The following is a 576,716-nucleotide window of genomic DNA, read 5'->3' as shown; positions in this document are numbered from 1 at the left end:
CAATAAAATTCAGAGGTTCCAGAATTCCACTCCTGTGAGACCTAGCAGTGTGTTATGGGATTTTCCACAGGGAGTGGCAGAAGAGACGAGAACTGCACATGGTAAGCAGGTTTGCATTCCCCCCCTCCCAATCGCCTGCCACAGTTCTAAACCCCTGGCACAGCAACGGGTTTCTGCCCTGCCGTGTCAGGAAGACATTAACGAAACGAACAGCACAAAAAGAGCAAGAGAGAGAGAGACCCACTGGGACTGCCTTAAGGAAAGCGATTCTCCAGAAACGGCAGCACAACTCGCTTTTTTCCCAAACGCAACAGCTGTAAAACGTACCTGCGGAATTAATAATCGCGCTGCCCGTTCTCAATTATGCCGCTTGATGGTCGCTTGACGAAATCAATGTAGTAGAATTAGCATTCTCTCCCTTCCCATGGCAAGGTCTTTTGTTACCGTCTCTGGTTTTTAATATATTTCTGTTTGAATAGGATTTTTTTTTTAAATGACATTATTTGGCAATAAAGGTCTCCGATGACCTTCCATTGGGCCTGCCTCACGGAAACCTCCGCTGACTGTGCCTTCAGTAGCCGGTGCCGTGAAATTACGGCAGATAATTTATTTTTAAAATGCTGGCCGAGTCGTTGAGCGGCAGTTATTGTGGAGGCTTGCATCCAAGGGCCGTAGCGTTTAAAGATACGAAGGAGCAACCTTTTAAAGCAGGGGAGCGTCACCGTTTGCATGTATAGAGATATAAATATGGAAATTGATTATCTTTTTAATCCTCGGGAGGGCAACATTGGCTCACCGGTGTCACGGCAATAAAAGAAATGCAAATGGTATTCAAATCCAATGCAAACAATCCTTGTCAGAATGGATTCTCAGTGGAGTTGCCAAGTCTAATTCAAGAAATGTCTAGGGACTTTGGGGGTGGAGCCGGGAGCAAGGTTGTGACAAGCATGACTGAACTCCAAAGGGAGTTCTGGTCATCACATTTGAAGGGACCGCACACCTTTTCAATGTCTTCCCTCCACTGGAAAGAATGAAGGATAGGGGCTCCTTCTTTTGGGGCCTCATAGAATTAGACCTCCTGGTCCAATCCTTTTGAAACTTGGAGGGTATTTTGGGGAGAGGCGCCGGATGCAATGCTGAAAATTTGGTAACTCTGCTTACAAAAACAGCACACACCCCCGAGCCACAGATGCCCACAGATCAATTTTCCATTATACTCTATGGGAATCGGTCTCCATAGAGAATAATGGAGTGCCCAGCAGACATTTCCAACCCCCTGCTTTCTGATGGCCTCCAAACCGGGGGACCCCCTGTTCACACCTGGGGATTGGCAACCCTAATTCTCAGCCAGCCAAGCCGAGAAGGGATGCCTGGAGATACATCCGGGTTGCTCAGGAGGTTCTGAGAAATCCCCCTGCCCTGTTTGCTCTCAAGCAAACGGGGAAGGTGGAGAACCCCTCAGATTCCATTGGAGGCATGAGCTGTGCCTGGGGTAGTGTGGAAATCGGGTTCCATTTTTCAGCCGTGTAACTGATGAAGAATTGTTTTGAAACGTCTTGTATACCTGCGAAGGATGTGTTAGCTGTAGAAATCTCTATGGGACATCCTCTGCCTTCTTTTTTGGACTTTTGAAGGTCTTTTGGACACTCCTAAATGATGGGCTACAGAGGAGTCTCTTGGTGGATTTATGATTATCATTGAAGAATGTGCGCGACTTGTATTTGAACTGTGACCACCAATTCTGTTTATTGTTTGTATTCACCATGGTTATTTTTCAGTTGACTGATGTCTACTGGTACCTGTGAAATTTTGGGAATTTTTAAATGGTCTACCCTTGTGTTTTCTATCTTTGCATATACGCTTGGGGTCCCTAATGTTTGGCTCAAGCCTTCACCTGGCATGATGGCTACCCTATAGGGTTGCTAGCTCTGGGTTGGGAAATACCTGGAGATTTTGGAAGTGGAGCATTGGGGTTTGGGGAAGCATCACAGCACGGTATATTGCCCTAGAGCTCACCCTCCAATGCAGCCATTTTTTTCCAGGGGAACTGATTGTGGTCATCTGGAGATCAACTGTAATAGCAGGAGATATCCAGGTGCCACCTGGAGGGTGGCAACCCTACTATCCCTGTCGTCTTGGGGCCTTCACAACAACTAGAAGCCTTTCTGGGTGTCTTTACATGACTTGAAATCAGAGCAAGTAATCTCCTGAAACACAAGAGCACACACACTGTTTTTTTTAGGCATGAAATGGGTCAAAGTGAAAGAAGAAGAGGAGGAGGAGGAAGAAGAAGAGGAGGAGGAGAAAGAATGAAGAAAAAGAGGAAGAGGAGGAGGAGGAGGAGGAAGAAAAAGGGGAGGAGGAAGAAGAAGAAGAGGAGGAGGAAGAAGAGGAAGAAGAAAAAGAGGAGGAGGAAGAAGAGGAAAAAGAAGAGAAGGAAGAAGAAGAAGAAGAAGAAGAAGAGGAGGAGGAGAAAGAAGGAAGAAAAAGAGGAGGAGGAAGAAAACGAAGAGGAAGAGGAGGAAGAAGAAGAAGAGGAGGAAGAGAAAGAAGAAAAAGAGGAGGAGGAAGAAGAAGAGGAAAAAGAAGAGGAAGAACAGGAAGAAGAGGAGGAAGAGAAAGGAGAAGGAAGAAGGAAGAAGAAGCAGAGGAAGAAGAGGAGATTGGATTTATACCCCATCCACTACCCAAAGGAGTCTCAAAGCGGCTTACAATCTCCTTCCCCTTCCCTTCCCCACAACAGACACCCTGTGAGGTGGGTGGGGCTGGAGAGGTTCTCACAGCAGCTGCCCTTTCAAGGACAACTCCTGCCAAAGCTATGGCTGACCCAAGACCATGCGGAGGAGTGGAGAATCAAACCTGGTTCTCCCAGATAAGAGTCTGCACACTTAACCACTACACCAAACTGGCTCTTCCCCACCAACCGTTGCCAATGATCACAGGGGACCTGGCAACCCTTGGACTTGAATCCTCACATACTGGAGGGATGGAGGGGGAATAATCTTATATCTGGTATGTATAAAATCCAGTTCCCAGGGTTCTGCCACCCTCTAGTGTGACCAAGAATTAGATATTTCATTTCCTTTAATAAGTTTCTGTGCCGTCTTTCCAATTCTGCTAGAGGTGATTTCCCCAAAGTACACATTATCTAAATGTATAGAACCGCAATGCGAAACAACGTGGCGACATAAATCAGCAGCACAGAGACATATAAGACCAGAGAAACCATCCACCTAGGCCATACCCCGCGTAAAAGACATCCTGGCACAGCAGAGTATCAATCTCAAACTCCGTGGCCTCCTCTTAAAATAGCAGCAGCAAAAGCCATCTATATAAAACCCAACTGTGAAAAGTGAATCGAATGAAAGGGGAAATTAGGATGGGGCTATGATGGCATGATTCTTGATAGCCCCTTTATTGAGCTCAAGGGAGGCTCCCGAATTCCACAGCCCCAATGGGGAAAAAAACTGTTTAAAAACTTTCTCCTTTGTGCAAATTGAATCTGTAAATCATTATTTGTGTTTTATTCCAGCTTTGACTTTTCATGCTCATTAGGTCTGTCTGGAATTGGGTTTGGGCTGTTAAATTTAAATGCCTGGGCTTGACGGATCTTGCCAGATCTTAGAAACGAAGCAGGGTCAGCCCTGATGAGTATTTGGATGGGAGAACGTGACGGAAGTCCAGGGTCGCTACGCAAAGGCAGGCAAAGGCAAACCACCTCTGTTCGTCTCTTGCCTTGAAAACCTCATAAGGTTGCCGTAAGTCTGCTCTGATCGATTTGCCCTGAGGTCTTCTGGTGTCCTGGCCCCACTGGTGGACTTCCTGATGGCACTTGGATTTTTTTGGCCACTGTGTGACACAGAGTTTTGGACTGGATGAGTCATTGGCCTGATCCAACATGGCTTCTCTTATGTTCTTATGTGACACAGAGTGTTGGACTGGATGGGCCATTGGGCTGATCCAACATGGCTTCTCTTATGTTCTTATGACTTGGATGGCTTAGACTAGACTCATCAGATCTCAAAAGCTAAGTAGGATCAGCCCTGTTTAATACTTGGTTGAGAGACTATCAAGGAAGTCCAAGGTTGCTGGGCAGAGGCAGGCAAGGGCAATACCACCTCTGTTAGTCCCTTGCCTTGAAGTGTTGCCAGGTCCCATCTTCTCCTTGGGGTGGGGATTTGTTGGAGTGTTCTGGAAGGGAAGGGCTATCCCCAACATGATGATGTCATGCAGAGTGATGTCATCATGTCAGGATGCAGTGCAGAGCACATATTCCCCTTCCCTCTACTTTCCCCTTCTGAAGTTCTGGCCCTGCTGGTGGGCCTCCTGATGGCACCTGGGTTTTTTTGGCCACTGTGTGACACAGAGTGTTGGACTGGATAGGCCATTGGCCTGATCCAACATGAATCATAGAGTCATAGAATCACAGAATCATAGAGTTGGAAGGGACCTCTAGGGTCATCTAGCCCAACCCCTGCACAATGCAGAAAACTCACAAACACCTCCCCCTAAATTCACAGGATCTTCATTGCTGTCGGATGGCCATCTAGCCTCTGTTTAAAAACCTCCAAGAAAGGAGAACCCACCACCTCCCGAGGAAGCCTGTTCCACTGAGGAATCGCTCTAATGGTCAGGAAGTTCTTCCTAATGTTGAGCCCAAAACTTCCTTATGTTCTTATGTCTGGGGCAGTGACGCTCTGTATTCTTGGTGCTTGGAGGGCAAGCGTGGAAGGGCTTCTGGAGAGCTGGCCCTGCTGGGAGGGTGTCCTGATGGCACTTGGGTTTTGGCCACTGTTGTGACAAAACACTGTTGGACTGAATGGGCCACTGGCCTGATCCAACACGGCTTCTCTGTCTTCTTGGTGCTTGGAGGCAACAGTGGGAAGGCTTCTGGGGTTCTGGTGGGCCTCCTGATGACACCTGGGTATTGCCCACTGTGTGACACAGAGTGTTGGACTGGATGGGCCATTGGCCTGATCCAACATGACTTCTTGTGTCTGGGGCAGTGATGCTCTGTATTCTTGGTGCTTGGGGGGCAAGAGTGGAAGGGCTTCTGGAGTGCTGGCCCTGCTGGGTGGGTGTCCTGATGGCACTTGGGTTTTGGCCACTGTTGTGACAAAAGACTGTTGGTCTGGATGGGCCTTTGGCCTGACCCAACATGGCTTCTCTGTCTTCTTGGTGCTTGGGAAGGCTGCTGGGGTTTTGGTCCTGCTTGTGGGCCTCCTGATGGCACCTGGGTATTGGCCACAGTGTGACACAGAGTGTTGGACTGGATGGGCCATTGGCCTGATCCAACATGGCTTCACTTAGGTTCTTATTGTTGACAGCCCAGAGTTGACAACCCTCGCTCAGATGCACCATCCAAGTCAGAGAAGATTCTATCAGTGGCGTAGGGAGGGGGGGTGGGGGGGAGGGTCGCCCCAGGTCTGGGGGGTCTGGGGGGCCCCTTGGCAAGCCAGCTGCCTGGGATGTACAAAACCAGTGCCTGCCTCCCCTTCTCTCCCTGCAGAAAGCTGCTAACTCTCACAGAGTTTCTTCGTGCGCAGGCTGAGGGCGTGTTGCAGCGGGGAGTCCCCAAGTCCCCCCTTCCTGGGTGTGCGCGAGCGCGTGTGACAAGCTGAGCGTGTCTGGTGCGGGGCAGGAAATTTCCCCTTGGCTCCGTGACCTTGGGCGGTGGGCACCTGTTTCCCAAGCAAGCGGGAGCCCCAGGCGGCATTCCTTGCTCCTCGGCGGGCCCGCCTTTCTGCTCGCGAACTCTGAAGTTGGCTGCAGCCGGCCCCTCCACTCCCCATTGGCCCGGCTGAGCAGGCGCTGACTGGCAGCGGAGGAGCGGGTCTCTGAGGCGGCGGGAGGCAGCGGCTGGTGCTTTTTGCCCCTCGTCCCGCTCGAAGCGCCTCGCCTTCCCCTCTCCTCGCGTTCGACCAAAGCCGAGGCGTCTCAGGCGCCGGAGCGAAGGCGGCCGCTGACTTGGGAGTGCCCCATGGCGCCTTCGGCGCAGCAGCTGTAGGCCGCCCGGGCGCGCAGCACTCGAAGAACCCTCCACTGGCGCAGGCGGCACTTCCTCGGAACAGGTGAGGGACGGCGAAGGCAGGTGCGCGCCGCGGGAAGGGCTGACCCGAGGGGGCGCCTGGCTCGGAAGCGAAGCCCACGCTGGTTCTTCCAGGTAGCTGTGGGGGGCCGAAAGCCCCAAAGTGTCCTGTGGGGGGTCTGGGGGGCCCACATAAATCTTGGGCCCCAGGCCCCCAAAGTCCTAGCTACGCCCCTGGATTCTATTGGCCGTTGTGCTCTCTTCCTGTGGCTGCTGAAGCTCCTACACCAAACACATGGAGTACAAACATTGTCGGCATCCTTGCTGACCACTCCCTGCACAACTTAACTTGTCCAAGACCTTTGAGCTTCAGTAGACATTGTTCAGCCTTTTTTGCCAGAACGTAAATCACATTCGCTTTGAATCTTGCTTCAGGGAAAATATTGGCGGCAAGTCTAGTGTCCTGAAGCTTGCTTCTTTGGCTAAGTAAACGTGCACCCTCTCATTACCACTGGATGGCATTCGTTAGTTGTGTAGGAGGGACACAAAGCTTGGTAATTAAACAAAGAGGGATTTCCTCCAAGTCCAGGTTCTTGTGGGCAGCAATCTTGAAATGGTGGTTAACTGGGAACTCTGATGTTTCCATTATGCCGAGTTACTCAAGGGAAAGATCAGTTGGGATGGACGAGTTCCCCCTGAAAGACGAGTTTCCCTGAAAGAGTCCATATTCCAGGGACTCAGAGTGCACATGGGGGCCCAGCAGATCTGGTTAGGGGTCAACCTGAACTGCCTGAGTATCAAAGGACATGCTCCAGAACTAGGGTTGCCAAGTCCAATTTAAGAAATATCTGGGGACTTTGGGGGTGGAGCCAGGAGTCTTTGGGGGTGGAGTCAGGAGACATTGGGGGCGGAGCCGAGAGCAAGGGTGTGACAAGCATAATTGAACTTCAAGGGAGTTCTGGCCATCACATTGAAAGGGACTGCACAAATTTTTAAATGCCTTCCTTCCATAGGAAATAATGAAGGATAGGGGCACCTTCTTTTGGGGCTCACAGAATTGGACCCCCTGGTCCAATCTTTTTGAAACTTGGGTGGTATTTTGGGGAGAGGCACTAGATGCTATACTGAAAATTTGGTGCCTCTATCTCAAAAAACAGCCCCCCCCAGAGCCCCCGATACCCGCGGATCAATTCCCCATCATTCCCTATGGGAATTGTTCATGGAGGTGCATGATGGCTGTGGGGGCGGGGCTTCCCCCGCCGGCCAGCTGGCTGGGGGAGGGGGGAAGCCTGTAAAACCGGGGGATCCCCCTCTGGGACCTGGGGATTGGGAAGCCTATCCAGAACCCAGCCCAATATGTATATATTCCATGGCAAAAGGGCAGATATTCTTCAGGGGACAACTTCATTTGGAAAGGATTCTCTTGGCGTGTTCACACTACATTATATGATGTGTTTTACATGCGATTTTACTGTGTTAAAATAGCAAAAATACAACCCCCCCCCACATTAGTTAGCATAGTGTGAATGCACCATCTGTGTACTGGAAGCCTAGAAACCAATGCTTTATACAGCAATGCTTGTGAGTGGCAATCAATTAATTTCCCCCATCCTATTCCTTTAACATGTTCTGTTGTTCCTTAAATGGGAGATGTTTTTTTTTTTTTAAATCCCCTCCAGATTGGAAACAAACATCATTTGCACGCTCCTCTCTCTACAAGTACAAGTGCGCATTAGTAACATGCTGCAAATAATCCATTTTTGTCAAGTTGTGACAATGCGCACATGTATTCTTATGCATTCTACCCTGCACACCTCCCCATGAAAATGATATTGATACTGCCATATCTACGGTTACACAGCAATATTCATCGTTGCATGCATTATTAAAACCAGGGGTCGTTTTGTAGAAAAATAGGTGGTGGAGCTCATTAGCATAACTCATTAGCATATGTCCCCCCCCCAGCCAAAAGCAAACCAACACAAGAAAGGAGAGCCCCGGGTGAGTGAGACCTGCTTGGGCTAGCTAGAGATCCAGCCAGTCCAAGCAGGCCTTGCTCACTTGGGGCTCTCTTGGGCTGCCCCCCCCAGTCAAAAGGCCAGTAAGACACCCGCCGCCCAAAATCACATAAGAAGTGGAGAAAGGGTGGTGTGGGCTTCTCCAGGGGTTAATGAGGGCTGCTGGGGGCGTGGCAAAGCCCTGGTGGCTGGCTGGCTGCCCGCTCTCCTAATCCAGGGATTGAACAAAAAAGGAGAAGATTACACCTTTAAGACCAACTTAGTTTTATTCAGAACGTAAGCTTTCGTGCGCATGCACACTTCTTCAGACAAGGAATGAGGTCCAGTAAGCAGGCCTGATCCAACATGGCTTCTCTTATGTTCTTATGTGACACAGAGTGTTGGACTGGATGGGCCATTGGCCTGATCCAACATGGCTTCTCTTATGTGACACAGAGCGTTGGACTTGATGGGCCATTGGCCTGATCCAGCATGGCTTCTCTTATGTTCTTATGTGACACAGAGGGTTGGACTGGATGGGCCATTGGCCTGATCCAACAGGGCTTCTCTTATGTTCTTATGTGACACAGAGTGTTGGACTGGATGGGCCACTGGCCTGATCCAACATGGCTTCTCTTATGTTCTTATGTGACACAGAGTGTTGGACTGGATGGGCCACTGGCCTGATCCAACATGGCTTCTCTGATGTTCTTATGTGACACAGAGTGTTGGATTGGATGGGCCATTGGCCTGATCCAACAGGGCTTCTCTTATGTTCTTATGTGACACAGAGGGTTGGACTGGATGGGCCATTGGCCTGATCCAACATGGCTTCTCTTATGTTCTTATGTGACACAGAGTGTTGGACTGGATGGGCCATTGGCCTGATCCAACATGGCTTCTCTTATGTTCTTATGCTGATACTGGCTGATTTGTTTTCAATTCCCTTCCTAATATCTTGCTTAGCTTCTGAAATCTGATGAGACTGGGCTATCCTGAACTACAGGACTCTAGACTCCAGCAAAGATTACACCTGCCACCTAGTAGATGAAGTGAGACAATGTTTCAGAAGTGGGTCAGATACTTCTGCAAAGGGTGGCGCATGAACAATTTCAACCGCACTACCTGCGGGTGCTTTTCCCCTCATTTGTCATTATTCTACTCCAATGCTTATACAATCCCAAGTAAATTAATCCTCATTCGACTCAAGGCTGCAAACCAATCAATTTTCATCAAAGTGCAGGGGAAACCATTGCAAAAAAAATGATTTAATTTGGGCCTATGATGCCGGTTGATTAGTCTCCCTGTGTGAACTGTGAGCAATTAAAGGGCGAAGGACCTTCTGGCTGCTTAGAACTCCCTGAAACACTCCATCTCTTTCCCTCTCTCTTGCAGAACTGGCTTTGCTAGTACTGACCCTGATTCTGAAAGCAGAAGAAGGAACGGTAGTACCTCTTAGAACTGATAAAAGGAAGTACTTCTTCACCCAAAGGGTGATTAACACATGGAATTCACTGCCACAGGAGGTGGCGGCAGCTACAAGCATAGACAAGAGAGGATTGGATAAGCATATGGAGCAGAGGTTCATCAGTGGCTATTAGCCACAGCATATTGATGGAACTCTGTCTGGGGCAAGTGATGCTCTGTATTCTTGGTGCTTGTGGGGGGCAACAGCGGGAGGGCTTCTAGTGTCCTGGCCCCACTGGTGGACCTCATAAGAACATAAGAGAAGCCATGTTGGATCAGGCCAGTGGCCCATCCAGTCCAACACTCTTGTCACACAGTGGCCAAAAAAACCAAGTGCTGATGGCGCCTGGTTTTTTTGGCCACTGTGTGACACAGAATGTTGGACTGGATGGGCCATTGGTCTGATCCAACATGGCTTCTCTTATGTTCTTATGTGACACAGAGTGTTGGACTGGATGGGCCATTGGTCTGATCCAACATGGCTTCTCTTATCTTCTTATGGGACACAGAGTGTTGGACTGGATGGGCCATTGGTCTGATCCAACATGGCTTCTCTTATGTTCTTATGTTCTCTTGCTGCAGCGTTCATACTCTCTTACAGGTCCATTTCAGACGAGGAAGGCATACTAAACGTGGAGCTCTGCTTTTAATCCAGTTTAGCCCAGTGTCCCAAACCTTTTCCAGTGGACACTGTCGGCAGCGGGAGATGTTGCCCCAGAGGAAGAGGCAGAAGGGTTCTATTAGCATAAGGAATACTCCGTCAGTCGCCCCAGTTGCCTGTAAACAGGGGACTCCTGGTTTGGAGGCCCGCCCTCCACTTCAGGTTTATTGGGGGGGGGAATGTCTGCTGAGCACTCCATTATAGCCTACGGAGACTGATTCCCATAGGGTATAATGGAGAATTGATCCACGGATATCTGGGGCTCTGGGGGGCTGTTTTTTTGAGGTAGAGACACCAAATGTTCAGCATAGCATTTGGTGCTCTTCCTCAATATACCTCCAAGTTTCAAAAAGTTTGGACTGGGGGTCCAGTTCTTTGAGCCCCCAAAGAAAGTGCCCTGATCCTTTATTATTTTCAAATGGAGGACAGGCATTTAAAAGGTGTGTGGTCCCTTTAAATGTGACAGGCAGAACCCCTTCGGAGTTCAATTGTGTTTGTCACACCCTTGCACCTGGCTCCACCCCCAAAGTCCCCAGATATTTCTTGAGTCAGACCTGGAACCCTACACTGAAGTCTCTCTTCCCCCCAAACCCTGCCCTCTTCAGGCTCCACCCCTCAAAAATCTCAAGGTATTTCCCAACCCAGAGTTGGAAACCCACTTACGCAAGATACAACTTTATTTGCAATAAACAGGAAAGGGCCTGGAGGCCTGCTCAGGGACCTCCATAGCAGCTTGCTTAGATTCCCCCCCCCCCAACAAACACTCTGTGAGGTGGATAGGACTGAGAGGGCTCTCACAGAAGCTGCCCTTTCAAGGACAACTCTGCAAGGACAACTCTTTCAAGGCCATTCCAGCAGCTGCAAGTGGAGGAGTGGGGAATCAAACAGGGTTCTCCCAGATAAGAGTCCTCACACTTAACCACTACACCAAACTTATAGGTTTTGCCCTATAAATAAGCCACCCCGCTCACCCAGCAGAGTATGTGTTCTTGGATTCCCCTCAAACCCCCATTTGTGTGTGTCCTCTCTTTCTTGCTTCCTAAAACACCGGCTGTTTCCTCTTTTGCTTTGTGGATCTCTTCAAGACCAGTAAATGTTGCCCTTCCCCACAACGCCGTCCCCTTTCCTCCCTGATGTTCCTAGTTAGCTTTTGTATGTATTTACTGTGTTCACCCTTGTTTTATCCTGTTTTTCTTTCTTTTTTTATTCCAATAAAACCTTTCTCATAAAAGGCTGGTTCGTTTCGAGAGTTCTCATAGGGACAATCCCCGTATACATAGAGATCCCGCCTACCTTTCTCTAAGCTAATTCCCCCAAACTAAGTGGAGATTGCCTATTTTGGGTAACAAAGCACCCATTTTATCCAGAGGAGATTATTTTTATTGTCTGTAGATCAGTCACAATTGTCAAGTCTGTATAAACTCTGGTCAAGTCTGTACCTAACATTGGCTCAGGTGAAGCATCCTGGGTAAAGCAAACTGTATTCCATTGCTGCTAGCTTGAACTCTCCCTACCCCCCTCCTTTTCTTTGTTATGTAGTATTGCTTTGAAATGGGAATATGTGAATGTTTTATCTGAGCCTTCTCAGGGGGAGGTTGGAGCCAGAGACGCTCAAGGCCAAAGCGGGCCTGAGAACGAAGTGGTAACATCAATGTGTGAATGTGCCCTGCATAGTACCCCTCCCTAAAGAATCCCTTTAAAGTTTACCTTATATGATTGCATTCTATTGTATGATCTTTAGTCTTTCAATACCAACCTAGCCGAGAACAACAGTATCAATAAACTAGTTATTTTGTTTCAACAACGACTCGTTATTGAATCTGCCGACTTGACAACAATTCCAGGAGATTTCCAGGCCCCACTTCGAGACTGGTAACCCTTATGTCAAAGGGCACCCAGGAAGCTTCTATGTAAGAGCAGATGTTCAAACAGGGATCTCCTAGTCCAACACTTAAGCCACTGCACCACCACTGTCATTAGACCAGCTCATTAGGGCTGCGAAGCCCCCGGTCCGGGCGGGGGTTCCTCTGCCCAGGAAGTTCCCAACCCTCATTGAGCCTCCCCCTACATTGCTGGCATAATGACGTCACCTGGAAGTGATGTCATCGCGCTGGTGATGTTGCACAACAGCAGCTCTAGGCATTTCCAGGAAAACTCTATGGTTTCCCCGGACGCTCTAGCTATTTGGGAGGGAAAGCTCTATGGTACAATAGCTACTATAGAGTTTTTCCTCCCAAATTGCTAGAGCCTCTGGGGAAAACCATAGAGTTTCCCCGGAAACTCCTAGAGCAGCTGTGTGCGACGTCGCCGGTGCGATGACATCACTTCCAGGTGATGTCATTGCATCACAGGCTTTGCGCTTGCACAGAAGCCCCCCACTCCAGAACGCAGGGGACTTGGCAACCCTACACCTCGTTCAGAAGCACCTGCTTGGATATCCAAGGGATTTTTACCAGCTCTGCTAGCTAAGAACTTGCAACCGGGATTGCCAGATATTGAACTACTATGCCCATTTAGCATGCAAAACATGCGCTCAGCCATGGAGCTACAGGCGTTTTGTTTCTGCTAGCCTTTCTGCAAACTCTTATGTCTACTAATCATAATTCTGCTAGGTATTTGTTTCAGATAGCGGACGGAGGTGTGATTTCTCTCTCTCTTCCCCCTCCACGAACTGTTCCAAAGCACGTAGCCAGACTGGAATATGAACAACACTAATGTTTTTGTTATGTTGCCTGGGAATAATCCCCCAGCAGTTCTGCTTGGAAAGTTTCATTTTGTAACTAAGATTAAAGCATTCTGAGCACACGAGCATGGGCAAGGAAATGAGCTCTGTGCCATGCACAAATATTTCAGGTGGACTTACAAATAGCTGCCGAGAACAAGGCGGCTAATGCAGGCCCAAACGAGAAGCTTGCAAGGCGGGGGGAGAAGGAGGGCTAAAAGATCATCCTCGGGCTAACTGCATTGTACATCACAGGACACGGGAATTATTTGCTTTGCTTTCGGTCGAAACGCTTATCCCTTGCCCTTCCCTTCAGTCCAGCATCCCTTCAAAAGGCCTTACAAAGGCAATGAAGATAAAGTCGAACTTTCTGCTAAGCCCTTCTTCTACCGAGAAAGCCTTTCTCTGTTGGAGGGAGTCTTTTTACATTGGAGGAAATGTGGGCAGAAGGGAGTCGTACGATGCAACCCTAGGGTTACCAAGTCTGACTCAAGAAGTATCTGGGGATTTTGGGGGAGGAGCCAGGAGACTTTGGGGGTGGATCCGGGAGCAAGGGTGCGACAAGCACGATTGGAGTCCAAAGGGAGTTTTGGCGATCGTGTTTAAAATGACTGCACGCCTTTTAAATGCCTTCTCTCCATTTGGAATCATGAAGGATAGGGGCACCTTCTTTTGAGGCTCACAGAATTGGATCCCCTTGTCCAATCTTTTTGAAACTTGGGGGGTGGTTTGAGGAGAGGCACCAGATGCTATGCTGAAAATTTTGTGCATCTACCTCGAAAAACAGCCCCTAGAGCCCCAGATATCCATGGATCAATTCTCCGTTACACCCTATGGGAATTGGTCTCTATAAAGTGCCCAGCAGCCATTTCCCTCCCTGCTCCCGCTTTCTGATGACCCTGAAGTGGGGGAGGGCCTCCAGACTGAGAGATCCCCTGCCCTCAACTGGGGATTGGTCACCCTATGCAACCCACAGATACGTTGTTTCGCCGATCTTCTATTGTTGCTGTTGACTAGCTGGTTGGAAAGTTTGGAAGTGTTTTCTCGAACGTTTACTGTGGAACGTTTTATTGCGAACCTCTCGGAGGCCCTACAGAAGAAAGTTTCCTTCAAGGGCCATGAAAACGTATACCTTGAATAATTCCCCTGATCGTTAATTGTAAGTACGAGCCAAGCTGTCGTGCTCCTGGTAGGGTTGCCAAGTCCAATTCAAGAAATATCTGGGGACTTTGGGGGTGGAGCCAGGAGACTTTGGGGAGTGGAGCCAGGAGGCTTTGGGGGTGGAGCCAGGAGCAAGGTTGAGACAAGCATAATTGAACTCCAAAGGGAGTTCTCTGGCCATCACATTTAAAGGGACAGCACATGAAGGATAGGGGAACCTTCTTTGGGGGCTCATAGAATTGGACCCCCTGGTCCAATCGTTTTGAAACTTGGAGAGTACTTGGGGAGAGGCACTAGATGCTATACTGAAAATCTGGTGCATCCACCTCAAAAAACAGCTCCCCCAGAGCCCCAGATACCTGCGGATCAATTCTCCATTATTCTCTATGGGAATAAATCTCCATAGGGAATAATGGAGTTCCCAGCAGACATTTCCCTCCCCTCCCCCCGCTTTCTGACGGCCCTGAAGCGGGGGGAGGGTCTCCAAACCGGGGGATCCCCTGCCCCCACCTGGGGATTGGCAACCCTAGATGTAACGTTTCACATGGCCTCTGGAGTTTGGCGTCTGTAGCTAATGTTCTACTCCCTGGGAGCGCCACAGAGGCTTGTAGTGACAAATGAAGGCGCTTGAGGGAAGAGGCTGGCTGGTGTGATTCCTCTGTCGCCTCAGGAGGGGGAGCAAAGGCAGTCATCAGTCCTTCCTTGCTAATTGAAGTCAGCTCGGTCTTTTGCTCTACGGGGAGCCTCATGCCTCACTTCGCACAAAAGATGCCACCACCACCCCCTCCCATGGCATTTCACAAGCTGGAGGAAAAACGACCCCGGGTGATGCCTGCCTCCTTTGTTAAGCCAATGCCTTGTTTAAAACAAAATCAGACATCCCACAATTTGGGCCGCAGACCCGATGGCGCATCCGGTACCTCAGATGCTCTTGGAACAGGGTTTGAGGTGCCGGAAGATAGAGGGAACTCAGGGGAGAGAATGTCTCCCCTCCTCCCATCTGTACTGACAAATGCGGATTATGAACAGCTCGAAGTTTCCAAAGTGGTCCAGGTTAAGTCCCTTTTCTCTCTGGCTTGGTTGAGCACTGCTGGTCCCTGGGAAGAAGGGGAGATCTCAGCTGGAGATGGAGAGAATGGAATTGGTCTGGCTCAGAGGTGGCCAAACTGTGGCTCTTTTGCACATATTGTGTGGCTCTCGAAGCTCCCACTGCCCTGTTGGCCAGCATGGAGAAAACAATTGTTTCTTTAGATAACTTAGCCAAGCCAAGCCAGCCAGCAGCTTTAAGAATGCATTTAAAATTAAAGTTGTTTTCTTTCCACCTCTCGCTCCCCCATCTATCTATCTTCCTTCCTTCCTTCCTTCCTCCCTCCCTCCCTCCCTCCCTCCCTCCCTCCCTTCCTTCCTTCCTTCCTTCCTTCCTTCCTTCCTTCCTTCCTTCCTTCCTTCCTTCCTTCCTTCCTTCCTTCCTTCCTTCCTTCCTTCCTTCCTTCCTTCTCTCAAACATCTGACATTTATTCTGTGTGGCTCTTACATTAAGCAAGTTTGGCATGCTTGGCCAGTCTGCTGCCTAGAGTAGCCAGTTCCAGGTTGGGAAATTCCTGGAGATTTGGGGGTGGAGGCTAGAGAGGGCGGAGTTTGGCAGGGGAGGTCTTTTGCAAGTTATAATGCTTTAGAGGCCACCCTTCGTCAACCATTTTCTCAAGGGGAACTGATGAAATCTGGGAATCACCTCTAATTCCAAGAGAAACCTAGGCCTCTCCAGGAGATTGACAATTCAACTGCTGTCTCATTGCCCTCTGATCTTAGCAAGGGCAATTTTATTCCTCTGTTTCCACCCTCCCCCCACCTTTCTTGTAAGGAGCTTCACATGGTGTACATCATTCTGCTCTTCTCTATTGTTATGCTTTCAATGTAAGGTTGGGATGCCAGTCAGTACCTGGCAACTCTCTGGAGAGCTGTGAGGGGGGCAGCATCCAAGTTGGGTTGCCAGGTCCATGTCGGAAAATACCTGGAGACTCTGGGGGTGGAGCCGGAAGAGGATGGGGTTTGGGGAGGGGAGGGGCCTCAGCATGGTCCAATGCCCTAGAGCAGGGGTGGCCAACGGTAGCTCTCCAGATGTTTTTTGCCTACAACTCCCATCAGCCCCAGCCATTGGCCATGCTGGCTGGGGCTGATGGGAGTTGTAGGCAAAAAAACATCAGGAGAGCTACTGCTGGCCACCCTTGCCCTAGAGTCCACCCTTCAAAGCAGCCATTTCCTCCAGGGGAGCTGATCTCTGCTAACTGGAGATCGGTTGCAAAAGCGGAAGATCTCCAGGCCCCACCTGGAGTAGGCTTCCCAACCCTCCCGCCCTGGCGGGGGACCCCCGAATTTTCAGCCTCCTTCCCCGCTCTTAAAAAATCTGGGGGCGGGGGGGGGAGAGAGAACATACCTGTAGGCATCATGTTGTTTTACAGCTTGGAATCCATTTTTAAAATGTGTCCCTTTAAGGCTGCACAGGAAACAGGAAACAGGAACAGCCCCTCCCTTTCTTTTCCTGTGCAGCTTGCTTTCGTTTTCACAGCGAGCAAATTCTGCTGGAAGAAGACCAAGTATGGTAAGTATTTGTGTGTGTGAGAGAGAGAGGGAGGGGGCAGGGAGGGGGGATTCCCTGGTATGGAGCCCCCCCTTTAGAAAGCGTGGGGGGGAGGGAAATGTCTGCTAGGCACTCTATTATTCCCTATGGAGAACAATTCCCATAGAGAATAATAGGGAATTGATCCATGGGTATTGGGGGCTCTGGGGGGGCTATTTTTTGAGGTAGAGGCACCAGATTTTTAGTATAGCAGTTAGTGCCTCTCCCCAAAATACCCCCCAAGTTTCAAAAATATTGGACCAGAGGGTCCAATTCTATGAGCCCCAAAAGATGGTGCCCCTATCCTTAATTATTTCGTATGGAAGAAAGGCATTTAAAAAGGCGTGCTGTCCCTTTAAATGTGATGGCCAGAACTCCTTGGAGTTCAATTATGCTTGTCACATCCTTGTTCCTGGCTCCACCCACAAAGTCCCCAGATTTTTCTTTAATTGGACTTGGCAACCCTAACCTGGAGGCTTGGCAACCAAGGTGAGACTCACAGATAGTAACAGCAAGGAAGAAAGCTGCACTTCTGTGTAACGCGTCTCAAGGACACTCAGTGTGGAATAAGTGTATTTTAGATGGGTTATACACGGAAGCACAGCTTTCTTCCTCGCCCGCCTGGAGGCCGGCAACCCTACCCAAGAGAAAAATTAAAAGGAAAAATGAGACGGTTTCTACTTACAGGAAGTTCTCACCATATCCTGGTGATTCCTAGAGCTTTGTCGAACTGACAAAGGGTAGCTCTACGAATTGCTGGAAACTCTGTGGTGAAAACTAGTAACCCCGCCAAGGCTTGGAAAGCTGAAAAAGAATTACAGGCCCAAGATCACCCAGCGAGCTTCAGCACAGAGTGAAGACTTCAACTACCACCCTGCAAATCTCTGTCAATCACCCCAGTTGATATTCTCTACGACTTCTGCAGTGGTCCTGCTCAGGAACAAAATGACCATTTGACAAGCTGCCACATTAGGCAATCTCCAAGCATGACTTGGCTATCTGGGCATGGAGCAGGGGTCACTGGGGATGTGTGTGTGAGGGGAGGGGAGAGGGGAGGTATTTGTGAAGTTCCTACATTGTGCAGTGGGTTGAACTAGACGACCCTGGAGGCCCCTTCCAACTCTATGATTCTATGACAAAGATATAGCTAAAAAACTCGCTAAAGACATGGCAGCGAACATTCCTTGTCCAGCTTCCTGCATCGAGTATACTGTTTTCTGGCTGGTAAATATGGTATACCCATAGACAGGGCAGCATTTTTTTTTGGTAGCAGGAACTCCTCTGCATATTAGGCCACACCCACCCTGATGTAGCCAATCCTCCAAGAGCTTACAGGGCTTTTAGTACAGGGTCTACAGTAATGTATTGGAGGACTGGCTGCACCATGGGGGTGTGGCCTAATATGCAAAGGAGTACCTGCTACAATGAAAAGCCCTGCCCATAGACGACAAAGGTACACACATCCCGTAACCTGAGGGACTTGCAATCCCGGCAAACCTTTATTGATTGTCTCCGACTTGTCGTGATAGGGGCACCTAATGAAAAACACGACTGACGATTTTTTTCGGCCGGCATGTCCCGAAAACGTCCTTTCGCCGCCGTTCTTGCCACACCCAAACGCATTCAAATTGCCACTTTCCCTTCTTGGAGCATTCTAATGAAATGTATTTCCTTTCAATCCCATCAATAACAGAATACAGATAGACAGCAGGGAGATCATTTCGAACAGAAAACATTAACCCAGCAGAAGGAGCTCCCTCTCTGATGCATTATTAATAGTCTAATAACAACAATGTGTGTGTGTGTGTGGAATAATTCACTGAGGCACTGCCTCCATTGCTCACCCCTTATGATGAGCCATTTCGCCGAAAGGGAGCATGCGATGTTAGTGGTGGTGGGGGAAATCTTCCTTCCCTGTTCCCCCGCCCGGTTTCTAGGAAATCTTTTCCTTCACTTTTGGAGAACTCATTAGCTTGGGCTCAAGTCGGCGGCTACTCATCTGTGGCGATATTTGGGCCGGAGACTAATTTGATAGCTCTTGCCAACTTTCTCTCCTCTCGCGGCAGGGAAGCGGCAAGACTCCATTTATGAGAGTCTTTTTTTTTTTTGCAAGGTGATTTATTTGCAAGGTAGGGGAAGACAAGGATAATTCCTCTGAGGTAGGAAGTGCTTTTTAAACCAGAGGACTGCCCAAGCGGCTTTCTAAAAGCACAGGCTTTCATCAGCGATGAAGGTTTCCAAATACCAGGGCATTTTTGTAGCAGCAACTCCTTTGCATATTAGGCCACGTCCCCCTGATGTAGCCAATCCTCCTGGAACTTACAGCAGGCCCTGTACGAAGAGCCCTGTAAGCTCTTGGAGGATTGGCTGCATCAGGGAGGTGTGGCCTAATATGCAAAGGAGTTCCTCCTGCAAAAAAGCCCTGATGGTTTCTTTTTGAATGGTGCAGAGAGGCACACAGGGTCCCTGATGATGGAGGCTATTCGGTGTTGAAAATGGGGGGCTTGCCGGGATGCCAACCTCCGAGTGGGTCCTGGGAACCCCCAGGAACCAGTGTTCTCACTAAGCTGAGTTAGCATGAGCTAGCTTACAAATATTTAGCCTCCAGCTCACAGATTTTTGTCTTAGCTCTGGGAGGATGACCCCAGAGCAATGTTCCTTCTATGCTGCAGAGTCTTGTGAGCAAAAATTCTACTTGGCGAGCTACTGGTATCAAAGTTGTGAGCAACTGGCATTAAAGTTGTGAGCTACTGCCTACTGCATAAATTATTGCGCTCTGGGGTCATCCTTCCTGAGCTAAGACAAAAATGGGTGAGCCGGAGGCTAAAAGTAAATCTGTGAGCCAGCTCACGCTAACTCAGCTTAGAGGGAACACTGCCCCAAAGCACAATAATTTACGCAGTAGCTCACAACTTTAATGCCAGTAGCTCACAAAGTAGGATTTGCTCACAAGACTCTGAAGATTAGCGGGAACATGGCCTGGAACTACAGATCAGTTCCGATCACTTCCGCCTGGAGAAAACGGGTGCTGTGGAGGGTGGACTCTGTGGCACTGTATCCCACTGAAGTACCTGTCCTCCCCAGGCTCCATCCTCCAAAGCTCCAGAACTTTCCCAGCCTGGATCTGGCGACACTACACCCCTTTCCTTGAGAGCCAGTTTGGACACTCAAGACTCTTAAGATTCTCTGGTGTGATATGATTCCCCTTTCTGGAGAGCCAGTTTGGTGTAGTGGTTAAGTGCGTGGACTCTTTTCTGGGAGAACCAGGTTTGATTCCCCACTCCTCCACTTGCACCTGCTAGCATGGCCTTGGGTCAGCCATAGCTCTGGCAGAGGTTGTCCTTGAAAGGGCAGCTACTGTGAGAGCCCTCTCAGCCCCACCCACCTCACAGGGTGTCTGTTGTGGGGGAGGAAGGGAAAGGAGATTGTGAGCCGCTCTGAGACTCTTCGGAGTGGAGGGCGGGATATAAATCCAATATCTTCATCTACCTCACAGGGTGTCTGTTATGGGGGAGGAAGGGAAAGGAGATTGTGAGCCGCTCTGAGACTCTTCGGAGTGGAGGGCGGGATACAAATCCAATATCTTCTATCTTCTTCTTTTTTCCTGTGTTTATAACATAATATCTACTTAAAAGCGAACTTTTAAATCTAATCTGGGAAAAATGGGAAGTTATCAAATTTAACTAAAGATGTATATTATACAATTTTAAAATGGAATATATAGATATATATTGTCTAGTTTAAAATAATAGCGAGAGAGAATACTGTTAAGAAAATATGGTAGAAAATATCTCTTTGATTTTGGAAAGTATTTGTAAAATAAGATCAGAATGTAGGGTGTCTTTACCCTTCCCTTCTTTTCTGTTTCCTAATTCTCAACTTTTTGAAACGAATTAAAAACTTTTGAAAATTGATAGCCAGTTGGGTGTGAGAGCCAGTTTGGTGTAGTGGATAAGTGTGTGGACTCTTATCTGGGAGAACTGGGTTTGATTCCCCACTCCTCCACTTGCACCTGCTGGCATGGCCTTGGGTCAGCCATAGCTCTGGGAGAGGTTGTCCTTGAAAGGGCAGCTGCTGTGAGCACCCTCTCAGCCCCACCCACCTCACAGGGTGCCTGTTGTGGGGGGAGAAGATATAGGAGATTGTGAGCTGCTCTGAGTCTCTGAAATTCGGAGCGGAGGGCAGGATATAAATCCAATATCTCTTCCTCCTCCTCCTTCTCCTTCTTCTTCTTTGATGGTTGTGGGAAAAGTCAAAGCCATTATGGAGATCCCATGGGGTTCTCAAGGCAAGAGACATTTAGAGGTGGCTTGCCATTGCCTGCCTCTTTGCAGCGGTCCTGGACTTCTTTGGACTCTCATCCAGGACCGATCCTGCTTTGCTTCTGAGGAGATCGGACTAGCCTGGGCCATCCAAGTCGGAGCCCTCTATTTTATAGCGATACATTTTTTCTGTCCTTTTAAAAAAAAAACCCAAACCCTGTTATCGTAAGCAGCAGAAATACAGAGAAATGATTCTAAAAATATATAGAAAGAGAAAAATAAAATCTTCGTGATTAGGGTCGGTCTATCACACGCATTTGTTCCGCCGTCCTATGAAAAGATGGTCTGATTCCTTCCTTCTTTCGATTAAGCTTCAGCTCTCCCTGCCTGGAAATGGACGGGGGAGAGTGGGAATGAGGACAGAGAAAATAAAATAAGCTGTGCCCCTCTTTTTTTATATATTTAGTGAGCGCATCAGCAGAACGCAGTTGAGGTTTTTTTCCCTCCCCCTCCCGACAGCATGAATCTCTGTCAGCAGTTATTCCGTTCACTTCTCTCACTCCTGCTACTCAGCAGGCTTCTGAATTGCCTTGACATTTGGCAAGCAACTGGAATAAACAAAAGGTTGCCACGGCGATATTAGGAAGATGAGGGCCGCATTTGCAAACTTATCTGGGCCGTAGGAAAGAGGGCATGAGCCTGCCTTGGCCGGATGGGTGGGATATATATCCCATTAATAAAATAAAGAGAAGAAGAAAAAGAAGACGACGACTCTCCTATATCTTCTCCCCCCACAACAGACAACCTGTGAGATGGGTGGGGCTGAGAGGACTCTCCCAGCAGCTGCCCTTTCATGGACAACTCCTGCGGTAGCTATGGCTAACCCAAGGCCATTCCAGTAGCTGCACGTGGAGAAGTGTGGAATCAAACCCGGCTCTCCCAGAAAAGAGTCCACACATTTAACCACTACACCAAACTGGCTCCCAAGGTCCAAGCAGATGTCTCATAAAGCCCTATTAGAAGGTCATGAAGGCAATAGCCTTCCCCAGCAACTGGCTCTCAGAGGTAGGGATGTTTGAACACTCCTTTCCACCACAGACCCACCAGAGACCCATCATTACCATCCAACACCATCCACGCTTTTCTCTCTGAGAGCTGGTTTGTTGTAGTGGTTAAGAGCGCAGACTGTAGTCTAGAAGAACCGGGTTTGATTCCCCACTCCTCCACATGCAGCTGCTGGAGTGACCTTGGGCCAACCACAGTTCTCTCAGAGCTACACCCTCAAGAGCAGTTTTCGAAAGAGCTCTCTCTGCCCCATACTAAACCATGGTGTGCTCATGATGTAGTCTATTTTATTGTTTCCTGGTATATTCATTTTATTTGTATTATTTCTAGTCTTAATCTGTAGGCTTTTAATTGGTATTTAATTTTTGTTGTGATCTGCTCTGAACCTGTCTATGGGAAAGGGTGGAATATAAGTCTACAAAAATAAATAGATACATAGATAGACAAACAAACAAACAGACAGACAGGGTGTCTATTGTGAAGGCCAGGGTATAAATCCAATCGCCTCCTCCTCCTCCTGTTCTTCTTCTTCTCCTTCTCCTCCTCCTCTCCCACAGATCCAAGAGCATCATTCCTTAGCTCCTCCAAGCCATCTGCAGCAAGGCAGATAGATCTAAACTTTGGATTGTGGGCTGACATGGCCATCAAGTATAATGTGCTGACCTGTGGAACTTTCCCACTGGAAAGGTCTGTGGTAACCCTAGTATGATGCTACAGGGCTGTGGTTGAGTGGAAAGGCATCTTGTTTTGTAAGGGGAAAGTCACAGCTTCAATTCCTAGTATTTCCAGATTAAAGATCTGGCCGTGACAGAGATCTACTCAGGAGCCTGAAGAACCACAGCTAGTCAGAGTAGTGACCTTGACAGGCACATGGACACACGAAGCTTCCTTATACCGAATCATCAGACCATCAGTCCATCAAGGTCAGTATGGTCTGCTCAGCCTCGCGGTGACTCACCAGGGACTCAGTCTTTCCCATCACCTACTCCCTCATCCTTTCAACTGGAGATGTCGGGGACTGAATCTGGGACCTTCTGCATGCCAAGCAGATGTTCTACCATTGAGCCTTGGACCCGAAATTGAATACATGAAGCTGCCTTATATTGAATCAGACCGTCAGTCCATCAAAGTCAGTATTGTCTCCTCACACTGGCAATGGCTCTCCAGGGTCTCAGGCAGAGGTCCTTCACATCACCTGATGCCTGCTTTTCTTTAACTGGAAATGCCAAGGATTGACCTTGGGACCTTCTGCCTGCCAAGCAGATGCTCTACTATTGAGCAACAGCCCTTCCCATAATTATATTGGTATGATTTAGTATGAGGCAGCTTCATGTGTTCAGAAGCACAATGCCTCTGAGCTTGGAGATTCCACTTAGGTACAATGCTTAAGAGCCATCGTTGGACTTATTGTCCATTGATTCTCTACTTCTCTTTTAAAGCCATGTGAATTAGTGGTCTGAAGAGTTCCATGGCGCAGAGTGGTAAGCTGCAGTACTGCAGCCCAAGTTCTGCTCACGACCTGAGTTCGAACCTGGCAGAAGCTGGGTTCAGGTAGCCGACTTCCATCCTTTCAAGGTCAGTAAAACGAGTACCCATCTTGCTGGGGGGAAAGTGTACATAACTGGGGAAGACAATGGCAAACCACCCTGTAAAAAGTCTGCCATGAAAACGTCCTGATGTGACATCACCCCATGGGTCAGTACTGACCCGGTGCTTGCACAGGGGACTACCTTTACCTTTTTAAACTAGCAGTCATCACTCCACCTTGAGCGAACAAGCGCTTCCTTTTGGGTTTTCTGAATATCCTGTCCACCATGTTTATTGGATGATCCTGAGTTATCAAGCTATGACTAAGTGCCAGATCATACATGGATTGTGAAGGATGCACAAACGTATTGTTTATCTCCAGTTGCCTTAAAATATGCAGAAGCAGAGCCCCACACCTCTCCTGACAACTGCTTCTATGAGAATTCACGTATACCGAATGTCTTGCCCAAGCGAGATTTGAGACGGAGTATAGATTTCACTATTAGCCTTCCATGATCAACACTTCTTTGCAAAGGACCACGGTGATGAAGAAAATGAAACAAGATCGCTCAACAAACATTAATCCTGGGAAGGCAGGCAGGAAGTAATCAAAGAAGATATTGAACGAACCAGCTGCACTCTCAAAAGCTATCGCTCCCTCTTAAACGAGGCAAGAGTCCCACCGGTCTGGAGAAGAGTTGGAAGGAGAGAGAAAACCATGAAAAGAAGACGACGAACAGCAGAAGGACTAAGGCTGCAAGCCCCTGCACGTTAACACGGGCATCATTCCCACTGGACTCTATAGGGCTCCTTTCAGAGTCCTGGTTTATAATTCATACCATAGTATTCCCCATTGAGACTGCAAATCCAGAAATCAGAAGGGGATTGAGACTGGGGAAGGCATATGTGGTGGACTTGTGAAAAAGCGAAGGAGTATTGGAACATGATACAACAAGAAATCTCCAAAATTTTGGGTTATGACTTCAAGAAAACTGCAGAGACTTTTTTGCTTGGATTACAATTAGAAAAATTTCCAAAGGAAGACAGGACTTTAATTTGGTACTTGCTCTCAGCTGCTAGAACATTGTATGCGCAGCTTTGGAAACAAGGCAAAATTCCAGAGAAATGGGATTGGATTGTGAAAGTTTTATCGTGGAGTGAAATGAACAAATTAACTAAAACCTTAAAAGACTATGACTTAGACTTATTCAAAAAGGAGTGGAAGAAACTCAAAGGACATATGGAGAAAGAGTGGAACATAAAAAGACATTGGACAATTTTTTAGTATTAACTAAAAGTATTATATTTTGATGGATTAGTGGTACCTTTAGAATTGAATTCAAATTTATAACTTCGGGGAAGTCAATATTGGAGGGGGGGGGTGAAATATCATATGGTTTAGTATAAAGAAAAGATTATTAAATATTGTAACCATGTGTTATTAATAAATTGTTAAAACACAAGACTGGGGAGGGCAGCCACGAAGGTGCTAGAAAAGATTCTGAAGAGTAAGGTTGTGTTGCTGGCAACCAAGATCGAGTTAACTCATGTGTGACACGAAGTGTTGGATTGGATGGGCCATTGGCCTGAACCCACGGCCGGCCCTAGACTGTCTGGCACCCTAGGCAAGGCTGACTTCTGGTGGCCCCCTCCACTGATAACATTATCAAGTCACATGGGGGGTGCTAAATATGGTGCCCCCAGAGGGCCAGCACCCTAGGCAATCGTCTCGTTTGCCTAGTGGCAGGGCCGTCCCTGCCTGAACCAACATGGCTTCTCTTATGTTCATACATTGTTCAGATCCATATTCCGCTGTGAGGAGCCATTGCTTATCCTGCCCAGTGTTTTCTGAACCGACCCAAAGAAGACCAAGCGTCCAGAAAACGATCAACGGCTTCCCCTTCTGCAACAGTGGTCTGTCAGCTAGGGTTGCCAAGTCCAATTCAAGAAATATCGGGGGACTTTGGCGGTGGAGCCAGGAGACTTTGGCGATGGAGCCAGGAGCAAGGGTGTGACAAGCATAATTGAACTCCAAAGGGAGTTCTGGCCATCGCATTTAAAAGGACCACACAGCTTTTAAATGCCTTCCTTCCATAGGAAATAATGGATAGGGGCACCTCCTTTAGGGGCTCATATAATTGGACCCCCAGGTCCAATCTTTTCGAAACTTGGAGGGTATTTTGGGGAGAGGTACTGGATGCTATCCTGAAATATTGGTGCCTCTCAGAAAATAACCCCCCCCCCCAAGAGCCCCAGATACCCGCAGATCAATTCTCCATTATTTTCTATGGGAATAAGTCTCCATAGGGAATAACAGAGTTCCCAACAGACATTTCCCTCCCCTCCCCCCGCTTTCGGATGACCCCGAAGCGGGCGAGGGCCTCCAAACTGGGGGATCCCCTGCCGCCACCTGGGGATTGGCAACCCTACTGTCAACAAAGGAAACAGTTGCCTCCCCCCTCCCCCCTCCAGCTGCTGGTTCAAGTCCACTGAGCTCTAATGAGCTCTTTTAGAAGAACGATACTTCCGAAAATCAGAAAATGGATCAGCGAGATGAAAGATATGGTGACTGTTCGAAGCGTGATAGCAAAAGGCCGACCGGCTTCAGCTTCAGTCTTCCCTGTTTGTGCTGCCTTCGTTCACACTGTATGTGTCCCAGCATATCATTAAATGGAGAAATGAATAAGGATGCTGAAGTGATGGCCGGGCAAGTAATTGATGCAAATAGCTTGTTTAATGACTCTGTTAAAGGGAAGTGGCAAGCGCCTGTAATGGAAATGCTCCCTTGGCCGGAAAACAAGCTACTAATTTAGAACATAAGGACTGGCAGAAATCATATTTGCGAGCAAAGATTGAGCATCAATGGTTCTGATGTTCAAAGTCCCCTCCCTCCCTCCCTCTCTCTCATACTCCATTGTTCACAAGTTGCTACCATGAGAATGATAAAGGTTCCCTTACTCTACAAGCCATGCTGGTGGGTCTCCTGGTGGCACCTGGGTTTTGGCCACTGTGTGACCCAGAGTCTTGGACTGGGTGAGTCACTGGCCAGATCCAACAAGGCTTTTCTTATGTCATGTTCATTATCAGTACTTTATGGTGCTATGGGCTTTGGACCCTTTATGACTCTATGCTCAACCGATAAGGTGGCCTCTTTTCCCATGATCTGCTTGAGTTCACAGCACTGCTGTTAGATGGCCATCTAGTCTCTGTTAAAAAACCCTCCAAGGACGGAGAGCCCACCACCTCCCAAGGAAGCCTGTTCTGCTGAGGAACTCTGACTGTCTAACTGCTCTAACTGTCAGGAAGTTCTTCCTAATGTTGAGCCAGAAACTCTTGGTTGTATTTCAACCCACTGGATTTAATTTCAGTCCTCTATATGGTAGCCATTCGAGTCCTTGAAGAGGGATATTCGGGTCAGCCATACTTGGGACCTTCTGGAGACCTTCTGCATACAGAGCAAGTGCTCTTCTACTGAGCTATCAGACTCCCAAAGCATGGATTTTGAATACACAAAAAAAACAAAGCTGCCTCATACTGAATCAGCCCATTGGTCCATCAAAGTCGGTACAATCTACTCAGACTGGCAGTGGTCCTCCAGGGCCTCAGGCTGAGGTCTATCACATCACCTGGTATTCCCAGACACTCTAGCTGTTTGGGAGGGAAAACTCAATGGTACAATAGGTACCATAGACTTTTCCCTCCCAAATGGCTAGAGTGTCTGGAAAAAAAACCATAGAGTTTTCCTGGAAATGCCTAGAGTGGCTGCCATGCGATGTCACTGCCGTGATGACATCGTCGCGCCGCGCGCGCAAAGAGAGTCCCCCACCAGAGGCTGCAAGGGACTTGGCAACCCTAAGCCTTCTGCATGTAAAGTTTGAGCTTAACATCAGCTCGTCTTAACATCCTGCATGTAAAGAGCCAGTTTGGTGTAGTGATTAAGTGTGTGGACTCTTATGTGGGAGAACTGGGTTTGATTCCCTACTCCTCCACTTGCGCCTGCTGGCATGGCCTTGGGTCAGCCATAGCTCTGGCAGAGGTTGTCCTTAAAAGGGCAGCTGCTGTGAGAGCCCTCTCAGCCCCACCCACCTCACAGGATGTCTGTTGTGGGGGAGGAAGGGAAAGGAGATTGTGAGCCGCTCTGATACTCTTTGGAGTGGAGGGCAGGATATAAATCCAATATCTTCATCTACCTCACAGGGTGTCTGTTGTCGGGGAGGAAGGTAAAGGCGATTGTGAGCCACTCTGAGACTTTGAGATTCAGAGTGGAGGGCAGGATATAAATCCAATATCTTCTTCTTCTTAAGGAGAGGCTCTATCACAGAGCTATCACTCTCCCTGTCCTCGACAGTCTAACACAATACTGACAAAAACACGGAAGCTGTCACAGCCAGTGGGACCGAACAACAATGCGGCTAAATAAGGATAAGGTCTCTGAGGGACAAGGTGAAGAAAGAATTTGGTTCTGAAAATAAAGACGTCCAAAAAGATACAAATGCATCCATGGATTGCAAGGAGTGCTCCAAATTGCCATGAATTGGAGGCACTTTTCTCTGCTCATGCAAAAGAACGTGAAGCCAGGTAAATAGTTTTGGCTCAGCACTACTTATTTTTGACACTCATTCTAACGGTAAAGAATGAAAACAAAAGAAAAACAACAACGCAAGCAAAAAAAAAAAACCCGCACTCTTTAAAATTTGCAAATTGAAGTATATAAAAAATCCCAAGCTGCACGAACCCAGCAAAGGGCATCGGAAAACATATTTCAATATATCCTTAAGTGTTAAAACACAAGTGTGACTAACAGATAAAAAGGACCCTATCAGCATGAAACCAATAATTTTGCCTCTCAGCTCGTCTTAACATCCTCGCCATTTTCTATTTAATCTTTTCATCCTATTCTTTGCTCAAAAAAGCCAATGTTCGCAAACAATAAATTGTTCCCAGAGAATCAGACTTGAAATTCATGCATTCTTCTCCTATAAAGTACCATTTAGGAACTTTGACATTATCTACTGATAAGTGCTTTCCACTCAGGGCATTTATGGGAGATCTAGTCATAAATAAAAACTTGTCTCATTTGCCAGCTCATCTGCTTAGGTGTTCACAGTGTGACCTCTTTTTATCCCTGGATCAACATAAGGACATAAGAAGAGCCCTGCTGGATCAGACCAATAGTCCATCTACTCCATTCACTCAGTGGCTAACCAGTTCCTCTGGAAGGTGAAGAGAAGAAGACTGCAGATTAATACCCCGCCCCTCTCTCTGAACCAGAGACTCAGAGCAGTTTACAATCTCCTATATCTTCTCCCCCCACAACAGACAGTTTGTGAGGTGGGTGGGGCTGAGAGGGCTCTCATAGCAGCTTCCCTTTCAAGGGCAACTCCTGCAAAAGCTATGGCTGACCCAAGGCCATTCCAGCAGCTGCAAGTGGAGGAGTGGGGGAATCAAACCCGGATCTCCCAGATAAGAGTCCGCAGACATAACCACTACACCAGGGGTGGCCAACGGTAGCTCTCCAGATGTTTTTGCCTACAACTCCCATCAGCCCCAGCCATTGGCCATGCTGACTGGGGCTGATGGGAGTTGTAGGCAAAAAAACATCTGGAGAGCTACCGTTGGCCACCCCTGCACTACGCCAAGCAGTATCAGAATGGAAAACGAGAATGTCTGGCTGACGATTTGTTTTGAGCTTTTACAAATTAAATGAACCTGAGATGTATTTTGCATGCTAATCTTCAAACAGCGCTCAGGCTTGCCCTACAGATGAAGCATTATTTAAGCAGAATAATATAAAAAAAATGGGTAGAAAATTAATTTGTATTGTCATGCTCAGCCTCGGTTTCAGATGCTTGGCTCCGATTGCCCGTCTCGAGCCAAGCACTCGGAATTAAAAAAATTCTTTAAAGTGCAGATTTGATTCCTTTATTATTTGCGCTTTGGCCGCTGGCATTCGCATCAGGACTGGACACGGTTTGTTACCTGGGAGCCAACATGGCTGACAGACGGGACGCCAAGGGTCACATCTTATTCAGGAAAGAAGCGGAGGCTGGAAAATAGAAACAGCAAAAAAGCAGACAGAGGAAGGGAATTCACTGCGCGGAAGAAAGGTTGCCAATGGTCAGTTTTTTAATGAGGGGCAATGTGGCTTAGCTAGATTGAGTGGAATCGCTGAGTGGTAGAACACCTGTTCTGAATGCAGAAGGCCCTAGGTTCACACCCTGGCATCTCTCCTTGCAAGCTTCTCAGGTAGCAGGTGTTGGCAAGACCTTCCTCCACCAGAGAGACAGCCCCCTTCTGATCATTTTGGTAGGATACTCGTGTTGCTGTGCAGTAAAAGAGCTAGCTATGGCCCTGACCTGGATAGCCCAGGCGAGGCCAGTCTCATCAGATCTCAGAAGCTAAGCAGGGCTGACCTTGGCAAGTACTAGACAGCCAGTTTGGTGTAGTGGTTAAGAGCGCAGACTCTTATCTGGGGGGAACCGGGTTTGATTCCCCGCTCCTCCACTTGCACCTGCTGGAATGGCCTTGGGACAGCCATAGCTCTATCTGGGAGAACCGGGTTTGATTCCCCACTCCTCCACCTGCAGCTGCTGGAATGGCCTTGAGTCAGCCATAGCTCTCTTATCTGGGAGAACCGGGCTTGATTCCCCACTCCTCCGCTTGCACTTGCTGGAATGGCCTTGGGTCAGCCATAGCTCTCTTATCTGGGAGAACCGGGCTTGATTCCCCACTCCTCCGCTTGCACTTGCTGGAATGGCCTTGGGTCAGCCATAGCTCTGGCAGAGGTTGTCCTTGAAAAGGCAGCTGCTGTGAGAGCCTTCTCCAGCCCCACCCACTCCACAGGCTGTCTGTTGTGGGGAGAGGAAGATAAAAGAGATTGTGAGCCACTCTAAGAATCTGAGATTCAGAGTGGAGGGCGGGATATTAATCCAATATCTTCTTCTATCTACTTGGACAGGAGACCTCCAAGGAACACCAGGACCGGAAGCAGGGCTTTTTTTGTAGCAGGAACTCCTTTGCATATTAGGCCACACCAACCTGATGTAGCCAATCCTTCAAGAGCTTACAAGTAGGCCCTGTACGAAGAGCCCTGTAAGCTCTTGGAGGATTGGCTACATAAGAGGATTGGCTACATATATACACACACACACACACTGTGGCTAATAGCCACTGATGGACCTCTGCTCCATATTGTTATCTTACCCCCTCTTGAAGGTGGCTATGCTTGTGGCCGCCACCACCTCCTGTGGCAATGAATTCCACATGTTAATCACCCTTTGGGTGAAGCAGTACTTCCTTTTATCTGTTTTAACCTGTCTGCTCAGCAATTTCATCGAATGCCCACGAGTTCTTGTATTGTGAGAAAGGGAGAAAAGTACTTCTTTCTCTACTTTCTCCATCCCATGCATTATCTTGTAGACCTCTATCATGTCACCCCGCAGTCAACATTTTTCCAAGCTAAAGAGTCCCAAGCGTTTCAACCTTTTTTCATAGGGACATTGAGGAGTGCCATTTTGGGCCAAAGCACTTCTGCTCAGGGTTAGTATTTGTTACTTTGGGATGTCATCATAGATTGCCAATGGTAATCCAGGCTATTGTAAGGGCCCATATCTTTTTTCAATCAGTGGTTGAATAAACACATGTATTTTGGTGTATTTGTTAATATTTGTTAATTTTTGAATTGACAAACCTGTTTGTTTGGCTGACACGTTTCTGTTTCCTTAACCTTCTGGTACTTAATTCAATTCTACCAAAAAGCCCTGATGCTCAATGAAGGGAAATAAAATCGAGCAGGCCAATAAATTCATCTGTCTTGGGGTAGAATTCCAGGAGACCAGATCTACTGCTGCACATTCTAAGCCGAGAGCAGAGTGTGCCGAGAGAACTATGTATGCGAGATTTTGTTTTAAGGGGGGCCTTTATGTACCCGCTACATTGAAGCTCTTTCAGGCTAAAGCAATAGCCCAGCTTCTGCATGGCACTGATATTTCATCCACAAGCTTGACTTTATTTGAAAAAGATACAGTCTAAATTCCTTTGTGCCATTTTACAGGTCTCTCCAGCTGTTCCTAATTCTCCATCTAGAAATGGGTCAAATGAGGATCGAGGCAAGGATTCTGTTACCATCTGCTTCCCAGTGGCTTAAGAAACTAATCCAAAAGGACTTTTTCCCCTCCTAACGCAAGATTCTTACCAATTGAAGTAATGATGATGATGATATTGGATTTATATCCCGCCCTTCTCTTTGAATCAGAGAGCCAGTTTGATGTAGTGGTTAAGTGTGCGGACTCTTATCTGGGAGAACCAGGTTTCATTCCCCACTCTTCGACTTACGGCTGCTGGAATGGCCTTAGGTTAGCCATAAGTATCGCAGGAGTTGTCCTTGAAAGGGCACCTGCTGTGAGAGTCCTCTCATTCCCACCTACCTCACAGGGTGTCTGTTGTGGGGGAAGAAGATAATGGAGATTGTAAGCTGCTCTGAATCTCTGATGCAGAGAGAAAGGCGGGGTATAAATCTGCAGTCGTCTTCTAAAAAAGATAACAAGGAGGAACAGCCACGCTGTGTAAGACGAGAGGCATTCCAGTCTCCTTCTGTGTGACTAACCGTGGCAAACAAGGTAATCTAGGAAGGTGATCAAGATATGCTCCTTTCTTTAAAAATAGCTAGCTAGCTTTGCATCCCTTGACATTTAGAAGTGACCCTAAAGTCATGTTTTGTGTCCTCAGGAGGGGTCACAACTGGCCAACACCACATATGAAAATGAGAGTCGACATTTTAGAGCATATTGTTTTCCTTCTCATAATTATATTCTGGTATTCCCCCCCCCCCCAATAATATGCAGTAAATGGCATTTAGCTCTCTGGAAATCTAATTTATTTTATTTCTATCTACTCTGGCGCCAATTGCCCACATATGATAAAAAGCGTGTATTAGAAGAAGATTAATTTAGTCAAATAAATGAAGGCCATATGGAAATGAACTCATAGCACTGTGGGATGGAATGCAGCATGCTGTCAGGCTGGGAGCTAGAATCTGACCTCTGGAACTTGGGAAGGAGGATGGAAGCCAGAAGCCAAGGAAGCCACTGTTGAATGTCTTGGGAGAAGTATGTTTCTGACTTCAGGGTAAGTCAACTCCAGCTTGGGAAATTCCTGAAGATCAGGGGGTGGTGCCTGGAAAGTTCTGTTCTGAACTCTCCTCCCCAAGAGAGGAGCCTCAGCCAATGGAGAAAATAGAGGCTTTGTTCCATAGCTCCAGTGCGATTGAGCAAGCCTGGCAAAGCAAGATTGGAGAGGGACCTCTCAACAAAGACATGATGACATAGAGCAGGGGTGTCAAACTCATTTGTTATGAGGGCCAGATCTGACATAAATGAGACCTGGTTGGGCTGGGCGATGTTGGGTTGGGCCAAGCTATGTCAGGCTGGGCCATGTGTGTACCAATTTAAGATTAGGTAGCAGAGATATAAATTTTATAAAGAACACAAACACAAATATATATATTTTTTAAACTTAAATCATGCTTTAAATGTTAGCATTCATTGGTCTTAAAGATGCTTTCTTTGTATTTCTCCCATGGGACTCTGGGAACTGGGCAAAGGAAGCTCTGGCTCTTTCCTTCCTTCCCCAGGGGACCAAGATGGGGAGGAGCCTCAGCCAATAGAAGGAAGAGAGGCTTGGCTCAGTGATTCTGCTGTGCAATTGAGAGAGCCTGGCAAAGCAAGCTATTCCTTCCCCCTTTCCTCCCCAAGATAGGAGCCTCAGCCAATGGAGAAAAATAGAAGTTTTGCTCTGTAGCTCCTATGCAATTGAGCAAGCCTTGCAAAGCAAGCTGTTATGCACAAGGAAGCAAGATATAGGGAGAAGTGAGTAGATAACAAACAGTTTCTTGGGGGCCTCATTTGGCCCCCAAACTCCATGTTTGACACCCCTGACCTAGAGCAAAGCATCCATCATCTCCAGGAGAACTGATCTCTGCAGTCTGGTGATGAGCTGTAATTCCAGGAAATGCAGACAACCAAGAACACTTCCCCTGAAGGGCATGGCAGCTTTGGGAGTGGGGGGGGGGGGCAGATTCTAGCTCAGGGGTGTCAAACATGAGGCTCAGGGGCCAAATCAGGCCCCTGGAGGGCTCCTATCGGGCCCCCAAGCAACTGACTGTCTTCTGCTTCCTTCTATTGGCTGAGGCTCCTGAAGGTGTGTTGCAAAATCTGGAGGGTTCCCCCCCCAAAAAAAAATCTTGGTTGTAAAATCAACATCAGAGCCCACAATTTTCGCTCTATAGCGGGCTTGATTTCCCTTATCAAGATGAGTTTCTTGAACGAGAGCGAAATCTATTTTATTGGCCAGTAAGATTCGCAACAGGTATCGGCTTCAGAGAAAGAACAGCAAGCCTTTCCTTTGACACAAAGCTCAGTCCCCATTGTTCTAGTTAAGAACAGTAACGCCGTGATCCTCACAGACAGAAGGTTCGACAACGGCACACAATCTTTCCAAGCATTCATCAGGGATGCTTGTAAAAATTCAGGCGGCGTCCGGTGGGGTCCACCGATCGCTGGCTAGTTTTGAGTGGAATTGCCTGCTCATTTATCACGTTTAAGGCTGAGAGTGGAGCTGATGCAAGCCCGTGTCCACTTTTCTCCTTTCCTATTTCTCCCAAGAGGCTATGCCAGGGTAATGGAAAACCCCGTGTATTGTTAGAGTGGAACCAACAGGCTAGCTATGTCAGGGACTTTGGGACACAGATCCTGAGTGTCGTGGTTAGAAAATCTGTTGTTGCTGAATAAACTACTTGGGTCTTCGTGTGCTCAGGTTTTTCACACAGGGCTGGCCCTGCTTCTAGGCAAACTAGGTGATTGCCTAGGGCGCCAGTCTTCTGGGTGCGCAGAATTGAGCACCTCCATGTGACTTGGTGATGTTATGAGCGCGGGGGTGGGGGTTGGCTCCAGATGTTAGCCTTGCCTAGGGCTGGTCTTGCTTTCACATCTTATGTGAAACAGAGCAGTTATTTGGGGAGGGGGCACAAGGGTTGCCAAGCACACTTGTATAAATACAAGTTGATGAGGTGTGAATTGGCAGAGATGGACCAAGAGAGAGATCTTGGGGTCGTAGTAGATAACTTACTGAAAATGTCGAGACAGTGTGGCGATAGCAATAAAAAAATGTCAACGCCATGCTGGGAATTATTGGGAAGGGAACTGAAAACAAATCAACCAGTATCATAATGCCCCTGTATAAATCGTTGGTGCGGCCACCTTTGGAGCACTGTGTACAATTCTGGTCACCGCACCTCAAAAAAAGAGATTATAGCACTGAGAAAAGGGCAACTAGAATGATTAAAGGGTTGGAACACTTTCCCTATGAAGAAAGGTTGAAACCCTTGGGGCTCTTTAGGTCGGAGAAACGTTGACTGCGGGGTGACATGATAGAGGTTTACAAGCATGGGATGGAGAAAGTAGAGGAGAAGTCCTTTTCTCCCTTTCTCACAATACGAGAATTCGTGGGCATTCAGTTAAATTGCTGAGCAATCGGGTTAGAACGGGAAAAAGGAAGTCCTTCTTCACCCAAAGGGTGATTAACATGTGGAATTCACTGCCACAGGAGGTGGTGGCAGCTGCAAGCATAGCCAGCTTCAAGAGGGGATTGGGTAAGTGTATAAAGCAGAGGTCCATCAGTGGCTACTAGCCACAGTGTATTGTTGGAACTCTCTGTCTGGGGCAGTGATGCTCTTTATTCTTGGTGCTTGGTGGGGGATGGGGGGTGTGGCGGAACCGGCCCGATTCTGCCTTCAGACCCGGTCCCGTCAGCTCCCTATGGAGTCGCCAACTCCTGGAGGGAGCTATGTCTCCTCCTGCCCCTTGGGCTCGCTGCCACCACCTGCTCAGTCCCGGGGTTCAGATTGAGAGGAACAGGACTCCCAATCCCCCTCTCCTGCTATGAGGCTAGGCCTCAAGGTCCTCTGCCACCCTGCACTTGGGTTTCACAGAGACCTCAGCGCTTCTTTGGGGCACCCCTGGAGGATTGGCACCTTATCCAACTGCATGCCTTTCCCCTTCCCCGGGGCCCCCTCCTTAAAACAGCGTGGTCTAAAGCGGTCTGGGGGTCTAGGTGGTACAGAGATTGCCAGTATTTAAAACAGAAAAAACATTTATTTAAAAGAGAAAAATATAGGAAAAGAAAAACACCAAAACAAAAGCAGTTGCATCTACAAAATTAGCACAGCACAGCCCAGCACAGCAAAGCCCAGCACAGCAAACAGCATAACAAAATAAAGTTGATTATAAACGCATCCGGCTGGCCCTGATCTAAACTTGCCCTGTCTTGTGAAGTACTTACTTAGTCTGCCTGCCTGGAGGCCTCATTTTCCTGAGCAGGCCTCCCCCACAGGCAGGAGCCTCCATTGCTCACCACATGCTCGCTCGAGCGCTGGCTTCCAACTGAGAAACTCTTCCTGCCTAGCACATGGCAAGAACAACAGCCCTTCCTGCCTCTCTAGGAGACTTTCCCCCTAGCGTTGTTGGTTTGGCTCTGGAAGGGAGGGGGGGAGTGAGGGGAAGGCTACAAAGCCTGCTGAATGGATTTACTGATCCCTGCCTTTTTGGATGAAGCACCAACACTCTCAGATGGCGTTTCTCCACACGTCCCCCTCCTTAAATTCTGAGCCGGAGGGGTTGCCTCCTACAGAGGTGACCCCGTAGCAGAATCCAAACAAACAAGGAGAAACCCGTTAACCAAAATATTTCACAAACATTCAGGTATTTCTCCAATAATACACAAAGTCCAGCACCCTAGGTGCTCATGTCCTTTCTGGACAAAACGTTGCATGCTGCATTCAGAAGGAATGTCCAGTCTTTAAGATGTACTCCTCCGTCTCCCAGGACCACCTCTGGAGTTTGGTGCTCTCCCTCCGTTGCTGCTGTGGCTGGGGTGAGTGGCCCATCAAAGGAGGAAATTCCTGGCCCCACATATGAGGTTGGAAACTGCCCAGTTCCCACACAGTTGCCTCTTCTTTATCCCTCATTGGTGGAATATTCCCTCTGTCCACTCTGTCCTCCCAGAAAACTACCTCTGGTGCTGCAAACAATTGCTGTCCCAGCTTCTTTTTGTCTCCTTCCTTCCTACCTATATGCAACACCATGGACCTCGCAGAGACTGGCTGTGGTACATCCACCTGCACCACTTGAACTGCCTTTCCCGTCTTCTCCATAGCCACCACATAAGTAGCATCGCCCAGGTCATCCACAATCACATGGGGTCCCTCCCATTCCACTTTCCGTTCACCAGTATGAAGTGGCAGGGAAACCATCACCCTATCCCCTGTCTCAACTTCTGAGAACTCCACTTCCTGGTCCCTTGCCAACTCACACAGTGGTTCCAGCCTCGGGTCACTTTGAACCTCAGACAGGAACATTTCTGGCTGCCCCAGACTTCCTATCATCTGTTCCTTCAAGCCACCCCTAGTCCCACTGTTTCCAGAACACTTAGCCAAAGTTGGATCTGGGTTCTCCGCCCCCTCAGTTGCTTTTTCAGTGTCAGCCAACTGAGCTCCTTCCTGCCTGGAAGGGTCCACAGCATGCTGCTGCCCTTGTGGAAATTGGCACCCCACTTCCCATTGGGCACACCCTCCTGCAGGGTTTGAGACAGACTGGTCCTCCCCCTCCCTGGTTGGTGGTGAGGTGGCTTCCCTAAAGTTGCCCTCCTCCCCCCACCTTCCCCTGAGGGTTTGGCTTGGGTTCTCAGTCCCCTCGGTTGGTTTTTCAGCACTACCAAACTGACCCCCTTCCTGCCTGGAAGGTCCCACAGCTTCCCAGGACTCCTGTCTGCCCTGCTTCAAGACGACCTGTTTTGAGAGCATCTCGGACGATCCCACTTCCTGATCCACAGCTACTTGGTGAACCGGTTCCAACCTAAGGCCGCTCCGGACCCCCTTCTGGAACCGCTCCCGTCCCCCCAAGCCTTCAGCAATGTGCTCCTCTGAGCCCACATTAGCCTTGCTGCTCTCAGAACCTCCTGTGAAATCTCCACTCTCCACCTTGGTCTCTTCAGCATTCACATCCTTTACGCTAGACAGGTTCCCTTCCTCGCTAGGAACATCCACAGCCTCTTGCTGCACTTGGGGAAAGCTACACCCCTCTTCCCCTTGGGAACACCCTACTCCAGGGCTTGAGATAGGCTGGCCCTCCCCCTCCTGGGTGACTGCCCTCTCTTCGTCCTCAGTAACCTGGGTTATTTCCCCCTCCCTGGTTGGTGGTGAGGCGGCTTCCTTAAAGTTGCCTTCCTCCTCCCACTTTCCCCTGGGGGTTTGGCTGCGGGGTACAGCCTTGATAGAGTACTGGCCAACCACCAAATCCCGGCCCAATAACACTGGAACTGTTTGTTCCTTCATTACCCCACATTCAGAATAGGATTTACCTTCTTGTGGGGCCAAACCCCTGAACTGCTTTCGGGAGTGGTCTGGCCCCAGTTTAAACCTTTTAAATACAGTGGCCTTATAGGCCGCAAAAGTTATCCCCCCATCTTCCATAGGCATGCTGTAATAGATGGCTGAAAGCTCTCCAGTCAGGTTGCTACAGAGGTAAGACATATAGTCCTCCTCTGCAATCCCCCACTGTTTGGCTGCCCTCTCAAAGTTGGAGAGGTATGTGGAGGGGTCTTCTCCCTCCTTGTACACTGCAAAGTCTTTGGGCGTGACTTGGATCTCTTTGCTTAGTTCAGCTTCCAGACGTAGCACCTCAAGCTCATGGCGACGTTGCTCTTCTTGTTCCCGTCTGCGGATCTCTGCTTCTTCCTGTCTGCGGATCGCATCCCTCTCTGCTTGTCGTTCCTCTCTCTCTCTTTCCTCCCATCTGCGCTCTTGGTACGCCTTGGTACGGATTCTTGCCAATTCCAACCGTAACCGCAAGAGTTCTTCTGACTGGGTGGGGAACATTTTTGCAAGTGCCCCTGCATGCTGATGATACTCCAACAGGAGGTCTTGCATATCTACTACAGTCAGGTTGTCACACTCCAGCTCGAGCTTTGCACACTCTTCCTGGAGCTGTGGCTTTGTCATCTCCAGGATTTCCAGCCTCTTAGCACGCTCCATCCTAACTAACTAAACTTTCCCTACTCCAGTTGACCCGAAAATAAAACAAAACCGCTGTTGCTTTCTCTGGGTGCTTGCACGTATAAAAAAAACAAAAATGCCTGGCCAATCAAGTTCTCTGTTTGTTCTTATCCCACCGCTGCCGCCAAGTGCGGCGGAACCGGCCCGATTCTGCCTTCAGACCCGGTCCCGTCAGCTCCCTATGGAGTCGCCAACTCCTGGAGGGAGCTATGTCTCCTCCTGCCCCTTGGGCTCGCTGCCACCACCTGCTCAGTCCCGGGGTTCAGATTGAGAGGAACAGGACTCCCAATCCCCCTCTCCTACTATGAGGCTAGGCCTCAAGGTCCTCTGCCACCCTGCACTTGGGTTTCACAGAGACCTCAGCGCTTCTTTGGGGCACCCCTGGAGGATTGGCACCTTATCCAACTGCATGCCTTCCCCCTTCCCCGGGGCCCCCTCCTTAAAACAGCGTGGTCTAAAGCGGTCTGGGGGTCTAGGTGGTACAGAGATTGCCAGTATTTAAAACAGAAAAAACATTTATTTAAAAGAGAAAAATATAGGAAAAGAAAAACACCAAAACAAAAGCAGTTGCATCTACAAAATTAGCACAGCACAGCCCAGCACAGCAAAGCCCAGCACAGCAAACAGCATAACAAAATAAAGTTGATTATAAACGCATCCGGCTGGCCCTGATCTAAACTTGCCCTGTCTTGTGAAGTACTTACTTAGTCTGCCTGCCTGGAGGCCTCATTTTCCTGAGCAGGCCTCCCCCACAGGCAGGAGCCTCCATTGCTCACCACATGCTCGCTCGAGCGCTGGCTTCCAACTGAGAAACTCTTCCTGCCTAGCACATGGCAAGAACAACAGCCCTTCCTGCCTCTCTAGGAGACTTTCCCCCTAGCGTTGTTGGTTTGGCTCTGGAAGGGAGGGGGGGAGTGAGGGGAAGGCTACAAAGCCTGCTGAATGGATTTACTGATCCCTGCCTTTTTGGATGAAGCACCAACACTCTCAGATGGCGTTTCTCCACAGGGGGTTACAGTGGGAGGGCTTCTAACCTCACTGGTGGACCTCCTGATGGCACTTGTTTTTTTGGCCACTGTGTGACACAGAGTGTTGGACTGGATGGGCCACTGATCTGATCCAACATGGCTTCTCTTATGTTCTTAAGCACGTGTCAGACTCTTCCTGGGAAACTTTTCACCCCATTGCTTATTTGAGCATTGGTGAGGAACCAGACTGGCTTTTGTTGGGACCAGTGTCCCCTCTAAGCTGAGTTGGTGTGAGCTAGCTCACAGCTTTTTAGCCTCCAGCTCACACATTGTTGTCTTAGCTCAGGAAAAATAGTCCCAGAGCACACTAATTCATGCTGTAGCTCACAACTTTAATGCCAGTAGCTCACAAAGTAGAATTTTTGCTCAGAAGACTCTGCATCTTAGAGGCAACATCGGTTGGGACATTAATGACATTAGTGTCAACTATATCAGTGCTATCTTGAGGGTAGTTTCGTTAAAATGATCAGCAAGAAGAAGAGAAGTATAAAAATTCTTATTTGATCATCTTAGATATTTGGATGGAATCATAGAGTTGGAAGGGTTATTACGCCCAGGGTTATTGTCCAGCCCCCTGTACAGTGCAGGAAATTCACAAGTACCTTCCCCTACACACACACCGAGTGATCCCTGCTACATGCCTAGAAGATGGCAAGAAAAACAAAACCCACCTTCCAGGATCACTGGCCAAGCAGGCCTGGGGGGACCCCACAGTGGTAAATAGCATTTCCCTGGGCATGTGAGAAGGGGCCATGAGAACAAAGTACAGGTGCAACCCTTCCTGCCCTCCAGCAGAGTTGAGGTAATGTAGGTATTCCGAATGTCCTTGTAAAATTGATGGTGTAACAGCACATATTTGATTGTTTCTACCTTTCCAAACTGACACGGGCCAGGACATTGTACATATGGGATACGTGCATGTCTCCCTTCAAAGAGGGTAGATGGAAGATACAATAAAATAGGCCAGAGTGAAAGCTCTATGGCAGTGGGGCCAAACATGTGGCCGAAGGGCCGGATTAAGCCTCTGGAAGGCTCCTGTCAGGCCCACAAGCAACTCACTGTCATCCGCTTCCTCCTCTCTCTTGCTTCCTTCTGCATCACAGCTTGCTTTCCCAGACTTATTCAGTTGCACAAGAGCTACATGGCAAAGCCCCTATTTTCTCCATTAGCTGTCCAGCACATGAAACAACTTGTGTACAAAAGCTTGCAATGCCCAGTCATTTCATGTTTTCCCCTGGGTCTTAGGCTCAAAGCATTTGGAGGGATGGTGGCTCAGTGGTAGAGCATCTGCTTGGTAAGCAGAAGGTCCCAGGTTCAATCCCCAGCATCTCCAACTAAAAAGGGTCCAGGTGAGTAGGTGTGAAAAACCTCAGCTTGAGACCCTGGAGAGCCACTGCCAGTCTGAGTAGACAAGACTGACTTTGATGGACCGAAGTTCTGATTCAGTATAAGGCAGCTTCATATATGTTCATTGGGGAGGGACGGTGGCTCAGTGGTAGAGCATCTGCTTGGGAAGCAGAAGGTCCCAGGTTCAATCCCTGGCATCTCCAAAAAAGGGTCCAGGCAAATAGGTGTGAAAAACCTCAGCTTGAGACACTGGAGAGCTGCTGCCAGTCTGAGAAGACAATACTGACTTTGATGGACCAAAGGTCTGATTCCGTATAAGGCAGCTTCATATGTTCATTGACCATGATACTTCTATAATAAATGTCAATAAATCAAAATTAGGTTTGCAATTTACAGATACACACCTGAACAACAGCCAGAGTGTTTTCGACAATAGAGTCAGAGCGTTTTTGACAAGAGCCCCTGCTCTGTGGAATGCTCCTCCCGAAAACATCAGGGCCCTGCAGGACTTGCCACAGTTCCACCAGGTCTGTAAGACTGAACGATTTAAGCTTGCCTTTAACATTAAGTGGAGGTAGCAAACGTCCCACAGCACTGACAATCCCATTGGACAAATATAGATATTCAGAAACATCGACATGCATCTTGGATTTTATCGTTAAAATGTGTGGAATTGATTTTATTGTATATTGTTTTTTTTTTAATATTCAATGTGGTTTTTAACTGCTGTTAGCCACCCTGAGCCCATTAGGGGAGGGCGGGATATAAATTTGATTAAATAAATAATGAACAACGCCTGAACAGCATGCTCAAGATTGCTACAGCACAGACATGGTCTCCAGCTTTTAATGCAATAATTCAGAGCAAGAGGGGCTAGGTCAGGCAAAGTCCAGGGGCAGTCCAAGGTCTGTAGCTGGGGAGCAAAAAGGGTCCCATACACCAATGCCGAATCAAAGTCCAGGTATCGCAGGTCAGAGGTCCAGGAGCCGTAGTCGGGGGGGGGGAGGGGTCCAGAAGTCAAAGCCAAAGTCAGGGGGTCCAAAAGCCAAAGTCAGAAGCCGAAGTGGATGCTAGGACGTCAGGTAAGTGACTAGTTGCTTCCACAAAGCCTTCTCCCAAAGCCCACAGCTATATAGCCCTCGGCTGTCTGTTGCCCATTTGGACTAATTGCTGACTCAGAGGGCGGCCGGGATCCTGCTGAGACTCAAGCATCCTCACTCCTAGAGGGGCCAGGATCCTTTTAGAACTCAGGGCTCAGGGAGCGTCTTGCTCGTGAGCGTGCCGCCCTCCTCCGATCCCTGAGGTCCTGACGAAGGCGGTCACGCACACGAGCCACCCGAGAGGGCGAGGCAGGGGGGCTGGGATCTTCTCCAGCAGGAGGCAGGGGCACTGGTGCCGGTGGCAGGGGCACAGTTTCTTCGGCAGGCTCAGCTTCTTCTGCAGGGTCCCCAGCACCCATGACAGTCAGTTATCAAGAAGCGTCAGTTATCGGAAACGGTTAAATAAACAAAATATTGCAAGGGTGCTAATCTTTTAAGCATGTTTTATTTTAAGCTTTTACAAAGATCTTTGTGCGCGTCTGTGTCCTTCGTACAGTTTATAACTCCGCTACCTGGCATAGCATTTTATGACCCACACGGCCCAACAAGGTCTCGTTTGTGTCAGATACGGCTCTCATAACAAATGAATTCGACACCCCTGCTGTATGGTGTTTGGGGTATTCGAATGTATAAAACGTAATTTGATGGAACAAAATCTTTGTTGCCGTTCCCCACAGCTGGAGCAGAGTGGGCTCATGAACTGTTGACTTGAGTATCCCGATTCTCAAGTTTTTCAAGGCAGACGCAGCAAGTCCAGCTGGAGAATATTCACATCACCAGCCGGCATGGACCCCTATGACCTCATCCAGGTTCTTACGGGATGCTTAAAAGGCAGGGGCTTGTTTTCATACCATCAGCCTCTTTCCCTCAGGAGTTGGGTCCAACAGTGAGATCTGGCCAGGGCTTTTTTTTTTGTAGCAGGAACTCCTTTGCATCTTAGGCCACACACCCCTGATATAGCCAATCCTCCTGGAGCTCACAGTAGGCCCTGTGAGAAGAGCCCTGTAAGCAATTCTAGCAGGACCTCCTTTGCATCTTAGGCCACACACCCCTGATATAGCCAATCCTCCTGGAGCTCACAGTAGGCCCTGTGAGAAGAGCCCTGTAAGCAATTCTAGCAGGACCTCCTTTGCATATTAGGCCACACACCCCTGATATAGCCAATCCTCCTGGAGCTCACAGTAGGCCCTGTGAGAAGAGCCCTGTAAGCAATTCTAGCAGGACCTCCTTTGCATATTAGGCCACACACCCCTGATGTAGCCAATCCTCCTGGAGCTCACAGTAGGCCCTGTGAGAAGAGCCCTGTAAGCAATTCTAGCAGGACCTCCTTTGCATATTAGGCCACACACCCCTGATATAGCCAATCCTCCTGGAGCTCACAGTAGGCCCTGTGAGAAGAGCCCTGTAAGCAATTCTAGCAGGGACTCCTTTGCATATTAGGCCACACACCCCTGATATAGCCAATCCTCCTGGAGCTCACAGTAGGCCCTGTGAGAAGAGCCCTGTAAGCAATTCTAGCAGGAACTCCTTTGCATATTAGGCCACACACCCCTGATATAGCCAATCCTCCTGGAGCTCACAGTAGGCCCTGTGAGAAGAGCCCTGTAAGCAATTCTAGCAGGACCTCCTTTGCATATTAGGCCACACACCCCTGATATAGCCAATCCTCCTGGAGCTTACAGGGCTCTTTGTAGAGGGCCTGCTGTAAGCTCTTGGAGGATTGGCTACATCGGGGGTGTGTGGCCTAAGATGCAAAGGAGTTCCTGCTACAAAAAAACCCCAAAGCCCTGTCCAAGTGTACATTCCAACATGGCATCGGAGAGAGTCCTATTTGCCAGCAGCATCCCAAAGAAACAAGAGAGTTCAAATTTCCTCCCTTGTTTCATAGCAGTGAACACGTTTTGCTCCAGTCACTGGTTAGTACCATACATCGGCCCTCAATCCACCGCATGACACGTCTAGGAACAGGGACAAGGGCGCCTAGTTTGTAATGAGAGGTCTTCCCTGCTCCTGACGGGGAATAAAAATAACCTTTGTTATGTTTTATTTCTCTCATGTGGCTTTTCATCTTCTTTTCAGTGGGGGAACATTTTGGGGGGAATGAAAAACCCATTACTGCCCTCCTAGATGCCGACAAAAAAAGTGCCCGCCCGCCAGAGGCTCAGACGAACCATGCAGAAGGAACCCCTGCGGATCCAAATGCACTCGGAGTCATTATTTGCCTCTGTTCCTCAGGCGGTAAAGGGAGCCTTAAATGCATATCAAATGAATCAAAACACACCGACACACACAGGCGGAGGAGGCGGAGAGAGTGGCAATTTGCTTTCCCCAGCAGCAGGAAGTTGATAGAACTCTGCATTTGAAAGGCCTGGTCGGGGACGACCAGGTGTAGTCAGGGACAAGCTTCTGGTACATTTAACTATTGGGGATATTTGGGTCACATGGCAGAGTTTTGCCCATTCATAGAAAAGTGAGACTGAGCATGGCAAATAAATTGCCTGAGGAGCATATTGCAAAAAAGGTAAACTTACGTTTATTCAAGTAGGCTGCAGACAAAAGAAGAGAGAGAAACCTCATCTCTCTAGACAGCCAATCTGGTGTAGTGGTTAAGTGCGTGGACTCTTATCTGGGAGAACCAGGTTTGATTCCCCACTCTTCCACTTGCAGCTGCTGCAATGGCCTTGGGTCAGCCATAGCTCTTATAGGAGTTGTCCTTGAAAGGGCAACTTCTGGAAGAGCTCTCTCAGCCCCACCCACCTCACAGGGTGCCTGTTGGAGAGAAAGGAGATTGTAAGCCGCTCTGAGACTCTGATTCAGAGAGAAGGCCAACATATCTGGCATCATAAGAACATACGAGAAGAGAAGCCATATTGGATCAGGCCAATGGCCCATCCAGTCCAACACTGCGTCACACAGTGGCCAAAAAAACCAAGTGCCATCAGGAGGTCCATCAGTGGGCCCAAGACACTAGAAGCCCTCCCACTGTTGCCCACCCTCCCCAGCACCAAGAGTGGGTGTGGAACGATGAGGGCATTAGAGGGAGCTGCAGAGACATGTGTTTCCTTGAAGACCATGTGCAGTGACTGAGAGGACAAAGAGAGGGGAGGGATCAGAGAACAGCTCCCAGGTGAAGGTAAAGAGAGGCATCCCAATCAAGGAGGTCATGCTTATACACCCATAGAGTGATGTAGCGCCCCTAATGTCCAGGCATGCTGAACCACTCAGTCCAATATTAATAATATGTGGAAGAGAGAATGTCTGAAGTTGGCAGTGGTACTACATTTGCCCAGGGCTTTTTTTGTAGCAGGAACTCCTTTGCATATTAGGCCACATACCCCTGCTGAAGCCAGTCTGCCAAGAGCTTACAGTAGGTCCTGCATTAAGAGCCCTGGAAGCTCCTGGAGGATTGGCTACATCAGGGGTGTGTGGCCTAATATATGCCAAGGAGTTCCTGCTACCAAAAAAAGCCCTGCATTTGCCAAATCCATATCAGAAAATTCCTGGAGATTTGAGGGTGGAAATTGGGGATGGTGGGGTTTGGGAAAGAGAGGCACCTCAATGGGGTATGATGCAATCTGGTCCATTTCCAAGTGGTCATTTTTTAAAGGGAGACAAATATCTGTAATCCGGAGATCGGTTGTAATTCTGGCAGATCTCCAGTCCAACCTGGGGGTTGGCAAACCTTAAGTACCATACCCTAAAAAGAAGACGTAAGACACCAAGACCGTTTTCGCACTAACCTTGCTCTGATGTTGCTCTGCGCCAGGCTTCTGTTTCTCTCTGGAGCAAGCTAGCCCTTTTGCACCAGCTGCTCCATGCCATCATTTCGCGCTGGGGCAACCCGCAATTTGCCGCGTGGCAACGTAAACCTGTTTTTTTTCAGGTAGAAGAAGAAGAAGGTGAGGATGATGATGGAAGAAGAAGAAGAAGATGATGATGATTGAAAAAGAAGGTGATGATGATGATGGAAGAAGAAGAAGATGATGATGAAAGAAGAAGATGATGTCGATGATGATGATGATGATGATGATGATGATGATGATGATGGAAGAAGAAGAAGGTGATGGTGATGATGATGGAAGAAGAAGATGATGAAAGAAGAAGATGATGACGATGATGATGATGATGATGATGGAAGAAGAAGAAGACGATGATGATGGTGGTGATGATGATGGAAGAAGAAGGTGATGATGGAAGAAGAAGGTGATGATGGAAGAAAAAGAAGGTGATGATGATGATGGAAGAAGAAGAAGACGATGATGATGGTGGTGATGATGATGAAAGAAGAAGATGATGATGATGGAAGAAGAAGGTGATGATGGAAGAAGAAGAAGAAGGTGATGATGGAAGAAGAAGAAGGTGATGATGATGATGATGATGATGATGATGATGATGATGATGATGATGATGATGATGATGATGATGATGGAAGAAGAGGAGGAGGAGGAGATTGGATATCAGTTTCCCTGGAGGATATGCTTGTGTTAGAGTGTGAACACTATGACATTGTACCCACTAAACTCCCCCACAACCCTATTTTCCATATGCTCCACCCCCAAAATCTCCAGGAATTTCCTGGCCCAGGGTTGGCAGCTCTACTGATGCAGCCAACATGTTCAGGAGTGATTATAGCTTCTGCTGTCAAGTCACAGCTGACTTATGGAAAACCCTGCAGGGTTTTCAAGGCAAGAGACATTTCAGAGGTGATTTGCCCTTCCCTGCCTCCACCTCCTGACTCTGGGATTTCAAGGAGGTCTCCCATCCAAATACCAGGCCGGGACAACCCTACTTAGCTTCTGAGATCTGACGAGATTGGGCTAGCCTGAGCTATCTAGGTTGAGGTATGCTCAGAAGTAGTGAGTGTTTTATTGCATGAGTCTAGGGATTTAAAAAAAAAACAAAAAAAACACGACGTGGCACACTTGCTTTGATTGATAGTGTTTCTGGCAAGCGATATTAGATGACTATGCTCTGTGAAAAATGTCATCCCCACATCACAGTCACGCTTGCTCTATCTGTGTGATTTACAAGAAACTTCGTTGCAGCAACCCAGCATATATATGTGTACTTTTCTTCCCCTTTTTAAAGGGAATCTTGCTGCATAACTTTATCCTATGATGATCGCTCGTGGACTGGGGGAAATGGCCCTCCATTAACAGATAAATCAAATCAGGTCTATCTCTAGGAGTTGTTTTGTAGACAAATAGGTGGTGGGGCTCATTAGCATAACTCATTAGCGTATGCCGCCACCACCACCACCCCACCAGCCAAAAGCAACCCGATGCAAGAAAGGAGAGCCCTGGGCAAGCGAGGCCTGCTTGAGCTGGCTAGAGATCCAGCCAACCCAAGCAGGCCTTGCTCACCTGGGGCTCTCCTTGGCCACCACCATCCCTCACAGTCAAAAGACCAGCAAGCCGCCCACCACCCAAAATCGCATAAGAAGTGGACAAATGGTGATGCAGGCTTCTCCAGAAGTTAGTGTGGGCTGCTGGGGGTGTGGCAAAGCTCCTGGTGGCTGGCTGGCTGCCTGCTCTCCTAATCCAGGGATTGCTATGCAGCTGCACCTACTATTTAATGGACAAGGTAGGTTGGTGGGGAGGAGGAGGGGGAACCCTCAGAAAGGTTCAGGAGCTGTGCTCCTGTGAGCTCCTGCTGAATTCAAGGCCTGTCTATCTCTGATTAGCAATGATAACTAGAGAGACAGAGGAGTGTTGTGGCTAGAATGTCAGAAGAGGACGAGAATCGTAGAGTTGGAAGGGACTTCCAGGGTCATCTAGTCTAACCCCCTGCACAATGCAAGAAATTCACCATTACCCCCCAGCACCCCCAGTTGTCCCCGCCCCATGCTCAAAAGATGGCAACAACCACAACAAAACCTTTGCACTGATGCAACCCTTCCTGCCCTCCTTCTCATGATCTGCCTCACAGAATCAGCACTGCTGTCAGATGGCCATTTGGCCTCTGTTGGAAAACTTCCAAGGAAGGAGAGCCCACCGCCTCCCCAGCAAGCCCGTTGGGTTGAGGAACCGCTCTAACAGTCTGGAAGTTCTTCCTAATGTTGAGTCAGCAACTCTTTTGGTTTCATTTCTTGGTTCTGGCCTAACATTCCAGGGCAACAGAAAACAACTCTGCACCATTCTCTAGATGACAGCCCTTCAAGCGCTAAAGAAACCCAGCTTCAAATCCCTGCGAAAAATTTACCATGAAACTCATTAAGCGGCAGGTCAACCTAACTCACAAGGAAGTTGGTGGGAGAAAGGAAGAACCGTGCAGAGGATCTGAACAGCTCGGGGATCCGACAGGATAAAAATATAGCAGATAATGAAATGGCTTGTCTGTGTGAACAGCAGCAGGTAGGGCTTTTTTTTGGGGGGGTAGCTCCTTTGCATATTAGACCACACCCCAAGATGTAGCCAATCCTCCTGGAGCTTATAGTAGGCCGGGGGTGGCCAAACTTGCTTAATACAAGAGCCACTTGGAATAAACATCAGATGCTTGAGAGTCACAAGATGGGAGGAAAGGAGGAAGATGGGAAGGAGGAGGGAGGGAGAGGTGGAAAGAAAGCATCTTTAACCTTCAATGCATTCTCCAAGCTGCTGGCTGGCTTGGCTTGGGAAAGAGATTTAAAGAGACAAATGCCTTCTCCAAGTCAGCTGATGGGACAGTGGGGTGGGGGCTTCGAGAGCCGCACAATATGTGTGAAAGAGCCACATGTGGTTCTTGAGTCACAGTTTGGCCACCCCTGCAGTAGGCCCTGTACTAAGAGCCCTGTAAGCTCCAAGAGGATTCACTACATCAGGGGCTTGCAGCCTAATATGCAAAGGAGTTCCTGCTACAAAAAAAATCGCCCTGGTAGCAGAAAGCTCAGAGAAGGCTTCTTTCCTTTATGCCCACCGGCCAGCTACGGAAGACAGCCTGGCTTTAAAGTAGAAGGTTTGCCAGAATACTCAACCCTTCCTGTCATCCTCGATCCAGATTTCAACTTGGTTTCACTTGTGGCTGTGACAGCTGAGAAGAAAAAGAGCCGTTCTGAGCTTTGACCCGCAACATTGGCTTAACTTTATGAAAAGTTGAGGCCTTGTCTCGGGGCCCTGAAAAACGCAGCCGTGACTGCGGAGCTCCCTCTGCTGCTCTGCCAGGAGTAGTGGTTGCAAAGAAATGCCGTTTGCGAGACATCGGCCGGAGGAATTCACAAAAGCATGTTTCTGAACAGCTTCCCATCACCGCTGCCCACGGTGGTTTGACAAGGAGTGAACAGAAGAAGAAGACTGCAGATTTATACCCCGTCCTTCTCTCTGAATCAGAGACTCAGAGCGGCTTACAATCTCCTTTACCTTCCTCCCCCACAACAGGCACCCTGTGAGGTGGGTGGGGCTGAGAGAGCTCTCCCAGAAACTCCCCTTTCAAAGACAACCTCTGCGTTAGCTATGGCTGATCCAAGGCCATTCCAGCAGGTGAAGAAGAAGATGAAGATATTGGATTTATATCCTGCCCTCCACTTCGAAGAGTCTCAGAGTGGCTCACAATCTCCTTTATCTTCCTCCCCCACAACAGACACCCTATGAGGTGGGTGGGGCTGAGAGGACTCTCACAGCAGCTGCCCTTTTAAGGACAACCTCTGCCAGAGCTATGGCCGACCCAAGGCCATGATAGCAGGTGCAAGTGGAGGAGTGGAGAATCAAATCCGGTTCTCCCAGATAAGAGTCCATGTACTTAACCACTACACCAAACTGGCTCTCCTGGTATTTACCAACCCAGAGCTATTAACCCTACTCCCAAGTGGAGCAGGTAGGGGGGATTAAATGCAGGCCAGGTGTGGGTGGGGCCAGGGAATCCCATAAAAGGTGCAAGTGGAGGAGTGGGGAATCAAACCCGCACTTCAGAGCGTTCCTGGTTAAAGTCATGGCATGTTACCTGTTGGAAAGCACACCTTGAAGCCTCATGGGGAGTCAGGGTTTGGCATTATACCTGGAGTTAATTTAAAGCTGCACCAGATCCAAGTAGGAGTCCAGTAACACCTTTCAGACCAACAAGGTTTTATTCAGAATGGAAGCTTTTGTATGCATGCACGCTTCTTCAGACGATGGGATGGAGTACAGTGAGCAGAGTTGCATAGAGCCAGTGGGCAGTGGTTACGAATGCAAAGTGGCCCAAAGTTAGAATCCCAGGGCAAAAGAATGTTGGTCTGAAGCAGTAGAACAAAGTAGAGTCAAGTGGCACCTTTAAGACCAACAAAGTTTTATTCAGAACGTGACCTTTCGCGTGCTCCATCAGACGAAGAATCAGGTACAATGAGCAGAGCTACATATAGCTGGTAAGCAGTGGTTTAGAATGCAAAATGGTACAAATTTAAGATCTGTTGGTAAAGGTTAAAAAAAAAAGGTCGTCCCCTGTGCAAGCACCAGTCGTTTTCGACTCTGGGGTAACGTTGCTTTCACGTTTTCACGACAAACCTTTTAGTAACAGACATTCCCACATTTTGACATGTTACTGTTTTATTGGTTTCTCACGCTCATGCTACCCAGATCAAGGGTTTGCTCAATTTGTTAATTTTACTATTGATCTGCTGGTATCTGGGGCTCGGAGGGGGGCTGTTCTTGAGATAGAGGCACCAAATTTTCAGCATAGCATCTGATTTGTCTCCTCAAAATACCCTCCACGTTTTGAAAAGATTGGAGCAGGGGGTCATATTGTATGAGCTCCAAAAGAAGGTGCCCCTATCCTTCATTGTTTCCAGTGGAGAGAAGGCATTTAAAAGGTCCCTTTAAATGTGATGGCCAGAACTCCCTTTGGAGTTCAATTATGCTTGTCACAACCTTGCTTCCCATCTGCTTTGGAAGATGTATTCTTTGGTGTTATACACTGCTGAGGTCTTTCCCCTCCCCAAACCCTGCCTTTCCCCAGGCTCCAGTAGGGTTGCCAGCCTCCAGGTGGGGCCTGGAGATCTCCCACTTTTACAACTGACTTCCAGAAGGCTGAGATCAGTTCCCCCTGAAGAAAATGGCTGCTTGGAAGGGCGGACTCTATGGCATTGCACCATGCTGTGGCCCCTTCCCTCCCCAAAGCTTCCCCTCTTCTAGATCCACCCCCCAAAGTCTCCAGGTATATTCCAACACAAACCAGGTAACCCTAGGCTCCACCTCAAAAATCTCCTGGTATTTGCCAACCCAGAGCTAGTAACCCTACTCCCAGGTGGAGCAGGAAGGGGGGATTAAATGCAGGCCAGGTGTGGGTGGGGCCAGGGAATCCCATAAAAGGCACAGCACCACACCTGACCAGGGAGGGAGGGACTGAGCTTCTAGAGAGAAAGAAGGCTGGGGTGAGCTAGTCCAGGGAAGGCAGAGAAATGGGGTGCCAGAAGAACCTTTTCTCTGTCCCCATTGTGGGGCTGGAGTGAGGGTCTTCTTCTCTTTTATCGTGAGAAACCACTAAGTTTGCTAAAGTCTGTTAAAAAGTAAATTAGGTGGGCAGGAACACTTCTGGAAAGGACATGCCCTCAGTTTAAGCCAGACTTGCAAGCAATAGAGCAATTAGCAGACTCCATTTAATGCCTTATGACACTCTCACCATCATTCTCCCATTCTGACATAAGAACATAAGAGAAGCCATGTTGGATCAGGCCAATGGCCCATCCACTCCAACACTCTGTGTCACATAACATAAGAGAAGCCATGTTGGATCAGACCAATGGCCCATCCTATCCAACACTCTGTGTCACATAAGAACATAAGAGAAGCCATGTTGGATCAGGCCAATGGCCCATCCAGGCCAACACTCTGTGTCACATAAGAGAAGCCATGTTGGATCAGGCCAGTGGCCCATCCAGTCCAACACTCTGTGTCACATAAGAACATAAGAGAAGCCATGTTGGATCAGGCCAATGGCCCATCCAGGCCAACACTCTGTGTCACATAAGAACATAAGAGGAGCCATGTTGGATCAGGCCAATGGCCCATCCAGTCCAACACTCTGTGTCACATAAGAACATAAGAGAAGCCATGTTGGATCAGGCCAATGCCCCATCCAGTCCAACACTCTGTGTCACACAGTGGCCAAAAAATCCAGGTGCCATCAGGAAGTCCATCAGTGGGGCCAGGACACTAGAAGTCCTCACACTGATTGCCCCTCCCAAACACCAAGAATACAGAGCATCACTTGCCCAAGACCGAGAGTTCCAACAATATGCTGTGACTACTGATGGACATCTGCTCCATATGTTTATCCAATCCCCTCTTGAAGCTGGCTATGCTTGTAGCCGCCACCACCTCCTGTGGCAGTGAATTCCAAGATAGCTCCTAGGCCTTGTTCTGCCCTCTAAAGAAAGAGAAACCTGGTGTAGCTCACCCTTAGAGACAGGGGTGGATCTTCTCTCTTAAACCAAATAAAGTGGAGTTACTGGATGAGTAACATGTTTTATTGGTTTCCCATGCAAATGCTATCCAGACCAAATGTTCTTTCAGTTTGTTAATTTCACTCGTTTGCCCTTGGATTCTAACTTTGTACCACTTTGCATTCTTAACTGCTGCCCACCATCTCTGCTCACTGTACCCCATTCCATTGCCTGAAGAAGTGTGCGTGCATACGTAAGCTTACATTCTGGATAAAACTTGGTTGGTCTGAAAGCTGCTCCTGGGACTCCTACTTCGTTCTTTTGCTGGTTCTAGGTTGGGAAAGACCTGGAGGTTTTGGGATGGAGCCTGAGCAGGGAGGGTGGAGTTTGGGAAGAGGAAGGATCTCATCAGGATTCAATGCTGCTGCAGAGTCCACCCTGTTGCCCCCCAAGCACCAAGAACACAGAAGAAGAAGATATTGGATTTATATCCCGCCCTCCACTCCGAAGAGTCTCAGAGCGGCTCACAATCTCCTTTCCCTTCCTCCCCCACAACAGACACCCTGTGAGGTAGATGAAGATATTGGATTTATATCCCGCCCTCCACTCCGAAGAGTCTCAGAGCGGCTCACAAACTCCTTTCCCTTCCTCCCCCACAACAGACACCCTGTGAGGTGGGTGGGGCTGGAGAGGGCTCTCACAGCAGCTGCCCTTTCAAGGACAACCTCTGCCAGAGCTATGGCTGACCCAAGGCCATTCCAGCAGGTGCAAGTGGAGGAGTGGGGAATCAAACCCGGTTCTCCCAGATAAGAGTCCGCACACTTAACCACTACACCAAACCGGCTCTCCACAGAGCCGGCGCTCCACAGAGCGTCACTGCCTCAGACTAAGTACTCCATCTATTGTTGTTGTTCAGTCGCACAGTTGAGTCCGACTCTTTGCAACCCCATGGACAAAGTCACGCCAGGCCCTCCTGTCTTCCACCATTTTCCAAAGTCTGCTCAAATTCATGTTAGTCACATCAGTAACGCTGTCCAGCCATCTGATCTTTTGCCGTCCCCTTCTTCTTTTGCCTTCTCCCTTTCCCAGCATCAAGGTCTTCTCCAGGGAGTGCTCCCTTCTCATTGGGTGGCCAAAGTATTTGAGCTTCAGCTTCAGCATCTGACCTTCCAGGGAACAGTCTGGGTTGATTTCCCTTAGGACTGACTGATTGGATCTTCTTGCAGTCCAAGGGACTCTCAAGATTCTTCTCCAGCACCACAGCTCAAAAGTATTTATTCTTCTGTGCTCAGCCTTCCTTATGGTACAGCTCTCATAGTCATACTATGTCATACATAGTCATAGTCATTACTACTGGGAATTCCATCGCTTTGACTATACGGACTTTTGTTGGCTCCATCTATGCCTTGCGGCTAATAGCCAGGGGTGGAATTCTAGCAGGAGCTCCTCTGCATATTAGGCCACACCCCCTGATGTAGCCAATCCTCCCAGAGCTTACAAGGCTCTTTTTTGTAAGCTCTTGGAGGATTGGCTACATCAGGGGTGTGTGGCCTGATATGCAAAGGAGCTCCTGCTAGAATCCCACCCTTGTTAATAGCCACTGATGGACCTCTGCTGCGCACATTTATCTAATCTCCTCTGGAAGCTGTGTGTGCTTGTGGCCACCAAGAAATCGCAGAGGGTTGGGAGCCTCAGCCTGGGGCCAGGAAAGCCTCTCATATCCCCTCCAACGCACCTGCAGTATTGTGCCAGATGATAAACAGAGGTTATAACAGCATCTGCAGTTTTCCTTCCGACAGCAGCAGCCGACAAAGGCAGGACAACCCGGCTAACACAAAGGCTCCTTTGAACAACCAAGTGTGAAATGCGGAGAGAGGGTGGGGAGAGGAAAGGGTCGCTGCTTGTCACCATCATTAGCAACGGTGCATTCGCACAACAAAGAGGAAGCTCGGGCGCCCCCCCACAAATAAATATTCCGTGTCATTTTAATTGACAAAAGGCTTCTCCCCCACCCCCATTTGGTGGATCGAGAGGGGTGTCGGCTTCCATAGAGAACAAAATAGGAGTCGATTGCATCTTTAAGACCAACTTAGTTTTATTCAGAACGTAAGCTTTCGTGGGCATGCGCACTTCTTCGGACGAGGAATGAGGTCCAGTAAGCAGAGTCACCTATAGCTGGTGGGGTTTGGAATGCCAAGTGGTACAAAGTTAAAAACCAATAGCAGAAGAGTAAAATTAATAAATTCAGATCGAAGGTTTTCTGAATTTGTTAATTTTACTATTGAACATATGAAATATGAAGCTGCCTTCTACTGAATCAGACCCTCGGTCTATCAAAGTCAGTATTGTCTTCTCAGACTGGCAGCGGCTCTCCAGGGTCTCAAGCTGAGGTTTTTCACGCCTATTTGCCTGGACCCTTTTTTGGAGATGCCAGGGATTGAACCTGGGACTTTCTGCTTCCCAAGCAGATGCTCTACCACTGAGCCACCGTCCCTCCCCATATTCTGCTATTCGTCCCCATTCTGCCATTGGTTTTTAACTTTGTACCACTTGGCATTCCAAACCGCACCAGCTATATGTGGCTCTGCTTACTGGGCCTCATCCCTCATCTGAAGAAGTGTGCATGCACATGAAAGCTTACGTTCTGAATAAAACTAAGTTGGTCTTAAAGGTGCAATCGACTCCTATTTTGTTCTACTTCAGACCAACAAGGCTGCCAGTTTGGATCTACCTTCCATATAGGTGAAACCAATTAGCAGTCACATCCAACTTTTGCTGAATCGGAACAACAAATCTAGCCTCTCCCCACCCCCCCACCAGGTATATTGTCATAACTGGCTAAGCATAACTAAGAAACCATTTAAGGCAGCATTACTAGGGTTGCCAATCCCCAGGTGGGGGCAGGGGATCCCCGGATTTGGAGGCCCTCCCCCCACTTCAGGGTCATCAGAAAGAAGGGGGAGGGGAGGGAAACGTCTGCTGGGAGCTCTATTATTCCCTATGGAGACTTATTCCCATAGAAAATAATGGAGAATTGATTCACGGGTATCTGGGGCTCTGGGGGGGGGGGGGACTATGTTTTGATGTTGAGACACCAAATGTACAGCATAGCATCCGGTGCCTCCCCCCAAAATACCCTCCAAGTTTCAAAAGGGGGTCCATTTCTATGAGCCCCAAAAGAAGGTGCCCCTATCCTTCATTATTTCCAATGGAGGGAAGGCATTTAAAAGGTGTGCGGTCCCTTTAAATGTGAAGGCCAGAACTCCCTTTGGAGTTCAATTATGCTTGAATTGGCTCCACCCCCAATGTCTCCTGGCTCCACCCCCAAAGTCCCCAGATGTTTTTTGAATTGGATTTGGCAACTCTAAACTTTACAGATAGTCCTTCTTGAAGCTGGGGTTCTAGAAGGACTTCTGAGGCATAATATTTATATAGAACAGGAGTGGCCAAACTTGCTTAATATAAGAACTGCACAGAATAAACTTCAGACGTCCCAGAGCCATAAGACGTGGGATGTTTGAGAGCTGCAAGATGAGGGAGGGAGGGAGGAAAAGAAAGCAACTAACTTTAAATGCATTGTCCAAACTACCAGCTGACTTGGCTTGGAGATGTTGTGTTGTTTTGCTTTTAATTGCATTTTACTGGTTTTATTGTATCTGATTGGTTTTACTTGGATGTAATCCACCCTGAGTCCGTCTGGGAAAGGGCAGAATATAAATTTACCTGAATGAATGAATGAATGAATGAAGAGGCAAATGCCAACGGGGCAGTGGGGACTTCAAGAACCACACAGTATGTCTGAAAGAGCCACATGTGGCTCCCGAGCCACAGTTTAGCCACACCTGATATAGAATCACTTTGGAGATCACTGGTTTATGAAGCACTTCAAAAACAAAGGTGGGACAAGGAAAAGACCAAAAGATGAACCAACTTTTGGGTTGTCAGCCTAGATTTTTGGGGGTGGAGCCTGAGGAAAGCGAGGCTTGGGAAGGGACCTCATCAGACTGTAATGCCGTAAACCATCCAGAGCTGCCATTTTCTTCAGGAGGTCTGTAGTTTGGAGTTCAGTTACAATTTTGGGAAATCTTCAGGCTAGATCTGGAGATGGGGAAAATCCCCAGGTTCTGAGGGCTTCTGAGCAGCTGGGTCTCTCCTGGAGAAAACCTGGGAGGGAGGGAAGAAGGAAGAGACGAGTCGATGATCAGCTCTTGTGGCCTTTTCTTATATGCCCAGGATAAAGCTGATCATTTCTGGAGGGTCAGGAAGGAATTTTCCTCCAGGCCAGATTGGCCCAGGGATCCTCCAGGGTTTTTTTGTCTTCCTGTGGGTAGGGACCAGACATTATTTGAGAAGGGGGGGGGGCAGCTGCAAATATCCTGCATAGTGCAGGGGGATGGACTACATGACCCTTGAGGTCCCTTCCAGCTCTACGTTTCTGTGATTACTGAGTTGATCTATTGATTAATGTAGCCTGCACTTTTAAGTACACTTACATGGCAGTAGGGATGACATGGGAATCTCTCCCCGCTCCTCCACTTGCAGCTGCTGGAATGGCCTTGGGTCGGCCATAGCTATCACAGGAGTTGTCCTTGAAAGGGCAGCTGCTGTGAGAGCCCTCTCAGCCCCACCCACCTCACAGGGTATCTGTTGTGGGGGGAGAAAATATAGGAGATTGTAAGCTTCTCCGAGACTCAGAGAGAAGGGCGGGGCATAAATCTGCAGTCTTCTTCTTCTTCTTTTCCTCCTCCTCTACTGTGGAATGTCTCCGTCCAGTTTGTCCCACTCACTCACCATACGGCTGGTTTTTCAAAGTACTTTATTTATATCCCACCTTTTCCTACAATGGGGACACAAAGTGGCTTACGTTATCCTCCTCTCCTCTGTTCTGTCCTCATGACAACCAGGGCCATCCCTGCCAGTTGGCAACCTAGGCAATTACCTAGAGCGCTGGCCTTCAGGGGGAGCCAAATTGGGCTTTTCATTTTTCTCACAATTCATCTGTTTTTGAAAATTGGTTATCGGGGGTGGGGCACCAGACATTAGCCTTACCTAAGGTTCCAGACAGTCTAGGGCTGACCCAGATGACAACCCAGTGAGACTGGTTAGACCGAGAGCATGTGACTGGCCCAAAGTCACCCAGCAAGCTTCAAGAGGGGATTGGATAAGCATATGGAGCTCCATCAGTGGCAATTAGCCACACCTTATTGCTCGAATTGTCTGTCTGGGGCAGTGATGCTCTGTATTCTTGGTGCTTTGGAGGGGCAATAGTGGGAAGGCTTCTCATGTCCTGGCCCTAGGATTGATGGCACCTAGGTTTTTTGGCCACTGTGTGACATAGAGTGTTGGACTGGATGGGCCATTGGCCTGATCCAACATGGCTTCTCTTATGTTCTTATGTGTCACAGAGTGTTGGACTGGATGGGCCACTGGCCTGATCCAACATGGCTTCTCTTATGTTTTTATGTGTCACCGAGTGTTGGACTGGATGGGCCACTGGCCTGATCCAACATGGCTTCTCTTATGTTCTTATGTGTCACAGAGTGTTGGACTGGATGGGCCACTGGACTGATCCAGCATGGCTTCTCTTATGTTCTTATGTGACACAGAGTGTTGGACTGGATGGGCCACTGGCCTGATCCAACATGGCTTCTCTTATGTTTTTAAGTGTCACCGAGTGTTGGACTGGATGGGCCACTGGCCTGTTCCAGCATGGCTTCTCTGATGTTCTTATGTGACACAGCGTGTTGGACTGGATGGGCCACTGGCCTGAGCCAACATGGCTTCTCTTATGTTTTTATGTGTCACAGAGTGTTGGACTGGATGGGCCACTGGCCTGTTCCAGCATGGCTTCTCTGATGTTCTTATGTGACACAGCGTGTTGGACTGGATGGGCCACTGGCCTGATCCAACATGGCTTCTCTTATGTTTTTATGTGACACAGAGTGTTGGACTGGATGGGCCACTGGCCTGATCCAACATGGCTTCTCTTATGTTCATAGAAGAGTAGGAATTCGGACCTGGGTCTCCCAGATCCTAGTCCCACTTTAACCACCGCACCACACTGGTTCTCTGGAATGAATCTAGATGCATTTTTTCCCCTTGCCCTCAGCCCTTCACCACCTCTCAAATGATGAACTAAAATGTATATTCAACTGCACGGACAAAGACGGATAGTCTTGCTCTTCGGTTGTTCCACATTAATAGCGTCTGATTTGTCTTAACATGAAGCAACTGGCATACTAAGACTTTTGCAAAGCCCCATGGGAGCTGTAGTTTTCCATCACCAATGTTATAAAAAAAAGCTTCATAGCACACTTTAAAAAAAACTGCTTTGTACTTGAAGCACACGGACATAGGCAAGAACAAGGATCTTTTAAAAGCAAATACCTGATCAAGGATTAATTCTGCCATGGGGCAGGACCTCATAAAAATGTTCTCTTCTGTTCAGCACCTGAGTGGAAAAGCAAACAGCAAAGACGAGATTTGCGCATCAGAGGTTTGGCTCATGAGTTATTGCTGTCAAAAACCTGCCAATGCCGTTTGCCGCAAATTTCGCTGCATGCCTACTTTTTATGCAATGGACACTTTTTTAAAAAACATGGAGACGCAAAATAAAGTTGAAAGCGGGCTAATTTGAAGGGGGGGGGGATGCCATGCGAAAAGAGAATCTCGTACAAAAATATTTTCCCAAGGGAGAAACCATCAGACAACTTCCTAGCATAAAAATTCTATGCAAGTGATAAAGCAGCTATTGAAGATAGACGATTGCCCTGACCCGGATGATCCAGGCTAATTTGATCTCAACAGATCTCAGAAGCTAAGCAGGGTTAGTCCTGTTTGATATTTGGCTGGGAGAACACCCAGGAGACCCAGGGTCATCAGAGGCAGGCAATGACAAACCACCTCTGAACATCTCTTGCCTTGAAAATCTTCAGGGAGTTGAACTGATTAGGAGAGCCAGTTTGGTGTAGTGGTGAAGTGTGCGGACTCTTATCTGGGAGAACCGGGTTTGATTCCCCACTCCTCCACTTGCAGCTGCTGGAATGGCCTTGGGTCAGCCATAGCTCTGGCAGAGGTTGTCCTTGAAAGGGCAGCTGCTGGGAGAGCCCTCTCCAGCCCCACCCACCTCACAGGGTGTCTGTTGTGGGGGAGGAAGATAAAGGAGATTGTGAGCCGCTCTGAGACTCTTCGGAGTGGAGGGCGGGATATAAATCCAATATCTTCATCTACCTCACAGGGTGTCTGTTGTGGGGGAGGAAGATAAAGGAGATTGTGAGCCGCTCTGAGACTCTTCGGAGTGGAGGGGTGGGATATAAATCCAATATCTTCTTCTTCATTTGTTATGAGGGCTGGATCTGACATAAATGACCTTGTTGGGCCAGACCATGTCAGGTTGGGCCAAGCCATGTTGGGCCAGGCCATGTGTGTAGCTATTTAGGTAGCAGAGATATAATTTTTTTAAAGAACACAAAAAACTTAAAACATGCTTAAAGCATTAGCACTCATTGGTCTTAAAGATGCTTTGTTTGTATTTCTCCCATGGGATCCAGGGAACTGGGCAAAGGAAGCTCTGGCTCTTTCCTGCCTTCCCCAGGGGACTGGGGGGAGGAGCCTCAGCCAATAGAAGGAAGAGAGGCTTGGCTCAGTAGCTCTGTTGTGCGATTGAGAGAGCCTGGCAAAGCAAACTATTCCTCTCCCCGCCCCTTCCTCCCCAATGGAGGAATATCAGTCAATGGAGAAAATAGAGGTTTTGCTCTGTAGCTCCTGTGCAATTGAGCAAGGCTGGCAAAGCAAACTGTTATGCAGAAGGAAGCAAGATATAGGGAGAAGGAAGCAGATGACAGCCAGTTGCTTGGCGGCCTGATAGGAGCCCTCCGGGGGCCTGATTCAGCCCCCAAACTGCATGTTTGACACCCCTGGCCTACAAAGTTGTCTTAAATTGGCTGTGATTTGATGGTGCTTTCCACCACCATTGAAGATGAAGGTTGAAATCAAATTTTGAAATCTGCCTGATTTGACTTGAATATCCCCATTCTGAGTTCATGAATGTGCATGAACACTTGAAACTGATTTGGACAGAATTAGACCTTTGGTCCATTAAGCTATTGTCTACTCAAGACTGGTAGCAGCTCTGTAGGGTCTCAGAAACAGGTCTTTCACATCACCAGCCACTCCCTGATCCTTTTAGCTGCAGCTGCCTGGGATTGAACTGGGGACCTTCTGTATGCCGGTCAAATGCTCTATCACTGAGCCACAGCCCAAACCTCCTCAAGTGTAGCGTTCATATGCTGACCCAGAGGAATGAGAACGATGCAGTTAGGAGATCCATCCCAAGAACTCGCCATAACAGTTAACAGCAGTCAGGAGAAGTTATGGCGGTCATCCTGTAAGTTGATAGGCCCGTTGAGTTGGACATCAGCTGATAAAAGGAAGTCCTTCTTCACCCAAAGGGTGATTAAAACGTGGAATTCACTGCCACAGGAGGTGGCGGTGGCTACAAGCATAGACAGCTTCAAGAGGGGACTGGATCAACATTTGGAGCAGAGGTTCATCAGTGGCTATTAGCCACAGCGTATTGTTGGAACTCTCTGTCTGGGGCAGTGATGCTCTGTATTCTTGGTGCTTGGGAGAGGCAACAGTGGGAGGGCTTCTCGTGTCCTGGCCCTAGGATTGCCAAATCCAATTCAAAAAACATCTGGGGACTTCGCGGGTGGAGCCAGGAGACATTGAGGTGGAGCCAGGAGACATTGAGGTGGAGCCAGGAGCAAGGGTGTGACAAGCATAATTGAACTCCAAAGGGAGTTCTGGCCATCACATTTAGGGGGACCGCACACCTTTTAAATGCCTTCCCTCCGTTGTAAACAATGAAGGATATAGGCACCTTCTTTTGGGGCTCATAGAAATGGACCCCCCTGGACCCATCCTTTTGAAACTTGGAGGGTATTTTGGGGGGGATGCACCAGATGCCATGCTGAACATTTGGTGCCTCTACATCAAAACATAGTCCCCCCAGAGCCCCACATACCTGTGGATCAATTCTCCATTATTTTCTATGAGGATAAGTCTCCATCGGGAATAACAGAGCTCCCAGCAGACATTTCCCTCCCATTCCCCCCGTTTTCTAATGATTTTGAAGTGGGGGGAGGGGCTCCAAATCCGGGGATCCCCTGCCCCCACCTGGGGATTGGCAAACCTACCTGGCCCCACTGATGTACTTCCTGATGGAGCCTGGGTTTTTTGACCATTGTTTGACACAGAGTATTGGACTGGATAGGCCATTGGCCTGATCCAACATGGCTTCTCTTATGTCTGGGGTACTGGTGATGCTCTGTATTCTTGGTGCTTGGGGGGGCACAGTGGGAGGGCTTCTGGTGTCCTGGCTCCACTGATGGGCCTCCTGATGGCACCTGGAGGTTTTGGCCACTGTGTGACACAGAGTGTTAGACTGGATGGGCCATTGGCCTGATCCAACATGGCTTCTGTTATGTGACACAGAGTGTTGGACTGGATGGGCCACTGGCCTGATCCAACATGGCTTCTCTTATGTTCTTATGTGACACAGAGTGTTGGACTGGATGGGCCATTGGCCTGATCCAACATGGCTTCTCTTATGTTCTTATGTGACACAGAGTGTTGGACTGGATGGGCCATTGGCCTGATCCAACATGGCTTCTCTTATGTTCTTATGTGACACAGAGTGTTGGCCTGGATGGGCCATTGGCCTGATCCAACATGGCTTCTCTGATGTTCTTATGTGACACAGAGTGTTGGACTGGATGGGCCATTGGCCTGATCCAACATGGCTTCTCTTATGTTCTTATGTGACACAGAGTGTTGGACTGGATGGGCCATTGGCCTGATCCAACATGGCTCCTCTTATGTTCTTAAGCTGGAGGAAAGCAGCCAACCAGCAAACAAGGAGCTTCTGTTTCAGAGGCGCCATTTTTCACCTCCCTGCAGGACCCAGATCTATTCAGTCTGAAGAGCTGAAAGTCTCTCACAATTGGGGATCCAACCGGCCTCGGTCGGGTGCTGCCAAAGAAGCTCTTTCCCTCGGGGCCGCCCAGCTTTCCATTCATCAAAGCGAGGGGGGGAACTTGGTTTTCGTCGCGAACCATCTCCAGCCACGGTGCACATTAATTTGTTTTGTTTCACATCTCATTGGCTTTTCTCCATCATCCTCATTTAAATCAAGACAATTAGACTTTTTTTTTGTTTTCCAGGAGGATATTGGGCGAGAAAGGATTAACAAGGAGAGGTGCGATAAATATTTGGAAGAGCCGCTGAGAAGAGCCGGCTCATCTTTGTTTGTGGAGAGATTAAAGGAAGCTTAGGAAGAAAAGGGAGGAGGGGGAGAGGAAGAAACTCTGCCCGCCCCCGCGAGTTCCTTTTTCTTTTTTTTGCCGATAAGTATCATATTGGATATGATAAGCAGGCAACAGTTCATAAAAGACAAAACAAGTACATCCGCGAGCGAGTTGATCTGATCCTCTCCGTGACACGCTGTATGCTGTGGAGGGTGGGGGGAAGCACAGGTGTCTCTTACAAACTCATACATATCATCAGACATCTGTCAGATGGATTATACTGCATGGTCACATGCTGGTGGGAGTAGCTGCGGTGAAAAGTGGCGCTCTCTCCTGTTGCCGCTTCGTAGCTGAGCTCATCAAGGCCCCAGGTGGAAATATCCCCAGGTCTGTGATGTCCTAGGCCGCCTGAATAGCCCAGCTCAGCCCTAATTTGTCAGAGCCTGGAAGCTAAGCAGAGGAGTGGTGGTGATGATGATATCGGAGTTATATTCCACCCTCCAATCTAAATCTCAGTCTCAGCGCGACTCACAATCTCCTTTACCTCCCTCCCCCACAACAGACACCCTGTGAGGTGGATGGGGCTGAGAGGGCTCTCCCAGAAGCTGCCCTTTCAAGGACGACTCTGAGATAGCTATGGCTGACCCAAGGCCATGCCAGCAGGTGCAAGTGGGGGATCAAGATAAGAGTCCGCGCACTTAACCATGACATCAAATCAAGATAAGAGACGGTGTGTTTACCCACTACACCAAACTGGCTCAAAGCAAGAACCGCTACACCAAACTGGCTTCAAGAGCTTACAGTATGCCCTGTAAGAAGAGCCCTGTAGGCTCTTGGAGGATTGGCTATGAAGATAAAGTCTTGGAACGGGCCCTGACCTGCATAGCCCAGGCTAACCCAGTCTCAGAAGCTAAGCAGGGCTGTCTTTCTGTGTATCGATCTGAATCTGGAGCTTGGTATATATATAGGCTAATGATCCCGAGGCTATAGGTGCCCAAAACACATGTGTTTGTTCTGTGCAAACATGGGGACACCTTTGCACATTGTGGCCCTGAGACGTGAATGCCAATCTGGGTAACTCATGGATAAATGGGAAAGAACTAAGCTTATGCTATAATTGAAGAACTGTGATTTTATATTATTTCTGTCTTCCATTGAAGACACGAATGGCACAAAAAATGGAAGCTTTTGTCTGTAGCATGAACAGAGTCTCATCCCAGCTTTACAATTTAAATGACTGACCTAGGGTTGCCCAACCCCCCGGATCGAGCCTGGAGATCTCCGAAAATTATAACTGAACTCCAAACTGTGGAGCTCCTAAAGAAAATGGCGGCTCTGTGTGATTTAAGAACATAAGAGAGGCCATGTTGGATCAGGCCAATGGCCCATCCAGTCTAACACTCAGCGTCACATAAGAGAAGCCATGTTGGATCAGGCCAATGGCCCATCCAGTCCAACACTCTGTGTCACATAAGAACATAAGAGAAGCCATGTTGGATCAGGCCAATGGCCCCTCCAGTCCAACACTCTGTGTCACATAAGAACATAAGAAAAGCCATGTTGGATCAGGCCAGTGGCCCATACAGTCCAGCACTCTGTGTCACATAAGAACGTAAGAGAAGCCATGTTGGATCAGGCCAATGGCCCATCCAGTCCAACACTCTGTGTCACATAAGAACATAAGAGAAGCCAGGTTGGATCAAGCCAATGGCCCATCCAGTCCAACATTCTGTCATACAGTGGCCCCCCAAAAAAGTCTGTTGAGGTTCCTCTCCAAGCCCTGTCTTCCTCAGGTTTCACCCCCAAAAATCCAGGCTGACCACCCAAAAGATGCTTCATCCTTTGGTCTTCTTTTAGCCTCACCTTTACTTTTGAAATGCTGCATAAACCAGTGATTCCCAAAGTGATACTATATGGATATTGGGCCCATCTTCTCTCTTGAATGGAGGGAAAGGCCTAATGTTGCCTCAGGAGCCATCCAGGAAGGCTTTCTGTCGTGTGTTCATTTCGTGTGGCATGTTGGATCAGGCTGACCTGCACTGAAGCGGTACAGTTCACAAGGGGGGTGGGTTTAGGGTATCTACGAGTAGCCCATATTTCCGAGACATTTTTGGCTGGACAGAATGGATCCGCAAGCCTCGGTTTAAATAGAACCTTGATTTCAAAGCAGATGCTGATTGCTCTGGGAAGCCAACGCGTTCCTTACAATTTAAAACACCTTGTTTTGCCTGCAGTCGGCACAGCCGCTTGGACGAGTGAGTCAGTGGCATTCAAAAGGCTGCGTCTCCAAGCATGATTATATCCAATCACAATCTCGCGCTGTGTGGAGGAGGAGAGTGAGACTGGCGTAATCCACCCCCCCAAAATTGTCCTCAGGAGCTGGGCAACATTGAGAGAACACAAATGTTTCCAAGTGAACATTTTCAAAAGTCTTCCCAGAAGGCTAATTGGAGCAAACGCTTAAGAAAATCTCAACCCTGCAGCATGAAATAGATTATCATCCTCTGGGACTCATTTCTGGCCAGTGGGCTCCTAACAATAAATTTTAGGAGAGAGCCATATGTTTTCTTCAGAGCTCATTGGTTCAAAGGTCAATGCTCAGGTCCTTCCTTCCTTCCTTCCTTCCTTCCTTCCTTCCTTCCTTCCTTCCTTCCTTCCTTCCTTCCTTCCTTCCTTCCTTCCTTCCTTCCTTCCTTCCTCCCTCTCTCCCTCCCTCCCTCCCTTCCTCCCCTTCCCTTCCCCTTCCCCTCCCCCTCCCCTCCCCTCCCTTCCCTTCCCTTCCCTTCCTTCCTGTCTCAAAAAAGAGTTCAAAGTTAAAAGCCATCATTTAGAAGTCAATCACAATTTATTTATTTATTCAATTTGTATCCCGCCCTCCCTGCCGAAGTAGGTTCAGGGCGGTTCATACCAAGAGGTCACAAACAAAGCTGCAGATCTGCTGTCAAAACAACACAGAGCACACTGGTTAAAAATGCAACACAACACAAGAATTGTGTTGTACCCCATGGTCCTATTGTGCAGCATCTTCTGCACCGTTCCACTCAAATAATTCAGGATTCAGGATGGAGAGCAGTGTTCCCTCTAAGCTGAGTTTAGTGTGAGCTAGCTCACAGATTTTTTGTCTCTGGCTCACACATTTTTGTCTTAGCTCAGGAAAAATGGCCCCAGAGCAAACTAATTTATACAGTAGCTCACAACTTGAATGCCAGTAGCTCACAAAGTAGAATTTTTGCTCACAAGATTCCCTGGCTTAGAAAGAACATCGATGGAGAGGGATGTGGCTTACTGACTCTGACCCTCAATCCGTTGGTCCGTCAAAGTCAGCATTGTCTACTCAGACTGGCGTATGTCAAAGGAGAAGGTTATGTAAAAACTGAACTATACAAAAAGCCAATGATCACGACCAAAACGCTGCAGAATTAAAACCAATTTTATATCTAGTATGCACAAATAAACAACATGAATTCAAAAGCAACACCGTTGCAGTTGTGAAACACTGTTGCCTCAAACTGATACTTGTAAATGGTGCCTTTCCACTGCTTGCAACAATGTCCGTATTTAAAGAGCCACCGCTCTATTTCTTCGCGTCCTTCCTGTGCGTGGAATATGGCGACTGATGACACAGTTCTTTATGGTTAATGATAAGTTCCGTAATCACTGTTCCCACAATGAAAATATTATTTATTTATTTATTTATTTTTCGCATTTATATCCCGCCCTCCCCGCCAAAGCAGGCTCAGGGCGGCTAACAACATCATTAAATATCCACAACGAAACAATAAAACCATAAAGCAATAAAAACAATTACAGTAAGATCAATTAAAATTAACAATTACACTTTAAATATTGAACAGATTTTAAAAACAGCTTTGGTGCTAAGTTCCATTCCATGATGTTAAGCAGCTCTGTACTTTAGTTGAAGGCCTTTCGAAAAAGTGTTGTTTGACAAGCCTTGCGGAATTGGGCAAGGTCCCGCAAGGCTCTAACATCATCAGGGAGTTGGTTCCACCAGTGGGGGGCAGCAATAGAGAAGGCTCGTTCTCTGGTAGCCTTCAATCTCGCCTCCCTCAGCCCAGGGATTTGTAATAGATTTTGTGATCCAGATATCAGTAACAACTGGGGAATATGTTGGGAGAGACAGTCCCTAAGGTAGATAGGACCTCAGCCATATAGGGCTTTAAAGGTAATAACCAGCACCTTGTAGCGAATCCAGAATACTATTGGCAGCCAATGCAGTCTCCGCAGCTCCGGCTGCACATGATCCCGAATAGAGAGACCCAGTAACAGCCTGGCTGCAGCATTCTTTGCAGCATTAAGACAGTCCTCTTCCGGTTGGCATACAACTGATCGGTACTTGAAAATTTCGAATGGAAGGCTGTAGTATGGTATTTTGGTAAATGGCTTTGTTTTACTGTTTTTACTGGTTTATTGTTTAAATGTTATAAATTGTTTAAATGTTATAAAAATAAATAACAATGTATTTTAAAACTTAATCGTATGTTAGAACTTTTGTGTTGTGAGCCGTCCTGAGCCGCTTTGGTGGGAAGGGCGGGATATAAACTAAATGAAATGAAATGAAATTCTGCACCAGCTGCAGCTTCCGGATTCGAGACATGGGCAGCCCTATGTAGAGGGCATTACAGTTGTCTAGTCTCAAGGTGAGCGTAGCATGAATCACTATTGCTAAGTCGCTGTGTTCTAGGAAGGGTGCCAGCTGTCGTGCCCGCCTAAGATGGAAAAAGGCGGATCTCGCAGTGGCTGCTATCTGGGCCTCCGCAGCCAATGTGGGCTCCAGTAGCACCCCCAAGCTTTTGACTTTAGGCGCAGATATCAGTGGCACCCCATCAAAGGCTGGTAAAGGGATTTCCCTTCCCAGGCCACCACGACTCAGACAAAGGACTTCTGTTTTCGTTGGGTTCAGCTTCAGACGACTCAGCCTGAGCCACCCCGCCACGGCTTGTAACGCCGGAGCCAGTTTTTCTGGGGCGGAGGCAGGCTGGCCATCCATCAGCAGATAAAGCTGAGTGTCATCTGCATACTGATGGCAATCCAGCCCGAATCTCCTGACAATCTGGGCAAAGGGGTGCATGTAGATATTAAACAACATCGGGGAAAGCACCGCCCCCTGAGGCACCCCACAATTAAGCGGATGCCTCTGGGACGATTGTCCCCCGATCACCACCCAGTGCAACGGTGAACTGGTAATCATTCCGTTTCCCTCAAATGCTTCGACTGGCGCATATCCATTGCTTGGGACAAAATTTCCATCGATACATATCACAACCTCCTTATTCGAGTCAAAATTTCAGACTTCTGTCTCTGGCAGAAGAAAAAGGAGATTGCGATCTGTATCGCTTGAAATTTTGTCCACCATATTCCACACACAGGAAGGATGCGAAGAAATAGAGTGGTGTTGACTCAGTTCGAGTCAACAGTGCTTCAAAATTGCAATTGTGTTGCTTTTGAATTCATGTTGTTTATTTGTGCATACTAGATATAAAATTGGTTTTAATTCTGCAGTGTTTTGGTCGTGAGCATTGGCTTTTTGTATACTCAGACTGGCAGCAGCCCTCCAGGGCCTCAGGCCAAGGTCTTTTGCATCACCTCCAGCCTGGTCCTTAAGAACATAAGAGAAGCCATGTTGGATCAGGCCAATGGCCCATCCAGTCCAACACTCTGTGTCACATAAGAGAAGCCATGTTGGATCAGGCCAATGGCCCATCCAGTCCCACACTCTGTGTCACATAAGAACATAAGAGAAGCCATGTTGGATCAGGCCAATGGCCCATCCAGTCCAACACTCTGTGTCACACAATGGCCAAAAACACCAAGTGCCCTCAAGAGGTCCACAGTGGAGCTAGAAGCCCTCCCACTGTGCCCCCCCCAAGCACCAAGAATACAGAGCATCACTGCCTCAGACAGAGAGTTCCAACAATAAGATGAGGCTTATCTAACTGGAGATGCTGGGGATTGAACCTGGGACTTTCTGCACACCAAGCAGAGTCCCTACCATGACCCCTCCTCACCTGTGATAAGCAAGGATAGTCTCCAGGTGACTACTCAGGAAAGCTTTTCAAAATGGAAGAGAGCTGACACGCCCCTTCCCTGTCAAGACATCAAAAATACCGTAATGTTTTACCTTGTTGTGCTTTACTGCTTTATTATTTCATTGTAGGTTTTTAACTGTTTTATTTTATTTATTTATTTATTTATTTGATTTTTAGCCCTCCCTTCCCGTAGAACAGGCTCAGGGCAGGTTACATCATAAAAACAGTCAAGAGTAAAAACAATAAAAGACCAGTTTAAAATAGATAAAATCTAAAATTAGACAGACTAAGATGGCAGACTCTGCCTCACAGACGTGACCTATTTCCCAGATCCAGCAGAACTAGGGTTGCCAAGTCCAATTCAAGAAATATCTGGGGACTTTGGGGGTGGAGCTGGGAGACTTTGGGGGTGGAGCCAGGAGACATTAGGGGTGGAGCCAAGATCAAGGCTGTGACAAGCATAATTGAACTCCAAAGGGAGTTCTGGCCATCACATTTAAAGGGACGGCCCACCTCTTCAATTCCTTCCTTCCATAGGAAATCATGAAAGATAGGGGCACCTTCTTTTGGGGCTCATAGAATTGGACCCCCCCGGTCCAATCATTTTGAAACTTGGGGGAGTATTTTGGGGAGAGGCACTAGATGCTATACTGAAAATTTGGTGCCTCTACCCCAAAAAACAGCCCCCCCCCGAGTCCCAGATACCCACGGATCAATTCTCCATGATTTTCTATGGGAATAATTCTCCATAGGGAATAACAGAGTTCCCAGCAGACATTTCCCTCCCCACCCCCGCTTTCTGATGACCCTGAAGCGGGGGGAGGGCCTCTAAACCGGGGGAATCCCCTGCCCTCACCTGGGGATTGGCAACCCTAAGCAGAACTTGTAGTGCTGGGATGGAATGAGGCGGGGAGGCCGATAACAAGTGAAGCCCACTGCCTCAGCTGAAAGCCTGGTGAAAGAGCGCTGTTTTACAGGCCCTGCGGAACTGAAGCAGATCCCGCAGAGCCCGGATCTCCAGGGGGAGCTCATTCCACCAGGCAGGGGCCAGGGCTGAAAAGGCTCTGGCCCTCGTTGAGGCCAGATAGACGTTTTATTGTGTTTGTAATCCGTCCTGAGCCCGTCATGGGAAAGGGCGGAAAATAAATTTACTACATAAAGAAAATAAAAAAATAAAAATCAACATGACTGTGTGTAGACGACCAAAAGTCAGCTAGTAATTTTTGTGGATTTATCGGCAAGGCTACATCTACAACTAAGTACTCTATGCTTCCTCTACACAGCTCCTCCCATTCTTCCCTCCGCCTGACTTTTTGTCCGAGTTGACGGGAGCTGGAGTTGCCACAGTCTCCCAAGCTGATAGCGATCCAGTGAGTTCGGAGCATGTGGTAACAGCGGCTGCCAAACGGCTGCCAATATGATTGTGAACGCTGCCAATGACACAGCTGCAAAACCGCTTACAAGGCTGCTCATTTGAAATTGCAAACCAAAAACTCATGCCTTTTGAAGACGAGAGCCTATCAGGTGCTCCATTTGAGTAGAATCAGGCAGCGTAAGCAGGGCAATTGCAATTTGCAGGCCCATTCTCTGAGAGGAACCCAGCAGTGCTCCCTTAACCTACTTTTAACTCCTGCAAACTTTCCGGGATGAGACTGGCCAGAAATGAAACAAATCAGCACAGTCCCACCATACAGAAGCCAAAGAGCTCTCTCCCTCTCTCTTATTTCGATAGACAGCTCCACAGCATGCAACCCGCTCCCTTATAAGATACCACCTTTTCACTCATGGCACAAACCAAGCGAAGAACCATTGCCACCCTAAACCAAGGTGGTTAACTATGTTAGAATTGTAGAATCAAAGAGCTGGAAGGTACCTCCAAGGTCATCTAGTCCATCCCCTGCACAATGCAGGCACTTCACAAATACCTCCCCCCGTACACCCGCAGTGACCCCTGTTCCATGCCATAAGATGGCAAGAAAAAACCCTCCAGGATCCCTGGCAAAACTGGCCTGGAGAAAAAAGAATGTTTCCTGAGCTCAGACTGGCAATCAGCATTTCCCTGGGCATGTAAGAAAGGGCCACAAGAACTAAGTGATGCTCTGTATTCTTGGTGCTTGGGAGGGGCAACAGCGTGAGGACTTCTAGTGCCCTGGCCCCACTGATGGACCTTCTGATGGCACCTGGGGTTTTTTTGGCCACTGTGTGACACAGAGTGTCGGACTGGATGGGCTATTGGCCTGATCCAACATGGCTGCTCTTGTGTTCTTAAGCACTGATCCAACCCTTCCTGCCCTCCTTCTCATGATTTGCCTAAGTTCACAGGATCGGCATTGCTGTCAGATTCTCGGCTCTGTTGAAAAGACCTCCAAAGAAGGAGAGCCTTCCGCCTCCCAAGCAAGCCCTGAGGGACCGCTCTAGCTTTTAGGAATGTCTTCCTCAACGTTTAGTTGAAAACTCTTTTGATTTAATTTCAGCCAGTTGCTTCTGGTCTGACCTTCTGGGGTTGAAACTAAATCAAAGGAGTTTGAGTCTGTTAGTCTGTCTGCAGCAGTAGAAAAAGAGCAAGAGTTCAGTGGCACAAACAACATTTGTGGCGTGGCAGGAGCTTTCATGAGCCACTGCTCGCTTCTTCAGACACACCCTAAGCCAAGGGTGGGGAACCTCCGTCCTGAGGGCCGTATGCGGCCCTCGGGGTCACCTCGGGGATTCCTGGGCCGAACCAAGCCATGTGGCAGCCTCTCTGGGGCCTGGCTGGCCAGCAAGGATCGTGGGCCTCCCCAGGGCCAGGCAGGGATCACAGGGCCCAGATGTACTGTGCGGCAGCCTCCCTGCGGCCTGGCCGGCCGGCCCGAATTGCTGCAGGGCCTGGAAAAGTTAATGTCATAGTTCAGTTTGCGCTTGATTATCCCAGATGGTGCGGGCCTAATATGCTAATGAGTGTGTGATCTAATATGCTAATATTAGGGGATGTGGTCTAATATGCTAATGAGTTCCTGCTGGGCTTTTTCTACAAAAAAGCCCTGGACCTATGCATTTGCCTAGGGCTGTGTGTGTGTGTGCACGAGTACCAGATTAGGCTCTCCCCACATGACTTCAAATAGAAAAACAATTATTTGCATTAATTTTGCTGGCCCTGGGGAGCACTGTTTTTTAAGCTGATAATTTTGTATAGCCCGCGAATGATGTTATAAATATCCATATGGCCCTTGGCAGAAAAAAAGTTCCCCACCCCCGCCCTAAACCAAGTGTGATTTCTTTCTCCCACACACCTCTCATATTGCCTAATTAGACAGGCGACAGGCAGGGCTCTTTTCGTAGAAAAAGCCCAGAAGGAACTCATTTGCGTATTAGGCCACACCCCTGATTCTTGCTGAAAAAAAGCCCTGTCTGCCAATGTTCCCTCTAAGCTGCAGAGTCTTGTGAGCAAAAATGCTACCTTGTGAGCTACTGGCAGGACTTTTTTTGAGCAGGGACTCCCAGGAACGCAGTTCCGGCTGGCCTGGTGCCAGAGGGTGTGGCCTAATATGCAAATGAGTTCATGCTGGGCTTTTTCTGCAAAAAAAGCCCTGTGTGGGACAATGGTGACACCAGAGGGTGTGGCCTAATATGCAAATAATTCCCAGCTGGGCTTTATCTACCAAAAAGGCCCTGGCTACTGGTATTAACCTTGTGAGCTCCTGAATAAATTATTGTGCTCTGGGGTCATCCTTCCTGAACTAAGTCAAAAATGTGTGAGCTGGAAGCTAAAAATCTGTGAGCTAGCTCACGCTAACTCAGCTTAGAAGGAACACTGCTGGCCACATGCGCTGGGATGGCTCATCCGTGCAACTGGGAGGCCGGCAGGCTTCAAAATTGACACAGAAGACCTGTTTGGTTTGTTTTCCCCCCAACACATAATCCATCACTGCAAAACCCAAGAGCTGTTTGGAGCAATGATAATCCTCTGTATCGCTGACCCCAAAGATCTTTGCAGCACCGATCAAAGGACAAAGCAGAGGAAGTCTTTTTAATCCATCTCACTGCAAAGCTCAGCCTAATGTGAACAATTTTTTGTGTGTCGGTCAATTCCCTCAAAAATCTGTTGTTGTTTTTTTAAAACTTTGTTTAACGCTCATTATCCTTTCCATCTGGCTTTGGTTGGATTGGGGGTGATAATGTGGGAAGCTCGCAGGTTGAGCTGCCGCTTCTCTGCTGAGATAGTATTTTTCTAATGCAAAAGACCTTGTTGCCTTCTGCCGATTGGGGGGAGAGAGGCTGAACAAGAGGGAAAGAGAATGGAATTTTAGGTCTTGGAGAAAAAAATCCAGAAGGTAATTAAGACTGAGGAACGAGGGGTGTTGAGGCATCGAGGAACTGGCTCCCTCGTTGTCTTTTGTCACTGTGAGGAAGAAATAGGACAAGCTCGGTGAAAGCCATTTCGGTGGCTTTAAAGGACAACCATTTTCTTTCATAACAGAGATTACCTTGGCTTGGTGACAGCAGGAGGGAGCTGTAGGGCTCAAAGGATCATGAAAACAATCTGACTGGATCCTGTGTGCATCTTTCGAAACATAAGTCCCTCGGTGCTCCTTGGGGCGTCCTCTCAAGGAAGAGTGCACGGCACGTTTGTTTTCCCTCTTGCTCCATTCTTTCCCAGAATCCCTTGAGATTGTTCCAGAATGTCCTTCTACGCTGTGTTTGACTCCGTGATACTGGTGCAACTTGGCGGATTTCTAAAATCAATTCCAGAAGGAGTGCATGCCTTGGTGGTTTCATCTCCCCCCTCCCTCTGTGTTCCCGATGCACTCGTGGTCAGCAGTAAAACCCAGTAGTGTTCTATTTTTATAGATTCAGAGGATTTTTAACCGTGTTAGTTTGTTGCTGCAAAAATAGCAGAGTCCAGTAGCACCTTAACCAAGTTGATCCAATGGGTATGCAGACCGATTGGACAATCCCCCTAAATGCTAATATCTGGATTTTCAATCCACACAGTTGCAGCTGGGGAGAGTTCAAAGAGCTCCATCACATCTCCCTGGAAAGCACGACGCTCACATTCCTGTGACAGACGGAAAATAGTTTGGAGGGCTGCACCACCATCGCATTTGGGGCCTGCTATTTTGCCCCATTTAAACAACAGGTCTGCACAATCGCCAAAGACTGTTATTCTATTAGCAAGTCAAATCCTGCAGGTCTCTCATTGTGTTTATCAAGATAAGGATATTGGGAGGAATGGATTGCATCCATGTTCACAGCCATTCATTCCTTTATAGAAATGTTGGGATTGAAGGATTGTGTAGATCTTATTGCTGGGTGTTGGGATTGGTTTGGTATCGTGGTGAAGAATGGTAGACTCTGATCTGTAGAACCAAGTTTGATTCCCCACTCCTCCTCCTCCTCATGAAGCCAGCTGAGTGTCCTTGGGTCAGTCATAGTTCTCTCAATGGTCTCTAAACCCCACCTACCTCACAGGGTATCTGTTGTGGGGAGAGGAAGGGAAGGTGATTGTAAGCTGCTCCCAGACTCCTTCGGGATAGTGGAGGGTGGGGTATAAAACCCTTCTTCTTCTTCCTGCGTCAGCCATGCCTGACTTTGCTCAAATGAAGCTCTGTCTCTAACACCTTTAAATTTCCATCTCACTTTAGTAAGATAATGGCCTTGACAGAATAGGTGTTGTGTCTTTTATTAACCACCATTAATATATATATAAAGGTATCAATAGTCTTCAAGATGATCTACTGCCATTTTTAAATACATGCTTCTTCGGGTGCCTTCCCCCCCCCCTTCCACCATATGATGATATAATTTTTTCAAGAGAGAGAGCAGAATATTAAATTCCACGCTCTGTCCATTAGGAAACCGTGCAATTAAACAACCGTGTCACTCTCTTAGTGGTTTTAAAAGCCTTTTCCATTACACAATTAACTAAGCATTAGCAAAGAGAAGCTCCTCATGGCCAAACTTTCCAATATCCCAAAATACACAAGCCAGAAGAACATTCGGGGAGCGAGAGGAGGAAGATTGGCAGAGGGTCAACCTGGTCTTCAGACAACGGTTGCGCTTTGAAGCCGTCTTTAGGGCAGGAGTTTCCAAACTGATGTGTAATGGGATAATATTTGTGAGACCCGCTGGATGCTGAACTAATGCCTGGATGAGTCATTGGTATTACATCAGCGCAAGGCAGCAATGAAAGAGCCTGTCCTGAGAGAAGTAATCATCTTTAAACTCAGTTGAAATAAGGTAATGGGGACAAGTTACTCACGACTCGAGACGTTATCGGAGTCTGTAATTATCTGGCTTACAATATAGATTTCTTTTCCAGCTCAGAACACTCAGATGTATTACCAGCTGAGCATCATTTCCCCCGCAGCATCAATCGTCTCAGTTGGGAACATTCAGGTGTATTGTGGTGGTGGTGGTGGTGGTGGAGAATGTCAAGTTCCAGTCAACCGACAGCAACCCTGTAAGGTTTTCAAGGCAAGAGAGGTTGACTACCTCTGTGTAGCGACTCTGGACTTCGGTGGTCTCCCATCCAAGTACTAATCAGGGCTGACCCTGATTGGCTTCTGAGATCTGATGAGATCACGCTCTCCTGGACCGTTTGGATCAGGGAGATGTGTTATGAGATGAAGTCATCGTCCCAGAAGTTCTTCTCTGATTCAAAGTTTTGTAGCAGGAACTACTTTGCATATTAGGCCACACACCCCTGATGTAACCAATCCTCCAAGAGCTTTCAAGTTGCCCTTGAAAGGGCAGCTGCTGTAAGAGCTCTCTCAGTCCCACCTACCTCACAGGGTGTCTATTGTGGGGGGTGGGGGGAGGTAAAGGAGATTGTGACTGCTCTGAGACTCTGACATTCAGAGTATAGGGGGGATATAAATCCAATACCTCCTCCTCTCTCTCTCTCTCTCTCTCTCTTGCTAGCCGTCATCTGTCTGTCTGTCTGTCTGTCTGTCTGTCTGTCTGTCTGTCTGTCTGTCTGTCTGTCTGTCTGTCTGTCTGTCTGTCTGTCTGTCTATCTATCTATCTATCTATCTATCTATCTATCTATCTATCTATCTATCTATCTATCTATCTATCTATCTATCTATCTATCTATCTATCTATCTATCTATCTATCTATCTATCTGCTTCACTTATAGCAGAGGTCCCCAGGATATGTTGGCACCAATGACATCTTTTCCAACGGCCACCAATTGTTTTAAGAAAGTGGGTGGGTCTGGGTAGGACTTTTGCCCAGCCAGGCTTCTGATTGGCTGTTGGAAATGTGAATGGCTTACAATTTTTTTTTTTAAAAAAACATGGCTTTGGCAGCAGCTGCCACCACAGTACAAGGATTTTTGCTGTGTGATGGCAGTTAAGCTGCAGCAATCGTTTTGTGGCTGGCTCCGCCTCCCGCAGCACCCATTTTGTGGCTGCACCCAGCATGCCATGCCCAAATTCCAAAACTGCCCACAAGCTCAAAAAGGCTGGGGTTCCCTGACTTGTAGGCTGCCTTTCACATTGAGTCTCAAAGTGGATTGCATAGGGTTGCCAATCCCCATGTGGGGGCAGGGGATCCCCTGGTTTGAAGGCCTCCTCCCGCTTCAGGGTCATCAGAAAGCGGGGGGGGGGGAGGGAAATGTCTGCTGGGGACTCTATTATTCCCTATGCAGACTTATTCCCATAGGAAATAATGGAGAATTGATCTGCGGATATCTGGGGCTTGGGGGGGCTGTTTTTTTGAGGTAGAGGCACCAAATGTTCAGTGTAGCATCCAGTGCCACTCCCCAAAATACCCCCCAGGTTTCAAAAAGATTGAACGAGGGGGTCCAATTCTATGAGCCCCAAAAGAAGGTGCCCCTATCCTTTATTATTTCCTATGGAAGGAAGGCATTTATAAAGGTGTGCGGTCCGTTTAAATGTGATGGCCAGAACCCCCTTTGGAGTTCAATGCTGCTTGTCACACCCTTGCTCCTGGCTCCACCCCCAACGTCTCCTGGCTCCACCCCCAAAGTCTCCAGATATTTCTTGAATTGGACTTGGCAACCCTAGGATTGCAACTTAAAGCAATGCTGTTAGAACAGTCGAGTACATGCAACCGACAATTCAATGAAACCAGATTTAATGAAACCACAGTATAATACGGACAAAAAAACCCAAGGCTGTAAGATCGGAGAACAATGCAGCGCGAGAGTATATTACACACAATAAACAATGTAATAAAGCCGAATTACAAAGTTAGAGAACGAGGTCATAAAAACAGCATCATAGACACAATGAACAACGAAAGCTGCCTTAAATTCCGCAGATGTGAACTGCAACCTTATTTGCAGTGTTAAAATGCCCTCCTGAAAGAGCTCTGTTTTATACGCTCTGCAGAATGGCAGAAGAACAAGAGACTTCCAGACCCCTTTAGGCCCAGGCATGGGCTTAGCCAAGGCACCAAGAGCAGGTGCCCCATGCTGGGTCACCCCTGGCTGCTGAGCTGCCCTGGCTGTCAGCTGTCCCTGCTGGACTTCCTGCTGCTACAAAGGGTGGCAGCAAGGGGCGTCTCTCAGGCAGTGGGCCGAAATCAGCGGTGGTTGGAGAGGGTCGCAGTGGTTGGAGGGTTGCCGAGTCCAACTCAAGAAATATCTGGGGACTTTTGGGGGTGGAGCCAGGAGACTTTGGGCTGGAGTCAGGAGCAAGGGTGCAGCAAACACAACTGAAGTCTAAAAGGAGTTCTGGCCATCACGTGTAAAAGGACCACGCCCCTTTAAAATGCCTTCTCTGCATTTGGAATAATGAAGGATAGGGGCACCTTCTTTGGGGGTTCATAGAGTTTGACCCCCCAGTCCAATCTTTTTAAAACTTGGGGGCATCTTGAGGAGAGTCACTAGATGGTATGCTGAAAATTTGGCGCCTCTACCTCAAAAAACAGACCCCAGAACCCCAGATACCTGTGGATCAATTCTCCATTATACCCTATGGGAATCAGTCTGCATAGGAAGTAATGGAGTGCCCAGCAGACATTTCCTCCTTGCCCCCCGCTTTCTGATGACCCTGAAGTGGGAGAAGGGCCTCCAAACTGGGGGATCCCCTGCCCCTATCTGGGGATTGGCAACCCTACAGTGGAGCGATATTCGTGGCCCAAGTGGCATCACTCAGGCAGCTGCTGCCGATCAGCTTTCGGGCTGAGAGAGTTCTGAGAGAACTGGGACTGTCTGAAGGTCACCCAGCGGGTTTCATGTGGAGGCGTGGGAAACCAAACCCAGTTCTCTAGATTAGAGACCACCTCTCTTACCGTTAAACCATGCTGGCTTTTCCTCGCAGTTTGGGCTCAGCTCGTAATCTGTGTGAGATTTGCTGGTATGTGTTCTCGTTTTCCAAATGTTGGTGCTATCGTTACGAAATAATGTTTGGAGAGGTAAGCATATTTCCATGAATCAGGCATGATGCAACTCGAGTTTTCTGCCTGGGAACTGCTGCACTTTCAATCAGGGGTATCAAACATGCAGCCTGGGGGCCAAATCAGCCCCCCGGAGGGCCCCTATCAGGGCCCCCAGCAACTGGCTGTCATCTGCTTTCTTCTCCTTCTGTCTTGCTTCCTTCTGCATAACAGCTTGCATTGCCAGGCTTGCTCAATCGCACAAGAGCTACAGATCAAAACCTCCCTTGGGTAGAAAGGGGAAGGGGGAACTAGAGCTTGCTCTGCCAGGCTCTCTCAATCGTACAGCAGAGCTACTGAGCCAAGCCTCTCTTCCTTCTATTGGCTGAGGCTCCTCCTCTTCCTGGTTCCCTGGGTAGGGATGGAAAGAGCCAAAGCTTCCTTTGCCCAGTTTCCTGGATCCCATGAGAGAAATGCAAATAAAGCATGGGAGCTAATGTTTTAAGCATGTCTATTTTAAGTTTTTTGTTTTTAAGATCAATGGGAGCTAATGTTTTAAGCATGTCTATTTTAAGTTTTTTGTTTTTAAAAAATCGTCGTGTTTGTCTGTGTCCTTTATAAAGTTTATATCTCTCTACTTAATCTTAAATAGGCACACACGTCACCCAGCCCAACATGGCCTGGCCCGACAAAGTCTTATTTATGTCAGATCCAGACCTCATAACAAATGAGTTTGATACCCCTGCTTTAAATGGTTCCAAAGGGTGATTAACATGTGGAATTCACTGCCACGGGTGGTGGCGGCGGCTACAAGCATAGCCAGCTTTAAGAGGGGATTGGATAAAAATATAGAGCAGAGGTCCATCAGTGGCTATTAGCCACAGTGTGTGTGTATATATATATGTGTATGTGTGTGTGTGTATACACACACACACACACACACACATATTGGCCACTGTGTGACACAGAGTGTTGGACTGGATGGGCCATTGGCCTGATCCAACATGGCTTCTCTTATGTTCTTATGTGACACAGAGTGTTGGACTGGATGGGCCATTGGCCTGATCCAACATGGCTTCTCTTCTGTTCTTATGCGACACAGAGTGTTGGGCTGGATGGGCCATTGGCCTGATCCAACATGGCTTCTCTTATGTTCTTATGTGACACAGAGTGTTGGACTGGATGGGCCATTGGCCTGATCCAACATGGCTTCTCTTCAGTTCTTATGTGACACAGAGTGTTGGACTGGATGGGCCATTGGCCTGATCCAACATGGCTTCTCTTATATTCTTATGTGGCACAGAGTGTTGGACTGGATGGGCCATTGGCCTGATCCAACATGGCTTCTTTTATGTCCTTATGTTCATTGCTGGCAAGCTCATTATGAACCAGACTCAAACTTCTTTGCTGTTTGGGCTCAACTTGTAATCCATGTGAGAGGAATTTGTTCATAAATTTGCTGGTGCATGTTCTCGTTTTCCAAATGTCGGTGCCATCATTACGAAACCGTTACACTGAGAAAAGGAAAGCATATTTCCATGTACGAGGCATGACGTGACATGAGTTTTCTGCCTCGGAGCTGCTCCACTTTAAACGTTCTCTCTTTTCCCAGCCGCACATTTCCATGCGGGGAGGAAGGAACATATAATTCCACTTACATTAACCACGTGTATCTACTCCTCTTATCCAGAATTAATCACTGTCAAGCACTCCATGTTTCCACCTTCAATTGCATTTGTGCAGCAATCAAGGCCGCCATCTCTCTTCTTCTAATCAATTCTTTCCCGCTTCCCCTCCAGGTATAAAGTATAGCCTTTGGGGAAGAAGCAAAAAATAACCCTCTTTGCATTCCCGATGTGCAAGCATTTAAATTCGCTCCTTTTATTTCCTTTGGGGAGTTAATCACTCCGAGGTTACAATTTCTCGTGGTGTTTCCTCGGTTCCCCTTGTTCGGGCTGTAAGGCGATATTGTCACGCACCACTGAGGTTGTCACAGCATGCAAAGAACAATTTCTTTCTCCCCGCTCAAGCTACACTGCAGTTACAGATAATACTTCAATGGGGTACTCAGCCAGTGCCAACAGGGACGCTGACTCATTTAAAGCCTCTTGAATTCCTTTCAATTTGGCTGCCAGGTTCAGGTTTTCATGGCACTGGAGAGGGCAATGAGATTATCTCTTTTTCTCCCTCCGTTGCCCGGTCTCGAATAGGTATCCGGGTGTTACCGGATATTTTCTGACTTTGACGTACGCTTAGAGAGATGCGCAGGATTTGACGGAGTCAAGCAAATTGTAGAAGAACTTTTGCTTCGTCCATCATTTGCGGGTTGTTTTTTTCGTTTCGTTTTGTTTTCCTGGCTTGTCCATTGTCTTGTCTGGAGGCCAAGTTATAGGAGGGGAAACTGAAGAAGCTGGGCAGGGCTTTTTTTTCTGTAGCAGGAACTCCTTTGCATATTAGGCCACATACCCCGATGTAGCCAATCCTCCAAGAACTTACAGTTAGGGCCGGCATGTGGGAGTAGGCCAAGTAGGTGGCTATCTAGGGTGCCACCTGGCTTAGGGGCACCATGAGGCATCCCCTCTCCTCCTGCCCCGCTACCTCTGGACTTTGCCGAGGCCTCCTGAGGCTCGGGGAGACCTCGGCAAAGTTGGGAGGCATGGAAGCGAGTGTGCTCAGAGCCCGGCTCTGAGTGTGCCCGCTGCCTTTTGGACTTCGCTTGGGCTCAGGAGACCTTGGCGGAGTCAGGGGATATGACAGTGACATCATCAGTGGCTTCATCAGGGTGCGCGTGCTTTGTGTGTGCAATATACCCCTGGCAGGGGTGAGGAGCAGGGTTCAGCTTGGGGCACAGGAAACCCTAGTGCCGGGTCTGCCAGTTTGGTGTAGTGGTTAAGTGTGTGGACTCTTATCTGGGAGAACCAGGTTTGATTCCCCACTCCTCCACTTGCAGCTGCTGGAATGGCCGTGGGTCAGCCATAGCTCTGGCAGAGGTTGTCCTTGAAAGGGCAGCTGCTGTGAGAGCCCTCTCCAGCTCCACCCACCTCACAGGGTGTCTGTTGTGGGGGAGGAAGGTAAAGGAGATTGTGAGCCGCTCTGACACTCTTCTGAATGGAGGGCGGGATATAAATCCAATATCTTCTTCTTCTTCTTACGGTATATCAGGGGTGTGTGGCCTAATATGCAAAGGAGTTCCTGCGACAAAAACAAGCCCCGGAGCTAGGTATGTTTAGCCTGGAGAGGGGAGGACTGAGAGGCGATACGATAGCCATCTCCAAGTATTTGAAGAGCAGTCACCGTGCAGGATATACAGCAGAGTCGTTGCCTGTTGCCCCCGAACGTTGGATCGGAACCAATGGATTGAAATTACATCCAAAGAGTTTTCAGCTCAACATTAGGAAGAACATACTCACAATGAGAGGGGCTCCCCAGTGGAACAAGCTTCCACAGGAGGTGGTGGGCTCTCCTCCTTTGGAGGTTGTTAAGGAGAGGCTAGTGGGCCGTGCGACAGCCACGCTGATTCTATGACTCAAGGATTTAGGCAGATTGTGAGAGGGAGAGCGGGAAGGGATGAGCCAATGCTCAGGTCTGGAGGTCTTTTCTTATGTGCCCAGGATAATGCTGATCGCTACTTTTGGGGTCAGGAAGGAAATTTCATCCAGACCAGATCAGGACAGGGATCCTGGATTCCCCCCCCCCCCACTTCCTCTGGATATAGAGCTGGGGTCTCTAGGAAAGAGGGTGTAGCTGTAAATCTCCTCCAGTTTGGTGTAGTGGTTAAGTGCACGGACTCTTATTTGGGAGAACCGGGTTTGATTCCCCACTTCTCCACTTGCAGCTGCTGGAATGACCTTGGGTCAGCCATAGCTCTCTTATCTGGGAGAACCGGGTGTGATTCCCCACTCCTCCACTTGCAGCTGCTGGAATGACCTTGGGTCAGCCATAGCTCTCTTATCTGGGAGAACCAGGTTTGATTCCCCACTCCTCCACTTGCACCTGCTGGAATGGCCTTGGGTCAGCCATAGCTCTCTTATCTGGGAGAACAGGGTTTGATTCCCCACTCCTCCACTTGCAGCTGCTGGAATGGCCTTGGGTCAGCCATAGCTCTGGCAGAGGTTGTCCTTGAAAGGGCAGTTTCTGGGAGAACTCTCTTAGCCCCACCTACCTCACAGGGTGTCTGTGATGGGGAAGGAAGGTAATGGAGATTGTGAGCTGTTCTGAGACTCTGAGTGGAGGGTGGAATATAAATCTAATATAAAATCTTTCCACTTTGCCCCCCCCCCCCCAAGCACCAAGAACACAGAGCATCACTGCTCCAGACAGTTCCAATAATATGCTGTGGCTAATAGCCCCTGATGAACCTCTGTTCCGTATGCTTATCCAATTCCCTCTTGAAGCTGTCTATGCTTGTAGCTGCCACCACGCCCTGTGGCAGTGAATTCCACATGTTAATCACCTTTGGGGTGAAGAAGTACTTTCTTTTATCCGTTCTAACCCAACTGCTCAACACAACACCACTGGTTACTCTAAGCAGGATATGTTTGATTTTCCAATATATTCTTTGCAACCAAGGTGGCAAATGCTTCTATGAGTTTCCTCAGGTCTCCTCTTACAAATAAATATGAACAGCCACCACGGTTACCCGTTCTCATCTGAATACAACTTATCTCAGAGAAAGATGCCTGTGATTTCCTCCTCCGTAATGTCTAGTTCCTTCTTGGCACACATCAGTACTTCTAAGTAGGTAAAGGAACAAGCCATAATTCAAAGGAACCCAGCTTCTTAAAATGTTTGGTCATGACAAGCTGACACAAGTCCGTAAATTCAGGGTGAAGGCTGGCTCTTGGGCCATAATTCCTCGGGTAATTAGCGAGAGCTGGAAGGAGGAAGTGTCATCCCAGGAGACAACGGCAGAGTCAGCTGTCAAGAATGCTTACCTTTTTGTACTGATAGCGAAGACCTGGGAACTACAGACCTAATTTCTCCACACTCCTCCATAGAACTAACTAAGACAGCCTGTGATCTTCCTCACAACTGATTGTCCGCTGAGGCCTGGATTGAAAGACCCATGCAACTGGTGCAGGCTAGGCAACACAGCTGATCGTGTGCTACAGGTTTTCATGAGCTCCTGTTGTCAGCGAAGGTTCATTGAAGTTTCCAAATAAGCAGACTTGTTATTTGAAACAAAGTTGCATTTATTGTATACTCCAAAGTTACTCCAGCATGATAGGCATCGGAACTGATGGCAAGCAGTTCGAATCATTGGTATTTAACATTCTACATCAAAGCAATTGCCTCTACCCCCCAATTCCCAAAACAAAGGCTGCTTTTGCATGTGAGACTTTTCACACAGCTCCCCCTTATCTTTTTCAGTTGGTGGTTACATTTCCCGGCGACGATGTCCTTGCTGCCTCTAGGGAGGGAGGTGAGAATCTGCCAGGCATTCTCCACTTCAATGACTGCCTAACAACCTTTGATATTCCTGGGAAGCTACTCTTCGGCTATTCCCTACTTGGCCCCCCCTTCTACTATTCTACTGTCATATGTTAGTGGGCATATATGTGCATTAATCAATTGGGTTAGTAATCAGCTTTCAGCAACAGTATCAATGAACAGAGTCTGACACCTGTGTGTTGGCGCAAAGGTGACTCAACGTGTCGACACTGGGGGGCGCTATATTTCCCTTTGCACTAGAACCAGACGGTGTATATGCATGATGGCTCCGTTTGTCTAAGCTGGAAGCTTCTCTCTGACTCCTTCTTCCCTTATCCGTGCCTTTCTTCTCTTGGCTCCTGGTCTTGCAGTTGCTAGTTGGTTGCAACTTGATGGAGGAGTAGGAGGAAAAGGAGGAGGAGATTGGTTGTATTTTTTGCTCACAAGACTCTGCAGCTTAGAGGGAGGATTGGACTTGACTGAACTTTCCCCCACCATTCCTCTTCCCACCCCCCCCACCCCCCAGTAAGAGAAAATTGCAGGATAGTTCTGCTGTTCAAAGATTTGACCTGGGACCAATCACTCTCAACTTCTACTGTTTTTACAGGTCTGTTATGAGGATAGCATTTATTTAATGTCCTTGGGAGCCACTTTGACATAAGAACCACTGAGCAAAGCAGAATGTGGATTGCAGGAGAATCCTTATGAAATTGGGCCCATGACAAAGATGTTTCAAAATGGGTTCTGCATCCGCCTACCCATCAGCTACTGTTCGTTCAAGGCCACGTATTATTTATTTGTTACAATCATTTCTATCTTGCCTGACAACCAGGAAACCCGTTCTTGGGGCAGCTCAAAGCAACACTTAGAAAGATCCAGCAATAATATTGTACAAATCTAAAGTCAACATCTCTTATCCCCAAACATAAAAGAGCAGGGAGATAAAACTTGCAATAGGCAGGAAATAAAACATTCAGGAGAACTGAGCAGCAGAACAGGCCGAGATTTAGAATTTCACAGTAGGAGGAAAGCCAGTTTATTGAAGTTCATTGTGTTTGATTTGTTGGCGTGTTGTTCTCCGGATGCCAAAGAACAGGTCAGACTCAGCCACCAAGCTGTTGTAATCATGTCCATAATGTCTTTGGGATGTTGCAAAGTAGGAACTGGTTTTGCATATGGCGGTAGAAATGGAGAGGGGATCCACAGAGAAAGGACCCAGGAGAAATCCCATCCTAATCTTAGATACGACAGCGGGAAGACATCTTGGCAGTGGATGCAGCTATGGTGGTGATGGAAAGTGCTGTCAAGTTGCAACCAATGTATGGCAACCCCATAGGGTTGACAAGACAAGAGGTGAGCAGAGGAGGTGTGCCATTGCCTGCCCCCCTGTAGCAACCCTGGACTTCCTTGATGGTCTTCCCACCTGAGTAGAAACCAGGACTGACCCTACTTAGAAGAAGAAGAAGAAGAAGAAGAAGAAGATATTGGACTTATATCCTGCCCTCCACTTCGAGCAGTTTAAAGTCCACTCTGAGCGATCCGAGTCTCAGAATGGTTCACAATCTCCTTTACCTTCCTCCCCCACAACAGACATCCTGTGAGGTGGGTGGGGCTGAGAGAGCTCTCCCAGAAGCTGCCCTTTCAAGGACAACCTCTGCCAGAGCTATGGCTGACCCAAGGCCGTTCCAGCAGCTGCAGGTGGAGGAGTGGGGAATCAAACCCAGTTCTCCCAGATAAAAGTCCTTCACACTTAACCGCTACACCAAACTGGCTCTCCATGGGAGAGTCTTTTGTGATCTAATGAGATTGAGTTTGCCTGGGCCAATCTCGGTCAAGGTTGTGGACAGCTAGTCTCATTTTTCTCTCCACAGCAACAGGCTAACTTGAATACTCCTGCTTAGCTTCTGAGAGCAGATGAGATCGGGCTAGTCTGGGCTATCCACGTCAGGGCAGGCAGAGCTACAGGGAAAGGTATATGGCAGGAAGCGGGGACACAGAAGTGGCAGACCAACCACAGGCAAAGCCCCCGCCCCCCAGCTCTGGATAAGAATACTGGATGTCCAAGAGGAGGAAGCTAGTGCTGAGATCGGGGTCTCAGAACCTCCTTATAATCCCTGGGCCAAAGGAGGCCCATCTGAAAGCGACCAGAGACAGGGCCTTTTCGATTGCAGCCCCCTGTTGGTGGAACCAGCTCCCGGAGGAGGTGAGGGCCCTGCGGAACCTTGAACAGTTCCGCAGGGCCTGTAAAACAGCCCTCTTCCGGTTGGCATACAACTGACTGATACCGGGATGCCTGAATATTTAAACTTATGAACATCAGAATATTTGAACACTGGAATACTTGAAGAACTGACTTAAGGAAGAGGTAGCATAGTATATTGATGTGTGTTTTATGTATTTTATTGTATAATCATGAATGTATCTTAAACTGATTTACTGTTAGCATTCTGTGTTGTAAGCCACCCTGAGCCCGCTTTGGTGGGGTAGGGCGGGATATAAATCGAACAAATAAATAAATAATAATAAATAAATACTCACTTCTCTTTAGAGGCTGCCTTTCATTGCTCCATGAGTCCATCTCATTGATGCTTCATTCTGCGGAGGGGATGCATCAGTAGTAAGGTTGCCAGTCTCCAGGTGAGGACAGGGAATTGCCTGGTTTGGAGACCTTTCCCTCACTTCTGGGTCATCAGAAAGCGGGGAGGGGGTGTGTGTCTGCTGGGCACTTCATTACTCCCTATGGAGACTGATTCCTGTAAGGCATAATGGAGAATTACTCCATGAGTTTTTTGAGGTAGAGGCACCATATTTTCAGCATAGCATCCAGTGCCTCTCCTCAAAACACCCCCCATGTTTCAAAAGGATTGGACCCAGGGGGTTTAATTCTATGAGCCCCCAAAGAAGGTGCCCCTATCCTTCATTATTTTCAAATGGAAGGAAGGCATTTAAAAGGTGATGGCCAGAATTTCCTTTGGAGTGCAATCATGCTTGTCACACCCTTCCACCTGGCTCCACCCCCAATGTCTCCTGGCTCCACCCTCAAAGTCCCCAGATATTTCTTGAGTTGGACCTGGCAACTCTAGTTGCCAGTTTGATGAAGTGATTAAGTGTGCGGACTCTTATCTGGGAGAACCAGGTTTGATTCCCCACTCCTCCACTTGCAGCTGCTGGCACGGCCTTGGATTAGCCATAGCTATCGCAGGAGTTGTCCTTGAAAGGCCAGCTGCTGTGAGAGCCCTCTCAGCCCCACCCACCTTATAGGGTGCTGTTGTGGGGGGAGAAGATATAGGAGATGGTAAGCCGCTCTGAGTCTCTAATTCAGAGGGAAGGGTGGGGTATAAATCTGCAGTCTCCTTCTTCTTCTAGTCAGTAGCAAGAAGAAGAAGAAGAAGATGATGATGATATTGGATTTATATCCCGCCCTTCACTCCAAAGAGTCTCAGAGCGGCTCACAATCTCCTTTACCTTCCTCCCCCACAACAGTCACCCTGTGAGGTGGGTGGGGCTGGAGAGGGCTCTCACAGCAGCTGCCCTTTCAAGGACAACCTCTGCCAGAGCTATGGCTGACCCAGGGCCATGCTAGCAGGTGCAAGTGGAGGAGTGGGGAATCAAACCCGGTTCTCCCAGATAAGAGTCCGCACACTTAGCCACTACACCAGAGTGGAGAACTGCACCATATAAAGGAAAGGCAGAGGCTGTATCAATATAGAAATCTGTTTATTTTGTATAATTCAGAACTATGTATAAGGCATTCTTGGTGCAGAGTTTAGACTTGTCTGTAGCCCAATGAGTTTCAGTATCTTTGCTACATACAGTGCTGGGGGCTGATATATAGTTAAAGCACCCCTCCTCCTTTTTATCTGGTTTCTGATGTTCTTTTAAAACACCTTATGTTGTACATGGAGGGGGGAGCCTGGGGTCTCAGCACATTTCAATATTGCCGTCTTTTTATGTATTGAATTCCCCCCCCCCCCGGCACGAAATGCTCGTGATTTGGTTGCAATGAAAAAAAGGAATCTCGTTTACCTTTCCGCGTTCGTATTCACATTTGCCGCAATAATTTAGTTTTGTGTTCAGGATCCAGGAGAGTTCTGTCTCTCTCTCTCTCTCTCTCTACATACCATTTCCATTTTCACATTTTGCTTGTCAAAAAAATGAAATATATTGGGCCAAGATAGTCAGAAATAAAAGACGGGGAAGAGCGTCAGAAAGGAAAATAGAGTGCTGTTTGTGTAGGCCATAATCCAAACGTCTCTGACACTCTGATGGGTACATAGGGCTCTATACGGGGCCGCCTCTTTCTCTGCCATTTTGCCAGGACCAGCTGTCTGTCTCCGATAACATGCCTGGAGCTGTCAGTGGTACTGAAAGTTCCTCATTTGTACGATCAGCCATGGTGGCTCGAAGCCAGGCCTGTTTCTGGTTCATAGGAAAGCAGGATACTTACCCGCTTCCTATACTTGAAAAAGTGCTACATTTTAGGATGTGTAATTTATGCAGATTAGTTCCACGTGAGCATATTTGTATGCACTCAAGATGAGCACGTTTTCCCTTCTCCCGTTCCTTAATTGTTGTGGGTTTTCTCTCAGCCCTGCCACTCCTCCTTAATTCCAGTTCAACTCGGAGAATTTTGAACATTAATTATGAAATTGGCACTCTCCCATTCATCCTACCCAAATGCACTCCCGGTGTTTAGACAACTAGTTTGCAGAGCAGATGAGATAGATTATCAGCAACAGAAATAGCAGCAGTGAGGGCGTGCTCTTTGGAGGAGAAAACATAAGAACATAAGAGAAGCCATGTTGGATCAGGCCAATGGCCCATCCAGTCCAACACTCTGTGTCCCACAGTGGCCAAAGAAATCAGGCACCATCAGGAGGTCCACCACTGGGGCCAGGACACCAGAAGCCCTCCCACTGTGCTCTCCCAAGCACCAAAAATACAGAGTATCACTGTCCCAGACAGAGAGTTCCAACAATACGCTGTGGCTAATAGCCACTGATGGACTGAAGGCAATACCCTTATTGTGCCCAAGTAGGAAACCTCTCTCCTGTCAGTACATTTCCATTTCAGGCCCTGACCTGGATAGCCCAGGCAAGCCCAACCTTGTCAGAAGTTAAGAAGGACTGATTCTGGTAAGGCCTTAGATGAGAGACCTCCTCCAGTTGTCAGGAGGGCAGGGGCACCTCCCAGAATATCCTCCAGGCTCCCAGTAGTGGCCAGTCATCAGAAGTCACCATGACTTCCAGGTGCAGACAAACACACACAAACTCAAATATATTCCTGTCATGAAATATATTCCTGTCATGATCTGTGTTGTGCTTTGAGACAAAGGCCTAGTGGGCCTAGTGAGGCCTGTGTTGCAGTAGGGAGAGACAACCTACAATCCCCAGAATGCTTGATGTTGGTTTCAGCCAATCGGCATTCAAGTAGGCTCTGAGGGGGATCGTTTAAAAGCTCTCTCAGGAGACAAACACTGTTCTCTCCTCCAAGGAGGCCAAGCAGGAAGGACAGCTGCTGTGTAGGAGGAAAACCCTCACTCTGAGGGAAAGAGTGAGCAGGTCAAAGCCTGGGGGCTAACAGACTACAACTGTTAAGTTTAGCCATGTTAGGGATTTTATGTTTATTTCCCTTCACCCACGTTACCAGGGGTGGAATTCTAGCAGGAGCGCCTTTGTATATTAGGCCACATCCCCCTGATGTAGCCAATCCTCCAAGAGCTTACGAGGCTCTTTTTTGTAAGTTCCAAGAGGATTGGCTACATCAGAGGGGTTGTGGCCTAATATGCAAAGGAGCTCCTTCTAGAATTCCACCCCTGCACATTACTATATAGTTTTAAAGCAGCTTATATATTCACTTGCCCTTAATTGATGTCCCTGTCTAAAATAAACCTTTTTGTTCTTTGTCCCTAGGGTTGCCAAGTCCAATCCCAGAAATATCTGGGGACTTTGGGGGTGGAGCCAGGGGGAGGGGGGAAACGGCGCCGGGGAGCGTGGCGAGCCGCCCCGTCTCGGAGCAGCCGACGCAGCTGCCGCCTCTGCTCCGCTCGCCGTGGCTGCTCCTCCGAGAGGAGCAGCTGTGGTGGGACGGGGGGGGGCAGCAGCGGCGGCCTCGCCTGCTCCGCTCCGCCTCTGGGATGGAATCGGAGGGGGGGGTGAAGGAGGGCCGGGGGCGTGGTGAGCCGTGAGTCTGGGTCCTAGAAGGGCCCGGATTCGCGGCTCGCCATGCTCCTGGCCTGCCTCCGCCCTTCCCTTCTCTGGTTTTGCCTGCGCTGCTGCCGCCTCTTGGCTGCTCCTCCGAGATGGGCTCAGCCTGGGCCCATCTCAGAGAAGCAGCTGCGTTGGGCAGGGACGGGGTGGCGCCATTTCCCCCCTCCCCCCCGCTTCTGTTTTTTTGGGGAGCGGGGGAAGAGGGTGGAAATCCTGGGGTCCCCCGCCAGGGCGGGAGGGTTGAGAAGCCTATTTGTCCCTCTGCCTGGTCGACACACCTATTTTCTTGGACAAAGCCAGGGATCTGAAGGGCTTGGGAGGGGACTCTGGGCCTTCCCAAGGGACCGTACTTCCAGAGTGGTGGCCGAGTCAGATGGCATCCCCATCTGGGTCATGACAATTCCCATTCCAGCACACTCCCCAAAGTCCATTCAGTGAGATTACAGAGAACAGGGCTTAATCAATGGCAGTTTTGGAGATCAGGAACCTCCATTTCCAGAAAGGTTTATATTGTTTCATCTTCCTCAGTCTTTGGGCACTAGGTCAAGCGAGGTTTTCTTCCAGATGAGCTAGATTTGAGGTCAGTAGGACCATAGAGACTGACATGATTTACAGTGCAATCCTAAAAGAATTTTCCTGGGAGTATGTCCCATTGACTAGATCTCAGTAGGATTCGGAGTAGACCTGCGTAGAATTGCTCTTGCAGAGGCATCACTAAAATTTTTGCTACATCTGGGCTTTTTTTTTAAAAAAAAAAAAAGTGAAGACGTTTTGTGACCGTTCTTGATCCTGTGTCCCTTTATGGTTTTAGCCTGGTTCTTTATGTTCTACGATACCGTGGTTGACTTTTTCAATGTTGCTATAAGAAAATGCACTTAAATATAAGGCACTGAATACAGTCTGTGACAGCCTGCACCCCTATTTGTTCCAGCTCCTAGCTTTTTTTCACTTCTACTCTTCCTTTGCTCCATCGAATCACTTCTGGGTCTGTGGTCATTGCACGTCAATGGGGCTGCCTCTTGGGGTTCCACTAGCCCATTGTTGTCTGAGCAGCTGTCTCTTTGTATCAGGTTCACATTGTGCTGAGTCCAGTGAGCGTATTTACCCTCATAGCTGAGCCATCAAGGAGCTCCTTCCATTGGCCTCAGAGCCCCCTATGGAAACATGCCAGAGCTATTGGGCATCAGAATTCATCCACCACCTCCCCTTTTTGTCATTTTGTCATATGGATTGAGGCCTTCTATTAAATTACTTGGCATGCTCTATTTGCTAGTTTATGAGGGGACTTGGGAACATTCAGTTTGGAGAGGAGGAGGCTGACCCAGGGGTGGGGGGGTGGGGACATGATTGCTCTCTTGATGTATTTGAAGGGCTGTCAGAGCTGTTCCTATTGGCAGAAGAGGACAGGACTTGCAATAATGGGTCTAAATTCAGGTCAGGAAGGTACTAGCTGGATATTAGGAAAAACCTTTTTGACAGTAAGAGTTGTTCAACAGTGGAATCAGCTTCTGAGGGAGGTGGTGAGCTCCTTCTCCTTGGCAGTCTTTAAGCAAAGGCTGGACAAACACTTGGATTGGGTAAACATATGTAGCAGAGGTCCATGAGTGACTATCAGACACAGCGTATTGCTGGAACTCTCTGTCTGCGGCAGTGATGTCTGTATTCTTGGTGCTGGGGGGGGGGCAACAGTGAGAGGGCTTCTAGTGTCCTGGCCCCACCGATGGACCTCCTGATGGCACCTGGGTTTTGTTTTTGTCACTGTGTGACAAAGAGTGTTGGACTGGATGGGCCATTGGCCTGATCCAACATGGCTTCTCTTACGTTCATATATTCTTATGTTCTAGGCTGATCCTGCATTCCGTAGGGGGTTGGACTAGACGTTCTGTTGTATGGTCCCTTCCAACTCTGGGATTCTATGAGACTAACACAGCTGACTTGACCCTGCAGGGTTTTCAAGGTAAGAGATGGACAGAGGTGGTTTGCCATTACCTGCCTCTCCATAACACCCCTGGGCTTCCTCGGTGGTTTTCCATCCAAGTACTAACCAGGGGCAACTGTGCTTTGCTTCCAAGATCTGACAAGATTGGGATAGCCTGAATAATGACCTTAGAGATTTCAGGGTCAAAGTATAGATGACACTGGAAGATGCTTGAACAGATCTCCATTTTTAAAATTAACTTGCCCCACTGGTGGACCTCCTGATGGCACCTGGATTTTGGCCACTGTGCGACACAGTGTTGGACTGGATGGGCCATGGGCTCGATCCAACATGGCTTCTCTGATGTTCTTAACTGGTAACTAGTTTCAAGGTGGACTATAGGATTCCCTTTTGTAGCAAATAGCAGCTTTGGAAGGCATTTGAGGTCAGGAAAAGATCTGTTGGTCTGCTTTGCAAGCCCCAACCGTGACTGAAATGACACACCTCATTGGCTGTTATTTACCAGTAAAAAATGAATCAGGAGATCTTTTCACAAATCTCTCAGTGTAGTCTCATCTTTCGCCTTAAGCAACGGGAAGAGGAGAGAAGGAAATTAATCCTTCACTTGCCATCTCTGCTGCTGTGACAGACAGCCAATAGGGGATACATGAACAGTTCCTTGTTCATAAGAACATGAGAAAAGCCATGTTGGAACAGGTCCATGGCCCATTCAGTCCAACAGTCCATGTCATATACTGGCCACAATCTGGGTGCCTTCAGGTGGTCCAACAGCAGGGCCTGAACTCCAGAAGCCCTCTGACTCTTGCCTCCCAGAACCAAGAATACAGAACATCACCACCCCAGACATAAGGACATAAGAGAAGATATGCTGGATCAGGCCAATGGCCCATCCTGTCCAATACTCTGTGTCGCACATTGTTCAAAACCCAGGTGCCTTCAGGAGGTCCATCAGCAGGGCCAAAACTCCAGAAGCCCTCCCACTATGGCCACCCAAGCCCCAAGAATGCAGAGCAACACTGCCCAGACAGATTGTTCCATCTAGATCTTGTGTCTAATAGCAACTCATTGGCCTCTGTTCTATATGTTTGTCCAAACCCCTCTTGAAGCTGGCTATGCTTGTAACCACCACCACCTCCTGTGGCTACAAATTCCACGTCTCTAATTGAGAGCCAGTTTGGTGCAGCAGTTAAGTACATGGACTCTTATCTGGGAGAACCAGGTTTGATTCCCCACTCCTTCATATGCACCTGCTGATGTGACCTTGAGTCAGTAGCAAGTTCTTGCAGAGCTGTTCCTCTCAAGAGCAGTTTCTGTCAGAGCTCTCTCAGCTCCATCTACCTCACAGAGTATCTGTTGTGGGGAGGGGAAGGGAAAAGAGATTGCGAGCCACTCTAAGACTCCTTTGGGTAGTGAAAGGTGTGCCATAAATATAATTTCTTCTTCTTCTTCTTCTTCTTCTTCTTCTTCTTCTTCTTCTTCTTCTTACTTTATCACAACAAGTGAGCAGTAAAGTCAAATCTTGAAAAATTTCCCCTTTTCCCCAAGCACTCCAAAAATGTTTTAAGTTGTACTGATAGCAATGTTTTAAGTTGTACTGAATTGAACCCTGTTTTGAATAGGGACCTTTTATGGTTAATCTATATCATGGCAAAAGAAAAAAAATAACAAGGAGAAAATACTCCAGAGAGCTCTTCACAGAGCCTCACAAAGCCCTGCTGTGCTCTCAAACATCCAGGAATGAATATGCCAGTTGCCAGAACAGCTTGTCAAAACTGACACCCCGACAGCACTTTGATTTGCAGTCTTCCCTCTCTCCTTTTCCTTGTCCTCCTCCCCAATGAACTTTTGTAGCAGAGACCTTGATGATAGTCCCTGATAGAGAAAGCAAATGGAGGTGCACAAGCGCTCAAGAGGAAGAGTCGTCGATGTGTTTTCTTCTCTTTGAGAAGAGACTCAGCTCATTCCCCAGGGCCGCTGACTCCCAGGGTTATAATCTGTGGGCTGAATCTTAAAGAACGCACGTCGTAAGCCATTTTCCTGGCCTTCTTCTGGCAGGACAGGAACTTAAAACGTCACCAAAAGTTGAACATTGCCTGCAAAGAGCCTTGCTCAGGTCTTGCTAGGGTTGCTGGGTCCCAATGGCCACTGGCGAGGGTTGGAAGTGTATGATTGGCAAATCCAGGATGGGAAACTCCTGGAGGTTTGGGGATGGAGCCTGGGGGGGACAGGGACCTCAGTGGAGCCCAGTACCCTCCAAAGTGTCCATTTTCTTCAGGGGAACTAACTCTCTGTACTCTGGAGATTCCAAGGGATCCCCAGGACCCACCTGGAGGCTGGCATCCAAACTGTGGGCTGTGACTTCCTTGACAGAATCAATCATAGAATCACAGAGTTGGAAGGGGCCTCCAGGGTCATCAAGTCCAACCCCTTGCACAATGCAGGAAATTCACAAATACCTCCCCTAAATTCAAAGGATCCGCATTGCTGTCAGATGGCCACCCAGCCTCTGCTTAAAAACTTCCAAGGAAGGAGAGCCCACCACCTCCTGAGGAAGCCTGTTCCATTGAGGAACCGCTCTGACTGTCAGGAAGTTCTTCCTAATGTTGAGCTGGATACTCTTTTGATTTAATTTCATCTCCTGTTTAATCCATCTCTTGTTGGGTTTCCCTCTTTTCTGGCTTCATCTAAACAAAGGAAGTGAAGTACCAAAAAAACATTTCAGGGCTTGAATGAACCAGAAGCTTCTGAGAAGTTTGCTTTGAATTTGGAGTTTGCGAATTCCTCCCCCGCCCACCACCACCACCACTTTTCTTTCTTCTAATACTCATCTTTGTTTTTCAGAAGGGTTTGGTTCACCACTTTTCACAGGTGGTTTTGTTTTGTGGTTTTTATTTGCAGGCAATACTGACTTTGATGGACCAACGGCCTGATTCAGGATATAATAATAATAATAATACTTTTTATTTGTATCCTGCCCTCCCCGCAAGGGCAGGCTCAGGGCGGCTCACAACATACGAATATAATACAATAAAATCATACATAGTAATTACACTTATAAATATAAAATCATCATAAATCAGTTTACAAATTGTATTAAAATTAATTTTGGTGCTATAACTTAGATCTTTAATAAATTGAGTGGCTAAAAAACATATCCAGCGGCACTTTCTTGGCTCGGTATTAGGTGAAGGCTATTTTGAAGAGGTAGGTCTTACAGGCCCTGCGGAATTGATCTAAGCATCGCAGGGCCTGTACCTCCTCCGGGAGTTGATTCCATAGCAGTGGAGCTGCAATGGAGAAGGCCCGATCCCGGGTGGTCTTCAATCTGGCCTCCCTTGGCCCAGGGATATTCAGCCGGTTCTTCCCGGCTGACCTCAGCGCTCTCTGGGGCTCATATGGGGAGAGACGGTCCCTCAAGTAGGCAGGTCCTCGGCCATATAGGATATGGCAGCTTCAGGAATTCAGGTCTATTCATGAGGATAAAGACTCACAGATTTAATTTGCAAGAGGAAAAGGTAAACCTGAAATAGGGCATCAGGAACTGAACGCCCTAATCTTGTTCTTTAAGGTGAAACTAGGCTTGGATCTAGCTCTTCTGGTGCTGAGGATGGGGGTGGAAAGTGCCATCTAATTTGCAGCCAACTAATGGGGACCCTATGAGATTTTCAAGGAAAGAGACGTCCAGCGGTGGTTTGCCCATGCCCATCTCTGAACATAACATAAGAACATACGAGAAGCCATGTTGGATCAGGTCAATGGCCCATCCAGTCCAACACTTTGTGTCACATAGTGGCCAAAAAAACCCAAGTGCCGTCAGGAGGTTCACCAGTGGGGCCAGGACTACTAGAAGCCCTCCCACTGTGCCCTCCAACCACCAAGAATACAGAGCATCACTTGCCCCAGACAAAGAGTTCCAACAATATGCTGTGGCTAATAACCACTGATGGACCTCTGCTCCATAGGTTTATCCAATCTCTTCTTGAAGCTACCTATGCTTGTAGCCACCGCCATCTCCTGTGCCAGTGAATCCCATGTGTTAATCACCCTTTGGATGAAGAAGGACTTCCTTTTATCCATTCTAACCCGACTGCTCAGCAATTTCATTGAATGTCCACACATTCCCCTATTGTGAGAAAGAGAGAAAAGTACTTATTTCTCTACCTTCTCTGCCCCATGCATAATCTTGTAGACCTCTATCATCACATCCCTGCATCACATCCCTGGTATTCCTTGGTGGTCTGAAGGGCTTTTCATGAGCAGGAATGCACAGCGATGCAGTTCCGGCTGACTTGGTGTCAGGGGGTGTGGCCTAATAAGTAAATGAGTTCCTGCTGGGCTATTTATTATTATTATCATTTATTACTTCACATTTATATCCCGCCCTCTCCGCAAGTGGACTCAGGGCAGCTTACAATCAATTATATAAAACAATTTAAAACCAATAAAATACATTTAAAACATTTTGTGGCGCTATACACTTAATATGGTGGGATCTTTCTTTTTTTTCTGTCAATGATCCCATGATATTCATAGCTCCTCAGCGGTGAGAGGTGGTGGTTCTCTCCCAGATTCAGATGTTGAAGGCCTGTCGAAATAGTTCTGTCTTACAGACCCTGCGGAATTGTGAAAGATCCCGCAGGGCCCTTATGGCCTCCGGGAGGGCATTCCACATTTCTGGTGCCACCACCGAAAAAGCCCTAGCCCGTGTAGAGCATAGTCTGGCTTCCTTTGGTCTGGGGATGGACAATAGATTTTGTGTCCCTGAACACAGTGCTCTCTGGGGAACAGGTGGAGAAAGGCAGTCCTGTAGATAGGGAGGCCCTCCATAAAGGGCTTTAAGGGTCATAACCAACACCTTGAAACGAACTCAGAACACAAAAGGCAGCCAGCGCAGCTCTTTCAGCACTGGCCGAATGTGCTCCCATCTAGAGAGCCCCATCAGAAGCTGCGCTGCAGTGTTCTGCTCTAGCTGTAGTCTCCGGGTTAGGGTCAAGGGTAGCCCCATGTAGAGAGGATTACAGTGATTGAGGTGACCTTTGTATTTCTACAAAGAAGCCCTGTGTGAAACAATGGTGATGTCAGGGGGTGTGACCTAATATACAAATGAGTTCCTGCTGAGCTTTGTCTGCAAAAAATGCCCTGGTGATTTCCCATTCATATACTGGACAGGGCTGACCCTGCTTAACATCCAAGATGGGATGAGATCAGGCTAGCCTGGGCCATCCAGCTCAGAGCCCGTCTCATCTACTGCAGACTAACATAAGTACCCTCCTGAAACAAATTGCCCCACTATTAATGACCCTGATCAGCTGTCCGGGTGACCTAACCACTTGTGAACGTGCCCCAACACAAGCATAGAGCCAGAGGAGTTAGCTGTGTTAAGTCTGCTGCTGCAAAATAGTAAAGAGCCCAGTGGCACCTTTAAGAGTAATAAATCTTATTGCAGCATAAGCTTTCGTGAAATGCAGCTCTCTTTGTCAGCTGTATGGAGGGTATGTACCAACGCCAACAGTTACTCAGCCAGCCGCAGTGCAGGCCTGTATGAACAATTAGGTCAAGTAGGCACTGGCCTATGGGCCCCCAATGTCTTTAGGGCCCCTGGGCCAGCTTCCCCCCTGTTTTTCACCCTGCTTGTAGCCCTCCTAGCCTGCACGCACAGCCAGCAACTGCCCTGCTTGCCTGGTACAGCTGCTGCTGGCGTCATTGCCAAGGTTGCCTCTCTCTAACTCTTCCCTGCAGCTTGGTCAAAGGGGCTTTTGAGAGGTGCCTGCAGGCTGCAGTGGGGGCCACGGGTGGTAGTGGTGCAGTACTCTGACTCTGAGATATTTTGCAAGGGGCCCCCAAAATTTTGACTGCCTAGGGGCCTCCCTAGGGTTTAATCCAGCACCTCCGCTGTGCGAAATGTCAGAAACCGTGCACTCGAAATTCCGCTCGCTTTGGACATCTTGCGAACCAGGATTCCCCCGTGCGAGCATTTTAGGTGCTCAGCTTGACAGCCAAAGGCTGTTGCGAGCAAGCAGGATTCGCTCATTCGAACATGTGACCTATGCCAAGATTGCAGCACTGCTGTTCCAAAGCCCTTCTTGCCACTCACCCCCCCCCTCCACCTACTGCTGCAGAAAAGAGGGATGTGAGCTTTTTGAGAAAGATGCTCTCCGTCCCCAAAGAGAGAGCATTCACAGCATCAAATTATGAGAAGCTCTGGAGGGCCGTCAGACAAGTTAGGAGTGTGGGCTGAGGAAAACTGACAGCTAAATGTAATCACAAAGGCCCCAGCTGAGGGAAAAATTTCCCCCTCACACGTGCCATTACCAGAGGAGGTTGGAGCAGTTTATTATATCTCGGGTTCTGTCCTCACTCCCTTGCCAATTGACTGGTGAGGAGAAAGCCGGTTTTATTGCAAGCTTTGTCATGCTGTCAGCCCGAGAGACATCAGCTGCTAACAGGGCCAGGAGGGATGAGGGGCAAAGGTATTCCTCACAGCTCCTCCCTGTCCACGCTCCGGTGGTTTTTCACCTCAGATCGGACTGGACAGGCCTTGCAGGGTTGTCAGACTGCCTGTCAATCACTGGGATTAGAGAAACATGATATGGCAGGAAAGGAAGTCTGCCGCAAAGCATGGGAGACAAAAGACTGGGCCTTGGGCCCAACCCTGCGAATGGGGAGGCCAGCCTCCAAGTGGGACTTGGAGAATTGCAGTTCATCTCCAGACTACAGAGATCAGTTCCCCTAGAAAAAATTGGATGTGTCAGAGGGTGAACTCTATGGCACGTACCCCACTGAGGCCCCTGTCCTCCTCAGGCTCCATCCTGGAGAAAAAACATAAGCCTTAATATGACACATTAAAGCAGGGGTGTCAAACCTGTGGTCTGGGGGCCGAATCAGGCCCCCGAGCAACTGGCTGTCATCTGCTTCTTTCTCCCTCTCTCTTGCTTCCTTCTGCATCACAGCTTGGCTTGCCAGGCTTGCTCAATCGCACAGGAGCTACAGAGCAAAGCCTCTGTTGTCTCCATTGGCTGAGGCTACTCCCTTGGGGAGGAAGGGAAGAAGGAGAGCTTGCTTTGCCAGACTCTCTCAATCGCACAGCAGAGCTACTGAGCTAAGCTTCTCTTCCTTCTATTGGCTGAGGCTCCTCCCCCTCTTGGTCCCGTGGTGAAGGAAGGAAGGAAGGAAGGAAGGAAGGAGGAAGGAAGGAAGGGAGGGAGGGAGAAGGAAGGAAGGAAGGAAGGAAGGAAGGAAGGAAGGAAGGAAGGAAGGAAGGAAGGAAGGAAGGAAGGAAGGAAGGAGATATTGGATTTAAATCTCACCCTATACTCTGAATCTCAGTTTCAGAGTGGTCACAATCTCCTTTACCTTCCCCGCACCCTACAACGACACACTGTGAGGTATTTATTTTATTTTTTATTTTTATTTGATTTGATTTATATCCCATCCTCCCTGCCGAAGCAGGTAGCTGGGGCTAAGAGAGCTCTTACAGCAGCTGCCCTTTCAAGGACAATTCCTACAAAAGCTATGGCTGACCCAAGGCCATTCCAGCAGGTGCAAGTGGAGGAGTGGGGAATCAGACTCCCAGATAAGAGTCTGCACACTTAACCATTACACCAAACTGGAAAGACACAAGAAGGCACCTTTAAGACCAATGAGTTCTAATGTTTTAAGTATGTTTTATTTTAAGTTTTTTTTTAAAAAAAATCTTTGTGTGTTTTATAAAGTATATATCTCTGCTACCTGGCATTACATTTCATGATACGCATGGCCTGGCCTGACAAGGTCCCATTTATGTCAGATCTGGCACTCATAACCAATGAATTCGACCCCCCTGCATTAAAGGATGCAAGACGTGCACAGTAGGGCCCTAGTTCCATCAAGCTAAACCCAGTCGCATAGACCACAGCCCCCAATGATTTATCCCAGTAACTTCGTGAATCATTTAGTACAGTGCAGCTCTATTGCCTGCACAGAAAAGCCCTCTTGAATAATTAAATTTTGCGTAGTGCACAGAGAGCCAGGAGAGCAGGAGCCTTCCTGACCTCCTCAGGCAACCCGTTCCAATAAGTTCCATAGTCTCTTGGGCTGATTACAAAGCAGATTTCTGGGTCTCACATTTTATCGTTGCAGCATGTCTCTGCTGCCTAAAGCTAATGCCATTAGGCATAAAGGATCTGTGGAGAATCCGGTTTCCAAATTTGTTCAAACAGTGGGGCCAGTTGTTTCATGTCCATTTTGGTGAGCATAAAAAACAAAAACAAAAAAGGCTCTTATTTTCAGTAGTTTTGGACAGGTCTCATAAATGTTGGAACCTCTAAATGTTATTGTGATCTTCCTTCCTTCCTTCCTTCCTTCCTTCCTTCCTTCCTTCCTTCCTTCCTTCCTTCCTTCCTTCCTTCCTTCCTTCCTTCCTTCCTTCCTTCCTTCCAGTTTGGTGTAGTGGTTAAGTGCGTGGACTCTTATCTGGGAGAACCGGGTTTGATTCCCCACTCCCCCACTTGCACCTGCTGGAATGGCCTTGGGTCAGCCATAGCTCTGGCAGAGGTTGTCCTTGAAAGGGCAGCTGCTGTGAGAGCCCTCTCAGCCCTACCCACCTGTCTGTTGTGGGGGGAGAAGATATAGGAGATTGTAAGCCGCTCTGAGTCTCTGATTGAGGGAGAAGGGCAGGATATAAATCTGCAATTCTTCTTTCTTTCTTTCTTTCTTTCTTTCTTTCTTTCTTTCTTTCTTTCTTTCTTTCTTTCTTTCTTTCTTTCTTTCTTTCTTTCTTTCTTTCTTTCTTTCTTTCTTTCTTTCTTTCTTTCTTTCTTTCTTTCTTTCTTTCCTCCCCCCCTCCAATACTTGCTTCTGAGCTCCGTCATTCTAACCCCCCTGTGAGAATTTGCTGAGCTCTAAGATTTGACAGACTTTTAAATATCCCCCCCCCACACACACACACACAAAAGGAAATATAACTTTAACATATAAAGCAGGCAGATGGAAATCTTCATCATGTCACTGTGGCCACATAGGAGAATGTAATTTTAAAAGTCTGATGGGAGTCAGGTTTTATTATGGCAATTCTAATTCAAGAAGCATTTGAAGGCAGATGTTGAGCTGATATAATTTAGACCACCTTCCAGTGATGTCAGGGGTGTGTGGCATATGCAAATGAGTTGGGCTAATGAGCTCCAGCACCTCTTTTTCTACAAAATGACCCTTTTTTTTAATATTATCAGGATGTTTACACTATTCCAGCTCTGCCCTCTGCCTTCACTGTCCAACCTCAACTTCATTGGCCCTTGCTGCTGTTTAACTCTGAAACATAACAACGTAGATCTGGAAGTGACCCCCAAAGGCATCTAGTCCAACCCCTTGCACAATGCATGGAATTCCCAGCTTCCTCCCCCTCTCCCAGTGATCCCTGCTGTACGCTGTGTAGATCAGGAGTCTATGAGACAGTGTAGATCAGGGATACCCAACCTGGTGCCATATGGCACCAAGACACCTGCTAAGACTTCAAATTAAGCACCGGAAATTAGATCTATGAAGTTTTGCTCTGATTGCAGTTACCAGAATAGAAGGATGTTCACAGTGTGACCAAAGGTAAGTTGCAGCAGCCCCCTGTGTGGCTGGCTCCGCCTCCTGCATCAGCCATTGTGTGGCAGCCATTTTTGTGGCTCCATTCACCTCACTGTGTAAGAAAGGGCAACTAGAATGATTAAAGGGTTGGGACACTTTCCCTATGTCATCGTTGTCATCGTCACCGTCTTCTTCCTCTTCGTTAGAACATCTGTGTGGCATGCAGAAGGTCCCAGGTTCAGTCTCCAGCTGAATGGATCAGTCTGTAGGCATTTGAAAGACCTCTGCCAGAGCCCCTGGAGGGCTGTTGCCCATCTAAGTAGACAATACTGACTTCAATTGACCAAGGTTCTGATTCACTATAAAGCAGCTTCATCCATTCATGGAAGGAAGTGCTAACCAGAGGGTCTGAAGGCACCCAGCAGCAGCCCTATACTGTGAATCTCAGAGTCTCAGAGCAGCTCACAATCTCCTTTCCCTTCCCCCCCCCTCCACAACAGACACCCTGTGAGGTAGGTGGGGCTGAAGAGCTCTTACAGCAGCTGCCATTTCAAGGGTAACTCCAGCGAGAGCTATGGCTGACCCAAGGCCATTCCAGCAGCTACAAGTGGGGAATCAAACCCGGTTCTCCCAGATAAGAGTCTGCACACTTAACCACTACCCCAAACTGATTCTCTAAGCACGAAAGGATGTTGAATTTGTTTGGCTGTGTTGGAACATGTTCCTTTGGAAACAAGTCTCCAAAGAGAGCGTAGTCCCCATAGCCCTATTCAAAACCATTTACTGTTGTGTAATATCTGTTGTGTAATTTACTGTTGTGTAATATGCGACATCTGGATCAGGGCGGCTCTGCAGTGCTGTTGTTATTAGATCTGTCAGCCGCTTTTGACACGGTTGACCATCACCTACTGACTAGCCGCCTTGCCGATGTGGGGATTCAGGGATCTGCCTTACAGTGGCTGACCTCCTTTCTCCAAGATCGGGGACAAAGGGTGGTGATAGGGGAGGAAGCATCCCAGAGGCACTCTCTTAGTTGTGGGGTGCCGCAGGAAGCGGTCCTATCCCCGATGCTATTTAACATCTATATGCGCCCCCTTGCCCAGATTGTCAGGAGGTATGGACTGGGTTGCCATCAATATGCGGATGACACCCAGCTCTATCTATTGATGGGTGGCCAATCTGACTGTACCCTGGAAAATCTAGCCCTGGCATTACAAGTCGTGGCTTCTTGGCTCAGACTGAGTTGGCTGAAATTGAATCCGACGAAGACGGAGGTTCTCTACCTGGGTCGGGGCGGTCCGGGGAGAGAGATCCAGCTGCCGGCCCTTGATGGGGCACCACTGATACCGGTCCCTAAGCTTAGGCGTGCTTCTTGAGTCCTCCCTTACAATGGAGGCTCAGGTGGCAGCCACTGTTAGATCTGCCTTCTTTCACCTTCGGCAAGTGCGGCAGCTGGCCCCTTACCTGGAGCGCAACGACTTAGCGACGGTAATCCATGCTACGGTCACCTCAAGAATAGATCACTGTAATGCTCTCTACATGGGGCTACCCTTGACGCTAATCCGGAGACTACAACTAGTGCAGAACGCTGCGGCACGGCTGTTAATGGGGCTACCGCGACGGGAGCACATTCAGCCAGTGCTGAGAGAGCTGCACTGGTTGCCTGTTGTGTTCCGAGTTCGCTTCAAGGTGTTGGTATTAACCTTTAAAGCCCTCTATGGTCAGGGACCTGCCTATCTACGGGCATGCCTTTCCCCATATATCCCCCAGAGAGCACTGCGATCAGGGACAAAAAATCTGTTGTCTGCCCCTGGCCCAAAAGAAGCCAGGCAATGTACAACAAGATCCAGGGCTTTTTCAGTGGCAGCACCAGAACTTTGGAACACCGTCCCAGAAGCTATAAGGGCCCTGCGGGATTTGTCGGTGTTCCGCAGGGCCTGTAAGACCGAATTGTTTAAACAGGCTTTTGCGGTTTGATCGAAAAAGGGCTGCCACCGGACATCCTACAGAATGCTGGCGATCATAGTCGAGAAGTCACTCCGCCTATACAGGACTGAAATAGCGCTATAGAATGGTTTTAAAGTTGATATATGTAAATTATGGTTTTATATGTTTTATTGGATTGATTGTTTTTATAATGTTGTGAGCCGCCCTGAGTCCGCTTGCGGAGAGGGCGGGATATAAATGCGAAGTAATAAATAAATAAATAAATAAATAAATATCCTGTAGAAGTGGATCACCTTAGAACGACGGCTAACCTTTAAAGAGGCGTGACATTCTTACACATAAACACTTGCCACCCATAATCCAAATAAAAAAATGTGTTTTTAATAACTCGAACCTTTCATAAAAGGAAGCAGGTTCTCCAGGGCAAAATGGGGGTGGGGGGGAGAGAAAATCATTGTTCGTTGGATCCATTTTCAGCTCTGAGATGTTATTGTGACACTCCCCAAGCTGTTATGAACTGTGGTTTTCAGTAAAAATGACTTATGGGTATCCCCTCCCCCATTACATGGGTTCAACAGCGATTACAACCAGGGTTTGTTTTGTAGAAAAATAGGTGGTGGAGCTCATCCAGGGATTGTTATGTAGCTGCACCTACTATTCAATGGACAAGGTAGGTTCAGGAGCTGTACTCCTGTGAGCTCCTGCTGAATTCAAGGCCGGATTACAATCACATTTTTTTTAATGAACCTTGTATGTTATCTTTGTGTACAAGTTCTGTTTTTTAAAAAGCACAGGTTCCGTTTTTTAAAAAATAGCCTCACATTTTCTCAAATGAAACTGAGTTGTTGAGCACATACGTCCATCTGAAAAAATCCATTCACCTTAGGAGGGGGGAAGTCCTCCTTCCTTTGAAATTAATTCAAAGTTCAATTTTTTAAAATCCTCTTTTTCCATAATAAATAACTCCTTATGATCAAGAAGATGAGGTGGAATTATATTAGGTCATCCACATGCTCTGTTTTGGAAAAAAGAAAATCTATATCCATTTCAAAACACATTAACTTGGCTGTAGCCTTGACCTGACTTAAACAGAGGAGAGAGAGTTTTAAATAAGTAATACTGTCATTTTCCCATCCAGGAATGCATAGCTCACAGCAGACCCATGGCGCAGAGTGGTAAAGCTGCAGTACCGCAGTCCGCGCTCTCTGCTCACGACCTGAGTTCGATCCTGGCGGAAGCTGGGTCCAAATAGCCGGCTCAAGACTGACTCAGCCCTCCATCCTTCCGAGGTCGGTAAAATGAGTACCCAGCTTGCTGAGCGGGGGGGGGGGGAGTGTAGATGACTGGGGAAGGCAATGGCAAATCTCCTTGTAAAAAAGTCTGCCGTGAAAACATTGTGATGCGATGTCACCCCAGAGTTGGAAACAACTGGTGCTTGCAAAGGGGACGACCTTGACCTTTTTTAACGTATAGCTCAGGCTAGCCTGATCTTGTCAAATCTCAGTATCTAAACAGGGCTGACCCTTCTTGGTATTTGGATGAGGGACCACCAAGGAAGACCAAGGTCTTTTATATCTTCTACCATCTGATCATTTATTTAGCAGGTGGGGTTGAGGATTGAATCTACAGCCTTCTGCATGGCAAGCAGATGCTCCACCACTGAGCCACGGGCCTTATTTCTATGCTTGCACACAGGAACAGTGTAAGATTGTGGAGTTCAGTCAGTGGGGAGGGCAGGTGCAGTGGCACGGCAGGGGAGGGCAGGATGGGCTCTGGGCAAGCCGTGCCTGCATTCTTGGAAGCAATCGGGAGCCCTTCTTAGGGCAGTCTCAGAGCGCCTCTGAGAGCACACTTGCAGGAGCTCTCATCAGAGCTCAGCTTCCCTTGAGAAGAATGCAGCCCACTCAGCTGCTCTCACTTTCAAGGCAAGAGCAGCCAGATGGGGTGCGTTCTCCTCTGAGCAAGGCTTCCCTTGCAAGAGAAGCCAGGCTTGGAGGAGAGCACCACCAATGTGCTGTCCAGCCACTCTCAGCTTCCCAGGTCTGTGACCCGGGAAGCCGAGAGCAGTGGGGTGGGGGGTGGAAGTGCCTAGCGGCACCCTAGAAGCCTACGTCACCTACTCCCACGCACCAGCCATGTTTACAATCTGATTTTTTAGATGCCGGGGATTGAACCTGGGACCTTCTGCATACCAAGCTATTGTGTATGTGGACTCATGTATACGTTCCTTTACCAGCGTTCCTGCCTGGCTCAACTTGGAGCCTTGAGGACTGAGCTTGGGGACTCTAGAACAATGGGCAGCGGGATCCAAACCCCTACTACCCTGCTCCAATCAGAAGCCCCCTGCTGGTTCAAACAATCCAATGGCGTTCTAGCGTGGGAACCCGGGACTGTATAAAGTTGGCCCCGCAGGCCCCATTGGGCAGTCTTCGAGCTTACTCGTTACCGTGCTGTAACTCAAGAAAGAGCTATGATCACTGCAACCTCGCCTCCTCCATGCATTGAACCTATTATATATTATACAAGTGGACGCTCAGCCACGGCCCCCTCCCCTAAATACTACTGGCAAACTCTCATAAGAAGATCCCTTCTAGAGGCTTGGAGCAATGTACGGATAAGGAGGGTGGGTACTGAAGAGACATTTCGGAGATGCTGCATCTTGCTTACAAGGGAAAATTGTCAGGGGAAATGCAACCGCCTTGCTTAATGGATCCTTGGAAGTCTCATTAGCAGCTAACATACTTATCGGAAAAGATAATAATTGTCTCTGCATTGTGCTTTGATCATTGGCATTGTTTATGTTAAACTGTTTGGCAGCCGCTTTCAAATTTGAATTCCTTAATATGTCAGCTATCCCCCCCCCCCGCACCCTCCGTTAAGTGGTAGAAGAGCTACACAAACTTTATGTTTTGTTTTGCTTCTTCCATCTCAAATATGGCACTTAACCACATCTTGGAAATATTTTATAAGTCTTTGCTGATTTTGAAGGTAAGATAGCAACACTTCCCATATACTTCTCTTTCGATTTTTTGATTCCCAAAGAACCTGGGTTTGATATTTCAGAAGTTAAACATCGGCTGCTCTAGGTGTTTCCGGGAAAACTCTATGGTTTTTCCGGATGCTCTAGCAAGTTGGGAGGGAAAATTCTATGGTACAATAGGAGGCCACGGGGGACTTGGCAACCCTATTTTAACACCACCTTTTCCCCCAGGCGCTCAGGATGGTCTACCTAACTCTCTCCTCCATTTTATTTTCACAACAACCCTGTGAAGCAGGCTGAGCTAAAATTAAAAAGCTGGCCCACGGTTACCCAACAGGCTTTGTGGTTGAGTGGGCATTTTGACCTGGGTTTCCCAGGTTCCAGTTCAACTCTCTTAGCTCAGGGTTCCCTGACCGTTTTGGGTCTGTGGCCATCCTCGGAACTGTGAGTGCTGCAACAAAATGGCTCCTGCAGGAGGTGGAGCCAGCTACAAGACCGAGTTGTTCAAGCAGGCCTTCGATGCTTGATGGAAAGATGGCTGCCACCGGACATCACACAGATTGCCGGTGATCACTGTTTGGAATCTTAATGCCGCTTATAATGTATGGATTCAGCACTATATAATGGTTTTTAAAAATTGTAATATGTTTTTAAACTGTGAATTGTAAATTATGGTTTTATATATTTTATTAGTTTAACTGTGTAAATGATACTGTGAGCCGCCCTGGGTCCGCTAGCGGAGAGGGCGGAATATAAGTCAAATGTAATAAAATAATAATAAATAATAAAATAAATACAAAATGGTTACTGCGGGAAGTGGAGCCAGATACAAAATGGCTACTGCAGGAGGTGGAGCCAGATACAAAAGGCTACTGCAGGAAGTAGAGCCAGATACAAAATGGCTCCTGCAGGAGGTGGAGCCAGATACAAAATGGTTACTGCAGGAAGTGGAGCCAGCTACAAAATGGTTACTGCAGGAGGTGGAGCCAGATACAAAAGACTACTGCAGGAAGTGGAGCCAGATACAAAATGGCTCCTGCAGGAGGTGGAGCCAGATACAAATTGGTTACTGCAGGAAGTGGAGCCAGATACAAAATGGCTTCTGCAGGAGGTGGAGCCAGCTACAAAATGGTTACTGCAGGAAGTGGAGCCAGATACAAAATGGCTACTGCAGGAAGTGGAGCCAGCCACAAAATGACAGCTGTAGCTCACCTTCAGTCACGTGGCGAAGATCCTTGTGCTGTGATTGCAGCTGCTGCCAAAGCAATGTTTGTAAAAAATCTGCACAGTCAATCAAACCTCCAGCGGCCAGTCAGAAGCCTTGCTGGACAAAAGCCCACATCCTCAAAAATACTTGGTGGGTGCCAGGAAAGGCTTTGGTGGACATGTTGGGAACCATCAAGCTTGCTTCCCCCCTTCCGTTGCTAACACAGAGATGTGAAGAAGTCATCCATGAATAACTAGCTCTTGTCTTGGCTGGGAAATTCCTGGAGATTTTGAAGGTGGTGCTTGGAGAGGGCAGGGTTTGGGGAGGGGAGGGGAGGAGCCTCAGCAGAGTACAATGTCATAGAGTCCATCTCCCTCCAAAGCAGCCATTTTTCTGCAGGGGAGCTGATCTCTGCTGGAGATCAGTTGTAATTTCAGGAGTTCAGGAGTTTCAGGAGTTCTCCAGCTGCCAATTGCAGAATTGTAGAGGCTCCCTTGTTTAAACGGATATCCAAGAGGAGAAGAATGCAGCATGGAGAGGACCACAAAACAATGGAGAATCTGCTCATCCATGATCTAAAATGTCTATATCCAAAGGCAGTGGGGTAGATCTTCTGTATTTGGTTTGGAATTGATCCACTGAAAATGGACTAATTTGAAAAACGTGCACAGAATTTCTTACATTAAACCTTTCTTCAGCAACTCCAGTTCTTCTTCTTCTTCTTCTTTTTTTTAATTTTGCTTTATATGCATTTAGAAAAACAGGTGGTGGAGCTCATCCAGCGATTGTTATGCAGATGCACCTACTAGTCAATGGACAAGGAGGTGGAACTCTCAGAAAGGTTCAGGAGCTGTGCTCCTGTGAGCTGCCACTGAATCTGAGGCCTGTATGCATTCATGTGTGAGTGTGTGGATCTGGAAGTCATGGCGACCTCTAGTAACTGACCCCTACTAGGGGCCTGGAGGATATTCAGGGAGGGGGCTAGATAAATCCTGCCCCTGCCTCTCACCTCTGGTATTCCTAGGAGGTCTCCCATCCAAGTACTTGCCAGAGTCGACCTTGCTTAGCTTCCCAGATCTGACGAGATCAGGCTTGCCTGGGCAACAACTCCAGTTCTGAATCCTTTAGGCCTCTGGAACTCATCACACTCCCATTGATACAACAGGGTCTAAAGCACTATTTCCTGACTCACCAGTGGGTCACAATGCCTCTGCAAGTGGGTTGTGAACAGCCCTCCCTAATGGTCACCGCCACCCCTTCCCTTGCTCTCTTCTGTACCTTACAACCCAAACTCTGACCCTGGAAACCTTCTGTTTTCCTTCACTGCACATACGTGTCCTGATGGTCAAAAGAGTGTGGAAGAATTTTATGGGGGATTAGAGCAAGCAACGGAGAAAGAGAGTGGTCATTGCCTCAAATGTAACCTCCAGAGCTTTTTTTGTAGCAGGAACTCCTTTGCATATTAGGCCATACACCCCTGATGTAGCGAATCCTCCTGGAGCTTACAATAGGCCCTGTGTATGTCAGGCTGTGTATGTCAAGCCTGCAAAGACTGTGTATGTCAGAATGCCACTTGCTTGGGGTTCATACTGCATCCTTACTGTGATCTTCATTGTTTTCTCAAAAGCATCTAACCGGTACTTTAACCACTGTAGAAGATGGAATGCTGAACAAGATGGGAGCCAAGGCCATAGATGGCCTGAGGTGCCAAAAAACCTTGGGCCAGCCTTGGGTGGGTCATCATACAAAGTCAATCTGGACTTGTGGGTCACCCTACTGACCAGGTTGGGAACGGACGGTCTAGCGTTTCCTTTCAGGGATGCAGGGAACTATGGGAAATGTAGTATTCCTCCCTAGTGGTTGCGATGGGCAAGTACAGCAGTGCCCAGGAATGAGAAAACAAGTCACTGTTTCTCCTCACATTGACCTTTGTAACATTCGCTCGTGTCCTAACTCAAAACTTTGTGTCACTTTTATAGCCCAAAGGACCGGGACGGTCTAATTTCGTTCCCTTCTTTTGGATACCCTTGCCAGCAAATGAAAATATGATTTTATGGTAAGCAATCCCAACTCCATGCTCCAGCTTCAATGCCACGATAAAAAATCAAGACAAGAGCAAATGAAATTAAATCATAAATCAGGACAACTCCAGAAGGTTACCTGAGCACTCAATGCCAAGGAAGACAATGAGATACAAGAGAGAGAGGACCTTGTTTTATTACTGAATAATAAAAAAGAGATGGAACTTTTTAAAAATGTACACCTTAGAAGGGCAGGGTGTTTTATGTGAGTGCTGGAGATGGGAGCTTATAAATTAAAGGCATATCTCAATCAGTTGATCCAATGGATTGGTTGATCCAGTTGAAGGTATCACTTTGCATTAAAGGAGTTATGAAACGGTATGCTTGAGACCCAATGTGGGGAAGTGGTTACCAGCGGTGGACTGTAATCTGAAGAGCTGTGTTTGATTCTCCGCTCCTCCTCCACAGGAAGCCAGCTGGGTGATCTTGGGTCAGTCCCAGTTCTCTCAGAGCTGTTCTCTTAAGAGCAGTTTTCTCAGAGCTCTCTCAGCTCCGCCTCCGTCACTAGGTGCCTGTTGTGGGGAGAGGAAGGGAAGGCAATTGGAAGCCACTTTGAGACTCGTTAAGACAGAGGAAAGCAGGGTATAAAACCAATTATTTCTTCTTTAAGTAAATGCAGAATGGAAGCTGTGAAAATGGTTGTTAGGTCTGTAATCTGCAAACTCTTTGTTTTCACATGCTCGTCCAGAAAAGGCCAAGATCCAAAGATGTCTCTGTAAACCAGTTTTTCAAGATGGATAATGAAAGTTGCAATGCCATAATTTAAAATAATCAGAGTAGTTTTTTTTTTTTAATATGAATGTGTCTTTTTTTTTTTCCAGTGATGACTTCTGAATGGCATGCGGCAAACTCGGGTTGCCAATCCCCAGTTAAGGCAGGGAATTCCCTGGTTTGGAAGCCCTCCCCCCACTTCAGGGTCATCAGAAAGTGGGGAAGGAAGGAAATGTCTGCTGGGCACTCCATGATTCCCTATGGAGATCGATTCCCATAGGATATAATGAAGAATTGATCTGTGGGTATCTGGGTTCAGTGTGGGGCTGGTCTTGCAGCTCTCAACATCTGACGTTCATGTCTTGCAGCTCTCAAACATCTGACGTTTATTCTATGTGGCTCTTATGTTAAGCAAGTTTGGCCACCCCTGACTCTAGAGCAGGGGTGGCCAAACTGTGGCTCGGGAGCCACATGTGGCTCTTCTACATACAGTATATTGTGTGGCTCTTCCACACATATTGGATGGCTCCTGAAGCACACAGCACCCCGTCAGCTGGCTTGGAGAAAGCATTTTTCTCTTTAAATCACTTATCCAATCCAAGCCAAGCCAGCCAGCCACTTAGAAAATGCATTTAAAGTTGCTTTCTTTCCACCTCTCTTTCCCCATCTATATTCCTTCCTCCCTCCCTCCCTTCCTGGCTCTCGAACATCTGACATTCATGTCTTGCAGTTCTCAAACATCTGATGTTTGTTCTAACTTCTATGTGGCTCTTACGTTAAGCAAGTTTGGCCATCCCTGACTCTAGAGCATCACTCAGAAGTGACATCAAGCCCTCTCCAAACTCCACCCTCCCCAGCACCACTGGGAGAAAGGTTTCTGTCACTTCTAGGTTGGGAAATTCCTGGAGATTTGGAAGTTGGAGTCTGGGAAGGGTGAGGGTGAGGGATGGGCAGGACCTCAATGGGGTATGGAACCATAGAGTCCACCTCCCCTCAAAGCAGCCATTTTTCTTCAGGGGAACTAATCCTCAGGAGGTGGTGGGCTCTCCTTCCTTGGAGGTTTTTAAACAGAGCCTAGAGGGCCATCTGACAGCAATACGGATCCTGTGAATTTAAAAAGGTAGTCCTGTGAATGTAGGGGGAGGTATTTGTGAGTTTCCTGCATTGTGCAGGGGGTTGGACTAGATGACCCTGGAGGCCCCTTCCAACTCTATGATGGGATTGCCAGGTCCCACCTGGAGAATGGCACCCCTCGTTATGAGCTGGCAATTTGTATTGATCAGACCGCAAGCCCAATGCTATGGGTATGCTGCAGGACCATTTAAAAGCAGTTTGTGATCGGGCAGAACAAGCAATTATCTTTGTAAGATCAAAGTCAAATGTTTTCAGCACATTTGAGCCCTTAGGTCATAACTAAAGAAGTCGCTTGGATGACAGCCAAGGTCTTTTTAAGAACAGGGTGGGGGGAAGAGTCATTCTATTTCTTGTTTCTCTGCCACTTATGTCAAATATCTGGGACTTTGAGAGATGCCAATCTCAAGGTGAAACCTGGGGATCCCCCTGAATCACAGACTACATCTCCAGACTACAGAGATCAGTTCCCCTGGAGGAAAAGACAACTTTTTTGGACGGTGGACTCCATGGCTTTGTATCCCATTGAGGTCCCTTCCTAGGTTCTACCCCCAAATCTCCAGAAATTTCCAAACCTGAATCTATCAACCCCTATCCCTTCATCCCCCTCCAGATGCCAGATGCAACCATACAGCCTTTCCTTCTACTTAGGGATCATTCCGAAGAAGAAGATGAGTACAGATTTATACCCCACCCTTCTCTCTGAATCAGAGACTGAGAGTGGATTACAATCTCCTTTATCTCCTTCCCCCACAACAGACACACTGTGAGGTGGGTGGGGCTGAGAGAGCTCTCTCAGAAGCTGCCCTTTCAAGGACAGCTCTGCGAGAGCTATGGCTGACCCAAGGCCGTCCCAGCAGCTGCAAGTGGAGGAGTGGGGAATTAAGCCCGGTTCTCCCAGATAAGAGTCCGCACACTTAACCACTACACCAAACTAGAAAAAGAGGTGCCGAGGCTCATTAGCACAACTCATTTGCATATGCCACACACCCCCTGACATCACCGGAAGGTGTACTAAATTATATCAGATGCTTCTTGGATTATAACTGTCATAATAAAACCTGACCCATCATATTTTTAAAATTTCTTTCTCCTAATAATAATAATAATAATAAATTTATTCTTATATCCCGCCCTCCCCCACCGAGGCGGGCTCAGGGCGGCTCCTATGTGGCCCCAGTGGCATGATGAAGATTTCCATCTGTCTGCCTCATATGTTTTGGTTATTTCCCCACTTTTTTTGTGGGGAAAATATTAGAAAGTTTGTCAGACATAAGAACATAAGAGAAGCTATGTTGGATCAGGCCAATGGCCCATCCAGTCCAACACTCTGTGTCACACAGTGGCCAATATATGAACCTTAGAGTTCAGCAAAATTCTCACAGGAGGTTTAAACAACGGAGCCTAGAAGTATTGTGTGTGTGTGTGGGGGGGGGAGATGGTAAGAAAGAAAGAGCACAATGAAATTTAGAGGTTCTGGAGCTCTGTTCCTGTGAGTTCCTGCCCAAAATGAGGCTTGCTTCTACTGATATCTTACATAGGGTTACCATATTTTGAAAAGCAAAAAAAAAAAAAGGGACCCGTTTCCCAACTGATAACTTCAAGGGACTGATCGCTATGACCAGGGGTGGAATTCTAGCAGGAGCTTCTTTGCATATTAGGCCCATCCCCCTGATGTAGCCAGTCCTCCAAGAACTTATATTTTTGTAAGCTCTTGGAGGATTGGCTTCATCAGGGGGGTGGGGTCTAATATGCAAAGGAGCTCCTGCTAGAATTCCACCCCGGCTATAACATTTTAGATACTATTTAAGCAGGAGCTGGCCTCCACTGCGGGACTAAAAGGCAAAACAGGCTCAGTCTCCCAATCAAAAAAGAGGACATTGTCATCGTTTTTTTTTTTTTTTTAAGAGCCCATAATAGAATGGGCACAAAGAAAGAGAGGGGGACACATCTGGTTAACCCTACCTTAAAAAGCACCAGTCATTTCTGACTCTGGGGTGACGTTGCTTTCACAATGTTTTCACGGCAGACTTTTTATGGGGTGGTTTGCCATTGCCTCCCCCAGTCATCTACACTTCCCCACCAGCAAGCTGGGTACTCATTTTACCGACCTTGGAAGGATGGAAGGCTGAGTCAACCTGGAGCTGGCTACCTGAACCAGCTTCCACTGGGATCAAACTCAGGTTGTGAGCACAGGGCTCCGACTGCGGTACTGCAGCTTTACCACTCCGTGCCACGGGGCTCTTAAAAAGGTAAAGGTAGTCCCCTGTGCAAGCACCAGTCGTTTCCGACTCTGGGGTGACGTTGCATCATGATGTTTTTACAGCAGACTTTTTACGGAGTGGTTTGCCATTGCCTTCCGCAGTTATCTACGCTTTCCCCCCAGCAAGCTGGGTCCTCATTTTACTGACCTGGGAAGGATGGAAGGCTGAGTCAACCTCGAGCCGGCTACCTGAACCCAGCTTCTGCCGGGATCGAACTCAGGTTGTGAGCAGAGCGTTCTGACTGCAGTACTGCAGCTTTACCACTCTGCACCATGGGGCTGCTAACCCCACCGTACAAGTTCTGAAATCTCCAGAGAATCGTTTCCTACTCTCTATATCTGTGCCAAACATCCTTAGAAAATGCCAAGAGGCCAGGGTGCGGTGTATTTTTAAAGATGATCTCCCTAATGAATTAAGAATGCAGCCAATTTGTACAATTGCCCTCAGGTGCGATGGGAACATCACTGGGGTCTACCACAGGAAGAGCGCTTATTTGTCTAGCTAACGTGATTACCAGAAGCCAAAATTTATTTTCCAAGATTCCCGCTAATTAAAATTAAATATGAGCCAGATGGTTTGTAAATATTTCAAGAGGCTTTTACAGACTGTTTTAAAAGGGATCTCAACAAGGGCAGGCAAAATATCTGTCCTTTATCAATGTCAGGGTGGGGAGATAGAGAATCATCTCTCCTATAAAACTATTTCCTTGCAGCAAGACTTAGCCCAGAGGTATCAAACATGTGGCCTAGGGGCTGAATCAGGCCCCCAGAGGGCTCCTGTCAGGCCCCCAAGCAACTGGATGTCATCTGCTTCCTTCTCCCTCTCTCTTGCTTCCTTCTGCATCACAGCTTGCTTTGTCGGGCTTGCTCAATCTTACAGGAGGTAGAAAGCAAAACCTCTGTTTTCTCCATTGGCTAAGGCTGCTCTCTTGGCAGGAAGTGGGGAGGGAGATCTTTCTTTGCCAGGCTCTCTCAATCACACAGCAGTGCTACTGAGCCAATCCTCTCTTTCTTCTATTGGCTGAGGCTCCTGCCCCTCCTAGTCCCCGAGGAAGGAAGGAAAGAGCCAGAGCTTCCTTTGCCCAGTTCCCTGGATCCCATGGGAGAAATACAAAGAAAGCACCCTTAAGACCAATGAATGCTAATGCTTTAGGCATTTCTTATTTTTATTTTTAATAGTCAATTGTGTTTGTCTGTGTCCTTTGTAACGTTTATATCTCTGCTGCCTAATCTTAAATAGGAACACACATGGCCCAGCCTGACATGGTCTGGCCCAACAAGGTCTCATTTATGTCAGATCTGGCCCTCATAACAAATGAGTTCGACATCCCTGATTTAGCCAATGCGCTCTTGCAATGGGGTTAGCAAAGAAAAAGAGCAAGGGCAGTTGAGTTCCGGTTCCCAACAGGCCCTAGAGTTGGCTTGCCAGCCCCCAGTTCCCAGTAGGGTTGCCAGGCCTGGGTTGGAAAATACCTGGAGACTTTAGGGGTGGAGCCGAGAGAGGGTAGGGTTTGGAGAGGGAATAGGGTTGCCAAGTCCAATTCAAGAAATATCTGGGGACTTTAGGGGTGGAGCTGGGAGAGGGTAGGGTTTGGAGAGGGAATAGGGTTGCCAAGTCCAATTCAAGAACTATCTGGGGACTTTAGGGGTGGAGCCGGGAGAGGGTAGGGTTTGGAGAGGGAATAGGGTTGCCAAGTCCAATTCAAGAAATATCTGGAGACTTTGGGGGTGGAGCCGGGAGAGGGTAGGGTTTGGAGAGGGAATAGGGTTGCCAAGTCCAATTCAAGAAATATCTGGGGACTTTGGGGGTGGAGCCGGGAGAGGGTAGGGTTTGGAGAGGGAATAGGGTTGCCAAGTCCAATTCAAGAAATATCTGGGGACTTTAGGGGTGGAGCCGAGAGAGGGTAGGGTTTGGAGAGGGAATAGGGTTGCCAAGTCCAATTCAAGAAATATCTGGGGACTTTAGGGGTGGAGCCGGGAGAGGGTAGGGTTTGGAGAGGGAATAGGGTTGCCAAGTCCAATTCAAGAAATATCTGGGGACTTTAGGGGTGGAGCCGGGAGAGGGTAGGGTTTGGAGAGGGAATAGGGTTGCCAAGTCCAATTCAAGAAATATCTGGGGACTTTAGGGGTGGAGCCGGGAGAGGGTAGGGTTTGGAGAGGGAATAGGGTTGCCAAGTCCAATTCAAGAAATATCTGGGGACTTTGGGGGTGGAGCCGGGAGAGGGTAGGGTTTGGAGAGGGAATAGGGTTGCCAAGTCCAATTCAAGAAATATCTGGGGACTTTAGGGGTGGAGCCGGGAGAGGGTAGGGTTTGGAGAGGGAATAGGGTTGCCAAGTCCAATTCAAGAACTATCTGGGGACTTTAGGGGTGGAGCCGAGAGAGGGTAGGGTTTGGAGAGGGAATAGGGTTGCCAAGTCCAATTCAAGAAATACCTGGAGACTTTGGGGGTGGAGCCGGGAGAGGGTAGGGTTTGGAGAGGGAATAGGGTTGCCAAGTCCAATTCAAGAAATATCTGGGGACTTTAGGGGTGGAGCCGGGAGAGGGTAGGGTTTGGAGAGGGAATAGGGTTGCCAAGTCCAATTCAAGAAATATCTGGGGACTTTAGGGGTGGAGCCGGGAGAGGGTAGGGTTTGGAGAGGGAATAGGGTTGCCAAGTCCAATTCAAGAAATATCTGGGGACTTTAGGGGTGGAGCCGGGAGAGGGTAGGGTTTGGAGAGGGAATAGGGTTGCCAAGTCCAATTCAAGAAATATCTGGGGACTTTAGGGGTGGAGCCGGGAGAGGGTAGGGTTTGGAGAGGGAATAGGGATGCCAAGTCCAATTCAAGAAATATCTGGGGACTTTAGGGGTGGAGCCGGGAGAGGGTACGGTTTGGAGAGGGAATAGGGTTGCCAAGTCCAATTCAAGAAATATCTGGGGACTTTAGGGGTGGAGCCGGGAGAGGGTAGGGTTTGGAGAGGGAATAGGGTTGCCAAGTCCAATTCAAGAAATATCTGGGGACTTTAGGGGTGGAGCCGGGAGAGGGTAGGGTTTGGAGAGGGAATAGGGTTGCCAAGTCCAATTCAAGAAATATCTGGGGACTTTAGGGGTGGAGCCGGGAGAGGGTAGGGTTTGGAGAGGGAATAGGGTTGCCAAGTCCAATTCAAGAAATACCTGGGGACTTTAGGGGTGGAGCCGGGAGAGGGTAGGGTTTGGAGAGGGAATAGGGTTGCCAAGTCCAATTCAAGAAATACCTGGGGACTTTGGGGGTGGAGCCGGGAGAGGGTAGGGTTTGGAGAGGGAATAGGGTTGCCAAGTCCAATTCAAGAAATACCTGGAGACTTTGGGGGTGGAGCCGGGAGAGGGTAGGGTTTGGAGAGGGAATAGGGTTGCCAAGTCCAATTCAAGAAATATCTGGGGACTTTAGGGGTGGAGCCGGGAGAGGGTAGGGTTTGGAGAGGGAATAGGGTTGCCAAGTCCAATTCAAGAAATACCTGGGGACTTTGGGGGTGGAGCCGGGAGAGGGTAGGGTTTGGAGAGGGAATAGGGTTGCCAAGTCCAATTCAAGAAATACCTGGAGACTTTAGGGGTGGAGCCGGGAGAGGGTAGGGTTTGGAGAGGGAATAGGGTTGCCAAGTCCAATTCAAGAAATATCTGGGGACTTTGGGGGTGGAGCCGGGAGAGGGTAGGGTTTGGAGAGGGAATAGGGTTGCCAAGTCCAATTCAAGAAATACCTGGAGACTTTAGGGGTGGAGCCGAGAGAGGGTAGGGTTTGGAGAGGGAATAGGGTTGCCAAGTCCAATTCAAGAAATATCTGGGGACTTTAGGGGTGGAGCCGGGAGAGGGTAGGGTTTGGAGAGGGAATAGGGTTGCCAAGTCCAATTCAAGAAATACCTGGGGACTTTGGGGGTGGAGCCGGGAGAGGGTAGGGTTTGGAGAGGGAATAGGGTTGCCAAGTCCAATTCAAGAAATACCTGGAGACTTTAGGGGTGGAGCCGGGAGAGGGTAGGGTTTGGAGAGGGAATAGGGTTGCCAAGTCCAATTCAAGAAATATCTGGGGACTTTGGGGGTGGAGCCGGGAGAGGGTAGGGTTTGGAGAGGGAATAGGGTTGCCAAGTCCAATTCAAGAAATACCTGGAGACTTTAGGGGTGGAGCCGGGAGAGGGTAGGGTTTGGAGAGGGAATAGGGTTGCCAAGTCCAATTCAAGAAATATCTGGGGACTTTGGGGGTGGAGCCGGGAGAGGGTAGGGTTTGGAGAGGGAATAGGGTTGCCAAGTCCAATTCAAGAAATACCTGGAGACTTTAGGGGTGGAGCCGGGAGAGGGTAGGGTTTGGAGAGGGAATAGGGTTGCCAAGTCCAATTCAAGAAATATCTGGGGACTTTAGGGGTGGAGCCGGGAGAGGGTAGGGTTTGGAGAGGGAATAGGGTTGCCAAGTCCAATTCAAGAAATACCTGGGGACTTTAGGGGTGGAGCCGGGAGAGGGTAGGGTTTGGAGAGGGAATAGGGTTGCCAAGTCCAATTCAAGAAATACCTGGGGACTTTGGGGGTGGAGCCGGGAGAGGGTAGGGTTTGGAGAGGGAATAGGGTTGCCAAGTCCAATTCAAGAAATACCTGGAGACTTTGGGGGTGGAGCCGGGAGAGGGTAGGGTTTGGAGAGGGAATAGGGTTGCCAAGTCCAATTCAAGAAATATCTGGGGACTTTAGGGGTGGAGCCGGGAGAGGGTAGGGTTTGGAGAGGGAATAGGGTTGCCAAGTCCAATTCAAGAAATACCTGGGGACTTTGGGGGTGGAGCCGGGAGAGGGTAGGGTTTGGAGAGGGAATAGGGTTGCCAAGTCCAATTCAAGAAATACCTGGAGACTTTAGGGGTGGAGCCGGGAGAGGGTAGGGTTTGGAGAGGGAATAGGGTTGCCAAGTCCAATTCAAGAAATATCTGGGGACTTTGGGGGTGGAGCCGGGAGAGGGTAGGGTTTGGAGAGGGAATAGGGTTGCCAAGTCCAATTCAAGAAATACCTGGAGACTTTAGGGGTGGAGCCGGGAGAGGGTAGGGTTTGGAGAGGGAATAGGGTTGCCAAGTCCAATTCAAGAAATATCTGGGGACTTTGGGGGTGGAGCCGGGAGAGGGTAGGGTTTGGAGAGGGAATAGGGTTGCCAAGTCCAATTCAAGAAATACCTGGAGACTTTAGGGGTGGAGCCGGGAGAGGGTAGGGTTTGGAGAGGGAATAGGGTTGCCAAGTCCAATTCAAGAAATATCTGGGGACTTTGGGGGTGGAGCCGGGAGAGGGTAGGGTTTGGAGAGGGAATAGGGTTGCCAAGTCCAATTCAAGAAATACCTGGAGACTTTAGGGGTGGAGCCGGGAGAGGGTAGGGTTTGGAGAGGGAATAGGGTTGCCAAGTCCAATTCAAGAAATATCTGGGGACTTTAGGGGTGGAGCCGGGAGAGGGTAGGGTTTGGAGAGGGAATAGGGTTGCCAAGTCCAATTCAAGAAATACCTGGGGACTTTAGGGGTGGAGCCGGGAGAGGGTAGGGTTTGGAGAGGGAATAGGGTTGCCAAGTCCAATTCAAGAAATACCTGGGGACTTTGGGGGTGGAGCCGGGAGAGGGTAGGGTTTGGAGAGGGAATAGGGTTGCCAAGTCCAATTCAAGAAATACCTGGAGACTTTGGGGGTGGAGCCGGGAGAGGGTAGGGTTTGGAGAGGGAATAGGGTTGCCAAGTCCAATTCAAGAAATATCTGGGGACTTTAGGGGTGGAGCCGGGAGAGGGTAGGGTTTGGAGAGGGAATAGGGTTGCCAAGTCCAATTCAAGAAATACCTGGGGACTTTGGGGGTGGAGCCGGGAGAGGGTAGGGTTTGGAGAGGGAATAGGGTTGCCAAGTCCAATTCAAGAAATACCTGGAGACTTTAGGGGTGGAGCCGGGAGAGGGTAGGGTTTGGAGAGGGAATAGGGTTGCCAAGTCCAATTCAAGAAATATCTGGGGACTTTGGGGGTGGAGCCGGGAGAGGGTAGGGTTTGGAGAGGGAATAGGGTTGCCAAGTCCAATTCAAGAAATACCTGGAGACTTTAGGGGTGGAGCCGAGAGAGGGTAGGGTTTGGAGAGGGAATAGGGTTGCCAAGTCCAATTCAAGAAATATCTGGGGACTTTAGGGGTGGAGCCGGGAGAGGGTAGGGTTTGGAGAGGGAATAGGGTTGCCAAGTCCAATTCAAGAAATACCTGGGGACTTTGGGGGTGGAGCCGGGAGAGGGTAGGGTTTGGAGAGGGAATAGGGTTGCCAAGTCCAATTCAAGAAATACCTGGAGACTTTAGGGGTGGAGCCGGGAGAGGGTAGGGTTTGGAGAGGGAATAGGGTTGCCAAGTCCAATTCAAGAAATATCTGGGGACTTTGGGGGTGGAGCCGGGAGAGGGTAGGGTTTGGAGAGGGAATAGGGTTGCCAAGTCCAATTCAAGAAATACCTGGAGACTTTAGGGGTGGAGCCGGGAGAGGGTAGGGTTTGGAGAGGGAATAGGGTTGCCAAGTCCAATTCAAGAAATATCTGGGGACTTTGGGGGTGGAGCCGGGAGAGGGTAGGGTTTGGAGAGGGAATAGGGTTGCCAAGTCCAATTCAAGAAATACCTGGAGACTTTAGGGGTGGAGCCGGGAGAGGGTAGGGTTTGGAGAGGGAATAGGGTTGCCAAGTCCAATTCAAGAAATATCTGGGGACTTTAGGGGTGGAGCCGGGAGAGGGTAGGGTTTGGAGAGGGAATAGGGTTGCCAAGTCCAATTCAAGAAATACCTGGGGACTTTAGGGGTGGAGCCGGGAGAGGGTAGGGTTTGGAGAGGGAATAGGGTTGCCAAGTCCAATTCAAGAAATACCTGGGGACTTTGGGGGTGGAGCCGGGAGAGGGTAGGGTTTGGAGAGGGAATAGGGTTGCCAAGTCCAATTCAAGAAATACCTGGAGACTTTGGGGGTGGAGCCGGGAGAGGGTAGGGTTTGGAGAGGGAATAGGGTTGCCAAGTCCAATTCAAGAAATATCTGGGGACTTTAGGGGTGGAGCCGGGAGAGGGTAGGGTTTGGAGAGGGAATAGGGTTGCCAAGTCCAATTCAAGAAATACCTGGGGACTTTGGGGGTGGAGCCGGGAGAGGGTAGGGTTTGGAGAGGGAATAGGGTTGCCAAGTCCAATTCAAGAAATACCTGGAGACTTTAGGGGTGGAGCCGGGAGAGGGTAGGGTTTGGAGAGGGAATAGGGTTGCCAAGTCCAATTCAAGAAATATCTGGGGACTTTGGGGGTGGAGCCGGGAGAGGGTAGGGTTTGGAGAGGGAATAGGGTTGCCAAGTCCAATTCAAGAAATACCTGGAGACTTTAGGGGTGGAGCCGAGAGAGGGTAGGGTTTGGAGAGGGAATAGGGTTGCCAAGTCCAATTCAAGAAATATCTGGGGACTTTAGGGGTGGAGCCGGGAGAGGGTAGGGTTTGGAGAGGGAATAGGGTTGCCAAGTCCAATTCAAGAAATACCTGGGGACTTTGGGGGTGGAGCCGGGAGAGGGTAGGGTTTGGAGAGGGAATAGGGTTGCCAAGTCCAATTCAAGAAATACCTGGAGACTTTAGGGGTGGAGCCGGGAGAGGGTAGGGTTTGGAGAGGGAATAGGGTTGCCAAGTCCAATTCAAGAAATATCTGGGGACTTTAGGGGTGGAGCCGGGAGAGGGTAGGGTTTGGAGAGGGAATAGGGTTGCCAAGTCCAATTCAAGAAATATCTGGGGACTTTAGGGGTGGAGCCGGGAGAGGGTAGGGTTTGGAGAGGGAATAGGGTTGCCAAGTCCAATTCAAGAAATATCTGGGGACTTTAGGGGTGGAGCCGGGAGAGGGTAGGGTTTGGAGAGGGAATAGGGTTGCCAAGTCCAATTCAAGAAATACCTGGGGACTTTGGGGGTGGAGCCGGGAGAGGGTAGGGTTTGGAGAGGGAATAGGGTTGCCAAGTCCAATTCAAGAAATACCTGGAGACTTTAGGGGTGGAGCCGGGAGAGGGTAGGGTTTGGAGAGGGAATAGGGTTGCCAAGTCCAATTCAAGAAATATCTGGGGACTTTGGGGGTGGAGCCGGGAGAGGGTAGGGTTTGGAGAGGGAATAGGGTTGCCAAGTCCAATTCAAGAAATACCTGGGGACTTTGGGGGTGGAGCCGGGAGAGGGTAGGGTTTGGAGAGGGAATAGGGTTGCCAAGTCCAATTCAAGAAATACCTGGAGACTTTAGGGGTGGAGCCGGGAGAGGGTAGGGTTTGGAGAGGGAATAGGGTTGCCAAGTCCAATTCAAGAAATATCTGGGGACTTTGGGGGTGGAGCCGGGAGAGGGTAGGGTTTGGAGAGGGAATAGGGTTGCCAAGTCCAATTCAAGAAATATCTGGGGACTTTAGGGGTGGAGCCGGGAGAGGGTAGGGTTTGGAGAGGGAATAGGGTTGCCAAGTCCAATTCAAGAAATATCTGGGGACTTTGGGGGTGGAGCCGGGAGAGGGTAGGGTTTGGAGAGGGAATAGGGTTGCCAAGTCCAATTCAAGAAATATCTGGGGACTTTAGGGGTGGAGCCGGGAGAGGGTAGGGTTTGGAGAGGGAATAGGGTTGCCAAGTCCAATTCAAGAAATACCTGGAGACTTTAGGGGTGGAGCCGGGAGAGGGTAGGGTTTGGAGAGGGAATAGGGTTGCCAAGTCCAATTCAAGAAATACCTGGGGACTTTGGGGGTGGAGCCGGGAGAGGGTAGGGTTTGGAGAGGGAATAGGGTTGCCAAGTCCAATTCAAGAACTATCTGGGGACTTTAGGGGTGGAGCCGGGAGAGGGTAGGGTTTGGAGAGGGAATAGGGTTGCCAAGTCCAAGAAATATCTGGGGACTTTGGGGGTGGAGCCGGGAGAGGGTAGGGTTTGGAGAGGGAATAGGGTTGCCAAGTCCAATTCAAGAAATATCTGGGGACTTTAGGGGTGGAGCCGGGAGAGGGTAGGGTTTGGAGAGGGAATAGGGTTGCCAAGTCCAAGAAATACCTGGAGACTTTAGGGGTGGAGCCGGGAGAGGGTAGGGTTTGGAGAGGGAATAGGGTTGCCAAGTCCAATTCAAGAACTATCTGGGGACTTTAGGGGTGGAGCCGGGAGAGGGTAGGGTTTGGAGAGGGAATAGGGTTGCCAAGTCCAAGAAATATCTGGGGACTTTGGGGGTGGAGCCGGGAGAGGGTAGGGTTTGGAGAGGGAATAGGGTTGCCAAGTCCAATTCAAGAAATACCTGGAGACTTTGGGGGTGGAGCCGGGAGAGGGTAGGGTTTGGAGAGGGAATAGGGTTGCCAAGTCCAATTCAAGAAATATCTGGGGACTTTAGGGGTGGAGCCGGGAGAGGGTAGGGTTTGGAGAGGGAATAGGGTTGCCAAGTCCAATTCAAGAAATATCTGGGGACTTTAGGGGTGGAGCCGGGAGAGGGTAGGGTTTGGAGAGGGAATAGGGTTGCCAAGTCCAATTCAAGAAATATCTGGGGACTTTGGGGGTGGAGCCGGGAGAGGGTAGGGTTTGGAGAGGGAATAGGGTTGCCAAGTCCAAGAAATACCTGGAGACTTTAGGGGTGGAGCCGGGAGAGGGTAGGGTTTGGAGAGGGAATAGGGTTGCCAAGTCCAATTCAAGAAATATCTGGGGACTTTAGGGGTGGAGCCGGGAGAGGGTAGGGTTTGGAGAGGGAATAGGGTTGCCAAGTCCAATTCAAGAAATATCTGGGGACTTTGGGGGTGGAGCCGGGAGAGGGTAGGGTTTGGAGAGGGAATAGGGTTGCCAAGTCCAAGAAATACCTGGAGACTTTAGGGGTGGAGCCGGGAGAGGGTAGGGTTTGGAGAGGGAATAGGGTTGCCAAGTCCAATTCAAGAAATATCTGGGGACTTTGGGGGTGGAGCCAGGAGACTTTGGGGGTGGAGCCAGGAGACATTGGGGGCGGAGCCAGAAGCAAGGGTGTGACAAGCATAATTGAACTCCAAAGGGAATTCTGGCCATCACATTTAAAGGGACAGCACACCTTTTAGAATGCCTTCCTTCCATAGAAAATAATGAAGGATAGGGGCACCTTTTTGGGGGCTCATAGAATTGGACCCCCTAGTCCAATCCTTTTGAAACTTGGGAGGTATTTTGGGGAGAGGCACTAGATGCTATACAGAAAATTTGGCACCTCTACCTCAAAAAACAGCCCCTCCAGAGCCCCTGACACCCGCGGATCAATTCCCCATCATTGCCTATGGGAATCGTTCCTGGAGGTGCATAATAGCTGTGGGGGTGGAGCTTCCCCCGCTGGCCAGCTGGCTGGGGGAGGGGGGAAGCCTGTAAAACCAGGGAATCCCCCGCTGGGACCTGGGGATTGGGAAGCCTAAGAGGGAAGGGCCTCAACCAGGGCTGGCCCTGGGGCTTTTGCCGCCCCCGGCAAGGCCACACACCCCACCCTCCAGTGGGGGAGGGCCCTATGCACCCACCCAAACGCGGGACCCATTTGCAGAACAGCCTCCTCTTGAGGAGCCCACCATGCAAATGCCCGCCCTTGCTCAACCTTCCCGTGGTGTGGGGAAACGAAGCAGGGCTGGCCGGCATATGGAAGGGGGCACTAGTGGCATCCCATAAGCCATGCGGTGCCCTAGGCAGCTGTCTACATGGCCTACTCCCACACGCTGGCCATGGCCTCAGCATGGTCCAATGCCATAGAGTCCACCCTTCAAAGCCAGCCATTTTCTCCAGGGGATCAGTTGTAAAAACCTTTCATGCCCTTCTGTCACCCACTGGGCTGCCCAGCACTGCCAGGGATAGGATTGTCAATTTCCAGGTAGCACCTGGAGAGTGCCCACTATTACATGGATCTCTGCTCCATAGGTTTATCCAATTCCCTCTTGAAGCTGTCTATGCTTGTAGTTGCCACCACTTCTCATGGCAGTGAATGCCATGTGTTAATTCCTCTATGGGTGAAGAAGTATTTCCATGCTGAAACCCTGAATCTTGGGTTTGTTGAATGATTAACCCAAATTTGGGGGCAGGAAAGTTCTCAGCCTGGTTGGCCCATGAGGGATGATTGGTTGGCTGCACTGGTGTAGCAGACACAGGACAGCCAGTTTGGTGTAGTGGTTAAGCACGTGGACTCTTATCTGGGAGAACCAGGTTTGATTCCCCATTCCTCCACGTGCAGCTGCTGGGATGGTCTTGGGTCAGCCATAGCTCTCACAGAGTTGTCCTTGAAAGGGCAGCTACTGTGAGAGCTCTCTCAGCCCCACCCACCTCACAGGGTGTTTGTTGTGGGGGAGGAAGGTAAAAGAGATTGCAAGCCATTCTGAGACCCTGAGATTCAGAGTGAAGGGTGGGTTATAAATCAAGTATCTTCTTCTTCTACAGGCACCCACAGTCTCTTGACCGTGCCACCAGGTGCACCAGTTTTGAGTCACTAAGCTTCATGGCTGATTGGGGATTGAACCCAAGTCTCCACACCACACTGGCTGCACTCCTGTCTGCACCCCAACAGGCTTCCAGATGACGTCTTGCTCAGCCTCCATCCCAATCTGAAGCTAGCCCTAATCCAAGAGATGTCTACTTAGAAGTAAGTTCCACTGAGGAAACTAGCGTCGGGGTCCCCAACCTTTTTTTTTTTTTTAGCCCGTGGGCACCTTTGGAATTCTAACAAATTGTGGTGGATGCATCTGCAAAATGGCTGCCATCGGAGGTGGAGCCAGCTACAAAATGGCTGCTACATCTTACCGTCAGTCACACGGTGAAGAACTTTATCCTGTGATAGATGCTGCCGCCAAAGCAATGCCTTGAAAAATCTGCAACGTCATATAGGGTTGCCAATCTCCAGGTGGGAAAAAAAATACAATACAACCGAGTAGCACACACTTAATTCTAATAAGGAAATATCATTGAAGACACAGTACACCAAAAATACACATCAAAGAATACAAAAAGTCCCAGTGCACAGAATTCTCTCATACAGTCCGAAATCCAGTACTTGGAATGCATTCTTCCGTAACGTGGAAATAAATCCTCGGAGAAGAAGTAATAGGAGACCGGTTTCGGCCGTGCCTTCCTCAGGCATAAGTTGCACCCCACATCACTGCGCTTCACTCCTCCAATTCCATAAATGATCATTCGCTAGTTTAGTGTGCGCTACTCGGTTATATCGTAATTTTTGCTAAATATTCACCGGGTATCCTCTGTGTTTGCCAATCTCCAGGTGGAGGCAGGGGATCCCCTGGTTTGGAAACCCCCCCTCTCACTTCAGGGTCATTGGAAAGTGTGGGGGGAAATGTCTGCTGGGCACGCCATTATTCCCTATGAAGACAGATTCCCATAGGGTATAATGGGGAATTGATCCACGGGTATCTGAGGCTTGGGGGGGGGGCTGTTGTTTGAGTTAGAGGCACCAGATTTTCAGCATAGCATCCAGTGCCACTTGTCAAAACACCCTCCACGTTTCAAAAGGATTGGGCCAGGGGGTCGAATTCTATGAGCCCCCAAGAAGGTGCTCCTATCCTTCATTATTTCCAGTGGCGGGAAGGCATTTAAAAGGTGTGCGGTCCCTTTAATTGTGATGGCCAGAACTCCCTTTGAAGTTGAACGATGCTTGTCACAACCTTGCTCCTGGCTCCACCTCAATGTCTCCTGGTTCCAACCCCAAAGTCCACAGATATTTCTTGAATCGGACCTGGCAATCCTAGCCTCACCTGGCCCCACCTACTTTCTAAAAGCACTTGTCGGGCAAGAGGAACGGTGTTGGCGGGTGCTGTGACTCCCAAGGGCCCCATGTTGGGGATCCCCACTCTAGGGCATCCTCTCAACAAGGGACATCGAGGCCTTAGTTCGGCCGTGGATTTAATTTGGGGTCGGAATTCATTCTCTTCTTCACGAGTGCCCCTTTCCCCCTACACTAAGCTTGGTCAGAGGCCTGAGCAAATGTTAAATTAGTGCTGTCACTGCGGTGGCTAATCATGAGGAAAATAGGTTTTTGATTCCGCTAATTTACTTTTCACTCTGTCCCTGAGTGACAGTATGAGTTTATCACAGCATCTTAGCGCCGACGGTCCCCTTTCTCTCTCCGTGGATTCAACACCATTAGTTATGCAAGGGCTGTCTGAAAATGAGGCAGCCACGGAGTTCAGGATTCAAGATGTTCACCAGGCCGGAGGGACGGAGAGGGAGAGTCGTTAGTCCTCTGGGACGCAGCAGAAGGAAGGAAGTCTCTTCTCTCTCTCTCTTTTTCCAGACAGCAAATGTCCTTCATTATCTGGGAGACAGGAAAACCACCAGTCTTCTAAAGCAAGAGAAAAGAAGTACCTGAACTCTAAACACCAGAATCTCAACACAGCAATTTTTTCCCTTTCCAAATGGTGCCTCAAAATTGACGCAAACTTCCAAGGCACAAGTGGGCATTCGAACCTAGGGTTGCCAAGTCTAACTCAGATAATATCTGAGGACTTTGGAGGTGGAGTCAGGAGACTTTCCCTAAAATAAATAAATAAAAACACAGCAGTACAGTTCCCCTGAATGCAGTCTTCATTACCTCATTCCCCCAGCATGTGCAAATTCTCTCTCTCTCTCTCTCTCTCTCTCTCTCACACACACACACACACACACAGAAGCAAAAATAAAACAGTTTGCAATCCCACACTTGTGTGGTCTCACTGGGGCAATTTACTCACGTATGCTGAACTTCTAATAATACAGGAAAACCAAAGGTTCAAGTTTACCTTTTACTATGCAAACAACCTCTGAAAAGCTTGTACAACAAACGGAGGGTCTGGGCTGCTTTCGCAGCTACTGGGAGCAGCCATGTTGTTCTGCCTGCTCCCCCCACCCCCCATTCAATCAATCAATCAATCAATCAATCAATCAATCAATCAATCAACATTTTATTTATATCCCGCCCTCCCCGCCGAGGCAGGCTCAGGGCGGCTAACAACATCAAATACAATAAATTATACAATAAGTATTTAAAAACAGTAACTAGTTTTAAAACAATCTAATTTAAAATTTCCTAAAATTAACATTCTGGTGCTATTTCAATAAACATGGTGGTGAAAATCACTTAGGAGAGTCCCTCTGTCATTTAATCGGTAAAGGCCATCCCATTCAGCCTTAAAGACACAGACACACTATCCAAAAAGGAAGCCTTGGCAAGCTTTCTCCTAGCATTCTGAAGGCGAAAGGCACGTGGTAGCTGTGGGGGCGGAGCTTCCCCCCACTGGCCAGCTGACAAGGGGTGGGAAGGAGCCTGGGAAAGAAGGAGAACCCTGCTGGAATCTGGGGATTGGCAAGCCTATTTGAACCTGACTCTCCTCCACACTGGCTCTCCTGCCCTGGCTTGGCCACCAAGTTCATTTTTTTTTTTTAAGAGACCTGCATTTATCCAGTATCTTAGGGCACCTTATATGTACACATTTGAAATCCAACACATGAACATCCAGTATTCCTAATACTCTTTTTTTTGTTTTCCTGTCACACGATCTGAGCGTTTCCCCACAATCTGTTTTTGGAACATCAGCATGTTACTTATTTGTTTTAACTTGCTTTTTACCATTTTCTTTAAAACCACCATGCAAGCATATAAAACAGCAACCTGATCAATCAAAATAACATTGAGGCAACGAAACGAAAGACCAGAAGAAGTTTAAAAGAGAAATAATAAAAGCCAGATAAACCGAGAAACAGCATGAGATTGGACCACTGAAGAGAGCACTGGAATGTTGAGACAGAGGGAAAGGAAGAATGCTAAGGATTTTGCCTTTTAAATATAATCCGAACACAAGTCCATTTCGGGGGGTAGAAAAACAGAGCCGTTTGTTTTTAAAGGAGTTTCTATGCTGCTCTTAAAAAGTGGCTTTCAAAAATAGCTTTGAAAAAGAATATTGAAATCTATTTACCAGTAAAACAGAGCACAGAGTACTGCGCTGGATGGTTCACTGCTCTGACTCCATGTAAGTTTGCCTCTTATGTTAATATAATGTGGAAAAAAATAAAGTGCTTTCTTTCCCCTCCCCTAGCAAGACAGACGTCAACCATCACTCCATTTGGCTTGTTCATCAAGTCACTCAGCAAAAGACCTCAGCTCTTTCATCTTAAAACCACTCTCTTCCTTAATGCCTTTAAGCGCCAGATACCAACACATTTATCCTGATTTTGGTAGGCAAAAAAACCAAAAATACCACTGCGGTAATGGGCGCAACAGCCCACTCTGGGAAATGCATTTCTTTGTAATTTAGAGTGTAGCGTCAGAAGTGCATAAAGGTGTGAATTGACTGCACTCTGAGATCCTCATTTTCCATGACAAACAAGCTTCCGAGAACATGCCGGTGGGTATTTAGTCACACTGGGAATTTACTTAGGAGAGCCACCCTTAAAAAAAAAAAAATAGACATTGGCGAGCAATTTCAGTTAAAGAGAAAATCAAAAAAGAGGAATGGGTGGGGGAAATCTCTCTTGAAAGATGCGTGTACTTTCCAGCAATATATTGGGATGGATTGTGAGAGCCTACAAATGAAATGCTAAGAGGTACAGGCTGGAAAAAAAAATAATCGCCAAAATGAAGATTGATGCATCTTTGCGTGTCTGAAGAAACTGTGTTCCATGGAAATTGTAGTCTAAAGGTCCTCGGAAGACAAAGCAACCAGCCATTTAGGGGCCTGTCTAAGATCTCTTGGTGTTGGAGGAAAGTTTTATACATCCTGTGGATCTGCCAAGAAGACCAGTGGGTTCTAGAGCGAATCATACTCCCCCTAGGAGCTCAATTGACTAATCTGAGACTGGTCCCATCATGAGATGACAAGAGTCATTAGAAAAGACAAGAATGTTAGGAAAAGTTGAAGGCAGCAGGAGAAGAAGGAGGAGGAGGAAGAGAAGGAGAAGAAGAAGGAGAAGGAGAAAGAGCCTGATAGTAGCAGTTTATCAAAATCATAATTCGGTCTAGTAAATCCTGAAATTTTATCTCTGTTAAATTTCGCGGTAATCTGCATCATTAACCACCAGTCAATTTTCACTCCCTGGTTGGCCAACTCCTCGTTATTTTTTAATTTATCCATATCATCCAAAAGATCAGTATATCTAATTGGTTTTGTGACTTTCCATAAGCTAGGCTGAACTACTGCTTCCTCCGGTGATAACCATCTAGGGGTCTTCCCCCTATAAATCTTATTTTTGATTTTCATCCAGCCTTCCAAAAGGGACTTTCTAATCAAGTGGTTTTTAAAATAAGTCTGTGGCTTCCCCACATACCAAAGGTTAGCGTGCCAACCGGCCTGGAGATTGAAGCCTTCTATTGCTAATATCCGCCTGTTCTCTAAAAGAACCCAATCTTTAAGCCATAAAAGGGTATACAATTATGTTTTACATATGGAACTAGAAGAGGAAGCAGTCAAGACCACAATGATAAAGTGGGCGCAGAATCTGGAGAAAAACATCATGTTAGACCAATGGGACATTTTATGGAAAAACAATTACAAAATAATCAAACCGGTCAGCTATAGAGAGAATTTCTTTAAAATGTTTCATAGGTGGTACTTTACTCCGTCCCGGTTGAGTAAAATGAAGACGGAAATGTCACCAAAATGTTGGAAATGTGAAGCTAAAATAGGTACTTTCTTCCACTGTTGGTGGACATGTGAACTAGCAAAAAAATATTGGGTTATGGTTTATAATTTATTAAAAGAGATCTTAAAGGAAAACATACAGCTAAAAGCTGAGATAATGCTTTTATCTTTAGTCCGGGATAATGTACCAAAAGAAGACGAATATATCACAGTTTACATTCTAACGGCCGCCAGAATCCTCTATGCCAAGGTCTGGAGACAAAAAATTATTCCCCAAAGGGATGAATTAATACAAAAAATTTTGAATATTGCGGAGATGGATATTCTCTCTAACATGATCAGAGGTTTATCAAAAAAAGAGGCAATTGACAAATGGAAAAAATTTCATGATTGGCTTGATTTATTAAAATGAATGAGGAAAGAGTGTAATAAGAAGATTGAAATGTTGAAATGGTTGCTAAGATAATGTATGTTGGAATTATCTATGTCTGTATACGCCACAAGCAACTTCAATTCGTGTAATGTATTTAGATAAAGTATTTTGTGCTCTAAATAAAATCTTAAAAAAAAAAAAAAAAAAAAAAAAGAGAAGGAGAAAGAGAAGGAGGAGAAGAAGATTGCAGATTTAGACCCATTCCTTCTCTCTGAATCAGAGACTCAGAGCGGCTCACAATCTCCTATAGCTTCTCCACCCACAATAGACACCCTGTGAAGTGGGTGGGGCTGAGAGAGCTCTCCCAAAAGCTGCCCTTTCAAGGACAACATCTGCCAGAGCTATGGCTGACCCAAGGCCATTCCAGCAGCTGTATGTGGAGGAGTGGGGAATCAAACTCAGTTCTCCCAGATAAGAGTCTGCAGTCTGCACACTTAAACCACTACACCAAACTGGTGTAGAAGAGGAAGACCCCCCCCCCCCATGAGATGGATTGACTCAATCAAGGAAGCTGTGGCCCTCAGTTGACAAGGCTGTTAAGGATAGGATGTTTTGTAGGCAGGGCTTTTTAGGGCTGGAGTACACAGGAGTGGAGCTCTGCCTGGGTTGGCCAGGGCTCCATCTGGCACACTGGGGAAGGCAACTTTAAATGCCTCCCTAATGGCTTCAGCCTTCCCCTGCATGGGGGAGCTCCTACTGGGCTTTTTCTACAAAAAAAGGACTTTAACTCACAAGGTTGCCATAAGTCAGAAGTGAACCAGTTTGGTGTAGTGGTGAAGTGTGCGGACTCTTCTCTGGGAGAACCAGGTTTGATTTGAGGTTTTTAAACAGAGGCTAGATGGCCATCTGACAGCAATGAAGATCCTGCGAATTTAGGGGGAGGTGTTTGTGAGTTTCCTGCACTGTGCAGAGGGTTGGTCTAGATGACCCTGGAGGCCCCTTCCAACTCTATGATTCTATGATTCCCCACTCCTGCACTTGTGGCTGCTGAAATGGCTCTCGCAGGAGTTGTCCTTGAAATGGCAGCTTCTGTCAGAGCTCTCTCAGCCCCACCCACCTCACAGGGTGTCTGTTGTGGGGGAAGAAGATAAAGGAGATTGTAAGCTGCTCTGAGATTCTGATTGAAAGAGAAGGGGGGGGTATTAATCTGTGGTCTTCTTCTTCTTCTTCCTCTTAATAGCACTTAACACTCTGGAGCTAAATCCAGGTGGGCAGCCGTGTTTGTCTGATGTCATAGAACAAAGTTGGAGTCCAGCAGCATTTTTAAGACCAACGAAGTTTTAATCAGAATGGAAGCTTTAATTGTGGGGTTGCTATGCAGAGGCAGGCCAAGGGCAAAACATCTTTGAGCATCTCTTATTCTGAAAGCCCTGTGGGGTTACCGCACCAATCCCACAACCCTTTATAATAATATGCTCCTGTACAATTCTGTTCCACATTGTTTGCGCAATGCCAGAAGCTTGGGAGCCTTCCTTACCAGTTTGGATGTCAGGGGTGCGTGGCATATGCAAATTAGTTATGCACATGAGTTGTGCTCATGAGCTCCGGCACCTCTTTTTCTACACAATGACCCCTGCATACACCATGCCCTCCCAAGCAGCCAGTTTGGTGTAGCGATTAAGTGCACAGACTCTTCTCTGGGAGAACCGGGTTTGATTCCCCACTCTTCCACTTGCAGCTGCTGGAATGGCCTTGGGTTAGCCATAGCTCTGGCAGAGGTTGTCCTTGAAAGGGCAGCTGCTGTGAGAACCTTTCCAGCCCCACCCACCTCACAGGGTGTCTGTCTCCTGAGAGCCAGTTTGGTGTAGCGGTTAAGTGTGTGGACTCTTATCTGGGAGAACCGGGTTTGATTCCCCCACTCCTCTACTTGCACCTGCTGGAATGGCCTTGGGTCAGCCATAGCCCTTGCAGAACTGTCCTTGAAAGGGCAGCTTCGGGGAGAGCTCTCTCAGCCCCACCTACCTCACAGGGTGTCTGTCATGGAGGGGAGCAGAAGGTAAAGGAGATTGTGAGCCACTCTGAGATTCAGGGTCTAGAGCGGGGTATCAATCCAATATCATCATCTCCACCACCACCTCCACAGGCAGGCCATTCTGCAAAGTGAGGAAGCCACTGCAGTGAACTAGGGTTGCCCAATCTGAGTTGGGAAATTCCTAGAGCTTTTGGGGGTGGAGCTTAGAGAAGTGGAGCTTGGAAAGGGAAGGGACCTAAGCAGGGGATAATGCCATACGGCCAGGCCTCATTTTGGGCAGGAGCTCACAGAAGCAGAGCTCTGGAACCTCTAAATCAGGGGTGGCCAATGGTAGCTCTCCAGATGTATTTTTGCCTACAACTCCCATCAGCCGCAGCCAGCATGGCCAATGACTGGGGCTGATGGGAGTTGTAGGCAAAAAACAACAACTGGAGAGCTACCGTTGGCCATCCCTGCTCTAAATGTTATTGTGCTCTTTCTTTCTTAACCTCCCCGCTCCTCATACTTGCTTCTGGGCTCCATCATTCAACCCCCCCCCCCACACACCTGTTAGCATTTTGCTAAATTCTAAGATGTGACCAACTTTCTCATATTTTTTTCCCACCGAAAAAATGGGAAAAGGACCCAAACATGTATAACGGGCAGATGGAAATCTTCATCATGCCACTGGGGCCATATAGGAGAAAGTAATTTAAAAAGTATGATGGGAGTAAGGTTTTATGAGGACAATTCTCATCCAAGAAGCTTTTTAAGGTAGATGCTGAGCTGGTATAATTGAGTCCACCTTCCGGCGATGTGAGGGGTGTTGTGGCATAGGCAAAGGAGGTCATGCAAATGAATTGTGCTCATGAGCTCCAGCGCCTCTTTTTCTACACAATGACCCCTGCGATACCACCCGCCCTCCTAAGCAGCCATTTTCTCCATGGGAAGTAATCTCAGGCGCCCGACGATCTGTTCTAATTCCAAGACATCTCCAGGCCCCATCTGGAGGTTGGCAAGCCTACATGATGTGCATGGACAGTGATTGGGCTTGCCAATTTCCAGGGTGCTACCTGCGGAGGTCCCTGCTCAGATGAGCCGCGTACTTTTACTGGAGGAAAACAGTACCATTAGCAGAAAAATTCCATAGGGTACCAGCCACCGTTATCATTAATAATCACTACAACTAATTGTGAGGGACAAGGGAATATAAAACTCTCCCTTTGGAGCCTACAGGGTTTTATTTTTTTTTAAATGGGAGCTGCAGTAAATTCTGCCAATGCTATCAATAAATATCAAGAGCAATTTCTTCCAGGTTTCTATCAAATGCTAAGCACTGCCATTAGCTGAAAGGTTATATTAGTTTGAAATCCAGCGGCATACTAACCTTTTCCTACTGTACGGGGGCACAACAATAAATCTATCCTCTTCTAACACGGGTTATCGCTGCCGTGACGGCCTTTTAATAAATAACAGAGAGGGGCTTGATTCAACTGTACATAAAGCGTAACTAGGATTTTGCTTAATGGCTCAGAACAGTTAATTCTCCCGTTTTGCCTTTCCGTGACCCGCCTCCCCGTCCAAAAGTTCTCGGGACCTGTCTTGGCACTGTTCATTTGACATTTCTCCAGTATCCTTAAGGGCAAGATTAATTGCGGCATCTTTCAAAAATAAAAGACTGGAGAATCTTTCTGGATAGCTGTGTTTTCTTGAGACTGCCATCAGAATCCACTAAATAGCAAGGGGTTGCCAATTTGGAAAATTCCTGGAGATCTGGGGGTGGGGGCAGTGCCTAGCAGGACTTTTTTGGTAGCAGGAACTCCTTTGCATATTAGGCCATACCCCTCTGATGCAGCCAGTGCTCCAAGAGCTTATAGTAAGCCCTGTACTAAGAGCCCTGTAAGCTCTTGGTGGATTAGGGTTGCCAAGTCCCTCCATCACTGTGGTGGGGGGACCTGGAAGTGATGTCAACGCGCCAGGGACATTATGTGGGGACACTCTAGGACGCACACTAAAAACTCTATGGTACCATAGAGTTTTACCATGATTCCTAGAGCGTCACACCAGAAACGCTTTAGGATTTGCAGTAAAACTCCATGGTACCATACAGCTTTTAGTGCGAGTCCTAGAGCATCCCTGCGCGATGTCCCCGGCGGTATGATGTCACTTCTGGGTGATGTCATTGCACCAGGGACAGTGTGTGCCGATGGGGCTCTTGGGGGGAGGGAACCCCCCAGCAGCCTGCTCCCTGCTGGCAGGTTGGGGCCCTCCCAGGCTTGGCAGCCCTAGGGGGGCTTGGCCTAATATGCAAAGAAGTTGCTGTTACCAAAAAAAGCCCTGGTGCCTAGGGAAAGTGGGGTTTGGAAATGGGAGGGACCTTGGGGTGGGAGGGTATCCACCCTCTGAAGTTGCCATGTCCTCCAGAGGAACTGATCTCTATTCCACCTTCTGGAGTTCAGTTGTAATTCCCAGGGATCTTCAGTCCCCCACTCGGAAGCTGGAACAGTTGGAGTTGAGTCAACTAGTCGCACCTTAGAGACGAACCCAATTTTGAAGGTTTAACCTTTCGAACAAAGGAACTTCAGGGGGGAGATTACAACATAAGGTGGCTGAACCAGAGTTCTTTCACAAGTTCAGAACAGTGGACACTCCCAGGTAGGGTTACCAGCCTCAAGGTGGGGCCTGGAGATCACCTCCTCTGGAGAAAATGGCTACTTGGAAGGGTGGACTCTGTGGCATTGTGCCATGGCTGAGACCCCTCCCTTCCCCAAACCCCACCCTCTCTTGGTTCCACTCCCAAAGTCTCCAGATATATTCCAGCACAGACCCGGCAACCCTACCCCCAGGGCTGAATAGGGACATCGGGTTCTTATCTCACTTCAGAGGCTCACTTTCTGCTCCCAAACATTTCCCCTTTGCTGTAACCAAGCTGACTACCCTGGCATCCTGAGTTCCATCTTTACAAGACCTCTCCCACCTCCTAACTGGGATATCAAGGCTCAGAGGTCTCTGTTCCTACTCGTATCTCTTCTACCTATGCATGACTCAGAAAAGTTCCCAGAAAAGAACTCCAGGTGCAAGGCTGATCAAAAGGGGTCCACAAAGGCTTTGTTGCAGGTCAGCCACTGACAGAAAATGACTGGCCTGAAGAATGGCCTGTGGGGATTTGGGCCCTGATACCCCAGATCCTAGTTTCAACAGTCTAACTACTATAAACTATGGCAAACCAGCCCTTTAGGATAGATAAAAATGCATACATGGACGATAAGAGAAGAAGATATTGGAGTCTCAGAGTGGCTCACAATCTCCTTCACCTTCCTCCCCCCACAACAGACACCCTGTGAGGTTGGTGGGCTGAGAGGGCTCTCCCAGCAGCTGCCCTTTCAAGGACAACCTCTTGCCAGAGCTATGGCTGACCCAAGGCCATTCCAGCAAGTGGAGAAGTGGGGAATCAAACCCGGTTCTCCCAGATAAGAGTCCCCACACTTAACCACCACACCAAACTGGCTCTCCAGAGAAGGGCTTCTTGACTTCACACTGCTCTGCTCCTGAGATGCAATGGCAGTATATTAGAGAATAAAAAATTTACACACATATATGTTCAAAACAAAGGGAACTTCCACTCTCAAAAGCTTATCCCCTGAAAATCTGGTTAGTCTCTACAGCGTTGCTGGACTCGAACCTTGCTCTTCTGTTGAAGACTAGCAAGGCTACCCTCTGAAACCTGAAGATGAGTAACCTGTGACTATTTGCTTGGCTAGCAAGGAAGCCTGAGAATACTAACCGATATGCGTGTTCCCTTCAGCGTCCTATTCTTCTGTCTCGACTTACATGTTGAAGCAAGAACCTTTATCTTCTCTTTTTTTGGCCAGCTAGGACAGGTAGGGCTGAAATAGTGGAAGAAAGCAGGCCTATGTATACCATCAGGAGGGCAGGAAAGAGGGCGGGATATTTTCAATGGCTGCAGGAATGCTATTCAAAAATAAGAAAGGGTTCTGTGCCAGTGTTGAATGAGATCTTCTCTAAGCCACTAAGTTGGTAACCTTCACTGAGATAAATATCTTCTCTGTATTGAATAAGGAACAGCTGGTGGGTTTTAGAAATACCTGCCTTGGAACTCATTAGAAAAAGGGAAGTATGGTTAAGAAGAAGATGACTGTAGATTTATACCCCACCCTTCTCTCTGAATCGGAGTCTCAGAGCAGCTCACAATCTCCTTTATCTTCCTCCCCCACAACAGACACCCTGTGAGGTAGGTGGGGTTGAGAGAGCTCTCCCAGAAGCTGCCCTTTCAAGGACAACTCCTACGAGAGCAATGGCTGACCCAAGACCACAACTGCAAGTGGAGAAGTGGGGGATCAAACCCAGTTCTCCCCGATAAGAGTTTGCACACTTAACCACCACACCAAACTGGCTCTCAGCTGGCTCTCCAAACTGGCTGGACTCTTCCAACTCACAGACCCAGATTGCACTTCCAAAATAGATATTCTGTTGGCAAGGAAATGGGGCTTCTTTTAAGAATAAGTGGACATCCTCCCTTCCCCCCCCCCACCTTTTTAATATTCTTTGAGATTTTCATCAGTGGATTCCATTCTCTATTGTTTGTTATCTGTTTTTGTACGTCCCCCAACATTATGGCCAATGACAACAAACACATGAGCCTGCCTTGTACTGAATCAATCAATTGGTCTTTCAGGATTGGTATTGTTTATTCAGAATGGCAGGTGCTCTCCAGGGTCTCAGGTAGAGGTCTCTCCCATCCGAATCCTACTCCCCGGTCTTTTTAACTGGAGATGTTGGTGATTGAACCTGGGACCTTTTGCACACCAAGCAGATTTTCTACCCACTGAGTCTCGTCCCCTCCCTGCAGACAGAATTAAAAAGAAACACAAATGGAAACATCAGCTGAACTCCAAGTCTCTTGCCAAACATTGTTCCACAGACGTAGCCCCTGGGTTGACATGGATCTACCCCTGGTCACCACATCCCACACCTCGTCAGCCAAAACCTACAGAGATGGGCCTCTAAAGAGTATGTTAGTGAATAACAATAATAAGAGATTGGGTTTATACCCCACTTTTCACTATCCAAAGGATCCTCAGAGTGGCTCAATCTCCTTTCTCTCCCCCTCCCCACAACAGACACCCTGTGAGGTAGGTGGGACTGAAAGAGCTCTGACAGAAACTGCTCTTGAGCAGAACAGCTCTGAGAGAACTTGTAGCTGATCCAAGGTCACTCAGCAGGTGCATGTGGAGCAGGGATCACTGGGTGTGTGGGAAGGATGTGTTTGTGAATTTCCTGCATTGCACAGGGGGTTGAACTAGATGACCATGGAGCAGTGTCCCCTCTAAGCTGAGTTTATGTGAGCTAACTCACAGATTTTTAGCTTCCACCTCACAGATTTCTGTCTTAGCTTTGGAAGGATGACCCCAGAGCAATGTATGCAGTAGCTCATAACTTCAATGCCAGTAGCTCACAAAGTAGAATTTTTGCTCACAAGACTCCACAGCTTAGAAGGGAGTATTGATTCCAACTCTATGGTTCTATGGCTTCCTTTGTGGTCTCCCATCCACATCCTAACCATGGCTGACCTTGCTGAGCTTCTGAGATCTGGTGGGATCTGGCTGGCTTTAGGCCTCAATCTGGACTTGACGGGGCATTCGACTATCAATGCAATGTGACCTGAGATGACAAGAGTTACAGCAGTCGGTTTGCAAGTTACCCATGGCTATCACTGTGGTGTAAGCGATGGTATTCCCAGTAGTAATGTATGGCTGTGAGAGTTGGACTGTAAGGAAGGCCAAGCACAGAAGAATAGATGCTTTCAAGCTGGGGTGCTGGAGAAGACTCTTGAGAGTCCCTTGGACTGCAAGAAGATCCAATCAGCCAGTCCTAAGGGAAATCAACCCAGACTGTTCCCTGGAAGGTCAGATGCTGAAGCTCAAATCCTTTGGCCACCCAATGAGAAGGGAGCACTCCCTGGAGAAGATCGTGATGCTGGGAAAGACAGAAGGCAAAAGAAGAAGGGGACGGCAAAAGAGGAGATGGCTGGGCAGTGTTACTGATGTAACTAACACGAATTTGAGCAGATTTTGGAGGATGGTGGAAGACAGGAAGGCCTGGCATGATTTGTCCATGGGGTCGCAAAGAGTCGGACTCGACTGTACGACTGAACAACAATCACTGTGGCAGGTTAGAGACAGGACCGCATGCCCTCATCGGTCTTCTAGTGATGCTCCAGGACCATTGTCTTCATCATATGTTCTTTCAGCGCACTGTACAAAGTTCAAGTAAAGCAAAAAACGAACAAGAGGGAGGGAGAGAGAGAGAGACGGGTGAGAGAAGGGGGTGTGTCAAAATTACTGTACTTGTCTTATCTGATTGCCGGGATTCTTCTGGTCGCGCCGCAGCTGTGTTTCAAGATAAAGGCAAAACAGCAGCGATGAGCCAAGCAGGAGGAAAAAAAAAAGGTTTCAGCAATAATAGCCAAAAGCTCTCACACTCCCGCTTGCATCTGCGAAGGCATCCATCTCGCTGCTCATATTTACATAACGCAAAGTCTATTCAGAAGCGGAAATGACTCCCAGCGGCTTCCAGATGTACATAAGATATGTACATTGCGCAAGGCTCCTCAGTAGCCGGATTTAGAAGGCCCAATCAAGTGGCTACCAAAGTCCAGCGAAAACTGGCTGGGAGCACTCAGGAAAAGCATGTTCAAAACTTTTGCTAAGCAGAGATTTGCTTTGTTTGGAAGACTAGCGCTCGCTTCCCTTGCTATACTTGGAAACGCCGGATGCTTTTACTCCTGCAGGAGTCCTGGTTCAGCTTGTGGCTCCTCACCAGAAGGAGGTGAGCCCAGAGTGGTGACTCAATCAGAGACAAAACAGGCAGCCTCCTCTGAGGCCAGGAAATTCTGCAACGAGTCTGTAACAGAAGTCATTGAATGATTGCATTACACCTCATGCAGAGATACGGTGGAACAACTCACCCCAGTAGAGGCTGAATGGAAGGCAGCAAGCCAGAACGGGGACTCATGCAGGGTTGTCATGGACAGTGCCCTGTATGAGTATACAGCTTTGGCTTACCAAAACATTTTGTTGTAAACTACCATCTCCATCCTGGTGCAGATGATGTTATTTTGAATATTGTTTTCACCAAACTGTTCTGGGTGACAAGATACTTCATTAGGTCTCCTCTGAACATGCCACTCTTCAGTTCCACCTGAAGTCTCAGAGGAAAGACCTTGAGTGATGATGATGATATTAGATTTATATCCCACCCTCCACTCCAAATCTCAGAGTCTCAGAGCAGCTCACAATCTCATTTATCTTCCACCCCCACAACAGACACCCTGTGAGGTGGATGGGGCTGAGAGGGCTCTCACAGCAGCTGCCCTTTCAAGGACAACCTCTGCAGAGCTCTGGCTGACCCAAGGCCATTCCAGCAGGTGCAAGTGGAGGAGTGGAGAATCAAACCCAGTTCTCCCAGATAAGAGTCCGCACACTTCACCACTACAAACTGGCTCTCTTCTTCTGGACAAGCCATGGGATTGTGGCTAGCCTGATTGTTTGATAGGGACATTGCAGCTTTAGTTATCATGAGTGTGTCTCTAAACTGCCCATCAAGTTACAGCTGACTTACGGCGACCCTGTAGAGCTTCCAAGGCAAGAGACGAGCAGAGGTGGTTTGCCATTGCCTGCCTCTGCCTAGAGACCCTGTAGAGCTTCTGCGTAGAGACCCTGTAGAGCTTCCAAGGCAAGAGACGAGCAGAGGTGGTTTGCCATTGCCTGCCTCTGCGTAGAGACCTTATAGAGCTTCTGCTTAGAGACCCTGTAGAGCTTCCAAGGCAAGAGAAGAGCAGAGGCAGTTTGCCATTGCCTGCCTCTGCATAGAGACCCTGTAGAGCTTCTGCTTAGAGACCCCGTAGAGCTTCCAAGGCAAGAGAAGAGCAGAGGCAGTTTGCCATTGCCTGCCTCTGCATAGAGACCCTGTAGAGCTTCTGTGTAGAGACCCCGTAGAGCTTCCAAGGCAAGAGAAGAGCAGAGGCGGTTTGCCATTGCCTGCCTCTGCATAGAGACCCTGTAGAGCTTCTGTGTAGAGACCCCGTAGAGCTTCCAAGGCAAGAGACGAGCAGAGGTGGTTTGCCATTGCCTGCCTCTGCCTAGAGACCCTGTAGAGCTTCTGTGTAGAGACCCCGTAGAGCTTCCAAGGCAAGAGACGAGCAGAGGCGGTTTGCCATTGCCTGCCTCTGCATAGAGACCCTGTAGAGCTTCTGCGTAGAGACCCTGTAGAGCTTCCAAGGCAAGAGACGAGCAGAGGTGGTTTGCCATTGCCTGCCTCTGCATAGAGACCCTGTAGAGCTTCTGTGTAGAGACCCCGTAGAGCTTCCAAGGCAAGAGAAGAGCAGAGGCGGTTTGCCATTGCCTGCCTCTGCATAGAGACCCTGTAGAGCTTCTGTGTAGAGACCCTGTAGAGCTTCCAAGGCAAGAGAAGAGCAGAGGCGGTTTGCCATTGCCTGCCTCTGCATAGAGACCCTGTAGAGCTTCTGTGTAGAGACCCCGTAGAGCTTCCAAGGCAAGAGAAGAGCAGAGGCGGTTTGCCATTGCCTGCCTCTGCATAGAGACCCTGTAGAGCTTCTGTGTAGAGACCCCGTAGAGCTTCCAAGGCAAGAGAAGAACAGAGGCGGTTTGCCATTGCCTGCCTCTGCATAGAGACCCTGGCAGGGGCATAACCAAGATTTTAAAAGTCAGGGGGCGTTTTTAAAAGTCAGGGGGCACCCTTTCCCATCCCCTGTGGAGCTTGCCGCTTCTCAGAAGCTTTCTGGGGTAGGGGCAAAAGCTGGAGGCTCTGAAAGCGGTCAAGTCGAGGCAGCCAACCCTAAAGCTTTCGAGTCAAGAAGGGACTGCACCCTTGAATCTTAAGCAGTTGATTATATGACATTTCTCTTTTTTCTTCGGATTCAGCTGTTATTTTTATTACCAGGAAATTGAATTAAAAACCTCAGAAGAGTTAAATAACAATTATGATTGGTTTCAAATGCAACAAATTAAAAGCTTGATGGAAAAGGATATAAAATCAGAGGGAATTAGACGAGAACAAACAGAACTGGAAAGGGTCTTGCTAGGTGATAATAAAAAATTGATATCAAAAGTATATAAGTTATTATTGAAATGGTCTACAGAAGAAGTAGTAAAGTCTCAAATGGTCAAATGGGCAATCAATGTGAACAGAGAAATACAAATGGATGCATGGGAGCACCTTTGGAAGAACTCAATGAAGATATCAACTTGTCAAAGTATTAAAGAGAACTGTTTTAAGATGATGTATAGGTGGTATATGACTCCGAAAAAACTGGCTAAGATAAGTAAGAAAATGTCGGATAGATGTTGGAAATGTAAAAAACATGAAGGTTCTTTCTTCCATATGTGGTGGACATGTGAAAAAGCGAAAGAATTCTGGAAGATGATACAACAAGAAATCTCCAAAATTTTGGGCTATGACTTTAAGAAAACTGCAGAGACGTTTTTACTTGGATTACAATTAGAAAAATTTCCAAAAGAAGACAGGACTCTAATTTGGTACCTGCTATCAGCTGCTAGGACATTATACGCGCAGCTTTGGAAGCAAGAAAAAGTACCAGAGAAATGGGACTGGACCATGAAAGTTTTATCGTGGTGTGAAATGGACAAACTAACTAGAACACTAAGAGACTATGATTTAGAGATATTCAAAAGGGAGTGGAGAAAATTTAAAGGATATATGGAGAAAACTTGGAAAGTAAAGAAACATTGGACAATTTTTTAGTAGGAAGAATATATACATTGAACTTTAGCAGTTAGAAGTGCCTTTAATATTGACTTTGAATTTATAACCTCGGGGAAGTCAACATTGGAGGGAGGGGGGATGGAAATGTCATATGGGTTAATGCGAGGGGGAAAAAAAATTAAGAAATAGCTAAGTTTTGTAACCATATGCTACCAATAAATTGTTTAAACACAAGAAGGGACTGCAGCTTGCTTGCAAGCAGGGGTGTTCCTTCCACCTCTCTCCCCCCCGCCCAGGCACTTTGCCGCCAGCAGCTGCATCCATCCTCCCCCCCTGGCCCATTCCACGTGGCTTCCTCCGCCTCCCTCCTCTCTGTAGGGAATTCTGTTTGGAATTCTATTTCTTTATCTCAAAGGGCTCGATGAATCGCTGGATCAAATCATCATCGAGAGGCATTTAACTTGAAAGCAAAAAAAGCATATTTATTCCTGCAGGGAAAGGGTACTGGGAGGTAAAACAACAAACACTAAGAACTACGTGCTGACACATTGAAGACCACATGTTTAATGGGGAATACTTCCTCCTCCTTCTTGACCTCTCTGCCTAGAGCAAAGGAAGTCACCTGACTGACTGACCAACCAAACAAGCCAGTTTTCCCGGCTTCTAGATCTTGATTGCCAGCAGTCAGTATCTTCTTCCTAGGTCATGCAGACAATAGGGAATCAGGCACAGTGTTAACCCTGAGCCACTTGTGGGAAGGGCGGGATATAAATCCCAAATAAATAAAAATAAATAAATAAATAATGACTGGAACTTTAGAACATTGAATGAATATGTAATTCCAATGCTCTCCACCTAGGGTTGCCAATCCCCAGGTGGAGGCAGGGGATCCCCCGGTTTGGAGGCCCTCCCCCACTTCAGGGTCTTCAGAAAGCGGGGGGAGGGGAGGCAAATGTCTTCTGGGAACTCTTTTATTCCCTATGGAGATTTATTCCCATAGAAAATCATGGAGAATTGATCCGCGGGTACCTGGGGCTCTGGGGGGGGGGCTGTTTTTTGGGGTAGTGACAGCAAATTTTCTGTATAGCATCTAGTGCCTCTCCCCAAAATACCCCCCAAGTTTCAAAAAGATTGGACCAAGGGATCCAATTCTATGAGCCCCCCCAAAAGGTGCCCCTATCCTTCATTATTTCCTATGAAAGGAAAGAATTGAAAAGGTGTGCCATCCCTTTAATGTGATGGCCAGAACTCCCTTTGGAGTTCAATTATGCTTGTCACAACCTTGATCTTGGCTCCACCCCTAATGTCTCCTGGCTCCACCCCCAAAGTCTCCTGGCTCCACCCCCAAAGTCTCAAGGTATTTCTTGAATTGGACTTGGCAACCCTATCTCCGCCTGCTGTTGCTGCTTTGCCGGCTCAGCTAGGGCAAAAGAAAAAGAAAAAATCAGGCTGTGCCCCCGGAAGTTGGGGGGCTCGCGTGGAAGTTAGGGGAGCGGTGCCTCCACAAGCACCCCCCCCCTTCCTGCTATCTGCAGGGCTTTTTTGTAGCAGGAAATCCTTTGAATATTAGGCCGCACACTCCTGATGTAGCCAACCCTCCAAGAGCTTACAGGGCTCTTCGTGCAGGGCCTACTGGAAGCTCCAGGAGGATTGGCTACATCAGGGGTGTGTGGCCTGATATGCAAAAGAGCTCCTGCTACAAAAAAAGCCCTGGCTATGAGTCTGGACCCTGGGCTTCCTTGGTGGTCTCCCATCCCAGTACTATCCAGAATCATCTCTACTTAGCTTCTGAGATCTGAGATCAGGCTAGCCCGGCCCATCCAAGTCAGGAGCTGTTACCTGACCAGCAGGCATTCAAGAAATGAAGCTTTTCCATCATCATGGCTCCACGTTAGGGTTGCCAAGTCCCATTCAAGAAATATCTGGGGACTTTGGGGGTGAAGCCAGGAGACATTGGGGTGGAGCCAGAAGCAAGGGTGTAACAAGCATAATTGAACTCCAAGGGAGTTCTGGCCATCACATTTAAAGGGACAGTACACCTTTTAAAATGCCTTCCTTCCTTAGGAAATAATGAAGGATGGGGCATCTTCTTTTGAGGCTCATAGAATTAGACCCCCTGGTCCAATCTTTTTGAAACTTCAGAGGTGTTTTGGGGAGAGGCACTAGATGCTATACTGAAAATTTGCTGCCTCTACCTCAAAAAACAGCCCCCCCAGAGACCTCGATATCCATGGATTAATTCCCCATCATTCCCTTTGGGAATTGTTCATGGAGGTACAAGATGGCTGTGGGGGTGGGGCTTCCCCCGCCGGCCAGCTGGCTGGGGGAGGGGAGAAGCCTGTAAAACCTGGGGATCGCCCGCTGGAACCTGGGGATTGGGAAGCCTACTCCACATTGAGAAACACTTTAAGGTAAAGGTAGTCCCCTGTGCAAGCATCAGTTGTTTTCAACTCTGGGGTGATGTCGCATCACAATGTTTTCACAGCAGATTTTTTTTAACGGGGTGGTTTGCCATTGCCTTCCCCAGTCCTCCACCCTTTCCCCCCAGCAATCTGGGTCCTCATCTGACCGACCATTTGAAGGATGGAAGGCTGTCAACCTTGAGCCAGCTACCTGAACCCAGCTTTCGCCGGGATCGAACTCAGGTCGTGAGCAGAGAGCTCGGACTGCAGTACTGCAGCTTTACCACTCTGCACCACGGGGCTCTTTGAGAAACGCTAGACTTGTTTAATTCCTGTCTGCTGAGCAGCTGGTTAAGATACTGGAGGCTGATAAGAGAAAGGAGGGGGCATCCCGAGACCAGGGGCCAGTAAGTGGTTTTGATGTGAGAGCAGCCCGTCACAGAGAGACCTCATCAAGGAATAATTTCCATTTGCGGTTGTCACAATTCGCAGGCTGGCAAGAATGGAGCCCTTGAAATCTGTGCAAAGCGAAATCAACCTAACTGCTTTAATTCCAGTGTGGTGCAGCGATTAAAGTGGGGGGAAAACATCTGGCAGGCCCAGGTTCAAATCCCCATTTCGCCATGGCAGTTCACTGGGTGACCTTGGGCCAGTCACACTCGTTCAGCCTAATCTACTTCCCAGGGTTGTTGTGAAAATCAAACGGAGGCGAGGAGGACGATGTTAAGTCCCCTTGGCTCCCTGTTAGAGAGAAAGGTGGGGCACGAATGCAGTGAACATAGTTCAACAAAACCAGGGATCGTTTTGTAGAAAAATAGGTGGTGACGCTCATTAGTCTAACTCATTAGCATATACCCCCCCAGCCAAAAGCAACCTGATGCAAGAAAGGAGAGTCCCGGGCAAGTGAGGCCTGCTTGGGCTGGCTAGAGATCCAGCCAGCCCAAGAAGGCCTTGCTCACCTGGGGTTTTCCTGGGCCACCCCCCTTCCAGTCAAAAGGCCATCAAGCCACTCACTGCCCAAAATCACATAAGATGTGAAGAAAGGATGGTGTGGGCTTCTCCAGGGGTTAATGAGGGCTGCTGGGGGCGTGGCAAAGCCCCTGGTGGCTGGCTGGCTGTCCGCTCTCCTAATCCAGGGATTGTTATGCAGCTGCACCTACTATTCAATGGACAAGGTAGGTAGGTGGGGAGAAGGAGGTGGGCAGTCAGAAAGGTTCAGGAGCTGTGCTCCTGCAAGCTCTTGCTGAATCTGAGGCCTGAACTAAACCCAGATGAAATTGCTAACCGCACCCCCCCTCTCCCCAAAGAAAAGAACTCATTTTTGGCAGTCAGCAGTCAAGTAAAGCAACGGCCACCTACGAGCAGAAAGAACATTGCGATCCACCCTGAGCCTGTTTACGGGAAAGGGTGGGATATAAGCCCACTAAACGAATAAAAATAAATAAATAAAGGGCTAGTGGCTTGGAATCCCACCTCTCCAAACCCATGCTGTCTCCACCAGCAAGAGAGGATTAGGAAGGCAATCTCTCCCCTAGTTCCCGCTGTACGACGGAGCCCTCTGCCGTGCACTGGAAGCGAATCGCCCAACAGACAAACCCGGCCGGCAGCACCAAGAATCCTGCAGCATCTTACAGAAGTCAACACCCAGCCTGGGCCACACCACCTTGCTGAGTCTTGGGAGGGGGAGGCGACTGCAAGGCTCTTTCCGACAGGCCTTTAATATCCAACTGGGAGAGGACTGCCTCCCACATCATTATAGAGCTAGGATACTCTATGATCACCACCAGGAAAGAAGAACCCGCCTATATTGCAATGGTACACGGAGCGGTTTCAATTGTAGCTGCATTTTATTGATTTCAAATTGTAAATATAAATGCCTGTTGGCTGCCCTGAGTCTGTTTGCAGAGAGGGCGGGATAGAAATTTAAGGAAGATAGATGATAGATAGATAGATAGATAGATAGATAGATAGATAGATAGATAGATAGATAGATAGATAGATAGATAGATAGATAGATAGATAGATAGATAGGTAGGTAGGTAGGTAGGTAGGTAGGTAGGTAGGTAGGTAGACAGACACTGCAGCAACTGCTTGCAAAGCTTACTACTGCAGAGGCATCCATTCAGAAACTGATTGCAAAAAGGATGGAGGTGGGGTCATTTTGTAGAAGAAGAGGTGCTGGAGCTCATTAGCACAACTCCTTTGCACAACTCCTTTGCAAAGCCCACCCCACCCCTTATGACAAATAGGTCCCGGAAAACGTACCGAATTCTATCAGCTCGGCATCCACCTTAAAATGTTTCTTGAATCAGAATTGCCATACTAAAACCTTACTCCCATCATAGTATCAGGTCCCCTCGTCCGATGAAGTGTGCTTAGAGAGCACACAAAAGCTTACGTTCTGAATAAAACTCGGTTGGTCTTAAAGGTGCAACTTGACTCCTGCTTTGTCCCTCTAAGCTGCGTTGGCGTGAGCTAGCTCACAGATTTGTAGCCTCCAGCTCATCCCTTTTTGTCTTAACTCAGGAAGGACGACCCCAGAGCAGAATCATAGATGCAAGAGCTCCCAACTTGAATGCCAACAGCTCACAAAATAGCATTTTTGCTCACAAGACTCTGCAGCTTAGAGGGAACATTGGTCCCAGAGCTCTGTTCCTATGAGCTCCTCCTCAAAAGGAGGCTTGAAGGGGGGTATTTGGGGGAAATGAGACCCAAATGATACAAATGGAGAAAGGGCAGCTCCAGGAATTCTCTTTCTCTGATATTCTCTTTGAGTGATGCACATTCAGCTGGGGTTGCCAAAGTGGGGCCTTGAGCTCTCCTAGAACTGCAACTGGTCTCCCCAGGGCTTTCTGGGTAGCAGGAATTCCTTTGCCTATTAGGCCATCCACCCCCTGATGTAGCCAATACTCCTGGAGCTTACAGGAAGCCCTGTGCTAAGACCCCTGTAAGCTCTTGGAGGCTTGGCTACATCAGGGAGGTGTGGCCTAATATGCAAAAAATGCCCTGGATCTCCACATGAGAGAGATCAGTCCCCCACCCCCACCCCGTGAGAAAGCAGCTGCTTGTGGAGGCATTCTACCCCCCTGAGCTCGTAAGAACATAAGAGAAGCCATGTTGGATCAGGCCAGTGGCCCATCTAGTTCAACACTCTGTGTCGCATAAGAACATAAGAGAAGCCATGTTGGATCAGGCCAGTGGCCCATCCAGTCAAACACGCTGTGTTACATAAGAACATAAGAGAAGCCATGTTGGATCAGGCCAGTGGCCCATCCCGTCCAACACTCTGTGTCACATAAGAGAAGCCATGTTGGATCAGGCCAGTGGCCCATCCAGACCAACATTCTGTGTCACATAAGAACATAAGAGAAGGCATGTTGGATCAGGCCAATGGCCCATCCAGTTCAACATGCTGTGTCACATAAGAACATAAGAGAAGGCATGTTGGATCAGGCCAATGGCCCATCCAGTCCAACACTCTGTGTCACATAAGAACATAAGAGAGGCTATGTTGGATTAGGCCAGTGGCCCATCTAGTTCAACACTCTGTGTCACATAAGAACATAAGAGAAACCTTGTTGGATCAGGCCAATGGCCCATCCAGACCAACACTCTGTGTCACATAAGAACATAAGAGAGGCTATGTTGGATCAGGCCAGTGGCCCATCTAGTTCAACACTCTGTGTCACATAAGAACATAAGAGAAGCCCTGTTGGATCAGGCCAGTGGCCCATCCAGTCCAACACTCTGTGTCACATAAGAACATAAGAGAAAGCATGTTGGATTAGGCCAATGGCCTATCCAGTTCAACACTCTGTGTCACATAAGAACATAAGAGAAGCCATGTTGGATCAGGCCAATGGCCCATCCAGTCCAACACTCTGTGTCACACAGTGGCCAAAAAACCCAGATGCCATCAGGAGGTCCATCAGTGGGGCCAGGACACTAAAACCCCTCCTTCTGCCCCCCAAGCACCCGGAATACAGAGCATCACTTGCCACAGACAGAGAGTTCCAATGATATGCTGTGGCTAATAGCCACTGACAGACCTCCTCGCCATATGTCTATCCAGTCCCCTCTTGGAGCTGTAGCCATCGCCACCTCATGGAATTCAGTACCATAGGAACTCTCTCCCCCACTCAAGCCCTGCCCTCTGTAGGCTTCACCCTAGGCTGGCTGGATCCAGATTGGGAAATCCCTGGAGGTTTGGGGAGGGAGCCTCGGAAAACAGGGATCTCAGTGGGGTGCAGTGCCCCAGAGTCCACTCTCTGTAGTCTGGAGATCAGTTACAATTCTGGGAAGTCTCCACGCCCCACCCGGAGGCTGGCAATCCTACCTCTGAAACATTCTGTCATTAACAACTGTGTCAGTTCTTGAAAACAGAAGAAGAAGAACTGCAGATTTATGCCCCGCCCTTCTCAATCAGAGACTCCGAGTGGCTTACAATCTACTATACCTTCTCCCCCCGCAACGGACACCCTGTGAGGTGGGTAGGGCTGAGAGGGCTCTTACAGCGGCTGCCCTTTCAAGGACAACTCCTGCGAGAGCTTTGGCTGACCCAAGGCCATTCCAGCAGCTGCAAGTGGAGGAGTGGGGAATCAAACCCGGTTCTCCCAGATAAGAGTCTGCACATTTAACCACTACACCTAACTGGCTTCCTCCAGTACGGCATGGCTGCCTATCTGCAGTCAAACGCTAACCACTATGCCACCTGGGCTCTCTGTAGAGATAGCAGCAGGGCTTTTTTTTGTAGCAGGAACTCCTTTGCATATCAGGCCGCACCCCCCTGATGTAGCCTATCCTCTAAGAGCTTACAGGACTCTTAGGACAGGGCCTGCTGTATACTCCAGAAGGATTGGCTACAGCAAGGGTTTGTGTCCTAATTTGCAAAGAAGTTCCTGCTACAAAAAAGACCCTGGACAGCAGACATGAAGTTGTCCCCCTTTGGAAGCAGGTGGGAGAGAATTCCATCTCAGATAGGGTTGCCTGGTCCTTCCTGGCTGCCAGCAGGAGACGGGGGGCGGGGGGGAGGTGAAGGTTGTGAGAACCTGCTTGGGAAACCTGGATCTGGGGGATGGAGATCTGGGGGTTGGAGCCTGGGGAGCACGGGGACCTCCGTGAAGTACAATGCCCCAGAGCCCACCCTCCAAAGCAGCTTATTTCCTTCAGGGGAACTGATTTCCGTATTGTGAATATGAGTTGTAGTCCCAGGGGATCCCCAGGTCCCGCCTGGAGGTTGGTTAAGAATGCCAAGTGGTACAAAGTTAGAATCTGCATGCTTCACCACTGCCCACCAGCTACGCCAGCTGTACGTAGCTCTGCTCACTGTACCCCATCCCATTGTCTAATGAAATGTGCATTCATACGGAAGCTTCCATTCTGAATAAAACTTGGTCTTAACGGTGCTCCTGGACTCCTACTTTGCTCTATAGCTTCAGACCGACACGGCTGCCCACCTGGATCTTTCTGCCTTGAATAAAACGTTGTTGTTTCTAAGCATCGTTATGTGCAGCAGGGGGCGCTGTTTGCACTGGAAAGACGCACCAAATCCTCCAGACCTGGCCTTTTGGGAAGGGATTGGAAGAAGGTTTAACGTGAAATCCCAACCGAAGACATCCTCGCTTTGGTTCCCTTACAACGAAGCGGCATCCCACCCACCCCCAGCCCGTCTGGCCCAGGTGCATTTGCTTTGTGTTTCGAGCTGATTCCACTCGAAGACATGGTGTCGAGAAGCGCCGAAAGCCGTTTATCTTAACACCTTGTTAGACGTTCTTGGCAGCGGCTCACTGACGCAAATATTCCTGTTTCCACTGAGCTGTTTTAATGCAACTTAATCCCATCCAATATTACCTGATTAGGTTCTGGTTCTAGCTGAACTGGCAAGCTTGTGTCTGGGTGGGACCACTTTGGATTGCAGGACGAAGGATTCCGTGCAGTTGTGACCCTCCCCCCCCCCCCAAAGCCCCAAGTTCAGTCTTGCTTCCTCTCCTGCCATAAGCCCTGCTCTTTTTTTTTTTTTATCCTGTGGTTGTGTGACATGCCTTCAAGCCGCTTCCAATTTATGGCGACCCTCAGAGCTTTTTTGGTAGAAAAAGCCTGGCGGGAACTAATTTGCATATTAGGCCACAGCCCCTGATGCCACCACTGTTTCGCAGAGCTTTCTGTAGAAAGAGCCCAGCAGGAATCAATTGGCATATTAGGCCACACCCCCTGACATCAAACCAGCTGGAACTGTGTTCCTGTGCATTCCTGGCGACCCTATGAAGGCATGCCCTCCAAACTGTCCCGTCATTAACAGCCTCGCCCAGGTCTTGCAAACTGAAGGCCGTGGCTTCTTTGATAGAGTCAATCCATCTCATGTTGAGTTTTCCTCTTCCTCTGCTGCCTTCAACTTCCCTAGCATCACTGTGACCCATTCCCCACTAGCCTTACGCTGCTCTCACTCTCCTCTTCTCCACGGGGAACTTCCGTTGGATTTCACACTATCTGCTCCGGGGCTGCAACTCGCTCCGCCTCTTTCGCGCAGCAAACAAGAGCCTCTAAAAACCAGTTTCTGTTTATTGTGCAAAAAAGGTGAAGCGAGCTGCAGCCCCAGGGCAGATAGTGTAAAATCCAACGGAACGGGGTTTAGATAAAAATATGGAGCAGAGGTCCATCAGTGGCTATTAGCCACAGTGTGTGTGTATATATATATTTTTTTTGCCACTGTGTGACACAGAGTGTTGGACTGGGTGGGCCATTGGCCTGATCCAACATGGCTTCTCTTATGTTCCTATGTGACACAGAGTGTTGGACTGGAGGGGCCATTGGCCTGATCCAACATGGCTTCTCTTATGTTCTTATGTTAACCCCCCTCGGAGAAGAGACGCGTGAGAGTGGCGTAAGGCTAGTGGGAAATCGGTTCAGCTTTATTTAAAAGACACTATTGTCTTTTCCTCAGCTTAGTCATTTTAGCTTCTGGAGAGAGTTCAGGCTCTATTTGATCTAGAACCCTCTAATTCAGGGGTGTCAAACATGCAGCCCGGAGGCCAAATCAGGCCCCCAGAGGGCTCCTATCAGGCCCCTGAGCAACTGGCTCTTGTCTGCTTCCTTCTCCCTCTCTCTTGCTTCCTTCTGCATCACAGCTTGCTTTGCAAGGCTCGCTCAATTGCACAGGAGCTAGAGCAAAACGTCTATTTTCTCCATTGGTTGAGGCTCCTCCCCCTTCTGTTCCCCTGGAGAGGGAGGGAAAGAGCGGGTCAGAGCTTCCTTTGCCCAGTTCCCTGGATCCCATGGGAGAGATACAAAGAGAGCATCTTTAAGACCAACAAATGCTAATGTTTTAAGCATGTTTTAGTTTTAAGTTTTTTAAAAAAAAATCCTTTGTGTTTGTCTATGTGCTTTATAAAGTTTCTATCTCTGCTACCTAATCTTAAATTTGGTGTAGTGGTTAAGTGTGCGGACTCTTATCTGGGAGAACCGGGTTTGATTCCCCACTTCTCCACTTGCAGCTGCTGGAATGGCCTTGGGTCAGCCATAGCTCTGGCAGAGGTTGTCCTTGAAAGGGCAGCTGCTGTGAGAGCCCTCTCCAGCCCCACCCACCTCACAGGGTGTCTGTTGTGGGGGAGGAAGGGAAAGGAGATTGTGAGTCGCTCTGAGACTCTTGAGTGGAGGGCGGAATATAAATCCAAAGTCTTCTGTCTTCTTCTTAAATAGGTACACACATGGCCCGGCCCAACAGGGCCTGGCCTGGCCGGACAAGATCTCATTTATGCCTAATCCGGCTCGCATAACAAATGAGTTTGACACCCCTGCTCTAATTTGTCTTTTTGGCAGCCCACAGTATCTGTAGAACTCTCCTCCAGCACCACCTTTCTGATCCATCCAGTTTCTTCCTGCCAGCGTTCTTCATTGTCCAACTTCCACATCCATACACAGTAACGGGGAATACTATGGCATGAATCACCTTGATCTTGGTAGCCGGTTCTCTCCTGCTGTTCTTTTAAGCAGCTCGGGTTAGCATTTGTGCTTTCCCCTGCTTCATTCATCTTCGCAACAGCCTGTGTGTCAAGAGTCACTCCATCTGGTTCCTCTTGTCATGCGTATTCAATTGTACGATGCTATGCTGTGCTTCAATGCTATGCTGCGCTTGCTATGCCTTTGATATAACTGTAACTTGTTGCTTTTCTGGAGGGAGGATGGCGTGTCTGGGAACTGGCTGGTTGCTAGGTAACCAAGGGCAAGAGTTGGAGGAGACACGAACCATGAACTGATAGTGAGCACCTGTGGTGATGAGAGTTTAGCAAAAACCCCACACAAAACCCTCGTTTTTGCTTGGCGCGCTTTGGCTTGTATTATAACGGTCAGGGCAAGGTTTATAAGCTGGGGGAACTGACAGAGAGGTCAGTTCCGACAATGCGTGTGCCCATGAAGCTGGAATAAAGATCTTGAACTTCAACTGTCTTTTCCTTGACTCTGGGTCTGACATTGTGAAGTAGGCTAGGCTGAAAGAGACAGAGACAGACTAGCCCAGAGCCACTCATGGTGAGAAGTGGAGATTTGGTTTAGATACCATTTGTTGTGTTGGAGAACAGCAAAGTCAATAAACATGTGGTATCTAAACCAAACTGGTTGTTCTTTGTATTTGTTAATTGGACTGTTTTGCCACAGATTCTAACTTGTTACTGTTTTGCATGCTTAATCACTGCCCACCAGCTATATGTAACTCTGCTCAGTGTACCCCATTTCATTGTCTGATGAAGTGATATGCATACAAAAGCAGAGAGCCAGTTTGGCGCAGTGGTTGTGTGTGGACTCTTCTCCGGGAGAACCGGGATTTGATTCTTCACTCCACTTGCAGCTGCTGGAATGGCCTTGGGTCAGCCATAGCTCTTGCAGAGTTATCCCTGAAAGGGCAGCTTCTGGGAGAGCTCTCTCAACCCCACCCACCTCACAGGGTGTTTGTTGTGAGGGAAGAAGACAAAAGAGATTGTGAGCCGCACTGAGATTCGGACTGGAGGGCGGGCTATAAAGCCAATATCATCATTGCCTTCTTCTTCTTCTTCTTCTTCTTCTTCTTCTTCTTCTTCTTCTTCTTCTTCTTCTTCTTCTTCCTCTTCCTCTTCCTCTTCCTCTTCCTCTTCCTCTTCTTCCATTCTAAATAAAACTTGGTTGGTCTTAAAGGTGTTCCTGGATGCCAACTTTGTTCTAGTGCTTCAGACCAGCACAGCTGCCCCCCTGGACCTTTTTCTAAACAGTTACTTCCCAAAAAGTGAATAACATTCCCCAAGTGGATAACAACACCGGTTGTTATTGCTGCTGTCATTATTGTCTGGCACTTCTTGTCTCCTCTGTTCTGTCTTTTGCTGATCTGGTTTTCAGCTTGCATGGAGTTTTGTAGAAAGACCAGACCCAGTTAGACTTATGGCAAAGCCCTTAGGGTTTTCAAGGCAAGAGACAAACAGCGGTGGTTTGCTATTGCTTGCCTCTGTGTAGGAGTCTCTGGACTTCCTTGGTGGTGGGGGGGTCTCCCATCCAAGAACATTTGCTAGGCATGCAGAAGGTCCCAGGGTTCAGTCTCCAGCATCTGTAGTAGACAAGACTAGGTGATGTGCAAGACCTCTGCCTCAGACCCTGGAGAGCTGCCGCCGGTCTGAGTAGACAATACTGACCTTGATGGACCAAAAGTCTGATTCAGTAGAAGGCAGCTTCCAAAATCCAACCACTGCTATCATTATTGTTGGTAAGAACATACGAACATATGAACATAAGAGAAGCCATGTTGGATCAGGCCAATGCCCCATCCAGTCCAACACTCTGTCACACAGTGGCCAAAAAAATTATATATATATATATATATATACACACACACGCATACACACACGCATACACACACGCATACACACACATATATATATACACACTGTGGCTAATAGCCACTGATGGACCTCTATTCCATATTTTTATCTAACCCCCTCTTGAAGCTGTCTATGCTTGTAGCCGCCACCACCTCCTGTGGCAGTGAATTCCGCATGTTAATCACCCTTTGGGTGAAGAAGTACTTCCTTTTATCCGTTCAGCAATTTCATTAAATGCCCACGAGTTCTTGTATTATGAGAAAGGGAGAAAAGGACTTCTTCCTCTACTTTCTCCATCCCATGCATTATCTTGTAAACCTCTATCGTGTCACCCCGCAGTCGACATTTCTCCAAGCTAAAGAGCCCCAAGCGTTTTAACCTTTCTTCATAGGGAAAGTGTTCCAACCCTTTAATCATTCTGGTTGCCCTTTTCTGGACTTTTCCCAATGCTATAATATCCTTTTTGAGGTGCGGTGGCCAGAATTGCACACAGTATTCCAAATGAGACCGCACCATCGATTTATACAAGGGCAGCATGATACTGGCTGATTTTATGATACTGGCTGATGATACTGGTATTGTTATCTTTGCTCATTAACGGTCTATTATTATTTCACTCAGGAATGGAATTCTAACAGAAGCTCCTTTGCATATTAAGCCACACCCCCTGAGGTAGCCAATTCTCCAAGAGCGTACAAGGCTCTCTTTTTTGTAAGCTCCAGGATTGGCTACATCAGAAGGGTGTGGCCTAATGGGCAAAGGAGCTCTTGCTAGAGTTCCACCCCTGATTTCACTGCATTTTAACCTTCATGATTTACTAACCACATACTGTCATTTTCATCACGAGTACTAACGGCCATTGATTTTCCTTAAGCATTTGGTGTTTTATATGTAGTGAGATGTCCTAGGACCACAGGTGGAAAGGGATCACAGGGAGACAGCTCTAATCTGGTCTCATAACTGCAGCGGATGCAGAATGCGGCGGCTCGCCTGCTGACTGCACTACCTTTATGGGTGGGCATTCGGCCAGCGCTCCCCAGTCTGCACTGGCTGCCCACTGAGTACTGGATCTGCGTCAAGGTTTTCGTTTTAACATTTAAAGCCTTACGCGGCCTGGAACCAACATACCTGCAGGACCATCTCCTTCCATATATGCCCAGGAGGTCGTTACGTTCGGCCTCCCAACATCTGTTGGCTGTCGCTGGCCCAAGAGACGCCCACCTTGGCTCAACTAGGGCCAGGGCTTTTTCAGTCCTGGCCCCGACCTGGTGGAATCAGCTCCCTACAGAGATCCATGCCCTACCTGGCTTGCTAGCCTTCCGTAGGGCCTATAAAACGGACTGTTCCGCCAGGCTTTTAGTTGAGGCTGCGGGCGTCTGTGCTTGATCTGGTTGGCTTCCTCTATCGGCACTGTCACCTATGCTATAAAACTGAATAACATCTGCCATCCCTATGAGATATCATGATGTGAGACGGCCAGGCTGGACAATATGTGATGATACGGTAAAGTTTTCTGAGTTCTGTTGAGTTGTCTGTTAATAAAATGTTTCTATTGCATTTTATTGTTTTATCATATGCTGTACTCCGCCCTGAGCCCTACGGGGAATGGGCGGAATAGAAATATACTAAAAATAAAATATAATAAATATCAGCAACGCTGATATGAACATATGAAGCTGCCTTCTACTGACTCAGACCCATCAAAGTCAGTATTGTCTACTCAGACTGGCAGCGGCTCTCCAGGGTCTCAAGCTGAGGTTTTTCATGCCTACTTGCCTGGACCCTTTTTAGTTGGAGATGCCGGGGATTGAACCTGGGACCTTCTGCTTACTAAGCAGATGCTCTACCCCTGAGCCACCATCCCTCCCTTGACTGGCAGCAGCTCTCCAGGGTCTCAAGTGGAGGTTTTTCATGCCTACTTGCCTGGACCCTTTTCAGTTGGAGATGCTGGGGATTGAACCTGGGACCTTCTGCTTCCCAAGCAGATGCTCAACCACTGAGCTACCACCCCTCCCCTTTAGTGGCTCTCCAGGGTCTCAAGCTGAGGTTTTTCATGCCTACTTGCCTGGACCCTTTTCAGTTGGAGATGCCGGGGATTGAACCTGGGACCTTCTGCTTCCCAAGCAGATGTTCTACCACTGAGCCACCATCCCTCCCTTGACTGGCAGCGGCTCTCCAGGGTCTCAAGCTGCGATTTTTCATGCCTACTTGCCTAGACCCTTTTCAGTTGGAGATGCCAAGGACTGAACCTGGGATCTTCTGCTTCCCAAGCAGATGCTCTACCACTGAGCCACCGTCCCTTCCCAACTGGAAATGGAAGAACGCTTGGAATGTGACCTTGATGAGAGGTAACACTGAGGCCTGAGAGTGGACTTTATATTAATTTAGGGTTGCCAATCCCCAGGTGGGCACACACACAGGAAACCATTACAGACACATTGAACAACACTAATAGCTGGTGAAAAGGTCCTAAAGACCACTTAAATCTTTTACACATCAAATTCTATTTTATCCATAGAACACATCAAAAGAGCATATTATGCTTCTCATATATAGAAGAGAAGATAGAAGATATTGGATTTATATCCCGCCCTCCACTCCGAAGAGTCTCAGAGCGGCTCACAGTCTCCTCTACCTTCCTCCCCCACAACAGACACCCTGTGAGGTGGGTGGGGCTGGAGAGGGCTCTCACAGCAGCTGCCCTTTCAAGGACAACCTCTGCCAGAGCTCTGGCTGACCCAAGGCCGTTCCAGCAGCTGCAAGTGGAGGAGTGGGGAATCAAACCCAGTTCTCCCAGATAAGAGTTCGCACACTTCACCACTACACCAAACCGGCATATATGACATGCATCATTCATATCCCTGTGTTTGAAACAATGTTCTTCAGGTGACAGTCCCCTGCACTTGCAATGAGTGTGTCCTGCAGTCATCGCTCCACACTTTGAACATCCAGTACAAAATCCAGTGGCCGGCTTTTCTTCTCTGACGGGTGATGTTGTCAGGTAGCACCAGCAGACTGTAAAGTAGCTGTACTTCTTTTTTTAAAAAAAAAAAAAAAAGAAGGCGGCAACATGAATCTTAGGTTGATTTCATGTTTCTGTAATCAGGGCCGGCGCGTGGGAGTAGGCCAAGTAAGCTAGGGTTGCCAATCCCCAGGTGGGGCAGGGGATCCCCGGTTTGGAGGCCCTCCCCCCTCTTCAGGGTCGTCAGAAAGCAGGGGGAGGGGAAGGGAATGTCTGCTGGGAACTCTGCTATTCCCTATGGAGATTTATTCCCATAGAAAATCATGGAGAATTGATCCGCGAGTATCTGGGGCTCTGGAGGGGCTGTTTTTTGGGGTAGAGGCACCAAATTTTCAGTATAGCATCTAGTGCCACTCCCCAAAATACCTCCCAAGTTTCAAAAAGATTGGACTAGGGGGTCCAATTCTATAAGCCCCAAAAGAAGGTGTCCCTATCCTTCATTATTTCCTATGGAAGGAAGGCATTGAAAAGGTGTGCTGTCCCTTTAAATGTGATGGCCAGAACTCCCTCTGGAATTCAATTATGCTTGTCACACCCTTACTGCTGGCTCCACCCCTAACGTCTTCTGGCTCCACCCCCAAAGTCCCCAGATATTTCTTGAATTGGACTTGGCAACCCTAAAGTAGGCAGCCATCTTGGGCGCCACTTGGCCTAGGGCGCCACTTGGCCTAGGGCGCCACGAGCAGCCCCCTCTCCGCATGCCTGCCGCCACCCCCCTCCCCGTGCCCACTACTGCCTGTTCGTGCTCGCCACCCCCTGCTGCCCGCCACCCTCTGCCCGCCTCCCTGCACCTGAAGACGCTCCCCGCAAGCGCTCTGGCTGGCCTACCCCTGCTTCAAAAGGAGCCAGCCGGGCTGAGCACTCCCGTGTAGTGCGCACAGCCCGATGATGTCACTTCTGCTTTGAGCACATGGCAAGAGACGGGGGGGGCGGGGGAACGGACCTCGGCCTATGAGCATCAGAACCCCTAGCGCTGGGCCTGTCTGTAATCTAGGGTTGCCAAGTCCAATTTAAGAAGTATCTGGGGACTTTGGGGGTGGAGCCAGGAGACATTAGGGGTGGAGCCAAGATCAAGGCTGTGACAAGCATCATTGAACTCCAAAGGGAGTTCTGGCCATCACATTTAAAGAGACGCCACACCTTTTCAATGCCTTCCTTCCATAGGACATCATGAAGGATAGGGGGCACCTTCTTTTGGGGCTCATAGAATTGGACCCTCCTGATCCAATCGTTTTGAAACTTGGGGGATATTTTGGGGAGAGGCACTAGATGCTGTACAGAAAATTTGGTGCCTCTACCTCAACAAACAGCCCCCCCTGCAGAGTTCCAGATACCCGCGGATCAATTCTCCATGATTTTCTATGGGAATAAATCTCCCTAGGGAATAACAGAGTTCCCAGCATACATTTCCCTCCCCTCCCCCCACTTTCTGACGACCTGAAGCGGGGGGGGGGCTCCAAACCGGGGGATCCCCTGCCCCCACCTGAGGATTGGGAGCCCTACTGTAATCCTTCTTCTCGGCCACAACTAAGATTGGAACCAGTGTTTTTTACATTCCTTACTGTGGCTTTACACAGCTCTTAGTCACTTATCATAGCGCTATATAGCAGAGGGGAGGAAGGTCAGTTTAAGAATTAGAATTGATATCCCAGTGCCCCACACTGGTCTTTCTTCACTGGCGTCCTTGCTCAGTTGAAAGTGGCAGGTCTATTCCGCAGCCTTGGTTCGGGAGGCGGTCAGGGTGGTCTTCCTGTCTTTTTCTTTTTGAACAACAGAGGAGGTTATTTAAAAATAAACTTAGGCATTCATCATTCAGTGAAAGTTACCGGAAAAGCAAGACGCTTCCATTAGAAAGCAAGGTCACGGGCGGAGGTTTCAAAGATACGAACGACAAATATTTAAGCGCCCTCGGCTAGTCCGTCTGATCTGAGGTGGCCTTTTATAGCTGAAATCCACTTCTGCAGGAGGGGAGCCTAAATGAAAGGAAGCAACTCCGAACGGCTTGCATGGAATTGGCCTGCCGCTTAGAAAATCCTTCCCAAAAACATAATTTCCCAGTTAGCAAGTAAAGGGTCAAGTCACTCTTTGCGTTGTCCATGTGAAGGAGGGGGTGGGGGGGGACAGCTTGATCCTGAGCAGTCGGGATAGAACAGATAAAAGGAAGTCCTTCTTCACCCAAAGGGTGATTAACACGTGGAATTCACTGCCACAGGAGGCGGTGGCGGCTGCAAGCATAGACAGCTTCAAGAGGGGATTGGATCAGCGTATGGAGCAGAGGTCCATCAGTGGCGACTAGCCACAGCCTGTTGTTGGAACAAGAGCCGCGTGGCACAGAGTGGTAAAGCTGCAGCCGGAGCCCTCTGCTCACGACCTGAGTTCGATCTCAGCAGAAGCTGGTTCAGGTAGCCGGCTCCAGGCTGACTCAGCCTTCCATCCTTCCGAGGTCGGTAAAACAAGTACCCAGCTTGCTTGGGGGAAAGTGTAGATGACTGGGTGTCAGTGTTTGAGTTCCTTTAAGAACTAAACTGCTGAGTCAAGGTTATGCAACTAAAACTATACAGCTGTGATAGAAGTCACGAGAAGCACAGGTGTGGCCCATGTTACCAATCAGGCTTAGGATTGGGTGGCTGCACTATATCTGTGGTAGCATTAGCCACAGCACTTTGCCTTGGTTACATGCCGTGCCTTGGCCTTGGGCGATGCTGAATGACATATGTGAAGGAGAAACTCTGTTGAACTGTTTCTTGGAAGGAGTGACTTACTGACTGACTTGCTGGATTCATGTAATGTATTGGACTGACTTTTGACTTCTCTATTGGACTGTGATTTGGTGCTGCATATTGGAGGACTGCTATTCTGTGTATGACCATTGCCTGTTTTGACTGCCTCTTCCGTTTATCCCAAAATATATCTGTTAACTGGCTGTTGTGGAGTCTGTGTTTTTACCACAGTGTTCTGGAGTGCACCCAACTATCTACTCACTCAGGGGACCACACCTTCCTGCACATTCAAACTCTGTCATCGGTTATGGGCCCAGTGCGTAGGTCTCCTGGAGAGTAAGAGCGGTACGTGCCATCAGTTCCTGTGGTCTACTCGAGGTCTACTCGTGAGTAACAGCCATTTTTGGGCGTGGCAGTTTTTTTTGCTTTTTTACACAGGCAGAATGGAGTCCAGTATCCAAGTCTCCGGATTCCTCATCAAGAGGCTGAACGGGGAGAATTACTGCACCTGGTCGGAGAAGGTCACAATGATCCTCAAATATCATGGTTTGTGGGAGTACGTGACAAGTCCACCCAATATAGCTGTGTTAGACGCTGCTGATGACGCAGCTGTTATAGCAAAACACAGGAGTAATGAGGATAAAGCTTGCGCACTAATTGGTCTAACGTTGGAAGACAGCCAGCTTATCCACATAAAGTCCTCCAGCAGTGCAAAGTCTTGTTGGGACGCTTTAAAGTCTCTCTATGTCAGTGAGAGTGTGGGCTCCCACATATACTTAATGAAGAAACTCCTTAGTGCAAAATATGTGCCTGGTGGGGAAATGAATGTCCACCTAGAGTTTATGCAACGTACCTTGCAACAGTTACAGGAGAAGGAGGTGGTTTTTTCTGAGCAGCAGAAAGCCTACATAATCCTTTGCTCCCTGGATGCTAGTTATGATCAGTTTGTGTCCTGTTTGGATATCTTGCCTAAAGCTGAGATAACTATGTCTAACATCGCTCAACGTTTGTTGAATGAGGACATGAGGAGAAGGAACACAGTTTTGTTCGGTGTGTCTCCAGCTCATTCAGCCAAGTCTCCCGCCCGGGAGGAATTTAAAGGGGCCGACAGTCATGCAGCAGCTGGGAAAACTTACTCAGTGAGGAGATGCTTTATATGTAACAGCCCTAATCATCTCAAGCGGAGCTGTAAACATTTCAAAAGGAAACAGTCTTCTGTACCTCCGGTGGGAGGCAGGCATGTGAACCTTGTTGTTAACTATTCTTCCTTCTGCAATCAGTTTTTAATTGATAGCGGCGCGACTGTGCACATTATCAAGGACAAGAGTCTCTTCAACACCTACACACCAATTAAAGGTCAGTGTGTTATGTTAGCTGATGGGCTTTGTGCCAACGTAGAAGGAACTGGGCTTGTTAGCATTCCTTGTCTAAGGAGAAAGTTACAAATGCTTCACGTGCCCAGCATTAAGTACAACATGTTATCTGTCTCCACTTTAACTGAGCAGAGTTTTAAAGTGTCTTTTACAGCTGAGAGCTGCTTGATTAGTGGTGATGGCGTTTCAGTGGTGGCTAAAAGGAGAGACAACTTATATTTTCTGGAGAAAGAAAACCTTGTGCAACATGTGAGTATGAACCGCCCCCCTCATGATGAATGTATACACATGTGGCACAGGAGACTGGGGCATATAAATTTCCAAGCTGTCAAGAGAACCTTGCAAGCTGCAGGAATTACCCCCAGAGCCTGTCATTGTTTTGTTGACTGTGAGATCTGCAAAGCAACGAAATCAAAGGCAGCACCCACAGTGTCTCCATCAAAATTCCAGTCTGCAGAAATCTTGGACCTAGTTTTCATGGATCTGATTGGACCATTCCCAACCAGAAGTGTGGGCGGAGCTAAGTTTGCTTTACACATAGAAGATCACTATTCTCGCTATGGTTTTTGTTATTTACTTAAATCCAAGGCTGAGACTTACCAAAACATCAGCAACTGGCTTCGTTTTGTCAACAGAAAAACTGGGAGAGTTCCAAGGGCTATTATTTCTGATAACGGCACAGAATTTTGTAATGACCGCATGTCTTCTCTGTTTAGGAGATATGGCATCAGCCATCAACGAACATCACCTTATAGGCCACAGCACAACGCTTTTGTTGAGAGGAGGAATGCCACCCTCTACAATATGTGTATCTCTATGTTGAGAGACAGTAACCTTCCCATGAGTTATTGGGGGGAAAGTATCATGAGTGCTTCCCATGTGCTGAACTATTCCTGGTCTTCTGCTATTGGAAAGATCCCTGCTGAGGTCTGGTACGGCAGGAAAGTGTCCATTAGCCATATAAAGATCTTTGGGATACCAGCCTATGTAAACATCCCAAAACAGCTACAGCGAAAGGGGAGTAATAAGGCTGTAAAGTTGTTATTTCTTGGGTATTCCAACAATCACCAATCTTATAGATTTTCCCAAGTAGGTGACAAGAAGATAACAACGTCCTGCTCTGCTAAGTTCCTGGAAACCTCTGTCGGTTGGGAGAGAACGTCCTCTACAGTATCCCTACCTACAGCAGTGGAAACTGATTCGCCACTACCAACTGGAGGCGAGAGGCGGAGTCCTTCACCCAGCAGCAGAGCCATCAAGCCGGAACCTGTTACACCTGCGTCTTCTGGAGCGGGAGTGTCACAGCAGCAGCAGCAGCAGCCGGTGAGCCAGCATGGAGTGTCAGATGAGGAACCAGAACCTGTTCTCAGACGATCTACGAGAGCAACTCGTCCTCCAGATCGCTACAGTCCTGGTCAGGCGTGTGTCGTCCTTGCGGAGCCTTCCTGCTACGACAGCATCAAGCATCTCACGCAAGACGAACAGGCTGGATGGAACGCAGCCATGAAGGCGGAGCTTGAGTCGTTGAAAGAGCTACAAGTCTACGAAGAGTCTGTACTACCACCTAATCATAAACTTTTGGGTTGTAGGTGGGTTTACAAATTAAAATCTGGGGCAGACGGAAATGTATGTTATAAAGCTAGACTAGTAGCACAGGGGTACTTGCAGTCCATGCAAGATTATGACGAAACATTTGCCCCCACACTCAAAGCTACATCAATCTTTTGTGCTCTGACTTATGCAGCCAGGCATAACTGTGTTGTAAAACATCTAGATGTTAAGACCGCTTACCTACACGCTCCTCTAGAACACACATTGTATATGAAGTTGCCACCTGGTGTTTCTGGTGGAAATAACAATGTAAATGTTTGCTGGAAACTTAAAAAATCACTGTATGGTTTAAAACAGTCTGGGCATCAATGGAATCAGTTCTTAACTGAATGTTTAAAGAAGCTTGGTTTCAAGCAAGGCATAGCTGACCCTTGTATATTTCTCAAAGGAAAAGGGGAGCAGCAATGTTTAATCCTTGTCTTTGTTGATGATTTAGCTTTGATTTGTAGAACTGAAAAGATGATGAAATCTGTTGTTGAAACTTTGAATGAACAGTTTACTGTGAGGGATCTGGGCAACATCAGACAATATGTTGGCTTAGACATAGAACCTGTAAATGGTGGGTATCGTGTCTCACAGAAGGGTAAAATAGCTCAGTTGCTAAAGAGCTATAAAATGGACCAATGCAGGGGAGTGCAATCTCCTATGTTGCAGAACTTTGACTTAAATGATAGCAATAGTCCACTGTTTGACCAAAGCATCTATCAGTCTTTGATTGGAAGTTTATCTTATATAGCTAACTGGTCAAGACCTGATATAGCTATGGCAACTAACCAATTGGCAAGGGCTGTAAAGGAGCCAAGACAATGCCATTGGATGGCTGCTAAACATGTCCTTAGATATCTAAAGCATACTCTAGAATTAAGCTTGTACATAACACCTGTTAAGGATCTAAAGGTGCATGCTTACGCAGATGCAAGTTTTGCTAGTGATCAGAGCACCCGGCAGTCAACCACCGGTCTGGCAATTTACATGGGTGGTGTCCTGGTAGGGTGGAGATCTCTGAAACAACGACATGTGGCTCTCTCGACATGCGAGTCAGAGTATTCCGCACTCAGTACAGTCTGTAGTGAGTTAACCTGGTACAAACAGCTACTAGCTGACCTTGGTTTGTTTTACATAGAACCTATCACTGTGTTTGAAGACAATCAGGCGGCTTTAAAGCTAGCAACCAATCTTGGAGTTAAATCAAGATCCAAGCACACAGACGTCAGGTTCCACAATGTGAAGCAATGCTTAACAGACAGGCTAATCACTCTAGAATACTGTGCCACGAGTGACAATATTGCAGACATTTTCACAAAGGCTCAGACACCAGTTAAACATAAAGACAACTGTATAAAACTTGGTCTGAAGTGAAGTTGCAATATTACTGCCATGTTGTTGATATGTATGTGAACTATGAATGTAAATAGTTTATGATATCTGTATAGAATGTTTTTAGTTTCATAAGGGGAGGATGTCAGTGTTTGAGTTCCTTTAAGAACTAAACTGCTGAGTCAAGGTTATGCAACTAAAACTATACAGCTGTGATAGAAGTCACGAGAAGCACAGGTGTGGCCCATGTTACCAATCAGGCTTAGGATTGGGTGGCTGCACTATATCTGTGGTAGCATTAGCCACAGCACTTTGCCTTGGTTACATGCCGTGCCTTGGCCTTGGGCGATGCTGAATGACATATGTGAAGGAGAAACTCTGTTGAACTGTTTCTTGGAAGGAGTGACTTACTGACTGACTTGCTGGATTCATGTAATGTATTGGACTGACTTTTGACTTCTCTATTGGACTGTGATTTGGTGCTGCATATTGGAGGACTGCTATTCTGTGTATGACCATTGCCTGTTTTGACTGCCTCTTCCGTTTATCCCAAAATATATCTGTTAACTGGCTGTTGTGGAGTCTGTGTTTTTACCACAGTGTTCTGGAGTGCACCCAACTATCTACTCACTCAGGGGACCACACCTTCCTGCACATTCAAACTCTGTCACTGGGGAAGGCAATGGCAAGCCACCCCGTAAAAAAAAGTCTGCCATGAAAATGTTGTGAAAGCAACGTCACCCCAGAGTCGGAAACGACTGGTGCTTGCACAGGGGACTACCTTTACCTTTTTATTGTTGGAACTCTCTGTCTGGGGCAGTGATGCTCTGTATTCTTGTGCTTGGGGGGGTGGGCACAGTGGCAGGGCTTCTAGCCCCACTGGTGAACTTCTTGATGGCATTTGGGTTTTTTGGCCACTGTGTGACACAGAGTGTTGGACTGGATGGGCCACTGGCCTGATCCAACATGGCTTCTCTTATGTTCTTATGTATGAAAGACAGTGTTTCCAGGGTCAATTTTTGGTTTCCAAAATATCAGGACATTTTTGTAGCAGGAACTCCTTTGCTTATTAGGCTACACTCCCCCCTCCCCTCCCCTCCCCCCCGGATGTCGCCAATCCTCCTGGAACTTACAGTAGGCCCTGTAAGAAATGCCCTGTAAGCTCTTGGAAGAGGGTGTGGCCTAATATGCGAAGGAGTTCCTGCTACAAAAAAAGCCCTGCAAAATATTAAAGAAAACATTGAAAAGGGCAGGGGCATCCCTTTCCACGTGAACCTTCGGGAGTGGCCTTGAGTCAGCCATAGGTCTCGTAGGAGTTGTCCGTGAAAGGGCAGCTGCTGCCCTTCTCTTAGCTTCTCTCAGCCCCACCTACCTCACAGGGTGTCTGTTGTGTGGGACGGGGAAGGTAAAAGAGATTGTGACCGCCAGTTTGGTGTAGTGGTTAAGTGTGTGGACTCTTATCTGGGAGAACTGGGTTTGATTCTCCGCTTGTCCACTTGCAGCTGCTGGAATGGCCTTGGGTCAGCCATAGCTCTGGCAGAGGTTGTCCTTCAAAGGGCAGCTGCTGTGAGAGCCCTCTCCAGCCCCACCCACCTCACAGGGTGTCTGTTGTGGGGGAGGAAGGGAAAGGAGATTGTGAGCCGCTCTGAGACTCTTCGGAGTGGAGGGCGGGATATAAATCCAATATCTTCATCTACCTCACAGGGTGTCTGTTATGGGGGAGGAAGGGAAAGGAGATTGTGAGCTGCTCTGAGACTCTTCGGAGTGGAGGGCGGGATATAAATCCAATATCTTCATCTACCTCACAGGGTGTCTGTTATGGGGGAGGAAGGGAAAGGAGATTGTGAGCTGCTCTGAGACTCTTCGGAGTGGAGGGCGGGATATAAATCCAATATCTTCATCTACCTCACAGGGTGTCTGTTATGGGGGAGGAAGGGAAAGGAGATTGTGAGCTGCTCTGAGACTCTTCGGAGTGGAGGGCAGGATATAAATCCAATATCTTCATCTACCGCACAGGGTGTCTGTTATGGGGGAGGAAGGGAAAGGAGATTGTGAGCTGCTCTGAGACTCTTCGGAGTGGAGGGCGGGATATAAATCCAATATCTTCATCTACTTCACAGGGTGTCTGTTGTGTGGGAGGGGGAAGGTAAAGGAGATTGTGACCGCTAGTTCGGTGTAGTGGTTAAGTGTGTGGACTCTTATCTCGGAGAACCGGGTTTGATTCTCTGCTTGTCCACTCGCAGCTGCTGGAATGACCTTGGGTCAGCCATAGCTCTCATAGGAGCTGTCCTTGAAAGGGCAGCTGCTGTAAGAGCTCTCTCAGCCCCACCCACTTCACAGGGTGTCTGTTGTGGGTTGTGGGGGGGGGAGGTAAAGGAGATTGTGATCACTCTGAGATTCAGAGTATAGGGTAGGATATACATAGGCTTCCCAATCCCCAGGTCCCAGAGGGGGATCCCCCAGTTTTACAGGCTTCTCCCCCCCCAGCCAGCTGGCCGGCAGGGGAAGCCCCACCCCTACAGCCATCATGCACCTCCATGAACGATTCCCATAGGGAATGATGGAGAATTGAGCCGCGGGTATTGAGGGCTCTGGGGGGGGGGCTGTTTTTTGAGATAGAGGCACCAAATTTTCAGTATAGCATCTAGTGCCTCTCCCCAAAATACCTCCCAAGTTTCAAAATGATTGGACCAGGGGGTCCAATTCTGTGAGCCCCAAAGGAAGGTGCCCCTATCCTTCATTATTTCCTGTGGAAGGAAGGCATTTAAAAAGATGTGCAGTCCCTTTAAATGTGATGGCCAGAACTCCCTTGAAGTTCAATTATGCTTGTCACACCTTTGCTCTTGGCTCCACCCTAATGTATCCTGGCTCCACCCCCAAAGTCCCCAGATATTTCTTAAATTGGACCTGGCAACCCTAGATATAAATCCAATATCTTCATCTTCTTCAAGGGTGGGAGGGGTGGGAGGGCCCACAAGTCTCTTTTAGCTCCCAAAAGATGTTGGGAAACAGGACTGTGCTGGTAGATAAACTGCCCAGTAGGCTGGGGGGAGGGGGAGAGAAAAACCTCTCTGGCCTCCTTCCCTTCCTTTCAGGGGAGTTTGCCATCCGACAGTGAGCAGGTGAAACTTTCCCCTGTCTGCAGAGCTCTACACCTTCACCTGCTGCTTGCTGAGGATCAGGCTATTAAAGAGACAGTGAATCCTGACAGGATAAGTACTTTGAAGCCCCAGTCATTTCCCTTTTGCTTTGTGGTTCAGCTGCCTGTCTTTACAGGCTGATTTCTGCAGATAAGCCCCCTGCAAATACACCAGGCCTGGCTGGTTTCTGGTAGCTGGCCTTCCATCATTTTTAAGCAGTTCTCCTTCTGAACCAGCCTAATGCACAGTCCTGGATCGGGAAAGGATTTCTCCACCACTTATCTCAATGCAGGGTTGCTAACGAGCCAAAAAGGGGGCCATGGCTCAGTGGCAGAACACCTGCCTGGCATACAGAAGATCCCAGGTTCAATCCCCAATGTTTCCAGTGAAAAGCATCAGGTAGAATAAAATGAGTTCCCAGCTTGCTGGAGGGAAAGTGTAGATGACTGGGGAAGGCAATTTATTTAATTCGATTTATATCCCGCCCTACCCCACCGAGGCGGGCTCAGGGTGGCTGAGCCAAAAGCAGCAATGGCAAACCCACCCCCGTAAAAAAGTCTGCCGTGAAAACATCGTGAAAGCAACGTCACCCCAGAGTTGGAAACGACTGGTGCTTGCACAGGGGGACTACCTTTACCTTTACCTTTAGAACAGATTCATGTCTAGTAGCACCTGGGCTTGAGTTTCAGAGTACATGCTTTTGTGTGGGATACACAGCCGCCCTGAGCCTGCCTTTGGTGGGGAGGGAGGGATATAAATTAAATAAATAAATACAGTCAGCCAGTCTAATAGTTTATTGCAGGGGTGTCAAACGTGTGGCTGGAGGGCCAGATCAGGGCCCCAGAGGGTTCCTATCAGGCCTGCAAGCAACTCACCTTCTCCCTCTCTCTTGCTTCCTTCTGCATCTCACCTTGCTTTGCCAGGCTTGGTCAATCGCACAGGAGCTACAGAGCAAAGCCTCTGTTTTCTCCATTGGCTGACCAGCGCATGAAGCAACTTGTGTGCAAAAGCTCCCAATGCCCACCCGTTTCATGTTTTCCCCTGGGTCTTAGGCTCAAAGCATTGAGATTTCCGTAATGAATGCCTATAAATCAAAAATAGTTTGCACCTTACAAACGCACACCTGAACAGCATACCCAGGATTGCTACAGCACAGCCATTGTCTCCAGATTTTGATGCAATAATTCAGAGCAAGAGCTGTCAGCTGTCCGTTAATATTAACAAAATATTGCAAGAGTGCTAGTCTTTTAAGCATATTTTAAACTTGTTAAAAAAACCCTTCAATTGTGTTTGCCTGTGTTCTGCTTCCTGGCATGACATTTTATGACACACACGGCCCGGTCGAACAAGGTCTCATTTATATCCGATCTGGCCCTCATAACAAACGAGTTTGACACCCCCGGTTTACTGCATGTGGCCATAGGCCATTACAAGTTGAGAAACCACAAGGAATGATAATAAACTGAATCATGTCTTGAGCAGCTGCGCCGCTGTGAGCTCCTGCCCAAAATGAGACTTGCTGACCTTCCGCAGGGCTCTTTTTCTAGCAGGAGCTCCTCTGCATGTTAGGCCACGCCCCCGTGATGTAGCCAATCCTCCAAGAGCTGAGAAGGCTCTTAGTACAGGCCCTACTGTAAGCTCCAGGAGGATTGGCTACATCAGGGGGCGTGGCCTAATATGCAGAGGAGCTCCTGCTAGAAAAAGAACCTTGAAAGGTCGGATTCAGTGGAAGGCAGCTGCATGGATTCAAAGGGAGCCCAGGCCCCTTTAGACCCTGCAACTGGGAAGTGAGCAGAAGGTGGTGATTCAATTTGTCTCCGTCCAGGCTGCTGCAAAAAGCACAAGAAATAACTGGGTGGGAAATGGATGGAGGACGAGGGCAATCTTCTTGGCAGCCAAAAGCAGCATCAGACCAGGCTGGAGCTCTTTGAAGCTCTGAACTGGATGGCTGAAGCAGGGCTTTTTTTGTAGCAGGAACTCCTTTGTGTATTAGGCCACACCTCCCTGATGTAGCCAATCCTCCTGTAGCTCACAGTAGGCCCTGGACGAAGAGCCCTCTAAGCTCTTGGAGGATTGGCTACAGCAGGGGGTGTGGCCTAATATGCAAAGGAGTTCCTGCTGCCAAAAAAAGGCCCTGTCTGAAGCTGGTCTGCTTTCATCACATCTCCGCTACCTAGGCAAGGTGAACTCTGGTGACAATTTGGATGGGAGACCGCCAAGGAAGTCCAGGGTGTGCTACACAGAGGCAGCAACCTCTGGCTGATCGATTTCAGTTTGTGGGAACGACATGGTCCCTTCCCTGAAGCACGGGTGAAGCTTACTGAATTGCATCGAGAGCTTCTCCATTTCCTTTTTTGTAATTTTTTAAAAAATTGTGTGTGTGTGTGTATCTGGACCCTGGAAGTCATGGCAACCTCTGGTGACCGACCCCTACTCGGGGCCTGGAGGATATTCAGAGAGGTGGCTGAATGGTCTGCCCCTGTCCTCCCAACTTGGCATTTCAAGGAGGTCTCCCATGCAAGTACTAACCAGAGTTGACTCTGCTTAGCTCCTGAGATCTGATGAGATCAGGCTTGCCCGCACTATCCAGGCCAGGGTTTCATTGTCGATTTTAAGACTGCAGGATGTGAACTGTTCCACTCAGTTGGGGCGAGGGGGGGGATTAGAAGGAACATTGAAAATGGCAAACCAGCTCTGAACATCTCTTACCTTGAAAACCCTACCGTATGTCGGCTTTGACTTTCCCCCAGGTCTTTGGTAGCGGGGTGGATAAGATGTCAAAAATGGAGGGGTGCGGCTTTCTCATGGTTTTTTGACACCAATGACAGCTGGCTTGTCTGCACAACTTGGTTTCCAACAACCCGTGGAGGTGGGGAAATGATCTGGCCTCTTTAAAAGAGGCTCATTGTGTGGAAGGGGGCAGCTGAGGAGTTTCACGCCAAGGAGGTTAATAACATCACTCAGTACATAGCATCCGCCGTTAAAGGGACAGCTCACTATTTTTTCTCCAGGTGGTTGGAAACCCAACACCGACATGAAAAGGGCATGATTGAAACATTTATGCCCCATCTTTTAGTGAAGAATATTCATTCACAATCAGATAAATTCACTAGGTAATATTAACAATGACTGAAGAATGCCTACCCCACTCTAAGCCCATACCTTACAACTGTTCCTCTCTACCAAGGAAAATCCCTGTTTTCTACTGATGGGCCCTCATTAATTGCTTCCTATTTTCAGGGCTCTTTTTGTAGCAGGAGCTCCTTTGCCTATTAGGCCGCACCCCCCTGACATAGCCAATCCTCCTGGAGCTGACAGTAGGCCCTGTCCTAAGAGCCCTGTAAGCTCTTGAAGGATTGGCTGCATCAGGGGTATGTGGCCTAATATGCAAATGAACTCTTGCTACAAAAAGAGCCCTGCTCTCTTTTACCATAAGTTTTGCAGCTGGGAGGAGATACTGGGATGCCAGTTCCAATTTTTTGCTTACGGAAACTTCCAGCGTGGCTGTTGAAGGTAGGTCCCTGGCGCTCTAGAACAGGGGTCCCCAATGTGGTGCCCACCAAGTGTTTTCAGAAAATAGGAAGGGCTGGGTGGGGCTTTTGGCCCGCAAGACTCTGATTGGCCACTGGCAATTTGTTTGAGTATGCAGGTTTTTAGAAACATTGCTCTGGCAGCAGGTGCCTCTCCAGCGCAAGGATCTTCACTGTGCAACTGAAAGTAAGTTGCAGCAGACGTTTTGTGGCTGGCTCCACCTCCTAAAGAGAGCCAGTTTGGTGCACGGGCTCTTATCTGGGAGAACTGAGTTTAGGGTTGCCAATCCCCAGGTGGGGACAGGGGATTCCCCCATTTGGAGACCCTCCCCCCGCTTCAGGGTCATCAGAAAGCGGGGGGAGGAGAAGGAAATGTCTGCTGGGAACTCTATTATTCCCTATGGAGAATTTATTCCCATAGAAAATCATGAATTGATCCGTGGGTATCTGGGGCTCTGGGAGGGCTGTTTTTTGGGGTAGAGGCACCAAATTTTCAGTATAGCATCTAGTGCCTCTCCCCAAAATACCCCCCAAGTTTCAAAAAGGTTGGACCCGGGGGTCCAATTCTATGAGCCCCAAAAGAAGGTGCCCCTATCCTTCATTATTTCCTATGGAAGGAAGGAATTGAAAAGGTGTGCCGTCCCTTTAAATGTGATGGCCAGAACTCCTTTTAGAGTTCAATTATGCTTGTCACAGCCTTGATCTTGGCTCCACCCCCAGAGTCTCCTGGCTGCACCCCCAGAGTCTCCTGGCTCCACCCCCAAAGTCCCCAGATATTTCTTGAATTGGACTTGGCAACCCTAACTGGGTTTGATTCCTTGCTCCTCCGCTTGCAGCTGCTGGAATGGCCTTGGGTCAGCCATAACTCTTGAATTTGGCCTTGAAAGGGCAGCTTCTGTGAGAGCTCTCTCAGTGCCACCTACCTCAAAGGGTGTCTGTTGTAGGAGAAGAAGATAAAGGAGATTGTGAGCCACTCTGAGATTTGGAGTGGAGGGCGGGATATAAATCCAATTTCTTCTCCTCCTCCTCCTCCTTCTCTTTGCTCTATGCAGGGCTGCCCTTGACCCTGCTCTGGAAACTTCAGCTGGTTCAAAATGTTGTACCCCACCTGCTAACTGTGTCAGAACAGGATGAAGGACCAACTCTCCCCATATTGTCCCTGGTGACCCTTGTGGTCTTCTGAACAACATCTTCTGACATCCACAGACATCCGCTTAGCTTCAATCAGGGGCAGGGCTTTCTCCAGGCCATAACAGAGAAGGCTCACGTACAGGCAAATTTAGCCCCTTTGTAGGCAGACACCTGCAGAAGGCCCTGCTTAGAAGCTGATGTAGTGGAGCATTTGGAGGAAAAATGGTCCCACAGATATGAGGGTCCAAGACCACAAAGGGCTTTAAATGTGAACGCACATGAAGCTGCCATATACTGACTCAGACTCTTGGTCCGTCAAAGACAGTATTGTCCAGGGATGGAATTCTAGCAGTAGCTCCTTTGCATATTAGGCCACACACCCCTGATGTAGCCAATCCTCCAAGAGCTTACAAGGCTCTTTTTTGCAAGCTCTTGGAGGATTGACTACATCAGGGGTGGGTGGCCTAATATGCAAAGGAGCTACTGCTAGAATTCCACCCTTGGTATTGTCTACTCAGATGGGCTGTGGCTCTCCAGGGTCTCAGGTGGAGGCCTTTCACATCGCCTGCTGCCTCATCTTTTCCACTGGAGGTGCCAGGGACTGAACCTGGGACCTTCTGCATGCCAAGCAGATGCTCTACCACTGAGCCACAGCCAATACTTTACAGTGAGCATAGCAACAGATGGGATGACCTCCAAAAGGTCCTACAGTTAGCAACCTTGCTCGGGTCCTGTATACTAAGGGCTGTGGCTTCCTTGGAAGCTTATGCCTTTTGTTGGTTCTTTGTACTACTAGACTGCAGTCCAGATGCCAGCTGAGAGTATGAAACGGCAGAGCTTCTTATGTGACACAGAGTGTTGGACTGGATGGGCCATTGGCCTGATCCAACATAGCTTCTCTTATGTTCTTATGTGACACAGAGTGTTGGACTGGATGGGCCACTGGCCTGATCCAACATGGCTTCTCTTATGATCTTATGTGACACAGCGTGTTGGACTGGATGGGCCATTGGCCTGATCCAACATGGCTTCTCTTATGTTCTTATGTGACGCAGAGTGTTGGACTGGATGGGCCACTGGCCTGATCCAACATGGCTTCTCTTACGTTGCGAGCCTGTGGGAGAGTTAAGCCAGGAGAAGACTTCCCCTTAGTTTTCTCCCGGGGTTGTCTATAGAGCGGTCAAAGCAAGCCTGACCTAGAGTGATGCCTTTAACCCAGGTTTGAGTGGCAGGGATTCTGTTCATGGTATGCCTGCCATTTTTCTCACCAGCCCGCCACTGCTCCCTTTCAAAGCCCTGCTAAGCGTCACAGCCACAGGACGGCAGCTTCAAAGGTGACCAACCTCCAACCGTTTCTGCTCCAGCAGATTTAGATCGATCCAGGGGGGGCAGCCGGGTTGCTCTGAAGCTGTGGAACAAAGCTGGAATCCGGGAGCTCCTTTAAGACCAACCAAGTTCGATTCAGAATGGAAGCTTTTGTGTGCAGCATGCATACTTGGGCCAATTCCACATGAGACTTTTAATCCTGGTTCAGCCCTGTCCCCACACTGAAATTCTACGCTTGAATCATGGACTCTAGCATCTAGTGGGTTCAATGCAAGGAAAGGACACAGTTGCAGTGATCATAGGTCTCTTTATTAGCTACTGTCCAAAAAAAAGAGAAACACAGTTGATAAAACCGTGTAGCACAAATAATAAATAGCAAGTATTCAATACAGCATGCCATCAACATATAGTTCCAAAATAAGGTGCAGCCAGCTGGAAAAGTGTGGAATTTTGATCCTGAAAATATCGGACTGGTGCCCCAATTAACAAACGGATTGTGAACGAGCCGGAGCGCATTGACTTGCGGTGGAAGCCTGTGGTCGAGAAAGGCGTGAGTGCCGAAATCGGTCCCTTGGGCTACAAAGATTTTTCTTCTACGATCATTTTAATATCTGGCAACGAACACGGGCCGATTGGAAAAGTGACTGTTGGATCTTGGCCAATTGGACATTTTTGGGAAACGGTGTGAGAGTTTGGACTTTACTTTGATACCTTATTTTGGAACTATGTATGTTGATTGCACGATGGATTGAATATTTACTATTTGTTGTTTGTGCTACACGGTTGCTTCTCTTGCCTGTACTCTTTATTAGTTACAGCATGTCATCAGCGTGCAAAGGAGAAGATTGCCTTACTGGACCAACAGAGCCAACTATATACAGTTCAAGGTCCCCATGCTAGGACACCATTGGATCATTCAAACCAGCAGAGGGCCTGTGATAGGAGCAGGGCAGCAGGGATTTGGATCCTACCACCCATTGTTCCCAAGACCTCAAGCTCGGGCTAAAGGCTCCAATGAGCCAGGCAGGAGTACGGGTAATATTAACATCAGTCCACATACACAACAGAATCCTAGAAACCAACTCTACGAGTTTTTTAAATCTAGTATTCTAGTGCAGATCAGTTGGGGGGCTGGACCAGGATTAAAGGTCTAGTGCAGAATTGGCCTTCATCAGACAATGACATGGGGTGGTGGTGGTGGTTTAGAATAAGCAGAGGGTTATATTTCTCCCGTCCAGCCAACCTCAAGAGCATCTTTTGCGTCCAGTGCGTGCTTACTGGCTTCAATGCTATTTACTCCCAAGAAAGTATGCAGGCCATATATTACCATATGGGAATCGCCTTTCCCCATACGTACTCCAGAGAGCACTACGTTCAGGGTCTCAAAATCCCCTTAAGATCTCTGGACCGAAAGAAGCTGGATTATCCACCACCAGAACCAGAGTGTTTTCAGTAACAGCCCCCCCCCCCCCCCCCCCCGGTTTGTGGAAAGTCCTCCCTGAAAACATCAGGGTCCTGTGGGACCTGCCACAGTTTTGCAGGGCCTGTAAGACTGGATTATTCAAACTCACCTTCAACGGTTAGAGGGAGGTGGCTATTACCTTACAGCACCGACAATCTCCCTGAATTAATATAATGAAAATCAGAAACCTGCCATCCTGGACTTTTAATGAATGGACTGGCGATTGTTGATATGGAAATGTTTTATTATATATTTTATTTTTAACGTTCTATGTTTGCTAATTATTAATGTTTTTAACTGTTAGCCACCCTGAGCCTGTCAGGGGAGGGCGAGACATGAATCTGATAAATAAATAGAACAAAGTAGGAGTCAAGTTTGCACCTTTAAGACCAACAAAATTTTATTCCGAATGGAAGCTTTCGTGTGCTTGGAGCACACTTCCTCAGATGAGGAATCAGGTACCCTGAGCAGAGCTGCATAGAGCTGGTCGGCAGTGGTTTAGAACGCCAAAAGGTACAAATGACAGAACAGTCAAATTAACAAATTGAGCAAACCTTTGATCTGGGTAGCATGAGCTGAGAAACCAATAAAACAGTAACCTGTCAGAATGTCTGCTAATCACTCTTATTGTTATAAGCCTGGGTCAAAATGAGGGCATTTCTTTCTCAGACGTTTTTCCCATCCAGCTAATTTACCTTTTAACATGTAACATTCATATAGTTTGCCATTAGAAGAAAAATGCATTAAAATACAGTGGAAGATGGGTTTAGTATAGGTAATGAGATAAACAGCCCATCTCCCTATTTGCATAGGTCAATACAACTAAAAGAGAAAGACAGCTAAAAAAGAAAGACGGGGGCGGGGGCTGCCAACTTGGCTCTAATGCCCTGCATGGCTACTCGGGAGCAAGTCCCACTGAAATATTTGGGAATCACTTCCGAGGAATCACGTCAGGCCTTCGCCAGCCTGAATCAGGCTTACTTGGGAGAAACCCCTTCCCACTCCCAGTTACTGACCGGTAACAGCCTCAAGACTAAACGCATTTTCTTCAGAGTAAGTCCCCTTGAAGCCCATGCTGGCCCCGGAGGAAGTATGTCTAGGTTCCGGTTATGCAGGCGCGGTCCTACTCAGGAGTAAGCCTGCCCCGTCAAAAGCAAGAGACGTGAGCAGGATCTCGGCCCCGATCCTTGGGGCGGGGTTCAGCCGGCGAGCGGCGTCCCTTGAAACTAGCCGGTCTTACACCCGAGTAAACCCGCCTGTCCCACGGAGCTGCGGGTACCTCCCCCCGGAGTTCCGGCCCGAGCAACCGGAGCTCCTGGAGGATTGCATTTCGAAACCCGCTCCCCCCATTCGAAACCAACGCTTACTCGCGAGTAAGCGCGGCCACGGCTCCGCGGGGAAGCGAAGTCCCGCCGGCTGCAATGCAACCTCTCCCCTCCCTTGCAACCGAGGCTTACTCCCGGGTAAGCGCGCGGCCGCCCCGCCGATCGCCGCCCCTTACTCCCGAGTAGACCCGCCGGCGCTTGAGCTGCGGGGGCTCGACCGTTGCTCCGGCTTTTGCATGTCGAAGAGCGCCCCCCCCCCGCCCTCTGATATTGGTGCTTACTCCCGAGTAAGCGCGGCCGGGCCGGCGATCCTTCTGCACCACCAGCCAAGGAAGTCGAGCCCCCCTGCAAGAAACCTCCCCCCCCCGACCTGCTCCGATTGGAGGGAGTCCCAGAGGTTACCGCCTCCTCGTCTCTGCGTGCGAGATTCCCTGGTGTGGCGTTGTGTGGCGGAGATTTGTCTTTTTGGCAAAGTCTCTCTCTTCCCCTCCATAGGAGCCGCCGCCGTCCGAGGCTTTTCTCTCTCTCTCTTTTGCAGGGAATCAAAGCAACCCGCGGCCCCCTCTCGGAAGGACGGGGGGCGGCTTCTAGCAAAGATCCCAGCAGAGGAAGGCAAACGAAACCAGGGAAAGCCGCACTTTCCCCGACACCCCTGGAATTGCTTTCTACCAAGCCCAGCCAGGAAACGCCGAGAGGGCTCTGGGTTTGTTTAACCCCCCAACTTTTACGCGACGCGGGATTCGAACCGGCGAAGGCGGGGGGGGGGAGGAAGAAAGTTCGCAGAGCCCGGCGACGTCTCGACGCTTCTCTTTTCCGTCTCTTGGCTGTTGCTTTCGGACCCAGCCAAGCACGTGCCCCCTGCTCCCACCGCGCCAGCTGTGAATTGCCCGGGTGGTGCGAAGATCTTGGGAGTTTTTTTGAGGGGTGTGTGTGAAGATCTTGGAGGATTTGGGGGAGGGGGAGGCAGGCTTCCTCTCTGCCTTCTTGCCCCCCCCCCCCCTCCTTGGAAGAATTTAAAATGGGCCCAGGACTTGCAAGCCGGAAGAGATGGAGTTGAACTTTGGCTCCGAGGGAATGCGAAGGTGGTGGAAGGATTTAAGAGGAGCCTTTTACTCTTGAGGAGCGGCTGACCTCCCACGTCCAAGATGGGTACTCGGACCAATGCCCCTTTAGCCTTCAGCCTGCTTTGGGGTGCTCTGCTATGCAGGGGTGAGTCGACAAAGGGAATCTGGGCTTCCTGAAATACATGGGTTGCCAGCTGACCAGAGAAATGACTTCCCTTAGCTAGCTCCTGTGCATTTAACTGCTGTTTCTTCTAGGACAACCTGCAGCCCTGGAACTAGGCGATTGTCTAGGGCACTGGTCTTCTGGGGGAACCAAATTGGGTACCCCCCCCCCAATGTGACTCAGTGACATTATCAGTGGGGGGGGGGGCACCAGAAGTTACCCTTGCCTAACGTGCCACACAGCCTAGGGCTGGCCCTGTCTGCGGGTGACATTTCCCAGGGCTTGAAGATGGCACCCTTACACCTGCAGAAGAAACAGGTTAGAGACACCGATAGATAGCAGAGCGAGTTAAAAGGGTAGTAACTTGAGCATAGCGCATGGCGTTGGGGGGAAGGAGGCCCCAGTCCCATAGAAAGAGGGGTGCATTGCAGCCTGCACTCTTCCCCTTTCCTGTAAGTCTTTGGAATCCAACCCTAATGAGTCAATGTCCAGAGGAGGTGTTCACCTATGGCAAGGAATCAACAGCTCCAGGCGACCATATGGGAGAAAGAGTTGGTTCTTTTGCCACTGCCCCTTTCAGGCCATATCAAATCCATTTTGAGTAGGCTTAAGAAGTACCTGAACAAGGGAGCTTTATGTCACATACACCTCCCCCCCTCCGACCCCCCGCCTTGCAGGTTTCTTAAGGCACTACTGGTGTTGAATCTAGGCTCATAAGTATGGGGGAACTTCGCTGGCAGACACTGTCCACTGGCCGGGAGGAGGTAACTGTAGGGGAGAAAGCCCTTGGATTGCTTAAATGAAGGAGCCATGTTACATTCTTCTTTCTACTTCCCCTCCCAAGAAAAAAAATCACTTGTTATATCCCCCCCCAATAGAATTGGTTTAATATTCTCATTTGAACTATTTCCAAAGCCCCACCCCCAAATATTTCCATTGATCAATTTGCTTGGGTAGAATGCAAACTCACCTAAATGTTGTGATGCTACAAAAGGAGTGGCAAATATCCTAGCAAGTCCTAGATCTCTGGGGTTTCTGCCCATCACCTTTCGTTCTCCCCCTCCCTGTGCCCTATATGCCACTGCACTGAATCCCATCTACTATGGGTGGGGGCTACAAACTAGCATTGAAGATCCTAAGACTCTGCAGTCCTCCAATAGACATACATTCTCTGGCTGGAATTCAGCCCCCCTTCCCTAAATGCTGATTGCATCTAACTTCTAACCCATGTCCCTACTTATAATTTGTTTCACCGATTATGCTGTGCTCTGTGATACTTGTTTGTGCCTGTTGGTTGTTGCAGTGTTATGAATAATGATGGGGGGAGGGGGAGTTTGCCAGGCCACCATGGGTTAATGTGGAATGAATCCCTGGGGTCAGACTGGATGACCTTCAGTAACCTTCTGAATGTGTAGGTCGATAAATATTCTGTCTTCCTTCATGTCTCCTGGCTCCCCAGTTACTTGCACGCCATTGCTCTCTGCAGATGTGGATGATGGATTTACTTGCATCTGTATCTTGTGGCAAAAGTTTCCCCTAAGCGATTTCCCCCCCCCCCCTTAAATTTAAACAAAACACCCAAGAACAATGCAACCCAATTGAGGTTGTTGATCTTTCCCCCTTCTCCCCTGTTTGCCACAATTAGATTTGTAGCACAAGTACAACGTGAAGGACTGGGGCAGACTCATATCTGTTAACCTCCAAATGGGGTTCGGCGTGGTGGCCTCAAAATATACTGGCAGTGCGACATTTATAGAAGGTATATTTCTTTTATTTTAAGGAGTAGACTCACAGTTTGAGGCTGCCACTAACGCCATCGGATACAAGTTTTCCAAATGCTGTTATCCGTTGGCACTGTGATTGGGTTTGTGTTTTTTGGAGAGAGGCACTTGCCTTTGTGTTGGGGGGGGGGTGGCTAAATGATTCCCATATTAGCAAAGAAATGAATTTGGAAAGGGAGAATCCACTCTGAATACAACGTTGCTCCGGAACACGCAGAAGAAGAGGGTATTTCCCGTCTTTGGGATTTTTTTTAAAAAAACCATTACGTATTAAATGTGCCAAGCCTCCCTCGCTCATGTAGAAGATGGTTAGAATTTGGCTTAGTATAATGAAGCTGAGAGAAACTTCCAGCAGACACATCCTCTTGTGGGAACCAAAATGATCCAATGCTTTAAAAAAAGGAAAAGAAAAAAAACCATCTCTTATCCTTGTTTCGCTCTTCCTCCCGGGATGCTACAGAGTTAACACACAACGATGCTGGATATCTTGCAGACTGCTGTATTTCTTGCTTGGAGCTGCTGAGAAACCCTATCGGGCTAAGGAGGTGGGGGAAAGACAACAGTCACCCGTTTGGTGGCTTCTGCATTCTTCTTGACCCATAAACAAATTTATTTCCTGTCTTATCCCATTGGCATCGGCTGGGCGTGACGTCAGGAGAGATCTAATAAAAGGCTCCTGACCCTACGGCCGCTTTTGCTGGTCTGTGGCTACTTGGCTTCCCTGAGATGGCTGCCCGGAGGAATCTCTCTGGAGTTGCAGGGCAGATGAAATTAATCAGTATCTCCCCCCTACACACAAACACACATGCCGCCACCACCACCACACTGCAAAAGGGACCTTGAATTGGACCAGGGCGCCCAGCAGTGTAGAGGGGAGAAGACACATTGAGACAAATAGGCCGGCTGCAAATGTTGCTGTGGCGTTAATAGATCTTTTGGGATTGTGCGAGGTTGAGTCTCCTGAACGTTGCTGATTTAGAGTGCTGCCCTTGCCTGGAAAGTAGGTTTGCCGAGTCCAATTCGAGAAATATCTGGGGACGTTGAGGGCGGAGCCAGGAGACATGGGGGCGGAGCCAGGAGCAAGGTTGTGACTGACATAATTGAACTCCAAAGGGAGTTCTGACCATCATGTTTAAAGGGACCGCACACCTTTAAGTGCCTTCCCTCCACTGGAAATGATGAAGGATAGGGACTCCTTCTTTTGGGGCTAATAGAATTGGAGCCCCGGATCCAGACTTTTTTGAAACTTGGAAGGTATTTTGGGGAGAGGCACTGGATGCTATGCTGAAAATTTGGTGCCTCTACCTCAAAAAACAGCCACCCCAGAGCCCCAGATACCCACGGATCAATTTTCCACTATATCCTATGGAAATCAGTCTCCATAGGGAATAATAGAATGCCCAGCAGACACTTCTCTACCCCCCCACCCCGCTTTCTGATGACCTTGAAGTGAGGGGAGGGGCCTCCAAACCGGGGAATCCTCTGCCCCCACTTGGGGATTGGCAACCCTATAGGAAAGGCTAAAGAGTTCGAGGGTTTTCCCCTTTAGGGCAGAGATGTGTGAGAGATGTATAAAGCTGTGGATGGGGAGAACTTTCGCCTCCCTTGATGCTAGAATTTGGGGTCAATGAAACTACGTAATGGTACTTTCAAGGCATACAAAATACAGTTGTTGTGGACCCCCCCCCCCCTCCCTGCAAGCACCATTATGTTCACTTGTGGAATTCACTGCCACAAGATGGGATGAGGCTGGTTACCTTAGGTGGCTTTCAAAGAGGACCGCAGAGAAGTCTTGGGAGTTACTAGCCGGTCTTGATTGGATGAGTGAAAATTGAGGATTCAAAGGCAGTGGCCAGTCCATGGAGGGACTGTGGCTCAGTGACAGAGCCTCTGCTTTGCTTGCGGAAGGTCCCAGGTTTGATCCCTGGCAGGGCCTTTTATTTGTAGCAGGAACTCCTATGCATAATAGGCTACACTCCTCTGATGTAGCCAATCCTCCAAGAGCTTACAGGGCTCTCAGTACAGGGCCTACTGGAAGCTCCAGGAGGATTGGCTACATCGAGGGAGGGGGGTGTAGCCTAATATACAAAGGAGTTCCTGCTACAAAAAATGCCCTTATCCTCAGCATCTCCTGTTAAAAGGACCAGCCAGGAGGTGATGGGGAAGACCTCAGCCTGAAACCCTGGAGAGCCTCTGCCAGCCTGAGTAGACAACATTGACCTTAGAATCATAGAATCATAGAGTTGGAAGGGACCTCCAAGGTCACCTACTTCAACCCCCTGCACAATGCAGGAAACTCACAAACACCCCCCTAAATTCACAGGATCTTCATTGCTGTCAGATGGCCATCTAGCCTCTGTTTAAAAATCTCCAAGAAAGCAGAGCCCACCACCTCCCGAGGAAGCCTGTTCCACTGAGGAGCCCCTCTAACTGTGAGGAAGTTCTTCCTCATGTTGAGCTGGAAACTCTTTTGATTTAATTTCAACCCGTTGGTCCTGGTCCTGCCTTCTGGGGCCACAGAAAACAATCCCACACCATCCTCTATACGACAGCCCTTCCAAGTACTTGAAGATGGACCAACAGTCTGATTCAGTAGAAGGCAGCTTCATGTGTGTTTGTGTGTCATGTGGGGCCTTGGAGATGGTTCAAAAACTTACTTGGATAAATGATTGGGACTATCTTGCTGTGTATTGCTTGTTGTAAGTATGATCCTATTATATTACTGCTTCATGTGTTATATGTCAAGGGGATGGGATATGGCTCACTGGCAGGGAACATAAGAGAAGCCATGTTGGATCAGGCCAATGGCCCATCCAGTCCAACATCCTGTCTCACACCGTGGCCAAAAAAAACCAACAGGTGCCATCAGTGGGACCAGGACACTAGAAGCCCTCCCACTGTGCCCCCCCCCCCCAAGAATACAGAGCATCACTGCCCCCAGACAGAGTTCCAACAATGTGCTGTGGCTAATAGCCACTGATGGACCTCTGCTCCCCTCTTGAAGCTGTCTATGCTTGCAACCGCCACCACCTCCTGTGGCAGTGAGTTCCACATGTTAATCACCCTTTGGGTGAAGAAGGACTTCCTTTTATCAGTTCTAATCTGACTGCTCAGCATCTGCTTCGCATGAGGGAGGGAAGGTCCCAGGTTCAGTCTCCGGCATAAATGGTTCACACACTTACCTAGATAAATGATTGGGACTATATAGTCTGTACTCTGTGTAGCACTTTTTGTAAGTAGGATCCTATTTAACTGCTTGGCATGCAGAAGGTCCCAGATTCAATCCCCGGCATCTCCAGTTTATAAATTCACAGACTTACCTAGATAAATGATTGGGACTACATAGCCTGTACTGCTGCGTATTGCTTATTGTAAATAGAATCCTATTATGTAATCTCTGTACTGCTTCATGTGGCATGGGGAGGGGCTGCGGCTCACTGGCTGAGCATCTGCTTGGCATGCAGAAGGTCCCAGGTTCAATCCCCAGGATCAAGCAGTAGGTAATGTAACCTGAGACCTTGGAGAGGCACTGCTGATCTGAGCAGACTGTGATGGGCCAAAGGTCTGATTCACTATAAGGTGGCTTTATGTGCTAATACTTTATGCTATGCTCCAGTTCTTTCTGGTAGTTCCAGACTTCTGAAAATCCCAGGGCATTTGGTTATTGACTGCCCCGCTCTGTTGATTGTACTGACTCGCTCTTGAGTCCCTGGGAGAAAGGAGGACTATAAATAATGTACCGTAGACTAAAGCAAAAGTCTAGTTGAGAGTCCGTTTGGTATAGTGGTTAAAGATGCGGACTCTAATCTGGGAGAACCGGGTTTGATTCCCCACTCCTCCACATGCAGCTGCTGGAATGGCCTTGGGTCATAGCTCTCATAGGAGTTGTCCTCGAAAGGGTAGCTTCTGGGAGAGCTCTTTCAGACCCACCTAACTCTGTTGTGGGGGAGGAAGATGGTGACTGCTCTGAGATTTCGAGTATAGGGTGGGATATAAATCCAATATCTTCTTCTAGGCAGTAGGTGATGTCAAAGACCCCTGCTTGAGAACTCAGGAACGGCTGCCAGTCAGAGCAGACAACATTAACATTGATGGACTGTTTGGTCTGATTCAGTATAATGTAGCATTATATGTATTCAAAAGCCCATACTTTGGTGTGGGAAAGTGGTTAGAGCACCTGCTTGACATGCAGAAGATCCCAGGTTCGATCCCCAGCACCTCCTGTATAAAAAGACCAGGCAGGCGGTGATACTAAAGTCCTCTGCTCGAGACCTTGAAGAGCTACTGCCAGTCGGAGTAGACAATACCTTGATGGACTTAACCAGAGGAGGGCAATGAAGATGGTGAGGGGTCTGGAGACCAAGTCCTATGAAGAAAGGTTGAAGGAACTGGACACGTTTAGCCTGGCGAGGAGGCAGCTGAGAGGTGATAGGATCACCATCTTCAAGTACTTGAAGGGTTGTCCCATAGAGGATGGTGTGGAATTGTTTTCTGTGGCCCCAAAAGGTAGGACCAGAACCAATGGGTTGAAATTAAATCAAAATAGTTTCCAGCTCAATATTAGGAAGAACTTCCTGACTGTTCCTCAGTGGAACAGGCTTCCTCGGGAGGTGGTGGGCTCTTCTTTCTTGGAGGTTTTTAAACAGAGGCTAGATGGCGATCTGACAGCAATGAAGATCCTGTGAATTTAAAAAAAGGTTAAGGTAGTTCCCTGTGCAAGCACCAGTCGTTTCCAACTCTGGGGTGATGTTACTTTCACAACGTTTTTATGGCAGACTTTTTATGGAGTGGTTTGCCATTGCCTTCCCCAGTCATCTACACTTCCCCCCCAGCAACCTGGGTACTCAGGGGGAGGTATTTGTGACTTTCCTGCATTGTGCAGGGGATTGGACTAGATGACCCTGGAGGGCCTTCCAACTCTATGATTCTATGACTGTTGTTCTGAATCAATCTAAGGCAGATTCATATTTTTTCATATGAGGCTCCACCTGCTGTTTTAAGTGGTACGACACACATTTATGACCTTGCTGAGATCTTGGAGGCTGTTTTTAGGAACAGCAAAGGCATGAACAATGGAGCCTTGCGAACATCGCCTGCCCGGTTGGAACCGCTGATGCTGTTGGCAGAAAAAGCATCCACAGAGGCACCAGAGTGAAGTTTCATAAGAACATAATAGGGGGAGGGACGGTGGCTCAGTGGTAGAGCATCTGCTTGGGAAGCAGAAGGTCCCAGGTTCAATCCCCGGCATCTCCAAAAAAGGGTCCAGGCAAATAGGTGTGAAAAACCTCAGCTTGAGACCCTGGAGAGCTGCTGCCAGTCTGAGAAGACAATACTGACTTTGATGGACCACAGGTCTGGTTCAGTATAAGGCAGCTTCATATGTTCATATAACATGAGAGAAGCCATGTTGCATCAAGCCAATGGCCCATCCAGAACAACACTCTGGCTAAAACCCAGGTACCATCAGGAGGCACACCACCGGTGCCAGAACTCCAGAAAAAACAGCTGGGAAGAGATCAACAGTTCTCATAGAAGAAAAAAAAATATTAGATTCTTGCAGAAGAAAGAACTGAAGCCCATTTGGGCATGTTAGGATAAAAGGATAGCAAACGGAGCCCTGCAATCCTGCCCAGAGCAAAATGAGTCCATTGAAATAAATGGGTTTAGCTCAGTGTTTCCCATTTGCAGGGTCGTGACCCGGTACTGGGCCATGGAAGCCTCACTACCGGGTCATGAGAAAAGCCAAAGCTAGCCCCACCCCCAGCAAAGCTAGCCCCACCCCATCTCTGTGTTGTTCAGAGAGGAGCTGGGCTGCCTCTCCTTCCTTCTCCCCTGCTCCCAGTGTTTGAGAGGAAAGCTAGCATCCACTGGCACTTTAGACCCATGAAGTGTTCTTCAAGGTATGAGCTTTTATGTGCCTTGCAATTTTTTTTTGGGGGGGGGGATTTCCCCAGGAGGCCTGGGTGGCAAAGAAGGGAGTGTGTGTGTTTTTCAGCCAGGAGGGGTGGGGAGTGGGCATTCCAGTAGTCCCTGGGCAGAATTTTTGCTGGCTGGGGTCATCTGATGGTGAGGACAGCTTTCTTTCTTTCTTTCTTTCTTTCTTTCTTTCTTTCTTTCTTTCTTTCTTTCTTTCTTTCTTTCTTTCTTTCTTTCTTTCTTTCTTTCTTTCTTTCTTTCTTTCTTTCTTTCTTTCTTTCTTTCCCTGCAAGTGATGCTCTGTCTGTATCCTTGGTGCTGGGAGGGGGGAAGCAACAGTGGGAGGGCTTCTAATGCTCTGGCCCCACTGGTGGACATTCTGGTGCTTTTGGGGCATTGTATGAGGGAATTTTGAACTGGATAGTCCACTGGCCTGATCCAGCATGGCTCCTCTTATGTTTATGCCTTTCCTTCTTTCCCTTTCTCTTTCTTTCTTTCCTTCCATTTTTATTGGATGAAACTTTTCTGTTCATCATACTGCTGTTGCAGACATAGGAGCTCTGCCAGTTGTAGTCAGGTAGCTTTCTGTGAGATTTCTGTGTGAGTGAGAGTAAGAGGTGTGGGGCAGAAAGAGATTATTGGAGATTACTGTTGTATATCTCAACAGCACTGGAAGAGATGGTACTATGAACTCGGCACCATTTTACTGGTCCTGCTTTTAACATCTGTTTGACACCAAAGTTAAACTCCTCCTGTAGATATTAAAAATGATGAAAGTAGTTCACTGGCTAAGTATCTGCACAACAGGTTGCTTTTAAAGGCATGGGAAACACAGCTGCAAGCCCCTCATAAATATCCTTTTTGGGATAACTGCAGAAAAGCTGGTATGAACTTCATATAACTTGAAATTAATTCATTAATTGCAGTACAATTCTCTGCTACCTTTCACAGCAATTTCCCAGTGTTTCAACCAAAGAAAATTATGAAAAATAGCTGTCGAAAGGTTTTCTTGAAACCAAGCAAGCTTGGTTGTAGCTTGAGGCAGGGTTCCAGTAGTAGCAGCTGAAGGAAGGGCCTACTAAATGTGACAGCATATTTTGAGGTAGAGCAGCTGCCAGGGCCCAATGTGGGTGGTACATAGTGCTGGCATTCCTGATGGCAATGGCAACAGCCCTCCCAACTGCATTCACTGGTCAGTGCTGTTGAGGAAGGGATGTGTAGGTGGTGCAGGCAATTGAACATGGGCATTAGGAGTGCTTGCAAGCTGGAGAAGAATACACAAACAGATAGGTGCATGCAGGTGTGGGGGTGAAAAGAGAGGACTGCCTACTTTCCACCCCCATTTTGGCTCAGAATGAGTTTCAGAGAGATTCTTCTGAAAATGAATTTACTTCCGAAGAAGATGCATGTTTGGGGGAGTGCCCTGGAAGTGACATCACAGGAAAAGGTGGAGTTTTGGTTCAGTGTGCTCTGGAAGTGACATCACTTGGTCCTTGACACCACAGGAAATGACATAATTCCTGTCTCCTGGCTCCACCCCCAAAGTCTCCTGGCCCCACCCCCAAATTTTAATGGGCCACGAAGGAGAAGTGTAAAAATAACCGGGCCACAAGAAAGAAAAGTTTGGGAAACCCTGGTTTAGCTTATTTATTATTTTTATTTACGCTATTCATAAATCTCCTTTCTTACCTGGACTCAAGGTGGATTACACAGTGTGAGGCAATGTAATCGACAGGATGGCAAGTTCCAGGGCTTTTTTTGAGTAGGAACGCAGTCCCAGCCGGCTTGGCATCAAGGGGTGTGGCCTAATATGCAAATGAGTTCTTGCTGCGATTTTTCTACCCCCCTCCCCCCCCCCAAAAAAAAGCCCTGGCGAGTTCAATAAACAGCACAATGGGATTTAGGGTTTCAGAAGCAACCAGAACCGAAGCAAAGCAGAAGTTTTAATATGACACATGAAATGTTGCAAAATTCCATAGCAGGATCCTCGTCTCAGCAAGCTAAATGCAGTAATCTTGACCACAGTCCCTCATCATTTTTTTTTTAAAAATAACTTTTGTGAATTATTTAGTACAGTGCAATTCTAATGCCTGCTCGGAAAAGCCTCTTAAATAATTCAGTTTTGCACAGCATGTGGGAAACCAGGAGAGTTGGGACCCTCCCTGACCTCAGGCAGGCCATTCCACAAAGTGGGGGCCACAGCGGAGAAGGCAGTTCTTGATTTTGCTCATTTCCAGCTTGGCGCCTGCAGAAGATCCTGCTTTGATGAGTGATTGAACATAGGGGGGAAGGCAGTCTTGCAGATACGAGGGCCCAGTACCATGAAGTAGGGTTGCCAGATCTGACTTGGAAAATACCTTTGGGGGTGGGTCCACCAGAGGGCGGGGTTTGGGGAGGGGATGGGCCTCAGCCTGGTCCGATTCCATAGAGTCCACCCTTTCAAGTAGCTGTTTCCTCCAGGGGAGCTGATCTCTGCCAGCTGGAGATCAGTTGTAAAAGCAGGAGATTCCCAGACCCCACCTGGAGACCGGCAACCCTAACGAAGTGGTTTTGCCATTCCAGTGGAATCCTCTTCAGAGTCACATCATTTGAAGCACACAGGCTCAGAGGGGGTGTTAGTTGAAGACTTCTCTTATGGTCTTATGCCTGGTGCAGTGATTCTTTGTACTCTTGGTGCTTGGAGGGGCCACAGTGAGAGGGCTTCTGGTGTCCTGGCCCCACTGACGGACCTCCTGATGGCACCTGTTTTTCAGCTTTAAATTTTTTTATTGGTTTTCCAAAATGTAAAAGAGACGGGACAAAGAAATAAGAAGAATTAGAAATAGAAAAATCAATACAAATTTAATCTAATCTGCATGAAGCTATTTCCTTAAGAACAGGTATTATCAAATATTAATATCACTTTATACTATATCATGAGAATCTAAATAAAGTACTTTAGCAATTGTAAGTCTTCATTCAAATTATTTACTTAAGCTTACATTTCTAGTACAAATATATGATCATGTCATATATATTGTCTGGAAAATAAAAAGTAAAAGTTCACACCAGAGAATCTTAAGTATCTAAACAGAGATAAAACTTCACTCAGTGTTTTCTTGCTTAGATTTCCCAGCCAGCAGCTGGGATAAATAGTTCATCTGGGCTGCTTCCAAAATTTTCCCCATCAAGTCCGATCTCATGGGAATTTCCTGGAGTTTCCATTTCTGTGCCAGAAGAATTCTAGCTGCTGTATCAATATGCGCCAATAAACGCCTCATTTCTTTCGTGTAGTCACTAGGATATATGTTCAATAAAAATAGTTCTGGTTTAAATTGAATCTGTATCTTCAGAATTTTCTGTATTAGTTCATGAACCATCTTCCAATAGTCTTTCACAACTTCACAAGTCCACCACATATGGTAAAATGACCCAACCTGCTTAGTACATTTCCAACACTTATTAGACATGTTAGGGTACATTTTACAAAGTTTTTGTGGAGTTACATACTATCCGTAAAACATCTTATACAGATTTTCCTTAAAGGTCACCGACTTAGTTAGTTTAATATTAAGTTTCCATAGCCTCTCCCATTCTTCTAACATAATATTGCAACCAACATTCTTAGCCCATTGAACCATGCAGTCTTTCACAATCTCATCTTGCATCTTCATGTGCAGCAGATATGAGTATAATTTAGAAATTAGTTTTTCTTGAGGACCCAAAAATATTTTGTCAAATGAATATTTCCCATATTAAAATCTATTATCTTATCTTTGGCACATCTGGATTCCACTTGTGTTCTCAACCACCAATTTATTTTAATCTCCATCTCTTCTAATCCTTCCTTGGTTTTCAGTTGATTATCTTTTTCAGCAGTTCCTCATATCTATAAGATCTGATTTGGTCATGAGATTTGGAGGTGTGAATGCTTCCACTGGAGAGGCACCTGTTGTTGTTTTTTTGGCCACTGTGTGACACAGAGTGTTGGACTGGATAGGTCATTGGCTTGATCCAACATGGCTTCTCTTATGTTCTTATGTCTGGAGCAGTGATGCTCTGTATTCTTGATGCTGGGGGGGGGGGGGCAGTGGGAAGGCTTCTAGTCCTGGCCCCACTGATGGACCTCCTGATGGCCCCTGGGTTTTTTAGCCATTGTGTGACACAGAGTGTTGGACTGGATGGGCCATTGGCCTGATCCAACATAGCTTCTCTTATGTTTTTATGTCTGGAGTAGTGATGCTTTATATTCTTGGTGCTTGGTGGGGACAGTGGGAGGGCTTCTAGTGCCCTGGCCCCACTGATGGACCTCCCGATGGTGCCTGGCTTTTTTGCCACTGTGTGAAACAGAGTGTTGGACTGGATAGGTCATTGGCTTGATCCAACATGGCTTCTCTTATGTTCTTATGTCTGGAGCAGTGATGCTCTGTATTCTTGATGCTGGGGGGCGTGGGGGGGACAGTGGGAAGGCTTGAGAAAAGGTGTGGGTGGGTGCCTTGGTGTCTCTGGGCACCGTGTTGGGGATGCCTGTATTAAAGCGCTGGGGAACCCTTGCGACTGGATTCTCTGGATGGATTTTGTTTCAGACGAGGGTCAATCTCTAACCATATTAGATGAAGCAGTGCCTTTCTGGGGTCTTTTGAATTCATGGTTTTAATGCATTTTGCATCCCAGGTCGCTTTTTAAAAAATGCCTCATGAGTTGCGGGGAGCAGGAGCTATGTATTTTCCCCCTCCTCCATTTTTGTTCTCCCACGAGCCCTGTGAGGAAGGTTCAGCAGGGAGAAAATGACTGGCCCAAAACCACCCAGTGCACTTTCATAACTGAACAGGGATTTGAATCTGGGGCTTTCCAGTTCAAGCTCGACTCTCGTGCCACATTCGGTCTCTGCTGTGAACAGCCAGTGCAGAATGACTGAATTGAAAGCCCACCCCTCCCCCCCCCCGGCTACTCTCTATAGAAACTTAGGGATGGAATACTTTGTCATTATTTGTTACATCCCCCGACACACACACACACACTTTTCTCCCTCCACAAGAACTCAAGCATTGTTAAAGCATGTTTAGGAGCTGGGCATGTTTAGCGTGGAGAGGAGGTGGCTGAGAGGTGATATGATTACCATCTTCAAGTACTTGAAGGGCTGTCCTATAGAGGATGGGGTGGGATTGTTTTCTGTGGCCCCAAAAGGCAGGACCAGAACCAATGGGTTGAAATTAAAGCAAAAGAGTTTCCAGCTCAACATTAGGAAGAACTTCCTGACCGTTATAGCGGTTTCTCAGTGGAACAGGCTTCCCCGGAAACTGGCGGGCTCTCCTTTCTTGGAGGTTTTTAAACAGAGGCTAGATGGCCATCTGACAGCAGCGCGGATCCTGTGAATTTTGGGGGAGGTATTTGTGAGTTTCCTGCATTGTGCAGGGGGTTGGACTAGATGACCCTGGAGGTCCCTTCCAGCTCTATGATTCTAGAGCAGGGTAGAAATCCCAAATGCTCATTGTATCAGTGGGGACACAGTAGGCACATTATCCCACTGGGTCTGGACACAGTATTAGACAATCAAAATCCTGACTCGGAGCTCAGCCCCATCCCTTGCAGCGCATCGCAGCTGCATCGATCAGAGCTCTGGTGGCGTCCCATGTGCTGCTTGGTTTGCGCAGTGCTTGCAGGCCGTTGTGACAGCGATAGGAGCTGAGTTATGGCTCCAGGGGACTGGAGCTAAACTCCACGACAGATTGCAAGACCTCAGAGACAGGGAATCTCTGAAGACTAGGCCAAAAAGGAGGGGGAAAGAGAAAAGGAAATGATGCAGAAGGAAGACTCTAAATATACTCTTGTGAGGTATACTGTATACTGTTCTATGAGAAAGTGGTGATACTTGTGTATAATATCCAGGGCCGGTGCATCCCAGTAGGCCAGGTAGGTGGCTGCCTAGGGTGCTACATGGCCTCAGGGGCAGCCAGCTGGTGCTCCCAGTTTGGTGTAGTGGTGAAGTGTGCGGACTCTTATCTGGGAGAACCGGGTTTGATTCCCCAATCCTCCACTTGCACCTGCTAGCATGGCCTTGGGTCAGCCATAGCTCTGGCAGAGGTTGTCCTTGAAAGGGAAGCTGCTGTGAGAGCTCTCTCAGCCCCATCCACCTCACAGGGTGTCTGTTGTGGGGAAGGAAGGGAAAGGCGATTGTGAGCCGCTCTGAGACTCTTTGGAGTGGAGGGCGGGATATAAATCCAATATCTTCTTCTTCTTCCCTTCCCACATGAAGAAGATATTGGATTTATATCCCGCCCTATACTCTGAATCTCAGAGTCTCCGAGTGGTCACAACACCCCCCCCCCAACAACAGACACCATGAGAGGTAGGTGCTGCTGAGAGAGCTCTTACAGCAGCTGCCCTTTCAAGGACAACTCCTGCAAGAGCTCTTGCTGCCCCATAGCCATGCCAGCAGCTGCAAGTGGAGGAGTGGGGAATCAAACCTGGTTCTCCCAGATAAGAGTCCGCGCACTTCACCACTACACCAAATATGCACCCCAGTGCCCCTTGCCAACTGCCTCTCCGCCACCCTACTCCGCCTTGCCGCCTACTGGTGGGTGGGCAGCAGTAGGGAAGGGTTTCTCCCAGTTTTAGGACTGCCTCCTACAGCATCTTCACTCAGCAAACAGCCTGTCTTCCGGTGCTTTCATCGCTAAGAAGCTTGCCATCTGATTTTCTGCTTTTTCGCTACGCTCCAGCTTACTGTGTCTAAACCTCCTTTAATGTGTGGGGGTTTAATTGTTGATTAAAAAAACCCCAAAGTATAAATATTTATATTTCAAGCCACCTGATGATTTTATACCAAAAGACAGGGTGGAAATTTTCGAAATGAAGAATACACTGTTGGTCCAATTATAGCCTAATCCGTGCTCTGGTGTCAACCCTGGATATATTTCTTACATCCCTACTGGCATTACTTAAGCAGCCAGGAAGAATAGGGGTAAACATCTCTAGTCTGCCACTGTATAAAATCACCAATTAGTTTAGGAATCTGTATGAGATCCTAGGCTTTTGGAAAGACCTTTATTTCTACGTGGAAAAACGGGAGACTGCTAGACTTTTTTTGGGGGGGAGGGTTGGTGGGGAAGAAAGCAAGGGGGATATGATAGAGATTTATTAACGGAAATTGTTACCATATGTTATCAATAAAATTGTTTAAAATAGAGATTTGCAAAATGATGCAAGTAGCTGAGAAAGCAAATAGGGTGGAAAATGCTGTCAAGTCACAGCTGACTTATGGGGACCTTGTAGGGCAGGGGTGTCAAACATGTGGCCCGGGGGATGAATCAGCCCCCCCGAGGGCTCCTCTCAGGCCCCCGAGCAACTGGCTGTCATCTGCTTCCTTCTCCCTCTCTCTTGCTTCCTTCTGCATAACAGCTTGCTTTGCAAGGCTTGCTCAGTCGCACAGCAGAGCGACTGAGCCAAGCCTCTCTTCCTTCTATTGGCTGAGGCTCCTCCCCCGCCCCCCCCTCATCCCTTGGAGAAGAAAGGAAAGAGCCAGAGCTTCCATTGCCTAGTTCCCTGGATCCCAGGGGAGAAATACAAAGAAAGCGTCTTTAAGACCAATGAGTGCTAATGTTTTAAGTATGTTTTAAGTTTTAAAAAAACCCTTTAATTGTGTTTGTGTCATTTGATAAAGTTTATACTTCTGCTACCTAATCTTTAATAGGTACACACGGCCAAGCCCGACAAGGTCTCATTTATGTCAGATTCAGCCCTCATGACAAATGAGTTTGACACCCCTGTTAGGGTTTTCAAGGCAAGAGATATTCGGAGGTGGTTTGCCATTGTTTGCCTCTGCGTCATGACCCCCGTGTTCCTGGGTGGTCTCCCATCCCAATATCCTCCAGAGCCAACCCTGCTTAGCTTCCGTGATTAGATGAGGTCAGACTAGCCTGTGCTATCCAGGTTAGGGCAGAAAGTGGGTAGAGTGAGCTTTCCCTCCCTCTTGTATAACAGCAAAACAGGGGGGTGCACGATCAAGCCGAGGGGCGCTAGGTATGGGATAGACAAAAGGAAAGGCACCTTTCTTTGACGACTCATAAAATCGTAGTCTTTGCTCAGTTTAGGAATCTGAATGAGGGGAGGTGGCAATAACATTGAAAGTGGTTAGACTGATTCAAGAAGGATAGGGTGGCTAGTATGTAAAAGCAACATCAGAAGAATTTGTATCATGTTGGTTGACCCTGTAGGGCAATTGATTGGCCGCTGTATGAGGCAGGATGCGGGAATGGATGGACCACTGATCTGATCCAGCAGAGCTCTTATGGAGGCCTCGACCTCTCTGCCCTGTTGTTGGCCCTCCAGAGGAACTGGTTGGCGTCTGTGTGAGACAGGATGCTGGACTGGGTGGACTATTAGTTTCATCTAGCAGGGCTCTCCATATGCTCTTATAGATAGATTAATGGAGGATAAGTCTATTAATGGTTACTAGGCATGCTGACTAAGAGGAACCTCCACATTCGGAGGCACTAAACCCTGACTCCCAAAGCCCAGAGACAACATAAGGGGAAGACCTCAGACTCTCTGCCCTGTTCTTGGCCCTCCAGAGGAGGAACCGATTGGCCACTGTGTGAGACAAGATGCTGAACTAGATGGACCTTCACTGGTCTGATCCAGCAGGGCTCTTCTCATGTTCTTATGAAGGCCTTGGTCTCTAGCCCTGTTGTTGGTTGTCCAGAGGAACTGGTTTGCCACTGTGTGAGACAGAATGCTGGACTAGATGGACCATTGGTCTGATCCAGCAGTGCTCTTCTCAAGTTCCTATGAAGGCCTCAGCCTCTATGCCCTGATGTTAGCCCTCCAGAGGAACTGGTTAACCCCTGTGTGAAACAGGATGCTGGACTAGATGGACCTCTGATCTGCTCCAGTAGAGCTCTCCTTATGAAGGCCTCAGCCTTTATGCCCTGTTGACCCTCCAGAGAAACTGGTTGTCCACTGAGTGAGACAGGATTTTGGACAAGATGGACCACTGGTCTGATCCAGCAGGGCTCTTCTCATGTTCTTACGAAGGCCTCGGCCTGCATGCCCTGTTGTTGGTTGTCCAGAGGAACTGACTGGCCACTGTGTGAGACACGATGCTGGACTAGACGGCTCATTGCTCTGATCCAGCAGGGCTCTTCTCATGCTCTTATTTTGTCATTTTTTGGGGGGGGAAATCTCAGGTGTTATATATCTTTAAATACTCTGTTTAAATGATACGGTGACTATCAATGATCATAAGCAATGGAGGATGAAGTACACACTCTAGGACTGACTGCATAGCCAGTGGTGCATATTTTGTCAACGCACCATGGCTGGAAGTGAAGGTGTTAAACTAGGAGCTTCTCCAAAGAGAGAGTGGGTTGTAAGATACAGATGAAGAGAGAGAAATGGCACCACGTTGGAATTCTGGGGACTCTACTGGGGAGGACTTCAGGCAGAAGGGAGAAAATGGGTGGAGCTGTTGAAGAAAGCAAAAAACAAATGGATAGCTAAGGACTAGGCTAACTAAGGACCACCATTTGCCCACTGGGTGCGCGGCATCGGACACTAACCCCACCAGGCCTTGCCCACCGGCACTCCAGCATTCAGCAGGCGACAAAAAGGAATCAACAGTGGCATGGTACCACTTCTGGGGAAACCTCCTCCTACTGCTGCTGCTACTATTGTGGATATCAGAGCTGTGTGGAGGGTGAAGGGTTAACCCTTTGTCTAGGGTTGCCAAGTCCAGTTCACAAAATATCTGGGGACTTTAGGGATGGAGCCGGGAGACTTTGGGGGTGGAGCCAGGAGCAAGATTGTGACAAGCATAACTGAACTCCAAAGGGAGTTCTGGCCATCCCACCATAGGGGAGGGATGGTGGCTCAGTGGTAGAGCATCTGCTTGGGAAGCAGAAGGTCCCAGGGTCAATCCCCGGCATCTCCAAAAAAGGGTCCAGGCAAATAGGTGTGAAAAACCTCAGCTTGAGACCCTGGAGAGCTGCTGACAGTCTGAGAAGACAATACTGACTTTGATGGACCAAGGGTCTGATTCATTATAAGGCAGCTTCATATTTAAAAGGACCGCACATCTTTTAAATGCCTTCCCTCCACTGGAAATAATGAAGGATAGGAGCACCTTCTTTGGGGGCTCATAGGATTGCACCCCTTGGCCCAATCCTTTTGAAACTTGGCGGGTGTTTTGAGGAGAGGCACTGGATGCTATGCTGCAAATTTGGTGCCTCTGCCTCAAAAAAAAAAAAAGGCCCCTCAAAGCCCTGGATACCCATAGATCCATTCTTCATTATCCCCTACGGGAATTGGTCTCCATAGGGAATAATGAGTACCCAGCAGACATTCCCCTCCCCCCACCTCCGCTTTCTGATGACCCTGAAGCAGGGAAGGGCATCCAAACCGGGGGATCCCCTGCTCCTACCTGGAGATTGGCAACCCTACCCTTGTCTCTCTTCCCTGCGCAGCCCCAAGGCAAAATGAACCTGCAGTTTGCATTTGATGGATGAAATGGGGCATCTGGCAAGCTTTATCCGGGAAAGTGATGGAAGGAGACAGGAGAGCGGGTCTGGAAGCCTCTGGCTATCCCACACTCAGGGCTTTCTTTTTTTTGTAGCAGGAACTCCTTTGCATATTAGGCCACACCTCCCTGATGTAGCCAATCCTCCTGGGGCTTACAAAAAAGCGCCTTGTAAGCTCTTGGAGGATTGGCTACATCAGGGGTGTGTGGCCTAATATGCGAAGGAGCTCCTGCTAGAATTCCACCCCTGATGTAGCCAGTCCTCCAAGAGCTCCTGGGCTCTTAGTACAGGGACAAACTCTTGGAGGATCAGCTACATCGGGGATGTGTGGCCTAATGTGCAAAGGCGTTCCTGCTACAAAAAAATTCTGCCCCCCTCCCCTGTACCAATCAGACCCAAAGAGGATAAAATGAAGACCCCCCACCAATTCCTTGCACTTGGAAGTGCAATTCCTGCCCATGGACCTTCTGTAGATACCCTTCTTTCGGAAGTAGAATGCCTGAACATCGTACTCCTAGTTCACAGCTCCGATCCCCCCGCCGTGTTATCCTTTCTCGAGCGGTAAAGACGTGGTAAATGCCTGAGGAAGATGCGTTAGGCTTTAGATAATTTTGCTCATGTTCTGCCAGTGTCTGTTCTAGTTAGTAAGTGGAAAGGTTTGCGCTCTCTCTCTCCCCCCCCACCCCACTTGCTCTATTTTGGGTCAATACACAGCCTCGGGTCCCCCTCCCCCCTCCCCTTTCAACTCTTAATGATTCAAGATTCAACCGATTCAACCAGAGGATGTCAGCTTTTTTTTTTTTGTCTTCTTCCCTCCCCCTCCAAGAGTATTAATTTGTTGAACTTGAACCTTATAAATAAAGTGTCACTCGTGGAGCTAAAATTACAGGAATTCTTGGGCTGCCGATCAATTCGATGTACTTTGCGTTCTTGGAGCGCACTTTGACTAATCGTGGCAGTGACAAAACCACTTAAGACATCGGCAAAGGGCTCGCTTGGCACCTCCTGGCATTTTGGGTCACTAGCTTGAGAGAACCGGCCTTCTGGTTGATTGGCTCAGAGTTCTTCGATGTGTGGAAATGGATGAGCGGAAGAACCCTTTGGTTGATGCTGATTGACTGTGCCAGATTGGGTGGAAGAGGGACTGAATATATGAAAGTCCCCTCCTCCTGTATAAAACATTCCCCTGCATTTTGAAAGCTAGCACTGAAAGACTAGCTTGGAATTTTCTCCTTGAGTTGCTAGCTTTCCTTATGAAGCCCAGGCCTCAGATTCAGCAGGAGCTCACAGGAGCGCAGCTCCTGAACCTTTCTGAGGGTTCCCTCTCCTCCTCCTCCCCACCTACCTTGTCCATTGAATAGTAGGTGCAGCTGCATAATAACACCTGGATTAAGAGAGTGGGCAGCCAGCCAGCCACCAGGGGCTTTGTCACGCTCCCAGCAGCCCTTATTAACCCTTGGAGAAGCCTGTGCCACCCTTTCTTCACTTCTTATGTGATTTTGAGTGCTGGGTGGCTTGCTGGCCTTTTGACTAGGGGGGTGGTGGCCCGGAAGAGCCCCAGGCGAGCGAGGCCTGCTTGGGCTGTCAGAATCTCTAACCAGGCCAAGCAGGCCTCATTCACTTGGGTCTCTCATTTCTTGCATCGGGTTGCTTTTGGAGGGGGGGTATGCTAATGAGTTATGCTAATGAGCTCCACCACCGATTTTTCTGCAAAACGACCCCTGGTCCTTACCAATAACACACTAGAAAATTGAACTTCTCTTGCTTGCAATTCCTGTTTTTCTTTCATGTCTCAAATTGCTCGTACGTTCACAGTTTAAAATAAGATACCTTGTAAGTGTTGTGTGCTGGGTTTTAGTCTGTGGGGCTCCGGCGGTACTCTTCATCATCGCTAGCATCCGTTGTCTGCTCAGAGCTGGCTGGCTGGCTGGCTGGCAATGTCACAAGCCAAAAGGTAGGGACAGGCCATGCATTATTTAAAGGATTGTTGAGAACATTGCTAATAAATTATAATGAGCTGGGAGTCTGCAAGGAATTGGAGGAGGGAGAGCAATTTGGAAAGCCTACTGTCTAATGCTTCCCTTTCAGGCACACTCACATTCACAAGCACACACACACAAATCCCTGGTAATTTTCGTGTTCAGATATATTGAACCTCAGAAATGTCAGTATTTCCCAATATTCCCAAATCCCAACACTGGCATGGTATTTGGATTCAGGAAATATTTGGGAAACTTGATTTTTTTCAGCAACATTATATCCTACAGGGACAATTGACTATAATGACTCCCACAGGGTATAATGGAGAATCAATTTGCTGGTGTTTGAGGTTCAAGACAGTCTGTTTTTGGAGGCAGATGCACCAAATTTGCCGGGGACTGTGATCCCTTTAAATGCCCAGTGTTCGTCTACCTGGCAGTCTGAAAACCTTGAATATTTTCAAGATTTTCAAGGCTCCTGAACTTTTGCTCTTTTCCAACCCTGTACGGAGCTCGTTTAAAGTGAATTCCCCAAGAAAGTCCCCTTTCCATGTTCTGATCAAACCCAGATCCGCTCACCTCCATCCAGCTGGTTGGTTTGTCTGCCCTCCAGCCATGCCCCAGGGCTGAGCAGCTAGAGATCTGATCAGTGCTGGCCTGGGAGACCAAAAGAGTACTTCAGGGCATTTTGAGGTTTATGAAAAGAGTCAGATAAAAGTTTAATAAGTAAATACGAGTGCTGTTAAGTGAAGTGGCTCTACATGCGCACACGCGCGCGCGCACACACACACAGAGCCAACTGCAAGCCAAAGAATAGCAGTTAGAAACATTTGACATTTATATGAATCCATTGAAGAGGCAGAGAAATTTTTTTAAAAAGCAAAGGGGTGAAATGAAAAGCTTTTTTTTGGCTTATGAAAAGGCAATGTTTGTTTATAGATTTGGAAAGAGCAAATCTGCCATGGTCTCCTGAGTACCTCTAAAAGTTTAGTTTTATAGCCCGGGAAAAGAGAGTCGAAAGTAAATACGAAGCACTTAAGTCTCTCGGGTTTGCGCTTTGTGTGAGGGAGGTCAGGATTTAGTGCCTGGCTTTTTGTTTTGCTTTGTTTTTCTTGGACGAAGAGTGAAATCACAGAAGGGAAGAGACAAAACCCAACTGCGTCTTCAGCGCAGGGCCGGGCCTGAAGAGCTCTCCCGGCGCTGAGAGAAAACCCTTGTTGATGCGGAAGTGGTCTTACATTTCGGTCTGTGCTTGGTGCCTTTTGCAAACTTTTGCCCTGAAGTCAGAGAAAGTGTCTGCTGACAGATGTGAGAAGACCCCCTTTCGCAGACTTCCCAAGCCCTTTTTATGGTCGACGCCTTTGATCTCTGAGACTAGTGGGAGCTAATCTGGTGCTCGCTTTCCTGCTTGAACCCCCCACCCCAGTATGGGGCAGTGACATTGGAAAGCCCCAAGGGTGGAATTCTAGCAGGTGCTCTTTTGCATATTAGGCCACACAGCCCTGACGTAGCCAATCCTCCAAGAGTTTACGAGGCTCTTTTTTGTAAGCTCTTGGAGGATTGGCTACATCGGGGTGTGTGGCCTAATATACAAAGGAGTTCCTGCTAGAATTCCACCCCTGGAAAGCCCAGAACAAACTTTGAGTCCAGTGGCACCTTTAAGACCAACAAAGACACCCCTCCCCCCCACAAGGTATAAACTCTCATTTGCACACACACTTCTTCAGATACACTATGCATGCACACGAAAGCTCATACCTTGAATAAAGCTTTGTTGTGTACCTATTTAAGATTAGGTAGCAGAGAAATAAACTTTATGAAGAACACAAATAGAAATATATATATATATATATATATTAAAAAACTTAAGACATGCTTAAAATGTTAGCACTTGTTGATCTTAATGGTGCTTTCTTTGTATCTCTCCCTTGTGTGGTCCAGGGAACTGGACGAAGGAAGCTCTGACTCTTTCCTTCCTTCCCCAGGGGGCCAGGATGGGGAGGAGCCTTAGCCAATAGAAGGGAGGCTTGGCTCAGTAGCTCCACTGTGCAACTGAGAGAGCCTGGCAAAGCAAGCTGTTATGCAGAAGGAAGCAAGAGGGAGGGAGAAGAAAGCAGTCAGTTGCTCAGGGGGCTGACAGGAGCCCTCCAGGGGCCTGATTTGACCCCCGAACTGCATGTTTGACACCCCTGAGCTAGATGGTAAGCCTCCAGGTGACTGTAGCAGCTACGTGATGGGCAGTTTCTCCCTAGCCTGGTTTTGGATAAATTCTAAGTGAGTTGTTCTGGGGGGCAGGGGGGGGGGCGGGAATATAGAAATTTGAAAGTACCTTTGCTTAAAACTTGCGCTATCGCGATGGTGGCGAAAAGTGCCAATGAGTTACACCTGACTCGTGGCCACCCCTGAGGATTTTCAAGATGAGAGATGTTATCAGAGGAAGTTTGCCATTGCTTGCCTCTGCGTGGCAACCCTGGAATTCTTTGGTGGAGTAGGGTTGCCAATCCCCAGGTGGGGGCAGGGGATCCCCCACTTCGGAGGCCCTCCCCTCGCTTCAGGGTCATCAGAAAGCGGAGGGAAATGTCTGCTGGGAACTCTGTTATTCCCTGCAGAGACTTATTCACACAGAAAATAATGGAGCATTGGTTCGCAGGTAACTGGGGCTCTAGGGGGACTGTTTTTTGAGGTAGAGGCACCAAAATTTCAGTATAGCATTCAGTGCCTCTCCCCAAAATACCCCCCAAGTTTCAAAAAGATTGGACCAGGGAGTCCAATTCTATGAGCCCCCCAAAAAGGTGCCCCTATCCTTTATTATTTCCTATGGAAGGAAGGCATTGAAAAGGTGTGCGATCCCTTTAAATGTGATGGCCGGAACTCCCTTTGGAGTTCAATATTGCATGTCACAACCTTGCTCCTGGCTCCACCCCCAAAGTCTCCTGGCTCCATCCCCAAAGTCCCCAGATATTTCTTGAATTGGACTTGGCAACCCTATGATGGAGGCCCTGCCAAATCCTAACAAGGGACAACCCTGCTGAAGTTCTGAGATCTGCTAAAGACTGGGCTAGCTTTCCTTGGCAGTCTCCCATCCAAACACTAACCAGGATTGACCCTGCTTAGCTTCTGATATGGGGCTAGCTTGGACACATCACCCATGTTCTTTTACAGGGTTCATGTCTATTGCCTTCAGGGGTGGGATTCTAGCAGGAGCACCTTTGCCTATTAGGCCACACCCCTCCTGATGCAGCCAATCCTCCACGAGGTTACAAAAAAGAGCCTTGTAAGCTCTTGGAGGATTGGCTACATCAGGGGTGTGTGGCTTAATACGCAAAGGAACTCCTGCTACAATTCCACCTGATTCCCTTTGCTGTTTTCCCACACAGCTAATGCTATCCAGACCAAACCTGTTGTTCTTTCAATTTGTTAATTTCATTATTTCGCCAACTCTGTACTATTTTGCTTAACCACTGCCCTCCGGCTATATCTAGGACTGCTCACTGTACCCCTTTGCATCGTCTGACGAAGTGTGCATGCACACGAAAGCCGACATTCTGAATAAAACTTTGTTGGTCTTACAGGTGCCACTGGACTCCAGCTTTGTTCTGTTATTTCACAGGGTTGCTAGAAGGGTCCTTCCTCCAACCCATGAGATAGGGGCTTTGACCTGCTCTGATTATGTAGGAAATATTCATAAATATTGAGGGTATAATCCAGTACACCAGGCCTTGAATTTCAGCAGGAGCTCACAGGAGCACAGCTCCTGAATCTTTCTGAGGTTTCGCCCTCCTTCTCCCTCCCTACCTTGTCTGTTGAATAGGAGGTGCAGCTGCACAACAATCCTTGGATTAGGAGAGCAGGTAGCCAACCAGCCGTCAGAGGCTTTGCCACGCCCCCAGCAGCCCTCGTTAACCCCTGGAGTAGCCCGTGCCTCCCTTTTACCACTTCTTATGTGATTTTGGGGAGCATGTGGCTTGCTGGCCTTTTGACTGGGGGGAGGGCAGCCCAAGAGAGCCCCAGGCGAGCGAGGCCTGTTTGAGCTGGCTGGATCTCTAGCCAGCCCAAGCAGGCCTCGCTCGCCCAGGACTCTCCTTTCTTGCATCGGTTTGCTTTTGGCTGGAGGGGGGGGGGGTTGGCATGAGCTAATGAGTTATGCTAATGAGCTCCACCACCTATTTTTCTACAAAATGACCCCTGAGTACACCATTACACCAGAGTAAGCACCACCATACTCAGTGTTACTTGATTCTGAGTAAACATGCTTAGGATCAGGCTTTATTGGTAAGGCTTTCTTTTCTTTTTCTTTCGAATTTTAAATTGTGGTGTTTTCTCTTTGTACTGAGTTTAAACAAAAGACTTATCTCTCTGCTGGTACGAAATGGAGGGCAGCAAATAAAAGTGGGTAGCCACCGTGGAGAAGATAATACGGTATTGACTTTTCGGGGGCGCTAATTTTCACCAGTCGCAACAGGACGGAACAGCGAGGTATGAGCCAATTGCCACCTGCTGATGCTGGATCAGTGGTTACAAACAGCATGGGCTGGCAAACCCCGGAAATGATTTACAGACAGATAGGGAGGGACGTGCGAAACTTTCCCCTGTTGTTTTTTTTGCAGGGATTTCTGTCTATCGAAAAGCTGACATGGCGAGTTTGGGATGTTTTTCTACAAAAGCGATGGTTTCATTTTGTGAATGCAGGATTTTTGGAGGGGCAAAATTGTAGGTTCGTTCATGTCCTAATGTGACTGTTCTTGGTGTCGAAAGTGTTTCCAAGGTGGCTGCTGGCTTTAGTGCTGGGTTTAATCCTTGGTTCTCCATCTAAGGGCTATTTCACCCCTGCCGAGCTGCTCTTAGCCTTCATATCCCACATACGTGCTGACCAACAACCTATTTTACCCTGTACTGAACTGCCCTCAGCCTCAGTTCTCCATCTACATGTTGAAGAACTGTTGGAGAGCTAGTTTGGTGTAGTGGTTAAGTGCGCGGACTCTTATCTGGGAGAACCGGGTTTGATTCCCCACTCCTCCACTTGCACCTGCTGGAATGGCCTTGGGTCAGCCATAGCTCTTGCAGAGGTTGTCCTTGAAAGGGCAGCTGCTGTGAGAGCCCTCTCCAGCCCCACCCACCTCACAGGGTGTCTGTTGTGGGGGAGGAAGGTAAAGGAGATTGTGAGCCGCTCTTAGCCTCTTCGGAGTGGAGGGCGGGATATAAATCCAATATCATCTTCTTCTTCTTCTTGAATAGCCCGCTATTGCACACTGTACTGAGCTGTCCTTGCCCTGGGTTCTCTGTCTAAATGTTGGCTTGCTAGTTTTCCCTTAGCCTTGTTTCTTTTATGTAAGTGCTGCTTCACCCTTTAGCGAGCTGCCCTTGGCCTTGCTTCTCCATCTGAGTACTGTCTGGCTTACTATTGCACCCCATACCAAGCTGCTCTCAGCTTTGGTTCTCCATCGAAGTGCTGACCAACTAACTGTTCTACCACATACCCATCTGCTTTGCCCTTGGTTCGCCATGTAAGTGCTGACTGGCTTGCTATTTCACCCCATACTGAGCTGCCCTTGGCCTTAGTTCTCGATCTAAGTTGCTGACTGGCTTGCTATTGTCCCCCCATACCAAGCTTCTCTTGCTCTTGGTTCTCCATATAGGTACTGACTGGCTTGCTGTTGTACATTATACCAATCTTCCCTTGTCCTTGGTTCTCCATCTATGTTCTGACTGACATGCTATTGCACTCTGTACCAAGCTTCCCTTGCCCTTGGTTCTCCATATCGGTACTGACTGGCCTGCTATTGTACATTATACCAATCTTCCCTTGTCCTTGGTTCTCCATCTATGTTCTGACTGACATGCTATTGCACTCTGTACCAAGCTTCCCTTGCCCTTGGTTCTCCATATCGGTACTGACTGGCCTGCTATTGTACATTATACCAATCTTCCCTTGTCCTTGGTTCTCCATCTATGTTCTGACTGACATGCTATTGCACTCTGTACCAAGCTTCCCTTGCCCTTGGTTCTCCATATCGGTACTGACTGGCCTGCTATTGTACATTATACCAATCTTCCCTTGTCCTTGGTTCTCCATCTATGTTCTGACTGACATGCTATTGCACTCTGTACCAAGCTTCCCTTGCCCTTGGTTCTCCCTCTAAGTGCTGACCAGCTTGCTAGTTCACTCTCCTTAGCATCCCTTTCCCCTGGTTCTCCTTCTAAATGCTGACTGGCTTCCTGTTTGGTACAGTCCACATAATATGTAAGGATTGCCCGGATAGCATGGTGAAGGTGCACTGAGTCCAGCATTCTGATTCCAACAATAACCAGCAGATGTTTCTACAAGTCTTCCTCCTATAGTTTGGCCCAAGCTGCTGATGCTTAGATAGATGCTGTCTTCGTGCGTGGAAGTTTCCTTCAGCTGTTGTGGGTAATAGTTGCCTCTCTTGCCAGTCTGTTCTTCGAGTCTTTTCTGAAATGCTGAGATATATGCATTAATGCATTAATGTACAGGAAGGGCTGATGTTGTGAAGTTAGGGATGCTCAAACACCCAGCCGTTCAGCTCATGTTCTGCTCCCAAGTAGCAAGCAGGGAACTGATTTTTCCAATGGGCATCATAACGAATTGCACCCCAACTGGAATCTGGGCTGGGAATCTGGAGTGCCAGCCCAGACTCTTGTTGAGAGGAAATCTTTTTTTTCTTTTCCTTTTTTTAACAAATAGGATTGCTCAGTTCCCACAGTGGTGGGGAATTTCCACCCCCTTCCACTGCCAATCAGCTGGCTGGTGGTGGGACTTTCCAGCAGCAGTGGAAAGGCCTTGTCCAGTGCGGCTGAGACATGGCTGGTCATGCAATGATGTCACTGCCGGCACACACAGGACGTGATGTCATCATGTTGACACAATGTGGACTGCTGTGATATTTGGCAAAAATCCTATGGCAAGGGTGGCCAAACTGGCTTAATGTAAGAGCTACATAGAATAAATGTCAGATGTTTGAGATCCACAAGACATGGACATCAGATGTTTGAGAACCACGAGACAGGAAGGAAGGAAGAAGATATTGGATTTATATCTCACCCTATGCTCTGAATCTCAGAGCAGTCACAATCTCCTTTACATTCTCCCCCCCCCCCTCACAATAGACACCCTGTGAGGTAGGTGGGGCTAAGAGAGCTCTTACAGCAGCTGCCCTTTCAAGGACAACTCCTCCAAAAGTTATGGCTGACCCAAGGCCATTACAGCAGGTGCAAGTGGAGGAGTGGGGAATCAAACTTGGTTCTCCCAGATAAGAGTCCGCACACTTAACCACTACACCAAACTGGCTCTCCTACACCAAACTGGCTCAAGGAAGGAAGGAAGGAAAATAGATGAGGGGAGGGAGAAGCAGAAAGAAAGCAACTTTAACTTTAAGTGCATTCTCCAAGCTGCTGGCTGGCTTGGTTTAGAGAAGTGATTTATAGAGACAAATTCCTTCTCCAAGCTGGCCGATGGACCAATGGGGGCTTCAAGAGCCGCACGATATGTGTGAAAGAGCCACATGTGGCTCCTGAGCCACCGTTTGTCCACTCCTGCTCTATGGTAAAAATAGCCTCTACTGTAGAGCTTTTGCCCAAATCCCAGAGTGGCCCACATCAGCAGCGATATGATGATGTCACTTCCATTGCATACCAGAAGTGTTGCCATACCACCCATTGCCGGAGGAGACCCGGCAGTCCTATGAACAAATCCTTGGTTCTGGGCCTACTCCACAAATAGCACGATGCCTTGCTGTTTGGGATGCTTGTTCCTTGAGGGCCATTGGTATTCTGTGACTTCATTGCTTTGACAGAAGAAGCAAGTATGACTGAAGATAACAGTATGCATCAGCGGTCAGAGCAGGGCCTCAGAGCAAACTTTCCCAGAAATCCTGGCACTGATTTGCTAGTGAGTCTCAAGAAATCACATCTCTGCCTCTTCTCTTGGGATATATAATTAGCGCGATATTAATGTTTCCCTGTTTCCTGGGAGGCCTGTGAAGCTTAATTTGCTGGTGTTTCCAAAGTCTCAGTGGAAAATTCTCTGCTCCTCAGAATGGAAAATAGATATTTTCTTTGCTTTGAGAGGAGGGGATTGCACACAAATAATTAAAAGATTTGCAGTAGCTGCTGTGATCAAACGAAATGGAGCCATTTAACAACGATGATAGCCCTCGCTGATGAAGTGCTTTAGGGCAGAACTACATGTTACTTTGACAAACACATGTTTCTTGGATAATGGGGGGTGGGGGAAGAGGGAGAAGTAATTGTGGGGAAGGAGCAGGGAGTCTTCTGCATGTATCTAACAGTGGCTCTCATAGAGTTGCCAAGTCCCTCTACTGCTCTGGAAGTGATGTCATCACACTGGGCATGTTGTGCCGCAGATGCTCTAGAATTTGCAGTAAAACTCTATGGTACCGTAGAGTTTTATTGTGGATCCTAGAGTGTCTGTGGCATGACGTGCCTGGCATGATGTCGTCACTTCCAGGTGATGTCATGGTGCGGGGCACATAAGAACATAAGAGAAGCCATGTTGGATCAGGCCAATGGCCCATCCAGTCCAACACTCTGTATCACATAGTGGCCAAAACTGTGTGTATACACACAGACACACACACACTGTGGCTAGTAGCCACTGATGGACCTCTGCTCCATATTTTTATCTAACCCCCTCTTGAAGCTGGCTACGCTTGTAGCCACCACCTCCTGTGGCAGTGAATTCCACATGTCAATCACCCTTTGGGTGAAGAAGTACCTCCTTTTATCTGTTCTAACCCGACTGCTCAGCAATTTCATTGAATGCCCACGAGTTCTTGTATTGTGAGAAAGGGAGAAAACGACTTCTTTCTCTACCTTCTCCATCCCATGCATAATCTTGTAAACCTCTATCATGTCACCCCACAGTCGACGTTTCTCCAAGCTAAAGAGCCCCAAGCGTTTTAACCTTTCTTCATCATGTGGTGACAGGGCTGTTTGGGAGCGAGGATCGCCCGGTGGCCCGCTTTGTGTCAGTGGGTTGGGCCCCCTCCAAACTGCGGGATCCCCTGTCTCTGGTGGGAGATTGGCAGCCTTAGGCTCTCAACTGAGAGGCTCATCCCGTAATCTGCTGGTCTTCCTGTGTTTTACAGTATCTGGAGCAAGAGGTTGCAAGGAAAATGAATTGCCCAGAATAAGTTGTGTAAGGAATATGTCGGTTTGCAGTAGAACAGCTAAATTTGTCTCCAGTGGATCTCTTGGGTGCAAAGTGGACTTGAATCTAGCTGTTCTTTGAACATTTAGCCCATGGAAGAGAGCATGAGAGAGCATAAGTCTCGTTCTCTGCTGCAGAAGAACAAAAAAGGAAGGAGAACAAAAAGCACTTAATTTAAGAAATCTGAATGAAGAATCTGAAAGGTTAAATGCATACAAATAGTCATGGCTTTTTTGTGTGTTTAAAACAATTTTATTATAATGTAATATATTGTGATAACGTATCTTCATTTATTATTAAATGTTAATACACATATATAACATGTTCTCCACCCCACCCCCCTCTTTTGTGACCCCACCGGTGCATGCCCCCTTAGCAAACATGCCCATCTTACTGTTTAATCTAATTTGTTATAAGGTAATATGTTCTATCTATTAAAGAATCTTTCTCCAAAAACCCCCAAAGGTTACAATTATAATCCTCTTCATGATATTTTTTCTTAGTCATTGGGAGAAAAAGAAAAAGTTATAATCCAATAATCATATTTTTTAAACTATAATCCATATATCGTTTCTTTAAAAATTAACCATTGTCAAAGATCACCAAGTGTCCTTTAACATTCCATTGTTTTTCAATGTATTTTTGGAACTTTCCCCAGGCATTTTTAAACTTCTCTAAATCTTGTTTTTTTAAGATTCTTGTAAGTTTGTCCATTTCACTCCAATGCATGACTTTCATAGTCCATTCCCATACTTCTGGTATTTTGTCTTGTTTCCGCATTTGCGCATATAATGTCCATGCAGCTGAAAGCATGTACCAAATTATTGTTCTATCTGGCTTTTTTTTTTTTTGAGCAGGAATGCAATTCCAACTGGCTTGGCATCAGGGGGTGTGGCCTAATATCCAAATGAGTTCCTGCTGGGCTTTTTCTACCAAAAAAAAAGCCTTGCAAATAGGAGAGCCCAATCTTAACATCAATAGATTTCTTTATATATAATTTAGATTTATATACTGCCCTTCTCTGAATTCGCATTGCTGAGGGCAGTTAAGAACAAAATGGTACAATTTAAAACTCAGAAGTTAAAATTAACCTCAGAACATTAGACCCTGGAGGTCCCTTCCAATTCTATGATTAACACAGAGATAATACAGGTTATCAAAAATTCATGTATTTATCACAAATGATTTAAGAACAGTTATAGGCCCAAATGTAGCCCTAATAAGAATGAAAATCATCCAGTATTCACAAACAGGACTTTATGTGACGCGACACATTCCAGCCAACTGGCCTTCTTCAGTGCTCATGCGCAGGGCTGTTTTTGAGCAGAAACGCACAGGAATGCAGTTCTGGCTGGCTTGGTGTCAGGGGGTGTGCCCTAATATGCAAATGAGTCCTTGCATCACAGTGGTGATGCTATTGGGTGTGGCCTAATATGTAAATAAGTCTCTGCTGGGCTTTTTCTACTAAAAAAGTCCTGGTCAAGCATAAATAATAATATAAGCTCAAAGTTACAAAGTAAAGTATTAATAGATACAGAATTGGCAAAAATTATACTGGAAAGGAAGAGAAAAAAGGGACATTTTAAAAAATTATTAAATTGCAGGCAATATCCAGTGTTATTTATAATGATAAATGTAAAATTGTATTTAGAAAAATCTAATTAAAATTACTTATCATAATTATCAGTGGCTCAAGGCTAAGGCGTACAATAGAGGCCTCATACGATATTGCCTTGTGTTCTATTGGGTTCATATACTGCAATAACATGCCTGAGAAAATTAAACCAACATTCCAATCACCAATTTTAGTAATCAAAATTATTTCAAAAATTCTGATTTACTCAATAAAAAAAAGAAATTAGTTACCTTTCTATTTTGGTCCAAAAGATACAATTTCAAATGTACTCTAGAAGTCACGTATCATAGTGGTGAAGAGTGCAAAATGGCAGATGTCATATCTTTTTATATGTCAGGCTAAAGGGTGACACAATCAAGGTGGATGATGCAATCATTAAAAAAAGTAGATTCCCCCCCCCACCCTCAACCCATATACTAGTCACAGGAGAACTATGGGGAAAGGAGAAACTTGCAATAAATATATATTTTTAAAAACCCACAGAGGAAGCCCAAGTGCAGGAGACAGAAAAAATAAATATTAAAAATTAATTGGGGAAGAGGAGTCAGCGACAGAATAAAACCAATGCTATAATTGTAGCTCCCTGCATGGACACTCCGATCTCCAGTTAGGGTTGCCAGACTCCTGGTCCAGCCAGAAAATCCCCCAATCTTTGATGCTTCAGTTCGCTGCTGGCCAGTGAAGGAAGCCCCACCTCCAAAGAGGCCCATCACATGTCAACGTGGTCGGCACAACAATGTCACACGGAAGTGACATCATTGTATTGGGGACGTCACATGCTGACACTCCAGCATTTTGACTAAAAACTCTATGTGACATCATTGTATTGGGGACGTCACATGCTGGCATTCTAGCATTTTGACCAAAAACTCTACCGTTTGACCAAAATGCTAGAGCAGGGGTATTGAACTCATTTGTTTCAAGGGCTGGATCTGACGTAAACAAGACCTTATCGGGCTGGGCCGTCTGCGTCATAAAATGTAGCACCGCCCCCCTTCCTATTATGCCTGTGTCCCCCATGGGGGTCAGAGTTATATCACGCCATCTTTTTCATCCGCCTGAGTGGGTGAAAGAAGTGGCGGGGCTGCTTTGCCTCATTCTAAGACTGTCTCCCCTGCAAGGGGAGTAGGCTTCCCAAATCCCCCGCCTGGGCGGGGGACCCCCGATTTGGAGCCTCCTTCCCCCGCTTGCCAAAAAACTGGAAAGCGGGGGGGGGGGGATGGCAGCTCTTCCCACCCAGCCCCAATCCCAGCAGCTTCTCCTGGCCCCTTCCCACTGATCCCTGATGCTTCTCCTCGTCCCTTCCCTTCCCACCCCGGATCGCAGCAGCTTCTCCTTGCCCTTCCCTTCCCACCCAGCCCCAATCGCAGCAGCCAGAGTTCTTCCGTTTTCCCAGGTTGCTTCCCACCCCCAGTCAGCTGGCCAGTGGGGGGGGGAGCCCCGCCCCCAAAGGACCATGTGCCTTCGCACCTCTGGAGGCTTGATTGAAAGTCTTCAACTTGGGATGGTGTGTCTGTGCTGCTGTGAAGAAGCTGGCAGCAACACGTGAGTAGAAAGGCCAATCCCCTGCATCAGATTTGCCAGAAACGGGGGGCAGGGGGGAGGGAGGGGGGGAGGAGAGGGAAACGTCTTCATTATTCCCTATGTGAAGATCGATTCTCATAGGGTATAATGGGGAATTGATCTTGAGGTTTCGGGGGCTCTGGGGGAGCTGTTTTTAGGTAGAGGCATTAAATTTTCAATATAGTATCTAGTGCCTCTCCCCAAAGTACCCCCCCCCCGCCCAAGTTTCAAAAGGATTGGACCAGGGGGTCCAATTCTATGAGCCCCAAAAGAAGGTGCCCCTATCCTTCATTATTTCCTATGGAAGGAAGACATTTAAAAAGGTGTGCTGTCCCTTTAAATGTGATGGCCAGAACTCTCTTGGAGTTCAATTATGCTTGTCACACCCTTGTTCCTGGCTCCGCCCCCAATGTCTCCTGGCTCCACCCCCAATGTCTCCTGGCTCCACCCCCAATGTCTCCTGGCTCCGCCCCAATGTCTCCTGGCTCCGCCCCCAATGTCTCCTGGCTCCACGCCCAATGTCTCCTGGCTCCGCCCCCAATGTCTCCTGGCTCTGCCCCCAATGTCTCCTGGCTCCACCCCCAAAGTCCCCAGATATTTCTTGCATTGGACTTGGCAACCCTAAAGGGGAGGCAGCTGGGAGTGAGGTGGTACTGCCTCTTTTGTCCATCTGGATCCCAGGCAGGCGAAAGAGGCAGCAGGGCTTCTGTGCCTCGCTCCAAGGCCATCTCCCCTGCAAGAGGAGGCAACCTCAGAGCAAGGCTGCTCTCTTCCGTGCCTGGCTAGGAAGCCACGCTCGGAGGAGAACTCACGCTGGAACTCCAATATGCCACTCTCAGCTTACCAGGTCTGTGACCCAGGAAGCCGAGAGCGGCGAGCAGTGGGAGGGGGTGCCTCAAGGCACCCTGTACGTGAGGTGGCGCACCCAAGACGGCTGCCTACCTGGAATCACGATAGAGGTTTACAAGATTATGCATGGGATAGAGAAGGTAGAGAAAGAAGTACTTTTCTCTCCTTCTCACAATACAAGAACTGGTGGGCACTCCATGAAATTGCTGAGCAGTCGGGCTAGAACTGATAAAAGGAAGAAGAAGATGATATTGGATTTATATCCCACCCTCCACTCCGAAGAGTCTCAGAGCGGCTCACAATCTCCTTTCCCTTCCTCCCCCACAACAGACACCCTGTGAGGTAGATGAAGATATTGGATTTATATCCCGCCCTCCACTCCGAAGAGTCTCAGAGCGGCTCACAATCTCCTTTACCTTCCCCCCCACAACAGACACCCTGTGAGGTAGATGAAGATATTGGATTTATATCCCGCCCTCCACTCCGAAGAGTCTCAGAGCGGCTCACAATCTCCTTTACCTTCCTCCCCCACAACAGACACCCTGTGAGGTGGGTGGGGCTGGAGAGGGCTCTCCCAGCAGCTGCCCTTTCAAGGACAGAGGCTCAGAGAGGCTCACAATCTCCTTTCCCTTCCTCCCCCACAAGAGACACCCTGTGAGGTAGATGAAGATATTGGATTTATATCCCGCCCTCCACTCCGAAGAGTCTCAGAGCGGCTCACAATCTCCTTTCCCTTCCTCCCCCACAACAGACACCCTGTGAGGTGGGTGGGGCTGGAGAGGGCTCTCCCAGCAGCTGCCCTTTCAAGGACAACCTCTGCCAGAGCTATGGCTGACCCAAGGCCATGCTAGCAGGTGCAAGTGGAGGAGTAGGGAATCAAACCCGGTTCTCCCAGATAAGAGTCCGCACACTTAACCACTACACCAAACCGGCTCTCCGGAGGTACTGCTTCACCCAAAGGATGATTATCATGTGGAATTCCCTGCCACAGGAGGTGGTGGCAGCTACAAGCATGGTCAGCTTCAAAAGGGGAATGGATAAGCATATGTAGCAGAGGTCCATCAGTGGCTATTAGCCACAGCTGACTGTAGGAACTCTCTGTCTGGGGGCAGTGATGCTCTGTATTCATGGTGTTTGGGGGGGGGCACTGTGGAAGGGCTTCTAACCTCACTAGTGGACCTCTTGATGGCACTGGGGTTTTTTGGCCACAGAGTGTTGGACTGGATGGGCCATTGGCCTGATCCAACGTGGCTTCTCTTACGTTCTTATGTACCTCGCCTACTCCTACGCGCCGGCCATGACAGTGAGGGCGGTCTCCAAGCTGTAGGCTTCTGCTGAATTTTTGCAAAATCAGCTCTTGAAAAATTCCCTTAAAGTTAAACTTGGGGTGAAACCTCAGCGCTTTAATGAGAAGCTTCGCTTGACCTTTAAACATGGATATCTTGAGCTATAATGTTATAATAAGAAGGTGGGGGTGGGGAGAGAGGAGTGAGTCTTCTTACCTTCCGGGAACGTTGCTGAGGAGCATCAAAATTATGTAAAGAGCCTGTTGGAAGAATAAGTTATTTTAACCCACCTCCCTTTCCTTTGGGTGATGGTTTGATTCGGACTGCTGCTTCCAACATCCTCAGCTGCACCTTCAAAACAGAAAATCTATATGTTGTCAGTCTCAAGGTGAGAGAGACTGATGGGAATTGCAATATGTTTGAAATTCTGGAGCCGACGCTTGCCCGGAGCATCTCTCTTTTTTTTTATAGGGTTCGATCCTATCACTAAAATCGATGGTGATAAAATATAGGTGCAAATGACAATCTGAGGCTCTGCAAAACGCCACGGGCTGTAAAGTCCTTTCTGGGGGAGAAAAGTGGGGGCTGAAACTTTGAGCCTTGCTTGAACTGGGAATGGGGCTGCCAACGATAACGGCTTTGGCTTATTTTGCTTGGGGGCCAGTTGCCAGAAAAGCAAGCGGTGGATTAAGGATGGGGTGGGAGGGGGGTGGGTGGGAAGCCTAATCAGTTGTATGTCTTGGAGAACAGGCGATTCTTGTGCTGGTCTCCACCCTCCAACCTGGCAAACAGTTCTGCGCCCTGCCCTTGGATACGAGTGCTGATCCCATTCTGGGTTTTGTCTCTTCAGCCTAGTAATGCCAAGCTGTGGGTGTTAGAGGAACGCACAGAGAATCACAGCAAAGGGTGACAAGAGTAAACCATAAGGTTTCTGTGATAACCAGCCTCTATATCACTTTGCACTGTTTTTTCATTCTTATAAGCCGCTTTATATTCTTTGAGACGTTTAACAAAATATGATTTCAAGGTATACACTGATGAACAGAACACCCTAGTGAACAAAAAGGAAGAACGCAGTCTTTGAAAGTTCAGAATAAACTGTCTTGTAAATATCAGGTTCCATCCTTCCACGTAGTAGAGGGAATCCTCGGTCCACTTAGAACATAAGAACATAAGAGAAGCCATGTTGGATCAGGCCAATGGCCCATCCAGTCCAACACTCTGTGTCACATAAGAACATAAGAGAAGTCGTGTTGGATAAGGCCAATGGCCCATCCAGTCCAACACTCTGTGTCACATAAGAACATAAGAGAAGCCATGTTGGATCAGGCCAGTGGCCCATCCAATCCAACACTCTGTGTCACAGAAGAGAAGCCATGTTGGATTAGGCCAGTGGTCCATCCAGTCCAACACTCTGTGTCACATAAGAACATAAGAGAAGCCATGTTGGATCAGGCCAATGGCCCATCCAGTCCAACACTCTATGTCACACAGTGGCCAAAAAAATTATATATATACACACTGTGGCTAATAGCCACTGATGGACCTCTGCTCCATATGGACCACTTGTTCCTGAGGAGACCCCACGATGTCATTTTCGGAGATTCAGCTTGAGATGTACACAGCTGCGGGTGTTGGCTGGAGAACTTCTGGATCACAACAGATCTCCAGGCAATAGAGATCAGTTCACTTGGAGGAGATGGCTACTTTGGAAAGTGGACTCTGGGGCTTTTTTTGTCGCAAGAACTCCTTTGCATATGAGGCCACACACCCCTGGTGTAGCCAATCCTCTGAGAGCTTACAGGGCTCTTAGTACAGGTCCTACTGTAAGCCCCAGGAGGATTGGCTACATCAGGGATGTGTGGCCTAATATGCAAAGGAGTCAGGGCTGCCAAGCTCCCAGGTGGAGCGGGGGTTCTCCTGCTTTGGGGGTTCCCAACCTGCTGGCTCACAGTAGGCCAGTGGGGGGATCCCCTCCCAATGTTGCCAGTGTGATGATGTCACTTGTAAGTGACATCATCACGCTGGAGATGTCACGTGCCAGCAGCTCTAGGAGCTTCCGAGAAAACTCTATGGTTTTCCCGGACGCCCTAGCAATTTGGGAGGAATTTTCAGGGGAAAGGCAACATCAGGGGAAAACCTCAACCTCTATTCTCTGTTGTAAACTGTCCAGGGGAGCTGGTTGGCCACTATGTGAGGCAGGATGCTGGACTAGATGGACCACTGGTCTGACCTAGCAGGGCTTTTCTTATGTTCCCAGGCCCTTTCAGTGGTGGCCCCATCATGGAACTGTTTGCCAGCAGAGATCAAGGACTTGATTGCTTTGATGGCCTTGAGAAAGTCCTGTACGGCTGGGGTTTTTTTTGGGGGGGGGAGGTTTTCTGTTAGTTTGGTGGCTCATTTCCTATATAATAGACTTTATTGGGATCCTGCTTTTAAACTGTTATGTTGTTTTGATTTGTTTCATGGTGAGCAGCCAGTTTCTAAAGGATCTGATTCATAAATGCCATATAAATTTCATATAAAGATGATGTAACATGTATATACCATATAATGACTACAAAGCCAATGGCAAAAAAAAATCACTAACACTGTAGATAAAATATATAATACAAGATGGGGAATGTTAATGCATCTCTAGCAGAGGATAACATACCTTTTGCTGAAGCTCACTTGTTGATTATTGCTCAGTCTTATGGAGGAATCTCTGAGAAGCTTCTAAGCAGCTTCCTTGTCTTCCCACTTTCCACCAGATGCAGTTGGAGAACCTCCATTATAGCCTGATTTATCTCCTCGTGGGGTGTTCAGTCAGAAGAACATAAGAGAAGCCATTTTGGATCAGGCCAATGGCCCATCCAGTCCAACACTCTGCGTCACACAGTGGCCAAAAAACCAGGTGCCCTCAGGAGGTCCATCAGTGGGGTCAGGATACTAGAAGTCCTCCCACTGTTGCCCCCCTCAAGCACCAAGAATAAAGAGCATCACTGCCCCAGACAGAGTGTTCCAACAATATGCTGTGGCTAATAGCCACTGATGGACCTCTACTCCATATGTTTATCCAATCCCCTCTTGAAGCTGGCTATGTAGCTGACACTCTGTGTTCATTTTGTGTTCAGCTCCGAGTTGGAGTGGTTTGCGGTGGAGAGAGTTCAAGAGATCATATGTGAACCAGAAGAACAGCAGTGAATAGCTACTCCAAGTTCATCACCGGCACTAAAAGAAGCCAGAGTTCGGGCACAGAGAAGCAGTGCATGGTCTTATAATTAAAGATGGTGACATAAAGCATCTCCGAAAGGGGGCTCCTTGAAGGCCTTCATAAGGACACAGACGTCTGGAAGGCCAAAAGTACAAAGAGCCTTCATGACCTTTTTCCACTTCAGAAGGGTAGCTTGACAACTCTTTGTACTTTTGACCTTCCAGACGTCTGTGTCCTTATGAGGTGCATTCATGGAAGCCTACGATTCTTTTGTTCATGGAGAGAACAGGAGACCCCAAGAAAAGCTTTGGCTGCCCGGCCTTGAACTTGCAACTCTCAGTGCCCATTCACAACTGACCATGTAGAGAGATTTAAGATTCCAAGAACTTTGACTCACCTGATGTGCTCATTGAAGGGAAGTCGCTTCCTTCAGTCAGTTCCATTTGGAATATCCATGTCTGAAAAATGTTACGCAACCACGGCCGGAGGGGAGAGAGAGAACATTTGAATGAGGCTGAGTTGCATCCATTCACGGGATGTTGTGGATATTTTTTTGACTGTTTCAAAGCTCTCTCTCTCTCTTTCTTTTTTCAATTATTACTTTTAGCGTGGCTTGAGAAATGGTTGTTTTACGCTGTCAGTGTCCCAAGACACTTTCCGTTTTAAGTGAACTAGCCTGACGGATGAAGCTGTGTAATTTTATGGTGTCGTCTCTCACGCAATGTGGTCCCTGATGGGATAGGATCACCTGTGTGACCAGGGCTGGTGCATTGGAGTTGGCGAAGTAGGTGGCCGCCTGGGGCACCACCTCACCGCAGGGATGGGGGCAGGTCGCTCCTTTCCCGTTCCCACTCACACCAACCTGAACGTCTCCTGGCCTGCCCCTCTCCCGCTTCAGAGAAGCCAGGAAGAGGCAAGAAAGACAGAGGTGACTTCTTTCTGGGTCCCTCTGAGGCGAGAGAGGGCCAGGCAAGAGGCGGGGTGGGCCGCACGTTTTTTCTTTGTGAACACACAGCTCAGCCTGCCCCGCCTCTCGCCCACCCCTCTCCCACTTTAAAAGGAGCCGGGAAGAGACTGTGTCCTTCTTTCTTGTGGAGAAAGAGAGAGGCGGCCTCTTTCTGGGTCCCTCTGAAGCTGGAGAGGGCCGGGTGAGGAGTAGGCCAGGCTCTCTCAATCTCTCACATTAAGCATGTTTGGCCACCCCTGGGTAGGGTTGCCAAGTCCAATTCAAGAAAGATCTGGGGACTTTGGGGGTGGAGCCAGGAGACTTTGGGGGCAAAGCCAAGATCAAGGCTGTGACAAGCATAATTGAACTCCAAGGGAGTTCTGGCCATCACATTTAAAAGGACTGCACATCTTTTTAAATGCCTTCCTTCCATAGGAAATAATGAAGGATAGGGGCACCTTCTTTTGGGGCTCATAGAACTGGACCCCCTGGTCCAATCGTTTTGAAACTTGGAAGGTATTTTGGGGAGAGGCACTAGATGGTATACTGAAAATCTGGTGCTTCTATCTCAAAAAACAGCCCCCCCCCAGAGCCCCCGATACCTGTGGATCAATTCCCCATCATTCCCTATGGGAATCGTTCATGGAGGTGCATGATAGCTGTGGGGGCGGGGCTTTCCCCACCGGCCAGCTGGCTGGGGGAGGGGGGAAGCCTGTAAAACCGGGGAATCCCCCTCTAGGACCTGGGGATTGGGAAGCCTACCCCTGGGCTACAGTGTAGACAAAGTCAAATATTTTGGTATCTGTCAAGGACTTGAAGCTGGTGTTCCAGGCTCTCTGATGTTTCCCATACCTCTCTCAGCATAATCCCAAAGGTAGATTGCTTATCTAAAAAGACCAAGTAGGGACTCTAGGAAACAGCATTCAAAAGGGCAATGAAATGGACAGAGAGAGGAAGGCATGGGGTATGCAGGGAGACTAGGGGATGGCTGATTGGCTAGGCAGCCATGGAGAATAGTGTCTAAGATTAGGAAGTCCCATAAGTAAGGCCAGAAACTAGGTGCCCCCTAGCCATATCAGAGGATGTCTGATTAGCTAGGCAGCCATGGAAGAAGGCATCTAAGATTGGGAATCTCATAAGTAAGGTGATAAACTAGCTATATCCCAAGCCAGACAGGACAATGTCTGATTGGCTAGGCAGCCATGGAGGAAAGCATCTAAAATTAGGGAGTCCCATAAGTAAGGTCAGAAACTAGCTACCCCCCAAGGCAGACCAGAGGATAGCTGATTGGCTAGACAGCCACAGAAGATGATGCCTAAGATAGGGAGTATCATAAGTAATGTCAGAAACTACTCTCGAAGCCAACCAGAGGATGTCTGATTGGCTAGGCAGACATTGAGGAAGGTGTCTAAGCTTAGTAAGTAAGGTCAGAAACTAGCTACCCCGCAAAGCAGACCAGTGGATAGTTGATTGGCTGGACAGCCATGGAAGATGAAGCCTAAGATTAGGGAGTCCCATAAGTAATGTCGGAAACTACTTCCCAAGCCAGACCAGAGGATGGCTGATTGGCTAGGCAGACATGGAGGAAGGTATTTAAGATTAGGAAGTCCAATAAGCAAAGTCAGAAACTAGATACTTCCCAAGCCAGAGCTGAGGATGGCTGATTGGCTAGGCAGCCATGGAAGAAGGTGTCTAAGCTTAGTAAAGTCAGAAACTACTTCCCAAGTCAAGACCAGAACTAACCTGGAAGTATTGCCTGGTCGTGTGAAACCAATACTAGATTCATGTTTCGGGGAAAGAGGGTTTCAAGGTCTCCCATCCTTGCTACCGTCCCTTCATGTTCTTCAGGTCCAGTCCCCATTGTCTTCCAGACAGGAAATTGAGTATTGGGCTGCCATAGTCTGCTAACTCTAAGGGCAGGCAAGCAAGCGGCAACTGTGAAGAAAAGAAGCAACGGAGCTGGGGACCCCAGGAGTTGACAGTGAGCCCCCTATTGGCTGGGAGGCCTAGACAGGAGATGCCAACCCGTGATCAAGGAGAACCAAGGGCGGGTTTGATGGGCAGCAGGCCTATGCTGCAAACATGGAGGCAATATGGCTCCCTTCCTGGGAACTCTGTAGCGTTGAGTGAGTCACCACAAGGGGTGCTGCTGAGCAAATCGGGATATTTCTGGTGCAGGTCTGAGCTGAGCCTACTAATAATTCATTGGGGGTGGACTCTATGAGTAGCCCATTTGAGGTTTTGGCCACATTTTCCACCTGGCGTTTTGCAAGGTATGCCATTTTTGGATGTGCGTTTCAGCCCCCTTCCTTGTTTCTGATCCTTCCTTCCTTCCATCATCATCAAATCTCATCAGGTGCTTTTCTGGCGTGATGACATCAGCAGATCTTCGCCTGCTTAATTACACTCTTAATTACAGCTCTGCATTGAATTAGGGACCCATTATGCACGTTTTAATTGAAGCCCTGCCGAGACCACCGTCTGCTAACATCGTATCCCACAATATATATCCCCCTTTTTGCTTCACTTTCAAGGATATGAAAAATACCCTAGTATTTTAGTTAGGATGGTTTTAATGAATTGACAAGAGGAATGTAATTAGGGCGGAGGCGGCAGGCTGACTAACTGAAATCATCCTGGGGAACGTAATCACGTTTGGAGAGTGGGTAATTAGCCCTTTCCAACATGGATGTTGTGTTGTAGCTCAGCGGGGGCAAATAGCCACAGGAGGGACTGCGGAAAGAGAGCTTTTGCAGCTCCCAAAGCTGGAGAGGGTGGATATTTATTTATTTATTTAGAATCATAGAGTTGGAAGGGACCTCCAGGGTCATCTAGTCCAATCCCATGCACAATGCAGGAAATTTGCAAATACCTCCCCCTAAATTCACAGGATCTTCATTGCTGTCAAATGGCCATTTAGCCTCTGTTTAAAAACCTCCAAGGAAGCAGAGGCCACCACCTCCCAAGGAAGCCTGTTCCACTGAGGAATCGCTCTAACGGTCAGGAAGAAGAAGAAGAAGAAGAAGAATTGCAGATTTATATCCCGCCCTTCTCCCTGAATCAGAGACTCAGAGCGGCTTACAATCTCCTATGTCTTCTCCCCTCACAACAGACACCCTGTGAGGTGGGTGGGGCTGGAGAGGGCTCTCACAGCAGCTGCCCTTTCAAGGACAACCTCTGCCAGAGCTATGGCTGACCCAAGGCCATTCCAGCAGGTGCAAGTGGAGGAGTGGGGAATCAAACCTGGTTCTCCCAGATAAGAGTCCGCACACTTAACCACTACACCAAACTGGCTCTCCTAATTCTTCCTAATGAAGTTCTTCCTAATGTTGAGCCAGAAACTCTTTTGATTTAATTTCAACCCATTGGTTCTGGTCCTACCTTCCGGGGCCACAGAAAACCATTCTACACCATCCTCTATATTTAGTAGGCTTATATTCTGCCCTTTCCCATAAGGGACTCAGGGCAGATTACGACCTAAACTAAACAATAAAAACCTACCATTTAAATTTAAAACCATACAATAAAAACCAAAACAATAGAACAATACAATGAAATAAAGTGCATTATCAGCAGGAAGGCCACATTTCACAAGATACAGCAGTTTTTGCCCCAAGAAAAATGATGATGTTAATAATAAGATTTATCTTGGGTTACCAGGTCTGATTCAGGAAATATTGGGGACTTTGGGGGTGGAGCAAGGAGACTTTGGGGGGGGGGTGGAGCCCAGAGCAAGGTTGTGACAAGCAGGATTCAATTCTGAAGGGAGTTCTGGCTGTCATGTTTAAAGGGACCGTGTTCCTTTTAAATGCCTTCCCTTCACTGAAAATAATGGAGGCTGGGGGCACCTTCTTTGGAAAGAAGGCAGCCTGAAGAGACTTGGGTACCAGGCCATTTAGGGCAAAGGTGTCAAACATGCGAATCAGGCTTCCAAGCAACTGGCTCTTGTCTAGGGTTGCCAAGTCCAATTCAAGAAATATGTGGGGACTTTGGGGGTGGAGCCAGGAGACTTTGGGGGTGGAGCCAGGAGACTTGGGGGTGGAGCCAAGATCAAGGCTGTGACAAGCATCATTGAACTCCAAAGGGAGTTCTGGCCATCACCTTTAAAGGGATGGCACACCTTTTCAATTCCTTTCTTCCATAGGAAATAATGAAGGATAGGGGCACCTTCTTTTGGGGCTCATAGAATTGGACCCCCTGGTCCAATCTTTTTGAAACTTGGGGGGGGGGGTAGTTTGGGGAGAGGCACTAGATGCTATACTGAAAATTTGGTGCCTCTACCCCAAAAAACACCCCCCCAGAGCCCCAGATACCCACGGATCAATTCTCTATTTTCAATGGGAATAAATATCCATAGGGAATAACAGAGTTCCCAGCAGACATTTCCCTCCCCTCCCCCCGCTTTCTGACGACCCTGAAGCGGGGGGAAGGCCTCTAAACCGGGGGATCCCCTGCCCCCACCTGGGGATTGGCAACCCTACTCTTGTCTGCTTCCTTCGCGCTCTCTCTTGCTTCCTTCTGCATCACAGCTTGCTTTGCCAGGCTTGCTCAATCACACAGCAGAGCTACTGAGTCAAGCCTCTCTTCCTTCTATTGGCTGAGGATCCTCCCCCTCCTGGTCCCTTGGGGAAGGAAGGAAAGAGCCAGAGCTTCCTTTGCCCAGTTCCCTGGATCCCATGGGAGAAATACAAAGAAAGCACCATGAAGTCCAACAGGTGCTAATGTTTTAATCATGTTTTATTTTCAGGTTTTTTTTTTTTAAATCTTTAATTGTGTTTGTGTCCTTTATAAAGTTTCTACCTCCGGTACCTGGCACATTTTATGACACACGTGGCCCGGCCCAACAAGGTCTCATTTATGTCTAGGCTACCCAAATCCCCTGCCTGGGCGGGGGACCCCCGATTTGGAGCCTCCTCCTCCCCCCGCTCGCCCAAAATCCAGAAAACGGGGGGGGGGGGAGAATGGCAGCCCTTCCCACGCAGCCTAGATCCCAGCAGCTTCTCCTCTCCCCTTCTCACCGATCCCTGATGCTTCTCCTCCTCCCTTCCCTTCCCTTCCCTTCTCACCTTGGATCGCAGCAGCTTCTCCTTGCCCCTCCCCTTCCCACCCAGCTCCATCGCAGCAGCCGGAGCTTTCCCAGGCTGCTTCCTGCCCCGCCCCAAAGGACCATGTGCCTTTGCACCTCCGGAGGTGGTGAAAGGCTTCAACTTTCTGTGTTTGTGTCTGTGTTGCTATGAAGAAGCTGGCTGGTGAGTAGAGAGGCCAATCCCCTACATCAGATTTGCGAGAAGGGGTGTGTGTGTGTGGAGGAGAGGGAAACGTCTTCATTATTCCCTATGTGGAGATCATTTCTCATAGGGTATAATGGGGAATTGATCTGGAGGTTTCGGGGGCTCTGGGGGAGCTATTTTTTGAGGTAGAGGCACCAGATTTTCAGTATAGTATCTAGTGCCTCTTCCCAAAGTACCCCCCAAGTTTCAAAACGATTGGACCAGGGGGTCCAATTCTATGAGCCCCAAAAGAAGGTGCCCCTATCCTTCATTATTTCCTATGGAAGGAAGACATTTTAAAAAGTTTGCTGTCCCTTTAAATGTGATGGCCAGAACTCCCTTGGAGTTCAGTTATGCTTGTCACACCCTTGTTCCTGGCTCCGCCCCCAATGTCTCCTGGCTCCACCCCCAAAGTCTCCTGGCTCCACCCCCAACGTCTCCTGGCTCCACCCCCAAAGTCCCCAGATATTTCTTGAATTGGACTTGGCAACCCTATTTATGTCAGATCCGGCCCTCATAACAAATGAATTCAACACACCTGATTTAAGGCATTCAAAGCTCTTCGGGTTGCGCCTGGAAACCTGTACAAGAAATTCAAACTCTTGCTTGATGTGCTCCCAGTTTCAGAATCTCTGCCAAAGGCAACCCCACATTTTGCAGTAGTCCAGCCTGGTTCGTGCCAGAATACGGACCTGGGTCAAGATCAATGTTCCCTCTAAGCTGCAGAGTCTTGTGAGCAAAAATTCTACTTTGTGAGCTCCTGGCATTAAAGTTGTGAGCTACTGCATAGATTATTGTGCTCTGGGGTCATCCTTCCTGATCTAAGACAAAAATGTGTGAGCTGGAGGCAAAAAATCTATGAGCTAGCGCATGCTAACTCAGCTTAGAGGGAATGCTGGTCAAGATCATTGTTTGGGTAGCCTGATAGGATTGCCAGCTATGGGTTGGGAAATACCTGGATATTTTAGAAGAAGAATTGCAGATTTATACCTTGCCCTTCTCTCTGAATCAGAGACTCAGAGCGGCTCACAATCTCCTATATCTTCTCCCCCCACAACAGACACCCTGTGAGGTGGGTGGGGCTGAGAGGGCTCTCACAGCAGCTGCCCTTTCAAGGACAACCTCTGCCAGAGCTCTGGCTAACCCAAGACCATTCCGGCAGCTGCAAGTGAAGGATTGGGGAATCAAACCCAGTTCTCCCAGATAAGAGTCCACACACTCAACCACTACACCAAACTGGGGAGAAGGGCTGGGGAGTGGGGAGACTTTAGCAGGCTATAATGCCCTAGAATCCATCCTCCAAATTAGCGCTTTCCTTTCTCTCCAGAGAACTGATCTTGGCCATCTGGAGATCAGTTTCAGGGCTCTTTTCCTAGCAGGAGCTCCTCTGCATATTAGGCCATGCCCCCTCTGAAGTAGCCAATCCTCCTGGAGCTTACAGTAGACCCTGTACTAATAGCCCTCTAAGCTCTTGGAGGATTGGCTACCTCAAGGGGGCGTGGCCTAATATGCAGAGGAACTCCTGCTAGAAAAAGATCCCTGATCAATTGGAATAGCGGGACATCTCCAGGCGCCACCTGGAAGCTGGTAAAGGGAGGGAGGTCGCTTGTAGGATAAAGACAGCACAACCGAAGTTATAGTGACCAAATAACTAAGAATGTATTGAAACAAAATCATACAAATATGTTCAGTAGAAGAGTAAATAGCAATAACAATTCCCCCAGAGTTTCACAGTTCCATCAAAGGAGTCCCAATGAACAGGAGGTCACATCAATAAATTGCAAAAAGCTGCAAAACCCACAAGTTTCTTGTTCAGTGCGTCCAAAGCCGGCACCCAGAATTCCCGATGGACAAATGGGACAGAAAGTCTCCAGTGAGAGCCTTTTGGAGTTTGGTGCCGTTTTGAAATGTTACTGGAGACTTTCTGACCCATTTGTCCATTGGGAAGTCTGTGCACCGTCTTTGGACGCACTGAAAAACAAACTGATGGGTTTTGCAGCTTTTTTTGCAAGTTACTGATGCATCAGAAACACTTTGATATTTTTTTTCCTGAGCTTTTGCCTTTGGTTGAGATATGTGGTTGGAACCCCCGATGTTAGAAGAGGATTTGAAGCAGGGATAATCAAGTTGACCTCCTGTTCTTTGGGACTCCTTTGACGAAATTGTGAAACTTTGGGGGGATTGTTATTGCTGTTTAGTTTTCGATTGAACTTATTTGAATGATTTTGTTTCAATACGTTCTTGGTTATTCGGTCACTATTCGGTTGCACTGTCTTTTGCCACCTGGAGGCTGGCGACCCTAATCAGCTGCGGTTGCAAGTTTTAGGGCTTTGTGTAAAAATTTAGTTCATAACTCCCAGGCTGAGCCTGCTGCTTCCCCGTGAGCTTAGGCGCTCGAGTCTTTGCTCGCTTGGGCAAACGCGGAAAGAAAATCCTTCAGGCTTAAGCCTCCGAGGGGACAAAGGAACCAATGGGGACTCCCAACAGCAGGGACTCCGATGAAAGGCTCTGCCCATTTCATCTTGCTGGCCCAGCCCTTCTCGATCCGCAAGCTCTGCATTCCAGACCTCCCGTCATCCGGTTTCCAATCTGATTTTTTTTTAGTCTCTCTTAGGTAGACGTTCATCTTTCTGAGCTTAGCCAATCTTCTTTAATCACTGTAGCATCAGTTTTTTTTGGGGGGGAGGTGGGGCTTTCTCTCTCTCTCCTTCTTTTGAAAGGGACTGTCCTCTCCCCCCAGCAGCTGATAGACAAAGGTCCTGAGAATGGTGTGTTTTGAAACTGCAGCGAGGTTATCCGGGACAGTTCTTTCGTCCTCTTTTGAAATCCTCCCTGCCTCCGGAGCACCAGGCCTTTGTCAGACAGAAGTGAACTTTTCATCTCACCCTCTGACAGTGAAAGCCGGGTTTTCATTGCAAATCGAACTGTCGGGCGTTCCTTTTGATGGCTGATGGCTTTGGTGTTTGTCGTTTTCCCGACTTTTGTCAACTGTTGCATCTGTCTCCTGGATTGGGCTGAGATTCGGGCAAAGCGCCACGGCTTCTGTCATCGGAAACCGCCCGGCCCTCCAGAGGCCCATCACCACATTCGCCATCATCTCAGATCAAATGGCTGGAGAGAGGGTCTTTTTAGCAGTGGGGTCCCAATTATGGGCCCCCTTTTCCCAGACAGAGTCACAGGAGGTGCCTACATTAGCCTTGATCCAAAACAAGTCTCCGTCTAGGACAGGGGCGGCCAAAAGGTGGCTCAGGAGCCACGTGTGGCTCTTTCACACATATTGTGTGGCTCTCAAAGCCCCAGAGGTGGAATTCTAGCAGGAGCTCCTTTGCATATTAGGCCACACCCCACTGATGTAGCCTATCCTCCAAGAGCTTAACAAAAAAGAGCCTCCAAAAGCTTAACAAAAAAAGAGAAGGAAGCTTTTAAAGTTGCTTTCTTTTCACCTCTCCCTCCCCATCTTCTTTCTTTCCGTCCATCTTGTGGCTCTTAAACATCTCATGTTCATGTCTTTCAGCTCTCAAACATCTGATGTTTATTCTGTGTGGTTCTTACATTAAGCAAGTTTGGCCACCCCTGGTCTATTGACTGGGATTCTAGGTATGACAGGATGCTTTAGGGGAACAAAAGGCAAAGGGAGGAGAACTTTAAAGAAGTGTTTTCTTCAAGGAAAGGGTTTTTTCTCAGCCAGTCATGCAAGATCCCTGCCCACCCTGGAATGCCCCCCAAATCCCCCTGCCAGGTGGACGAGGGGATCTGGGAACCCAACTTGGGGGTCAGTTGATGGCTGAAACTCTCTATCTGGACAAAGTGATGCTCTATACTCTTGGTGCTTGGTGTCGGGGGGGAAACAGTGGGATGGCTTCTAGTGTCCTGGCCCCGCTGGTGGACCTCCTGATGGCACCTGGTTTTTTGGCCACTGTGTGACACAGAGTGTTGGGCTGGATGGACCATTGGTCTGACCCAACATGGCTTCTCTTATGTTCTTAATCAGTTTATGGCAACCATGTAGAGTTTCCAAGAGAAGAGACATTCGGAGGTGGCTTTCCATTGCCTACCTCTGCGTAGCAACCCTGGGTTTCCTCGGTGGTCTCCCGTCCACTTAGAAATCAGGGCTGACCCTTCTTTGCTTCTGAGATCTGATGAGATTGGGACACCCTGGGCAATGCAGGTCAGGGGGTCGTTACACCCTGCTAAAATAAATGAGGGAAATTACATTTGCTGCATCTATGGTATCCAACTGACCAGGAGTGGAATTCTAGCAGGAGCTCCTTTGCATATTAGGCCACACACCCCTTATGTAGCCAATCCTCCAAGAGCTTGCAGGGCTCTTAGTACAGGGCCTACTGTAAGCTCTTGGAGGATTGGCTACATCAGGGGGTGTGGCCTAATATGCAAAGGAGGTCCTGCTAGAATTCCTTACAGGGCTCTTAGTACAGGGCCTACTGTAAGCTCTTGGAGGATTGGCTACATCAGGGGGTGTGGCCTAATATGCAAAGGAGGTCCTGCTAGAATTCCTTACAGGGCTCTTAGTACAGGGCCTACTGTAAGCTCTTGGAGGATTGGCTACATCAGGGGTGTGTGGCCTAATATGCAAAGGAGCTCCGGCAAGAATTCCACCCCTGCAACCGACCCTCCCGAACAAGTGGCTCGTATATCTATGTTAGCGCATGAGGCCAAGCTGTGCCTTTGGCAACCCGCTGAAATGGAACAGTATTTTCGTCTTGATCCTGTATTATTTTGGAGATTTTAATTATTTTGAATATGCCTTAATCCCAACAATAAACCAACTGGCATAGAGGAGCTGGAGGGGGAACCATCTGAAGGATTAGCCCATGAAAGCAGTTTAAAGAGAGAGAGAGAGAGAGAGAGAGCGCCGTCTGGGGCTTTTGGTTGCATGTAAAGCCGAAAGCATCTGTTGCACAGTAGCAAGACAACAGCTACTATTTCAGTAGGGTGAGAATGTATGGACTGTAACTTGTGTATGTAGGTATCTTACATTCTTCTTTAGGAGTTCATTATACTGCTATACCAATGACTTTGGCTCCTGTTTCCTTTGCAACCTTTCAAACCCCTGTGAGCTGTTTGGGGTTTTCTTTTTTTTTAAAAAAAAACCCTTTCACTCTCACTGATATATTTTCATATTCGTTTTATACCTACAATAACATGGTTGATTGTTTTGTCTTATTGCCCAGTCCTTCAAAGGAGCCCCGTGGTGCAGAGGGGTAAAGCTGCAGTACTGCAGTCTGAGCTCTCTGCTCACGACCTGAGTTCGATCCAGGCAGAAGCTGGGTTCAGGTAGCCAACTCCAGGTTGACTGAGCCTTCCATCCTTCCGAGGTCGGTAAAAGGAGTACCCAGTTTACTGGGGTGGGGGGAGTGTAGATGACTGGGGAAGGCAATGGTAAACCACCCCGTAAAAAGTTTGCCGTGAAAAATTTGTGATGCAATGTCACCCCAGAGTCAGAAACGACTGGTGCTTGCACAGGGGCTACCTTTACCAGCCCTTCAGTTGATTTAGCTTTTTACTATGAGGGTTTGCGAAAATGACCTGGAATGTGGTTACACCCTGTTCAAACGAATAGGGAAAGATTCAGCCCATCTAACGTATGGGGGGCCTAAGTGATCTCGTTTAAGAACTTACTGCTATGTTGTGGATCTTGTGAGAGCCAGGAGATCCACATGACCTCATGAAACACATGAAGCTTTCTTGCGTTTGCTCTCATCAGGGTGACGACGGCTTTTCAGCTGTCCACCTGTGAGATGACACCATTTTAGAACTGATAAAAGGAAGTACTTCTTCATCTGAAGAGTGATTAACTGCCACAGGAGGTGGTGGCAGCTGCAAGCATAGACAGCTTCAAGAGGGGATTGGATCAACATCTGGAGCAGAGGTCCATCAGTGGCAATTAGCCACAGTGTATTGTTGGAACTATCTGTCTGGGGCAGCGATGCTCTGTATTCTGGTGCTGGGGGGGCACAGTGTTCTGGTCCCACTGATGGACTTCCTGATGGTGCCTGGGGTTTTTTTTGGCCACTGTGGGACACAGAGTGTTGGACTGGATGGGCCATTGGCCTGAACCAACATGGCTTCTCTTACATTCTTATATCTGGGGCAGCAATGCACTATATTCTTGAAGCTTGGAGGGGGCAACAGTGGAAGGGCTTCTAGTGTCCTGGCCCCACTGATGGACCTCCTGGTGGCACCTGGGTTTTTGTTTTTTGTTTTTTGGCCACTGTGTGACACAGAGTGTTGGACTGGATGGGCCACTGGCCTGATCCAACATGGCTTCTCTTATGTTTTGATGTCCAAAGGCATGGATAGGAAGGAAAGTCTACAGCCCTGGGCTTCGACAATCAGAGAGCGAAGAAAATCTGAAAATCGGTATGTCATGTCCTGCACTGCTTCTCTCCGCAGAGCACTGAATGGGCTCTTTAATTATAAAAGCTGCCTCCATAACATTATGCCTGACTGTTATCGTGTCTGGTTGATGGAAGGGATGATTCGATGGCAGTAATTGTCACCCTGTCAGGTGCGCTTCCTTGGTTCTATAATTTTCTGCTTGGGAAGAGATTTGTGGATCTGGCTTTGCCCTTGCATTTCCGAAAAACCTTCTGCATGCCAAGCAGGTGCTCTGCTGCTGAGTCACACCACCCATGCTCCTACACTTGCACCCAGGATCCGTGTCCGATTGCAGTGTTCATTCAGCCAAATGTGTAGAAAGTGTCCTATCAAACAGAAAAAAAATCATACATCTCCTTTTCCAGTGGAATCTCTAAAACAGGGCTGTCAAACATGTGACCCAGGGGTCGAATCAGGCCCTCGAGCAACTGGCTGTCATCTGCTTCCTTCTTCCTCTCTCTTGCTTCCTTTGTTCATCACAGGCTGCTTTACCAGGCTTGCTCAATCGCACAGTAGCTACAGAGCAAAACCTCTGTTTTCTCCATTGGCTGAGGCTCCTCCCTTGGGGAGGAAGGGTGGGGGAGAGAGAGCTTGATTTGCCAGGCTCTCTCAATCGCACAGCAGAGCTACAGAGCCAAGCTTCTCTTTCTTCTATTAGCTGAGTCTCCTCCCAATCCTGGTCCCTTGGGGAAGGAAGGAAAGAGCCAGAGCTTCCTTCGCCCAGTTCCCTGGATCCCATGGGAGGGCTACAAAGAAAGCACCTTTAAGAACAACGAGTGCTAATGGTTTGAGTATGTTTTAAGGTTGTTTTTTTTTTTTAAAATCTTTAATTGTGTTTGTCTGTGTCCTTTATAAAGTTTTTTATCTCCGCTACCTAATTTTAAATAGGTACGCATAAGGCCCGGTCCGACAAGTTTTATGTCAGATCCGTACTTCATAACAAATGAGTTCAGCATCCCTGCCCTAAAAGGTCCAAAGAAAGGAACAGAAGACCACTTGAATACAGCACCTTCACACAGGGAATCGGGGGGGGGGGGGGGGGGGAGAGACTGGCTAGAGTTGGGGGGTGGTGGAAATTGGGTTCTCCCTAATCTTAAAAGGTAAAGGTAGTCCTCTATGCAAGCACCAGTTGTTTCTGGGGTGACGTTGCATCACGATGTTTTCATGGTAGACTTTTTACGGGGTGGTTTGCCAGGTCGTAAGCAGAGAGTTTGGACTGCAGTACTACAGCTTACCACTCTGCGTCACGGGGCTCCTTTCAAACCCCCTGATTTTAGGAAGCACTAGAATGAACCTGGGCAGTATAATAAAAAGTAGAGACATCACCCTGCCTACAAAAGTCCGTATAGTCAAAGCGATGGCATTCCCAGTAGTAATGGATGGCTGTGAGAGCTGGACCATAAGGAAGGCCGAGCGCAGAAGAATAAATGCTTTTGAGCTGTGGTGCTGGAGAAGAATCTTGAGAGTCCCTTGGACTGCAAGAAGATCCAATCAGTCAGTCCTAAGGAAAATCAACCCAGACTGTTCCCTGGAAGGTCAGATGCTGAAGCTGAAGCTCAAATACTTTGGCCACCCAATGAGAAGGGAGCACTCCCTGGAGAAGATCCTGAGGCTGGGAAAGGCAGAAGGCAAAAGAAGAAGGGGACGGCAAAAGATGAGATGGCCCGACAGCGTTACTGATGTCACAAACACGAATTCGAGTAGACTTCGGAGGATGGTGGAAGACAGGAGGGCCTGGCGTGACTTTGTCCATGGGGTTGCAAAGAGTCGGACTCGACTGAACAACAAAAAGAATGGGTGATCTCATCAGACCTTAGAAGCTAAGCAGGGTTGGTCCTGGTGAGTATTTGAAATGGGAGACTAGCAAGGAAGTCTGGGGTTGCTACGCAGAGGCAGTCAACAAACACCCACTTGGCCTGCCCTGGATAACCCATGCTAGCCCACCGTAGTCTGATCTTGAAAACTAAGCAGGACCAGCCTTGGTTAGCACTTGGATGGGAGAAGAAGATGATGATTTTTGGATTTATATCCCACCCTATACTCTGAATCTCAGAGTCTCAGAGCAGTCACAATCTCCCCTACCTCCCCCCCCCCCAACAACAAACACCCTTACCGTTTTCGTACACAGCTCACCTCGCAGTCACAATCCTGTTCCCTCCGCAGCGTCCGGTCAGATTTCCCACCATCTGCGCCAAAGTTACAGGAAGTGCCGCGGCTTCTGCATAGCAAACGTAAACCGCTAAAACCCAGTTTACGTTTGCTACGCAAAAGCCGCAGCACTTCCTGTAACTCCGGCGCAGATGGTGGGAAATTCGACAGACGCTGCGGATGGAACAGGATTGTGAGGTAAGCTATGTGCGAAATGGTCCCTGTGAGGTAGGTGGGGCTGAGAGTGCTTTTAAAGCAGCTGCCCTTTCAAGGACAGCTTCTATGAAAGCTATGGCTAACCCAAGGCCATCTCAGCAGGTGCAAGTGGAGGATTGGGGATCAAACCCGGTTCTCCCAGATAAGAGTCTGCGCACTTATCCACTACACCAAACCAGCAAGGAAGTCCAGGGTTTCTGTGCCGAGGCGGTGACTTGATGGCGCTTTCGGCCACCAGTCTCGGGTTGCTGTCGGTTCAGTACCGTGACGCAACATTAGCGGCCCGTGGTGCGTTGGCACAGAGAGGGCCGAAGTACGCTCTTCGTCTTGGCTACACCCAGAGCAAAAATACGTGACAAAAGCCAGCACTATCCCTTTGAGCAGCTGTGCCGTCTTTATTCATTGCTTTCGGGGCCTCTGTCCTTTGACGTTCCTGTACCGGGAAATGAATGGCAAATATGTCATACTCTCCAACATTTCGCCGATGGAAATAAGGACACTCTTGTGTGTCCCTGCTTCAAGGATCACTGGCTGACCTGCCTCCCCCCGCCCCCTTTCTCTCTCCTTCTCTCTCATTCCAGTTATACAGGGCAGAAGGCTCCTCTCGGCCTACTCTTTCATTATGTCACAGCTGACTTTTGGTGACCCCAGGGGTAGAATTCTAGCAGGAGCTCCTTTGCATATTAGGCCGCACACCCCTGATGTAGCCAATCCCCCAAAAGCTTACAAGGCTCTTTTCTGTAAGCTCTTGAAGGATTGGCTAGAATTCCACCTCTGGGTGACCCCATAGGGTTTTTGAGGCAGCAGATGTTCAGAGGTGGTTTGCCATTGCCTGCCTCTGCATAGCAGACTTATTGGGGGGGGGGCTCCCCATCTCAAGTACTGCCTTCTACTGAATCAGACCCTCGGTCCATCAAAGTCAGTCTTGTCTACTCAGACTGGCAGCAGCTCTCCAGGATCTCAAGCTGAGGTTTTTCACACCTATTTGCCTGGACCCTTTTTAGTTGGAGATGCCGGGGATTGAACCTGGGACTTTCTGCTTACCGAGCAGATGCTCTACCATTGAGCCACCATTCCTCTCCTTTAGTGGCTCTTCAGGGTCTCAAGCTGAGGTTTTTCATGCCTACTTGCCTCCCCAAAACTATGGAGATGCTGGGGTTTGAACCCAGGACCTCATACATGCAAAGGATGCGCTCTACCATTGAGCTACATCCCCTTACAGATGTAGGAGCAGGAATGCACAAGAACACAATTCCAGCTGGCTTGGCAGCTGGGGGTGTGGCCTAATATGCATATGAGTTCCTGCTGGGCTTCTACAAAAAAGGCCCAGTGCAAAAGAATGTCAGGGGTGTGTAGCTTAATATGCAAATGAGTTCCTGCTGGGCTGTTTCCACAAATAAAGCCCTGCGCAAAAGAACAGTGGTGTTAGGGGGTGTGGCTTAATATGCAAATGAGTCCCTGCTGGGCTGTTTCCACAAATAAAGCCCTGCGCAAAAGAACAGTGGTGTTAGGGGGTGTGGTCTAATATGCAAATGAATCCCTGCTGGGCTTTTTCTACAACCGCCCCCCCCCCGGCAATGTTTGATTAAAGGAGAGGTCTGCCATGACAACATCATGCTAACCTGGTCTCCATGCCCACTTCATTGGCTGAAGGAGGCAGGGAAATGCTGAGGGCAGGGACAAATGGAGATTAGCAGTTGAGGGTACGTTCCAACCCTTTATGTCCAGTCTCACTGGGCCTAAGTAAACTGAATTTCCAACCCTCACCTGGATAGACCAAGGTAGCCTGATTTCATCAGCTCTTGGGAGCTAAACAGGGTCAGCCTTCACCAGCATTTGGATGGGAGACCAGCAAGGAATATTAGGGTTGCTACACAGAGGCAGACAAGGGCAAACCACCTCTGAACATCTCTTGCCTTGAAAACCCTACAGGATCACCATGAGTTGGCTGTCACTTGGCGACCCTTTCCACCACCACCGAGCTGACTCTCCCAGTCAGCTTAGAAATTTTAAAAGTTTTGATTTGCTTGTTTAGATGTTTATACCCCCGCTTTTCCCCCTTGTGGGGATGTGAAGAAGATATTGGATTTATATCCCGCCCTACACTGTGAATCTCAGAGTCGCAGAGCGGTCACAATCTCCTTTACCTTCCCCCCCCCCACGCACACACACAACAGACACCCTGTGAGGTAGGTGGGGCTGAGAGAGCTCTCCTGGAAGCTGCCCTTTCAAGAACAACTCCTGCGAAAGCCACGGCTGACCCAAGGCCATTCCAGCAGCTGCAAGTGGAAGAGCGGGGAATCAAACCCGGTTCTCCCAGAGAAGAGTCCGCACGCTTAACCACTGCACCAGACTGGCTCTTAGGACAGCTTACGACATCCTCACCTTTTCCCTTTTTTAACCTCACAGCGACCCCATGAGATAGATGAGTCTGAGTCTGTGGGGCTGGCCCAAGGTCACCAGCAAGTTTCCATGGCAGTGTAGGGCTTCGAGATGCGTTCCCGACCTCCCCCCCCCCCACCTCCCCTTAGCCATTTAAGGTCTAAAATGTGGGGGAAGAAACCTTTAAAAATGCTGACCTTCACGTGTGCACGCCAGCCAACATTTTAGAAAGCCTGTATAATATAGCGGGTCCAATGCATGGAGGAGGCGAGGTTGCAGTGATCATAGCTCTTTCTTGAGTTACAGCATGGTAACGAGTAAGCTAGAAGACTGCCCAATGGGGCCAACTTTATACAGTCCGGGGTTCCCGCGCTAGAACGCCATGGGGTCATTTGAACAAGCAGGGGGCCACTGATTGGACCAGGGTAGCAGGGATGTGGATCCTATTGCCCATTGTTCCTGAGTCTCCAAGCTCAGTCCCCACAGCTCCAATGAGCCAGGCAGGAACACTGGTAAATGCTGAGAGCCACTTTGGTGTAGTGGTGAAGTGTGCGGACTCTTATCTGGGAGAACCGGGTTTGATTCCCCACTCCTCCGCTTGCACCTGCTGGAATGGCCTTGGGTCAGCCATAGCTCTGGCAGAGGTTGTCCTTGAAAGAGTAGCTGCCGGGAGAGCCCTCTCCAGCCTCACCCACCTCACAGGGTGCCTGTTGTGCGGGGAGAAGACATAGGGGATTGTAAGCCGCTGAGTCTCTGTTTCAGAAGAAGATGATGATGAAGTTATTGGATTTATATCCCGCCCTCCACTCCGAAGAGTCTCAGAGCGGCTCACAATCTCCTTTCCCTTCCTCCCCCACAACAGACACCCTGTGAGGTGGGTGGGGCTGGAGAGGGCTCTCACAGCAGCTGCCCTTTCAAGGACACCTCCTGCAAGAGCTATGGCTAACCCAAGGCCATTCTAGCAGGTGCAAGTGGAGGAGTGGGGAATCAAACCTGGTTCTCCCAGATAAGAGTCCGCACACTTAACCACTACATGAAACTGGCTCTGAGAGAAGGGCGAGGTATAAATCTGCAGTCTTCTTCTAAATGAAACCTGAAGTACATATACACAACAGCCTGCCTCTGTTCTCTCTACAAAAGAAGGGAGATCGATGCATAAGAGGGTAGGGGAACAAAATGCAAGATATATCCCTGCTGCATCAGGAGCTTCGAACATACGCTGAAAGGTTCTCTGCATGCACACACACACACGTGTTTTGTCCACGTGGGTTTTAAACCTGTCCCTTGGAGTCTTTGTGTTTTAGAGACCGGTTTCGTTTCTTTAGAAGGCCCCGTGGCGCAGAGTGGCAAAGCAGCAGTACTGCAGTACTGTGGTCTGAACTCTCTGCTCACAACCTGAGTTCGATTCTGGCGGAAGCTGGGTTCAGGTAGCTGGCCCAAGGTTGACTCAGCCTTCCATCCTTCCGAGGTAGGTCAAATGAGTCCCCAGCTTGCTGGGGGGAAAGCGTAAACGACTGGGGAAGACAATGGCAAACCACCCCGTAAAAAAAAGTCTGCCGTGAAAACGTGGTGAAAGCAACATCACCCCAGAGTCGGAAACGACCGGTGCTTGCACAGGGGACCTTTCCTTTTTCCTTCTTTTCTCTGCTCCCGTATTAGAGAGGGTTTAAATATTCTCTCTCCTCCCCTGCCCCGCTCCCAGGCGCTGATCTGTCCGGCGCATTGGCACCGACCCATCCAGTGACTTAATATGAAGCATATGAGATTCCCCCCTCCCTCCCGGCTCGGAAAGTTGTGTGTGCGATTTTTCTTTTCCCACACGGTTTTATGAGCCTTTTCTCCCCCCCCCCCTCAGCTGTAAATGCCGAAGGATTTGTCTCCTCGGCTTTCCTAAACCGATTCATGTGAGTGTTCTTAAGAGCTGAGCCCAAATTTATTATGAACTGGGAAGGCGGGGCGGGGGGGGGGTGGAGAGAGAACCCCGAGCCTTTTTAATAATGTGAGTGCTTCATCTGCATTCTGCACCGAGCTTGTGGCCCCCGCTTGAACTCCTCCGAGAGCTTAACCCCCTCCTGACAATAAGCCCGTTGAAAGCTGTACAGTAATATATATATATAAAAGCCCTTGCATTATTGAAAACCAGCTTTGTGTCATTGTAAGATGGCTGGACTTTAATTTCCCATCTCTAAGTGTATAATTCACCTCCCCCAGTAGGCTTCTTGGGAGCATCGTTCTGGTCACCGTGGAAAACAGAAGAACAATGGACTTCATGGATTTAGATCAGCACCTTATTAGGTATCCTGCTATTGTAAATCAGGGCTTATTTTCCTCCCCCCGCCAGAATGCAGTCCTAACTGGTTTGGCGCCAGGGGTATGTGGCCTAATATGCAAATGAGTTCCTGCGGGGCTTTTTCTACCAAAAAAGGAGCTCTGCACAAAACAATGATGGCATCAGGGGTGTGGCCTAATATGCAAATGAGTTCCTGCGGGGGGGCTTCTATCAAAAAGGAGTTCCGCACAAAACAATGATGATGTCAGGGGTGTGGTCTAATATGCAAATGAGTTCCTGCTGGGCTCCCCCCCCCCCACACACAAAAAGGCCTTGATTGTAATTATTCACCTCCTGGGTTTTTCAGCCGGGTAGGAAAATCCAGGAGGTGAAGGATTATGTCAGTGCAGTATTCATTGAGGTGTGACTCTTCTCGAAAAGATCCAGGGGGTGAGAGAAGCATTTGAACCCTCGCATGGTCTTTTTTGTAGAAAAAGCCCAGCAGGAATTCATTTGTATCTTAGGCCACACCCTCTGATGACACCATTGTGACACATAGGGCTTTTTGTAGAAAATGCCCAATGGAAACTCATTTGCATATTAGGCCACACCCCTGGACACCGAGCCAGCCGGAACTGCATTCCTGTGAGTTCCTGCTAAAAAAAAAAATCCCTGGACCTCGAGAGAAATGGCATGATCTGCAAATGGACCCCCTCCATTCCAGAAGGCTTCTCGAGTTTCTAGGGTTGCCAACCTCCAGGCAAAACCTGAAGAGCTCCTGGAATTATAACTGATCTCCAGGCAATAGAGGTCAGTTCCGTTGGAGAAAATGGCTGCTTTGGAGGGTGTACCCCTGCTGCGGTACCCCTGCTGCGGTCCCTCCCCTTCCCAAAGCCCACCCTTCCCAGGCTCCGCCCCCAAATCTCCAGGTATGTCCTAGTCTGAAGGTGGCAACTCTACAAGCCATCCCCCTCGCTCACTATTGCGGTAAATGGAGAAAATATACCAGATCCCATTACTTTAATTATAATGTAACAGAAGAGAATGTGGTGGATTGCAGGGAGCTAGCCAACTGGCAGTTCAGGAAAGAGCCTGCCGTCTTGAATGCACTTGCTTCCAGTGACTTTACATTTTCCAGCTCCAGGAATAAGCCAACCCCCACTGGTAGCAGTGGGGGTTGTGACTCAAGGTGAATGACTTTGCCTCCACGGTTGCGGAAGGGGAGCTGTTCCAACTCCAGCCCTCCATCCAGGGTCCCTTGGTAATCATCAAAGTATACCTTGTGGGCAGGCCAGTCCTGTCTACCTCACTTGGGTACGCAGTAGACCCTTTCTTGTCTGAGGAGAATTTCTGGGATCTTAGGTCTGCTGGCCGGTTCCCGTTTCAGCTCTACATAAAGTGGAGGATGACCCTTGTGTGCATGAAGCAATGACGTCATCCAGAAGTGATGTCATCGTACTGAGCACGTTGTGTGGGGGATGCTCTAGCAATTTGGTTAAAAAACTCTATGGCACTGTAGAATTTTTTTTTTTACTCAAGTTGCTAGAGTGTCCCTCACACAAAGTGCTCAGTGTGATGACATCACTTCCGGGTGACATCGTTGTGTCAGGTGTGAGCTTTTGGGGGGCGGGGATTCTCCTGGAGGCCAGCTCTATGCCAGTGGGTTGGGGGCCCCAAAACCAGGGGAAACCCCACCCCCAGTGGGAGGCTGGAAACCCTCACTCTGCAGCTCCATCCCTATTTTGATGTCTATTGCGTCTCTATTGAGCTTGCGGGCAGCTCTTGCAGTTGAATTGGCATGTGGAATAATTGAGTTGCAAATGATGGCTGTAGTGTGCAGCTATGCATAGCTGCATCTCCCCGCCACGTGGGATGTCCACGGCCTCGGCAGGGGACACCAATGGGACTGCATCCTCCGCGTCACGTCCCACCTCAGACACAACATTGTCTTAGTACAAGACACCAGGGTGCGGGTCGAGAGTGTGAGGGCGGCGGCCCATCAGGCCTGGAAGCGCTGGGGCCCTGTTCGCTCGCAGAGCCCAGCAGTTGATTCCGTACCTGGAGCGTGACAACTTGGCAACAGTGATCCATGCGACGGTCACCTCGAGAATAGACTACTGTAACGCCCTCTACATGGGGCTGCCCTTGACTCAACTTCGGAGGCCGCAACTGGTGCAAAACGCAGCAGCCAGGTTGCTAATGGCGCTACCTGTACGGGAACACATTCAACCTGCGCTGAAAACGTTACACTGGTTGCCTGTGGCATTCTGGATTCTCTTCAAGGTGCTGGTTATAACCTTTAAAGCCCTATATGACTTGGGACCTATCTACTTTCGGGACCACCTTTCCCCATACGTACCGCAGAGAGCACCACGTTCAGGGTCTCAAAATCTCCTTAAGATCCCTGGACCGAAAGAAGCTTGACTGACCAGCACTAGAGCCACAGCTCTCGGTAATAGCCCCCGCGCTGCGGAATGCCCTCCCCGAAAACATCAGCGCCTTGCGGGACCTGCAACAGTTCCACCAGGCCTGTAAGACCGAACTATTCAAGCTCGCCTTTAACGCTTACGGGGAGGTGGCTATTACCTTCAGCATCGACAATCTCACTGAATTAATATAACGGCAATCAGAAGCTTGCCGCCTTGGATTTTTAATATGTATGGAAACGTTTTGTTTTTTTTTTAATGTATTGCTCATGTTTTTGAACTGTTGTTAGCCGCCCTGAGCCTGTCGGGGGAGGGCGGGATATAAATCTGATAGATAAATAAATAAGTAAATAGTGAACCGGAGGGGGGGGCGGAATGGCTATTCTCCTCCGATGGGACAGTGTGGATTGGGAGCTCCGCCCCGCCGCCAAACTCTGCCCAGGGCTCTTACAAGCATTGGGAATCGACCTCCGGCCGAGAGAACTCCGCGGCTACGGCAGCGGCAGCAGACGGCAGCTCATCGCACCCACGTACATGGATCCGGCCGAACGGGCAGCACGGAGGCAGCAGCGGAAGCGACTTTGGTTGAATCTGCCCCCTCTTTCCTTTTATTTCTTGCATTTTGGTTCTTCCTTTCTCCCGGATAGGGTTGCCAAGTCCAATTAAAGAAATATCTGGGGACTTTGGGGGCGAAGCTGGGAGACATTGGGGGTGACAAGCATCATTGAACTCCAAGGGAGTGCTGGCCATCACATTGAAAGGAATAGCACACCTTTTTAAATGTCTTCCTTCCATAGGAAATAATGAAGGATAGGGGCACCTTCTTTTGGGGCTCATAGAATTGGACCCCCTGGTCCAATCCTTTTGAAACTTGGGCGGGGGGGGTACTTTGGGGAGAGGCACTAGATATTATACTGAAAATTTGGTGCCTCTACCTCAAAACACAGCTCCCCCAGAGCCCCCGAAACCTCCAGATCAATTCTCCTTTATACCCAATTCCCCATTATACCCTGAGATTACAAGAATCGATCTCCACATAGGGAATAATGAAGAGCCCAGCACACATTTCCCTGGTGAACTCTGAAGTTTCTGGTGAACTCTGAAGCAAGGGATTGGCCTCTCTACTCACGAGTTGCTGCCAACTTCTTCAAAGTAACACAGACACTCCATCCCAAGAGGAAGCCTTTCAATCGGAGACTGAAGCCTCCAGAGGTTGAAAGGCACATGATCCGCTGGGGGCGGGGCTTCCCCCCACCGGCCAGCTGACTGGGGGCGGGAAGGAGCCTGGGAAAGCGGAAGAACCCCCGCTGGGACCTGGGGATTGGCAAGCCTACTCCCAGACGGCAGAAGGCACTGTACATCACTGCCCCGGAGCCACCTTTCTTGCCCTAGATAATGCTTAGCTGAAGCCACGTGGCTGTCTCAGGCCCCCTAACCCAAAGAAATGTACATTATGTCAAGTCGCCATCATCTTATGGCGACCCCAGCAAGGGGCTTTCAAGGCAAGTAAGAAGCTGAATACTCTACACAGACTTCCTTGGTGGTCTCCCCTCCAAGCACAGACCGTGTTTAGCTTCAGAGATCTGCCGAGACGGTTCTACCATGCTGCCTTCCCCTCCCAGTGAGATGTATGGTAGCCGGAAGCAAAGTACCTTTGGTGCTTGTGGATAATCATGTAGTCAAGTGATGTATTTCAGGCTGGGAATTGGAAGGAGTGTGTGTGCACATGCATATATATATATGTCTGTGTGTTTATGTATAGTATAAGTATGCATGAGCACACACACTCCTATATATATATAAAGACGGTGGGAGGGAGAACAAATTTAGATTCACTGACAACGTTGTTTATGACTGAGATTACAAGAACTTGTTTCTTGTTGCTCAGATTTGGTCAGAAATTGTGGCCAGATTTTGGGGTGGTTGTTGATGCTTGTCAGAGGCGTCACTAGGGTGGGTTGCACCCTGGGGCCAAGTGCGCCCTGCTGGCTGCGCAAAAGCGTGGGAAGGCAGGAAGCCCCTCTCCCTCCCCGCCCGTGTTTTGGAGGGAGCTGCGCCCTCTCCGCCTTGTGCAAGCGTCGATGGCCGCCTCTAGTTGCTGCCCGCCCAGAGCCCGCGCCTGGGGCAGAGCGGGCGGATGTGCCCCGGTCGGTAGATGCCGCGAAGCCCCCTTCCCTTCACAGGCCCGCCAGCACCCGGGAGGAGCCGCCCGCCAGCCAACCACCATGCGTCAGGCCTTGACTCAGCCGCGTCCCAGCGCCATCCCCCTCTCCTCCGACTCCATGGGTGACTCACTGCTCCAGGCGCGGGCTCCGGGTGGGCAGCAACTAGAGGCGGCCGTCGACGCTTGCGCAAGGCGGAGAGGGGGGGCAATGAGAATGCTCTGGGGGAGGGCCGATGGCCCCCTTGGCCCCGCCCCAGTGATGCCGCTGATGCTTGTCACTAGGAACCCTCCCCCCCAAAATGAAGAAGATATTGAATTTATATCCCGCCCTCCACTCCGAAGAGCCTCAGAGCGGCTCACAATCTCCTTTACCTTCCTCCCCCACAACAGACACCCTGTGAGGTGGGTGGGGCTGGAGAGGGCTCTCACAGCAGCTGCCCTTTCAAGGACAACCTCTGCCAGAGCTATGGCTGACCCAAGGCCATTCCAGCAGGTGCAAGAGGAGGAGTGGGGAATCAAACCCGGTTCTCCCAGATAAGAGTCCGCACACTTCACCACTACACCAAACTGGCTCTCCAACACATACACCCCCAATCCAACCCTTGGCACTGAAGTCTGTGCTTTTATAACTCAGTATAACCTTTCTTTGAAGGGTTTGTGTGACAAATGGAATCCTTCCTTGCCCGTCTTTATCCTCACAACAGCCTTGTGGAGAGCCAGTGTGGCACAGCAGATACAGTATCGGACTGAGATCCTGGGAGACTTGTGTTTAAATCCCCATGTCTACCAGGGAATCTTGCTGGGTGACCTTGGGTCTATCACACATTCTCAGCCTGGCCTCCCTCACAGATGTGTTGTGAGAAAAATGGAGGGAGAGGAGAACAATGCTCTAAGCCGCTTTGAGTCTGGACTGGGGAGAAAAGTGGGATCAAAATAAATGCAAAATAAATGCATTGTTGGCTGGAGAGGGGGCTGCGGCTTACTGGCAGAGCATCTGCTTGGCATGCAGAAGGTCCCAGGTTCAAACCCTTACATCTCCCATTAAAAAGACCAGGCAGTAGGTGATGAGAAAGGCCTCTGCCAAAGATCCTGGAGAGCTGCTACCAGTCTGAGTAGACAATACTGACCTAGATGGACTCATGATCTGATTCAGAATAAGGCAGCTTCCTGTGTGTTCATGAGAGTGTGACTGGCCGAAGAACTATAGTCAAAGTGTGGATAGATCTGAACCCATGTCAGCCACTGCCTTTGGGCTGCTTTCAGAATATGGAAATGATGACTCTAGGGGATGCTTCTATAATTAGAGATGCCAGCTTCCAGGTGGGACCTGGCGATCCCCTGGTATCACAACTCATCTACAGATGATGGACATCCGATCTCCTAGACAAAATGGATGCTTTGAAGGATGGACTCTATGGCATCGTGCCCCACTGAGGTCCCTGTTCTCCTGAGGCTCCATCCCCAAATCTTCAGGTGTTTCCCAACTTAGATCTGGCAACCTGACCCCTCCTCCTGGGTACAACTGGCAACGCTATTTGCTTCAGATTGCTCTGGTCAACAAAGAGACAGAAGGATCCACTGTAGGAAGACTGAAGGGGGGGAATCCTGCTAGGAAGGACCAACTGGAGACCTCTAGAAGATCCAGATCATTGGAATGGAAGCGGTAGATCAAGAAGCTTTAAAAGGAGCTCTCCTTTCTTGTCCTCCTTCCTGTGAGGGAATGTAGAGGGCCTTGTAGAATCTTTCTCTCTGGTAAAACAACCTCTCTCTGCACCATCCTGGAAAAGGAGGATTAATGGTGGACCGTCCTCCTCTTACATATAAGCCTGGCATATGCTTTTTGGTGGTTAGATGTGTCCCAAATAATGCCCCAGTAGGGTATCCGGCTTTGGGCTGGAGAATCTCTGGAAATTTGGGGGCGGAGCCTGGGAAAGGAGGAGTTTGGGAAGGGGAGATATCTCATTGGGATATAGTGCCACTGTAGGGTTGCCAAGTCCCTTCGCTGCTGCGACGGCGGACTTGTTCCTCTTGTGCATGGCGCGATGATATCACCCAGAAGTGACATCATCGCACCCGGGATGCTCTGGGACTCGTGATCCAACTCTATGGTACCATAGAGTTTTATCACAATTCCTAGAGTGGCACACTGGGAGCACTCTAGGATTCGCAGTGAAACTCTATGGTGCCATAGTTTTTAGCATGAGTCGTAGAGCATCCTCGGCATGATGATGTCAGTCCTGGGTGATGTCATCGCACCAGGGATGGCATGTGCCACTGGCGCTCTTTGGGGTTTGGGGGTCCCCCCCCCCGGTGGCCTGCTCCCTGCCAGCAGGTCGGGGCCCTCCAGGGTGGGGGATCCCCCACTCCTGGTGGGAGTTTGGCAGCCCTATGCCATTGAGCCAACCATCCAATGGATCTATTTTCTCCAGGGGAATGGGTCCCTGCTTAACTGGAGATTAGTTGTAATTCCATATTTCCAGGCTCCACCTGAAGGCCGAGAAGCCTCATACTGAGCTGTAGCCGATGTGAAATTGTGGTTGGAGACACTCTGCGTTCCCTTTTTAAAAAAATTACGTAAAGAATCTATATAATTGACTCAATATTGGTCCCAGGTCTGATGAAGACTGGAAAGAAACAAGTACTTCATTGATTGGCTTGTCACTACACTACTTTGGGACTTGAATGTACATGTTTTGGACATTTGGGCTGGTTTCTATGTATTTCTTAGTAAATTGGTCACTAGTTTGCATTTTTTGTTGTGTTATCCACCTGAAGGCTAGCAACCTTGTGCCCCAAAGAGAGGGATTTTTTTTGGAACACCCTTGAAAAAGGTTTTTTTGTTTGCCTCTCCGTAGGCTTTTTTAGCAGCCCCGTGGCGCAGAGTGGTAAAGCAGCAGTACTGCAGTATTGTGGTCTGAACTCTCTGCTCACGACCTGAGTTCGATTCCAGCGGAAGCTGGATTCAGGTAGCCGGCCCAAGGTTGACTCAGCCTTCCATCCTTCCGAGGTGGGTAAAATAAGTCCCCAGTTTGCTGGGGGGAAAGTGTAGATGACTGGGGAAGGCAATGGCAAACCACCCCATAAAAAGTCTGCCGTGAAAACGTTGTGAAAGCAACATCACCCCAGAGTTGGAAACGACTGGTGCTTGCACAGGGGACCTTTCCTTTTCCCTTCATAGGCCTTTTAGTTAGAGATGCCAGCCTCTAGGTGGAACTTGGGAATCCCCCAGAATTACAGCTTTTCGCCTGGAAAAAACGGATGTTTTGGAGGGTGGAGTGCCTGGCCCTGTATCGCACTGAGGTCTCTAGCATGCCCGGGCTCCATCTCCCAAATCTTGAGGAGCTGAAGGGCAACCCTCCCCCCTCCCCACCCTCCACTGGTGGCCAGTGTTGACAACAACTGAGCTGAATCTCCCGAGAGAACCAGCTGCTTTTCTGGGGGGGAAAGGGAGACTTCTGACCCTACAGGAAGCTGCTTTGTGTCTGTGTGGTGATAAGTTCAGCAGCGGGCGGGAGGGATTGGCCCAGAATCCTTTGCCCGGCTGTGACTTGGCAGCCAAATTCTGTTCTCCCATCAGTGAATGGATTCCTCTCAGATCCTCTCTCTCTCTCTCTTTCTCTCTCGCTGTCCTTTCTCTTCCCTGACTTTCCCTCCACCCCTCCCCTCTCCGTGCAGAAGATGAAAACCATCCCAGGGAGTGAGATTTATTAAGTGCTGGCGGAGATGCTCTGCATGACACTGGAGGGTGGAGGGGGAGAAGGAGCAAAAGCAAAAAGAGAGGAGGCAGCCTTTAGAATTGAGGGTTACCAAAAGGACTCTGGATTAAGCCTTGCAAAGTTTGCAAGATGGAATATAAGATCCAGAGGGGGCTCAGAGGCTGAGCATGAAAGGATTAGAGGCGGCTTTGGAATTTTTTTTTTATTTTTTGGAGGGGGGATGCAACTTCTGCCCTCCTTACCTCTTGCTGATATTTTTTTTTTTTTGCAGTTTCTTCTCACTGTCTTCTTGTTTTTTCTCCCCCCCCCCCTTTCAGTTGCAGAGTGCTGGTATTCTCTAGGAGGGACTTGGTGGGGGAGATCTTGCCAGGTGCACGGAGAAGAGATCTATCTATCTATCTATCTATCTATCTATCTATCTATCTATCTATCTATCTATCTATCTATCTATCTATCTATCTATCTATCTATCTATCTATCATCTATCTATCTATCATCTATCTATCTATCTATCTATCTATCTATCTATCATCCATCTATCTATCTATCTATCTATCATCTATCTATCATCTATCTATCATCTATCTATCATCTATCTATCATCTATCTATCATCTATCTATCTATCTATCTATCTATCAATCATCCATCTATCTATCTATCTATCTATCTATCTATCATCTATCTATCATCTATCTATCATCTATCTATCTATCTATCTATCTATCTATCTATCTATCATCTATCTATCATCTATCTATCTATCTATCATCTATCTATCATCTATCTATCTATCTATCTATCTATCTATCTATCTATCTATCTATCTATCTATCAATCATCCATCTATCTATCATCTATCTATCTATCATCTATCTATCTATCTATCTATCTATCTATCTATCTATCTATCTATCATCCATCCATCCATCCATCCATCCATCCATCATCTATCTATCTATCTATCTATCTATCTATCTATCTATCTATCTATCTATCTATCTATCTATCTATCTATCTATCTATCTCCCCCTTCCGTCCCCCATCCATCTATCTATCTATCTATCTATCTATCTATCTATCTATCTATCTATCTATCTATCTATCTATCTATCTATCATCTATCTATCTATCTATCTATCTATCTATCTATCTATCTATCATCTATCTATCTATCTATCTATCTATCTATCTATCATCCATCCATCCATCATCTATCTATCTATCTATCTATCTATCCATCCATCCATCCATCCATCCATCCATCCATCCATCCATCCATCCATCCATCCATCCATCTATCTATCTATCTATCTATCTATCTATCTATCTATCTATCTATCTATCTATCTATCTATCTATCTATCTATCTATCTATCTATCTATCTATCTATCTATCTATCTATCTATCTATCATCTATCTATCTATCATCTATCTATCTATCATCTATCTATCTATCTATCATCTATCTATCTATCATCTATCTATCATCTATCTATCATCTATCTATCTATCTATCTATCTATCTATCTATCAATCATCCATCTATCTATCTATCTATCTATCTATCTATCTATCTATCTATCTATCTATCATCTATCTATCATCTATCTATCATCTATCTATCTATCTATCATCTATCTATCATCTATCTATCATCTATCTATCTATCTATCTATCATCTATCTATCATCTATCTATCTATCTATCTATCTATCTATCTATCTATCTATCTATCAATCATCCATCTATCCATCATCTATCTATCTATCATCTATCTATCTATCTATCTATCTATCTATCTATCTATCTATCTATCTATCATCCATCCATCCATCCATCATCTATCTATCTATCTATCTATCTATCTATCTATCTATCTATCTATCTATCTATCTATCTATCTATCTATCTATCTATCTCCCCCTTCCGTCCCCCATCCATCTATCTATCTATCTATCTATCTATCTATCTATCTATCTATCTATCTATCTATCTATCTATCTATCATCTATCTATCTATCTATCTATCTATCTATCTATCTATCTATCTATCTATCTATCATCTATCTATCTATCTATCTATCTATCTATCTATCTATCATCCATCCATCATCTATCTATCTATCTATCTATCTATCTATCCATCCATCCATCCATCCATCCATCCATCCATCCATCCATCCATCCATCCATCCATCCATCCATCCATCCATCCATCCATCCATCCATCTATCTATCTATCTATCTATCTATCTATCTATCTATCTATCTATCTATCTATCTATCTATCTATCTATCTATCTATCTATCTATCTATCTATCTATCTATCTATCTATCTATCTATCTATCTATCTATCTATCTATCTATCTATCTATGTCTGTCCGTCCATCCATCCATCCATCCATCCATCCATCCATCCATCCATCATCTATCCCCCTATCATCCATCCATCCATCTTCATCTACCTACTTACCTACCTACCTATCTAATGGGCTTATATTCTACCCAGGCCCAGCCCTGCCACTAGGGAAACTAGGCGGTTGCCTAGGGCGCAGGGAGGTAGGGGTGCCGCATTGGGCTCCCCCTTCCGTCCCTTGGCAAACACCAAGTTTGCGTACACCCGCTCTTCCCTTCCTGGTCAAGTTCAGTGCCGGGCAACCGGCGCTCGAGCGTGGCACTCCCCAGCGAGCCATCTAAAGCCGCCCCCCTGCTGCCGCCCCTGCCGCCGAACACCTGATAAAGACTGCAAATGTGAAAGACTCACTCAAAGTCAGTGTTGCGGGGCCGGCTGGTGCAGCGAGAAGGAAAGGGCATGCGCCACCACCGCCCGGATGGGAAGGAAGTGGGAGGAGGGAGCGGCAGCGCGCACCCTGTCCTCGCTGCGGTCAGCTGGCCGGCCCCGTAGTACTGACTTTGAGTGAGTCTTTCCCATTTTCAGTCTTTATGAGGTGTTCAGTGGTGGCAGCAGGGAGCGGCGGCTTTAGATGGCCCACCAGGCAGTGCCGCGCTCGAGCACAGGTTCCCCGGTACTGAACTTGACCAAGGAGGGAAGGGCGGAAGGAGGAGGCGTGGCTGCGAGGAGGGGAAGCCGGAGGGAGGTGGGGTGTGGCAGCCCCGCTGAGGGGGGGCACTACAGGGGGACCCGGGAGTTTGCCTAGGACGCCATTCGCCCTTGGGCCGCCCCTGATTCTGCCCTTTCCCATAATGGGCTCAGGGCCGACCACAACATAAACTGGACAGCAATAAAAAATCCTACCGTTTAAATTTAAAAACAATACAATAAAATTAGTAAATCAAACAACCGAATAAAACAAATAGGTGCATCATCAGGATAGAAGGGCACGATCCACAGGGTGCAGCAGTTCTCGGCCCAAAACAAATGATGGTGATAATAAACAGGATAGCAGCATAGTCTGTAAAGCAGGATGTCCCAACAAGGGAGGCCAACTGATGGAACAGTTGCTGGAATAGGACGTCCGGTGCCTCAACCAGAGGCCCGGTGGAACAGCTCCATCTTACAGGCCCTGCAAAATGATAATAATTCAGGTAGGGCCCGGATCTCCATAGGGAGCTGATTCCACCAGGCAGGGGCCAGAGCCAAAAAGACCCTGACCCTGGTTGAGACAAAACAGACATCCTTTGGGCCAGGGGTAGTCAGGGGGTGTTGTGTAGCAGAGCGCAACTACCTCTGAGGAGTGTATGGGGAAAGGGAACATTTAAGTTCGGATGTGTGGGCACAGACTCAAGGAGTGCAACTGGACACGCTTTCCCTTTTTACCGCAAGCTGTTTTGATGGTGCTGGTTTTGTAGGGCTTTTTTGTAGCAGGGACTCCCTTGCATTTTAGGCCACACCCTGCCGATGTAGCCAATCCTCCAAGAGCTTACAGGGCTCTTAGAACAGGGCCTACTGGAAGCTCTTGGAGGATTGGCTACATCAAGGGGTGTGGGCTAATATGCAAAAGCCTTCCTCCTTCAAAAAAAAAACACACAACAACCCTGCTGGAGGAGAATTTCCACAAAGGCAGCAACCAGTTTTAAATGCCGATATGCTCAAGTCCTTGCTCCCTTCTCTTCTTCTCACTCCCCCACTTTCCCGGCAACGGCTGCAGTGGACCAGTGGATTTGTCCAGCTTGTGGTTGATTTTGGTGGGTTTCTCTGTTTATCATCAAGAGGCCTCATAATTCTGGGTGAGTTAGGTTTGAGTACAGGAGCACCTTCAAGATGAACGAGATTTTGGGGCTGTAGACTTTTGAGGATGAAGAAGAAGATGTTGGATTTATACCCCGCCCTCCACTCAGAATCTCAGAGTGGCTCACAATCTCCTTGACCTTCCTCCCCTAGAACAGACACCCTGTGAGGTGGGTGGGGCTGAGAGGGCTCTCACAGCTGCTGCCCTTTCAAGGACAACTCCTACAAGAGCTATGGCTGACCCAAGGCCATTCCAGCAGCTGCAAATGGAGGAGTGGGGAATCAAACCCGGTTTTCCGAGTTAAGAGTCCGCGCACTTAACCATTGCACCAAACTGGCTCTCAAGCAAAGCTTGGATAGTTTGGTGTCTTGGTCAAGAGCAGCAGATGCTAATCTGGAGAACTGGGTTTGATTCCCCCCTCCTGCTCCACATGGAGCCAGCTGGGTGACTTTGGGTCAGTCACAGTTCTCTCAGAGCTGTTCTCTCAAGAGCAATTTTCTCAGAGCTCTCTCAGCTCCACCTACCTCACAGGGTGTCTGTTGTGGGAAGAGGAAGAGAAAGGAGATTGTAACTGTAAGCCTAAATCCAACTCCTACTCCTCCTCAGTCCATTGAGGAGGATAAGGAGAGGCAGATAAGGCACCTTTAAGTTCCTTGGATGAAAATGTTATGGACTTATCGCATGGTAGTCCAGTCATGAGAACTTCTGATAGCACCAGGGTTTTGGCCATTGTGTTGAGCTAGATGGGCCACTGCCCTGATCCAACATGTTCTTACATTTTTAACCCCTGGTCATATAGTATCTTAGAATCATAGAGTTGAAAGGGACCTCCAGAGTCATCTAGTCCAACTCTGCACAATGCAGGAAACCCACAAACACCTCCTCCCTAAATTCACAGGATCTTCATTGCTGTCAGATGGCCATCCAGCCTCTGTTTAAAAACCTCCAAGGAAGGAGAGCCCACCACCTCCCGAGGAAGCCTGTTCCACTGAGGAACCGCTCTAACGGTCAGGAAGTTCTTCCTAATGTTAAGCCGGAAACTCTTTTGATTTCATTTCAACCCCTTGGTTCTGGTCCTACCTTCCGGGGCCACAGAAAACAATTCCACCCCATCCTCAATATGACAGCCCTTCAAGTACTTGAAGATGGTGATCATATCACATCACACCTCAGCTGCCTCCTCTCCAGGCTATACATCCCCAGCTCCTTCAACCTTTCCTCATAGGACTTGGTCTCCAGACCCCTCACCTTATTTTGGGCAGCAGTTCTCCATTCTTTTACGGATAGTGATGACCATGAGCAAAGTGTGGGCAGCACAACCCTCTACAGGTTGCTGGTGTACAAAGACATGTGGATGAGCCTCTAAATGGCCGCATCTGACCAATGAGGAGGAGTGGAATTTGGCCGACATGAGCTGTAAGCTCATTTGAACCTGGTGAGCCTTCAACCCTCCGGCGGTCCATGTTCCTTGACTGTTGTACAAAGAACTTTGTTCCCTTTTACTTTTCATTTTCAGTTCAGCAGGCATGTAAATACAGAACGAAGAGGCAGATAAGGCACCTTTCAGCTCCTTGGATGAAAATGTGATAGACCAGTTGCACGGTAGTCCGGTCCAACAGATTTGTGTTCCTTTTGGTTTCTCTGACAAATCTGGGATTTTTTTTTTTAAATTGACTTCTTCAGGGTTTACGACATGGAACTCTGGGAATCTTCTGCTCCGGTTCACTGGAGGAGTTAGCTCAGTGTCTCTGACGGGCACTTATTCCCATCTCACCTTGGTGTTAACTAACAGTTTGAACGGAGGTTCAGCGGCATCGCTAGCCATCACCCCTCTGTCATGCCGCCTGCGCCCAGGTTAGGGTTGCTGGATCCAATTCAAGAAATATCCGGGGGTAGAGCCAGGAGACATTGGGGGTAGAGTCAGGACCAAGGTTGTAACAAGCACAATTGAACTCCAAAGAAAGTTCTGGCCATCACATTTAAAGGGACCGCACACTTTTTAAATGCCTTCCCTCCGTTAGAAATAATGAAAGATGGGGCACCTTCTTTGGGGGCTCATAGAACTGGACCCCCCTGTCTAATCTTTTTGAAACATGGCGAGCCTTTTGAGGAGAGGTTCCAGATGCAATGCTGAAAATTTGGTGCCTCTGTCTCAAAAACACTAGTCCCCACCCAGAGCCCCAGATACCTGTGTTTCAATTCTCCATTATACCTTATGGGAATTGGTCTCCATAAGGAGTAATGGAGTGTCCAGCAGACACTTCCCTCCCCCCCCCCAGCTTTCTGGTAACCCTGAAGTGGGGGGGGGGCAGGCCTCCAAACCAAATCCAAATCCTCTGCCTCCACCTGGGGATTGGCAACCCTAGCCCAGGTATACGTTCCCTTTCAGAATTTGCTCCGCTCCTTGGAGATTGTAGTCTTTTTCCCCATGACAACCTTCTACTGTGGTGCCACATACTTCAGGCTTCAAGGGGTAGCACTTTGATACCGTTCTGAAGGCCACTTTCCTGCCTCGGCGGGGTGTGTGTGTGTGTGTGTGTGTGTGTGGATTCCCAAGCGTTTCCACTGCACAAAGGTATTAGTCAGGGTGCCTGGTCAGTCAGAGAGCCGTGACTGGATAACACAGTTGGCACATCCTGTTTGTGGGCAGCCTTCTGGGTTGCCAGTGCTGAAGGCCTCTTCGTTTGATCAGTCAGCAGATAAATTCTTGACTTCCTTTCTGTTGTTCTGTAGGTTGCTTCTATACCAGAGGCTCAGGCAGGTCACATTAAATAGGCCTCGGACTAATTGCATTGGATTAGCGGAGATGAAATTCAGATCTGGATTTCCACCCCCCACCCCACCCCCCACCCCCGGCTAGAACAGGCTTTGTAGGGGGGGGGGTTTGAGATCTGAAATATTGACCAGGGCAAATAGAAGTATCTGCAGAAGTCCAAATGCTTTGGGATTCTCAGTCTAGTAAACACTCTGGCATTATTGATTAATTTTCTCCCCTCCCTGAGTTCTATTATGAGCATTGATAAGGGCTACAGTTTCCTGACCGGTTATTTTCTCACAGCTTCAAAGGCGTAGGGGTGCCTGTCTCTTTAAGGACTCCCCAATTGGGCAACATTCCATAGGTGTTACTTCGTGTTGTTGTGGCAACTGAGTTAACGGGGAGAAGCTGCCTTTTGTCTGTAGGCCTCTTAAAGGGACAGAAGCCAATTGGGAAGCGGTCACCTGCCTCTAAGCCGCTAACACCTCTTGTGGGCTGATTCACACCATCTTTTTAAAAAAGTCGATGAGTTCGCCACAGTCCTGATGTAGTTCACAAGACTTTTTCTTTTTAATGCATTGAAAATGCTTGACTCCTAGCATTGTGGCTGGACCAAGCTTTCCAAACTCCTGATGGTTTCAAGTGAAGTTCTTTTCTGGATGTAAAACTGGAGGCCTAATTCATGTTTGCAGACAATAATGTGTTGGTGGTGTTGTTTTTTTAAAAAAAATGTGTCACAGGAGGAGAAATCTTTCTCTAATGAGGCATGCTTCTTATAATTTTGTATAGGGCACCGTTCAGGGTGTGCCTCTGAACTGGAAGGAAGAAGAGATTGGATTTATATCCCTTCCTTCACTGCCCAGAGGAGTCTCACAGCAGTTTACAATCTCCTTTCCCTTCCCCTCCCCACAGCAGACACCCTGTGAGTACCACTGAGAAAGCTCTCCAAGAACTGCACTGGAACAGAACAACTGAGACTGTAATGACTAGACTTGCCAATCCCCAGGTCCCAGCGGGGGTTCTTCCGCTTTCCCAGGTCCTTCCTGCTCCCAGTCAACTGGCCAGCGGGGGGGGGGGGGTGGAAAGCCCTGCCCCCACAGCCACCATGTGCGTTTCCACCTCCAGAGGCTTCAGACTCCACTCGGAAAGGCTTTCTCTCGGGATGGTGTGTCTGTGTCTTTAAGGCTGAATGGGGGCGGGGGAAGAACATCATGGCTGCTCCCAGTGGCTGTGAAAGCAGCCCAGATCCCCCGTTGGTTGCACAATCTTTTCAGAGGCCATTTGCATAGGAAAGGTAAACTTGAACCTTTGGTTGCTCTGTGTTACTTTGAAGAAGTTGGAAGTTCAGCAACTCGTGAGTAGAGATGCCAATCCCCAGGTGGGAGCAGGCCCTCCCAGAAATAGGAGGGGCGGGGAATGTCTGCTGGGCATTATTCCCTATGGAGATCGATTCCCATAGGGTATAATGGAAAATTGATCTGGGGGGGTATCTGGGGCTCTGGAGGGGCTGTTTTTTGAGGTAGAGGCACCAAATTTTCAGCACAGCATTCAGTGCCTCTCCTCAAAGCACCTTCCATGTTTCAAAAAGATTAGACCAGGGGGTCCAATTCTATGAGCCCCAAAGAAGGTGCCCCCAGCCTTCATTAGTTTTAATGTAGGGAAGGCATTTAAAAGGTGTGTGGTTCCTTTAAATGTGATGGCCGGAACTCCCTATGGATTCAATTGTGCTTGTCACAGCTTTGCTTATGGCTCCACCCCCAATGTCTCCTGGCTCCTCCTCCAAAGTCTCCTGGTTCCACCCCCAAAGTCCCCAGATATTTCTTGAATTGGGCTTGGCAACCCTAGTAATGACTGACCCAGGGCCACTCCAGCAGGTGCAAGTGGAGGAGTGGGGAATCAAACCTGGTTCTCCCAGTTAAGAGTCCGCACACTTCACCGCTACACCGTGCACTTAACTGGCTCTCAGGTAAACTCCCTGCTTTAGAAACCAATAGAGAGTAAACAAATACAGTTTAGAGTAAGACAGGGAAGCCCAGGGTAGGCCGGTTTTGTCGGCTCTCAGAAGCTAAGGAGGGCCAGCCCTGGCAGGTATTTGGAGAGGCGAAATGTCTGCTGGGCACTCTATTATACCCTATGGAGACTGATTCCCATAGGGTTATAATGGAGAATTGATCTGTGGATATCTGGGACTTTGGAGGGGGTGTTTTTTGAAGTAGTGACGCCAGGTTTTCAGCATAGCATCCAGTGCCTCTCCTCAAAACACCTCCCCCCCAAAGTTTCAAAAAGATTGGACCAGGGGGTCCACTTCTATGAGCCTCAGAAGAAGGTGCCCTTATCCTTCATTGTTTCCAAATGGAGGGAAGGCATTTAAAAGGCGTGTGGTTCCTTTCAGCGTGATGGCCAGAACTCCCTTTGGAGTTCAATCGTTCTCCTCACACTTTTCCTCCCGGCTCCACCCCCCAGAGTCTTCTGGCTCCACCCCCAAAGTCCCCAGATATTTCTTGAGTCATATCTAGCAATCCTGTCCCAACAGCCTTTGGTGGGTTTTCTTTTTTTAAAATAATAGAATTGATGAATGTCCTTTGCATCCCAGCATTTGACTTTTAGGACAACTAAATTGCAGCCTGGAGAATTCCCCGTCTCTGCGCTGTAATTGTCTGGGATGTTGCGTCATTCTCGCTGTAATCGTCGTTAATACTTCATCAACAGGGGATCTTATCTGTGTGGCAAAGCCGAGGGTGGGGCTGGAGGCTTGGGAGTCCACACCTCCTTAGACCTCTGGGGGACCCGAAAGGCCGCGAGCGATTCATTTTGGCCTTCGTCTCCTGAGGTCTGGCCAGCGCTCAAGCTGACTCAGCTCGGGGAGGGGGTAGAAGCCAGTGGCCACCTGCTGACCATTTATGAAATGAGGCAGCTGCTTTCATGGAGACAAGAGGCGGGGGATGAGTTTCAGCAGCTGGGGGAACGTGCCAGGGAAGACCAAGAGGCACAGACATACGCATTGAGAGAGAGACACACAAACTGGTGTTGGCAGAGCAGCCAGCTACCTCGTTCGTCTCCCACAGGGGAGGCGCACCAATGGAAAACCATGCCTATCTCCCTAAATAGGGTGAGGTTAGACTAAAACGGATGTTTCTTCTCTCCCGAAAGTGTAGGAAACTGCTACGGAACCTCTTTCCAATTATACTTTGCAATTGCTTGCAAAAGTTCATGTATTTATTTTTAGGGTTGCCAAGTCCAATTCAAGAAATATATGGGACTTTGGGGGTGGAGCCAGGAGACACTGGAGGCGGAGCCAGGAACAAGGGTGTGACAAGTATCATTGAACTCCAAGGGAGTTCTGGCCATCGTATTTAAAGGGACAGCACACCTTTTTAAATGTCTTCCTTCCATAGAAAATAATGAAGGATAGGGGCACCTTCTTTCGGGGCTCACAGAATTGGACCCCCTGGCCCAATCGTTTTGAAACTTGGAGGGTACTTTGGGGGGAGGCACTAGATACTATACTGAAATTTTGGTGCCTCTACCTCAAAAAACAGCTCCCCCAGAGCCCCCGAAACCACCAGATCAATTCCCCGTTATACCCTATGAGAATCGATCTCCACATAGGGAATAATGAAGTGCTCAGCAGACGTTCCCCCACCCCCTGTTTCTGGCGACTCTGACGTGAGGGAGTGGCCTCTCTACTCATGAGTTGCTGCCAACTTCTTCAAAGTAACACAGACACCCCATCCCAAGAGGAAGCCTTTCAATTGGAGACTGAAGCCTCCAAAGTCACATAGTCCTCTGTGGGCGGGGCTTCCCCCTGCCGGCCAGCTGACTAGGGGCGGGAAGCAGCCTGGGAAAGTGGAAGAACCCCCGCTGGGACCTGGGGATTGGCAAGCCTATTTATTTTCCTTGCAGTCTATTGACTTTGTTTGGTTTCATCTGAGAGGTGGTTTGACATGGTGCTTAAGAGGCGATTCTAATCTGGGAGAACTGGGTTTGATTGCCACATGCGGCTGCTGGGTGACCTTGAGTCGGTCATAGTTTCTCTCAGTGCTGTTCTCTCAAGAGCAGTTCTCCAAAGAGCTCTCTCAGCTCTACCTAACTCTCAGGGTGTCTGTTGAAGGGAGAGGAAGGGAAAGGAGATGGCAAGCCACTCTGAGTGAAGGGGTAGGGTATAAATCCAGGCTGATTGTGCACTAACCTTGCTTGGCGCCAAGCTTCTATTTCTCTCCGGAGCAAGCTAGCGATTTCGCACCAGCCGCTCCGTGCTGCCATTTGCAAAGAAGTTCCTGCTTCAAAAAAAGAGGCCCTGATTTGATCTAAAACCCACTGGTAGTCCACAGGATCCAATAGCACTGAAGCAAAAATAATGTTGTGGTAAAGCAGTTGAACTCACTATTCTTGGCTGCAAAATTGCTACTGGAGTTTCTCTGGTGCAGCTCTTAAGACTGCCATTTCTGGGGATACTTCTGTCTTCTGTATCTGTTTCATCTTCAGACCTCTGTTAGGGATGCCAGTCCCCAGGTCTGGGTGGAGGATCCCCTGGTTTTCAGGGTTTCTGTCTGTCACTGGCCAACTGGCCGGAAGGCGAAACTCCACCCCAAACAGTGATGTCTTCAATGCAACGATGACACGTGGAAGTGACATCATCACAATGCGCAGCAACGCTCTGCGTTTGGAGCAAAACGTTCTGATTTGAACCCAATTTTACCACAGAGTTTGCTCCAAAGGTAGAGCAAAACCACACAATGTCACTGACATGATATTCTCACCTCAGGGATGTCTCCATCCACTCCTGGGATGCCCCCCAAATCCCCCTGCCAGTGCAACAAGGGGACCTGGCAACCTGACTTGGTTATGGGAAGGACTGTCATGCTGCACCCAACCTATGGTGACCCCCATAGGATTTTCAAGGCAAGAGGTGGTTCTCCATTGCCTGCCTCTGTGTAGAAACCCTGAACTTTCTTGGTGGTCTCCCATCCAAGTACTAACCAGGTCTCCCATCCAAGAACTGGCCAGGGTCAACCCTACATAGCAACCCTACATAACTACATAGTAGTTGCCAAGTCCTCCATAGCTGCTGGTGGGGGAGTTTTTTTCATACGTGCACAGCATACACGGCGTGATGATGTCACCCAGAAGTGACACATCATGGCAAATATATCACGCGGGGACGCTCTAGGAATTTGTGGGAAACTCTATGGTTTTGTGCAGGGATGATCTAGCAATTTGGGGGGGGGCTCTATGGTACCATAAAGTTTCCCCCCAATTGCTAGAGCATCCCCATGTGAAACCATAGAGTTTCCTGTGAATTCCTAGAGTGTTCCCGCGAGATGTGCCTGGTGTGATACATCACTTCCAGGCACTGCACATGCTGCATGGTGACAGGACCCTTTTTTGGGGGGTGGGGATCCCCCCCCCTCGGTGGCTTCCTTCCTGCCAGCAGGTTGGGGCTCACCAAACCGGGAGATCCCCTGCTCCCGGCAGGAACTTGGCAACCCTAGTAGCTTCTTAGATCTGCCAAGATCAGGCAAACCTGGGCTATTTAGGTCAGGGGAAAGTGCTGCCAAGTTGCAGCTAACTTAGGGTGCCCCCAGAGGGTTTTTAAGGCCAGAGACATTCAGAGGTGGTTTGCCATTGGCTGCCTCCGGATAGCAACCCTGGGCTTCCCTGGTGGTCTCCCATCCAAATGTAAACCAAGACCAACCCTGCTTAGCTTTCAAGATCTGCTGAGACCAGATTAGTCTGGGCTCCAGGTCATGGCCTTAGGAGGATATTTATCTGGGGAAAAGTATAATCAATCTTTTCCCTACTAGAAGCAAAAGACAGTGGATGGCATTCTTTACCACCCCCACCACCCAGAGCATCGCGTAAGTTCAAGATGTCAGAAGGCCCTTGGGACACACCGAGCTCAAGATGTCAGAAGGCCCTTGGAACACACCCTACGGGGTGGGGAGGGGCAATGTCCCACTATGTGGGGCAATAGTGGGGCAATGTCCCACTATTTTGGAAAGAGGGTACCACCAAAGCCCAATATCATGTGAGGGTTCTGTGAGTTCCATAGATGTCCTGTCACAAGTTGGACAAACGTTGCACTACCCAGAAGGTACGAGAAGAGGAGTAGCTCCAGCCTTGCTGCGGTTGCACCTTGGGGACATTGATAAATTTGATTCCCCCCCCCCTCTTTCTTGCTAAATGGAACTCCTGATCATGCAGTTCTCCCCAATCCATTCAGTGCCCATAAAGTCCTCCCTGCATCTTCCCTTTAATTGCGCGGCTCGGCCGCCCGGCTTTCGCGGCTTTCATTTAGGAAGAGACTAATTGTGCGAGCTCGCCATTTTAGTGGCGTTGAAGAATTAGCCATTAAACAGCAACGATCGGAAATCTTCGGTGATGGATTGCGCGGCGCTGTCGGATTCGCAACGGTAACTCACCATAACCGCCATCGCTTATGGGGTGAAAAAGTAATAGAGTTGGCTAATAAAATATCACGAACAAGTCGTCATGAAAGCGCAAACACTGACATTACGGCTGTGAATTCCTGTACTTCCTTTAAAAAAAAAAAAACATATTAACTTAGAAGTGATGAGTCTGAAAGACTCTAATTGCTTCTTAACAAAGAGCAGCAAAACCAATAGCAGTGAGATGGGTTGAATTGTCTTTGGCGTGCAGGACCTTGCCTATAGGTTGGGAAATGACCTTGCCTCTAGGTTGGGAAATGAAATTTTTTTTGGGGGGGAGCCTGGGGAGGGTGGAGTTGGGAATGGGAGGGGCTTCAACAGGGTTCACTGCCAGAGACTCCACCCTCCAATGCAGCCATTTTCTCCAGGGGCGCCGATCTTGGCCAACCAGAACATAAGAGAAGCCATGTTGGATCAGGCCAACGGCCCATCCAGTCCAACATTCTGTGTCATACAGTGGCAAAAAAATTTATATATACACACACACTGTGGCTAATAGCCACTGATGGACCTGTTCTCCATATTTTTATCTAAACCCCTCTTGAAGGTGGCTATGCTTGTGGCCGCCACCACCTCCTGTGGCAGTGAATTCCACATGTTAATCACCCTTTGGGTGAAGAAGTACTTCCTTTTATCCGTTTTAACCTGTCTGCTCAGCAATTTCATCGAATGCCCTCGAGTTCTTGTATTGTGAGAAAGGGAGAGAAGTACTTCTTTCTCTACTTTCTCCATCCCATGCATTATCTTGTAAACCTCTATCATGTCACCCCGCAGTCAGGACCGCACCATCGATTTATACAGGGGCATTATGATGCTGGCTGATTTGTTTTCAATTCCCTTCCTAATAATTCCCAGCATGGCGTTGGCCTTTTTTATTTGCAAACGCACACTGTCTTGACATTTTCAGTGAGTTATCTACCACGACCCCAAGATCACTCTCTTGGTCGGTCTCTGCCAGTTCACACCCCATCAACTTGTATTTGTAGCTGGGATTCTTGGCCCCAACGCGCATTACTTTGCACTTGGCCACATTGAGATCAGTTATAATAGCAGGAGGCCTCCAGGTGGCACCTGGCGGTTGATAATCCTAGCATGCTGATCTTAGTTTAGGGTTGCCAGTCTCCAGGTGGGGTCTGGAGATCTCCCGCTTTTTCAGCGCATCTCCAGCTAGCAGAGAGGAGCTCCCATGGAGAAAATGGCTGCTGGGAAGGGCGGGCTCTATAGCATTGGACCGTGCTGAGGTTCCTCCCCTCTCCAAACTCTGCCCTCTCCTGACTCCACTCCCGAAACCTCCAGGCATTTTCCAACACAGACTTGGCAACCCTAGTTGCAGAGGACATATCCAGGATGAGCAGCACTGCTATGGAGGAGTGGGAGGAGTAAGAAAAGGTGAAGGTGTGCAAGCAACAGTCGTTTCTGACTCCGGGATGACGTCGCATCACGACATTTACACGGCAGACTTTTTACGGGGTGGTTTGCCATTGCCTTCCCCAGTAGAGAGCCACTTTGGTGCAGTGGTTAAATGCGTGGACTCTTATCTGGGAGAACCAGGTTTGATTCCCCACTCCTCCACTTGCACCTGCTGAAATGGCCTTGGGTCAGCCAGAGCTCTCGTAGGAGTTGTCCTTGAAAGGGCAGTTTCTGGGAGAGCTCTCTCAGCCCCACCCATTTCACAGGTTGTCTGTTGTGGAGGTAGGAGATAAAAGAAATTGTAAGTCGCTCTGAGTCTCTTGATTCAGGGAGAAGGGCAGGGTATAAATCTGCAATTCTTCTTCATCATCATCTACACTTTCCCCCCAGCAAGCTGGGTACTCATTTTACTGACCTCGGAAGGATGGAAGGCTGATTCAACCTTGAGCTGGCTATGTGAACCCAACTTCTGCTGGGATCGAACTCAGGTTGTGAGCAGAGAGCTCGGACTGCAGTACTGCAGCTTTACCACTCTCCGCCACGGGTCTCTGTAGTAGGAGTTTGTTTTTATACCCCATTCTTTGCTTCCCAAAGAAGTCTCAAGAGTGGCTTACAATTGCCTTCCCTTTGTCTCCCTGCAACAGGCACCTTGTGAAGTAGGTGAGGCTGAGAGAATGCTGAGACAACAGTGACTGTCCCAAGGTCACCCAGCTGCCTGCATGTGAAGGTGTGGGGGATCCAAACCATAGAGTTTGCCCAAATGCCAGAGCATCACCGTGGGACGTTCCTGGCAAGATGACATCACCCAGAAGAGATGTCATCACGTCAGGGACATTGTGCCACTGTTTGGGGTTGGGGAACCCCTCCTTGGGGCTGGCCACCCTCAGTCCCTCCCCTAACCCCACCTCTCCCAGGCTCCACTCCTAAATCTCCACATCCTTCCCGATCCAGAGCTAGCAGCCCTTTTTACAAAAGATTCAGAGCACCAGAAGTGAGGAGGTGGTGGCAGCTACAAGCATAGCCAGCTTCAAAAGGGGATTGGATAAGCATATGGAGCAGAGGTCCATCAGTGGCTATTAGCCACAGCATATGATTGGAACTATCTGGGGCAGTGATGCTCTGTATTCTTGGTGCTTGGGGGGGGGGCAAAGTGGAAGGGCTTCTAGCCCCACTTGTGAACCTCTTTTTTTTTCGGCCACTGTGTGACACAGAGTGTTGGACTGGATGGGCCATTGGCCTGATCCAACATGGCTTCTCTTATGTTCTTATGTGACACAGAGTGTTGGACTGGATGGGCCACTGGCTTGATCCAGCATGCCTTCTCTTATGTTCTTATGTGAAACAGAGTGTTGGACTGGATGGGCCATTGGCCTGATCCAACATGGCTTCTCTTATGTTCTTATGTGACACAGAGTGTTGGACTGGATGGGCCATTGGCCTGATCCAACAGGCCTTCTCTGATGTTCTTATGTGACACAGAGTGTTGGACTGGATGGGCCATTGGCCTGATCCAACATGGCTTCTCTTATGTTCTTATGTGACACAGAGTGTTGGACTGGATGGTCCACTGGCCTGATCCAACATGGCTTCTCTTATGTTCTTATGTGACTCGGACTGGATGGGCCATTGGCCTGATCCAACAGGGCTTCTCTGATGTTCTTATGTGACACAGAGTGTTGGACTGGATGGGCCATTGGCCTGATCCAACATGGCTTCTCTTATGTTCTTATGAGGTGGTCTTTCCTTCCAGCACTATATGTGAACTGGGCTTCAGGCAAAGATGAGGCAGTGTTCAGCTGCCTTGGCCAGTGCTCTCTATTTTCTGCTTAGACCAGAGGTGGCCAAACTTGCCTAATGTAAGAGCCACAGAGAATAAATATCAGATATGTGAGAGCTGCTAGACATGAATGTCAGCAGCGTTCCCTCTAAGCTGAGTTAGTGTGAGCCAGCTCACACATTTTTTAGCCTCCAGCGCACACTTTTTTGTCCCAGCTCAGGAAAAATGACCCTAGAGGAAACGAATTTATGCAGTGGCTCACAACTTCGATGCCAGTGGCTCACAAAGTAGAGTTTTTGCTCTCAAGACTCCGCTGCTTTGAGCGAACATTGAACATCAGATGTTTGAGAGTCACAGGGCATGAAAGTCAGATGCTTGAGAGCTGTACGGTAGGCAGGCAGACAGATGGGGACGGAAGAAAGAGGTGGAAAGAAAGCAACTTTAAATGCATTCTCCAAGCTGCCAGCTGGCTTGGCTTGGTGAAATGACAGAGTGGCGGGGTCTTCGAGAGCCACACGACATGTGTGAAAGAGCCGCATGTGGCTCCTGAGCCACAGTTTGGCCACCCCTGGCTTAGACTTTCTGTGAGAGGGCAGGCACCTGAATCAGAACACGCGCCCCTCCTCCACTATGACCACTTTGCCCCTGAGAGGTAGCATTCCTGTACTCTGTGTGTGGCTTTCCCCTGGAACCACAGCCAGGGCCGGCCCTGCTGCTAGGCAAACTAGGTGATCGCCTAGGGTGCTGGCCTTTTGGGGGGGGGCGCTAAATGGGGTGCCCCCCATGTGACTTGGTGACATTATCACTGCGGGGGGGGGGGCAGGAAGGGTGCACCAGACGTTAGCCTCGCTGAGGGTGCCGGACAGTCTAGGGCAGGTCCTGACCACAGCATTGTTCTGCCCTCTCTGTCTTGTAAAGAGAAGGCGAAACCTTCCTTGTTTTCTTTCTATCCGTTACAATTCTCCCTTTCTCTGCTTTTCCCTCTTGGGCCTGTGGATTTTTTTTTTTCTTGGGTGGTTCACGCGGTTTGGTGTTTAGACCCAATTTTGTAATTTTGCAAAGGCAACTTTTTGTAATACACATACACATGTTTATCTCACTACAGGTGCTTGTTTTCTGCCCCTAAGCGTTTCTCTCCAGCTTTAATCGAGCTGATTGCATTTTGCGTTGTGCTTTTGCATCTCGTCTCCCTTCTTCGCAACACCCAGGCCTTGAACTCAGCAGGAGCTCACAGGAGCACAGCTACTGAACCTTTCTGAGGGTTCCCCTTCCTCCACCCCACCTACCTTCTCCATTGGATAGTAGGTGCAGCTGCATAACAATCCCTGGATTAGGAGTAGGGTTGCCAAGTCCAATTCAAGAAATATCTGGGGACTTTTGGGGTGGAGCCAGGATAATTTGGGGGTGGATCCGGGAGACATTGGGGGCAGAGCCAAGAGCAAGGATGTGGCAAGCATAATTGAACTCCTGGCCATCACATTTAAAGGGACTGCACATCTTTTTAAATGTCTTCCTTCCATAGGAAATAATGAAGGATAGGGGCACCTTCTTTTGGGACTCATAGAATTAGACCCCCTGGTCCAATCTTTTTGAAACTTGGAAGGTATTTTAGGGAGAGGCACTAGATGGTATACTGAAAATTTGGTGCCTCTATCTCAAAAAACAGCCCCCCCCCCCCAGAGCCCCCGATACCCGTGGATCAATTCTCCATCATTCCCTATGGGAATTATTCATGGAGGTGCATGATGGCTGTGGGGGCGGGGCTTCTCCCGCTGGCCATCTGGTTGGGGGAGGGGGGAAGTCTGTAAAACCGGAGGATCCCCCTCTGGGACCTGGGGATTGGGAAGCCTAATTAGGAGAGCGGGCAGCCAGCCAGCCACCAGGGGCTTTGCTATGCCCCCAGCAGCCCCCATTAACCCCTGGAGAAGCCCATTGCCATCCTTTCTCCACTTCCTATGTGTTTTTGGGTGGCAGGTGGCTTGCTGACCTTTTGACTGGGGGGTGGGTGGCCCAGGAGAGCCCCAGTTAAGCGAGGCCTGCTCGGGCTGGCTGGATCTCTAGCCAGCCCAAGCAGGCCTCGCTTACCCGGGGCTCTCCTTTCTTGTTCTGGGTTGCTTTTGTCTGGTGGGGGGGGCATATGCTAATGAGTTATGCTAATGAGCTCCACCACCTCTTTTTCTACAAAACAACCCCTGCTTTCTGACTGGGATAGAAAGAATCAGGATCTCTGGTATTACCTGACAAAGGGAGGTTTGACTCTCTGAAGCTTATATCTCAATACTCTCATTGGCCTTTAAGGGGCTAAAGGTTTTTTGGGTTTTTTTAAAGTAAAAGCAGTCCTCTGTGCAAGTACCGAGTCTTTACCAACCCATGGGGTGATGTCACACCATGACATTTTCTTGGCAGACTTTTTATGGGGTGGTTGAATCAGAAGAGTTTCCGGCTCAACATTAGGAAGAATTTCTGGACCGTTACAGCAGTCCCTCAGTGGAACAGGCTTCCTCGGGAGGTGGTGGGCTCTCCTTCCTTGGAGGTTTTTAAACAGAGGCTAGATGGCCATCTGACAGTAATGAAGATCCTGTGAATTTAGGGGGAGGTGTTTGTGAGTTTCCTGCATTGTGCAGGGGTTGGATTGGGTGACTCTGGAGATCCCTTCCAACTCTATTATTCTATGATTCTCTACTATGGCTTGCCATTGCCTTCCCCAGTCATCTACACTTGACCCCCAGCAAGCTGGGTACTCATTTTACCGACCTTGGAATGATAGAAAGCTAAGTCAACCTTGAACCAGCTATCTGAACTTAGCTTCCGCTGGGATCGAACTCGGGTCGTGAGCAGAGCTTAGACTGCAGCACTGCAGCTGACCACTCTTCGCCACAGGGCTCCTTTTTAAGGTGCTTAAAGGGTAAAGGTAGTCCCCTATGCAAGCACCAGTCGTTTCCAACTCTGGAAGCATCACGACGTTTTCACAGCAGAGTTTTTACGGGGTGGTTTGCCATTGCCTTCCCCAGTCATCTACACTTCCCCCCCCCCAGCAAGCTGGGGACTCATTTTACTGACCTCAGAAGGATGGAAGGCTGAGTCAGCCATGAGCTGGCTACCTGAACCGAGCTTCCACCAGGATCAAGCTCAGGTCATGAGCAGAGAGCTCCGACTGCAGAACTGCAGCTTTACCACTCTGCACCATGGGGCTCCTTTTTAAGGGGCTACTGGACTCAGATCAAGGTAAGGGATGTCCCAAATTTGGACATACCTGGACATTTGAAGGTGGAGACGGAGAGGGCAGGGTTTAAAGAAGGGAGGGATCTCGGTAGGGTGTAACGCCATACAGTCCACCTTGCAAAGCAGCCATTTTCCCCAGGAGAAGCGGAATAGATGTTCTGAATAAGTAATAAGGAAATAAGCGATCTATATAACCTTGATCGATCCAGGTGGGCAGCCGTGTTGATCTGAAGCAATAGAACAAAGCGAGAGACAAGCTGCACCTTTAAGACCCACCAAGTTTTATTCAGAATGTCGGCTTTCGTGAGCCAGAGGCGTGCTTCCTCAGACAAAAGTATCCCATTCGGAATAAAACTTGGTTGGTCTTAAAGGTGCACTTGATCCTTGCTTTGTTCCATATAGCAAGCCGAGTGGTCAAGCTGCAGTACTGCAGTCCTAGGCTCTGCTCACGACCTGAGTTCAATCCCGGCGGAAGCTGGGTTCAGGTAGCCGGCTCGAGGTTGACTCAGCCTTCCATCCTTCCGAGGTCGGTCAAAGGAGTCCCCAGCTTGCTGGGGGGAAAGCGTAGATGACTGGGGAAGGCCGTGGCAAACCACCCCGTAAAAAGTCTGCCGTGAAAACATCGTGATGCAAAGTCACCCCAGAGTCGGAAACAACTGGTGCTTGCATAGGGGACTACCTTTACCTTTTTAAGAGCCCTGTGGTGCAGAGCGGTAAAGCTGCAGTACCGCAGTCGGAGCCCTGTGCTCACGACCTGAGTTCGATCCCAGCGGAAGCTGGTTCAGGTAGCCGGCTCGAGGTTGACTCAGCCTCCCATCCTTCCGAGGTCAGTCAAAGGAGTCCCCAGCTTGCTGGGGGGAAAGCGTAGAGGACTGGGGAGGGTCTTGGCAAACCACCCCATAAAAAGTCTGCCGTGAAAACATTGTGATGCAACGTCACCCCAGAGTTTACTGGTGCTTGCACAGGGGGCTACCTTTACCTTTCCTTTCCTGTAGAATCTTGCGATCGGCCATAATTCCAGCAGATCTCCAGCCCCCTCCTGGATGCTGACAACCCTATTTAATGATGCACAAATAACATCTGAAAAACGGATGCATTTCACAGGGGGGAAACTAAGGAACAGGAAGCGGTGCGAAAGTAGAGAATCACAGGTTCAGCACATGCAAGGGAGAAAGGGGGATGGGGGAGGGGGGCAGGCTTCGGATCCAAATAACATGGAGGAGGCATTTGAAATCCTCCCCCAGCCTTGTGATCCTCCATTGATTCCTTTCCCTTTCTTCTCTTCCCTTCTGTCACCCCACCGCTTGTGGCTCGACACATTCCAGTGCCTTTGAAAACCTGACTCTTTAGAAGCGGAAGAGCTTAGCCAATGAAACTTCAAAGCCTCCCGTCGGAATGCAGGCCTGACATCTGGGGGTTAAAAGCCAGGGGGCTCTGGATTCTAATTGGCTAATCCCTTTCCAAGGGCTACCATTTGCAGGCATTTCCTGGGGATGAAATTTACTAAGGAGCGCTTCTCTCTCCCACACCCCTCTTTCCCTATGTGTTAACAGACTGGAAATACGGGCTCAAAAGGTTCTAGTCCTCATGTTTGAATAGGGTTGCCAAGTCCAATTCAAGAAATATCTGGGGACTTTGGGGGTGGAGCCAGGAGCAAGGGTGTGGCAAGCACAATTGAACTCCAAAGGGAGTTCTGGCCATCACATTTAAAAGGACCGCTCAGCTTTTAAATGCCTTCCTTCCATAAGAAATAATGAAGAATAGGAGCACCTTCTTTTGGGGCTCATAGAATTGGACCCCTTGGTCCAATCCGTTTGAAACTTGGAGGGTATTTTGCAAAGAGGCACTGGATGCTATGCTGAACATTTGGTGCCTCTACCTCAAAGAACACCCCCCCCCACAAAGATCCCCAGGTACCCGTTTAGGAAATTGACCACACCATTGGAAAACATGTGGAATTCACTGCCACAGGAGGTGGTGGTGGCTACAAGCATAGCCAGCTTCAAGAGGGGATTGGATAAAAATATGGAGCAGAGGTCCATCAGTGGCTATTAGCCACAGTGTGTGTGTGTGTGTATTTGGCCACTGTGTGACACATAGTGTTGGACTGGATGGTCCATTGGCCTGATCCAATGTGGCTTCTCTTATGTGACACCGAGTGTTGGACTGGATGGGCCACTGGCCTGATCCAACATGGCTTCTCTTATGTTCTTAACATCTGGATTTGGGTTTGGTCTCTCCCCTGGGAGATGTAGTAGTGGCGATAGTGATGGCCAGGGCATAGACAACTTTAAAAGGGGATTAGACAGGTTCATGGAGGAGAGGTCTCTTAGTAGCTACTAGCCATGGTGAGACAACCTCAGAATCCCAGTTCCAGGAATAAATGTTAGAGGGAAGCCACAATCTCTATACTTTGATGTTGATCCTTCAGAGGAACTGATTGGCCACTGTGTGAGACAGGATGCTGGACTAGATGGACCACTGGTCTGATCCAGCAAGGCTCTTATCCTCTGAGTCCAAGAGTCAGGAGGCAACATCAGGGGAAAGCTTAGGGGACTTTGGGAGTGGAGCCAGGAGACATTGGGGGTGGAGCCAGGAGAATCGGTCTCCATAGAGAATAATGGAATCCCCAGCAGACATCCCCCTCCCTTTTCTGATGACCCTGAAGCAGCGGGGAGGGTCTCCAAACTGGGGGATCCCCTGCTTCCCCTGGGGATTGGCAACCTTAGGATGGCTTCAGCTTCTGTGCCGTTTTTGGCCATCCATGAGGAACTGGTTGGCTACTGTGTGAGACAGGATGCTGGACTAGATGGACCGTTTTTCTGATCCAGCAGGGTTCTTTTGCTGGCCCTCCAGAGGAACTGTTTGAAACCGTTGTGTGAAATAGGATGCTGGGCTGGATGGACCACTGATCTGATCCGTCAGGGCTCATCTTACGTTGTTCTTAACCCACAAGTCTTTTCTTGAGCCGCATACCAAATATTTTGTTCCCCGCATCAGCTTTTCCACCTTAAAGTTAACCCAGTTTTTCACATGTATGATGGAGAGCGAGAGAAAGAGGCAAATGGAAACAGATATGGCAAAAGAAAGAAGCCATTTCAGATGCTCTCCACTTTCTGGTTCGCAGCTCACGGTTTTGTGCTTTGCTCGCTCAGGATCTCAGTTCTCTTGGCGCAATTAAAATCAGCTTATTCGCCTTCAGTTGCCCCGAGCTACCACCGCCTTCTCTGGCCCCCACCTCTCCCTGCTTCACATGGCTGAGGAATTGATCGTATCAGCCGGTCCCACCTAACTCTGTTCTCACGTTACAGGGAGTGCACACACATCTGTTTTCAAAGGGGAAAAAAAGTCAACGTGTCTTGTCTTTAAAAATAAAACTGGGATGAATATCGGTGTAGATGACATAGTTGACTGTACATGCACAATAGGGTGGCCAGGTCTATGTGGGGAAATACCTGGAGATTTTTGGGGGTGGAGCGGGGAGAGGGCGGGGTTTGGGCAGGGAAGGGCCTCAGTGTGGTACAAGGCCACAGAGTCCACCCTTGAAAGCAGCCATTTCCTCCAGGGGAGCTGATCACTGCCAGCTGGAGATCTCCAGGTCCCACCTGAAGGCTGGCAACTAGGGTTGCCAAGTCCAATTCAAGAAATATCTGGGGACTTTGGGGGTGGAACCAGGAGATTTTGAGGGTGGGGCCAGGAGCAAGATTGTGACGAGCCTAAATGAGCTCCAAAGGGAGTTCTGGCCACTAAACAATGGGCACATCCACAAACCAATTGCCCTTTCATCACACCCCCTCCAGCCTAGAAATAGCAGCTCTCCAGCAGCCCTGGCCCCACTCAATGCACAGCAGCCAAGAAGGTCAGAGCGCCTGCTCTGGCTTCAACGCCACTGAGGATGTTCTCCGCAGCTGAGAACGAAACGTCTGGAAGGAAAACTTTCTCCAGTAGAACACGGCACTTGAGCCCGAAAGATTCTACAAACCCTAAGGAGTTCTGGCCATCGCATTTAAAGGGACCACATACCTTTTAAATGCCTTCCCCCCATTGGAAATAAGGAAGGATAGGGGCACCTTCTTCTGGGGTTCATAGAATTGGACGCCCTGGTCCAATCCTTTTGAAACTTGGACGGTATTTTGGGGAGGGGCACTGGACGCTATGCTGAAAATTTGGGGCCTCTACCTCAAGAAACAGCTCCCCTCCCAAGCCCCAGATACCTGCAAATCAATTCTCCGTTGTACCCTATGGGAATCGGTCTCCGTGGGGAATAACAGAGTGTCCAGCAGACATTTCCCTTCCCCCCCACCGCTTTCTGATGACCCTGAAGTAGGGGGAGGGTCTCCAAACTAGGCATCCCCTGCCCCCACCTGGGGATTGGCTACGCTACTGGCAACCCCAGCAGTATCCCAACGGCTAGCAGCCACCTGCAGCTATGGCCTTAACAGCCTGTTTTGTGGCTTCCCGGCGGCGCATCTGGTTGGCCACTGTGGGAAAAGAGCATGCCAGGCCCGCTGGCCCTTTGCTCCAGAGCAGGTTGCTTAGCGTGAGCTGATGTTTTCATGGGGCGCAGGAACCCCTTTGCTGGCTGGCAGAGCTCCCCGGCGCAAGAGGTTGTTTTTATGCGCCGCGGCAGCCTCTCCAGGTCTCTGCTGCTTGAATGTACAGAGACGCCAATTCGGTCGAGCCGGGTGTCTGCTTTCTTTGTCTGCCGGGCTTCTGGCCTATTAGCGGGATTGTTACTCCGCGGAGTATGTTTTCCCTTGGCCAATTTCCCCCCACCGCACCCCTAGCAGTCAAAGAATTAATTATTCTGAGAAAGGGCGGGGGGGGGGGACGGCGAGCCCTCTTGAAAAAGAGCTTCACCACTTGGGCTTTTCACGGTTCCCCCTCTCCCGCTGCGGCTGCCCCGGAGCTTGTCAAAGCATTCGGGGCACCGCTATGGGTCAGAGCATCCCAAAGGGAAAGACAGTGGCGAAGGAACCGTGACACTCATTCCAGAGAGTGATTTACTTGCTGCTTGGGGGGAAGGAGGGAAGGGGGGCTGCGAAGGAAAATAGCTAGTGTTTGGGGAGCAGTGTGATTGATGGCAAAAGGGGTGTGTTCGCCTGTCTCGAAAACAACCCAGTAGGCAAGACCTCCGTGGAAATAAAGCAGAGTCCAGTAGCCCTTTTGAGGCCCACAAAGTTTTATTCAGAACGGAAGCTTTCGTGTGCTGGGAAGCATACTTCATCAGACCCTTCTAGCATACGGAAGCTTACGTTCTGGGAAAAAAGCTTTGTGGGCCTTAAAGGCGCCACTGGACTCTGCCTTGGTTTGACTGCTTCAGACTAGGGTTGCCAAGTCCAATTCAAGAAATATCTGGGGACTTTGGGGGTGGAGCCAGGAGACTTTGGGGGTGGAGCCAGGAGACATGAGGGGTGGAGCCAAGATCAAGGCTGTGACAAGCATCATTGAACTCCAAAGGGAGTTCTGGCCATCACATTTAAAGGGACGCCACACCTTTTCAATGCCTTCCTTCCATAGGAAATAATGAAGGATAGGGGCACCTTCTTTTGGGGCTCATAGAATTGGACCCCCTGGTCCAATCTTTTTGAAACTTGGGGTGTATTTTGGGGAGAGGCACTAGATGCTATACTGAAAATTTGGTGCCTCTATCCCCCCAAAAAACAGCCCCCCCAGAGCCCCAGATACCCGCAGATCAATTCTCCATGATTTTCTATGGGAATAAATCTCCATAGGGAATAATAGAGTTCCCAGCAGACATTTCCCTCCCCTCCCCCCCCCAGCTTTCTGACGACCCTGAAGCGGGGGGAGGGCCTCCAAACCAGGGGATCCCCTGCCCCCACCTGGGGATTGGCAACCCTACTTCAGACCAACACCGCTGCCCCCCTGGATCTATCTTTTAAGAGCGTCCTTTTTAAACAAGCATACACCGACATCGACTGCTGAATTGCTGTAAATGAGGAATCCGCCATCTACATTACTATGGAACTACTTAAACTGGCAGAACCAGCGTCAGAATATCACTATCGCTGCCAGATAAAGATAAATTTAAATTAACTTAAATTATATATTTTAAATATACTAACTGGTTTTTATATGTTTAATCTTTTAATTGCTAAATTTAAAGTTTTTATCTATTAATGTAAATGTATAGAATGCTGTTAGCCGCCCTGAGCCGCTTGTGCGGGGAGGGCGGGATACAAATAAAATTTTATTATTATTATTATTATTTTTATTATTATTATTATCTTTGTAGAAAGGTTACTTTTCTAGAAGCTAGATTCAGGTGGGGTAGCTTATACCCAGAATTAAACTTTGTTGTTCTTAAAGGTGCCCCTGGCCTTAAACTTCCCTCCCCACCGAGGCTGTTTGTTCATATAATTACTATTAATGTTTTGTAGCAGGAGCTCCTTTGCATATTAAGCTACACCCTGCTGATGTCGCCAATGCTCCAAGGGGTTGCAGTAGGCCCTGGAAGAAGAGCCCTTTAAGCTCCTGGAGGATTGGCTACATCAGGGGGGTGCAGCCTAATATGCAAAGGAGTTCCTGCTACAAAAAAAAAAAAAAAGCCCAGGCCAGAATTAATATCCGTCCTGCTTTTACGATGTTAATGACAGTTTTATTTAGGGCTGTGTTTGATTAAGCTTATTAGCAGAACTGGATTGTGATTTTAAATTTAGGGGGTTTTTTAGAAGAAGAAGAAGATATTGGGTTTATATCCTGTCCTCCACTCCGAAGAGTCTCAGAGCAGCTCGCAATCTCCTTTCCCTTCCCAAATGCCAAGTGTACCCCAGTGAGAGAATCTATGGCCCCCACAGGTAGCTGTTTCTGACCATAGCTATTGTTGCCAGTTTGGTGTAGTGGTTAACTGCATGGACTCATATCTGGGAGAACCAGGTTTGATTCCCCACTCCTCCGCTTGCAGCTGCTGGAATGGCCTTGGGTCAGCCATAGCTCTCACAGAGCTGTCCTTGAAAGGGCAGCTGCTGTATGTCATGGGTGCTGGGGACCCTTCAGAGGAAGTTGAGTCTGATGAGAAAACTGTGCCCCTGCCACCTGCACCAGTGCCCCTGCCTCCTGCTGGAGAAGATCCCAGCCCCCCTGCCTCGCCCTCTCGGGTGGCTCGTGTGCGTGACCGCCTCCGGCAGGACCTCAGGGATCGGAGGAGGGCGGCACGCTCACAAGCAAGACGCTCCCTGAGCCCTGAGTTTTGAGAGGATTCTGGCCCTTCTAAGAGCAAGGATGCTTGAGTGGTAACAGGATCCTGGCTGCCTCCCTGAGCCAGCAATTAGCCCAAACGGGCAACAGCCAGCAGAGGGCTATATAGCTGTGGGCTTTGGGAGGAAGCTTTGTGGAAGCAACTAGTCATCTCCCTGACATTCTAGCATCCACTCCGGCTTGACTTTGGTTCCTGACTCCCTGACTTTGGCTTTGGACTTCTGGACTCCCTGACCTCGGCTTCTGGACCTCAGACCTGCGATACTTCTACAGTGATTCGGATTTGGCGCCTCGGACCCTCCTGCTTACTGGCTACAGACCTCGGACTGCCTCTGGACTTTGCCTGACCCGGCCCCAGCCGTGACAGATTGCTTCCACCGACAAACACCCACTCCACAGGATGGATGCTGAAGCAAGTGAAACCACAGAACTACTGGCTGCGCTCCAAGCCCAGGTACAGCAGCTAACACAGGCAGTAGTGCACTTGCAGCAACAACCTGCGGCCAGTGCTCCAGCCAAGTGCCCAGTTCCCCCACCTGACAGATTTGGGGGTGCCGTGGAAGAATTTCCTGCCTTCCTAGCACAGTGTCGGCTGTACTTTGAACTGAGAGCACGGGACTTCCTCAATGACAAAACCAAGGTGTGTTTCGTCATCAGTCTGTTAAAGGGGCAGGCGGCCAAATGGGCCACACCCTTACTGGTCGCGTCCTCTCCCCTACTGACTGATTACCAGGGGTTTGAGGCCCACCTGTCTGCTGCTTTCTCAAACCCAGTCCAAGCAGCCACAGCTAACCGGAAGATCAGGGCACTGAAACAAGGCAACTCCTCGGTGGCTCAATATGCCACTGAATTCAAGCTCCTGACCCAGGACTTGGCGTGGAATGAGGCTGCCCAGATGGACCAGTTTACTGAGGGGTTGGCAGAGGAGGTCCTGGATGAACTGGCCAGGGTGGAGCAGCCACCCACGCTCCAAGAACTTATCACCCTCTGCCTCCGCATCGATGGCCGCCTGGAAAGTCGCCGCCAAGCCAAGACCAGAGGGCGCCAGCTCCCTGCGCCGTGCTACCTGGCTCCTCGCCCGTCCCCAGCTAGTACCAGCACCAAGGACGAGCCTATGCAGCTTGGAGCTGCTCGACCCCGCCTGACCCCAGAGGAAAAGACCAGACGCCGCACGCAGAATCTGTGCCTCTACTGCGGCACGGCAGGCCACTATGCCTCTGGCTGCCCTGCTAAGCATCGGATACCTGGACCTTCGCTGCCACCGCCGCCAAAAGGGCAGCCCCAGGCGTAAGTGGACCCCCCAGCCTGGGGCGACTAGCTGGGTCCTCCGAACAGCGGGCTGATACCCCAGGGCCATTCCTGCTACCAGTCAAACTCCGTCTGCCTGACGAACGCTGGCTGTTCGTGTATGCCATGCTGGACTCGGGAGCGGCCCACTGTTTTATAGATGCCGCCTTTGTGAAGCAGCACCAGATCCCTGTGCAGACAAAAGGGATTCCGTCGCTGGTGGAGGCTATTGACGGGCGCCTCCTCCGTTCTGGCCCCGTCACCCAGGAGACCTGTCCCATCACCTTCCACGTCCAGCAGCACCAAGAACAGCTGCGGTTTGATGTCGCCCGCATGCCTCGCTTCCCGCTGATTCTAGGCCTTTCCTGGCTGAAGCTGCACAACCCCATCGTGGACTGGGCCCAGCAGGAACTACGCTTCCGAGACCCATGCCCCCATCTGACTCCTCCCACCACTCTAGCAGCTGGCATCCCGAGTGGTGGTCCTCAGCTCCCTCAGAAGTATGTGGACTTTGCTGATGTCTTTGAAGAGACAGGAGCTGATCAGCTTCCCCCTCACCGGCCCTACGACTGTGCCATTGATTTGGTACCTGGGGCACCACTCCCGGTGGGGCGTCTGTACCCAATGTCGGAGCCGGAGTTGGCAGCTCTGCGAGACTTCCTGGACAAGAACCTGAAACGCGGATTCATCCGACCCTCAACCTCTCCCCTATCTGCTCCAGTGCTCTTCGTGAAGAAGAAAAGTGGGGAGCTCCGGCTGTGCAATGACTACCGGGCCCTGAACAAGATCACCATCCGCGACCGGTACCCTCTACCACTGATCCCTGAACTCTTGGATCGCCTAAAGGGGGCCCAAATCTACACCAAGCTGGACCTCCGTGGAGCGTACAATTTGGTGCGCATACGGCCCGGAGACGAATGGAAGACCGCGTTTGGGACCCGATACGGGCAGTACGAGCACCTGGTAATGCCCTTCGGACTGACCAATGCCCCCGCTGTCTTCCAGAGGTTCATGAATGACATATTCCGGGACCTGCTCGACCGCTTCGCGATCATATACCTGGATGACATCCTAATTTACTCCCGCAATCCTGCCCAGCACGCCGAGCACGTCCGCCAGGTCCTGCAGCGCCTACGAGCCCATGGTCTCTACGCCAAGCTGGAGAAGTGCGACTTCGACCTGCGCTCCGTCGAGTTCCTTGGGCACATCGTGTCACCGCAGGGGATCCTCATGGACCCGAAAAAAGTAGAAGCGGTCCTGACCTGGCAGGCTCCTCAGAATCGCAAAGACCTGCAGCGGTTCCTCGGTTTTGCCAACTACTATCGGCAATTCATCCCGGCCTACGCATCCCTGACCACACCCCTGACTCAACTACTCCGCCCCAAAGAACCCTTCCACTGGTCCCCAGAGGCCGATAACGCCTTCTCCACCCTGAAGACTCGCTTTGCCACCGGGCCACTCCTGAGATACCCCGACCCCCAGCTTCCCTTTACGGTGGAAGCTGATGCCTCCAACGTGGCCCTGGGAGCAGTGCTGTCCCAGCGCGAGGAGCCGTCCCAGCCACTACAGCCCTGCGCCTATTACTCGCGGCAGCTCACTGCTGCAGAGAGGAACTATACCATCTGGGAGAGGGAGTTGCTCGCGATCAAGGCGGCGTTTGAGGTTTGGCGACATTACCTCGAAGGGGCTCGCCACCCTGTTCAAGTGCTCACCGATCACCGGAACTTGGAACACCTCCAGACCACCCGCCGTCTCAACCAGCGCCAGATCCGGTGGTCCCTATTCTTCTCTCGCTTCGACTTCCGGATCTCCTACATCCCCCATACCCAGAACCGGAAAGCAGACGCGCTCTCCCGGAAACCGGAATACGCCCCTGCCTCAACTGAGACCGCGCCCGCTGCTCCAATCCTGCCGCCCTCAGTATTTGCAGCCACCTCCACTTCACCAGCACTCGTGGAGGACATTCGGGCTAGCCAGGCCAATGATCCCTGGGTCCAGCAACACCTCCAGGCTCTCCAAGATGACCCAACAGGGGAGTTCACGACTCGAGGCGGCCTCTTGCTACACCGCGAACGCCTCTATGTGCCGCCCGGGCCCTTGCGGGCAGAAGTGCTACGCCTGACCCACGACTCGTTACCCGCCGGGCACTTTGGACAGCATAAGACCACCCACTTGCTGACAAGGGAATTCTGGTGGCCACGAGTTCGCGCTGATGTTGCCCGCTATGTCAGCTCCTGTGACGTCTGCCGACGGGCCAAAGACATCCTAGCCAAACCCTCAGGGTTGCTGCAGCCCTTGCCCACATCTTCAGGACCCTGGGATACCATCTCGATGGACTTCATCACGGAACTTCCACGCTCCAAGGGTCAGACTTGTATCTGGGTGGTCGTCGACCTATTTACCAAGATGGCCCACTTTGTTCCGTGCCCGAAACTCCCCACAGCTCAGGAGACGGCCCAGCTTTACCTGCAACACATCTTTCGTCTGCATGGACTCCCAGCCCATCTGATCTCCGATCGGGGCCCTCAGTTCTCCTCTCGGTTCTGGCAAGCCCTCCATTCCAGCCTGGGTACTCGAGTGCACCTGTCCTCGGCCTACCACCCACAGACAGATGGCCAGACAGAGCGCACCAATGCCACGCTAGAGCAATATCTCCGCTGTTACACCTGTTACCAGCAGGATGACTGGACCACTCTATTGCCCCTAGCGGAGTTTGCATACAACAACGCGGTCCATTCATCCACCCAAATGACCCCGTTTGCTGCAACCTACGGGTACCACCCTCGGTTCTTCCCAGCGATCCTACCACCCACGAATGTCCCCGCCGTCGATGCCTACCTGCAAGAACTCCGTGCCAGCCAAGACTTGCTCCGAGAGCAGCTACAGCAAGCCAAGGAGGCATATAAACGGGCTGCGGACCGAAAGAGGCAAGAAGGCCCTCCAGTGCAGCCGGGGGATCAGGTGTGGCTCTCAACTCGCTACCTGCGCCGGCCTGGTCGGTCTCACAAGCTGGATGCACGGTTCATTGGACCCTACCCCGTCGTTGAACAAATAAACCCCGTCGCCTTCAGGCTCCAGTTGCCACCCCACCTCCGCATTCACCCCGTGTTTCATCGCTCCCTCCTTGTTCCGGCTGCACCCCCTGACCCAGCTCGGACTCCTTCCCCACCGCCGCCACCACCAGTGTTGGTGGATGACGAGGAAGAATATGAGGTGCGCCAGATCCTGGACTCCCGGTACCATCGTGGAGGCCTCCAGTACCTGGTGGACTGGGAGGGATACGGCCCAGAAGACCGGTCTTGGGAGCCCGAGGACAATCTTCATGCCCCGGACTTGGTGCACCAGTTCCACAACGACCACCCCGACCTTCCAGGTCCCTCGACGGAGGGGGGCCCTGGGGGGGGGGATAGTGTCATGGGTGCTGGGGACCCTTCAGAGGAAGTTGAGTCTGATGAGAAAACTGTGCCCCTGCCACCTGCACCAGTGCCCCTGCCTCCTGCTGGAGAAGATCCCAGCCCCCCTGCCTCGCCCTCTCGGGTGGCTCGTGTGCGTGACCGCCTCCGGCAGGACCTCAGGGATCGGAGGAGGGCGGCACGCTCACAAGCAAGACGCTCCCTGAGCCCTGAGTTTTGAGAGGATTCTGGCCCTTCTAAGAGCAAGGATGCTTGAGTGGTAACAGGATCCTGGCTGCCTCCCTGAGCCAGCAATTAGCCCAAACGGGCAACAGCCAGCAGAGGGCTATATAGCTGTGGGCTTTGGGAGGAAGCTTTGTGGAAGCAACTAGTCATCTCCCTGACATTCTAGCATCCACTCCGGCTTGACTTTGGTTCCTGACTCCCTGACTTTGGCTTTGGACTTCTGGACTCCCTGACCTCGGCTTCTGGACCTCAGACCTGCGATACTTCTACAGTGATTCGGATTTGGCGCCTCGGACCCTCCTGCTTACTGGCTACAGACCTCGGACTGCCTCTGGACTTTGCCTGACCCGGCCCCAGCCGTGACACTGTAAGAGCTCTCTCAGTCCCAGCTATCTCACAGGTTGTCTGTTGTGTGTGTGTGTGGGGGGGGGGAGGTGGGAAGGTAAAGGAGATTGTGACCACTCTGGGATTCAGAGTATAGGGTGGGATATAAATCCAAAATCATCTTCATCATCATCCAGGGCCGTCCCTAGACTGTCTGGCACCCTAGGCAAGGCTAATGTCTGCCCCCCCCCCCCGCACTGATAATGTCACCAAATCACATGGGGCACCCCATTCAGTGCCCCTAGAAGACCGGAGTCCTAGACTATCACCTTGTTTGGCTAGTGGCAGAGCCGGCCCTGCCCTCATCTAGGAGCTGGTGTAGATGACCCCCTTTACTTCTTGGCTGGCCCTGTCAAGCATTAGATCGCAAAGTAACCAGCCCTTGACTTTTGAAACAAAGTTTGGTTTATTGATAATCCGTGTGGCTCAGCCGAGCTAGGTCTTGGAACTGATACAGTGTAACAGTAAGATGCATACTTAAAGATGGCGCATCAAAGGTTCTATAAACAATTCTACATTCTCTAAACAATTCGACATTCACGTGTGAAACTTCTCACCGTAACTTCCTTATCTCACTGCGGTCAGCTCATCCTGGGTTCCAGCCTTGCTGGCGTGGGAATTAGTCCCAGGAGGTTTTATATTCAAAGAGTACATTCCTGCATTTGTTAGTAAAAGCGAAAGGAACAAAAGGGGGGTTCTCTGCTTTGATGTGCAGAGGCTCAATTCATGGTTAATAACATTTCTATACTTTGGTAACTATAATAATAAAGAAATAGACAATGCTTAACAGGCCCATGATGCCTCTTTAAACACGGTGAAGGCTTCTTCAGGCAGTCAGAGTAGTGTATTCTGTCTGCTAACATATCAGTCAGACAATCAAGAAAAGTATCGGCTTGTGTGGACACAAAAGAAGCGAAACAGAAAGACTCAGAGGCATAACATCTTTCTGTAGAGATAACCTCACGGAAACAATAATCTCAACATTAAAGACATCATAACGCTTCCTTCTTGACCTTATCCAGTGGATTAGACAAATGTCAATATTTTAGAAGCAGACACCAGGTTCTTATAAATGTCTCCTGCGATCAACTTTTTCTTATCCTCAGGGATGGAATTCTAGCAGGGGCTCCTTTGCATATTAGGCCACACACCCTGTTGTAGCCAGTCCTCCAAGAGCTTACAAAAAAGAGCCTTATAAGGATTGGCTACATCAGGGGTGTGTGGCCTAATATGCAAAGGACCTCCTGCTAGAATTCCACCCCTACTTATCCTTATATTTTTATATATGGTGACATTCATCCCTCCCCCCCCCAGTAGGCTTGCCAATCCCCAGGTCCCAGCAGGGGTTCTTCCGCTTTCCCAGGCTCCTTCCCACCCCCAGTCAGCTGGCCAGCGGGGGGAAGCCCCCAAAGCCACCATGTGACTTTTCAACTCTGGAGGCTTCAGTCTCTGATTGAAAGGCTTCCTCTTGAGATTGGGGTTTCTGTGTTACTTTGAAGAAGTTGGCTGAGACTCGTGAGTAGAGAGGCCAATCCCTCACTTCAGAGTCCCCAGAAATGGGAGAGGAGAGGGAAGAAAATGTCTGCGGATCACTTCATTATTCCCTATGTGGAGATCGATTCTCATAGGGTATAATGAGGAATTGATCTGGAGGTATCGGGGGCTCTGGGGGGGGGGTGCTATTTTTTGAGGTAGAGGTACCAAATTTTCAGTATAGCATTTAAAAAGGTGTGCTGTTCCTTTAAATGTGATGGTCAGAACTCCCTTGAATTATGCTTGTCACACCCTTGCTCCTGGCTCTGCCCCCAATGTCTCCTGGCTCCACCCGCAAAGTCCCCTGGCTCCTCCGCCAAGGTCCCCAGATATTTCTTGAATTGGACTTGGCAACCCTACCACCCCCCCCCCCTCGGTGATCTTTTTTGGTTGACTGTTGACAAATAAGTGGGCTCTAGTTCATGAGACCACACGAGAAGCCGTGTAGGATCAGGCCGGTGGATTATACAAGATGTGTGCTCTTCCAAAGTCTAAAGAGCAGTTGATAATCTTGATGGTGAGGAATAATCACTTGAATGTGTTTCAGAACTATGATCTTGTCATATCCTGAACGAGTTGTTAAAAGCTGGATAAAGCGGAAGTAAAATGACGGATTAAGAGTACAGCTGCATTGCTGCAAAGACTATCATCAAGATTATAAACTGTTATTGGTTTTAAACAATTTTATTAATAACATATGGTTACAATATTTAATTTATGTCCTTACTATCTCTAACCCATATGATATTTTCAACCCCCCCTCCCTCCATTACTAGACTTCCGCCGAAGTTATATACTTAAGTTCAATTAAAAAGGCACCCCTAACCAATCAAAAATGAATGTCTTTCTTTTCTCCCATTCACATTAAAAAATTGTCCAATGTCTTTTTACATTCCACTCTTGCTCTATGTATTCTCTAAATTTCTTCCACTCCTTTTTAAACACATCCAAATCATAGTCTCTTAACGTTCTTGTTAGCTTGTCCATCTCACTCCACGATAAAACTTTCACAAGCCAGTCCCATTTCTCTGGTATTTTTTCTTGTTTCCACAACTGCGCATACAATGTCCTAGCAGCTGAGAGCAAATACCAAATTAAAGTCCTATCTTCTTTTGGGAATTTTTCTATTTGTAGTCTTAGCAGAAAAGTCTCTGGAACTTTCTTAAAGTCATATCCCAACATTTTAGAGATTTCTTGTTGTATCATCTGCCAAAACTTTTTCGCTTTTTCACAAGTCCACCACATATGAAAAAAAGAAGATTATAAACTGTTATTTAGACTGTGGGAGACTACACATCTTGGAACGTTGTGAATTTTAGGACTAAGTGATAGAAAACTGGACATTGATTTGGGACTTCAGGGGTGTTGGTCTCATTTATATAAGAGGGCCAGATCTTATATAAATGAGACCTTCAGGCCGGGCCATGTCGGGCCGTGTGTGTACCTATTTAAGATTAGGTAGCAGAGATATAAACTTTTTAAAGGACACAGACAAACACGACTAAAGATTTTTTTAAAAACAAACCTTAAAATAAAACCTGCTTAAAACATTAACACTCGTTGGTCTTAAAGGTGCTTTCTTTGTATTTCTCCCATGGGATCCAGGGAACTAGGAAGCTCTGGCTCTTTCCCTCCCTTCTCAGGGTTCCAGGAGGTGGAGAAATCTCAACCAATGGAGAAAATCGAGGTTTCGTTCTTTCGCTCCTGTGTGACTGAGGAAGCCTTGCAAAGCAAGTTGAGCTGCAGAAGGAAGCAAGAGAGGGAGAAGGAAGCAGATGATAGTTTCAGGGGCCTGATTGGAGCCCTCTGGAGATCTGATTCAGCCCCTAGGCCACATGCTTGATACCTCTTATTTACACCAAGGTTCTCTCTGATTGTTCCGTTGTTAGGGTGTATTTGTGAAGGTAATTTGTTGAGAGCGTGACATTATATTTGATATATGCGTTTAATTTTGATGTTGCTTTCATGGTTGGAGGTTGGTTTTCATGAAAACTTCGGTTGACCTGTCGCTCTTTGCTGTGATTCTCTATTGTGGTTGCACCCGGCTGGAGATTGGCAACCCTCTGAGCTCTGGCTGGGCCACCACACTGGTAGATGTGGACTTTTGGGTCACCAGAAAGCACTGAGTATTGACATGACACAATAAACTGTACTGAAATTACACAATAGGATCCCACTTAACGGCACGCTTAGCAATCCAGACCGCTGTCCCTAATCGTTTCTCCAAGTAACCGTGTGAACTGTTATGTACAGTACGACCCTATGACCTGCCCAGAAAGGCCCTCTTGGATATTTCTGTTTTGCAGCGTTTGGGGCCCTTCTTGACATCCACAAGCAGGCAGTCCCCTAAGGTGGGCACCCCAATGGAGAAGTTGTTGATTTTGCCCATTTGCAGCTCAGCAGCTCTGCAGTACTGCAGTCCAAGCTCTGCTCATGACCTGAGTTTGATCCCAGTGGAAACTGGGTTCAGGGAGCTGGCTTAAGGTCGACTCAGCCTTCCATCCTTCTAAGGTCGGTCAAATGAGTACCCAGCTTACTGGGGGTCAAGCGTAGATGACTGGGGAAGGCGATGACCAACCACCCCGTCCAAAGTCTGCCGTGAAAACGTCCTGATGTGACGTGACCCCGTGGGTCAGTAACAGCTCGGCGCTTGCACAGGGGACTGCCTTTACCATTTACCTTTTTACCTGCAGAAAGCCCCATTCCCTGCCCCTCTCTGTCTCCCCCACAATGGAGTACTGAGGTCTGGGACTCAAAACCTTCTCACCATCCCCGGGCCTAAGGAAGCTCGTCTCAAGACAACCAGAGACAGGGCCTTTTCCATAATGGCCCCTACATGGTGGAACCAGCTGCCGGAAGAGGTGAGGGCCCTGCGGGACCTTGCTCAGTTCCGCAGGGCCTGCAAGACAACCCTCTTCCAGCTAGCCTACACCTGACTGGAAATAAATGTAGCTTATTAGACTTCTGTATAGATTTGATGTTAGGATACTGTATAGATCTGATGTTAAGATTTTAAGGTGTTTAGGTTTTTAAATGTTCTGACTTTTAAAAATGTTTATATGTAATAATAATTTAAACTCTGTTTTATTGCTTGCTGTGAGCCGCCCTGAGCTATTTTTATGGGAAGGGCGGGATACAAGTCATAGAATAAATAAATAAGTAAGTAAAAGTGGAAAACAGATTTCTGCTTATGTTTGGGAGCCCAGGGCCTTGATAGCAATACCCGGAGCATTGCCCCTCCCCCGCTTTACTTTCCCCAAATGCAGGGGCTCCTCTGTTTCATTATCTAATGTCCTCCATCAGTCTGCATTAAAAATATCAACTGTGATCTCCACCCCCCTCTTTCCCTCCCCCACCGACACCCCTCCAAGGATAACCTATTTTATACCCAAGCCGCAGAGGGACTCTTCCATGGAATTACTTTAAGTGGGGATTATTCCTCCCCCCCCCTCCCTTCGGCTAAGGAAACAAAAGCCATGTTGATTAAATGTTTTGATCTGCGGGCAGGCTAAGCTCCCCTCCCCAATGGGAAGGGGAGACGTAATCGCGACACCGAAAAGCCATGTAAAAAGAACGCGAAACGCCCAGAACAGAGGATTGCTCTCTGGGGGTAAACGAACTGTTCTGCGAACTATTCAAGAGATCAGGGTTTTGGCCAGAGCTTTTTTTTTTTGAGCAGGAAAACACAGGAACGGAGTTCCGGCTGGCTTGGCGTCAGGGAAAGGAAAGGTCCCCTGTGCAAACACCAGTCATTTCGGTCTCTGGGGTGACGTTGCTGTCACAACGTTTTCACGGCAGACTTTTTACGGGTGGTTTGCCATTGCCTTCCCCAGTCAACTACGCTTTCCCCTCAGCAAGCTGGGGACTCCTTTGATGGACCTCGGAAGGATGGAAGGCTGAGTCGACCTCCAGCTGGTTACCTGAAAACCCAGCTTCCGCCAGGGATCGAACTCGGGTCGTGAGCAGAGCTTAGGACTGCAGTGCTGCAGCTTTAACACTCTGTACCACAGGGCTCTTTGTCAGGGGGTGTGGCCTAATATGCAAATAAGTTCCTGCCAGGCATTTTCTGCAAACAAGCCCTGTGTGAAACAATGGTGACATCAGGAGATGTGGCCTAATATGCAAATGAGTTCTTGCTGAGCTTTTTCTACAAACAAGCCCCGTGCGAAACAATGGGGATGACAGAGGGTGGCCTAATATGTAAATAAGCTCTTGCCAGGTATTTTCTATAAAAAAAGCCCTGTGCAAAGTGATGGTGATGTCAGGGGGTGTGGACTAATATGCAAATGAGTCCCCATTGGGCTTTTTCAACCAGAAAAGCCCAGCGTGAAACAATGGTATTGTCAGGGGGTGTGGCCTAATATGTAAATAAGTCCCTGCTAGGCATTTTCTACAAACACGCCCTGTGCAAAATGGTGGTGATGTCATGGGGTGTGGCCTAATATGCAAATAAGTTCCTGCTGGGCTTTTTTTTACAAAGAAAAAAGCCCTAGGCTTGGCCATGTTGGGATGGCCGTTCTGTAGCCAGCCGGACGCTAGCAAAAAAATCCAAACAGGTGGAATGTTGATGGCCTCCTCCTATTGATTCCTCCCCCAAGTAGGGTTTGGGGGAATCCTGCCTCTGTTCGTGGAGGTTCATGGCTAGGGTTGCCATTCGCTCCTTCACTTCTATTACCCTTCCCCTGTAACTGGACTTCAGAGGTACGCTGTCTCTGAACGTGGAGGTTCCATAACAGGGGTGGCCAAGCCTGCTTAACATAAGAGTCACATAGAATAAACGTCAGATGTTTGAGAGCTTCAAGACACGGACATCAGGTGTTTGAGAGCCACAAGATATGAACGCCAGATGTTTGAGAGCCGCAAAACATGAACATCAGATGTTTGAGGGCTGGAAGGAAGGAAGAACAGCAAATAGATGAGAGTTGGAAGGGAGGTGGAAAGAAAGCAACTTTAACTTTAAATCCATTCTCCAAGCTGCCGACCGGCTCGGCTCGGCTCGGAGAAGTGATTTAAAGAGACAGAATGCCTTCTCCAAAGCAGTGGCGGCTTCAAGAGCCGCACAATATGTGTGAAAGAGCCACATGTGGTTCCCAAGCCACAGTTTGGCCCCACCCCCCCTGCTCTGTATAGTATTTATTGATAAGACCCACTGACTATTCTAGCCTCTCTTGTTGGGGGGTGGGGCTAGAGTTGCCATGTTCCCTCATCATGCCAGCAGGGGTATTAGGAGGATATTCTGGGATGTCCCCGATACAATGACATCAACCGGAAGAGCCATCATCACATCAGGGATGCTGCATGACAACACTGTGCTTTGGGGGCAAAGCTCTTGGTAAAACCAGCTTCAAACCGTAGAGTTTTGCCCTCCAACCAGAGTGTCACTGTGCAGTGCCCCTGACACGATGATGTCACTTCCAGGTGGTATCATAGTGCTGGGGATGCCCAGTGATGTAGCTGTTTGGGGGCGAAGTTTCTTCAGAAGCCTCAAAAAACAACAACAGGGAATCCCCCACTGAGACACGAGGACTGGCAATCGTAGGGGAAAAGAGGATGATAAAATAATCAAAAGATTGGTGGGCAGATGAATTGGGGCTGTGGTTCACTGGCAGAGCATCTGCTTGGCATGCAGAAAGTCTCAGGTTCAATCCCTGGCATCTCCAGTTAAAAAGATTAGGTAGAAAAGAGCTCCATAGCGCAGAGTGGTAAAGCTGCAGTCGGAGCCCTCTGCTCAGGATCTGAGTTCGATCCTGGCGGAAGCAGGTTCAGGTAGCTGGATCCAGGTTGATTCAGCCTTCCATCTTTCCAAGGTCGGTCAAATGAGTACCCAGCTTGCTGGGGGGGAAGTGTAAAAGACTGGGGAAGGCAATGGCAAACCACCCCGTAAAAAGTCTGCCGTGAAAACGTTGTGAAAGCAACATCACCCCAGAGTCGGAAACGACTGGTGCTTGCACAGGGGACTACCTTTACCTTTAGAGCACCCCGTGGCACAGAGTGGTAAAGCTGCAGTACTGCAGTCCGAGCTCTCTGCTCATGACCTGAGTTCGATCCCGGCGGAAGCTGGGTTCAGATAGCCAGTTCAGGGTTGACTCGGCCTTCTATCCTTCCGAGGTCGGTAAAAGGAGGACCTGGCTTGCTGGGGGGAAAGTGTAGATGACTGGGGAAGGCAATGGCAGACCACCCCATAAAAAAGTCTGCCGTGAAAACGTTGTGAAAGCAACGTCACCCCAGAGTCGGAAACGACTGGTGCTTGCACAAGGGGACTACCTTGACCTTTTTTTAGGAAGTGATGTGAAAGACCTCTGCCTGAGACCCTGGAGAGCTGCTACCAGTGTGAGTGGACAACAGCGAACATTGCTGAACCAAGCACCTGGCTCAGCGTAAGGGAGCTCCATGTGTGTTCATGAGGAAAAAAGGGGGAGAGCCACCTTCAATCCTACCCAGAGTGATTGTTCTGGATGCCCTTACAGGCAATGCAGCAACAGTTTTCAAGTCACCTGATCAATACCAGAGCCAGTTTGGTGTAGTGGTAAAGTATGTGAACTCTTATCTGGGAGCACCAGGTTTGATTCCCCACTCCACCGCTTGCACATTTGGCCGCACCCCTTGACCCCGAGCCAGCCAGAATTGCATTCATAGACATTCCTGCTCAAAAAAAGCCCTCGAGGCCCACAGATTTCTGGGTTATATGCTTTCAAGAGTCAAAGGTCCCTTCTCCAGTTTGGTGTAGTGGTGAAGAGCGTGGACTCTTTATTTTTTTATTTATTTCATTTGATTTATATCCCACCCTACCCCACCGAAGCGGGCTCAGGGCAGCTTACAACATAAGGATTCTAACAATAAAGTTAGAATTTTAAATACAATAACAATTTACATAATTAAGACATTAAAAACATTAAAAAACATTAAAATCAGTACATCAGTCCAACAGTGTGCTATCTATAAACTTCCTTCAGTATTTTGGTAATTTTAGTGCCGGTCAGTTATAGGCCAACCGGAAGAGGACTGTCTTACAGGCCCTGCGGAATTGTCCAATATCCCGCAGGGCCCTGACCTCTTCCGGTAACTGGTTCCACCAGCAAGGGGCTGTTATTGAGAAGGCCCTGTTCCTGGTTGACTTCAACCGGGCCTCCTTTGGCCCGGGGATTACGAGCAGATTTTGGGAGCCAGATCGCAGTACTCTCTGGGGAACATGTGGGAAGAGACGGTCCCTAAGGTAGGCAGGTCCTAGGCCTTATAGGGCTTTAAAGGTAATAACCAGCACCTTGTACCGGGAGAACCTGGCTTGATTCTCCACTCCTCCACTTGCACCTGCTGGAATGGCCTTGGGTCAGCCATAGCTCTCATAGGAGTTGTCCTGGAAAGGGCAGCTGCTGTGAGAGCCCTCTCAGGCCCACCCACCTCACAGGGTGTCTGTTGTGGGTGAAGGAGATAAAAGAGATTGCGAGTCCCTCTGAGACTCTGATTCAGAGCGAAGAAAAGGAAAGGAAAGGTCCCCTGCACAAACACCAGTCGTTTCCGACTCTGGGGGGGACGTGGAGAGAAGAGCGGGGTATAAATCTGTCATCTTCTTCTACTTCGAAGATATGGGGTCTTGTGAGCAAAAATTCTGCTTTGTGAGCTACTTCAAGTTGTAGCTACCGCATAAATTAGCTTGGTCTGGGGCCATTTTTCCTGAGCTGAGACTAAAACGCGTGCGCTGGGGACTAAACAACCGTGAGCTAGCTCACATCGGCTCAGCTTAGAGGGAACGCTGTCCCTGATTGCAAACATGCCCTGCTTTTGCCCTGGCTTCCCATTTCGCAAAGGGAAAGCATGCAGTAGAGATTGCTCTCTTGTGCATCCATGCAGGCACACGAGGCCGGCCTTTTGTTCTTCCCCGGTTTGGAGAAGCCGGCCTCCCCAAAGCTCTGGGCTCTCTCTCCTCTGATCGACAGCCGGCCGGCCGGTGGTGTGCCTTGCATCCCTGCTTGACCTTTTTGATCAGGGACACGGAGACCCCGAGGGCAACTCTCTTAAGTGCCTCTTTGAGCACACCTCGCTAGACACGCTTCTTGTGCGCCTGGAGCATGAGTGCGCGCCCTCTTTTCCCCAGTCTCTGTGTTCTGGGCGCACAGATATGCCCTGTTCTCTCAGCAGCAATTTTGATGCAAGCTCCCATGGTCTGCCTCCTTTCCTTTCTCCCACCCTTCCCCCTCCTCCCTAATGGGGCCTTGGAAAAGCTGACTTTGGTGGCCAGTGATTCATCACAGCAGGCTGGGAAGGTGGGGGTGAGGTGAACGGGCCTGAATTGGCCGATGGGGGTGTAAAGGGGACAGGGTTATCCCAGTCAGCCTCCCACAAAGACTCTTCCTGGGTTGACTGTCTCTTGGGAATCCTAGAACAAAAGAGGAGTCAGGTTGCACCTTTAAGAGCAACTTCATTTTATTCATCCAAGCGGGGAGCCATGTGGGTCTGAAGCAGCTGAACAAAGCAGAAGAAGAAGATGATATTGGATTTATATCCCGCCCTCCACTCCGAAGAGTCTCAGAGCGGCTCACAATCTCTTTTACCTTCCTCCCCCAAAACAGACATCCTGTGAGGTAGATGAAGATATTGGATTTATATCCCGCCCCCCACTCTGAAGAGTCTCAGAGTGGCTCACAATCTCCTTTACCTTCCTCCCCCACAAGAGACAACCTGTGAAGTAGATGAAGATATTGGATTTATATCCCGCCCTCCACTCCAAAGAGTCTCAGAGCGGCTCACAATCTCCTTTCCCTTCCTCCCCCACAACAGACACTGTGAGGTAGATGAAGATATTGGATTTATATCCCGCCCTCCACTCCAAAGAGTCTCAGAGCGGCTCACAATCTCCTTTCCCTTCCTCCCCCACAACAGACACCCTGTGAGGTAGATGAAGATATTGGATTTATATCCTGCCCTCCACTCCAAAGAGTCTCAGAGCAGCTCACAATCTCCTTTCCCTTCCTCCCCCACAACAGACACCCTGTGAGGTAGATGAAGATATTGGATTTATATCCCGCCCTCCACTCCAAAGAGTCTCAAAGAGGCTCACAATCTCCTTTACCCCTCCCTGACACCCTGTGAGGTAGATGAAGATATTGGATTTATATCCCGCCTTCCACTCCGAAAAGTCTCAGAACAGCTCACAATCTCCTTTACCTTTCTCTCCCACAACAGACACCCTGTGAGGTAGATGAAGATATTGGATTTATATCCTGCCCTCCACTCCAAAGATTCTCAGAGAGGCTCATAATCTCCTTTACCACCACCACCCCCAGACACCCTGTGAGGTAGATGAAGATATTGGATTTATATCCCGCCTTCCACTCCGAAGAGTCTCAGAGCGGTTCACAATCTCCTTTCCCTTCCTCCCCCACAACAGACACCCTGTGAGGTAGATGAAGATATTGGATTTATATCCTGCCTTCCACTCCGAAGAGTCTCAGAGCAGCTCACAATCTCCTTTCCCTTCCTCCCCCACAACAGACACCATGTGAGGTGGGTGGGGATGGAGAAGGCTCTCACAGCAGCTGCCCATTCAAGGACAACCTCTGCCAGGGCTATGGCTGACTCAAGGCCATGCTAGCAGGTGCAAGCGGAGGAGTGGGGAGTCAAACCCGGTTCTCCCAGATAAGAGTCCGCACACTTAACCACTACACCAAACTGGCACGTTCGGCACGTTCTCGTCTGATGAAGTGTGCTTAAGAGAGCACACGAAAGCTGACGTTCTAAATAAAACTGGGTTGCTCTTAAAGGTGCCACTTGACTCCTGCTTTGTTTAATTTCATTCAGAACGTCAGCTTTCGTGTGCTCTCTAAGCACACCTCATCAGACGAGGAATCCGGTACAGTGCGCAAAGCCACACGTCACTGGTTGTCAGTGGCTCAGACTACCAGCTCTGTGTGGCTTTGCTCACTGTACCGGATTCCTCGTCTGATGAAGTGTGCTTAGAGAGCACACGAAAGCTTACGTTCTGAATGAAATAAAGGTGCTACTTGACTCCTATTTTGTTCTACCACTTCAGACCAACGCAGCTGCCCACTTGGATCTATCTTGGGAATCCTGTGCATTGAAGAGTTGGTGGTTTGGAAAAAAAGACGGGGAGGTGCGACCCAAGTAAGGTTGTCGGGTCTGTGTTGGAAAAGACCTGGAGACTTTGGGGGCAGAACCAGGAGGGGGCGGGGTTTGGGGAAGAAGAAGAAGGAGACTGCAGATTTATACCCCCCCCCCCCTTCTCTCTGAATCAGAGCCTCAGAGCGGCTTACGATCTCCTATATCTTCTCCCCCCCCCACAACAGACACCCTGTGGGTTGGGTGGGGCTGAGAGAGCTCTCCCAGCAGCTGCCCTTTCAAGGACAACCTCTGCGTGAGCTACGGCTGACCCAAGGCCATTCCAGCAGCTGCAAGTGGAAGAGTGGGGAATCAAACCCGGTTCTCCCAGATAAGAGCTGGCACACAACTGCTACACCAATGGCTCTCTGGAAGGGAAGAGCCTCAGCTTGCCATAAAGTCCACTGCCATAAAGTCCACCTTTCCAAGCGGCCATTTACTCCAGGGGTCTTACGGGTATGAGCAAGGCATATGACTATTAAACACTCCATGGGAGTTTTTACTAATACGTCTATTGAAAACCAAGTTTTATTGAGAGCGTAATCTTTCGTGTGCTCTCTAAGCACACTTCATCAGACGAAGGGATCAGGTATTGTGGGTGGAATACATGCAGTTTGTTGATTAAGAGGGCAAACTAACTCGATCACATGGTCACATAAAACAGTGCGGCTTGGCCATTTGGTCTGGATAGCTATAAAAGGTAATAAAATTCCCTGCCAAATGGTGTTTCTGCAAATCTAGGTCAATCAAAAAAGGACATGTGTATCCTAGTTGTAGTCCACCCAATCTACTTATCAACATCAATCTATACCTTATAAACATCACTCTCGTCTGCCATTAGAAAATGAATGCACACGTGGCCATGTGATCAGTTAGTTTGCCCTCTGAATCAACAAACCGCTTGTATTCCAGCCGCAATATCTGATTCCCTCGTCTGATGAAGAAGAAGATGAAGATATTGGATTTATATCCCGCCCTCCACTCCGAAGAGTCTCAGAGCGGCTCACAATCTCCTTTCCCTTCCTCCCCCACAACAAACATCCTGTGAGGTAGATGAAGATATTGGATTTATATCCCGCCCTCCACTCCGAAGAGTCTCAGAGTGGCTCACAATCTCCTTTCCCTTCCTCCCCCACAACAGACACCCTGTGAGGTAGATGAAGATATTGGATTTATATCCTGCTCTTCACTCCGAAGAGTCTCAGAGTGGCTCACAATCTCCTTTATCTTCCTCCCCCACAACAGACACCCTGTGAGGTGGGTGGGGCTGAGAGGGTCTCACAGCAGCTGCCCTTTCAAGGACAACCTCTGCCAGAGCTGTGGCTGATCCAAGGCCGTGCTAGCAGGTGCAAGCGGAGGAGTGGGGAATCAAACCCAGTTCTCCCAGATAAGAGGCCTCTCACTTAACCACTACAACCAAACTGGCTCTCCTGATGAGGTGTGCTTAGAGAGCACACGAAAGCTTACGTTCTAAATAAAACTTGGTTGGTCTTAAAGGTGCGACTTGACTCCTGCTTTGTTCTATTAGGATCAGGCACACACACACAAGGATGACTTGGTGGGGAGTCTGCTGAACTCTGGGGAGTCAGGGGTTAAAAACCACCCCCCAAGACGCTGCTTCCAAAAGACCTGACAACAGGGGGAAGGCATTTCCCGCCCTGCCTGCTATAAATTCACCAGGCTCCGGATTTTAGTGTCGGGAGCTGTCAATAGCCGGACCCTCCCCTTCCCCTTTGTCTCTCCCTCTCTTTAAAACCCTCGAGGTTCTCTCTCTTCTTTCCACAAAGGCCGAGGTGGGGCTTTGAGATCCTGCCACCGTCGATTGTTCTGGGGAAGCCCCTTGGCCGCCACCGAGGGGCTGTGATTTATATCGGCTCCCTTGTCCCCGGGGTTGAAAGGAAGGCCCTGGTTGTTCATTCCGATCAAATGGGAAACTTAGAAGCCACCCACGGCCATAAAGTTGGTTGGAATGCCAGACTGCTGCTGCGGCTGCTGCGGCCCGGCCAGGGCGCACACTGCATTCTTTGCGGCTGAGATAGTGCTTGGCGCCCGTTTGAAGTCTTTTCCCATCCTCGGCTGCAACAGAGGAAGAAGTGGGGGGGGGGGCTCTGCGCATGGAGGAGGGGGCCACAGCCATTGTTCTGTCTATGTCCATCCGCTGCATTTTTTGGCACAGAGTGGTAAAGCTGCAGGACTGCGGTCGGAGCCCTCTGCTCACGACCTGAGTTCGATTCCAGCGGAAGCTGGTTCAGGTAGCCGGCTGGAGGTTGACTCAGCCTTCCATCCTTCCGAGGTCGGTCAAATGAGTCCCCAGCTTGCTGGGGGGAAAGCGTAATGACCGGGGAAGGCAATGGCAAACCACCCCGTAAAAAAGTCTGTCGTGAAAACGTTGTGAAAGCAGCAGCATCCCTGTGTCGGAAAGGACTGGTGCTTGCACAGGGGACCTTTCCTTTCCTTCAGGAGATGGTAGAATCGGAAGGGACTTCCAGGGTGATCTACTCCAACCCCCTGCACAGAGGAGGGAATTCACAGATATTTCCCACCTCCAGTGAGCCCTGCTCTGTGCCTGAAAGATGGCACCCCCCCCCCCCCCAGGTTCCCTGGCTAAACTGGCCTGGGGGGAAATTGCTTCCTGATCTCGAAGTGGCGAACAGCTTTTTGCTGGGTGTGTAAGAAGGAGCCGAGAATTAAGCACTGATGCAACCCTTTCTGCTCTCCCTCTCATGATCTGCCTAAGTTCACAGAGGAAGGAAGGAAGGAAGGGAAGGAAGGAAGGAAGGAAGGAAGGAAGGAAGGAAGGAAGGAAGGAAGGAAGGAAGGGAAGGGGAGGGAGGGAGGGAGGGGAGGAGGGAGGGGAGAGGGAGGAAAGAAAGAAAGAAAGAAAGAAAGAAAGAAAGAAAGAAAGAAAGAAAGAAAGAAAGAAAGAAAGAAAGAAAGAAAGAAAGAAAGAAAGAAAGAAAGAGGAAGAGAAAGAGAAGGAAGGAAGGAAGAAGAAAGAAAGAAAGAAAGAAAGAAAGAAAGAAAGAAAGAAAGAAAGAAAGAAAGAAAGAAAGAAAGAAAGAAAGAAAGAAAGAAAGAAAGAAAGAAGAAAGAAAGAAAGAAAGAGAAAGGAAGGAAGGAGGAGGGGAGGAAGGAAGGAAGTAGAGGGAGGGGGGAAGGAAGGAAGGAAGAGGAGGGGAGAGAAGGGAGGAGAGGAAGGTAAGAAGTAGAGGGAGGGGAGGAAGGAAGGAAGGAGAGGGAGGGAGGAAGAGGGGTGGAGCCTGCAAAACCAGGGGATCCCTTGCTGGGACCTGGGGACTGGCGAGCCTATTTATATTTGGGATTTGCATGTTGCATTTTTGTAACCAAATGACTGGCTATTACTAAATTGTCTTTTCTTGTGCCTGGAGCAGTGTATTTTTGACTTGTATTCTTCCAGCTGGGGATTTGGAACCCTATGGGCCAGCCCTGGTTGAGCCACCGTGCCAGTAGATTTGGACTTGGGGGTCACCATACACCGAAGGTTGGGAACCAATGATTTAAGGCAAGGCGGAGCTATCTTTCCAAAACTCACTTCCAGTCTCGAAGCTGAAGGACCACAGCACCACCCCACCCACCATCTTGGTCTCTTCCGGTCCATTCAAGAACAAAAGCTTTTGTATATTTTGCTACGCTAGCTGCTGCTCTTTAGAAAGACAGGCACTAGCTGGGAAGGAGGGGAAAAGGAGGTTTGGGGCAGCCTTTTGCTTGTCACAGCTGCTGGGCTTTAAAGACGTGAGCAATGAATGTGCACATTATTAAAATGACAGCTTACAGCTCTCGAGTGGTTGAGCCAAGGAATAATGATAATGGTTTACAAAATTATGCAAGATGATAAAGTTTACTGAATAACACATAAGAACATGAGAGAACATAACGGGATAGAGAAGATAGAGAAAGAGGTACTTTTCTAGGGTTGCTCAGAAAATATCTGGGGATTTTCGGGGTGGAGCCAGGAGACTTTCCCATTCCCTAAAATAAAGAAATAAAAACATAGCAGTTCAGTTCCCCTGAATACAGTCTTCATTCCTTCAACCCCCAGCAGCTGGCTGCACTTCTCCTCTCTCTCACACATGCACACAAAGCAGCCAAAATAAACAGTTTGGAAGGACACACATTGTGGTCTCACAGGGACAATTTACTCACCATGGGAGTTGTTGACTGCTCTATATTCAACCAAGTTCTTCAGACTAACACAGGGAAACCAGCTGTTCTGCTTTACTCTATTTTACACAGCAAATGACTTCTGATAGGACTGTAAAACAAATGGAGGAAGAATGGGCTACTTCACTTTTTCACAACAGCCATGCTGTTCTGCAAACTTGCCCACCCCTATTCAGCCTGGCTTCTACAGATTTAAAGGCATACACACCTTTCAAAAAACAAACTGTTCCCAAGACACTTCTCTGCCTTCCAAGGTGGAAAGGCACATGGTGGCTGTGGGGGCAGGGCTTCTCCCCTACTGGCCAGCTGGCTGGGGGTGGGAAGGAGCCTGCTAGACAGGGGGATCCCCTACTGGAACTTAGGGATTGGCAAGCCTATACTTTTCTCCCTTTCTCACAATACAAGAACTCATGGGCACTCATGAGTGGACTGGGGACAGATAGAAGGAAGGACTTCTTCACCAAAGAGTAATTAACACATGGAATTCCCTGCTGCAGGAAATGGTAGTGGCTACAAGCACAGACAGCCTCAAGAGTAGATTGGATGAACAGATGGAACAGAGGTCCATCAGTGGCTGTTAGCCACAAGGTACAGATGAAACACTGAGTCTGAGGCAGAGATGCTCTGTGTTCTTGGTGCTTTCAGGGCAACAGGGGGAAGGCTTCTGGAGTTCTGGCCCACTGGTGGACCTCCTGATGGCACCTGGGATTTTGGCTACTGGGTGACACAGAGTTAACTGGATGGACCATTAGCCTGATCCAGCATGGCTCCTTTTATGTTATTATGCCTGGGGCAGTGATGGTCTGTATTCTTGGTTCTTGGGAGGCAACAGTGGGAGGGCTTCTGGAGTTCTGGCCTCACTGGTGGACCTCCTATGGCACCTGGGGGGTTTGGCTACTGTGTGACACAAAGTGTTGGCCTGGATGGCCTGATCCAACACGGCTCCTCTTAGGCTCTCATCTTTTCAATGTGCTTCAAACATGCGTGTGAGCGCTAAGCTTCCAGACCGTACATTTAAGTTATTATTTTTGCAAGCTGATCATTTTTCTTTTCTCTGTGTGTGTGTGTGTGTGTGTGTGTTTTTAAAGCTGATTTCCTCCTCTACTTTCTTCTCGGTACTCAGCATTTCATTTGCAAAGTGTGTCCCCGCCTCTTTCCTCCCTACCCCTCTCCGTTCAAGATGGCTGTAATCCCATATGGTGGCAACGGCCACCCTCTGCTGCACAGATGGAAACGAATCTCACCAGATCGAGTGATTACCGCGCTTGGCAATCGAAACAGTAAAGCTGATTTCCAAATGTGAAGGAAATCCCCGCTTCTCTCGTCTCATGGAGGCATTAGCCGCCAGCCTCCCGAACGTTATGTGACTAATAATTCCTTCCCGGGCCTCGTTTGCTGCGGCTGTTCGTTGAGGATGAGCAAATGGATGCACGTTATTGATAGGATATTTAGGGACGAACGCATTTATGTAAAGGTAACGCCGGGCTGCGGGGACGTAGGTGGAGGAAAGTTAAAGCTGAAACGAGGACAGCTCGGTAAGGAGGGGACATGAGGCGATGGTGACATATTGGGGGGGGGGGGGGGCGTGGCAGCAATCTCCTAGGGTTGCCAAGTCCAATTCAAGAAATACCTGGGGACTTTGGGGGTGGAGCCAGGAGACTTTGGGGGTGGAGCCAGGAGACTTTGGGGGTGGCCAATCCCCAGGTAGGCAGGAACAACAGGGGAATCACAGTGAGGATATAGACAAACAACAAAATACATGGCTGTGATAGGAATAGGCTACGTTTAAATACGTTTGCATGCTTTTTAAGTATAAAACTGCTTCAGACTTAACGTATTTGACACAATTGTTAACTAGCCATGTGCATGCTGTCTCAGTTAATCACCATGGGCTCTATTTATAAGGCTTCAAATGCATCACCATGGGCTCTGTTTATAAGGCTTCAAGTGCTGGTAATTACCTTTAAAGCCCTATATGGCCGAGGACCTGCCTACCTTAGGGACCGCCTCTCCCCGTACGAACCCCAGAGAGCACTGAGGTCAGCAGGGAAGAACCTGCTGACTATCCCCGGGCCAAAGGAGGTAAGACTCCAAAGTACCCGTACTCGGGCCTTCTCAGTTCTGGCCCCACAGCTGTGGAATCAGCTCCCAGAGGAAATGCGGGCCCTGCGGGACATTGAACAATTCCGCAGGGCCTGCAAAACCACTCTGTTCCAAATGGCCTTCACCAGCTGATACTACTAAATTGCCAACTAAACTTACTGATGGAATAGCACTAAATGTATTAATGTTTTTAGAATTTTATGGATTTAATTTACTGTTTTTAAATGTTATTTATTATACAATGTATGTATCGAATTTTGTGCTGTTAGCCGCCCTGAGCCGCTTGGTCGGGGAGGGCGGGATACAAATAAAATGTATGTATGTATGTATGTATGTATGTATGTATCTATCTATCTATCTATCTATCTATCTATCTATCTATCTATCTATCTATCTATCTATCTATCTGTCTGTCTGTCTGTCTGTCTGTCTGTCTGTCTGTCTGTCTGTCTGTCTGTCTGTCTGTCTGTCTGTCTATCTTTTGTGGTTGTCAATGTGAACTTTCGTGTCAATGCATTGATTGAAGCAGTTTTCTGTTTAAAAAAGCACGTGAACATATTTTCTGTTTCTATCCCGCCCTTCCCACCGAGGCGGCTCAGGGCGGCTCACAACATATAAAATCTAACATAGAGTTTGGTTTTAGAAATACATCAATTTGCAACAATTTAAAACAGTAAAATAGAAGACATATAGAACAAACGATGTGCCAAAGTGCTACACTACAACCTTCCATAAAGTTTCCAATGTCAGTTAATTATAGGCCAGCCAGAAGAGGGCTGTCTTACAGGCCCTGCGGAACTGCCCAAGGTCCCGCAGGGCCCTCACCTCTTCCGGCAGCTGGTTCCACCAGCAAGGAGCCATTACCGAAAAGGCCCTGTCTGGTAGCCTATTCCTATCACAGCCATGTATTTCGTTGTTTGTATAAATCCCCAGGTGGGGGCAGGGGTTTGGAGTTGCCAATCCCCCAGTTTGGAGGTCCTCCCCCTACTTCAGGATCATAAGAAAGCAGTAGGAGGTGGGAGGAAAATGTCTGCTGGGTTCTCCATTATTTCCTATGGAGACCAATTCCCATAAGGTATAATGGAGAATTGATCCACGGATATCTAGGGCCCTGGCGGGGGGCTGTTTTTTGAGGCAGAGGCACCAGATTTTCAGCATAATATCCAGTCCCTGTCCCCAAAATACCCTCCATGTTTCAAAAGGATAGGACCAGGGATTCCAATTTTATGAGCCCCCAAAGAAGGTGCCCCTATCTTTCATTATTTCCAATGGAGGGAAGGTGTGCGGTCCCTTTCAACCTGAACTCCCTTTGGAGTTCAATTATGCTTGTCACAGCCTTGAGCTTGACTCCACCCCTAATGTCTCCTGGCTCCACCCCAAAGTCCCCAGATCAGTCTCAAGGCTAGCCCTGCATAGAGCTCGTTACAGTAATCCAGCCTGGAAGTGACCATAGCATAGATAACTGTAGCTAGGTCATGGGTACCAGATAGGGAACCCGTTGCCTGATCTGCTGAAGATGATAAAACACCAATCTGGCAATCTAAGTGACCTGGGCCACCATGGTAATTGAGGACTCTAGAATCACCCCAAGCCTCAAGAGACATGTGCACAACCAGATCATTGGGAATCTGAGGCGAGGCTTCTGCTTCTCCAATCAACAAGAAAAAGAAGAAGATATTGGATTTATATCCTGCCCTCCACTCTGAAGAGTCTCAGAGCGGCTCACAATCTCCTTTACCTTCCTCCCCCACAACAGACACCCTGTGAGGTAGAAGAAGAAATCGGATTTATATCCCGCCTTCCACTCTGAAGAGTCTCAGAGCGGCTCCCAATCTCCTTTCCCTTCCTCCCCCACAACAGACACCCTGTGAGGTAGATGAAGATATTGGATTTATATCCCGCCCTCCACTCCGAAGAGTCTCAGAACGGCTCCCAATCTCCTTTCCCTTCCTCCCCCACAACAGACACCCTGTGAGGTAGATGAAGATATTGGATTTATATCCCGCCCTCCACTCCGAAGAGTCTCAGAGCGGCTCACAATCTCCTTTACCTTCCTCCCCCACAACAGACACCCTGTGAGGTAGATGAAGATATTGGATTTATATCCCGCCCTCCACTCTGAAGAGTCTCAGAACGGCTCCCAATCTCCTTTCCCTTCCTCCCCCACAACAGACACCCTGTGAGGTAGATGAAGATATTGGATTTATATCCCGCCCTCCACTCCGAAGAGTCTCAGAGCAGCTCACAATCTCCTTTCCCTTCCTCTCCCACAACAGACACCCTGTGAGGTGGGTGGGGCTGAGAGGGCTCTCACAGCAGCTGCCCTTTCAAGGACAACCTCTGCCAGAGCTACGGCTGACCCAAGGCCATGCCACAGCTGCAAGTGGAGGAATGGGGTATCAAACCTGGTTCTCCCAGATAGGAGTACGCACACTTAACCACTACACCAAACTGGCTTTCCAAGAATCCACAAGAGTGGAAGAATGGGAAGGGAGGGGGGATTTTCAATGTGAAGGATTTCCAGATATCATCGTCACTGCCCATTTTCAGAAAAGTAGTTCCTGGCAGTCCCCTAGTTTGAATTGGCAACGTTAATTCCCAGAACTCCCCCCTCCCTTTGAAGCAATGTTTGATTCCTGACCTCCCAATGTTTGGGTGCATGTTTAATGAAAACACCATATGATTGCTCAGCAACTGAATGAGAGTGAGATGACTTTGAATCTGCTTGATCGGTTGTGCGGATGCTCTGAGTAAAGAGCGTGATAGCCTTCAATATGTCTGATCATTCAACGACAGGACGGTATCGGGATGAGTCACATTCTTAGATGCTCGTCTGATCGGCCCTGCGTCGAATCAATATTCAGCGCTTCAGATTGGAGCGCTGCACGCCCGCTTTTAATGTGACGTGTGACCGCACCCTCAGAGTTGCTTACAATCTCCTCTATCTTCTCCCCCCACAACAGACACCCTGTGAGGTGGGTGGGGCTGAGAGAGCTCTCACAGCAGCTGCCCTTTCAAGGACAACCTCTGCCAGAGCTATGGCTGACCCAAGGCCATTCCAGCAGCTGCAAGTGGAGGAGTGGGGAATCAAACCCGGTTCTCCCAGATAAGAGTCCACACACTTAACCACTTCACCAAACTGGCTCTCAGGAGACAGACACCCTGTGAGGTGGGTGGGGCTGAGAGGGCAGCTTCACTTTCAAGGACAACCTCTACCAGAGCTATGGCTGACCCGAGGCCATTCTAGCAGCTGCAAGTGGAGGAGTGGGGAATCAAACCTGGTTCTCCCAGATAAGAGAGCTGACTCAAGGCCATTCCAGCAGCTGCAAGTGGAGGAGTGGGGAATCAAACCCAGTTCTCCCAGATAAGAGAGCTATGGCTGACCCAAGGCCATTCCAGCAGCTGCAAGTGGAGGAGTGGGGAATCAAGCCCGGTTCTCCCAGATAAGAGAGCTATGGCTGACCCAAGGCCATTCCAGCAGCTGCAAGTGGAGGAGTGGGGAATCAAACCCGGTTCTCCCAGATAAGGGAGCTCTGGCTGACCCAAGGCCATTCCAGTAGGTGCAAGTGGAGGAGAGGGGAATCAAACCCGGTTCTCCCAGATAAGATTCCAGGCACTTAACCACTACACCAAGCTGGCTCTCTAGGCCCTTGTTCCACTGGTGGACATGGAAGGAGGTTTTAAGAGGCTGTGTTAACCTGTGGCGTCGGAAGTGAACGTCCAGAAAAGACCCCATAGAAAGGCTTCCATGCCCAAAGGCAGCACCTGGCTTTGTTCGCCAGGCTGTCAGGGAAATGATCAAGGAAAGTGACCGGAGGGAGGGAGAGGGGAGGAGGGGGAAGTGGGTTGACTTTGGAGCTGATTAATCATCAAGGAAGCCGTAATCACTAAGCCGAGTGTTTGGGATCATTATTCAAAGGACTCCCCTCTCGCGCACCCACACGAAAAAGAAACCGAACGAGAGGAAAAGATAACAGTGGCTTCCGCTAATTATTTCCCCATGCACGGCGCTCCTGTTTGCTTACAGAGTAGGCCATTCCTCTTCATTCCGTTTATAGCGAACGATCGCTGGGGCACGGCTTCTCCAGCTTATTTGGTGTGTGTGGGGGGGTTGTGTTCACCTGAAGGAGCCCATTTCTGCTAGCTGTTATTTGTCGTGCCGCTAGGAAACAACCTTCCAAAATATTAGGGCGATCTCTCAAAATGAAGCTGTTAAAATGTGGGTTAGAGTTGATGAGGAGCCCCGTGGCTCAGAGTTGTAAAGCTGCAGTTTTCAAGGACGACAACTGCGGGAGCTAAGGCTGACCCAAGGCCATTCCAGCAGCTGCAAGTGGAGGAGTGGGGAATCAAACCCGGTTCTCCCAGATAAGAGAGCTCTGGCTGACCCAAGGCCATTCCAGCAGGTGCAAGTGGAGGAGTGGGGAATCAAGCCCGGTTCTCCCAGATAAGAGAGCTCTGGCTGACCCAAGGCCATTCCAGCAGCTGCAAGTGGAGGAGTGGGGAATCAAACCCGGTTCTCCCAGATAAGAGAGCTCTGGCTGACCCAAGGCCATTCCAGCAGCTGCAAGCGGAGGAGTGGGGAATCAAACCCGGTTCTCCCAGATAAGAGAGCTATGGCTGACCCAAGGCCATTCCAGCAGCTGCAAGTGGAGGAGTGGGGAATCACACCCGGTTCTCCCAGATAAGAGAGCTATGAGTGACCCAAGGCCATTCCAGCAGCTGCAAGTGGAGGAGTGGGGAATCAATCCCGGTTCTCCCAGATAAGAGAGCTTTGGCTGACCCAAGGCCATTCCAGCAGCTGCAAGTGGAGGAGTGGGGAATCACACCCGGTTCTCCCAGATAAGAGAGCTCTGGCTGACCCAAGGCCATTCCAGCAGCTGCAAGCAGAGGAGTGGGGAATCACACCCGGTTCTCCCAGATAAGAGAGCTCTGGCTGACCCAAGGCCATTCCAGCAGCTGCAAGTGGAGGAGTGGGGAATCACACCCGGTTCTCCCAGATAAGAGAGCTCTGGCTGACCCAAGGCCATTCCAGCAGGTGCAAGTGAGGAGTGGGGAATCAAGCCCGGTTCTCCCAGATAAGAGAGCTATGGCTGACCCAAGGCCATTCCAGCAGCTGCAAGCGGAGGAGTGGGGAATCACACCCGGTTCTCCCAGATAAGAGAGCTTTGGCTGACCCAAGGCCATTCCAGCAGTTGCAAGTGGAGGAGTGGGGAATCAAACCCGGTTCTCCCAGATAAGAGTCCGCACACTTAACCACTACACCAAATTGGCTCTCCAAATTCTGAACAGAACTTGATCTTAGAGAAGGGTCAGGATGGGGACTGACCGGGACTTCCTCCATGTCCCCTGTTCTTCCTCCATGTTTTGCAGGGCAACAGCTGCAACAAACGATATCTAGGTCAGCCAAATACACGTCTGGCCAGATGTTAGGTAATGTATTGCTTCCTCTCTGGGGAGCAGAAAGGTTGCAGAGATGCAGGGAGTTTGTTGGGTGGAAGCCAAATTAGAAAGCAAGCTAGAAATCCGCAGCGAGGGAACGCTGTTTGGGGCCACAACAGCAGACATGCTTGGCTTGAGAGAAATCATCACTGCCGGTATCCCTCCGGACACTGGGAATGCTGGGAAGAAGAAGACGACATTGAATTTATATTCCACCCTTCACTCACAGTCTCAGAGCAGCTCACAATCTCCTTTGTCTTCTTCCCCCACAACAGACACCCTGTGAGGTGGGTGGGGCTGAGAGAGCTCTCCCAGAAGCTGCCCTTTCAAGGACAACTCCTACGAGAGCTATGGCTGACCCAAGTCCATTCCAGCAGGTGCAAGTGGAGGAGTGGGGAATCAAACCCGCTTCTCCCAGATAAGAGAGCTATGGCTGACCTAAGGCCATTCCAGCAGCTGCAAGTGGAGGAGTGGAGAATCAAACCCGGTTCTCCCAGATAAGAGAGCTATGGCTGACCCAAGGCCATTCCAGCAGGTGCGAGTGGAGGAGTGGGGAATCAAACCCGCTTCTCCCAGATAAGAGAGCTCTGGCTGACCCAAGGCCATTCCAGCAGCTGCAAGTGGAGGAGTGGAGAATCAAACCCGGTTCTCCCAGATAAGAGAGCTATGGCTGACCCAAGGCCATTCCAGCAGGTGCAAGTGGAGGAGTGGGGAATCAAACCCGGTTCTCCCAGATAAGAGAGCTATGGCTGACCCAAGGCCATTCCAGCAGCTGCAAGTGGAGGAGTGGGGAATCAAATCCCATTCTCCCAGATAAGAGTCCATGCCTTAACCACTACACCAAACTGGCTCTCCTTTGGGATGAATTCTTCTGGAATATGTTTCGTTCTCTAAAGGGCACGTTTAACACTTTTGGGGAAGACCATGAGCCATTGGCTGTTGAGAGCTTCCCAGCCAAGAGAAGTTATCCTTGTCAAGTTCTGTGCCAGGTAAAGCCCACAATGGCTGAAAGACAATTCCCGCAAGACAATTCCAAGCAGAGCTTGATCTGTTGAAGCCACTGAGCATGCAGCCGTCCCATAAGAACATAAGAGAAGTCGTGCTGGTTCAGGCCAATGGAACATCCAGTTCAACACTCTGTGTCGCACAGTGGCCAGAAAACCCAAGTGCCATCAGGAGGTCCATCAGTGGGGCTAGAAGCCCTCCCACTGTGCCCTCCCCAAGCACAAGAATACAGAGCATCCCTGCCCCAGACAGAGAGTTCCATCAATACCCTGTGGCTAACAGCCACTGATGGACCTCTGCTCCAGATGCTTATCCAATCCCCTCTTGAAGCTGTCTATGCTTGTAGCCGCCACCACCTCCTGTGGCAGTGAATTCCACTCTTAGAAATGTCCTCGAGACATCTTACAAATGAATACAAACATAACCAATGCCGATAACATTTAAAAACCATTACAACCAGCGAACTGGTTTTAGACAACAGGTAACATCAGGGCAAGAATGTTTAGAAGTTAGAAGAAGAGAAGCAATGTGGTATTGTGGTTAACTTAAGAATGGTAGATTAGTTTCTGGGGTTGAGTCCCCATTCTGCCTTGGAAACTCACTGGGTAACCTAGAAGAGACAGTTTGGTGTAGTGGTTAAGTGCGTTTGATTCCCCGTTCCTCCATATACACCTGCTGATGCGACCTCGAGCTGGTCACAAGTTCTCACACAGCTATTCTGCTGAAGAGCAGTTTTGGGAGAGCTCTCTCAGCCCCACCTACCTCACAGGGTGTCTGTTGTGGAGAGGGGAAGGGAAAGGAGATTGTAAGCCACTCTGAGGCTCCTTAAGGTAGTGAAGGGTGGGGTGTAAATCCAATCTCTTCTTCTTCTTCTTCTTCCAGTCATACTCTCTCAGTCTAGCCTACCTCACAGGGTTGTTGTGTGGGAAAAATGGAGGAGAGTGATGGGTACCCAATAGGGGAGAAAGGCAGGGCATAAATGAATTAATAAAAGGTAAAGGTAGTCCCCTGTGCAAGCACCAGTTGTTTTTTACTCTGGGGTGACGTTGCTTTCACAACGTTTTCACAGCAGACTTTTTACGAGGTGGTTTGCCCTTGCCTTCCCCAGTCATCTACACTTTCCCCCCAGCAAGCCGGGTCCTCCTTTTACTGACCTCGGAAGGATGGAAGGCTGAGTCGACCTGGAGCCGGCTACCTGAAAACCCAGCTTCCACTGGGGATCGAACTCAGGTTGTGAGCAGAGGGCTCCGACTGCAGTATTGCAGCTTTACCACTCTGCGCCACGGGGCTCTAAAAAATGAATTAATAAGTTCTTCCCAATTTTTTTTAAGTCTTTAGGTGATGTTGAGTGGCCTGCAGAAAGAGTGGAAGGGTCATAGGTCAGTGACAAATTATCTGGTCAGCATGCAGAAATCCCCAGGTTCAATCTCCAGCTAGAAGAGGGATCAGGCAGTGGCCAATGGGACAGGCCTCAGCCTGAGACCCTGGAGAGCTACTGCCAGTCTGAGTAGACAGTGCTAACCATGATAGACAGGTTGGTTGGATTCATTATTAGGCAGCTTCATATGTGTGTTTCTATGCATCCAAGAGGTCAACAATTCAAGGGGCGGGAAGCTCCAACGGCTAGAAGGTTTACAAAATTATGCAAGGGATAATGAAGGCAGAGAAAGAAGTACTTTTCTCTCTTTCTCACGATACAAGAACTTGTAGGTACTCAATGAAATTAATGAGCAGTAGGGTTGGAAAAGATAAAAAAGGAAGTCCTTCTTCGCCAAAGAATAATTCACATGTGGAATTCACTGCCACAGGAGGTGGTGGCAGCGACAAGCATAGACAGCCTTATGATAGGAATGGATGAACAGATGGAACAGAGATCCATCAGTGGCTATGAGCCACATGGTATAGATGGAGCAATCAGTCTGGGGCAGTGATGCTCTGTGTTCTTGGGGGGCAACAGGTGGACCTACTGGTGGACCTTCTGATGGCACCTGGGTTTTGGCCACTGTGTGACACAAGTGTTGGACTGGATGGACCAATGGCCTGATCCAACATGGCTTCTCTGATGTTCTTATGTGACACAGAGTGTTGGACTGGATGGACCATTGGCCTGATCCAACATGGCTTCTCTTTTGTTCTTATGTGACACAGAGTGTTGGACTGGATGGGCCACTGGCCTGATCCAACATGGCTTCTCTTATGTTCTTATGTGACACAGAGTGTTGGACTGGATGGGCCATTGGCCTGATCCAACATGGCTTCTCTTATGTTCTTATGTGACACAGAGTGTTGGACTGGATGGGTCATTGCCCTGATCCAACATGGCTTCTCTTATGTTCTTATGTGACACAGAGTGTTGGACTGGATGGGCCAGTGGCCTGATCCAACATGGCTTCTCTGATGTTCTTATGTGACACAGAGTGTTGGACTGGATGGGTCATTGCCCTGATCCAACATGGCTTCTCTTATGTTCTTATGTGACACAGAGTGTTGGACTGGATGGACCATTGGCCTGATCCAACATGGCTTCTCTTATGTTCTTATGTGACACAGAGTGTTGGACTGGATGGACCATTGGCCTGATCCAACATGGCTTCTGTTATGTTTATAAGTTGCTCTTATGAGCTCATAAAGGTACATATACAAATAGAGGTGGTCCTTCAGGCATTTGAAGCTCAAACCTCCCCCATGATATTTCAACTTCTGATGGAGCTATTGTAAATACATTGGGGCAGACAAATACCTTACACATGCCACATTGGCTTAAAAAACCCATCCAGTTCAATTTCTGTGTGAAATGCAATGACTGATATCTGTCTGGGTTTGCCAATCCTTCAGGGGCGGGGGGGGAATAGCTGGTTAGAGTTGAGTGCACAACATATTGCTTAAATTTGGAGTTTTGCGTTGAAAAGCTGCAAAGAAAAGTAAAAGAAATCAGCTGTTTTTCTCCACCACCTCTGCACTATGTCCCAGTGGAGAAATTAACACAGGGTTTAAAACCTACTTTGCACCTAAACAGCTGGCCCGAGGAAGCATTCTGATGAGCTCAAAAGCTTGTGTAATGTTGTGTTGCGTAGTTTTGGTTGGCCGCAGAGAAGAAAATGATTACCCGGACTTTGTTTCTCATTTTAAACAGATTGCTGGTTTCGCTGCTAAAGAGATAGAGCTCCTCCATAATTGTGAGGCAGGAGGAAAGTCAACCTCTTTGCACCCTTTGTTTTGGGTGCAAAGTGTTGCAAAGCATCTCTGTGACAAACCAGTGGAGAAATTGACCAGATTGCAAAGGGGAAGGTTTCTCCAGAAACCAGTGGAGAAATTGACCAGATTGCAAAGGGGAAGGTTTCTCCAGAAAGCAGTGGCGAAAGTGACCAGATTGCAAAGGAGAAGGTTTCTCCAGAAACCAGTGGCGAAACTGACCAGTTTGCAAAGGGGAAGGTTTCTCCAGAAATCAGTGGCGAAATTGACCAGATTGCAAATTCAAAGAGGCAGCATTGGAGAGATGAAATCCACAAAGGCTTTGAATGCCTCTTGTCGATTTCACCTTCTTGGGCTCAGGGGCTTCTCTGGCCTCCCGGAGAGTAGAACGAAGAGCAAGTTTGTCAGCTTCTGTTTGCAACACTCCCACAATCCACTGAGGGAACGCAGCTTTTCTTTCTACTTTTGCATGATGGAATAATTTGGAAATTCTGAATATCTGACCCATTCCCTAGAAACTTCATTGCTATCTAATAAAGTAGTACCAAACATTACAGGAGAGAATGGGAGCAATAGATATGGGAGGCGTCTCCTTTGGAAGAATGCAATTGCACTGTTCCCGTAATGATGTGTTCCCCCTCGACATGGTGGGTAACAATGCTCCTGCTGGGGAACACCCAAAATGGAGCAATTTGGTACCTTCTGACTTCTCTATAGCAGAAGGTATATGCTTAACTTAAGAGCCGCACAGAATAAATGTCAGATGTTTGAGAGCCTCAAGACAAGAAGCAAGGAAACAGTGAAGCCCGACGAATATAAAATTGTTCTCCTGTTGTCAACTCAGAACCCACTTGTAGTTGAAACTGTTGCAAAATATTTATATTTAGCATCTAAAAGGTGCTTGACGTATTGGCAAATTGACATCTGATGGATGGAATGGTTCCCGGTCATGTCCGATATCATGCCAGTAAAGGTTCTTGTAATTTGGAAGGAAGGGAGGGAGGTAGGGAGGAAGGAAGGGAGGGAGGTGGAAAGAAAGCAACTTTAAATGCATTCTCTAAGACACCAGCTGGCTTGGGTTGGAAAGTGATTTAAAGAGAGAAATGCCTTCTCCAAGCCTGCCAATGGGGCGGTGGGGGCTTCAAGAGCCACACAATATGTGTGAAAGAGCCACATGTGACTCCCGAGCCACGGTTTGGTCACCCCTGCTCTATATAGCATCTTGCTTAATCCTGCCTTGAATGCTTTTACTGGTGCAATGTTCAGTCTACATTACCCACATTCTTGCAGGGCTTATGTGGCAAAGAAATTTGATTTCACTGGGACACCATACGGCAGCAGTTTAATGCCCTTTCAAAGAGTGATGTCAAACCTGCAGGACCAATCAAGAGAGCTGTTTTAGTAGATGCTGCTTGAAAACTGGGTGGATTCCCCCCAAAAGGCTTTTTATTAGAAAGTGGGGAAGAAGAAGAAGAAGAAATTGGATTTATACCCTGCCCTACACTTTGAATCTCAGAGTGGCTCACAATCTCCTTAACCTCCCTCCCCACACACACAACAGACACCCTGTGAGGTGGGTGGGGCTGAGAGAGCTCTCATAGAAGCTGCTCTTTCAAGGACAACTCCTACGAGAGCTATGGCTGATCCAAGGCCATTCCAATAGCTGGAGGTGGAGGAGTGGGGAATCAAACCGGTTCTCCCAGATAAGAGTCCACGCACTCAACCACTACACCAAACTGGCTCTCTGGAAGGACATTGAAGAAATGTGTTGGTTTCTGTACTCCTCCTCTCTTCTAATCAGTCTGTCATCCCTGATTTTTCTTAGGGCGTTTTCGCACTCACCTTAATCAGCAGCGACGCCCCTCTTCACCGCGCAGGATCTGCACGGATTTCGCACTAATTGCCACGGAGCACCCAGAAGAGCCGGAAAGTCCCGGCGCTTTTGTGGCACAAACGGAAACTGGTTTTTGGCGGCTTCCCGTTTGCGCCACAAAAGCGCCGGGACTTTCCGGCTCTTCCGGGTGCTCCGCGGCAATTAGTGCGAAATCCGCGCAGATCCTGCGCGGTGAAGAGGGGGTCGCTGCTGATTAAGGTGAGTGCGAAAACGCCCTTAGTCTCCTTGCCTAACCCTGAGATGTTTTATTTGACTCGAGTGTCCGAGGCAGAAAGTCTTTTGGCTTCAGAAGGGGAAGGAGAACTGTTCTGACCCGGATGGCCCAGGCTCGCCCCATCTTGTCAGATCTCAGAAACTAAGCAAGGTCAACCCTAGTTGCCAAGGAAAGACAGGGTCACAAGGCAGAGGCCAACAATGGCGAACCACCTCTGAATGTCCCTTGCCTTGAAACACCCATGAGCAGGGGTGGAATTCTAGCAGGATTTGCATATTAGGCCGCACCCCCTGATGTAGCCAATCCTCCTGGAGCTTACAGTAGGCCCTGTACAAAGAGCCTTGTAAGCTCTTGGAGGATTGGCTACAGCAGGGGTGTGTGGCCTAATGTCAGGATTGGAATTCTAGCAGGAGCTCCTTTGCATATTAGGCCACACACCCCTGATGTCGCCACTCCTCCGAGAGCTTACAAAAAGAAGGAGATTGTAAGTGCTCTGGGACTCTTGAGTGAAGGGTGGAGTATAAATCAAATTCTAATTCTTCTTCCTCCTCCTCCTCCGAGCCAGTTAGATGTAGGACTCTTATCTGGAAGAACTGGGTTTGATTCCCCACTTCTCTACATGCACCTGGATCAATCACAAGTTCTCTCAGAGCTGTTTTCTCAAACAACAGTTCTCTCAGAGCTCCCTCAGTCCCACCTACCTCACCGGGTGTCTGTTGTGGGGAGGGGAAGGGAAAAGAGATTGTAAACCACTCTGAGACTACAGATGAAGGGAAGGGCATAAATCCCAACTCCTCTTCTTCCCTTCCTCCTTGACGCACGGAATTGAAGTGGATGATCAAAGCACCCTTGGAGGAAAGCGCTTCGTCAGCCTCTACCCAAACTGTAAGGAGGACTAACATCTTGATTTGCAAATAAATACAGTAAAAACAAAGAGAATTCATTCTTGGGAAGCCAAAAAGAAAAGAAAAGCAGATTGCAGGAATCAGCCGAATGGCTAAAGATCTAGAGATACTGAGCATTCGATGCCCCTTTGGAAACGCATGATATATGTTGTGTGCCTTTATTGTTTAAATTTCTCTGGGTGGTGTTTGGTGTGGCTATTGCAAGAAGATCGCATCAGTCAGTCGTAAGGGAGATCAACCCTGACTGTTCCTTGGAAGGTCAGAGGCTGAAGCTGAAGCTCAAATCCTTTGGCCACCCAATGAGAAGGGAGCACTCCCTGGAGAAGATCCTGATGCTGGGAAAGAGAAGGCCAAAGAAGAAGGGGACAGCAAAAGAGGAGATGGCCGGACAGCGTTACTGATGTAACTAACAGGAATTTGAGCGGACTTTGGAGGATGGTGGAAGACAGGAGGGCCTGGCATGATTTGGTCCATGGGGTCGCAAAGAGTCAGACTCGACTGTGTGACTGAACGACAACAAACAACAAAATTCTCAATTCAAATCAACGGAATACCACCCGCCCTGGATATGAGCGAGCTGGCCCGTTCCCAGTTTCCCCTGCGTGTGCGATTGAAATTGGAACTTTCTTCTTTTCTTTTTTTTGGAGGGGAGGTGGGAGGTTTAAAACCCTTTGAACTCTCTTCCGCCTCCCCCTTCCCCATTCCACACATGTGGCAAAGTCTTGCCTTGCTCCCTCCTGTTCCCCATAATTATACAATCCAGTGCCAGATCTCAGCCCGGCCTGGAAACATGTTGGTTTAATCTCCCCGTTGATGAAGGGAGCAAGGGGGGGGGGAGTGTTTCTTCTCTTGGCTTAAGTGTTTCAAGATGCTTGCATGGGAGATGTCAGAGATGACTGGGAAATTAACTTTTAAGGGGGGGGCGGGATCTGAATAGCTTTGAAAAGAAAAGGTCAGTCGGGCGAGCTTCAAACAAGGATGGCTGATAAGCTTCAATAGTTCACTTGAGCAGTATCTGGTGTGGACTTTCAAGGCCCTAAAACCCAAGCCTGTAGGCCAGGGGTGGCCAAACTGTGGCTCAAGAGCAACATGTGGCTCTATCACCCACTATTGTATGGCTCTTGAAGCCCCCACCACCCCATCGCCCAGCTTGGAGAAGGCATTTTCCTCTTCAGATCAGTTCTCCAAGCCAAGCCAGCTGCCAGTTGGCAGAATGTATGTCAAGTTAAAGTTGTTTTCTTTCCACCTCTCCCTCCCCCACCTATCTACCTTCCTTCCTTGAGAGCCAGTTTGGTATAGTGGTGAAGTGTGTGGACTCTTATCTGGGAGAACTGGGTTGGGTTCTACACTCCACCACTTTCAGCTGCTGGAATGGCCTTGGGTCAGCCAGAGCTCTCGTAGGGGTTGTCCTTGAAAGGGCAGCTGCTGTAAAACCTCTTTCAGCCCCACCTACCTCAAAGGGTGTCTGTTGTGTGTGTGGGGGGGGGGAGGTAAAGGAGATTGTGACAGCTCTGAGACTCTGAGATTCAGAGTACAGGGCGGGATATAAATCCAATATCTATTATTATTATTATTATTCATCCATCCATCATGTTTTATCATCATGCTTGTTTTATAGCAGGAACTCCATTGCATATTAGGCTACACCCCCTTGATACAGCCGATCCTCTAGGAGTTGTCCTTGAAAGGTCTCTCAGCCCCACCCACTTCACAGGGTTTCTGTTGGGGAGGAAGATAAACTGGCTCTCCCTGATGGAAGCCCGGGGTCAGTGAAGAAGCCATTCATGTGTTAGCTGCATATCCATGTGACAGCTGCAAGTGGAGGAGGGGGGAATCCAACCCGGTTCTCCCAGATAAGGAGAGCTCTGGCTGACCCAAAGCCATTCCAGCAGCTGCAAGTGGAGGAGTGGAGAATCAAACCCGGTTCTCCCAGATAAGAGAGCTCTGGCTGACCCAAGGCCATTCCAGCAGCTGCAAGTGGAGGAGTGGAGAATCAAACCCGGTTCTCCCAGATAAGAGAGCTCTGGCTGACCCAAGGCCATTCCAGCAGCTGCAAGTGGAGGAGTGGAGAATCAAACCCGGTTCTCCCAGATAAGAGAGCTATGGCTGACCCAAGGCCATTCCAGCAGCTGCAAGTGGAGGAGTGGGGAATCAAACCCGGTTCTCCCAGATAAGAGAGCTCTGGCTGACCCAAGGCCATTCCAGCAGGTGCATGTGGAAGAGTGGGGAATCAAACCCGGTTCTCCCAGATAAGAGCCCATGTACTTAACCACTACACCAAACTGACTCTCCAATCAAAAGAACCAGGCAGGAGGTGATTTGAAAGACCTTTGCCTGAGACCCTGGAGAACTGCTGTCAGTCTGAGTAGACAGTGCAAATTCTGATTGACCAAGGGCCAGATTCAGGGGTGGAATTCTAGCATGAACTCCTTTGCATATTAGGCCACACCTCCCTGACGTAGCCAATCCTCCAAGGGCTTACAAGGTACTTTTTTGTAAGCTCTTGGAGGATTGGCTCCATCAGGGTTGCGTGGCCTATTATGCAAAGGGAGCTCCTGCTAGAATCCCACCCCAGGTCAGATGTAGCAGGGGAATAAAAACATGCCAGATAGCTTAGGCTGAGAGTTTTCTGATCTTCAGTATCTTTTGAGAGGCCCTCCAGGCTGCAGAAACAATTGCATTAATCTCTCAGGTTGGCTCCAGCGGAGCGACTTGGCTGGGAGAAGCTACACATGTTCCCTTCACTAAGTTTGGCCAGGATTTCTTCCCAGGCAGAGCTGGATTCCTGCCTGGGGTGGCGGCTGGAATCTGGCTTTTGTCTCCGTGGCTCTCCATGCACTTCCCCTCACTGATTTTTGTTGAGCCTCTGCCTGCTGGCCTTGGAGCTACTGCCTCAGCCTGCCCCTCGACCCACCACGAGATTTCCCTTGAAGCCCTAGTCCCATCTGGCCATCTCTCTAGCCCACAGCCCACCAGACTGCTCGTCTCCCATCCTGCAAGAAGTCCCCTTTCTGGATCAGACGGGGCCAGCCCCGCCACTAGACAAAGTAGGTGATTGCCTAGGGTGCTGGTTTTCTGGGGGCGCCGAATTGGGAGAGCCGTTGGGAGGATGAAATGAGACAAAAACGAGGAGGCTGTGTCCAGAAGGAATCGCCCCAAAGCCACAAAGACACACAGCCCAAACCGATGCTGCAAGAAAATTTTACAAACTTATAGAAACACTATTCACACGTTTATTTCCACGTGCTGACCCACTCAGAACAAAGGAGCAAGCCATAAACAGTACATAAGGAGCACCGATTCCGTTCTATGTTGCTCTCTTAAATACAGTCCAGTATAAATTCCAAAGACTCCGTAGAGTCTCAAAAGTCCAACAGAAGTCCAAAAATCCTTGTAGATTGTACCAGCGCAATGGTACACCGTGCTTGACTCAATGTATTGAATGTAATTGTATCGCTTGTTACAGTCCTGCCAGTACGCATGCGCCTGACGAAGCGAACAGGGAAACGGATACTTACCGGTGTACCGTTGTGCTGGTACAATCTACAAGGATTTTTAGACTTCTGTTGGACTTTCGAGACTCTACGGAATCCTTGGAATTTATACTGGACTGTATTTAAGAGAGCAACATAGAACGGAGTCGGTGCTCCTTATGTACTATTTATGGGTTGCTCCTTTGTTCTGAGTGGGTCAGCACGTGGAAATAAAGGTGTGAATAGTGTTTGTATAAGTTTGTAAATTTTTCTTGCAGCATCAGTTTGGGCTGTGTGTCTTTGTGGCTTCTGGGAGGATAAAATGAGCAGGGTTTTGTTTTTTTTTTTTGAGCAGGAATGCACAGGAACGCAGTTTCGGCTGGCTTGGTGTCAGTGGTGTGTGACCTAAGATGCAAATGCGTTCCTGCTTTGTGAAACAACGGTGACATCAGGGGTGTGGCCTAAATATGCAAATGTTGGGCTTTTTCTAAAAAATAAAGCCCTGAAAATGAGGGATGTGAGAATCATGTACGTTGAGCTCCTTGGTGGAAGATGCAGGGAAATGTAATCTGCTGAGTCCCCTTCCAGAGATCAGAATAAAGCTGGTGAAAATCTGTTTCACTGAGGGGTTAACTCTTTACTCAGAATTTGGTTACGTCTGACCGTGCGTCCCTTTGAGCAAATCTTCAAGGAAATATGGAAGGGATTTGTGCGATTTGCCATTCTTTCCTCTGATCTCCAACATGAAGGGAATCTGCAGACCTGTGATTCAACCTGAGGATTAAAGACAGATGCCGGGACCTGAATTGCCAGGGAAGGAAGGGACTGTGACTTCTGAGGGAGGTGTTGTCCAACACTCAGAGAGCTCCCCCTGCTGGTCAACTGGCAAAGCAGCAGAGAACATGGTAGATCAGGGGGGTCAAAGTTGTTTAACGTTAAGAGCCACATAGCATAAACATCAGATGTTTGAGAGCGGAAGGAAGGAAGGAAGGAAGGAAGGAAGGAAGGGAGGGAGGGAGGGAGGGAGGGAGGAAGGAAGGAAGGAAGGAAGGAAGGAAGGAAGGAAGGAAGGAAGGAAGGAAGGAAGGAAGGAAGGAAGGAAGGAAGGGGACAGAGAGGAGGAGAGGGAGGGGACAGAGGGGAGGAAAGGAAGGGAGGGAGGGAACAGAGGGGAGGAAAGGAAGGGGGAGGGAGGGAAGGAGTGATGGAGGGGACAGAGGGGAGGGGAGGAAAGGAAGGGAGGGAACAGAGGGGAGGGGGGGGAGGGAGGGAATGGAGGGGAGGGAGGAAGAGACTGAGGGAATGGAGGGGAGGGAAGGAAAGAATGGAGGGGAGGGAGGAAGCAGGGGAGGGAGGAAGGAAAGGAGGGGATGGAGGAGAAGAAAGGAAAATAGGCATGGAGGGAGGAGAGGTGGAAAGAAAGCAACTTTAACTTTAAATGCATTCTCCAAGCTGCTGGTAGACTTGACTTAGAAAAGTGATTTAAAAAGACAAATGCCTTCTCCAAGCCAGGCAGTGGGGGCTTTGAGAGCCCCACAGTATGTGTGAAAGAGCCACACGTGGCTCCCGAGCCACAATTTGGCCACCCTTGCCATAGATTGTAAGAGAGAGAAGGCATGGATCTTGCCCCCAAATAAGGTCTCCCCTTTTACCCACATGGCTGCAGCAGCAGTAAAAGGAGCAGCCATTTCGGCTTTTCACCGTCTCTGCTTTCAATTCGGCCCAAGTGGTGGAGCTATGAAATGAGATCACGGTTGGCGAGGGGAAAGGGGGGGGGGGGGATTCTATAAAGCATGACGAGTTTCAAAACACAAACTGAATGACCAGCTTCGGTTCCACAAACAAGAAAGGGGGGAATTACCCGGCTTTCCTCTCTCTCTCTCTCTCTCTCCCTCTAGTTTTGGCGTGTCCCAAACTTAATGGACTGGAATAAAGGAGGGCGCTGCGGTTCTTAGATTTTTCTTTCTTGCTTTAAAATTGTGAAGGTTTTGCCCATCACTGAAGCTGATGGGGCTTCCCGACCAGATCCTATATGCTGGGTAGGGTTGCCAGGTCCAATTCAAGAAATACCTTGGGGCTTTGGGGGTGGAGCCAGGAGACATTGGGGGTGGAGCCAGGAGCAAGGGTGTGGCAAGCACAACTGAACTCCGAAGGGAGTTCTGGCCATCCCATTGAAAGGGACTGCACACCTTTTAAATGCCTTCCCTCCACTGGAAGTAATGAAGGATAGGGGCACCTTCTTTGGGGGCTCATAGAATTGGACACCGTGGTCCAATCCTTTTGAAACTTGGAGGGTGCTTTGAGGAGAGGCATTGCATGGTATGCTGAAATTTGGTGCCTCTATCTAAAAAAAACAGCCCCCCAGAGCCCCAGATACCTGTGGATCAATTCTCCATTATACCCTATGGGAATCAGTCTGCATAGGGAATAATGGAATGTCCAGCAGACATTTCCTCCTCCTCCCCCCCCCCACTTTCTGATGATCCTGAAGTGGGGGGAGGGCCTCCAAACCGGGGCATCCCCTGCCCCCACCTGGGGATTATACAGAAAGAGATGGTTATACAGAAAAGTGATATTGTAACAAAAGGGGGGAAAAACTGTATAAAAGTAACACCTGTTGATACAAGTCTTGGCTTGCTACTCTTCATTTGGAAAGAATTTATTATCAATATTATTGACAAAAAATGCCACACACTAGATGCCAGATTTTAACATTGGCAAAATTACAATAGAAGGTTGATGTTACAGCAGCAGCAGCAATGGATTGCCTGTGTAATCATCCCTTTCATTCGCCTTCTTCAGGCTGCAGTACACTAGGCAAAGCCTTGAATTCAGTAATGGAATGCCCAGTATATCCTTCAAATTTATATTGAGTCCCTCTCCAGCTTTTACAATTGTTGTATAGGCAGTTGCAGTTGGAGCCTCAGAGAGCAACAGTCTAAGCTCTGCTCACGACCTGAGTCCGATCCCCGGCGGAAGCTGGGTTTTCAGGTAGCCGGCTCCAGGTTGACTCAGCCTGACTCACTGTCTGGGGAGGGACGGTGGCTCATCGGTGGAGCATCTGCTTGGGAAGCAGAAGGTCCCAGGTTCAATCCCTGGAATCTCCAAAAAAAGGTCCAGGCAAATAGGTGCTAAAAACTTCAGCTTGAGACCCTGGAGAGCTTCTGCCTGTCTGAGTAGACAATACTGAATTTGATGGACCGAGGGTCTGATTCAGTATAAGGCAGCTTCATATGTCCACATGTTCAGCCTTCCCTCCTTCCGAGATCAGTCAAACGAGTCCCCAGCTTGCTGGGGGGGGGGGGGGGAAGCGTAGATGACTGGGGAAGGCAATGGCAAACCACCCTGTGTAAAAAAGTCTGCCGTGAAAACGTCGCGAAAGCGACGTCACCCCAGAGTCGGAAACGACTGGTGCTTGCACAGGGGACCTTTCCTTTCCTTTTTCCTTTGTCAGATTCAAAACGTCTCTGTGCTAAGCTCAAATCCTGGGGCTGGGCAATCCTAGGCCCTGGCGACTCTATCCAGGACCCTGCCCCCGCCCCTCGATAACCTGGTTCTAATTAGCCCCCCTCTCGTTTTTATGAGCTCAGTTCCAAAGTCAGACATCAATCGGGGAGCCTCCCCATCCCCCCCCCCACCGCCCTTTTCTTCTGAAGTTTCCCTCTTCTGCCGGCTGCTTGAAAGCAAAAAAAAAATAAAAAAATCCAGGACTCTTCTGTATGTGAATAAGGAGTGGGTAATGCAAACCAGGCCGGGGATGTTGACTTTAGGCTGGCGCACTGCCAGGCGAGAGGTGAAAGTTCAGCCGTCGGCTCAAGTTGCCAAGCTTCGTGGGCGTTGGGGGTTGGTGGCAGTGGGGTGCCTCTTAATCACTCCTCATTAAAGGGCTGCTCGGTTGGGCGGGGGAGCTCGAGGACCAAACCGAATCCCCATCCAAAGGCCCGAGGAAGAGAATGGCAGAGGGATTGGGCTTTTCTTAACAACAACAACCACAACAGGGGGGGTGACAGAGCCAAACGGGCAGCCGCGTTGGTCTGAAGCAGTTGAACAAAGCGGGAGTCGAGTGGCACCTGTAAGGCCAACCGGTTTTTATTTAGAACGTCAGCTTTCGTGTGCTCTTAAGCACGCTTCATCGGACGAGTCATCGTAGGAAGAGTTGGCAGCGTTAGCTGGCTGAAGAGGCACAAATGGCCTTTGAAGCGCATCCCCGATTCCAGGCCTTGGGCTTAAAGGTGGACTGGCCTTCTAGCTTGGATGCTCTGCCTCAAAAGAGATTTGGGTGGTTGTAGTCCAAATGGCGACACCTGGGGACTTCGCCCCGGACTGTAGAAGTCTCACTGCAAGAGGTTTGGGCACCTACCATCGCAGCATGTGAGCCACTGAATTGCAGGGCATTTTTGGAGAACCGTTCGGGCGCAAGCTGCAAAGTAACATTTGTATTGCAATGTGTGAGCGATTGCCTTTAGCGCGGGTTCCAAAGCTAAAAGAAAGCGGCCAGTGGAAGGTGAATGAAACACAGAACTGAACCTAGGACCCGTGTAGCCACCGCATCTGTCAGACTTCGGTCTGCTACCCAGAGGAGGAATCATATACAAGCGTGGGACTGAACATAAGAACATAAGAGAAGCCATGTTGGATCAGGACAGTGGCCCATCCAGTCCAACACTCTGTGTCACATAAGAACATAAGAGAAGCTATGTTCAATCAGGCCAATGGCCCATCCAGTCCAACACACTGTCACATAAGAACGTAAGAGAAGCCATGTTGGATCAGGCCAATGAACCATCCAGTCCAACACTCTGAGTCACATAAGAACATAAGAGAAGCCATGTTGGATCAGGCCAGTGGCCCATCCAGTCCGACACTCTGTGTCACATAAGAATATAAGAGAAGCCATGTTCGATCAGGCCAATGGCCCATCCAGTCCAACACTCTGTCACATAAGAATGTAAGAGAAGCCATCTTGGATCAGGCCAATAAACCATCCAGTCCAACACTCTGAGTCACATAAGAACATAAGAGAAGCCATGTTCGATCAGGCCAATGGCCCATCCAGTCCAACACTCTGTCACATAAGAATGTAAGAGAAGCCATGTTGGATCAGGCCAATAAACCATCCAGTCCAACACTCTGAGTCACATAAGAACATAAGAGAAGCCATGTTGGATCAGGCCAATGGCCCCTCCAGTCCAACACTCTGTGGCACATAAGAACATAAGAGAAGCCATGTTGGATCAGGCCAGTGGCCCATCCAGTCCAACACTCTGTGTCACATAAGAGAAGCCATGTTGGATCAGGCCAGTGGCCCATCCAGTCCAACACTCTGTGTCACATAAGAACGTAAGAGAAGCCATGTTGGATCAGGCCAGTGGCCCATCCAGTCCAACACTCTGTGTCACACAGTGGCCAATATATGTCTACGTCTTTCAAGCAAAGGAGAACTGAGACAGTGGACTGTAAAGTACTACCTTACAGAAGCAATGTGAAATAACATTCTGATTTTGAAAGGACTACCTTACAAGAGTGGTGTGAAATGATGTTTTGATTTTTCTATGGACATTTAACGTTGGTTTGTGATGATAATGATAATTATCTAATTGCATCATTATGAAAGAAATTGCTTAAGCACTTTTTTGCAACATGAAAATGCAGTGGTTCATTTCTAGTGTTTGCTAATCCTCAGTTGGGGGGCAGGGGATCCCCTGGTTTCGCAGGCCCTCCCTCCACTTCAGGGTCATCAGAAAGTGGGGGGAGGGAAATGTCTGCTGGGCACTCCATGATTCCCTGTGGAGACCAATTCCCTTAGGGTATAATGGAAAATTGATCTGCGGGTATCTGGGGCTCTGGGTATCTGTTTTTTTAGGTAGAGGCACTAGAGTTTCAGCATAGCATCCAGTGCCTCTTCTTAAAACACCCCCCAAGTTTCAAAAAGATTGGACCAGGGGGTCAAATACTATGAGCCCCAAAAGGAGGTGCCCCTATTCTTCATTATTTCATTATTTTGAGAGCCAGTTTGGTGGAGTGGTTAAGTGTGCGGACTCTTATCTGGGAGACCGGGGTTTGATTCCTCACTCCTCCACTTGCACCTGCTAGCATGGCCTTGGGTCAGCCATAGCTCTGGCAGAGATTGTCCTTGAAAAGGCAGCTGCTGTGAGAGCTCTCTCAGCCCCACCCACCTCACAGGGTGTCTGTTGTGGGGGGGGGGAAGGGAAAGGAGATTGTGAGCCGTTCTGAGACTCTTCGGAGTGGAGGGCGGGATACAAATCCAATATCTTCATCTTCTTCTTCTTCTAAGAGGGAAGGCATTTAACAAGTGTGTGGTCCCTTTAAATGTGATGGCCGGAATTCCCTTTGGAGTTCAATTATGCTTGTCACATCCTTGCTCCTGGCTCCCCCCCACCATGTCTCCTGGCTCCACCCCCAAAGTCTCCAGATATTTGTTGAGTTGGACCTGGCAACCCTATGCAGAAGGATTGGCTACATCAGGGGCGTGTGGCCTAATATGCAAAGGAGTTCCTGCCACAAAAAAAAAGCCCTGCTAAATTGTATTTGCTCTCTGGGAGCTCTTTTCTCTCTCTCTTTTTTAAAAAAGAGATCTCTGAAGTGTGTTGTTATTGCTAAGGTGAATTGATATTGTCACTGTCTGGCCCCACCAGGTCATTGTGGCAAGCCACTGTGGAGAGACGGCTTAATTGCAGCAACAAGCCTCAGCTTGCACCCGGAGGGCTCTGAATTCAAATCTTACCACAGGAAGATTTGAGACAGGCCTCTAAGTCAATGATGTCGTGCTGTTTCTAAGGTTCTGGACCAAGGGTGGCCCAGGTTGCTTAACGTCAGAGCCACATAGAATAAACTTCCGATGTCGAAGAGCCACAAGACGTGAATGTCAGATGTCTGAGAGCCACGAGACATGAACGTCAGATGTTTGAGAGCTGCAAGAAGGGTTCCTAGTCTTGTTCTGTTTAAAATTCCCTGGCGATTTAAGGGGATATTGTGTTGATGTTTCCCAAAATGGCAACGGTAGAGCTAAAGCCGTTTGTTTGAACCAGAACACTATATTTAAGCTGAGTTTGGAGCCGTTAATTCGTCTGATTAATCCATTAATGTCTTTGGCCCTAGCTGAAGGAGGGGGTGGTGTCATTGGTAGAAGAGATGGATTCAAGCTTTGTCATGTTTTTCTTGCCTCTTCCTTTTAATTAGCCAGCCTACTAGGTAGACACGAGGCTTTAATAGAACAGGCTGACAGGAGAAACACTGGAACAATGCAGACCTAATTAGGAAACATCTGCATTTATTTTTTTTCCCCCCCTGCCCAAAACACCTGACCTATTTTATGTGTTGTTAACTTGATAAGCGTGGATAAAGTGGAGGGAGATGCAAGCCATGGAAGAGCGGAACTCAACGGAGGTGAAGTCAAAGGGCTTCCTTTGCCTCTCTCTGCATAGAACCAGCTGGGATTTTGTATTGCAAATGACAAGCTATTGTCTCGATCTGATCTCTGCAGGAGAGGAGGAGGAGGAGAAGAAGATGATGATGGGTGGGCTCTCCTTCCTTGGAGGTTTTAAACAGAGGCTAGAGGGTCATCTGACAGCAGTGAAGATCCTGTGAATTTAGGGGGAGGGGTTTGTGAGTTTAGAGCAGTTCCTCAGTGGGACAGGCTTCCTCGGGAGGTGGCAGGCTCTCCTTCCTTGGAGGTTTTTAAACAGAGGCTAGAGGGCCATCTGACAGCAATGAAGATCCTGTGAATTTAGGGGGAGGTATTGGTGAGTTCAGAGCGGTTCCTCAGTAGAACAGGCTTCCTCGGGAGGTGGCGGGCTCTCCTTCCTTGGAGGTTTTTAAACAGAGGCTAGAGGGCCATCTGACAGCAATGAAGATCCTGTGAATTTAGGGGGAGGTATTGGTGAGTTCAGAGCGGTTCCTCAGTAGAACAGGCTTCCTCGGGAGGTGGCGGGCTCTCCTTCCTTGGAGGTTTTTAAACAGAGGCTAGAGGGCCATCTGACAGCAATGAAGATCCTGTGAATTTAGGGGGAGGTATTGGTGAGTTCAGAGCGGTTCCTCAGTAGAACAGGCTTCCTTGGGAGGTGGCGGGCTCTCCTTCCTTGGAGGTTTTAAACAGAGGCTAGAGGGTCATCTGACAGCAATGAAGATCCTGTGAATTTAGGGGGAGGGGTTTGTGAGCTTCCTGCATTGTGCAGGGGGTTGGACAAGATGACCCTGTAGGTCCCTTCCAACTCTATGATTTGATGATGATGATGATGATACTGGATTTATATCCTGCCCTATACTCTGAATCTCAGAGTCTCAGAGCATTCACAATCTCTTTTGCCTTCCCCCCTCAACAGACACCCTGTGAGGTGGGTGGGGCTGAGAGAGCTCTTGCAGCAGCTGCCCTTTCAAGGACAACCTCTGCCAGAGCTATGGCCGATCCAAGGCCATTCCAGCAGCTGCAAGTGGAGGAGTTGGGAAATCATTCCCGGTTCTCCCAGATAAGAGTCCGCGCACTTAACCTCCCACCCTACACCAAACTGGCTCTCAAGAGATGCTCAGGGTGGGAGGGAATTGTATCCTGGTAGAGTACAGATGGTGACTGTAGCCATGAAATTAAAAGATGTTTTCTACTTGGGAGGACAGCTGTGGCCAACCTGGGCAGTATAATTAAAAAATAGAGACATCACCCTGCCCACAAAAGTCCATATATTCAAAGCAATGGTATTCCCAGTAGTAATGTATGGCTGTGAGAGCTGGACCATAAGGAAGGCCGAGCGCAGAAGAATAGATGCTTTTGAGATGTGGTGCTGGAGAAGAATCTTGAGAGTCCCTTGGACTGCAAGAAGATCCAGTCAGTCAATCCGAAGGGAAATCAACCCAGACTGTTCCCTGGAAGGTCAGATGCTGAAGCTGAAGCTCAAATCCTTTGGCCACCCAATGAGAAGGGAGCACTCCCTGGAGAAGACCCTGATGCTGGGAAAGACAGAAGGCAAAAGAAGAAGGGGACGGCAAAAGATTAGATGGCTGGACAGTGTCGCTGATGTAACAAACACAAATCTGAGCAGACTTCGGAGGATGGTGGAAGACAGGAGGACCTGGCATGACTTTGTCCATGGGGTCGCAAAGAGTCAGACTCGACTATGCGATCTGAACAACAAAAAGAGCTCTGCCACCTAGAGATGAACTCCAAAAGCCCACCTGGAGCTTGGCAACCCTCACTAAGTGTCACAGTCCTGTCTCCCACTGAGCCACCTTGATTGGGCTGCAAGTGCTGGAAATCCGGTCGGGGTGTCCTCGGTAGGCTTGCCAGACCATAGGTCCCAGTAGGGGATTCCCCCAATTTTGCAGATGCCGGCTCACCACTAGCCCCACCCCAACAGCCACCACGCGCCTTTCTACCTTGGAATGCTCGAAACAGGGGTGGCCAAACTTGCTTAGCGTAAGAGCCACATAGAATAAATGTCAGATGTTTGAGAGCCGCGAGACATGAACGTCAGATGTTTGAGAGCCGCCCGATAGGAAGGAAGGAAAGAAGGATGGAAGCCAGGCAGGCAGGCAAATAGATGGGGAAGGAGGGAGAGGTGGACAGAAAGCAACTTTAACATTAAATGAATGCATTCTCCAAGTCAGTTTGGTGTAGTGGCGAAGTGCACGGACTCTTATCTGGGAGAGCCAGGTTTGATTCCCCACTTCTCCACTTGCACCTGCTGGAATGGCCTTGGGTCAGCCATAGCTGTCCTTGAAAGTGCAGTTTCTGTGAGAGCTCTCTCAGCCCCACCCACCTCACAGGGTATCTGTTGTGGGGGAAGAAGATAAAGGAGATTGTAAGTTGCTCTGAGACTCTGATTCAGAGAGATCATAGAATCATAGAGTTGGAAGGGGCCTCTAGGGTCATCTAGTCCAACCCCCTGCACAATGCAGGAGACTCACAAGCACCTCCCCCTAAATTCACAGGATCTTCATCGCTGTCAGATGGCCATCTAGCTTCTGTTTAAAAACCTCCAAGGAAGGAGAGCCCACCACCTCCCGAGATGGGTGGGGTATAAATCTACAGTCTTCTTCTTGGCTGGGGGAAGCGATTTAAAAAGAGAAATGCCTTCTTCAAGCTACTCAGTGGGGCAGTGAGGGGCTTTGAGAGCTACACAATATGTGTGAAAGAGCCACATGTGGCTCCCGAGCTGCAGTTTGGCCACCCCTGGCTTAGAAGAAGCTTGGAAACGCCTTGTGTTTTCGAAGGTGTTTGTGCCTTTAAATCTCAGCTCGAGGAAGCTGTATGGGAGTGGGGGTACCAGGCAGTGTGACCTGGATCTTCCTGGTTAAGCTGTGAGAAAGGAAGGAGCCCCATCCCTCCCTGCATTCATTTCAGAAGTCTTTTGCACAACAAAATAGATAGTAAAGAGTAAACTAGTTCCTTTCATTTCCCAGTGTTTGTCTGAAGAACTTGGTTGAATTACAGCAGATGAATACATTCAACAACTATCATGAGTAAATTGCCCCAGTGAGATCACAAAAGTATGGGCTTGCAAAACTCTGTTTATTTTGTCTGCCGTGTGTGTGTGTGTTCAGTTTCATTTAGTGGAAGTAGAGCCAGCTGCTGGGGGACAAGAAAATGAGGGTTTTTTTTCAGGGGAACTGCACTGCTGTATTTTTATTTATTTATTTTAGGGAATGGGAAAGTCTCTCGGTTCCACCCCCAAAGTCCCCAAATATTTTCTGAGTTGGACCTGGCAACCCTAGTCCTCTGCAATTACTCACCAACAACCCATCCCTGTGTCTACCTGGACATTGTAAACAGAGAAACATGATACGATCTGTGTTGAGTTGTCTTTGATGCATAATGGAAACAGGACCTGCTCTTTTGAGGGGACAAGGAAGGGTGCAGGAGGCTAACAATTGTGTCACGGACAGTCCAGAATGCAGAAACCTGACTGAACCTCATTTGCAAAGCCCATTGGAGAGGCCCGGATAATCCCCCAAGAAGTTTCAGCTACTCCCAGGGAAGAATCAGGAGCCCCATAAACACTAACGTAATTTGTGGTAGAAGAGCTAGCGTCCTTCCTTCCTTCCTTCCTTCCTTCCTTCCTTCCTTCCTTCCTTCCTTCCTTCCTTCCTTCCTTCCTTCCTTCCTTCCTTCCTTCCTTCCTTCCTTCCTTCCCTCCTTCCCTCCTTCCCTCCTTCCTTCCTTCCTTCCTTCCTTCCTTCCTTCCTTCCTTCCTTCCTTCCTTCCTTCCTTCCTTCCTTCCTTCCTTCCTTCCTGTCTTGTGGTTCTCAAACATCTGACATCTAAGAGCCAGTTTGGTGTAGTGGTTAAGTGCGCGAACTCTTATCTGGGAGAACAGGGTTTGATTCCCCACTCCTCCACTTGCAGCTGCTGGAATGGCCTTGGATCAGCCATAACTTCCGAAGGCGTTGTCCTTGAAAGGGCAGCTTTTGGGAGAGCTCTCTCAGCCCACCCCACCTCACAGGGTGTCTGTTGGGTGGGGTGCGGGAGGTAAAGGAGATTGTGAGCCACTCTGAGATCCAGAGTGTAGGGCGGGGTATAAATCCAATATCATCTTCTTCTTTTTCTTCTTCTTCCTCTTCTTCTTCATTCTATGTGGCTCTTACGTTAAGCAAGTTTGGCCAGCCACCCCGCTATAATTTTTTTAAAAAATGAGATACAGACAAGAACAGTTATCAGTCTAGTCCCCGAGATCTTTCCAATTCTTTGAACTCACCAGTATCTGGAAGGAGATAAGTTACAGAAGACTTGCTTAGGGTTTGGGATTGGAGTTACTTTGGAGTTGGAGTTACTTTGGTTTAGGAACTTGGGGATTTCTTTTGGCCCAAATGACACAGCCGGGTCCCTGGATGTCTGGCCGCTCATCTGTGTCCAAGCCTCAAAACATCACGTTGGCAAGATTCCATTCCCCCCCCCCATGGTGAAAATAAAAAAGCCGCTTTATTACTGGCGTTGCAGTTTTCATTTCACAGCAGCGGCATAGTAATAAGCCTCCCCCCAAGATACTCAGACGAGACCTGTGGATTTTAATAAAGGGTCTTCAGGATGCTCAGACTTCATGGCTCTGGCGAGACCTTGTTTGATATATCATCCGTGACCTCTGCGTAATCAGGGTTAAGTAAGGATCATGCCATGTCTGAGCCTTTGAATGAAAAAAAAGAAGAAGACCTGATTAGCTGTCAGGAATATCTACTGTCATGTTAATGAAAAGGACTCACCCCTGAGGCCAGGCAGGGAGATCTGCAGGGCTAGAACTGTGGATGCTGAAGCAGAAAGTCTGGGTTCAAGTCCTGCCTGCACAAAGGCTCACTGGGGGTGGAGCTCCCAGGGCTTTCCGTCTCAGCTGTGTATCCGATGGAGGGGACCTGGCTCAGTGGCAAAGCCTCTGCTCTCCATGCTGAAGGTCCCCGGTTCAATCCCCAGCATCCCAAATAAACTGATCTAGAAGGAGGTGATGCGAAAAGGCCTCACTGCCTCTGAGACCCAGGAGAGCTGCTCTCAGCTTGAGTAGACCAGGAGTGGCCAAACTAGCTTAAACATAAGGTAGCCCCCTGTGCACGCACCAGTCGTTTCCGACTCTGGGATGACGTTGCTTTCACAACGTTTTCACGGCAGACTTATTTACGGGGTGGTTTGCCACTGCCTTCCCCAGTCCTCTACCCTTTCCCCCCAGCAAGCTGGGGACTCAGTTTACTGACCTCGCAAGGATGGAAGGCTGAGTTGACCTGAAGCCGGCTACCTGAACCAGCTTCCGCTGGGATCGAACTCAGGTCATGAGCAGAGAGTTCAGACTGCAGTACTGCAGCTTTACCACTCTGCGCCACGGGGCTCTGTTAAAGGTAAGAGCCACATAGAATAAACATCAGATGTTTGAGAGGAAGGAAGGAAGGAAAGAAAGAAGGAAACTTCGTAGGTGCATTATGATACTGCCAGAAGCCAGGAGGGAAAATATAAAGATATGGAACGTGGTTTTCAGCTTCCTGAGAACCCCCTCTTCTAGCACTTACATTTGTGAAGCTATGCTTTAATTTCTTGCGTGCATTGAGGGGATTTCTCAGGCACTTGGGTGGATTACGCTATCCAATGGTTAGGACTGGAAATTCAAGGCCCCCAAATAGTTCCTTTTGCCTCCTGTGAACAGCAAACTCTACATCAGGGGTGGCCAAACTTGCTTATTGTAAGCGCCATTTAGAATAAGTGTCAGATGTTTGAGAGCCCAAGACATGAACATCAGATGTTGGTTGGAAGGAAGGACGGAAAATAGATGGGGGGAAGGAGAGGTGGAAAGAAAGCAACTTTAAATGCATTCTTCAAGCTGCCAGTTGACTTGGCTTGGAGAAGCGATTTAAAGAGAGAAATGCTTTCTCCAAGCCGGCCGACAAGGTTGTGGGGGCGTCAAGAGCCACACCATGGCTGATAACAGACCGACACTTTGGGCCAACTCAGAGATGCCTCTGAAGTCGGCCCCCAAAAACCCTGCAGACGGCAACATCTGCCGGGCGTCCCCATCCCGCACTTACCCTGTCCTCCGGGCCGATCTACCCGGCTCAAAAAGGCACCACTTCAAAAGTGGTGCCTTTTGGCTGCGGAGGCTCCGAGGCAGCTCCCGGCTGTCTGGAAGGCTGGAGAAGAAGAAGAAGATATTGGATTTATATCCCGCCCTCCACTCCGAAGAGTCTCAGAGCGGCTCACAATCTCCTTTACCTTTCTCCCCCACAACAGACACCCTGTGAGGTGGGTGGGGCTGAGAGGGCTCTCACAGCAGCTGCCCTTTCAAGGACAACCTCTGCCAGAGCTCTGGCTGACCCAAGGCCATTCCAGCAGCTGCAAGTGGAGGAGTGGGGAATCAAACCCGGTTCTCCCAGATAAGAGTCCGCACACTTAACCACTACACCAAACTGGCTCTCCAGAGCTCCAGAAGAGCGTCTGGGAGCCGTGAACGGGACGCGTGAGCGTTCCAGACGCTCCCCCCCCCCCGGTGCCCACGGCCCCGCCCCTTTCCCCAAGCGCCTTCCGGAAGCTCCAGGGCGCTCTATTTCCGGCTGGTTCTCTTCGAGGCGGTTGCAAGCCGCTCCAAACCGGCCCCCTGGTTTCAGCCCATATGTGTGAAAAACCTCGTGTGGCTCCCGAGCCACAGTTTGGCTTCCCCTGGTCTACGCTGTGGGCCATGCTGACCTTGAGGGACTGATGCTCTGATTCAGTATAAGGCAGTTTCATTGGTTTGTGTAACTTTTGAGCGCCTTCTTAATGATGCATTAACCCAGAATCCCGTTTGGGAGAGAGTTTGGTCTGATATGTGGCGGGGAAGACGGAGGAGCGGGGAGGATTGGGCCTCGTGGCAGTAATTTATCCGTTGATGGTATTCTCATTGGCAGGCCATAGTGTGGATTTTCCCCCCCTTGTTTGTTATTCCTATTTTTATTGCTTCCCCCCCCCCCCCCTGGCTCTTAATGGCAGAGCGCTCATCTGGGAATCAACACATTCCACCATCTAATGCTTGTCTATGAATTAAACATGACGGTGCATCACCTTAAATTACCCCTTTTGGAGTTGCAGCTCTTGTAGCTGTTCCCTGTATTCTTTCCTCGGCTTCATCAGGAGGAACTTACCTCTCTCCATAGCTTCCCTTTCAGAGTCTCGCGGAGCTCCACACTCGTAAAGCAGCGGAGGGCTTCGATTAGGGTTGCCAAGTCCAATTCAAGAGAAATCTGGGGACTTTGGGGGTGGAACCAGGAGACGTTGGGGGTAGAGCCAGGAGACATTGGAGGCGGAGCCAGAAGCAAGGGTGTGACAAGCATAATTGAACTCCAAGGGAGTTCTGGCCATCACATGGAAAGGGATTGCACATTTTTTAAAATGCATTCCTTCCATGGGAAATAATGAAGGATAGGAGCACCTTCTTTTGAGGATCATAGAATTGGACCCTTTGGTCCAATCTTTTTGAAACTTGGGGGGTATTTTGGGGAGAGGCACTGGATGCTATACTGAAAATGTGGTGCCTCTACCTCAAAGATAGCTCCCCCCAGACCCCAGATACCTGCGGCTCAATTCTCCATTATTTCCTATAGGAATTAGACTCCATACAGAATAACAGAGTTCCCAGCAGACATTTCCCTCCCCCCCCCCCTGCTTTCTGATAACCCTGAAGCGGGGGGAGGGCCTCCAAACCCGGGGATCCCCTGCCCCCACCTGGGGATTGGCAACCCTAGCATTGACACCTTTGCATCCCACAGCCTCCGTAGGGGACGAACAACATTGCCGTCTTATTGAGGGACAACCACTGGAACAATGGGGGATAATTCCATATTTATAGCGGGTGGGCTTTTAGTTACATTTTACCAGGTAATGAGAGTCTACATGTGCTTTGAGAAAAGAGGCAAAGCTGGCCCTCCTGAATTCAGTGTGTGTGTGTGTGTGTGTGTGTGTGTGTGTGCAGGCCTCGGATTCAGCGGGAGCTCACAGGAGCACAGCTCCTGAACCTTCCTGATGGTTCCCCCTCCCCCCACCTACCTTGTCCATCGAATAGTAGGTGCAGCTGCATAACAATCCCTGGATTAGGAGAGCAGGCAGCCAGCCAGCCACCAGGAACTTTGCCACGCCCCCAGCAGCCCCTGAAGAAGCCCGCACCACCCTTTCTCCACTTCTTATGTGAGTTTGGGCAGGGGGTGGCTTGCTGGCCTTTTGGGGGGGCAGCCACAAAGGAAAGCCCTAGCTGAGTGAGGCCTGCTTGGACTGGCTGGATCTCTAACCAGCCCAAGCAGGCCTCGCTTGCCCGGGGCTCTCCTTTCTAGCATTAGGTTGCTTTTGGCTGGGGGCAGTGGCATATGCTAATGAATTACGCTTATGAGCTCCACCACCTGTTTTTCTACAAAACGACCCCCTCTGTGTGTGTGTGTGTAAAGTACCATCAAATTGCAGCCAATTTATGGGGACCTGTAGGGCTTTCTAGTCAAGAGATGTTTGCCATCACCTTCCTCTGAATACAGACCCTGGAATTCCTTGGCGATCAGGGAAAAATGGCCCTAGAGCAAACTAAATTCATGTGGTAGCTCACAAAATAGATTTTTTGCTCACAAGACTCCACAGCCTAGAGGGAACATTGTTGGTAACCTTGGTTCAACACCGGTCTTGATCCTGCGGGACCTACGTTCTGACCAAGTTCATCGTTTCTTGACCGTGTTTCACCTTCTTCTTCCTTCTTCCCCAACAGCGACAGTGGGACGTGGAGCTTTGGACAATGTCCAGAAATTTTCCTCACTACCAACATATCTACCTGTAAGATACCAGATCTTGAGTGCCGATACGTCATTCTTCCTCAAAGAAGCCAACCAGGACTTCATGAGAAACTCAAGTCTGCAGTCTCGGATGGAGACCTTCTTTACGTATAAAGCCAAGAGGACGCCGGTGATCAATGCTAGCTACGGGCCGTTCTCGGTAGAGCACACTGTGCCCCAAGATCTGCTGTTAAACTCCAACCTGTTTGGGTCCACCAGCAAGTTTACATTCAACTGGAAACTGAAAGCTTACATCATGAATGAAAAAGTCTATCTCAGCAAACCCAAGGTCCAGGTTTTGTTCTACATCGTCGGAAGAGACTGGGACGATTATACTTCGAACGAACAGCTGCCTTGCATGCGGGTTTTTGCGTTTCGGGAAACGCGGGAAGTCCGGGGCAGTTGCAGGTTAAAGGGTGACCTGGGGTTATGCGTCGCTGACCTGGAACTTCAGCCCACCTGGTTTAGCCCCCCGACGGTTGTCACCGGCCGCAAGAAAGCACCCGATCCTTCCGACCCAAGCTCCATTGAGCTTTACTACACCATCCAGCCCGGCGATGAGAACGGGGAGTGCACCACGGAGGACATCAGGAAAGGGAATGCCATCCGGCCAGGGAAGGAAGGGACGGGGGAAACCATGTCTCACTTGCAGAGGATTGGCTCTGTCAGCCTCTATGGGACCACAGAGAGCTCTCAGCTGACGGAGCTGCGCCTGGATGGCAACGTGGTCATCTGGCTGCCGTCCAAGCCCATCAAACAAGGAGAAGTCGTGAGCGCTCGGGTGACCGTCAGTAGCAACATCACGGTGGACCAGTTCATCCTGAGGTAGGACGGGCTTGCTGGTTTCGGAGATAACGATCCATTTGTGCCTGTCGAGTCGATTGACCTTGGTTGCTTTTTAAGAGGAGTACTCTCATTCCGGGGCACAGACACACACACACCCCAAGATGAAAGACCTTAAGTTGAAAATCTTGGCCAGGTTCCTTTTTCCATTTCAAGGCTTTATAGGCGAGGGATATTTCCCCTGGAAGATGAGAGGGCAAACGGCTGTTCTGACATAGCCTTAGGCAGCCAGTTGTTCCTGGAAGCATTCTGCATGGAAGTGCGTTTGGGTCTCAAGTTTATAAGGACTATTTATTTATTTATTTGATTTGATTTATATCCCTCCCTACCCCACCGAAGCGGGCTCAGGGCGGCTCACAGCATAAAAGTTCTAACAATAAAATTTAGAATTAAAATACAATAGCAATTTACATAATTAAAACGTTAATATCAATACATCAATCCAACAGTGTGCTATCTATAGACTTCCTTCAGTATTTTGGTGCCGGTCAGTTATAAGCCAACCGGAAGAGGACTGTCTTACAGGCCCTGCGGAACTGTCAAATATCCCGCAGGGCCCTGACCTCTTCCGGTAACTGGTTCCACCAGCAAGGGGCTGTGATTGAGAAGGCCCTGTCCCTGGTTGACTTCAACCGGGCCTCCTTTGGCCCGGGGATTACAAGCAGGTTTTGAGAGCCAGATCGCAGTACTCTCTGGGGGATATATGGGAAGAGACGGTCCCTAAGATAGGCAGGTCCTAGGCCATAGACCAGGGAGGGGGGCAAACTTGCTAAACATAAGAGCCGGAAGGAAGGAAGGAAGGAAGGGAGGGAGGGAGGGAGGGAGGAAGGAAGGAAGGAAGGAAGGAAGGAAGGAAGGAAGGAAGGAAGGAAGGAAGGAAGGAAGGAAGGAAGGAAGGAAAGGAGGGAGGAAGGAAGGGAGGGAGGGAGGGAGGAAGGGAGGAGAGAGGGGTAGAAAGAAAGCAATTTTAAATGCATTATCCAAGCTGCCAGCTAGCTTGACTTGGTGAAGTGAACCTTAATGTAATAATAATAATAAATTAAAGAGACAGTTATCTTCTCCAAGCTGGCTGAAAGGGTGGCAGAGGCTCCGAGAGCCACACAATATGTGTGAAAGAGCCACATGTGGGCTCCTGAGTTGCCCTTCGGCTACCCTGGTGTATGAAGCACTGTTAAGCCACAACCAATTTATGGCAACGTCTGTAGGATTTTCAAGGCAAGTGACGTGCAGAGGTGGGTTGCTATTGCCTGCCTCTGCAAAACAGCCCTGGACATAGACAAGCTGGAACAGGTCCAGAGGAAGGCGATGAAGATGGTGAGGGGTCTGGAGACCAAGCCCTATGAAGAATGGTTGAAGGAGCTGGGAATGTTTAGCCTGGAGAGGAGGCAGCTGAGAGGTGATAGGATCACCATCTTCAAGTACTTGAAGGGCTGTCATCTAGAGGAGGGTGTGGAATTGTTTTCTGTGGCCCCAGAACGCAGGACCAGAACCACTGGGTTGAAATGAAATCAAAAGAGTTTCCGGCTCAACATTAGGAAGAACTTCCTGACCGTTAGAGGGGTTTCTCAGTGGAACAGGTTTCCTCGGGAGGTGGTGGGCTCTCCTTCCTTGGAGGTTTTGAAACACAGGCTAGATGGCCATCTGACAGCAATGAGGATCCTGTGAATTTAGGGGGAGGTGTTTGCGACTTTCCTGCATTGTGCAGGGGGCTGGACTAGGTGACCGTGGAGGTCCCTTCCAACTCTATGATTCTATGACTTCCTTGGTGGTCTCTCCTCCAAGTACTAATCATGACCAAGCTAGGGTTGCCGGCTTCCAGGTGGGGCCTGGAGATCTCCCGCTTTTACAACTGACTTCCAGCTGGCCGAGATCAGCTCCCCTGGAGAAAATGGCTGCTTTGAAGGGCGGAGTCTGTGGCATTGCATCATGCTGAGGCCCCTCCCCTCCCCAAACCCCGCCCTCTCCCAGATCCACCCTCAAAGCCTCCAGGTATTTCCCAACACAGACCTGGCAACCTTAGGGCCAACTCTGCTTAGCTTCTGCGGTCACTGCTGAGTTAGGCTGGGCCATCCAGGTTAGAGCCAGTAGAGCAGGGGTCCTCAAACTACGGCCCGTGGGCCAGATGCGGCCTGCTGAGGACGTTTATGTGGCCCGCCGGGTTATGGCAAAATCAGACTGGAAGTGACATTTGACCTAAACTCGCGTTAGCAACGCACACTTCCGGCACTGGGCTGAGGCGGCAGAGACAGAGTGTGAGGCGATACCGAGGTGAGGTGAGTTCCCAGGCTGGGGCGTGTGGTGTGGGGAAGGGAGAGAGATGCATAAGACGGAGAACTGACGGCCCACGGCCTTGTACAGTAACGGCAGTCCGGCCCTCCAACAGTCTGAAGGACAGTGAACTGGCCCCCCATTTTAAAAGTCTGAGGACCCCTGCAGTAGAGAGTCAGTCCTATTGCCCCCCTGCCCCCCTACAGCAACAGGGTAACACAGATACCCATCTGGAATGTCTCCTTATCCCCCTGGTTATCTTTTTTTTTTTTAATAATTGAAAACCCTCCTTTGCCAAAGAGCAAAGATGAAATCACATTCCTCCGAAAGGGGGTTCGCTGCCAAGAAAGAGAGTTGGAGGAGGCTCATTTGGCATCTTGTGTTGGGCTGCGGGGGGGGGGGGGGAGGAGGGGAGGGCCGCTCCTTTGAAAGCCTGCCCATCTCTGCTTTGTATCTCCCTGCAAAGAAAATGGGAGGTAGACTCCCAGCCGAAGCCAGATGGTTTTGCTTCGCCGCTTGGGGGGTGGGGGGTGGGGGAGAAGGATTTTGATTACTGCTGAAATGAATCTGAAAAACGAAAACAGATTTGCATTTGACAGACGCCGGGTTGCCAGGCGTGCCGAGGACAAATCGCTTTCTTCACTCACCGCGCTGCAAATAGAGGCAGATCTATTTTGAAACGGTTATTATTTATACCCCGCTTTGCAGACACCCCCAGATTGGCTCCCAAAGCAACTCGTGGGAATTGAAAGACAATAGAAAACACAACAAATGAGTTCTTTGGGAGATGTCCAGGGCTTTTTCTGTTGGGAAAAACTCCAGCAGGAACTCATTTGCATATAAGGCCACACCCCCTTACATCACCATTGTTTCACACAGGGCTTTTTGTAGAAAAAGCCCAGCAGGAACTTATTTGCTTATTAGGCCACACCCCCTGACATTACCATTGTTTCGTATGTGCTTTTTTGTTGAAAAAGCCTAGCAGGAACTTATTTTCATATCAGACCACACCCCCTGTCATCACCATTGTTTTGCATAGGGCTTTTTGTGGGGAAAGCCCAGCAGGAACTCATTTGCATATTAGGCCACACCCCTGAGATCACCATTGTTCCACACTGGCCTTTTTGTAGAAAAAAGCCCAGCAGGAACTCATTTGCATGTTAGGACACCCCCCCCCCCGAGATCACCATTGTTCCACACTGGCCTTTTTGTAGAAAAAGCCCAGCAGGAACTCATTTGCATATTAGGATACACCCCTGGATGCCAAACCAGCCGGAACTATGTTCCTAATAAGAAGACAACATTGGATTTATATCCTGCCCTCCACCCCGAATTTCCGAGTCTCTGAGCAGCTCCCAATCTCCTTTACCTTCCTCCCCCACAACAGACCCCCTGTGAGTGGGTGGGGCTGAGAGAGCTCTCCCAGAAGCTGCCCTTTCAAGGACAACCTTTGTAAGAGCTATGGCTGACCCAAGGCCATGCTAGCAGGTGCAAGTGGAGGAGTGGGGAATCAAACCCGGTTCTCCCAGATAAGAGTCCGCACACTTAACCACCACACCAAACTCATATAAATATAGTGGACAATTGTATTATCCTGAAACCATTGCCCACCCCCCACCCCCCGCCTGTGGGAAAATTGTCTTCCACAAAACCAGTCCCTGGTGCCAAAAAGGTTGGGACCACTGCATTAAAATCAGTGTTGTCTACTCAGACTGGCAGCAGCGGGGAATCGAACCTGGGACTCTGGCTCTACTCTCGATCCATGTGGCCCCTCCTCAAGCGGCCTATATGTTGGCATCAGCACATAGGCCCAGAAGCCAGGCTGCCTTGAAAAACAAGCCCTGGAGATGGCTGTCAGAAGGCCTTATCTTGAGAGTTGCCTGCTCTGGGTTGGGGAAGACCTCGAGATTTTGTGGGTGGAGCTTGAGAAAGGAGGGGTGGGTCTTCGATGGGATATGATGCCATAGAACCCGCCTTTCAAAGATCTCCATGCCCCACCTGGAGGCTGGCAACCCTGGTTCCTTGTGATTCGTACTTGGAGGATTTTCTCCAGGCGAACTGATCACTGGTGCTTGGGTACCAGCTGTAATCCCAGGAGACCTCCAGCCTCCACCTGGAGATTGGTAACCTTACCTGTCTCTGACTGCCCAATGGATGCTGGAGAGGTATCTCACCCGGCACTGGTGTGCACGTGTATTTATCGAACCGTTTAGATCCCTGCTGTCTGCAATTTAGTCCCCAAGCACCATTTGCAAAAGATATACAGACACACGGTATAAAGTGCCATCTGCAATTGTATGGGTCAATCTGCCCACTTCTGTCTCCCCATGGTGTTCTCAGTGATCTCCTGAGGATGGCCGGGCGGTGGGGGGGGGCTTCTTCCCACAGTGTGCTGGATTGGACCCCAACCACAGTTGACCCTTCCCCTGAACTTCTGGGTTGGAGCCACCCAGTATTAACTCCTTGCAGCCATCAGACATAGCTGAGTGCCTAGCGATGCCCTGCCCCCTCTCTCCCGGAGGAGATGGATGGATGAGTTGTTGTCTCCTCCTCCAACCAGGAGGTGATTGCTACAATTGCTCATACTCATCAACATGCTTCTGGGGAGTATGGGCACTTCTCCTGTGCCCTTTAGGGGGCAGTCGGAGTCGCTTAATGGCCCCAGCGCCAGTCCTGTGGTGTCCCCTTGATGCTGAACATGTGAGTGTGTGAGAACCAGGGTGGTGTCGTGGTTAAGGTTAGCAGCATCTGGGGGACCTGGGGTTGGATCCTTACTCATACCAGTGTGGTGTTGTGGTTAAGCACACGGAGAGCCAGGTTTGCTTCCCCACTGCTCCATATGCACCCTTTGGAGTGATCTTGGGTCAATCATAACTCTCTCTGAGCTGTTCTCTCCGGAGCAGTTCTCTCAGAGCTCTCTCAGCCCCACCTGCCTCATAGGGTGTTTGCTGTGGGGAGAGGAAGGGAAGGAGATTGTAAACTGCTTTGAGACTCTTACAGATAGTGAAGGGCAGGGTATAAATCCATCTCCTCCTCCCCCTCTCCTCCTCTTCCTCTCCTTCTCCTCCTCATCTCCTCCTCCCCCTCTCCTCCTCCTCCTCTTCTTCTTCTACTCCTCTCCTCCCCTCTCCTCCCCCCTCTCCTCCTCCTCCTCTTCTTCTTCTCCTCCTCCTCTCCTCCCCCCTCTTCTCCCCTCCTCCTCCCCCCCTCTCCTCCTCCTCCTCTCCTTCTCCTCCTCCCCCTCTTCTCCTCCTCCTCTCCTCCTCATTCTTCTTCTGAAGCTTGCTGGGTGACTCACCCTCTCTGAACCCAACCTACTTCACAGGGTTGTTGTGAGGGTAAATTTGAAGAGAGGAGAAGGATGTCAGCTGCCTCGGGTCCCCATTGAGGAGAAAAGGCGGGCTACAAAAAAAATAAAATGAATCAATCTATATGAAGACACAAAGCTGCCAACACTGAATGAGACCCTTAGTCCGTTAAACTCAAGGTTGTCTACTCAGACTGGCAGCGGCTCTCCAGAGCTTCAGGCAGAGGCCTTCCACGTCACCTACTGGAGATGCCGGGGATCGAACCTGGGATTCCCACTCTCCTCTTGAGCCATGGCCCCCTCTCAAGCGGCCTACACATCGGCATCAGCACATAGCCCAAAAGCCAGGCTGCCTTGACACAAGCACATAAACTTTATGGAGTGCCCGTCCGGCCCATCTTTCCCAAACCGTCGACAAGTCGTATGTCTCCGTTGTGACTTGCATTTCTTCACAAGCGTAGCGAAAACTGACAGCATTGTCCTTTTTGCCATTTTTTTTTATTTTAAAAAATATGTATTTATTTATAGCTCACGAAAGCGCTAAATTATGGGATGCATGGGTTACATTTTTCCTTTTCCAACATAAGGAGATTTATGTAATGCCCCGATGGTCATTTATTGCACATAGATCGCGTCTATCTGCGAGGTGTTCACTCGAGCTGGAAAAAGCTGATGGGGATCTTGCCGCGTTGAGAGAGGCTTCATTATTCAAAGCTATGTGGAGGAAGGGAAGGGGAGATGTTCCCATGACACGTTGCAGATCAGACAAAAATTTTGACTTAATAATATGATTTTTTTTTTTTTAAAAAAAAAAGAAAAATAGAAAACCTGGATGTTTCAACACTTGTTTATGGCTGCTATCAGAGTAATGGGTGAGGGGAAGGTCAACCTGAATCATTTTTGGCTAGGGTTGCCAATCCCCAGGTGGGGGCAGGGGATCCCCCGGTTTGGAGGCCCTCCTCCCGCTTCAGAGTTGTCGGAAAGCGGAGGGGGGGGAGGGGAGGGAAATGTCTGCTGGGAGCTCTATTATTCCCTGTGGAGATTTATTCCCATAGAAAATCATGGAGAATTGATCTGCGGGTATCTGGGGCTCTAGGTGGGGGGCATCTTTGGGGGTAAAGGCACCAAATTTTCAGTATAGCATCTAGTGCCTCTCCCCAAAATACCCCCCAATTTTCAAAAGGATTGGACCAGGGGGTCCAATTCTATGAGCCCCAAAAGAAGGTGCCCCTATCCTTCATTATTTCCTATGGAAGGAAGGAATTGAAAAGGTGTGCCGTCCCTTTAAATGTGATGGCCAGAACTCCCTTTGGAGTTCAGTTATGCTTGTCACAGCCCTGATCTTGGCTCCACTCCTAATGTCTCCTGGCTCCACCCCCAAAGTCTCCTGGCTCCACCCCCAAAGTCCCCAGATATTTCTTGAATTGGACTTGGCAACCCTATTTTTGGCCATAGGAAAATATCAAATTCATGCCCTTTTTGGTCTGGTCATTTTGAAAAAAGAGAGTCGTTTTTTGCAGATGGCCCATTCGATGAATCATAGAGACATACAGTGGAAAGGGGACAGACAGGCCTAAGGCTGCCAGGTCCAATTCAAGAACGATCTGGGGATTTTGGGGGTGGAGCCAGGATCAGGGTTGCAACAAGCGCAACTGAATTCCCAAGGGAGTTCTGGCCATCGCATTGCAAGGGACTGCACGCCTTTGAAATGCCTCCCCTCCTTTGGAAATAGTGAATAGGGGCACCTCATAGAACTGGATGCCCTGGTCTAATCTTGAAACTTGGAGGGTGCTTTGAGGAGAGGCACTGGATGCTATGCTGAAAATTTGATGCCTCAACCTCAAAAAACAGCCCCCCATAGTCCCAGATACCCATGGATCAATTCTCCATTATACCCTATGGGAATCAGTTTCCATAGGGAATAACGAAGTGCCCGGCAGACATTTTCCTCCCTTCTAGGGCTGCCAACTACCCACTGGGGGGTGGAGGATCCCCCACCCAGGAGGGCCCCCACCTGCCAGCAGGGAGAAGGCCGCCAGGGGATCCCTGCCCCCCAAGAGCCCATTGATGTGTGCTGTCCCCGGCATGATGACATCACCCGGAAGTGACGTCACCACGCTGGGACATTGCGCCAGGAACGCTCTAGGACTCACGCTAAAAACTCGGTGGCACCATCGAGTTTTAGTATGAGTCCTAGAGCGTCCCTAGTGCAACACCCTGGGTGCAATGATGTCACTTCTGAGTGACATCATCGCTCCGCATGCTTTGCACACATGAGGAACAATCCTCTGCTGCAGCGGTGGAGGGACTTGGCAACCCTACTCCCCCCCCCCCACACACACTTTCTGTTGACCCTGAAGCGGGGGGGAGGGCCTCCAAACCGGGGGATCCCCTGCCTCCACCTGGGGGATTGGCAACCCTAGGCAGGCCTCCTAGTACAACCTCCAGTTATTTCTCTTGGTCTGCTACTAGAAACTCTCTCGTGCCTTCGGTCTCATCCCATACTATTGGACTTGTACCCAACGGTCCGTCTTACACAATCCGAAGAATTGCTTTTGCTGTCAGTGGAAGTAGAGAAATTTCCACTATCCCCCCACCCCTCTCAAATCCATGATCTCACATTATGCTGCTCTGAGGGGAGGGGGGGTCCCATAGAAACCCAGGAAACAAGGTTGCCAACCTTGGCTTGAGAAATTCCTGGAGATTTGGGCAAAGTGCTTGAAGAGGTCAGAGTTTAAGAAGGAGTGGGGGACAAGATATCATTCTAGGACTTTTGTTTCTCCTAGACTCTATAGCAGGACATAGAGTCCACCGGCTAGGGTTGCCAGCCTCCAGGTGGCGCCTGGAGATCTCCCGCTTTTACAACTGATCTCCAGCCGGCCGAGATCAGCTCCCCTGGAGAAAGTGTCTCTTTTAAAGGGTAGGCTCCAGGGCTTTTTTTGCAGCTGGAACTCCTTTGCATATTAAGGCGCACAACCCCTGATGTAGCCAATCCTCCAAGAGTTTACAGAAAGTAGGCCCTGCACGAAGAGCCCTGAAAGCTCTTGGAGGATTGGCTACATCAGGGAGGTGTGGCCAAATATGCAAAGGAGTTCCTGCTACAAAACAAAGCCCTGGTAGGCCCTATGGCATTGCGCCATGCTGAGGTCCCTCCCCTCTCCAAACCCTGCCTTCTCCTGGATCCACCCCCAAAGTCTCCAAGTATTTCCTAACATAGACCTGGCAAACTTAGTCCACCCTCTGAAACTCCTTTCTTTCATGGAAACTAATCTTCCAGAGTCCCAGCATTTATTCACAGGGCATTGTGCCATGATTGATCTGCCGGGGGGTTATAAAGAGTAAGCCACGGCATTTAAAGCACAATTCCATGAGTTGGCCGCTACGTTGGTTACTTTGATGTGGAAGATATTAGAGGCAGGGGTGGAATTCTAGTAGGAGCTCCTTTGCATATTAGGCCACACACCCCTGATGTAGCCAATTTTCCAAGGGCTTACAAAAAAGAGCCTTGTGAGCTCTTGTAGGATTGGCTACATCAAGGGGGTGTGGCCTAATATGCAAAGGAGCTCCTGCTAGAATTCCACCCCCGATTAGAGGACTAGATCAGAGGTGGCGGCTAAGTAGGATAAGCAGACAAGAAAGAAAAGGGATGATGAGCCAATTAAGGTCTTCTGTCTTTTTAAAAAAACCTGGCCCTCCAAACCGTCAGATTTGTCTCTTCTCCCCCGTCAGCTTCGGACACTATCAGCTTTATAAAAGGAACGTTATTGAATTACGGCAGAGCCAGCCAACGGTTGACTTCGAGGGAATGGGTAATTAGCTGGGATAATAAATCGTGGGATTACAAGAGGGACCGAGGCAAAACGTGGCGAGGCAAGCGATTAAAACAGATCAGCTGAGGTAGCGTTTTACCTCGGTCCCTAATGAGAATTGACGGAGTGGCTGGATTCGGAAAGAAAAAAGAGGAGGATGCTGGAAAATATGAACAGTGAGCAAGATTGAGCATTACTCGACTGACAAGACAGGAAGAGTGCAGCCAAAGAAGGGGCGGTTCTTCCAATCAATAATGGGAAAGAGCCCCTCTTCTGCTCCGGTTTGAAGGGTGACAGCTGAAGTGAATGGTGTTCCAGAAAGCTTTTTTTGTTGGATGGTGGCTCAGAAATGGAAAATGGAGTTCCTTAAGAGGAGGCACCAGTGCCTAGACTGCTGCTGATGCGACATAGCAGAGTTTGGATGCACTGTCAAGCATAGAGGGACGCTAGAGCGGAAGACCCCGGTGTAGGGTTGCCAAGCCCAACACCTGGGACTTTGGGGGTGGAGCCAGGAAACTTTGAGGGTGGAGCCAGGAGACATTGGAGGTGGAGCCAAGAGCAAGGTTGCGATGAGCATAATTGAACTCCAAAGGGAGTTCTGGTCATCCCATTTAAAGGGGCCGCACGCTTCTTAAATGCCTTCCTTCCATTGGAAATAATGAAGGCAAGGGGCACCTTCTTTTGGGGCTCATAGAACTGGACCCCCAAGTTCGATCTTTTTGAAATTTGGAGGGTGTTTTAAAGAGAGGCACCAAATGCTTTGCTGAACATTTGGTGACTCTATGTCAAAAAACACTTCCCCTCCAGAGCCCCAGATACACATAGATCAGTTCTCCATTATCCCCTATGGGAATCGTTCTCCACAGGGAATAATGGAGTGCTCAGCAGCCATTTCTCTCCCCCCCCTCGCTTTCTGAAGACCTTGAAATGGGGGGAGGGTCTCCAAACCAGGGGATCTCCTACCCCGACCTGGGGATTGGCAACCCTATCCCAGTGTGGTGCCCATGGGACTGTGATGCCCTCTATGGTTGCCAGGTCCTTCTCATTGAGGGGGGGGGGGAGAAGGAGCCTTTTGGGCAGGGCTCCAGCCCAAAACAGCAACATTGTCAATGAGATGACATTGCATGGAAATGATGTCATCACGTTGAGGACATCACACGGGTACTCTCTGGTTTGAGGGCAAAACTCTGTGGTAAAATTCCCCTCAGCCCACAGAGTTTGGCCCTCAAACCAGAGCGCCCTGGCACAAAGCTGCCACTTCTGAATGATGTCCATTGTGTCAGGGATGTCACTAGGGTTGCCAGTCCCCAGGTGGGGTGGGAATAAAGGTATAAACCTCCGTGAAAACCAGCCTCCAAATTTATGCAAGTGTTTACTAAGGCAGAGTGGTAAAGCTGCAGTACTGCGGTCCTAAGCTCTGCTCACGACCTGAGTTCAATCCCCGGCGGAAGCTGGGTTTTCAGGTAGCCGACTCGAGGTTGACTCAGCCTTCCCTCCTTCCGAGGTCGGTAAGAGGAGTCCCCAGCTTGCTGGGGGGAAAGCGGAGATGATTGGGGAAGGCAATGGCAAAGCACCCCGTAAAAATTCTGCTGTGAAAACGTTGCGAAAGAATGTCACCCCAGAGTCAGAAACGACTGGTGCTTGCCCAGGGGACCTTCCCTCCTCACACGTAGCTGTGGCCTCAATTTGCTATTGCATAGATTTCCCAAAGTTTTGCAATATCCAGCACCTTTCTCATTATTATGGCCATCCATAGTGCTGAGAATCCTACACCTTAGACTCCATCTGTGGCTGTAACGGATGCTGGAGTCATTCCAAAATTCTTTCCATTCCAGAATACTCATCTGGCATGGAGGAAAACTTAGGTGCGTGCGCACACATAACACCGACTGCACCTAAATCTGATGGCTCTTTTTTTAGATCCATAAGTGAACATCAGGCCAAAGCAGTTGGCCCTTCAAACTCAACATGGCTCCGTGTGTCCTGTAGGATTCCTTTAACTTGTGTCTCCCCCCACCGCCATGCATCCTCAGAGAGAAGGATTCCATCAAGCTGCCCCCCCCCCCTCCGCTTTCTGGAGCAGCTCTGAACTCCTTGTCAGTTCAAAGTGCTTTGACTATTGTTAGCAGATATGGAAGCACAAAAGCGATGCGGCTAACCTTTGCCGAGCTAATGCTGCTGCCCGAGGATCTCCGTCTTTTGTTATCTCACGTTCCATTTTCACCTCGGCAAAAAAAAAAAAAAGTAATAATAAAAGAGTGCTTTGCTTTAAAATCCTTCTTTCAGCTGTTGGATCAATTACGGTCAGGTTTGTTTGGGGGAAAAATAGCTTTAGAAAACAGGGTTACCTTTGCTTTCGATCCGGGCTTTCTAGAGTTTAACCAGAAGAAACGGGTCATCTATGCCTTGGGTTTGGATAGACCATTATGGTTTGCAGGTGGAGATTTCAGGGTTGTTTTTTTTTTAAATTATAGACGTGAAATATACACATACCAAAAATACAACTTACAGTTTACAGCTGCAACTTAATACCCCAGTGGAAAAAAAAGACTTTCTCTGTAAAATGTCTTTGACGGACCGGCTCTGATCTTCATGTTTTTTTCCAAAGATCACATGGATATACACATTTTGAGTGTGAAAGTTAAATAATTTCCAGTGAGTTATTGATATTCTAGTTTAACCTTACATTGAAACTCTGCGGGAGAGCCAGTTTGATGTAGTGGTTAAACGTGCGGACTCTTACCTGGGAGAACCGAGTTCGATTCCCCACTCCTCCACTTGCACCTGCTGGAACGGCCATAGCTCTCGCAGGAGATGTCCTTGAAAGGGCAGCTTCTGGGAGAGATCTCTCAGTCCCACCCACCTCCCAGGGTGTCTGCTGTGGGGGGAGAAGATATACGAGATTGTAAGCCGCTCTGATTCAGAGAGAAAAGCAGGGTATAAATCTGCAGTCGTCTTCTTCTTCTTGCATTTTCTCCAGGGGAGCTGATCTCTGCCAGCTGGAGATCCGTTGTAAAAGCGGGAGATCTCCAGGCCCCACCTGGAGACTGGCAACCCTGTGACCCTCCCATGCCACCAGCTTCTGACCCTCCACAGTCTTCTTTTTGACATGAGAGCTGAGAATCCTCATCCACACGCATGCGATTTGTAGTTGCAGGGATGCACTGGGGAAACATTTGCTCCTTAGAGAGATGTAGGGGAGGGCTTGGAGCAAAAGATTCCGAGATTCCGTGTTCTGCCGAGGCAGACTTGTTGCATTCCGAGTGGAATATCCCTTAATCTCGGGGATGTAAAAGCACAGTGACTCATACAGTTTCAAGTGTTAACATTTTGACACTCTCAATTATACCCCCCGAACCTTTTGCAGCAGAGGAGAGCTGTGCCGCTCAAGAGAAGAGCTTGGGTGCTGTGATTCTCCATGGAAACATGTGGATAGCTAATCAGTTTCATACTGAATAAGAGCACTGACTCACTTGGTTCATTATGGCTTGTTCTTATTGGCAGCGGCTCTTTCCAGCATCTCAGATAGAGAGGAATATTTCATGGCATATGAGGTCACGTAGCTAGGCATTAAACCTGGGGGTTTTGGCAGATGTTCAAAGAAGAAGCTGCGACTCTTCCTTTCGAGGTGGCCAGTTGCTGACCAATAACCTCCTGAAGACCTGATTTGGTCACCAGCATGTGAATGCATGGAGCCCCGTGGCACAGAGTGGTAAAGCTGCAGTACTGCAGTCCAAGCTCTACTCGTGACCTGAGTTCGATCCCGGCGGGAGCTGGGTTCAGTAGCCGGCTCGAGGTTGACTCAGCCTTCCATCCTTCCGAGGTCAGTAAAATGAGGACCCAGCTTGCTGGGGGGGGGGGGGAAGTGTACATGACTGGGGAAGGCAATGGCAAACCACCCTGTAACAAAAAGCATGCCAAGAAAACATCGTGATGTGACGTCACCCCATGGGTTGGTAACAAATCGTTGCTTGCACAGGGGACTACCTTTACCTTTGAGGAGCCTTGTAGCGCAGAGTGATAAGCTTTCTCCCTTTCTCACAATACAAGAACTTGTGGGCATTCGATGAAATTGCTGAGCAGACAGGTTAAAACGGATAAAAGGAAGTACTTCTTCACCCAAAGGGTGATTAACATGTGGAATTCACTGCCACAAGAGGTGGTGGCGGCCACAAGTATTGCCACCTTCAAGAGGGGTTTAGATAAAAATATGGAGCACAGGTCCATCAGTGGCTATTAGCCACAGTGTGTTTGTATATATATAAAAAATTTTTGCCACTGTGTGATACAGAGTGTTGGACTGGATGGGCCATTGGCCTGATCCAACATGGCTTCTCTTATGTTCTTATGTTCTTAAGCTGCAGTACTGCAGTCCGAGCTCTCTGCTCACAATCTGAGTTTGATCCCAGCAGAAGTTGGGATTAGGTAGCTGGCTCAAGGTTGACTCAGCCTTCCATCCTTCCAAGGTTGGTAAAATGAGTCCCCAGCTTGCTGGGGGTCAAGTGTAGATGTCTGGGGAAGGCAATGGCAAACCACCCTGTAAAAAGTCTGCCAAGAAAACGTTGTGATGTGACGTCACCTCATGGGTTGGTTACGACTCGGTGCTTGCACAGGGGACTACCTTTGCCTTTGACGAGCCCCATGGCACAGAGTAGTAAGTTGCAGTACTGCAGTCCAAGCTCTGCTCACGACCTGAGTTTGATTCCGATGGAAGCTGGGTTCAAGTAGCTGGCTCAGGGTTGACTCAGCCATCCATCCTTCCGAGGTCAGTAAAATGAGTACCTAGCTTGTTGGCGGGGTAAAGTGTACATGACTGGGGAAGGCAATGGCAAACCACCCTGTAACAAAAAGTCTGCCAAGAAAATGTGGTGATGTGACATCACCCTGTGGCCAGTTTGGTGTAGTGGTTAAGTGTGCGGACTCTTATCTGGGAGAACCGGGTTTGATTCCCCACTCCTCCACTTGCACCTGCTAGAATGGCCTTGGGTCAGCCATAGCTCTGGCAGAGGTTGTCCTTGAAAGGGCAGCTGCTGTGAGAGCCCTCTCCAGCACCACCCACCTCACAGGGTGTCTGTTGTGGGGGAGGAAGGGAAGGAGATTGTGAGCCGCTCTGAGACTCTTCGGAGTGGGGGGGCGGGATATAAATCCAATATCTTCATCTACCTCACAGGGTGTCTGTTGTGGGGGAGGAAGGGAAAGGAGATTGTGAGCCGCTCTGAGACTCCTTCAGAGTGGAGGGCGGGATATAAATCCAATATCTTCTTCTTCGGTAACAACTTGGTGCTTGCACAGGGGACTACCTTTACCTTTGACGAGCCCCATGGCGCAGAGTGTTAAAGCTGCAGTGCTGCAGTCCGAGCTCACGACCTGAGTTTGATCCCAGCACAAGCTGGGTTCAGACAGCTGGCTCAAGGTTGACTCAGCCTTCCATCCTTCCAAGGTTAGTAAAATGAGTCCCCAGCTTGCTGGGGGTAAGAGTAGATGACTGGGGAAGGCAATGGCAAACCACCCATAAGAAGTCTGGCAAGAAAACATCATGATGTTGACGTCACCCCATGCGTCGGAAATGATTCAGTGCTTGCACAGGGGTCTAGCTTTACCTCTATGTTTTTGGGGTTTTTTTTTACCTTTATGTGAACATATGCTCCGCTAGTTTAAAAGACTGATTTCTGGGAACTAGAACTCATTGTGGAAATGATGGGTTTCCATTAGCGTTGCTCCCTCCTGGAAAACTGGTTGGGAGGGGGGGATTTAACAGGAGTGGGTGGGAACATACATATGAACATATGAAGCTGCCTTCTACTGAATCAGACCCTTGGTCCATCAAAGTCACTATTGTCTTCTCAGACTGGCCAGCGGCTCTCCAGGGTCTCAAGCTGAGGCTTTTCACGCCTCTTTGCCTGGACCCTTTTTTAGTTGGAGATTGCCAGGGATTGAACCTGGGACCTTCTGCTTCCAAGTTCTGTATGCACTGGAAATCATGTCCTTGTGTTGCCAGTGCTGCGGTGGCATTTGAGCAAACCTCTATGTTAAAACTAGGGTCCCACCATAGAGTTTTTGCCCAAATAACAGAGAGTCCTCCACCAGGGCTTTTTTTTTTTTTTCGTAGCAGGAACCCGCTTGCCTATTAGGCCACCCACCCCTGACTAGGGTGACCATAATGTCTGAAGGCCAGCCAGGGACACTGGGGGGGGTGGTGGGGGGACCATCGTTGTGGGACCAGGGGGCCGGCGCAGCGGCACGCCGAAGCAGCCTGTCACTAATAACACCGGTCAAGATGCAGGACAGGAACCTGGAAGTGACCGACAAGCTGCTTCAGCGTGCCGCTGCGCCGGCCCCTGGGCCCCACAATGATGGGGACCGATGCCACAGGGACGGGCTCGAAACACTCTATAACCCCTCAAAAGAACAGCAGTCTAGCTCGCTTCCCCCGAGCCCTGCCGCCATAAGCCTCAAGGGGGCTCATTTTGCGGCATCTCCCGGCGGGAGGGTGGCACCCGCACGGGACACATATCAAATGAAAGAGGGGGCGCAGGGCTATCAGAAACAGCCGGCGGAGGGAGTCGGGAGACCACTCCACTGGGGATCCACACCCGAAAAGTGATGAAGGTGGCGCAGATAGAGCCAACAGAGCCAACAGGACAAAATAAATAGGCTGCATTATGCAGCACAGTTGAGAAAGTGCCTTATCCCATATACTGATGAAGTAAATACAGGATCTGAGAACAAAATTGCACTAGAAGACACAAACACAAAGCTCCCTTACACTGAATCAGTGCTTGGGTCCACCAAAGTCAGTATTGTCCACATAAGACAATACTGTTGGATCAGGCCAGTGGGCCCCTCCAGTCCAACACTCTGCGTCACATAATAACATAAGAGAAGCCTGTTGGATCAGGCCAGTGGCCCATCCAGTCCAACACTCTGCATCACATAACAACATAAGAGAAGCCCTGTTGGATCAGGCCAGTGGGCCCATCCAGTCCAACACTCTGCATCACATAACAACATAAGAGAAGCCCTGTTGGATCAGGCCAGTGGCCCATCCAGTCCCAACACTCTGCGTCACATAAGAACATAAGAGAAAGCCCTGTTGGATCAGGCCAGTGGCCCATCCAGTCCAACACTCTGCGTCACATAAGAACATAAGAGAAGCCCTGTTGGATCAGGCCAGTGGCCCATCCAGTCCAACACTCTGCATCACATAACAACATAAGGAGGGAGGGAGGAAGGAAGGAAGGAAGGGAGAAAGGGAGGAAGGGAAGAAGGGAAGAAAGGAAGAAAGGGAGGGAGGGAAGGAAGGAAGGAAGGAGGGAAGGGAGGGAGGAAGAAGGGAAGGAAGGAAGGAAGGAAGGAAGGAAGGAAGGAAGGAAGGAAGGAAGGAAGGAAGGAAGGAAGGAAGGAAGGAAGGAAGGGGGAGGGAGGGAGGGAAGGAAGGAAGGAAGGGGGAGGGAGGGAGGGAGGGAAGGAAGGAAGGAAGGAAGGGGGGTGAGGAAGGAAGGAAGGAAGAAAGGAAGGGAGGAGGGAGGGAAGGAAGGAAGGCAAGGGAGGGAGGGAAGGAAGGAAGAAAGGGAGGGAGGGAGGAGGGAGGGAAGGAAGGAAGGGAAGGAGTGAGGGAAGGAAGGAAGAAAGGAAGAAAGGGAGGAGGGAGGGAGGGAGGGAGGGAAGGAAGGAAGGGAAGGGAGTGAGGGAAGGAAGGAAGGAAGGAAGGAAGGAAGGAAAGGAAGGAAGGAAGGAAGGAAGGAAAGGAAGGAAGGAAGGAAGGAAGAAAGGAAGGGAGGGGAGGGAGGAGGGAGGGAAGAAAGGAAGGCCGCCCCCCGCCCCCCCCCCGCTTTCGGCCCCCTTACCTTATTCCAGGGTGGCGGATCCAGCGGCGGCGGGGAGTCCTCCAGCGGCGGCCCTCGCGGCAAGGGAGGGAGGGAGCTGCCGGGGCTGGCCTCTGGAGGCCTCCAGGGACCAGCGCCGGGCCTCTCCGCTACGGCGCTGGCCTCTGGAGGCCTCCAGGGGACCAGCGCCGGCTGCTCCGCGGCTTCCCCGCGGCCTCCGCTGGTCCCTGGAGGCCCTCCAGAGACTCTGGAGGGCCTCCAGGGACCAGCGGAGGCCGCGGGGAAGCCTTCGCTGGCCGGCGCTGGTCCCCGAAGGCCTTCCAGAGGCTCTGGAAGGCCTTCCGGGACCAGCGCCGGGTGCCCCCGCGGCTTCCCCCGCGGCCTCCGCTGGTCCCTGGAGGCCCTCCAGAGGACTCTGGAGGGCCTCCAGGGACCAGCAGAGGCCGCGGGGAAGCCTTCGCTGGCCGGCGCTGGTCCCCGGAAGGCCTTCCAGAGCCTCTGGAAGGCCTTCCGGGACCAGCGCCGGTGCCCCGCGGCTTCCCCGCGGCCTCCGCTGGTCCCTGGAGGCCCCTCCAGAGACTCTGGAGGGCCTCCAGGGACCAGCGGAGGCGGCGGGGAAGCCTTCGCTGGCCGGCGCTGGGTCCCGGAAGGCCTTCCAGAGGCTCTGGAAGGCCTTCCGGGACCAGCGCCGGGTGCCCCGCGGCTTCCCCGCGGCCTCCGCTGGGTCCCTGGAGGCCCTCCAGAGGACTCTGGAGGGCCTCCAGGGACCAGCGGAGGGCCGCGGGGAAGCCTTCGCTGGCCGGCGCTGGTCCCGGAAGGCCTTCCAGAGGCTCTGGAAGGCCTTCCGGGACCAGCGCCGGGTGCCCCGCGGCTTCCCCGCGGCCTCCGCTGGTCCCTGGAGGCCCTCCAGAGACTCTGGAGGGCCTCCAGGGACCAGCGGAGGCCGCGGGGAAGCCTTCGCTGGCCGGCGCTGGTCCCCGAAGGCCTTCCAGAGCCTCTGGAAGGCCTTCCGGGACCAGCGCCGGGTGCCCCGCGGCTTCCCCGCGGCCTCCGCTGGTCCCTGGAGGCCCTCCAGAGGACTCTGGAGGGCCTCCAGGGACCAGCGGAGGCCCGCGGGGAAGCCTTCGCTGGCCGGCGCTGGTCCCGGAAGGCCTTCCAGAGGCTCTGGAAGGCCTTCCGGGACCAGCGCCGGTGCCCCCGCGGCTTCCCCCGCGGCCTCCGCTGGTCCCTGGAGGCCCTCCAGAGTCTCTGGAGGGCCTCCAGGGACCAGCGGAGGCCGCGGGGGAAGCCTTCGCTTGGCCGGCGCTGGTCCCCGAAGGCCTTCCAGAGGCTCTGGAAGGCCTTCCGGGACCAGCGCCGGGTGCCCCGCGGCTTCCCCGCGGCCTCCGCTGGTCCCTGGAGGCCCTCCAGAGGACTCTGGAGGGCCTCCAGGGACCAGCGGAGGGCCGCGGGGGAAGCCTTCGCTGGCCGGCGCTGGTCCCGGAAGGCCTTCCAGAGGCTCTGGAAGGCCTTCCGGGGACCAGCGCCGGGTGCCCCGCGGCTTCCCCGCGGCCTCCGCTGGTCCCTGGAGGCCCTCCAGAGACTCTGGAGGGCCTCCAGGGACCAGCGGAGGCCGCGGGGAAGCCTTCGCTGGCCGGCGCTGGTCCCCGAAGGGCCTTCCAGAGCCTCTGGAAGGCCTTCCGGGACCAGCGCCGGGTGCCCCGCGGCTTCCCCGCGGCCTCCGCTGGTCCCTGGAGGCCCTCCAGAGACTCTGGAGGGCCTCCAGGGACCAGCGGAGGCCGCGGGGAAGCCTTCGCTGGCCGGCGCTGGTCCCGGGAAGGCCTTCCAGAGGCTCTGGAAGGCCTTCCGGGGACCAGCGCCGGGTGCCCCGCGGCTTCCCCGCGGCCTCCGCTGGTCCCTGGAGGCCCTCCAGAGTCTCTGGGAGGGCCTCCAGGGACCAGCGGAGGCCGCGGGGAAGCCTTCGCTGGCCGGCGCTGGTCCCCCGAAGGCCTTCCAGAGGCCTCTGGAAGGCCTTCCGGGACCAGCGCCGGGTGCCCCGCGGCTTCCCCGCGGCCTCCGCTGGTCCCTGGAGGCCCTCCAGAGTCTCTGGAGGGCCTCCAGGGGACCAGCGGAGGCCGCGGGGAAGGCCTTCGCTGGCCGGCGCTGGTCCCCGAAGGGCCTTCCAGAGGCTCTGGAAGGCCTTCCGGGACCAGCGCCGGGTGCCCCGCGGCCTCTCCGCGGCCTCCGCTGGTCGCTGGAGGCCCTCCAGAGTCTCTGGAGGGCTTCCAGCGACCAGCGGAGGCCACGGAGAGGCCTCCACCACTGCCGCCGGGCCCTGCGCGTGCGGGGGGTGGGAGCGTCCCTGCGCGTGCGCAGGGGCCCTGCGCAGGCGCAGGGACGCTCCCTCCCTCACTCCCCGCCTTCCCCGCCCGCGCCGGCGGCCCACCGGCTCCGGGGCTGCCTAAACCGGGACCTTTAATGGTCCCGGTATAGGCAGCCCGGGATCCGGGATTGGGTGGCCAGATCCGGGAATGTCCCGGGAGACCGGGACGGTCTGGCCACCCTACCCCTGACGTAGCCAATCCTCCTGGAGCTTACAGCAAGCCCTGTACTAAAAGCCCTGTAAGTTCTTGAAGGATTGGCTACACCAAGGGGTGTGGCCTAATATGCAAAGGAGTTCCTGCTACAAAAAAAAACCCCGGTCACCACAACATCAGGAACATGATGCCACTTCTGGTACACACAGGAAGTAGGGTTGCCAATCCCCAGGTGGGGGCAGGGGATCCCCGGGTTTGGAGGCCCTCCCCCCGCTTCAGGGTCGTCAGAAAGCGGGAGGAGGGGAATGTCTGCTGGGAACTCTGTTATTCCCTATGGAGATTTATTCCCATAGAAAATCATGGATAATTGATCTGCGGGTATCTGGGGCTCTGGTGGGGCTGTTTTTTGAGGTAGAGGCACCAAATTTTCAGTACAGCATCTAGTGCCTCTCCCCAAAATATCCCCCAAGTTTCATAACGATTGGACCAGGGGGTCCAATTCTGTGAGCCCCAAAAGAAGGTGCCCCTATCCTTCATGATTTCCTATGGAAGGAAGGCATTGAAAAGGTGTGCCGTCCCTTTAAATGTGATGGCCAGAACTCCCTTTGGAGTTCAACTATGATTGTCACAGCCTTGATCTTGGCTCCACCCCTAATGTCTCCTGGCTCCACCCCCAAAGTCCCCAGATATTTCTTAAATTGGACTTGGCAACCCTAACAGGAAGTGATATCGCTGTGTCGCCAGGTCTGTCTCCCCTGCTGGTGAATTCCCCCGCCGGTTCGCTAATTGACAGCAAGAAGTTGGTCCCAGGGGCGTTGGATCCCCCACCCACAGTAGGGGGCTGGAAACCCTAGTTTCTGCATGTTGCATCCCAAACTGTTAATCTGGGCTTTTTTTGTAGCAGGAATCCTTTGCATATTAGGCCACACACCTCTGATGTAGCCAATCTTCCAAGAGCTTAAAGGGCTCATCATACAGGGCCTACTGTAAGCTCTTGGAGGATTTGCTACATCAGGTGAGTGTTGCCTAATATGCAAAGGAGCTCTTGCTACAAGAAAAAGCCCTGCTGTTCATCATAGGAAGAACTGGCTGATAAAGGATTGGACATCAGGGCAGAATGGGCAGAAGACAGCCATCCAACCCAGGGAGGTTGTGTAGTGGTGGAAAGTGCCATCAGGTCGCAGCTAACTTAGGGCAGTCCTATAGGGTTTCAAAGACAAGAGGTATGTACACCGGTGGCTTGCCATTTCCTGCCTCTGCATAGCAACCCTGAACATAAGAACATATGAGAAGCCATGTTGGATCAGGCCAGTGGCCCGTTCAATCCAACACTCTGTGTCACACAGTGGCCAAAAAAAACCCAGGCGCACATGAGGTCCATCAGTGGGGCCAGGAGGCTAGAAGCTTTCCCACTGCTGCATCATGTGCCCCAGACAGAGAGTTCCATCTATACCTTGTGGCTAATAGCCAGATATGAACCTCTGCTCCATGTGTTTATCCAGTCCCCTCTTGAAGCTGGCTATGCTTGTAGCCGCCACCACCTCCTGTAGCAGTGAATTTCCATGTGTTAATCACCCTTTGGGCTGCCATTCTGAGGAGACAATACTGACTTTGATGGACCGAGGGTCTGATTCAGTATAAGGTATCTTCATATGTTCATATGTTCAAGATGTTTTAACTGTGTTAAATGCTTAAACTTCATATTTTTATGTTGGATTTTATGTTGTGCGCCGCCCTGAGCCACTTTGGTGGGAAGGGCGGGATATAAATTATAAATAAACTAAACTAAACTAAACTACTTCCTTTTATCTGTTCTAACCTGACTGCTCAGCGATTTCATTGAGTGCCTACGAGTTCTTGTACTGTGAGAATGGGTGAACAGTACTTCTTTCTCTACCTTCGCTGTCCCATGAATAATCTTGTAAGCCTCTATCATGTCACCGCTCTCAGTCGGCATTTCTCCCTGGATTTCCTTGGTGGTCTCCCATCCAAGTAAGAAGAAGAAGAAGAAGAAGAAGAAGAAGATGATGATGATGATGATGATGATGATGATGATATTGGATTTATATCCCGCCCTCCACTCCGAAGAGTCTCAGAGCGGCTCACAATCTCCTTTTCCTTCCTCCCCCACAACAGACACCCTGTGAGGTAGATGAAGATATTGGATTTATATCCTGCCCTCCACTCCGAAGAGTCTCAGAGAGGCTCACAATCTCCTTTACCTTCCCCCCCCACAACAGACACCCTGTGAGGTAGATGAAGATATTGGATTTATATCCCACCCACTCCGAAGAGTCTCAGAGCGGCTCACAATCTCCTTTCCCTTCCTCCCCCACAACAGACACCCTGCGAGGTGGGTGGGGCTGGAGAGGGCTCTCACAGCAGCTGCCCTTTCAAGGACAACCTCTGCCAGAGCTATGGCTGACCCAAGGCCATGCTAGCAGGTGCAAGTGGAGGAGTGGGGGATCAAACCCGGTTCTCCCAGATAAGAGTCCACACACTTAACCACTACACCAAACTGACTCTCCAGTACTAACCAGGGTTGATTCTACTTAGCTTCGAGAGATCCGATGAGATCAGGCTACCCTGGGCTAGGAAGGTCCATGGAGAATTGCAGCTCTGGCCTTTGACAGCTATGAGGCCTTTTCCTGTTTCGTAATAAGTGGGAATCCCAACCGCGCACCCATTGCTTTCACCTTTCTGAATGGTTGTGCAGCGTTGTGCGATGCTTATTTATTTATTTATTTAAGCTTTGGAGTATTTGAATCCCTTTGATGAAGTGCTTTTTAGCTCTTTCCCACCTCTTTTTCTCAAGGTCGTTGCACGCTTTGCTCCGATGAACAACGGTAGCCTGCAAACAGGAAAGGAAACAAAAATAAACCCAATGGTATAAGTTACGGATTCCCCCCCCCCCCGGGCCCTGGAGAAAGGTGCATTGTCCCCCCCCCCCCGTGCACTTGCCTACCACCCTTTGCACACATACATCAGTGTGGCGTAATAGCTATTGTGCTGAAAACACCTGACATTTCCCCGGAGCGGCACATTATACAGGCAGATCAACAGGGGTGATGGTGAAGCTATCCTTGACATTGAGGAACCCCTGGTAGGCTTCCTGGGTTTCTTGAGTTAGCTTGAATACATCATAGCGTATTGTATTTGACAGCTTATGTGCCTTCCTGCTGAGGGTTTAATTTGGGGCAATCGGAGCTGCGTCTTGCAGAGGAACTCGGTGAGAGCCAACAAACCGGAACTTGAAAATAGAGGTGTTATGGAATGAGAGAAGTGTTGACATTGGAAGAGGTGTTCGGACTGCAGTGGACAGGGTTGTACACAGGGGTGGAATTCTAGCAGGAGCTCCTTTACATATTAGCCCATGCACTCCTGATGTAGCCAATCCTCCAAGAGCTTACAAAAAAAGAGCCTTGTAAGCTCTTGGAGGATTGGCTATGTCAGGGGTGTGTGGCCTACTATGCAAAGGAGCTCCTGCTAGAATTCATGTGGAATTCAATGCCACAGGAGGTGGTGGCGGCTACAAGCATAGCAAGCTTCAAGAGAGGATTGGATAAAAATATGGAGCAGAGGTCCATCAGTGGCTATTAGCCACAGTATATATGTGTGTGTGTATGTGTGTGTGTATATATTGGCTACTGTGTGACACTAGAATGTTGGACTGGATGGGCCATTGGCCTGATCCAACATGGCTTCTCTTATGTTCTTATGATGTAGCCAATCCTCCAAGAGTTTACAGGGCTCTTAGTACAGGGCCTGTTGTAAGCTCCAAGAGGATTGGCTACACCAGGGTGTGCGGCCTAATATGCAAAGGAGTTCCTGCTACAAAAAAGCCCTGGCTATGAATGTCTTTTATTGTTGTTCACTGCCCTGAGCCTTGTGTATACAGGAAAGGGTGGTCTAAAAGTTTTATTCATAAATAAATAAATATAGGAATGGAAGCTGTACAGGATGGAGGCTGCAATGAGAATGGGAACTGGGCATGTTTGAGCAGAAAAGAAAAGGGCTTGCCATTTGCCCTCCCATGATGGGTAAACTTCCACCCTCAGCCCTAGTTCCTCACTCTATAGAAATTGAAAACCATGAGGAAAAAATGCTTCCATAGCTGACCCTCTAGGAATTTCCCCCATCTCTATGGTCTTTACAATAGAGATTAGGGAAAATTCCTAGAGCAGGGCTGTCAAACATGTGGCCCGGGGGCTGAACCAGACCCCAGGAGGGCCTCCATCCTGTACGGCTTCCATTCCTATATTTATTACTTATAAATAAAACTTTTAGGCCACCCTTCCCCTCAAGCAACTGGCTATTGTCTGCTTCCTTCTCCCTCTCTCTTGCTTCCTTCTCATCACAGCTTGCTTTACCTAGCTTGCTCAATTGCACAGGAGCTACAGAGCAAAACCTCTATTTTCTCCATTGGCTGAGGCTCCTCCCTTGGGGAAGAATTGGGGGGGGAGGCAGAGCTTGCTTTGTCAACTTCTCTCAGTCCCAGAGCTACTGAGCCAAGCCTCTCTTTCTTCTATTGGCTGAGGCTCCTCTCCCTCCTGGTCCCCTGAGGAAGGAAGGAAAGAACCAGAGCTTCTTTTATACCTTTAAGACCGAGTGCTAAAGTTTTAAGCATGTTTTAAGGTTGTTGTTTTTTTTAATCTTTAATTGTGATTGTCTGTATCCTTTATAAAGCTTGTCTCTCTGCTACCTAATCTTAAATAGGTACACACAATGCCCAGCCTGACATGGCCCAGCCCAGCCTGACATCTACGTCAAATCCGGCCCTCATAATAAATAGGTTCGACACCTCTGTCCTAGTAGGGTTGCCAATCCCAGGTGGGGGCAGGGGATCCCCCGGTTTGGAGGCCCTCCCCCCGCTTCAGGGTCATCAGAAAGCGGGGGGAGGGGAGGGAAATGTCTACTGGGAACTCTATTATTTCCTGTGGAAATTTATTCCCATAGAAAATCATGGAGAATTGATCCATGGGTATCTGGGGCTCTAGGGGGGGGCTGTTTTTTGGGGTAGAGGCACCAAATTTTCAGTATAGCATCTAGTACCTCTCCCCAAAATACCCCCCAAGTTTCAAAAAGATTGGACCAGGGGGTCCAATTCTATGAGCTCCAAAAGAAGGTGCCCCTATCCTTCATTATTTCCTATGGAAGGAAGGAATTGAAAAGGTGTGCCGTCCCTTTAAATGTGATGGCCAGAACTCCCTTTGGAGTTCAATTATGCTTGTCACACCCTTGTTCCTGGCTCCGCCCCAATGTCTCCTGGCTCCACCCCCAAAGTCTCCTGGCTCCACCCCCAAAGTCCTCAGATATTTCATGAATTGGACTTGGCAACCCTATGTCCTAGAGTGTTGCTGAATAGTGTCATATCCTTCCCAAACGTCACAGTCCCTAAGCCCCGTCTTCACAGTCTCCCAGTATTTGCCAAGGCAGTGCTGTCAACGCCCCCCCCGCCCAAGATGGTAGGATCTAATTTTTAGGGTGGGATGAAGCATGACCAATATATACAAATCTTCCATTATGGTATCCGAGGGGTGGTGGGACCATTTCTGTCCCTGAGACCCCTGACCTGATGCTGGACTGAACAGATAGGAGAACTAGCAACCTGTGTAATTTTTTTTTTTTAGCAACGTTCAGTTTGCACTTGGGAACATTAAAAAAGCAAGTTTGCCTTGACCTGGATAGCCCAGGCAAGCCCGATCTCATCAGATCTTGGAAGCTAGGCAAGCTTGATGCTGGCAAGTACTTGGATGGGAGACCTCCAAGGAATACCATGTCAGGAGGGCAGGGGCAGGCTTTATTCAGCCACCTCCCTGACTACCCTCAGGTCCCCCGTAGGCCTGTCAGTCACCAGAGGCTGCCATGACTTCCAGGGACACATGCACACACACAGGCACATAAAAATACTCCTCTCCCTCCCCCCCAAAAAGCAAGCTTTGTGAAATTCTTTGGAAAACCTCTCCTCTCCGAAATAGGGTCACCAGGTCTGAATCAAGAAATATCTGGGGACTTTGGGGGTGGATCCAGGAAGCTTTGGGGGTGGAGCCAGGAGCAAGAGTGTGACAAGTATGACTGAACTCCAAAGGGAATTCTGGCCATCACATTTAAAGGGGCCGGATTTCTTTTAGATGCCTTCTCTCCACTGGAAATAATGAAGGACAGGGGCACCTTCTTTGGGGGCTCGTAGAATTGGACCCCCTGGTCCAGTCTTTTTGAAACTTGGAGGGGGTTTTGAAGAGAGTTACCAGATGCTGTCCTGAAATTTGGTGCCTTTACCTCAAAAAACAGCAAGAAGTCACATACTCAGCTGTAGCCCATGTGAAATTGCTGCTGGAGACGCTCTGCGTCCCTCTTTTTTAAAAACTGTGTAAAGAATCTATATAATTGAAACAATATTGGTCCCGGGTCTGATGAAGACTGGAAAGAAACAAGTACTTAATCGATTGGATTGTCACCACACTACTTTGGGACTTGAATGTACATGTTTTGGACATTTGGACTGATTTCTATATACTTCTTAGTATTTTTGGTTGTGTTATCCAACTGGGGATTGGCAGCCTTACTCCTGAAACTGTCACTCATCAGGCTTCTGAAACCTCTGCTTTTAAAAGGCCCCAGCCGGTTGGACTCAGATGTTGACCATCTGAGAACAGAGACACAAGGGAGGGGGAAAACCCTTCTGGGATAGCGTGAAAGCTGAGTCCTTGACTTTGCCCAGCGTCTCAGCCTCTGGACGGCAGCTGTTCCCGCTTCCCCAAAGAGCGAGCGCTTTGGAAGCTGCTAGCCCCGGGGAGCTCAGCTTCTCAGCGTACCGAATGTCAACTCTGCACCTTTTTCCGGGGCCCTCACCTTGCTGCCGGGAGCATTGCACCTGTTCAGACCACAATTCCCGCAGAAGTTGCAACTAGAGAATCATGTCTCAGCAACCCCTGTGTCCTTAGCAGGACAAACAAGGTGTTAGAGAAGCACAGAATCCCAGAGTTGGGAGGGGCCCCACAGGCCACCTAGTCCAACCCCCTGCTCGATGCAGGATCAGTCTAGAGCATCCCTGACAAGTGTTTCTCCAGCTGCTGCTTAAAGACCGCCAGTGAGGGGGAACTCACCACCTCCCTTGGTAGAAGAAGAAGAAGAAGCCATAGATTTATACCCCGCCCTTCTCTGTGAATCAGAGTCTCAGAGCGGCTTACAATCGCCTTTTATCTCCTCCCCCCACAACAGGCACCCCGTGTTGTAGGTGGGGCTGAGGGAGCTCTTACAGCAGCTGCCCTTTCAAGGACAACTCCTGCAAGAGCTGTGGCTGACCCAAGGCCATTCCAGCAGCTGCAAGCGGAGGAGTGGGGAATCGAACCCGGTGCTCCCAGATAAGAGAGCTATGGCTGACCCAAGGCCATTCCAGCAGCTGCAAGTGGAGGAGCGGTGCTCCCGGATAAGAGTCTGCACACTTCACCACTACACTGGGCAGTAGCTGATTCCACTGTTGAACAACTCTTATGGTCAAAAAGTTTTTCCTAATATCCAGCTGGCACTTTCCTGCCCTTAATTTAAACCCATTCTTGCGAGTTCTCTCCTCCGCTGCCTGCAGGAACAACCCCTTGCCATCCTCTAAGGGACAGCCCTTCAAAGGCTTAAAGACAGCAATCATGTCCCCCCTCAACCTCTTCTTCTCCAGATAAAGCCTTTCCAGATCCCTCAGCCTTTCCTCCTGGTCATCCTCGTGGCTCTCCTCGGCACCTGCTCCATTCCATCCACATCCTTCTTGACGTGAGGCCTCCAGAACTGCACACAAGACTCCAGGTGCAGCCTGACCGATGCAGTGTACAGTGGGACTATGACACCTTGCAATTTGGATGTTATGCCTCTGTTGATAACCCAAGATCGCTTTAGCCTTTTTTGTCGCTGCATCACACTGGCTGCTCATATTTCACTTAAGGCACACCTTTAACTTGTGGTGTTCTAAAAGACCTCCCTAACTGCCTGGCATTGGGACTCTGGGAAGTCACAGAGCCCTGGCTGCGGAACAACAGATTCAGAACTGGATGTCGTTGGTTGGCAAGAGACAGCCGTGTTTCCAGATGGAAAGGAATAGGGAACTTTGGAATGTCTGTATTACTATTTCTTGCCACCGTGGTCCTCTTTGTCAAATGATGGGACAGACATCTTTTGGATGATCAATCCATGGCTGAGAAGAATCGACTGGCTGACTCTGCATTGAGCAAGGGGTTGGCCTAGATGACCTCTATGGCTCCTTCCAACTCTGGGATTCTTGGATTCTGTACTGTGGTTCCGCATAACATACCCTCCAAAAACTGTCATTTCCTCCGGGGGAGTTGATCCCTGTAGCCTGGAGGTTATTTCTAATTCTGGAAGAACTCCAGGCCCCACCTGGAGGGTGACAACCCTATTCGGGGAAGAGAGACCTCTGCTGAAATTACAGCACAGTCTAGAATTAGGGTTTCCGGGGCTCTGTTGGAAAATACTTGGAGACTTTGGGGATGGAGCTGGAAGATGGCGGGGTTTGGAGAGGGGAGGGACCTCAGCAGGGTACAGTGCCCGAGGGTCCACCCTCCAAAGCAGCCATTTTCTCCAGGGGATAGCTCAGTATCAATCACCGGATAACAATAATACCTTTACGCATGACTCTATCATAAGTCATGCATCAATATCAATATCAACATCAGCATCACATATCATTGATAAAGGTGATATCACTGGGGATATCTGGGGAAGGATGGTGGCTCAGTGGTAGAGCATCTGCTTGGGAAGCAGAAGGTCCCAGGTTCAATCCCTGGCATCTCCAAAAAAGGGTCCAGGCAAATAGGTGTGAAAAACTTCAGCTTGAGACCCTGGAGAGCCGCTGCCAGTCTGAGAAGACAATACTGACTTTGATGGACCAAGGGTCTGATTCAGTAGAAGGCAGCTTCATATGTTCATATATGTTCACTTCGCCCTGTGCAAGCACCAGTCGTTTCTGACTCTGGGGTGACGCTGCTTTCACAATGTTTTCACGGCAGACTTTTTACGGGGTGGTTTGCCATTGCCTTCCCCAGTCATCTAAACTTCCCCCCCCCCCTCAGCAAGCTGGGTCTTCATTTTACCGACCTCGGAAGGAGGAAAGGCTGAGTCAACCTGGAGCCAGCTACCTGAACCCAGCTTCCACTGGAATCGAACTCAGGTCGTGAGCAGAGGGCTCCGACTGCAGTACTGCAGCTTTCCCACTCTGCGCCACGGGGCTCTTTCATATTACCAATAACCACTCATAATTCAAGGTCCAGAATTCAAAATTCAAAAGTGGAAGCAGAGTCCTTTCCGCTCTCCCAAACAGTCCGCTGTGTATAATTCCTTAGAAGCAAAAGCCCTCCCGTTATGTCGACTTGTATCCAGAGACTCGGGCGGAGTCCTCCAGCTTCCAGTAAAACTTGCCACCGAGAAATTGGAGGACTCCACCCAAGTCACTGGATACAAGTCGGCTGAATGCAGTTTTGAATTCTGGACCTTCAATTATGAGGGGTTATCAGTGATATGTGATGCCGATGTTGATTATTGATGCATGACTTACGATAAATAGAGTTTGCATATACACTACGCGTGTAAAGGTATTATTGTGCTCCGGTGATTGATATGGAGATATTTCACTGACATCGGAACCTGTTTATTTTCTTCAGGGCTTTTATTGTAGAAAAAGCCTAGCAGGAACTCATTTGCATATTAGACCACGCACCCCTGATGTCATCCTCATTTGCATATTAGACCACGCACCCCTGATGTCATCCTCATTTGCATATTAGACCACGCACCCCTGATGTTTTGCAAAGGGCTTTTTTGTAGACAAAGCCCAGCAGGAGCTTATTTGCATACTAGGCCACACCCCCTGACACCAAGCCAGCTAGAGCTACGTTCCGGTGTGTTCCTGCTCACAAAAAGCCCTGATTTTCTTTACTATTATTTTCTCCAGGGGAGCTGATCTCTGCCAGCTGGAGATCATTCGTAAAAGCAGGAGATCTCCAGGTCCCATCTGGAGGCTGGCAACCTTACCTAGGATTGAAGCCACAATGAACACTGAAAAATGCAAAAATATCTTGTCTCTGATGCAGAGGTCAGATTCTCGGGGGGAGGGGGGTCTTTTGTTTGTTCTTGATTCCTTTCAACATTTCCCGTGGAGGAAAGCAGATGCAGCCGTCGCCCGTGGGGCCTCCTACCGAAGCCAAGGAGGGGTCGCCCAAACCTCGCAGTGTGGTTCCACGTCTATAGGATGGTCTGGGCTCACGTACAGAGGCCGGAAGCTTCCCTTTCAACGGCTCCTGCTTCATCTGTTGTCGTTTCAGCTGGCACAAGTGGAAAAAGAGCCCCTTTTTTTATTAGCGCTCATTTGCCGAATGTAAAACTAGGGCACGGTGATTAAAAGGAACAATTTTCTTCTTGGGTTACGAGCACGTGTTTGGACATCGTTTGGCTCCGGGGTGGGTCTCGGAGCTCCGTTATGGTGCCTTTTGAATCGGGAGGTCGCGAGTTCACATCCACTCCTGCTCGGTAATGAAGCTGCAGCGGCATTACAGAAAACAGCTTGACGTTTTAATTATAATAATCCAACTGGGCGGCAACGTTTCCCCCCAAGGCTTGTTCTGGGGAGGCGGATTGGCTCATACCGTCGGACCGTCCAGGGCTAGGGTTGCCAAGTCTAAAACAGAAAATATCTGGGGACTTCGGGGGTAGGGCCGGGATACTTTGGGGGTGGAGCCAGGAGACCTTCCCATTCTCAAAAATAAATAAATAAAAATACAGCAGTGCAGTTTCCCTGAATACAGTCTTCATTTCCTCATCTCACAGCAGCTGGCTTCCTCTCTCTCTCTCTCTCTCTCTCTCTCTCACACACACACACACACACACACACACACACACACCAGCCAAAATAAGCACACACTTTGTGGTCTCATTGGATGATTTACTCACCATGAAAGTTGTTGAATGCTGTACACTCAACCCAGTTCATCAGAGTAACACTGGGAAACCAGAGGGTCTATTTTACTGTGCAAACGAGTTCTGGAGGGGCTGTAAAGCAAATGGAGGGAACTTCCTCCCAACAACCCTGTTGTTCTGCAGGGTCACCCCGCCCCTTTCAGCCTAGTTCCAAAGTTTTAAAGGCACACACACCTTTTTTTTTTTTTTTTTAAAAAGAAGAACAAAAACCACACAAGGCCTTCCCAAATCTTCTAAGCCAGGTATCCTCAACCCCTGAGCTGCGGACCAGTCCCGGTCCATGGCCTGTTTCTAAGTGGGCCGCACAGCCACCCGCCCACCCCCTCGTGCAGCCTCATCGTCCCCCGTTTATACCACTTTAAGGCTGGGGAAGGTGCCATGAAGCGCTTTCCAGGCCGATCTCCCCCGCCCCCTGCTGATCAACTGATCCAGTCAGCGAGGAAAACCTAGGCAGCAGCGGTGAGTGACCGCTGAAACAGCTGCGCTGATGTGGTTTTCCCAGCCGATTGGATCAGCTGATTGCCGGTGATGGGGGAGGTTGGTTTGGAAGGTGCTTCACCTTCCCTGGCCTTAAAGTGGTAAAAACAGGAGGCGGTGAGGCTGCGCGGGGGTGGGTGGCAAGGCTGCAGGGGATAGGGCAGAGGAGGAAACGGGGGGCAGGAGGTGCCGCTGGGGGGAGCAGGGAGGGCCGCAGTGGGCCGGCCAGCCCTGGGGCCGGTCCCTGGGATAAAAAGGGTTGGGGGCCTCTGTTCTAAGCCTTCGGAGATTTGAAGGCACCTGGAGGCTGTGGCCAGCTGACTGGGGATGAGAAGGAGCTTGGGAAAGCTGGAGAACCCCCCTGGGGATTGGCAGGCCTATCTAGGGCTGAAAGAGAAGGAACTGGGTCTCTTTTGAAAGGCCTGAGGAGACAGAAATTGTGAAGCTGGGCTGCCAGCACAAAGTTGGGGAATTCCTGGAGATTAGGGGGAGGGGCGGGATCTCAGCAGGGTACAATGGCATAGAGCCCACCCTAGGGTTGCCAATCCCCAGGTGGGTAGCAGGGGAGCCCCTAAGGGTTCTGTGATTAAACCAGCCTCCAATATAATCAACAAATTTTCACTGAAATTTATAAAGGAAACATAAACAACCACTTAAAGCAGTGAATTGTACATAAGGTGAAGTCATACAATATGCTCAGTCCTTTATAAGGACAAAATTAGGTGAAGTATTATAATATGCACAGTCTTTCTTGGGACCAATAGGCCTCCAATTTTATGAACCCCAAAAGAAGGTGGCCCTATCTTTCAGTATTCCCAATGGAGGGATGGCAGTGTAGAAGGAGGTTCCCCCTGCTGGTGTCAGGGAGTGTGGCCTAATATGCAAATGAGTTCCTGCTGGGCTTTTTCTACAAAAGTCCCTATCTGAAGCAATGGTGATGTCAGGGGTGTGTGACCTAATATGCAAATTAGTTCCTGCTGGACTCTTTCTACCAAAAAAGCCCTGCTTAAAAACACATTGTTTGAGTTTGAGAAGATGAGAAGAATGGCATGCAAACATTCCTTCTGTGCAAGGAGAAGAGACCATCCCCCCCTTGCAATAATATCCAATAATATCCACTGGCACCTTCAGCAAAGAAATACCATTTTAAGTATCTTTGAATTCTAACAGGCAGATTTATGTTCCTGCTAGTTTGCCACAGGGAGGAAAGCCAAAACCGTAGCAGATACTGCCAGCTCACTCACAACTCTGGGAAGCAGAAATAGTTGAATACGTCATAGAGAAAGACACATTTTGATTGATGAAAAAAAAAGATGGCTTAACAATGTGCGTTTAAAAATTCATGCAAAACTAATATACTGGTGTAGAGGAATGACCCAGATTTGGATTTTTTTAATCTGAAAAAGTAGACAGGGAGGAACAAAGCAAGGCTCCTTTGAACATTAAAGAAATGTTCAAAGAACCCCAAACAGACAGGTTTGCAGCTCACATCCCTGAATGCCTCAAGTGTGTACTGCAAGGGATGCTGGTAATAAAAGTCCAAAATGACCTCCATTTTAGGGTTGCCAATCCCCAGTTGGGGGGCAGGGGATCCCCCGGTTTGGAGGCCCTCCCCTCCACTTCAGGGTCATTAGAAAGTGGATGAGAAAGGAGGAAAATGTCTGCTGGGCACTCCATGATACTCTATGGAGGCTGATCCCCGTAGGGTATAATGGAGAATTGATCCGTGGGTATCTGGGCCCCTGGGTTTGTGTTTTGAGGTAGAGGCACCAAATTTTCAGTATAGCATCCAGTGCCTCTTCTCAAAGAATCCTCCAACGTTCAAAAAGATTGGAGCAGGGGGCCCAATTCTATGAGTCCCCAAAGAAGGTGCCCCTATCCTTTATTATTTCCAAACAGAGGGAAGGCGTTTAAAAGGTGTGTGGTCCCTTGAAATGTGAGCACCATCTCTTGAAATGTGATGGCAAGAACTCCCTTTGGAGTTAAATTATGCTTGTCACACCCTTGCTCCTGGCTCCGCCTCAATGTCTCCTGGCTCCATCCCCAAAGTCCCCAGATATTTCTTGAATGGGACCTGGCAACCCTACTCACAACTCACATCCCTGAATGCTTCAGTGTATGCCGCAAGAATTGCTGGCATTAAAGTCCCAAACAACCTCCATTTAAAGCACATGGCTAGGTTTAGGTTTATTGGATTTATATCCCACCCTCCCCGTCAGAGCAGGCTCAGAGCAGCTCACAACCAGTAAAATCAAAACAATTCGCATTACTTAATTTATAAATTAAAAATTAAACAACGAAAACAGGTAAAACAGTCTGGTGCTAATATCAGTTGATGGTTACTGTTTTCGCACACAGCTAACCTCGCAGTCACAATCCTGTTCCCTCCGCAGCGTCCGGTCGGATTTCGCACCATCTGCGCGGGAGTTACAGGAAGTGCCGCAGCTTTTGCGTAACAAACATAAACTGCTAAAACCCAGTTTACGTTTGCTACGCAGAAGCTGCGGCACTTCCTGTAACTCCGGCGCAGATGGTGCGAAATCCGACCGGACGCTGCGGAGAGAACAGGATTGTGACCGCGAGGTAAGCTGTGTGCGAAAACGGTAATTGTTTCATTTCAGATGGCGTTCAGTATATTAGATGTCATTCCCTACTCCCATATCAGTCATTCCAGATCAATTAAAGGCCAGCTGGAAGAGTGCCGTCTTACAGGCCTTGCAGAACTGGGCGCGGTCCTGCAAGGCCCTATCTTCTTCCGGCAACTGATTCCACCAATGGGGGCAGCAATCGAGAAGGCTCTCTAGTGGACTTTAATCTTGCTTCCCTTGGCCCGCGAAAAGATTTTGCGTCCCAGATCTAAGTACCCTCTGGGGAACATGTGGGGAGAGAAAGTCCCGAAGGTGAACAGGTTCTCGGCTATATAGGGCTTTAAAGGCTACCCTAATCGGCCACCGTTCTCCTAATCTGAACCAAATTCGCCCGTCTTCAGCCCCTGATCCCGCTCCGCTTCCCGAGAAGGATCCGTTCCAAACTCCGCATTTCTCTTTCTGCCCTGTCTGCTCAGCGCTCAAGGAAGCTCTCTTTTGAAAAAAAAAAAAGTGCAGTAAAAGCTTTTGGCCGGCCTCACCTGCCACTTTGCAGAAGAGGTGATGGATGGCAGCGAGACGACCCATAAAAGCGCCCCCTTGCAAGTCTCTTTGTCGACATCAGAGCCCTGCGAACCATATGTTCCTAATCTGCCCGACTGTACTTGGCAGAACCCCCCCCCTCCTTTTTTTATGAAGGCTCATTTTGCGGTCTCTGAAGACCCCATAAATATTTCCCTTACACGGGGAAGGTCTTACTGCATTAATGCTAATGGGATCGCCTGGTGAGGCGAACGGGAAGACTGCCAAATGCCCGACGCTGGGGCATCTCTCCCTTTAATATTCACCATCACTCTCTCTCCAAGAGATAGCAGAAATATGATGACTTGGAGCTGAATCAGAACTGGGGTGTGTGTGTGTTTTCAGGGTGACAAGGGCGCTCGGGAAATGAGCGGATAAGGAACTGGTTTTTAACCCTAGCCAAGTGGTTTTTAAAAGGCCGTGTTTGGGTGGCCCCAGTGGTCACATGAAGATGGTAGAGGAATAGGCCAATGAGCTAAGCCAGGGGTGTCAAACTCATTTGTTACGAGGGCCAGATGTGACATAAATGAGACCTTGTTGGGCCGGGCTGGACTGGGCCGGGCCATGTATGTACCTATTTAAGATTAGGTAGCAGAGATATACTTTTTTTAAAGGACGCAGACAACATGACTTAAGTTTTTTTTTTTAAAAACACCTTAAAATAAAACATGCTTAAAACATTAGCACTCGGTCTTAAAGGTGCTTTCTTTGTATCTCTCCCATGGGATCCAGGCAACTGGGTAAAGGAAGCTCTGGCTCTTTCCCCCCGTCCCCAGGGGACCAGGAGGGGGAGGAGCCTCAACCAATGGAGAAAATCGAGGCTTTGCTCTGTAGCTCCTGTGCGATTGAGCAAGCCTTGTGTAAAGCAAGTTGAGATGCAGAAGGAAGCAAGAGAAAGGGCGAAGGAAGCAAACAGCCAGTTGCTCAGGGGTCCGATAGGAGCCCTCCGGGGGCCTGATTCGGCCCCCAGGCTGCATGTTTGACACCCCTGAGCTAAGCTGTTCTTTGTAGTGCCAGGCTTGGGCGGGGGGCAGCGCTGGCACTGGGGGTTCTACCACCCCAGGCAGAGCTCCTCCCCCACCCTGACTTCTAGTGGGGTGGCGGGAGGCGTGGCAGTGGGATGCTTGGAGCTTGGCTCTGAGCACGCTCACTGCCACTGCCACCCCCCCCCCCCCACCTTGCTTAGTCTTCCCAGGAGCTGGGAAGCCTGGGCAGGATCGGGGCAGCAGTGGCCGTGTTCGGAGCCAGGCAATATTTTTTTTTTCTCTGTGGCCTAGCACCTTAACAGTTTAGGATAACTTCTTCCCCCTCACCACGGCCGGCGCGTGGGAATCTGTGTCCATACCTGGAGATCCTGGCGACCTCTGACAACTCCTACTGGGCCACGGAGGATGTTCACAGAAGTGGCTTGATACAGCCTGCCTCTGCCTCCCAACCCTGGTATTCCTTGTCCGTCTCCCATCTGAATACTTGCCAGGGCCAGCCCTGTTTAGGTTCTGAGTCAGGTTTGCCTGGGCTGTCCGAGTGAGAGCATGGCATCCCGTTGCATTCTGAACATGGGTGATTTCCTGCAATACCAGTCCTGTAGTCCATATCAAAGGCCAGTGTCTCTGAGCTGGAGCCCCTGAGCTGCAACTGATTAATGAACAATTGGTGGTCCGGAGGCCAGCAAGCCATCGATTCAGGACTGACCCCGGGGGGGGGGCAGTGGCTCTGGTTTGCATCGATGGCAGCAAGGGTCATTTTGTAGAAAAAGAGGTGCCGGAAGAAGAAGAAGAAGAAGAAGAAGAAGAAGAAGAAGAAGAAGAAGAAGAAGAAGAAGAAGAAGAAGAAGATATTATATCCCGCCCTCCACTCCGAAGAGTCGCAGAGCGGCTCACAATCTCCTTTATCTTCCTCCCCCACAACAGACACCCTGTGAGGTAGATGAAGATATTGGATTTATATCCCGCCCTCCACTCCGAAGAGTCTCAGAGCGGCTCACAATCTCCTTTCCCTTCCTCCCCCACAACAGACACCCTGTGAGGTAGATGAAGATATTGGATTTATATCCCGCCCTCCACTCCGAAGAGTCTCAGAGTGGCTCACAATCTCCTTTCCCTTCCTTCCCCCCCAACAGACACCCTGTGAGGTAGATGAAGATATTGGATTTATATCCCGCCCTCCACTCCGAAGAGTCTCAGAGCGGCTCACAATCTCCTTTCCCTTCCTCCCCCACAACAGACACCCTGTGAGGTGGGTGGGGCTGAGAGGGCTCTCACAGCAGCTGCCCTTTCAAGGACAACCTCTGCCAGAGCTATGGCTGTCCCAAGGCCATTCCAGCAGGTGCAAGTGGAGGAGTGGGGAATCAAACCCGGTTCTCCCAGATAAGAGTCCACACACTTAACCACTACCCCAAACTGGCTCTCCACACCAAACTGGCTCTCGTTTGCATAACTTATTTGCATACATCACACACCCCTGATATCACCAGAAGGTGTACTAGATTATATCAGCTCAGCACCTACCTTAAAATGCTTCTTGAATTAGAATTGTCATCATAAAACCTGACTCCCATCAGACTTTTTCAATGCCTTTCTCCTATGTGGCCACAGTGGTATGAGGAAGATTGCCATCTGTCTGCTTTATATGTTTTGGTTATTTTTCCTTTGTGTGTGTGTGTGTGTGTGAAGGAATATATTAGAAAGTTTGTCAAATCTTAGAGTTCAGCAGAATTCTCACAGGCTTTGAACGATGGAGCTCAAAAGCAAGTATTTGGGGTGGGGTGGGGGTTAAGAAACAAAGCGCACAATAAAATGTAGAGCAGGGCTGTCAAACTCCTTTGTTATGAGGGCCAGATCTGACATAAATGAGACCTTGTTGAGGTGGGCCATGCGTGTCATAAAATGTCATGCGAGGTAGCAGAGATATAAACTTTATAAAGGACATAGACAAACACACAATTTTTTTTTAAAACTTACACATACTTCACCCTTTAGCACTTGTTGGTCTTAATGGTGCTTTCTTTGTATCCCATGTGATCCAGGGAACCAGGCCAAGCCAATAGAAGGAAAAGAGGCTTGGCTCAGTAGCTCTGCTGTGCGACTGAGAGGGCCTGGCAAAGCAAGCTATCCTTACCCCCTCCTCCCCAAGAGAGGAGCTTCAGTCAATGGAGGTTTAGCTCTGTAGCTCCTGGGTGATTGAGCAAGCCTGGCAAAGCAAGCTGTGATGCAGAAGGAAGCAAGAGAGAGGGAGAAGGAAGCAGCGAAAGCCAGTTGCTCAGGGGGGCTGATAGGTGCCTTCCACGGGCCTGATTCGGCCCCTGGGCCACATGCTTGACACCCCTGATTTAGAGGTTCCAGAGCTCCACTCTGGTGAGCTCCTGCCCAGAATGAAGTCTGGATGGCGGGAACAGAGCCCGAGCGATGAGCCAAGCATCTCGCCATTTGCCATCATGCCGTCCGACACCAATATGTTTAATCAAGGTAGAATTCCTTCTCATCAAGCGGTGTCACTTAATTACAGCCCTGGGTGAAGCCCAATGATTGGCAACGATTGTGTCGGTTTAATCAACACTTTATAAATGCAGCAGAGGGTTCTGGGTGGCGGCGGCTGTTCCTCCCGTAATGAGTAAACATGACCTCTCTTTCCCTCCTGTGACTTTTATTGGCGTTTTTTAATTGGCAGCTCAGGTGCTGGCTCGGCGGGTAGATCTTTCCTAGGAGGGAGCAAAAGGACACATTAGTATACCTCGTCAGGCAAGGGGATTGAAGAAGGATTTCCTCTGAGGCAGAGTGCACAAACAGGCCTAGGAAAGATGCCCCCACCAGCACCTGGGCCGAGTCTAAAGCAGGGGAAGCCATGCTGCCAGTCTGGTGTTGTGATTAAGCATGTGAATTCTTATCTGGGATAACTGGGTTTGATTCCCCACTCCTCCACTTGCAACTGCTGGAATGGCCTTGGGTCAGCCATAGCTCTCACAGAGTCGTCCTTGAAAGGGAACCTTCTGGAAGAGCTCTCTCAGCCCCACCAACCTCACAGGGTGTCTGTTGTGGGGGAAGAAGATAAGGGACATTGTGAGCCACTCTGAGACTCTGAGATTCAAAGGGAAGGGTGGGATATAAAGCCATCATCTTCTTCTTGGTGTAGTGGTTAAGTGTGTGGACTCTTATCTGGGAGAACCGGGTTCGATTCCCCACTCTTCCACTTGCACCTGCTGGAATGGCCTTGGGTCAGCCATAGCTCTCATAGGAGTTGTCCTTGCAAGGGCAGCTGCTGTGAGAGCCCTCCCAGCCCCACCCACCTCACAGGGTATCTGTTGTGGGGGAGGAAGGTAAAGGAGATTGTGAGCCGCTCTGAGACTCTTCGGAGTGGCGGGCGGGATATAAATCCAATATCTTCTTCTTCTTCTTTTTATTTATTTACCTTCGATTTATACCCTGCCCGTTCCAAACAGACTCAGGGTGGGTAACAGTCATAATAAAACCAACAATCTCAATTTCAGATATGAAACCATAAAACATAAACAATTTACAATTTAAAACAAAATATTGGTACTATACAGAATCTTAAAGCATAGGCAGATCGGGTTATATTAGGTCTTCTATTTACCTGTTGGTGGTCCTTCTGGAATTGCTTAGCTGCTTCTTCTTCTTTTGTGTCATGCATCATGGCATAGCTGCAGGAAATCCTCCATGCCTTCCAGCCCGCTTCATATGTGTGTGTTGAATGCTGTTGGGTCACTTTTGATTCATGGCAGTCCTATGAGTTAATGAGTTGGGAGCCCCATGGCACAGAGGGGTAAAGCTGCAGTACTGCAGTCGGGAGCCCTCTGCTCATGACCTGAGTTCGATCCTGGCGGAAGCTGGGTTCAGGTAGGCAGCTCAAGGCTGACTCAGCCTTCCCTCCTTCCGAGGTCAGTAAAATGAGTCCCCAGCTTGCTGTGGGGGGAAAGTGGAGATGACTGGGGAAGGCAATGGCAAACCACCCTGTAAAAAAAAAAAGTCTGCCATGAAAACGTCGTGATGCGACGTCACCCCAGAGTCGGAGATGACTGGTGCTTGCACAGGGGACTGCCTTTGCTTTACTTTATGAGTTAATGATCTCCAAAGTGTCCCACCGCTAACAGCCTTGTTCGGGTCTTACAAACCAAGGGCCGTGACTTCTTTGATTGAGTTCAGCCATCTGATGCCGGGTCTTCCTTATTTCTTGCTGCCTTTGGCTTTCCTTAGCATGATTGGCTTTTCCAGTGACTCTGGTCTTCATGCGGCCAAAGGTATAATAGGTTCACTTTTGTCATTTTTAGCCTCTAGGGGGGGAGTTCAGGCTTGATTCGATCAAGAGAGCCAGTTTGGTGTAGTGGTTAAGTGAGCGGACTCTTATCTGGGAGAACTGGGTTTGATTCCCCGCTCCTTCACTTGGAGCTGCTGGAATGGCCTTGGGTTAGCTGTAGCTCTCGCAGAGCTGTCTGTGAAAGGGCAGCTTCTGGGAGAGCTCTCTCAGCCCCACCTACCTCACAAGGTGTCTGTTGTGGAGGGGGGAAGGTAGAGATTGTAAGGCACTGAGATTCAGAGTTGAGGGTGGGGCACAATTCCAATATCTTCTTCTTCCTCCTCCTCTTCTTCTCTATTATCCTCCTCATCATAATCTTCATCCTCCTTATCCGGCATTGTGTGTGGTATAGTCCGGAGATCCTAAGATTGTCTGGCAGCCAGAAGTTCTAACTCTTTCTGGAAAGTGCATCTCGAGTCTTCAAGAGGACTGAACATGGACTGGAATGTTGAGCGTAACTAAGGAGCGCTTCATCTGCGGGAGGCTGTATTTACGATCAGTGGCATAACACCGTGGCTTGAAAGTCAAACGTTTTCTCCCGCTAGTAAGGTTAGAGCAGAATCACAAGCGGCTGTTTGATGTTTGTCATGGTAATTAGGATGCCCAAGAAAGCTGCTCATTGAAGTAGAGAAGATCCTGACATCCCAGCAAGAGAAATTGCAGCCTGTTTACGGTGCTCTGTTCCGTCTTTTATTATTATTTTTGATTTTCGGAATTATCCTTCTTGCCCTCCTCTGGCGTGCCGGTTGGACCAAATCCATGCAGCGCTAAGCTGTACAAATTGGAGAAAAACTGTAAATCTTTGAAGTGTCCTCTTTCTACCAGCCTCGGGGATTTTATAAAAAGTTGTCATTGTGATGGATGAGCCTCCTCTGTTTCAGGAAGGGCCGAGCTGCAACGGCTTACCTGGTTTCGATTCAGGTTTCTACCTTTTGGGAAGCGCCTCCTGTTTTTGGCAATCTTCGGCAATTATTTCCATGCGCCCCCTTGCCCGGATTGCCCGGAGGTAGGGGCTGAGCTGTCACCAATATGCTGATGACACCCAACTCTATCTACTGATGGACGGCTGGCCTGACTGTGTCCCAAAAAACCTAGACCTGGCGTTGCAAGCTGTGGCACGCTGCCTCAGGCTGAGTAGGTTGAAGTTGAACCCAGCGAAGACAGAGGTCCTTTGCCTGAGTCGCGGCGGTCTGGGCAGGGAAATCCCCCTACCAGCATTTGACGGTGCGCTTGGAGGTGCTGCTGGAGCTTGCCCTGTCAATGGAGGCCCAGATAGCAGCCACTGCTAAATCTGCTTTTTTTCATCTTAGGCGGGTGAGGCAGTTGGTCCCTTTCCTGGAGCGCAGCGACCTAGCATAGTGATCCATGTAACGGTCACCTCGAGGTTGGACTACTATAATGCCCTCTACATGGGGCTGCCCCTGTGCCAAACCCGGAAACTTCAGCTAGTGCAGAATGCAGCGGCCAGGCTGTAATTGGGGCTCCCTAGATGGGAGCACATACAGCCGGGGATGCGGGAACTGCACTGGTTGCCAATAGTGTACTGGATTCGGTACAAGGTGCTGGTTATTACCTTTAAAGCCCTATATGGCCGAGGACGTGCCTACCTTAGGGACTGTCTCTCCCCATATATTCCCCAGAGGTTACTGCGATCTGGTTCTCAAAATCTATTGACAATCCCCGGGCCGAAGGAGGCCAAACTGAAAGTTACTAGAGAAAGGGCCTTCTCGATTGTAGCCCCCCACTGGTGGAACCAATTGCCAGAAGAGGCGCGAGCCTTGCTCAATTCCGCAGGGCCTGCAAGACTGCTCTTTTTCAGCTGGCCTTTGCTTAATGAGCTTACAGCATACCGTTGAATGAATACCGTCGCCACGGAAAAACTGTACGATGTATAACATCAAGATTTTAATAGTAATCTAATCTTAGACTTATAACTATATAACTAACCGGCACAGGAAACTAAGTGTAGTCCTATAAGATTTCTGCTGTCCCTAATGTTTTAATGTTTTAAATGTTTTAACTGTGTTAAATGCTTAAACTTAATATTTTTATGTTGGATTTTATGTTGTGCGCCGCCCTGAGCCACTTTGGTGGGAAGGGCGGGATATAAATTATAAATAAACTAAACTAAACTAAACTAAATTAGACTGTTTTTAATTACAGTGATGATTAATTCTATAAATGTTTGATTTATAATATGTACGTATAATATGTATTGTTTTAATTGTTGAAGTGCCAGTGCTGTGAGCCACCCTGAGCCTTCTTCAGCGGGGAGGGCAGGATACAAATTAAATATTATTATTATTATTATTATTATTATTATTATTATTATTATTATTATTATTATTATTATGAACAACATTCGGTTTGTTCATAGGGCCCTTCTTCTCAGGAGCAATTTTCTTTTCAATCCCGCTGTCTTCAGTTTTGCTTGCCCACTCTGCTCTTTCATTTGGCGGGTGACCCATACAGTTTGGTCCACATGTTTGTGACAATACAGACTGCGATGAGATCATGGCTGCCTGCAGAATCGATCCCGTGGGGCATCACAGCCAATCAAGTTCAAAGGCAATCTGGGCAAGCGAGGCCAAGGACTGTGAGGGCACAAAGGAAGGAAAGCAATGCCGGGTAGTGTCAGTAGCCAGGTGGACAGTCGGACAATCCAGCTCATTGAGTCAGGGCAGATGTTCGGAGAGGGCTCCTTTTTTTGATAAAAGAAAGAGTTGGGCTACACTGACGACATTGCTTTCAAAGCAAATACCGACAATATTCACCACAGCGGTATTTTTTTGATACGGCGTTTTTCAAACTTCTATTAGTTTTTTCTTCCCCTGTTGTCCAGAATTAATAGGCCAAATTCGCTACTGGGGTTGCCAACCGATAGTCCTGGCCAGGGGTGGAATTCTAGCAGGAGCTCTTTTGCGTATGAGGCCACACACCCCTGATATAGCCAATCCTCCAAGAGCTTACAAGGCTCTTTTTTGTAAGCTCTTGGAGGATTGGCTACAGCAGGGGTGTGTGGCCTCATATGCAAAGGAGCTCCTGCTAGAATTCCACCCCTGGTCCTGGCTCCCATCTGGAGATCTGGAAGTTCTTCATTGGGCATGGGCATGCTTTTATATTTATGTCTTTGTTCATAGCGGATTTTGATACCCCACTTTTCTCCCTCATTCGGGGATCCAGAGCAGCATACAATATTATTCTCTTCTCTTCCATTATATCCTCATGTGATATTATATCCTCATGAGCCACAGACTATCCCAGGGGTGTCAAACATATGGCCCACAGGCCAGATTTGGCCCCCAGGAGAGCCAGTTTGGTGTAGTGGTTAAGTGTGCGGACTCTTATCTGGGAGAACCGGGTTTGATTCCCCACTCCTCCATTTGCACCTGCTAGCATGGCCTTGGGTCAGCCATAGCTCTCATAGGAGTTGTCCTTGAAAGGGCAGCTGCTGTGAGAGCCCTCTCCAGCCCCACCCACCTCACAGGGTGTCTGTTGTGGGGGAGGAAGGTAAAGGAGATTGTGAGCCGCTCTGAGACTCTTCGGAGTGGAGGGCGGGATATAAATCCAATCTATTATTATTATTATTATTATTATTATTATTATTATTACTACTACTACTACTATTTTATTTATGGGATTTCTATCCTACCCATCCCATCAAGGCAGGTCAGGGCAGGTTACAACTACTTAGAAGACATCATTGGATTTATACCCCACTCTTGACTCTGAATCCCAGAGTCTCAGAGTGGCTTCCAATCTCCTTTACCTTCTTCCCGACAACAGACACCCTGTGAGGTAGGTAGGGCTGAGAGTGCTCTCACAGAAGCTGCCCTGTCAAGGACAACTCTGTGAGAGCTGTGGCTAACTCAAGACCTTTCCAGCAGCTGCAAGTGAAGGAGTGGGGAACAGGGTTTGGTTCCCCCCAGATAAGAGTCCGTTCACTTAACCTCTACATCAAACTGGCTCTGGTAGTCTGAGAGGGAAAGCAAGTGGCCTTAAGACTCCCCTCAAGCTTTCATAGCAGAGTGGGGATTTGAACCTTGGTCTTTCAGTTCTCAGTCCAACTTTCTAACCATCACACCATGTTGGCTGTCATTGTCTGAATAGTACTTCATGCAGTTCAGTAACAGCAGCAAAGCTGGGTATTCACCCATGTGGAGCCACAGACTAGCCCAGGGGTGTCAAACATGTGGCCTGCAGGCCAGATTTGGCCCCCAGAGAGTTCCAATCAGGCCTCCCAGCAACTGTCTGTTATCTGCTTCATTCTCCCTTGCCTACTTTCTTTGGTCACCATTTTGTGTTTCTCCCCCAATCAGCCAGCCAGCAAAGCAGCCTCTCCCTGCTCTTTCCCTCTTCTCCCTCCCTTTTCGCAAAGGGAGGAGGAGCATCAGCCAATGGAGGAGCTTGACTCCATAACTCTGCTGTGTTGATTAAGTTTTCCAGGCTCAATCAATCACCCTGCAGAGCTACTGAGCTGAATCTCTCTTCCTTTTAGTGATTGAAACTCCTCCCTCTCCTTGTCTCTTGGGGAAGGAAGGAAAGAGTTCCAGCTTCCTTTTCCCTGTCCTCACCATTGGAAGAGATACAAAGAAAGCACTTTTAAGGCTAGTGATGTTTTATTGAAGGTATGAGCTTTTTTGTCTTGCTACACAGAGAGAGAGAGAGTGACTTTTGTTGGGCTTGTTATGGGTACAACTGAGTTCCCCTCCTCTTTTTCACTGTATTCATGCCCTCCAATCTTTCTCAATAGCAAAGCCAGTGAACTATTTAGAAGAGCAATAACAAGCCAGCATTAGGCTAAGAGTGTGTGTGCAGCCCAGGTTTACCCAGCAAATTTCCCTTGAATTTTCTTTCACATTTTCCTTTGATTGGTGATCTTGAACTTAGACTTCCCAGATAGTAGGCTGATAATGAGCACTGTTCATGACTGTCTCTCTGATCTTGCACTGCCACATAGGGGTTGTAGTTATTTTTCTGAGGAAGACTATAGTTTTGTAGACAAGCACATTTGCCCTCAGTCTGTGCCATGGTGCCTTCACATGTTCTTGACCAGCACATGAAGCAACTTCTGTATAAAAGTTCACAATGCCCAGCTGCTTCATGTTTTCCTCTGGGTCTTAGGTTCAAAGCATTGACCATGAGATCTCTGTAACGAATGTCCATAAATCAAAAGTAGGTTTGCGACTTACAGATGTACACACTAAACAGCATATTCAAGATTGGTACAGCACAGACGTTGTCTGTAGTTTTTGATGCAATAATTCATAGCAAGAGGTGACATTTATCAGAGACTGTAAAACAGAATATTGCAAGCATGCTAATGTTTTAAGCACATTCTATTTCAGGGGTGACCAAACTGAGGCTCGGGAGCCACATGTGGCTCTTTCACACATATTGTGTGGCTCTTGAAGCCCCCATTGCCCCATCAGCCAGCTTGGAAAAGACATTTTTCTCTTTAAATAACTTCTCCAAGTCAAGCCAGCCGGTGATTTTGAGAATACATTTAAAATTAAATTTGCTCTCTTTCCACCTCCCCTCCGCCTATTTGCCTTCCTTCCTTCCTTGCAGCTCTCAAACATCTGATGCTCATGTTTTGTGGCTCTCAAGCATCTGACATTTTTTCTGTGTGGCTCTTATGTTTCCAAGTTTGGCTACCCCTGTTCTATTTTAAGTAAAAAAATACCTTTCATTGTGTTTGTGCCCTTTATTAAGTTTATATGTCCACTACCAGCATTACATTATGACACACATGGCCCGGCCCGACAAGGTCTCATTTATATCAAATCCGGCCCTCATAACAAATGAGTTTGACACCCCTGGACTAGCCAAAGAAGAGCTACATTTCAGTGCTTCTAGGACTGAGGGCTGGAATTGTTAAAGAGCTCTAGAAGTCATTTCTTGGCAAGCCAAGAGGAGCTGAAAGGAGCTGTCCAATGTAGCAACTTGTTGGCTGAATGGGACACATTCCATTCTGTTTGCGTTCCACGGCTGTGCTCCGTTAGAAGTTCCGATCTGCATCTGTCCACCGATCCACTGTGAATCAATTTGCATCTTCCTTTTTGGACCACAAGTTCACAAAGCAACTTGGTGGTGGGAAGTGGCGTCAAGTCACCCCTAGCTTATGGCTGACCCCTGGTGGGATTTTCAAGGCAAGAGATGTTCGGAGGTGGTTTGCCCTTGTCTGCCTCTGGGCAGTGACCCTGGACTTCCTCGGTGGTCTCCCATTCAAGTATCAAAGATAAAGGCAGTCCCCTGTGCAAGCACCAGTTGTTTTTCACTCTGGGGTGACGTTGTTTTCACGGCAGACTTTTTTACAGGGTGGTTTGCCATTGCCTTCCCCAGTCCTCTACGCTTCCCGCCCCCCCCCCCCCCCAGCAAACTGGGGACTCATTTTACCGACCTCGGAAGGATGGAAGGCTGAGTCAACTTGGAGCCAGCTACCTGAACCAGCTTCCCCTGGGATCGAACTCAGGTCATGAGCAGAGGGCTCTGACTGCAGTACTGCAGCGTCACCACCCTGCCAAGTACCAAGTACTAACCAGGGTCAATCCTGCCTAATAGGGTTGGGCAAGCCTACATTACAAAGGCCAACATTACAAAGAAGACATGGTTTTCTTCTTCTTTCCTTCCAGCTTTCACGATCTATTATCTCGCTACTGTTCTGCCTGCCATGCTGTACTGTTGATGGCCTTGGGCAGGGCTCATTTTGTATCAGGAGCTCCTTTGCATATTAAGCCACACACCTCTGATGTAGCCAATCCTCCAAGAGCTTACAGGACTCTTCTTACAGGGCCTACTGTAAGCTTCAGGAGGATTGGCTACATCAGGAGTGTGTGGCCCAGGGGTGGAATTCCAGCAGAAACCCCTTTGCATATTAGGCCACACTTCCCTGATGCAGCCAATCCTCCAAGAGCTTACAGGGCTCTTCTTACAGGACCTACTGTAAGCTTCAGGAGGATTGGCTATAGGGGTGTGCGGTCAGAGCAGAGGTCACTGGGGGAATGGGGGGGACTAGTTGTGAATTTCCTGCTTTGTAGATGGGGTTGGACTAAATGACACGATGCTTCTATTTTTCTCTGTTTCTCTCATTGGAAAATGGGACAGTGGACATGCTTACATTTCCATTTGGCATCGTGCTTCAGAACAGCCTATTCTGGGGAGGATTTCAATTGGGGAAGAACTTGGAAGCATCCCTGAAGTCGACTAATTGACTAGCCAAATATTAGCCTGCCTGAAGAGGATACAGGATGCCAACAGATGGGCAGGGAAGCGAGCAAAGCAATCTGGAAGGGGGCTTAGGAAAAACATTTGGGACTTTCAGCCTAGCTTGCAAAGGAGAGCAAGGTCTGAGAGTTGCCATTGGATGCTCGGCTTCTTCAAAGGCTAGGACCACCATCTGGCTGGGTGTTTGCTTAATTCCCCTTTGCTTCGTGTGTCTCTTAGTGGAAATAACCAGAAAACACCAACAGTGAACGTAAGAGAAGCCATGTTGGATCAGGTTAATGGCCCACCCAGTCCAACACTCTGTGTCACACAGTGGCCAAAACCAGGTGCCACTAGGAGGTCCACCAGTGGGGCTAGAACTCCAGAAGCCTTTCCACCCTTGCCCCCACCCAAACACCAAGAATACTGGGCATCAATGCTCCAGACAGAGTGTTTCATCTATAGTAAACACACAATGAAGTCAAGGTTAAATTAAGAAGAAAAAGAAGATATTGGATTTATATCCTGGCCTATATTCTGAATCTCAGCATGGTCACAATCTCCTTTACCTCCCCCCCCCCCCCCCACAACAGATACCCTGTGAGGTAGGTGAGGCCGAGAGAGCTCTTGCATCAGCTGCCCCTTCAAGGACAACTCCCGTGAAAGCGATGGCTGACCCAAGGCCATTCCAGCAGGTGCAAGTAGAGGAGTGGGGAATCAAACCCGGTTCTCCCAGATAAGAGTCCGCACACTTAACCACTGCGCCAAACTGGCTCTCTATCAGACCTCAGATTCAGTGGGAGCTCACAGGAGCACAGCTCCTAAATCTTTCTGAGAGTTCCACCTCCTCCTTCTGAGAGTTCCACCTCCTTGTCCATTGACTAGTAGGTGCAGCTGCATAACAATCCCTGGATGAGCTCTACAAAATGACCCCTGCTCTCTACTGTGGCTCTCCTATGGGGGCAGAGTGTCAGGGAGCTGCTAATACCCTCACAGTGACCTGAGAATTCTGTAAGTGGGAAAGCATTTGCTCTTGCCAGGAACAAAAAAAGTTGACCCCCCCAATTGGGACTGTCAGAAAAGCAAAACAGGGAAAAGAAGGGGGGAACAATGCCTCCTAACATCTAAATCTCAGCCTGCCACACTATTGGTAAGCTTTGCTTGGCCTGAGCAGCCATTGAAGAAGAAGAAGAAGAAGATATTGGATTTATATCCCGCCCTCCACTCCGAAGAGTCTCAGAGCGGCTCACAATCTCCTTTCCCTTCCTCCCCCACAACAGACACCCTGTGAGGTGGGTGGGGCTGGAGAGGGCTCTCACAGCAGCTGCCCTTTCAAGGACAACTCCTATGAAAGCGATGGCTGACCCAAGGCCATTCCAGCAGCTGCAAGTGGAGGCGTGGGGAATCAAACCTGGTTCTCCCAGATAAGAGTCCGCACGTTTAACCACTACACCAAACTGGCTCTCTGGAGCAAGCCTCAGAGATATCTGGGGTTCTGTATCTCACCTCCAGCCCAGCCTGCCTCTGCAGACTGCTTTCCTTTTAAACGTCTTTGTATAGGAACCAGAGCCATTAAGAGTGTGTGAGAGAGAGTCAACCGGCTACCCGCAATATATACTGCCAGGATCGAACTTAGGTCATGAGCAGAGCTTGGATTGTAGAAGAAGAAGAAGATATTGGGTTTATATCCTGCCCTTCTCTCTGAATCAGAGTCTCAGAGTGGCCTACAATCTCCTTTATCTTCCCCCCCCACCCCACAACAGACACCCTGTGAGGTAGGTGGGGCTGAGAGAGCTTTTACAGCAGCTGTCTTTTCAAGGACAAGCCCTACAAGAGCTATGGCTGACCCAAGGCCGTTCCAGCAGCCGCAAGTGGAGGAGTGGTGAAGCAAACCCAGAGAAGAGTCCACGTACTTAACCACTACACGAAACTGGCTCTCTAGTACTACAGCTTACCACTCTGCACCGCGGGGCTCCAAGGGCAAGGTATACCATTTGGTTAATTCATTCCATTTTTGTTCTACCTTCCCAGATCTACAGGGATGCGTATGTTGTTCCCCTCCACACTGCATGCTCACAACGATCCTTTGTGGTAGATAAAGCTGAGAGACAATCAGTGGTCCGGCATCACTCAGAGAATTTTGGAACAAGGGGAAGGGATCTGTACCCAGTTTTCCATAGTCCTAATATGAGGCTCCGTTCAGATATCATAGGCTCCATTCAGTTTAACAGAGGGAGCGCTGGAACTACAAACCCAGCTAGTGCCTGCAAGAGATCTGTACATGCCACCATTTCGATGCCTCGAAATCAAAAGTAGAGATGAAACACACACTCTTGCTTTGTGGGCTGTAAAACAAAAAGTGGATGAAAGCTAACACGGGATATTTTTAACGCCTGACAGTTTAGCAATTGTGACCAGAGGAGACTTCTTTTCAGGAAGGAAAAGTGCCTTTCCAGGGTTCCACAAATATTCCTATTCTTCCTCAGAAGAGAATGGGGGTGTCAACGGGTGGTGGGTTCCTTTCATTCCAAAAACGGAGGGGGGGGGGAGAAATGATTCATCGAGACAATGCTTTGACCTTAGAGTCGGTTCTCCAGCAGGGATCACAGTAATCAGATCTGCTTTGTGAGAGTGAGATGGCTATAATCTGGTGGCTCTTTGTAGCTTTAGGGGATTTGATGGCATGCACACCCCACCCGCATGGCACACTTTCGACACTCCGTGCATCTTTCGGCTTCCAATCCATATCAGCAATCCATATGTGACAAGCAGGGACCTGTGAGGACTCGCAGAGTGGAATATGGAGAGATGGTTTGGTGTAGTGGTTAAGTGTGCGGACTCTTATCTGGGAGAACCCGGTTTGATTCCCCACTCCCCCAGTTGGGGCAGCCATAGCTCTGGCAGAGGTTGTCCTTGAAAGGTCAGCTGCTGAGAGCCCTCTCCAGCCCCACCCACCTCACAGGGTGACTGTTGTGGGGGAGGAAGGTAAAGGAGATTGTGAGCCGCTCTGAGACTCTTCGGAGTGGAGGGCGGGATATAAATCCAATATCTTCTTCATCTTCTTCTTCATCTCATCCCTTTTCAGCTGGTTCTCCATCCAACCGTGCCTCTCTCCTTCCCTTCCCCCTCAACCTCCCCACCTTTCCCCCCTTTCCCTTGCTTCATTCTTTCTCTCCCTCCCACCTACTTTCTCTTTTCCTGCTTGCCACTTCCGATTCTGTCCTTGCTTCCCCCCTCACAGTTTCTCCCCTTCCTATTTCCTTCCTTCCCACCTTCCATCGCTCTATTTTACTCCATTTTACTTCCCCCCCTCTCACTTCACTCTTGCTTTGATTTCTCTCCCCATCTTGTCTCTCCTGTTGCCTATTCCTCCTCTCTCCAACTCGCCTCAGAAGCAGCCATTTTGGTTTACCTAGGCAACCAACGAACTGCATTCTGAAGTTGTTTAGGCAACACACATTGATTGCTAAGGTCTTGTGAGATAATCTCGTGAGATCTTTTGCATTTTCGAATTCTTTGATATCATCCCGTTCTTTTATTTTTCTTCCCTACAAATTGGAGGGTTGACCTAGTTTTATAGAAACGTCTCCCCTTTATATACCTGGCTCTGTTGCTCAGTTGTTTGGATCCTAGGGTTGCCAAGTCCCTCTGCTGCTGTAGAAGTAACATCATTGCACAGGGCACGTCCTGTCGAAGACGCTCCGGGATTCACAGAATTTGGTACTATAGAGTTTTTACTATGAATCCTAGAGCATCCCTGGCATCTTCTGGGTGACGTCATCACACAGGGCATGTCACGAGATGATGGGGCTCTTTGGGGGCAGGCATCTCTCCGGTGGCCTGCTCCTTGCCAGCGGATTGGGCAGCTCTATTGAATCCACACTCCGGTATCAGATTTAGAATTAGACTGAGAATTAGACTGATAGATGATAGAGTTCCAGTTTGGTGTAATGGTTAAGTGTGTGGACACTTATCTGGAAGAACCAGGTTTGATTCTCCATTCCTCCACTTGCACCTGCTGGAATGGCCTTGGGTCAGCCATAGCTCTCTTATCTGGGAGAACCGGGTTTCATTCCCCACTCCTGCACTTGCAGCTGCTGGAATGGCCTTGGGTCAGCCAGAGCTCTCTTATCTGGGAGAACCGGGTTTTATTCCCCACTCCTCCACTTGCACCTGCTGGAATGGCCTTGGGTCAGCCTTAGCTCTCTTATCTGGGAGAACAGGATTTGATTCTCCACTCCTCCACTTGCAGCTGCTGGAATGGCCTTGGGTCAGCCATAGCTCTTGCAGAGCTGTCCTTGAAAGGGCAGCTTCTGGGAGAGTTCTCTCAGTCCCACCTACCTCACAGGGTGTCTGTTGTGGGGTAGGAAGGTAAAGGAAGTTATAAGCTGCTCTGAGATTCAGTGTGAAGGGTGGGATATAAATCCAGTATCATCATCTTCTTTAGTGGGCAGTATCTTCTTCTTCTTTAGTGGGCATGCTTGGGTCAGGCATAGCTCTTGCAGAGGTGTCCTTGAAAGGGCAGCTTCTGTGAGAGCTCTCTCAGCCCCACCTACCTCACAGAGTGTCTGTTGTGGGGGAAGAAGATAAAGGAAATTGTAAGCCGCCCTGAGACTCTGATTCAGAGAGAAGGGTGGGTATAAATCTACAGCCTTCTTCTTCTTTCTCTTTGTAGCTCTATGACATTGAAAAAAGGCTTGCTTCTTCAATGAAAGTATGCAGCCAGGAGACCTGGAGAAACCCGGTGCTGAACCAGATCCCAAGGGGGAGGGGAGGAGGTCTGACACAGAGTAAAATAAAATACAGTCAAGGTGGAGAGGTCAGTGTGAGAAAAATGATCCAGAGGAGGTGATGGAACATAAAAGAAGTTTCAAGAGAGTGCCACCTGGTTAAACCTTGCCTGTCTTAATAATAGTTGCCAGAGCCTTGTCACCTGAGGCAAAATTCAAAGAGTGATTGTGGGTTTCTGTTTAGGCCAAACACTGAAGAAGCCAATAACGTTAAAAAATATATCAAAAATGTTTAGTGGGGTTTTTTTTTTTGGGGGGGGGGCACATTTTTAGTCTTTTTTTATTATCTCTTCTGTTCACTGCCCCCCTCAAGGTTCTGAATGAATGGCTTGATTTACAAATGGACTCCATTGAAAAGAATTGTGGGGTTTTTTTGTATGATTTTCACCTTCAGTGGGTTTTTTTTAACATTTTACCACTTTTCTGATGATGTATATCCAAACTGCCTGATAAAATGTCTCTCTACATGATGTATATTTGATATATCAATAAGTCTATAAAACAGAGTTAAATTCTGTAGAATAGAGTTAAAAATAGAGTGCTTCAGGGCTTTCTTTGTAGAAAAAGCCCAGTAAGAACTCATTTGCATATTAGGCCACACACCCCTGACATCACCATTGTTGCACACTAGGCATTTTTTAGAACTCATTTGCACATTAGGCCACATCCCTGACACGAAGCCAGTCAGAACTGTGTTCCTGCGCGTTCCTGCTCAAAAAAACCCTGGAGTGCTTCATTCAGTTCAATGGAACTTTATCTCAAGTGAGGGTCTTTAGGACTATTCATTCTATTCATTTTCACACAGAAGGAAGTCACACTTTATTCAATGAGATTTGCTTCTAAGCAAGTGTGTGTAGTTTCGCACCCAAACCATTTATGGTCCTAACCTGGTCGATTGTTTGTGTTCCGTAAATATCAAGTGAAATGCATTCTATCAGTTTTAATGGCACCTCATACCCACGTTCTTCTCGCTCGCTTTAATATCCTTGGTATGAGATCATTTCATTCATTTGGAACACATCTTTTCAGCTTTCAATTCAAATTGAGTTTTTATTATTTCAGCTCTTACATTTAAACCTCTCTTCCCTTTTATGTGTAGCTTTTAGGTTTCCAGTGATAACTGTTAGATAATTACCAAGTAATCTCTTTGACATCGACCTTAATCTGTGCTTGCAGTGTTTAAAACAATTGTCGCAGCTTGATATGATGTACTGGCTTCGTAGAAGATGTAAAAAAAAAATCCTTCCTCCTCCATCAACATGCTTCAAAGGAATGAGTATGTAGGATTATGATTCTTAACAAAGCCGTTAGGGCAGTTGTAGGGTTGCCAATTCCCGCAGCCTCTAGGGGGAGAGACTTGCAAGTGAAATCATCGCGCCTGTGATGTCGTGCGCCGGCCGCTCTAGGAGCTTCCGGAAAAACTCTATGGCTTTCCTGGACACTCTAGCAATTTGGGAGGCAAAAACTCAATGGTACACCATAGAATTTTCCCTCCCAAATTGCTAGAGCATCCAGGAAAACCATAGAGTTTTCCCGGAAGCTCCTAGAGCAGCCAGCACAAGATGTCACCAGCACAGTGACGTCACTGTGAGTGACATCATCGTGCTGGTGACATTGGGGAGGTTCCCCCTGCCAGTCCAATGTGGGCCAGTGAGTTGGGAACCTCCTCAGCGGGGGAACCCCCGCCTGATCCGGGAACTTGGCAGCCCTAGGCAGCTGGGTTGAGTTTAGGGGGTAAAAGTTTGGACTAAAAGCTTGAATTCAGTAGGTAGGGGCAGCTTTAGCAAGTTCAGATTTGGGTTAAGGGGGCAGCAGTGCAGTCCTTAGTAGAGTTACTCCTAAATCTGTTGAAGTCAGTTAGTCTAGAAAGGGTAACTCTGTTTAAGGTTTCACTGTAAATTAGAAAGTTAATGTTAGAAGATTAAGAGTCCATATGGTGGTTAGAGTTAAGGTTCATATGAGGGCTGTGGTTACGATCAGGGTTGGGATTAGACTTCTGGCTCAGACGTTAAGGTCTGGAATTTAGGGCTAGAGCTGGGTTTAGGATTAGAAGGTTAGTGTTATAAATATTGGGTCTATGGTTCTAGGGTTGTCAGCCTCCAGATGGAGCTTGGAGATCTCCCACTTTTACAACTGATTTCCAGCTGGCAGAGATCAGCTCCACTGAAGAAAATGATACATACATACATACATACATACATAAGGAGCTCCATGGCACAGAGTGGTAAAGCTGCAGTACTGCAGTCTGAGCTCTCTGCTCACGACCTGAGTTCGATCCCAGTGGAAGCTGGGTTCAGGTAGCCGGCTCCAGGTCGACTCAGCCTTCCATTCTTCCGAGGTGGGTAAAATGAGTCCCCAGCTTGCTGGCGGGAAAGTGTAGATGACTGGGGAAGGCAAATGGCAAACCATCTCATAAAAAGTCTGCTGTGAAAACGTTGTGAAAGCAGCATCACCCCAGAGTTGGATATGCACTTGCACAGTGGACTTCATTCTCCTGGAATGCAGTAACTGGTCCTTTAACACAATTCTAATAAGCGTCCAAAGGCAAAACGTCCATAAGGTAATGTTCATGAAGAAGTAGTATTTCCTTTTGTCTGTCTTGAACCTACTGCTCATCAGCTTCATTGGATGCCCTCAAATTCTAGTATTTTGGGAAAGGGAGAAAAAGTTCTCTTTGTCAACTCTCTCCACTCCATGCATCATTTTATAAGCTCTTTACGTCTCCATTAGTTGTCTCTTTTCTAAACTGAAAAGTTCCAGACGCTTCAGCCTTTCCTCATAGGGAAGGTGCTTCAACCCCCTAATCATCTTGGTTGCCCTCCTCTGTACTTTTTCCAGTTCTGCGATGTCCTTTTTTGAGATGCTGTGGCTGGAACCGGACACCTTTTTCCAAATGAGGTCACACCATGTATGAAGTGCTCCTAATAATCAGTACCATTTTAATGAGGCTGTACTTCCTTCCTTCCTTTCTTGGCTTTTTTGATAGAAAAAGCCCAGCAGGAACTCATTTGCACATCCTGATGCCAAGCCAGCTAGAACTGCTTTCCTGTGAATTCCTGCTCAAAAAAGCCTTCCTTCCTTCCTTCCTTCCTTCCTTCCTTCCTTCCTTCCTTCCTTCCTTCCTTCCTTCCTTCCTTCCTTCCTTCCTTCCTTCCTTCCTTCCTTCCTTCCTTCCTTCCTCTTTCTGTATTCCTTAACCAGCCAGTAACCCATTCCAGCTCCTTCCCAGCATGCCTTGCTTTCCCTGTACTTGAGCTGAACCACATTCTAAATGACAATAATAAAAAGGATCCTTATTTTTGTTATCAGCTGAAAACCTCCTTTAACAGCCTCATAAGTGACCTCCAGGCACTCATCCTGGGACAATTACATGGTGGGGAGGGGGGGGGGTTGTCATAAATTTTGTCTGATCCTTTATCCAACCAGATGAAACCCAGGAAGGCCTTTTAAAAAGGCTCTGTCTCTTTTTAAGTGCATTGGGGTCTGGTCCCCTCGGGCTTGATATTACCCAGAGGGAGCTAATGACTGTTGAGCAGGTTTATGGGACGGCGGTAAGGCTTGCCTTCGGTTCCCCTTTCAGACAGAAACCGCAGTGCCGCTTCTGAAGGCAGAGCAGATGCAAACTGGTATCACTCTTCCCCGGTCTCCCTATTTTGATTCATGGGGTAAAATCGCTTTACCCCCCGCGGCTCAGCCTGTATCGCCAATTTGCTCGTAAATATCAGCGTTTTGTGCTTGTTCGTAGATATTTTTAATCTGTATTCCATAGTCGCCTTCTCAGCCTGAAGGCACCGAAGTCAGCGCAGGGCATATCAATGGCCAATAAAATTGGAGAAAGCGGAGAAGTTAATCAGAATGAGAATTTTTAAAGCGTCGTTAAAAAAAACCCAATCATTTTTTAAAAAACAAGCAACGATCGCTTTAGAAAACAGCTCGAGTCATGCATTATTTTGGTTTGCATTGGTGCTTCCAGTCTAAAATTTCAGGAAGAGGGCTGTTGGGGGGAGGGGCTGAGCCTACAGCTGCCTGGTCCCCTTGTTGCACTGCCGGGGGGGGGGGGCGAAATCTGGGGGCATTTAGGGTTGCCAAGTCCAATTCAAGAAATATCTGGGGACTTTGGGGGTGGAGCCAGGAGCAAGGTTGTGACAAGCATGATTGAACTCCACAGGGAGTCCTGGCCATCACATTTAAAGGGACCGCACACCTTTTCAATGCTTTCCCTCCATTGGAAATAATGAAGGATCGGGGCACCTTCTTTGGGGTCTGATAGAATTGGATCCCCTGGTCCAATCCTTTTGAAACTTGGAAGATATTCTGGGGAGAGGCACTGGATGCTATCCTGAAAATTTGGTGCCTCTACCTGTTAATGGAAGTTTGTAACGGTAGACAAAGCACAAACTTCAGTTTGCTAACCACAGTGCAAAATTTGTGATGAATTTTGCTTTGTGTTTTGATTCGTGCGCATCCCTATTCTCAGATGCTATGATGCTTTAACCCAGGAATCCCCAACTCTTTTCAGTCTATGGAATTCTAACACAGCAGGGTGGATACAGCCACAACATCACTGATGCAAAATGGCTTCTGTGGGAGGCGGAGCCAGCCACAAAATGGCTGCCACTTGCCTTCAATTGCACAATGAAGATCCTTGTGCTGCGCTGGCAGCTGCTGTCAAAGTAGCATTTTTAAAATTCTGCACAGCCAATTAAATCTGCAGTGGCCAATCAAAAGCCTTGGTAGGGAAAAGTCCCACCTGGCCCTGCCTACTTTCTAAAAACATTTGGGGTGGGCTCCAGAAGTCATTAGACACCATGGCAACCGCAGGCACCATGCTGGGGACCCCTGCTCCAACCACTAAGCCACACTGCAATTAATAGAACCTTCTGAAGATGTTGTGCAATTTCAGTTGATTCTTTCTGTAGTAGTACCAGTAGGGCTCCCAAGTTCCTGCCAGGGGCGCTGGATCCCCCAGTTTGGTGGGGCCCAACCCGGCCACCCAAAGAGTCCATCACCATGTGGCACAATGACATCGCCCAGAAGTGATGTATTGTGCAGGACACTCTAGGAATTCACTTGAAACTCTATGGTTTCATGCAGGGCCTCTCTAGCAATTTGGGGGAGAAGTCTATGGTACTGGCAGCCATGGGGGACTTGGCAACCCTAAGTACCAGGGATTTGGGAGTGGAAAGAAATCTGAAAGCAGGAACTACTGTTCCCTGTTTTGCTTGCACTGCTGTATCTAGCTCTTTTTTTTCCCAATGAGGCATTCCTTTCTGTGTTTAATATCTGCTCCGTTCTCTGAACTTTCCATTATTTAGTCCAATTTGTGCAACTGTGCATCTCACCTGAGAAGAATACATCATTCTTCCCCTCCAACCCCCTCCCCCTCTGAATGCCATGCTAGCAGCCATTCCATTACACTATCTTGGCAGACGCTGTCGAAAACATGAACTGTAAAATTGGATTCATTACCTAAGTTCTCCGAAGGCAGGCGGACATTACGCTGATCAGATCCCATTAAGAGTTCAAGACTCGTTTCTTGTAGGCTCCTTGTTCTAATTAGTTGATTATATCTGCGCCTCTGCCAGATACAGAGTGAGGTCTTTGTATGTCCTGTTAACTATCATCCTCATAGAAGGAATTCCGTGAAAAGGAAAGAAGCGAAGGGCGGGGTATAAATCCAATCTCCTCTTCTTCTTCTTTCTGCTGCTGCTGCTGCAGTGATTAAGTGCGTGGACTCTTATCTGGGAGAACCAGGTTTGATTCCCCACTCCTGCACTCGCAGCTGCTAGAGCAGCCTTGATTAAGCCATAGTGCTCACAAAGCTGTCCGTGAAAGGGCAGCTTCTGTGAGAGCTCTCCCAGCCCCACCTACCTCACTGGGTGTCGAGGAAGGTAGAGGAGATTGTAAGCCACTCTGAGATTCATAGTGAAGGATGGAGTATAAATCCAATATCATCATCATCATCATCATCATCATCATCATCATCATCATCATCATCATCATCATCATCATCTTCTTCTTCTTCTTCTTCTTCTTCTTCTTCTTCTTCTTCTTCTTCTTCTTCTTCTTCTTCTTCCCTCAGATAAGGGTTGAGTACCTGTCCTGCCCTGAATGGCCCAGGCTAATCCGGGCTAGACTAGGTTAGTGCTTGGTTAGTACAAAAGTACAGGGTCACTATATGAATGTAAGCAATGACAAACCACCTCTGTATGTCCCTTACCTTGAAAATCCTGTGGTGGGGAGTACCCAAGCTTTTTGAGCCTGCAGGCACCTTTGGAATTCTAACACAGCATGGTGGAGGCAGCCACAAAATGGCCACCACATGAGGCAGAGCTGCCCATAATATCTGCTGAGGCTTACCTTCTCTCACACAGTCAGGGCTTTCTTTGTAGCAGGAACTCCTTTACATATCAGGCCACACACCCCTGACGCAGCCAATCCTCCAAGAGCTTACAGGGCTCCTAGTACAGGGCCTAATGTAAGCTCCAGGAGGATTGGCTGCATCGGGGGGGGTGGGGCCTAAGATGTAAAGGAGTTCCTGCTACAAAGAAAGCTCTGCTCACAGTGCTATGGTCACAGCTGCTGCCAGACCACAGCCAATCCACCCATCGGTGGTCAATCACATGCTGTGCTGGGCAGAAGCCCCACATGACAGCACTTACTTTCTGAAAACATTTGGGAGGCCCCAGGAAAGATGTTTGGCCTATAGCCAGGATGGCCAAATTTGCCAAGCAAACTAAAAGTCAGATGTTTGAGGGAGGGGAGGGAGGAAGGAAGGAAGGAAGGAAGGAAGGAAGGAAGGAAGGAAGGAAGGAAGGAAGGAAGGAAGGAAGGAAGGAAGGAAGGAAGGAAGGAAGGAAGGAAGGAAGGAAGGAAAATAGATGGGGAGAGAGAGGTGGAAAGAAGACAACTTTAACTTTAAATGCATTCTCCAATCTGATGGCTGGCTTGACTTGGAGAAGAGATTTAAAAAGAAAAATGCCTTCTCTGAGCTGGCTGACAGGGCGGTGAGGGTTTCGAGAGCCACAAAATATGTGTGGAAGAGCCACATGTGGCTCCTGAGCTACAGTTTGGCCACTCCTGCCCTATACGGTCACCATAAGTCAGCTGCAACTTGATGGTGTGCGCGCGCACACACACACACACACACTAGGGTTGCCAAGTCCAATTCACCAAATATTTGGAGACTTTGGGGGTGGAGCTGAGAGACACTGCGGTGGAGCCAGGAGCCAGGTTGTGTCAATCATAATTGAACTCCAAAGGGAGTTCTGGCTATCACACTTAAAGGGACTATACACCTTTTAAATGCCTTCCCTCCGTTGGAAATAATAAATGATAGAGGCTCATAGAATTGGACCCCTTCTTTTGGGGCTCATAGAATTGGACCCCTTGGTCCAATCCTTTTGAAACTTGGAGGGTGTTTTGCGGAGACCTTCCAGATGTTGCAAAAAACCAGCCCTCCCAGGCCCCCCAGATAACCGTGGATCAATTTTCCATTATTCCCTATGGGAATTGGTCTCCATAGGGAATCATGGAGTACCCAGCAGACATCCCTCCCCCACTTTCTGATGACCCTGAAGCGGGGGGAGGGCCTCTACACTGGGGGGGGCCCTGCTCCCACCTGGGGATTGGCAACCCTAACACACACACAATTATCCCATGATCAGTTCCTCCTTTCCTCCATGCTACTAGATCCGGCAACTTCCATTCAAAGGCCTGCCATTCTTTCCGTTCAAGCTGTTAGCTCTCTGCTTCCTCGAAACGCTGTAATATCTGCAGAATCCTCCTTGATGCAAATCAGCAGGAACTTTTGCGTAGGCAGCATTTGACTTCATTTATTCCTCTGTCACCCGGCAGATCCACCTTGGGAAAGGCCTGGCTTTTAATTTTGCCTCGCTGTTCGGGGCAACGCAAGGGATTCGCCGACTCGGAGTTCCGTGGCTCTCTCCAAGGAGACTCTCCAACTGAAGCTGAAATGAGAGAAGCCGGAGTGTGTAATGTGGCTCTAAGTGGTTTTCTATTGCACTAGACTGCTCCTTGCAGCTCTCTCCTGCTCTCAAACTGTGCGGGGACTTTCAATTCTCTCCCTGCTTAGCTTTTCAATCAGCGACTTGGAGTGTATGAAGTACGGAATGCACAAGGTGTATTCCTCTGCCGCAAGCAATCACGTTCATCCCAGATACAAATAGACTGCACATAACCAGCGCTGTGTATGAATAAGCTTCTTAAGGGGCTGGATCCTGGCTCTATGACAGGGGTGGGGTATGTCCGTCAGATCACTTAGTCTGGCCTTTGGGGATTGCTGGGCTGAGCCACATGGCGGCCTCTACAAAAAAAGCCCTGGACCTAGACATTTGCCTTGGGCTGGGGGCCGGGTGTGTGGGGACGGCCTAACATGATTTCAAAGAGAGAAAAAGTTATTTGTATTAATTTTGCTGGCCTGAATCGTTCTCCCTTGGCAGAGCACTGTTTTTTAAGTTGATCATTTTGTATGGCCCTCGAATGATGTTAGAAATATCCAAATGGCCCTTGGCAGACAAAAAGAAGAAGACTGCCAATTTATACCCCGCCCTTCTCTCTGAATCAGAGACTCAGAGCGGCTTACGATCGCCTATATCTTCTCCCCCCTGTGAGGTGGGTGAGGCTCAGAGGGCTCTCCCAGCAGCTGCCCTTTCAAGGACAACCTCTGCCAGAGCTATGGCTGACCCAAGGCCATTCCAGCAGCTGCAAGTGGGGAATCAAACCCGGCTCTCTCAGATAAAAGTTCCTACACTTAACCACTACACCAAACTGGGTCTCAAAAAGGTTCCCCACCTCTGCTTTAAGAGATGCCAGACGTCAACAACCTGGGTGGGTTTATGTGCATTTATGTGTGACTTTTGGACTCCTTTTTGCAAAACTGGGAAGCAAGAAGGCCAGGGCTGCAGGCATTATCCAGTACCCAGGTTAGGGTTAGGGTTGCCAAGTCCGGTTCAAGAAATATCTGGGGACTTTGGGGGTGGAGCCAGGAGCAAGGGTGTGACAAGCATAATTGAACTCCAAAGGGAGTTCTGGCCACCACATTTAAAGGGACCGCACACCTTTTAAATGCCTTCTTTCTGTAGGAAATAATGAAGGATAGGGGCACCTTCTTTTGGGGCTCATAGAATTGTACCCCTAGTCCAATCGTTTTGAAACTTGGTGGGTATTTTGGGGAGAGGAACTGGTTACTATACTGAAAATCTGGTGCCTCTACCTCTAAAAACAGGTCCCCCAGAGCCCCAGATACCCGTGGATCAATTATCCATTATTTCCTATGGGAATAAGTCTTCATAGAGAATAATGGAGTGTCCGGCAGACGTTTCCCTCCCCCTGCTTTCTGATGTCCCTGAAGCAGGGGGAGGGCCTCCAAACCAGGGGATCCCCTGCCCCCACCTGGGGATTGGTAACCCTAACCCTGGTGCTGGGTGACCCCGTTCCGAATCCCTACTTGTGCCATCGAAGCTTGCTGGGTGATCTTGGGCCAGTCACCACCCTCGCCCCCTTCAGCCTAACCAACCTCCCAGGGTTGTTGTGAGGATAGAAATGAGCTAAGAGGGGCAGGCCCTAATCTGGAGAACCGGGTTTGATTCCCCACTCTTCCTCCACTGGAAGCCTGCTAGGTGACCTTGGGCCGGTCACAATTCTCTCAGAATGCTTTCACACACACTAAATAAGAGAGTTTCAATGCACTTTCAGTGCACTTTGCAGCTGGATTTACTGCGTGAAATGGCAAAATCTACTTGCTAACAGTTGCTGGAGTGGATTGGAACAGCATCATTTATTGGACATATGAACATATGAAGCTGCCTTCTACTGAATCAGACCCTGGGTCCATCAAAGTCAGTATTGTCTACTCAGACTGGCAGCGGCTCTCCAGGGTCTCAAGCTGAGAGTTTTCACGCCTGTTTTCCTGGACCTTTTTTAGTTGGAGATGCGGGAGATTGAACCTGGAACCTTCTGCTTACCAAACAGATTCTCTACCACTGAGCCACCATCCCTCCCCTGGTCTCCAGAGTCTCCAGCTGAGGTTTTTCACGCCTACTTGCCTGGACCCTTTTCAGTTGGAGATGCCGGGGATTGAACCTGGGACCTTCTAGTTACCAAGCGGATGCTCTACCACTGAGCCACCGTCCCTCCCCTTAGGCCTATGAACATACGAAGCTGCCATCTACTGAATCAGACCCTCGGTCCATCAAAGTCAGTATTGCCTACTCAGACTGGCAGCAGCTCTCCAGAGTCTCAAGCTGAGGTTTTTCACACCTATTTGCCTGGACCCTTTTTTAGTTGGAGATGCCGGGGATTGAACCTGGGACCTTCTGCTTACCAAGCAGGTGCTCTACCACTGAGCCAACATCCCTCCCCTTTAGTGGCTCTCCAGGGTCTCAAGCTGAGGTTTTTCACGCCTGTTTGCCTGGACCTTTTTTAGTTGGAGATGCCGGGGATTGAACCTGGGACCTTCTGCTTACCAAGCAGATGCTCTACCTCTGAGCCACGTATTTCACAGTGTGTCTGCAGATGGTTTCAGGCGCGGGTCTTCAGTGGAAGAGCAAGATTGGAGCCCAACAGTGTCGTAGAGTCTAGTGAGATTTCCACATTAAAAGCTTTCTAGACCCAAAGCTCCCTTCTTTCTGTACCTGATATCAGATGAAAGGTGCCTTTGACTCACAGAAGAGAGCCACTTTGGTGTTGCGGTTAAGAGTGGGAGACCCTAATCTATTTGCCTGGACCCTTTCAGCTGGAGATGCCGGGGACTGAACCTGGGACCTTCTGCTTACCAAGCAGTTGCTCCACTACTGAGCCACCGTCCCTCCCTTCTTGAAAAGTATAACAATTGTAATACACATCAGGTATGCAGGGAGAAGATAATATACATAAAGAGAAAAAATAGAGTTATAACCGAAAGAATAAATACAGTAAAACTTAAGAAAACATATATCTCTAGGCTATAAACAGAGCTGGTAATCATAAATTAATACTTTGCATTAATTGTTTCTAAACATGAAGAGTATTGATTGGCATTTAGCAAGAAACTCAAGGAATGGGAAACATGCAGCCACGAAATTAAGACTCGTATGAATCAGAGTCATTTTGGATCAGGGGCTCAGTAATTTTATCCAATGTGCAAATGTCAATTGCTTTAGATAACCAAGTAGAGATAGATAATGAAACAGTGTTTTTCCAGTTTGTTGCTACTTCTAATCTGGCCGCAGCACAGAGTAGGAAAAGAGCATGTTGAAAACCATTCTGCATTCCTATTGGCCAGGGGAGAGTAGGGTATAAATCAAGGGCAAGACGTGAGCATCAGATATTTGAGAGCTGCAGGCAGGCTGGCAGGAAATAAGGAAGGGAAAAAAATGGGGGGAGAGTGGAAAGAAAGCAACTTTAATGCATTCTCCAGGCCACCAGCTGGCTTCGTTTGGAGATTTATTTATTTAATTTATATCCTGCCCTCCCTGCCAAGACGGGTTCAGCGCGGCTAACAACACGAGGGTCAGCAACAGCATGCCCAACCATTTAACAGTAGATACAAACGGACTTCCGGGGAGGAAAATGCCGAGCTGAGCTGTCTCTCATAACGGGGGCAGGCTGAAATTCTTGTTCGGGGTAGTAGAGGGCAAATTAATGCCCACTGCCTACTTTTCTCAGTGAGAGAAAGGTCCAAGACTTGCACGGAAACTTTGAAAGAGATTTACCTTGGCTGAAAAGGAGCCCTGGAGGGGACTTCTTTGAGGCGGTCTCGCGGAGTCTGCATAGCCAACGTCTGCAAGAATTCTCAGAATCATTGATTTGATATAAGCTCGTCAGGATCCTAACCTTCTTGGACATTTCTAAACAACAGTAGATACAAACGGCATTACATATAAAAACATTAAAACATTTAAAACAGCTGGTGCTAATTCGATGTATTCAGATAACAAGATATCAGTGGTGGTAATCAGACTGTCGATTTTTAAATTTCTGGAGGTCCCAGACAAGCCACTGGTGGTGTTTCTGGGCCCAATCCATCGCTGTAGATGTCATTACGAAAAAGCGTGGTGGAAGAGTGCCGTTTTCCAGGCCCTGCAGAACTGTGTGAGCTCTCGCAGGGCCCTCACCTCCTCCGGCAACTCATTCCACCAGCTAGGAGTAGCAATGGAAAAGGCCCTGGCTCTTGTTGACGCAAGCCTAGCTCCTTTGATGCTGGGGAGCATCAACGGGTTTTGGATTCCGGACCGAAGTGATCGCTGGGGCATATAGAGGGTTGCCAATCCCCAGGTGGGGGCAGGGGATCCCTTGGTTTGGAGACCCTCCCCCCGCTTCAGGGTCGTCAGAAAGCGGGGGGAGGGGAGGGAAATGTCTGCTGGGAATTCTTATTATTCCCTATGGAGATTTATTCCCTATTCCCATAGAAAAACATAGAAAATTGAACCATGGGTATCTGGGGCTCTGGGGGGGGCTGTTTTTTGGGGTAGAGGCACCAAAGTTTCAGTATAGCATCTAGTGCCTCTCCCCAAAATATCCCCCAAGTTTCAAAAAGATTGGACCAGGGGGTCCAATTCTATGAGCCCCAAAAGAAGGTGCCCCTACCCTTCATTATTTCCTATGGAAGGAAAGAATTGAAAAGGTGTGCCGTCCCTTTAAATGTGATGGCCAGAGCTCCCTTTAGAGTTCAATTATGCTTGTCACAGCCTTGATCTTGGCTCCACCCCTAATGTTTCCTGGCTCCACCCCCAAAGTCTCCTGGCTCCACCCCCAAAGTCCCCAGATATTTCTTGAATTGGACTTGGCAACCCTAGGCATATATGAGGAAAGGCAGTCCCTAAGGTATGCAGGACCCTGGCCATATAGGGCTTTATAGGTAATGATCAGCACCTTGAAGCAAATCCGGTACACTATCGGTAGACGGTGCAGTGCTTTCAGCACAGGCCGAATGTGCTCCCGTAAAGGAACTCCCATTAACAACCTGGCTGCAGCATTCTGCACTAGCTGGAGTCGCGAATTTGGGACAAGGGCAGCTCCATGTAGAGGGCATTGCAGTAATCTAATCTCAAAGTGACCGTAGCATGGATCACAGTAGCCAAGTCGTCACAATCAAGAAAGGGAACCAACTGCCTTACCATCTGCAGATGATAGAAAGCTGACCTGGCAGTAGCAGCTACGTGGGCCTCCATTGTTAAGTTGTCCAAGAGCACTCCTAAGCTTTTAACCTTGGGTGCTGGCATAAGCTGCACCCCATCGAAAGTCGGTAAATGGACCTCCAGTCCCAGACCGCGGCAACTTAGGTATAGGACCTCCATCTTTGTCGGATTTAATTTCAGTCCACTCAGCCTGAGCCACCCTGCCACAGCTTGTAATGCTGCGGACAGATCTTCTAGGGTGGAATTGGACCATCAACAGGTAGAGCTGGGTGTCATCAGCATACTGGTGACAACCTAGCCTATGCCTCTAGGCAACCTGGGCGAGGGGGCGCATGTAGATGTTAAATAAATGTGATTTCAAGAGAGAAATGCCTTCACCAAGCCAGCCAATGGGGTGGTGGGGGCTTCAAAAGCCACACAATATGTGTGAAAGAGCCACATGTGGCTCCGAAGTCACAGTTTGGCCACCCCTGGTATAAATACACTAAATAAATGAATTGATGGATGAGTTGTACTTTATCAGAAGCAGAACCCGAGGCAGCCAGTGTGACAAGCTGCAAAAAGGCATTAGCAGATCGACCGCCGAATTGAAAAGTTTCATCCAAACTGGGCATGTTACCACTTCCTGAAATCAATGTTAGAAATTCTCCTAGATAAAAGCAGAATCGGGAAAGAATAAAGTGATGGGCAAAGTGAAAATCCAGAACGAGAACGGAATGGAAAAACCCCCGGCGCACGGATGTTAGGATGTCAAGGCAAAGTGTGGCCTGGGGCTGTGCTCTTTCGCGTCTCGTTGCTGGCCTTATGAGAGCAGAAAGCACATTTTGCAAAATAAATCAATAAAAGAACTAGGGAAAACGTTGGAATCCGGGAGCACCTTTAAGACCAACAGAGTTTTCATTCAGAATGTAAGTTTTCGAGTGCTAAAAGCTTGCCCATCAGACAATGAAATAGGGGATAGTGAGCAGTGCTACATACAGTGTGTTGGTTAGTGGTTAAGCATGCAAAATAGTACAAATTTAGAATCCAATGGCAAAATGGCATGTTTAACCGCTACTCACTAGATCAGTGGTGTGAAACATGTGGCCCAGAGGCTGAATCAGGCCCCCGGAAGGCTCCTATCAGGCCCCCGAGCAACTGATTGTTGTCTGCTTCCTTCTCTCCCTCTCTCTTGCTTCCTTCTGTATTACAGCTTGCTTTGCCAGGCTTGCTCAATTGCACAGGAGCTACAGAGCAAAGACTCTATCTTCTCTATTGGCTGAAGCTCCTTCCTTGGTGAGGAGTGGGGGAGGGACAGCTTGTTTTGCCAAGCTGTTTCAGTCACACAGCAGAGCTACTGAGCCAAGCCTCTCTCACTTCTATTGGATAAGGCTACTCCCACTCCTGGTCCCCAGGGAAAGGAAGGAAAGAGTCAGAGCTTCCTTTGCCCACTTCCCTGGATCACATAGGAGAGATACAAAGAAAGCACCTTTAAGTTGCTGTTTAGTCGCACAGTTGAGTCCGACTCTTTGCAACCCCATGGACCAAGTCACACCAGGCCCTCCTGTCTTCCACCATCCTCCGAAGTCCGCACAAATTCGTGTTTGTCGCATCAGTGACGCTGTCCTGCCATCTCATCTTTTGCCGTCCCCTTCTTCTTTTGCCTTCTGTCTTTCCCAGCCTCAGGGTTTTCTCCAGGGAGTGCTCCCTTCTCATTGGGGGGCCAAAGGATTTGAGCTTCAGCTTCAGCATCTGACCTTCCAGGGAACAGTCTGGGTTGATTTCCCTTCGGACTGACTGACTGGATCTTAAGACCGAGTGCTAATTTTTAAGCATGTTTTATTTTAAGTTTTTTTAAAAAAATCTTTAATTCTGTTTGTGCTCTTTAAAAAGTTTATCTCTCTGCTACCTGCCATAACATTTTGTGACATGCATGTGCCAGCCTGACAAGGTCTCATTTATGTCAGATCTGGCCCACATAACAAATGAGTTTGACACCCCTGACTTAGATGAACACCAGCGAGTAGGGTTTTATTGAAACACAGCATTTACCGGTGACTGATCCATATGATTGACGAGTGATCTTAAAAGTTCTGTTTAAACCAGGGCTTTTTCTGTAGCAGGAGTCCCTTTGTCTATTAGGCCACCACACACCCCTGATGTAGCCAATCCTCCAAGAGCTTACAGTAGGCTCTATAATAAGAGCCCTCTAAGCTCTTGGAGGATTGGCTACATCAGGGGGTGTGGCCTAATCAGGGCTTTTTTGGTAGCAGGAATTCCTTTGCTTATTAGGCCACACACCCCTGATGTAGCCAATCCTCCTGGAGCTTACAGTAGGCCCTATAATAAGAGCCCTGTTAGCTCTTGGAGGATTGGTTACATCAGAGGGGTGTGGCCTAATAGGCAAAAGAGTTCCCGCTACAACAAAAGCCAATTGCCAGCTGATCAGTGAAGCAGCAAGCATTTGTGGGTAGCAGAACTCCATTGGGCTGTGTAAAAATGTGCATGCCCAAAAAGCCAATTTGCACTGTTCTGCATGGTTAGGAAGGAATGCACTGAGGCATCCTGCTGAACACCAACAAATTGATTGACAATCTCTTCAGCCAATCGTTAAAAAAAAGGAAATCAGGTCTCTGTTTGCAACAGGCAAACAGGAGGTGAGCCAACCTGGCGAGTATCTGAGCATCCCTTGTACTCAGAGACTATACAGAGAATACTTGGCAAGCAATTCAACTGGCCAAAAAGCTTCAAGGAGACTTCTTTTGGAGACAAATTAATTTTGTTTCTAAAATAAGAGCAGGTTTGGATTGATTCCCCCCCCCTCCTTCTTCCTCCACGTCAGTGAAGCCTTACTAATAATGAGTATGAAATGGGCCTTTTAAAAAACAATTCTGCTTCCATTCTTTCACCTTTGTCATTATTCAGGTCTCATATTCGGAGTGCCTTTTTAAAAAATGTAATGCACATAAAGCACAATAGCCTGTCACTGAACGGAGTACAATAAAAGATCATGAACAAAGGCATCCTACAGACTGCAGAGCTGCTTTGGACAGTTTGATATTCCTGTGCAACAAAGACTGATGGATAGCGATGCCAAAGACGGTTTCCGCTAAGCATGAGATGCAAATGGACCTCGTTTACCGTAATCAAGACTTGTGCGTAAAGCATGAACTTTTTGCAGTGTTCATGAAAAACATGAACTTCTTGCTTTTTTGTAGAAAAAGCCCGGCAGGAACTCATTTGCATATTAGGCCACACCCCCTGGCATCACCATTGTCTCACGCAGGGCTTTTTGTGGGAAAAAAGCCCAGCAGGAACTTATTTGCATATTAGGCCACACTCCCTGACATCACCATTGCTTCGCGCAGGGCTTTTCTGTAGAAAAAGCCCAGCAGGAACTCAGTTGCATATTAGGCCACACCCCCTGACACCAAGCCAGCCAGAACTGCGGTCCTGTGCGTTCCTGCTCAGAAAAAGCCCTGCTCTCTGGTACTTTTCAATGCTTGATATGATTAACAGGAGAAAGATCGTGACAAGCATGTTTGAACTCCAAAAGGAGCTCTGGCCATCACCTTTTAAAAAAAATGCTTTCCCTCCATTGCAAATAATGGAGGATGTGGGCACCTTCTTTTGAGGCCTATAGAATTGGATCCCCTGCTCTAATCTTTTGGAAACTTGGAAGTTCTTTTGAGGAGAGGTACCAAATGCTGTGTTGAAAATTAGATTCCTCTATCTCGAAAACAGAACCCCACATACTCCTGGATTGATTCTCCATTATACCCTATGGGGACCAGTCTCTGTAGGATATAATGAAGTGCCCAGTGGACATTCAGACCCCCCCCCCCACTACTTTCTGATAACCCTGAAGTGGGGGAAGGGCCTTCATACCAAGGGATTTCCTGCTCCTAACTGGGGATTACTAGAAATACAAACAAACACTGTGATATGCTGGCTAATGCATTTAGTAAAAGGTTTTTAAAAGAGTCATATAAATCTTTTGCACACATTATAAAGATTTACGATACTACAAAGAAAAGTCCATCCAATGAGCACACCGGATATAGGCTCATTTCATCAAACGTCTTCCTCAGGAATATTCCCATTTTCAGGACTAATATGCAGGAGCTCCTTTGCCTGTTAGGCCACGCCCCCCCTGATGTAGCCAATGCTCCAAGAGCTTACAGAGCTCTTAGTACACGGCCTGCTGTAATTTATTCATTTACTTTTTATTTACTTATTTAATCAGATTTATATCCCGCCCTCCCCTGACGGGCTCAGGGCGGCTGGCGACAAATAAAAACAAATGTAAAATATTAAAAACAAAATATGCAATAAAATCATTTCCATTATATAGTCATTAAAAATCCAAGATGAAGAAGATATTGGATTTATATCCCGCCCTCCACTCCGAAGAGTCTCAGAGCGGCTCACAATCTCCTTTCCCTTCCTCCCCCACAACAGACACCCTGTGAGGTAGATGAAGATATTGGATTTATATCCCGCCCCCACTCCGAAGAGTCTCAGAGCGGCTCACAATCTCCTTTCCCTTCCTCCCCCACAACAGACACCCTCTGAGGTAGATGAAGATATTGGATTTATATCCCGCCCCCCACTCCGAAGAGTCTCAGAGCAGCTCACAATCTCCTTTACCTTCCTCCCCCACAACAGACACTCTGTGAGGTGGGTGGGGCTGGAGAGGGCTCTCACAGCAGCTGCCCTTTCAAGGACAACCTCTGCAAGAGCTATGGCTGACCCAAGACCATGCTAGCAGGTGCAAGTGGAGGAGTGGGGAATCAAACCCGGTTCTCCCAGATAAGAGTCTGCGCACTTAACTACTACACCAAACTGGCTCTCCATGTTGCATGTTGATGTTCTAGTTATTCTGATGTTTCTTGTTTCAGTTATGTTAGTTCAGTGAGATTGTCAGTGCCGTGGAATAATAGCCGCCTCCCCTTAACCGTAAGTTTGAACAGTTCGGTCTTATAGGCCCTGTGGAACCCTGGCAGGTCCCACGGGGACCTGATGTTCCCAAGGAGGGCATTCCACAGAGCGGAGGCCATTACTGAGAACGCTCTGGCTCTGGTGGTTGACAATCGAGCTTCTTTTGGTCCAGGGATCTAAAGAAGATTTTGGGACCTTGAACGTAGTGCTCTCTGGGGTACATATGGGGAGAGGCGGTCCCAAAGGTAGACAGGTCCTAGGCCATAGAGGGCTTTAAAGGTTATGACCAGCACCTTGAAGCGAATCCGGAATGCCACAGGCAACCAATGTAACGTTCCCGGCGCAGGTTGAATGTACAGGTCGCTCCATTAGCAACCTGGCTGCTGCGTTTTGCACCAGTTGCAGCCTCCGAATCTGAGTCAAGGGCAGCCCCATGTAGAGGGCATGACAGTAGTCTAATCTTGAGGTGACTGTCGCATGGATCACTGTTGCTCTTGGAGGATTGGCTACATCAGGTGGGTGTCGCCTAATATGCAAAGGAGTTCCTGCTACAATATAGCCTTGTCTATTTTCTTCAAAGTTATCAGTCTCTGGTTACAATTCAGTGTCGGTATTGGGAGGATGGACTTCTTTATCATATGAACTGTGATCCCAGGTTCTTGGTTTTCCCCCCCAACTGGGAATTGGCAACCCTAGAAATAGTTTTGTGTTTTCTTGTTTTTCCTGGAATGGTCCCTTGACTTGCCAACAGAAGTGAGGTGGAAACGGCAAGCACCATTCGTATTTCCCTTGCCGAGTTTCATTTGCTTGCATTAGAATTCCAGTTTTGTCGCTTCTGATCAAAGAGAAATAAATTTCCTCTTTTGTAAGGAGCGGAAACATTTTCTTGCCGCGTGCAAAATAGCCGGTCTCTCCCCTGTATAATTCATGCCCTTCCTTTTTCGCTGCTTGTCACTTTTGGATAGCCCTAACTGTTGTGTAGCCCCATAACTCTTGGCGTGTTTGAGCAAAGATCCTTCAAGGAAATGGAGCGCTTGACTCCGGGTTATCAAGCTATCTGACTGGCTTACAGATGGTGCTCCTGCCTGTTGAATGCTCAGTGGGTTGACACTCATTGTGATTTGTCCCTGCATGTCGGCGTGCCTCTTAAAGTAGCTGCTGCAGATGGAGGTGGTTTTTGAAAGCCCCCGCCAAGGGAATGGGAAGACAAGGACTGGAATCACTCCAAAAGCCCCTAAGCAGGGCCTATTTCTTACTGAAGGGGCCTTCCGCACATGATAAATGATGCTGTTCCAATCCACTTCAGCAACCGTTAGCAAGTGGATTTTGCCATTTCACACAATAAATCCAGTTGCAAAGTGCACTGAAAGTGCATTGAAACTGTCTTATTTAGTGTGTGTGAAAGCATTCTGAGAGAATTGTGACCGGCTCAAGATCACCCAGCAGGCTTCCAGTGGAGGAAGAGTGGGGAATCAAACCCGGTTCTCCAGATTAGGGACTGCCCTTCTTAACTATAGGGTTGCCAGGTCCCTCCAGGCAGCTGGTAGAGGATTGGGGGTGGGCTTACCAGGAGTTTATCCTATGTTTCAGCAACATGTCCACGTGACTTCAGCATGACCCGGAAGTGCCATCAGCTCATCAGGGGTATCGAGGTGATGCTCTGGATTTTGAGCAAAAAACTCTATGGTAGAATTAGTTTCCACCATAGAGTTTTTGCCCCAAAAACAGAGCATCACCCCAATGTGTCTACATCAAGAGCCAGTTTGGTGTAGTGGTTAAGTGTGTGGACTCTTATCTGGGAGAACCAGGTTTGATTCCCCACTCCTCCACTTGCACCTGCTGGAACGGCCTTGGGTCAGCCATAGCTCTGGCAGAGGTTGTCCTTGAAAGGGCAGCTGCTGTGAGAGTCCTCTCAGCCCCACCCACCTCACAGGGTGTCTGCTGTGGGGGAGGAAGGTAAAGGAGATTGTGAGCTGCTCTGAGACTCTTCGGAGTGGAGGGCGGAATATAAATCCAATATCTTCATCTACCTCACAGGGTGTCTGTTGTGGGGGAGGAAGGTAAAGGAGATTGTGAGCCGCTCTGAGACTCTTCGGAGTGGAGGGCGGGATATAAATCCAATATCTTCATCTACCTCACAGGGTGTCTGTTGTGGGGGAGGGAGATAAAGGAGATTGTGAGCCGATCTGAGACTCTTCGGAGTGGAGGGCGGAATATAAATCCAATATCTTCATCTACCTCACATTGTGTCTGTTGTGGGGGAGGAAGGTAAAGGAGATTGTAAACCGCTCTGAGACTCTTCGGAGTGGAGGGCGGGATACAAATCCAATATCTTCATCTACCTCACAGGGTGTCTGTTGTGGGGGAGGAAGGGAAAGGAGATGGTCATCATCATCATCATCATCACATTTTATTTGTATCCCGCCCTCCCCGCCGAAGCAGGCTCAGGCGGGATACAAATAAAATCCCCACCCACCTCACAGGGTATCTGTTGTGGGGGAGGAAGGTAAAGGAGATTGTGAACCACTCTGAGACTCTTCGGAGTGGAGGGCGGGATATAAATCCAATGTCTTCTTCTTCTTCTTCTTCTACATCACTTCCAGGTCACATTGAAGTCACGTAGGCATGTTGCTGAAATGTCTGATGTTCCTCCCTTTTTTGGGGTGGGGGGATAAATCTGTAAAAGACTGGGGAAGGCAATGGCAAACCGCCCCATAAAAAGTCTGCCGTGAAAACGTGAAAGCAACGTCACCCCAGACTCGGAAACGACTGGTGCTTGCACAGGGGACCTTTCCTTTCCAAGACCCCCCTGCTGGCCGGATGATTGGTGGCCAAAAGGTGGGTCCTGCAATGGGGGATCCCCACTCTGACAAGGGGGGGGGGGTCTGGGTCTGGCATCCCTACTTTAACCATCATCCCTGGATCCAGCTTTTAACCACTACTCCATACAGCCTGTAGGTCCAATTATAGAATCATAGAGTTGGAAGGGATCTCTGGGGTCATCTAGTCCAACCCCCTGCACAGTGCAGGAAATTCACAAATACCTCCCCCCTCCACACCCCCAGTGACCTCTGCTCCGTGCCCATAAGATGGCAAAAACCTCCAGAATCCCTTGCCAACCAGGCCTGGAGAAAAATGGCTGCCTGACCCTAAAGTGTTAATCAGTATTTCCCTAGGCGTGTAAGAAAGGGCCAGAAGAACTAAGCACTGAAGTGAGCCTTCCCACCCCATCTCATGATCTGCCTCATTCACAGGATCAGCATCGCTGTCGGATGGCCATCTTATCTTAGGCTCCTTCTCCATGTTGTGACTCTATGCGTCTTTAAAAGCCCAGCCCCAAAAGGAAGATTTGGTGCATACCTTGTGCATTCCAAAAATAAAATCCCAGTTCCGGGGAACTCTCCTTCTGTGCTCAAGATAGGGTTGCCAAGTCCAATTCAAGAAATATCTGGGGACTTTGGGGGTGGAGCCAGGAGACATTGGGTTGGAGCCAAGATAAAGGCTGTGACAAGCGTAATTGAACTCCAAAGGGAGTTCTGCCCATCACATTTAAAGGGACGGCACACCTTTTCAATGCCTCCCTTCCATAGGAAATAATGAAGGATAGGGGCACCTTCTTTTGAGTCTCATAGAATTGGACCCCCTGGTCCAATCTTTTTGAAACTTAGGGGATATTTTGGGGAGAGGCACTAGATGCTGTACTGAAATTTTGGTGCCTCTACCTCAAAAAACAGCCCCCCCCCAGAGCCCCAGATACCCGCGGATCAATTCTCCATGATTTTCTATGGGAATAAATCTCCATAGGGAATCACAGAGTTCCCAGCAGACATTTCCCTCCCCTCTCCCCTGCTTTCTGATGAATCTGAAGCAGGGGGAGGGCCTCCAAACTGGGGGATCCCCTGCCCCCACCTGGGGATTGGCAACCTTAGCTCAAGATAAATCATATCATTTTGCATGCGCGCCGCTCGTTTGCATAATTTCTTCTGAGGGCAGAATGAAGATATTTGGGTTCGGCCCCAGTCCTCGCGCTTCATGCTCTAGTCTCCCCTAGAGCACAAGCATCCTGTCTTCTGCTTTGAAATATACTCATCTCCGCTTCGTAAGCCTCCCTGGTTGCCCCAGCTGTCTCCAGATTCCCCTGTGCCGAGGCAATAGCCCCTGGGACCCAAAGCCAGGTATTTGTGCGGGCCCAGATGCTGCCACATGCGATCGCATTTCTGTGGCATCAGGCTGAAACAAAGTGATTTCTTCACCCCTGCGGTGAGGAAACTGAGCTGATGTTAGACAAATCCACATTGCTTGGAGGGGGTGGGGAGGGAGCCGCGGAGCTGCAAAGAAAATCCTCTGTGGAAGAAGAGACGGTTTCAATGTTTTTTGATCCTATTTCAGAAGAGCTAGGAAAGGAAGAGCCCCGTGGCACAGGGTGGTAAAACTGCAATCCTGCAGTTGGAGTCCTCTGCTCACGACCTGCGTTCGATCCCGGCAGAAGCTGGTTCAGTTAGCCAGCTCCAGGTCGACTCAGCCTTCCATCCTTCCGAGGTCAGTCAAATGAGGACCCAGCTTGCTGGGGGTCAAGTGTAGAGGACTGGGGAAGGCAATGGCAAACCACCCCGTAAAAAGTCTGCCGTGAAAATATTGTGAAAGCAACGTCACCCCAGAGTCCGAAACGACTGGTGCTTGCACAGGGGACTTCCTTTACCTTTACCTTTTTATGAAAGGAAGTCTAGCATAGGACTTTTTTGGGGGAGAAAAAGCCCAGCAGGAACTCATTTGCATATTACGCCACATCCCCTGATGCCAAGCCAGCTGGAACTGTGTTCCTGTGCATTCCTGCTTTTTTCCTGGGTGCAGCCATATGCATTCCTAATCTGACCCCACCGAACAGGCATGGATCCTTCAACTCCACTGGGCTATGTTTAAAGCTCTCCTCTAATGGAAGAACCACTTGAGCAGAGCAGTGGTCCCTTACTCCATGGCTTGGAGAAAGCCATATCTGCAGTTATCAGAAATCAAAAGAGCCACATAACTGCAGCATGCTCTATGCGCCACCCCACGAAGCACACACATGGCAGTGGTACATTCTGTTTCACAGTGCTTTTTTGTAGAAAAAGCCCCAACAGGAACTCATTTGCTTGTTAGGCCACACACTCCTGATGTCACCATTGTTTCAAACAGGGCTTTCTTTGTAGAAAAAGCCCAGCAGGACCTTATTTGCATATCAGGCCACACCTCCTGACACAAAGGCAGCCGGAACTGTGTTCCTGTGCGTTGCTGCTCAAAAAAAGCTCTGCGGTTACAGTTATGCCATTAAAGGTTATTGGAAATAATAAAAAAAATGCTGTTACAATGATATATGCAAAACAATGGTGGCATCAGGGGTGTGGCCTAATATGCAAATGAGTTCCTGCTGGGCTTTTTCTACCAAAAAAAGCCCTGGCTGCACACAAACCCTGGCCCCGGGCTGATTGCCTTTCAGCCCAGATTCCTATGTTTTTACCATGGATATAAGAACATAAGAGAAGCCATGTTAGATCAGGCCAATGGCCCATCCAGTCCAATACTCTGTGTCACACAGTGGCCCCCCAAAAAATTTATATATATATATATATATATATATATACACACACACACACTGTAGCTAATAGCCACTGATGGACCTGTGCTCCATATTTTTATCTAACCCCCTCTTGAAGGTGGCTATGCTTGTAGCCGCCACCACCTCCTGTGGCAGTGAATTCCACATGTTAATCACCCTTTGGGTGAAGAAGGACTTCCTTTTATCCGTTTTAACCTGTCTGCTCAGCAATTTCATCGAATGCCCACGAGTTCTTGTATTGTGAGAAAGGGAGAAAAGTACTTCTTTCTCTACTTTCTCCATCCCATGCATTATCTTGCAAACCTCTATCATGTCACCCCGCAGTCGACGTTTCTCCAAGCTAAAGAGCCCCAAGCGTTTCAACCTTTCTTCATAGGGAAAGGGTTCCAGCCCTTTAATCATTCTAGTTGCCCTTTTCTGCACTTGCGGGTGAGGTCATTGCGCCGGTGATGTCGGGGGAGGTTCCCCCCATTGGCCCAATGTGGGCTGGTGAGTTGGGAACCTCCTGTGCGGAAGAACCCCACCCAGCCCAGCAGCTTGGCAGCCGTAGATTGCAATTTGTGGAAGTTTGGTGTGTTGATTCAAGTAGCCCCGTTTCGACTGTGGTTCTTCCCTGTGAGCAAACAAACTCACGGATGTTTTCTTTTCTTTTGCAACCATTTTGGTTCTTTTGCATCGAGTTTTCCTGGAAAAGTGCGTGAGCTTTGCGGTTATTTGTGGCATAAATTGAAAAAAAAAAAATAATCCACAGAATCCAAGTAAATTAACGCAGCTGCATCGTCTGCATTATTAGTAATAAGAAGGAAATTAATAATAATCTTAAGCCGCTTTCCCCAGCCCTGTTCCCTAAAGGCTTACAAATATTATACAATTAAATTCTGTCCACTGTGCATCAGCCTTCTCCCAGCATCACTTATACATGACTTGCCATTTCTCAAGCTTAAACCTTCCTTGTTTTTGTGCATTCCGGTCTCATAACGGCAAGTCTCATTGTAGGGGTGTAGGGTGTGATCCAACTGCAAATCAAAACCCAAACCAGTAGGGAAAACACACACCAAGAATCAATGTGATTATTTTCATTTCGGATTTTGCTTGGCTCTGTGTTAGGGAGAGTGCCTTGGGCACAGAAGAATCACTCAGCTTAGGATAGGACTGGGCACGGGTGCCTTGGGCACAGAAGAATCACTCGGCTTAGGATAGGACTGGACATGGGTTATGCATGCATGCATGCTCAACAACGCAAGGATTGCTAAGAGACTCAAAAAATACGCACCGGAGTGGGGAGACAACATAGATTCCCAGGCAGAGAAATAGAAAGCAAAGCCAAAGAAGTCTGGGTCGAGCAGGAGTGAGAGCACCTCTCAAAATAGATACCAAGAGGGTTTTAACTGTAAGGGTGACGGTTTCAGTTAAGGCTCAACTTATGCTGTTCTGAGCTTTTTTTTGGGGGGGGGGAGCAGTGTTATAAAAATGTATAGCATTGTGGCAGCTTTGACTTAGTTGTTTTGAAAGTGTTTGCCTCCTCAAGCGTAGTTCTCAATGCGCAGGGAATGCTTGGTTTGGAAAAGCTTTCGGCTGTGTGGGAGTAGCAAATGCTGCCGTCTAGACTATTTATGTTCAGTCACTTGGCTTGCCATTGCAATTAGGAAGCCAACTGTACAGTGAGCTGATGGGACGCATCCAAGGAAATTTGGATGCATCCATTGATGGTATTATCCTCGCACAAACTATCAGTGACCCCTCCTCTCCAATTATTAAAAGGCACAAAGAAAAAAAGGGGGGGGGGAATCCATGTGGTATTTTTTAGGTGAGATATACTACTTAAGTGTCTCTATGTCCCTTTGGTGTTTGCCCATGAACAAGGTGTTCAGTTCTTGCCATCTCTTCACAAAGAGATACTACCAGCTGAGCAGACACAAAGAGTAGGGAATGCTCACTACGCTGATCCCAAGTGTGCCCCCCCACAGCAGCTACAAATATTAAAATCACATATATTAAAAACCACATCTCTTTTAGACTCCGGTCTGTTCCCGCACCAGTTAAATGGATGTATTTACTTGGTTACTTGAAATCTGTTACTTCCAGCTGAGTACCCCATGGCCTCCTAACAAGTTTGGCTCAGAAGCTAATTGCCCTGGTGGTGCAAAAAGCAAACGATTGGTGCCTTTTATGGTCCCTTTGAACTGTGTGTGTTATGTGCCCTCGGGTTTCTCTCCGCGTATGGTGATCCTATGAAGGAATGACTTCCAAAACTTCCTATCTTTAATGACAGTTTCAGGTCTTTAAAACTTGCTCACGTCTTGTGAACCAAAAGCCCATGGCTTCCTTGAGCCAATCCATCTCCTTTTGGGTCTTCCTCTTTTTTTGCTGCCGTCTAATTTCCTAGCACGATTGTCTTTTCCAGTGACTCTGGTCTTCTCGCGATGTGTCCTTTTGGATTAGCCCTCCCATAATTCTGTCCTGTCCCTGCACAGCAGGAAACTCCTTCACCAAAAGTATGAGAAAATGGACATCTTAGGGGAGGGACGGTGGCTCAGTGGTAGAGCATCTGCTTGGTAAGCAGAAGGTCCCAGGTTCAACTCCCCGGCATCTCCAACTAAAAAAGGGTCCAGGCAAGTTGGCGTGAAAAACATCAGCTTGAGACCCTGGAGAGCCGCTGCCAGTCTGAGTAGACAATTATGACTTTGATGGACTGAAGGTCTGATTCAGTATAAGGCAGCTTCATATGTTCATCTTTTGTATTGTCCCTTCATACTGCAAAAACACTGTCCAGTAAAGAGAGCTGCCCTGGGCGGACATCTGACATGTCCTCTTAGTAACAATCACCCTCACATCTCCTTCCGTTAAAAATTAATGGTTTGGTGTGCTCGTTAAGTGTGTGGACTCTTATCTGGGAGAACCAGGTTTGATTCCCCACTCCTCCCTTTGACCCCTTGCAGCTGCTGGAATGGCCTTGGGTCAGCCATAGCTTTCGTAGGAGTTGTCCTTGAAATGGCAGCTTCTGTGAGAGCTCTCTCAGCCCCACCTACCTCACAGAGTATCTGTTGTGGGGGAGAAATGGAAAGGAGATTTTGAGCCCCTCTAAGACTCTGAGATTCAGAGTGGAGGGCAGGATACAAATCCAATGTCATCATCTTCTTCTCCCATTAATTTTACCTCAAAGGTTTCTGGGTCCATGGTATACTTCTGTGTTTGCTAGTGTTTTTTGATCAGCAAGTTGCTTCGATTTTCTTTTCCACTGAATTAAAATAGTACCGTCTAGCTGAACCCGAGGGCTTGTGATATGATCCTGGTTGTCAAAGTGTTGCTAATTGTATGAAGAAAATTATTTATTTATTTATTTTAAAAAAAACCCTCACATAAATATTGAGTTCAGAGAGTCTAGCTCTTTCCCCTCCCCCCCTCCTCTTTTTTAGAAGAGAAAGAAATTGTCTGGCGACAAACAGATTGGCCTGGTGTGATTAAACCTTGGGCAGCTTTTCTGGGGGAGGAATTGATAATTCGGAAGGTATAAAGAGAACAGCTCTTAGTATGGATGCTAAGATGTGATTTAGGGAGCATTGCCAACTCCTGGCTGGGAAACAACTGCAGTTTTGGGGGTGGAGCTTGGAGAGGGTGGGGCTTGGAGAGGGGTGTGGCCTCGGCGGGGCACGATTCCACAGACCCTTTTCACATTACCCTTCTAAACTGGATGTTTGTTGTTGGCCCGATTTCGAGTGAAGCGATACCGAGACAGGGTTCTCATACAGCGAACTTCTTTCCATTGACGAGCCATCTCCGAAGCGCTGCGGTCATTTCGAAACAGTGCCATTTTCTTCCCCCGCCCTCTTCCACCGTGCAGTCTTCCTCAGACTTTTTAAAATGTTCTAATGTGAGCACTAGCAGCCCCATGGCGCAGAGTGGTGAAGCTGCAGTACTGCAGTCCAAGCTCGCTGCTCACATCGGGTTGCCAAATCTAATTCAGAAAATATCTGCGGACTATGGGGGTGGAGCCAGAAGACATTGGGGGTGGAGCCAGGAGACTTTGGGGGCAGAGCCAGACTTTCCCATTCCAAAATAAATGCATAAAAATACAGCAGTGCAGTTCACCTGAATAGTCATCATTTCCTCATCCCCCAATAGCTGCAATTCCAGTAAATGAAAGTGTAAACACACAAAAGCAGCCAAAATGCATAGAGTTAGCAAGCTCACATTTTTGTGATCTTTACTGGGGCTTTACTCACAGGAACTGCTGTTCTTCAGCCTAACACAGATAAAAAAAAGAGAGCAAGGTGGAGTTTTCCTCTATCCCATAAACAGGCTCCTATACAAAGACTCTGAAAACAATGCAAAACAAGCACAGAGACAGACACACACTATTACTGCCTCCCTACAAAGACTTCTGAAAAGTGCTCTCTCTCATTGGGTCTGGTTTCTCCACAACGACATCTGACAATTACAGGGGCTACGCTGCTCTCTCTCTCTCTCTCGCACTCTTACTTGCTGTGAAACGAAAGCAAAACAAATGGAGGCTCTGCTTCTGACTCTTCCCATTAAGTACTTTCTGCTTCCTGCTCAACTTTAAAGGGACACACACACACAAAGAGGCATTTTAAAACAGGACCTGTTTGCAGGTTTCTTAACCTGCAGGAGATCTAGAGGTACTGGTGGCTGTGGGGGCGTGGCTTCTCCCCACCGGTCAGCTGGCTGGGGGCGGGGGGAAGCCTGTAAAACCGGGGGATCCCCCGTTGGGACCTGGGGATTGGGAAGCCTATGCTAACGATCTAAAAAGTCTACCGTGAAAACGTCATGATGCGATGTCACCCCAGAGTGAGAAATGACTAGTGATTGCACAGGGGACTACCTTTACCTTTGTAATGTGAGCACCAGGGGTAGAATTTTAGCAGGAGCTCCTGTATATATTAGGCCACACACCCCCAATGTAGCCAATCCTCCAAGAGCTTACAGAAAAGAGCCTTGAAAGTTCTTGGAGGATTGGCTACATCAGGGGTGTATGGCCTAATATACACAGGAGCTCCTGCTGGAATTCCACCCCTGGTGAGCACTATAGCGCTATACTGCTGTAGCACTGAAGCACTATAGTGGCATCATTGAGATGCATTGACTCCACTGAAGTGATATAGTGGTTTAGCGCTATGGCACTCATGGAATGTTAAGTAAAAGTCTGGCCTTTGGTTTGCAAGACCTCAGCAAGGCTCTTAATGACAGGATGTTTTCAAGGTCATTAATTCAAAGGGTTGCTTTAAGTTGAAAGAGACTTGATGCCACTTACCACACCCACCCACCTTCCTGATGGTCTCGGATGAGCCGGGACTCTCTGTAATTACTCAGGAGTGAGAAATTCAACTCTGCATCAGCGTCTTTCAAAACAGTTCCCGTGTTGTTTACGTCTCTGCAAAGAAAGGCAAAGGCAGACCCCCTCTGCCTTTCACTCACCTTGAAAGCCCCTTGCTGGGGTCGCCAATAAGTGTGTCGTGATTTGTCAGTACACTGTAGACGTCATCTACGTCAGAGGTGAAAGGAGACTTGAGTTTCCCCACTCCTGCAAAAGTTGGGCAAACATATTTCCTAGAAAATGACAGGATAATAAAACTAGAGACCTTGTAATTTTGAAAGTTATTTGCCTTTATTTAATGTGTCCTCCAATTTGGGCTTTGATGCCTTCATTCGCTAAGAAAGCAACTTGAACAGCGGCAGAAATAGATTGAAATTTTCTTGGCGAGATTTTCCATAAAGTGTAGTTTTGCACGGGCAGCGGAAAGGGAATGTTCTCGGGGGACGGGGGATATTTTGTTTCAAGCCAATCAGCGGGACTAAACTGTAGCCATTCCAATTATTCTGCAGTTTCTATTTTTTTTCTGTGCAAAACCTAGCAATTTTAGGGAAAAAAACATATATTTCCCTCTTGAAAAGCTATTCAATTGCATGAATATTCACTTATTTTCCCTTCTGCATAGTTGTTTTCTTCAGCAGCAGCTGTTTCCTTCTTGATAGACTACCCCCATGGGTGACCTCATCCAATCAGGGATCACACAGTGAACAAGAATGCCAAACAGCCAATCACATGCAGCTGCACAGTGACATCAGTGCTGATGGGAAAGGGCAACTGAAATGAAGTAACTCTTTTCTTAAGGAGTCCTGCAAAATAACAAAAAGTGCAGACTAAATAAAACAAAGTTTGAGTCAAGTGGTACCTTTAAGACTAGCGGTGGCCAAACTTGCTTAATGTAAGAGCCACTAGAATAAACATTAGACGTTTGAGAGCCACAAGACTTGAATATCAGATATTCGAGAGCCGGCAGGAAGGCAAACAGATGGGGAGGGAGAGGTGGAAAGAAAGCAACTTTAACTTTAAATGCCTTCTGCAAGCTGCCAGCTGGCTTGACTTGGAGATGGGATTTAAAGGGAGAAATGTCTTCTCCAAGCTGGCCGATGGGGTGGGGGGGGGCTTCAAGAACCACACAATATGTGTGAAAGAGCCACAGTTTGGCCACTCCTGTCTTAAAGTTTTGTTCTTAAATGTCCCACTAGACTCTACTGCTTCAGACCAGCATGGTCGCCCAACTGCAAAGTAAACTGTTTATGGAATAATTGGGATTTACTTACACTTTGCTCAAGTTTTTTCAAAGGTGCATGGTTTCATCTGAAAACGTAAGCAAGTGTCTCACGAGAGAAGAAGATTTTGGAATTATCCCACCCTCCACTCTGAATCTCAGAGTCTCAGAGCGGTTTACAATCTCCTTTACCTTCCTCCCCCACAACAGACACCCTGTGAGGTGGACAGGGCTGAGAGGACTCTCACAGCACCTGCCCTTTCAAGAACCACCTCTGCCAGAGCTATGGCTGACCCAAGGCTATTCCAGCAGCTGCAAGGGGAGGAGTGGGGAATCAAACCCGGTTTTCCCAGATAGGAGTCCGCACACTTAATCACTACACCAAACTGGCTCTCTCCCCTGCCACAAATGCTGGGTCCTTGCTCTTCTCTAGTGCTACAGACAAACCCAGCTACTCATCTTGATCGGTGTTCTCACCTTAACATCTTTCAGGTCCGGGAAGCAAACGTTAATTGCTTTCGATAGCCAGAAGCAGATCTTGAAACCCAAGTTATGGACAACAAGCATTCTTGGGAAGGGAGATAGTGGATTAAACAAACAAATTAAGGCATAAATGAAGAGTAGCCAAAAGGGGGCAGTGTTTATTAAGCTGAAATGCAAAGCGGCTTAACAGGGCGGGTTCATTTTCTAGGAGAAAGGCTCATCGCCTGGCTGAATAGCTTACCCACATCTGGCTGTTTGACAGTCTTGTTTGTATCCTGCTCTTTCCCCCCTGGGCTAAGCGCGACTAACATCAGTTCACAGTCTCAACACTCTTCCTAAAAATGGTGCTCCATCTAAGTAATGAACGGGATAGCTTGAGGGATCAACGGAGGATAACTTAAATATAACGATAACGTTAACGCTAAAGAGAAGAATCGCCTTCCCACTCGCTGCTGTATTCTTGTTTGCCAGGAACATGAGAAGCTGGCTTCTACGGAATCAGGCCATCAAAGTCAGGATTATCTACGGAGATTTGGCAGCAGGAGAGCCAGTCCGGGGTAGTGGTCATCTGGGAGAACCGGGTTTGATTCCCCACTTCTCCACTTGCAGCTGCTGGAATGGCCTTGGGTGAGCCATAGCTCTGGCAGAGTTGTCCTTGAAAGGGCAGCTGCTATAAGAGCTCTCTCAGCCCCAACCCCCTCACAGCCCCTCCCTCTGTTGTGGGGGAAGGAGATAAAGGAGATCGTCAGCCACTCTCTCTGATTCAGAGAGAAGGGAGGGGTATAAATCTGCAGTCTTCTTCTTCTTCAGCTCTCCAGGGTCTCGGGTGGTGGAAGTATTTCATATCACTTATTGCCTGGCCCTTTTGAGTAGAGATGTTGGGTAATAAACAGGGCTGCCGAGCTCCGGTTTGGGGGCCCCCAACCCACCAGCACAGAGTGGGATCCCCGCTCCCAAAGAGCTCTGTCATCAGGAGACATGCCTGGCATGATGTCATCACCTGGAAGTGATGTCATTGCACCAGGGGACGCTCTAGCATTCAGGTAAAAAACTCTATGCAACCATAGAGTTTTCACCCAACTCCTGGGGCATCCCGTGTGATGTGCCCAGAGTGATGATGTTACTTCTGGGTGACATCGTCACGCCGAGCATGCTTTGTGTGCTTGAGAAAAATCTCCCGCCAAAGGCCGAGATAGGACTTGGGAACTCTAGCATTGAACCTGGGACCTTCTGCACGCCAAGCAGATGCTCTGCCACTGAGCCATGACCTCTCGAAATCTTGATTACACCCCTTCTCTCAAAGTACAACATTCTTCAGATGTCATGTGCGCATAGGCCTGATGGATGGGGTTTAAGGCTACAGCTTAAAGAAGGGGGCAAGGCAACACTGGATGCAGTGAAAACCAGTCACTTTGCAAGGTGAATGTAGTTTTACAGGTAGAACAGGTGGGAAGAAGAAGAAGACATTGGATTTCTATCCCGCCCTCCACTCCGAAGAGTCTCAGAGCGGCTCACAATCTCCTTTATCTTCCTCCCCCACAACAGACACCCTGTGAGGTGGGTGGGGCTGGAGAGGGCTCTCACAGCAGCTGCCCTTTCGAGGACAACCTCTGCCAGAGCTATGGCTGACCCAAGGCCATTCCAGCAGGTGCAAGTGGAGGAGTGGGGAATCAAACCCGGTTCTCCCAGATAAGAGTCCGCACACTTAACCACTACACCAAACTGGCTCAAACTGGAAGCTAGCAAGCTCATGAATGGACAATGCCTGTTTTGAAAGGAGCGTTGATTCCCTCAAAAGCCAGCAACACAACCCTAGAACTCCCAAAAAGATCTCCATCATAATCAGAATTCCAGCTGCATGGATTAGTACAGGGGTGGTCCTTGCATAATATAAGAGCCACACTGAATAAAAGTCAGATGTCTGAGAGCTGCAAGACAGGAAGGAAGGAAAATAGATGGGGGAGGGAGAGGTGGAAAGATAGCAACTTTAACTGTAAATGTATTCTCCCAGCTGCTATCTGGCTTGGCTTGCAGAAGTGACTTACGAGAGAAATGCCTTCTCTAAGCTGACTGATGAGATGGTGGGGGCTAAAAGAGCTACTCAATTTGAGTGAAAGAGCCACATGTGGCTCCCAAGCTGCAGTTTGGCCACCCCTGGATCAGCGTTTTGTCTTCAGTCCTTCTAATGCTCCATGGCAGGGGTCCCCAATCTTTTTGAGCTTGCAGGCGCTTTTGGAATTCAGATACGGCGTGGTGGGCACAGATACAAAATGGCTCGGTGTCACACAGTGACCAAAACCCAGGTGTCATCTGCAGATCCACCAGCAGGGCCAAAACTCCAGAAGCTTTCCCACTGTGGTCCCCCAAGCATCAAGGATACAGAGCATCACTGCCCCAGACACAGTGTTCTACCTCTACCTTGTGGCTAATGGCCACTGATGGGCCTCTGCTCCAGGGCTTTTTTTTGTAGCAGAAACTCCTTTGCATATTAGGCTTCACCCCCGCCCCCCCCCCACCGATGCAGCCAATCCTCTAAGAGCTTATAGATCTTCTTACAGCGCCTACTACAATCCAATGGCGAAAATAGAAGTTTTGCTCTGTAGTTCCTGTGCGATTGAGCAAGCCTTGCAAAACAAGCTGTTACACAGAAGGAAGCAAGAGAGAGGGAGAAGGAAGCAGATGACAGGCAGTAGCTCGGGGGCCTGATAGGAGCCCCCTGGGGGCCTGATTCAGCCCCTGGGCCAGATGATTGACATCCCTGTTCTAGAGATGGCTGGCTTACAAATACCCAGATGTAGCACAAGGATATTCAAGCGGTGCACAGTAACTATCACTCTGCATGTGTGTGTGCGTGTGCAAGCACATGAACGCATGTGGAGAAGGCATAGATATCTGCTTTGACTCTGCATTCTCTGCATTTTTTTTTTTTAAAAATTGCACTGTAGTTACACCATAGCCCATGAAAGGCACTAGAAATAATATATATCAGAGATGAACAGCAATTTGCCCGTTCTGGTGTGATTGGTATTTTATGCCCATCGTGCGTAAACAGATGTTTGAGATCTGGAAAATTAAAATGTGGGGAAGATTTCTGCGCCTTCTCCCCTCTATCTCTTGAACTACCGGGGATTTAATTGCTATTCATCTGCATTTATCTTTTATGTCCATTTGTCACAGTTACTGGCAAAACACTAGCTTCCGCTTATGAATCTGAAAAGGTGTCATGATACAAAAACCCTGGTAAGATGATGAGATTCCCCTCCCCCTCCTTTTAATTGGTACTTGATAGGAACATATTAATTAAACATTTGTTTTTTGAGCATGGCAGACAGTTGCAAAGATTTTCAGATCGCAGTGGGGGGCCCTTCTTTGAACCTATACAGTACTAATTCCTCAACCGCATGCTTAAATAAAAGCTTTAATAAGCCCAGCTGACAGAAGAGGCTACCCACCACATAGGGTTGCCGAGTCCAATTCAAGAAATATCTGGGGACTTTGGGGGTGGAGCCAGGAGACTTTGGGAGTGGAGCCAGGAGACTTTGGGGGTGGAGCCAGGAGACATTGGGGAGGAGCCAGGAGACATTGGGGCAGAGCCAAGAACAAGGGTGTGACAAGCATAATTGAACTCCAAAGGGAGTTCTGGCCTTCACATTTAAAGGGACAGCACACCTTTTTTAAATGTCTTCCTTCCATAGGAAATAATGAAGGATAGGGGCACCTTCTTTTGGGGCTCATAGAATTGGACCCCCTGGTCCAATCATTTTGAAACTTGGGGGGTACTTTGAGGAGAGGCACTAGATACTATACTGAAAATTTGGTGCCTCTACCTCAAAAAACAGCTCCCCCAGAGCCCCCAAAACCTCCAGATCAATTCCTCATTATACCATATGTGAATCGATCTCCACATAGGGAATAATTAAGTGCTCAGCAGACGTTTCCCTCCCCCCCCCCTCACCCCGTTTCTGGCGACTCTGAAGCGACGGATTGGCCTCTCTACTCACGAGTTGCTGCCAACTTCTTCAAAGTCACACAGACACACCATCCCAAGAGGAAGCCTTTCAATCTGAGACTGAAGCCTCCGGAGGTGGAAAGGCACATGGTCCTCTGGGGGCGGGGCTTCCCCCCACCGGCCAGCTGACTGGGGGCAGGAAGGAGTCTGGGAAAGCAGAAGAATTCTGCTGGGACCTGGGGATTGGCAAGCCTACCGCCACATCTCTGCATGACTGGCTGGTCCGAGGTGACTTCCTTCCAATCAATTTTGGTCAAGGACAGCAACGCCTTTCATTCTGGCCGGCACCCTCTTCTCGTGCTCTAGATGTGCTTTGTTCCTCCTGCCTCCCTGCCCGCAAGGTGGCCGGACGGTCCAGAATGGGAAGTAATGTGCAGCTCGCCATCTGCATGCTTTTAAACCTGCCGTATCAGTTCTGGAATTGCCAGTCTCCAGGTGGGGCTTGGAGATTTCTCACTTCAAGTGACCTCCAGCCGGCAGAGATCAGCTCCCCTGAAGAAAATGGCTGCTTGGAAGGGTGGACTCTGTGGCATTGCACCGTGCAGAGGCCCCACCCCCCTCATGCCCCGCCCTCTCCCGGATCCTCCCCCAAAGTCTCCAGGTATTTTTCAACACAGACTCAGCAACACTAATTAGTACTGTCTTTGTATTTTAGCATACGGTTTTCTGTGTTTTTATCGACTGTTGTACATTGCCCAGAGCCCTGTAGTACCAGAAATCATCCCCATCATCATCATGCCTTTTTTTTAGCAGGAACACAGTTCCGGCTGGCTTGGTGCCAGGGGATGTGGCCTAATATGCAAATGAGCTCCTGCTGGGCTTTCCCCAAAAAAAGCCCTGCGTAAAACAATGGTGATGTCAGGGGTGTGGCCTAATATGCAAATGAGCTCCTGCTGGGATTTCCCCACAAAAGCCCTGCGTAAAACAATGGTGATGTCAGGGGGCATGGCCTAATATGCAAATGAGCTCCTGCTGGGCTTTCCCCACAAAAAGCCCTGTGTAAAACAATGGTGATGTCGGGGTGTGTGGCCTAATATGCAAATGAATTTCTGCTGAGATTTTCCCACCAAAAAGCCCCATGTGAAACAATGGCGATGTTGGGTGTGTGGCCTGATATGCAAATGAGTTCCTGCCAGACTTTTTCTGCAAAAAAGCCACCGCCATCATCATCATCGTCACTAGTTCCTATTGAGGAATTCTGCCCAGATAAGAACAATGCAAAGATTCCTATTGCAGAGTCATTGCAAAAAACTAAGCAATTTTATTGTAGCGTGGTGCTGGAGAAGACTCTTGAGGGTCCCTTGGACTGCAAGAAGATCCAGTCAGCCAGTCCTAAGGGAAATCAACCCAGACTGTTCACTGGAAGGTCAGATGCTGAACCTAAAGCTCAAATACTTTGGCCACCCAATGGGAAGGGAGCACTCACTGGAGAAGATTCTGATGCTGGGAAAGACAGAAGGCAAAAGAAGAAGGGGGCGGCAAAAGATGAGATGGCTGGACAGCATTACTGATGTAACAAACATGAATTTGAGCAGACTTTGGAGGATGGTGGAAGACAGGAGGGCCTGGCGTGACTTGGTTCATGGGGTTGCAAAGAGTCAGACTTGACTGTGCAACTGAACAACAACAACAACAACCCTTCAAGAAACACAGCTCTCTTAGTCAAATGCATCTGACGAGAGCTGTGTTTCTCAAAAGCTTATGCTATAATAAAATTACTTTGTTTTAAAGGTGCTACTGCACTCTTTACTTCTGTTGAACAGAAGTTCCCGCACCAGTTGTGCGGCTGTGGAGAGAGAGAATCAAGTCCAGGGCTTTTTTTCCCCTTAAAAAAAAATGTAACATCCAATTTGACCTTTTCATGAAGAAACATAACGCTTTGGGCTTGTCTGGGAAGAGGTCATCCATTCACTTGCAAACTGTAAAAGTGAAGGCATCCGGTAACACATCATACAGAGACACTGTGGGCAGTCCCTGGGAATATTTTGCTAGGTTTCCATCTCAAAAGCGATTGAATAGCCTGGAGAGGAGGTGGCTGAGAGGTATAATCACCATTTTCAAGTCCTTGAAGGGCTGTCCTATAGAGGATGGTGTGGGATTGTTTTCTGTGGCCCCAGAAGGTAGGACCAGAACCAAGGGGTTGAAATTAAATCAAAAGAGTTTCCGGCAGAGCCTTGGCCCCAGGCTACTTGCATAGGTAGATTAAAGTCCAGAGCTTTACAGGCAACTGGGACTGTCTGGCCAAACCTTCCAGGATTCACAATGGTTCTCTTCACTGACCCTCACGTCACAACAACCCCTTGCCCAAGCCAGCCAGCCAAACAGTCCCAGTTGCCTGTGAAGCTCTGGACTTTAATCTACCTATGCAAGTAGCCTGGGGCCAAGGCTCTGCCCTTTTTGTCAATTACAGGTGTAGCTCACCCGATTTCATGATACTCCTGTAAGGACTACGAAATTGCGCTCTGGCGCTTTTGCGAAATTACGCTGTGTCGCTTGTCATCTATACCTTCCCGGCTGAAAGGATCGCTGCAACCTTGGATTTTCACTTCATGGCTTCGCAAGGTTTCCCCCGGACTTCCACTATTAAGAAATGTACTGTGTATTGAATGAGAGGACTTTGTTTTCGGAGTATTTTGTAACTATATTTATTATAAGAATTGTTGGTTATGCAGTAAGTTATTTATATCAAGTTTTCCATAATTGAGGTTGGTTTCGCACGGATGCCTTCGGGCTTTATTCTGGCCCTACCTGGGGATTGGCAACCCTATACTTGGACCAGTCTCTCTTTCTCTCTCTCTCCCTCTCCAGCCGTTGGAGAGAAAGGCGGGGTATAAACGAAGTCAATGCATCCACAGTCAAATTGAACCAGGCAGCCTATGAAATTTATCCCTGCGCGCACCAAGCGGTTTCTCAGAATTGCTTCTTCCCCAAAGTACATTAATGAAGAGAAGAAAACATCTCTAGCGGCCGGCTTGTGTGTGTGGGGGGGGGGGCCTGGAACATTCGCTTTAAATAAATAAAAGACACGTCTTCTCTGACTTCCTGATCTAATTCCACCTCGTTGGGTTGACCTTGTTATGTAAAGCTGAGAGCTCTTTGAGGAAGCGGGAGGGGAGGGAAAGAGGAGAGTGAGAGCCCGGCAGAGATTATATACATTTATTTAGACGCTTAGAGTTCCGAGCATTCAACCCCTCCCTCCAGTCCAGCATTAGACTCCATCCCCACATTGATTTCCTCTTGCTGTGGAAATAACCTACTTTATTTCAGAATCCTCTCTCTGCGTGAAGATGGCTTTTATGTAACGGGCATGCATTGCAAGAGAGGGAGGGAGGGAGAGAGAGAGAAATTCCCCCACATTTGGCTGTTGTGATTAATGAATAGAAAACGATTTCATGCAGAGTTTTGAGCATTTTTTTTTTAAAAAAAACATTGGCCTTGGGTCTTACGTTGAGCTGGTAGCCTTGGCCGGAGAAAAGCCTGTCCTTGTATACAACCGTCTACCGTATTTCATGGTGGAAAGATCCATTTCCGCTTCCTTAGGAAACGAAAAGGTAAAGGTAGTCCCCTGTGCAAGCACCAGTCATTTCTAACTGGGGTGATGTCGCATCACGACGTTTTTCACAGAACTAGAACCCCCAATCAAATTCCAGGCATCCTGAACTCAATTGCAAGGGACAGCTCAGCTCTCCAAGGCAATGTGTGAGTGGCTGGCCAGCTGGGAGGAAGGAAGGAAGGAAGGAAGGAAGGAAGGAAGGAAGGAAGGAAGGAAGGAAGGAAGGAAGGAAGGAAGGAAGGAAGGAAGGAAGGAAGGAAGGATGGATTACAAGTTGATGGGGTGTGAAGTGGCAGAGACTGACCAAGAGAGAGATCTTGGGGTCGTGGTAGATAACTCACTGAAAATGTCACGACAGTGTGCGATTGCATTAAAAAAGACCAACGCCATGCTTGGAATTATTAGGAAGGGAACTGAAAACAAATCATAATGCCCCCGCATAAATCGGTGGTGCGGTCTCGTTTGGAATACTGTGTGCAATTCTGGTCACCGCACCTCAAAGAGGATATTATAGCATTGGCAAAAGTGCAGAAAAAGGGCAACTAGAATGATTCAAGGTTTGGAACCCTTTCCCTATGAAGAAAGGTTAAAATGCTTGGGGCTCTTTAGCTTGGAGAAACGTTGACTGTGGGGGTGACATGATAGAGGTTTACAAGATTATGCATGGGATGGAGAAAGTAGAGAAAGAAGGACTTTTTTCCCTTTCTCACAATACAAGAACTCGTGGGCATTCAATGAAATTGCTGAGCAGTCAGGTTAAAATGGATAGAAGGAAGCACTTCTTCACCCAAAGGGTGATTAACGTGTGGAATTCACTGCCACAGAAGGTGGTGGTGGCTACAAGCATAGCCAGCTTCAAGATAAAAATATGGAGCAGAGGTCCATCGGTGGCTATTAGCCACAGTGTGTGTGTGTGTATATTTTGGCCACTGTGTGACACAGAGTGTTGGACTGGATGGGCCATTGGCCTGATCCATTATGGCTTCTGTTATATTCTTAAGGAAGGGAGGGAGGGAGGGGCCAGAGCATAATAATTTATGCAGTAGCCCCCATCCTCTGTTATTTTCAATGAAAGGAAGGCATTTAAAAGGAGCACGGTCCCTTTGAATGCAATGGCCGGAACTTCCTTTGGAGTTTCATTGTGCTTGTCACAACCTTGCTCCTAGCTGCACCCCCAAAGTCCCCAGATATTTCCTGAGTTGAACCTGGCAACCCTAGGGGGGAATAGTTCCTTCTCAGTAGCGTTTTCCCAAGTCTGTTTCCCCTATGACTTCTTATTGTCTCTCTTTTTTTTCTTTTTTAACCTTTCCAACAGAGCAAAAGTGAAGAAAGGGGTCAACATCCTCAGTGCCAAAGCAAGCGACCCGCATCAATGGGACGTGACCCAGGAGGTGGGGAACGGAGGGAAACACTCCACCACCACCGTGATGTGTCAGAGAATAAGCCAGAGTTCAAAAAACAGGTGAGTGGTTGGTCACCTCTCTCTATGTAGCAACACAGACTAAAGCCTCAATTCAGAATTCAGGTGATGTTGGAATTCTTTACAATGGGAGCCTGCAGCTCTCAACAGGTGAGCCAGTCCTCAACAGAGAGCCAGTTTGGTATAGTGGTTAAATGTGCGGACTCTTATCTGGGGGAACTGGGTTTGATTCCCCACTCCTCCACTTGCAGCTGCTGGAATAGCCTTGGGTCAGCCAGAGCTCTCTTATCTGGGAGAACCGGGTTTGATTCCCCACTCCTCCACTTGCACCTGCTAGCATGCCCTTGGGTCAGCCAGAGCTCTCTTATCTGGGAGAACCGGGTTCGATTTCCCACTCCTCCACTTGCAGCGGCTGGAATGGCCTTGGGTCAGCCAGAGCTCTCTTATCTGGAAGAACCGGGTTTGATTCCCCACTCCTCCACTTGCACCTGCTAGCATGGCCTTGGGTCAGCCAGAGCCCTCTTATCTGGGAGAAGCGGGTTCGATTCCCCACTTCTCCGCTTGCAGCTGCTGGAATGGCTTTGGGTCAGCCAGAGCTCTCTTATCTGGGAGAACCGGGTTTGATTCCCCACTCCTCCACTTGCAGCTGCTGGAATGGCCTTGGATCAGCCAGAGCTCTCTTATCTGGGAGAACCGGGTTTGATTCCCCACTCCTCCACTTGCAGCTGCTGGAAGGGAAGAGCTCTGGCTGACCCAGTGGTAAAAGCAGGAGCTCTCCAGGCCCCTCCTGGAGGCGGGCAACCCTAGCGCTTTTGCTGAAAGTGGATCAGCGGGAATGCTGAAAGTGCAATACGTCTGAGTCGGGCACAGCAGCAAGGTTATTTGAACGAGGCAAATGGTTTTTTTGGAGTCTGGCCTCCTGAAACGTCAAGCTGTTCAGTCCAAAGCTCTTAAAGGTGCAATAGATTGGAGCAATAGCCTGGTGCAATAACCAGTTGCCTGACGCTCCAGTGATGAGTAAGATCAAAGCCATGGCCAGTCAATTAGGACTTCACTGTGAAGCATACCTGGGAGCCTGTGAAAGAGCAAGCGATCAACCCTTCGTGTGAAGCAAGCCGGAGCGATAGCCCCGTGAAACTGCAAGCCTGTTAGTATCGAATGTTTGAGCTTGGCAGCCTGTGCAATAGCAAATCATTCCGTCAATAGCTTTTGATGCGAAACGAGCCTGATGAATAGCCCTGTTCTCCAAGGAGGATGAGTTTGAGCATTAGCCTGGCAGTTCGTGCCCTGTACGTTGCCCAGTCAGCCACACTCGACAAGGAATAAATCTGAGCAATCGTTCGGGTGATACGCATTTGCTTGGCGCAAATGCCCCCAACACGGTGCCCGTAGCCTCCAAGTCACCCCCAACAAAGTCCCTGGTGCCTACCAAGTTTTTTTTTTAAGTGGATAGGGCGAAGTGGGGCTCCTGCTCAGTGATTTCTGATTGGCCACTGGAACACCTGACTGGCCTAAACCAGGAGTGGCCAAACCGCAACCTAGGAGCCACGTGTGGCTCTTTCACACATTTTGTGTGGCTTCCAAAGTCCCCACTGCCTTGTCTGCCCGTTTGGAGAAGGCATTTGTCTCTAAGCCGCCATGTCATGTAAGCCGCCCTGAGCCCGCTTTGGCGGGGGAGGGCGGGATATAAGAATAAATTTTTATTATTATTATTATTATTATTATTATTATTATTATATCACTTCTCCAAGCCAAGTCAGCCAGCAGCTTGGAGAATGCATTTCAAGTTACAGTTGCTTTCTTTCCACCTCACCCTCCCCATCTATTTGCCTTCCTTCTCTCAAATATCTGACATTCATGTCTTGCAGCTCTCCAACATCTGACGTTTGCTCTGTGTGGCTCTTACGTTAAAACAAGTTTGGCCACCCCTGCCCAAATGTTTGCTCGCTTTCATTCTTCGTCGCTCTTACATTCTTCCCGCCTTTTCCTCTGTTGCTTCCACTTTCCGTTGTTTGCTTTCGGCGAGCGGTCCCTGCCTTTTCTGCTTACACTCCCTTCTGAATGTCAACATTCATTCGCTGGGCTGTATAAGACATCCTGCCGATCATAATGTTGCCGTTCCCTCCAATGCAGGCCAGCTGGCTCTTATGTGAGTCCAGCCATTTAAAGCCTTTTGTTTTCGCTGCAGGGTTAAGGAGGGAGGGGCGGGTTGGGACTTCTCTAAAGCACAGAAAACATCTGTTGCCTTGAGCGGTTTACAGACTCCCGCTATCTCCTCTGGATACCGTTCCCATTAGTGGGATTTTTGCAATGGAGAGTTTGCAAGACCAGCAGGCGGGGGAGGGAGTTAGATCCCAGTAGGCAGCCGTGTTGGTCTGAAGCAATAGAATAAAGCAGTAGACAAGTGCACCTCGTGTGAAACGAGGCAATATGGGCATCCCTGTTGCGGTCTTGTGCCTTGCTGCCGTTCTTGTCCGGCCTTTTCTTAATGCAGATCCAGCTGTACCGTCGTTATGATAAAATCTGTATATCAGTAAGATTGGAAATTTTGAAAATGTAGCACCGAGTACGATCGTACGAAATTGTTGGTTTTAATTAGATGGTTTTAAAAGAATTTTAAGGAAACTGTAGAATGTTTAGATTATTGTTTTATTATGTAACCTTTGTATTTTATATTATGTTGTGAGCCGCCCTGAGCCTGCTTCAGCGGGGAGGGCGGGATATAAATTAATTGTTGTTGTTATTATTATTATTATTAAAGATTTCAGGTTTTCACGGCTGGCAACGTCATTAGGGTTTGTAGAATCTTTCGGGCGCAAGTGCCGTGTTCTACTGGAGAAAGTTTTTCTTCCAGACGTTTTGTTCTCAGCTGTGGAGAACATCCTCAGTGGCGTTGCAGCCGGAGCAGGCGCTCTGACCTTCTTGGCTGCTGTGCATTGAGTGAGGCCAGGGCTGCTGGAGAGCTGCTATTTCTAAAGCTAAAGAGCCCCAAGTGTTTTAACCTTTCTTCATAGGGAAAGTGTTCCAACCCTTTAATCATTCTTTAATCATGAGTGAGGCCCTTTTCTGGACTTTTTCCAATGCTATAATATCCTTTTTGAGGTGCGGTGACCAGAATTCCACACAGTATTCCAAATGAGACCGCACCATCGATTTATACAGGGGCATTGTGATACTGGCTGATTTATTTTCAATTCCCTTCCTAATAATTCCCAGCATGGCATTGGCCTTTTTTATTGCAATCGCACACTGTCTTGACATTTTCAGTGAGTTATCTACCATGACCCCAAGATCTCTCTCTTGGTCAGTCTCTGCCAGTTCTTGGCCCCAATGTGCATTACTTTGCACTTGGCCACATTAAACCTCATCTGCCACGTTGATGCCCACTCACCCAGCCTCAACAGATCCCTTTGGAGTGCCTCACAATCCTCTCTGGTTCTCACAACCCTGAACAATTTAGTGTCATCTGCAAACTTGGCCACTCCACTGCTCACTCCCAACTCCAAATCAGTTATGAACAAGTTAAAGAGCATGGGACCCAGTACTGAGCCCTGCAGCACCCCACTGCATACAGTCCTCCACTGCGAAGACTGCCCATTTATACTCACTCTCTGCTTCCTATTAATTAGCCAGTTTTTGATCCACAAGAGGACCTGTCCTTTTACTCCATGACTCTCGAGCTTTCTAAGGAGCCTTTGATGAGGAACTTTATCAAAAGCTTTTTGGAAGTCAAGGTAAACAACATCTATTGGGTCTCCTTTGTCCACATGTTTGTTCACCCCCTCAAAGAAATGTAACAGGTTAGTGAGGCAAGATCTTCCCTTACAGAACCCATGTTGAGTCTTCCTCAATAACCCATGTTCATCAATGTGCCTACTCATTCTGTCCTTGATAATGGTTTCTACCAACTTTCCCAGTATTGAAGTCAGACTGACTGGCCTGTAATTTCCCGGATCTCCCCTGGAACCCTTTTTAAAGATGGGGGTGACATTTGCTACCTTCCAGTCCTCAGGAACGGAGGCAGATATCAATGAAAGATTACATATTTTTGCCAGAAGATCCACAAGTTCAACTTTGAGTTCTTTTAGAACTCTTGGATGTATGCCATCCGGACCTGGTGACTTATTAGTTTTTAATTCGTCTATCAGTTGTAGGACCTCCTCTTTTGTCACCTCAATCTGACTCAGGTCTTTCAACACCCCTTCCAAAATTAGTGGTTCTGGAGCGGGCAAACACTTCTCGTCTTCCACAGTGAAGACGGAGGCAAAAAATGCATTCAGCTTCTCAGCCATTTCCCTATCCTCCTTCAGTAATCCTTTTACTGGTTTCCTGCTTCTAATATATTTGAAGAAATTTTTATTGTTGGTCTTTATGTTTTTTGCAATATGCTCCTCATGGTCCCTTTTTGCCTGCCTGATCACAGTCTTGCATTTGATTTGCCATAGCCTGTGTTCCCTTTTATTAATCTCACTTGGACTAGCTTTCCACCGCTTAAATGAGTCCTTCTTACCTTTTATAGCCTCCATTACTTTGTTTGTTAACTATGCAGGCCTTTTCTTATGCCTGTTTGTGCCTTTCCTAACTTGTGGTATATATTTTATCTGAGCTTCTAGGATTTTAAATAGCCTCCAAGCTTCCCAAGGGTTTTGACTGTATTTACATTTCCTTTCAGTTTCCTCTTCACATGCCTCCTCATCTCAGAGAATTTACCCCTTTTAAAGTTAAATGTGGTCGTGCTGGTCTTTTGGAGCATGGTGAAATCAATGGTGAAATCAATAACGTTATGGTCACTGCTCCCAAGCGGTGCAATCACTTTTACATCTCTCACCAAGTCTTGGGCATTACTTAGGACCAAATCCAGGATCGCCCCACTCCTGGTAGGTTCTGAGACCATCTGCTCCATAGCACAGTCATTGAGAGCATCAAGAAACTCAATCTCTTTCTCTCGACCAGAACACATATCGACCCAATCAATCTGCGGGTAGTTAAAATCACCTATTACAACACAGTTTTTACATTTAGCCACTATCTTTAATCCTTCCATCATATTATAATCTTCCTTTATCTTTTGATTTGGTGGGCGATAACAAACTTCCATAGTTAAATTTCCTTTTGTGCCCTCTATTTCAACCCAAAGCATTTCTAGAAGGGAATCTGATTCTCTGACCTCAGTCTTACTGGACCGTATGCCCTCTCTGACATACAGAGCCACCCCACCTCCAACCCTTCCCCCCCTATCCTTCCGATTTAACTTATATCCAGGAATCACCGTGTCCTTGCTCCTGGCTCCACCCCCAAAGTCTCCTGGCTCCACCTCCAAACTCCCCAGATATTTCTTGAATTGGACTTGGCAACCCTAAGTCCCCTCCCTGCCCCCCCGCATTCACACAGACACTCAAGCCTGATTAGATCTATGTAGAACAGGGGTGGCCAATGGTAGCTCTCCAGATGTTTTTTTGCCTACAACTCCCATTAGCCCCAGCCATTGGCCATGCTGGCTGGGGCTGATGGGAGTTGTAGGCAAAAAAACATCTGGAGAGCTACTGTTGACCACCTCTGATGTAGAGAAACAAAATTGCTTGTTTCTTTCTATGTGTTGCATAATGAACAAAGGGAAGTGCCTTCCACTGATGCTAATTAGGCAGATGAATTTCAAGGTGGGGGCATTCTTAACGTAAACTCCAGCGCTCAAAAGCACATTTGGGGCCTGCCCTATATTGTCTGGCAGTCTGGGCGAGGCTAACTTCTGGTGCTCCCCCCTCGTACTAATAACACCACCAAGTCACATGGGGGGCCCCCAATTTGGGCGAATTCCTCTTCAAGTCAGGTTCCAAAGGCATTTCCAGGCCGCAGGAAAGAGAATGCTTCGTCTAGGTGTCGTGGGCACGCATAATAAAATCACAAAGAAAATGTGCTTTCAGGGTTGCTGGCTTACATCTATGCAGATGCAGGTATGTTTAATCAAATAATGAATTGATGGAAAGGCGTTTGCTTCCTCAAGTAGCATTTATTCAATCGGGTGCCAACCCTTTGTTTCATCCTTGCAGATTCTATGTATTTGATTCTCCAAAATTGCTTTAAAATAGACCTACTTGGGGGAAATTATATCACTGTCCATTTCCTGAGGTTGTCGTTCCAAATTTCTGGCGGTTAATAAGAGTACTCCAAATAGCTTGGAAAATGCTCTCGTTACATAGGGCTTGAAAGCCAAGTTGTCTTTATCCATCTAGCCGTATGTATGAATTTATATATGTGCACGTACAAATTCCGTGTGCATCTGTGTATTCTGTTTGTGTGCGTGTATGGATTAAATATTCATTTGTAAAAATGCGCTTAATCGAATGAATTCACCGATACAAACATTTGAGCGTAGCTAATTGCAAGGAGAAGGGCATGTGCTAGAGCCGCTGCCCCAAATTGTCTGCACTGTGTGACGGGTTTGTTGCTGGTTCTCCCTATTTCTGACTGTACAGTATATTTTAAAAAATGCTCAGGGGCTCTTTAGACATGCACAACGGAGTGATGTCAACGCAGGTCTCCTTGATATGAGACACTATCATATAGGGTTTGCCAATCTCCAGGGGGGGCAGGGGATCCCCCAGTTTGGAGGCCCTCTCCCTACTTCAGGATCATCAGAAAGAGGGAAGGGGGAGGGAAATATCTGCTGGGCACTCCATGATTCTCTATGGAGACCGATTCCCATAGGGTATAATGGCGAATAAGATCCATGGGAATCTGGGCCTCTGGGAGGGCTTTTTTTAAGATAGAGGCACCAAATTTTCAGCATAGCATGTGATGACTCTCCTCAGAACTCCTTCAAAGTTTCAGAAAGATTGGACCAGCAAGCCGGGTACTCGTTTTACTGACCTTGGAAGGATGGAAGGCTGAGTCAACCTGGAGCTGGCTACCTGAGCCCAGCTTCTGCCAGGGATTGAACTCAGGTCGAGAGCAGAGTTTAGGAATGCAGTACTGCAGCCTTACCACTCTGCGCCACGGGGCTCTTAAAAGATGTGCGCTCCTTTTAAATGTGATGGTCAGAACTCCCTTTGCCTTTCACAAGCTTGCTCCTAGTTCCACCCCCAAATTCTCCTGGCTCCACCCCTGAAGTCCCTAGATATTTCTTGGACTGAGCCTGGCACCCTTAGTGGCTCAGCTTGCCCCATCTCCACCTGCCCTACACGAAGCCCAGTGGAAGGCATTCCATTTGAAATCCACAACCTGTTCCCACGGTCCTTGGCTCCACCAGCCACAGCCATTGGACTCTGCCAACTGGCTCGAAGGCCCGTCCGTTGTCTGCATTGGGCAGCCTGTTCTTCTCGCAAACTTTTCTCCTCTCATGCGCTGCCAGCCATAAGTAGGTTATCTGTGAAAAACCCTTCTGGGCTGGGAAGAGCTTTTTGGACTGACGCTCGTGTTCCCTTTTAACACCCAGCAGCACAAAGTCTACTTTGGGTGAACTCAGCTCTTCTGGTCTTGGTTGGCACATTTGATCCGCTTCTGAGGATAGAAACGCTTGCCTGGTGACTTCTTCGAAAAGTGCAGAGACGGAAGGACAAAATGATGCATAGCCGAAAGGAGGGAGAGCCTTCCTCGCCCACCCCGCCTTCCGCCCCCTTTCTTTGCAAGTATCTTAGAAACGGAACATCTGCTGGAACTCATAAACCGCTGACTTCAGCACTCGAATATCATAGTGGAGCCCAACTTGGCTCTCTGCACCGGTGAGAAGAAATAAATCAAGCAGGCAATAAAGGATGAAAGGGAGGGAGAGGAGGGAAGGGGAGGCAGAAAATTCCCAAGCCGCCCTCCTTCAAGCCAAGCAAATAAAAACCCCATTAGCATTTGCAAAAGCTGCATCCCCCCCTCCCCAACTTGGGGGGGGGGGGACGGGACCCATGCATCATGGTTAATGGCCAAACCGCTCATCTATCAGTGCTTGAATTCCTACCTGTTGGGGATTCAAAATGGCAGGAGAGTTCTCTGATGTTGCAGGGAAGAGCAGACGCAAGCTTAGACCTTCTCGGAAAGAGTCCTTTCTTTGCAGGGACAGACCAAGTGGGAGATCCGGGCCAGAACTTTAGACTGGTGCATCTGAATAACAAAAGGCCCTTTTCTTTATTTATGGAGTGCTTAGTTTGAATTTTACAAAGGCTTTTAGCCGAAAGGCGTTTGGTATTGGTTTTTGTATAGGGATACAATTTGTACTTTTTAACCTGTATTTATGTGATTGGTCATTTGTCTTTATATGAGGAATAGGGACTTCTATGCAGAACCGTAGGGTTGTGGTGTTTAAATGATAGCTGAGCACTTTTGAATGCATAATTAGCGCTACATGCATAGTTCCGGGGCTTTTTTTTTTTTTAGAAAAAGCCCAGCAGGAACTCATTTTCATGTTAGGCCACACCCCCTGACATCACCATTGTTTCACACGGGGTTTGTAGAAAAAGCCCAGCAGGAGGTCATTTGCCTATTAGGCCACACCCCCTTGACAACAATCCAGCCTGAACTGCGTTACACTGCATTCCTGCTCAACCCCCACCCCCCTGCGTCATTATATTTTGGTTTCTGGGGGGGTTTGTCTCAATCTTTCTGGTTACTTTTCTCATGTTGGGTTGTGTCCCCTCCCTCCTTTTTTGGTCACACTTATACTGGCTCAGATCACTAGTCCATCATGGTCTGTATCAGCCACTCAGGCTGGCAGCAGCTCTCCAGGGTTGTTCCCATTGTCTGCAGCAAAGGTGTCAAACATGTGGCCGGAGGGCCAGATCAGGCCCCCAGAGAGCTCCTATCAGGCCTCCGAGCAACTGGCTGTCGTCTGCTTCCTTCTCCCTCTCTCTTGCTTCCTTCTGCGCCACAACTTGCTTTGCACAGGAGCTACAGAGCAAAACCTCTATATCGGCTACTATAAGGCTCTGTATAAGGTTACCTTCTGTGTACACCTGGCTCCATCCTCTGATCTATTAAAATTAGTTACCCTCCCTCCACGCAACCAGCCTGTCGCTTCACCCACTGCCGACATTTGTTTATTTTCAAAGTTCTAAATCGGCAATACTCTTCTGTAATACTCAAAGCAAAAAATTGTAGCAAAGAAATTGTAGCAAAAAAAGAGTCCTGAAACGGATAAGGGGAAGGTCAGTAACTTCTGCAAACTTGCCCCGATTGCTAACTAGCAGATCTGTGCTGTGCAAATTTATTGCACCTCGCTGGCTTCCTCTCCATTCCCAGCTTGCCTCTCGGTGCTATGTCTGACACACCTGTTCGTATGTATGCTATCTGTCACATCTCCTTGATTTGCACATATCCCTTGCCTCCACTCTCGCTCATCAAGAGCGATATCTTCTCCTTGTTAAACCCCACCATTTGCACTCGTAGTTCTGCCTTGTACAGCACGGTGTAATGACCGTTATTCATCAACTTGATGTTCTGGCTTAACAATAACAATCATGCTCGACTCATCCTTCCCTTTCAATCCCAAATCAATTTTCTGGGAGGAAATTGATTTGATTAGTGATCCATTTGCTTAGTCTGTTTCAATCCGTTGAAGGTTGCGAGGGTGACCTCTAGGGTACATTGCGGGTAGTGCGCTTTTTTTCCCCTTCCAGAGGCCCTGTCTACTATGCAGATGCCAACTAATTTCATTACTCTCATGATTTCCTGCTGGAATACTTCAGCTATTAAAAATACAACTCCTCAGGGTATTTGTATTTTTAATAGCTAAAGTATTCCAGCAGGGAATTGTAAGAACCTTCTCTAGTAGAGGCACCAACAAAAATTTTATCTGAATTTTAATTTTGCAGACAGATTTAGTGGTTTACGCTGGGACAAACCAGGGGAGTAGTTTAAAGTTCATTCATTTGATTCATTTATACCCCATCTTTCTCCTAGAAAGGACCCATGGCTGCTTACATTGATGGTGTGACTGTTTTAATTGAATGTGCAATTTATAATATGTATTGATTTTAACTGTTTGTTGTGGTTTTATGTTGTGAGCCGCCCTGAGCCTGCTTTGGCGGGGAGGGCGGGATATGAATCAAATCAAATCAAAAATAAAAATAAATAAATACATTATTTCTCCCCTCCTCTATTTTGTCCCCACAACCACCCTGTGAGGCAGGTTCTGCTGAGACAGCGTTACTGGTCCAAGGTCACCTAGTGAACTTCCGTGGCATGAATGAGGATCCGAATCTGGGTTTCCTAGATCCTAGTCCAACACTCTTTTTTATCTTTATAACTCTCCCTTTGTGTGCGTGTGTGTGTGTGTGTGCGCACACACACACATGCTTGCATGCCTAGAGATCATGGTGGGGCTAGGACATTTTTTCAGAGAGGTGACTTGTATTGCCTGCCTCTGCCTCCCAGTCCTGGTATTCCTTGGAGGTCTCCTTTCCAAGTACTTGCCAGAGTTGACCCTAGGGTTGCCAAGTCCAATTCAAGAAATATCTGGGGACTTTGGCGGTGGAGCCAGGAGGCATTAAGGGTGGAGCCAAGATCAAGGCTGTGAACTCCATAGGGAGTTCTGGCCATCACATTTAAAGGGACGGCATACCTTTTCAATGCCTTCCTTCCATAGGAAATAATGGATAGGGGCGCCTTCTTTTGGGGCTCATAGAATTGGACCCCCTGGTCCAATCTTTTTGAAACCTCGGGGATATTTTGGGGAGAGGAACTAGATGCTATACTGAAACTTTGGTGCCTCTACCCCAAACAACAGCCCCCCCCCCAGAGCCCCAGATACCCATGGATCAATTCTCCATGATTTTCTATGGGAATAAATCTCCATAGGGAATAATAAGAGCTCCCAGCAGACATTTCCCTCCCCTCCCCCCCCACCCCGCTTTCTGACAACCCTGAAGCAGGGGGAGGGCCTCCAAACTGGGGGATCCCCTGCCCCCACCTGGGGATTGGCAACCCTAGTTGACCCTGCTTAGACCCGTACAACTAAGCCAGGTTTCTTGCGGAGGTTCAGTATATCCCTAATCATTCATATCGATCTATTTTTGTGCACATTCTTCTTCTAAAGTGCTTGGTGTGTGTGTGTGTGTGTGTGTGTGTGTGTGTATATATATATATATATATACACACACACACACACAAACACACACACACACTTTTTCTTAATAGAAACTTTATTATTTAGTAATAATAATAAAATTTTATTTATATCCCGCCCTCCCCGCCTAGGCAGGCTCAGGGCGGCTAACAACATATTCATACAATAGGTATACAAAAACTTTTAAAACCAACATTATCTTAAAACCATTCTAATTCACATTTAACATAATTTAACAGTGACAGTGGTATTCCTGGTGCTATTCTGTCAGCATAATGGCGAAGGTCACTGAGGCAGAAGTCACTTCGGCGGATCCATCAGTTCAGCGATCCTTAATCAGCGGTCCGCAAAGGCCAACCTAAAAAGGATGGTCTTGCAGGCCCTGCGGAATTGGTGAAGACTCCGCAGGGCCCGCACCTCTTCCGGGAGCTGGTTCCATAGGTGTGGAGCTGCGATGGAGAAGGCCCGTGCGCGGGTGTTCTGCAATTTCGCCTCCTTTGGCCCGGGGATAGTCAGCTTGTTCTTGCCTGCTGACCTCAGTGCTCTCTGGGGCTCGTATGGGGAAAGACGGTCCCTCAGGTAGGCAGGTCCTCGACCATATTTTTATTAAAGGATGCATATACATATAAGTTGCTAATACAAGAATCGTCAAAACTATAACAAACTAACAACTATTTTTTTTTAAAAAAAAAAGATCAGATTTTGATACATCACATTTCTAGGTAAGATATTTGGCTCACTCAGGTAGTTCGTCACTGGGCACCATAACTCTATAACTTTCTTTTCGGACAAGGTCGGGAGCATAACTTTGTTGGAGTCAGCCAATTTATTGAGAATGAAGTAGTCCCAAATCTTATTTCTCCACATAGTTAGAGTTGGAATGTGAATATACTTCTTATTGCCTGTTTTTATCCTCACAAGAACCCTGCGAGGTAGGCTGGACTGAGAGAGACTGACTCCAAGTCACTCAATGACTTCTACAGCAGATTGGGGATGTGCACCTGGATCTCCTAGATCTGAATGCGAGTGTAACCACCATACTCCATTGGCTTTCAACTCTGCAGTGAAGTTGCTGCAGTTTGCAATGGCCTGATTCAAAATCTGCATTCTTGGCACCCCCCCCCCCCCCCAGTTTCTTCTTTAGCTCGGAACGCAGTATTAAGATTTTGAGCATCCGCCGTCTGCATGTACCCAAAGCCAGCAGCTTTGTCAGCCCATGTACAAAAGTTCTTTCACGTTAAGCCCCGTTCTCATGTGGAAACCGGCATCGATTTCTGGGAATTACAAGACTAGAGCAGCCGATCGAGTAACCTTTAGTATGACGCATATATTTTTTTTCTTCTGTTTTTGCTTGATTCTCTTCGTTGTCCGTCAGCTTCATCTCTCGCTTTTCTATCCTGCCCTTCCTTCCTTCTCAGGGCACCATTATTCTCTCCTTTCCCACTGACTCAACCTGTTAGGGTTGCCAGCCTCCAGGTGGGGCCTGGAGATCTCCTGCTTTTACAACTGATCTCCAACTGGCAGAGATCAGCTCCCCTGGAGAAAATTAAGCCCAAAATCACCGGTAGCAATAGTCATCATTAGTAACAGGTAACTTGTAGTATTACGAGAGGTTAACAAGTGACTAATGATGACTATTGCTAAGCATGTATTTTGATAAATGTAGGTTGCATATACGCTATTTGTGTAAAAGCGTCGTTGCTATTCTGGTGATTTTTGGCTTCGTTACTTACATCGGAACTTGTTGATATTTACCCCTGGAGAAAATGGCTGCTTTGGAGGGTGGACTCTAGGGAAGGGGTGGGCAACGGTAGCTCTCCAGATGTTTTTGCCTACAACTCCCATCAGCCCCAGTCATTGGCCATGCTGGCTGGGGCTGATGGGAGTTGTAGGCAAAAAAACATCTGGAGAGCTACCATTGGCCACCCCTGCTCTAGGGCATTGGATCATGCTGGGGCCCCTCTCCTCTCCAAACCAGAAGCAACAGGTGACAGACCAACGCCTGGTGCCCTGCTCTCCCACTTGAGCTGTGTATCCAATGGGGTACTTGTTACCAAGTGTCAGCAGCAGACATCTCAGGCATCTCAATGGAGCCCGGGCATCCCAATAGTGCTGCTGTTGCGCTGTTATGATACTTCGTTATAGTGCTATAGCGCTCTTAGACATCCCTCCCCCCCCAAAAAAATTTGTGGAGATTGCACCAGCTGGCAAAAAAAAGGCGCAAAAACAGCTGGTGCTCCCGGAATCGCTACGGCAATGATCCCCAACCTTTTTGGCACCAGGGACCGGTTCTGTGGAAGACAGTTTTCCCACAGGCTGGCGGGGGGCAGTGGGATGGTTTTGGGATGATACAATTGTGCACTTTGAATCATAGAATCGTAGAGTTGGAAGGGACCTCTAGGGTCATCTAGTCCAACCCCCTGCACAATGCAGGAAACTCACAAACACTTCCCTCTAAATTCACAGGACCTCCATTGCTGTCAGATGGCCATCTAGCCTCTGTTTAAAAACCCCAAAGGAAGGAGAGCCCACCACCTCCCGAGGAAGCCTGATCCACTGAGGAACTTTATTTTGGTGTGGTGGTTAATTGTGCAGGCTGTTATCTGGGAGAACCAGGTTTGATTTCCCACTCCTCCACTTGCAGCTGCTGGAATGGCCTTGGGTCAGTCATAGCTCTCTCAGAGCGGTCCTTAAAAGGGCAGCTTCTGGGAGAACTCTCTCAGCCCCACCTCACAGGGTGTCTGTTGTGGGGGAGGAAGATAAAAGAGATTGTGAGCCACTCTGAGATTCGGAGTGGGGGTGGGATATAAAGCCAATGTTTTCTTCTTATTATTATTACATTGTAATATATAATAAAATTATTATACAACTCACGGCCCGGTTGCTAATAGGCCACGGGGGTTGGGGACCCCTGCGCTAGGGGGCATTTCACACAGCATGCCCTAGTGATTTCAACCCAGAAGGAGGAGTTGAAAACCGGAAGAAGCTGCTCCTTGTCAATAACGATTCAGGCACGCCTCGGTGACGGGACAGCTGTGGGACTGTGTGAAGAAGAAGAAGAAGAAGAAGATATTGGATTTATATCCCGCCCTCCACTCCGAAGAGTCTCAGAGCGGCTCACAATCTCCTTTACCTTCCTCCCCCACAACAGACACCCTGTGAGGTAGATGAAGATATTGGATTTATATCCCGCCCTCCACTCTGAAGAGTCTCAGAGCGGCTCACAATCTCCTTTACCTTCCTCCCCCACAACAGACACCCTGTGAGGTAGATGAAGATATTGGATTTATATCCCGCCCTCCACTCCGAAGAGTCTCAGAGCGGCTCACAATCTCCTTTATCTCCCCCCCCCACAACAGACACCCTGTGAGGTAGATGAAGATATTGGATTTATATCCCGCCCTCCACTCCGAAGAGTCTCAGAGCGGCTCACAATCTCCTTTATCTTCCTCCCCCACAACAGACACCCTGTGAGGTGGGTGGGGCTGGAGAGGGCTCTCCCAGCAGCTGCCCTTTCAAGGACAACCTCTGCCAGAGCTATGGCTGACCCAAGGCCATTCCAGCAGCTGCAAGTGGAAGAGTGGGGAATCAAACCCGGTTCTCCCAGATAAGAGTCCGCACACTTAACCACTACACCAAACTGGCTCTGTGAAAAGGGAACAGGATTCCGGTAGCAGCCAGTTATTGCATCGGTTCTGTCTGGAATGACAGCCGAAACTTATCGCTCAATAACTGGCCAGCTGCCATACCGGAATACTTAGGCTGTGTAAAAAAAGACCTTTGTTTGTGACTCAGTGGTAGAGTACCTGCTTGGGAGGCAGAAGGTCCCAGGCTAATTTCCTTGCAGCCCCGGTTAAAGGGTCAGGCAGGAGGTGATGTGAAAGACCTCCACCTGAGACCCACTGTTGGTCTGAGTAGACAACGCTGACCTTGACTGACAGGGTCTGATTTGGTATAAGGCAACTTCACGCGTGTTCGCTTGAGATTCCTCTTTTGCACGTGGCACTGTAATCTTTTCTACCACTGTGAAGGTTCGCTGGCTTGCAGATCTTGCGACAGCGAGATGGATCTCTTCCCTGTGCATCTGACTCACATCTGTATTCTCATCTGGGACTCTTCATGTCCCCTGTGGAACTGGCAAGCCAGGCTTCCTCGGGTCACCAATGGGAGCCATATTTTATCTCCCGTAAAACATCTGTGAGGCATTAATCCTGCCACACCCGCTCTCTTCTTAGCTATAATTCTGCTCCTTGCTAATATTTTTTTTACCCATAAGGCCTAGAGAAGCTACGTACAGCCTTGTCTCTTGCTCCATCATAGGAACATAAGAGAAGTCATGTTGGATCAGGCCAATGACCCATCCAGTCCAACACTCTGTGTCACATAAGAACCTAAGAGAAGCCATGTTGGATCAGGCCGATGGCCCATCCAGTCCAACACTCTGTGTCACACAGTGGCCAATATATGTGTATGTGTGTATACATACACACACACATATATATACTGTGACTAATAGCCACTGATGGACCTCTACTCCATATTTTTATCCAATCCCCTCATAAAGCTGGCTATGCTTGTAGCTGCCACCACCTCCTGTGGCAGTGAATTCCACATGTTAATCACCCTTTGGGTGAAGAAGTACTTCCTTTTATCCGTTTTAACCCGACTGCTCAGCAATTTCATTGAATTTCATCCCCACCCACAAGAGAGCCAGTTTGGTGTAGTGGGGAAGTGCGCGGACTCTTATCTGGGAGAACCAAGTTTGATTCCCCACTCCTCCACTTGCACCTGCTGGAATGGCCTTGGGTCAGCCATAGCTCTGGCAGAGGATGTCCTTGAAAGGGCAGCTTCTGGAAGAGCTCTCTCAGCCCCGCCCACCTCTCAGGGTGTCTGTTGTGGGGGAGGAAGATAAAGAAGATTGTGAGCCGCTCTGAGACTATGAAATTCGGAGCGGAGGGCAGGATAGAAAGTGAATATCTTCTTCTTCTTCTTCTTCACAAAAGGGGGGCCCATTATCTCATTTGGAGCATGTGGGAGTTACTGTAACACAGAATCAGGCAAGGGAGAAACAGCATAACGACAAACGCTCACAACGCAAGAGGCAGCAAGAGCCCCTGGAAGCGCTTGATGCAGATGCATTCTCGTAACTTTTAAATCGGGTCTTCAGCTCTGTCCTCGCTACCTGGGGAGGAGAGAAGAGGCAGGAAGGAAGAGCCAGCTTCAGTTCGACTGCTGCTCTCCATCCATCACCTGTACAATTTCATCACCGCGCTGCTCTCTGCGACGTGACGGGCCTTCGATGCTCTCTCAGGCGGCCTCTTGAATGCGCCGGCTGAATTTCAGCCACAGCTCAATATCTTCAGGCCCTCACGTCGCACAACCAGTCCGAATGAACCCGGCCGGCAGCTTGTCCGTCAAGGCTTGAATTTTGAAGCTCAGAGGAAATGAGTTGTCGGCAGGAGCCTCGGACTTCGCTTCGGTTACAACAGACCACATTATCATGTGAACATAACGTAAGAGAAGCCACTTTGGATCACGCCAGTGGCCCATCCGGTTCAACACTCTGTCACACAGTGGCCAAAAAATCTAGGTGCCATCAGGAGGTTCCCCCCCCCCAAGCACCAACAATACAGAGCACCACTGCCCCAGACATAAGAGAAGCCATGTTGGATCAAGCCAGTGGCCCATCCAGTTCAACACTGTGTCACACAGTGTGATCAGTAGCTATTAGCCACAAGGTATTGATGGAAAACTCTGTCTGGGGCATGTGATTCTCTGGATTCTTAGTGCTTGGAGAGGGGGCAACAGTAGGAGGGCTTCTAGTGTCCTGGCCCCATTAGTGGACCTCCTGATGGAACCTGGGTTTTTTTGGCTACTGTGTGACACAGAGTAATCACACGTTTTAATTTGCTGTTTTAAAAAGGTAAAGGTAGTCCCCTGTGCAAGCACCAGTCGTTTTTGACTCTGGGGTGACGTTGCTTTTGCAACGTTTTCGTGGCAGACTTTTTAATAGGGTGGTTTGCCATTGCCTTCCCCAGTCATCTACACTTTCCCCCCAGCAAGCTGGGTACTTATTTTACCGATCTCAGAAGGATGGAAGGCTGAGTCAACCTGCAGCCGGCTACCTGAACCCAGCTACCGCTTGGATCGAACTCAGGTCATGAGCAGAGGGCTCCGACTGCAGTACTGCAGCTTTACCATTCTGTTTTACTGTTGTTTTAATTGTTGTTAGCCGCCCTGAGCCCAACTGGGGAGAGTGGGGTATAAATGCAAATAATAAATAATAAACAGTGGTTAAAAAAAAAAAACAGGCACCATCAGAAGGTCCACCAGTGGGGCCAGAACCCCAGAAGCCCTCCCACCGTTGCCCACCCAAGCACCAAGAATACACAGCATCGCTGCCCCAGACATAAGAGAAGCCATGTTTCTTCAAACTTTCTTCAAATATATTAGAAGTAGGAAACCAGCCAGGGAGGCAGTGGGGCCCTTGGATGACCATGGGGTAAAAGGATTACTGAAGGAGGATAGGGAAATGGCTGAAAAGCTAAATGAATTTTTTGCCTCCGTCTTCACTGTAGAAGACGAGAACTTTTTGCCCGCCCCAGAACCACTAATTTTGGAAGGGGTGTTGAAAGACCTGAGTCAGATTGAGGTGACAAATGAGGAGGTCCTACAACTGATAGACAAATTAAAAACTAATAAGTCACCGGGTCCGGATGGCATACATCCGAGAGTTCTGAAGGAACTCAAAGTTGAACTTGTGGATCTTCTAACAAAAATCTGTAATCTTTCATTGAAATCTGCCTCCATTCCTGAGGACTGGAAGGTAGCAAATGTCACCCCCATCTTTAAAAAAGGTTCCAGAGGAGATCCGGGAAACTACAGGCCAGTCAGTCTGACTTCAATACCGGGAAAGTTGGTAGAAACCATTATCAAGGACAGAATGAGTAGGCACATTGATGAACACGGGTTATTGAGGAAGACTCAGCATGGGTTCTGCAAGGGAAGATCTTGCCTCACTAACCTGTTGCATTTCTTTGAGGGGGTGAACAAACATGTGGACAAAGGAGACCCGATAGATGTTGTTTACCTTGACTTCCAGAAAGCTTTTGATAAAGTTCCTCATCAAAGGCTCCTTAGAAAGCTTGAGAATCATGGAGTAAAAGGACAGGTCCTCTTGTGGATCAAAAACTGGCTGAGTAATAGGAAGCAGAGAGTGAGTATAAATGGGCAGCCTTCGCAGTGGAGGACGGTAAGCAGTGGGGTGCCGCAGGGCTCGGTACTGGGTCCCATGCTTTTTAACTTGTTCATAAATGATTTAGAGTTCGGAGTGAGCAGTGAAGTGGCCAAGTTTGCGGATGACACTAAATTGTTCAGGGTGGTGAGAACCAGAGAGGATTGTGAGGAACTCCAAAGGGATCTGTTGAGGCTGGGTGAGTGGGCGTCAACGTGGCAGATGCGGTTCAATGTGGCCAAGTGCAAAGTAATGCACATTGGGGCTAAGAATCCCAGCTACAAATACAAGTTGATGGGGTGTGAACTGGCAGAGACTGATCAAGAGAGAGATCTTGGGGTCATGATAGATAACTCACTGAAAGTGTCAAGACAGTGTGCGTTTGCAATAAAAAAGGCCAATGCCATGCTGGGAATTATTAGGAAGGGAATTGAAAACAAATCAGCCAGTATCATAATGCCCCTGTATAAATCGATGGTGCGGTCTCATTTGGAGTACTGTGTGCAGTTCTGGTCGCCGCACCTCAAAAAGGATATTATAGCTTTAGAGAAGGTGCAGAGAAGGGCAACTAGAATGATTAAAGGGCTGGAGCACTTTCCCTATGAAGAAAGGTTGAAACACTTGGGACTCTTTAGCTTGGAGAAACGTCGACTGCGGGGTGACATGATAGAGGTTTACAAGATAATGCATGGAATGGAGAAAGTAGAGAAAGAAGTACTTTTCTCCCTTTCTCACAATACAAGAACTCGTGGGCATTCGATGAAATTGCTGAGCAGACAGGTTAAGACGGATAAAAGGAAGTACTTCTTCACCCAAAGGGTGATTAACATGTGGAATTCACTGCCACAGGAGGTGGTGGCGGCCACAAGTATAGCCACCTTCAAGAGGGGTTTAGATAAAAATATGGAGCACAGGTCCATCAGTGGCTATTAGCCACAGTGTATGGAGCACAGGTCCATCAGTGGCTATTAGCCACAGTGTATGGAGCACAGGTCCATCAGTGGCTATTAGCCACAGTGTATGTGTGTATATAACATTTTTTGCCACTGTGTGACACAGAGTGTTGGACTTGATGGGCCGTTGGCCTGATCCAACATGGCTTCTCTTATGTTCTTATGTTCTTATGTTCATGTTGGATCAGGCCAGTGGCCCATCTAGTTCAACACTCCGTGTTACACAGTAGCCAAAAAAAACCAGGTTCCATCAGGAGGTCCACTAATGGAGCCTAGGGTTGCCAATCCCCAGGTGGGTGCAGGGGATCCCCCGGTTTGGAGGCCCTCCCCCTGCTTCAGGGTCATCAGAATGCGGGGGGAGGGGAGGGAAATGTCTGCTGGGAACTCTATTATTCCCTATGGAGATTTATTCCCATAGAAAATCATGGAGAATTGATCTGCGGGTATCTGGGGCTCGGGGGGGGGGGCTGTTTTGGGGGGTAGAGGCGCCAAATTTTCAGTATAGCATCTAGTACCTCTCCCCAAAATACCCTCCAGGTTTCAAAAAGTTTGAACCAGGGGGTCCAATTCTATGAGCCCCAAAAGAAGGTGCCCCTATCCTTCATTATTTCCTATGGAAGGAAGGAATTGAAAAGGTGTGCCGTCCCTTTAAATGTGAAGGCCAGAACTCCCTTTGGAGTTCAATTATGCTTGTCACAGCCTTGATCTTGGCTCCACCCCAATGTCTCCTGGCTCCACCCCCAAAGTCTTCTGGCTCCACCCCCAAAGTCCCCAGATATTTCTTGAATTAGACTTGGCAACCCTAATGGGGCCAGGACACAAGAAGCCCTCCTACTGTTTCCCCCCTCCCCCATTCCAAGCACCAAGAATCCAGAGTATCACATTCCCCAGACGGAGTTTTCCATCAATACCTTGTGGCTAACAACTACTGATGGACCTCTGCTCTGTATGTTTATCCAGTTCGCTCTGCACAAGCCATGCTCTTCCTTATCTTGTGTAATGGGTGTAGTTTGGTTTTGGCATGTGAGTTAGAGAGATGCGGGGCCAATCAGTGTGACGCAATAACCTTTGGGGTCCAATTACAAAGCATGCAACCCCCTCTGCAGTCTAGGTGTTGAGGCTCTGGTTCGTTGGTGCTGCAGAACATACCTGCTCTGGCCTGCAGGGCCTGTCTCTGCCTTGCCCTTCTTGGGGTTCCCAACTCTCCTGGAGGGGCTTTTCCTATCTCTCTTCCAGTAGCTGCTGCCACCACCACTGCTGCCACCTGAATCAGGGCACTTTTTTTGTAGCAGGAGCTCCTTCGCATATTAGGCCACACCTCTCTGATGTAGCCAATCCTCCTGGAGCTGACAGTAGGCCCTGGACTAAGAGCCCTGTAAGCTCTGGGAGGATTGGCTACAGCAGGGGGTGTGGCCTAATATGCAAAGGAGTTCCTGCTACAAAAAAAGTCCTGCATCTGATCAATATAGGTATTTCCCACTGCGTAGATCAGGATTCCCAGTTCCCCTTCCAAACTCAGAGGCCTTGCCTTAGTGTCTCCCACTAGCCCAGTGTCTGGACACCATGGAGACAGATTAATGCCTTGTGTGCTCCTGGGGGGGAAGCCAGTTGCCAACTGGTGAGTAACAAGCTGGCTTTGCATCATTCTACGCGTGTAAGTGAAGGCACTGGTATGTAGTGATCGGAAATGTGGGACTATCAGCTAGGGTTGCCAATCCCCAGGTGGGGGCAGGGGATCCCCTGGTTTGGAGACCCTCCCCCCGCTTCAGGGTCGTCAGAAAGCAGAGGGAGGGGAGGGAAATGTCTGCTGGGAACTTTATTATTCCCTATGGAGATGTATTCTCATAGGAAATAATAGAGAATGGATCCGCGGGTATCTGGGGCTCTGGGGGGGGGCTGTTTTTTGAGGTAGAGGCCCCAAATTTTCAGTACAGCATCTAGTGCCTCTTCCCAAAATATCCCCCAAGTTTCAAAACAATTGGACCAGGGGGTCCAATTCTATGAGCCCCAAAGGACGGTGCCCCTATCCATTATTTCCTATGAAAGGAAGACATTGAAAAGGTGTGCCGTCCCTTTAAATGTGATGTCCAGAACTCCCTTTGGAGTTCAATTATGCTTGCCACAGCCTTGATCTTGGCTCCACCCCAATGTCTCCTGGCTCCACCCCCAAAGTCCCCAGATATTTCTTAAATTGGACTTGGCAACCCTACTATCAGCTACTGTGCCTAAATCAGACTGGGTGCCTTTGGGCTAATCACAATTCCTCCGACTAGCCTTCCTCACAGAGTTACTACGAGGCTAAGACAGAGGCAGAGAGCAAGCATCATGTTGGCCACCATGAGCTTTTTGGAAGAAAGGCGGGATAGAAAAGCAAGAAGTGAAAAAGAGAATCATTTATTTAGCAGAATGGAAATGCACTGCGTATAATGGAGATCCCTGATCTCTCTCACATACAGACCTGTTTGCTGTGTGATGCACAATGCTTAGTTTCTGGGAGGAATCGGGCCAGAAAAAACCCCAAAAACTTCAAACCTTTGATTTCTTCGTTTTGAGAGTTTGTTGGGAAAGTATTGCAGCATTATACCAAACAGCCAGAAGGTGGAGCTCTTGCTTCAGGGAAGACACCTGGTAAAGGGACAGTCTGGCTGCCTCCCAGAGGGGCTTCCCTTGAAACTAGTTCATGCTGTGCCAGTCCTCATGAAGGAGCCATTGAGCTGTAGTGAAACCGCTCCTGTGCCTTTTTTAAAGCTCCGCCTACTAGCGAGTAACATAAGAAGAGCCCTGTTGGGTCAGACCAGTGAGGGTCCATCTAGTCCAGCATCCTGTCTCATACAGTGGCCAACTACAGGGCACAGAGGCTGAGGCCTTCATAAGAACGTGAGAAGAGCCCTGCTGGATCAGACCAGTGCTCCTGTCTCACACAGTGGCCAGACAGTTTCCCCGGAAGGCCAACAAAAGACATGGAGGCCAAGGCCTTCATAAGAATGTAATAAGATCCCTGCTCTGTCAGACCAGTGGTCCATCTAGTCCAGCGTCCTGTCTCACACAATGGACAACCAGTTCCTCTGAAGGCCCAACAACAGGGCACAGAGGCTGAGGCCTTCATAAGAACATGAGAAGAGCCCTGATGGATCAGACCAGTGGTCCTGTCTCACACAGTGGCCAGCCAGTTTCTCCGGAAGGCCAACAAAAGACATGGAGGCCAAGGCCTTCATAAGAATGTTATAAGATCCCTGTTCTGTCAGACCAGTGGTCCATCTAGTGCAGCATCCTGTCTCACACAGGAGCCAACCAGTTCTTCTGGAGGGTCCACAACAGGGCAGAGAGGCCAAGGCCTTCGTAAAAACATCAGAAGAGCCCTGCTGGGTCAGACCAGTGCTCCTGTCTCACACAGTGGCCAGCCAGTTTCTCCGGAAGGCCAACAAAAGACATGGAGGCCAAGGCCTTCATAAGAATGTAATAAGATCCCTGCTCTGTCAGACCAGTCTCACACAGGAGCCAACCAGTTCTTCTGGAGGGTCCACAACAGGGCAGAGAGATCAAGGCCTTCGTAAAAACAACAGAAGACCCCTGCTGGGTCAGACCAGTGGTCCATCTAGTCCTGTCTCACACAGTGGACAACCAGTTCCTCTGAAGGGCCAACAATAGGGCAGAGAGGCTGAGGCTTTCATAAGAACATCCAAAGAGCCCTGCTGGATCAGACCAGTAGGTCCATCCAGTCCAGCATCCTGTCTCACACAGGGGCTAACCACAGGGCCAACAACAGGGCATAGAGGCCGAGGTCTTCATAAGAAGAACCCTGCTGGATCAGACCAGTGGTCCCTCTAGCCCAGCATCCTGTCTCACACAGTGGCCAACCAGTCCCTCTGGAGGGCCAACAACAGAGCATGGAGGCTGAGGCTTTCCCCTGATATTGCGTCCTGGCACTGGGATTCGAAGGTTGACTGCCTTTGAACATGGAGGTTCCTTTTATCACGGTGGTGAGTAGCTGCTGATAGGCCTATCCGTCGTGAAGCTGTCTAATCCTCCTCTAAAGTGTCCAATCAGGAAAGCTGTCTGCAGCCCAAAGCAGCAGCCCCATACACAACTCAGTATATCCATCAGAGCTAAAGTCTTCTTGATCTCTTTCATCTGTTGAACAAAAGAACAAAATGGATTCCGTGAGAACCAAGCGGAGAGGTGGGGGAAAGCTCAACGAGTTGCAGCCAACATATAGATTGCTGAGGCAAGGAAAAAAACAGAGGTAGTTTGCCAGGGCCTGCTTGTAAGTAGCAACCCTGAACTTCCTTGGTGGTCTTCTATCCAAGTGCTAACCAGGGCTGACCCTGAATAGTTTCCAAAAGCTGGAGGAGTTGGGCATCCAGGTCAGGACGAGTGTTCCTTTTAAGCTGAGCTAGCTTGAGCTAGCTCACAGAGTTTTAGCCTCCAGTTCTTAGTTCAGGAAGGATAACCCCAGAGCACACTGTATGCTGTAGCTCACTGTATGTTATGCTGTAGCTCACAGCTTCAATGCCAGTAGCTCACAATGTAGAATTTTGCTCACAGGACTGCAGCTTAGAGGGAACATTGGTCAGGGCTGACATACATTAATGGTGGTAGAATGTGCTGTCAAGTTAGAGCTGATTTAAGGCAAACCTTTAGAGCAGGGGCGTCAAACTCATGAGGGCTGGATCTGATATAATTGAGACCCAGACATGTGTGTCATAAAATGTAACATCAGTAGTGGAGATATAAACGTTACAAAAGACACAAAGAATTTTTTTTTAAACTTAAAGTAAAATATGCTTAAAAGATTAGCACTCTTGCAATATTTTGTTTATTTAACAGTTTCTGATAACTGACCCCTCTTGCTCTGAATTATCGCTTCAAAATCTGAAGACAGTGTCTGTGCTGTAGCCATCTTGAGTAGGCTGTTCAGGTATTTTTCAGGTGGGTCTCTGTGAGTTGCAAACCTACTTTTGATTTATTGAAACTCATTACAGCAATCTCATGGTCAATGCTTTAAGCCTAAGACCCAGTGGAAAACATGAAATGGCTGGGCATTTTGAGTTTTTGTACATAGGTTGCTTCATGTGCTGGTCAGCCAATGGAGAGAATAGAGGCTTTGCTCTGTAGCAAGAATCCAGTCGTAGCTTAAAGACGAACAAATTTTGTGGCAGGGTATGAGTTTTCATGAGTCACTGCTCACTGTTCAAGAAAAGTAACTTTAACCTAACCCAACGCAACCCCAAATATTTTATAAATGTTAAAAGTTGGTTTAACATTTGCTTGTTTTTACTATGTATGTCTGGATGTAATCAATGGGTATGCTGTATACTTGTTTTAATTCTGATCTTGGATTATTCAGTAAAAATGAATGAATGAATGAATGAATGAATGAATGAATGAATGAATGAATGAACGAGTTCAAATAAACGAATGAATGAATGAGTTGCTGCTCGGTTTTTCAGATGGTATCGGAAGAGAGCAGTGACTCACGAAAGCTCCTAACCTGCCCCATTTTTTCAGTCTTTAAGGTGCCGCTGAATTCTTGCTCTTTTCTACACAAGACAGACTAACACGGCTGCCCATCTCAATCTATCTACAGATTCCTTGTTCATCTTTATTCAGTCACTGCTGGTAGAAAAGTTCTCTCTCTACAGTCCTTATTAAATGCACCACAGGAGAGAAGGATTTGATCCCTGGCACTGTTCACAGCCCACATGCTGTAGTCCTGAACTAGAATCTGGGAGACCCGAGTTCAAATCCCCACTTTACCATGGAAGTTTGCCAGGTGACTTGGGACCAGTCACACACTCTCAGCCTCACTTCCATCGCAGGGTTGTTGCGAGGACAAAAAGGAGGTGGAAAAAATGTTGTGAGCCATTTGGTGTCCGCAGTGGGGGGAGCAGCGGGCTATGAAAGAAGCTGAAATCATAAACATATGCATGTTGATCATTAGGGTTGCCAAGTCCTATTCAAGAAATATCTGGAGTTTTTCCTATTCCGATTTCAGCTCAGCAAGGGAGTTCGCAAGAATTGAGCAGATTGAGGGGGTCTGGGAAGCCCAGATACCCAAGGGGACCCCTGGAGGGGGAACCCTGACAGCTTGGGAAACGACATTCCCAGGGATTTTGACCTGGTTCTTTGTCTATCCTGAAGCCTGGTTCTTTGTCTATCCTGAAGCCTCACTGCAACAATCGCCATTTTGTATGGCACTAGCTGTGTCTACCAGTAACAAAATACTTTCTTCTGATCGTCTTTCTACTTCAACTAATGAACTATACCCTGCAAGTAAGTTCACTTTGGAATGTAACCTATCAACTAAAGTCCTATTATAAAACCAAATTTGACTGTTCAAAAGGAGGGGGAGGAGGCTAAAAGACCCCCCCCCCCTACACACACACACACACACACAAGAGAGGCTTCTAAAATTAAAAGAAAAAGCTTATAACAATTGTCTTTATTTCAAGTAAAAGGAATTGGACTGAGTATATAGTTGTGGATAGATCTGGTTTAAAATTAAATAAGTGACAATTGGACTACCAACATACTATACAAAGCTTGATCAAAGGTGGAATGTGACTTTATATGAGAAAAGCTGGATTTCTGGATTTTCAACTTGGCGCTCTGAACTTAGTCTCTGATTTCTACTATCATACTGATTATAACAGCAGGGAAGAGATGCATATTTCAAAAGATTTTATGGCTACTATACTCTCCATAAGGCAGGGACTTGGTATTTTAGCAGAATTGGTAAAGGAACAGATGGGAAAATTCCTGGATAATTGTAAAGAAATAGAAAATTTGGAAAATATACAAGAACAAAGGTATCAAGGAGCACAAAATCTGCCTGAGAAGCGGGCAGAAGTGAAACAACAACTGCCTGAGATTGCCTTGCCTGATTTTAAAATGAATGCAGTTTATGCAGTTAGGCAGGAGGAACGAAACCTACAGCTCACTGAGACAAAGAAAGGGGGGGTGGGGGATAACATCGATTCGGCTCCAAAGCTCTTTGTAAAAATGCTCAGCAATGAAAGGGAAAAATCAGTCAACTCAATTAAAATCTACAGCCTCAGAGCAAGTTCAACAACAAGGATTATGACTTGGAAGGCTTTCAGGAAGAAGAGAATATAAACTCTTACCTTACAGTGGCTTGACATGAGCATAATATTATGGATCTGACATAACATTTTGGAATGGATCTTCTGATTTTTGAACTAGGGGACCTTCATTTTTATTCAAACTATAAGAAGAGATTATAAGACTATTCTCTAACAGGCACAATATTATGCGACTTAATTTTAAATTCTCCCCACCCTTTTTTTTTTTTTGAGGGATTCTTCAAACCTAAAGCAGGATTATTTGTTTTTTTTTATTTTTTCAAATTGAATGGGCAGCTTGTTTTGGTTTGGTGGGATTTTCTGCAAAGCTCAAAATCATAATGAAGTTTAACGATCTGTTGCTTAAAAAGAGGGGTTTTAATGACTCTTAACAACTTGTAAAACTTTTAAAAATTTAAATATATGCTAATGTAAGGCTAAAAATCAATCTGTTTATTTAGAATTTGGACTATTGTAGCTAGAATTACATACACACATACATATATAAGGAAAGTGTGTACATACCTTTAATATTTTTGCTTTTTCTTGAATGGTTGGTGAGGAGGTGCCCTTTGTTCATTCCTATGCAAGGAGATGTCTGTCAATGAATTAATCCACTAAGAGTTTTTTTCTTTGCTTTTCAGGGAAGTAAATGAGTACAATTTGATGGGAGTGAGATGAATCTTCCCTATAGATCAAGATTCCCCTTTCTATTTAGTGTGAAGTTGTGGGAGCAATTGGGAATGGCTAGCGCCTTCTGAGATTAGGGCTGCTGTAAAAACAGCATTCCATGGGTTTGTGTTTTGTTTTTTTTTTCCTTCTCCTCCCTTGCTTACTTTTTCTCTTTTCTTTTTGAAAACCCATCCTTTTTGTTTATTAAAGAGAGCTGTTCAAGTAGTTGCCTAAAGTTATCAACATTTGCTAATAAATGAGTATCATAATTGTACCCATCTAACTCAAAAACCTTTCATGGTTAATGAGAAGCTTGTTTTATTTTCTTGAGACTCCTTTGTAAATTAGATAGAGATGCAGCTGCTGTTGCTACATATTGAAACCTCTTGGTTAATAAGCTAGTACTGAAGACCAGAATTTGAACCTTTCTTTCTCTTCTTTTTTTTTTCCTTCCTTCTGTTGCTTTTTTTTTCTTTTTTCTCTATGTATATATTTTATTGTTATTATACATTATCCGTTTCTTTTCATGGTTTCTGATACCCATAATACATTTTCCCCCAACCCACCCCCCTTAGTCTATACATCCTTTTCTTCTTCCAGCCAGGGGCAAAGGGCTTTAAGCTTCCACTGAATGTCCACTCTCCTTTCTTCCTTCGCCCATTTCAGATAGGTCTGCCACTTTTCTTTAATTCTTGATCTCCTTTCTTCCCATGATTTTTCTTGCGACATTGTAGCAGCTATATCTGACTGGACAAAGTCAAAGAGGTAGTTATGCCAAGTTCTTTCCTTCCATTTACTTTTATCCTTCCATCCTGCCGCTATTACTGCTTTACCCGCTGATATCATTGCTTTTAGTAAATCTTGATTGTTCTTCCCTATTTTTTCATTCCCTAATAAACTCATCTGCATTAGTTCAAAGTTAATTCTCGGCTCTACCTGAAAGAATTTCTTTATCATTTCCACTACTATATCCCATAGTTTCTTGGCCTCAGGACACTCCCACCACATGTGGGAATACCATCCTTTCTCTTTCTTACAGTGCCAACACTTAGGGCTCAACCTAGGAAACATATTGGCTAAAGTGGCTGGAGTTCTATACCATTTGGTGAAAAATTTCAATTCCATTTCTCTAACCTTATATATCTTAACTTTTTTTAAACCTTCCATTATTTTCTCCCCTGTTCGTTTCGTTATTTGGCCTTCTAGACTCCATGAGCGTTGAAGGTAGTTTCTGTTGCTTTATGTAGATTAAAGATACATAGATTTGGTTTTGTATGATCACAGATATGATAGATATGAATCTGGAATCTGCCACTAAAGAGTTGGTAAAACAGGAGATCAAAAGATCGTAAAATATTTGTAGACTTTAAAGGTAATATCTATGTATTAATTTTGAGTACTTGCAGGTATAATGAATTATATTTTTCTTTTGTTTTTCTTGAAGTAGTAATAACTGTAATCTATTATTTTATTTTCTGTATCCTATCCCTGATCCTTCCCCCAATTTCCTAATTTTCCCTGATAAATTTAATACATTTAATAATAATAATAATAATAAATTAATAATAAGGCTACCAGAGAAAGAGCCTTCTCAATTGTGCCCCCCACTGGTGGAACCAACTTCCAGAAGAAGTAAGCGCCTTGCGGGACCTTGCTCAGTTCCGCAAGACCTGTAAAACAGCTCTATTTCGACTTGCCTTTAGCTGAATTATAGTATAAGTAGATGCCCAACATCACTGAACTTAATGAAATCAACACTTGCACCAAAATTGTTTTAAATTGTTTTAAACTGTTTTAAAATTATCTCATTGGTATTAATTAATTGTTAAAACTTTAATTATTTATTTACTGTGTTATTGTTTGAGTTTGACTGTTGTGAGCCGCCCTGAGCCTGCTTCGGCGGAGAGGGCGGGATAGAAATCTGAGGAATAAATAAATAAATAAAACTTGTTATCCAAGAAATATCTGGGGACTTTGGGGGTGGAGCTAAGAGACTTTGGGGGTGGAGCCAGGAGCAAGGTTGTGACAAGCATAATTGAACTCCAAAAGGAGTTCCAGCCATGACATTTAAAGGGACTGCACACCTTTTAAATGCCTTTTCTCCATTGGAAATAATTACGGATTAGGGGCACTTTCTTTGGGGGCTCATAGATTGGACCCCAAACTAAAAGAAGCCCTTCCAAAGACATCTGTTCTAGATATCAAGACGTTTCATCCGTCTTTCTTCAGTTTGGAGGCTTATTTATCACTGGAACCCAATCTTTACAATACATTCACAGGAGACCAACAAGGTTCAAAACAAGGTTCTTTTAGTTCCACAAACTAAATACTGGAATATTGTTAACTCCTTGGAAAGACCATTTTTGAACTGTCTTCTGTGAATGTCTTTTAGCTACATGCTCTTGTCTATTTGAAGTTCTATGTGCAAGCTTTGCCAGAACACCACTGACCTCTACATTACACTGTTTTGTTGTTTAAAATTTATGGTATCTCTTTGTGGTTTTTTAAATTTACATACCCACCTGGAGACTGGCAACTCTATGGATCATTCAAGGCTGAAGCGGGTGTGACAAAATTACGCTCCGCTCCCTGTTTTTATCACGTGCAGGACATTTTGGGCATCCTTTTCTGACCTGCATCAGCCCAGCGAGGACAGAGCCTGCCAGAGGATTTCCAAAACGTCGATCGATTGATCGCAAGACCTACTTGCACAGACATCTGACAGGTTAATGTGATTTGTCAGAATTCCTCCTTAAGAGGAGTGATTTCCCACCTCTGAAGGCGATTTTGTGAGCTGCAGAAGGCCTGGCAGTTATTAGTCCTGACAGAGTCTCCATCCCTTTGCAGGAGCTGCTGGATCATCCTATCAATTATTCCCCAACTGAATATTGATTTGCTTGCTCTTTCCAAAGGTGAAGAAATGAAGCCAGCATCCGAGGCACAAAGTGGGCCTCTGACGAGGGCAGACATTAAAGGAGGACGGGACCCTTCTTGCTGCACGCAACACTTAAAAATTGTGTGTGTGTTAAGCAGGGCTTTCTTGGTAGAAAAAGCCCAGCATGAACTCATTTGCATATGAACCAGTTTCTCTTTGCTGAGCAAAAATGGCAGTTCAAGCTGAAGCCCCAGGGCAGATAGTGGGAAATCAGAAGGACTCTGTGCTGAAAAAAAGGGATGTCAGAGTGGCGTAGGGTGAGTGCAAAATCGGTCTCTGTGTGAATGGCAGGATATAAATCCAATCTCCTTCTCTTCTTCTTTTTCTTCCTACTCCTCCTCTTCTTCCTTGCATTGTTATCTTTACTTAAAAGCCAGAAGAAGAAGATATTGGATTTATATCCCGCCCTCCACTCCAAAGAGTCTCAGAGCAGCTCACAATCTCCTTTACCTTTCTCCCCCACAACAGACACCCTGTGAGGTAGATGAAGATATTGGATTCATATTCCGCCCTCCACTCCGAAGAGTCTCAGAGCGGCTCACAATCTCCTTTACCTTCCTCCCCCACAACAGACACCCTGTGAGGTAGATGAAGATTTTGGATTTATATCCCGCCCTCCACTCCGAAGAGTCTCAGAGCGGCTCACAATCACCTTTTCCTTCCTCCCCCACAACAGACACCCTGTGAGGTAGATGAAGATTTTGGATTTATATCCCACCCTCCACTCCGAAGAGTCTCAGAGCGGCTCACAATCTCTTTTACCTTCGTCCCCCACAACAGATACCCTGTGAGGTGGGTGGGGCTGAGAGGACTCTCACAGCAGCTGCCCTTTCAAGGACAACCTCTGCCAGAGCTCTGGCTGACCCAAGGCCATTCCAGCAGGTGCAAGTGGAGGAGTGGGGAATCAAACCCGGTTCTCCCAAATTAGAGTCCGCACACTTAACCACTACACTAAACTGGCTCTCTTAGAGTGACCTAACACTTCTCAGTATTTCTGCTTCTGCCGCAAGGAGCTCGCTCTCTTTCTGTTAGGCCAAGGGAGGTTGGTGGGAGCTCGTGGCAGGTGATACTCAGCTGCCGCCATGCGATTTTTGTGAAGACCCTGACTGGGAAAACCAGGACTCTTGGGACTTTATTTGTACAGTCTTCAGAGGAGTTTTTGGTACTCTATATGAGAAGAAAAACTTTAATATTTCTAATCGAATTGTGGGACTTATTCCCTTTGGACAGCATTTGTGGTAAAACCTGAAAAGGACTTTTGTAGGGCCTATTTTTTGGAATACATATAAAAAACTTTTAGTATTATACGCATATATATACATGAACCATGTGGCTCAGAGTAAAGTCCACAGAAAAATCCACAGAAAAAGAGTGGTAAAGCTGCAGTACTGAAGTCCGAGCTCTCTGCTCACGACCAGAGTTCAGTCCCGGCAGAAGCTGGGTTCAGGTAGCCATCTCAAGGTTGACTCAGCCTTCCATCCTTCCAAGGTCGATAAAATGAGCAACCAGCTTGTTGAGGGGAAAGTGTAGATGACTGGGGAAGGCCATGGAAACCACCCCGTAAAAAAGTCTGCTATGAAAATGTCGTGATGCGATGTCACCCCAAGTCGGAAATGACTGTTGCTTGCACCTTTACCTTTTATACATATATATACATATAAGAGCTCTGTGGTGCAGAGTGGTAAAGCTGCCGTACTGCAGTCAGAACCCTCTGCTCATGACCTGAGTTTGATCCCAGCAGAAGCTGGTTCAGATAGCCGGCTCCAGGTTGACTCAGCCTTTCATCCTTCCGAGGTTGATAAAATGAATCCCCAGCTTGCTGGGGTGAAAGTGTAGATGACTGGGGAAGGCAATGGCAAACCACCCCGTAAAGAGTCTGCCGTGAAAATGCTGTGAAAGCAACATCACCCCAGGGTTGGAAATGACTGGTGCTTGCACAGGGGACTACCTTTACCTTTTTATACATACATATACATACATATTCATTATCTGGCGTTATGATACTGTCAGTATAGTTCCAGTGTGTTCCTGCATGGCCCTCTCCTCTAATGCTTCAACCACTTGGAGGTTGGCAACCGCAATTCACTCTAGCACACTATTTGAGCATGAATAAGGTGGTGGATCCAGCCAGTTATCTGGGAGAGCACTGTGCCCATGCGAGTGTTCTCAGACGCACGGTCCATATGCAGGGAAACAGACCAGTTACAGCAATGGATGTCGTATGGTCTCACTCTGAATTCAGATGGACTCGGTTTCCTGGATCAAGGGACAGTTGAGCTCTTAGTAAGCATTGTCACCCAGGGCCATAGCTAGTGGGGGACACAGGGGGAAGTGCCCTCTATAGAATCTCCAGAACACACCCCACACCCAATCTTCCCCAATTAGGGGATATTGGGTGGGCAGGGTGCTGCAGATCCTATAGGGGGCACTGCCCCCTGTGCCCCCAACTAGGTACAGGTCTGTTATCACCCTCGGAGACAGTTGTAGGGCACTTTGCTATCCCTCCCCCTGCTTCTGTTCAAATTTCTTTTTAAGGCAAGTCCCCTCTTTTTTCCCCCATCAGAAAATAACTTTTCCAACATGACAAATGTCGCTTTGCCTCTTCCTTGAGCAGAAGCAGATGTTCCAAAGAGAGCACGTTCCCCGACAACAGTCTTTTAACTGCCCGAGAGTCTCCCTTGAACTCTCGTTCTGTAGTTAATAATATTGAACGGCAATCAATAGAAAAGGAGAACGTCTCTCTCTTTCTCTCTTTCCCCTCCTTTTTTTTTTTTGTCTCTCAATCACTCCAGCTAACTGTTATGACTGCAAGAAGAAAGCTCTTTTAATATCCTCTTTATATGGGGGAATGTTTTATTAACTCCGACAGACAGCCGGGACTGTGATTTCTTCTTCTTTTTTCTTCCTTTTCTTTTTTTGTTTTCCTGGAGGAAACAGTAAAACATGACAGGTAATTTTGTAAATGACGGCAGTCAGCAAACATCTGTTGGAGATGATAACGTCGGAGTGGTTTTTTTGCTGCTTTCTCCGAAAAACTTAGTTACATTCAGTCAGAGATTAATTTTTCATTGTCTCCCAGTTAAATGGGAATTGCTTACACAGCTGCCTCCCATAGAACCTTGATTGCTTTCTAGCCATTGCCAGATTGTAAAAATTTGGCGGGGGGGGCATCAAATGCATTGCTATATTGAGGCGGATGGAGACCTATAAATTCCTCTGCTAGCATGAGGGAAGGTAGGTGAATTGTGTGTCCCACTCTATGGCAAGGTGCTCGCAAACATGTTCTAGAGAGGGAAATAAACATAAGAAGGTGATGTTACTGCAAGGCATCAAGGAGAAGACTACAGATTTATACCCCACCCTTCTCTCTGAATCAAAGACTCAGAGCGGCTTACAATCTCCTCTATCTTCTCCCCCCCCACAACAGACACCCTGTGAGGTGGGTGGGGCTTAGAGGGCTCTCCCAGCAGCTGCCCTTTCAAGGACAACTCTTGTGATAGATATGGCTAACACAAGAGGTGCAAGTGGAGGAGTGGGGAATCAAACCCGATTCTTCCAGATAAGAGTCCGCAGGCTTAACCACTACACCAAAGCGGAACATGGTAGTAAAAATAATTTCAGAGCTTACCTGGAGCTTTCTTCAACAGGGAGCCTTTTTTTTTTCCACCAAAAGCTTCCAAGAACCACTGTGGGAGCTAAGAATTATGGAAGGAAGGGAATATCCGTCAAGGACGCGGCAAGGCCGCTGCTACAAAACTGAGCAGCAGCATTTCAGTAATTGATCCGTTAGATTAATCTGTTTGGAAACTTTAGTGAATGAAGATACGGAGGCATAAAATTGCAGGTGACAGCTCTCATCGTAGGAGAGGCCTGTCTTCCTGCGGAAAAGTGAAGCCAAAATGCATGAACACATGAAGCGGCTTTATATTGCACAAGTCCATTGATTCATCAAGGTCAGTATTATCTACTCAGACTGAAAGCAGCTCTCTGGGGTCTGAAACAGAGGTCTTTCATTTTACCTCCTTTTTACCTGATCCTTTTAACTGGTGATGCTGCAGCTTGAACCTGGGACCTTCTGCATGGCAAGCAGATGCTCTGTCACTGAGCCATGGCCCTCTATCTATCTATCTATCTATCTATCTATCTATCTATCTATCTATCTATCTATCTATCTATCTATCTATCTATCTATCTATCTATCTATCTATCCATCCATCCATCCATCCATCCATCCATCCATCATCTATCTATCTATCTATCTATCTATCTATCTATCTATCTATCTATCCATCCATCCATCCATCATCTATCTATCTATCTATCTATCTATCTATCTATCTATCTATCTATCTATCTATCATCTATCTATCTATCATCTATCATCTATCATCTATCTATCTATCTATCTATCTATCTATCTATCATCTATCTATCTATCTATCTATCTATCTATCTATCTATCTATCTATCTATCTATCTATCATCTATCCATCCATCCATCCATGAGAGTGAGCTTATACGAACACTGTAAGTGGTTAAGGACCCAAACGAGCCATTAAAACAAGATTGGGGCATTCTTAAAAAAGCATCAAATGACCATTTTAAGGATTTTTTTTTAAAAAAATCTTAAATTGGTTTGTCCTTGTCCTTTATAAAGTTTACATCTCCACTGCCTAATCTTAAAACATATGGCCCAGCCTGATAAGGTCTCATTTATGTCAGATTCGGCCCTCATAACAAATGACTTTGACACCCCTGTTCTAGGGTCTCCTTCCATTCTTAAGACTGCTTCTCAAATAAAGATGGTGTCCCTTCCGTCACCTGATGGGGTGAAGGAAGAGGAGGAAGTTATAGACAGGACTGTGTGTCTCTGCACTGACTGGTTAGCTCAGGAAATATAATAAAAGTTTTTTTTCTGGCTCTGAGAAAACGACTGCTTTCTGTTGTGAACACAGTACATCAAATTTTCAGTTAAGACTGTATCTGAAGAGTGGGGGGACACACATTGTTTGCACCATGAAGTGTGTTTAAGCCCCTTTCTGACCTTTTACCAAATCCAGTTTTGACATAAATGTTAAGGAATGACATAAAACAGGAGGTTTTGACAAGCCCGTCAGGGGATATATTGATAGAAATCAGCAAGAAGCGGCGTTTGGGAGAGATCTGATATTTGAAATGCTTTCCATCTGCATTTCCCATCAATGTTAGCACCCACTTCGGCGAGTCTTTGGGGAAGAAAATGGAACTAACAACATATTGATTTTTTTTTTACCGCTCTTGACACTTTATGAAAATCTCCGGACAGAGATGGAGATAGCAGTTTCCTTTTAAAAAATGAATGCACTGAAGTTGATGATAAAAAGTAATTTGTTCCAACTTTCAAAAAAAAAATCTAAGTGATCTCAACTGAATACTCTGTCATTAATTATTGGTGCCTTGGCATCCTTCCATCAATTTTAGGTTTGAACCAGTTTTAAAAGTGCATAGGGAGGAAACTTTACCCACATCTAAGGGTATTTCAAGTGGGTAGCCGTGCTGGTCTGAAGAAGAAGAAGAAGACTGCAGATTTATACCCCACCCTTCTCTCTGAATCAGAGACTCAGAGCGGCTTACAATCTCCTATATCTTCTCCCTCCACAACAGACACCCTGTGAGGTTGGTGTGGCTGAGAGAGCTCTCCCAGAAGCTGCCCTTTCAAGGACAACTCCTACAAGAGCTATGGCTGACCCAAGGCCATTCCAGCAACTGCAAGTGGAGGAGTGGGGAATCAGACCCGATTCTCCCAGATAAGAGTCTTCACACTTAACCACTACAGCAAGAGCAAGATTCGAGTCCAGCCACACCTTAAAGGCCAACAAGTTTTCCAGGGTATAAGCTTTTGAGAGAGAGTCCCGTTGCGCAGTGTGGTAAGCTGCAGTACTGCAGTCCACGCTCTGCTCACGACCTGAGTTCAATCCCTGCGGAAGCTAGGTTCAGGTAGCTGACTCAAGGTCGACTCAGCCTTCCCTCCTTCTGAGGTCGGTCAAATGAGTCCCCAGCTTGCTAGGGGTAAAGCGTAGATGACTGGGGAAGGCAGTGGCAAACCACTCCATAAAAAGTCTGCCGTGAAAACGTATTGCGACATCACTCCATGGTTTGATAACAACTTGGTGCTTACATGGGGGACTACCTTTACCTTTTTAAGCTTTTGGACGTCAAAAGCTTGGGAGTTTTGAACAATAAAAATATCCTTGGAAACAGGTCTGCACAATACATAGAAGTTATGATTATCTACAAGCATCGAGGCACTGCTGTTGAAGACGCAGCTGCGCTGGGCAGGGCATATTTCCAGGATGGGAAAAAACCGCCTTCCCAAGATTGCCCTGTATGGTGAACTTTCCACCGGCCATCGAAATAGAGGGGCACCAAAGAAGAGGTACAAGGACTCCTTGAAGAAATCCCTTGGCACCTGTCGCATCAACCATCACCAGTGGTCTGACCTAGCCTCAGATCGCAAAGCATGGAGGCACACCATCCACCAGGCTGTCTCTTCCTTTGAGAACGCACGCATAGCTGGTCTTGAGGACAAAAGGAGATTGAGGAAGAATCGCACTGCTACAGCACCAACCCCAAATCAGACTTTTCCCTGCAGCCACTGTGGCCGGACCTGCCTGTCCCGCATTGGTCTTGTCAGCCACCAGCGAGCCTGCAGCAGACGTGGACTACTGCACGTTTCTTAAATCTTTGTTCGCAAAGTCAAGCCGAGAGAGAGAGATGATTATCTAATAGAGCAGAAGAAGAGTTGTTTGTATACCCCACCCTTCACTACCCGAAGGAGTCTCAGAGTGGCTTACAGTCTCCTTCCCTTCCTCACAGCAGGTACCTTTTGCGGCAGAAGGGGCTGAGAGGACTCTAAGAGAACTGCTCTTGAGAGAACAGTGACTGACCCAGGGTCACCCAGCTGGCTTCACGTGGAGAGTGGGGCATCAAACCCAGTTCTCCAGATTAGAGTCTGCCGCTCTTAACCACTGCGCCACGCTGCCTCTCGATTGACTTCAATGTTATCGATGTACTTCTTTTTTTTGTGCTGTATACATTGAGCGATAACAGTTTTGCCTTCAAAATAGTCCTTTACCCATTCCGAGAAGAAAATAAGAATCATTGGAGACTTTCCAGTGCTTCCCTGAATTTCTCAATGTGTTTTTTGGCTCTCCTCAGGAGAAAAACTCTGAAAAACAATCCCCCCCACCCCAGCCCTTAGTTGCCTAAGGTAGGTAAAGGTCGTCCCCTGTGCAAGCACCAGTCGTTTCTGACTCTGGGGTGATGTTGCTTTCACGTTTTCACGGCAGACTTTTTTTTTTAACAGGGTGGTTTGCCAGTGCCTTCCCCAGCCATCTACACTTTTCCCCCAGCAAGCTGGGTACGCCTTTTACCAACCTTGGAAGGATGGAAGGCTGAGTCAACCTCGAGCCATCTACTTGAACTCAGCTTCCGCTGGGATCTAACTCAGGTCATGAGCAGAGCTTAGGACTGCAGTAGTGCAGCTTTACCACTCTGCGTCATGGGGCTCTTAGTTGCCGAGGCATGGGCAATCTTGTGAGTTATAGTGTGGTATCCGTGGAAGAGAGCAAGCCGTACCGCAGACTGAAAAAGCAAAGCAAAGGCAGCAGTTCAAACACTCCATGTCCTCCCCCCACCCCAACACACACCCGGGTTTTCAGTTTCTCTCCCAATACTGGTTGACAGCCAAACTTCCAGAGAACGGCTTTTCCATTTACACCTCCGATTTTCTTTGGCTTGTCGCAAATATTTTTGCACTTCCACGGAGAATGCATCAATAATTACAGACGGTTGGGTTTTCCCCGCCTGCAGTATGTATATGTATTTTAAAAATAGAACTGAGAAGGGGAAGGAGGGACGGTCTGTTTAATTTTCACACGGGTTGCTGCCATTTCCGCTGCCCGTTCTTCTCTTACTCTCTTGCATCTGCATTTCCCTTCTGATATGGCACTGATTTGGAGTAACATCCCTTTGCCCCATGGGACATTGAACTAAAGACCTTGTAATTTTGATAATTATTTATTTTCATTGAATGAGGCCTCCAATTTGGGCTTCGATGCCTTCATTTGCTAAGAAAGCAACTTGTACAATGGCAGATATAGATTGACATTTTCCTGGCGAGACTTTCCATAAAGCGTAGTGCAGTGGAGGGGAAATGCCTTCTTCTGCAGAGCCTTCCTTGGTGGTCTCCCTTCCAAGTACCAGCCCTGCTTATCTTCTGAGACCTAATGAGATCAGGCCATACCATGCTTCCCCTCGCCCTTATTTATTGGACTGAAGAAAAAATGCTTTCATCCTCCAGGCTCAGGACGTTTTCTGTAGAAAAAGCCCAGCAGGGTCTCATTTGCATATTAGGCCATACACCCTGACATCACTATTGTTTCACACAGGGCTTTTCTTGTAGACAAAGCCCAGCAGGGACTTATTTGCATGTTAGGCCACACCCCCTGATGGCACCATTGCTTCACATAGAACTTTTTTGTAGAAAAAGCCCAGCGGGGACTCAATCGGAGCCAGTTTGGTGTAGTGGTTAAATGCGAGGACTTTTATCTGGGAGGACCGGGTTTGATTCCCCCACTCCTCCACTCGCAACTGCTGGAATGACCTTGGGTCAGCCATAGCTCTCGTAGGAGTTGTCCCTGAAAGGGCGGCTTCTGGGAGTGCTCTCTCAGCCCCACCTACCTCACAGGGTGTTTGTTGTGGGGGAGGAAGATAAAGGAGATTGTATGCCGCTCTGAGACCCTGAGATTCGGAGTGAAGGGGGGGGGGTTATAAATCCAGTGTCTTCTTCATTTGCATGTTGAGCCACACCCCCTGATGGCATCATTGTTTCACACAGGGCTTTTTTGATAGGAAAAGCCCAGCAGGGACTTGTTTGCATATTAGGCCACAGTCACTGCCGCCAAACCAGCCGGAACTGCGTTCCTTTGCATTCCTGCCTTACCTTCACTCACCCATACTGCACCTGCTGTGGCCCATTATGTTCTGCTGTCAACCCTACTGCTATGAGCTCCCTTGTTCCCACGCAGAGAGGCACAATTTTGCAGAGTTAGTCTTTTTAAAAGGTTAATATTTGGGGTTTTAGGACGGGACTTAGCGCGCTTCGTAGGAAGTTATGACTGAAATTGCCTTCCTTGGGGAGACAGAACGGGGGTGCTGCTGATGGAGAACACCCATTGTCGCTGAATTGCACCTTATTTCTTGGCATACTGAAATTGAAGCAGGTCTATTTTCTTTTTTTTCCGACTCTTGTGATTTTTAGAACTGCATTTCCAAGGGCCAACACAAACAATATGAAAATTGCTTTTTGGAGGCAAAACTGGGTTGGTGATGAGTTGTTGTTGTTTTTAAATGAAATTCTTAAACTCTCTCAGCCTTCAGTTCATTTCTAGGTTGTTATTTCTTAGTAATGGTATTTGCTCTGCTTGGACAAAGGGATCAGCCAGAATTTTCCTGCTAAAGGCCTTGAAAGTTGGGCAGCTTTCTGTTGCTATCTGTAGGCTTGAAATGGCCTCATCCCACATCAGCTACAGTGTTCCTTCTGGACCGGTAGGGTTGGCAACAGCTCTCCAGACAAAGAAAAGACTTCCTCTGTTCTTCTGTCAGAGATCCTGAGATAGCACAGGTTGAATTGAGGATCTTTTCCCTGAGACGGTGGGGAGTTGCTTTTAGGGTTGCCGAGTCTAATTCAGAAACTATCTGGGGGCTTAGGGAGTGGAGCCAGGAGACTTTGGGGGTGGGGCCAGGAGACTTTCACATTCCCTAAAATAAATAAATAGAAATACAGCAGTGCAGTTTCCCTGAATACAATCTTCGTTTCCTCATCCCCCAGCAGCTGCACATCTCTCTCTCTCACACACACACACACACAAAGCAGGCAAAATAAACAGTTTGCAAACCCACACTTCTGTGATCTTACGGGGGCAATTTACTCACAGAGTTGTTGAATGTAACCATCTACCATGTATTTCAGCCAAGTTCTTCAGACTAACCCAGGGAAACCAAAAGTTCTAGTCTACTCTTTACTGAAATTAGCACCACATTGTTTTAGTTTAATGTTCTAATTTAAATGTTTTTATTGTTGTTTCATTATGAACTGTGAGCCGCCCTGAGCCTGCTTTGGCTGGGAGGGCGGGATATAAATCAAATAAACCTAACCTCTCTATTTTACTGTGCGAATGACTTCTGAAAGGAATGTAAAACTCTGTTTGTTGTGCTGGTTTTGCTTCCTTTCTAGCAGTTCACTGGGATCAGCTATGTTGTTCTGCCAGCTTGCCTTGCCCACATTCCGCCTGGCTCCTACAGATTTAAAGGCACGCACACCTTCTAAAAAGCTAGCCTTTCCAAGCTTCTTCTAGCCTTGGGAGGTGGAAAGGCACATGGTGGCTATTGGGGTGGGGCTTCCCCCTGCCAGCCAGCTGATGCGGGGGTGGGGGAAGAAGCCTGCAAAACCAGGGAAATCCCCTGCTGCAACCTGGGGATTGGGAAGTTTAGTTGCTGGCAGTAGCTTTTTTTGAGCAGGAACACACAGGAACACAGTTCCAGCTGATTTGGTGTCAGGGGATGTGGCCTAATATGCAAATGAATTCCTGGTGGGCTTTTGCTACAAAACAAGCCCTGGTGTACACCAATGGGCCATGACCTAGATGGTCCAGACTAGCCCAGTGTCATCAGATCTGGGAAGCTAAACAGGGTCGGCCCTGGTTAGTCCTTGGATGGGAGACCACCAAGGAAGTCCAGGGTCCCTACCAAGGAGCAGGCAATGGCAAACCACCTTGAGCTGGGGGTTGGACCAGATGAATTGCCCAACTCTATGAGAGCCAGTTTGGTGTAGTTGTTAAGTGCGCGGCCTCTTATCTGGGAGAACCAGGTTTGATTCGCCACTCCCCCAGTTGCACCTGCTGAGATGGCCTTGGATCAGAAATAATTCTCTTATCTGGGAGAACCGGGCTTGATTCCCCACTCCTCCACTCGCACCTGCTGGAATGGCCTTGGGTCAGCCAGAGCTCTCTTATCTGGGAGAACCAGGTTTGATTCCCTACTCCTCCACTTGTACCTGCTGGAATGGCCTTGGGGTCAGCCACAGCTCTCTTATCTGGGAGAACCGGGTTTGATTCCCCCACTCCTCCACTTGCACCTGCTGGAGTGACCTTGGGTCAGCCATAGCTCCCACAGGAGTTGTCCTTGAAAGGGCAGCTGCTGTAAGAGCTCTCTCAGCCCCACCCACCTGATAGGGTGTCTGTTGTGGGGGAGGGGGGAAGGTAGAGGAGATTGTGACTGCTCTGAGACTCTGCGATTCAGAGTATAGGGTGGGATATAAATCCAATTTCATCATCATCATCATCATCATCATCATCATCATCATCATCATCATATGATTCTATTATCCATTCACATTCCTTTCCTCTTCCCACAACAGACGCCTTGTGAGGTAGGTGGGGCTGAGAGAGCTCTGACAGAAACTGCTCTTGCCCGAACAGCTCTGAGAGAACAGTGACTGGGCCAAGGTCACCCAGTTGCTGCATGTGGAGGACTGGGGAATCAAACCCGGTTCTCCAGATTAGAGTTCCCCGCTCTTAAAGCACTACACCAAATTGGCTCCCAGCTCTGTGTCAGCCTCTTCCTAGCCTTTCTGCCTGCCTGCTTGTGGAGTACCTGCTTGCCTTTAGCCACTTGGGTGGGTATAATTCACCAGAGGACGGCCACTTCGACCTCCTCTCCTGGCTTTTGGACAGAAATGCACGGATTTCGAGCTGGCATGCCAAGGTTAGCCAACCTGATGCCACACTGCAGTTCCCTTGCATCTTGATTTATTTTTTTTTAATCTTCAAACCTCGGATTGTTTTATCTGATTGTTTCTTTAGCCATTTTGCTTTTATCTGATTGTTTTTAGCAGCTCGGCGGGTCATAAATCTGCCGAGTCAGCGGGCAAAGGGTTCCTGGAAAGAAATAAAATATATTTGCTTCTTTGGCATAATTTTCTGTTGCCTCCACTTGTCTTGGGGATTGGCAAAGATGGATGCAGAGCGCTGAAGCCCTGACCGTTGGTGGAGGGGTGGGGGGTGGGGGGGGCAGACGTCTAACAGAAAATAGATACAGGATCGAATGCCAAGTGAAGTTACATCTTGCAAGTTCCAGGACAGAGGCAAACGATCGAAGATGTAGCTTGAGATTGGGGGAAGCAGCTGCCTGAATGCTTTTAATGTTGCCTGTCTCTTAAGGAATATATACTGCTTGTTACTATCTCCGGAAGGGCACTTTGCCTGTTGAGTGATGGTTGCCAGCTCCAGCCCACACCCTGTCTAATACAATTCCCTGCAGCCTCCAGCATGTAAAGCAGAGAGCAAGCTAAATTGAAATCACACTTCCGATGATTTCTACAGCCCGAGAGTTCACGGGGAGGTCTTCTTCCTCATAGTTCAAGAAGCATACAGCGATGTTTGAAACTGCCGCTGTTCAATGAGAGGTAGTTTGGTGGAGGGGTCCAAGTGCTGGCCTAGGATCTGGGAGACCTACGTCTGAATCCCCACTTGACCGTGAAAACTTACTGGGCAACCTTGTCTCGGTCACTCTCTCGCAGCCTCAGAAAGTTTTGTTGATCTCTAAGGTGCAACTGGATGTGGATCTCGCTGTCCTCCGGACGTATGTCAGCTTTTTGAAGAAGAAGAAAAAGTGATGATGATGATAAGAACATAAGAGAAGCCATGTTGGATCAGGCCAATGGCCCATCCAGTCCAACACTCTGTGTCACAAAAGAACATAAGAGAAGCCATGTTGGATCAGGCCAATGGCCCATCTAGTCCAAAACTGTGTCACACAGTGGTAAAAAAACCCAAGTGCCATCAGGAGGTCCATCAGTGGGGCCAGGATGCTAGAAGCCCTCCCACTGTGCCCTCCCCAAGCACCAAGAATACAGAGCCTCACTGCCCCAGACATAAGAACATAAGAGAAGCCATGTTGGATCAGGCCAGTGGCCCATCCAGTCCAACACTCTGTGTCACATAAGAACATAAGAGAAGCCATGTTGGATCAGGCCAATGGCCCATCCAGTCCAACACTCTGTGTCACATAAGAACATAAGAGAAGCCATGTTGGATCAGGCCAGTGGCCCATCCAGTCCAACGCTCTGTGTCACACAGTGGCCAATATGTGTGTGTATATATTATATATATATACACACAGAGAGAGAGAGAGAGAGAGTGGCTAGTAGCCACTGATGGACCTCTGCTCCATATTTTTATCTAACCCCCTCTTGAAGCTGGCTATGCTTGTAGCCGCCGCCACCTCCTGTGGCAGTGAATTCCACAGATGAAGAATCAGTGTTCCCTCTAAGCTGAGTTAGTGTGAGCTAGCTCACAGGTTTTTTAGCCTCCAGCTCAGAAATTTTTGTCTTAGCTCAGGAAGGATGGCCCAGAGCAAACTGATTTATGCAGCAGCCAAATAGCTCAGTCATAACTTTAATGCCAGTAGCTCACAAAATAGAATTTTTGCTCACAAAACTCCACAGCTTAGAGAGACCAGATGATGATGATGATGGTAATTATGATGGTGATGGATTTATACCCCGCACTTCACTCTGAATCTCAGAGGAGCTCACATTCTCCTTTATATTCCTCCCCCAACAACAGACACCCTGTGAGGTAGGTGGGGCTGCGAGAGCTCTCACAGAAGCTGCCCTTTCAAGGACAACTCTGCCAGAGCTATCGCTGGCCCAAGGCCATTCCAGCAGCTGCGGGTGGAGGAGTGGGGAATCAAACCTGGTTCTTCCAGATAAGAGTCCATGCACTTAACTGCTACAGCAAACTAGTTCTCTTTTATATTCACAATATATTCATTAAGACAGGAAACTATGAAGGTGGCGATTTATCCAAAACAGAAAACCTCTTTTAAGCAACAACAGCAAAAAGTCTTTTTTAAAAAAAGTCTGCCCATTCATTTACCATCCTGGTAGTAGCAAGAGCAACCTTCCCTATTTCCATTTGCCTTTTACCATCCCTTTATTTTTAACCAGATCTCGTTGACTGGCATCGTCATGAAGTAGGGTTGCCAAAGCTGTCAAGCATCGATATTTCGCAATAATCAAGCTTTTGTTCTTTAATCAAAAGTTGTTTTATTGAAAAACTCCATAGCTTGCTCCAAGGGCGGACTCCTTGGAAGTAATGGCATACATAGTATTGAATAGTATCTTATATGCAAACTTCAAAAGGCTGGATTACAGATAACTTCAAAAGAATAACATAAAGATGCAAATTGAGTTGCGGGTTCAAAGGCTACTCACTAGTATCTCTTTTATGGCTAAGGAATGTCAGCTAATCAAAACATCTCTCTTTCTCACACGTTCTCTGAGAGCTGATAAGACCTGGCTGTGTGAATCTGGGGGAGAGGCATTCTACACCATTAATGCAAGGTTACTCTAAACATCCTGGATCCAGATGGATTTATTATACATCCATGGGAAAGGAGGGAGGGGGGGTGGAAAGAAGAAAGGGGAAAAGTCAAAGGTGATGCTCTGTTTACTAGGCACATATAGAAACAGCATTTAGAAATAGTATGCTTGACAAAACCCCAGGTGGGGCTGGAGAACAAGCAGAAGCACCGTGTGCAACAGACTCCTGAAACAAAATGAGCACTTAAAGATATACAACTCAAGAAATGTTTCAATAGAAAAATGTCCTGAAAGTGTAAGAGGGAAAGGGTGTATGAGAGTAGAAGATAAACTGCAATGATTGAACAAGCTACGGCTTAGATAAAGCTTACAGCGAAACGGGGAAATAGACCAGTTTTGCCTGTCAGCTTTATGCTTTTGCAGAAGCTGTGAGGTGTTGTAGCGGCCCGTTCACAGCCATCTCATACGAATTTATGACATATTGAATGGATAGAATTCCCACACCTGTTTGTTGATGCAAGTCATATGGATTGAATAAATGAAGTTATTTGAGACATTTCACTATTGAAACATTTATTGAATTGTACATCTTTAAGAGCTCATTTTGCTTCAGGAGTGTTGAACATGGTGCTTTTGCTTGTTCTCCAGCTCCATATCCCGTGCAACTATTTTTTTGGTTGCCTAATCCCCAGGTGGGGCCTGGAGGTCTCCTGGAATTCTGACTGACCTCCAGACTGCAGAGTTCAGTTCCCCTGAAGGAAATAGCATTTTGCAAAGCAGGCTAAATGGAACCGTGCCATGCTGAAGTCTTTCTCCTTCCCAAACTCAGCCATCTTCAGAATCTGCCCTTAAATCTCCAGGAATTTCCCAGTCCAGCACTGACAACCCTATCACCAAGCTAAAGAGTCCAGGAAACATTGTCCATACACAGCGGTGGAATTCTAGCAGGAGCTCCTTTGCATATTAGGCCACACACCCCCTGATGTAGCCAATCCTCCAAGAGCTTACAAAAAAGAGCCTTGTAAGCTCTCGGAGGGTTGGCTACATCAAGGGGGTGTGGCCTAATATGCAAAGGAGCCCCTGCTAGAATTCCACCCCCGTCCATACATTCTCTTGTCTTCGTGAAGATGCCATGTAGTCAGTAGGACTGGGCTACATAATGAAATCTGAAGCCAAAAGAAGGGGATACTTCCTGCTCCTCATTCTTGCACCAGTTAAAAATAGAGAGGAGAGATAATTTATTTATTTTTTAATTTATATCCCGCCCTTCCCACCGAAGTGGCTCAGGGTGGCTTACAACATATAAAACCTACATAGGTTTGGCTTAAAAACAATTACATGGCAGCAGTTAAAACAATAAATTAATAAAACAATTAATAATTAATAATAAATTAATACTTAATAATAAATTAATGATAAATTAATGCCTGGCAGCATAAGAGTTCATTATCACTGCTGGCAAGTGAACACTTTGCTCCTTTTCACACGCACAAAAAGTAAATTGTTTTTAAAAATAGCAGATTTGGCTCCACATGACTACTGTTGTGGTGTCAAGTGCCAGTCTGTTTTGGCATACAAGAGCATGGCCGGCTTTTGGAGGTCGTTGGAGCAACTCCAAAGTCTCTGGGAGCTCTCCAATGTCCTGAAGTTATAGACTGAATGTCTACCTATGAACTATCTTTGTACTGCCCAAGAACTGCTTTGGGAGCCTGTAAAACAAAAGCAAAATCTATGTCTTACTCGATGATAAAAAGGTAAAGGTAGTCCCGTGTGCAAACACCAGTCGTTTCCGACTCTGGGATGACGTTGCTTTCACAGTGTTTTCACGGCAGACTTTTTAACAGGGTGGTTTGCCGTTGTCTTCCCCAGTCATTTACACTCCCCCCCCCCAGCAAACTGGGGACTCGTTTTATTGACTTCAGAAGGATGGAAGGCTGAGTCGACCTGGAGCCGGCTACCTGAACCCAGCTTCCTCCGGGATCAAACTGCGGTCATGAGCAGAGCTTAGGATTGCAGCACTGCTGCTTTACCACTCTGGGCCACGGGGCTCTTATAACTCTATGATGGGCCTGGCCAGATTAAAAATTGGCACGAAGCCCCGCACAAGCCGTCGAACCCACCAAGACCCTCCATCAAATGTAATGTTCAGCAATGAAAAAGACAGAAGGGTGAAAAGCAGATACGTTAGGCCAGTGTTTCCCAACCTTGGGTCAGGACCCAAAAGTGGGTCATGAAGCTTCTGAAAACGGATTGTGGCTAGCCCTCACTGACAGCCACCCCTGCTCTGACCCTGGTCCATCACGGTCAGCAGACCTTGAATTCAGCAGGAGCTCCCCGGAGCACAGCTCCTGAACCTTTCTGAGGGCCCCCCTCCTCCTCCCCACCTACCTACCTTGTCCACTGAATAGTAGGTGCAGCTGCAGAACAATCCCTGGATGAGCTCCACCACCTGTTTTTCTACAAAATGACCCCTGACGGTCTGTATTGTCCTCAGACTGGCAGTGGCTCTCCAGGATCTCAAACGGAGGCCTTTCACATTACCGACGGCCTGATCCATTTACTTGGAGTTATGGGGGATTGAGCCAGGAACCTTTTGCACCCCAAGCAGAGGCTCTTCCACTGAGCCACGGCCCCTCCACCGATCCACTGTTCATCAATTGATCTCGATTCCAAAGGGAAATAAGTGCATTAGCAGTTCTCCATAGCTCCATTTTTTATTTCCAATTTTTTTTTAACGCTCTGCATGCACAGTTTTCTACACAGAAAGCAGATGCCTTTCTCAAGAGTTCCCTAAAAAGTTTGCTTTTCTTATCCACAGCCCCTCTCTAAGCCTTTAAGGCCCTTAAACGGTGGCTCTCACCTATCCAGGAAAATCCTGGTCGGGTGTTTTGCAGCTGCAAGGAGATTTCCCACACCAGATGAATGCTAACTAGCAAAGCAGCTTCTCAGAGCAATAGATGAGGGAGAACCTCTCCCGGATGGGGACTGTGTGACTCATTTGTTTCAAATCTACCTGCTTTACACTCTGTGCCATAAGAGGAGAAGAAGAAGAAGAAGAAGAAGAAGAAGAAGAAGAAGAAGAAGAAGAAGAAGAAGAAGAAGAAGAAGAAGAAGAAGAAATTGGATTTATATCCCGCCCTCCACTCCGAATCTCAGAGTTTCAGAGCAGCTCCCAATCTCCTTTCACCTTCCTCCCCCATAACAGACACCCTGTGAGGTGGGTGGGGCTGAGAGAGCTCTCCCAGAAGCTGCCCTTTCAAGGACAACCTCTGCCAGAGCTATGGCTGACCCAAGGCCATTCCAGCAGCTGCAAGTGGAGGAGTGGGGAATCAAACCCGGTGTTCCCAGATAAGAGTCCGGACACTTAACCACTACACCAAACTGAAGGCCCAGCATTCAAGTCAGACTGAAAACCAGAAGGGAGACTAAACTATCACTGGAGGCAGAGATAGCTGAAGGCAGAGGATTTACAGGTAACCTAGGGAGGAATTGCAGAAGCAGCAGATCACCTGTAGCTTTGAAGCAGGCAGGAGAAGCAGAGTCATTTCCCAGGCTTCCAACAAGAACGGCTGGCTTTATACCTGAGGTATCAACCTGCGGGATTAAGGAACGTGCTGCAGTTCAGTGGTCCAGGCTTTGGTTTGCATGCAGAAGTTCTCCAGTTCTATCCTTGGGGTCTGCAGTTAAAAGAGCATAATGTAGGAGGTACTGGAGGAAAAGCATTCTTGACCGGAGATCTTGGAAGCCACTGTAGGTCAGAACAGAGATTACTGAGGCGGAAGGGATAATGCTCCATATGACTCATCATAAGGCAATGTCAGATGTTTGAAGGGAGGGAGGGAGGAAGGAAGGAAAATAGATGGAGGTGAGAGAGGGAGGGAGGTGGAAAAAAGCAACTTTAACTTCTCCAGTTCTATCCTCGGGGTCTGCAGTTAAAAGAGCATAATGTAGGAGACACTGGGGGGGAAAGCATTCTTGACCAGAGATCTTGGAAGCTACTGTAGGTCAGAACAGAGATTACTGAGGTGGAAGGGGTAATGCTCCATATGACTCATTATAAGGCAACGTCAGATGCTTGAGAGAAGGAAGGAAGGAAGGAAGGAAGGAAGGAAGGAAGGAAGGAAGGAAGGAAGGAAGGAAGGAAGGAAGGAAGGAAGGAAGGAAGGAAGGAAGGAAAATAGATAAATAGATGGAGGTAAGAGAGGGAGGGAGAGCCGGAAAGAAAGCAACCTTAACCTTACATGCATTCTCCAAACTGCTAACAGGGTGGTTGGGGCTTCAAGAGCCACACAATGTGTGAAAGAGCCACATGTGACTCCCATCAGTGGTGTGTGGCCTAATATGCAAAGGAGTTCCTGCTACAAAAAAAAAACAACCCTGCCAAGCAGACGCTCTACCCCTGAGCCACAAGTCAAGATCAGGACTTACCCAGATCCCATTTGCAGCTCTGCGGGGAAGGTGCAGAGTGGGGGCAGCCATTACTGCTTCATTGCAAGGGGAGTGGAGGGGCAGGGAGGGGAGGCTAGCACAGGAAGCTGGGTGCCCACCCAGCACCTCTCAGACCTATGGGGTCACTCTGGGAGAGGGCAGGGGGCGGGGGGCACTGCATTTACTAAGGTATCAAGCCTCTGTTGCCCTCTCTCTTTGGCCATCTGCTGCCCTCCACCTTTGGCCACCCCTGAGCCACAATCTCTTCTCTCTTTGTTGCTGGTTTTGTAAGCCAAAGGAAAACATTTAATGCAGTACAGCGCTCTCTTTTTTGCAGCTGCTATCACATTCTGTGGACCCTCCAGCATTTTGGACGACTTACTTTGGAGTCTATTTGACCCCACTCCAGAATAGCAAAGTACATTATTTTTTTGGGTTCTGTAGGTTTCAGCTACCAGGCAGCTGTTGTGTAGTAAGGATCTGCTTTTTCAGCTGAGAATTCTTAAAATGCTAGCCTTGATGTAGGATAAGGGGTTATATATCTCCAAAGGTGTATTTCTTTTAAGCGGTTGCTTGCCTAGCTCTTGATCTATCTCGGTCGTTATGGGGAAAGCAGACGGGGAAATGGATGCTCTTGGAGGGCAATTTAGAAGGCGCTTGAAAGTGGTGTGAATTTGCAAGGGCTGCATTCCTCAGAAGAGGAGCGGCAGAAAGTAAATCCTCCTGGCTGTTTTGCACAAGCAGGGATCAAACATCCGCCTTTCCTGGTTTGGGATGGAGAGTGACCCATATTTTGGAGCGGGGGAGAAAAGATACACAGGCCGTGTTTTACAGACCTTTAAAAATATGTCATTGAACATACTTGACGTTTTTCTGCATGCAGACTTAGGAATCCATTCTGTATATTTCTCAGAGCTGAAGGAGCAGGAGAAGATATTGGATTTATATCCCACCCTCCACTCTGAATCTCAGAGTGGCTCACAATCTTCTTTCCCTTCCTCCCCCACAACAGACACCCCGTGAGGTAGGTGAGGCTGAGAGAGCTCTCCCAGCAGCTGCCCTTTCAAGGACAACCTCTGCCAGAGCTATGGCTAACCCAAGGCCATTCCAGCAGCTGCAAGCGGAGGAGTGCGGAATCAAACATGGTTCTCCCAGATAAGAGTCTGCGCACTTAACCACTATACCAAACTGGCTCTCATTTTCCTGCAGATAGAATTAGGAACCCATTCCTTTTAGTGTACACATCTGCTCCAAGACAAGATTTCAATGCCTATCCTAGCTGTCTCCTAAGACTAGGGTTCCCCAGAAAAAGATTCTGTCCACTGCATCTGGTCTGCCGGATCTCTCCTTTCTTAGACTCAGCCGATTTGGCTATGCTGATCCATGCTCCTGTAACCTGAAAGTTGGATTACTGCAATGTGTTCTACTTGGGACTGCCCTTGAAGACAACCCCGCAACTTTAGCTGGTGCAGAATGCAACAGCCCAACTATTGTCAGGGGCTCTCCAATGGGAGCATATGTTTCCCATTTTGAAACAGCTACCCGGGTTGCCAGTTCCTTTCTGAGTTCAATTCAGGGTTTTGTTTATGATGTTTAAAGCCCTTCAAGGCCCAGGACCTGCATAACTGAAGGGCCACCTCTTTTCCTTATGTTCCTGTACTCCAACTACAGACTTTGGGATGCCACCTGTTGACTTTTCCCACACTTAGGCTATGATCACACACCCCAAATAATGCACTTTCAATCCGCTTTCAATGCACTTTCCAACTGCATTTTGCCAGTTCGCACAGGAAAATCCGGTTGGAAAGTGTACTGAGAGTGGATTGAAAGTGCATTATTTAGGGTGTGTGATCACAGCCTTTGAGTGGTGCTTCTGGAAACAACTGGGCCTTTTTCATTGCAGCCTCCACTTTGTAGAATGGGATCCCTGAAGTGGTGAAGAGGTGACCAGTGTCTGGAGGTCTCTAGAAAGCTCTGCAAAGCTTGTTGGTTGGCCAGGGCATCTGATTGGCTATGAATGATGGTCAAAAATGCTGTCAAGTAGCAGACAACTTACAGTGCCCCTGTAGGGCATTGAAGACAAGAGATGAGGAGAGGATGCTTGCCATTGCAAGCTTCAAGAGGGGATTGGATAAACATATGGAGCAGAGGTCCATCAGTGGCTATTAGCCACAGTATATTGTTGGAACTCTCTGTCTGGGGCAGTGATGCTCTGTACTCTTGGTGCTTGGGGGGGGGGGGGCACAGTGGGAGGGCTTCTAGTGTCCTGGCCCTGCTGATCGACCTCCTGATGGCACTTGGGGGGTTTTTGGCCACTGTGTGACACAGAGTGTTGGGCTGGATGGGCCACTGGCCTGACCCAACATGGCTTCTCTTATGTGACACAGAGTGTTGGGCTGGATGGGCCACTGGCCTGACCCAACATGGCTTCTCTTATGTTCTTATGTGACACAGAGTGTTGGGCTGGATGGGCCATTGGCCTGATCCAACATGGCTTCTCTTATGTTCTTATGTGACACAGAGTGTTGGACTGGATGGGCCATTGGCCTGATCCAACATGGCTTCTCTTATGTTCTTATGTGACACAGAGTGTTGGACTGGATGGGCCACTGGCCTGATCCAACATGGCTTCTCTTATGTTCTTATGTGCCACAGAGTGTTGGACTGGATGGGCCATTGTCCTGATCCAACATGGCTTCTCTTATGTTGCATTTTGTATTTTGTGCAGAGGGGATTGGATAAACATATGGAAGAGAGGTCTATTAGCCACAAGGTATTGATGGAAAACTCTGTCTGGGGCATGTGATACTCTGGATTCTTGGTGCTTGGTGCAACAGTAGGAGGGCTTCTAGTGTCCTGGCCGCATTAGTGGACCTCTTGATGGAACCTGGGGTTTTTTGGCCTCTGTGTGTACAGAGTGTTGGACTGGATGGGCCATTGGCCTGATCCAACATGGTTTCTCTTATGTTCTTATTCCCTGTTTCTGTGTAGTAGCTCTGGGTTTTCTTGTTGATTCCCATCCCAGTACTTCCTAGGGCCAACTCTGCTCAGCTTCTGCGATCTGGTAGATGTAGTTAACTTGGGTCATCCTGTTAAGGATAGCTATGAATAGCACAAAACTTTTTTTTTGGGGGGGGGGGAGGAATTTGAGGATTCTTGTTTTATTTTGGTTTTAACTTGTACTGTTTTGACTATTATTGTCAACCATTTTGAGTCAATTGGAAAGGCAGTAATATTTTAATAAATTAAAAAATAATAACATTGCGCCCATGGGTGTCATGGCCTTTGCCTATATATGTCCCGGTGCCCACTTCCTTCTCCCCCACTGCGTTATTTTAAACATTACTACTGGCCTGACCTGGGGAGGATAACATGTCCATTCAACAACTCAACTGAGAAATGTTTTCCCTTGCGCACATTGTGGACATTCAATGAAATTGCTGAGCAGTCGGGTTAGAACGGTTAAAAGGAAGTCCTTCTCCACCCAAAGGGTGATTAACACGTGGAATTCACTGCCACAGGAGGTGGTGACGGCTACAAGCATAGACAGCTTCAAGAGGGGATTGGATAAGCATATGGAGCAAAGCTCTGTATTCTTGGTGCTTGGAGGTGAGGCACAGTGGGAGGGCTTCTAGTGTCCTGGCCCCATTGGTGGACCTCCTGATGGCATTTAGGTTTTTTGGCCACTGTATGACACAGAGTGTTGGACTGGGTGGGCCATTGGCCTGATCCAACATGGCTTCTCTTATGTTCCCTATCACCAGCATGCATTGGTTTCCACTCTATTCGATCTAATGCTTTTTTCCCCTTTTTCCCACCTACCCTTCCTCCTTTCCAGAAATAATAACAACAACCTATTCAGTGAGGTGGTGCAGTTGAACTTTGAAATAGCCAGCTTCAGCAGCCTTTCGGGGACCCAGCCGATCACCTGGCAGGTGGAATATCCCCGAAAGAGGACAACAGACACAGCCCTCTCTGAAATCTTCATTTGCCAAAAGGATCTTGTGGGGATCGTTCCTCTGGCAATGGTAAGAGAGCTCATGATGCTCAGTTTTTGTTGATGTTTGTCCATGTCATGGTTCTTGTTGTATGGAAATTGCAATCCAAAACCTAACTTTATGAGGACCAACCGGTCCAACAAGCCATTGTGCTTTATAGATTATTTTACTGAGTATAAAATTTAGGGTTGCAAGTTGAATAAAGGATTCCAAACCTCTCTCTTTCTTTCTTTCTTTCTTTCTTTCTTTCTTTCTTTCTTTCTCTTTCTTTCTTTCTTTCTTTCTTTCTTTCTTTCTTTCTTTCTTTCTTTCTTTCTTTCTCTCTCTCTTTCTTTCTCTCTCTCTCTCTCTTTCTTGCTGTCTTGCTGTCTTTCTTTCTATGTGTCTTTCTTTCTGTCTGTCTCTCTCTCTCTGACTTTCTTAAAATAATGTCAATTATTTATTTTTTTACATATTATGAAAACAAGAAACTAAAAAAAAAAACCTTAAGAAAACAAGCCTCTTTCATCCAAACAGTAGGCCTCTTATTTCATCAATATTCACAGTAGCAGAGGGAAGAAATTAGATTCAGTAATAGTATCCTTAGCTTTATCAGGGATGTGTTCTACAAGTATACCACCATTTTTAAGCTCTAACTTATAAAATGTTTTATATGTGTTTTAATTTTATAATCATAACGTATTGTACTGCTGTATCATGACTGTGAGCCGCCCAGAGTCTGTATACGGAGTGAGCGGCATACAAATTAAAAGTAAATAAAATAAAATAAAATCCAAGCTGGGTTTTGTGGTGCCACTAATAAATATATAAAGATGTCTTCATACTTGCATCATGGGTTCATGCATCCCAGGGCTGGAGGGGTGGCTTGACCACTAAAACCACAGGAAATGCTCTCTGGAGATAATGGCCCTTGAGGACCCCCTTGGTTCCAAGCAAAGGGTTGTAGCCCTCTCCGTATACCTTGGGGAAAGGAGTCACATGGCTCTACCAGCTGCTCAGCACAGAAGACTCCCAGCCAAGCCATGCATGGCACAGGACTGGGTAACCAGCCTTTCTCCTTCCCTCAAGGGTCAGGGTCTGGGGTAGGCCCTTTTCCTGGGCCATTTTTTCCTCCCAGCCCGCCTCTGCCAGGCTTGTCTTCCCCACTCAGCTACATCTTCCCAAAGAGCAGGGATGAGAAATCTGACATCATCTTTCCTTCTCTTCCTTCAGCGATGTGATTTTGTAGTCAAAGCTGATTGGTTCTCCACCCCTGCTCTTTCCGCATTTACTTTCCTGCTTTGAAACAAAGCATTAGACAAGTGCACCTTTAAGACCAACTAAGTTTTATTTAGAATGTAAGCTTTCGTACGCTCTTAAGCAGACTTCATCAGACAAAATGGGAATGGCAAGCAGCAATTCTTAATATAAGTGTGCAGTGTGGAATCATGGGGATGTTTTTAGCAGATTAAAAGAATCCCAAATAGGGATCTGTGTTTGGTAGTGTTCGGACAAAACAGGGTTGCAAAAACCATTGGACAGTGATAAAAAGCAGACTGCTGTGTAAGTGCGGGTGCCATAAATCTAGGTAACATTCTGGCTTTGTTAGTTTAAATAGAGAACATAAGAACATAAGAGAAGCCATGTTGGATCAGTACTTCTTTCTCTACTTTCTCCATCCCATGCATTATCTTGTAAACCTCTATCATGTCACCCCTCAGTCGACGTTTCTCCAAGCTAAAGAGTCCCAAGCGTTTCAAACTTTCTTCATAGGGAAAGTGCTCCAGCCCTTTAATCATTCTAGTTGCCCTTCTCTGGACTTTCTCCAATGCTATAATATCCTTTTTGAGGTGCGGCAACCAGAACTGCACACAGTACTCCAAATGAGACCGCACCATCGATTTATACAGGGGCATTATGATACTGGCTGATTTGTTTTCAATTCCCTTCCTAATAATTCCCAGCATGGCGTTGGCCTTTTTTATTGCAAATGCACACTGTCTTGACATTTTCAGTGAGTTACTACTACGACCCCATGATCTCTCTCTTGGTCAGTCGTTTGGTCAGAGGGCATTGTTTCTCAAGAGATTATAACATCCATATAGTTTACCATAAGATGGGTAGGTATATGCAATAAGACAAACAGCCAGTACCCCCCATTTGAGTTCCTGCTTTGATTTAGCGGTTTCCTTCGTGTGACTTGAACCTCTCCTTTGTTATTTAACCGCCACCTTCTGATTCCTCACACCAAATTTCCCCCATGAAATGTACCCATTTTCTACTATTATCTTCACAACAATAAAGCCACACGATCTACAGTATGGTACGTAAATAGAAAGGACATACATTATATCTATAAAAAAAACTGGATAGCTTAGAACGTGCAGACATAATGGATATAAATGTATGAAATTATCAGTGAAGGGCGTAGAACCGAAACCGGTAACAAAAAGAGAAATAGATAGAATAACAAAATGAAACATTCGCTCAACGTCATCAGATCTCAGAAGCTAAGCTGGGTCAGCGCCAGTTACTACTTGGCTAGGAGACCACCAGGAATAGATATTGGATTTGGATTTAAATCCCACCCCATACTCTGAATCTCAGAGTCTCAGAGCAGTCACAATCTCCTTTACCTTCCTCCCCACCACCACCACAACAGACACCTTTGAGGTGAGTGGGGCTGAAAGAGCTTTTACAGCAGCTGCCCTTTCAAGGACAACTGCTGTGAGAGTTATAGATAACCCAAGGCCATTCCATACCAGGATCCATATGCCCTGGCCTGGATAGCCCAGACAAACCCTATCTTGTCAGCTCTCAGAAACTAAGTAGGGTCGATTCTAGCAAGTACTTGGATTGAAGACCTCTTTGGAATACCACCAGGCAGGAGGTGGTGGCAAGCTTTATTCAGCCACCTCTCTAAATATCCTCCAGGCCCCCAGTAAGGGTCAGTTACCAAAGGCCACCATGACTTCCAGGTGCGTGCACACACACACACACAATACTAAAAACAACAACAATAACCTGTGGGCACTTTTGGCTTTTGTCGTCATTAAAAGTAATTAAAGAAGTAGAAGATATTGGATTTATATCTCGCCCTCCGCTCTGAATCTCAGAGTCTCAGAGCAGCTCACAATCTCCTTTATCTTCCTCCCTCACAACAGACACCCTGTGAGGTGGGTGGGGCTAACCTCTGCCAGAACTATGGCTGACCCAAGGCCATTCCAGCAGCTGCAAGTGGAGGAGTGGGGAATCAAACCTGGTTCTCCCAGATAAGAGAGCTATGGCTGACTCAAGGCCATTCCAGCAGGTGCAAGTGGAGGAGTGGGGAATCAAACCCGGTTCTCCCAGATAAGAGAGCTCTGGCTGACTCAAGGCCATTCCAGCAGCTGCAAGTGGAGGAGTGGGGAATCAAACCCGGTTCTCCCAGATAAGAGAGCTCTGGCTGACTCAAGGCCATTCCAGCAGCTGCAAGTGGAGGAGTGGGGAATCAAACCCGGTTCTCACAGATAAGAGTCCGCACACTTAACTGCTACAGTTTGGTGTAGCCAGTTTGGTGTAGTGGTTAAGTGTGCGGACTCTGATCTGGGAGAACCAGGTTCGATTCCCCTCTCCTCCACTGCTCGAATGGCCTTGGGTTAGCCACAGCTATCGCAGGACTTGTCCTTGAAAGAGCAGCTGCTGTGAGAGCCCTCTCAGCCCCACCCACCTCACTGGGTGTCTGTTGTGGGGGGGAGAAGACATAGGAGATTGTAAGCCGCTCTGAGTCTCTGATTCAGGGAGAAGGGCGGGGCATAAATCTGCAATTCTTCTTCTACACCAAACTGGCTCTCAAAGTTGCTTTGGGCTACCTCGGTGTTTAATTGTAAACCCATCAACTTTCATCTCGTTAGAGTCAGTGGGATCCGGAGCATGCAGCCAAATAAACGAAGCTAGGCTTTAGCTTGGTATTGAGATGCAGCCTAAAAATACACTTTGAAAGACCTTCTGAGTGTGGAGCGTGGGGTTTTGTTGCCATGCCTAGAGATGAAGCTTGGCACGGGTCACAATGCGCTGCACTAATAGAACCCAGGTGGGGAAGGTGCCAGCGGTCGAAATTGGCATTGTTGGCAGGAATAGAGCTAGATAAAGGGAATGTTCGCCGCTTTCTCTCTGCTAGCTCGGCAGTTCCCGGGCTGCTTTTTATTTCTTCTTCATTTCAACGCTAATCTCCTGCCGAGCTGATTCCCCAGCAATTCCCTTGTTCCGAATCACAGAAAGAGAGTCAAAGGGAAAGTTTGATGCTGCCATCTGCTAAGGAGTCGAAACAGCTCGGTGTGTTCAGGGAAGTTAAGTACTTCCAATTTCGTGGGGAGAAAGTGGGTCCCCCCCTCCCTGCGTTTAATATCAAGCATATCTACAGATGGATTTGCCTCAAATATGTACACACCTTTGAAGCAGCCTAATACGGAGCCCAACCTTTGGTCTCTCTAGCGCTGTGTATCCTAACTGACAGCAGCAATCTGGAGTCTCTCTTCCCCAAGCTATTTGAGATCCCTTCACTGAAGAGACTAGAACAGGGATGTCAAACATGCGGCCTGGGGGGGCCAAATCAGGTCCCCAGAGGGCTCCTATCAGGCCCTCGAGCACTTGGCTCTTGTCTGCTTCCTTCTCCCTCTCTCTGGCTTCCTTCTGCATCTCAACTTGCTTTGCAAGGCTTGCTCAATCATACAGGAACTACAGAACAAAACCTTGATTTTCTCCATCGGTTGAGCCTCCTCCCCCTCCCGGTCCCCTGGGGAGGGAGGGAAAGAACCAGAGCTTCCTTTGCCTAGTTCCATGGATCCCATGGGAGAAACATAAAAAAAGCACCTGTAAGATCAAAAGGTGCTAATTTTTAAAGCATGTTTTAAGGTGTGTTTTTTTTAAGTCTTTAGTCGTGTTTGTCTGTGTCCTTTAAAAACCACTGGTGGACCTCCTGATGGCACTTGGGTTTTTTGGCAACTGTGTGACACAGAGTGTTGGACTGGATGGGCCATTGGCCTGATCCAACATGGCTTCTCTTATGTTCTTATGTGACACAGAGTGTTGGACTGGATGGGCCATAGTCCTGATCCAACATGGCTTCTCTTATGTTCTTATGTGACACAGAGTGTTGGACTGGATGGGCCATTGGCCTGATCCAACATGGCTTCTCTGATGTTCTTATGTGACACAGAGTGTTGGACTGGATGGGCCATTGGCCTGATCCAACATGGCTTCTCTGATGTTCTTATGTGACACAGAGTGTTGGACTGGATGGGCCACTGGCCTGATCCAACATGGCTTCTCTGATGTTCTTATGTGACACAGAGTGTTGGACTGGATGGGCCATTGGCCTGATCCAACATGGCTTCTCTGATGTTCTTATGTGACACAGAGTGTTGGACTGGATGGGCCATTGGCCTGATCCAACATGGCTTCTCTGATGTTCTTATGTGACACAGAGTGTTGGACTGGATGGGCCATTGGCCTGATCCAACATGGCTTCTCTTATGTTCTTATGTGACACAGAGTGTTGGACTGGATGGGCCATTGGCCTGATCCAACATGGCTTCTCTGATGTTCTTATGTGACACAGAGTGTTGGACTGGATGGGCCATTGGCCTGATCCAACATGGCTTCTCTGATGTTCTTATGTGACACAGAGTGTTGGACTGGATGGGCCATTGGCCTGATCCAACAGGGCTTCTCTTATGTTCTTATGAGACACTGAGTATTGGACTGGATGGGTCATTGGCCTGATCCAACATGGCTTCTCTGATGTTCTTATGTGACACAGAGTGTTGGACTGGATGGGCCATTGGCCTGATCCAACATGGCTTCTCTTATGTTCTTATGTGACACAGCGTGTTGGACTGGATGGGCCATTGCCCTGATCCATCATGGCTTCTCTTATGTTCTTATGTGACACAGTGTTGGACTGGATGGGCCATTGGCCTGATCCAACATGGCTTCTCTTCTGTTCTTAAGTTTATATCTCTGATACCTAATCCTAAATAGGTTCACACATGGCCCGGCCTGACCCGGCCCTGCCCAGTCCGACAAGGTCTCATTTATGCCAGACCCGGACCCTCATAACTAATGAGTTTAACACCCCTGGACTAGAAGATGAACCTGAGACCTTCAGCATTTGAAACAGGCGTTTAGCCAATGGGCTACAGCTTCTCCTTAGTCCCGGGAGAAAGTCAAGGAGCATCAGGGTTACTGTTGAAGTCAATCTAAACTCAGTGACCCAGTGTTTGAAAAGTGGGGACAGGCTTTGCCTTCTCTCCACCAAGTCCTCCGTTGCAGTTTTATTACTGGGATGAGATTGGGAGGAGGTTTCGTTTTGCATTTCGGGGTGCTTAGGGTGGTCCGAGTGGAACTTGGAAATCTGAGCTTGTGTTGTCAAATCCCTGCGCTCTGACCCTGTGCGAGGTAGAGTGGCAATGAACTGTCCCAACACCAGTGTTCCCTCTAAGCTGAGTTAGTGTGAGCCAGCTCAGTTTTTTAGCCTCCAGCTCACGCATTTTTTGTCTTCGCTCAGGAAGAAAATGGCCCAGAGCAAAGTGATTATGCAGCAGCTCACAACTTTATTGCCAGCAGCTCACAAAGTAGAATTTTTGCTCGCAAGACCCCGCAGCTTAGAGGGAACATTGCCCATCACAGTCCCTCTCATCTACTACCCTGGGTCCTTCTTGTTACAGAAAGTAGGGAAACGATGAATGAAAAGAATGGGTAGGAGAAGCAATAGTGCCTTGATCTTCTCTTGCCTTGGGGGGCTGACGTCCAGGATTCCTCTCGGTCAGGGGTGGCCCACGGTAGCTCTCCAGATGTTTTTTTGCCTACAACTCCCATCAGCCCCAGCCAGCATGGCCAATGGCTGGGGCTGATGGGAGTTGTAGGCAAAAAACATCTGGAGAGCTACCGTGGGCCACCCCTGCTCTACGTTGTGTAGGTCCTTTCCCCAAACCTGAGGAAGGTGAGGGAGATCTCCAGTATGCATCACCAGCAACTACAGATCTTACACTGGCTTGTGTATGAGGCTTTCATGGACGAAACCAATGTCCCTACGTCCATAGCCCAGAAATTCAGCATATAGTTTGGGGTGGGTCATTCTCAGTCTAACATACTCAGTCACTATGTACAAGTACTTGAAGGGCTGTCCTATAGAGCAGGGGTGGCCAACGGTAGCTCTCCAGATGTTTTTTGCCTACAACTCCCATCAGCCCCAACCATTGGCCATGCTGGCTTGGGCTGATGGGAGAGCCAGTTTGGTGTAGTGGTTAAGTGTGCAGACTCTTATCTGGGAGCACCGGGTTTGATTCCCCACTCCTCCACTTGCACCTGCTGGAATGGCCTTGGGTCAGCCATAGCTCTGGAAGAGGTTGTCCTTGAAACGGCAGCTGCTGTGAGAGCCCTCTCAGCCCCACCCACCTCACAGGGTGTCTGTTGTGGGGGAGGAAGGTAAAGGAGATTGTGAGCCGCTCTGAGACTCTTCGGAGTGGAGGGCGGGATATAAATCCAATATCATCATCATCATCATCTTCTTCAAAAAAAAACATCTGGAGAGCTACCATTGGCCACCCCTGCTATAGAGGATGGCGTGGATTTGTTTTCTATGGCCCCAGAAGGTAGGACCAGAACCAATGAGTTGAAATTAAATCAAAAGAGTTTCTGGCTCAACACGAGGAAGAACTTCCTGACTGTTACAGCAGTTTCCTCAGTGGAACAGGCTTCCTCAGGAGGTGGTGGGCTCTCCTTCCTTGGAGGCTAGATGGCCGTCTGACAGCAATGAAGATCCTGTGAATTTAGGGGGAGGTGTTTGTGAGTTTCCTGCATTGTGCAGGGGGTTGGACTCGATGACCCTGGAGGTCCCTTCCAGCCCTATGATTCTATACTGAGAATGACCCACCCCAAACTATCTAGTCCAGGAGTGTCGAATTCATTTGTTATGAGGGCCGGATCGGACATAAATAAGACCTTGTCGGGCCAGGCTGCGTTGGGGTGGGTCATATGTGTCCCTATTTAAGATTAGGTAGCAGAGATATAAACTTTTTAAAGGACACAGACAAAGAAGACTAAAGATTTTTTTTTTTTAAAGAAAACCCTTAAAATAAAACATGCTTAAATCATGAGCACTTGTTGGTCTTAAAGGTGCTTTCTTTGCATTTCCCCCATGGGATCCAGGGAACTGGGCAAAGGAAGCTGTGGCTCTTTCCTTCCTTCTCCAGGAAACCAGGAGGGGGAGGAGCCCAAGCCAATGGAGAAAATGGAGGCTGTGCCCTGTAGCTCCTGTGTGATTGAACAAGCCTCGCAAAGCAAGCTGAGATGCAGAAGGAAGCAAGAGAGAAGGAAGCAGACAAGAGCCAGTTGCTCGGGGGTCTAATAGGAAACCTCAGGGGGCCTGATTCGGCCCCAGGCCGTATGTTTGACACCCCCGATCTAGTGCATTTCAGCCTAACCCATACTTGTTGGGTTGATCCAGGTGGGCAGCCGTGTTGGTCTGAAGCAACAGAACAAAGCTGGAATCCAGTATCACCTTTAAGACCAACAAAATTTACATTGTGAGTAAAACCTTGCTGGTCTTAAGGGTGCTACCGGACTCCGTACTTGTTGGGTTGTTACTGGTCTTAAGTAGGGTTGCCAAGTCCAATTCAAGAAATATCTGGGGACTTTGGGGGTGGAGCCAGGAGACTTTGGGGGTGGAGCCAGGAGACATTGGGGGCGGAGCCAGGAGCAAGGCTGTGAAAAGCATAATTGAACTTCAAGGGAGTGCTGGCCATCACATTTAAAGGGACAGCACACCTTTTAAAATGCCTTCCTTCCATAGAAAATAATGAAGGATAGGGGCACCTTCTTTTGGGGCTCATAAAATTGGATCCCCCGGTCCAATCCTTTTGAAACTTGGGAGGTATTTTGGGGAGAGGCACTAGATGCTATACTGAAGATTTGGTGCCTCTACTTCAAAAAACAGCCCCCCCCCAGAGCCCCCAATACCCACAGATCAATTCCCCATCATTCCCTATGGGAACCGTTCATGGAGGTGCATAATGACTGTGGGGGCGGGGCTTCCCCCGCCGGCCAGCTGCCTGGGGGAGGGGGGAAGCCTGTAAAACTGGGGGATCCCCCACTGGGACCTGGGGATTGGGAAGCCTAGGTGTAAGGCTGCAATCCGAGAGGCCCTTTCCTGCTTCGGCGGGAAGGGCGGGATATAAATCAAAATAAAATTTAAAAATTCCCAGGGAGGAAGCCCCAAGGAATAACACGAGACTTTATTCTGAGTCGACTTGCCTTAGGTTTACTCCTTCAAACCCTACAGTGATCCTGTTGGAGGAAGGGCAAAATGTAGCAAAATTATCCTAATTGGCCTCTCTCTTGCCCATGGGAATTGGTCCAAAATGTTTGGCCTAGGAAGTACGATGCAAATCCGTTCCGCCTTCTTAATGATCTTCTCCGCAATGGGCTGTGCAGGAGAGAGAATTGCATTTGGTAAAGGATTCGGACAAGCAGAGCCTGACGGAGGATTGACAAGGACCCCACAATGTTTATACTGTGAGATGGAAATGGCAAAAGAAGCAAGTGGGAACTTTACTGCTCCTGTACAATTAGTGTGGCTCTCGAATTTGTCCACTGGCCGTCATCCTCTGCTGCTTTGGTTTGTGCTAACCGGATTGGCAAGGATGTAAGGATGAGGATGTGATATTGCGACCGAGCACTCATTGGTGCTAAAATGACCGATGGAAGCAATCAGATGCGACATCTATGAGGTTGCTTCCTACTGTGTTGGTTGACACAAAAAAGAGCCTTTGCCCAGCCCAAGAAGGTCTTATTTATGCCAGATTCGGCCCCCCGTGACAAATGAGATTGGCACCCCTGTGCTAGGAGCTCCAGCTGTCAATAAGAGGGAAAGAGTGGGTGAGCAGACTATGGCAACGAGAATGATTTGCTAGCTTACCCTTCCTTTCTGCATCACGTTTTGCATACTGCCCAGGGCCCCAAAAATGCTGTGCCCATTGTTAAAGAGTGTTCTACTGCCACCAATTCCCCCCCTCCCAGCAAACAGTTAGATGCATATATTCTAGGATGACAGCTCTCCCTTGGCCACTGGTGGGTGATTGGGTTGTCAATCCAGGTTGGGCAACACCTGGAGATTTGGAGATGGAGTCTGGGGAGGGCAGGGACCTGGCAGAATTTAATAAGCCAGGAAGGGCATGGGTCCAAGTTGTTGGGCGAGCCGATAAGAGAATCCTGTCAACTTCCTCCAGGCTGAGGGGGCTAAAGCCATCCAGAGTATAATCCGAAGACAGGCTCGGGGCCTCGGTTTCGCTAACTGTCTCAAAACTGGCAGGGGGGTCGGGGCGGAGTGACGCGATTTTATCCGCAAACATTTTTGCAAAAGCCTCACAGCCTATTTCCAATTCAATAGAATTTGGTCTGCCTTGCGGCAGTGTAGTAAGTCCTCTAATTATGTCGAACAGTTGTGCCGGGCGCGAAGTTGCGGACGCAATCTTAGCCGCAAAGAATGCTTTCTTTGCGGATTTGATTGCCATCTCATAGGCCTTCAAACTCTCTCTATAAGATGTTCGGGTCAGTAGGGTGCAATACCCTAGATCCGGGGTGGCCAAAGTTGCTTAACATATTTATTTATTTATTTATTTATTTATTTCGATTTATATTCTGCCCTACCCCACCGAAGCGGGCTCAGGGCGGCTCACAATGTAAAAATTTTAACAATAAAATTAAGAATTAAAATACATTAATAATTTACACAATAAAATAAACGCAGTTCATCAGTGTGCTATCCCACAGTCTTCCTTAAAATATTCAGATGCCGGTCAGTTGTATGCCAACCGGAAGAGGACTGTCTTACAGGCCCTGCGGAACTGCCCAAGGTTCCGCAGGGCCCTCACCTCTTCCGGCAGCTGGTTCCACCAGCAAGGGGCTGTGATCGAAAAAGCCCTGTCCCTAGTTGACTTCAAACGGGCCTCCTTTGGCCCGGGGATTGTAAGGAGATTTGAGAACCTGATCTCAGTACTCTCTGGGGAACATATGGGGAGAGACGGTCCCTAAGGTAGGCAGATCCTCGGCCATATAGGGCTTTAAACGTAATAACCAGCACCTTGTACCAAACTCAGTATATTATTGGCAGCCAGTGCAGTCCCCGAAGCCCCGGCTGAATGTGCTCCCATCTTAACGTAAGAGCCACCCAGAATAAATGTCAGCTGTTGGAGAGCACCAAGACGTGAACATCAGATGTTTGAGAGTCACAAGACAGGAAGGAAGGAAGGAGAGAGGGAGGTGGAGGTGGAAAGAAAGCAACTTTAACTTTAAACATATTCTCCAAGCTGTGATTTTAAAAGAAGAAATGCCTTATCCGAGTCAGATGATAGAGCAGTGAGGGCTTCGAGAGCCACAAAAGGTGTGTGAAAGAGCCACTTGTGGCTCCCGAGCTGCAGTTTGGCCAGCCCTGCCCTAGATTTCATCCTCCAGAGCAGCTGTTTTCTCCAGGGGAACTGATCTCTCTTGCCTGGAGATCAGTTGTAACAGTGGGAGATCGCCAGGCTGCAGCTGGAGGTTGGCAACCCTGCCTCATAGGCATCCAATGGGGGGGGGGGCAACACAGGTTTGCCTAAAACAAATAGTTATGTTCCTACCAACGAACCACACATCTCCGTGCTATAGGGTTGCCAGCCTCCATGTCTCCGTGGGGGATGCACTGATTTTGGAAGCTCCTCTCCCCCGTGGAGAGAGCCCCATGGCGCAGAGTGTTATAGCTGCAGTACTGCAGTCCTAAGCTCTGCTCATGACCTGAGTTTGATCCCTGGTGGAAGCTGGATTCAGGTAGCCGGCTCGAGGTTGACTCAGCCTTCCATCCTTCCGAGGTCGGTAAAATGAGTCCCCAGCTTGCTGGGGGAGAAGCGTAGATGACTGGGGAAGGCAATGGCAAACCACCCCGTAAAAAGTCTGCCGTGAAAACGTTGTGAAAGCAACATTACCCCAGAGTCGGAAATGACTGGTGCTTGCACAGGGGACCTTTCCTTTCCTTCCCTCCACCATGGACCAGCTGGCTGGTGGAGGAAACCCCTCCCCTAAACAGGGATGTCGTATCAGCACGCTCTAATCTTTCAGCAAACTCTACGGTTTTGCGGGTGAAGAAATCCATAGAGCAGGGATGTCGAACTCATTTGTTATGAGGGCCAGATTTGACGTAAATGGGACCTTGTTGGGCCGGGCCATGTCAGGTTGGGCTGGGCCAGGTTGGCCAATGTGTATTCCTATTTAAAATTAGGTAGCAGAGATATAAACTTTATAAAGGACACAGACAAACACAAATATATATATATATATATATTAAAAAACTTAAAACATGCTTAAAATGTTAGCATTCATTGGTCTTAAAGGTGCTTTCTTTGTATTTCTCCCATGGGACCCAGGGAACTGGGTAAAGGAAGCTCTGGCTCTTTCCTTCCTTCCCCAGGGGACTGCGAGGGAAGCCTCAGCCAATAGAAGGAAGAGAGGCTTGGCTCAGTAGCTCTGCTGTGCGATTGAGAGAGCCTGGAAAAACAAGCTCTGCCTCCCCCTCCCCTTCCTCCCCAAGGGAGCAGCCTCAGTCAATGGAGAAAATAGTGGCTTTGCTCTGTAGCTCCTGTGCGACTGAGCAAGCCTTGCCAAACAAGCTGTGATGCAGAAGGAAACAAGAGAAAGGGAGAAGGAAGCAGATGACAGCCAGTTGCTTGGGGGGGCCTGATAGGAGCACTCCGGGGGCCTCATTTGGCCCCTGGGTCGCATGTTTGACACCCCTGCCATAGAGTTTTATCTAACTACCTGTGAGATATCTCTGACATGATGACATCACTTCCGGATGACGCCATTGCATTGGCCTGCCCACCCCCAAATCCCCCCGCCAAATGGGACAGGGGGCCTGGCAACCCTACTGAGCTATTGCAATCCTCCAGGAAGACAAGAGCCAATTTATCCAGACACGCCAAAGCCGACAATTCAGTATTCAATGGATGTCAGCTATTACAAACTGCCATGTAGCCGTTTTTTACTAATAGAGGATTTCAGAAGGCTTACAAGAGTAATAAATTGCAATGTAAGCGCATTTATTATTGTTTGGGGAGGTAACAAATCCTGCCATTGGACGATCAGCATTGATACAGCCGGGCGGGGGAGAAGGGAGAGCCGTTGCGGCTCGGAGCGCCCCGATGAAAACGAATGCCTCCTTTGCCTTCCTTTCCATTTCATTTGCTGAAGTTTTCCGTTTTCTCCAGTGGGCGATTACTGGGTGCTGACAATCACAGCGTGACAGCACTTCCAAATGCACAGCGGGCTTCAACTGGCAACGCCCATGGCGAAACATTTCAAAGTTCCTGTGTGGAACGCCTGGGGACTTGGGCTAAGCTGCCAGCCAGAGAAAAAGTGGGTTTTTTTCACCTTGCAATTTGATGGCAAACCAAAAAAAGAGAGGGAGAGAAAACAAAATGTCAAAAAATAACCTCCCCTCTTTTTTAGGGTTTTCTGGAGCACGTGATGCTCTTTATTCTTGGTGTTTAGAAGGGCAGCAGTGGGAGGGCTTCTAGGGTCCTGGCGCCACCGGTGAACCTCCTGAGATCACCTGGGTTTTTTGGCCACTGTGAGACAGAGTGTTGGACTGGATGGGCCACTGGCCTGATCCAACATGGCTTCTCTTATGTTCTTATGCGACACAGAGTGTTGGACTGGATGGGCCATTGGCCTGATCCAACATGGCTTCTCTTATGTGACACAGAGTTTTGGACTGGATGGGCCACTGGCCTGATCCAACATGGCTTCTCTTATGTTCTTATAGATGGAACTCTCTGTCTGGGGCAAGTGATGTTCTGTATTCTTGGTGCTTGGGAGGGGCAACAGTGGGAGGGCTTCTGGAGTTCTGGCCCCACTGATGGATTTCCTGATGGCACTTGGGGTTTGGACTGGATGGGCCATTGGCCTGATCCATCATGGTTTCTCTTATGTTCTTATGTGACACAGAGTGTTGGACTGGATGGGCCATTGGCCTGACCCAACATGGCTTCTCTTATGCTCTTATGTGACACAGAGTGTTGGACTGGATGGGCCATTGGCCTGACCCAATATGGCTTCTCTTATGTTCTTATGTGACACAGAGTGTTGGACTGGATGGGCCATTGGCCTGACCCAACATGGCTTCTCTTATGTTCTTATGTGACACAGAGTGTTGGACTGGATGGGCCATTGGCCTGATCCAACATGGCTTCTCTTATGTTCTTATAGATGGAACTTTCTGTCTGGGGCAAGTGATGTTCTGTATTCTTGGTGCTTGGGAGGGGCAACAATGGGAGGGCTTCTGGAGTTCTGGCCCCACTGATGGATTTCCTGATGGCACTTGGGGTTTGGACTGGATGGGCCATTGGCCTGATCCATCATGGTTTCTCTTATGTTCTTATGTGACACAGAGTGTTGGACTGGATGGGCCATTGGCCTGACCCAACATGGCTTCTCTTATGTTCTTATGTGACACAGAGTGTTGGACTGGATGGGCCATTTGCCTGATCCAACATGGCTTCTCTTATGTTCTTATAGATGGAACTCTCTGTCTGGAGCAAGTGATGTTCTGTATTCTTGGTGCTTGGGAGGGGCAACAGTGGGAGGGCTTCTGGAGTTCTGGCCCCACTGATGGATTTCCTGATGGCACTTGGGGTTTGGACTGGATGGGCCATTGGCCTGATCCATCATGGCTTCTTTTATGTGACACAGAGTGTTGGACTGGATGGGCCATTGGCCTGATCCAACATGGCTTCTCTTATGTTCTTATCAAGAGCATTCAAAATAGTTCAAAAACTGGGCTCCCCAACATGGTGCCCGAGGGTGCCATGGGGCCCATTGACACCTTTTCTGGCACCCACCAAGCATTTTTAGAAAGCGGGTGGGGCCAGGCAGGGCTTCTGATTGGCCACTGAAGATTTGATTGGCTGTGCAGACTTTTTAAAAAATGATGCATTGGCAGCAGCTGCCACCACATCACATGGCTCTACACTGGATTACTGAAGTCAAGCTGTGGCATTCGTTTTGTGGCTGGCTCCACCCCCTGTGGCAACCATTTGTGCCAGCCATTTTGTTTGCTGTGCCCACTATGCCTTGTCAGAATTCCAAATTTGCCCACAGGCTCAAAAAGATTAAGGATCCCTGTTCTAACTTTCTGCATGTCCACATTCTGGCCTGGCCTTCTCATAGATGTCCCACTTCCCTGGCCATCATCTGTCCAACCCACCAACCATAAAATAAATATTATCTTAACAAGAGAGGGGCTTTCTTCTCATGGCAGGGCAGGTAGAATTGCCAGGTCTGTGCTGGGAAATTTCCAGAGGCTTGGGGAAATTTCCAGAGAGCCCGGGAAGGGTACAGGTTGGGGAGGGGCCTTAGTGAGGTATAATGCCATAGAATAATTCCCCTAAGCTGCCATTTTCTTGTGAGGGAGGGTCATCTCTGCAGCCTAGAGATCAGTTGGGATACCAGGAGATTTCCAGGCCTCACCTGGAGGCTGGCAGCTCAGTGGGCAGGGAGTCCCTCAGCTCAGCCAGAGGAACAAGGCTCAATTTGGAATAAAGTCAACCGAAGAAGAAGAAGAAGATATTGGATCTATACCCCGCCCTTCAAGCTGAATCTCAGAGCAGCTTACAATCTCCTTTAACTTCCTCCCCCACAACAGACACTCTGTGAGGTGGGTGGGGCTGAGAGAGAAGAATTGCAGATTTATACCCCGCCCTTCTCCCTGAATCAGAGACTCAGAGCGGCTTACAATCTCCTATATCTTCTCCCTCCACAACAGACACCCTGCGAGGTGGGTGGGGCTGAGAGGGCTCTCACAGCAGCTGCTGTTTCAAGGACAACTTCTGCCAGAGCTATGGCTGACCCAAGGCCGTGCCAGCAGGTGCAAGCGGAGGAGTGGGGTATCAAACCTGGTTCTCCCAGATAAGAATCCACGCACTTAACCACTACACCAAACTGGCTCTCCCAGAAGCTGCCCTTTCAAGGACAACTCCTGCAAGAGCTACGCCTGACCCAAGGCCATTCCAGCAGGTGCAAGTGGAGGAGGGGGGGAATCAAACCCGGTTCTCCCAGATTAGCGTCCGCACACTTAACCCCTACACCGAACTGGCTCTCAATTGATTGGCTAGTCTAGCATCGCAAAGAGGGTGCATTTATTTATTTCTGTCAATTTGTGGTTTGCCCTTTCCCATGGTGGGCTCAGACTGGTTTCCAACGTGATAAAACAATTTAAACTAACAACAGGCAATCTAACAGATAAACAGTAAAACAATCAAACAGTTAAAACAGATGAAAAGATTAAAAGTAAAACAGTTAAGCCACATTTACATTCTCCCCTCTTCTCCCCTTCCCCAAATCTATCTGTGTCCTTTGTTGACATTTTCCATAAGATCGGCAGAGCATTCAGCATTCGGGGGCTGTCACAATACTCTTCTTGGCTTCTGCCTTATGATGTTGTGCTGCCATTTTTTTTTTTTTAAGGGACAGAAATCTGAAAAACTTTGTGTTTTTTTGTTTTTTTTTTTCAAAATCTGTTTTCAAATGCCTTCAACGTCCTTCCGTGACAGTTCTGGTAACGCTCCAGCACCGAGCCGTAAGAGAAAACCCTTCTTGTTTCTGCCAAGCTGTAATTAACGAGGTCTGAAGGGGGCTCGAGGAATGACAGCCCCCAAAGAAAAAAAAAATAAAAATGCAATCCCTCCCCCCAACTAGCTAACAAGGAAAATGCTTCATCATAACAGAAAGGAATGAATGGGGGAAAGCAGGGCGATCAATTCGCTGGGACTTTTATGGGGCCCCGGAATCATGTCGAGCTCCCCTCCAAGGATTTAGATAAATAAATAAGCACCGGCTTCTGCGCATGGATGCAGATGCGTATACACACACACACACACACGTACACCCCAGCAGGCACTGCACCTTCACTCTGTCATCTGACACATGTTTGCCTTGCGCGGCGTTCTGGTTTACAATTCATTATCGCTGACAAATTCTCATCACCGGGGATGTTTGTTGCACGTGTCATTAGGGAGATTGACTTTGCTGTTCAGCCGTTCTGCTTCGGGAAGGGCTGGGGGAGTGGGGGGGGGGGGAATGTGAGCAGGGAGGAGAGAACTGCTAGGCTGGGCTGTTGCTGGCAAAACGACCTGCTACCGAACGGGTAGATGTGTCTGTGTTCCCAATCTGTGGAGCTGTCCAAGTCGGCTCTGGAATTGATCTGAATGTGCAGGCTGATGCTTTGGTGGGGGACATACTCTGCTAGCTGCTTGAGTCCCCTGAGCCCAAGGTAAACCAATCAGGGACTCATCACGGGCCCTTTCTGACTATTTGTACAAGTGTACCTTTCTGAGTACCTAGCTGATTGGGGAAGGCAATGGCAAAGCACCCCGTTAAATGTCTGCCAAGAAAATGTCGTGATGTGACGTCAACTCATGGTTTGTAGCTGTTTGGTGTAGTGGTTAAGTGTGTGGACTCTCATCTGGGAGAGCCAGGTTTCATTCCCCACTCCTCTACTTGCAGCTGCTGGAATGGCCTTGGGTCAGCCATAGCTCTCGCAGAGCTGTACTTGAAAGGGCAGCTTCTGGGTGAGCTCTCTCAGTTTCACTTACCTCACAGGGTGTCTGCTGTGGGAGGAGGAGATAAAGGAGATTGTAAGGGCCCCATAGGTATAGGGCCCCATGGCGCAGAGTGGTAAAGCTGCAGTACTGCAGTCAAACTCTACTCATGACCTGAGTTCGATCCCGGCGGAAGCTGGATTCAGGTAGCCAGCTCAAGGTTGACTCAGCCTTCCATCCTTCCAAGGTTGGTAAAATGAGCATCCAGCTTGCTGGGGGGAAAGTGTAGATGACTGGGGAAGGCAATGGCAAACCACGCTGTAAAAAGTCGGCTGCAAAAACGTCGTGATATGATGTCACCCCAGAGTCAGAAATGACTGGTGCTTGCACAGGGTAATACCTTAAGCCACTCTGAGACTCTGAGATTTGGTGTGGGGGGTGGGATATAAATCCAATCTTCTTCTTCAAATGTGTCATGAACATATGTAGCTGCCTTATACTGAATCAGACCCTCAGTCCATCAAAATCAGTATTGTCTACTCAGACTGGCAGTGGCTCTCCAGAGTCTCAAGCTGAGGTTTTTCACGCTTACCTGGACCCTTTTTAGTTGGAGATGCTGGGGATTGAACCTGGGACCTTCTGCTTACCAAGCAGATGCTCTACCACTGAGCCACCGTCCCTCCCCTTTAGTGGCTCTCCAGGATCTGAAGCTAAGGTTTTTCACACCTACTTCCCTGGACCCTTTTTAGTTGGAGATGCTGGGGATTGAACCTGGGACCTTCTGCTTACCGAGCAGATGCTCTACCACTGAGCCACTGCCCCTTCCTAACGACTCGGAAGGGGTCCCACCCTGACCTGGATAGCCCAGGCAAGACTGATCTAGTCAGATGTTGGAAGCTAAGCAGGATAAACTCTGGCAATTAGTTAGATGGGAGACTTCCTTGAAATGCCCAGTTGAGAGGACAGGGGCAGGCTCTATTCAGCCACCTCTCTGACTATCCTTCAGGCCCCTAGTAAGGGTCAGTCACCACCAGAGATTGGCATGACTTCTGGGTGCAGACATACACACACCTAAAATATACAAAAACACTAAAAAGAAAAGAAAGCTAAGTGGTCTCATTGGATCTTGAAAGCCAGTTTGGTGTAGTGGTTAAGTGTGCAGATTCTTATCTGGGAGAACTGGGTTTGATTCCCCACTCCTCTTGGAATGGCCTTGGGTCAGCCATAGCTATCGCAGGAGTTGTCCTTGAAAAGGCAGCTTCTGGGAGACTTCTCTCAGCCCCGCCCACCTCACAGGGTGTCTGTTGTGGGAGAAGGAAATAAAGAAGATTGCAAGCCGCTCTAAGTCTCTTATATAGAGAGAAGTGCGGGGTATAAATCTGAAGTCTTCTTCCTTTTTCTTGGGTGGGAGAGCGCCAAAGAGATGCAAGGTTGCTATGCAGAGGCAAGGAACGGGAAACCACTCCTGAATGTTGCTTGCCTTGAAAACCCTATGGGGTCACCATAAGTCAACTGCAACTTGAGAGCGCTTCCCTTCGCCACCTTTCTGATAGGGCAGTTGCTTTCTTGGCACCTCCCCAGCATAAACCATCCGCCCAACCTTCCATTTTTCTGAGCAACGTCTCGCACTTCTCTAAGGCACCCCACCTTCCTGTAGCTTTATTGCCTGGCTTCTGTTGAGGGACATTTGTGCTACGCATGGTGTCAGTTTAGAGCTTCCAAGTCAGCCACATAAATATCTGGCCACTGGAAGGCTTTGGTCCAAGCTCCTTTTGAGGCCAAAGGAACATGATTAATATCCGGGATATCTTCCGGACATTAAAAAAAGCTGCTGTTGATGCCAAACAAATATGATTAATATTCAGGGCAGCATCTGGATTGTGCCCAAGTGTCTGTTACACAGTGATCTGTCTATTAGCCATATTTTAAAGCTTGCCTCTCCTACAAGGAGCTCAGACTGGCATACGTCATTCTCCCTTCCTCACTTTACCCTCACAACAACCCAGTGAGAAAAGTCAAGCTGAGAGAATGGCTCATTCCACGCTCAGGCTTCCGTTTCTGGGCAGAGCAAACTGGCAATGACTTGGCCCAAGGTCACCCTTTGAGTGTTAATGAGAGCAGGGATTTGAACCCAGGCCCCTAAGATCCTAGAATCACACTCTAGCTGCTACACCACTTTAGCCTCTATAAACGACCATTCTTTTCCTCCCCTTTCCTCTGCAATATCAAACTTTCCCATGCTTAATGGGACTAACCCCTCCTCCTCAGCCCTTAGAATGTTCAAGCACACTCTGTGACATCACTGCAGCTCAGCCAATGGCGGTGGTGAGTTCACAGGCAAGCAGTTCTGTAGGCAGCTGAGTTCACACGTAAGATACGAGAGGACTTTTTTTTGGGATCAGGAACTCTTTTGCACATTAGGCCACACACCCCTGCTGTAGCCAATCCTCCTGGAGCTGACAGTAGGCTCTGGACTAAGAGCCCTGTAAGCTCTTGAAGGATTGGCTGCATCAGGGGGTGTGGCCTACTATGCAAAGGAGTTTCTGCTACAAAAAAAAGCCCTGGATATGAGGGCTTTTTGACATCACTGTAGCTCAGCCAATGGCAGTGGTGAGTTCACAGGCAAGCAGCTCTGTAGGCAGCTGAGTTCACATATAAGATACAAGGGTTTTTCTCCCCCTCTTTCCAATTGCTGACTGTAACTCCAACGACTGGCTGTATCATTTAGGGGGAGGGACGGTGGCTCAGTGGTAGAGCATTTGCTTGGTAAGCAGAAGGTCCCAGGTTCAATCCCCGGCATCTCCAACTGAAAAGGGTCCAGGCAAGTAGGCGCGAAAAACCTCAGCTTGAGACCCTGGAGAGCCGCTGCCAGTCTGAGTAGACAATACTGACTCTGATGGACCGAGGGTCTGATTCAGTATAAGGCAGCTTCATATGTTCACATCATCTAGCTCTGGGACTGGGATCTTGTTTTGAACTCATTCCAGAAGGATTTACGCAGGACTTCTCAGAAGCAGCAGCTGGACAACCAGGAGGTAAAAAAACCCCTCTCTGATATTTAAGCCTTCGTCCATATTGGAAAAGAGAGCAGATTCTAAAAGCCAGCCCTGTCGACAGAACCTCGCGGGCGACCGTGCAGCTGCTGCGGCAGCATGTACAAGAAAACACTGGAGAAGCTTCAGACTTGGCCGGCTTCAAACCCAGCCAGAAAGTCTCCCGCCCCAGATGCTCTTGCTTGCAAATGACATTACAGAGTGACGCGTCCAGCGGCTGCCAAGAACCTCGGCCACCATATGTGCCCTGCAGTTCTAGTACATTGCATGCCAGACCAGACAGGGGGAGGAAGGGTGAAGGAGCATTTCTCCCTGGGATAGAAGGGCAGAAGGTGGTAGCCAAGAACTCTGAGGAAGTCTGCAAGACAAACCAGAGGCCGAAAGGCCAGGGCATTCTTGCGGCTGATAAGGATCGCTGTGTGAGAATTTCGGGCAGCTGATTCCACCCTTTTGAGGCAACCCCTAACTGCCGTGCGGGCAGGCAAGAATGCTGGTTTGAGAAGGATGTTTTGCAAACATATTGCAGAATACGTTTTATGTGGCTTCTGTAATTATGAGATTATCTCGTTGGGTTGTAGTTGGTTTAACGTTTCGTACGGTTTCTTGACGTTGTGAGCCACCCAGAGCCCGCTTGTGAGATAGGGCAGGGTATAAATCGAAAAATTACATTAAAATAAATATTAGGACGACCCGTCAGCTGTTTAGCCTGCCTGCGATTGTGAGCGTTCGTTCGCTCGGTTTTAACTGCGATTTCTGACAATGTCGCTGACAATTGCATTCCAGTATAGTCCAGCAGTCTGTTTTCCAGATCTTGATTTGTCATGATTTTTTAAAAAGATAACTGCAACACCAGGCTAGCCAGCACGTCTGTCAACATGCTACGCCTCTCAAGGCTACTGTCCTTTTCGGTGCTGCCCCTTCCCTTCTGTTTCCGGCTTAACTATTAATTACCGTATGTGCCGTAGCTGGCAGCACCACTGCTGGCTTGATTCTTAGTTGTCATTTCTCGTTTGGGGACGTATATTAAAGATGGTTTTTCTCTTTGGACTCAAAGACTGTTTGATTTGATCAGAACGGCTAGATTGGAATCCTGTAGCGCCTTACAGGCCAACACGAGTTTTGAGGCATAAGCTTTCGAGAGTCACAGTTCCCTTTATCAGGAGCTCTGAAACTTGAAAGCTTACACCCTGCCCAAATCCTGATAATCTCTCAGGAGCTATCGGACTCAAATCTAGCTGTCCTTCTGGAGGGCCAACAACAAGGCATAGAGGCCAAGGCCTTTCTAAGAACATCAGAAGAGCCCTGCTGGATCAGACCAGTGGTCCATCGAGTCCAGCATCCTGTCTCACACAGTGGCCAGCCAGTTCCTCTGGAGGGTCAACAACAGGGCACAGAGGCTGAGGCCTTCCTAAGAACATCAGAAGAGCCCTGCTGGATCAGACCAGTGGTCCATCGAGTCCAGCATCCTGTCTCACACAGTGGCCAACCAGTTCCTCTGGAGGGCCAACAACAGGGCACAGAGGCCGAGGCCTTCATAAGAACATCATAAGAGCCCTGCTGGATAAGACCAGTGGTCCATCGAGTCCAGCATCCTGTCTCACACAGTGGCCAGCCAGTTCCTTTGCAGGGTCAACAACAGGGCACAGAGGCTGAGGCCTTCCTAAAAACATCAGACGAGCCCTGCTGGATCAAACAAGTGGTCCATCTAGTCCAGCATCCTGCCTCACACAGTGGCCAGCCAGTTCCTCTGGGGGGGTCAACAAGAGGGCACAGAGGCTGAGACCTTCCTAAGAACATCAGAAGTGCCCTGCTGGATCAGACCAGTGGTCCATCTAGTCCAGCATCCTGTCTCACACAGTGGCCAGCCAGTTCCTCTGGAGGACCAACAACAGGACACAGAGGCTGAAACCTTCCTAAAAACATCAGAAGAGCCCTGCTGGATCAAACCAGTGGTCCATCTAGTCCAGCATCCTGCCTCACACAGTGGCCAGCCAGTTCCTCTGGGGGGTCAACAACAGGGCATAGAGGCTGAGGCCTTCCTAAGAACATCAGAAGAGCCCTGCTGGATCAGACCAGTGGTCCATCTAGTCCAGCATCCTGTCTCACACAGTGGCCAGCCAGTTCCTCTGGAGGGTCAACAACAGAGCACAGAGGCTGAGGCCTTCCTAAGAACATCAGAAGAGCCCTGCTGGATCAGACCAGTGGTCCATCGAGTCCAGCATCCTGTCTCACACAGTGGCCAGCCAGCTCCTCTGGAGGGTCAACAACAGGGCACAGAGGCTGAGGCCTTCCTAAGAACGTCAGAAGAGCCCTGCTGGATCAGACCAGTGGTGCATCTAGTCCAGCATCCTGTCTCACACAGTGGCCTCAACCAGTTCTTCTGGAGGGCCAACAACAGGGCATAGATGGTGAGGTTTTCCCCTGATGTCGGCTCCTGGCTCTAGGACCCAGAGGTTTGGGTGATTTTAGTATATCCTTAAAAAACCAAATAACAATGGCTTTGACTGCAAAAAAGCATAGCAGGACTCCAGCTCCTCCACCCTGAACAAGACCTGATCTTTAATAATTGATCTGTGATTGGCATACCCATAGGTTGTAAATTATTAAGTTGTAACCAAAGGAAGAAAAGGAAACTTGCAGGGAGAAGCAGAACCATAACTCAAGGGAACTAGCTGAACTTTAGGGGAGCATACCGTGAGCCAGGCTAGCCCAATCTCGTCAGTTTTCAGAAGCTAAGCAGGATTGGCTCTGGTTAGTATCTGGATGGGAGACACCAAGGAATACCAGGGTCACTATGCAGAGGGAAGCGATAGCAAACAATCTCTGAACATCTCATTCCATGAAAGCCCTATCAGGTTGCCCTAAGATGGCTGTGACTTGATGGCAAATGCTTGATGGAGCCAGTTTGGTGTAGCTGTTAAGTCCAGGAAAGGGCTCTGTTGGACCTAGGAAGAGCAAAAGGGTGCAGCAAACTCTACGAAGATTGGGATGAGCCCAACTGGAAGATCTATTCTATACAATTCCTTGCTCCTTCTTTGAGATTCAGAAATAGACCTTCTTTCTGGGAATATCCCTAATTACCACACTTGCAGCTAGCTGCAAAAATAGAGATCATGATCTATTGATATAGACTACCTCTGAGGCGTACTTATGTCAACCAACGCCTCCCTGATGTAGCCAATCCACCTGGAGCTTACAGTAGGCCCTGTGCTAAGAACCCTCTAAGCTCTTGGAGGATTGGCTACATTGGGGAGGGGTGGCCTTAATATGCAAAGGAGCTCCTGCTACAAAAAGAGCCCTGGTGGGCTATGTATGTCATAAAATGTAATGCCAGGTAGGAAAGGAAAGGTCCCCTGTGCAAGCACCAGTCGTTTCCGACTCTGGGGGTGACGTTGCTTTCACAAAGTTTTCACGGCAGACTTTTTACAGGGTGGTTTGCCATGGCCTTCCCCAGTCCTCTACACTTTCCCCCCAGCAAGCTGGGGACTCGTTTGACCGACCTCAGAAGGATGGAAGGCTGGGTCAACCTTGGGCCGGATACCTGAACCAGCTTTCGCTGGGCTAGAACTCAGGTCGTGAGCAGAGAGTTCAGATCACAGTACTGGAGTACTGCTGCTTTACCACTCTGCGCCAGGTCATGGAGATATAAACTTTATAAAGGACACAGATAAACTTAATTAAATACTGTTGTTTTTTAAAAAAACTTTAAATAAAACATGCTTAAAACCTTAGCACTCTTGCAATGTTTTGCTTACGTAACAGTCTCTGATAACTGATACTTCTTGCTCTGAATTATTATATCAAAATCTGGAGGTTATGTGTGAGCTGTAGGAATCTTGTAGGTGCTGTTCAGGTGTTTGCCTGTAAGTTGGAAGCCTACTTTTGATATACTGACATTCATTACAGAAAGCTCAGGGTCAATGCTTTGAGCCTAAGAAGACCCAGGGGGAAAACAGGAAATGACTGGGCATTGCAAGCTTTCGTACGTAAATTGCTTCATGTGCTGATCAGCCAATGGAGAAAATAGAGGCTTTGCTCTGTAGCTCCTGTATGACTGAGCAAGCCTGGCAAAGCAAGCTGTGATGCCGAAGGAAGCAACAGAGAGAGAAGGAAGCAGGCAACAGTGAGATGCTCTCAGGCCTGCAGCCCATGGGGACCTGATTCAGCCCATGGGCTGCATGTTTGACACCCCTGTCCTTGCAAGTACTTGGCTAGGTGAGCAGTATCCAGTGTCCAGGGAAGGACGAGGAAAGTGGGATGACTCGAGGGGAGGGCTGTGGCTCAGCAGTAGAGCATCTGCTTGGCATGCAGAAAATCCTAGGTTCAATCTCTGGCATCTCCAGGCAAAGGGCCTGGCAGCATGGGATGTGGAAAACCTCTGCTTGAGTCCCTGGAAAGCTGCTGCTAGTCCAAGGGTGGGGAACCTCTGTCCCGAGGGCCGTATGCGGCCCTCAAGGTCACTTGGTGTGGCCCTCAGGGATTGTTGGACCGAATCAAGCCATGTGGCAGCCTCCCTGGGGCCTAGCTGGTCAGTGAGGATCATGGGGCCCAGCTGTGCTGTGCAGCAGCCTCCCCAGGGCCAGGCAGGGATCACAGGGCCCAGATGTACTGTGCAGCAGCCTCCCTGGGGCCTGGCTGGCCGGCCAGAATTGCTGCAGGGCCTGGAAAAGTTACTGTTACCGTTCAGTTTGCACTTGATAATCCCAGAGGGTGTGACCTAATATGCTAATATTAGGGGATGTGGTCTAATATGCTACTGAGTTCCTGCTGGGCTTTTTCTACAAAAAAGCCCTGGACCTATGCATTTGCCTAGGGCGGCGGGCTGGGTGTGTGTGGGTGCATGTGTGTGTGCCAGATTAGGCTCTCCCCATATGACTTCAAATAGAAAAACAATTATTTGCATTAATTTTGCTGGCCTGAATCATTCTTCCTCGGCGGAGCACTGTTTTTTAAGTTGATAATTTGTTATGGCCTGCAAATGATGTTATAAATATCCATATGGCCCTTGGCAGAAAAAAAGGTTCCCCATCCCTGTGCTAGTCTGAGTAGGCGATACTGACCTTGATGGACCAGGTCTGATTCAGTACAAGGCAGCTTCACAAAGTGATATTATGTGGGTGCATGTATGATGGTTAGGATGTCCATCAGCGATGGAGAGACGCAGGGTGCATGAAGCCTGATGGGTCTTCTTGGCCAGTCACTCTGTCTCTCTCAGCCTAACCAACCTCATAGGGTTGTTTTGGAGGAGGAGTTTTGGCTTTATACCCATCATGGGGAAGGGTGGACTATAACTCTGAGCCCATTATGAGGAAGGGCGAATTATAAATCTACTAAATAAATAAAAAAAATAAAATATACCCCGCCCTTCATTCGAAGTCTCAGAGCGGTTTACAATCTCCTTTCCCTTCCTCTCCCCACAACAGACACCCTGAGAGGGGAGTGAGGCTGAGAGAGCTCTGAGAGAACTGCTCGTGAGAGAACAGCCCTGAGAGAACTTGTGATTGCCCCGAGGCCATGTAGCTAGCTTCATGTGGAGGAGTGGAGAATCAAACCTAGTTCGCCAGATTAGAGTCTGCTGCTCCTAACCACTTCACCAAATGGGCTCTCTAGGGCTAGAAGGCTCTCTTGAGGCTACAAGGCTACTTATGTAGGCTACCCTGAGTTCGAAGAAGGAGAAGGAGAAGAGGAGGAATTTATATTCCGCCCTCTACTCTGAATCTCAGAGAGGCTGACAATCTCCTTTACCTTCCTCCCCCACAACAGACACCCTGTGAGGTGGGTGGAGCTGAGAGAGCTTTTTGCAGCAGCTGCCCTTTCAAGGACAGCTCTGCAAGAGCTATGGCTGACCCAAGGCCATTCCATCAGCTGCAAGTGGAAGAGTGGGTAATCAAACCCAGTTCTCCCAGATAAGAGCTGGCGCACTTAACCACTGCACCAAACGCTCTCTCCTTGGAAGGAGGGCAGGACAAACACGTTACGGACATTGATGCCGAGGCAAAAAGAAACGTTGCTTGAGCCTTGTTCATTCAAGAGCCGTTCTTTCTAAGGTTTCTTTGCTCAGAGACAAGCTGCAGTCGTGGTTTATGCACAATGGTGGATGGTCCAGACCCTGGAGGCTCAGCAGCTGCCAATGGACGCCAGCCTGAATGGGCAGACTTTCTTTTAGGAAAGTCCATCTGCCATTAGCAAGAACTCCCTGTGATCCCAGGAAAGAGCATTTGTTTGTTTGTTGTTCCAGACTGCTCCGGTCCTCTGATCTGAGAGTTGGCTTGTGGAGTGAAATCCACAAAGTTGGCCGTTCCTCCCCAAACTACCAGCAGCGAAAGGCGACGACGTCACCCCCGTCTCCCTCCTACCTCCTCCCGGCCCCGTTTGCTGGCATTTTTATGACATCTTGGCCGCCACAGTTCCCTCCCGGCATGATCAAGTATCTGCATTATTACTTGGGCTTGTCAAAAATTAAAGATGGGCCTCCAAATCGAGGCAAGAGCCGGTGGAAATGTCTCCCCGCAGAGCTTCAAAAATGGCTAAATTAAACCTGTTGGCAGGAAGCTGGGAAAGGGACGCTCTTCTCGGGGTTCTGTTTGATGGGCTTTCGGACAGCGTTGGCGTCGAGGCAGGATTGTGAAAATGCAGCTCGCAAATATGGAACCGAGTGCCCATGAAGTGTTCCGTGGCCGCCGCGTGATGAAAAATTGAAGACCCGGAGAACCCTCTGGACGATGGATGCCTCTCGTTACAAGGGGAATGGGGGCAGTTAATAAGCCCAATCCCGTTAATCGGTGCCGATAAAACAAGCCCGCGACCTTCCCACAGGGCTGGGGAAATAATGAATGTGCCCTGCAGCTTCTGCTTATCCTAAAATATTTATTCAACCGCAACTCCGGCCTGCGAGCCTTAGTGTCCACCAAGGCATTGTACAGGAATCTTAAATGAGGGATTCTGGTTCTTGGCCAAGCGCGGGTTATCCTGAACATCTTTCTGATGTTCGGCGCCGTGGTTCGTCGGCTGGAGCGCTAGAGCTACAGTGAGTTCTCCAGTACAGAAAGACCCAGATTATTACCTGAAAGGAAGGCTAGGCTCTTTTGTACATGTGCCATGAAGAAGAAGTGCTTAAATGTCTAATTCATGTTTGATTGAATTGAACCATGTTATTGTAATGTGTCGCTTTTGTTGTTGTGAGCCACCCTGAGCCTGCTTCGGCGGGGAGGGCGGGATGTAAAGCCAATAAATCAAATGAAGAAGAAGGTGGTATTGGATTTATTGTCTACCCTCCACCCTGAATCTCAGAGCGGTTTACAATCTCCTTTGCCTTCCTCCCCCACAACAGACACCCTGTGAGGTTGGTGGGGCTGAGAGGGCTCTCCCAGAAGCTAACCTCTCAAGGACAACCTCTGCCAGAGATGTGGGTGACCCCAAAGCCATGCCAGCAGGTGCAAGTGGAGGAGTGGCGAATCGAACCCGGTTCTCCCAGATAAGAGTCCACACGACCACTACACCAAACTCCCTCGCAAACTGCTTTCACCCTATCGGAGGGACAGAAGGGATCCTGGGAGATGTAGGCCCTGTAGCTCCTCCTACACAGGCTTCTCTGGAGCACACAGGTCTCATTAAGCCTAGGATAGGGTTGCCTCCAGCTCTAGCAATTTGGTACCACAGAGTTTTCCTCCCAAATTGCTAGAGCATCCAGGAAAACCGTAGAGTGACTGGCACGTGACATCGCTGGTGCAATGACATCACTTCTGAGTGACAGCATTGCTCTGGTGAAATTGGGGGAGGATCCCTCTGCTGACCCAATGTGAGCCGGTGGGTTTGGAACCTCCAGAGCGGGAGAACCCCTGACCAGCCCAGGAACTTGGTAGCCCTGGCCTAGGATCGTGACACTCTGCTTAGCTTTCTAAAATTGAGTTAGCCTGGGCCATCCAAGTTGGCAAAACGAACCAGTTGGAGAGCCAGTTTGGTGTAGTGGTTAAGAGCGCGGACTCTTATCTGGGAGAGCCGGGTTTAATTCCCCACTCCTCCACTTGCTCCTGCTGGCATGGCCCTGGGTCAGCCACAGCTCTGGCAGAGCTTGTCCTTGAAAGGGCAGCTGCTGTGAGAGCCCTCTCCAGCCCCACCCACCTCACAGGGTGTCTGTTGTGCGGGAGGAAGGGAAAGGAGTTTGTGAGCTGCTCTGAGACTCTTCGGAGTGGAGGGTGAGATACAAATCCAATATCTTCATCTACCTCACAGGGTGTCTGTTGTGGGGGAAGAAGGTAAAGGAGATTGTGAGCCGCTCTGAGACTCTTCGGAGTGGAGGGCGGGATATAAATCCAATATCTTCATCTACCTCACAGGGTGTCTGTTGTGGGGGAGGAAGGTAAAGGAGATTGTGAGCCGCTCTGAGACTCTTCGGAGTGGAGGGTGGGATATAAATCCAATATCTTCATCTACCTCACAGGGTGTCTGTTGTGGGGGAGGAAGGGAAAGGAGATTGTGAGCCGCTCTGAGACTCTTCAGAGTGGAGGGTGGGATATAAATCCAATATCTTCATCTACCTCACAGGGTGTCTGTTGTGGGGGAGGAAGGGAAAGGAGATTGTGAGCCGCTCTGAGACTCTTTGGAGTGGAGGGCAGGATATAAATCCAATATCTTCTTCATATACCATTGGCCAACTTAGAAGGCATTTTTCTCTTTAAATCACTTCTCCAAGTCAAGCCAACTGGCAGCTTGGGGAATGCATTTAAAGTTAAAGTTGCTTTATTTCCACATCTCTCTTCCCATCTATTTTCCTTTCTTTCTTCCTTCCTTCCTTCCTTTTCTTCCGTCTTTCCTTCCTTCCCTCAACATCTGACATTCATGTCTTGTGGCTCTCAAACATCTGACATTTTATTCTATGTAGCTCTTATTATAAGTAGCTATTAAGCAAGTTTGGCCACCCCTGCTATAGAGCTATACAATGGCATTATAGTATTGGCTGGGTTTCCCCACTTCCCCAATCCCTGGCGTAGAATCTGCCTTTTCCACTGCTGTCACACATGGAATTGACATTTTAATCAAGTGACTGATGCAAAACCAGAGTGGATGGGGGGTGGGGAAGGCTGTGTGTTCTGTGGGGAATCCCTCCACCTGCTGGTCTGCAGCTGTGCTTTCCAGCCATGCGCACTGTAAGCTTGTTTTCCAGAAAACAGGCTGAGCTGCTAGGAATTGGAAAAAAACATCTGCATTGAAGTAAATGGGACTCCGTGCATTGGCTCATCCTCGGCTGATTATTACTCAACTTCCCTTGACAGCGTGTGTAGATGGAGGCAAGCAGATAAAATATTCATTTTTGTGGGGCTTTTGTCCGTGCAATCATGCCAGCCCCTGTTGAGTAAATTGCCAAATGGATAAGTTATTGTAGCCATAGCACCAAGTACGTAATGGTGCATTTTTAATTTGGGATTTAAAGGGGACAAGATGCAAAGCACAAAGAAGGAATTGTCCTTTTGGGGCTTAGAGTTTGGGCGTTTTCGCACAGAGCTTACCCCGGAGCGACGTCACGCTGCGCGGATTTCGCACCAACTGCTCCGCAGAACCAGGAAGAGCTGCGGCTTTTGCGTCGCTAACGTAAACTGGTTTTTAGCAGTTTACATTTGCGACGCAAAACGCTCAGCACTTCGCGGCTCTTCCTGATTCTGCGGAGCAGTTGGTGCGAAATCCACGCAGACACTGCGCGGTGAAGAGGGACGTCGCTCCGGGGGTAAGCTCTGTGCGAAAACGCCCTTTGTGAACCTAGAGCTGGACCTTCTTCCATCAGCATTTCAAGAGGACAACAGGTTTATAGTCAGGCCTGTAGCTACAGGAGGGCTTTGGGGGCACTGTCCCCTGACTTCCGGGCAGGGCCCCCTGACTTACAAGGGACCCTCTGGGGGTACAGCCTGCTTCCCAACCCCTTTTTTGCCAGAAGAAAGCTTATGAGGAGAAGAAGAAGATGATGATGATATTGGAATTATATCCCGTCCTATACTCTGAATCTCAGAGTTTCAGAGCAGTCACAGTCTCCTTTACCTTCCCTCCCTCCCCCCCCCCCACAACAGACACCCTGTGGGGCAAGTGGGGCTAAGAGAGCTCTTGCAGCAGCTGCCCTTTCAAGGATAACTCCTACGAGAGATATGGCTGACCCAAGGCCAGTTCCAGCAACTGCAAGTGGAGGAGTAGGGTTGCCAAGTCCAATTCAAGAAATATCTGGGGACTTTGGGGGTGGAGCCAGGAGACATTAGGGGTGGAGCCAAGATCAAGGCTGTGACAAGCATCATTGAACTCCAAAGGGAGTTCTGGCCATCACATTTAAAGGGACGGCACACCTTTTCAATTCCTTCCTTCCATAGGAAATAATGAAGGATAGGGGCACCTTCTTTTGGGGCTGATAGAATTGGACCCCCTGGTCCAATCTTTTTGAAACTTGGGGGGTATTTTGGGGAGAGGCACTAGATGCTATACTGAAAATTTGGTGCCTCTACCCCAAAAAAACAACCCCCCCCCAGAGCCCCAGATACCCACTGATCAATTCTCCATGATTTTCTATGGGAATAAATCTCCATAGGGAATACTAGAGTTCCCAGCAGACATTTCCCTCCCCTCCCCCTGCTTTCTGACGACCCTGAAGAGGGGGGAGAGTCTCCAAACCGGGGGGTCCCCCGCCCACACCTGAGGACTGGCAACCCTATGGAGGAGTGGGGAATCAAACCCGGTTTCTCCCAGATAAGAGTCTGCACACTTAGCCGCCACCCCAAACTGGCAGCAAGTGGATGGGAAAGGGTGCCCCCTGACTTTTGAAAAAGCCTTTAAAAACTCTTAAAATCCTGACTACGCCCCTGTTTACAGTTAGGCAGCTTCAGAGTGTGTATCAAAGCAGTGGCTGGAGTTGATCAGCATTGAGGCCGATGTTCCCCAGTACGTTGGGCGCTTCCCTCTGGTTTTACCCTGCCTGAATATTTGTTTGTTTATTTGATTTCTATCCCGCCCTCCCCACCGAAGCAGGCTCAGGGCGGCTCACAGCAATAAAACAATAAGAACAATTTAAATAACTATTTAAATAATTCAGCAGTTCTAGAATTTGACAGTTAAAACAAACAATGAACAGTTAAAAGCAATTTTGCTGCTAGTGTCATTAATTTCCAGTGCCGTTCAGCAGTCTTGGGTATCCTCTTATACAACTACCTTGTCTGTGTGAACCTCAGCTTTGCATGGCATTTACTCTGGCCTGTTTTAATGTTCTCCCATCGATGGTTCTGTGTGGGAGATTTAAGAAAATTCCATATTCAGGCAGGTTTCGTCCATGTGGGATGAGAGAGAGTGAAGATAATGATCACGTTCTCTTGCATTGTAAATTTTATAATAATAATAATAATAATATTAATTTTTTTTATTTATATCCCGCCCTCCCCGTCGAAGCAGGCTCAGGGCGGCTAACAACATGTCCATATAATTATAAAAGGGTTTAAAATCACATTAATCTTAAAACATTCCAATTTAAAACAAAAACATTTCAGGTGCTAATTCTGTTCATAAAAATAATGGTCGTAGAAGTCACCTAGCATCAGTCGCTCAGCTGGCAAAGGCCATCCTGAAAAGAGTGGTCTTGCAGGCCCTGCGGAACTGGTCAAGGCTCCGCAGGGCTCGCACTTCTTCCGGGAGCTGGTTCCATAGGTGTGGAGCTGCGATAGAGAAGGCCCGTGTGCGAGTATTTTGTAGTTCTGCCTCCTTCGGTCTGGGGATAGCCAGCTGGTTCTTCCCTGCTGACCTCAGTGCTCTCTGGGGTTCGTATGGAGAAAGACGGTCCCTCAGATAGGCAGGTCCTCGGCCATTATGACGTTCTTCGTGTTGTTTTTTAAAGAGGGTCGGTCTGAAGACCATAAGAACATAAGAGAAGCCATGTTGGATCAGGCCAATGGCCCATCCAGTCCAAAACTCTGTGTCACACAGCGGCCAAAAAACCCCCAGTTGCCATCAGGAGGTTCACAAGTGGGGCTAGAAGCCCTTCCACTTTGCCCCCCCCCCTAAGCACCAAGAACACAGAGCATCACTGCCCCAGACAGTTCCAATAAAATGCTGAGTCTAATAGCCACTGATGGACCTCTGCTCCATATTTTTATCCAATCCCCTTCTTTCTTTTAGCCTCAAATAAGTGCGAAATCATTGAATCTGTAGCCAAATTCCTTTACTGTGCTTCTAGGAGGAGATGTTCCTTCTATCCATGGATTCTATTGCAGTCCATTTGGATTTGTGCTGTTATGCCAATAAAAATTGTGTGATGATGTGATTAGCTTCGAGAAAGAGAGAAACTGTAGGGATTACCTGTACCTGCCTCTGCAGTACTGTGAAGACAGCTGGGATTCTCACCTGGTACTGGATGCTGCGATTTGCCCCTTACTGCTTCAGGCTGGTGTTACATTCTAATTGTCTCCAGAGGTGATTTTTGTCTAGGCATCTCTTGTTTTAAAATTGAAATTGTACCCGTGGAAGAGGGAGGGGATGTTGGAACACAAGTGTTTTAACCTTGCTAGACCGACTTAAAATCTTTAGAGGACTCCTCTTTAGTTGTTGTTGTTGTTTTATAAAGCAAGTGCCTTATAGCACTTTCCAGCAAAGCAAGTAGACTCAGAGTAGGTAAATTGCCCGTAAACTCACTCTCAGTCTAGATATATCAGACTGTATTGATCCACATGTTCACTTCCAGGCTAGCTTACCATAAAGTTTAATATACTGCTGTTCCACATTCTCATTTTTCACCTTTGATTGTCCCTATTGCTTCATTCCCCCACCCCTTTTCTGCATGTGTTTTGCTCCTTCTAGTGGTCAATTCAATATTACACCACTGTATGTCGAGCGTATCTCCCTGCAGATTTAGCCAAAAAAAGAGCCTTGTAAGCTCTTGGAGGATTGGCTACAACCGGGGTGTGTGGCCTAATATGCAAAAGAGCTCCTGCTAGAATTCCACCCCCGGGAAGAAATATCTTTGGCTGCACTGGCTCAGCATCTCTGATGCACGATAAAACCTCGGCAGGCAGCCAGGCCTGGGAAACATGATACAGAAGGAGCTTTGGGAAATTCACAGAGATGCAGACAGAAGAAGTAGCAGTCAACTCTTGGGCTGAAGTCTACCCATTTATTCAAATGCAGCTGATTAGCTAATCATGCCCTGAATTCAAAGGCAGACAATTAATCAACTGACAATCCTAAATAAGCTAAAAAAGGGATGTTGACTTGAACTTTCCCACCGTGTCCTAAGAAACCTTGTCTCTTCCAAATGTATCCGGGGGTGGGAGATCCCAATGTGTCTCTTTTCATCTGGAGCAAAGGGAGACCATTTGAATAAGCTTCATTCCCAACCACCCCCCACCGTGAACAATAGCTAATTATATTTAACATTACAGCTTCTTCAAACTGAGAGATCTCAGATAAGAGGGGAGAGGCAGAGAAGAGCAAGAGAGGAGAAGGGGATTTTAATCACAGTTGATTCACATTGATTATGATGGCAGTGGGTGGCAGAGAGGACATAAAAGAAGAAACTTGGCACATTTTACATTTTTGCTTCCCGTCCCCCCCCCCCGCCGAAAAAAGAGCAAATGTAGAAGCAGCCAAGCGTGAAAACGTGCCACAGATTTCATTACCCGTCCTTATCCATTTGCATTTCTCATTACCTCCGGAGCCGGATTATCTAATAAGATCATCTTGTCAATTTCACTGAAGACGCGGAAACCAGCCTATTGGCAGCTTCTCAAACTACGGGTGGTGGAAAGCGCCACGAAGGCAAAGCCAACTTACGACAACCGTGTAGGGTTTTCAAGGGAAGAGATGTTCAGAGATGGTTTGCCGTGGTCTGACTCTAAGGCTGATTCCGCACGAACCTTGCTCTGCGCGAGGCTTCCGGAGCAAGTTAGTGATTTCACACCAGCTGCTCCACACCGCCATTTTGCACAGGGAAAGCCCACGATTTGCTGTGTCGCAGCATAAATCTGCTCCCCCCCCCCCCCCGGTTTACACTGTGGTGCAGCAAATCATGGGTTTAAAATACCTTTCCTCCATTTGGAAATAGTGAAGGAGAAGGAGACCTTCTTTGGGGGCTCATAGAATTGGGCTCCCTGGACCTGTCTTTTTGAAGCTTTGGGGGGGGGGGGGTGTTTTGATAAGAGGCATCAAATGCTATGCTGAAGATTTGGTGCCTCTAACTCAAAAAACAGGGGGGTCCCAGAGCCCCAGATACCCATGGGTCAATTCTCCATTATACCCTATGGGAATTGGTCTCCATCGGGTATAATGGAGTGCCCAGCAGTCATTTCCCTCCGCCTTCCAGCTGCTTTCTGACAACCTTGAAGTGGGGGGAGGGCCTCCGAACTGGGGATTGGCAACCCTGGTCACCCTACAGGGATGTCAAACATATGGCCAGTAGGCCAGAACTGGCCCATCCAGAGCTCCTATCTGGCCCGTGAGCACCTGGTTGTAACTTTTATTGCCAGATGACAGAGGCTGTGCATTATTTCTCTGTGCATTATGCTCCCCCCTCCCCCAGTGTGTAATGGGCAGTAGGGCAGGCATCAGGGAGATAGTGTACGGTAATCCTATAAGAACATTAATGCTTTAAGCATGTTTGTATGTTGAGTAAAACTAATATTTTTAATTGGGTTTTCCTGTGCTGTTTCTACCTGTGGTCCCCGGCATTACATTTTATGGCACACACGGGCCGGCCCAACAAAGTGACATTTACCATATTTTTCGCACCATAAGGCGCTCCGGACGATAGGACGCACCATCCTCCTGGGGGGCGATCCGCTGCCTCTGCCTCCGATCCGGCGCTTCTCCCGCCCCTCCCTGCCTGGCTCCATCTTCTTTCAGCAAGCGCTGGGATCGCTCCACGTGGCCCCTCCGCAAACCCAGCGCTTCGCGAGCGCCGGCTGCGGAGGGGGCAGCGTGCTTCCTCCTTGTCGCTCCCTCCGATCCCAGCGCTTGCTTTAAGCATCACAGCTGAAGCCAGGCACACAGGCAAGGAGGAAGCACCCGCCCCCTCCGCAAACCCAGCGCTTCGCGAGCGCTGGCTGTGGAGAGGGCAGCGTGCTTCCTCCTTGTCTGTCTGCCTGGCTCCACCTCTGATGCTTAAAGCAAGCGCTGGGATCGCTGCCTCCGCCCTCCGATCCCAGCGCTTGCTTTAAGCATCACAGCTGAAGCCAGGCACACAGACAAGGAGGAAGCACACTGCCCCCTCGGCAGCCGGCGCTCGCAAAGCACTGGGTTTGCGGTGGGGCCACGTGGAGTGATCCCAGCGCTTGCCGAAAGAAGATGGAGCCAGGCAGGGAGGCGCGAGGGAAGCGCCGGATCGGAGGCAGAGGCAGCGGATCGCACACACACACACACCCAGAGGAAGGTACGTACCGGTACCTTCGCTCCATAAGACGCACACACTTTTCCCCCCACTTTTTTTTTGGGGGGGGGTGCGTCTTTGTGTGCGAAAAATACAGTATGTCTGAGCAGGCCCCTTTACAGATGAGTTCAATGCTAGCGGTTTCAAGGCAAGAGGCAAACAGTGGTGGTTGGCCATTGCCTGATTCTGGGTAGCAGTCCTGGACTTCCTTGTAGGGCTGCCAAGATCCCGAACCCGCTGGCCCACATTGGGCTGGTGGGGATCCCCTCATAAGTGATGTCACCACGCCAGTGACATCACGCGCCGGCTGCTCTAAGAGCTTCCGGGAAAACTCTGTGGCTTTCCAGGATGCTCTAGCAATTTGGGAAGGAAACTCTTTGGTCCCTCACCGGAGGCTGCAGGGGACTTGGCAACCCTACTTCCTTGGTGGTCTCCCATCCAAACAGTGACCAGGGACAACCTTGCTCAGCTTCCAAGATCTGATGAGATCAGGCTAGCCTGGGCCATCCAAGCAAAGAAGAAGAAGATGATCTTGGATTTATACCCTACCCTTCACTCTGAATCTCAGGGTCTCAGAGTGGCTCATAATCTCCTTTACCTTCCTCCCCCACAACAGAGGTAGGTAGGGCTGAGAGAGCTCTCCAGGAAGCTGCCCTTTCAAAGACAGCTCTGCCAGAGCTATGGCTAACCCAAGGCCATTCCAGCAGCTGCAAGTGGAGGAGTGGGGAATCAAACCCGGTTCTCCCAGATAAGAGTCTGCCCACTTAACCACTACACGCTATATGCAGATTAAGCATGGCAACAAAAGACACACACACCCCACCCCGCTCAATAAATGCTCATTCTTTCTTCTCTCTGGGAGAGGATTATGTAAAGCACTGGACACAAAAACATCATATAAATGCTAATCTTGTTATTAAGTATGAGTTTTACGGTGCCCATAAGTAACTCCAGTGCCCAGTTGCTTAATTTAAAAAAAAAAAAATCCACCCACGTATCCTCATGCATCGCAAACTGTTTCAGTGCAGAGATAACTGTTTGCATTTCCTTCTGTTTTGTGTTGCTTTCCTTGATAGGGCCTTTTAAAAAATATATATAATAAAACTCCCAGTTATGATGGCTGACATAATTGAATTTTCACAATGCAGGCTACGTGCACCGTACTTCAAAGAAGCTGTCAGCTGAAGGCCTCGGGTGCGATTTCAGCTGTTAACGGGGTGGCTTCGCTTCAGAGCCCCCCTCCCTCCAAGAGCCGCCTAGGAGTCAAAAGATCCTAAGGCATCAGAATGAGGCACGGCAAGACACTTCCCACCTTCCCTGCTGTCTTAGAGATGTCGTTTCATTGGGTTCATCAAGAAATCTTAACCGATTGGTGTTCATAAGGGGGGGGGGGGAGGAATGTACAAGCACATCTGATTTAACTGATTCTACAGAAGGGGGTCGCTAATGAAGAGATGTCTCTAAGCGGGGATATAAAACTGAGAAGTTATAATTAATTCAAGTGAGAATCCAAGGGAGCTCAGAATGGCAGAACCTCTTCCTCCACCCACGTGCAAAGTTTCAGATCGCTTTGCTGTATTAAGAACGTAAGAGAAGCCATGTTGGATCATGCCAGTGGCCCATCCACTCTGTGTCACACAGTGGCCAAAACCCAGGTGCCATCAGGTGGTCCACCAGCAGGGCCAAAACTCTAGACGCCCTCGCATGGTTGCCCCCCAAGCACTAAGAATACAGAGCATCACTGCCCCAGACATAAGAGAAGCCATGTTGGATCAGGCCAGTGGCCCATCCAGTCCAACACTCTGTGTCACATAAGAACATAAGAGAAGCCATGTTGGATCAGGCCAGTGGCCCATCCAGTCCAACACTCTGTGTCACATAAGAACATAAGAGAAGCCATGTTGGATCAGGCCAATGGCCCATCCAGTCCAACACTCTGTGTCACATATGAACATAAGGGAAGCCATGTTGGATCAGGCCAATGGCCCATCCAGTCCAACACTCTGTGTCACATAAGAACATAAGAGAAGCCATGTTGGATCAGGCCAGTGGCCCATCCAGTCCAACACTCTGTGTCACACAGTTGCCAAGACCCAGATGCCATCAGGAGGTCCACCAGTGGAGCCAGAAGCCCTCCTACTGTTGCCTCTCAAGTGCCGAGAATACAGAGTATCACTGTCCCAGACATAAGAGGAGCCATGCTGGATCAGGCCAATGGCTCATCCAGTCCAACTCTCTGTGTCACACAGTGGCCAAAAAACCCAGGTGCCATCAGGAGGTCCATCAGTGGGGCCAGGACACTAGAAGTCCTCCCACTGTTGCTCCCTCCCCAAGCACCAAGAATACAGAACATCACTGCCCCAGACGGAGAGTTCCAACAATATGCTGTATTGCTTGGGGTTGCCAGCTTCCAGGTGGCAACCTGGAGATCTCACACTGTTACAACTGATCTTTAGAATGATGGGGATCAGTCCCGCCTGGAGAAAATGCTTTGAAGGGTAGACCCGAAGGCACTACACCCTGCTGAGGTCCCTGCTCTCCTCAAACCCCACCTTCGCCAGGCTCCTCCCCGCAGATCTCCAGGTATCTCCCAACCTACAGCTGGCAACCTTACTTACAGTCCACTGTTTGTGGAAGGGACAGAGTCTAGAAGCCGGTAAAATGAAGCAGCAGATCAGCATCTAGACACGGTTAGGGCTTTCCACACGTTCTCTAGCAGTAGGCAGTTCAGGGATCCTCCTTCCAGCATTTCACATGTCAAAGGGGAGGAGGGGTAAGCAAGTGGGGGGGGGGGTTGCTGTCATGTCGCAGCACAACATCCAGAGCAGAGCCTGGCTCTTTTTTGCAACCCTGGACTTCCTTTGCGGTCTGGTCTCCCATCCAAATGCTAACCAAGGAACCCTCTGCTTAGTTTCCAACAGGGCTTTTTTTGAGGCAGGAACACAGTTCCGGCTGGCTTGCCATCAGGGGGTGTGGCCTGATATGCAAATAAGTTCCTGCTGGGCTTTTTCTACCAAAAAAGCTTTCTGTTAAAACAATGGTGATGTCGGGGGTGTGGCCTGATATGCAAATGAATTCCTGCCGGGCTTTTTCTACCCCAAAAGCCCTCTGTGAAACAACTGAGATGTTGGGGGGTGTGGCCTGATATGCAAATGAATTCCTGCCAGGCTTTTTCTATCTCAAAAGCCCTCTGTGAAACAACTGAGATGTTGGGGATGTGGCCTGATATGCAAATGAGTTCCTGCTGCGCTTTTTCTACCCCAATAGCCCTCTGTGAAACAACTGAGATGTTGGGGTGTGTGGCCTGATATGCAAATGAGTTCCTGCTGTGCTTTTTCTACCCCAAAAAGCCCTGTGTGAAACAATGGTGGCATCAGGGGGTGTGGCCTAATATGCAAATATGTTCATGCTGGGCTTTTTCTACCCCCCCAAAAAAGTCCTGATTCCCAGGACCTGGCAAGACTGGACTAGCCGGGGCTATCTAGGTCAATGCTGTGAAGGGCAATGTATTCCCATCCCTATCGGATGCAGAGTGTCGGCTCGGCAAGCTGGTGGAAGGGCAGCTCACAAGCATTCCCAATCCCAAGATGAGGCTGAAAAACACAAGCCACCGCCCGGCAGCGTCCATTTTGCTAATCGGCCATGATCGCTGCTGAGCATAAAAAAAACTGATCTGTGACAGACACCTCGGCGAGCATCAGTTCTTTGTGAGTCATTTCTGAAGGGGCATTGAATGCAATGCTCTGCAAAACGTCTCGCTGTTCACCCTTCCTCTTGCACACAAGACCCGAGTTCACACCACAATTGCACAGAAAAGCTGCAGAAAGCGGCCATATTTTAAGATATGCGGCTATGATTTTTTTTAAAAAAGAACCAAAGTTGCTAATCCTCATTGCGTAGCCTATAGCTGATGAAATATCAAAAGCCAGCAGAATGGCTGGGTGAGATTTCCAGGAGAAGGAAGGCAGAAACCATGCTTATCTTGTTCGTTGCCTTCCCCCTGATCTGCTGAAGCAGAAGTATGCAAAACAGGAGCAATTAGGGAAACATGCCAAGCTTAAATGATGTACGCGGGTCACAGGGCAACACTTTTCCTTTCTTTAATATGCTCCCTTCCCTGGAGCAAATGGCTGCTTTGGAGGGTGGACTATAAGGCATTATACCTCGGTGAGGTCTCTCCCCCCCAAAAAAACCCTTCTAGTCACTTTTGCTCATTCTACGCCCAGGGTAGCTTGTTTTTTGTGCCAGTTTGATGTAGTGGTTCAGTGTGCGGATTCTAATCTGGGAGAACTGGGAAGAGTCTATTGCAGTGAAGAAAAGAAATGATGCTTAGTTAATTCAACTGTTTACACTGTGACTCTGTGGAATAACTGCATACTTATGAGCAGAGGCGTCACTAGGGTGGGTTGCACCCTGGGGCCAAGTGCGTGGGTTGCACCCTGGGGCCAAGTGCGCGAGAGGTGCATCTTGCAACCCGGTGGTGGGTAAGTAGCCCCTGGCTGCGCCTTTTGGTTTCCAAGTTCTGCGCGCCCTCCTTTGCAACAGGCTGCTGTTCCGCGACGTGCGTCTGCCTGTCTGTCTCTCTCTCCAGCTTCGCTTGGCGTGCCCCTCGGCAGAGAGAATGGTTGTTTTCGGGGCCGGGTGCTGCAAAACCCAGCGGGGTGGGATCCTTTTAAAAACCTGGATCCGATACTAGGGACGCCAAGCTGCCGAGCAATACAGGGCTCTGCGGCAAAGCGGGAGAAAAAAATACCGGGGGGGGGTAATGGGCTTTGAGGCCAGCAGCTTCGTAAATAAATAAGCATGTCTTGGTAGATCCGGGTGGGCAGCCGTGTTGGTCTGAAGCAGAGACTCAGCCGCGTCCCAGCGCCATCCCCCTCTCCTCCGACTCCATGGGTGACTCACTGCTCCAGGCGCGGGCTCCAGGCGGGCAGCAACTAGAGGCGGCCATCGACGCTTGCGCAAGGCGGAGAGGGGGGCCAATGAGAATGCTCTGGGGGAGGGCCAATGGCCCCCTTGGCCCCGCCCCAGTGACGCCGCTGCTTATGAGAGAGAGAGCAGAGGAGGGCTTCGAAACCACCAGCAAGTTCTAGATGTGGCGAGTTCTCTCCTCTTTTGGATTTATTTTGCCATGAGCTTTCTGCCTCTTTTGATGTTATTGAAGTCCTTATGACTCAAGCGAGATGAACTTTCAAATCTACAGAAGCTGCGGCTTGGAATTAAAAGTGGGACTGTTGGCCCTTTAAGAGACAGTAACCCACAGAACAATGGAAGCTATCTTGGAAGGACTTTTTGTAGGTGTGTCTATACTGCTTATACTATCTGATTTGACTTTTTTCGATTTTTCCTCAGTTATAATATAGCTACTTTGTTATCTTTCCTAAGTGTTGCTTAACGCCGGTGATTATTTTGCATTAACAGTATAAATTCTCACAGAGCTGTTCCTCTCAAGAGCAGTTTCTGTCAGAGCTCTCTCAGCTCCATCTACCTCACAGTTGCTTGCTGTGAGGAGGCGAAGGGAAAGGAAACTGTAAGCTGCTCTGAGACTCCTTCAGGAAGTAAAAGGCAAGGTATAAATCCAATTTCTTCTTCTCCTATTTCCCCCCACCCCCTGGGCTGAGTTGCAGGAACTTAGCAGCTGAAACTTTCCCTGACCTGGAAAGGACATGAGAGAGTAAGTTTCACCCACTTAATTTCAGAGCCTGCACCTGAAGTTAAAGGCACAAGGTGAAGTTTTAAAAAGCTGCCAGTCCTAGGCTAGATGCTTTAGAGTGCTCATGTCCCTCAAAGTCTGACAGCTTGATCCATGCCAAATTAGCAGAAGACTCCGGTGGTTGTTTCAGGTTTGCAAAATTGTGACAAGGACGTTCTCCACAGCGAGATTCTTTGTGTGCCTTTGAGTGGTTTTCTGAAACTCAGATATGTGTGGGATTTAAAATGCAGAGAGTAGAGCTCAATGACTGAAACCTTGATGGAGAACAGCCCCCTTTACATTTAACTCTAGCATGATAGACTAGACTTGACCTCTTTCCCTGGGCATACTAGCCTTCTATGGTCAGGGAAACAAGGAGAAGGAGGAGAAGAAGCCCTGTGAGCTGGTGGGGCTGAGAGAGCTCTCCCAGAAGTTGCCCTTTCAAGGATAGCTCTGTGAGATCTATGGCTGACCGAAGGCCATTCCAGCAGCTGCAAGTGGAAGAGTGGGGAATCAAACCCAGTTCTCCCAGAAAAGAGGCCACTCACTTAACCACTACACCAAATTGGCTCTATATGTGTGTGAAAGACAGCATTCAATCATATCACCTGTGGTTATGCAACAAAAGATGCCCTCCTACATCCCAGTTTAAAGGGGTACAATCAAAAAGATGCAGGCTTGCAAAATGTAGTGGAAACAGTGAAGTGGGGAGGGACGGTGGCTCAGTGGTAGAGCATCTGCTTGGTAAGCAGAAGGTCCCAGGTTCAATCCCTGGCATCTCCAACTAAAAAGGGTCCAGGCAAATAGGTGTGGAAAACCTCAGCTTGAGACCCTGGAGAGCCGCTGCCAGTCTGAGAAGACAATACTGACTTTGATGGACCGAGGGTCTGATTCAGTATAAGGCAGCTTCATATGTTCATATGTTCAAGTGAGGAGGAGGAGGAAATAAATGAGCAAGTCAGTTAGGGTTGTTATACTTCAGGTGGGCCCAGAAGATCTCCCAGCATCACAACTGACTTCCAGATGAAGGCCATCAGTCCCCCTAGAGAAAATGGCTGATCTGGAAGGCGGAGTTTATGGCATTGCACTCTGCTGAGGCCCCTCACCTCCTAAACCTCATCATCCCCAGGCTTCACCCCCCCCCCCTCAAATCTCCAGTCAGTTTCCAACCTGAAACTAGCAACCCAAAATCAATCACACTTTGAGTGCAAAAGAAAAAGAACTTTATACTGCCCATCAGCATCAATGTCAAAAACAGGAGATTTCACCAAATGGTAAGGAGAGGATTTGTGGAATGAGGGAGAAGAAAAGAATTACCAAACAAAAGCTGCCCATCAGAGCAAAAGGCCAACAAATGATAGCTGGACTTGAGCCTAAAAGATGAGGTAAACTTGGTGAGACAGAAGACAACCAGGAAAACTCACCCTGTTTCTTACCCAGAAAACACAGAACTTGCTAAAAAGGGAGCTAGGGCCTTAGCAGCAGCTTTTATAAGACCAAAAGGGGGCGGGATGAAGCAGTAACCAGGAAGTGCCTGTTAGTGGGTGGGGCTTAAGGGGGTATAAAATGGCACAATGGGACATAGTTAGGGCTTGATTGCTAGTTGGGGAGTGTGGTTGGGGCTTTGCTGTCTGAGGAAGTTGAACTGGGGTACCTGAATGACTAGATAAAATCTCTTATTATTGGGGTAGTCAGACCTGTAGGGTGTTTGCATACCTTTATTTTAGAGTAGGATGTTCCAAAAATGATAGGACTTCTACATCACCATATAATAACATCAGAAGAGCCCTGCTGGATCAGAGCAGTGGTCCATCTAGTCCAGTATCCTGTCTCACACAGCAGCCAACCAGTTCCTCTGGAGGTCCAACAACAAGGCACAGAAGCCAGCCAAGGCCTTAATAAGAAAATAAGAACAGCCCTGCTGGATCAACCCAATAGTCCAGCTAGTCCAGCATCCTTTCTCACAAAGTAGCCGGCCTGGAGGGCCAAGAACAGGAGATAGAGAGCAAGGCCTTCCCCTGAGGTTGATTCCTGGCTCTGGGATTCAGAGCATTAGAGCTCCTGGCTCTAGGATTCAGAGCTTCTGAATGTGGAGGTTCCCCTCAGCCACTGTGGCTGGTAGCCAACGATATACTTCTCTGTGAATCTTTGTTTGGCTATCTGTCTATTGTCTCCACAGTGGCGGGTGGAGGGGGAGAACATGAAACTTTTGTGGTCTTTTATAGAAACAGGGGAGGAGAATGGATTGTTGCACTCATCCAGTGTTCCCTCTAAACGGAGTTAGTGTGAACTAGCTCACAGATTTTTAGCCTCCAGCTCACACATTTTTGTTTTAACTAATGTTTGCAGGAGCTCCCAACGTTAATGCCAGTCGCTCGCAAAGTAGAATTTTTGCTCACAAGACTCCACAGCTTAGAGGGAACACTGCCCTCATCTAAGATTTTTAAAACTGTTCTAGAAAGCCCGAATGTTATATAAGAAGGGGCTTGTACTCCTCTTTCTCGAAAGATGTCGTGGTAGCAATTTTAGAAAGCAGATCTCCGTAGACTCTTTCTTACATCTAAGATGTAAGGTGCCCCTACTCCAAGGAAGAGGCCTTGAGGAAATTTCAGCATTGTCAGAAAGCTAAAATACAATATTTATAAAGCTTAGAAGGCTGGTGACAGGAAAGGGAGACATGCTTATTATTAGCAACTCACAATGTAGAAGAAGATGAAGACGGCAGATTTATACCCCACCCTTCTCTCTGACTCAGAGCGACTTACAATCTCCTTTATCTCCTTCCCCCACAACAGACACCCTGTGAGGTGTGGGGCTGAGAGGGCTCTCACAGAAACTGCCCTTTCAAGGGCAACCTCTGCCAGAGCTATGGCTGACCCAAGGCCATTCTAGCAGCAGCAAGTCGAGGAGAGGGGAATCAAACCCGGTTCTTTCAGATAACAATCCGTGCACTTAACCACTACACCAAACTGGCTCTCTAGAGCGGGGTCCCCAACAATTTTGAGTCTGTGGGCACCTCTGAGTTTCTGATACAGTGTGGTGAGGGTAGCCCCAAAACAGCTGCCACAAAATGGCTGCCGCAGGAGGTGAAGCCAACCACAAAATGGCTGCCACGGCTTTATTTATTTATTCAGCTTATATCCCACCCTTCCCATCTAAGCAGGCTCAGGGCAGTTTGGCATCAGTCACAAAGTAAAGATGTTGTGGTAGTAGCTGCTGCCAAAGCTGCATTTTTTTAATAAATAAATAAATAAATAAAATCTGCACAGCCAAACAAATCTCCAGTGGCCAATTGCGAGTCTTCCCGGGTAAAAACCCCACCTGGCCCCACCTATTTTCTAAACACAGTTGGCAAGCCAGAAAAGGTGTTGGTGGGCACCCCCAGGTGGCATATTTGAGACCCCTGATGGAGAGTCTGCCTCATAAAAAGCCATTCCTCCTGCATGATGGTTTCCAAGTGCTCTGTCCAGTAGAACAGACGTTCCTAGGGTTGCCGATTCCCCAGTTTGGAGACCCTCCCCCCACTTCAGGGTCATCAGAATTGGATGCCATTGATACCACCATCTGCAGAGTAATGCTTTGGCTTTTGAGCCAAAACTCTATAGTGGAAGCCAAGGCATTTTTTGTAGAAAAAGCCCAGCAGGAACTCATTTGTATATTGGACCACACACCCCTGACATCACCATTGCTTCACAAAGGGGCTTTTTTGTAGGAAAAGTCCAGCAGGATCTTATTTGCATATTAAGCCACACCCCCTGATGCTAAGCCAGCCGGAACTGCATTCCTGTGTGTTCCTGCTCGGAAAAAGACCTTGTAGAAGCTAATTCTACCATAGAGTTTTTGCCCTAAAACCAGAGTATTTCCCCAACATTCTTACATCACTTCCTGATCCTGCTGGAAGTCCATGGGCTTGTTGCTGAAACTTCAGGTGAGACCTGCTCCCGGTAAGCCCATTTCCCATCCCCTGCTGGCTGCCCGCAGGGACCTGGTAACCCTATTCCACTGTGTGTTCTGCTGGCTAAGGGCAAATGCAACATCTGGCCCTGTTTTTCTCCTCTACTGATAAGCAGTTCCAATTAATTGTGTTTCGGAATTAATAACTACCAATATAAAAATGAATCATGTACAGCAACTGACCTCAAAAGTATAGTGTGTTGCGACTGTAATTAGTTTTATTAAGTTTTATTAGTTGTATTTATTTTAATCCAGGGGAACTGATCTTTCTCATCTGGAGAGGAACTGTAATAGTGGGAAATCTCTAGGCACAACTGGGAGGCTGGCAGCCTTAGGGGCTATACCATGCTACCTTCCCATCCAGAAAAAGCGACAGAATAAAACTTGAGAGGGGTGTTTGGGAGAGGCAGCAGTGGGAGCGCTTCTAGTGTCTTGGCCCCACTGATGGACCTACTGATGGCACCTTTTTTTGGGGGGGGGGGGGGTTGGCCACTGTGTGACACAGAGTGTTCGACTGGATGGGCCATTGGCTTGATCCAACATGGCTGTTCTTATGTTCCTGTGTTCTTAAGTTTTTATTGGATGGGCCATTGGCCTGATCCAACATGGCTGTTCTTATGTTTTTATTGGATAGGCCATTGGCCTGATCCAACATGGCTGTTCTTATGTTCCTACGTTCTTATGTTTTTATTGGATGGGCCATTGGCCTGATCCAACATGGCTGTTCTTATGTTTTTATTGGATGGGCCATTGGCCTGATCCAACATGGCTTCTCTTATGTCCCTATGTTCTTATGTTCTTATTGGATGGGCCATTGGCCTGATCCAACATGGCTGTTCTTATGTTTTTATTGGATAGGCCATTGGCCTGATCCAACATGGCTGTTCTTATGTTCCTACGTTCTTATGTTTTTATTGGATGGGCCATTGGCCTGATCCAACATGGCTGTTCTTATGTTTTTATTGGATGGGCCATTGGCCTGATCCAACATGGCTTCTATTATGCTCCCTTAAAACAAAACAAAAAAATTGCAATGCTTTTGAGCAAAGAACACAGTTTTTAACACAGAGAACAGCAACAACCAGCGTCCATAACTATCCTCTGTTACTCGAGGCCCTATTGTATATTTTAAATAGCTTTGTATTTAAAAATAAAGAATTTGCACCTATAAATAAGGTTCCAGGATTTAATTGTTGGGTTGTGCTGAGAATATGTCATTTGATGAAAGGGGGCCAATTTTTGGCACACGGGCGGGGAACAGTTGCTTTTCCAGCGGAGAAGCAGACAGAGTATCTGGCAAACGTGGCCTTTAATTAATGCACGTTAAGCAAGCCCTAATTGTTGAGTTAGCTACGGGTAGTTAAACTCCTGAGCCCCCATGGTGAAAATGGTAGCCTCTTGGGAGCAAAGCTAGCCGAAAACCCATCAATCACTTTGAAAAGTCAGGTCTCCCCTGCGTGGGATGATATTGGGTGGGGAGGGCAGAAGAGATGGTGCTTCTCATGCTTGCATCAGTAAATACACTAATCCAATCAAGCCATTAGAGAAACAAGTGGGTTAAGGCTTCTTAATGGCCTTGATTGTTAGCTGTCTATTTACTTGCAGCAATTGCGCTCCCCTTTTGGAGATGGGGGAGTGTTTAGGAGCTCATTAATGTATGTCTGTTTGCAGCAAGGATGTGGCCTTCTTGCCTAGATGGGCTGCACATGGATAAGGGTAAACAGTTCTATAAAGTTTGCATTTGATTGCGGCAATGCCAGCCCTGTTTTACTGTATTCGGGGATGGAATGCATGGTCAAGTCACAGTTGGCTTACAATGATCCCCAAACAATGAGGCGTTCAGAGGTGGCTGGTCATTTCCTGCCTCTGCGTGGTGACCTTGGACTTCCTTTATTTTTTTTATTATTAGATTTACATCCCGCCCTCCCCGCCAGGGCAGGCTCAGGGCAGCTCACAATATCACAATAACAATGCAGGGGTGGCCAACGGTAGCTCTCCAGATGTTTTTTTGCCTACAACTCCCATCAGCCCCAGCCATAGGCCATTCAGAGGTGCTTGGCCATTCCTGCAATATAGCTAACAATTGCATTTAAAGATGGTGGTCTCCCGTCTAAGTACTGAGAAGGGTTCGCCCTGATTCGCTTCTAAGATCTGCTGAAATTGGGCTAGACGGGGTCATCCAATGGCCCATCCAGTCCAACACTCTGTCCCACCATGGCAAAAAAACCCAAGTACCATCAGGAGGTCCACCAGTGGAACCAAGTCAGGGGTTGATCAGCCTGGGGGTGGTGGAAAATGCTGTCACAGCCAACTCCAGTTGACCTCCCCAAGGCATGAGACAATCAGAGGTGGTTCACCATTGCCTGCCCTTCCATTGTAACCCTGGACTTGTTTGGTGGTCTCCCATCCGAATACTAACCAGGGCCTACCCTGCTTGGCTTTGGAGACTGCTACTTTGGAGTGAATGTCATTTTGTAAATCTTTGCCTACTGTGCGCATTCACATTGTCTTTGATAACGTTGTTATTCCCAACCTTGAGGAAGTTTCCATGAAACAAGCCGCCATATGAATAGTCAACTGTTTGCTGTTGGGATGAGCTCCTAGGGACCCGTTTGGGACCATTGGACTTTGGGAAATTATCTGAATCAACACAGAGGACTTGTGAAACATTCTGGGACTCCTACGGCGGCTCATGTTAAACCTCTATAACAGAGAACTCTTGAAACAACTTTGTATTCTATTGAAGGAAATGTTGCCATTTTGTTAATTTTGTATATATTTGCACTGTTGTTATGTATGCTTTTAGAGAAATTTTATATTTCAAGGGTCTATAGCAGGGGTGGCCAAACTTGCTTAATGTAAGAGCCACATAGAATAAATGTCAGATAAGGAAGGAAGGAAGATGGGGAAGGAGGGAGAGGTGGAAAAAAAGCAACTTTAACTTTAAATGCATTCTCCAAGTTGCCACCTAGTTTGGCTTGGAGAAGTGATTTAAAGAGAGAAATGCCTTCTCCAAGCCAGCCAAGGGGGGTGGTAGGAGCTTCAAGAGCCACACAATATGTGTGAAAGAGTAGCTCCCGAGTCCTAGTTTGGCCACCCCTGGTCTACAGTAATTTGAGGTTACAATACTAATTTGGTATTTTCCTTGCTGGCTTTGGGGATCTGGCAAGATTGGTCCATCCCGGGCCACCCAAGTCAGGGCATTGTTTGTTAACCAACTTCAACTGGGGTCGAGTGTCAGGAATGAGCTGCAAGAAGGCAGGTTCGTGGTCCAGATCCACGGTTGATTGGTCTCCTCAGTCACCAGTAGAAGGAAATGTAGGGTGAATCAGGCCTTTAATTAATGCACGTGAATCAGACATTTAATGAATGTGCCACGTTTCCTGGGAGTAACCTTCAATGATTAAATTGGGACCTACTTCTGCGTACAGCAGCTTAGGATCGCTAAGAGGGAAAATTCTGATGGCCACAGAATTCTGGACAAGCTGGACCTTTGGCTTGCAGGATTTTTCATAACATGGGACCAGAAGACGTCAACCCATGTTGTGAGAAACACCCCTCTTCCTCTGAACCCACCACTTGTATCTGTGGATTTTATGAATCCAGTTCAGGAGCGAATGAATTGTGATTGATTTGGATGGAGATGGAGTGATTGAATTTCCTCATCCGGTTGAGCTAGTGGGTTCCCTACCTGTCCCCTACTAACGGCGGTCATCTCAGAGGAAGCCAACGCTCCCTGTTGCCTTCCTTTTAAATGAAAGCTGACTTGTCTTGAAGTTTTGGGTGCTGTTTCATGCAGAAAGAAAGGCTGGGGGGAAAGATTTAAAATTTCAACAAGCCATTAGCAAAACAAACCATGTCTTTGATTTCCTTCCTCCCGGACGCAGCCCCCCAAAAGCAATTAATCAAGATGAATCTATGCGTATGTAGGTTCCTGTAATGAAACCATTAGCCAAGGGCAGAGCATTGAAATATCTTAATTACTGATATGAGAACAGGGAAGGAGAGTCTTTCTCTCCTCTCCATCACACCCCCCCCATTACATGTTTGTTAGCTGGAAAAACACTGGAGAAATTTCCCCAAATTAAAATGGAACTTTTTGTTAGTATTCTTTCCTACATCAAGCTTCCTACAAAGCTGGTTCTTATGCCGGGCCATCCCTCGGCATAATAGGTTTACAATAAAATTGTAATGTGATGGCAATGGTCTTTAGCTTCTTATACATATGTTGAGAGTTGTGCAGTCAGGACTAACTTATAGCAACCCCAGCAAGAACTTTTAAGGCAAGTGAGAAGCAGAGGTGGTTTGCCTTGGCCTTCCTCTGCAGAGTGTTCCTTGGAGGTCTCCCATCCAAGAACCAACCCTGCTTACAGCAACCCCATCAAGGGGCTTTCTAGGCAAGTGCAAAGCAGAGGCAGTTTGCCATGGTCTTCCTCTGCAGAGCCTTCCTTGGTGGTCTCCCATCCAAGAACCAACCCTGCTTACAGCAACCCCAGCAAGGGACATTCAAGGCAAGCGAGAAGCAGAGGTGGTTGGCCATGGCCTTCCTCTGCAGAGCCTTCCTTGGTGGTCTCCCATCCAAGAACCAACCCTGCTTACAGCAACCCCAGCAAGGGACATTCAAGGCAAGCGAGAAGCAGAGGTGGTTGGCCATGGCCTTCCTCTGCAGAGCCTTCCTTGGTGGTCTCCCATCCAAGAACCAACCCTGCTTACAGCAACCCCAGCAAGGGACATTCAAGGCAAGCGAGAAGCAGAGATGGTTGGCCATGGCCTTCCTCTGCAGAGTCTTCCTTGGTGGTCTCCCATCCAAGAACCAACCCTGCTTACAGCAACCCCAGCAAGGGACATTCAAGGCAAGCGAGAAGCAGAGGTGGTTGGCCATGGTCTTCCTCTGCAGAGTCTTCCTTGGTGGTCTCCCATCCAAGAACCAACCCTGCTTACAGCAACCTGGCAGGGAGCTTTCAGGGCAAGTGAGAAGCTGAGGTGGCTGGCCATGGCCTTCCTCTGCAGAGCCTTCCTTGGTGGTCTCCCATCCAAGAACCAACCCTGCTTACAGCAACCCCAGCAAGGGACATTCAAGGCAAGCGAGAAGCAGAGGTGGTTGGCCATGGCCTTCCTCTGCAGAGTCTTCCTTGGTGGTCTCCCATCCAAGAACCAACCCTGCTTACAGCAACCTGGCAGGGAGCTTTCAGGGCAAGTGAGAAGCTGAGGTGGCTGGCCATGGCCTTCCTCTGCAGAGCCTTCCTTGGTGGTCTCCCATCCAAGAACCAGCCCTGCTTACAGCAACCCCAGCAAGGGACATTCAAGGCAAGCGAGAAGCAGAGGTGGTTGGTCGTGGCCTTCCTCTGCAGAGTATTCCTTGTTAGTCTCCTATCCAAGTACAGACCCTGCTTAGCTTCTGAGATCTAATGAGATTGAGCTATGCTATACCATTCCCTCTCCTTTGCTCCTTATACGTTTTCTAAAATGTACGATGCTTGTAAGATCTTGTGTTGGAAATTTGGGATAATAGTCCAATGCTGTCCAGTTGCAACTGACTTACGACTGTCCTTTATGGGGTTTTCAAGGCCAGAGTTGAACAGAAGCGGTTTGCCATTGCCTGTCCTCTGCAACCTTGGACTTCCTTGGTGGTTTTGTATCCAAGTGCTAACCATGCCCGACCCTGCTTAGCTTGCAAGTTCTGATGAGCTCATACTAGTTTGAGCTATTCACGGCACTGGAAATGTGGTACAGATTATGGGAATTTTGAACACTGATAGAGGTTACGTGAGAGCGCTTTAAAAAATTCTGGATCAAGGCAGCGCAAGCTATGAATGCCGCTTTGACAGTGGATCTACTGTTGGATCCTAGCATCTGCTGGCTAGCTTCTAAAATAAAAAGGAGTCGTTCCTAGGATGCCCGGAATATTTCTAACCCATTTTATAGTCGCAGTGAAGTTAGTCAACCCTGCTTACAGCTGATATCTTCCATTTCAAGTCGCTTCTTCACTAGGCCTGCTGGTTGACCTGTATTTACACAATGCAGGCTTCCTAGCAAAGTGTTCATGTCTCACAGACTCCTGCTCATATTTCCCTGTGAGAGGAAATGATAACCTGAACTTAAATGTCTGTAGGAAGAAACCCGAGAGATTTCCTGTCTTCCTGCCTTGAGAAAGCCTATCTCCCAACCGTTCCCCCCCCCCCTTAAATGTCTCCCTTAATTGGAAATTGCCACCATGTTTAAACAAAGCGGCATCAAGAGCAGCTTCATAGTCGCAGCATGTATTTTTGTCAAATACTCATTAAGTTTAATATTCCCAGGCCTCTGATACTGGAGCTGACCTGTAAGGTAATGTAGCCTCCCTGAGCCTGCTTCGGCGGGGAGGGCGGGATACAAATAAAATGATGTATGTATGTATGTAGAAGGGCCATGCATCACAGAGCCAGAGGGCAGACAGTTTTGCTGGGATTGCTATAAGCAGGGTTGATTCTTGGATGGGAGACCACCAAGGAACACTCTGCAGAGGAAGGCCATGGCAAACCACCTCTGCTTCTCATTTGCCTTAAAAGCTTTGCCTTGCCCGTATGGTTGATTGCATCAGTCAATTGATTTGGCCCTGATTAACACGCAGTGAGTTAAACCGTCACTATAAGGCACATGGAGACATCAAAGTAGTAAGTCTCCTTTCAACGTTGTGCTTTTAATTTAGAGGCGGGGGTGGCAACCATTGAGAAGGCATGTAATCAAGCACACACAATCACATTCCCTTCACAATTGGCAGCTAGCGAATACTCAGCCCCCACAATTGCTGGGACGAGCAGGATAACAACCGTACCGATTGGTAATCCAATATGTTTGTTCCTCCTAATGTGTAGTTTCACAGCAGACTTGTGAGGCAGGTTAGGCAGAAATAGAATGACTGACCCATGGTCACCTATCAAACTTTGTGCCTGAGCGAGGCTCAAAATTGTGTCCAGATCCAAAAATTTAGTTACTGTTTTATTTATTTATTTCGATTTATATCCCGCGCTACCCCACCGAAGCGGGCTCAGGGCGGCTCACAACACAAAATTCTAACAATAAAATCAAAAATTAAAACACATTAATAATTTACACAATAAAATAAACACAATTCGTCAGCGCGCTATCCTGCAGTCTTCCTTAAAATTCAAATGTTCAGATGCCGGCCAGTTGTATGCCAACCGGAAGAGGACTGTCTTACGGGCCCTGCAGAATTGCCCAAGGTTCTGCAGGGCCCTCACCTCTTCCGGCAGCTGGTTCCACCAGCAGGGGGCTGTAAACGAAAAAGCCCTGTCCCTAGTTGACTTCAGACGGGCCTCCTTTGGCCCGGGGATTGTAAGGAGATTCTGAGAACCCGATCTGAGTACTCTCTGGGGAACATATGGGGAGAGACGGTCCCTAAGGTAAGCATAGGGTTGCCAAGTCCAATTAAAGAAAAATCTGGGGACTTTGGGGGCGGATCCAGGAGACATTGGGGGTGGAGCCAGGAACAAGGATGTGACAAGCATAATTGAACTCCAAGGGAGTTCTGGCCATCACATATAAAGGGATAGCACGCCTTTTTAAATGCCTTTCTTCCATAGGAAATAATTAAGGATAGGGGCACCATCTTTTGGGGCTCATAGGATTGGACCCTCTGGCCAATCATTTTGAACCTTGGGGGGTATTTTGGGGAGAGGCACTAGATGCTATACTAAAAATCTGGTGCCTCTACCTCAAAAAATAGCCCCCCCAGAGCCCCCAATACCCAGGGATCAATTCCCTATTATTCCCTATGGGAATCGTTCTCCATAGGGAATAATAGAGTGCCTAGTAGACATTTCCCTCCCCCCCAAACACTTTCTAAAGGGGGGGAGGGCCTCCATACCAGGGAATCCCCCTTCCCTGCCCCCTCCCTCTCTCTCACACACACACAAACACTTACCGTACTTGGTCTTCTTTCAGCAGAATGTGCTTGCTGGGAAAACAAAAGCAAGGCAGCACAGGAAAAGAAAGGGAGGGGCCGTTCTCCATGGAAACTGTTACTTTCCCATGAAGCCCTTCCTGTTTCCTGTGCAGCCTTAAAGGGACACATTTTAAAACGGATCAGAAGTTTTACAACATGGTGCCTAAAGGTATGTTCTCTCCCCCCCCGCCCCCAAATTTTTTGAGAGCGGGGGAGGAGGACGCAATTTCAGGGGTCCCCCGCCAGGGCGCGGGGGTTGGGAAGCCTAGGTAAGCAGGTCCTAGGCCATATAGGGCTTTAAAGGTAATAACCAGCACCTTGTACCGAACTCGGTATATTATTATACTAGTCTACACTGATTCTTAACATAGCCTTCCTAGTACTCTGAACAGTCACCATGGCTTTTGCTGGAAACCCAGTTACCTTGACTGTCAAGTTATATATTTTTTTGCCTCCACGAATGGAAAAGATGAAAGTGGAAGCCCAGCCTCTAAAGAGGAAGGGACCGATCTTCAAGTATGACTTTGAATGAATTGTAAATGAAAAACTGAAACAGCTGGACTTTTGTTTGGAGCTGTGTAAACCCCCCTTAAAAAAAAACCCACCCTGCTTTTGATCTTCCTTCGAGCCTTTGCAGAACATTCCAGTCATTTTTTAAAAGTTGGAAGTTGAAAGGTGCTTCCGGAGAGCCTTGAAGTTGTTGCAAAAAACCAGGAATGTAACGATGATAACCCTTGAAAAACCAATCGACGCATCACTGAAATCAAAGCTCTCCTGGCAGGGCCGCTCGAGGTTGGGGCTTCCTTTGCTGGTACTCCCTGTGCTGTTTTGCACTGCAAAACTCTTGTACGGCTCACAGCGAAGGCTCGTAGCTTAGTCAATCTGTCACTGCGACCAGAGGAGACAAATTGGGGGCTGTCAGCTCCCTGATGAATGCGCCTTGGCTTGCCAGTTGCCAAACTGAGCCTCCCCCATTTCCACCTGCCTCATGACAAATGAACATCTCAGTCGGAGGAGAGGAAGTGAGGAAGGGGATGCGGGCTGCAGAATTCCGTGGTGGGTGAATGAGTGAAGGGGCACAAGTGGAGCATAAAGAAGTCAGCAGTGGGTAACACACAGCCATGGCTGAATGCGCCCAGTCATTATCTCTCAGGGCTTTTTTTTGTAGCAGGAACTCCTTTGCATATTAGGCCACACACCCCAATGTAGCCAATCCTCCAAGAGCTTACAGTAGGCCCTGTACTAAGAGCCCTGTAAGCCCTGAGACCCAATTTGGTGTAGTGGTTAAGTGCACAGACTCTTATCTGGGAGAACTGGGTTTGATTCTCCACTCTTCCACATGCAACTGCTGGAATGGCCTTGGGACAGCCATAGTTCTTGCAGAGCTGTTCTTGAAAGGGCAGCTGTTGTAAGAGCTCTCTAAGCCTCACCCACCTCACAGGGTGTCTGTTGTGGGGGAGGAAGGTAAAGGAGATTGTGACCACTCTGAGATTCAGAGTGGGATATAAAGCTTCTTCTTCTCTTGGAGGATTGGCTATATCAGGGGGTGCATGGCCTAATATGCAAAGGAGTTCCTGCAGTTAAATAAAAGCCCTGTCTGGGATCATATTGCATGGCTTCTCAAACCATCATGGATTACAAGCTCATTTCCAGGTCTACTTTAGTGTGGAATTTGGGCCCAGTAATGAGTAACACTTGGAGACCAACACCGCTGCCCACCTGGATCTAGTCTGAGACTGAGATTCTTGTAGGATCACCTTGTCCTACAAGAACCTGCCTGTTATATCCCGGTTGCTGTGTTGTTGTGGTGCAGACTGGAGGTCCTACTTTTTGTGTTGTTGTATTGGAGATCTGCTGAGTGGGGTTGTAGGTTGGGAACTTGGCGGTGATGTCAGGACTATGGAATGCTCTCTTGGGGGCACAGGACAACCGGAAAAAAGCCCACAAGAAAAAAGCCCGCAGGAAAAAAGCTCACAGGGGAAAAGCTCACAGGAAAAAAACAAGTCATAAATGCTCACAGGAAAAAAACCCACATGGAAAAATGTCTACACGGAAAGAAGCCCGCATGGAAAAATACCATGCAAAGCACCATAGATATGTATAATCGTGGCTAACCATTCAAGAGAACGTTTAAGAGAATGAACAGGTATTACCTGTATGTTACATTGTTATTTTTGGATTAAAATGTGTCATATTCACACACAACAATTTGCTCTTGCTAAAAAGAGCTCCTCCTTGATGGCTTTTAGAAGAGGCTATAGTTTAGGAAGCCGCTTGAATAGTCCAGATTACTCAAGCTCATGAGATCTTGGAAGTTATGCAAGGTCAGCCATGGGATGGGAACAACACTGTCACCAGGGCCTTTTTTTAGTAGAAAAAACCCCATCATGAACTCATTTGAATGTTAGGCCACACCCCCTGACATCACCATTGATTCACATGGGGCTTTTTTGTAGGAAAAGCCCAGCAGGAATTCATTTGCATATTAGGTCACATCCCCTGACTCCAAACCAGCTGGAACGGCATTCCTGTGCGTTCCGGCTCAAAAAAAGCACTGAGTGTTGCTATGCAGAAGAAGAGGATGATGAGGATGATGGATGGATGATGAATGATGGATGGATGGGTGGATGATGGATGGATGGATGATGGATGAATGATGGATGGTTGGATGATGGATGAATGATGGATGGGTGGATGATGGACAGATGGATGATGGATGAATGGATGATGATGGATGATATTGGATTTATATCCCGCCCTTCTCTCTAAAGCAGAGACTCGGAGCGGCTTACAATCTCCTGTATCTTCTCCCCCCACAACAGATACACCCTGTGAGGTGGGTGAGGCAGAGAGGGCTCTCCCAGAAGCTGCCCTTTCAAGGACAACTCTGCGAGAGCTATGGCTGACCCAAGGCCATTCCAGCAGGTGCAAGTGGAGGAGTGGGGAATCAAACCCGGTTCTCCCAGATAGGAGTCCGCACATTTAACCACTACACCAAACTGGCTCCAAAGAAGGCAATGGCAAGCCACTTCTGCTGATCTCTTGCCTTGAAAACCTCCAGAGGGGGTGCGATGAGGCAGTAACAACATGACAGCATTTAATTATAACTTGGGAACTTTTTGGAAGGACTTCTGTGGTGTCGTAAGAAAGGGCTATAACAGTAACTTTAAAAGCAACTGCGCTCTTGGATGTTATTGTGCTGACTTTGTTAGAAGGCTTTTTTTGTTCTGAATTGTAGATTTTTTCCCCCCTCCTTGAGTCCCAGACTTCTGAAAGAAAGGCAGACTTACGTTGAAGAAATAAATTTTTGTTGCAAAATGTGTTTTAGAAATTGCTGCTGGGTGTTTTTATTTGAATTTTTTTTTTAATGCGATGCAATGTGTTGATAGCTCTTATGTTAATTGCCTGATTTATCTTGCTTCGAGGTGGTCCTAAGCTTCATGGGAGAGTATTTGGGCAGAAAAGCGGGGTGAATTTGGTTGTACAAGAAGAATATCCACCTTATGGCTGTGACAGTCACTCCCTTTGAACGTGGCTACGGCTGCGGGTCGGGGAGGGAGATAAACGTACAAGTTGCTGAGAGAGTTAGAATATGATTGATATCACTGTTGGATGAGTATTGATTTACTGATCCGATCTTCGTCCTACTTTTTCACCAGGCTTCCCAATGCCTCGTAGAACATTTATGAGATCCATTTTTTTCAAGATCTTTCATTTCAAAAGGACAACCATAAAACAAACGGACCCTTAAAGACAAATGTGAGCAGGGATTGGGAAATATAAATATGGGGAACTTGATAGTAGGAAGTGTGTCCCGTAGGGCTGCCAAGCCCCCAGGCCGGGAGGGACTTCTCCCACCTGGGAGGTTCCCAACTCACCTGCCCACATTGGGCTGGCGGGGGGAATCTCTCCCGACGTCGCTGGCACGATGATGTCACCCGTGAGTGACATCACGCTGGCAATGTTGTGCGCCAGCCACTCTAGGCTTTTCCGGGGAAACTCTTTGGTTTTCCCCGGACACGCTAGCATTTTGGGAGAGAAAACTCTATGGTACAATAGGTACCATAGAGTTTTTACCTCCCAAAATGCTAGAGCATCCAGGAAAACCATAGAGTTTTCCTGGGAATGCCTAGAGTGGCCAGTGCGCGATGTCACCGGCATGATGACATCACTTGTGGGTGATGTCATCGCACTATGCATGCTTCGTGTGCGCAAAAACAGTCCCCCGCCAGAGGCCATGGGGGACTTGGCAGCCCTAGTGTCCAGTGGCGATGCAAACAGGTTGTTTCTGAATAGACATCATTGTGCTGAGTTCTCAGAAGTGGAAGAGTTCTGATAGAAATGTAAGAACAGCCATGGTGGATCAGACCAGTGGTTCATCTAGTCCAGCACCCTGTCTTACACAGTGGTCAGCTAGTTCCTCTGGAGGTCCAACAACAGGGCATAGAGGCTGAGGCCTTCCCCTGATGCTGCCTCCTGGCTCTGAGAGTCAGAGGCTTAGTGCTTCTAAATGTGGAGGTTCCCCTTAGTCACTATGGCTTATAACCATTGACAGACTTACCCTTCATGAATCTATCTAATCCCCTTTTGAAGCTCTTTATTCTTCTGGCCATCGCTACATCCTAAGAGAACATAAGAACATAAGAGAAGCCATGTTGGATCAGACCAATGGCCCATCCAGTCCAACACTCTGTGTCACATAAGAACATAAGAGAAGCTATGTTGGATCAGACCAATGGCCCATCCAGTCCAACACTCTGTGTCACACAGTGACCAAAAAACCTAAGTGCCATCAATAGGTCCATCAGTGGGGCCAATACACTAGAAGCCCTCCCACTGTTGCCCCCCCCCCAACACCAAGAATGCAGAGCATCACTGCCCCAGACAGAGAGTTCCAACAATTCTCCAGCAGGAAACCCCACATGTTATTCAGTCTCTGTGTAAAGTGATATTTCCTTTTGTCTGCCCTGAACCTACTGCCCATCAGCTTCATCGGATGCCTTGAAGTTCTAATATTTGGGGAAAGGGAGCTCTGGCACGGGCTTGTGAATAATCTCTAGGGTTTTCTTAAAATGTCGTCATCTCTTTCTCTCTGTTTTGTTTCCCTTTTGGTCACTTTACAGGATACAGAGATCCTAAACACAGCAATCCTCACAGGGAAGACTGTCGCCATTCCTGTCAAGGTGGTCTCCATCGAAGAGAACAGTGCCGTGACGGACATTTCCGAGTCTGTCGAATGCAAGTCCTCTGCTGAGGATGTTGTCAAAGTAAGTCTCAAGGGTGCCCACCGGTGTTGCACCTGAACTGAGCCAAATTCTTGACCACGGAGTCAATGAGCTCTCATTAGAAAACGTGAATCCCCAATGGGCTTGGGTACCTTTGGGTTTGCTATACCCCTATTATGCTGTGGTTATTAATCTCCTTTTCTTAGCCTTATATGCCCAGCCCTCATGGCCTTTTCTTATATACTCAGGGTAATGCCCATTGCCACTCTGGGATGATCTGGAGGAAGAAGAATAATTTCCCAGATCTTTGGAGGGAGATGTGTGGGATTCAGCAGCATCCCAGCATGCTCTGCACATTGGCATCAGCTTTTTGAGAGCCTCTTGGGTACATCGGAGCATGAATGGAGATCTCTCTGGGAACTGACATGAAGCTGGGGATAATGGGAACTGCCTTCTTTGTAGCCAAAGGCAGAAGTAGGACTAGAGGTTTTGAAGGGGTTCCATGCAGATCCATATGGGCCTGTTCCCAGTCCCACTTGGTCCAGGGTCTGTGTCCAAAATGCATCATGCGCTGGAGGAAAGGAAGCCTTTTGTTTTCCCCTCCCATATGAACCTGCCTGATCACTCAGACCGATGGTGAAGGTTCTGCTCTAAATGCCTCTGATGGGTGAACAGAAATGGCAGGACCTTTTTAGTGGTGGCACTTGCTGTAGAACTTTGGTTCTGTGCTGAGTTTTAGGGGTCAGATCACAGAGCGAAACCCATGGTCCTTTTTGTTTACGGTGCCATTGTGGATTAGGCTCTTCATGCATTTTGACTGTATGTTGGGATGTGTGGGGGGGGGTTGTACTTTGCAAGTATGTTTTTGCATTATCATCAACCAAAGCCCCCTTGTGGATCATTTTGGAAAGGCAACATAAAACAATAAATCGACACATAAAATAAATAAAACAAAGAGTAAGCTTTTAAATGAATGCATACAAAATTCAGCTCATCCATTTTGGATTAGAACAATAGGTCTATATGGGGAGGGATAACTGGGGGGGGGGGTCTGATAGTGCTGAACACACACAGTCTTTGTATACTACAGTATAGACATATATGCATGTATATGTTTGTGTGTAGATAAATAAATAAAATACATTCCATTCTTCTGAAACTGCTCAGGACCGAAAAAGAAAGAAAAAGAGGGATGGTGGCTCAGTGGTGGAGCATCTGCTTGGTAAGCAGGAGGTCCCAGGTTTAATCTCCGACATCTCCATCTAAAAAGGTCCAGGCAAATAGGTGTGAAAAACCTCAGCTTGAGACCCTGGAGAGCCGCTGGCAGTCCAGTCTGAGTAGACAATTTTGTATGCATTCATTTAAAAGCTTCCTCTTTATTTTATTTATTCTATGTTTCCATTCATGCACCGATGTACCCAAAAGGCTCTCGAAAAGCTGATGCCAACGTGCAGAGCATGCTGGGATGCTGCTGAATCCCACACATCTCCCTCCGAAGAGCTGGGAAATTCTTTTTCTTCCTCCAGATAACTTCCTGAGCAGACTTTGCAGCTGATGGAAGCTAGATCCTTGGCTCTGCCCCTGCTTTTCCCAAACAGCATCTCTGACTCGAGGAGCTGCTGACCACAGATATAAAGTACTTAGTCAATAAATAAAGCCTGTAGCACTTCCACCAGCAATGAAAGGCACCGGAGTTCAGCGTGTAAAATATATTCTTCCTTGATCTGCCAGCGGGCTCCGTTCTAAGTTGGTTTGCTGATGGCTCTGCCGGTGACAGCCCCCGTCGTTCCTTTGCGTCTAGATTTACGCCCGCCTTCATGAGCTATAAAAACGCTCTGCCTCCAAATCATGGTTCTAACCTTTTAGAAGTGGACCAAAATGTATTTACAGTGGCACTAAGGCATGAGTAACAGGCTGGATCCTGCTTGCTAAGCTAGGAGTTTCCAATATGATCCATCAACTTATGTTTATAACCGTTGCCTCCATCTATGACAGCGGGCATCCGTTCACATTGCTGGAAACCAAGGATAGCTACAGCTGCTTTTATGGGTAGCTCTGGCTCTTCAAGCCATCATCTGGAGACCCTCAGAGTTCCTCAGAAGCCTGTCACAATGAGAAACTTGGTGGCGGAAAATGCTGTCAATCAGAGCTGACTTACGGTGACCTTGTGGGGTTTCCAAGGCAAGAGATGTTCAGAGGTGGTTTCTTATTGTCTGCCTTCCATGCCAACCCCCTGGTACTCCTTGGAAGTCCTCCACTCGGAACTAGCTAGGAATGACCCTACTTATTTTCCAAAAGCTGAGGAGATCAGAATAGCCTATTGGTATCCAGGCTATCTAAGGTCAGAGTAATGAGAGGATTGGCAATGGCCATCCTCAGAAGGCAGTTTCCTCAGCACTGTGTTGGGAATGTTCTAGAACTTGTCGTCAGTTTGTGGCTGTAAGTCTCACATCCCTGGATGGCATGCCGCCTCTTCCTACTTTTCCATAACTAAGGGTTTTCTTAACACGGAAAAGGAAAGGAAAGCTCCCCTCTGCAAGCACCAGTTGTTTTCAACTCTAGGGTGACGTCACATCACGACGTTTTCACGGCAGACTTTTTTACAGGGTGGTTTGCCATTGCCTTCCCCAGTCATCTACACTTTCCCCCCAGCAAGCTGGATACTCATTTTACCAACCTCGGAAGGATGGAACGTTGAGTCAACCTGGAGCTGGCTGCCTTAATCCAGCTTCCTCCAGATTCGAACTCAGATCGTGAGCAGAGAGGTCAGACCACAGTACTGCAGCTTTATTAAAATGTGATTTCCCCCATCTACTATCAAGAGGAGGAGGAGAGATTGGATTTATACCCCATCTTTACTACCTGAAGGAGTCTCTGAGTGGCTTACAATCTCCATTCCTTTTCCCTTCCTACACCAGACACCCTGTGAGGTAGGTGGAGCTGAGAGAGCTGTCCCAGAATTGCTCTTTAACAGAACAGCTCTGTGAGAACTTGTGACCTACTCAAGGTCACATCAGCAGGTGCATGTGGAGGAGTAGGGAATCAAACCAGGTTCTCCCAGATAAGAATCCGTAAACTTAACTACTATACCAAACTGGCTCTCTACAAAAAGGACGCTGCCACTTTTACTTTTCCTATACAGTTCAGCTCTTGGCGGTGAAGAGTGCTGTCAAATTGCAGCCAATGTATGCCATCCCAATAGAGCTTTCAAGACATGAACAAAGTTGGTTTGCTGTTGTGGTCTCTACATAGCAACCCTGGACTTCCTTGGTGATTTTCTATCCAAGTACTAACCATGGCCAACATTGCTTAGCTTCTGCTTCTGTCAAAGGTTCTGCATTTCCTTGGTGGTCTTCCATCCAAGTACCAACCAGAGTCAACCCTGCTAGGTTTCTGAGATCCAACAAGATTGGGTTAGCCTGGTCCATCTAAGCCAGGGCAGGTGGTAAAGTCACGACCAATTTCTGGCGACTCTAGTGTTTTCAAGGCAAGAGGTGGACACAGGTGGATTTGCCATTGGATGTGCTTGGTGGTCTCCCAGCCACATACTAATCAGGGCCGACCCTGTTGAAATTCCAAGTTCTGATGAAATCAGGTGATCTTTGGCCTTCAAGGTCAGTACAGTTTAGTTCTTAGAACCCATGAATTAATATCCATTGTGGAGCTGTCCATTCTTGCAGTGCTGAATTTGTATGAAGTGTGCTTCAAAGTAATTCCATCTCACTTGGGTGGCCTTTATCCTGATCTTACAGACAACAGTGGTCATTGTGAATGCCCAGCTGTGAGGGGAACATTCCTGACACATGCTCAGAGGTGCTTTTTCGGTATATATCCCAGACAGAATATAGCCAAATAGTGTTCTAGATCTCTGGGAAACCTGGGTTCAAATCAAATAATGTGCTTAAGATGTCAGAAACTAAAGCCCACTGGGGAAGTATCTCCAAGTTCTCTGTCACCCAAAATTATGATCGGTTGTTGTTCTGTCTCACAGTCGAGTCGGACTCTTTGCGACCCCATGGACAAAGTCATACCAGGCCCTCCTGTCTTCCACCATCCTCCGAAGTCTGCTCAAATTCGTGTTTGTTACATCAGTAACGCTGTCCAGCCATCTCATCTTTTGCCGTCCCCTTCTTCTTTTGCCTTCTGTCTTTCCCAGCACCAGGGTCTTCTCCAGTGAGTGCTCCCTTCTCATTTGGTGGCCAAAGTGTTTGAGCTTCAGCTTCAGCTTCAGCATCTGACCTTCCAGGGAACAGTCTGGGTTGATTTCCCTTAGGACTGACTGACTGGATCTTCTTGCAGTCCAAGGGACTCTCAAGATTCTTCTCCAGCACAACAGCTCAAAAGCATCTATTCTTCTGTGCTTGGCCTTCCTTATGGTCCAGCTCTCACAGCCATATATTACTACTAGGAATACCATCGCTTTGATGGTCTCCTTCAAATCATAGAGGGTGTGCAGCACTGGGAAATGGCACGGGAAGTCCTCACACTAGAAGAAATTACCATGCCCTGAAATAGATACTCCATCTGCAGTCAAATGACTTCTATTTATGTTTGTGTCTGTTCAAATTAGAGTGAGCGAACGTGTGCTCTACCAGATAACTGGGAAGATTCTACCTTTGACAAAAAGAGAGCTGACGGAGGAGAATTTCTTAAGTAGATCAGCAAGGAATGGTTGCATTAGAAATTTAAGGATGGTTTTTTCCCCCCTCCCATAGCTAGAGCAGATGTACAAAAAAAAAGAAGAAGAAGCAAACTTCACATCTTGAGAGTCAGCTTAAAACAAAAACAACTTCAGGAGGGAAAATCCTCTAGTGAAATAGTTTGTAAATAAGACAACGTGACAGGTCATTTCTGTCAACTCTGGGGACCTCCTATGATTTGGGGGAAGGCAATGGCAAACCACCCTGTAAAAGTCTGCCGTAAAAATGTGAAAGCAACATCACCCCAGAGTCAGAAACGGCTGGTGGTTGCACAGGGGTCTACCTTTACCTTTACTAGTGAGTTTGTGGCAAAGGTGATATTTGCACCAGAGACTTCCCAGTTCATTTTCTTTATTTCTTTAGTGTATTGCCCCACTTCTCTTCCCAGTTAACATATGAACATATGAAGCCGCCTTCTACTGAATCAGACTCTTGGTCCATCAAAGTCAGTATTGTCTACTCAGACTGGCAGCGGCTCTCCAGCTGTGGTTTTTCACACCTTTTTGCCTGGACCCTTTTTTGGAGATGCTGGGAATTGAACCTGGGACCTTCTGCTTACCAAGCAGATGCTCTACCACTGAGCCACCGTCCCTCCCCTAATCATTCCAGTGGGGACCCGAAGTGGTTTACAACAGCAACAAATACACTTCTACACAAATTTGCATACTGAAATTTAAAAAAAAAAAGACAGAAAAAACATCCAGACTCTCCACCAGGTTAATCCATCAGGCCAATTGTACTTGGCCTCCTTCCCGACAATTCATGCCTCTGGCGTGCCAAAACATTAAAAATCATGAGAGCAAGTGAAACAAACTCTCCATTTCAAGACTGGGCCTTTTATTGGGTGAAATGTTAAAAAAAAATCATTTGCCATGGAAACACGGAAGCTTTTCCCACAGTATCCCCAATTCTCCACGTTTCCCATTTAAGAGGAAAATGCTGTTCAAACTAATTACAAAGATGATCTGACTCCAATGGTAACAAGAGAAAGAAATTTTATTTACAGAAACAGAAGCACATCTTGCATGACATATTCATGCAGGTACATTTTACTTACTGTGAACAAATTAACTTCCAAAATAAGGTTAGTAAAGGTAAGGGAGAGAAGAAGAGAAGTCCTATACATAGGGCTTTTTTGTGTGGCAGGAACTCCTTTGCATATCAGGCCACACACCCCTGATGTAGCCACTCCTCCAAGAGCTGACAGGGCTCTCTGTACAAGGCCTACTTTAAGCTCCCGACTACATCAGGGGGTGTGGCCTAATATGCAGAGGAGTTCCTGCTAAGGCAAGCAAGGACCAAACTGATGAGGGGGACTCACTGCCAAGCAGAGAATTCTCTTAACCCTTTCCCTCCAGATTCTCTTGCATGCAGAGCCAGTTTGGTGTAGCAGTTAAGCGTGTGGACTCTTATCTGGGAGAACTGGGTTTGATTACCCACTCCTCCACTTGCATTTGCTGGAATGGCCTCGGGTCAGCCATAGCTTTGGCGGAGGTTGTCCTTGAAAGGGCAGCTGCTGTGAGAGCCCTCTTGGCCCCACCCACCTCACAGGGTGTCTGTTGTGGGGGAGGGAGATAAAGGAGATTGTGAGCCACTCTGAGACTCTGCGTGAAGGGCAGAATATAAATCCAATGTTGTCTTCTTCTTTTTCTTTTCCTCCTCTTCCTCCTCCTCCTCCTCCTTCTGAGTTACAAGCTGAATCAGGCATGTCAGGATCTTTTCTAGCTGGGCTGCCCCCCCCCCCTCTACCTCCCATCTTTATTCCCCCTGCAATGCTCTATTTGGAAGAGGCCTTTTCACAAAAAGGCCTTTTCGGTCATTCCTGATTCCCTTTCCACTTCTTCCCCATTCTCCGGTCCTTGAGCTCGAGTCCTTTAAGGTCAACAATTTGATAGGATTTTAAAACTGTCCATTATGTTTTTACTGCCAGCTATGGGAGAAAATAAAAACAAGCGACAGGCCAGGAAGGAGCAGATTTCTGAAAATCTCGACAGAAGGAAGGAAGGAGGGAATGCTGTAAACCACAGATGGGGGGGAGGGGGTGATTTAGGACACAAAACTTTTACATGGGTGGAATAAAATTTTACATTCAAGCTGCCAACTGTAGATCACTAACCTTTAAACAGTACTGGACACTGCAGAGAAGAAAGAGAGAATGTGAAATCCCAGCTTGGCTCTCTTTCTGTTGCATTACACTGGAGAGAGAGAGTAGTCCAGGGAAGAGGTCCTGTCCATGTGTTGACTCACCATGAGAGTGGGCACAAGTCTCCTTGACATACCCTCAATTTGTTTCAATTGACTTAGAAGGATGTAACTCATTTCTGGGGAGTGGATGGTAGGAGACTCATCTCTTGGCTGTGAAGTTCACAAAGTGATAAGAACATCAGAAGATGGAGGCCTTTCCCTGATGTTGCCTCTTGGCTTTGGGACTCAGAGGATCAGAAAAGCCCTGCTGGATTGGACCAATAGTCCATCTAGTCCAAAGGTAGGGAACGTTGGCTCTCCAGTTGCCTAACCAGTTTGGTGTAGTGGTGAAGTGTGCGAACTCTTATCTTGGAGAACCGGGTTTGATTCCCCGCTCCTCCACTTGCAGCTGCTGGAATGGCCTTGGGTCAGCCATAGCTCTGGCAGAGGTTGTCCTTGAAAGGGCAGCTGCTGTGAGAGCTCTCTCAGCCCCACCCACCTCACAGGGTGTCTGTTGTGGGGGAGGAAGGTAAAGGAGATTGTGAGCCGCTCTGAGACTCTTCGGAGTGGAGGGCGGGATATAAATCCAATATCTTCTTCTTCTTCTAACGCTCCCATCTGCCCTAGCCATTGGCCATACTGACTGGGGCTGATGGGAGTTGTAGGCAAAAAACATCTGGAGAGCCAACGTTCCCTACCCCTGATCTAGTCCAACATCCCATCTCATGCAGTGGCCAACCAGTTCTTCTGGATGACCAACAACAAGGGAGAGAAGCCAAGGTCATCCCCAATATTGTCTCCTGACTTTGGAACTCAGAGGATAAGAAGAGCCCTGCTGGATTGTACCAATAGTCCATCTAGTCCATCTCACACAGTGGCCAGTCAGTTCCGCTGGATGGCCAACAACAAGGCAGAGAGGCCAAGGCCTTCCCCAATATTGCTTCCTGGCTCTGGGATTCAGAGATTAGGCAGCAATTTTAGGCAGATCACTCTTTTTGACTGATTGACTTCATTTTTACCTTGCCTTTCTCCCCAATGAGGACCTAAAGAGGCTTACATCATTCTTCTGTCCTCTTTCTCAGCCTTAATCTACCTCACAGAATAGGAAAGGAGGTGGAAACTATGCATTTAATACTGACCTCCTTGGAAGAGTCTAAAAGTGTATTGATGAAATGTGGGAAAGGGATCCCATTAGCTGTTGGATAGCGGCAATAATAGAAGAGTCTTTGGCCTTTTAAACCTACTTTGTAAGCTCTCCAGGAGTATCTGGTGGACTGTTGGAGGAGCAAGAATGCTGGATTCGATGGACTCATAGGGTCTTAGAATTCAAAACCTGGAAGGGGCCTAAAGATCCTTCAGCCCAATCCCCTGTACCATTCAGGACGACCTAAAGCATCTTAAGATATCCAAAGAGTAATGAACATGTTGAATTCACTACTGCAGGAAGTGGTGGCGGCTACAAGCTTAGAGAGATTCAAGGAGGGATAAGATAAACATATGGAGCAGAGGTCCATCAGTGCCTATTAGCTACAAGGTATAAATGGAATACTCTATCTGAGGCAGTGATGCTCTGTCTTCTTGGTGCTTGAAGGAAACAGTGGAAGGGCTTCTGGAGTTGTGGCCCCACTGGCAGACCTCCTGATAGCTCCTGGGTTTTGGCCACTGTGTGACACAGAATGTTGGACTGGATAGGCTATTGGCCTGATCCAACATGGCTTCCCTTATGTTCTTATGTCTGGGGAGTGCTGCTCTATATTCTTAGAAATTGGCAGGGGGGAACAGTGGAAGGGCTTCTGGAGCTCTGGCCCCATTGGTGGATTTCCTGATAGACCCTGGATTTTGGCCACTGGGTGACACAGAATGTTGGACTGGATGAGCCACTGGCCTGATCCAACATGGTTTCTGTTTTGTTCTTATGTCATACTCCAGTCTGAACCCGCAGAGTTCTGCTGAGGTTCTAATCTCTAATGTTGAAAAGCTGGCCATTTTTATCTTACATAGAATACACCCGCTCTCTCCAGGTCACATGATACTGCTTTATAGGGAATCAGACCCTTGGTCCATCAAGGTAAGTACTGTCTACTCAGACTGGCAGTAGCTCTCTAAGGTCTCAGGTGGAGGTCTTTTTCATCCACTGCCCCATGATCTTTTCAGCTGGAGATGCCCAGGATTGAACTTGAAACCTTCTGTATGTCAAGCAGATGCTCTACCGCTGAGCCAAAGCCACTCTTCTAGCCCAGCTTTTTCTGGAGAAGTGTTACCTGGCAACCCACTATCTAAAGGTCCCTGAAAACTACCAGTTGTCCCACCTCCTTGGCGGTCCAGGTTTAGCCTTTCTCTAGCAGCTCGTGCCAGTCATCTTGATGTGGTGTGATTCATCACTGGACAAAACCATTTGACAGGGTGGCCAAGGAGCCTTTCTTTGGAGGGGCACCTGGAAAGAAAGGAAATAAGAGACCAAGGAAAGCATCGCAGGATCTTTTGCTTAGATCTGTTGTTTTCCTCGTTGCTTTTTTAGGGGGGGGTTCTCCCTCTTGCCATTCTTTCTTTAAAAGTGAGAAGAAGCAACAGGGAAAAGTCACGGCAGTGCGACTTTAATAACCAGAGAATGTGCTGAGAAAGCATCGGTGCGAGCTTCTTAAAATGCAAGCACGGCGTTCCCCCGTTCATTCTGTGGAACGCAGAGGAGCATTTGCATAAAGGTGATTGCCAAGCGCGGAGCAGCCTGCTTCTCTTGCGGCTTCAGACGGTAAGGAGAGAATCTGAAAGTTCCTCCTCATCATCCCATTTTTTTAAAAAAAAATGAGATAAAGAGGGCGAGAGAGATTAATTCCATGGGCCCTCCTACAAACTTGGCATGCTGGATGTTGCATCTAGGTCACTTGGTATGTTGTTTGTGAGCTGGAAAACCCCATGAAAAGGGTGGATGGGGGAAAGTCCCCTATTGCCTTGAATCATGCACAAGCATCTCAGTAAAGGGCAAGCCAGTAGTGGTCACGAGCCAGTTCCCAGACTCTTATGAAGGCCTCGGCCTCTATATCCTGGCAGCAGAGGCTTTGTATGTTCTTAAGTTTATGGATAATGCTTGAGGCCATGGAGAGCTTCAGCCAGTCAGAATAGATGGTACTGAAGCAGACAAGGGGAGGGAGGGTGGCTCAGTGGTAGAGCATCTGTTTGATAAGCAGAAGGTCCCCGGTTCAATCCCTGGCATCTCCAAAAAAGGGTCCAGGCAAATAGGTGTGAAAAACCTCAGCTTGAGACCCTGGAGAGCCATGAATGGGGCTGTGGCTCAGTGGTAGAGCATCTGCTTGGGAAGCAGAAGGTCCCAGGTTCAATCCCTGGCATCTCCAAAAAAGGGTCCAGGCAAATAGGTGTGAAAAACCTCAGCTTGAGACCCTGGAGAGCCGCTGCCATTCTGAGTAGACAATACTGACTTTGATGGTCTGATTCAGTGTAAGGCAGCTTTATATGTCCATATATGACAAGCCAATGTCCTGAATCTGTGTCAAGTGGTTTTGTGCATTCTGGCCTGTGCATGGATTAGTTTGGCCCTTGAGCCAGTCTCTGTGAACTCTTTCATTGTATTTTGTTTGAGAGCCAGTTTAGTGTAGTGGAAGAGCGGCCCCATGGCGCAGAGTGGTAAAGCAGCAGTACTGCAGTACTGTGATCTGAACTCTCTGCTCACGACCTGCGTTCTATCCCAGCGAAAGCTGGTTCAGGTAGCCGGCCCAAGGTTGACTCAGCCTTCCATCCTTCTGAGGTCAGTAAAAAGAGTACCCAGCTTGCTGGAGGAGGGGGAAAGTGTAAAAGACTGGGGAAGGCAATGGCAAACCACCCCGTAAAAAGTCTGCCGTGAAAACGTTGTGAAAGCAATGTCACCCCAAAGTTGGAAACGACTGGTGCTTGCACAGGGGACCTTTCCTTTCTTTGGTGTAGTGGTTAAGTACACATTGGGTCAGCCATAGATCTTGCAGAGCTGTCCTTGAAAGGGCAGCTTCTAGGAGAGCTCTCTCGGCCTCACCGACCTCACAGGGTGTCTGTTGTGGAGGAGGAAGATAAAGGAGATTGTAAGCCACTCTGAGATTCAGAGTATAAGGTAAGGTATAAATCCAATTTCTTCTTCTTTAGTGGATTTATACTCTGCCTCTCCATGAGGAGCCCCTTGGAGCAGAGTGTTAAAGCTGCAGTACTGCAGTCCTAAGCTCTGCTCACAACCTGAGTTCGATCCCCAACGGAAGCTGGGTTTTCGGGTAGCTGGCTCGAGGTTGACTCAGCCTTCCGAAGTCGGTAAAATGAATACCCAGTTTGCTGGGGGGAAAGCGTAGATGACTGGGAAAGGCAATGGCAAAACACCTCGTAAAAAGTCTGCCGTGAAAACATTGTGAAAGCAACATCATCCCAGAGTTGGAAACGACTGGTGCTTGCACAGGGGACCTTTCCTTTCCTTCTCCAGACTGCCCTAGAACCTTTGGCATGGGAAATATAGTTTTTAAAAATGGTGTCCTAGGTCCTGCTTCTGTTTGGATGTAAATTTTCTGGCTGGGGGCGGGGGGGAACAAAATCTGTAACATAAATGCCATCTATATGAAAAGGGGAATTCTGAGTGGCTTCCAGCCACTTTTCTGCCCTGGCAGCCACTTCCTGCTCAGGAAGTCTTCCTCCCATGTGAAAGGGAGAGCTTCTTGTGGTAAAAGAAAGCTCCCTGAAGTGGAGAAAAAGGTCACCTTTAGCTTAGTTGACAGGTAGGATGCAACACCATGGATTTGGGCATATTTACATTGTTGCCTAGATGCTACCTTCACTTCTTGGCCCCTTCATTTATGCACTCCCTTTTCCTCCAGCGGGGCCCCAGTTCTGCTTACACCATTCTCCTGTCCTCCATGCTGTCATCACTATGACCCTGTGAGGCAGGTTAGGCCCAACGTCACCCAGTGAGCTCCACGGCAAAGCTGGGATTGAAACCTGTGTCTCCCAGATCCTGACACTGTAACGGCTGCAACAAACTGGCTGCCTTATTTGGGAGAAAACCCATTTGGAAATCTTGAGGGGGGAGGAGTGTTATTAAATGTCCCAGGTGACTTTCACTTTTTTGGTCCCCAATACTATTTGGGCCAATTAGTGCTTGGACCAAGTAGTCATCTGCTGAGGGTTATGTAGATTCCATTGGTGTTCGGGCTTTATCAAAGCAACCACACTGGAGCCCTGGGAGCTCTCCGTGGTCCTGAAATCCCCTGGTCTGAATGGCTTGCGTCAAATTTAATTTTAAATACCGTAGCTTCTATAGCCCTTGTGATTATAGGCAATTGTGGCACATAAGACCAAATGAGTCGTGGGGTTTCAGGTGAAGAGCGACTTATTTTGGTAACAGGTACAGGATTCCGTGTTGTGTGTCCTCAGCAAACGCCACACAAAACACCCCAAGAATAAACATATTCTGGATAAACATACGGAGCAGAGGTCCATCAGTGGCTATTAGCCACAGCATATGGATGGAACTCTCTGTCTGGGGCAGTGATGCTCTGTATTCTTGGTGCTTTTTTAGGGGGGGGGGGACAGTGGAAGGACTTCTAGTGTCCTGGCCCCACTGGTGGACCTCTTGATGGTACCTGGGTCCACAGTGTTGGACCGGATGGGCCATTGGTCTGATCCAACATGGCTTCTCTTATGTTCTTATGTTAAGAAGCCAGTTTGGTGTAGTGGTTAAGTGCATGGACTCTTACCTGGGAGAACCAGGTTTGATTCCCCACTCCTCCACTTGCAGCTGCTGGAACAGCCTTGGGTCAGTCATAGCTCTTGTACGAGTTGTCCTTGAAAGGGCAGCTGCTGTGAGAGCTCTCTCAGTCCCACCTACCTCACAGGTTGTCTGTTGTGGGGGAGGAAGATAAAGGAGATTGTGAGCTGCTCTGAGATTCAGAATACAGGGTGGGATATAAATCCAATATCATCATCTTCTTCTCCACCTGGCGTATAGTTGGACCTGGAGTAGCGGCTGGTGCATGACTGGCCGGTGTCCCTCCTTTGTCCTGTCAATTGCTGGCCCCTGTCTGCAGCTCAGGAGCCCTTAAATCCTCTCCAGTCCCACCTGGAGAAGGACTGGGCTTCTAACGGTGACCCTCCAATTGCTGCAGTCGCTCTTGAAGCCTCCTCAGTCCCACCTGGCAAAGGGCTTTGCTCCAAGCAACCTTGACCCTTGGGTGAACTCTCACAGCAATAAACCACTCTATGCTTTTATATCTATAGGCCAATAGCTGTCTATCTACTTGCCAGTCCAGTCCCATCTAGCCACAGACTGAAGTGCGGTTAACGTCACGTTGTGTTCTCAGTCGCCGATTGCCAGCTTACAGCATGCTGCTGATCTGTGCAGCTTCTATGTGGGAAGTGAAAAGGCAAGAGACAAAAATCATACCAGATCTGGGGTCAGGCGGGGGAAATGCAGTAGAAAGGCTCAAAGGGCATTCTCAGCATTCCTTGTGAATGCACCCCCTAGAACAGGGGTGTCAAACTCATTTGTTATGAGGGCTGGATCTGACATACATGAGACCTTGTTGGGGCGGGCCATGTCGGGTTGAGTCAAGCCATGCTGGGCCAGGCCATGTGTGTTCCTATTTAAGATTAGGTAGCAGAGATATACATTTTATACAGAACACAGACAAACACAAATAAAACTTAAATAAAAAACTTAAAACATTAGCACTCATTGGTCTTAAAGATGCTTTCTTTGTATTTCTCCCATGGGATCCAGGGAACTGGGCAAAGGAAGCTCTGGCTCTTTCCTTCCTTCCTTCCCTAGGGGACTGGGAAGGGGGGAAAGGAGCCTCAGCCAATAGAAGGAAGAGAGGCTTGGCTCAGTAGCTGCGCTGTGCAATTGAGAGAGCCCGGCAAAGCAAGCTATTCCTCCCCCCCTTCCTCCCCAATGGAAGAGCCTCAGCCAATGGAGAAAATATAGGTTTTGCTCTGTAGTTCCTGTATGATTGAGCAAGCCTTGCAAAGCAAGCTGTGATTCATAAGGAAGCAAGAGAGAGGGAGAAGGAAGCAGATGACAGCCAGTTGCTCGGGGGCCTGATAGAAGCCCTCCGGGGGCCTGATTCCACCCCTAAACTGTGTGTTTGACACCCCTGCTCAAGATGCTTCTGAGTCAGTTGCCAAAGCCTCCTTGTGCATTTGCACAAAATGTGATAAGCAATAACCTATGCCTGTAGTTCAATGTCATCTGTAAAGCCATTTGTCTGAGATATGCTGAACTTTTCTGTTTTGGAATGGCCAGCAACGGCATTGTGAGGGAAGCCGGAGGCTGGATGTTAGCCCAGAAACATTTACAAATTGCGAATGTGCGGCCAACCTTGTGCCATCTTGGCCAACACATTTGTACTCCTTCTGACACAGCGTTCAGCTCCCGATAATATTATATCATATATCGGAGTCCATTACAGCCGGGTCAAACTGAAGGTGAACAATTTTATCACATGCCTTTGTCTCTGCAAAGCCATGAGGATTGCTGTCTTCCCCCCTGCTGAGCAGCTGCTGGTCAGGAACTACTGTTGCAGAAGGGTCTTTTAAATCACTGTTTCCCAATGGTGAGTCTCAACGCCTCTGAAGGCGGGCATTGGCCAGGCCAAATGGCCACCCTGGCCCTTTCTGTTGCTCTCTTTTGTATGTTGAAAACCGAGATCTGACCCTGGAAACACCCTCTTCCCTGTCAAACAGTAGCCTTTTTTTCCTTCACTGCATATACAAGTTGATCAAGTACAACAAGTCCTGATGGTTATTAGATTGAGTTTTTTTAGAATCCGAGGAGAGATGAGCAGGAGGAATGGAGAAGGAGAGGGTGGTGAAAGAATGTAACCTCCGCAGGGCTTTTTTTTGTAGCAGGAACTCCTTTGCATGTTAGGCCACGCACACCTCTGATTTAGCCAATTCTCAAAGAGCTTACAGGGCTCTTCATACAGGGCCTGCTGTAAGCTCCAGGGGGATTGGCTACATCAGGGGCATGCGGCCTAATAGGCAAAGGAGCTCCTGCTACAAAAAAAGCCATGAACTTCCATAGACAAAGGCTGTGTATGTCGGAGTGCCGCTTCCTTGGGGCTCGTAGTGGGGAGAGCTGTTACTTTTAGGAGAGCCAGTTTGGTGTAGTGGTTAAGTGCGCGGACTTTTATCTGGGAGAACCGGGTTTGATTCCCCACTCCTCCACTTGCACCTGCTGGCATGGCCTTGGGTCAGCCACAGCTCTGGCAGAGGTTGTCCTTGAAAGGGCAGCTGCTGTGAGAGCCCTCTCCAGCCCCACCCACCTCACAGGGTGTCTGTTGTGGGGGAGGAAGGTAAAGGAGATTGTGAGCCGCTCTGAGACTCTTCGGAGTGGAGGGTGGGATATAAATCCAATATCATCATCATCTCAAAAAACATTTAGTCGGTGTAGGAAATAGAATGCCGCAATAGATGGGTACCAAAGTTATAGTTTGCCCAGGGGGCCTGAAATTTTTGAGCCAACCCTGAATGGGTCATCATACCAAGTAAATTTGGACATGTGGTCCACCAAGTTAGGAACCACTACTATAAACTGCAGGGAGAAGGACAGACTAGAGGGTCCCATTTCTTCATCTTGGCTTCTGGGAAGTTCCATTGTTGGAGCCACTCCTTCTTCCACATGTCTCTTTTGTTTCTCAGCATGGGATGCCAGCAAGAGGGGCAGATTTGGGCTCCGGGGCCTCCAGTACTCAAATCTTACTCTGACTTAGGGAGGTGGTGCAACACAATGCTTAAAGGAGCAAACTGAGAAGCTGCCGGTGGAAATCTTCTCTTATCCGTCAGGTCACTTTTAGCCTCTGCTGGTTTAATAGCACTGCCTTTCCTTTCCAGGATCTCAATGGTAATTTACATGATATAGTTTAAACGCTTGGAGTGTTCCATAAACGCAACGCATTTAAGTATTAAGGGGCTTAAGAAGATGTATCAGCATTTAGATGCGAGTGCTAGAATTTGACACGGGCCGTGAACTCTCCCGAGAAGCGAAAATGACTAAACTGAGGCTATTGTACTTTGGTCACATTGAGAGAAGAAAAGAGTCAATGGGAGAAGACAATCGTGCTAGGGAAAGTGGCAGGCCGCGGGGAAATGAGATGGATTGACTCAGCCAACCAACTGTGGACCTCGGTTTGCAAGATGTGAGCAAGGATGTTAAGAATAGGATGCTTGGGAGGTCTTTAATTCATAGCATCGTAAGTCAGACGCAACTTGACAGCATTTAGCACAAAAACACACACATGAACTCCCCGAAAGCTCAGACAAAGGCTGCAGCGAGAAGGATCACATGACATACCTGTCATTGGGATGTACCATTTTAGACAGCAGGGGCCAAGTTCGGTGGCTGCCTATGCCCTTAAAGCAGGGGTGTCAAACTCATGTGTTTTGAGGGCCGGATCTGACTTTTATTGGGCCGGGCATGTTCGTCATAGCGTATAATGCCAGGTAGCAGAGATAAATTTTGTAAAGAATACAGACAAACACAATAATTAAAAAAAAACATTTAAAATAAAGCAATGACCTTCCAGAGATGGTGCGAGCCCTGCGGGACCTGAACCAATTCCGCAGGGCTTGCAAAACATTTCTTTTTCAGTTGGCATTTGAGACATCTTGTGGTATTTGAGACAGAACCTGATAACGAACGAACAGATATTTAGCCATCTCATATACATCAGAACTATATTATTTTAGCACCTATTTTATATGTTTTATGTATTTTAAATAACTTATTTGTAATTAATGTTTAAATTGCTATGTTTTATGTGAATCATGGGACTCCCGTGCCTGTTATATTGTTTATTGTTTAATGTGAATCATGGGACCCCATGTCTGTTAGCCGCCCTGAGCCCGCCTGGCGGGGAGGGCGGGATATAAGTTTACAAGATAATGCATGGGATGGAGAAAGTAAAGAAAGAAGTACTTTTCTCCATTTCTCACAATACAAGAACTCGTGGGCATTCGATGAAATTGCTGAGCAGACAGGTTAAAACGGATAAAAGGAAGTACTTCTTCACCCAAAGGGTGATTAACATGTGGAATTCACTGCCACAGGAGGTGGTGGCGTCCACAAGCATAGCCACCTTCAAGAAGGGGTTAGATAAAAATATGGAGCAGAGGTCCATCAGTGGCTATTAGCCACAGTGTGTGTGTGTATATATATATTTGGCCGCTGTATATATATATATATATATATATATATATATATATATATATATATATATATATATATATATATATATATATAAATATATAATATATATATTTAAATAAATATATATATAAATATAATATATATATATATATATATAAATATATATATATTTGGCCGCTGTGTGACACAGAATGTTGGACTGGATGGGCCATTGGCCTGATCTAACATGGCTTCTCTTATGTTCTTATGTTCTTATATAAAAATAAAATATTATTATTATTATTATTATTATTATTATTATTATTATTATTATTATTATTATTATTATTATTATTATTATTATTATTATTATCAGACACAGCAGAACAGATGTGGAGATCTCAGTCTTTTCCTCCTAATTAGAAGATGGGAGGTTTGTTTCAAAGAACATTTGCAAAGGCCCATTTAGGTTACCTTTGTCCAAAATGGAGTGCCTTGAAAGCCCCTTCCAACTTGTAGGCGTCTAGAAAGGCCGTGTTTCTCAGATGACCAATTCCATGATACATCTATGGAACAATTTTTTTTTACCAGGAAAAACTTTTTAATAGTTAAGAGCTGTTCAACAGTGGAATCAGCTACCTAGGGAGGTGTTGACCTCACGGGCAGTCTTTAGCAGTGGCTGGGCAAACACTTGGCAAGGATGCTTTAGGCCAGGGGTGGCCAAACTTGATTAACGTAAGAGCCACATGGAATAAAGATCAGATGTTTGAGAGCTGCAAACCATGAATGTCAGATGTTTGAGAGCCGGAGGAAGGAAGGAAGGATGTGACCACAAGTACAATAGCCTCCATTCGATCACTTTAGCTTCTAGGGCAGGGGTGGCCAAACTTGCTTAATATGGGAGCCACACAGAATAAACACAGTGAGATGTTTGAAAGCCGGAAGGAAGGAAGGAAGGAAGGAAGGAAGGAAGGAAGGAAGGAAGGAAGGAAGGAAGGAAGGAAGGAAGGAAGGAAGGAAGGAAGGAAGGAAGGAAGGAAGGAAGGAAAATAGATGGGGGAGGGAGAGGTGGAAAGAACACAACTTTAGATGCATTTTTCAAGCCGCCAGCTAGCTCAGCTTGGAGAAGTGATTTAAAGAGACAAATGTCTTTTCCAAGTTAGCCAATGGGGTAGTGGAAGCTTTGATAGAAGAAGACGATTGGGGATTTATACCTCGCTCTTCTCTCTGAATCAGAGACTCAGAGCAGCTTACAATCTCCTTTCTCTCCTTCCCCCCAACGGACACCCTGTGAGGTAGGTGGAGCTGAGAGAGCTCTCCCAGAAGCTGCCCTTTCAAAGACAACTCCTACGAGAGCTCTGGCTGACTCAAGGCCATTCCAGCAGCTGCAAGCGGAGGAGTGGGGAATCAAACCCAGTTCTCCCAGATAACAGTCCATGCACTTAACCACTATTTATTTATTTATTTATTTATTATTTATTACTTCACATTTATATCCCGCCCTCTCCGTGAGCGGACACTACACCAAACTAGCTCACACATAGCCACCCAATTTTGTGTGAAATAGCCACATGTGGCTCCCGAGCTGCAGTTTGGTCACTTCCACTCTAGGCTAATCCTGCACTGAACAGGGGGTCGGAGTAGATGACCTATATGAAGAAGAAGATGATATTGGATTTCTATCCCACCCTCCACTCCGAAGAGTCTCAGAGCGGCTCACAATCTCCTTTCCCTTCCTCCCCCACAACAGACACCCTGTGAGGTGGGTGGGGCTGGAGAGGGCTCTCACACCAGCTGCCCTTTGAAGGACAACTCCTACCAGAGCTATGGCTGACCCAAGGCCATTCCAGCAGCTGCAAGTGGAAGAGTGGGGAATCAAACCCGGTTCTCCCAGATAAGAGTCCGCACATAAGAACATAAGAGAAGCCATGTTGGATCAGGCCAATGGCCCATCCAGTCCAACACTCTGTATCACACAGTGGCCAAAAAATTATACACACACACACACACACACACACACTGTGGCTAATAGCCACTGTTGGAACTCTGCTCCATATTTTTATCTAACCCCCTCTTGAAGCTGGCTATGCTTGTAGCTGCCACCACCTCCTGTGGCAGTGAATTCCACATGTTAATCACCCTTTGGATGAAGAAGTACCTCCTTTTATCTGTTCTAACCCGACTGCTCAGCAATTTCATTGAATGCCCACGAGTTCTTGTATTGTGAGAAAGGGAGAAAAGTACTTTTTTCTCTATCTTCTCCATCCCATGCATAATCTTGTAAACTTCTATCATGTCACCCCGCAGTTGACGTTTCTCCAAGCTAAAGAGTCTCAAGCATTTTAACCTTTCTTCATAGGGATAGTGTTCCAAACTTTTAATCATTCTAGTTGCCCTTTTCTGCACTTTTTCCAATGTTATAATATCCTTTTTGAGGTGTGGTGACCAGAATTGCACACAGTATTCCAAATGAGACCGCACCATCAATTTATACAGGGGCATTATGATACTGGCTGATTTGTTTTCAATTCCCTTCCTAATAATTCCCAGCATGGCGTTGGCCTTTTTTATTGCAAACACACACTGTCTTGACATTTTCAGTGAGTTATCTACCATGACCCCAAGATCTCTCTCTTGATCAGTCTTTGCCGGTTCACACCCATCAACTTGTATTTGTAGCTGGGATTCTTGGCTTCAATGTGCATTACTTTGCACTTGGACACATTGAACCTCATCTGCCACGTTGACACCCACTCATACAGCCTCAACAGATCCCTTTGGAGTTCCTCACAATCCTCTCTGGTTCTCACCACCCTGAACAATTTAGTGTCATCTGCAAACTTGGCCACTTCACTGCCTACTCTCAACTCCAAATCATTTATGAACAAGTTAAAGAGTATGGGACCCAGTACTGAGCCCTGCAGCCCCCCACTGCTTACCGTCCTCCACTGCGAAGACTGCCCATTTATACTCACTCTCTGCTTCCTATTAATTAGCCAGCTTACTAAGGAGCCTTTGATGAGGAACTTTATCAAAAGCTTTCTGGAAGTCAAGGTAAACAATATCTCTCGGGTCTCCTTTGTCCACATGTTTGTTCACCCCCTCAAAGAAATGTAACAGGTTAGTGAGGCAAGATCTTCCCTTACAGAACCCATGCTGAGACTTCCTCAATAACTCGTGTTCATCAATGTGCCTACTCATTCTGTCCTTGATAATGGTTTATACCAACTTTCCCGGTATTGAAGTCAGACTGACTGGCCTGTAGTTACCCGGATCTCCTCTGGAACCCTTTTTAAAGATGGGGGTGACATTTGCTACCTTACAGTCCTCAGGAACGGAGGCAGATTTCAATGAAAGATTACATATTTTTGTCACACAACCACTACACCAAACTGACTCTCCATGACCCCTTCCACCTCTGTGATTCTATGAACACCTAATGCCCACAATACCTTTTATACATTGGCATTCAGGCAGGAAATACGGCTGACCGTTTGGTTGCTAATGATCCTCATTAACGCAGATGAAATCATTTTTGGAGATGGCATGATATTGGGGAGGGGGACATAGTGGGAATTGAAGTTGCCCGTTGGGCTTACCGTTAATTTCTGCAGTTCTGGCATCGGTCTTTAGAAATGTGGAAGCTCTCTCATCGCCGGCCACTTTATGCATGATTAACGGGTTGCAAGATTTCCCCCGATGTTTATGACACCTTTAGGAATCGCTATGACAACGACTTCATCACACGCAGCCACTTCATCCTATCTACATCCTTCTTAATGATTTATATCTTCTGAAGGGTTTTTTCCCCCCGTAAATATATATATATATATATCCCCATCCTGTCCCACTTGTACTTGGCTAGATAATAAATGAGAAAACTCAATGGTCTGTAAATTACAACATTGATTAAAGGAGTGATTACTGATATAACTCTTAAATTGACTATGCTAATGCCGTGCTTGTATTTCAGGACGGTATTTACATGCTGATGATAAATCCACTGCGGTGCTCAGAAGGGTGGGGGAAAGGGTTTTTTTTTTAAAAAAAAAAATAGCTGAACGACTTTAAACAAAATGTAAATCCTTATAAATAGATAATGGGCTATTATGGAAGAGATTATTTTTACTCGCTTTCCCATTTTCCCTACCAAACTGTCCTGAGAATTTATAATCTCTGAACACTAATGAAGAAAGCGGGTGTGTGTGTGTGGGGGGGGGGGGACAACACAAAATCAAACCAGAACGTGTCAGTTTGGAATCACTGGGCACGCTGTGAGAAACGATGGAAACTCAGGTGCGCGAGGGATTTTGTGTGCGTGCTCACAGAGGGAATCTTTACCTCTCCGCGACAATTCAGTCGGGCAGTGCTCATGCATGCTTGCAAAACACACGGGTCAGATTTAACTTATGGGAGGTGGAGAGGGGTAGATCTCAGAATCCTATGCAGGACGACGGGGAAGAACGTTCCTTTGAAATCCGGTGACAGCAAAGGGTATGCAGCCCAAACGGGGAGAGAGTGCCAATGCGAGCTTCTGTGCTGCCAGTCAACTGAAATCAACATTTACAGAAAGACCAAAAAAGCTAGCAAACATCTATTAATTAGTGATGATTGTCGTAAGTGGCATTGCTTTGAACAACCACCAGCTTGCTGGTCGTGAGGAGGGAACCAATCCTTCCCTCCTGAACCGTTCGGATGCATCAAAATGAATTTGTTTGTGCTCTTTATCTGATTTTATTGCCTTCCTACAGTATTTGATTTCTTTCCTGCCCCCTCTTTCTCCCCCTTTCTTCCCGTGTGCCATCATCGCCCCTTCCAACTCTGTCATTAGGCACACAGGAAAAACAAACGGTTTGAGATATTTGAGTTGACTTTAATTTTTTTGAGTAGATTTTTATTCCACCCTCCCCACAACTGGGCTTAGGGCTGATTGCAACAGAAAGATAATACAATGGTTTTAAAAATTCAATAATTAAAACAGTGACTCTTCAGATGTCTCTGTGCGCCTTTGGTGCCTGTCTGCCATGAACCTAGTTAAGCCAGCAATCACTTCTTAACAGTTTAAAATTTCCTTTTCCAACTGATCTCCAGCTGGCAGAGATCAGCTCCCCTGGAGAAAATGGCTGCTTCGAAGGGTGGACTCCACAGCATTGGACCATGCTGAGGCCCCTCCCCTCCCCAAACCCCGCCCCTTCCAGAGCCACGCCCAGAGTCTCCAGGTATTTTCCAACACAGACCTGGCAGCCCTAGTGGTAACTGAACCCAACCAATCTTTTTCTCACAGAGGGATCTGCTAGGATTGCCATTCTCCAGGTAGCACCTGGAGATCTCTCACTATTGCAGTTGATCTCCAGATGACCAAGATCAGTTCCTCTGGGGGAAAAATGGCTGCTTTAGAGGGTGGACTCTGGGGCATCATATCCTACTGAGGCCTCTCCCCTCCCCAAGCCTCACCCATCCCAGGCTCTGCCCCCAGAGCCTCCAGGTATTTCCCAATCCACAGCTAGTGACCCTAGGGCTTTTTTTGAGCAGGAATGCACAGGAACATAGTTCCAGCTGGCTTGGAGTCAGTAGGTGTGGCCTCATATGCAAATGAGTTCCTACTAGGCTTATGCTACAAAAAAGCCCTGTGTGAAACAATGGTGATGTCGGGAGGTGTGGCCTAATATGCCAGTGAGTTCCCGCTGGGCTTTTTTCTACAAAAAAAACCCTGTGTGAAACAATGGTGACATCAGAGGGTGTGGCCTAATGCAAATTAGTTCCTGCTGAACTTTTTCTACACAAAAGCCCCATGTGAAACAATGGTAGTGTCAGAGGGTGTGGCCTGTTATGCAAATGAGTTCCTGCTGGGCTTTTTCTACAACAAAAGCCCTGGGCAACCCTATCCTGAACGTTTTGAAAACAAGAGTGGGATACCAGTGACCTGTTTAAGGGCCGGTGCGCTTTCTGTTCTGACCTCTGCCTCCTTCTCCTCCAGGTTTCTGACCGGTGCGACTACATTTTTGTCAATGGCAAAGAAGTGAAAGGCAAAGTGAACGCTCTGGTGAACTTCACCTACCAGTACTTGAGTGCCCCCCTGCTGGTCACAGTGTGGGTGCCCCGCCTCCCTCTTCAAATTGAGGTCTCTGACACCGAGCTGAGCCAAGTAAAGGGCTGGAGGGTTCCCATTGTTCCCAACAAGAGGTGAGTTCTGAACACAACCTATCCCGCATCCTCCTTGGACAGATTACTTCATGAGTGTGTGGAAATCTAGAAGAAGAGGATATTGGATTTATATCCCGCCCTCCCCTCCAAATCTCAGAGTCTCAAAGTGACTCACAATCTCGTTACTGTTTCAAACAATTTTATTAGTAACATATGGCAATATATTCAATTTCTTATATCATTAATATCTACTTTTTCCCCTCTATCCCATATATTACTTTCTACCCACCACTCCCCCCATTACTTGAGCCCCGCCGGTGTACAAAACTTAAAATATTAATATTAAAAGTACCCTTAATTACTAAGAACCAAAATTCTTATCCTCCTCCCACTTATACTTAATCATTATCAAAAATTGTCCAATGTCCTTTTATTTTCCATTCTTTTTCTACATATCTTCTGAACTTCTTCCACTCCATCTTAAATACTTCTAAATCATAGTCTCTTAAAGTTCTTGTTAACTTATCCATTTCACTCCATGTCATAACTTTTACAATCCAATCCCATTTCTCTGCTATTTTTTCTTGCTTCCACAACTGTGCATACAATGTCCTAGCAGCTGAGAGAAAGTACCAAATTAAAGTTCTATCTTCTTTTGGAAATTTTTTCATTTGTAATCCCAACAGAAAAGTTTCTGCAACTTTGTTAAAATCATATCCCATGATCTTAGAAATCTCTTGCTGAATCATCTGCCAAAACATTTTAGCTCTTTCACAAGTCCACCATATATGGTAAAAAGAACTTTCATGCTTTTTACATTTCCAACACCTGTCCGGCATCTTGTTATTCATCTTTGACAGCTTTTTAGGAGTCATATACCATCTATACATCATCTTAAAACAATTTTCTTTAATACTCTGACATGTTGAAAGTTTCATAGAGTTCTTCCACAAATATTCCCAAGTTTCCATCTGTATTTCTTTATTTACATTAATTGCCCATTTAATCATTTGAGATTTCACTACATCATCTTCTGTAGACCATTGTAGATAGGGTGGCCATAATATCTGCAGGCCAGCCAGGGACACCTTGAGGGGGGAATGAATGTGTGTGTGTGCGTGCGTGAAGCGCGCGCCGCAGCAAACAGGAAGTGACATCACTTCCGGTGATGTCATGCCACCGCCGGAAACAGGAAGTGACACGGTTGAGGGCCCTCCAGAACTAGCCTCCCCAGTTTCCTTAGCCCCTGACGAAAGAGGCAGTGCCCTCTGCTCCTCCTGGCCACAGCCCGCCCGCCGGCCGAGAGCACCCAAGGGGGCAGCGAGCGGGGCGGCAAGAGTCAAGGGCCGGGGGTGGGGGGAGAGGCAGCCTGGACGCTGAAGAGAGGAGGCAAGTCCGAGCCGCCCCGGCTGACCGCGGGTTCCCTGGCTGGGCAAGAAGGGCAGCAGCTGTGAGGGAGGCACTCTGCACTGGGGCCATGCCGCCGCCGCATCTGGAAAAGTCCGCTTTTGCGCCCACCTGGCTGGCAATAAGGGGGGCTGCGGCTTCCCCCCGCTGGAAAAGCTCGCCCAGCTGAACTCCGTGAGCCCCAAGCAGCCGGCGCCTCCCTCCCTCCCTCCCACCTGTGCCCCGCCGGCCCTACCTGCCTCTGGCCTGGTGGCTCCCGGGCCTGCCACTGCCTCCCCCTGCGCTCGCCTACCGGCCTCCTCCTAAAAAAGCGGGATTTTGATTGGTCCGGGTTAGCCAACCTGTGATGCGGGCATTTGGGGGCAGGGGCGGGACTTTCCCGGGTGGGCGGGACGATCTGGCCACCCTAATTGTTTAGTAATTTATATACTTTTGAAATTAGTTTATCATTGTCTCCAAGCAGAACTTTTTCCATTTCTGTTTGCTCTTTTCTTATTTCTTCAGTTTTAATGTCATTCTCCACCAAGCTCTTTATTTGTTGCATTTGAAACCAATCATATTTATGGTTCAACTCTTCAGCAGTTTTCAATTCTATTTTGCCACTTTGTATTTTTAATAATTGATTATATGACAACCATTTTTCTTCACCTATCTCAGCCGTTATTTTTATTACTTCAGCTGGCACTATCCATAACGGTCTTCTCTCATCTCCATATTTCTTGTATTTCATCCATGTATTTAGCAAATTATTTCTTATATAATGGTGAGAGAAAAAACGTCCATCTTCTTTTTTCCATAATACAAATACGCGTGCCAGCCAAATTTATTTCCGTGACCTTCCATCACTAAGAGTTTTTTGTTTAACAGTGTTATCCATTCTTTTATCCACACTAAACAAACTGCTTCCTGATATAATTTGTGAGAAAGTGACTCACAATCTCCTTTATTTCCCTCCCCCACAGCAGACACCCTGTGAGGTGGGTGGGGCTGAGAGGGCTCTCACAGTAGCTGCCCTTTCAAGGACAACCTCTGCCAGAGCTATGGCCAACCCAAGGCCATTCCAGCAGCTGCGAGCGGAAGAGTGGGGAATCAAACCCGGTTCTCCCAGATCAGAGTCCGCACACTTAACTACTACACCTAACTGGAAATCTACCCATGCTCTATAGCAGGGGTGGCCAACGGTAGCTCTGCAGATGTTTTTTGCCTACAACTCCCATGGCCAATGGCTGGGGCTGATGGGAGTTGTAGGCAAAAAACATCTGGAGAGCTACCGTTGGCCACCCCTGCTCTATAGAACTTTTCCCTGCAGTGCTCACTTGTGGCTAATCTTTCCAGCCCTTCCTCCTCCCAGTTTCTAGGAAAGATCAGCCTCATCAATTTGACCCAGAGAGAACTCCAGTTTTCTGGGTTACGTCTCTGAGGATGCCGGTCACGGTTGCTGGCAAAAGGTCAGGTCTGCCAATGCCAAGACCACGGCCCGGAAAATCGACAACAACCAGCTTCATTATTGTTCACCAGAGTCCTCAAACTGAATGGGTCAAAATAGGGTAGCCTTCAGAGGGGAGTCATGGCTGAGTGGAAGTTCATGGTCTCAGGTTTGATCCCTGCTATCTCCAGTGAAATGCCTTCAGGTAGCCAGTGTTTGGAAAACACCCCTTTGAACCTGAGACCCTGGAGCACTACTGCCAACCAAGGAAGATGGCACCGAGCTGGGTGGTCCAATAAGTCAAAATTGGCATTAGGCAGCTTCATGTGGCTATTTCTCATGTGTAACCTGCAGCCTTATTTCTCAGTGGAGTTCTCATAGGACTTTGGCCAAAAGGTAATGACTTTTTATCTGTCTCTATTCCCTGTCCTGGTGACAAAAGAGAGGAAAAGAAGGGGGCCTTCTTTAGCCATGGGGCAGATAATTTTGCCTTGCTCCTCACACTCTTTGCAAAGCTGTCCATTGAGAAACTAGCAGCTGACCTTGGCTGTGATCCACAAAGTCCATTGACATTCTCAGGTGCATCTTGGTTGCTTCTCCCAGCCATGGAGTTTACACAGTGGTGCCTCTCCCTGCTTTTAGGAACATTTTCCTCAACCTTTGGAATTCTGACACAGCAGAGTGGACACTGCCACAAAATGGCCACCACAGGAAGCAGGGCCAGCCACAAAATGGCCACTACCACTTACCTCAAGTCACACAGTGAAGATTCCTTGTGCTGTGGTGGCAGCGGCTGCCAAAAATTGTTGTTGCCAAAAATCAAATTTCCAGTGATCAATCAGAAGCTATAACTGTAATTGTATGTACTGCCTCCTAGGCAAACCAGAGACAGCGATGACGAGGATGAAGATGAGCGGAAGGGGCGAGGCTGTGCTCTTCAGTACCAACATGCCATGGTGCGAGTTTTCACCCAGTTTGTAGCCGAAGACGCCAGTCCCTGGGGCCAGCCGAGCTACCTGCTTGGCTCCGATTGGCAGTTTGACATTACGGATTTGGTGGCCAACTTCATGAAGCTGGAGGAGCCTCACGTGGCCCAGCTGCAGGGAGGCAGGATTCTGATTGGCCAGGAGGTTGGCATGACAATGGTCCAGGTCAGTCTGGAAGTTATCTGTTCTTTGAGCCAGCATTGTGTATGCAGAATCACGACCCTTTGGAGGAGCCAGGTGGGGGCAGGGGATCCCCCGGTTTGGAGGCCCTCCCCCCACTTCAGGGTCATCAGAAAGTGGTGGGGGGAGGGAAATGTTGGCACTCCATTATTCCCTATGGAGACCAATTCCCATAGGGTATAATGGAAAATTGATCTGCGGGTATCTGGGGCTCTGGGGAGGATTGTTTTTTTGAGACAGAGGCACCAAATTTTCAGCATAGCATCCAGTGCCTCTCCTCAAAACACCTGCAAAGTTTCAAAAAGATTGGAGCAGGGGGTCAAAATCTGTGAGCCCCGAAAGGAGGTGCCCCTATCCTTCATGGTTTCTAATGGAGGGAAGGCATTTGAAAGGTGTGCGGTCCCTTTAAATGTGATGGCCAGAACTCCCTTTGGAGTTCAGTTACGCGTGTCACAACCTTCTTCCTGGCTCCACCCCCAAAGTCCCCAGCTATTTTTTGAATTGGACCTGGCAACCCTAGCCTAGGGCGGGCAGACCAGTGTTCTGGCGTGTTATAAGAAGGGTCTGCGTGTCTTGTGATGCTCACTGAAGCAGCCAGGCATGACCACCTCCCTTCTGGCACGAGGCATGAGAAAGCAGCAGTAGCCACAGGCAGGCCTCATTTTGGGCAGGGGCTCACAGGAGTGGAAGCAGGGCTGGATTAACAATTAGGCCAAGTAGGCACTGGCCTATGGGCCCCTACTCCCTTAGGGGCACCGGGCTGGCTTTCCCATCTGGTTTCCCCCCTGCTTGCAGCCCTTCCAGCCTACATGTACAGCCAGCAACTAAGCTGCTCTTTGCCCGACTTGCCTGGTGCGGCTGCTTCTGGCATTGTCACCAAGTTTGCCTCTCTCTGCTTCTGCCCTGCAGCTTTTCAAAGGGGCCTTTCGGGAAGGTGCCCGCAGCCTGCAGTGGGCAGAGGGGTGGGTGCTCTGACTCTGAGATAATTTGCAAGGCCTCTCCCCCAAATTTTTGACTGCCTAGGGGCTTCCGCAGGGTTTAATCCGGCACTGTCCAGAAGCTCTCAATTTTATTGTGCTTTCTCTTAAACCCCGCCCCCCCCAAAAAAAACCCCTTGCTTCCGGGCTCCATTGTTCAAACCCTCTGTGAGAATTTTGCCGAACTCTAAGATTCGACAAACTTTCTATTATTTTTTCGCACAAAAAATGGGAAAAGAGCCAAAACTTATAAAGCAGACAGATAGAAGTCTTCGTGGTGCCACTGTGACCACATAGGAGAAAGTAATTTAAGAAGTATGATGGGAGTAAGGTTTTATGATGACAATTATAACGTAAGAAGCATTTTAAGGTAGATGCTGAGCTGATATCATTTCGTTCACCCTGACGATCAATGGGGTGGCAGATGTCACAGCCAGATCGCCCTCACATCTTCTGGTGATATCAGGAGTGTGTACCATATGCAAAAAGGTAAAGGTAGTCCCCTGTGCAAGCACCAGAGTTCAATCCCGGTGGAAGCTGGGTTCAGGTAGCCGGCTCGAGGTTGACTCAGCCTTCCATCCTTCCGAGGTCAGTAAAATGAGTCCCCAGCTTGCAGGGGGGGAAGTGTAGATGACTGGGGAAGGCAATAGCAAACCACCCCGTAAAAAAGTCTGCTGTGAAAACATGGTGATGCGACGTCACCCCAGAGTCAAAAACGACAGGTGCTTGCACGGGGGACTACCTGTGAGCTGTGCAAATGAGTTGTGCTAATTAGTTCCGGCACCTCTTTTTCTATGAAATGACCCCTAGGCCACAGGCATAGATGGGTCTAAAGGGGGATTAGACAGATTCATGGAGGAGAGGTCTATCAGTGACCAGGGCTTTTTTTTGTAGCAGAAACTCCTTTGCATATTAAGCCAGGCCCCCCCTGATGTAGCCAATCCTCCAAGAGCTTAAAGGGCTCTTAGTACAGGGACTTCTGTAAACTCCAAGGGGATTGGCTACATCAGGGAGGTGTGGCCTAATATGCAAAGGAGTTCCTGCTACAAAAAAAGCCCTATCAGTGACTACTAGCCTTGGTGGCCAAAGGGAACCTCCACGCTCGGAGGCAGTCAGCCTCTCGATACCAGTGCCAGGAGACAACACCGAGGGAAGGCCTCAATCCACCTCCCAGATTATCATTTTTCTTGAGGGGAACTGATCTCTGTAGTCTGGAAATAAGCTGTGATTCCAGGGGATCCCCAGGTCCCACCCGACCCTACTTCCAGGGGACACGCAGGTCCCTACTTCTGTGCTAGGGAGGATCAAGTAGGCCCCTGGGAAACAATCTGCTGTATTTGTGATATGTTTAGAGCACTGAACACTTCCAGTCCTTAGAGGGACAGGTCACAGTCACTTCTGAGCTCCTTTCTAACTGGATCACTTCATGGCTTCCTCCAAAGGTCCTCTCTCCGCTGTCGGACTCCATCTTGGCAGAGAAGACAGTGACGGTGTTGGATGACAAAGTGACCATCACAGATATGGGGGTGCAGCTGGTCGCAGGGTTGTCGCTCTTTCTTCAGCCCAGCGCAGCGAGCAACAGGGCGATCGTGGCAACCGCTGTGGCCCAGGAGCTTCTTCACACACCCAAACAGGTAGTTGTCAGGCTCTTCCTGTGTGCTCTTCCTTCCAGCAGGTCTCCTGGCCATTCATGAGTGCTAAGTAGGTCCAAACCTGGACAGGCCAGGCTAACCTGAGAGCCAGTTTGGTGTAGTGGTTAAGTGCACGGACTTTAAGCTGGAGGAACTGAGTTTGATTCCCCACTCATAAGAACATAAGAGAAGCCATGTTGGATCAGGCCAATTTCACTTCCAGTTGATGCTCTAGGAATTTCTCCTAGTCTCTATGATAAATGCCATTGAGACTAGGGGAAAATTCCTAGAGCGTCACCATTGATGTCATCACCCCCCTTTTTATGGAGAATTGTCTAATGAAGGCCTCCAGTGATGAGGTGCCTCTAAATGCAGATTACTAAAAATGATGAAATTACCTTATTTATTGCTAAAATGTGACGCAGCGTGGCGCCTCAGCATGTCTTGTTGTCTCCTGCCAGCTGTGCTGCTGTAGGAAGAAACAGGTGATTCCGGCTTGTGGTGACCAAAGATCTTGGAAGTCTGTCTCAAGTCTGTTTTCACAAATCTTGCATCTCAGTTTTTACTCTGCCCATTATCCTACATGCAGGGCTTTTTTTGAGCAGGAACATACAGGGATGCTGTTCCAGTTGGCTTGGCATCAGGAGGTGTGGCCTAATATGCAAATGAGTTCCTGCTGGGCTTTTTCTACCAAAAAAGCCCTGTTTGAAACAATGGTGATGTCAGAGGGTATGGCTTAATATGCAAATGAGTTCTTGCTGGGTTTTTTTCTGCAGAAAGAGCCCTGCTTACATGTATGGGGCTGGAGAGAACTCAGCTGATCTCTTCAATTTCACTTTTCCAAAAGCATTTTAACTTAGCGTCAGCGGGAGAAAAGACTGCAGGAGAAGGACCTGCGTCTCCTCCAAAAAGGACAAAGCAATTCAACTCCATCACCCTCTCAAACTCAGCGAGTTGCTTGTTCAGCTCACTAGGGCACCGTGGGGTCGGTGATGCTTAATTCATCCACAGTGCAATTCCAATTCAGTCCAGCCAAAACTTTTAAGCATTAGGACTGAGGTCACGGTTTGTGTGGAGATCAGGAATGCATAAAAGGGCCACACTCGAGGGAATCCAATTAGAAGGCGGGAGGGGGGAGTTCAGTGTCAACAGACCTTTTTTGGAAGCTGCTGCCTCAGCTCCAATTATGCCTCGAACACTCAGTAACTTAGGCGGGATGTGCCTGAATGAGATGGGCATCAGTGGTGGAATTCAGCAGTGGTTGGAGTGTCCCACTAGCCCTCAGCTCACCGGGTGACCTAGTTGTGGTGAAGGTACAACTGTATATGATGTTCTAGTAGTCCGGGAGTGGCCAAACTTGCTTAACATAAAAGCCACATAGAATAAATGTCAGATGTTAGAGAGCCGCGAGGAAGGAAGGAAGGAAGGAAGGAAGGAAGGAAGGAAGGAAGGAAGGAAGGAAGGAAGGAAGGAAGGAAGGAAGGAAGGAAGGAAGGAAGAGCAATGGGGAAGGTGGTGGTTGGGAAACTCCTGAAGATTTTCGAGTGGAGCCTGGAGAAGACAGAGACCTCAGTGCAGTACAATGCCGTAGAGTCCAACCTCCAAAACATCCATTTTCTCCAGGGGAAGGGATCTAATTCCAGGGGATCTCCAGGTCCCACCTGGAAGTTGGCATCCCTGGTTGCATCTTTGGAAGCCAAATATGAACCAGGAAATAGAGATCCATTCCCCCCCACCCCCAGAATGTCTTTTTTGTCTGGGTGCCCAATGAGCCAAAGCCCAGCATGGATGAAACGAGGCAAAGAACGAGGGGAAAGCAAATGTTAATGGCCATTTACGCTTGGCGCTTTTATCTTGCCCCGTTAATGGGGGATAAGCCCGGGGACATCCTCAAGTGAAATAACTCTGGTCTGCTCTTCATGCCCTGCTGCCGCTGGAGAATATTTCCAGCTCCTCTCCACCCCCTGCTCTTTTCGATCTAGGTGGGGCAAGAGTGGAGAAGGAATGTTCTTTCTCTTCACACAAGGAAAACTCCCCTTTGCATTGGGAAAGAGAAAACAGAAAGAAGCCGCAATACAGAGGTATCAAATAATGGGACGGATTGTGAGAGATTCTATCATCTCTGCAGGGGATTTTTTGTAGCAGGAACTCCTTTGCATATTAGGACACACCTCCCTGATGTAGCCAATCCTTCTGGGGCTTACAGTAGGCCCTGTACTAAGAGCCCTGTAAGCTCTTGGAGGATTGGCTACATCAGGGGTGTGTGGTCTAATATGCAAAGGAGTTCCTGTTACAAAGAAAGCCCTGCATCTCCAGACTATATATTTACTTACTCCTGCATTTTTTGCCATCTGGTCAGAGCCCATTTATGGCGCCCCGTGGGGTTATCAAGGCAAAAGACATTCAGATCTGGTTTTGCCATTGCCAGCCTCTGCATAACAACCTTGGACTTCTCTGAAACTCTCTATCTGGGGCAGTGGTGCTCTGTATTCTTGGTGCTGGCGGGGGGGGGGGCAGTGGGAGAGCTTCTAGTGTCCTGGCCCCACTGATGGACCTCCTGATGGCACCTGGTTTTTCTGGCCACTGTGTGACAGAGTGTTGGCCTGAATGGGCCATTGGCCTGATCCAACTAACATGGCTTCTCTTATGTTCTTACCCCTTTCTACCCTCCCTCTCCCTCTCGCAATCTGCCTAAATTCGTAGACAGTCATAAAATCAGCACTTCTGTCAGAGAGTTATCTAGCCTCTCTCCTTCTTAAGACCTTTTAACCACTAAACCTCTGCGTTGTATTGACAGTTGTGGTTGGATTCTTAGGCCAGGAGAAAAGAGGGTTTCCTTCAGAATTTGACAGCCCTCATGGAGGTACCAAAGTCTTCATCCCTTTTCCATGACATTCTGCTGTCACTCAGAATGATAGAATGTACCGTATTTGGCTAGCTTCCTGTCTCGGCTGCCTTCTAATAAATCATAATGGGGTTTGAGGGACATTGGTGGCAGTCAAGGGAAAATGTAGTTTGTTTACCAAGAGCGGTGGGGAAATCGGGGAGAGGGAGAAAGGGAGGGAGACTCGGCTTCTACCCATAATCCCCCCTTGAGTGATTTGTTTATGACTTGTAATTAACGGGTCTGAGGAGATTTGTCACCTCGGTATCACAGGGCGTCACCACCAAGGTAGAAGCCCTGCGGAGGAGATGGTTCAAATCCATCTTCATCCCTTGATGGTAATTGGAGGAGCTTGTCAGAGAATCACTGGAGAGGGGGGGATTTATTGGCAGAGCACCGGCTAAATTTGCAGAAACAGCTCTTTGAAGGACACGCTACTATATCATTTCTGGGACCGAGAAATATTTTCTCTCCCTTTTTGCTGGGGGGTGGGAGGGGGCAGCTCTTCAGAATGTCAAGCCGTTGGTGAAATTTTGCTCGAGGTGGATGGCTCTTTCCCTGCCCTCGCAAATCCAGAAATAATTTGGACTCCATGTTGAGCCTGCCCTCACCTGGAGAGCCCAAACTAGCCTGATCTCATTGGATCTCGGAAGCTAAGCAGGATCGGCCTTGAATGGTATTTTGATGGGAGACCCCCCCCCCCCAAGCCCCCAAGGAAGTCCAGGGCTGCTAGGCAGAGGCAGGAAAAGGCATACCACCTCCGAATGTCTCTACAAGGTTGCCATAAATTAGATGTGACTTGATGGGTTTTTTTAAAAAAAAAAGAGTTTAAGTGATGTTTCTTGACCGGGGTGTCAAACGTGTGGCCCGAGGGTCGAATCAGGCTCCTGGAGGGCTCCTATCTGGCCCCTGAGCAACTGGCTGTCGTCTGCTTCCTTCTCCCTCTCTCTTGCTTCCTTCTGCATCACGGCTTGCTTTGCCAGGTTTACAACATACAGATACCCGCCTGAACAACACCTGAATGGCATACTCAAGATTGCACAGCCATTGTCTCAGATTTCGATGCAATGATTCAGAGCGAGTGGAGTCAGTTATCAGAAACCGTTAAATAAACACGATATTGCAAGAGGGCTAATCTTTTCAGCATGTTTGAGTTTTTAAAAATCTTCAATTGTGTTGGCGTCCTTTATAAAGTTTATATTTCTGCTACCTGGCATGGCATTTTATGACACACATGGCCTCCCCCAACAAGGTCTCATTAACGTCAGTTTTCGCCCTCATAACAAATGAGTTTGACACCCCTGTTCTAGACCCTCTGCCCTGTCTCTCCACGTGACTAACCCCTCCCCTCATGTTCCCAGAAACTTCACAGCTCCAGCTGTGTCCTCCTAGTGATTTTGTGTGCAATTTTCTTCCAGGTGTGAGAGCGTAGTTCAATTCCACTAACAGTTAGTCAGAAACAAGTCTTTCTAGCAAGTTAATATGCCTCGAATTGCAGTCCTGGCCCTGTTCAACTCCCTGTTGTTTTCTAACGTGCTCCAAAACAGGCTTGGAAATACAGGTTTTGAAAATGTGCTCGTGCTCGGTAAGGCTTCCCGAATGCTCAAAAAAATTGTGGCTCAGATCCAGCAGGGCCTCAGGCAGCACTCTTTGTTGGACAAATATGCAGTGGCAGCTCAAAATTTCCCAAATGACAATAGGAGAACACCCCGATTTTTATACCAAGGGTCATGGCCCAGGCCCTCCCCTCCTGCACATTATTGAAGGCTGTGTTGTGCAATAGCTTATCCTTCGCTGAAGCCTGTGTGCAATAGTTTATCCTCTGCTGAAGCTTATGTGCAATAGTTTATTTTCTACTGAAACCTGCTGTACAATAGCTTATCCTCTGCTGAAACCTCTTGTACAATAACTTATTCTCTGCTGATTTAGACATGACAGATCTTAGGGACACAGTTGTCCTCCAAGACATTACCAAACGTGGTACCTCCCTTGTGCTAATAGGAATATACCCCTGTTATCCCAGTGCTCAGTGTACCCTCCACTGTTGTGCACTGCTGAAGGCTGTGCGATGTGCTGTGCAATAGCTTACCTTCTGCTGAGGATTGTTGTGAAATACTTTATCTTCTGCTTACTTAAACATGACACATATAAAGGGCCATCAAGTCACAAGACTTATGACAATCCCAGCAAGGGGCTTTCCAGGCAAGAGAGAAGCAGAGGCGGTTGGCCATGGCTTTTCTCTGCAGAGTCTTCCTTGGTGGTCTCCCATTTGACCCTGCTTAGCTTCCATCATCTGATAAGATCAGAGTATACTAAGCTACCTTCCCTTCCCATGATAGGTTATGGAGGACACAATTGTGTCTACAAACATGATCAAAGTAGACCTCGGCACCTGACTTGTGTGCAATAGCAGGCTAGACATTGCATAGATATATAGGGTTCATGTGCATGCATTGGCATAGACTCAGGCCAGAAACCAGTTTGGTGTAGTGGTTAAGTGTGCGGACTCTTATCTGGGAGAACCGGGTTTGATTCCCCACTCTTCCACATGCACCTGCTGAAATGGCCTTGGGTTAGCGATAGCTCTCTTATCTGGGAGAACCAGGTTGGATTCCCCACTCCTCCACTTGCACCTGCTGGAATGGCCTTGTGTCAGCCATAGCTTTCTTATCTGGGAGAACCAGGCTGGATTCCCCACTCTTCCACATGCACCTGCTAGAATGGCCTTGGGTCAGCCATAGCTCTCTTATCTGGGAGAACCAGGTTGGATTCCCCACTCCTCCACTTGCACCTGCTGGAATGGCCTTGTGTCAGCCATAGCTCTCTTATCTGGGAGAACCGAGTTTGATTCCCCACTCCTCCACTTGCACCTGCTAGAAAGGCCTTGTGTCAGCCATAGCTCTCTTATCTGGGAGAACCGAGTTTGATTCCCCACTGCTCCTCTTGCACCTGCTGGAAAGGCCTTGTGTCAGCCATAGCTCTCTTATCTGGGAGAACAGGGCTTGATTCCCCACTCCTCCACTTGCAGCTGCTGGAATGGCCTTGGGTCAGCCAGAGCTCTCTTATCTGGGAGAACTGGGTTTGATTCCCCACTCCTCCACTTGCAGCTGCTGGAATGGCCTTTGGTAAGCCATAGCTCTGGCAGAGGTTGTCCTTGAAAGGGCAGCTGCTGTGAGAGCCCTCTCCAGCCCCCCCCCCCAACTCACAGGGTGTCTGTTGTGGGGGAGGAAGGGACTGGAGATTGTGAGCCGCTCTGAGACTCTTCGGAGTGGAGGGCGGGATATAAATCCAATATCTTCATCTACCTCACAGGGTGTCTGTTGTGGGGGAGGAAGGGAAAGGAGATTGTGAGCCGCCCTGAGACTCTTCGGAGTGGAGGGCGGGATATAAATCCAATATCTTCATCTACCTCACAGGGTGTCTGTTGTGGGGGAGGAAGGTAAAGGAGATTGTGAGCCACTCTGAGACTCTTCTGAGTGGAGGGCGGGATATAAATCCAATATCTTCATCTACCTCACAGGGTGTCTGTTGTGGGGGAGGAAGGTAAAAGAGATTGTGAGCCACTCTGAGACTCTTCGGAGTGGAGGGCGGGATATAATTCCAGTATCTTCATCTACCTCACAGGGCATCTGTTGGGGGGAGGGGGAAGGTAAAGGAGATTATGAGCTGCTCTGAGACTTTTCGGAGTGGAGGGCGGGATATAAGTCCAATATCTTCATCTACCTCACAGGGTGCCTGTTGTGGGGGAGGAAGGGAAAGGAGATTGTGAGCTGCTCTGAGACTCTTCGGCGTGGAGGGCGGGATATAAATCCAATATCTTCATCTACCTCACAGGGTGTCTGTTGTGGGAGAGGAAGGGAAAGGAGATTGTGAGCCGCTCTGATACTCTTCGGAGTGGAGGGCGAGAGGTAAATCCAATATCTTCTTCTTCTTCAGAAACAAGGCATCTCAACACTGCACTAAAAGGAGTTACCTGCTAGAAGGCATAAGCCAAAGCCTGAAGGGTAACAACTCTATCAATTTACACTACTAACATTTTGAAAAGGGATTCCCAAACAGCGGAAAGGGGACCAAAGGGGGGCAGCAAGTTGCTAGGGGAGAGGAAGCAGAAAACTAGGCCTGTCCCTGTTAAACACAGACAGCCAGAACACTGAAACAGCAGTGTGAGAACAGAGCAGAAGATTCCAGTTTTCAGCTAAACCGAAGCAGTGCCTGTCGCTCAGATATCAAGTATGCCCAGGAAGTATATAAGAGCTGACATGCTGGGTTAGACCAGCGATCCATCTAGCTCAGCGCTTCTGCTAGATGCCTGCAGAAGGTTGATAAGCCAGGAACGACAGCTGCATCCATTCCCTGTGGTTAATCCCCAGCATCAGGTGAGTCCCAGGTAGGCAGACTTCAGAACACTTGGGTCATCCTTTGCTGAGCATGACATCCAGTGACCCTTTTAATCCCAAGTTTCCTCCACCCCACAGCTTGCAAATTAGAATGTTTACAGAACAGAAATCATTGCTTCAAATGTTGCATTGGCGGCCGAGGAGAGCAGACCAGGAGAAGTTGGTGATTGACATTGTTTTCCCATTCCGCTCCCCCACACACACACACACACACCAGGTTTTGAAATCTGTAATCCCTGGGAGTATTTGGGTATATAGGACTGCTGAATCAGGAAGAGGAAGAAGACGACGACGACTGCTGCAGATTTATACTTCCCCTGAATCAGTGGAGGAGTTATTTCACATCTCCTTCTACTTGATCTTTTGAAACACTCTGTTTTGCATGCAGAAGGGCCCAGGTTCAGTTCAATCCTTGGCATCTCCAGGTTCTTGTTTGTGTTTCAAAAGATCAAGTAGCAGGAGATGTGAAATACCTCCTCCTCCTGAGAGCCTGGAGAGCCGATGCCTGTCTGGGTAGATGATACTGACCACGATGAACAAATGGCTTGACTTGTGTGTCCAATGTCATGAGAATGGCAAAGACGCTACCATTTGCGACCTACGGAGCACCAGCTGTGATTGTTCCATTGAGTTAGATCAGGGGTGGGCAAACTGTGGCTCAGGAACCACATGTGGCTCTTTCACACATGTTGTGTGGCTCTTGAAGCCCCTACTGCCCTGTCAGCCAGCTTGGAAAAGGCATTTCTCTCTTTAAATCACTTCTCCAAGCCAAGCCAGCTGGTGGCTTAGAGTATGCATGTAAAGTCAAAGTTGCTTTCTTTCCACCTCTCCCTCCCCATCTATTTTCCTTCCTTCCTTCCCTCCCTCCCTTCCTTTCTTCCTTCCTGACTTGAAGCTCTCAAACATCTGACATTTGTGCTTTGCGGCTCTCAAACATGAGGTTTAATCTGCGTGGCTCTTACATTAAGCAAATTTGGCCACCCCTGAATTAGATCAAGATGGGTAGCCGTGTTAGTCTGTCTGTAGCACTAGAAAAGCATACAGTGATTTCAATAAAGAGAATGCAGGTTGCTTGAACTTTAATCCGAGCAGGGGTCTCACCGCGTCTCTCATATGCATGTATCGTGTCCAAAAACAATCTCCCCACCCCTCCGCCCCGGTAGGCTTTGTAATTTTAGCCACCTGCAAATTTTGTTCACGATTCAATTCAAACTCAGGCGACTAGCTGGATGTGCTCACTCCGATGGAGCAACAGGCCTGCATTTCTCTCCCGAACTATCTGCACTGTCCTTTGCAATCTGGGACCTGCAATCTTTTGAAACCTAGATCGCCAGCCTATTTTCCCACGTTCCTTCCTTCTCTGACAAATTGTTAGCGTCGCTGCCGCTTTGTAGCGACCCCAGCCTGCTGAGTTCCCACGCCGTCTGTCTGCCGTGCGTGTTTCAACTACCCGGCCCTCTTGGCCTTAGCCTGCTGTGCCACAATATCTTTCTCTCTTTGTGCCATCTTTACCAATCTGGCAGCCGGTGGTTTGGAAATGAAATATTCGCTCTATCCCCAACTCCTGAAACAGATACATGCCCCTTGCTGTTCGCTCTGAAAAGCTTGAAATTTGATTGGAAGGGTAGCAAACGGATCGCCTTTGTTCCAAGCTGCAGTGTAGCGAATTGCAAATGACCGAAGACAATATTGTGCTGTGCATTTGCTTTATGATTAGACGTTAATGAGGTGGTAATGGCTCTCCCTTTCCATGGTGATTTTGGGCCCCATTGTTTTGATGTACTGAATTGTAAATTTATGGGAAAGCCCTGGGGTGATTTCAAGCTGTCTCCTAATTTCTAGTGGTATTGGTCCACTTTCTTCTTTTCTGGCTAAAAACTGGAGGTACACTCTACTTCTCTGACACCCAAAACAATTAATTTGAGAGTGCAAGAGTGTGAATTAGCTACATGTCGATGAGCTCATCCCGTTTCTCTGTACGAGACACTTTTCTGAGCAGTAACTCACACAGAGATGCAGCGAGCAACTTCCTCTGATGGTGTCCATGTATAAATTACTGGATCAGAGTTAAACAGGGAGAGAAGGCTCAGTTAACAATTTTGTTGAAAACGATGAAAAATATTGATATTATTTCATCTAAGGATAGTGGGTAGGCATCTCAATATTTGATTGTGAAAAAGAAGACTGCAGATTTATACCCCACCCTTCTCTCTGAATCAGAGACTCAGAGCAGCTTACAATCTCCTGTATCTTCTCCCCCCACAACAGATACCCTGGGAGGTGGGTGGGGTTGACAGAGCTCTTACAGCAGCTGCCCTTTCAAGGACTCTCCTGCGAGAGCTTTGGCTAACCCAAGGCCATTCCAGCAGGTGCAAGTGGAGGAGTGGGGAATCAAATCCGGTTCTTCCAGATATGAGTCTGCACTTAACCACTACACCAGACTGGCTCTCTCTTAAGTGCTTGATGGAGGATTGTAACTTCTTGTATCCTGGATTTTTTTTGGAGAGAGAGAGAGACTAGTTCAGTTGCAATTGGAGGAGGTTTGCTACCAAAGATCATGTCCTCAACTCTTTTTCTTCTCTTTTAGGAAGCCATCCTAAGCTCGTGGATCCAGTTCAGCGATGGCTCTGTGACTCCACTGGACATTTATGATCCCAAAGACTTTTCCCTCTCTGCATCATCGTTGGACGAATCTGTCATTTCAGCTCGCCCAGGTTCTACCACGAAATGGCCAGTGGTGGCAGCAGAAGGGGAAGGACAAGGCACGTTGGTCAAAGTGGACATGATGATCTCCGAAACTTGCCAGAAATCCAAGAGAAAGAGCGTCCTGGCGGTGGGCAACGGTAGCATCAAGGTGAAATTTGGCCAGAACGACGCCAACTCCCATGGCATCAGCGATTATGACGCCGATGAGATCGAAAACCATGCCAGTGACCGAAGGCAGAAGGTGCTGGACCAAGAGCGGTATGGCCAAGATGGACGATACTATGGGAGCTCTTCCGCTGAACGAGAAGAAGGCACTGTGCGGAAAGTCAGCACCACGGCAAAATCTATGATCAAAGGCAAAGTACTGAAGAGCAACCTGGCTGGAGAAAAGCTCTCAGATGATGGGCAGTTGCAGAACATCCCCATAGACTTCACCAACTTTCCAGCTCAGATCGACCTCCCCAAAAATGATGAAGGCATAGACGACAGCAACCTAGTGCAGGCCCCGAGGGGACTCAGTGATCTGGAGATTGGGATGTATGCTCTCTTAGGGGTCTTCTGCTTGGCAATTCTTGTCTTCCTGATCAACTGTGCCACCTTCACGCTGAAATATCGGCACAAGCAAGTTCCAGTGGAAGGGCAGGCCACCATGAGCCACTCCCATGACTGGGTGTGGCTTGGGAATGAAACCGAACTGCTGGAGAACCAAGTGGAAATTTCGTCCCCGCAGGACGAACGCACGACGAACGTCGACCGAGGGATAGACTTGGAGGAGAGCAACCAGCTCCTCAACGGGAGCATGCCAAAAAGTATACAGAGCCAGCTGCACAAGTCAGCTGACTTAGGGGGCAAACAAGGGAAAGAGCAAAAGCTCAATCCCCCCTTGCACTCACCCACCTCCAAGCGAAAACGGGTCAAGTTCACCACCTTCACTACAATCCCTCCGGATGACAGCTGTCCGACCGTCAACTCCATCCTCAACTGCAACGAAGATGACATTAAATGGGTTTGCCAAGATATGAACCTCGGGGAAACCAAACACTACATGGAGAAGCTCAAAGAAGAAGCATAGCCCTGGATCTCAGGTTGCTTGGGGGGGGGGGGGTCGCAAACCACACCTTGATGCCTTCAGTTGTATCAGGAAATGGGGAAGAGAATGGAGGGTCGGCGGACTAAATCGTCTTGAAAGCAAGGCGGATTTTGTAATCAGGGAGAGAGGTTTGCTCAGCCTATCCGGGAGAGACAGCAGTCTTTCCCCCTTCCTCCCCTAGATGACAGAGTTGGAAGAAGAAGCAGCGAACTGGCCCATCTAATAAACTCGGATGAGATGACATTTAAGGGTCAAGGATAGCTACACAGAGACGGTTAAGGGTCAAGGATAGTTACACATGGACAGTTAAGGGTCAAGGATAGTTACACACGAGGTACCAAAAGTATTCTTTCTTTTCTTTTCTTTTTAAAGGAAAATTATGGGTTTTTTAAAACGAAACTTGTTTATATTTCTAATAAAATATCAAAAATATGAACGGGAACTGGGAAGAAAAAGAGCAAAGTATGTGTCACCCGTCTCCTTTCCATTCCTGCCGCTGGAATGAAGCCAGGATGGTGGGCAGAGCAGAGATGGAATAGCATTTTGTTTTTCCCGATTTCGTCCCCTGCCCCAAAATCCTGAAGCTTGTTCTTTCCGACATCCTCTCTTTCTCCACCACTCTGCCCTTTATATGTTATTTCTGAAGCATGCCAATGGGAATTAAAAATGTTCCAAGCCTATCGGTTCTCTCCAGGCCAAATCATCTTCATCGTTCTCCCCCTAAATCAGTAGCACATCATATTGTCCTTTGGAGAACTCAGTGAATTTGCGGCAAATTAATAATTACAATATGTTGTCTGCTTAAAAGCAATGAATTCCAGCCAGGTCATGGGTGGAGCCAATCCCTGAAATGACTGTTACTTTCTCCCCTAACCCTGCACATTCGGGGGATATTGCCGAATTTTAATCAAAGTTGTAGGGTTTTTCCCTCCCTAATTGTCTACGTTTGGGCGGGATTGTTGACTCTCTGTGTGTATTTTGTTTACCTCCAATTGTATTTTCTCACGCCCATTCTGAAGCAGAGTGCCACTGCCGATCTGCCTCCTGTACTTTCAAGAAAGACTCGATCATGCATTCTGCAACCTGGTCAGTGACCTCATTCCCTTCGATCCCAAGTACACCATATTCATGAAGCATGTGCTGCTAGGTCATGCAGCTTTACTCTAGACCAAGGGTGGCCAAACAAACTTGTTAAGTGGGTGGACTCTTATTTGGGAGAACCGGGTTTGATTCCCCACTCCTGCACTTGCACCTGCTGGAATGGCCCTGGGTCAGCCACAGCTCTGGCAGAGGTTGTCCTTGAAAGGGCAGCTGCTGTGAGAGCTCTCTCAGCCTCACCCACCTCACAGGGTGTCTGTTGTGGGGGAAGGAGATAAAGGAGACTGTAAGCCGCTCCGAGTCTCTGATTCAGAGAAAAGGGCGGGGTATAAATCTGCAATTCTTCTTCTTAATATAAGAGCCACATCGAATCAACATCAGACGTTTGAGAGCTGTAAGACATGAACGTCAGATGGTTGAGAGCAGGCAGGATGGAAAAGAGATGGGGAAGAGGTGGGAAGAAAGCAGCTTTAATTTCCATTGTCCAAGCCGCTCGCTGGCTTGACTCGGAGAAGGGATTTAAAGGGAGAAATGCCTTCTCCATGCCGGCCGACAGGGCGGTGGGGGTTTCAAGAGGCGCACTATGTGTGAAAGAGCCACAGTTTGGCCACCCCTGTTCTAGGATCAAGAAGGGGATAAGGGAATCCCAGGCCTTCCTCTAACCTCAACTTATCTCTGAAAAACCTGCCATCTCCACCCTTGCATCCCACACCGAGGCTGTTGCCGCCGGTTGAAGAAGGGGCTCCTTTCTCAAACCCAGCTTCCCATTTTCTGAATTTCTCAAGACCCCAAACCTTTGTTCAATGTGGGTAAGGAAGAGTTTTGCTCCTCCCAGCCCCATGAGGAGGAGGCGCTGTTTCCAAACTCAGCTGGGGAAGGGGAGGGGAGGGGGGGAGAGACATCGCTTGGCCTCTCCTCTTAACTTTGGAACCTGCCTTCGGAAGCAGGAGGAGGGACTCCGCTCACACCAACACATGAAACTGCCTTATACCGACTCAGACCCTTGCTCCATCAGAGTCAACAGGGGGGCTGACTTCCAGAGGACCCTCCGGGGCGTAGTCTGCTTTCCCCCCCCCCTTTTCTTTCCTTTTCATTTTGCCCTGACCGAGCCAGCGCAGTGTCCTCAGTGACAGCCAGAGCCAGGAGAGCTGAGCAGGACACAGTGCGTTGAGGCAGGAAAATCAACAGGTGGAGAGGAGGGAGGCAGAGGAAGCCGTGTGGAATGGCCTTGGGAAGAAAGGGGAGACAAATATAGCTCCTGGTTGCAAAGTGCCAAGGTGGGAGAGAGGGAGGTGGAAGGAACCGCCCACCCCGCTAGCACGCAAGGTGCAGTGCCTTCTTCACTCCAAAGTTTTAGGGTTGGCCGCCAGGTACCTACGTCAAGTTTTAGAGTTGGCTACCCCAGAAAGCTGCTGAGAAGTGGCATGCCCCGCAGTGGATGGACAACGGTGCCCCCTGACTCTTTAAAGAGCCCCCCAACTTGTAAAATCCTGGCTATGGCCCTGGTCAATATTGTCTGCTCAGACTGGCAGCTGCTCTCCAAGGTCTCAGGCAGAAGTCTTTCTGATCATCTGTGCCTGGTCCTTTCCACTGGAGATACCAGGGATTGAATCTGGGACCTTCTGCACGCCAAGCAGATGCTCTATCACTGAGCCACGGGGTCTGGTGGCGGCTGGAGCATCGTTTCAGGAGGCTGCCCCCTGCCATGTGAGCCCCAATTTCAGAATGTGTGCCACCCCCATATAATAGCCCCTGCTCACATCTACAAGGAATGGCTGCCAAATTTGAGCCAGTTTGGTGTAGTGGTTAAGTGTATGGACTCTTATCTGGGAGAACCGGGTTTGATTCCCCACTCCTCCACTTGCACCTGCTGGAATGGCCTTGGGTCAGCCAAAGCTCTGGCAGAGGTTGTCCTTGAAAGGGCAGCCGCTGTGAGAACCCTCTCAGCCCCACCCACCTCACAGGGTGTCTGTTGTAGGGGGAGAAGATATAGGAGATTGTAAGCCGCTCTGAGTCTCTGATCCAGAGAGAAGGGAGGGGGAATAAATCTGCAATTCTTCTTCTTCTTGAAATGCAGGTGTAGCATAGTCGTTGAGGCTGAACTACAAATCGAGATGGAATTACCAGGAACACTTCGAAGGGTCTTAGTCCTGTCCCACCCCCCCCACCCCTCCTCTCAACCTCAGACTGCCATCTGCAGGGCGCAGATAATCACACTCGCCTACCTTGCAGGGTTGTCGTGGGGATTACGTCATGATAACGAGATCTGCATCGAAGGTACTGTGTGAAGTGCAAAGCGCTACGTACGGGGCAAAGTTCAGAGATGCCTCATGGGCTCCAGGGGCTGCATTCACTCCTGGAAGATTCCGGCCACCACAGATCAAGCCTTCTCCTGTCTCCCTCCCTGCTCCTTCGACAGCCTGGTCTCAGCTTGGCTTCTGGATTTGAGGACATGGTGAATTAACTTTTCCATATTCTTCCCAGAGCACAGAGGTTGGGTTTGGCCAGTCTTTAGATTAGATTCTGCTTGTCTATTGCTGTCAAATCTGGACACAGGTTCTCCAGTAGCTAGATAAAAAGCATATTTTAGAGGGAGAGCTTTTTAGGTTAATTTCCAAGTCCAAAGTACCCCTGGAGGGGGGGGGGGGGTTGCTATCAGGAAGTCCACCCAGATGCCATCAGGAGGTCCACCAGCAGGGCCAGAACTCCAGAAGCCCTCCCACTGTTGCCTCCTAAGTAGGCCTGGCACTAGGCCGCCCCCCCATGGCTAAATTTGCACACCAATGATGTCATGATGACATCACTGTCATGCCCCCTGACTTTGCGGAGGCTGCCCGAGCCTTGGGAGGCTTCCGCAAAGTCCCAAAGGCGGCATGTGCGCTCAGAGCGCGCTCGCTGTCCCCCTGGCTTTGCGGAGGCCGCCCGAGCCTCAGGAGGCCTTCGTAAAGTCCCAAAGGCAGCATGTGTGATCAGAGCGCACTCACTGCCATCATGCCCCCCTGACTTTGCTAAGGCTGCCCGAGCCTTGGGAGGTCTCCACAAAGTCCCGACGGCAGTGGGTGCGCTCAGAGCGCGCTCGCTGCCATGCCCGCTCACTGCCAATTCTCCGGAAGCCTCGGCAAAGTCAGGACAGCAGTGGGGAGAGGGGGCACCTCGTGGCACCCCTAGGCCAAGCGGCGCCCCAGGTGGTCACCTACCTGGCCTACTCCCATGCACCGGTCCTGCCCCCAAGGACCAAGAATACAGAGCATCACTGCCTCAGACATAGCATTCCATTGATACCTTGGGACCTCTGATCCATAGGTTTATCCCATCCCCTCTTGAAACTCTCTATGCTTGTAGCTGCCACCACTTCCTGCAGCTACAGTCTTGGCTGCCAGCGGTTTGGCATTGAGGGGCGGGAGGAATCACTGTCCATCAAGACAAAAGCAAAGCCCTGTTTGTCAAGCCAAAAATCAATTCACTGTCCGTCAATGCTGGGGTGGTGTCAAGGTCCAGGGGTTCTGGATGGGCATGCTGCCACTGACTTGCATGTCCTTTTGCCGCCTGCTTGCTGTCACGTTCTCAGGGTGCAGGCAGGCAGGAGTCCAAAGCCAGTCCAAGGTCAAAGTCTAGGAAGTCAAGCAGGAGCCAAGTCACCAATGCGGAATCACAAACCAGAATCAGAAGCCAGTGTCCGAAAGCCAAAAGGTCAGGGTGCCAAGGAAATCAAGCAGGTCAGGATCAGGAATCAGGAAGGAGAGGGGATGCAAGCCAGAGAATAGATTTGTTGCTTCCACAAGGTTACCAGTTCCTGGGTGGGAGCTATATGGGAGTCTCAATCAGCCTGCTCCCTGGGTGGCAGTGACTCTGCTAGAACTCAGGGTTGAGAGATCTGAAGCCTCGGCGTGCCTCATGTCTTCGCTCTGAAAGTTCTTTCCGGAGCCTGCTTCGAACTCTTGAGATGGGAGGAGGAGAGCATGGAGGAGACTGATCAGTCAACAGCTGACACTGGTGCCTGGAGAGTGATTGATGGGCCAGCTGCTGGTTGTTCAGCTGAGGAACTGGTCTGTTAACCGTTCCAGCTGGTCTGTTAACCCTGTTCCAGCTCTGTTAACCCTTCCAGTTCCTTCTAGTCAGGGCTCATGACACTTGCTTGCAAGCACCCCTACCATCGATGCCCAGGGAAAAGGCATGCGGATGGTGCAGATATCTGTGAACGTTGGCAGTGAGAGAGTGAGAGGATTCATGGGCATTGTTGGGAGCAAAAAGAGGCCTGAGCAGGGGCAGAGGAGGGAAGGGGGCCCTGGTCACTCTCTAGTAATCTTGCCAGGTACCTCCAGGCAGCTGGCAGGGGACGGGGGGCAGACTTATTGGGGTCAGGGAGTCTCACTCAGTGTTTTGGGAAGGTGACTTCCAATGTGACCCAGATACGATGTAGGCACATTGGAGATGTCAAGGCAACCTTCTGGTTTTTGGGCAACAGCTCTATGGTAGAATTAGCTTCTACCATAGAGTTTTTGCCTTGAACAGCAGAACATTACCCCCAACAACCCTGACATGCTTACATCACTTCCAGATCATGTTGAAGTCTAGTAGGCACATCGCTAAGGTGTGGACAAGTCCCCTCCACTCAGGGCTTTTTTTGTAGCAGGAACTCCTTTGCATATTTGGTTACACCTCCATGATGCACCAATCTTCCAAGAGCTTACAGGGCATTTAGTCCAGGGCCTACTGCAAGCTCTTGGAGGACTGGCTATATGCAGAGGAGTTCTTGCTACAAAAAAAAGCCCTGCTTCCACTTACTAGCTGATTGGTGGTGAAGAGGTGGGGCTGGGGAGTGGGGACCCACTCCGAGGGGGAGGTCTGGCATCCCAACTCTCTGGCC

The 576,716-nt window shown here is 48.4% G+C and overlaps 1 protein-coding gene and 2 non-coding genes across 3 annotated transcripts; 2 read left to right on the top strand and 1 right to left on the bottom strand.

Annotated features, from left to right (window-relative positions):
* The first annotated feature begins 177,551 nt into the window (after positions 1-177,551).
* TMEM132C (transmembrane protein 132C) lies at positions 177,552-571,430 on the top strand. The gene is made up of 9 exons (XM_060249642.1): positions 177,552-177,621; positions 326,052-326,940; positions 418,181-418,327; positions 470,900-471,089; positions 529,791-529,934; positions 552,901-553,106; positions 556,778-557,051; positions 559,486-559,677; positions 569,543-571,430. Exons 1-9 carry the CDS (start codon positions 177,558-177,560, stop codon positions 570,731-570,733), a joined length of 3,297 nt encoding a protein of 1,098 aa, XP_060105625.1. The 5' UTR covers positions 177,552-177,557; the 3' UTR covers positions 570,734-571,430.
* TRNAA-UGC (transfer RNA alanine (anticodon UGC)) lies at positions 231,652-231,723 on the bottom strand. Its single transcript has one exon. It is a non-coding gene; the product is annotated as a tRNA-Ala (tRNA).
* Positions 540,055-540,126, top strand: TRNAP-GGG (transfer RNA proline (anticodon GGG)). The gene has a single exon. It is a non-coding gene; the product is annotated as a tRNA-Pro (tRNA).
* Positions 571,431-576,716: the final 5,286 nt, after the last annotated feature.

Source organism: Heteronotia binoei, chromosome 11, assembly GCF_032191835.1.
Source record: "Heteronotia binoei isolate CCM8104 ecotype False Entrance Well chromosome 11, APGP_CSIRO_Hbin_v1, whole genome shotgun sequence".
In the NCBI taxonomy this organism is placed as follows: Eukaryota; Metazoa; Chordata; class Lepidosauria; order Squamata; family Gekkonidae; genus Heteronotia; species Heteronotia binoei.
The sequence above is the reverse complement of the archived record's forward strand: the minus strand, read 5'-3'. Positions and strand labels throughout refer to the sequence as shown.

Coding starts and splice junctions, on each gene's coding strand:
- TMEM132C (XM_060249642.1), top strand. CDS start 177,558: ATGGGTACTCGGACCAATGCCCCTTTAGCCTTCAGCCTGCTTTGGGGT. Junction 177,622..326,051: donor GGGTGCTCTGCTATGCAGGG/GTGAGTCGACAA, acceptor CTTCCCCAACAG/CGACAGTGGGACGTGGAGCT. Junction 418,328..470,899: donor AGCCAGAGTTCAAAAAACAG/GTGAGTGGTTGG, acceptor CCTCCTTTCCAG/AAATAATAACAACAACCTAT.